Raw genomic sequence first — 576,716 nt, forward strand, 5'->3', positions numbered from 1 at the left:
TGCACTGGTGTTTTTTTTTTTTTTAATATTTTATTTACTTATTCATGAAAGACACAGAGAGACAGAGGCAGAAATACAGGTAGAGAGAGAAGTAGGCTCCACGCAGGGAGTCTGATGATGTGGGACTGGATCCTGAGACTCTAGGATCACACCCTGAACTTAAGGCAGGTGCTCAACTGATGAGCCACCCAGGCGTCCCAGCACTGGTGTTTTTTAAAGTCTCTTCTGTCTGAGAACTTTTGCACATAATTTCCCTCTGCCCAGAATATACTTTTCTTTGTCCTTCTTTGAGTCCCAGTTCAAATGTGCCTTCTAAAGGGTTAATAAAATTTTTTTTAAATAAAATTTTTTCTTAGTCTATGGGTCACATAATTCTGATTTCTTATTTTGTTGATAATCTCTCTGCTGCTATAGGCTTCACTATATAGAAGTAAACATAGTTACTTTGTTGTTTGTTGTGGCGTCCTGGATAGACTAAGACACCATGTTCTCAGGTGCTGCACTGTCATCCCTAAATCTAAGGTCCAGCATCTCTGGCCTGGACTATTCTTGCCCTCTTATATTTGTTCCTCCACATTGCAACCAAAGTGAACTTGAAAATAAATCAGTTCAGGGCGTGGTCCCAGGGTCATGGGATCCAGTCCCACATCATGCTCTTTGAGGGAGCCTGCTTCTCCCTCTGCCTATGTCTCTGCCTCTCTCTCTCTGTGTCTCTCATGAATAAATAAATAAAACCTTAAAATAGTCTGTCCTAGTTACAGTTCTGGTCCTGTTATAAACAGGTCCATGTGATGATAATTATGAAATCTCTCTGGGTCTTAGTTTCCTTATCCAAAACATAGGAATAATAAAGCATTTATCTTATAGGCTTGTTTAAATGATTAAATGAGTTTATATTTGTGAAGAACTTAGTTTAAGTGCATAATGCTATATTTGAACTTTTAAAATATAATAACTAAAACTCCTATTGTTCCTTATTATCCAGACTCTTTACCATGAATTTCTAAGGCTCTATGTTATCTTGTTTCTTGCCTCTCTCTTCACACTGGCTGCTTACGACTCCTGCCTTCTCACTATTCAGACCATGAGTCTTTCCTCTGCCTTCCAGTTTTAGAACCTGCTTATACCAAAGCCTGGTACATTTTTCTCCAGACCTCTGTTTAGTTCTGTCCTTTCCAACTGAGGTCTCTATTAAAACATTGCCTCTTCTGAGGAAACTTCCCTGACTACTTTACCCTCATAAACATCTAATTGTACTCTATTCCTGTACCTTTATTATTTTTTTTCTTAATAGTTGCCAAAATCGATCTGTAATTATCTTAATTGGTTTATTGTTTGCTTCCTGCCCTCCATAACCCCAAGATATCTCCATGATATCAAGCACTTTGTCTGCCTGGTTTATCTTTATTTTCCCACGGTATAGAATAGTGCCTGGCATCTAGTAGGTGCTCTACCAACATTTGTTGAATAAATTGCTCATCATATGGCAATTCTTCTCCATATGGTGGAGTTATTGCCATTTCCTTCTTCTTGGCTAATGCATGAAATCTATGGCATAAATTAATCTTCTAAATGATATGCATGTAGTATGGAGTAAGCAAATTCTAAGCTCACATGATTAGGACTTGTTTTGACCTCTCATAGCTACATGTTTCAGGGCCTTCCCCCCACCTTTTTTTGTATTCTTAGTGGCCTGGGTTAATGAAATAGGTCTGTAGTCTAGTTTTTTTTTCAGTCAATACCACTTTTATTAAATCATTATGTAAAAATGCTATCTCTGGTCTTCCCTGATAAATGTAATTTGAATTCCTTGGAATAGCTGAAGAAGATAAAGAAGGAAGGAAATTAAGGCTGGGATGTTTTCTCAAGACTTAGACCCTAACATACCTTGAGGAATTTATATTTTGATTCATATGTATTTTATTCATTTGGTAAGAATGGAGTATAGTGATAGCCTACTTTAGTGTTACATACAAAACTATAGAAGCATATGGAGGAGGGAAGCACTCATCCTGACTGGACAGGGCTTTGGACTTAATTGGTGAGCTTCTAAAGTGAATGAGATAATCAGAAGTCCTCCACATCAAAATCTATAGGGCAGTGATGAGACATCAATATTAGCATCATGTATGTACTAGAAAGGCTATCTGCAGTGACCTCTATATTTCTGGGAAAAAATTCCATGCCTATAAGTTGTCATAATCTTCTAGGATTTTGCTTTGGTTTTAGCATCTAAGTTCTTTAGCTACACTTTGTTGGTCACTTTGGCCAAGCATCTGTCAGAAGTAGTCTTAAAGCAAAGTGATCCAAAAGCTGCCCAGGGCATTTGGAAGGGCTTCATAGATGAGGACATTAAGGAGATCATATAAACATAACCCCCTCCCCTCAGCTCTGGCCCATACTAAGAATACCTCCTGGTTTCATGTAAATGAATCTTTGATTCTTCCAGTCCTGGTTTGTGTATGTTTTCCATCAATTTTTGAAACAGTGGTATATTGGGTTTAGAACATTTCCTCTGCTGAATCTACTGGCCTGGTCATCGTTAGCTATTAATTTACCTACAGCAATGTGCAATGTAAAATAGAATATAAAACATTTTGTCAAGCTTATCAGAATGCAAAATTTCTGTGTTATGTCTCTGACTTCTAGCCAGTTGCTAGAAACTTTGCGTACCTATTTTGTAATGTAATGGTTGGATTTTTAATGAAAACAGATTAAGTTTATACTCACAACAAAACTTGTCATTAATTTAAACAGTAATGTGGTAGACAGATGATGTGATGGTGACTCCCAGGGGTTCTCCATTTCCTGGTGCACAAGCCTTGTGTAATACCTTCCCTTTGTGTGTGTTGGGACCTGTCATTTGCTTCTAACCAGCAAATAAGCCAGAGGTGTTGAGATGTCACTCCCATGATTAAGTTACATTATATTGTGACAAGCCTGGGCCAGACTTAATCAGATGAAAGGCCCTGAAAGAGGGTCTGGGCCTTCTCTAGGGTGAGAGACTCTCCTGCTAGAGTAGAGGAAGCAAGTTCCTATGATGTGACCTGGTTTTGAAGAGAGTTCTCTGGTAGGGAACATACAGTCCCACAACTATAAGGAACTAAATTCTGCCAACAACCAAGTAAGCTTGGCAGAGGACCCTGAACTTCGGGAAGGAACATACACAGTTAATACCTTGATTGCAACTTTATGGAGAGAACCCAGCTAAACTGTGCTCTGGCACAGGTACTAATACAAGTACCAATTCTGTTCTTGTGTGCACACAAAACATCATAAACTACTTTTGTGTTGTCAAATGGGCACAACTGGCTTGGTGATTATTACCTCTTCAGTAAAGAATTTCTTGAAGGTTGCCTGTGGGTGCTACTCACTGTGGTCAGCAGTGCCTTGGAAGGCATCTTCCCTTAGACTAGTCCTGGTTGGAGAAATGACAAATGCCTTTCTCTTTGGCCCTGGTAGATGCCACTTCTTTGAGTCTTTAACAAATGAGACTTCACACAGTTCTAGATGTAACTGGGAGCCCTAAGAAAACCCAACTGAGGATTTTCTATGTGTCTGAAACTGAGGGTAAGAAATAACTCTGTCCTGATACCCTCTCTCTTTCCCTCATCTCTGGGGTCTGGTAGAAACTTAAGCAAATGAGGCTGGCCTAACAAGAAGAAAGCATTGCAATAAAGCAAAGGAAACCAGTCCATTTTCACACATGCAAAATAGAACAAGCTGCTATTATCAAACAACTAAATGAGTTTAAATATAAATGAATGATTATTCGGTGCACAGACCATTTGAGATATAGTTGACTATTCAGAGAGTGACAGAAATTCCATTTAGAATTATTGAGGTCCCCTTCTAAGATATGCCTACATGGCAAGCATATGCATCCTCAAAGATGGAACCTAACCTCAGCCATCCTTCCATTTACTCTTGGCCCTACCTTGTCTTCTACTTCAGTCTCTTGAATCTCAAAGATGGAATGAAGCTTATCACTTGGTGGAAAATGCAAGGTGAAAATCTGATGGTTTGATTTTAGGTAGTGTCACAAACTGTTTCAAACTCATCCCCTCAAATTGGTGTCATCATATTATCATGGCATCAAAATGGCCACATCAAAGCAGCTTTATCAATAGATCATACACTCAAAGAGCATGAATATTGCCTCAATACAAGAGTAGTTTTTAAACCATCTGCCCTTGTGAATATGCCTCCCTGATACTCACACTAATTAAATCAAATCAATTATAACCCAGCGATGATTTAGCTCCAAGTCTAGCACATCAACAGCTGTTTGTTTATATCAGTTATCAGAGCAGAAGCTACTAGGCTGTATATGTAATCTAGATGGCACTTTCTAAACAATGTAGATCAATTTAATGTGGATTCACTATGGTAAATGGTTCATAGTGGAATAATAATGTCAAACCTATAATTAATAATGTCTACAAAAGGAAAGGAACACTACAAGAGTAAATATCTTAACTGAGCTATTAAAATTCTTCAGATGAACCAATTCAGTTAAGAGTTATTTATTTGAGTGTCTCCTGTGTATCAGGCATTGGGGGGTATAAGGAGTGAAAAAAATGGACAAAAAATTTCCCTGTCTTTATGGAGCTCTCATTTCTGTGAGAGGGTCAGGTGAAACACTGAACATTAAATGTGTATGTGTCAGAAAGTGATAAGTGCTATAAAGAAAAATAATGCAAGAAATGAGAACATTTCACTTCTAATCTGTCAGCAAATTCTGATGGTTTTACTATTAAAATATATTAGAAACCAACTACTTTTGCCATGTCCACTACTCAGGTCAACCCACCAATAATATATCAAGGGCAGAATAATGTCATAGCTTCTAGTTTGGTCACCCTGTTTTATCGTGGCCCTTTTCAGTATATTTTTAATAGAGCTTCCAGTCATCCTGCTAAAAAGAAAGTTAGATAATTTATCTCCTCTGAACTCTCCAGTGGTCACCCAGAGTAAATGGTCAAGTCTTTATAATAGCCATCAAAGCTCTGAATTATCTGGTCTTTGTTTTCTTTTTATGTTCATCTCTTATTAGCCTTACCTCTCCAGCCCTATTGGCCTGCTTGCTCTTGCATAAATACCAAATATCCTGCCTCTGGGCCTTTGTTCTTGTTGCCCCTCTGTCTAGAAATCATCACATTTATTCCTTTTTGCTTTGAATATCACAGTTTCCAAATCACCTCTGGTCCTAACAGGAAATAGCCCATTCAAATTGGGTAATTTGAAGAGAGTTTTGCAGATGCATGAGCAGGGTGTAGAGAAAGCACCGGGTCTAGTGCCATAGAGAACAAGGGGTGAGGTGAGGGGACTGAGTTACCAGGGCCTGGACGTGGTGATGCTGTGTAAAGAGGGCTGCTGAGGCCATAGGGGGAAGGATGCAGCCAGCCGGTGGGGACCCCCACAAGGCAGGAGGTGGAGGAATAACCACCCTGACCTCACTTCTCTAATCTGCTGGTGCTCCCCATTGGAACCCCCTGAAAGCCAGTGGGCAAGGCAGCTTAGTTAGCTTTCTGGGGCTGGGACCAGAGTAAACAACAATATGTTTCCTCGTCTCTCAGACAAGGAAAAGATGAAAGATCGACAATATGCAGCTTGTCAGACAAAACAAAATAGAACTTCTGCCAAAAAGATTAAAGGGGCTTCCCTGTGTGTGTTTGCACCCTCCTCTCTCTCCACCTGTTTTGATTTTCTGTGGATGAGCCACATGATGATTTAAGATGCATTTAGCATTTAGTAGTTTTCGCAGCAGGCTATTTAATTCAGGCACTCTTGTTCTTATACTGTCATTCCCACTCAACAGGCCTATGAGGTGCCAAGAACTAGGTTAGAAGTTGTTGGGAAGACAGTTTAAGGTGAGAACTCAATCCTTATCTTGGAAGAACTTAGTGTAGTTAGGGGAATAGGAAAAACCCATAATAGTGGGCAAATCAAGATGTTGTATGATTATACATGTGGTAGGAATTCCAAAGATGGCCATCATTGAGGAATTGGTAGAGAGGTAAGTTTTCTTGGAGAGGACAGTGCAGGGGAGCTGTATTTTGAAGGTGGGTGGGGTAGAAAGGAAAGCATTTTAGGTGACCAGAATAAGCAAAAAAGTGATAGTTGGAGCCCAGATATTTGGGGCCAGAACAAATATTACTCAGTAAGCAAGATAGAACCAGACAGAGATGCTCTTAAATCTAGTTTAAGGAAAAAATGTCATAGAACAAGTGACTGGGGAATGAGGTAGATTTACTTTTTCATTTGTTGCCCTAGTAAATCTAGAAGAACATCATGGGTGAAATAAGAACAATTCCTAATGTTGACTTTCTTGATTAACGTAGAATCTTTAAGTGTGACCTAGTGAATCTAGTAATTTTTGTTAGTTTTTCTAACTGCCTAAATGCAAGAAGGTGCTGACTTAGAATCTTGAAATAATTAGGTTGTTGGATTTACATAAATTAATATGGTTGCAGGAATTTAATCGATTCAAACATCTTGAGACTGAATAGTTAATTAACTGACAGTTAAAAATAGGAATTCATAGTATCATTATACTCAGGGATATGAAAACAGTTATGATGTATTTCACATTTTAAATGTCTTTACAAACAATTGTAAGCATCAATATCATGTTATTTATGTAAAATAGGTTCTTTAGTTTTTCGTGATTTTGTGTTCTTAGGATTTCTATAATGAAATTTCAGTACTCTTACTTGGCACTTCCTTAATTTTTTTTTGACTGAATTAAAAATATCTCTTTCATCTGTACCATTAGTTCACTTACCAAGTCTACCAGCCCTTGTTTTGAAGAAGGAATAGAGATTACAAACTGGCAGTTGACCCCATCACAATCTCCAATAAATTCAGAGGATGGAAAGAAAAGAACATCAGAATCCTTTATCCACCAAGTCCTGTTATATGTGTGATCTTACTGCTGTTCATAGCAACCTAGATAGAAGGTTAATATCATCTTCATTTTAAAATTTGAGGGGCAGTCCCAGTGGCTCAGCAGTTTAGCACTGCCTTCAGCCCAGGGTGTGATCCTGGAGACCTGGGATCGGGTCCCATGTCCGCTCCCCACAAGGAGCCTGCTTCTCCCTCTGCCTGTGTCTCTGCCTCTCTCTCTCTGTGTCTCTCATGGATAAATAAATAAAATCTTAAAAAAAATAAAATTTGAGGAAACTGAAGCTCAGAGAGAATACATTGGCTAATGCCAGACAGCTATGAAGAGATGGAGCTGGGATTTGAACCAGGGACCATCCAACTCTTTATCTCAAATCTCACTACTTTTATTTTAACATAATCTAACTTTGTTGAATTAATTCTTAGAAGCTCACAACACTTCTTATTGGAATCTCACAAATATTTCATAGACATTGATGCCTCTTACCTCAGGGAATACCAAAGTCATAAAAAATACAGAACTACAGGGGTGCCTGGGTGGCTCAGTTGGTTAAATGACCAGCTCTTGATTTCAGTTCAGATCATGATTCCAGGGTCATGATCTCAGGGTTATGAAATCAAGCCTTGTGTCAGGCTCCACTCTCAGACTGGAGTCTGCCTAATTCCCCCACCACCTGTCCCATCCCAGACTTGCATGAGTGTTCTCTGTCTCTCTGTTTCTCTCTCTCTCAAATAAATAAATCTTTTTAAAAATACACAACTACACATATCCTACTCTCCTAGACCCAGATAGGAATTAGGGCTAATGTCTAGGTTTTCTCAAATCACCTAGAAAGTAAAAGGAAATGATGGAATACAGTAAGTAGAAATTGACCTTGCATTTTTTTTTTCTCAATTTCTTTCTGCTTTGGGAGCCTGGTTTTGTTTTTTGGTCATGATTAATATATTTATCAGTTTCTGTGTGGGTGTATGTATATGTGTGTTACAAAGTTTTGATATGGGAAGGGTGAGGTGGGCACAGGAGAGTTTCAACTTTATGTAGAAAGAGATTCATTCCAGTCAGCCAGTAAATTAAGTCTCTCCAAATCCTTTCATGTTTGAGTACAGAGTGCCTGGTCTGGGCTGACCATACTGCAGAAATTCTGAAAGATATGAGGGAAGATAAAGATATGGCCCTGCCCTCAAGTTGTTTCGTGTTTGGTAGGGTTTAAGACAATGCACATAAACATCCTCAAGTTGTTGTTGTTGTTGTTGTTGTTGTGTGTGTGTGTGTGTGTAAACATGGTGTTATAAGAAATAAAAAACAAGTAATATCAAGTGTTCTTAGAGAAGAAAGGGAAATAAATGGGATGGTATAGGATGCTGAATTTTTTTCCTCTTTTTTTCCTTTTTTTGCTTTTCTTAACTTTTTTTTTTTAATTGTGAAACACAGCGAGTAAATGAAAGAAACTAAGGCATAAGCATATAGGTTAGTGAATCGCTGTAAAACAGTTATTATATTGCTTTATAATATTCCATAAACTTTTCTGCTGTTGATGAGCATTTTTTAAAATTTTGGACTTATTATGAATAATGATGTTATAAAACATTCCTGTATATGTACTTGAGCCCAGAGTACACATTTCTATTGTCTGTGTTTCTAGGGGTTTAATTCTAGGTCATAGAAGTCTTCAACTTTACAAACAATGCTAAATTATTTTCCAGTTGTATTAACTGATACTGTCATCAACAATATTATTCAATATCGTTTTTCTGTATGTTGGTAAATTGAACACCAATAAAAATTAATTAAAAAAATATTATTCAATATCCTGAATAAAGGATCATCAGCATTCTTATAAACACTTGGTATTAAATTAAAAAAAATACCCATTTCAGTGGCAGGTTAGTAGTATCATGTTGTGGATTTATTATATTTCCAAGGTTACACAATGGGCAAGGATGTTTTCCAATATTCAGTTTTATAAATTTGGATTTTCTCTTTTTGTATAATGCCTGTTTAAGGCTTTTGTGCATTTTTAAGCAGATTGTCTTTTTCTTAGTGATTTATAAAAATTCTTTTCATGGGTCCTATGTTGGTTGGTTATGGTTGCTACAACTGTTTCCCCTTGTCCCATGACTTGCCTTTCACTTGCTTAATGGCATCTTTATTTTTATTATTATTATTTTTAATGGCATCTTTAGATGAACAGAGTTCTGGGGGATGCCTGGGTGGCTCAACTGGTTAAGCATCTGTCTTTGGCTCAGGTCGTGATCCCAGGGTCCTGGGATCGAGTCGACATCAAGCCCCACATTGAGCTCCCTGCTTAGCAAGAACTCTGCTTCTCCTTTTCCTTCTGCAGTCTCCCCTGCTTGTGCTCTCTCACTCTCTCTCAAATAAATAGAAAAAATCTTAAAAAAAAGATGAACAGAGCTCTTAATTGAATAAGAGTCTGATTTACTAACATTTTTCATTGTTTTCTTCTTTCTTTTTAAAAATTCTTTCATTCTTTCTACCTTTGGTGTAATAATTTTCTATCTACAACCATAAGGATATTCTGCTATATTCCTTCTAAAAGCATTATTATTTTGTCTTTTATGCTTAGGTCTATAATAGATTTGAAGTCGATTTTTGTGTGGGGTCCAATTTTATTTTTTCCCATATGTTTATCCAGTTGTCCAAGCACCATTTATGGAAAACATGATCCCATTCTGACAGCTCTGCAATGTCACTTTTGTCATAAAGTGTTTATTTATATATGAGGGTCTGTTTCTCTTCTCTCTGTTCTGTTTGAATGATTCTGCTCATTGGTTGATTTGGGTAGTCCACCGATGTAACAGCCCTTCATTACTTTAGCTTTATGTCAAGTGTTGATATCCCGCAAAGCAGATCTTTCCCCCTACCCGTTCTTTCCTTTTTGGAATGTCTACAGTCTATTCTTAGACTTTTGGCATTTCCATATAAATCTTAGAATCAGCTTGTTCAACCACACACACACACTACACACACACACACACACACACACACACACACACACACACAAACACACAGAGGAACTATTGGTATTTTGATTGAAGCTGTGTTGAGCCTATAGATCATTTTGAGGAGAATTAAATCTTTACAACATTGATTCTTCCACACTATGAATATAGTAGATATCCTTATTTTTAAAAAAATCTTTCATTTTGTTCAGCAAAGTTTCATGATTCCTTCCATAGAGCTTTGCGAATCCCATATTAGTTTCATTCCTTAGGTACTTGGTATTTTTGTTGCTTTTTTTCAATGATATTTAAATAATTGTTTTAAATAAATATTTTTAGCAAACTATGACATCCAAAGAGAAAAATGAACAAAACACAAGTGTGTAACTGAATGATCACAAAAACATACCCTGGTTACCACTACTTGGATTAAGAAACAGAACATTATCCATACCCCAGAAACCATCCACATGCTCCTTCCAGTTAGATCTTCTCTCTTCCTCAGAGGTATCTGCTAGTCTCATTTCTGACACTGTAGGTTAGTTTTGCATGTTTTTGAATTTTATATGAATCAAAGCATGCAGTGTGCATCCTTTTTTATGTGGCTTTACCTCAATGATGTATTTGTGATATTCATCCAAGTTCTTGCGTGTAATAATAGTTTGTTTTCTTTGCTTGTATTTCTGATTCATCCTAATAACTGTTCATTTAACAACTCTTCATTGTAATAGACTCATGAAAGTTTATTCCACTTTTTTTTTGAATAGCTCCTTTTTATTCAGTATAATGACTTTTTTAAAGCCCCTACATACTAAATGAATATGCTGTAGGGAGGGATGTTTTAACATTATAGTTTCTGACAGATACGTTTACTCAAATTCTCAAATAATTGTTCCTACTGAAAGAATATTATATGGAAAAAATTCTAATTGTGTATGACATTTGCATGAACTCAAAATGTGTTGTTTTGCTTGGTACACCAACAGAGAGGCAGAAGTGGTATTTTCCATGACTACTGTATGAATGTTGTATTTTCACTTGCTTTCAAGAGATCTCATGTTTAACCTTTAATTTCTGTTTTGTTTTACTGTGCTATTACTTTGTTTATAGGTGGAGTTTGAGTGCAAAATTCCATACTCCCCCAAATTTAAAAAGTTGTTACAAAAATGATACAGAAAGAAGAAAAAGGGGACATCTGGGTAGCTCAGTGGTAGAACATTGCCTTTGGCTTGGGTTGTGATCCCTGGGTCCTGGGATCGAGTCCGATATCAGGCTACCAGTGGGGAGCCTGCTTCTCTTTCTGCCTATGTCTCTGACTCTCTCTCTGTATCTCTCATGAATAAATAAATAAAATTTTTTTAAAAAGAAGAAAAAGAATGAATATAATAAACCTTATATCACACTACATATGTGCGATTTGCTTTTAAGCTATTGATTATTATATAAACTTGTTTCCTTGTTCATTTGATATATTTCCTTTTTTTAAAAAAAAATTTTATTTATTTATTCTTGAGAGACATAGAGAAAGAGAGGCAAAGACATAAGCCGAGGGAGAAGCAGTTTCCCTTCAGAGAGCTTGATGTGGGACTCGATGTGGGACTGGATCCCTGAACTCCATCCAGACATCCCATGTGATATATTTTCTATCTGTATATATTATTTGCACTTTTATGATTGGAATAAAATTCATCAGTTTTTCAAATTAAAACTAATAAAATATTTTTCTTTGAATGTTTTTGATTTGGTACCTTTGATAGTATGATTTATAGTAAGATATATATATTTGGTCTTCTTCCACCATTCCTGGCACCTAGCTCCTAGAGCCCTTGGAATTTGCGCATCTTTTGTTATGTTAATGAGGTGATTTATGGACCTACTGAGGATGGGCACTAGTTGCTAAGAGAACCAACCAGGTGATTACAGGGTTGGAAATTTCAATCTTGTCCCTCTGACCTCTGGGGAGTGGGGAGGGTTGGAGGTTGACCCAATGGCCAATTAGCTAATCGATTGTGATTATGTAATGAAGCCTCTAAAAATCCTGAAGGATAGGGTTTGGAGAGCATTCAGGCTGGTGAATACATGGAGATTGGGAGAAAGAAGCATGTCTGGAGAGGGCCTGGAAATTCCACACTCTTTCCCCTTATCTTGTTCTATGTATCTCTTCCACCTGGAATTCAGGATAGAATTCCAACCTGAATTTTATCCTTTTATAGTAAACTGGTAATCTGGTAAGTAAAATGTTTCTCTGAGTTCTGTGAGCCACTCTTACACATTAATGGAACCCAAGGAAGAGGTCTTTGGAACCTTCAATCTATACTCAGTGGATCAGAAACATTGGTGATGTAATCTGGATGTGCAATCAGTGTCTGAAGTTGTTGATGGAAGTGGGTGGGTGCAGTCTTTTAGGACTGAGCCTTTAACTTGTGGGATCTGATGCTGTCTCTAGGTAGGTAGCGTCAGAATTGAGTTGACTTGTAGAACACCCTGCTGACGTCTGAGAATTGCTTGATGGTGTGGGGAATCTCCCCTCCAAACATTGGAATTGGTGATCAGAGTCAATAATGGCAGTGTTTTCAGGAATGAATTAGTCATTGAGTAAAGGATAGGTATTATTTCATAGTATGACTATACCACAAATTATTTACCTATTATGTTGATGAATATTTTGGCTGCTTTCCTATATCTGGTAATTAAGAATAATCTTTCTATAAATATCTTGTAAAAGTTGTTTAGTGTACATATACTCATGTTTCTGTTGGGTGTAAATTTAGGAAGTCTTTTTTTCTGGGTCACATGTTTGTGTGCAACTTTAATAGATAATACCAAAGAGTTCTCAAAACTGCTTGTGCTAAAATGTATGAGAGTTATGGTTGCTCTAATCTTTGCAAACACTAGTTACTATCAGTCTTTTAAGTTTTATCCATTTTGGGGTACCTGGGTGGCTCAGAGGTTGAGTGTCTGCCTTTGGCTCAAGTCGTGATCCCAGGGTCCTTGGATCCGAGTCCCACATCAGGCTTCCTGCAGGGAGCCTGCTTCTCCCTCTGCCTATGTCTCTATCTCTCTCTTTTTGTCTCTCATGAATAAGTAAATAAAATCTTTTTTAAAAAAAATTATCCATTCTGTAGTGATACTGCAGTATGGTTTTAACTTGTATCTCTCTGATTATTAAAAAGTCGAACACATTTTCATATGTCTATTGGCCATTTGTATATTGTTTTGTGAAGTATCTGTTTGGGTCTTTTGCTCATTTGTCTGGCATATATGTTGACTTGTTGGCATTTCTCATGCATTCAGGATACTGGCCCTTTGTTGTTAATGTTGCAAATCTGTTCTCTCATCATGTAACTTGCCTTTTTACTCTGTTAGTGGGTCTTCAGATGAATAGAAATGGTTAATTTTATTGAATTCCAGTGTACCAATCTTCACTTTATGGTTAGTGTTTTTTGTGTTGTTAAATAAATCTTTGCTTACTTCAAGGTCACAAAGTTGTTTTCTATGTTATCTTTGGGATGCTTGATAGTTTCACCTTTCATGTTTAGATCTACAGTCCACCTGGAATTGATTTTTTTTTTTTTGGTATGATGTGAAGTAAGGGTCAAGTTTCATTGCTTTCTATATGGATATCCAATTGACTCAGCACCATTTTTTGAAAATATGACCCTTTCTCACTACTCCACAGTGGCATATTTGTCATAAATCAAGTGACCATATGTGCATGGATTTTTCTAGGCTCTTTATATCTCCATAGATCTATTTATCTATTATCAGTACCACACTGGCTTAATTTCAATAGTTTTATAAGTCTTGATAAATGGTAGAGTAAATCCTCCAACTTTGTCTTCTTTATACTTTTTATCTTGACTATTCTTGATCTGTTACATTTGATAAGAGCTTGAATGTCAGCTGTCTGTCTCTCACACATACATTGTTGAATTTTGATTGGGATTGCACTGAAAATATAGTTTGAGGAGAATTAATATAGTACATCCTTTAATTTATTTGCACGTTTAATTTCTTTCAATACTATATTATCATTTTTTGTGTAAAAGTTTTATATATCTTTTATTAGATTTCTTTCTAAATATTTGACTTGTAAATGCTATTGTAGATACATTGTTTTACCAACTTCATTTTCTAGTTGTTTGATGCTGGCATAGGGAAATACACCTGATTTTGGTTTGATATCCAAAGTTTACTTATTAATTCTAATAAATTATTTGTAGATTCTTTTGAATTCTCTACATTCTCAATTACATGGTCTGTGAATAATGACAGCTTTATTTCTTTGAAATTCCTTTATTCAAAGGGTGGAGTGTTTTGAGGTCCCAGCCTAAAGCAGAAGGTGTTTTAACAAGTTTCCTGACCTTGATGGGCCTTGAACTCTTTTTGTCTTCTCAGTCCCTCTAATTGTGGGAGCTGCTTTTCGTTGTGCATCTCAGCTACCCCTCCCAGTTAAACAGATGTTCACAGGCAAAAGTAGCCCCCTGTCTCTAGGTTCTCTCCCCTTTGGCCTGGTTATTACTTACTCTCTCGTTAGCTCTTTGATGCTTTTAAGAATCTATTTTAAAAATATTGCATCCAGCATTTCCCAATTTGTCTTCAGTGGAAAGATTGATTTTGATTACTGTGTCTGCAATGATTAAAAGCAATGGTTCATTAGATGTCTTTCTAAAGCAGTCTTGGGAGAGAAAGGGTGCCTAGCCTGAAAACTAAATGATGGTGCTTGTTTGGGAGGAGAGGGATGAGTCATGGGTGCAGGGGGCTGACTGAGTCAGGTCAGAATGACCTGATGGCTTTGGCTGTGCTCTAGGATTGCAATGATCATGGACAAAGACAAAATTGTAGAACTTTATGTACTGGGGACCGGCATAAGGAATATTCCTGGGTGGGCATGGAAACTTATTTCTTACCTGTGCTAACCACGGTGATTGGTGTTTACCCAGAGCTGCTTCTCCCTCAAGCATCCATTTATATTTTCAACTCCAGGGACTATAATGGCACATGGGAATCAGTTCAAGGAAGTACACTGAGTTCTAAATTGGGTTATTCAGACAAGTATGAAGTATATTCAGACAAGTATATGGTCATGATAGAGAAAGCCTTTTACATGCTCAGGAGCAGGCATGCCATTTTTTGAGGTTTATTTGTTGTAAAGCATTTGCTAAGTTGGATCCACAAATCTTGGCATATAGAAATATTTTTATTCTGTAGAGGCCTTACTTGAAATGGTATTTGTTATACTGAATTTTAGCTATAGTAATTCTAGGGAGGGTTTTCCCTGTATAATATGCATTCCAGTGAGATTCCATCTGAAAATTGATATAAATTCTTGAGCTAAGGAGCTCACCATAGTAGAGGACTGAACCCGGATGTACAGTTACTGAGCTTTCTTGAAATGTTGTTCCTCCCATTGCCTTAGACTTTTTGCCTGTTTGAACAATATACTATTGTATATACTATACTATATATCTCTTAGAAAAAATTCCCTATGGAAAAAAAAGATAAAATCTATCCTTTGCTGGTTATAGAGCTGAAGGATCAGCAATCAATTTAAATTTTCACATAAAAATGGCTAAAGGCCTTTGGGAGTCTCTGGTTCCATTCATCCAGCTTTAGTTGATTCAGGGATACTGGAGTACTGGAAAGTCAGCTTTTTCTATTTCTTTGTATTTTTAAGAGTCTGGGACTTTGTATGTTCTTTATCAGCTGTTACAGAAGCATAGTTTTTAACTACATAAGCATTTCCCACAAGGTAGTATTTTGCATTGTTATTTGAGGCAGCATTTTAAGAAAAAAATTAATATTTTCAATAAAACTTCCCTGCTATAAAGTTAGAAACAGTCTGGCTAACATTATACTAATCCCCCTCTAATCCCACATGACAAAAATATCTGGATGCACTGCCATAGCTAATATATATATTTTAAAGATTTATTTATTTATATATTCATGAGAGAAAGAGAGAGAGAGAGAGAGAGAGATCGAGAGAGAGAGAGAGAGAGAGAGAGAGAGTGGCAGAGACACAGGCAGAGGGAGAAGTAGGTTCCATGCAGGGAGCTGATGTGGGACTTGATCCTGGGACTCCAGGATCATGCCCTGGGCTGAAGGCAGGCGCCAAACCTCTGAGTCATCCAGGGATCCCCATAGCTAATATTTTTAAAGTGAGATCCAAGTTGAAGACTGTCCATCCCTTTAGGACTATTTGACTAAACCTACCCTTTGCATCCAAATATTGGAAATGAATCATTAATCAGTAGTTATCAATAGAATGTAAAGTAGTATATCCAGAATGCAGAAAAATCGTTTTGGCCTATAAGAGCAATTTTCATTAAATTAAACCATCAAGTATAAGAAGGAATAATAGCAACAACAATTGCATAGCAACAACTAAAAAAGCCCCAAACAAATCACCTATGCACATAATTTGTCAAAGTATCACCTTCCCTTCCCTCACAAAAATTAGTGAAATGGACAAAACCTTTAATGAAGTTGATCTTGTGCATAATACTGTTGCTTAAGGAAAGCCCCTCTGCACCTGGGTGGTTCAGTGGTTGAGCGGCTGCCTTTGGCTCAGATCATGATCTCGGGGTCCTGGGATTGAGTCCCGCATCAGGCTCTCCAGGAGAGCATCTCCCTCTGCCTATGTCTCTGACTCTTTCTCTGTGTCTCTCATGAATAAATAAATAAAATATTAAAAAAAGCTCTCTGTTTTATGTATTGGTGAATACACGTAAGTAATACTGGAGGTCAGAGGAAAGCAATTCATTAGTGTTTAAAATGTTATGGACTTGAAAAATAGCAACAATTCTACAGCCACATTTTATGCTGTTGGTTTGATATTTCAGTGTAAGTTGAAAAATCCTGGATGTACTTTTTGTTCATTATCACTACTTGCAGAGTATTCCCAAATACAGGTTTTCAGCAAAGAAGACTAGACTGATGTCATCAGAAGGATGATTGTCAGATTAAAGTGACTTAAATGGCAACAAAAACAATAAAAAGCATTGGCATAGCACCTTAAGAATCAAACTTTAGAGAAATATGAATAAGGCACAAAGTAGTGGTGAAAAATCCTAAATTATAGTTTCTTTGGAATAACACTATGTGCAGTGTCAAAATATGACAAGCATTACTGTTGTGCTACATTGAGATATCGTGAGGTAGTCTTTGAGACAGCATTCATTTTAATTGAAACCAAATTTTTAAGGTTTATATCCCCTGAAATGTATAGAGACATACTTTTTTCAACACATCGTTTAATCAGTTCCATTTGGAAGGAAAGAAAAGGGAGGAAGACAAGGATTGGACAGTCATGCACCAAGTAAGGAAAATAGGGAAAAACAACTCCAAGACTTATGTAAGTACCAATAGTTTTTAGGATTATAAACCATGACTTCAGACACTCAGACAACTAACTGGTATTTCCATTACTCCACACTGTCTTCCAACTGTTTCTTGGCTATTGCTGGATAAAGTAAAATTTGGACACCCAAATTCTTCCATCACTATGATATTCTCCCTTGCTTAAGAGATGCCTTACTATGTAAGATTTGAACAGGGAAGAGGAGGTTAGAGGAACTGATATCTGATAGTTCCTGAGGTTAGATAACCAAGGGATAGTTCTTGTCTTCAAAGTTTCCATGAATGGGAGCCAAATAATTTAGCAATAATTGTAAACATGCTATACTGGGCACTCACTACTAAAAAAGATTTGTATAAAATAAAGACATGTGGGATAGAGACGGAAAGGGTAACGTAGGATAATGTAGGATAGATGTTAGGGGTAGGGAAGGCATAGGGAGAGCCCGGAAAGCATTGTCCTGGTGTTAAATATCTAAGAATGAGCAAGAGTTCAGGAGATGAGGAGGGAAGAGAAGGTGCTTTGAGAGGCGAGTACATGCACAGACTTATGGGTGTTTAGCACTTCAGAGCCCTACATTGAGCTCCAAGTGTGATACTAGGAATGGCTGGTGAGAGGGCCAGAGAGAATGCAGACTGAGGATAGGATAAAAGGTTCAGGATTTGGATGTTGCCCTGTTAGGCCAGGAGGGCACATGGAAGGGTTCTAAATAGGAAAATAAAATGATTCCATTTGCTCTTTAGAAACCATTTTCTCTGCCCTGTTGGCAACTGATTGGAGGAAGCAAGACTAGAGGAAGGACTATTGACTTGGGAGCCATTGCCAGAAACCAGGATTTAAACCAGGACTAGTTGTGGCACAGAAAAGTGTGAAGATAATTCCCAGATTGTAGGCTGGAGTTATGGTGACTTGCTTCACGAGGATAGGGAATGTAGGTTTGGGAAGGAAGGTAATTGTGCGTGGATTTATTGTATTTGTGGTAAAGGATAGTATAGAGGACAGGCAGGGAATGGCATGGCTTGACGATAACCTCAAAGACAGAGGAGTATTCATCCAGGTGGGCTGGTAAAGTACCTTTCTTGGAGGCCTACAAAGTCCATAATACTCTTTCTACTCTATCTTACTGAATTCTAAGAGGAGAGAGGAAAAGAAAGTTACTGGGATGAGCATAGGGTTAAAGGGAAAGAATGGCTAACATTATTCAACTGTGTTGGATGGATGTAGGTCCTCAGAAAAGATGTTCCCATGACTTCTTATTGCAGTGGCTATTTTCAAGCCTTTCTCCAGATCTTCAGGTTTCTAAGCAGGGCTCTGAAGATTGCATTTGAAATAAGACAAATCTGAAAATTATTATTTTACTTTCTCAAGGCATCAGTTAATCATTGGTTATAAGTTTTCCGTCTAGTGGCTTTCCTTCCAAAATTATCTAACACGGTGGGAACATATTGACAGCACTATGTTTTGAGAATATGTAGACTAGAGGTATAGAATTTTAGATGTACTTAAATTTCATGATCTCATTTAGTTCTCACATTAGTCCTACAAGATAACTTTGTTTTCCCAGTGTCAGAGTTGAGGAAATGGAAGATCAGACAGGTTAAGTAACTTACTCAGACCTGCACATCTGGTAAGAGTTGTTGTTAGTACTAGAAAATATAAGTCTTTTGACTTATTCGCAATATTCTTTCCACTGTGTCACACAGATGTGTGTGTGTGTGTGTGTGTGTGTGTGCCTGCGTGCGCATGTGTGTGCAGATATATAAAGAGAGAGAAAGAGGGGGAAGGAGAGGATGTATACTAGAGAAGAGGAATGCAGAATAAGATTCAATAAAAATCTAGGAACAAGGAACTGATAATTTCTTTGCTTTTAAATGCACTATTTATGTCTTTCAGACATCTATCCTTCTGTTTTGTCTTGTTTTCAAAGATTCTTAGGCTCTTGAGAAATTTAAATGAAGTACCCCATGATGTAACCACATAGACTGTCACTGAAGGTGTCCTGAGGTTGGGGAGTTAATGTCCAGAAGCCCACTGCAGTGCAGTCAAGTATGGTGCTAGAGTTACATTTTTTTTTTTTTTCTGGTAATGAGCTGACCTTGCTTGATCCACTGTCTAAAACAGACCCAGGGTGTGGTGCTATTTGATGCAAATGACAGCAACCATGGATGGCATACCCCTGAGGATGACTCTGGGCTGAGGATCCATTTTGGCACAAGCATCACTAATTAGATTTTGAATTTCACCTGTGAAAGCCACCATTGTCAGGCACAGGATGTGGGCAAAACTCTTAGTAACCTTTAGATCACGGTTCCTTTTACCCATCAGCTTTTGTAGGTACCAGTCGAAGTGTCTCAATTGTCAAAGTGCAAGGCTGAATCTTTAGCAAGTAATGAAGCCATCAGACTTGTCAAGGGCTCTTCTATGGCACTTCTGCACTTCTCAGGAAATATTTATGTCTACTGCTTAACCATTATTGACCAAAGATTAAGGGGTTGTTGTTCTGTCTTTGGAGAGGAGCAAAGATGGCACCCAGGCTACCTAGAAAGCTCACTTACACCTTTTTCTTGGCTGTTTTGCCTACCATTGCTGTTAATTAGCTCCTTTCAGAAACATCCATCTAAATCTGTACTAGCATCTTTATAATACAGCTTTCAAAGTAGAGAGAGAACATTGATCTTAATGTTTCTTTCCCCTTGAATGCCATGATTTAAAAAAAAAAAAAAAGCTGTTTCAGTCAAATATACAAAGCAATTTTTTTATAAAGTCTGTCAAAGTATTAAATGTATAAGTAATGGCAAAATAGTTAAAACTCTGCATTTGCAGCAGACGTGGGGTCATTATTTTTGATGAATATTTTCCTTTTATAAGAGACACTGCTAATATAAGTAAGTAGACCAAAGAGGATATTTAAACTATATTCATATATTGCCTTTTGTTAAGATCTTTAACCCTGGAAAATCATGTCCATAATCACAGCTCATTATCTTAATTAGATCTGTCCTACATTATCTCACAAGTTATTCTCATTACTTCATAGGTGATCAGCCTTTCGAAAAGAATGTGAGCAGAATTTTCTGATTTTTATTGTTGATAGTGTCTGTCTTCTCTTTCAAACTCTATTTAGATCTTTGGGGTGTTATAATGGTGATGCTATATTTAATTAAAAATTACATTAGAAAGATATTAATATTCATTCTGATGAATGAACATGGGATTAACTCAAGAATTAAAATCTCTATAATGGCTAATGAGATGAACTATGCTGGGTTGCCCATAAAAACAGAGATGAATCATATAAATGACCAAAAATCGGGTTTTCCTTCCAATTGTCATGCTCTGTGTACAGGCAACAGACCTTTTCAGTAACAAGTTACTTCAACATGTGCTTGTACTTAAGAGTGTGATGCTACCAGATATTCTTGACTTAACCACCCTACCCTTAAGCTCCAATACCTTAAAGGGGACCAAGATATACCTTTCCTCTTCCTCCCTTCCTCACATTCAGGTTGGGGAGGGGACAAAAGAAATAGCTGTATTTCTAACAGCTTGTCAGTTAAATGCATTTATAATCTTTTGAGGGGGAAATGAGTACTGTACTTTCAATTTTCTGGTTTGTAGTATAGATCCTGGAGAAAAACGACAGTTGAGGAAGGCAGAATTGTAATTGTTTATGTAAAATAGGAAGGAAATATTGCAAGATTAAGTTTATTAGCAACTAGTTTGTGAGGGAAGTTCTCTTAAGACCATAACTATGTAGGCAAATATAGACATTGCTGGACAAGTGCTGGGACTCTCTCGCACAGGTTTGTTTTGTAAGGAAGGATACTTGTGACAGTGCAGATAATGAGAATTATGGAAGTTCACTGTGAAAGACATTTTAGGCAGTATACTCATGGGCAGAAGGCAAGTCTCAGTAGAGGGGGATAAGGTAAGGTACCACAGCTAAAAGACCCAACAGCCTTCCTTGGCTTCTGTTGACGTTCTTCTAGATAATCATTTTGTGGCAAATGTGGTGGATGAAAAAAATGAACAGAACCAAAATTTTTTCTATCCAAAAAGTGTCTTTTGGGAAAGAAGATAGTACAGTTGAAAGAATTCTGAGCTGAATAAAAAGTAATTTCTAGTTCTCTTTTGTCTATAAAAAATGAATCCAATTGCATAACCATTCTGGACTTCAGATTCTTCCTATCTCAAATTAGGAGGTGGGAGTAGACAGTAATCACTAAGATCCTTCTAACTTTAGCATTCTGGGAAACTTAATGGAGAGTGTACAACCAAGTTTCTCTCACACGAACTGTATCATGATAAAAGCAGTGACACAGATGATGTGGACTGATTGCAAAAATGGCCCCAGTCACCTTCTTCTCAGAATTTTCCACCCTTGCAATTGATTTTGCAGATTTTCCCATAAAAGGCAGAGTCTATATCTGTACCTCTTAAATGTGACTTTGACAGGTAGAAGGGGTGGTATGGATGGTATTCCAGGTCCAAGTGAAGGCCTCAAGAAGTTTTGTGCTTCTCTCTCTCTCTCTCTCTCTCTGTTTCTCTCTCTCTGTCTCTTGGACCTCTACCTTCACAATGAGGACAAGTCTGGGTTAATTCACTGGAGGGATGTGAGAAACATGAAGGAAATCTGAGACATTTCAGCCAAGGCCAACTAGTTTAGCATGTCTCCAGCTGACCTGTTAGCTACCTAACCATAGACACATGAGTGAGCCCAGATAAGATAAAACAAGTGCAGCCCAGGTTACTGGAGCTGCCCAATCCACCTAGACTTGTGAGAAAAAATAAGTGGTTCTTACATTATGCCAATAATTTTTGAGTGTTTTGATACAATAAAAGCCAACTGATACGTGAGACTTCCCTAGCTCTTCCCTCCATTCATTCACCCAAGAATTCAGTTCCTGGTTAAGCCCTTTCCTCTTGCTCTATTTCTTGCAGTCCTTAGGCAATGTTTTCTAAGTGCTCATGAAAAGTCTGATCATCAGCCAAGTAGCATTCATAGGATCCCACCCTGTTTCTGCTGGATACTGTTCTAGCTGGGCAGGTAGAAACTGCAACAGCCCTTTTGGCTTCTACTGCCTGGTACTCAGATTTTGACAAGAAGTGCTGAAGGTACCAAACTTTGTTGAAGGGAGAGTGGTAAAGTTGCAGAGATGCCTCACACCTCGTGTTGTGCTATTCTGTTAGTGGTTATCAAAGCTACATCAATACACAAAATGTCTTGAAGAGGTCTAAATTAAATACATTTCAGGGTTTTAAAAAAAGATTTAATTTATTTATTCATGAGAGGCATGGAGAGAGAGGCAGAGACATAGGTAGAGGGAGAAGCAGACTCCCTGCAGGGAACCCGATGTGGGACTTGATCCCAGGACCCCAGGATCACGACCTGAGCCAAAGGCAGATGCTCAACCACTGAGCCACCCAGGCATACCACATTTCAGTTTTTTATTTACAGCCCTCTGTCTACCTAGGGACAAAGAAAGAAATGAGTGAAGATGCCATGTTATGTCAAGAGCACTTCTCAGCCCTCAATGATTCAGGCTTTGCTTTTGGGGGAGCCTGATCATGCCCAGTTCTTCCTTTCCTAAGGATGAGTTCTTTCCTGGGGGACTCCTTCACTCTCCCCATAAATGTACTTCTCTTAAGTTTGCATTATATGAGACATATCCAGATGTGATCAAATCCTGGCCTAGTATAAAGTGGGGATATCCCACTGCAGTTCTGAAATTTGCCTCCTGTGGCCATAGAGAAAAACACTGGGAGCCAAGAGGTAGTTAAGTGTAATCTACATACCGGCTGTTTCTTATTGCAGTGCATCTGTGTTTGCACATAATGTCTTAATATTTTCAGCTCACTTTAACCCAGACACAAAATCTCTTCAAACCCATCCTTCTTGTTCATTTATACCAAAAAAATTAGACATCAGCATAGACCTTGCTAAAAATGTTGTGGGAGGATAAGGATGGAATTTCTGTTGCATAATATGTTAGTTAATCTAATCTAGGCTATACTATGATAATAACCCCAGAATCCTAGTGATGCTACACAAATAATATCTATCTTCCTCATGCAGATTCAGATGCCGTCTTTCATTCATCTTTTTCCCCCAGATTATTGGGATATAATTGACATATAACATTATGTGAGTTTAAGGTATATAATGTATTGATTTGATATACTTACATATTGGAAAATGATTACCATCATAGCTAAAGCCTCCACCATGTCAGGTAACTACCATTTATTTTTTATAGTGAGGACATTTAAGATTTACTCCTTAGCAACTTTCAAGTATATGTACAGTTTTATTAGTGATAATCACTATGCCACTTTTCTATCATATAGCTATAGCATTTGGAACACATAACCTCTCCAGGATCACTAGAGCAGGGGTAGGGAAAGAACTAGAGACAGTTTTGTTGAGAAGTTACATATTCCTTTTGCTCACCTTCCACTGGAGTAATCTGGTTGCTTGATCCCACTTAGGCCCCATCCGGGGGCTTGGAAATACAGAGAAATACATGAATATTAAGTAGGCACTCACAGTTTCTCCGTCTGCCCTTCTAGCCACCAAATTTCCAATTACTACCTTTTTCACGTACTTTGACAGACTCAGGGGAGATAATCCTTAATTCCAGTCCAGTTACCACATCAAACTCTATGGAATACATGGGATTCTCTGCCTTGTGTATGTGAAGCTCTTTTTGATCAGATAACCTATGAAATGAAAAGAAAATCGTATGAACTCTCCCCCTCTACTGGATATACATTGGTGGAAAGGGGCAAGATAACTATGGTACATATTCTCATTTGGAAAGGGGAGGAGAGGGAACACACAAAATGATGAAATCCCACTGGGAAGACATGGTGAAGGCTCCTCTATCCTGAAAGTGGTGAATGTTCCTGAATTAGGCCTTAGTTCTGACTCTTGGAGTTCTCTCATTCATTGTGCTCCATGTCTGCAAGCTGCACCCAATGAGATGTTCTTTTTTATTATTCTCTTTAGCCACCTCTGAAGTGGATATTAGGGAACATGGCCTCCTTGAGAGCCACACAATTTTTTCAGTGACCTTCTTTCTTATGGAACATTGGGGACCTAAGAATTGCAAGTCTCAAAATGTTGGTGGTTTTTAGCGCAGACTCGTAGGTTCTTTGGCAATGCATTTCCCTCACAAACATAGTAGCTTTCTAATCATTTTATATCACTATGTTCCACGTGCTAGTAGTCATCCCTGAAGTTTTTTTCTAGACAGAATTCTAAAATCTTCCTTGTTTCATTGCTTCTTACATGAATTTCTCTGTCAGTTTTATGGTGGTTAACTTCTTGAAGATGTCTGAAGAGGTGGGAAATTCACATACTTAATAGCAGCTTTATCCTGAGTCATTTCATCTAAGAGGAAAGTTTTGCAATGATTTTGTTGTTTAGTTTTCTGAGATCCTACATTTTATTGTTTGGGTTCTAGAAGTACTCATTTTTTTAATTTGCAAGTCTCAGAATTCCTAAACTATTGCCATTCATTTAATTTGTTTGCAAACCATCCAGAGTTTTCTGAACCTTATTTTATCCTTGTCATCTTTTGTCAAAGATAGCCAATGTTTGCTTTTAATATTCTTCCCCTAAATCAATGGGCTCAGAAGCACATGGTATACCTCCAAATTACCACAGGAAATAATTTTACCAAAAGCTTTCACACTCCATAGAATGGATTATCATTTTCCTGGCCTCCAAAATTGGTTTTCTTACTTGTCCTCAGTCAAACTGCTAAGCCATTGCTACACATTTTAGGTTTGTTTGTTATGACCTAGATATGTCACTTGTACAATTCCTGAATTCGTAAGATTAGAATATGCTAGAGTATGTTAAGCTATAATATACTATGGAAATAAACCACCATGTCAACCTAGCTAGCTGTTGGACACAATGAAGTTTTATTTCTTCTTCATGCCAAGACTTCAGGATCTTGTCTTTCTTATTTTGCTATAGACTATGGTTATGAGCTACCATCACATCAGATGGGTATACATTGTGAGGAAAATGGAAAAGAAGTTCAGGGTGATGTTTTACTTAGCAAAATTGGATTACATGTCAGTATTATTGTCTGGGTTCAGGTTCATGGTCATTCAATGTGATTAGGAAAGTTTACTGTGCTTGAATCATTGATTTCCCTCCGTTTTATCAGACTTACCAGAGTGAAAATTAGCAGAAAGTTCATGTTAGTGGACATATAAAATAAAACCTCCTTTAAGTTATAATCATATTCAGATTTTTTGCAAGGTAAGTATATGGCTATTGCATTTTCTTCTGGTGGCTTACTGGTGGAAAACAAACACAGATGTTTTTATTTGTTTTATAGGGTTTTTGTTTTACAGTTTATTTGTTTTATAGTTTTCAGCAACCTTGAGAGGTAGGCATGGCTGGTATAATTATTATCTTCATTTAATGATATGGAAACAGGCAGCTGCCGCAGGTCCTGGCACACTGAGGGTCTTATTCACTGAAGTTCTAGACTGGTTAGTAAGTGACATAATCTAACCAAGTTTTCTTGTGTTCTGTTAACATTGTCTCAAAGCGGCTTCAGAATGGAGGCTTACATTTCGGCTATAAATATTTTCTTCAGAGTTTTGCTGATGAATTGAAGTTTCATAACAAAAAGAAAGCAGATGGCTTTTGGGAGGGGCTTATACTTGCTCTTTGAACTGTGTTTCTGTTTTGCTTGTTTGTGCAGCGTGTGCACCAAGGTTGCCAGAGCCTTAATTTCAAACTGCATCATTTAATAAAATACAATAAGGAGAATTAAGAAGAAAGGCTGCAGGGGAACATCCTGCTTATTATCTCTGTAATGAGAGGACTATTTTTTCTCCCATCAGTTGCCAATGATGGGGTTTTTTGTTTCCATTCGTCCGGATACAATTGTGATATTCAATGAGAGGAGTGCGAAGTGCCTCTTTAAAGCCAAACATTCAATTCCTCCTAATTCACAAGGGAGAGAAGGATCAAGTTGTGCAGCTGGGAGGTGATGTTTCTTCTCAGCAGCTGTCATTGAAGAGACACGTGCAAACCATAGAAGTCATTTGTCATAAGAACCCATCCAGAATTTGCTATGCGTGTCTCTCTTGCTAACGTGACATGAAATAGTGAAGCTTTCAAAATCAAGTACGGTGACTTCGTTGTGTTGACATGGGCAAAATGAAATGGAGAGCTGAAGCAATTATGTGGATAAATCAGGCCAAAAATATCTAACCATTGAGAGAAAAAGTTCCTTAGTTCAAATTATTCAGAGTGACTGTCCATGTTCATCAATTTATCAGGATAATGAATTTTATCCTATACTTTACTTTGTCACTACAGATATATCTTTAGTCTATGAATTTGAATGACTTTGTGATATTTTATTTCACTGGAAATTGTAATAGGAGTTGAATGAGCAAGCACTATGTTAAAAGATTGCTGCTGCAGCTATGATAATAGCTCAAGAGAATTTAGCTTTCTTATTCAATAGCTAGTGGATATGGCTATTGAAATGGGGCTAGGAAGGGAGGTATGCAATCTGTTGAGAATCCAGTATACTTGAAACTAATCCGTCTCTTCTCTATTATCCTAAAATATCTTGCTCTGTAGCTCCTGGCTGCTCTTCTGGTCATTGGAAGACTGGTTAAATGAGCCCGAAAATTTCACAAGAATTTATATAAATAATAATATATTATACCATATACACAAGTGTATTCTTTTGTGTATTTTTATTATCCCTTATTTATATACAAAGAGATAAATGTTTCAGATACATGAAGGATATGCAAGATCAGTTTTTATGCCTGCTATGTATTGGCATTGAGCTTCTAACCTGTCCTCTTCCAGCATGCTCCACCTTTATCTATCCTTCCTGGTTTTTCATGCACCTGAGAGCCACCAGAATTATGGTGAGGAGATCCAGGGCCTCCCAGGGGGCAGAGGGAGTACTTCTGAGTGACCTAGTGACCTCAGGTGGTCTAGTCCTGCTGGAGTCTCTTACATATCAGGGACAAGTCACCGCTCAGAAGTTACAAATAATGAACATATTCACAGAAACAATAGTATACTGTATAAGCAATAAGTGCCTAATATTGATGAACCCTTTATCTTTATCATAAAATAATAACATGAGGATGGACCTAGGAGAGTGATTCTATTGCTTCCAGTCACAATAATATTGTAAAATTTTGTTTCTCAAAATGCAAAATGTGTGTGCTTTCTGATTAAATAAGAAAAATATTGTATAAAATTATCAGGAAAATATAAAGGAGAAAATAGAAATAATATAGAATTCTATTATCCAGAAATAACCTCTTGTTATCAACCGTTTGTGACCACTCTGAAAATTCAAAGATTGAAGCTCCAACTCCAGGGTAATAGTACTTGGAGATGGGGCCTTTGGGACAGAACAAAGGTGGTAAAACTGTAATTCAGTAGGACTGGAGCCCTTATAAAAGAAGAGACACCAGAGCTCTCTCTGTTTCTGCCAGGTGAGCACATAGGAAGAAGGAGGCCGTTACAAAGCCAGGAAGAGAGCTCTTACTAGAAACCATCTGGCGCCTTCATCCAGCCTCCAGAACTGTGAGGTCATAAATTTCTGTTGTTTAAGCCATCTGTTCTATGGTATTGTTATGGCAGCCAAAATAGACTAATGTAGACGAATATTTTATATCCTTTTATACTTTCATATTCTCTTACACTAAAAAATACATAAGACTTACATACATACACTAATGCATACAGATATGACACTATACCCAGTGGTTTAGATCAGAACTGTCCAATAGAAATATGTGACAAATCACATACATAATTTAAAAGTTTTGCCATTTGTAATGATGATGGAACTAGAGGGTACTATGCCCAAGTGAAATAAGTCAGTCAGAGAAAGATAAATACCATATGATTTCACTCATATGTGGAATTTAAGAAACAAAACAGATGAACTTAGGGGAAGGGAAGAAAAATAAAATAAGGTGAAAACATAGAGGAAGGGAAACCATGAGATTCTTAACTATAGGAAACAAAGGGTTGCTTTGGGACGGAAGGTGGGTGGAGGGATGGGGTAATTGGGTGATGAGCGTAAGGAGGACACTTGATGTAATATGGGTGTGATATGCAACTGATGAAATCACAGAATTTCTAAATTCTGCCCCAGAAACTAATAGTGCACTATATGTTAACTAAATTGAATTTAAATGAAAAATGAAAAAAAAATTTAGTGGTCACATTGAAAATATAAGAAAATGATAAAAATTATTTTCATGATATTTTTTAAATCCAGTATAACCAGAATATTGTCATTTTAATATGTAATCAATTAAAAATTATTTTTGAGGTATCTTAACTTTTTAAAAAAATTTTAAGTCCTTGAAATCTGGTGTATATATTATAGCACTTTTCAATTTCTATTGGCTTCTTGGCCACTTTCAAGTGCTGGGGCCATCCTATTGGACAGAGTGGATTTAGATCCAGGGCTTTAAGTCTTGGGTTTGGGTTGGACCAAATGTCCTTTGGCAATTTAATTAACCCTTTCAACACTGGGTTCCTTGTGTTTAAAATGGAAATAAAGTATCTGTAGCAAAGAGTTGTCATGATGCTTATTTGATATGATGTATAAAACATGTACACTGTATGGTGGATAGCACTTCATAAATTCTGGCAAAAAATATTTCTGTAGTCATAGAATATGAATCCTTATTTTATAATAAATGCCAATTTGTATATTTGAAACCATTTTCTCATAATATTTGTTCAGAAAGTCTAAATTTATAAACATGTGCCAGAAAGTGAAACATGTTACCATCAAAGATCGTGCCATTTCATTAGAATGCAGTCTCTGTGTGTAAGTGTGTGCATGTTTTTGCCCATGCTTTGGGAAAAGTACACAGGTGAGAACGTGTCACAAAAATCTTTCAGGGCTGAGATATATATTTATTGAACTGAATTCCAAGTATAATGAGTTACCTTATGTTGAGAGCTCAGGCAAAGATTTTTGTGTGTGTGTTTTTTTAAAGATTTTATTTATTTATTTTTCATGGGTGACACAGACCGAGAGGCAGAGACATAGGCAGAGGGAGAAGCAGGCTCCTAGAAGCCCAGGGCCACACCCTGAGCCAAAGGCAGATGCTCCACCACTGAACCACCCAGGCATCCTTCAGACAAATATTTGTATCTTTTAATTTCTTTATTGATAGGCATCATGTTACTCCAACCAGTGCCCGATTAAATCGCCATTTCATTTATTGACAATCTAAGCAAAAAGGTTAGGAAAATCAATTCTGAACATGAATTATGGCATTTCTTTGAATAGCAACCATTTCTGGTGTTTCTAAAATCTGTACCATGGTATCCTGTTTCTGAGTGGTAGGTTATTAATGAATTCTAGTTGCACTTTTTCCCATGCTTGTTATAATTTTTGTCAGAAAGATAATAGCAGTTTCTGGCACAATAACCTTTCCAACACTCTGTAACTTGATTTGCTGACAATCCTTATCCTTAGTTCTTATAACTAGAGGAGAAGAGGTGGAGTGGAAGGGTCAATCAAGGGACAGAAATTATCAAAAAAGTTTAAATAACTAGATCATTAAAATGCTGATATCTTCCCACATGACAAAGATATTAACAGGAAGAGGAAACAGTATAATATGAAAGCATTTCTCATGAAATGAATATAATGGGATTGGAGAAGAGGAAATTATACCAAACTACTTGCGTTCATTATAGTCTGAATATTGGCCTTTCATACATCTTCATGAGTCCTAGGTCCTGCTCTCGTTCTCTGTCAAGAATAGCAAATCAGAATGGCATTTTTGGTACGGACCTGAACTAGCCTTAAAACTATGTCACTTTAAAATTAAAACTGCTACTCCAGTCATTTTTAAATGTATACAGTGAAAGCTCAAACCAAAGTGATTTGATATCCACCAGCATCCATTTGAAATTACAGGAACAAAATCTTCTTTTGAGTCATTTTGTTGTTCCTTTTCTCACTTCCCCCACAGAGTTTTATCCCAATGAAATATATATATTTTTAACAGTTTTAAAATTGACCATCTTATCATATTTCTCTGCTAACAAAACATGTTTATAAATTGCAATTATTTTGTTCTTGATTTTGTAAAGCTCTGTGGGTTAAAATGCTTCTCTCTATTGTTATAACATTTTTATTAACTAATAATTTATAAAGCCAAAGTCAACATACCAAATTTTTGGTACTTTAGTATTGCAAAACATAAAAGCAAAGCTAATTTCCTTTTTTCTTTTTTTTTTTAATCCTTTCACTTTATTGGAGTTCAGTTTGCCAACATATAGTATAACACCCAGTTCTCATCCTGTCAAGTGCCCCCCTCAGTACTCATCATCCAGTCACCCCAACCCCCCACCCACCTCCTTTTCCACTACCCCTTTGTTCGTTTCCCAAAGTTAGGAGTCTCTCATGTTCTGTCACCCTCACTGATATTTCCCACTCATTTTCTCTCCTTTCCCCTTTATTCCCTTTCACTATTTTTTATATTCCCCAAATGAATGAGACCATATAATGTTTGTCCTTCTCCACTGACTTACTTCACTCAGCCTAATACCCTCCAGTTCCATCCACGTCGAAGCAAATGGTGGGTATTTGTCATTTCTAATGGCTGAGGAATATTCCATTTTATACATATACCACAGCTTCTTTATCCATTCATCTTTCCATGGACACAGTTCATCCACAGGATGGACACAGGCTCCTTCCACAGTTTGACTATTGTGGACATTCAAAGCTCATTTCTTAATAAGGACAATGGTGATTCCGTATGTGTCTCCTGGGAAGGGGAACTTAGGGTGTCTCAATGGGGAGCAATAATTCAAATTTGCCCCTAAAATGATATGCCATAAGAGGGTAAGGTATAAGTGGAGGTGTGCTTTTCTTTTGTAAAATGGGAAAAGAGTTACGGCAAAAAGAGGTTGGGATGAAGAAAGGAGAACCCAACTAATGTAAGTGCCTGGTGTCTTCCTCCTCAGGTCAGTTTTAGAGAGGACTGTACTGTATGTTGAAGCTGAGGATCGGGTTGAGAAATTGAGTTTATTGAAATTTCTGTGCCCATTTTCTTCTTTGGAATAATCTTGAGCCCACAGAGATCAGCAATGCCTCTTGGAAGGTCTGAATTATAACTTTCCCATAATTCTTGGTAGAACACTGATGAGTGGAAAGGGATTGAAAAAGAAAAGCACTTTCAAGCTCTCTGTCATATATTTTTTTAAGATTTTATTTATTTATTCATGAGTGACACAGAGAGGCAGAGACATAGGCAGAGGGAGAAGCAGGCTCCCTGCAGGGATCCTAATTTAGGACTCCACCCCAGGACCCTGGGATCATGATCTGAGCCAAAGGCAGACACTCAACCACTGAACCACCCAGGTAATTTCCTCTGTCATGTTCTAAGTGCAGGGGCTGTCTGACAAGGAGCAAGCAAGCTCAGTGTGATACAGTGGCAGGACCCTGGGTTGTGGAAGATGCTTTTGATTTGTGGTTTTGTCAGTCATTAACAATTAAACTGCTAGTTTTGTTATTAACCACCAGTTTTATCATTAACCTATGAATTTGGGTTAATCTTTAGATAAATGTTATAGAATTTCTTTAAAGAAGTAGCACAACAAAGGTAAAGCACCTATGTTATAACAGAGGTAAAACGTATAATAGGTGTTCAATAAATATTTAAAAATGTATATACATGTGCGTGCAGTATTTAATGTCAGTAATATTCTTCAGAGGAAGGACAAGCTCAAAAATACCTGCAGATTGGTCTCAGACACACTCAAGAGGCAACTGGGTATTTACCTGCTGACTCAGAGATAACCTCAGTTGTCATTTTTTTTTTTTTTTTGAGAAAAGAGGAAGAAGTGACAACCTATGGCTCTCCCAAACAATGCTCGGGAAATTGTTAGAATTTTCTCAGCCACCTTGGAACACAGGATGATATATGCAAAAGCCACTCACAGAGGGGGCCTCTTACTCTAGACATGTAACAGCAGAATACAATGTCCAACAAACAGCTAGAAGGTTTCATTTCACCAGAGAAGAGCTCCTGCTTTGAAAGGTTTTCAAAGTTTCCATGACAAAATATTCCGCCACAGTCTCTGCATCAGCGAGCTGCTTTGTATTTCTAGCACAGCTAAGCAATTAAAAGAAGATGAATAGATGTATTCCGGCATGTGTGATAACAAATGGCATACTTAAGGTGACAAGGTTTTCTGTGTTAACTGGCTTTGCAGTCACTTGCAAGTTTTTGAAAAATTTTCCTTTTTATTAAGAGTTTTTTCCTGCTTAATCTCAGTTTAAAGGCTATTTTTTCTCAAAGCAAATTGGAAGAGGACTTTTCAAGTCATCTTTGATGGGACAAAATATATGTACATATTCCCTCTGTGCAAGGGAGCTGCTGCCTTTTTTTTTTTTTATGACAGCTCGAAATTGACTAAAGTTTTAAGCATCAAGCTGTTCACCATTACAAAAGATGCTCATCTTGGCTAGGAATGATGAGACGTCCACAGGAAATGGAGTTGGTCCACTTAAATTGCTTCTCTATGGCTTATGTTTTTAGTTAAGGTTAGTGCAAATGAGGGAGGCTCTCTAAGGATCTCGGACTCAGGATATTTTTGGATCTAGACCATTTCCAGGAGCAGGGAATAAGAGAATTTAGATACCATTTGGTACCAAATTGGTGAAAAGAGAAGCAGATGGCATTAAAGCCCTTTTAATTTAATCTTCAGTTCTCATCAAGTCTTTTACTTTTGTTTGCCCTTTTGCAAAATTCACCTATCCTTGGACTTCAGTTAGGGTCTCTCCAGTTATTTAAATTGATGTTGTTTTCAATCTGATAATTAGAATCACAGGGAATGCTAACCTGGTTGCTTATGAATTGTTTTGTGGCTTCAGAAAATGGGTAGTGTGATATAAATTAATAAAGACTGACTCTGAGGAAACAAACCTGGATTCAGTTTCTGACACTTTGGGATCTGTGACCTTAGGCAAGTTACTTGACCTTGTTTAGCTACCAGTTGCAAATGTAAAATGAGGAGTATCTGGTGGCTCCGTCAGTTGAGCATCAGACTCTTGGTTTCTGCTTAGGACATGAGATTGAGCCCCCGTGTTGGTCTCTGTGCTCCCCGCAGTCAGCTCGTCCCTCTCCCTTAACCTCTGCGTCTCTGAGCACTCCCTGTTTCTCTCTCTTAAATAAACAAAATCGTTTAAAAAAATCTCTTAAAAAAATCTAAAATGAGGCCTTGGGATTTAGGCCTATGGGTGCTGATATAGCCTAGTGGCTAAGAACCTGCTTTTGCCATCAGGTGGATCTAGATTTGACAGACCTCTTCTACTTCATAACTGTGAAACCTGGAGAATTTTATTTAATCTTTCTAGGCTTGCTCATTTCCTTACTTAAAAAGTAATTCAAATATTAAAATAATAACACCCTTATAGGGTTCTTGTGGGGGACTGAAAGTGAGAATGTGCATTTGATAAAGAATAGTTCATATGAGCTAAGAACTCTCTTACTCTACAAAAATTATGTACCATTGTAAGGTCATTAGCAAAGACTCAAAATCATAGAACATTTGCATGGTACGCAGGTGGTCTAATCTAAATTCCTTGTTTTATAGATGGAAAAACAACAGCAACAGAAACCAAGCAGAGATTGATCTACTCCAAATCCCACATCAATAGGCCACCCCTGACTCCATCTCTGTAACACTAAGTGCATATGGCACATTCAACACATACGTTGTTCACTCTAAGAAGTTCCAAATATGGCATTTTACCTCTAAATCAGTGAACTCACCTGAAACCTCTTTCTTGTGAGGGAAATAGAGATTTTTTTTGATCATTGTATTCTTTTTTCTACCTAAAATAGCCAATTTTTCATGACTAAAAGAAGAAATGATCAAATAAGATGGAGGGTTCAACCTTTAGTAGAAGAGTTAAGATGTTTATCAAGACAGAGTCCTTTGTCTAGTGGGAATGCATCTGTGTCTTTTGGTAAATGAATATCTGTAGACCATTCATAAGAGTAGTGTGAGAGTGCCTGGGTGGCTCAGTTGGTTAAGCATCTGCCTTCAGTTCAGGTCATGATCCCAGAAGCTTAGGATTGAGCCCCAAGTCGGGCTCCCAGCTCAGCAAGGAGTCTGCTTCTCCCTCTCCCTCTGTGTGCATGTGCATGTGCTTGCTGTCTCTCCTTGTCAAAAAAAAATACATAAATCTTTTAAAAAATGACAAAATTTTTACACTGAATGTTTTTTTTTCAGATTTATTTATTTATTTTAGAGAGAGAGAGAGAGCGCATACATGAGCATGAGGGTCAGAGGGAGAATCTCCAGCAGACTCCCTAAGCACGGAGACTGATGTGGGGCTCGATCTCATAACCCTGAGATCATGACCTAAGCTGAAACCGAGTCAGATACTTAACCAACTGCTCCTCCCAGGCCCCCCTGATGTTTAAATTCCGTATTCCAGTTCTTATACTCTGCATGAAAGATGTTTTTAGCCTTCTCCAACCACAGTTCCTCCAAGAATTATTTTTATTGTACTTACACAGAAACATTTTGTCCCTTTGTTTCATTTTAGACATTTCATTTCTTTCGGCTGAACTAACGAGGGTTCCCAATGGAATAAAGGGAAAATGTGAATATTCATCCATACAATAAATGTGTATTTTATGACCTGCACTCTATGAAGTTACCTTGCTGTGTGTTCTGACTAACTAGTGCCTTTAGACATAATGAATTTTCCTGTCTGATAGACTGTTCGAAGAGGTTAGAGCTTTCCCCAGCTATTTAAAACTCTAAATTGGGGACATTAAATGACAGAATGCCTTCCAGTGTTGTTATGACCTGCATGGCAAACATGTGTTGCCATTTCACAGTTCTGTGCATGATGTCTTTTAAAGATACCCCTTTCACTGTTCCCCTCGTGCCCTACTCTTTTCTTCTATAGTGGAAAAGAACCACATGCAAAGGCATAGAGAACAAATACTGTACAGGATTTATCTACAAAACATGTTGTGGCTGGAGCTGTAATGTTTACCCATATTCTCCAATCTCCATCTGAATAAATAAAGTGGTATCATGGGATAGGCTGCTCTACAGATAACGAGTTTTAAACTCATTCATCCTGAGAAATTTCAACTGATATAGTTTGCCTATCAAATGGATTTAAAATTGTATTGTCACTGCACTGCTTTCCATGGTGATTGCTTCTGCTCTTTGGTTCCATGCCTCAATAGACGGTTTGATTGTATATATCTGCTGTTTTGTTCATACCATTCTGTTTGTAATGGTCTGTAGTATACAACCCTGCTATCCAGTAATAAAGCCGAATATAACCCCTTCCATGATTTTAACTAAAGAGTTTATCCGTTTCTAGTGCTGTTTTCTGACAATGAATGAGGATATCCTTTTTGATGATGACTATTTTTCTTTCTTTTTCTTTTGTTCTTTATTTTCCTCCCTCTCCTTCCCTCTCCTCCCCCCTTTCTCCCTCTGTCTTTCTTTCATCTATGTATCCTTCACAATTTGGGCTTGATGAATATTTCTGCTGAATTTTTGTGAGGAAAAGAGAAGTTTATCAATGCATTTTTTTCCTTGTTAATGGCTTCAGTAGTCTATCATTTATTATCTGAGTGCTGGATGCCTTGAATAGACAGACAGTGGAGTAGATGAGGCAGGCTTTCACTTGATGATCTGCCCCCAACTGTCAGAGAATAGTCTTGGATCTTTGATCGAAATCAAGGACTGTCATTTGCCTCATACTTCGCTGGTTCCAGGAAGGAAGCCAGGATTATTTTCCCCTGGAAAGAGAATCAGCTATATTTCCTTTAAAATGCCTAGATTTCGCTCTCAGGTTCAATTATCTATAAAAAGAGCTTTTATAGCAAGGAGACTTCACCATAGAGAAATGATGTTAAGTCAAATGGAATATAAAGAAAACCATATTCCAAACTCTCTCTGATAAGTAATTTAATATTAACTGAAATCTGCAGTTGCAGAATATAAAAAAAGAAATAAAAAATAACTCTGCTGCTTTCTCAAGGGAGAGATTACTAAGCTGCCTGGCTGAAGTTGGCCCCTGTGTCCTTTCTACAAAATCACCCTCTTAACCACTCTCTCTGACTAAAATCCTTAAAACATCAATATAGGCATTACAATTTTATTAAATTTGATGCTGTCTCAAAATGACTAGGTGTAGGATATCATTAAATTTCAAACTGACCTTGGCATGTGGAAGAAATGGGCAGCTATAAACAGGTTCAACTGGTTTAGTCTAGATAAAGGTGAGGAAGAAAGATTCTGTGTACAGGAACCAGAGAGGCAGATCCGCTGGTACACAAGAGAACAGAAAAAAGGTCAGGATTTACAGGAATCACTTCATTCCAAATTCTCCTTAAATATTACCTCCTCAGAAAAATTTTCTGAACACCCAAATAAATACAGAACAGAACCCTTCATCACACTCCATCCCTTATTCACTTTTATTTTTTTCATTATATATGTTATATATATTATGTGTATAGTATATGTGGTATATACTAAATATATGTTAAATGTGTATTATAAATAAATATTTTAGAATGTGATTATTATCTGAATTTCCCAGCAGTATAAAAGCTCTCCCACTCAGTGAAGGCAATAACCTTGTTTGGTTCACTGCTATAGACTCAGCACCTAAAATAATGCCTGGTACAAAATAAATGTTTGTTGAAACAAAAAATGAAAAACAGAAAATATAAATTGATTATGTTACATTATAGTGGGAAGTTTTAATTAAGAGTACTGATTGCTAGTAATCATTCCAGTTACTCAACAGTGGTTAGGCTTTATATAAAAACCATGGTCTGGGATCCCTGGGTGGCTCAGCAGTTTAGTGCCTGCCTTCTGCCCAGGGCATGATCCTGGAGTCCCGGGATCAAGTCCCACATCAGGCTCTCTGCATGGAGCCTGCTTCTCCCTCACTCCCTCTGCCTGTGTCTCTGTCTCTCTCTTTCTCTCGGTGTCTCTCATGAATAAATAAATAAAAAATCTTAAAAAAAAACAACAACCCCCAAACAAACAAACAAAAAAAACCCCATGGTCTGTTTGGTACATGATGATACTATAATAGAAACTTGAGGTGCCTGGGTGGCTCGGTCAGTTGAGCATCTGACTCGGTTTCAGCTCAGGTTCTGGTCTCAGGGTCCTGAGATTGAGCCCCATGTGGGGCTTCCCCCATGGTGTGGAGTCTGTTTGAGATTCTCTCCCTCCCCCTCTGCCCCTACTCCCTGCCAACTTGCTTGCTCTCTCTAAAATAAATAAATAAACAAAATCTTTTTTAAAAAGAAACGTCACAGATCTTGAAAAGATAGATGAAAAATTCATATACTTCAGCCTTAGCAAGAATATCTGATGGGGTCTACTACATTCAGAGAAGTCAAGGTGGACTATCTTTCTTAGGGAGGAAAATATAGCAGAAGTATGAATTTAGCAGTACTAATTGATTGTATGTAGGAATATCTAATACTTAATGAACAAAATTAGCTGGCATTCTGTAGTGCTAGGCAGTGTTTTAAGTACTTTATATTTATTAGCTCTTTTAATCTTGAAAACAACCCCTTGAGGAAGGTTTTGTCATTAGACCCTGTTGTATATGAAGACTTTGGCTAGCCTTTTTCATGGTTCTTGGGAGAGAGCCTCCAAATCCTTGGAGTTCCCTCAGTTGTAGGAGTGTCTTTGTTACTCATTGTAGGCCCTGCTAGTTTTCACGAGACAACTCATCATAGGTTCCTATATAGTATCAGGATGGGGTGTAACTGGCAAAAAGACCAATATGTCATTACAGAGTTGAGTCTTTTTTTTTTTTTTTTGTAGATTTTATTTATTTATTCATGAGAGACGGAGAGAGAGAGAGAGGCAGAGAGACACAGGCAGGAGGAGAAGCAGGCTCCCCTCAGGGAGCCTGATGCAGGACTTGATCCCTGAACTCCAGGACCACACCCTGAACCCAAAGCAGAGCTCAACTGCTCTGCCATCCAGGCATCCCCAGAGTTGAATCTTTGAGCCATGTGATAGATGCAATATCAGCTCAACCTCCTGGAAGGGAAGAGGGTGCTGGAGATTGAATTCAGTCATGTGGCAAATGTTTCAGCCAATCATGCCTAAGTAATGAAACCCTATGGAAAATTGTATAAATGAAAGCTTGGGTAGGGGCCTGGGTGGGTCAGTGGTTGAGCATCTGCCTTTGGCTCAGGGTGTGATCCCGGGGTCCTGGGATCGAGTTCTGCATTAGGCTCCCTGCATGGAACCTGCTTCTCCCTCTGTGTCTTTCATAAATCAATCAATCAATCAATCAAGCAAGCAAGCAAGCAAGCAAGCAAGCTTGGGTAAGCCAAGTGATGTGTCCTGAATCCACAGGGAGAAGACAGGAAGTTTTGGATTGGTATCATCACAGATCATGCCTTCTTTGCATTGGTTCTGAGTTGTATTCTTTTTCTATAACAAAATTGTAATATTATAGCAATTTTCTGAGTTTTAAAAGTTGTGTTAGCAAATTATTGAACCTGGTAATGGGAGCTCCCAGATTTTTAGGCAGCTGGCTAGAAGTGGAGGTGGCCTGGGAACCACTGAGCTTATTGCCAGTGTTTTAAGTAAGAGCAGTTTTGTGAAGGCCTGAGCCCTTAACCTGTGAAGTTTTGCCTTCTTCTAAGTAGTTAGTGTCAGAATTTCATTGTAGCCCCACTTTACAGATCAAGAAATGGAGGCATGCAGAGATCAGATAGTTTGTCCAGGATCTTCCACCAGGTAAGTGGCAGCATTGGGAATTAAGTCCAGGCTCTCTACCTGCAAAAGATGTATACTCTTAATCATTATGCTTTTGTTTCTCTTAATCAAAGAGATCTTTTCAGCCTTCAATAGATGTAGGATTGGAAAGAATCAGTTAGAATTTATTACCCTGTCCACACTTTAATTTTGAACTTCAGGCATCCAGAACTGTGAGAGAATAAATTTCTGTTATGTTAAGCCACCCAGTCTGTGGTAATTTGTTACGACAGCCCTAGGAAACTAATACAGTATTTCAAAATTAATATGACCAAAACAGAATTCTTGATCTGTCCCCCACCCAAAACCTGCTTCCTCTTTGTCTTGCTTTCTTGGCGAATGGCAAACTTATCTTTCTAGTTGCTATAGCTAAAATTGGAGGAGTCATCCTTGATTCTTCTTTTCCTCACCTCCCACTTCCACCCCTGTAATAGCCTGACCTGTTGTCTTTAAAAGAGATTGGCCTTTTCCCACTTTTCTCTAGACCTACTGTCATCTCTGGCCTGGACTCCCATGACACCTTCTTCTCTGGTTTCCCTCCTGATACTCTTGCCCTGTCATACTTAGAATAAAGTGCAGACTCCTTACCTTGGCTTAAAAAAGCTTACCTGATCTGGCTATTGCCTACCTGCCTGCATTCATCTCCACTCACTTATACTCCCTGTGCTTGCTTGCTTTATTTATTTATTTTAAACAAGATTTTATTTATTTGACAGAGAGAGCACTAGAGTACAAGCAGGGGGAGTAGCAGGTAGAGGGAGAGGGAGAAGCAGGCCCTCCTCTTTCATGGAGCAGGAAGCCTGATGTGATGCTGGGCTCTGGGATCATGTCCTGAGCCAAAGACAGGGCCACCCAGGTGCCCCTCTCCCTGTGCTTTAGCCATACAAATATTTAAGTTTCTCAAATAGACCAACTCATTCTTACCTGAGGCCTTTGTACTAGTCGTTTTCCCGGCCTGATATGCACTTCTCCCTGCTCTTGTTCCAACGTTTCTCCTTGTGAATTATATCTCAATTTTAGTATCACCTCCTCTAAGAGGCCTTTTTCTGATCACCTGATTTAACTAGCCTTTCTAGTACTTACTCTCCATCACATTAGCCTATGAAAATTCTTTGCATGGCACCCATCATTATCTGACATTTTTCTTCTTTATTTGTCTATGTTTTGTCACTAGAATATAAGTCTGTAAGAATAGGGAGCTTGCTTGATTAGTTGACTATTGCTTTGCTAATGCCAGAGCAACCCTTGACATACAAGAGAGGAACGCAGTATATATTTGTTCAATGACTATCTTCCATTCTCCCCATCCCTTGTGATACCACATAAAAAAATAGACATGACACAGATTTTTAATCATGGAGCCTTGAAAGCTTGGGCAATTCAGTAAGAGCAGGGTGGACAAACATCTAACATGCTCCCTTTTCCTTTATTTTTTTTTAAGATTTTATTTACTTATTTATGAGAGACAGAGAGAGAGAGAGAGAGAGAGAGAGAGAGAGGCAGACACAGGCAGAGGGAGAAGCAGGCTCCATGAAGGGTGCCTGTTGTGGGACCCTATCCCGAGACCCCAGGGTCATGCCCTGGGCTGAAGGCAGACCCTCAACTGCTGAGCAACTCAGGCATCCCTCCCTTTTCCTTTATAAGAGCCTTTTTATAAACTTTCATTCTCTTACTGGGTTTTTAGATTTGTTCCTGCTGTTAACATATACCAAACACCTAATGGGCTGATTATATGTCGAGGAAAAAAAATATTTAAAAAAATGTATGGAAGCTCTGAAGTTTTTAGTATTAGGGGATCATTATATAAAATGAATGAGTAAATATGCCATTAAGTGGTACCTATAAGCCATTAGGATCCATTGAAGCAGGTCTAATTTAATAACTTTAAATCACTTACACGCAGTGAAAATAATTTTTACAGTTCACTGATAATTTTAGAAATTTTATTGTCATTAGAAAACAGTAAAAAATCAGGAAATTTCTGAAAAAGTATTGCCTTTTAAAGACACACGACTGTCTTCACTCTTTCTTTTTAAAATATGAATTTCAATTCAAAATCTATTTAACTCATAATTTCAGGAGTTGAATTTTATGTTGATATAAAAATGCACGACCAATTCATGTAATATCTTTGCACATATCCTAACATGTTATAACCTGTCATGCCCATTTTTGTGTGTTCTTAGCTCAGAGAAACATTTTTAATTTTTTGAATAAAAAATTAAAGAATATTGAGACACATGAAATTATATGAAATTCATGTATTAGTGTCCATAAAACACAGCTATACTCAGTAATTTAAGTACTGTCTGTGATGCTTTCCATTATAATGACAGCATTGAGTAGTTGTGACAGACACTATATAGCCCTCAAAATCTAGCTATTTATTATCTGGCTTTTTACAGAAAAACTTGCTGACCCCTGTCCTAACATATGTAAATATTTGAGTAATATTTTTATCACTCAGTTCATCTTAACCATCTAATTAGATAGCAAATGTAGCATGTGCTAAACTCAAGTCAGTATTTTCTTGTAGTACGAACTACTGCTGTTCAGTGTAAGAGCAGTAACACAAACATATGTAAGAAATGGACTCACCTACATCAACTGTAATATTACATATCTCTGGAAACTATTAGAGTGTTCCCTAGACTATATGGGAACAGAGGGCTGTCCCTGTTAAGGCATCTATATTCAGGCATACCATTTAATCAAATCTGTATTTAAAGTCCTGGTGCTGCGACACAAATATGAATGAGGAAACTCCTACTTTCTAGGAGCTCCTGATCAAACAGGAAGTCTGTATTTTCATTCCCCATGCAACTCAACAAGATAATTATTTTTGCTATTTTAGAGGTAAGGCAATAGAATGCACAGAGATCAGGTGATTTGTCTGACCCTGAAACACTGGGAATTCCTGTATTTCTTCTGGATTCAGGTTAGTATAGTACTGAAAGATAAGAAATACTTTTACAAATAGCATACTGCTCAGTAAGTACATGGGAAAAAGGAAGAACTTAAAGATGGTCCAGACCCAGCAGGAGAAATCTGTCAGGAAAGTCCATGCTAGAATGAATTCCCAGCCCATGTTGTTTCTTTCAACATCTAACAGATTCCTATATATGTTTCAGGTTTAACATGGTTGAGGGTCAAGCATAAGGGACAATGGGAGTGGGAGGGTATCATAGTGGAGTCCATCCTTTAGCAAAATATTTCAATGGATCACAGACACCATACCAACTTCCCCATTAAAAAAAAGTCTCAAAATAGACTTGGTGGGGCCCTGTAAAGTGTAATAATACAAGGAAGAACAGCTTGGGTGCTGAGAGAAGCTCTGAAGTTTGACCTTTCTCAGATGTGGATGTGATGACCCATTTCCATTCCAGGTGGAGAATAAATTCAGGTAAAGATACCTGCTGCTGTCCTGTGGAGCCCACATGTGGCCTTAAAATGAGTGTGCTGCCAGAGCTCAGAGAAGCCAGGTTTATGCGTGCAATGATAGTCGCTTCCCTGGATCCAACTGGAAAGGCAAATCAAAAGACTAAGGGTTAGACTATAGACTTTGCCAATGTTAAAAAGAAATGGCTCCTCCCTCTGGCCTCAGCTACATATATGAAATCACACACACACACACACACATACTTTTTCTTTTCCTGAACAATTTGAGGGTTAGGTTCAGGCTTTCAGGATTCATGATACTTCCCCTTTCAGCTTGTGTCTTCTAAGAAATAGGCATTTCATTGACATAACGAATATGATTTTCATACTCAAGACATCTAACACTAATGTAACACTATGATCTAAAATATTGTCCATATCTATAATTTTACAATTGTCCCAATAATGTTTTCATAGGTTAAATTTCTTAAAAAATTTAAAGTCAGGATTTAGTCAGGATTGTTCATTGCATTTACTTAACCTGCTTCTTTAGGGTCTTTCTAGGACAGTTTCCTGGAGCTTTTTTGACATTTTTGAAAAGTCAAGATCAGTTACTTTGTAGATAATCTTTTAATTGGGATTTATCTGGCTGGTTTATTATGATTCAGGTGAAACTTTTTAAACTCTTTTTTTCTTTTGCAGGAATACTACAGACTTGATGTTGTACCCTTCTCAGCACTTCTAATTAGGAGACACATTAAGTCATTTTGTCCTTCATTAGTGCTAACTTTGATTATTTGATTAAGGTGAAGTCCATTGGGTTTTCCTACTACCAAACATAACTTTTCCTCTTTTTTTTTTTTAAAGATTTTATTTATTTATTTGTGAGAGACACAGAGAGGCAGAGACATAGGCAGAGGGAGAAGCGGGGAACCAGATAAGGGACTGGATCCCAGGATCCTGGGATCAGGACCTGAGTCGAAGGTGGACGCTCAACGACCGAGCCACCCAGGTGCCCTAGAATCATTTTAATTTGGATCCACACTAACTTAGTTCTGATGTTGAGAACGTGAGGGTCGTGTAACCATAACAGAGCTCTTTTGAGAAATACAAGAACATATAAGACTGTAACTCTTAAGAGTTGGAAGAGATCTTAAGCATTACCTTTCCATGGACAGTAGGAATCATCTATATAATGTCTTGTATCCATCTATGGAATGTGTCCATACTTTGTTTTCTCTGGAATGCCAGTCTACTTCCCAGTTGACATGCCCTATTGCATCTTATTCATCACACACATTCTGCCATCTGGTGGTACGTTACTGAACCTACAAGAGGAGACCAGACCCACAAAGGTCTTTGATATTTGGAGACTAAAGCAAGACCTGTGCTTTCCAATATTGTCCAATGTCAATGGACAATGCCTAATTAGCCAGTCATTTCTTTGTTAAGAATCGTTCATTTAAAAAAAAAAGAATCGTTCATTTTATTTTATTTTATTTATTTTTTAAACATTTTATTTATTTATTCATGAGAGACACAGAGAGAGTCAAAGACTCAGGCAGAGGGAGAAGCAGGCTTCTTGCAGGGAGTCCCATGTGGGACTTGACCCTGGGACTCCAGGATCACGCCCTGAGCCAAAGGCAAGCGCTAAACCGTTAAGCCACCCAGTCATCCCGAATCGTTCATTTTAAACGCTTGCAAGTTTCTTGAGGAGGAAAGAAAATGGGAAATAGTTACTGGTCTCTGTGTTGGGACCTGTCATAAATGCTACTAAGTTAAACCTCAAAAAAGCTCTACAGGGTAGACACTATTATCCTCATTTTATGTATCACAAAACAGAAAGGTAAATAATTCTGTCAGGATCATGCAACTTGTAAGAGCCAAAGTGTGAAACAAATTTAGCTGACTTTGAAGGCTGTGTTCCTTCCATTCACTCTACTGATTCTAAAGTATGTTTATCTGTGTGTGTGTATGAGGAGAGAGAGAGAGAGAGAGAGAGAGAATGTACACAAAGATTTATGTGTAAATCACTGGAGGCCTCCCAAAATATCAGACTGAAATCAACTGGGTTATAGACAATTAGGATATGTTAGAACACAATATAATATATACTTCTTTAGGTAAATGCTGTTCTGATATCAGATTTCCTCATTTCCACAATAAATTTAAGGAAAGCAGTAGGGTCAAGTATTTAAGAGAGCCTGTATTTAATAATCTTGGACCTGACTTTATTCGTGTTTGTTTCTGTCTCCTGAATGTGTGACTCTGGACAAATCAGTAGGCGTCCCTAAGAGTTAGTTTTCTCATACGTAAAATAGTAATGTATATGTAATATTTGGTCTAGGGAGTTATAAGCATTAAGTTAAATAATATATGCAAAGTACTTGGTTCAGGACCTGATGGAATTTGTGCTCAAAAGCTGATGATTGCCATTACTAATTATGAGAGGAGTGAATGGGAATCCTTTAGGCCAGTAAATATTCCTCATATCTGAAGACATCCCTGATGCATCTTCTTAGAGATTAAGCAGTAAGTTACTCTTGCTTTTTATCCTTGACCCTACTTAACATTTAAATTAAAGTGGTTCTTAGCTAAACAGTTCTGGGCCTTAGTACCTGTTAATCAGACAGCCATCTGTGACTGTGACATGGAGACTATTGATGTTTTCTTTTCTCTTGGTGGACTTGCTGACCAGAGCCCTCAGAGACCACCTGACTTGGGAAGAACAATTGTTTTAGGACATCAGGATTTAACCTGTGACAGTTTTTTTTTTTTTTTAAACCTGTGACAGTTTTAAATCATTGAAGGATGAACTCTTTTTTTGTTGACATTTGTAAGGTAGATTTTGATATTCATATTAATGTTGTTGAGGCAAAGAAATATGGAGTATTATCTTCAAATATTCTTAATGTGACATTTTTTGCATAAACATGCGCAATTCTCCCTTGACTTACTGCAAATAGAAATACATGACATTTTAATTAATTTGATATATTTGTTGTCTTTTTATATTTCATCATTTTGCAGTTTGCAATGAATTTGCTTAAAAATATTTGTTATTCATTATATGCCAGGCACTAGGTCACTGTACAAGGTGTAGGGTGTAAGAAAAAAGTTAGTAAATATAAAAATATGTGTTTCAAGCATTATGCCTGGTACAGGCGATATAAAAATTAATAAGATATCCTCCTTATCCTCAGCGAACTTAAAGTCTAGTTTGTCATTGCAATTTAATGAACTTGGTATTATGAACTACTTTTAGTGAGAGAGGAGGAAACAGAAGTTAAGAGAAGTTGAATTAGGGGCGCGTGGGTGGCTCAGTTGGTTAAGTGTCTGACTCTTGATTTCAGCTCAGGTCATGACCTCAGGCTTGTGACATTAAGCCCCGCATTGGGCTGCATGTTGGACCCGGAGCCTGATTAAGATTCCCTCTCTCTGAATGAGTGGGAAATATCAGTGAGGGAGACAGAACATGAAAGACTCCTAACTCTGGGAAAACAAGGGGTAGTGGAAAGAGGTGGGCAGGGGGTTCGGGTGACTGGGTGACAGGCACTGAGGGGGGAATTGACGGGATGAGCACTGGGTGTTATGCTATATATTGGCAATTGAACTCCAATAAAAAAATATACACACACACATAAAAGATTCCCTCTCTCTCTCTCTCCCAATACCTCCATACCTTCGCTTGTGTGTGCTCTTTCTCTAAAAAGAGAGAGAGGAAGAGAGAGAAGTTGAGATAACTTGCATATGGTCACAGAGAGTAAGAAGTACAATTGCAATTTAGGTTAATCAAATATTTTTATATTGTTTATTTCCTATATCGGCTCTGGAATTATATTTTGTTTTTTTTTTTTAAGATTTTATTTATTTATTAGAGAGAGACAGAGACAGAGACGGAGACAGAGAGCACACAAGCAGGTAGAGGGAGAAGGAGAAGCAGGCTTCCCTCTCAGTGGAAAGCCCAATGTGGGGCTTAATCCTAGGATCCTGGGATCATGACCTGAGCCAAAGGCAGATGCTTAATTGACTGAGCCACCTGGTGGCCCTATATCTCATTTTTTAAAAGGTGTTGATCTGAATAAAAATATGCATTCTTAACTTATTATAGGCTACTTAGAATCACTATTAGATAACTTTCCATATAATTTAATAATTATACTTCCATTTCCCCCTTCTAGCCTCTAGACTATTTCTGTCATACATTTTATTTTATACATATGTTATAAACCCTATAATATATTGCTATTAATTTTGTTTAAATAGCAAATTCTCTTCTAAATTGATAGAAAAATAAGAATAAAAAATATATTTATCCATGTAGCTACCTTTTCTAGTAATCTATATTCCTTTTTATAGATCCATATTTCCATTTCATATCTTTTTGTTTGGCCTGGAGGACTTCCTTTGACATTTCTTAAAGTGCACATCTTCTGGTGATAAATTCTTTCAGCTTTTGCATGTCTCAGAAAGACTTTCTTTTGCCTTCATTTTTGGCAAAATATTTTTACAAGGAGTAGAATTCTAGGTTGGCAGATTGTTTTTCCTCTTTCAGTGTTTTAAAGTTGTTGCTCCATTGTCTTCATGCTTGCTTTGTTTGGGATGAGAAATCTACCCTCACCCTTATTTATTAATAAATAAGTAAATAAGTAAATAAATAAACAAATAAACAAACTGTACCATGCTCTCCTCCCTACCCTGACCCCCTATTCCCAGACTGCTCTTAAGATTTTCTCTTTATCACTGGTACTGACCAATTTGATTAATGTATCTCGGTAGTTTAATTCCTATTTCTTATTCTTGGAATTTGTTGTGCTTCTTGGATCTGTGAGTTTATTGTTTTCATCAGTTTAGAAAAATAATGGCCATCATTTTTTTAAGCATATTTTTGGGTCCACCCCTTCCTTTCAGAAATTTTAATTATAAATGTTAGGCCACTTGAAGTTGGCCCATAGCTCACTGACTGATGCTTTTTCATTTTTGTAAATTCTTTTTTTCTTTCTGAGTTTCATTTTGGATAATTTCTGTTGTTACTTCCTCAAGTTATTTTCTTCTGAAATACCGAATCTCTTGTTATTCATGATTGTTTTCTTTTTTTTTTAAAGATTTTATTTACTATTTATTTATTTATTTATTTGAGACAGAGAGAGAGAGAGAAAGAGAGAGAGGGGCAGAGACACAGGCAGAGGAGAAGCAGGCTCCATGCAGGGAGCCTGACATGGGACTCGATCCTGGGTCTCCAGGATCAGGCCCTGGACTGAAGGTGGCGCTAAACCACTTAGCCACCCAGACTTCCCCTTCATGACTGTTTTCATATCCAGTTTGATTGCCCCAGATTTCTGACTTTGGAGAATCTCCCTTTTTTAAAAAAATATTTCTTGTCTTTACTTAAACTTTTGGATATAGAATACAGTCTTAATAATTATTTTAGTGTCCTTGTCTGTTAATTCTAACATTGGTCTCAATGTGGGTCAGTTTCAGTTGATTGATTTATTTCCTCTTTATGGGTTGTATATTTTGGCTTCTTTGTATCTCTAGTAAATTTAGATTAGATGCCAAACATTATGAATTTTATTTTTTGGGGTGCTGAATATTTTTATATTCTTTGAAATCTTTTTGGCCTTTGTTCTAGAATGCAGTTAAGTTACTCGGAAACTGCTTGAATATTTTGTGTCTTGCTTTTATAATTTCATTATGTATAACCAGAGCATCATTAAGTCTAGGAATAATTATTGATTGCTCATATCTAATGTAATACTTCCCTGAGTACTTTATCCAAGGTTACCTGAATGATGTGGTTTGCTCAGCTTTTCAGATCTGTACATGGATATTTTTCAACAAATTTGGGGAATATTCAATTATTATTTCTTCAAATATTTTTATGACCAGTCTCTTTCCTATTCTTGTGATAATCGAATTGTGTGCCTACTAAACATCTTTCTATTGACACAGGACACTAAGATGTTGTTCATTTTTCAGAATTTAATATTTATTTTTATTCTTCAGTTGGGATGATTTCTACTGACCCATCTTCAAGCTCACTAATCCCTTTGTTTCCATGGTTCAATTTTCTTCTGAACTCATCCAGTGAGTTTTTTTTATTTCATGTATTTTATTTTCAGTTCTTGAATTTACATTTGATTCTTTTTTATAGTTTTAATGTCTATAGTGATATTCTCTATCTATTCACTCATTCTATTCATCATTTCCTTTAAATCTTTGAATATGTTTATAATAGTACTTTAAGAGTACTTCTCTGATAATATCAGCACCCACATCATTCTGGGGGACTATTTTTATTGAATCTTTTTTTTTTTTTACTTTAAGTCATACTTTTTTAATTTGCATGTGTATCAGTTTTTAAAAATGTATACTGAATATTATGGGTGAGACATAATTTTTGGATTATGATGTTTTCTTTACAGAATTTTGAGTTTTTCTGGTTGACAATTCAGAGTGATCACTTAGATCTTGTAGAGTAGTGGCTCTCAATCAGGAGTAATTTCCCCCTTTTGGCAATGTATATAGAGAGATATTTTTGGTTGTCACAACTTGGAGGTGATAGTGGCATATGGTGGGTAAAGATTAGGAATGCTGCCGAACATTTTACAATTCACAAATAAAGCACCCCATGACAAAGAACAATCTGATCCAATATTTCAATAATGCTGAGGATGAGAAACCCTATTGTAGATGTTTTAGATCTTGTTAGAAAGGATCTTTTACAGTTTTTTTTTCTCCCCCTTAGAGCATATCCCTTATTCTAGGGCATAGTCCTTATTTCTAATGTGTGCCTTTCTATAGCCTTAACTAAATGTCCAAAATACTAAGTAAAGTCTCTATTCCACTCCGATGGAGTAGAACTCCAGAATCTCCCAGCACTTTATAATCTCTGGTATCTTTTTTAGGAATCATTTTCTAGCAGCTGTTCTCTGGATAGACTCACTGAGTTTCACCCAGCACAAGTACAGTCCAGTGCTTGGCCAAAGTCATGAGGGGCATTTCCATGCAGAGTTCTAGGACCCCACTTTTTGCATCTTTCCCATCTCAAGTACCTTTCTCTTTAAATTTTAGCTTCTTAAGCAACCCTAATTTCCAACTTTGTCTTCTCTAACTAGTCTGCCACTTTCTGAAGTACAGAAAATGACCTAAATGGAAATATGGGGTCAACATGAAGCTCACCCTACATGTTTCCCTCTGTCAAGGATCAAAGCCCTGTATAATTCATCGCCCAGTGTTTGACAACTATTGCCTTATATATCTTGTACATTTTTATATTTTGGAATGAGAATATTTCCCATACCAGTCATTTAATCATGGTCAGAGGTAGATATTTCATACTGGAATTTGAATCTCAGCTCTAAATCTTAGGTTTCCTTATCATTCCTTGAGATTAACAAAATATTATTTTAACCAGAAGTAATTCTTTAATAATAGATAAAGATAAAATTGTAGTTGTCTTCTCTAGAAGATACTACAGAGGAACATTTCTGATAGGTCTACCTTCTTATTCCATTCTCCAAGGCCATTTAAACACTGGCTAATAAGACCGTACAAATGATACCTTCTCTTCCCCAATGATAATAGCTATATTATACTGTATACATTCTATTTCCAGGGGCTGTGCCAGTAGATTTACATACATTTTATTTTACTTTATGTTCACAGAAGCGCTATTTTCCCTGTTTCACTAATAAGGGAACTGAGGTACTTGGAGATTAAATAACTTGCTTAAGTTTTCAGAGCTAGTGAAGTGACAGAGCTGAAACAAAGGCTTAAGTTTGTCTGACTCTAAAGCTTTTAATGTATTATACATTAATCAGTCAGAGCAGGCTAATTGATGTTCCAAACAACCCCAAAATCTTAGTGGCTAAACACAGTCACAATTTATGAAAGTATTCTCATTCCTAACACATTCCAGCATGGGTTGTTGGAAATGTCTGCCTCACACAGTCCTTCCTTCATGTGGCCCCATCATTCCCTGGGGACTTGGAGTTCTCTGTTCCTCTACTTCATTCCAACTGCCCTTCTACTTTCGTCAGAAGATAAAAAAAGAGAAAGTGGAGGATCAAGCTAAAAGCTTTTCAGGCTTCTAAGTGGGGAACATCATTTGTGATCACTTTAATTGGACAAGTCAGTTGTAGAATCCATTGCAAGGCCAGGAAATAAAGTCTTGCTGTGTCCTCAGAAAAAAGGAGAATGGATTTTGGTGAATAACTAGATAGTCCTACCATACCACATGAAGCCAGATTATCCCCTACATTGTTTTTTGGGAAGCATTTATACACTTTGCTCTAAATGCAGGGTTTTTTTTGTTTTTTTTTTTTGTTTTTTTTTTTTTGTTTTTTTTTTAATATGTGGGATTTAAGAAGCAAAACAAATGAACATAGGGGGGAAAAGAGAGGCAAACCAAGAAACAGAACATAGGGGGGAAAAGAGAGGCAAACCAAGAAACAGACTCTTAACTGTTGAGAACAAACTGATAGTTACTGGAGGGCAGAAGTGGTGGTGGTAGGGATTGGGGATGGAGATTGGTTAAATGGGTGATGGGTAATGAGGTCACTTGTGATGAGCACTGGGTGTTGTATGTAAGTGATGAATCACTAAATTCTACATCTGAAACTAATATTGTACTGTATTTTGAGTAGCTGGAATTTAAATAAGAACTTGAGAGAAAAATAAAATACAACACTTGTATCTTTAAATACATAAATTAAATAAATAAATAAATAAATACACCCAGTTTTTCTAGGCTGGGACTTGTTTTAGTATCACACATTATCCTTGAGATTAGTGAAATTTAACACAATCATGTCCTGAGATTAGGATCTCCAGTTCTTGTATAATATTGTCCCTCAGAGGGGCAATAATAATCATCAACATCCCCAATTTTAAGCGATACATTTTTATTCTTCATTTTTGACATATTAATCTATGGATGGTATCTACATTATTTTAATTAGGGCACTCTACTATTTCCCATCATTACCTCCTGTCATGCCATTTAGACCTGGTTGACTGGGGAGCCAATGCCTTGTTTTCTTGGCTTTTCTCTTGTCCATGTATCAGGCTTTTAGAATAGTGTTTTCCAGTGAGAATTGAGTCTATAATCACACAGTGGGTGTCAGGAACTTTCTAACTGTCCTGAAAGCAATATCAGTGCTAAATTAACAGCCAAAAAATAATCACCAATGCTTCTTAGCCTTTTGGCTTAGATCAAGTATAGTATTTGTTTTTATCAGTTTATGTCTGATATGTCCTCTGTTGCAGGACAATATATTAATGGGTTTATGCAGCAGGGCAATAGAATAGGAGCTTGCTCTGCACACTTTATGCATCAACCTGTCAACCTGGTGTCATGATACTACTAGGGAAGGTGCACTCCCTCAGGGTTTAAAAAATAAATCCCAAGTTTGAGGAAGATACTTCCAGAAAGGGCTGTATTGGTTCCTTTGAGAAATGGTGGCAACACCTGGGGCACGCAACAGTTAACTTAGAAAGAAGCAAATCAGCAAAGTACTTTAGAAAGGTTGCTTTGCTTGGCCCACCTTTCTTTTGATTTGAATATATCTATACCATCTGTTTGGTTGGAGTGTTTGAGCAGATTCCCTGAATTTCATTCCAACTGCCCTTGCCTTAATCCTGGACCTCCCTTGCCTCCTTATGACAACACATCTAAAATTTCCCTGCCTTTAATGTCTTTCTCCCTTATTCATCCTGCAGAGGATGGCCATTATCTTTTGAAAGTGCAGTTCATATTAGGTCTTATTCTTGCTCAGACACCTTTGGTACCAATGGCACTCTCCATCTCCAAATCACAGCCCTACCTTACGTCGCTGTTTCTCTGGGTTCTTCCCTCATACATGCTCTGATCTAGTCTGACTGGTGCCCTTTGTGTTCCCAGAACCTGTTCTGTGCTGTCCCACATCCATACTCTTATGAATGGAGTTCCCCGTATCTAGATACCTTCTCATTCTCATTTCTCCTCAAAATCTACCCAGTTTTTAGGACCCAAGTAAAAATCGATCTCTTTTATGAAGTCTGCATCTTTGTTTCTGATTAAATAAATCTTTCTCTTGCTTGTTTGTGTAGCACTTTGTACCAGTTACAGTCTGCTTTGTGTCTCATCTTCTACGTTAGACTACAAGCTCCTGGGAAGTAGGTATTTTGTGAGCCTTCCTATCCACTTCCCACAGTGTCCAGTATCACACCTTGTTCAGCAAAGATGCTTAGAAATGCTTATTTGGCAAAAATTAAAAGCAGAATGTGACATCAACTGTATAAAGACCTTTTCCTCGAATTAATCTGGGAACTAAAAATAAACCATCCTCAAGATGGTTAGATAATGTACTTGAGATAAACTACTAATGTACAACATAAAAGTGCATTTAAATGTTCTTTTTTTTTTTAAAAAAAAATGAAACAATTCCTTCAAACAGCTGATTTTGAAATTTGATGATTACAAATGCATTATAATCATCTGCATTTTTAAAAGATAATCTTAAATGCCCTAATTAGGTAGGAAGGAAGGTTGGAATTATCCCTATAATGTATTCTGATTTCCAGTGCCCACAAAGACATCTGAAATGATAGATATGGAGTGTGCCTGGGATGGTGCTCTGTAGGTGGCTTCTGTAGCAATGTCCTGGATACAGATTTGCATCAAGATTGGCTTTGCCCAGGAGAGGCACAACTTTTGTTGGAAAGCACAACTGCTGGTGCAGTGGGGCAATTGAAATGAGTTACATCTGAGAGAGATCCTTCAGAGAGAATGTGTATCTTCATCAAAATTCTAACTGCGTTGGAACTGTCATTCAAAGAGTTAACATCTGTGAAGAATAAAAAATGCCATGGAAAGGTTTCAGGCAAAGCATGGGGAGACTGATAAAATTATCAGTGAATTAAATTCAGACAGATGGCTTTGGAAAGGAATGAAGTACACAAACCTTATGCAGAGTATAATGACTCTCAGCCTGACAGGGGCTTTGTCAACAGGGTAAGCCTTTTTTTTTTTTTTTTTTTTAAACTGGATTTTAAAGCAGTTGGAAGTCAAATTCTTCTCTTTTTCTGAAGGTGTTATTTAATACTTCAACAACAACAGCAATAGCTTGTAAAACCATCGGACAGCCTCAGATGCTGAAGTTCTGGGTGAAGGTGCGCGGCTCGGGAGAAGGCATGTGGAAGGCATCCCGTGTGCTCATGCTTCTCACTGTCCTCAGATTCACTGCCCACATCGACAGGTCCTTGGCAGTTAAATTATTTCTATAGAACAGAGGTCAATCATTAGCTCTGCTTACAACAGCAGGATAGCGAAGGAAGTCTTCAGTCATTAAACACACATGTACAGGATAAAGACACAAATAGACTGATTTCTGTTTTTAAAAATTTCAGTTCTTACCATTGTTTTTGATCAAATTAAGAAAAATCATTCTTAGAATATCCCATTTTATACTATCATTTTACATTTAGACAAACACAATGAGAAAATAATGTGTTATTTCTCTCTCAGGATTCCTTTTTTCTTGTGGTTTTTATTTTATCTTCACTTACTTGGCTCCAGGGGCCCCCTCTTTCAGGTGACAGGCCCCGGCATATTCACGCTTGGACGCGGATGGCCAGGCTGCTTCTTAGCAATGGACTTTGCCTTTGTTCCAGACCAGATGTTCTGTTTCTCCCTGGTAACAGTTTGCATTGTGGTACCTTATTATACGGTGCTCTCTGGAACTGGTGCCAGGGTAGCCTCCGAATCAGCCAAGAGCAGTGCTGAATCAATGAGACAGCTGGCGGCCTCCCTTGGGAGAGAACGTTTTTACCTTTTTGATTCATGCAGTCTCCGCTAGTTCAGATCCAGGATGCCATGAATGATTTTTCTTAGCGACAGGTGAGAACAAAAAAGCTTTGTAAACCTAATTCAATAGAAGCTGGAGACTCGGTGTGCTATTGATTAAAAGGAGAAGACGATGAAGAGAAAGTGTACACACAGTCCGGTTGCATTTTCCCCATAATCGACTTCTGTGCTGCTTCTGCCTGGGTTGGAGTTGTCAGATTTGCCGGGAGGAAAAGCTTGAAAATCAAGAGTATTGTGTTTATTGACCGAAGGTTAGGATTTTAATCATGTCTGTAAGACTGCCTGTTATCTACAAAAACAAGAAGATTATTCCTTTTTCATTTTTCAGCTATAAAATTCACCGATCTATTGCTAACTTCACTATAAATTTGAGGTTACTTTAATGGGCTTGCTCACACCATCCAGGCTTTAATGTTTGGGGTGTATTTCTTTATTAGGGCTATGGATTTGGGTAAAAAATCATCCACATTTACACTCAAGCAAAGGATTACTACTCAGTAGTTTTTGCCCTAGGTCCGACATGTCAGCACACTTCTGAGAGAGCAAGAACACTAGTCCTGGGCTGCCTTGTATCCCACTGTTCCATAAAAGCACTCCAATTCTTGAGCCATTGTAATCAGAGGACCATTAGATGGGTGGCACAGTACCTGAGAGCTCCAGTCCTGGTGTGGATGAGAGGGAAAAACGTGACAGTAACAGAAGTCAGGGACCCTGCAGTATATCATTCCCATCAATCATGGCAGACATATTGGCAACATGATGGATGACATCCAACCACTGACCTTGGTGGGTCAGCCTTTGTCACATAAGTAACAGAATAAGTCAAAGTAGTGGGTCTACCTACCATCAAATAGGAGCGATAAGCTGTGACTGCAGCAGAGGGAAAACAAACATTAGTGTCAAATGTTGTCTGCATTTCTGACCCAGGAGGAGCAGATATCTTATTGTTCAGCCATTGAATGGAATTGGATATTTCAGGAAGGGGGGAAAATCAATGTTATCAAGGCATGCATGTACCTTTCTGAGTTTTTCTCTTAACTAAGATATTACTTAAAGAATAGTGAGTCTATGGAGTAGATATTCTCACAGGGAGAGAACTACTATAACATAGATTTCTTTACTTTAAGCCTGAGTATTGGCTCATATATATGCAGTTCAACATTTAGTTGGTGACAGATGGTTTGGCTTGGGGATAAACCTAATTTAGTCTGGGATTTTTGGTGACTGTCCCTTGATGGTCTTAGAATTTGTCCCTCAAACAGTCTCCCAAAGCTTCACAGTTATAAATGACCTATCCCAGATTCCTTCTCTGAGTTTAAATATTACTTGATTGGCCATAGAAAGTAAGGAGAAATTCTCAATAATGAGCAGCAGGACATGTGGAGGGCTTGATGTCTACTGAGGATAAAAGAAACAGAGAAAAGATTATGATCCCCTCACTTTTCCTAGGAAAGTGAGGTTAGAATAGATTGAAGCAAGATCAACCCATTTATTTTCCAAATGGCTTTATACCATATTGTGAGGAATTTGATCAGCTTCATTGTTGAGAACCATATTCCGAAGCCAGTGAAATCCTGTCTCATCTCTTTTAGAGTCAATATTAAAAAAGCCAAGAGACCCAGATATCATGTGCTCATCTCCCCTTCAAAGCCAAAAACTCAGGTTGGCATCCTGAGGAGTCCAGTCAAGGGGAACCAGTCAGGTGATACATTTATATTTAGGTATCACACCTTGTATATTTCCAATCCAGCCAGGTCAAGTTGGTATGCACTTTTCCCCAGACGTCTTCTGTGTGCTTACCACTGTGCCAGTCATCAGAAAAGAGGTTAAGGCAAACAAATGAGATATTATTTATCATAGCAGGCTTAATAAACTTTTGGAACTTCAAGAGGTTGTTGAAGGTACAATCTGAAAATGCATATGAAATCAGGAAGGAGTTAGGAAGAAAAGGAGCAATTTTAGATGCATATTAGCTCAACTAAGGAAACACCTAGGGGTGTTTCAGAGTCAGCTTTCCTCTTTTGAAATTGGTATTATCAGAGAGGAGGAACCTATCTTTTCACAGATGACCTGATGTTATAAGCTATTTGATCCAGAAAGACATTTCTCCTGCTCTTGTGATTGGAGCCAAAATATCTGGATCACTTGTGTTTGGCTGCATGGACTGGTGTCTAGAGAGAGAAGATAGAGCATAAGTTCTGATGGTATTCTATATGTGTTTCTTTCCTTTCTGGATGAAATCCAAAGGTGCTGTTTTAAACTGAAGACTGAGTTCTCTTGGTAATCTTTCCCAATTCTTCTTGAATGCAGGATTTATAAGACATTGCTCTTTGGGTCTAGATGTCACTTTGGGATCACATCGTGATAACTCTGTGTGTGTGCCGGGAGGGCAAAGTTGCAGAGCAATTACTCAGCTGTGCTGGGGAAAGAAGCAATTACCAGAACACGTTTTAGCCCCGCTTGTCAGAGTGAGTTTCAGTCCGGCACAAGGAAAGCATTAACGGGCAGTGTCCCTTTTCTGAGGCTTAATTTATTTTTTTCTTCCCTTTAATTGTGTGATTTCAGTATTTTAGCCACAATCCCTAGGCTGTAAGAACCTTTAAACAGCTCTTTATTATGAAGCAGGGCATGGGTTTTTGAAGAAGAATGAACAGGGACCTGCATAATTTATAGGAAAACTGCACGATAGACTTTTTCTTTACAAAGAACATTGGGGTTACATTGGCACAAGCCAAATACCTTTTTAATGAATAGTCAGTAATCAGCAGCAGCTACAGTAAATGCTTGAATTTTTTTCTTTTATGTGCTATGAGTCCATAAATTAAGCATCTGATTCTGATTGCTCTCGTGAATGTGCACGCCTATTGCTACCCACCCCCACTGCTCAGATCCCTGCATCAGCTCATGCTCATTTTAGAGCAGTGTGAAAAATGGAGGGCAAATCTCTTTTAATATGTTCAATTTCCATCTACTTTAAATGCTATAATGGAAAAAAAATGTTGACAATATACTCCACTTTCTTTTTTGGATCTAGATCGCCATTTGGGTTTTAAGAAAACAGTATTATGATCTAGAATGTAAGAAAAAGAGTTTACACTCTTTTAAAAAAATAAACATTCAAGAGCCATTAAAGTAAATTGAATGGCCAAGGTGTCTTTTTTTTTTTTTAAGTCAAAGCTTTATCTAAATTGTAGGTTTCAATTTGCTCATTTCTCTAAGATTTTGCGCATGCTATTTTCATCACTTGGAATGTATCCCTTTTTTTTTTTCTATTCTCTGCTTCTCAATATTTCTAATTTTAACAAAACCCCAAGCAAATGCTTCAGGAAATTATTCTTTTCTAATGTCATCTGCAGCCAATTCTGTTCACTTCTCTCTCAATGGTTCCTTAGCCTCTGTAAAGTTGATGTGAACAGATGGTTATTAATTTATAACCAAGATCCTTTTTAAAAGTTTAAGAATATTTAAAAAAAATCTCAACATGTTTTCTAATCTCAATAATGTTATATTTGGTACTTATGGCTCCAGGCCAAGCAACAAGGTCTATTCATCCCAAAGTATGGATTAAGTACAAATGTTTAAAAAGCAGAATCAGGGGAGGAGGGGCAGGATGGCGGAGGAGTAGGGTCCCCAAATCACCTGTCCCCACCAAATTACCTAGATAACCTTCAAATCATCCTGAAAATCTACGAATTTGGCCTGAGATTTAAAGAGAGACCAGCTGGAATGCTACAGTGAGAAGAGTTCGCGCTTCTATCCAGGTAGGAAGACGGGGAAAAAGAAATAAAGACACAAAAGGCCTCCAAGGGGGGGGGGGGCGCGAGGAGCCGGGCTGAGGCCGGGGCGAGTGTCCCCAGGACAGGAGAGCCCCGTCCCGGAGGAGCAGGAGCTGCACCAACCTTCCCGGGTGGAAAGGGGCCCGCAGGGAGTTAGAGCAGGACCCAGGAGGGCGGGGATGCCCTCGGGCTCCCTGGGACAGTAACAGAGGAACTGCTCCCCGGGAGATGCGCCGAGCTCCCTAAGGGCTGCAGCGCTCGGCGGGACCCGGAGCAGCTCGGAGGGGCTCGGGCGGCGGCTCCGCGGAGGGGGCTGCGGGGCGGGAGCGTGAATCCAACAGCACAGGCTCCGGAGCACAGGGCGCCGGGACACAGCCCAGGATCCGGCCTCCCCCAGGGACAGGCAGAGGCCGGGAGGGCCCAGGACAGCCAGGACGCTCCTGCCTGGAACTGAGCAGATCAGCGGCCCCGCCCGGGAGCCCCCAGGCCCTGCAGACGGAGAGCCCCGGAGCTACTGCGGGAGCTGACTCCAGGGTCCCAGAGCTGCCCCCGCCACTGGGGCTTCCTCCCGGGGCCTCACGGGGTAAACACCCCCCACTGAGCCCTGCACCAGGCAGGGGCAGAGCAGCCCCCCCAAGTGCTAACACCTGAGAATCAGCACAGCAGGCCCCTCCCCCAGAAGACCAGCTGGACGGACCAGTTCCAGGGGAAGTCAAGGGACTTAAAGTATACAGAATCGGAAGATACTCCCCCGTGTTTTTTGTTTTTGTTTTTTTTTTGTTTTGTTTTGTGTTTTTTTCTTTCTTTTTGATTTCTGATTGCTTCCCCCACCCCTTTTTTTCACCTTTCTTTCTTTTTCTTTCTCTTTTTATTCTCCTTTTTCCCTTTTTTTCTTCTCTTTTTTCTTTTTCTCTTTTCTTTCATTCTCTCTCTCTTTCTCCTTTTCCCAGTACAACTTGTTTTTGGCCACTCTGCACTGAGCAAAATGACTAGAAGGAAAACCTAACCTCAAAAAAAAAAAAAAAAAAAAAGAATCAGAAACAGCCGTCTCTCCCACAGAGTTACAAAATCTGGATTACAATTCAATGTCAGAAAGCCAATTCAGAAGTACTATTATACAGCTACTGGTGGCTCTAGAAAAAAGCATAAAGGACTCAAGAGACTTCATGACTGCAGGATTTAGATCCAATCAGGCAGAAATTAAAAATCAATTGAATGAGATGCAATCCAAACTAGAAGTCCTAACGACGAGGGTTAACGAGGTGGAAGAACGAGTGAGTGACATAGAAGACAAGTTGATGGCAAAGAGGGAAACTGAGGAAAAAAGAGACAGACCATTAAGAGACCATGAAGACAGATTAAGGGAAATAAATGACAGCCTGAGGAAGAAAAACCTACATTTAATTGCGGTTCCCGAGGGCGCCGAAAGGGACAGAGGGCCAGAATATGTATTTGAACAAATCATAGATGAAAACTTTCCTAATCTGGGAAGGGAGACAGGCATTCAGATCCAGGAAATACAGAGATCCCCCCCTAAAATCAACAAAAACCGTTCAACACCTCGACATTTAATAGTGAAGCTTGTAAATTCCAAAGATAAGGAGAAGATCCTTAAAGCAGCAAGAGACAAAAAGTCCCTGACTTTTATGGGGAGGAGTATTAGGGTAACAGCAGACCTCTCCACAGAGACCTGGCAGGCCAAAAAGGGCTGGCAGAATATATTCAGGTTCCTAAAGGAGAAGAACATGCAACCAAGAATACTTTATCCAGCAAGGCTCTCATTCAGGAGGGAAGGAGAGATAAAGAGCTTCCAAGACAGGCAGGAACTGAAAGAATATGTGACCTCCAAACCAGCTCTGCAAGAAATTTTAAGGGGGACTCTTAAAATTCTCCTTTAAGAAGAAGTTCAGTGGAACAATCCACAAAAACAGGGACTGAATAGATATCATGATGACACTAAACTCATACCTTTCAATAGTAACTCTGAACGTGAATGGGCTTAATGACCCCATCAAAAGGTGCAGGGTTTCAGACTGGATAAAAAAGCAGCACCCATCTATTTGCTGTCTACATGAGACTCATTTTAGACAGAAGGACACCTACAACCTGAAAATAAAAGGTTGGAGAACCATTTACCATTCAAATGGTCCTCAAAAGAAAGCAGGGGTTGCCATCCTTATATCAGATAAATTAAAATTTACCCTGAAGACTTTAGTGAGAGATGAAGAGGGACAGTATCTCATACTCAAAGGATCTATCCAACAAGAGGACTTAACAATCAATATATATGCCCCGAATGTGGGAGCTGCCAAATATTTAAACCAATTAATAACCAAACTGAAGAAATACTTAGATAATAATACACTTATACTTGGTGACTTCAATCTAGCTCTTTCTACCCTTGATAGGTCTTCTAAGCACAACATCTCCAAAGAAACGAGAGCTTTAAATGATACACTGGACCAGATGGATTTCACAGATATCTACAGAACTTTACATCCAAACTCAACTGAATACACATTCTTCTCAAGTGCACATGGAACTTTCTCCAGAATAGACCACATACTGGGTCACAAATCGGGTCTGAACCAATACCAAAAGATCGGGATAGTCCCCTGTATATTCTCAGACCACAATGCCTTGAAATTAGAACTAAATCACAACAAGAAGTTTGGAAGGACCACAAACACGTGGAGGTTAAGGACCATCCTGCTAAAAGATGAAAGGGTCAACCAGGAAATTAAGGAAGAATTAAAAAGATTCATGGAAACTAATGAGAATGAAGATACAACCATTCAAAATCTTTGGGATGCAGCAAAAGCAGTCCTGAGGGGGAAATACATCGCAATACAAGCATCCATTCAAAAACTGGAAAGAACTCAAATACAAAAGCTCACCTTACACATAAAGGAACTAGAGAAAAAACAGCAAATGGACCCAACGCCCAGCAGAAGAAGAGAGTAATTAAAATTCGAGCAGAACTCAATGAAATCGAGACCAAAAGAACTGTGGAACAGATCAACAGAACCAGGAGTTGGTTCTTTGAAAGAATTAACAATATAGATAAACCATTAGCCAACCTTATTAAAAAGAAGAGAGAGAAGACTCAATAAAATCATGAATGAGAAAGGAGAGATCACTACCAACACCAAGGAAATACAAACGATTTTAAAAACATATTATGAACAGCTGTACGCCAATAAATTAGGCAATCTAGAAGAAATGGATGCATTCCTGGAAAGCCACAAACTACCAAAACTGGAGCAGGAAGAAATAGAAAACCTGAACAGGCCAATAACCAGGGAGAAAATTGAAGCAGTCATCAAAAACCTCCCAAGACACAAGAGTCCAGGGCCAGATGGCTTCCCAGGGGAATTCTATCAAACGTTTAAAGAAGAAATCATACCTATTCTACTAAAGCTGTTTGGAAAGATAGACAGAGATGGAGTACTTCCAAATTCGTTCTATGAGGCCAGCATCACCTTAATTTTGAAACCAGACAAAGACCCCACCAAAAAGGAGAATTACAGACCAATAACCCTGATGAACATGGATGCAAAAATTCTCAACAAGATACTAGCCAATAGGATCCAACAACACATTAAGAAAATTATTCAACATGACCAAGTAGGATTTATCCCCGGGACACAAGGCTGGTTCAACACTCATAAAATAATAAATGTGATTCATCATATCAGCAAGAGAAAAAACAAGAACCATATGATCCTCTCATTAGAAAGCATTTGACAAAATACAGCATCCATTCCTGATCAAAACACTTCAGAGTGTTGGGATAGAGGGAACTTTCCTCGACACCTTAAAAGCCATTTACGAAAAGCCCACAGCAAATATCATTCTCAATGGGGAAGCACTGGGAGCCTTTCCCCTAAGATCAGGAACAAGACAGGGATGTCCACTCTCACCACTGCTATTCAACATAGTACTGGAAGTCCTCGCCTCAGCAATCAGACAACAAAAAGACATTAAAGGCATTCAAATTGGCAAAGAAGAAGTCAAATTCTCCCTCTTCACCGATGACATGATACTCTACATGGAAAACCCAAAAGCCTCCACCCCAAGATTGCTAGAACTCATACAGCAATTTGGTAGCGTGGCAGGATACAAAATCAATGCCCAGAAATCAATGGCATTTCTATACACTAACAATGAGACTGAAGAAAGAGAAATTAAGGAGTCAATCCCATTTACAATTGCACCCAAAAGCATAAGATACCTAGGAATAAACCTAACCAAAGAGGTAAAGGATCTATACCCTAAAAACTATAGAACACTTCTGAAAGAAATTGAGGAAGACACAAAGAGATGGAAAAATATTCCATGCTCATGGATTGGCAGAATTAATATTGTGAAAATGTCAATGTTACCCAGGGCAATTTACACGTTTAATGCAATCCCTATCAAAATACCATGGACTTTCTTCAGAGAGTTAGAACAAATTATTTTAAGATTTGTGTGGAATCAGAAAAGACCCTGAATAGCCAGGGGAATTTTAAAAAAGAAAACCATAGCTGGGGGCATAACGATGCCAGATTTCAGGTTGTACTACAAAGCTGTGGTCATCAAGACAGTGTGTACTGGTACAAAACCAGACACATAGATCAATGGAACAGAATAGAGAACCCAGAAGTGGACCCTGAACTTTATGGTCAACTAATATTCGATAAAGGAGGAAAGACTATCCATTGGAAGAAAGACAGTCTCTTCAATAAATGGTGTTGGGAAAATTGGACATCCACATGCAGAAGAATGAAACTGGACCACTCTCTTTCACCATACACAAAGATAAACTCAAAATGGATGAAAGATCTAAATGTGAGACAATATTCCATCAAAATCCTAGAGGAGAACACAGAACTTGACCACAGTAACTTCTTGCAAGATACATCCACAAAGGCAAAAGAAACAACTTCTTGCAAGATACATCCACAAAGGCAAAAGAAACAAAAGCAAAAATGAACTATTGGGACTTCATCAAGATAAGAAGCTTTTGCACAGCAAAGGATACAGTCAACAAAACTAAAAGACAACCTACAGAATGGGAGAAGATATTTGCAAATGACATATCAGATAAAGGGCTAGTTTCCAAGATCTATAAAGAACTTATTAAACTCAACACCAAAGAAACAAACAATCCAATCATGAAATGGGCAAAAGACATGAAGAGAAATCTCACAGAGGAAGGCATAGACATGGCCAACAAGCACATGAGAAAATGCTCTGCATCACTTGCCATCAGGGAAATACAAATCAAATCCACAATGAGATACCACCAGTATCTCACACCAGTGAGAATGGGGAAAATTAGCAAGGCAGGAAACAACAAATGTTGGAGAGGATGCAGAGAAAAGGGAACCCTCTTACACTGTTGGTGGGAATGTGAACTGGTGCAGCCACTCTGGAAAACTGTGTGGAGGTTCCTCAAAGAGTTAAAAATAGACCTGCCCTACGACCCAGCAATTGCACTGCTGGGGATTTACCCCAAAGATTCAGATGCAATGAAACGCCGGGACACCTGCACCCCGATGTTTCTAGCAGCAATGTCCACAATAGCCAAACTGTGGAAGGAGCCTCGGTGTCCATCAAAAGATGAATGGATAAAGAAGATGTGGTTTATGTATACAATGGAATATTACTCAGCCATTAGAAATGACAAATACCCACCATTTGCTTCAATGTGGATGGAACTGGAGGGTATTATGCTGAGTGCAGTGAGTCAATCGGAGAAGGACAAGCAGTGTATGTTCTCATTCATTTGGGGAATATAAATAATAGTGAAAGGGAATATAAAGGAAGGGAGAAGAAATGTGTGGGAAGTATCAGGAAGGGAGACAGAACATAAAGACTCCTAACTCTGGGAAATGAACTAGGGGTGGTGGAAGGGGAGGAGGGCGGGGGGTGGGGGTGAATGGGTGATGGGCACTGAGGGGGACACTTGACGGGATGAGCACTGGGTGTTATTCTGTATGTTGGTAAATTGAACACCAATAAAAATTAATTTATTAAAAAAAAAGCAGAATCAGAAAACCTTATTGTAATATTGACTATAGGATAAAATATTAGAGCTTCATATGTACCAGGTACTGTTTTAAGTCCCTCACAAGTACTAATTTCCTTTTCACAATACTCCTGTAAGATAATACCATGGTTTTGCTTATTTTAATAGGTGGAAACTGAGGCACCAAGTATAGGTAATGTCTTAAATTTGTGGAGCTAAGTGGTAGAGCACAGTGTAACACAAAATCCTATGATTTTAAGCAGTGTTAATGCTTTTTAAGTTTTTTTTTTTTACTTTGGTAATTGAAGTATAGAAGAAACAAAGCTTATAAGATAACTTTAGTAAGTATATACTCTGGGCCCTGTTAAGTGCTTTTTAGATAACAAGGAGGAAGAAAAAAACTTCGTAAATGTGGTATCTGATAGTTTCCTCAAAAGCCCACTAGGTGGCAGTGTTGTATGCTGCAGCTTTGTGGCTAAATCTGCTTAACCCAGGGGTAGGGTCAGTAGGGGCAAGTGAAAGTGAGAAACGTGTGGAGTGTTTATTATTCAGCTGTCATAACTTGGGGACTGCCTTGTTAATGGTTGTCACTTGTTATCCTTAAATTTGTTTGAGCTTATGTTTTTCCTTTAACTCAGTAAATTACAATATTTTAAGGACAGAGAGCATTGTGTCTTTCCACAGCTCCCACAGTTGGCAAATGAGTCTCTCATGTTCAGAAAATGTGGAAATCATTCCTATAGAGTGCAGAAGCTAAACCTCGCCATGGGAGAACACCTTCCTGATCAAGGTATTTCCCCAGCCAACTAAGATTCTTAGTGCATCTCAAGTAGTGATCCAAACATGGTATTTACTCAGTTAGTATTGTTGAATACATGTCTTAAAGCGTTTGGAATCCCGATTTTTACATGAGCCCGGTGATTTTGTAGTTTAAGTGTGAAAAGTATCCATTGTGTCATTCCATCAGCTGAAGAGAGTGACTTGTGCTGCTCTCTTTTGTATTCCACTGTTACTGCCTGAGGAGGAAGCAACATTGAATGGAGGAAGCCCCAAGAGAAGATTTGGGTAGACTGTAAACACTGTGGAGAAGTAAGTGTTTAGCTTTGCACTAGGTAAGCAGAATTTCAGCAAGTCAGGATCAGCAAATTTGTGTGATATTCTAGTATGCCACTTGCCTTCTGCAGCCACTCATTAATTTTCGGAAGCCTGACAGAATGGCTAAAAGGATGATCAATTTCAAGTGTCACTCCTGGAGTGTTTTTAGTCTTATGTAAAAGGAGTTCTTGACAAGTAACCCTGTTAATGCCCTCAAAATGTCTCCTATTATTAAATATTGGGAATAAGCTGAAATAATGAAACTAGCTTTTTTTTTCTTTCCTAATTTTGGTCACCAGAGTGGTTGGTTTAGGAGATTATAAGATTTGTCTATTACTGATCATTAAGTGGGCTCACCAAACACTAGCAAAATCTTGAGAGAAATGAACACTTTTCAGGAGAACGACTTTTCTTTAATGGATTTGTTTGGAACAAATGGGATATCTCTACTCATTTTCCAAGTGATTGCATAATATTATTACCTAGCAGATAAAATCCTCTCTCTCTCCCTCCTTCTCTCTATCCATTTTTATTCTAATATGTTACTTTTATCCAGGGTAGGCAACTGGTGTCCCTGGGGCCCCTGAGTTGCCCGAGGGAGTTGTGGGTGGGACTGGTTGTGTCTCTCTACTGGAAGGACAGTATTCTTCTCTCCTTGTGTTTGCTTCTCTTTCTCTTCACTCAGATGTTTTTTCCTTTCTTTTCTGGATGTCACATTTTTCTCCTTTTCCATTTGATAACACCCTCTATCCTTAAATCTTTAGGTCAAATCATAGACAGTGTTGGCCATTTTGATACCTATTGGCACCTAAAGCATTTGCTAATGTTGGTCTTTTTTCTTTCTTTCTTTCTTCTTTCTTTCTTCTTTCTTTCTTTCTTTCTTTCTTTCTTTCTTTCTTTCTTTCTTTCTTTTTTTCATTAATGTTGGTCTTAATTCCCTTTATATCCTAATATTTGGTGAACTGATTTTATTTCCAATGTGCTTGGTGAAAAAAGGGGAGAAAGTTATTGCAGAACCCAGATGCAGAATCTCTACTGCAAAGATGTGGAAAATTCTAAGATACAGCCTGAAGGTCAGACAAACATTGCATGGCCCTGTATGTGGAGAGGTAGTGGCAGATGTGAGCGCCTGCCCACAGGGTCTGGGTGGTTAAAGCAAGTAAATGGCATAGACTTCCTAAGAATGGGGAAGAATGGAAGAGCATGCAAGCTATTTGGGGGAGGGGGCAGCTGCTCTTCACCTCTATGGCTTCCTCCCTTAACTATGGCGTGTGATCTACATGACTTTAACTTGGGGCGATGCTGTATACATATACATATATATATACAAACACACACATATATAGGAGAAGGAAAAAAAAAAGGTGTTTGTAGGCCCAGAGTGCCATAGACAGCTTATTTGTAACTCCTGCCGTAAAAACTATGAGTTCTAGAGATAGAATATTGTAATTTTATTATACCTGGGAATCTTAATGTTACCACAGTGTTCTGGCAGAATTTTGAGCACAGTTTTCTAGATGAATGTTCATCTACTCAATTAAAACTCTGTAACTCATCAGAACGTGAAATTCTGAACTAAGACTGGAAACAATAAACTGACTAATTAAACAACATCACCTACTGTTAAAATACAAAGTTATTAATTTATAAAGCTAATTGGATTGGAATCCAGCTAAACTAAACTCAAACCAGAGTTACATTCTAATTGCTTCTACTTTAGAAAGTATCAAAGACCACAAGATGATATTTTTATGGTGACAGTTCTTAACAATCCATGTGGGGGTCTTCCATAGAGGCTTTTATTAGAGTAGTGACATTTGAAAGAATTAAGTGTTATAGGCCAACTTTACGGAATTGACTCAGAATGCATTAGAAAAGGAATTTATAAAGGAATTTTAATAACACAGACTTTATCCCATATATACTAATATCTAATAATCTCATAATTTTTTTTATTTTGTTTTCTGCAGTGTTGTCTGAAATACAGATTTGACAAAGCAAGTTGTTTTCGATACTTTGAAGCAGTTAAGAATTGTTTCCTTTGTCTTAATAGAGCTGTCAGGCTGTTTATAATCATGTTGGCTTTGATGTCTATCAAGAATTGACATAGAAAGAGAAGGTTGGGAGGCCTGTTTGACATGACACTCCCCATAGATGCAAAGTGACTGACTTATCCAAGTGGAAGAGCATGTAGAGACAATGTGACATGAAGTAGAGGACGCTTGGTCTTCTAGTCCGAATGCTCACTGATGTTTGAGCATTGCACTGTGAACACTTCCTCTCAGATGTTTCTCTTCAAGGAGGGCTTCAGGTTGCAGAGACTCTTCCTTTTAAAACCTAAGTTAAATTAACCTCAGACAGACCTGTGAGTCATTTCAGTTTTCTTCTTCAGTGAGCTTCATCTAGCTGTTACCCAGCCTCCTGAAACCGTGCAGCCTGCTGAGTTTCTTGGGAATCCCGAGCGCACCCATGTCCCCTGTTCCTTACAGTCCTGTCAGGAAGTGTCAACTGTAGCTTAATCCCCAATACTGAGGATTGTCAGGACGCTAATCCCCACCCACTGAGGGCTCTCAGTGAAAGTAACTCCTAAGAGCGGTGCTAAGTCCTTACACAGGACTCTGGAGGCCTGCCAGTGCCAAGGTTTGTTTCCTGTGGTGGCTGGCTGGGGAATCCTGAAACCACCTGCCTTCTTTCTGGCCACAGCTGTGAGGAGCCAGGCTTTATGGGACATCCCTACTTTCCAGCTCACCACTGCTACTGGCCTTGAGCAGATGCCTCTCAGGGTGGGTCATTTGACCTCCTTGGGCTCTGTCACACATGCATTCCACCTCTCCTTCGTGTTACTTTCCTGGCTGCCCATTTACGGGTGCAAACAGTGTCTCATTATCAGTTCCCTCTCTTTGTCTTTTGCTAGCCTCATGCCAGGCTACAGTTTGTCAGCAGCCTGTCACCCACAGTTCAAAACGACGCTCCTGCTCACTTTGCCCACACGCATCTCCTCTCTGTATGCCAGTGGATGGAGACTGTTGTGTGGCACAAAGGAAGACAGGGTTAGGAGAGGCTCTGAACTCGGTCACCTGTCAAACATTATGTCTTTATGAGGCAGTTTCACCCAGGCTTTGCTATTTGTGGTTTTCCCAGGCTTGTGGTTTTCCCCTACATGCCTCTCAGCCTTCTTGCCACTATCACATGCCCACCAGAGAAACTGTGGTAACTATAAAGTGGGATTTTAACTTGCACAACTATAGGACTTGAAAGGTGAAGATCAAGAGCAATACCAAAGCACTGAGTGGGAAGAACAGGCAATTACAATTCACTTGCCACCCATACACCTCTGTGGGGAAGATGGCAAACTATTGGCCTAGAAGAAACAACCATAAGGCTCCTTTAAGAGTTTGCACAAGAAAAGATAATCTATTCTGTTTTGGATTAAGGCACATTGCTTCTGAAGCTGATTGGTCTTCTCATATGACTATATTTTCTTTTCAAATATTTCATCTCTCTCCTTTTTCTTACTAGATGTAGAAACCTGCTTCCTACCTTAATGACATTGAATTGAGTAAAGCTGTGTTTACTTGACAGTAAAAAGCATGCAACATAGCATGTTGCAAGCCAATATGTGTGTGATGTGCATATATTTCATCCTTGGACTTCTCTTTCTGTGAGCAGTGAGTGAACACACACCCCTTTGCCTGTGCGTGTGTGTGTGCATGCACATGCACACACACACACACTCTATTCCATAACAATCTCTTTGTCATATATGCCTAGATAGGTAATGCCTTATGTAAATAAAGCCTCTAATTAATTTTTATGACCTACAAAGGCTTCTGCAATTCTTTTTCTCAGCACCATTGTGTACAGAGTTAGCATAATATAAAATTCTTTTAACAATTTTTATTCTTTAATCTGCTATCCTATTTCCAATCTGTAGCACTTTAAAAATTGATTTTTTTCTTTTGAAATCCTTTTTTTCCTCTTAAACGGGAAAATTTTATAATTAGGTGGTGTGATAAAATCAGTAAAATAAAAAAGAATCTCTCAAGATTTTACTTCTCTGGGCTACCTTTGGACAGCAACTTGCAAGGTGCCTGAGAATGCACGGACTGAGAATTTGTTTGGACTGCACTTTTTTCAGTAATTGAAGTAATAGTTCATGTGTGGACGCAGATTATAAAGTTCTGTAATAGTTCCCATTTGTTCATATTTTTATCCTTGCTGCCAGCATCTGCTTTATTTTCTGACAGCATTTGTAAGTATTCTCTAGAAGGTATATGAGAATTTAACCTTCTCTTTCCCAGAGGACAAGGAAATGCTAATAGATGAGGCTCCAGTGGGGTCTTTTTTGCATCTTCCCATTTTCCCACCAAACCGTGCATTTTTATTTCAGTGTTATGATTCACACAGAGGAAGGACACAATCTCATTTGTAATACCTCAGCCATGTATGTGCACCAACAGGCATGTGCTTTTTACACGGAGAGGGATTCTCACTGCTCATTGCAGAGACTTTCTTTTTAAAATTTCCTGGTAGTAGGGTTTTTATTACATTTTAGTCTGGGAACACAAGCATTCCTCTGGGTTCCTTTTGTCTGTGTGTGGAGCCAAAGCGAGTCTCTAGAAGTCAGAAGCTGTGTCTTCCCTTTGCTTTGTTATGGGTACATTGTAGAGGTTTCTCATTACAGATTGTGAACTTTACAGGCCCAACAGACCTTTCCACTTAGTTACAGAATGTGTTTCCAAAGACAAATTAAATCGTTTCTACTGAGAGTAGAGATATCTCCCCCCCACACACTAGAAAAGATCTAGTTAGCTTATATTAATATCAAAATCCTTCATGTTATGGCGTGACTTTCTCATTGCGCATCTTCTGAAATGCTGCTCACGTGACTGGGTGTAATCAGGAAGTGGGTGGTATGATTAAATAGCCCTAATAGCACAGCTTGGAGCTAGAAGCTTCAGAAAATATGTGGAGGATCCTTTGATATTTCTGTTATTTTAATTAAACAGTTTAATGTGCACATTTCCCCAGAATTTGATGGCCTGCTCTCCCCCACCCTAAAACCCACTAAATATTCTATGTTATAAATGCATTGACTTCTCATAATTGGCCAGAATTCTAGATAAATTCTATACCAGTTGTCAGGAGAATGTTTAGTTAAAGCACCCAAAGAGTGAGGTTGAAACAAGGTCACATTAAAGACAAAGACCTGGTATTATCATCACCATACATGTCTTAGGTTGGGGTGCCCCCGCAGCAGACCCCCAGTATGGGGATTAGTGTATGATTTGCTAAAGAATGCTCCCTGGACAAACACAAAGGAGAGACAGAACCAAGGGTGTGATTCCATGTTAAAATCTAGAGGAGACTGGCTTTGGTCTACCCCACAGGGAAATACTTAAGGCAAGAAAACTGGACTTTTCTAATCCTGCATTCCATGAACCATTAGCTCATACTCTGAGGGTGAAGCAAGCTGACCCAGTAGCTTGAGGGCTATGTTCCATAGAAGAATAGTGTTAACCATTGGAGGTTAAGGCCCATTGCAGCCAGAATAGGCCACAGAAACAGCAAAGGACAATTAAGCAGAGCATGGCACAACCACATGCTATAACTCCTGTGAAAGCTGGTTTGGGCTTCATAGTATCACCTGGATGTTTCTTCAAAGGCAAATTATTTTCCCTTAAGTTAAGCCTGCTCGGATACTAGTCTATTAGCAGGAAACTTGAATGCTAAAAAGGAGAGATATTCTGGAGTCTGCTTCATTCTACTTGCAAGAGCTGATTGTGCACATCTCTTCCTAACTCCTTGTTCAGGGATGCACTGGTAACTTGTAATCAGCTATGGTAGGAGTGTTCCCATACAGAAATTTGAAATTGCTGCAAATCAGGGCTTTAAGGGAGGGTGGGTATGGGGGTGGGTGGCAGGTAGGGATGGAAATCGGTTGTTAAATGATTACCATCATACCACCCTGATGCCAGGCAAAAAGTTAATAGAGAAAAGATATTATTAAAAGTGAACATTTATTTTATTTAACACAGTAATGTTTACATTAAATAACATTAAATAATGTATGTGAAGAGATTGTGTAATCATGAAGTGCTATTTAAATGTAATTCTTGAAATCAGCTATTACAACATATGAAACATGTAACATTTCTCAACAGTGCAACTAAACTGGCAAAATACTATAAAATAATTGTGAAAAGGTCATTCTTCAGTTTTCTGATACAACTGTTGCTGCTATTAGGCTAGAGTGATCCCAGAAGAGAGTTTAGTTATCACTTTCTTCTTTTATTTCCTTTCCCAATATACTTGGTTAATTGCATTATGACTCGTCTTATATTTGCTTCTCTCATAGGTAGATAAAAAATGTTTTGTTGGGAGAGGTCACCACATTAATGTGTAATACTCTCTTTTCCGATGGATATTGTGAGGAAAATAGTCCAATAGAAAGAAACCACAACAAAAAAACCCAAGAATTTCCAGCCTGCCTGAAGGAATACTCTTCAAACTTTAAAAAACTCATCAATTATTTTTTTTTAAACGCTATGTCATGACGTCTTATTAGAGGGATCGGGGTGTTGCTTGGGTTCATTAAGCAACCCCTAAAATGCCATAATCAGTACCCATGTCCTGGGGAATGCAGTGAAGAAAACTGCCCTGAAAAGATTGATTCACACCCCTTCTCCTGTTCCAGAAAGGCAATGAGTCCTACTTGATAGCTGAGATTTTGAAAGCTCAAGAATAATAGAATCATGCCCTCCCTCCTAAAAGATGTTCACATACTAATTCCTGAAACCTGTGAATATGGTATTTTACATAGCCAAAGGGGCTTTGCAGATAAGAATAAGTCAAGGATTTTGAGATGGGGAGATTATCTTGGATCATCTGGATTGGCCTACTGTAATTACAAAGGTCCTTATATGAGAGAGGCAGGAGAGTCAGAATCAGAGAAGGTGTGATGATGGAAGCAGAGGTCTGAGTGACTGGAAGGGCTGATGAACCAAGGAATGAGGTAGCCTGTAGAAGCTGGAAAGAACAAGGATTGAGATTCTCCCCCAGGGCCTCCAGAATGAGCACAGCCTAGTCAACATCTGTTTTTAGACTACTGACCTTCAGAACTACAAAATAATAAATGTGTGTTGTTTTCAGCACTAAGTTTGTGATACCTTGTTACTGCAGCAATGGGAAACAAATACACCAGGGTTCTAGGCTCTAGTCTCTCCTCTAAAGGTACCCTTTAAACCTCCTTTTACATAGTGCTGTTTAGTGATTCCCATGAGCTGAGCAGGGACAGTATTAAACGCAACTCCAGAGAGGAATGCTGGCATGTGACTTTTAATGAGCTAAAAAAACCTTTTCTGCATTGATTCATTTATCCCAACAGATTTTTTTTTTATTATAAAGGATTTTATTCTAACTTAGCACACAGAAACATTAATAGTTTCTAATATATGAAGTCTTTTCGAATTTTATTATGTTCCTGCTAACCTGATTTTTACAAGATAAGCATTTTCTATTGTAAATGAATTAGGTATTCATTATAGAAAATTGGAAATAGAAGGAAAAAGAAAAAACATCCGTTTTCCCATTATCAGAGAAAACCATTCAACATTTTTTCTTCCAATGTTTTATGCACAGCTTTTATATTTATTACTTATTTACGTAATAACATTTTGTGTCCTACTATTTTCACTTAATACTATATAAATATTCACTGTATGCTTGTGAACTTATTGTAACTATAATTTTTTCTGTTCTCTGGTTTGTATTCTTGAATAAACCCAAACCCAGTAAGGGTTCTTGGATGCAAGTGTAAAAAAAAAAAGAAAAAGAAAAAAAGTCAACTCTGGCTAATGGAAACAGAAATTTTCCATTAGCACACAAGGCTCCATTTCACACAAGGGTAGTTGTGTGACTTATAGAACTAATGGGCAGACTGGAGAATCAAGGGAGATGACATGTAGCCAAGATCATGCTGCCCAGGACGCTCAGGATCCTGGTCATTGGACTCTCACTTCTGACTATGCCTTTAATACACAGTGAGGCTCATGAAGCATTGTGGCAATCTTTGTGGTAGGAAGCTCCCTGCATAGCATAGTAACCTTGGAGAGAATATTCTGATATTGCCCTCCATAAAATCTCTTAAATTGTCAGGTTTCTGTATTTTTAAGGGGTTTATATGCCACTTTGTGATATGTAGGTATCTTCCCAAAGTTTCTAGGATAACTTTTATCTTGATTTCCAAATCTTATCAAAATATCATCCACACAAGGGACAAACATGATGTCTTGAGGAGGAATGTGATCTTCAAAATTTTGTTTTGTACAAAATTGTGGCACGGAGCTAGAGATTTCATCTCTGGGCAGGATAGATAATAAAAATATACTATATTTTCCTTGCCAGATTAGAGCAGACTGCTCTGGACTTTTCTGCTTTTAGTGATACAGAGGGAGAAAAACACTTATTAAAAATTAAAAATACTCGGTACCCTAACCTGTGTCTATTTGTTTCAAGAAGGACAGCATACCTGGAACAGCACCTTCACTCAGAGCAACTAACTGATGAAGTGAACATGTCTTCACTACACTAAATTCTCTAAGACCCATGTGTCTTCTGCATGGGCTAAACTGAAAGCTAAATAGAATTTTCCATGTATTTGTTCCACAAATATGTATTAAGTATCTACTGAGTGCCAGATCTATTCTGCACCTTTGAGATATGTAAGTAAACAAAACATTCAAAGGTTTGTGCCATCATGTAGCTCATATTCTAGTGGGAATCACCTCCTCTGCATTTTTCTGGATTGGAGGAAGACACTCATCCTGGAGATTTATTACTTGGGCAGAGAGGGAGGGTGCCAGGAGTTTCCAGGTGGCTCTTCCTGCTGTACTGGCACTTGCTTTCTTCAACCTCGGTACCACCTTGAGGGACATTTTGAAAATTTGTGGGTACATGTTTGATTGCTGCAATGATTGATCAGTGCTACCAGATTTAGTGGACAAGGGCCAGGAATGTTAGTCACTCTGCAATGTGCAAGGCAGACCTCTGCAGAGAATTGTCCTCCTGCACAATGATACTCCAGATACTCCAGATATTCTGTAGCCTAAACTAATTATATCCTTCACAAAAACACTAGTTATGTTTGTACATTTTAGTACTTTTTTAAAAAAAAGATTTTACTTATACATGAGAGACACAGAGAAAGAGGCAGAGACATAGGCAGAGGGAGAAGCAGGTTCCCTGCGGGGACTTCGATGTGGGACTTGATCCTGGGACCCCGGGATCACGACCTGAGCCAAAGGCAGATGCTCAACCACTGAGCCACCAGGCATCCCCAGTTTGGTACTCTGAATCTTCCAGGAGTGTAAATTGAGAGTTGATTTTACCTTCTTTCTTTAGAACTTTTTAAGACTTGAATGCAATTTTTCAAAATCACATCAACGATGGCAATGTTGCTTCTGTCCCTTGAGTCACCAACATGAAAGACGTATGTCAGTCTTCACTGGTAGCTGTAACATTCACAGTGAATCTACATATGGGGCAAGCATCTGACTGATTCATTATGATTTCTAATGCAATCATGCAATTGCATAATTATAAGTTTATTTACTTTTATTTCTTCTTCATATTATAGGTTAGCCATTCTCTTGTTCTGTTTAAAAGCATGTGTGTAGATTGGTTATATTTATGAATTTCATTCCAGGGAAGTAAAGCAGGCTTTTAAAAATTTCTCAAGTTTTATTGACTGGAGGTTCACCCCTTCACTGGTTCCACAAATCAAGGAGCCAGGAAGTGGATTCTGTTGGCCGATGAGTTGACAATGGTATACACAGGATAAAGGGAAATAACTCATGTTATTGCATTATTAATTGGGTTATTATACCCATGATATTTTAGGGGTTCCAACAGGACTACTGTGATGTGCTCTTTGTTTAGAATTTATCTGTATTTACCAGAAGACCTACATAACCCCCTATCTAACAAGTGAACTCCAGTGGTGCTCTGGGGAGCGAAGATTCAAAGTTAGCTTTAGCATGTGGCCAAAAGTCCCCAGTGCCAGAAGTCCCCTTTGAAGGCTGGGGGAGGGTCCACAGTGAATTTTTCTTTGGAGTCCTCCTCAAAGACACCTCACGTCCCCTTCAGTTAAGAAGCTTTTCATCCATGATGTATGGGGATTGTTGACACTTTGGCTCAGGTTAGATCTCTCTTCACCCACCTGGAGACTTACCATTTCTACAGACTAAGAAGCACTTTGGTGATCTGCTCATATATTTTGGTGCTGTAGATTTCATGGTTGATTGTTCTCTGTTGAAGAGAATAACTGCATGCCAACCATTCCAATTTTCACCCTGGCCCCCCTTTTTGTTTGTGGTAGCCACTCTTATCTTGTGTCAGGGGTTCACTGGTGCCCTGAGTCTCTTGTCATCTCAGGATCCTCCCATCCACAGGGAACTCAAGGGGTCCTTATGGCCGCACTGTCTCCCTCAGTATCTTGGCCTTAGGCAAAAACCATTTAAGTGCTTTTCAGAGATGCGAGCACCCTCCTCACCAACATATTTCTCAAGGCCTTGGTGAATGGTGTTAGAGCCGCTTGAAGGACTCAAGGTTGTGAGATAGAGGATGGGTGGTAGACAAATTGCTCAGGATTAATCCATTCCTTTATTTGTATTTCATGAGCTCTTTGTATCTGTTCCTGTTTATAAACCAAGTTGATTTTTTTTTCCTGGCATCTCAACTTCATTTAATGTTGCCCACTGCTATGTCTAAGTTAGGAAAAGCCTCCAAACACCAATTAAAATAGTTTGTAACTGCTTAAATTATTTTCTCAAATTTAGAATCTCTAGGTGAATGTACTTGTGATGAGTATACTTGTTTGAGCACCTTCAGAGCTCTTTCAACACACATTCCCCAGACTTTTCTGACTTAAAATTGTAGAGTCCTGCAATTCTTTTGGTGTAGAAACCTTTTCTGCAAGTGTTTGACTTCGTGATTGTATTCCCAAAACATGCTGGGATCTGACACTAGTTATAAAACTAGTAGTGGCAAGAAGTGAGGGATAAAGAGAGATGGGTTTTTCTTGCCAAAAACTTCTTTTTATGAGGTTACTAGAGGGTCTTCACATCCAGTACGGACAGCTTTGTCACAAGAATGGCAGTTGAAGTTTCAAAGTACTTAGAGTTCTCCAAATCTTCCCTTATGTACTAGTTGGCTTAGATTCCTGTAACACAATACCATAGACTGAGTGGCTTAAACAACAGGAATTTATTTCTTACAGTTCTGAAGGCTAGAAATCTAAAGTAAAAATACTAGCTGATTTGGTTACCAGATGAGGGCTTTCTTTCTGCCTTGCAGGCAGCTGCCTTCTTGCTGTGACCTCACATGGCAGAGACACAGCAAGCCCTCTGGTGTCTCTTTCTATAAGGGCATGAATGCCATTGTGAAGACCTCATTCTCATAAACTCATCTAAACTTACCTCCTGAGGGCCCATTTTCAAATAACATCATACTGGTTAGAACTTGAACACATGTGTTTTAGAGGGAAATGATTCAGTCCATAGCACCATATATCCTCAGAATAATATTTGAAGTCCAAATTACTTTCCAATTAATATCCTAATTTTCACATATGACATATGGTAAACATATGAATTTAAGTGATATGATTCAGTAATTTTCAGGATAAACATTCCCAATTATTGTTAATTTCCATCTGTCACTTGGCTCTTTGTGTCACACTTTCAATATTCAAAATTCCAGGTGTGAGCGTCTGATTGATTGAGCCTGTGTTGTAGGCATGTGTCCTCAAGGCATGAGGCCTAATCTTTACCTCATGGGATTTCCCTTAAATCAGAAGAATGTTCAGGTGCTGAAATCCCAATTGTTTTCTATAAAGATTTTCAGATATTTTTCTTCAATGTTCTTGCTATTTTTAATGACACTGATAAATAGCAAGGTTTTCAGTGATTTCCTAGATAGATTCTCTGAAGTAAAGTTTTGGGGGAGGGTCAAAGGTTTTATAAAAAATTTAGGTTGTGGTATATACTGTCAGATTGCTTTGTAAAATTTTGTACCAATTTATTCTTAGTCCAGTGTTTGAGTGATCCTATTTCACAGTGTCCTCTCTCCCACTGACATAAGACATTTCCTTTTCTGTCAACAATCCATTACTTTTTTCTTGAAAACATCAACTTTTTGTCTTTTTAAAGAAGGTTAGTGGGATGCCTGGGCATCTCAGTCAGTTAGGTGTTTGACTCTCTATCATGATCTTAGGGTTGTGAGATTGAGCCGATACTCACTCAGCTCAATGCTGTGCATGGAGCCTGCTTAAGATTTCTCTCTTCCTGCCCCCCTCCTCCTCTCAGCACCTTCTTCCCCCTGAGCAGGCTCTCTTTTCTCTTTCTCTTAAAAAAAAAAGTTTAAAGAAACTTAGCATTTCTCATGCCAAAAGAGAGAGAGAGAAACAAAAGAAAACAAAAACCCTCTTCAAGCCAAATAACATTCATATAAATTTTCTTTTAGAAGAGCTAGTCACAGCATCAGACCAATTTAGATATTTCTAGATTTTCCAGATTTAGCCAAGATATACGCTGGCCATCTCCCTATGTCTTACTTGGTGATATTATTTTTCTTATGATGATTAAAAATTCTGAAAGGTATTTTTTATTGACTATTTACCTTTTCTGAAAGGTATTTTTATTGACTATTCACCTTTTCTTTGAAGAAATTAAACACACTTCCCACTGTGGGGGACTTTCATGCACTATGTGTCTGGCCTACCACATCAGTTTGTTTTGTGTACAGTGTAATGATTCAGTGTTGTATTGTGAAATGATCACCATAAATAAGTCCAGTTAACAACTGTGACCATACTTGGTTACAAAGTTTTTTATTTTAATGAGAACTTTGAAGATTTACTCTCTTAACAACTTTAAAACATGCAATACAGTATTATTGGCTATAGTTTTCATGCTGCATATCACATCCTCATGACTTTTATAACTGGAAGTTTTTACCTTTTGATTCCCTTCATCATTTTGCCCACCCCCACCCCCCTGCATCTGGCAATCACTAAGAAATAAGTATTGGTGAGGATGTAGTTAAAAGGGAACTCTTGTGCACAGTTGGTAGGAATGTAAACTAGTGCAGCCACTATGGAAAACAGTATGAAGTTTCCTCCCAAAATTAAAAAAAAATTGCTATATGATCCATTAATCCCCCTTCTGCATATTTATCTGAAGAAAATGGAATGAAATGAAAATGAAAACACTAACTTGAAAACATATATGCACCCCCACGTTCATTGCTATTATTTATAATAGCCAAGATATGGACACAACCTAAGTGTTTACCATTGGATAAATGGATAAAGAAAATATGAACTCATATATGAATTTCATATAATATGAAAATATAAATGTGCTAGACAGAGAAAGACAAATACTGTTTGATTTCATTTTTCTCTTATTCTGGATTGAAAGTTTTTCTGAATACATAATTGAAAGCTGAAAATACTGTTTTCTCAGAATTTGAAGAAAATGTTTGATGGCAAGAATTTCCTGGGGAAGCTCTTTTTTTTTTTTTTTTATAACAAGTAAGCTCTTTCTTTCTAAACCCGGAATTGTAATTGGAGAGATAGAAAGTTTGAATCTGAATCTCTTGATATAAAAACAAAGAGTCTGTGTTTGTAATAAGAATTTCATATTTTTATTATGTTTTGTTTTGTTCTTAGCTAAAACCACTTCATTCTGTATTTCACTTTTCTGACTTATTTTCACGCCTCCATTTCATGGAAAAAGTAGTTGGTTTATTCTTTTAACAAACATTTCCTCATTGAGACTTAACTTTGAATTATTCATTGATATACAGAAGAGCCAAGGTCCCTGCTTGCAAGGAATGACCCTTCAGAAGGACGAGACAGATGAGTAAATGTCAATTACATGCAGCTTGAGAAAGATTGTGTTCTTCTCAAGGGCACCCAGGAGAGATAGCTGGGGATTAGGTGGGCTTTCCTGCAAGTAGAACACCTGGGCAGGTAAGGACTGGGGGCACCAGTGTCTGTGGTTTCTGCTGTGTATGCACATGCATGAGTCTCTGTGTTAATCTGACTTCAGCCATCTTCTCTCTATGATTTTCAGTACTATTAGTTACATCTCATGCATTTCTTACATCCCTCACTATCTCCTTTTACCCTCCCCCTTTATTTATTTGTTTATTTATTCACTTATATTTTATTTATTTTATTTTTAAATTATTTTTTAGATGTGGATCAGAAATGTTTATTGCAGAAATTTGGCTAAGTTTCCAGTGGGTGGCCCCAGTTGGGGTTGGGCTTAGCTCTCCTTCATTTTTTTAACTGAACCATTTTGAGCTGCCAAACATCTCTTCTCCATTGGCCTTAACCTGCCAGATTTCTCATCACAGCCACTTATTCCTTCTGCCTCTGTTTCCTCTTCTGCTCCCTTGTTCTTGTTAGACCTTGGACTAGTAAATTGATATGTTCCTTTGGATCCCTGCATTCCTATACCCTGTGCTGTGGGCCCATCAGTGACCAAAAGACTATTTCTGACATTGAATTAGGAGGCATGATTGGTCCACAACATGCACAGTGATTTCTCTTCACTCTCTACTGAGACTCAGGAGCAGGTGGTTTGCCACAGTTCTGTCTGACATCGAATTCTCCCTAACTGCATGATGCCTCATTTGGATAAGTGAAGGTTGTGATAGTGCCAGCTGTCTGGAAAGACTTTAAAGACTTTGTTCATAAAGTATCTTTGGATCGAGTCTCTTGGAGCACTTAAGGTGACAGTAATTTGGGTTCATTTTTGGGTCAGTTGCTGCCTTCTCCAGAGTGCTCTTAGTCCAATGACAAATTATATGCTGTTTGGGCCTCTCTATTTCTTCTTTCTCTTTTAGAAACTGTATACATCTCAATTTTCTTCTCATTCTCTTCCTTTAAGGTAGGCCTTATCATAGGGCAAATGTAAGATTTTGAAACATTAAATATTTGGAAGTATTTGAACTAAGGGAAGATTCAAATATGGTCAGGAAGGGGGCTTCAATATTGTTCTGCGAACTTGTATAGGACACCTCTTCCAAACCACTCTATTTCCTCTCAACCATGTTTCCATGACTGGTTCTGTGCATCATTCAGGTAGTTTCTCACTGGTATCATTGGTTAGCACCTCACATCAGGTGCTACCATCTTTCGTCCTTCCTTCCCTGAGCTTTTTCTAGTCTCAACATCTTGACTTTCATGTATGTGCATCCTGAAAATGCATTTGTGGAGTCATCCTTGAGTCCTGGCAACAGAAGCCAGTGGACAAAGTACATTTGTCTCCTAGGTCAACAGTTCTGACATTTCCTAAGGCTGCTCAGAAGGTTACAGCAGGATCAAGCAAAAGTCACATATAGTAGTGTTAAACTGTAATGCACCTTTCTATTATTCTTTCCTCTTTCTCTGTTTCACTCTCATTGATCTCTCACTACTGCTTCATGAACCATATTCTGTAAAGAAACTACCTATGCTTAAGACTTCACATCAATTTTTGCTTTCAGGGGAAACTCAAACAATGACATCAAGATTGGTGGGCAGAAATCCAGTTCACACTGTCCACCAAAACTTGTGCCCTGTTGCAGGGCATCATCTGTCCAGAGGAAGGAACAGCCTTTTCCTTCTACAAAAGTGTTATCTGATTGCCACCCCCTGTATGAGGGTCTTCCCCTTATAGAATCTTCCTAGAGGGAGCCTTTCCTAATTTGTCTGCTGAGAGTCGGGAGCCTTTAAAAACGTATAGAGGCACCTTATAGGCTAGTTTTGGCTCTCATTTCAAATCAGGGTATCAGATTAAGTGATTGGCCAAGATTCAATTCACACTAAAAATCCAAAAGTATTTTTCAGATGTTGGGCAAGGATGGAGTTGGGGGTGCAGAGGGAAGAAAGGAGACTGAGATGGACAATGGTTGAAAGAGATGATGGTAGGGGAGGAGGAGGGTAGGATATTAATGTACTAGTGATGGACCTAGTCATGAGCATGGCTTCATTCTCAGGTCATTTTTATGATTCCACACAGGCAAGCTTTTTAATGCGTATGAAAATGCTCTGGAATGCTCATACACACTGATTGACATGTTTTGTCACTCCTTCTCTACCAAGGCTTCCTGAGTGGGTCCTTAAATTGTACCCTAAATTTAGAGAGTATGCAACTATGAGCATTATTTTTTGAGGGAAGTCTATAACATTAATAAAATTCTCAAAAGGATCCAAAACCTAAGACAGGTTAAAAACTAGAGTAGATAAAGGACCTGGCCTCCTCCCTCTGAGTCTCTGCAGTCCAGACATCTGTTCTCTCTTATTTTGTATCTGCCTTATCCCAGCGTGTCTCATGGCTCCCGGAGCTCTGACTGATGCACTCCCACGGACCAAACACCCTTCCAGCTCTCAAGAACACCACTTAACATGAATAAAGTGGGTATGGTGATTCTTCCCTTTCTACTGAATAGGTCTTCAAAAGTTTTTGCTTGCATTCTCTCAAAAAGAATTTTGAAAAATTGTTTACAACCACATATCTAAAAATAGATATTTAAAATTTTAAGATCAATTTTAAATAAATGTAGAAGATTTATATTCTGGCATATTGTATACACTTTAAATATATTTTAATAAAAACTTTAGAGTTGCAAATTTAGCTCATTCAGTAGATTCAAAAGTCTGACATATAATTTAATTAGCAAAGTCAGTTCTTGCAGTTGAACTTATCAGCCATATCAAAGTTATTTTTTTCCACAAGAAAAGATGTTAGACTTTAATACTTGAAAAATTCAAATCGATACATTAGCACATTCTTATGATAACCTTTTTCATTCAGAATTAAAATTCTTAGGTTAGTAAGTTTATAGGAGTAATTAACGAAGTAGGTAGGAGAGAGAGACAGAGACTTGCTACAGGTTAAAAAAGATTTAGCTCTGATCATTATTCTTTCCTGCATTGTCTTTGCTCTCTTCTTTTCGGACTTACTCTCACAGGCATTTCCAGATTTGTCCCTTGGTGCACTTTGTAGGTGGTTTTACAGCCTAGGGCAATTGACCTCAGCAAAATGAAGTATGGAGAAGTGTTTTCTTTTGTCAAGTGGGAAGAGGGAAAAAAAAAAAGTGGGAAGAGGGCTGCTGTGAAGGGAAGAAGGAAAAAAAGAAAATGGTCAGAGGGAGAAGCATTCTCAAGGATGTCAATTAAAACTTTAAAAAAATTTTTGAAGTAATTTTAGACTTATAGAAGAGTAGTAGAAATAGTCCAGAGAGGTTCCATGTGCCCTTCACCCAGCATAAAAATGCTGAGCTCTCTTCCTAGCTGTGCCTGTAACTGCTGAGTCCTGTCTCATTATGGCCTTCAGATCTGCTTTGAAGGGGAGAAGGCTATAGGATCCAGAAGTCCTGCCAGGAAACTTGGTGGCTTGTGGCCTGCCACTGTTTTCGGGCCAAGTCAGACAAGAAATTCTCCGCCTTGAGGTTAATAGCCTGGATCTATTCTAAACCAGTTATTGACCTCTAGGCACCAGCTGTTATGTAGTACCGCTACCTTGAGCACAGATTACTACTCTGTAAACCAGCCACCACCAAAAGGAGAGCAAAGGAAATGAAGGATCACTTTAGCTATTGGGTACATTGGGTAATACTAAATCTTTCCCTAAGCCACTTTATCTCAGAGCAAGCACACCATTAAGGTTAATCATTGTATAATTTCTCATTTTATTATCACCTTCACTCTAATTCCTGGCTTCTTGTCTCTTAGAGTAAATGGTTTCTGCAAGTTTATAAGCATTATTATAACTTCTTAAAAATATTTTATGCACTTATTTATTTGAGAGAGAGAGAGAGAGAGAGAGAGAGAATGAGGGGAGGAGCAGAGGGAGAGAGAGAATCTCAATCAGGCTCCTCACTGAGTGAGTGCGGAACTGAAACCCAGAGTTGGCCGCTTAACCGCCTGAGCCACCCAGGTGCCCCAGCATTATGGTTTCTGGTGAAAATAAAGGTGTTTCTTTCTCCAAAACAACAACTACAAAAATCGTGCTCCTGCTAATGTTAACATCTAACAAAAACATTGTGTATTTATCAAAACTGAGAAATTACCATTGGTATAATCTTGTAGATTGGTACACATTTCACCAGTTTTTCACTGTCTTCTTAAACTCTTCAGTCTGTGATGGTGTTTGGTCTTTTCTTGTCTTTCATGACGTTGACACTTATGAAGCATACTTGCCAGGTATTTTTGTAGAATGTCTGTCATTTTGGGTCTGTCTGATGCTTTCTCATTGTTACAGTGAGGTTATGCATTTTTAGGAAGAATACCCCAGAGGTGAAATGTTCTCATTGCAGTATATCAGAGGTGCATGATATCAACATGACTTATTACTGGTGATGAGTTCAACCTTGATCACTTGGATAAGTGGTATATGCCAGTTTCTCCACAGAAAAGTTACTGTTTTTCCCTTCCCATTTTCTGTTTGGTGCAGTCACTAAGTACAGCTCACACTCAAGGGGAGAGAAATTAAGCTCCACTTCCTGGAGGGAGGAATGTCAGAGAATGTGGATATATGTTAAACCACAGCAATTACTACATATTTTGGGAGAGATTCTTTGAGACTATTCAGTGATCCTGTTTCTCATTAAAGTTGGCCCACTAATTTTAGTGTGTATCAATGGGTCTTATCCGTAGCAATTATTGCTGTGACATTCTGATGGTGATTTTCTATTTCACTCATTCCTTCTTGGCTTCACTCATATCCAAGCAAGTATATAAGGAAAATTTGTCTTTTTCCATTTATTTATTTATTTATTCAATCATTTGTTTATGTCACAACAGAATCATGGATATTTAATTTTATTCTTTGTATAATAAACTGATACTACTGTTATGTATATAAGTGGAAATTGAAGATCTAAAAATGGATTTCCTTAAAGCTATCTATATCCACATATGCTATGAAAGTTCTTATGTGTTGAACATTATTATAAGGCTTACATATATAAAGTGTATTGTGCAGTCTAAATACCTGAGAAATAAGTTTTATGAGATGCTAATACAGAAACTATATGTTCACAACCTATGAGATGCTAATACAGAGACTATATGTTCACAACCTATGTTATATGTGATAGCTACCATGCTTTATTAGAAATAAGAGCAATGGCAAATCAAAGCTGGTAAAGAAAAATGAAGCCCACTAACTAAATGCTATGGATTAACCCCGTTTGTTTGTTCATAAGATTCCTTAAAGCTAATCGAGCTCAGCTCTAATTAATTAAGTGGCATTTCACTCCATGAATGCATACTCTGAACCTCTTAGCCTCGGTTGCAGAGACGTAGGTAGGTATTAAAATCTCTGCATCTTTGCCTGGTATCTTCATGTTTCCTCTCTTCCGAATATGTTACGTTAGCAATTTCCTGCTTCACTGGTCTTCCCTATAAAACAAGCTGTAAGGTTTCATGTTCTTAGAGCAGAGTTAGAGTAACTGTACTTCCATTTCTCTTTATAAAAATCAACCTTCTTTTTCTTGCCTGGTGTCTGCTTTAGCATGGTCATTCAGGCTTTGAGGATTTTTAAATAGGAGTAAAAGTGGGGAAAATCACCCCATCACCTGATGATAGCTCAGCTTCCCTGTAATTTCTCTTGACCCTGCCCTGCCTATACATGCCTTGATCTACACTGTGGGAAATGTCTGAGATCAGTGGCTGAGACTGAGTATGCACACGAAGTAACTGAGGGAGGATTTTGGCTATGCTTAGCTTTCACCCTGAATACTGTGGGTTTAAGGAAAATTTCAGCCTTGAAGGTGGGTACTGTTGCCACTTTTCTCTTTTTTAAATTGTTGCAGCATCTCTCACTGAGAGAAGACATTGCCTAAACTTCTAGGAAAGGGATAAGATAATTAGAACATAGGCTAAACAGAGATCCTTTGAATGAGCTTCAGAATGTGTTCAGTAAGTGCGTGCCTTGCCGAACACCACCAAATTTACATATGTACACCTGTTTAAGTAATTTCCAACATTTTTGGATATGAAGACATGTTTTAAACGTCCCCTAATTTCTAAAATTTTCTAATAGCAGTTGTATTTTTAGAATCTTTTGAAAAAATACTTGAAACAAAAACTATTATCAATTTAGCAATGTTCTGAAATAAGTGTCTATTTTTCATCATAATATATACATACATTGGAAAAATAGTCATCTGTGTTTATATGATATATAATGTTTATTCAATCTATAAATAACTCTTGGTTCACATATTGATAATGGAACTCCTCATAATAAGCTTGGGGTCAGGATGAGAGCATGATGGTCCAATAACTACAGTTATAAACAAAAGTTGATTTATTTAACCAATATTATCAAGAGTTCTTACTCAATTAAGGATGATAAGCAAAACAAGTTTGAGCCTTAAGTACAGAAGCATATTCTCTCATAAGATTTACTCATAAAAACAATACTTTACAATATTAAGTGACATACACATTTTTTCAATGTTTAACCAGAATCCTAACAAAGAGCTTAACTCTTTTTGGAATCACTTGATACCTGGAAGTAGGGGGATGAGTAAATTAAATTGTATTTGGTCATGATAAGAACAAGACTCATGTGGCCATTTGTAGAGTAGAGATTGCTCTAAAACAATAATATTAAATGTAGTAGTGAAACAACCACTCTGATAATATTAGAGCGAATTAAATTAGTACAATTTCCTATGATAGCAATTTGGCAAAATGCATTGAAAACTTAAACATCTTGGCCCAGTAATTCTATCTCTTGGAGATATGAAATGCATTTCAGCATTTTTTATGTTGGTAAGGAATATAAAACTTCTCTACATTTCGAACAATAGAGACATAGTTAAGCTAATAATGATCTATTGACTGGATGGAACATGAAGTCATTAAAATTATATTTACAAAGTATTCATTAGGTATAGAAATACAAAAATGTTATTTAAGAAGAGAACAGTGTACCAAACTACATATACAATATGACTAGATAAATCAAACTTCCCAGGTGTTTATAATAAACCTGAATGTCTTTTATAAAGGAAAACTCAGTATGTTTTTTATTTTCACACATACGGGGGCAGCCTGGGTGGCTCAGCAGTTTAGCGCCACCTTCTGTCCAGGGCCTGAACCTGGAGACCTGGGATCGAGTCCTACATTAGGCTCCCTCCATGGAGCCTGCTTCTCCTGCTTGTGTCTCTGCCTCTCTCTTTCTCTGTGTCTCTCATGAATAAATAAATAAAATCTTAAAAAAAACCCCTTTACTTTCAAACATACATTATAAACAATTTCCCCCTTTTTTATAATATTGGAAGCAATATCTAGAATAGCAAGATCATTTGCTTTCTTTTTTCTTTTCTTTTTTCTTTTCTTTTCTTTTCTTTTCTTCTTTCTTCCTTCCTTCCTTTCTTCCTTCCTTCCTTTCTTTCTTTCTTTCTTTCTTTCTTTCTTTCTTTCTTTCTTTCTTTCTTCTTTCTTTCTTTCTTTCTTTCTTTCTTTCTTTCTTTCTTTCTTATCATTTGCTTTCTAAACAGACAGAGTTAGTTTCATATTCCAGTTCCAGGCGTGGTAGATATGTGACCTAGGCAAGTAACTTAAAAGCTCTAATTTTAGTGTCCTTATTTATATATTGGATTATACACATATGTAAAGTGTAATGTAATGTAAACAATGGTAGCTATTTGGTTTAAGAATTCAGAAATTGCTTTGTATGTGTGCATGCAAACTGAATAAATGAAGAAGAAATGGATGATGGATGATGGGAGGCAGGTTTTATTGTTGAAGAGGGAAGTTATGGATAAACAGGGAGTGGGGATGGGAAGCTAGAATGAACTGGATCAGAGATAAAATCATCAGTATAAAATCTTAAGATAGATCAACATGGATAGAAACAGAAATAACTATACATATATATAATACATATATATGGATTAGCATACAGACATATATTTTTCTAGTTCTGTGGACTGTGAGGACATAGAAGCAGTAACACTCCAGGAGCAGCACACATACTCAGAACATAGATCTTATTTCTAATACTATTTTCTAATAGAAAGGAGTCAGGGTTCTGTGGAGGAATGGCTGATTCTAGAAGCAGGACAAGGAAAATAGAAGATAAGCCTGGAGCATCTTGTAGTGTCAGAAAGTAAATGCTCAAAAGACAAAAAGATAAGACCACGTCCAAGTTACACAGGAACCAACCTGGAAGAGTTCCCTATGGCCAAAGCTGGGAGAGTTTGAGCAACAAAATGAGTAGTGGTGATGCTGGATTTTAATCTAATGAGTAATAGAAATATTGATGAGTCCATACTGATGTGAATGATTGAATGAATAAACAAATATGGAGAAGGGACACCTTTTCTTTACAAAACAACTCCCAATAATTTATGTGGATATTATCTCTTCCATGAAGTGGAGTTCAATTGCTCCCACTCCACAGTGTGGGCTGTGCATTGACTTGTTTTCAGAGTTGTGTATAGGAAGGGGAGGAAAGAGCAACTTTATAGTGGAGAAATCTGACAAACACTGCCTTAGCCAGGTGATCAATGTTAATATCAGTATCCATAAATCATGTTGATAACATGTACCGTTGATAGAATGTGATTAAAAATGACACTTTACCTTCATGGGTCTTTCTTTCCTAAACCCATAACCACAGTACATTTATGAGGAAAACAGACAAATTTAAATAGAAGGACGTTTTACAATATACTTCAAAATAGCCCAGGTCACCAAAAACAAGTAAAGTTTGAGAAACTGTTACAGTCAAGAGGTGCCTAAGGATACATGACAATAAATATTACCAGGTATCCTGAATGGGATCCTGGAAGGGAAAAACACTAGTGGAGAAGCTAGAGAAATCTGAACAAGTGTGTTTAGTTCATAGGAATGCACCAGTGTTTGTTGTGACAAATGTACTGTAGCAATGTATCTTGGTGGCACCCTAGCAAGAAGTCACAAAGTTCCTTCTGGAGCCTTCCAATGTACAGATGGAAGAAGCCTGTTCTAGCTTTGGTCAATTCTGAGGATTAGATTATTGACTTTTCATTCTGATTCATCCATTCAGTTAAGGCCCCCCATGCTAGGGCATTAAGATATATAAGTGAAGAAAATGAATGTGGTTTCTCCTGTCCAAGGGTGCCTGGAAAGTGCATCCCTGCCACGAGCAGACATCTATTTATTTCCATGTAATATTTACCTACTGATCCTAGTTTTACCGGCTTTGATGCGACAATGTATATAGAAAATCTCTCTTGCTCAAAATGATTTTTGAATTTAGGAAAGCAATGAGCATGCCTCCCCTGGGCTTCCTCCAGACAAAAATGCCTTTTTTTCCCCTTCAATATATCCTCAAATACATATTTTTGGCTTCTCTTTAAATCCTGTTTGTCTTTCAGACTTTCGATTTTCTTCTTAGGGGATGGAGTTCAGAATAATTTTAAGCATTACTATTTACCCATTCTACTCATTGTGTGACATACTTTCATGAACTGTTTTTTTTTTTTTTTTTCAGTAAACTCCACAGTTGATATTATTACCTCATGTTACCAACGAATACAGTGGTCAAGGACATTAATTCATTCTGTGAATGTTTAGGAACTACTTTGTATTAGGCCTTCCTCAAAGGGATGGAGATAAAATAGTGAATAAGGCAGATTATGATCTTACCTATGGAGTTTGTTATTCTAGAGCAGAAGTTAACAAACTATCACCAATGGGCCAAACTCAGCACCTGCCATTTGTTTTTGTAAATAAAATTCTATTGGAACACAGCCGCACCCATTTGTTTACATATTATCAATGGCTCCTTTCCCCTGGGATTTCAGAATTGAGAAGTTGTGACAGAGACCCATATGGCCCACAAAGCCAAAAAAATTTACTAATTGGCCCTTTAAAGAAAGTTTGCTCACCCGTGTTCTAGAAGTTTGAGGATGGGGAGAATGGTGGTTAGGCATTGAAGGAGAAAGAAAAAAGTGAACTACAGAGTTCTGTATGTCAGACGGTGATGGATGCGATGGAGAGCAGTGGAGCAGCAAAATGAGACAGGGAGTGCAGCAATGGGATATGCAGGTGTAGTGGTGTCATTTAGGATGGAAAGAGGGGGACTCTCTAAAATGGCTACTTGGGAGTAGAGACCTGAATACATCCAGGGAATAGACTGGGAAGCACAAAGACCAGAGACTTCCTAGGTTTGAAAAGAGAACATAAGACAGGAGATGAGGTCTGAGAAGACAGGGTCCGATAGGAAGTGGTACAGGGTCTTCAAGCCTTGGGGCGTTTCACCATTTTGACTCTTTCACTGGCTGTTGTGAGAGTCATGAGAAGATTGGGGAGTGAGGTCACAGGACCTCCAATGATGCTCTGGTGGCTGCATTGAGGACAGACCGAGGAAGGGCAAGGGCAGGCAGGACAGTAGGTAGGCTGCTGCAGGGCTGCAGGCAGCAGGTAGAGGTGGGTCAAACCAGCCACATAAGGAGCGAATGACAAAATAGAAACTGCAGCCTCAGATCTGCCTCACTCCAGAGCCCATGCCTGTCAGATGTGGATTTTAACCACAGATCCTGATACTTTAGACCGAGTCATGTAAGGCAGCACTTACCTGCAAAAGATCTCCCTTCCTCGTGGATTTTCTATGTCCTTTCAGGAGAGTTGGGTAACTATTATAGATAAATCTGTAATAATAAGATAATTGGAGGGGCTGGTTAAATCCTGTAGGCAGTACTCATTAGCTCTTTGAATCAGAGCAGGGACACTCTTGAACATCTAATTAAAGCTGTGGAACACACTTTCCAGGAAAAAAGGAGGTCATATGTACAAATACACAATATTTTGCATACATTTTTAGGGTGTTTACAACCTCTGCCTTTAGGATTTAACGCTAAGAAATGATTCTTTTGGGGTTATCTAAATTATGGTACTGACTTTAAAGTTGAGAATTTAAGCTTCAGCAGGAAGGGAAGATGGTACTTCACTGAGCAAGTGGGGAGACATTTAGGCACGTGTGAACTTTAGGGCATCTTTCAAGTCACATGGAGCAATTCACCTCTAGGAAAGGAATATTTGGATCTGGATGTGTCTCCTATTGTACTGAAAAAAAATGATAGGTTTCCTAATTATTTTCAAATCAGAAATTTATTAATGTTAGAAAATATTGTAGAATTTCTTTGGTACAAAAATCAAAACGAATGTCTCTGTTGAAATATTTTTAAAAAATTGAGTACAAGGTGATGTCACAGCTCATCTTGAGCATCACATGCCTTTGTTACTTACATTTCTGCTCCCATTCATGTTTTGTAAATGAAGAAATTGGATTGTTATATAGGAAATGTAGATTCTTCTCCACTCACTGACTTAGCTGGAAACAGAAAAAAAGCTAATCAGGCCTAAATGATGAACTTTCTCCTTCCTCCTTTATTACCTGACTGAAATTGCACAGCAATGTTTGGCTTCTCCACAAGCAGACCAGGCTAGTTTATTACCCTGGTGTGTATCTGGATTAGAAAGATCCAGATTGTAATTCTGTTTCCTTAGACAGTGCTTTTTATCTGACCCAATCCTAGCACTTCTTAGCTAGAAGCAAAGATGTTTTTCTGGTTGTTGGATTTCTTTGATAAAGAGATTTGAGAAAGAAAAAAGCAGAATAATAGGATATTTCCTGGAGGCACATATAGATACCATCTCATTTCCATGTGTCTTAAGAACAAGGGAATTTCTTGTTGTTGTTGGTACTATTCTGTAACATACCTAACCTATTTGACACTTGGAGTGGATCAGTTTTTTTAACACCACCTTTTTTCTGTATGACAAAATTATTTTCAGTAATTACCATGAAGTAGAATTAGAGATCTATAGCTTTCATCCATAAGGATGGTGCATAAAGCATTACCTCTAAGTGGCCTTGTGTCCAGCTGTTGTTTTAGAATACTATCTGATTGCCTGATGCTGATCACAATATAACACAATTCTGCTTCAAGGATGTTGCCACATTTGCCTCTAAGAATCTGTCATACAGGTAGTTTGGTCAGCACTAAAAAGAAAGGACTTTGTTAAGCCTCTAGACTAAACTATATGAAGAGTTTTGTATGTGCGTGCTATTGAATATTTATTTAATACATGTGTATAGGTGTGGCATAATTTGATCTGAGATACGCTTTCAATTATCATTTTGTAATGAGGCTGTGGGGGAGTAGATGTCGTTCACCTTAACCTTAACCTTTTGTGTCCACTATTTCTAATAACAAGAACTGGAGAGTGTTCCCAAACAAGTCAATTCACAAACATTGGGTTTTCAATGGTCATCCTTTGTTTCCATGTTTCCTTGGCTGCTTCTGTAAACCCAGTTTGTATATGTGTAGTCTTCTACTCTAAAATCTCTAAAATATTTAGCTGAATAAGTCATAAAGTGAATTACCTTTTATGAGAAACAAGGTCAATCTTATAATTTCATCAGTTTTCCAGAACAAGTTAGTGAAGCCTTTATCAATGGGAATGAACTCCAAAGATATAAGACTTTCAGTTCAACAAAAATAAGAGACCTTCAGCAATTTAGAAGTATTAAAAGAAGATAACAGAAAATATATTACCTATAATATTTCAAAATAAAGCTATGAAGACTTCCTATTCCTTTAATTTAGGATGTATATGAATACTTTTGTAAGAAATTATTAGTTTGAATACGTGAGCTGGGCAACAGAAATATGTGGAAAACGCTAGGTGGCGCTAGAGGACTGTAATAATTGACCACAATTAGTGTCCTTTACAAGTCCCACCATTGTCAGAATCAAGGAGAGTGTGAAATTTTACATTAAAAGTGACGCAAATGATCAGATTTTTTTTCTCTTCCGACTATGGCTTCACTCACTAAAAGTCTAAGTGCAGTTTTGTCATGAGTGAAATAGAGTTTTTACAGTGCTCACTGGGCAATAACTTTTCAAAACAAATTATACTGGAGAAACAACATCCCTTTGTTTTGGATACTCCCATTTTCAAATGTTAATCCTCAAAGTCATGGTCTTAGTTTGGTTAACAGTAATAAACTCTTTATAATCCACGTGAAAATGTATTTGATAGTAACCTCTCTAGTGACTGACAGTTTCTTTATTTTGTACAAGCTTCCACCCCCCCCTTTTTTTAATTTAAAGGGTCACTGTAAATCTTGGAGCATAGCAGAGCACATGATAAAAGGTGAAGGCTGTTCCTTCACCCTCCATTTGCTCACATTGTAAAAAAGAATGAAAAATGTCTGCTGCATAAGCTGATCTTTTTCATGTTTCATCTTTGCTCTTCAACAGGAAAATCCACTTTATAATTATTCCATTGAGGCTTATTTTTGTCCATTTTCATTGAAAGGTATCCACTTTCTGGTAGTCTGTTAAGATTTGGCAAAAGAGAAAATAGTATGTAGGGTTAATTATCATTACATTTCTATTCTGTTTTTGAAAATGGTATAAGAAAGCATATTTCTAGTTTCTCAACTAGTTATTTGTCAAATTCCTCCACAATATCTGGAAGGGTTCTATCATTAACTGATTCTAAAACCTTAAGACACAAATTAGAAGTAGTAAGCTTGAGATTTAAAATACAAAAATACATAGTCTAAAGATAATTTTTCCACAAAATTAATGTGTCTAATATAGCTCATCCTATTTTGAATTATAGAAGCTAAAACCCAAAATCTCTACATTGCAGATTCACAATTTCCCATGAGAACAACCAAAAACGCATTTAAGGTCATATAAAATGAGTCAATAACTAATATACAGTTAAATTTCAGTTAACTTATCCTGATTTCATGTTTGTCAAAGATAGTTTTATTTTATTTTTAAAAAAGATTTTATTTTATTTTATAAATTTATTTTTTATTGGTGTTCAATTTGCCAACATATAGAATAACACCCAGTGCTCATCCCGTCAAGTGCCCACCTCAGTGCCCGTCATCCAGTCACCCCCACACCCTGCCCACCTCCCTTCCACCACCCCTAGTTCGTTTCCCAGAGTTAAGAGTCTTTCATGTAAGATTTTATTTATTTTAGAGAAAGAGCATGAGCAGGAGGAAGGGCAGAGGGAGAGCGAGAGAGAGAGAATCTCAAGCAGACTCCAAGTTGAGTGTGGATCCTGACACATGGCTCTATCTAATGGTTCTGAGATTACAACCTAAACCAAAATCAAGAATTGGATGCTTAACCAACTGAGCCACCCAGCTGCCCCATGTCAACTGCACTTTAGTTTTATATACAACTGCACTTTAGTTTTATATACAACTCTTCTGAATATCTCAATATAACCTCAAGTTTTGAGACAGAGGGCACCCTGGGTGGACACTTGGGATGCTGAGTGAACTACTTGGCTACCTTAACTAGTTGGTTCTTCTTCTTAGAGAATATACTTCTTTTATAGTATCATGTGTTGCCATGTAACTCTCCTTCCTTAGTTTTTTACTTAGAGCCCATGACCAAAAGTAAAGAAGATAGAATTGCCTGATTTTTATTATTAACCTTGAAAGATGTCATGATGTTGGGATACCAGTTACTAAATTATTCACTCAGATCTCTTATGATGCCTCAGTGACCAAAGAGGGTTAAGAAAGCTTTCAAAATTCACAAGAGTTTCCATACTGAGGAAGTAAACAGAACATCTTTTTAAATATATCTGAGGTGTGGAGTTCATATAGGCTCAGAAAGCACTTGCTTAGTCAACTATTCTTCGTTTTGTTCTTTTAAGATCAGAAATCTGAGAGGAAGGTCTTATGGTAGAAAGAAGTCCACTCCAAAGAGGAAGGAAATGTATTCCCAGAGAATATTTTTATCTTGATTTTCAGGAACTCAAACTTGTAAACTATTACCGTTGGAGTCAATGGTTGTCCTACAAAGCTTTTGAGATGTAAAGGGATTGAAAACAGAGTTGTTTAAGAATGGTGCACTGTGTTTTGCCTATACTTTGTTAAATTAAATGATCAAACCAATTAGACTAGTAGTTCATATGTTATTAAAGGGGAAAAGAAAAAAAAAGGGGGGGGGAGAGCTAAAGGTCTACAGTTTCATTGAAAACAAATTCAGCCAAACCTCATCAATTCTAAGTGAAGATGTTGTAAAACAGCTTTGAATTTGGTTTTGAGTGGTTTTATATTTCTATCCAGCAAGCAACTATGAAGGAAACAGGAAAGGGCTGGGTTCTGGAGTCAGAGATTTAGGTTCCAATGTCCTGGGATAGCCTTGAGCAGGTAAACCTCTTTAAGACTATTTCACCTTAGGAGTGCCTGGGTAGCTCAGTTGATTGAGCCTCTGCCTTCAGCTTAGGTCACGACTGCAGGGTCCTGGGATTGATCCTGGCATTGGGTTCCTTGCTCACCTGGGAGTCTGCTTATTCCTCTCCCTTCTTCTGCCCTTTCCCCCCGCCCCACTCCTGCTCTCTTTCACTCAAAGAAATGAACAAGATCTTTTTTTAAAAAGACTGTTGTCATAGTCTTATAAAAAGTATACTATCCACATCCTATGGCTCTTGAGAGTATTAAAGAAGATACTGTATGATGAATGAAATAACTGTAGTGTAAAGTCCTTTTCATCTATCCATCCATCCCTTCATCATTTTTTATCCATTTTCTCATATATTAATCTTTCATTAAATAGCCTCATGGGTGGTGATATTTTGTTCCTCATCTCATTTTTCCTTAGTTCTAAAAGTGTTATTTGATGGATAGAATAAACAGAAAACTAAAAATATTAAGCTTGGTCCAAGATATATTTTTTTAAGATTTTATTTATTTATTCATGAGAGATGGACAGAGAGAGAGAGAGACAGAGGCAGAGCCACAGGCAGAGGGAGAAGCAGGCTCTATGCAGGGAACCCGACATGGGGGACTCGACATGGGACTGGATTCCCGGTCTCCAGGATCAGGCCCTGGGCAGAAGGTGGCGCTAAACTGTTGAGCCACCCGGGCTGCCCTAAGATATTTTTTTAAAAAATGGAATGTATATAAAAGTAGAATTTTTGAATCCAGTAGACAATATGAAAGGTCATGATGTTGAGGTATAGATGATAAGCCTAAAATCTGGAGTAACTATACATTAAAAATAAAGTACCAAAAGTTGAGATTAGGATTCTTTCTTGATTAGTTTCTGGGAGGAGAAAAGCCCTTGGGTTGGAGGAAGAATTTCCAGACAAGGATAATATTACAATTAAAATGACATGTAAAAATAAATGTCCTCGTTTCAGGAAATGGTCAATAAACTCTCTTAACTAAAGCAGAGGATTATATAAGGAAATACTAAAAGATACATTTTGGGTAGGACCATTTCATGAAGGTCCTTAAAGTTCAAAGCGAAAGTAGAAATTTGACCTATAATTAAAACTATAATCGGAAGAGCTAAAGAAGTAGAGAATGTCATTAGATAAATAATTATTAGTTCATCATGTGTTTTCAAATACTATTGGTGCAGAATTGTATGACTCACTGAAGAGGGTTTTGCAGATATAAAAGGAGATATTGATTCTCACAACTAAGGTCTTCCAAATTAGTTAGGAAGAAGATTGAAACATAGTAAGCATCACCGAGGCCAAAATATGATGAAATGCCAATATGAGTACACTGGTGCTAGATGATACAGAGACTCAAGTTGAAGGAAATTAAAAAGGGGTGAAAGAACATACTGGAAGACTGGTCTATGCTCACTGTGTACCACTCATGTTTTTTATATTTCTTTCTTGAATTTGCTCCATTCAGCTTTCTCCATATTCACCTACTGAATATCCTCTTGTTAAGGTCACCAAAGACTTGCTTAGTTCTAAATTCAGTTGCCATTTACAGTCTTACCTGACTTATCAAGGTGTTTGATTGAGTCGCCTCCTCTTCCTTCCTGGCTTCCTCTAATACCAGTGAGTACTCCTTCTTAGCTGGTAGTCTGGTTTTCTGGGTCCACCCCACTCCTGACCTCTCAACAATGATATGCTTAAGTCCTTTTTCCTTCATCTACTCTGATTCCCTTGACAGTCTCATGTTTTTAAATACCTTCTATGTGCTGATAATGCCTAAGTAATACCTAATTTTATTTTTTTTATTTTATTTTTTTTAATTTTTTATTTATTTATGATAGTCACAGAGAGAGAGAGAGAGAGGCAGAGACATAGACAGAGGGAGAAGCAGGCTCCATGCACCGGGAGCCTGATGTGGGATTCGATCCCGGGTCTCCAGGATCGCACCCCGGGCCAAAGGCAAGCGCCAAACCACTGCGCCACCCAGGGATCCCAATACCTAATTTTATATTTGCATCCCAACCATTTCCCATAAATTCTTGACTCCTAATACTAATGTATTTACATGGATGCCTAGCATACATCTCAAACTTAACATGGCACATTTCAGACTCTGCTGTTCATTCCTCCTCTCCCTCTGCCTCTCTTCTTCCCTCAGTCTTCCTCATAATCTGAGTATTGGAGGCAAAGACCTTGGAAAGTGTCTTTCACATTCCACATTCAATCCATCAGCAAATTACGTCATCTCTCCCTTCAGAATACATTCAGAATTGGTTTATTTCTCACCACTTCTACCATAAATCCATGTCACCAAACCATTACTGCCTCTTGCTTGGATGTTTCCAACAGTTCCTAACTACTCTTTCTGCTTCTGCTCTGTTCCCACTTTAAACTGCTTTTGAGATAGTATCTAGAATAATCCTGTTAAAATATGAGTCAGACATGTTACTCTTTTGCTCAAATTAAGGGCGTCCTATAAGGACTTACGAAGCCAGGCCATCCCAGTGCCCTTCAGATGCTACTCCTTCTGTTACCTCTGATCTTATTTCCTTGTCCTCTCTTCCTGCTCACTCCTTTCCAGGCACATTGGGACTCTTGTTGTTACTAATACATGAGGTGTACGCCTGTCTCAGCTTTTTCCACTTGTCATTCCTGCCTGCATAGCTTTTACACCAAATATCCACATGGCTTATTCTATTACCTTCTCAGTCTTTACTCAGTTGTCATCTTCTCATGAGGCTTTGACTTTAATTGCTACCACATGAGGTTCACATGCACCCTGTGAAATAGGGCTTTTACATTCCTATCTATCACTTTCTAAAGTGAGGTTTCTCAAAGCATATCCTTCTGACAGTGTTTATCAGGATCATTTGGATGCTTGTGAAAATGCATCCTTTTCAGGATCAAAGCTTAGGCCAATAAATTGTAATAGAAAGTGGGTGGGGGGCTGGTAATGTGCATTTTAATAAATCCCCTAGGTGAAAATTAAGCAAACAGATTTGGAAACTATTGTCTTAGGGTACTCTAGACAGTTACTAGCTGTAGTATTGCTTGGGGATGGAACAGAGGAAAGAAGGTAACATAGAGAAGGCTGTAGGTATGGATATAGCATTCTACCACAGATTTGACCAGAGACACTTTAAATTTCTGTTTTGCTTGTAATGTTTCTGAGTGGGGGCTCTCTTGAATAAATAGTTTCTTATTTTATTTATTTATTTATTTATTTATTTATTTATTTATTTATTTAAAGATTTTATTTATTTATTCATAAGAGACACACACAGAGAGAGAGGCAGAGACACAGGCAGAGAGAGAAGCAGGCTCCATGCAGGAAGCCCGATGTGGGACTTGATCATGGGTCTCCAGGATCATGCCCTGGGCTGAAGGCAGCACCAAACCGCTGAGCCACCGGGCTTTCCTTTATTTATTTTTTTTAAGATTTTATTTATTCATGAGAGTCAGAGAGAGAGGCAGAGACATAGGCAGAGGAGGAAGCAGTCTCCCTCAAGGAGTCTGATGTGGGACTCGATCCCAGGATCCCGGGATCATGACCTGAGCCAAAGACAGATGCTCAACCACTGAGCCACCCTCGTGCCCCAAGAAACAGTTTACTGGAAAAAAATACACAAAAATAGCCCTGCTGTGGACATCGGAAGATAAAAGATGTGTGTATGCATAAGAGAGTGATAGGGCAAATATGTTATTTAAAAAATAATCTGGAGGTAGCATAAAGAATTGGTCCATGCATCAGGCAAACATTTATTGAGAATCTATTATGTGTGGTATGTACATAGCTGAATAAGACATAGTCCCTACCATTATGGTGCTTACAGTAATGATATTAATTGAGGAAGATTGTAGCCAGGGAAATCAGTTAGAAGGTAGCTGTCCAGATATGAGATGATGAAGACGTGGTATACAGTGGCAAGGAGGTAGATGCAAGGGATATTTTGAAGGATGACTTGGCAAGATGGTGTGCCTGACTAGTCCACAAGACACATACAAAAACAATGAGAGCTAATTCTAAGCCTTAAAGGCAGTGTACAGAGAGAATTTGGGTGCCACTAATAAAATAAGGTTAACTGTGAGTAGGAACGTGTGTCTGTGTTAGGGGTGGTGTTGTTGGGGGTATTGATGAGCTCATTTTTAAAAGATTTTATTTATTTATTTTAGAGAGAGAGAGAGAGTGTGTGTGTGCAGGGGGAGGGACAGAGAGGGAAGAAGAGAGTCCCAAGCTGACTCTACACTGAGCCCAGAGCCCAATGCAGGACTCTTATCTCATGACCCTAAGATCACTAGTTAAGCTGAAACCAAGATCTGGACCCTTTACCAACTATGCCACCCAACTGCCCCATGGTGAGTCCATTCTTAAATATTGTTATGTCAGACAATAGTAGGATATTTGAATGAAGATGCCTTCTGGTAGCTGAAGATATTAGAGTGCAATTTAGGTCAAGGAGAAGGACTTGAAAGACAGCACACTGACAAGCTGGGGAAAGCTGGTAGGAATAGCTAGCACCAGAGACAAGAAAGAACTGCCAAAGACAGAGGAAAGAAACCCAGAAAGGATACTTCTATAGAAAATTGATATGAAAATTAAGAAGACCACTGAATCCAGTGAAATGTAGACTACAGGTTACTTTAGGATCCTGTCAATGCAGGGAGGGAGACACAATTCAGGGATGTTTAGTGAGACCTCAAAGTTCATGAAACAAGAGCCATTGGTATTTATCACATCAGGAGTTTAACTGTGACAGGAAAAAGTGCTAGTGTTTTTCCTTGACCAAAGGTCTCACAGTTCTATTTTCTGTTAAAAAAGATTCATTCAGGGATCCCTGGGTGGTGCAGCGGTTTGGCGCTTTGGCCCCGGGCACGATCCTGGAGATCCAGGATCGAATCCCACGTCGGGCTCCCTGCGTGGAGCCTGCTTCTCCCTCTGCCTGTGTCTCTGCCTCTCTCTCTGTGTGTGTGTGTGACTATCATGAATAAATAATTAAAATCTTTTAAAAAAATAAAAAAAAAAAGATTCATTCAGAAACCCAGAGTCCTAAGGCCTAGTATCCTGTTTTTCTATGGTTAATCCTATTTACCAGGTCCAGAATTGGTAATGTTATGATGATGGTGTTCATGTTCCTTTCCTGAACCCTCCTCTCTCCATCCTCTGTCCTATTTCACCTGGTCCAAAAGCAGAGGGAATAAGTCAGGGTCTGATTATAATACATCTTTGAGTAAGAAACTAATTAAGGGGTGGAATAACTGAAATGTGAGCTAGGATCTGGGATGTGCTTCTGCAAGATGAAACTAGAATTTAGGGATATCCAGGGACTTTTGGTACCAAAAGTACCACTTCTTGGCTCTGGAAGTGAGGGGGTTAATGACTCAGAGACTGAGTAACACATTCAGATCAGATTATTCATTCAGCCTCTGATTCTGAGAAGACTCTGTTTTTTTTTTTTTTTTTTTAATGATTTTATTTGTTTATTTGACAGAGAAAGAGAGAGAGCACAAGCAGGGGGAGCAGCAGTAGGCAAAGGGAGAGGGAGAAGCAGGCTCCCCGGTGAACAGAGAACCTGACATGGGGCTCCATCCCAGGACCCTGGGATCATGACCTGAGCTAAAGGCAGACACTTAACTGACTGAGCCAGCCAGGAGCCCCTCTAAGACTCTTTGAGTGTGTTTGGGATGAAGGAGCTTATGCCTTCTGGCCTAAGCCTTCCATACTGGTACCGTTTCTTTTGCTAATTTCGCTGGGCTGAGGTTTGCCTCAGGACTTTTTCCAATTATGCACTGTTTATGTACTTCATAGAGGAAGACTTGTTATTCCACCGTTTCTGATATGCTTTCTTTTAAGAGGTGCACTAGGCTGTTCTCTGGGCACTGTGCTTTCCAAGTGTGGCTGAGCACTGAACTTAATCTACTCCAAGGCAAGGTAGGGGGTACAAGACTGAATGACATAGTCCAGGTGAGAAGACAAATGTATAAACAACATGATGTAGTTGATTTAATAATATGTTTCAGTGTGCAAATCTCTAAGATAAGCAAAGAGGATGGGAGGCAGTCTCTGAGCAGAGATTTGTAGGAAGATTAGGGGTTCATCTAGATGTTGGAGTCAGAGGATTCAAACAGAGAAGAAGGTTCAGAGGCTCCAAGTTGAGACATAAAGTTGTGTGTTGGAAGCTCTAAAGATCTTCTAACTGATGAATGGGAATTACACAGTCGAATGGGGGGTAGGAGGCAGGAGATAAGGGTGAAGGAGTAGTTAGAGGTCAGTTCAAAGTAGTCTTGTGCTAGGCTAAGAAATTTGACTTGAATCTGTAAGCAGTGGGAGGGCTGTGAAGAGATTTAAACAGTGTATGATGTGGACACATTTTTGTTTTAGCTCTGTCTTCCAGGGGCACTAAGGAGGACATATGTATGGAGGTAGAAGCAGAAAAGGGTGAAGAGGTTAGTTAGAAGACCATTGCCATAGACAAGGTGGCTGATGGTATGAGCCTCAGTCAGTAGTAGTAACAGAGGAGATGAGAGATGATCACGTGAAAAGTTGAGAGGTGTTAGTAATTTTATTTTTTATTTTTTTTGTTTTTTGTTTTGTTAGTAATTTTATTTTTGATGTATAGGAAAAAAAGAAAGCGTAAGAGAATCTGATACTTTTGTTTTCCAGTATGAGAGTAGTGTCACTAATTAGTCAATTTTGGCTACAAAACAAATAACCCCAATATTTTGATAGCTAAAGCAATAGACATTTATTGCTCACTTTTGGATCTGTGGGACTGCAAGTCAGTTTTGGTGGCTATGCTCTAGACCACAGGTCAGGTTCTGATCTGCTCCATGTGGTTTTTCATTTAGGAAACCATACTGAAGGATACAGTTTCTACTTGGTGTGTGCTTTTCTCCTACTAGCTAGAGGAATAAATTGAAAACATGCTCTAACTCTTGAAGACTCTGATTAGGATTGAAAGGAATCCTGAAGAAGGATTTCCTAGGAAGTAAGGAGAGGAAGGAAAGAAGGAGGAAGGAAGGAAAGAAGGGAGAAAGAAAGAAATTTGGCCTATTAAGGAGGAGAACTTGCTCATTCCACCATGAAGTCACTTGGCAAAGGGCATAGGCTTAATCCTGTTACAAGTAGAGGACTCCAGAATCTGTCACACGAATTACCAGATTATGTAATATGTAATGTAATGGTAATAATGTATTCAGCTTTAGATGTGTTAATTCTAAACACCTCTAGGACATCTAAGTGGATGTAGAGACAATAGTATAGTTGGGTTAAAAAAAATATCAGAGCTGGATTTATGAACTAGTTTGTCACTGTGTGTGAGTAGTAAATACAATCATGGGAATAGTCCATGGTGAGAAGTGGACTCACTTCTGGACCAGGATTGCCTGGTCAGAGTGAAAAGAGAAAGTTACTGATACAGCCCTCAGAAGCACCAGTGTTTAATGTATGCAGATGAGCATGTGGAAAATATAAGAAGAAATGGTTAGAGGATTAGTCGAAAGATCTGGAGAGGGAATGGTAATACTGAAGCTGAAATAGAGTTACAAGAAGGAGAAAGTGGTAATCAATGGGCCAGTGACTCTTAGATTTGTTTGAAGTCAGCTTTGTAGGAGAATGAGTGTGAGGAAGGAGATCTTCTTATCTAATGTGAGAAGTTTCCTTTCTTTTCTTTTCTTTTTTAAAGATTTTATTTATTTGAGAGAGAGAGAGAAAGAGAGAGCACAAGAAAGGGGAAGGTCAGAGGTAGAAATAGACTCCCAGAGATGTGGGGCTCTATTCTGGGACCCTGGGGCTCAGAACCTGAGCCATTCAGGAGCCCTGAGAAGTTTCCTTTCAAGACTAAATTGCAAATTGATGCTCCCAGAATCACTAGGCAAACAGTGGGGTAAGGCAACTAAAATTCAGGGCACAGTTCCTGGCATGTGTCTAGCACTCCCTAAATGGATAGCCATTATTATTCTATAGAAATCTGTGGACCTTTGAGAAACTACCCCCTAGTTTAATATAGAATTTGATATTACACCACTTTGCTTTGAGTTTTATCAAAAGCATTTTATTATTAGAGCTAGAAGCAGCAGAAAAACGTAAGGTTATATGATTCTTATGGCATCGCCCTTGAAGTTAATTGCGGTGAAATTAGTGGTGTAGTTGTTTTCATTAATCTGATGTTAAAAAGGGGAAATACGGGGTGTCACTGCATCCCTGTGAAAGCTCTTATTTAAAAGATGTCTAATCCAAGACATTCTTATCATTATATTTGTTGAAGCAGCCATTTGCTCCTTGCCTGTATAAATCATATAGTTTTCATATCGCCAAATCAGGATAAAAACTGGAAGATGTGTATTTCAAAGTAGCCATGGACTTTAGATTATAGAAATAAAATATGCATTTGCAGACTCATTTTCAGCATTGAGGCAACTACAGGGCTTGCAGTCTTTGTCCTTGTAATTTCTTCTACCTGTATGTGGTTCAGAGCCCCAGTGTTCTTTCTGGCTGAAAGCATAGACTGTGTTTTACTTTGTTAACAGAACATTGGTTATCAAGTTCTTTGTCTTTAATGATTCTGCTTCAGGGAACTGTCAATTAATAATCCCTGGAGGGACCACCATGAAGAATTTTTGTAATTAGATTATAATGCAAAGGTTTGCTGAATCATGATATTTTTTAAAATTTTAGTTATGATTTTTGGGCAATGACCCCAATCTTCCCATCTTTTACATTCAACTGCCTTTTTAATGCCGACTTTCTTCAATTTCTCTTATTGTGCTCATTCTCTTTTTAAAGTTTGTGAGTATAATTAAAACTACCCTACCTTTGAGAACCCTCTGTTCTCACCTAGCAGAATAAATGAAATATGGATACAAAGACTGAGCATATAAATTACCTCTAAAAAAGAAAATGCCTTCTACATAAAGCTTTTTGATTCTCTTTAATTTTTTTTTATTCTACAGCTTGACGGCTATTTTTTCTCTCTAGTCCAGTGATCTTGTTATTAAAGCATTCTTGTAAAGGTAATTTAGCACACATGCCTCATAGTTATTAACCAAGTTCTACTACATTCAAATACCAAATCACTTTGCAAATGATCCTTCCTTCCTCTAGCAAAATAGCTTGGGGTGTGGGAGGACCAGGGAGCTTCTTAGTTGTCCTGAGTGACATTTAAAAATTCTACAAAAGTAGTGAAAATGGCTATGGGTCTTTTAAACAAATATTCATAACTCTGATAAGGATGTCATTCTGAGTGTACATTCTCATAAATCAATGACATTAAAAACATGTGCAAACAATTTATTTGAAAAAAAAAATTATATAATTAATACAACAGAGTCAACCCTTGACCTAGAAGAAAGATTATGAGGGTGGGGCACAGAAGAAATGCACAAAAAGGCCTCAAACCCGCAAACACACTTGCCTAAAATCTTTGCAATGAAGTGAACAAAATATATTCTTTTAAATTGTTAATATTTTTGAAAATCATAATACAGTATACAGTTGTCCTTTGTGAAGTTTTAAAAGCCAGAGATAACTTTACACTTACTTAATCATAAAAAAAACAGAATAAAGGCATTTTACATATTGCCTTCATTATATAGGGGAGGAGACTGAGGCCAGAGGAATCTTCAGGCGTTTGTCCAAGGTCATCAACATACAAATACCAGGCTATACTGAGGTCAAGGCAGAAGGATAATGCATGCCTTATAAGTTTTATTGTCACTGTTAGGGAAAAAATAGGTACAATGCAGTTACTATGTACAAAGTGATATAATTTGGCCTGAAGCTTAGGCAAGACCACAGTTGGGTGCTTCATAACAACTGTTTTCTGTTTTTATTTGGATTTTGGGTAAAAGATAATGATATTCATGCATTTTAAAGATAGGTTCATTATAGGACAGAGTTTTGTAGAACTCAAAGTTCTTTCTCTCTTTTCCCCAGCCCCCAAATAATTCAAACTTTCAACTTCTGCCCTTTCTTTCCCATTCAGAAAAAGAGTCATACAAGTGAACAAACCAAATCAACCAAAACAACTAGTTATAGTTAACAGAATTATCAGTATATTTCAGATTAATTTGAATTTTTAATTTCTTCTGGTTTTAATTATCAGGAAAATTATTTAAAATCACTGTTTCCTTTTGTTAGCTCATTTTAATTCTTTTAAAAGATATATTTCTTGGAGAAGAAGATGTTTATTTCAGATTGGATCATGTGGACTTGGGAAAAGCAGAGGGCAGAGGATTGTGTTTTACCATGGTTATAATTGACGCTGAGTTTATACGTGCATTTAGTTGTGTCACACATAAAATTTAGAGAATGACTTCCAAAAGGATTCTCAACATAAACTTTTCAGAATAATATCTGAAAAAACTGGCACAAATACTATACTACTTAAGGACACATTTTTGTTCTATCCTGGTAAGGCTGATTGTGGATGTATTCTAAGAGCATTTTAGAGCAGGGTAATACTTTAAGCAGAAGAGTAAATAAAAATCGTGTCCTTATTGTTTTTACTTCTCTTCTTTTTTCTGATAGGAGAGAAGGAGGGTGAATGAGCCATCCTTGTCTCCCATGGCCTCCCACCCCCCCAATGTTATGTCATTAAAATTGGAGAGGGTTAGCAGAAACAATGGTAAGTTTTACCTGGCTTAGTGTCCTTTTCTAATTGAGTACTATAGGAAATGAAGACTCTAGCAAAGATACAAAAAATGAAAATCCACTGCTGTTTCATATCTCAGGCCAAGTTTCTCATAGGATCCGGTAAGAGTTGAATGTCTGGGCAGAAGGTCTCAGGTCATTACCATAAAATGCTCTTTGGCACCCTCTGTCACAGAACAAAGTGTCAGACCAATTCCCATTACTAGGTGCCTGTGGTGCTTTTCTTAAATAATCAGTCCCATTCAGTCAGAGATTTTAAGGTTCTTCATCATCTCTCTATTTCATAAGCAGTAATTTTTAAGGCTAAATGGCACTAGAGGCAGAATGTTTTTGAAGTAAGGTTTAGAAAAAAGAACTTAGTATATCCCAACGCTGGCCTGATTCTTTCTCATTTTTGCCAAAGGTCATATTCCAAGTTCAACCCTGACAGCATTGTACGTGGGCATCTGGGGAGAGGTAGGCAATATTCATTTCAGCTCCACACTCCAGCCTGGGAGGCCTGGGAGCTCACGTACAAGTGGGGATCAATTTTTAGGATGCCCTCTTGAATCCTAGAGAGTGGAGACAGACAAAGCTTCCCTTGCTCTACTTTGACCGTTGAGGTTCAGATATGGGTGCCCTTACATTTGCTTTTCTTCTTTAAACTTAAGAACATGAACAACCAGGTAAATGAAGTTAGGCAAGGTAACACTGCAACTATGCTATATATAAATGTACATTTTTTCCAAAGTGCATTTTCAGAGTCCCACTTAGAAAATGTGCTTCACTGCCTTACTCTGCATATGCCCCAATGAATTCCAAGAGGTCATAGCAGCAGAGTACAACTTTTGAGATTAGAAGAGTTTGCTCTTTAAAGACCTATTTTTAGCTGGAAGGGAAAGTGTAGGCCTCAAAGTGCCTGGCAGTATGTCCTCCAGTGGGAATCTAAATTGCAGGTCTGATTCCAGGGGAAGGTCTCAGTGGGGTTCTTTCTGCCTTTGCTTCTGGAAAGGGTGGTTCTGCTCATTGTCAGTGTTGGGGGCTGCGGGGTTAGCAGTTTCTCCCGGGAAACTCAACCTATAGTCATCCAGGACGTATTGTGTCTGGGCACCCAACTGACCAGAAACGCTGGAGCCTGAGGTGTCCAATAGCCACACTGGAGGAAAGCACTCCCGATTCATTAAAAATCCCCATCCCATCGTATTTTGATGCCATCAAGTAGGGCTCCTGAGATAAATTTCAGCCCAACTCTTACAGATTATTAATCGAGTTTTCATTGTGTAGAGGGCATCATTCCAGGTCAAGCTCTGGTGAAGGGGAGGACTTGGAGGGGTAACCAGCAAAGTGTCAGAGATGGGGGGCCTGGGGGGTGGAACGTAAAATGCTTTCAGCCGCACTCAGACTTGTGGGCCGAGTCTGGGCACCCCGAGGAGGCGCTGGCTGCCTGGCCAGCACTCGAAGGGCCTGGTCTTGGGATCTCATCCGACAGGGGCAAAGCTGGCTTGACGGTTGTGCTCTGGAGAGTGAAAGGGAGAAGAAAAGGACAAGGTTTGGGAGGAATGGCGGGATGAGGTTGAGACAGAGAAATACAGAGATGGAGAGGGTCAGAAATCCTGAAAGAAACACAGAGGGGCAGACAGGTGCAGCCGAAGGACGGGCACAGAGCACAAGAAAGAAAGGAGGCAAAGAGATACTGAGAGACACAGCAAGGGAGAGATGGAGAAAGGCGAGGGCCAGAGCAAAGGGGCCGCGAGCCGGAGACGCCGGGGGGTAGGGGGTATCCGGAACGAGGGAGGGGGCGAAGGCTCCAAGCCCCCACGCGTCCCCCTCCACCCCACACCCTCGCTCGGCCCGGCCCGCGGCTAGGAGTCCAAGGCGCAAGGTCGCCAGTCCCTGGGCTGCCGCGCGCTCCACCGCGGTCCGCAGCGCCCCGCCTCGGGCCCCGCAGCCACAGGTCCGCGAGCCCCGCGTGCGCGCGCGAGGCGGCCGGGGGTGGGGCGGGGGCGGGGGCGGGGGCGGGGGTGGGGGTGGGGGCAGGGGCGGGGGCGGGGGCGGGGGTGGGGGCGCTGCCCCTGCTGCGCCCGTTCCTGCCCTACGCACCGCCCACTACGCTCCCCTCCGCGCCTCTGGCGGTCGCAGCTCTCCGTACCCCGGGACTGGGCGCTGCGGCCCCCAGAGCCACCGCGGAAGCCACTTCCCGGTCCACCGAGAGCCTGGGCGAGGGCTGTTTATTCGGGGTATTAATTAGTCTTTGAGGAATCGTTCACCCACGTGCCAATACAGCTGCCCGTGTCGGGAGGGAGGGCGCCGCGAGCCGCCGGCCCACCGAGAAAGCAGACCCCGGCGGCGCCCGGACCCCAGCGTGCTCCAGAGCGTCCCCCAGTGGCCGGGCAGGACCATGCACGGGGCCTGCGACCCGGCTCCGGAGTGGTTCCCCGGCTGCCCGGGGTCGCGGTAGACGCGCTGCCGCGGGGTGCCGCGGGGTGCGCCAGGGCCTCCGGGTCGCCACCCGCCCCTCCCTCAGAACTCGGACCGTGGGCGCTTGCCGCGTGGCTTTTTCCTTCCGAAAGGCCAGTGTTTTCTCTCTCCAGTTCAAGTCCCGAGGACTTGCCCAGTCTCCTCCCCTTAAGTCATTTCCAGCCTCCTCCGGCAGCCTCGGGCAGCAAGGGGCGCCGGACGCTCGTCCCGGAGCCAGCGCCGGCGGTCCCCGTCCGCCCGGCGCATCCGCCCTTCTCCCTCCCTTCCGTGCTCCCTCCCTTTCTCTCTTCCTCTCTTTTCTCCTCTGCTCCCCCCGCCCTCTCTTGCCTCTTAAGTTTCCTGCACCGTGAATCCAACTGTTCCAAGCCTAGGCTCCCACCGAACCAAGCCTGAGCGCGACCCGGGCACTGAGACGCCGACTCCGCCGAGGCTGGACGAGGCAGCGGGACCGGTCCGCGCCTGAGCATGGAGATGAAGCGCCAGGGAGGGCATGTCCGGGGCGCCGGAGACGCCAGGCCCGAGTAGCTCCTCCATGGAGCCTGCCCAGAGCGACCCCTGCTCGCCGGCTTCGCCCCCAGTCCTGTGCGGTACGTACACTTCGCCTCCACAGTCCCGGAGAGGATGTCTTGGGGCGGCGAGGTGGGACACCGCGCAGGGGCGGCGGGAGGGCCGCTGCGTGGGGGACAGAGTACGCCTGGCGGGTGACCTCACAGCCCCGGGCAGCCTTGCACTCTAGAAGTTAGCGACTGACGGTGCCCCTTGGCTCGAAAAAAAAAGTAGTGTCAAAGGATGTGCTTGTATGCGCGTGCATCTGTGCAGAAGGGTTGCATGGGTAAACTGAGCCCGGCTTTACTGTATGCAAATTGCGTTCCCTTTCCCCACCCCCACTCCACCGACTGTGTGCCCACCGCCTAATCCTGGTCAGCTCTACCTACCCCTTCCTCTTCTAGTGCAACCCCCCCCCCCCCCCCCCAGTCTCTCTCTAGCTCGCTTTCCCTCTCTCTTTCTCTCTCTGCTGGTGTGTACGTGTGTGAGCACTGCCAGGGCTGGCGAAGAACCAGCCGCCGCCTTTAAGTCCGAGCCGCCCGGCCATCAAACACTAGGGCAGGTCCCGCTGCCAGAGACGCTTGGGCTCCCAACCAGCCTGCACGCGTCTCCGTGTGCCCCGCCACCTCCTGTCTCCACCGCCCGGGAAGTCGCACCCGAGGAGTGCAGGGCGCAAGGAGCCCCTCATCCTCCTACCCTCCTGCCCGCCTGCCTGCGGACCGGGCGCTCGCTGGTTTCAGGCGCTGGATTTACTCGCTTTTCGATTTTTCCTGCCCACCCCCCCTTCCTGGTTTTTGGTCCACCCCTCCCCTCCACGACCCCCTTTCCTTGCTTGGTCGCCAAGCCTAACCTTGCCCGCGTGGTCATGGGATGTCTAATTTCATTTGTATCTAGGCTGCTGAGAGCGCTCCTTGCTCTGTAAAGTGGATGTCAGGTGGATCTATGTTTTTGAAGGAACAAAGACTCAGCGAAAGCACCGCCGAGGAAGTTTGAGACGCGGGAGGATGCAGGCTGCGTGCTGGTACGTGCTTCTCCTCCTGCAGCCCACCGTCTACTTGGTAAGTCGCTGCCGATCCCGCGCCCCCGCAATCCCACCCTGGTCGCGAGGCCAGACAACCGGGGGCGCACGGGAGGAGGGTGAGACCGCCAGTTCAGCGAGAGCAGCGTTCCTAGCGACCGTGTTGGAACAACTTTGGCAAGCTGGTCTTTGGATCCCTGCGGGATTTTCCGGGGTTCCCACCCTCATATCTTGCTCAAGTCTCCCCTCTTCCTGCGTGTGATTCTGAACAGCGTCTAGGGCGCTCTGGACCCCCAGAAAGCGAGGAAATAGTGGGACGGGATGCTTAATGGGGAGAGAGGGCAAAGCGAAAGGCTTGAAGACATGGAAACTCTAATTAGTTCATCCACAGAGTTTGAACGAAAGGAAATGGAGGTAGGGAGTGCGGAGCACGAATCTGCCTAGGTCTGTGACTTTGAAAGTGCACCCACCCACCTGGTCCCCCAGTTTGTTGATAACAGCACGTAAAGAAGTGCAAGGTAACTTTGTTCGCCTTGTAGGGTCAGAGGACAAGTAAATCAGATAACAGCACCACAGGCGATGAGAGAGAGTTAGGTCAGGGATGCCCCGGCAAACATGCATTGGCTCTCCACCCTCTCCTCCCAATCTCTTCTTTCCACCAGATAACCGAACCCCAGTTCCAGCGCCGAGCTTCTTACTAGGGGATGGCAGACCTTGTTATCAGGAAAATACTAAGCAAACCCACTGCCTCAGTCTTTCTGGAGTGGAGTTTCGGGGGTCTGGATTTTGTGCACTGTTGGGACTGGAGGTGGAGGTGAACTGGTAGCTGTGGGCACCGCGTGGAGCCAAGGAGGAGAGCATTTTCCCATGTCTGGCTTCAGGGAGGGCCAGGGACACTCGCACCCTGCTGGCGAAGTTGTGTTCAGTGCACTGACTCCCCATAGCTTATTTCTGAGCCACAAGAGTGCCCTGAGGGGCACATTCAGTGTGTTCTGACCAGGGGCAAGGAGCACTGGAGCGGCCTGAGCTCTCTGACGGGTCTGGAAAAACGGGAGAGAGGGGCGGTGCCGTCGTCCCTCAATCCCAAGAGCTTCAGACCCCACAAGCCTGGGAGCAAAAGTGTTGCCAACCCCGAAATTGAGAGCATTTCCCAGCTGTTGCCCTGGTGCATGTGACTGCGGGGCTGCTAGTTGTGTGAACTCTGTGTATGTTAATGAGTGTAAACGCGTGTGTGAATATGTATGTGAGGGTGTGTGCATCTCACGGGTTTCAGCTTCACAGTCCAAGAACCCTCAGTGTTGCCTGTCTTTGCATCTTTATCGCTTGACTGTCGCAGCCGCGGACGCCAGAGGGCGCTGCACGTCAGTGTCCTCGCCTACAGGACACCTTGGGGTAAACAGGTGAAAGCCAGGGCAGCCAATACAAAAGAATAGCCTTTCTGACTCAGTCACCGAAGTCTGTGCCTTTCCCGGCTGGCTGGAACGCAGACAGAATGCAAAAATTGTCCTTCCCATTTCCCATCTTCAATCATTCTTGCCCGCACCTGTGTCCAGTCAACCCACTGACATTGAGAGCCTAAAGACCGAGGGCAGAAAGTTTGGCCAGAGGAAATACAGCAATTGTTTATTGAAAGAAGGGGAGGACCGCAAAATGAAAGCTACAGAGGAGGGACATTAACGATCCCCTTGACCATGGAAACCCTCCTGCCCCTTTGCTCTGCATACCTTTACACCTGACCTGAACCTCAGGACTGTTCTTACGTCCTTGGACTGTTGCTTACACACGGCAAAGGCTCGTGGCTGTGGTGCAGTTTATTGCTTGGAGCAAGTGTTTCGATAGTCTGGAAAATAATCTATCAAAAGCAGAAGTGAAATCAATACGTTGTGTTAAATTTTAAATGTGTTTGTTGGCAGTTAAACCGTTTTCCACTCATTACAACAACAGTGCTGGATTTATTCTAATGCGCTGCGTTCTCAACAACAAGCGCATTAATTCTCCTTTAATTGTAAACTGGGAGCATTTGAAAACCATTCAGTGTGCAAATTATGCTGATTCAATTACCGTTTAGTTACAGACTTCATTACCTGAATGCCTTTTGGCAATACGGAGAAAGGAGACAATTTTTCCAATTTCACTCAAAACAATACGAAATGTGAACAATAAAATAGAGAAGGCGATTTAGAAGTCCATTCTTTTCTCTCCGATCTAAAGTTGTTTTGTGTGTCGGGGATTAGAAACCACACGGTACCACAAAAACAAAAGGCTGGTGGCTGTGACCCAAGGTGGTATTTCCAGGGATTGTAATCCCATAGTTATTTGCCCACAGAATTCCAAGATATTTTCCTGGAAGAGCAGGGAGCTGGTTTTTACTATGGAAATAAACTTAAAGAGGTGAATTGGGCAGGAAGGACAGGTGTGGTTCTAGGCAGGTAAGGAAGTGGAGAGCCTTGATTAAAACTCTAGGGCAATGAGACAGACCAAGTAATGGTCAAAGCTTCTTTCTCCATCTCTTTTATTAAACATCACATACAGTAACTGAATTTATCATTTTTTTGTACCTGTATCTTAGAACATCCTAGATCTTTGCAAGAAACTGCAATAGATGCATGCAGTTTGTCAGGAACTGAACTGCTTCAAGTTACACTCCAAGAAGGCAGGAGTGGCAAAAACCATTATTTTATCTTATTTTTTCTCCTTGAGAGGCCATAAACCAAGAAGGAGTTTAATGAGTAGTTTTATATCTTTAAGAGCTCACACAACAAGTTAAGTGAGAGGGTGCTCTATTTATGCATTGCCTCCTAGCTGATAGCACAGTACACCTTTCTTTTTAAGCCCCCGGAATTCCAGTTATGTTTTCTAAGGAGTGATTGCCACATTATGTCCAGGGGACAAGATTTGTTTAGGTATCTCTTATACAAAAATATTCCTGCTTCTGCTTATAGAGAAATGCCTTAAATATTCCCAAATTGGCGATTTAAAAAAGAAAAAGAAAAAGAAAAACAATTCTCTACCTAACAGGTCAGGGCTCTGTTCTTAAGCCACACTCTCCTGCCTGCATTTGAGTGAATGTTTTCAAAATGTTTCTTGGCCCAAGGTTCTTTGAATTTCTGTTTTAGCTTAAGGATTTGAGTGTCTTTTTTTTGTGTGTTTATTGAGAGATGTGTCTGTCCTATTTCAAACTGGAAGCTTATTTAGTACTGCAATGGAAAGTTAATTAGAAATGTGTCTACCAAGTAACCTTCTGAAGCATATTAGCTAGCATACTCAAAAATCACCACAGGGATAACTTCAGCCATAAATGCAGGGAAGTAGGAAACCATTTTTTAAAAAATAAAGGCAAGGAAATTTTTTGTCTATTGAATTTTGTGTACTTATTGTAGATTTTAAAGTCTCAATTTAGTAGGAGAGGAACCTATGGCATAACAATACTTGTTTAAAAATATTTAAAAAAAAGGTCCTGCAATCTTTATTCTCCTGTCAGTTCTGGACAGATTCCAGGATGTTCTCAGTATGATAGAATTGGGTAACAGGACAATGGGATTTTCACTGAATTGAAGCACACATTGGATAAACTAGGAATATATTGTTTCTGGTTCTGAAGAAAGGGAGTTCTGAATTGGGTTCTTTTTGGTGGATCAAACGGAAGAATAGGCCAGGGTACACAGGGAGAACACCTGCCAGCAGAAAGCAGAGGTGTCTTGTTGGGGGCTCACCTGTGGCAATTTTCAGAGTTCAGAACTGAATCTAATGAGCTCTCCCTGGGCATGTCAACAAAAAAGTTACTCAGAAATTGAGTCCAGAGAATCTGGCAAGGGGTTGCATGATGTTATGGTGATCAGTCACACATCCACAGTTCTATTTTTATGAGAAGAGGCTTCTCATCCTCCAACTTAGATCCCATCAGTTCTGCTAGAAATGAAAATTGCTAATAATCTAGTTGCTTTTTTAACCAATATGATCAAGAATTGAAAAATTCTTTCTAAACCTTGTCCTTAAAAAGATCTTGAGTCAATTACTCCCTCAAATTTAGGGTGTCCTTAAAATGTGAATACCACCCCAATTGTTTAATAGAGATTAAAGAGTGATTAATATATCCATAGAATACTACCTCTTTACTATTAGAAGCCAGACAATTTTGGTGAATTTTACTCAGTGTGAAGGTGGCTGTTAAGAACTGAGGAAAGTGAGGGAAAAAGCAGCAGGAGAGAGACCATCAAAGTCTGTCCTTTGGACTAGGTATGGGCACTGTATTTACATCCTTTGAAAATTAAGCCACTGTCCACTGAAAATTTTACAATTTGAGCTTATTCCTGAAAAGAAGAGTGCATTGACTACCTAACAGTGGCTATTCAGTGTTTTCTATTAAGGCCAGTTCTTGGAGGCAGTACTAAAAGTTCCCTAACACCACTACATTTCCTGATTTTTCTATCCCACATCAGCGTTCCTGATAAAGGGAGAATTAAACCTAGATGTTTGAAGGATCCTGTGCCCTGGGAACATAACATGAAAATTTATCAGTCCCAAGACATATTCTAGGGCTCTGTGGGAGAACAAGTTGCTACTATTCCAGGCATTTTCCTGAAATGTTCGGTTTTCCATTGACCAAGAAAGCAGCTCCTCTGGTGTCTGGGAAGCACTTGGGTGGGTTGCCCTTCTGCCACACTTCAGGAGGATTATCGTGGTGGTCTGGGGCCTTCTAGTGATAGCTTCTGGGAGAAACTGCCTTCAGTATTAGAAGGGGGAAAACCACAATTACTCCAACTTTCTCAGCTGTATTTTCCCAGAAAGCCATTAAGTTCGTGGCTCCTCTTTGTGCGAACTTGATTTCTATTTGGCTTTGAATTGTTGACGGCTATTTCCTTCTTAATGAAAGTGTTGTCTGGGTGAAAAACATATCTGGTGGCAGGAAAATTGGTTGATTTTTTTGAGATAGGTGCCCAATGTCCTACTTTTCTATCTGAGGGAAAATTTTCTGCAGACTACAGAAATTGACAGCATTGTCCAGGTAATAACCACCGTGGACAATATTTTCAAAAAGACATTTGAGTGATGAAAGCATTTGGATATTGCTTTTTCAAATAAGCAATTTCCCCGTCTTGGCCTTCTTTGATTTTTATAGGGGGTGGGAGAGAAGGGACCAGGGATTGGCAAAGGGAAGCCTTCCTGGTTTCTCCCAGTCCTGAAATATTGAGGTGCTCCTCAGCTTCGCTTGGAATTCCGGGGTCTGAAGAGCGCTGAATGGGATTGGCTGTCTGGGCATTGATTTTGAGAATCAAGAGGGAATCTTGGGAATGAGGAATGACACTCTTCTTGCACTCCCTTGCCCAGAAATAAAGCAGATGGAAGCTTTGAAAGTTGCATGCTCTCAAGCGGCTAGTTAGGAAGTCTGCATTCTTTCCGAGTTGTCTGTTGGTTTTAAATAAGGTGCCTGGCTTTGATTTGATTCCGGAAAGTTCCCTTAAAGCAACCAAGTCCTTCTGGAGCCTCAGATCTCCTTCTGAGACTCGAACAGTCTTTGCCATTTTGATTCACAGAGGGAGGCGGGCTCGGCGCGGGTCGGGTCAGCTGCTCCCAGGAGCAGCGGGGTGGCAAGGCGGGTACGCTCTCTCGCCTACCCCTGCAGTCGCCTCGCCACCACTCCTTAGGTCGGGACAAGTGTCTGCAGGAAGTTGCGGTCTTGATTTATCCGCTGCTCAAGCTTCCGACCAGCTAGCTCTTTTTCTCTATGTCAGCAGTAACCCCTCCCGGAGCTCGGTAAACAAGGCGCGCACATTTTTTTCTGCCGTCGATTGGCATGTTGACGACTCTGCTTGAAGGAATGTGACAATAAAGTGGGAAACCAAAGCTTGGCAAGCACTTAATCAAGGATAAAAAGGTTCCGCTGTAAGGATGTCACTCAATTTATTGTGAAAGTCGAATGAATTACGTTTAATGAAAGTGCTCCCCAGATGAATATTACCAGCAATTTCCTGAGTTGGCTCTGTCAGCTCGAGATGAGGAAATGCCAACCCAGATCAGAAATGAGCGCCCATCTCAATTACTATGCAAGCTTTCCAAGAGCGGCTTTTTATTGAGATAATATACATTGGCGGCTTCTTCGTGCCCCTCCGCGCGCCTAGGAGCGCATTTGCGCGTTTTCCAAGTTTGCCATCTGCTCTCGAAGGTTGCAGGTTGTTGTTTATACTTCTAATGAGTGCACCGCGTTTCTGCTGCGGGCTGGAAACCTAATTACCCCCTCTGTAAACAGCTTTTTTTTTTTTTTTTCCTGGTACATTTTGTTTACTATGGAGGTGCGGGCTGGCGGGGGTGACGTGGGGGTGGGACGGAGAGAAATCCTTTGCTCGGGAGCCCTGCGTTACAGAAAGTTCCTTTGTCATTTAGTCCGGTGCTCTGGGTGGTGGAAAGCAAAGTGGCGACCGGAGCGGGGGCGCCGGGAGAGGGAGCACGGTGGGGTCCCAGGAGCAGCGAGGGTGCATCCGCTTGCCTCTCCCGCCGCCGGTAGCGAAAAGTCTTCTAGCGCTCCAGCTTCCTTTAAATAAATGAGGGTATTTTACTTGTTCAAGCCGGAAATACGACGGGGAGGGGGAAACACAGGCCGCAGCCGGAGCACATCACCTCATCTGCATGAGAATGGAGAACCGAGAGTCTTTTCATGTACTGCTTCTTTCTCCCACAATAAGACAAATTGCTGCTTAGAAATACCGAGTGTTTCCTTAGAAACTGGCTCGTGGGGGCTCTGCGCGTCCCGGTTGAACCTGACTTCGGCCAGGCCTGGCCCATCACCTTCGTAACCCCAGTGGATTTTGACGGGAAGGATCCGAGGTAGTGGCGGTGGGGGCCGCAGAGGCAGGCTGGGCGCCCTCGCCCCAGCAGAGGGAGGGGGCGTCCTCCTGGCCCATCCTGCCCTAGGTCTCAGGATCCCTCCCCATCCCACTGATTTTGAAGGCCACTTCAAGTCGTCTTCTACAGTTAGAAGCGAGAAACTTCCTTCGACGTAGGCTTCATACCCGAGAAGCGGCAACTCATCCCTCTCCCCAAAGCCGCAGAGTGTTCGGGCCCCGGGAAGTTTCGCAGCCGGAGTCGCTGCCGCCGCAGCTGCGCGCTCTGTTTTCCGCTTTTCGCCTCAGGTGACCTCGAGCAATCCCAGCTGGCTCGAGCACACACGGCTACAGCCCTCTCGCGTCTAGACCCCCAAGCCTTCACACCAAAGCGTTGCTTCTGCGGAACTTTTTGCGGACGCCGCCGAGCTTCGGGGCTTCTGGGGCAGCAGGCAGGACCGCAGCGGTTCTGGGGAGGGAGGTCGCCGGCGCCCGGAGGGAGCGGGGTCGCCGGCGGGTGGCGGAGGCAGCCCGGCCCGCGGAGCAGGGCTTCAGGACCACGGACAGAGCCCCAGGCCCCGCCCCGCCAGGGGTCCGCCGCCGAGCATCCCCGCCGCCGAGCATCCCCGCCGCCGAGCATCCCCGCCGCCGCGCGGGCTCCGCGCCCCTGCAAGTGGAGTCGGCGCTTTCCGCGGACACTTTACCGCCCAGTCGCGACTCAAACCCGCCTCCCCCTCCCAGGCGTTCGGGAGCCCTGAGCTCGGGTCGCTGGGTCCCCAGTGTTTCCTGCGGCCGCATCAGCTCGTTTGCACCCCTTCCCCCCCCCCCCCCCCCCGCCTCCGTGGCTGCGGCGTCACGTGACTACCGCAGAGTTTAGGCTGAACGGAGGTGAACCCTAGGTTCCCCCACTTCTCTCCTCTCCTGTCCACATTCCCTCGCACAGTTGGCTAAATCTCCCCCTCCTCCCAAGCAAACATGAATGAAGTGATGTAGAGCTCCAAGGCTTCCTGACAACGTAAAAGTCCCGTCTGACACACAAGGACACGGAGGGTACGGAGAAGGGGAGCAACTTTCTCGCGGGAGTAGAACCTCGCGGGGGCCAGTGACTCGTGCGCTACCTCCCACCTGCGGGCAGCTCGGCCGGAGCCACAGGGACACCCTCCGGGACCAGGCGCCCTTAGAAAAGCGACGCGGGTGGAGGGTAGGAAGTCTTAATTATTATGAATTTCTAAAGGAGCAGTAATTATTCACGGGGAGCAGGACAAACCACAAGCCCGGGCAAAGGAATCGATATATTTCCTATCGAAAGTGCCTGGCTCGCTTTTAATGCAGACGAATTGGGATGCAGCCTCATCATTTTCCGTGCGGTTAGGCTCCCCGGCGTGGGGCCTGATGCAGCGTGGAATCTATCATCATTAGAAGCAGGATGGGATAGGGGGAAGTTTCTCCTTATTTACCTAACAAAACAAACAGGCAGAACCCCAACAACCCCCAAACACCCTGACACAACCGTTGCCCCGCCTCCCCTTTCCTTCCTCCACCCCCCTTGTCCGGCTTGCTGTTGCAGACTCTCCCCCGGCCTTTCTGAGCCTTCCAGAGCCAACACTGCGGCCATTGAAAGTGTGCGCAGTTTCTCCTTGGCTGTGGTCACACGGTTGATTTGGTCCAGAAATAATAAGCCCGGGAGTACCCAGAGTTGGCGCTAGGGGTTCTCTGTGTCAAAGGCGAGGGTTGGCTGAGAAGTTCTCTCAGTTTCTCTCCCCTTAGTGCAAGCGGTAATCCTTTCAGGATACCTAATTCTGCAAATCCCCTCAGCATTAAAGGAGCAGAGGTCTGGCAGGCAGTGCTAGCTTCATCAACCTGTGTGAGAAGCCAGCTTGGAGAAAGGCAAACCCCGGAGAAGAGAACCGATCTGAAGGTGAAGAGAGGCGGGGATTTGAATAGGAACGGAAAGGAAGGTTCAAGTGCAATGCTTCCTCCGGGGCCTTGTAGGAAGGCCTTCCTCTTTTGATGGAGAAGCTGGCCTTTTGCCGGCTGGGAATGGGCCCCACCTCAACCCACTGAAGATGCTACAAGTGTCCGGGGTCCTGCCTAGTGACTTGCACAGCGTTTTCCTATTTCTACCCATTTGTGCAGCCAGCACCTGGGCACAGTCTTTCTTACTCTTAGAAATTGCCTGCTGCCCCTAGTGGGCAGCTGCTGGGTTTAAAGTTGTATTCTTATGTGGATGTCTTCACTGTTTCCTGCAATGCTTTGCTCTTAGGTCAACAAAGAGGTGTGTGTGTGTGTGTGTGTGTGTGTGTGTGTGTGTGTGTATTTTTGAGTGCTTGGTCTTCATCTGGCTCATCCCTTCTTTATAACAGATCAGTCTAGCAGAGAAGATAGGGTGTGGCACTTAAAAAAAGCTAACTCCTCCTCCTTAATTGCATTAAAATTAATAATAACATCTTTAATAGCATTAATGAATAGAAAAATTAAAATTGTGCATTTCCAAGCCCTAAAGTAGAAATGATACCCTTTACTCCTTGGATATTCTTTTCCTTAGAGCCCAGCGTTTCATGGTATATTGCGATTACCTGAGTGTCTTTGTTTCCTTGCTGTCAGAGACAGCGAGCTAACTCAATACCAGGACTGTATGATCTACTGACATCATTTCCTCCCACCATCTTCATTTTTAGAGGCTTTATAATTAAACTCTGTGAGATATATGTAACATGCATCCAGCGGAGAGCCTTTTTATTTATATTTATGTAGCATGCTGAGGAAGGAAAATTAAGGAAGTGCTTATATTGAAGTAATAAGCCTGCTTTGATATTAGCAGGAATGTCCTTTTAATTTACTTTTCTCAAGTCTAAAGACTATCTCTGGAAGACCAGACCCCACAGTCATGTCTTTTTAAGGAGAGATTCCAATAAAGTGAAAAGACATTTATTAGCTTGTACTAACTTAGTGGAACAAAAGGCCCTGGCTAACCACTCACTGAAAATGTATACTTAGCATGGAAAGTTGCAGTATGATGCAGGAAGCTGAGCAGAAAGAGCTAGCTGGAAACATCTGCAAGGCCCTACATTTTTCTCTGCCTCTCCCTGCACCTAACCCATCACAAGATACACATTTATACATAGTGTAACAAGGCCTTTCAGAGCCAAAACAAAGACATCACATGGCAAATTGGGAGGAATTTTAATAAAACCGAAAGTCACAGTCTAAAAGGAAGGAGACAGATTTTCTTCTTTAAGATAAGTTATTACTAAGAAAAAATTATGATAGAAAGGCTTGGAGGAAATTTCCTCACTTAGAAGAGTCTTTCTCTTTTCCAGGTTAAACATAACACCCATACGCACACAGCAGAGCAAGATTAGATGTACATCTGTACATCTCTCTTTGAAAGATTCCGTGGGAAATTATAGCAGGGAATTCTTTTGTTTTCTAAGTTGCTGGCCTTGAAATCCCAACTTGAGTTTGACAGCAACATTTCCTTGATAGGAATCTGGTTACTGACACTATACTGTTGTCCTGTTTATGTCAGTATTTTCAGCTATAGAAGGAAAGCAACTTTGGTAAAGAAACTACTGGCATGACGGTTTGAATTCTGGTTATGTACACACACACACACACACACACACACACACGCCAACCTCTCTAGCCGAACTTTAGAAAATGATTCTTCTTCCTTGTAACCTTGTAGCTGAATGTTATTGGAGGCCCACAGGTATATAAAACAGCTTATATAAAATTAATGGACTGCTTTACATTCACGATCTCTTACTTGTGAAGCCCTTGTGAAATATCACATCTACTTAAAATAGGAAGAATATAAAGTCAGGTTTTGTGTGCAATCAATAGTTGTAAATGGTTCGGTGAAATATTTGATTGTTTTGAGTGAGTTTGACAATGTGATGGAAATTTATTGTCCTTCTTTGTGCACTGATGTGCTAATCATAAGGCTGCCCCTCTTTTATGTACTTGACCAGTTTTGAGACTGATTATAAGACTCCCAGGTAACATCTAAGTACACAACCAAAATTTTAGGAAAGATGCATTTATTGATTTGCCAGATTACAAGGGGATCCATGGACCACTATGAAGAAAAATAAACTGACCCTCCAATACTGTATTGTTTTCTTTAAAATGATCAACAATATACTTATTGTTTTATTGGAGTTGTATACTATGAATACTTAAGATGCATTTTTGAAGAAGAAAATAAGTGGAGGTTTTAAGTTAGTCTCAAACTTCATAAAAAAGACTTTCTGAATATAGTGAAATTATTAAAATAAATCTCTTCAGCTACTTTGCATAAATGTGGACAAAATTTAGAAAAATTGGAGGTCCTCATTCTTTTCTTTCTTTAGACATATATTAAAGACCATGTGTTTCTTTATTTCATCACTTGGTTTATGGATCTTGAAGACATAAGCCATAAGCCTCACTACAAATTTCTTTCCTCTTTCTTTCTATTCCCTTCCTTCCTTCCTTCCTTCCCTCCCTCCCTTTCTTCCTTTCTTTTTTAATTGTGTATTTTCATTTAGAGAGTGAAGCCTTTCTTTTCTTTTGCCTGATTAGATTGAGAATTATAATGCCAAAAGCCATAGTTATGTTTTCAAAAACTTCTTCCCTCTTCCCTCTATTTCATTAAAAGATTACCTAAAGTAATCAGACTTTTTTTTTTCCCCTTTCCTCCTCTTTGTAAAGATGGCCCTTGTACTATTGTGTTAATATCTCTTTTAAATAAGAAACGGTGCTGCCCTAAATTACCAACTGGCTATATTCTTTGCTGATGCTGCTCAATGCATGATGGAAAACTCTTAAAAAAAATGGGCTGGATTACATGAATTCCATTACACTTTCTGTTTGAGAAGTTTTCAATGAAAATACTATAATTAATCCCATATTCGATTCTAAATCTATTTGTAGAATGGTGAGCTGTGATTTGTTGATGGAGCAGCTGTGGTGTTGGTAATAGGGCTATATGATCTCTAAAACTGAAAATATAAAATACCTTTACTCACATATCTTTTTCAGTTATTTGTGTATAGTTTCTCACACCAGAGCACCATCATTTATTGTTTTACAGAATTAAATTCAGAGAAAGATGCAAGCCATTGCATTTGAAAGGAAGTTATTCATGCATAGTCAGTGTAGTATTTCTCTGGTCTTGATGTGAAACTTAATTGCTATTGATGTGGAGATTTTACAGAACATGGCAGAGTTTTTGCCTCTTTCACAAGAAATACATAATTGAATGATGAGTGCCTCATGTTAGATTTTCAACCTTATTTCTTTTGGTTTAATAAGGCAGAGTTATGAACAGCTGCACCAAAGAGCCAGCCACAATCTCTAGCCATTATCAGACTAATGCAGATCTGGTATTAGCACAGATGAGCTGAACTGCCTCTTTTGGATCTGCAGCTCTGCTCTCTGAAATGCGCTGGAGAGTGGAAGCATGAAAAGTGAATTGTTTGGCCCAAGATGTTTAATCCTGCCTTGCATTCTTGGCTGAAATCCTTTACAATTAAAATGATTCTAATTAATATGTGGCCGGATGTATATATACATGTCTCAGATTGATGGACTCCCCACTCCCCACCCCAACAGCCTGCTTCTGTTCTTTGACCAAATGGTGAAACAAGAGGCTTTAAAGGAAAACACACATGTGGAAAGATGGGTAGTATCCTACCAAGATATACTGTACTGCTTCCACTAGGTGGATAATGTCATGGCCTCTGTGCAATTGTTAACACTGAATTTGTTCTTGGTAGAAATAGAGGAGTTATGAAGTTATGATAAGAAAGTGGAGGACTTCTGGGCTCCATGAGGACCTGGCCACAAGAGGGAGAAAACAGGCCCCTTTCCAATCATTTCAGGACCTCTCCCTCTCTCTTTCTCTCTCAGATGGCTCACTTCAGTTCTTAAGGGAAGCAGCCCTAAAAAAGACTTGTTAAGAGAGAGGAGGGAAAGAGAATGGCAGTGGATTTTCTTAATCCTGTGACCCTGGACGAACTTTTTAGCTTCTCAGACTCCATTTCCTTGTCTGTAATATGGGCCTAACAATACTTTCTATCCCATATAGTTATTATTGAGGATTAACTGAGTTAATGTGCTGTAAAAAGCTTTGAAAGGTGCATGATGCATGGGAGTGGTGAACTAATAAAGAAAAAGTCTTGCTAACCCTTTAGACAGAAAGGTGTCTGGGCCAGGTTCTCCTGTTCCCAGCAAAGCTCTTATGTGGGTAAAATGCAAGGGCTGACTCTACCCTAGGACCATCCTATCTTTGGTTTCTCACTGGCTTATTGCTGTACAGTTACCCAGCGTTGCCCAGAGAGCCATAAGTATTTAATGTGAATAGTAACCATTGTGACTAAAGCCGGAAAAAGATGGCTATTTCCACAGCAACTGTTTTGAAATGAAGACACAAGTCATTGACAGGCCTAATGAACAGATTGTTTTGTCTTGTTTTTGACATGATAATTTGGAAAGGTGTGGGATGACTTCAGAGGATAAAATGTTCTACATTCCTCTTTATACCTAAAGCCTGGACTCTTTTTAAATTCACATTTAATTTTCTCAATCCTATGATGATAGGTACTCTTAATATCAGTAAAGTATTATTAATATCATTAGCGTTAATATATTCCTATGACCATCTTAAGTCATATCATTAGTAATACACCATTTTATAGATGAGGAAATTGAGGCATTGAGAATGTCTCTGGTGCAAAGTGGTGATATTCTATTCCAAGCAGTCTAATTCTTTATTTTTTTTTTAAGATTTTATTTATTTATTCATGAGAGACACAGAAAGAGAGAGAGAGAGGCAGAGACATAGGCAGAAGGAGAAGCAGGCTTCCTGCGGGGAGCCCAATGCAGGACTCCATCCTGGGACTCCAGGATCACTCCCTGGGCCCAAGGCAGGTGCTAAACCGCTGAGCTACCCAGGGATCCCGGCAGCCTAATTCTTTAAATTGCTGCACCGTATTAGGTGTGTGTGCGTGCATGTGTGCATGTGTGCATGCATGGGCACACATAATGGAGGGGGAGGGGACTGAGCTTTATTTTAAAGGTTTTGAAAGAAGTAATTGTTGCTTTCCACTTTAATGGACATTTCTTTTTCCACTCCTCTGAGTAGACCTACTTGGGTAGGTGGAGTGTGTGCATAAAATTGCTGTGGTGTTACCATAATGTATTAGTTTTCATTACATGTAGTTATTCTTGAGGGGCTTCCCATCAAATAGGAGATACAAGGGTAACAAATGCAGGTTTGATATTATGGTTGTGACTCAAGCTTGTGCTGATGACATGTGGGGCACAGTCTCTTTAGGACATCTGCATTTATTGACCTGACGGATATGAAAAATGATCCCTGGGCCTCAGGGTAAGGTAATAAGTGAGATCAGGGCATAAAGCACAATCCTCACAGTCATCTGTGATGGAGTTTAAAATGATCCATAACATCTGTATCCATCCTAGCAAATCATACACCTGTTTGGTGAATTACTTGCCGTATCTGGACAGGAAGAGGTGGGGAGAGGAGAGCAGAGCTTATTTGTAAGAAGATAAATCACATGTAAGAGGTATAAACTCCAGTTTCTCCCATGGCGTTTATTCTCATGGGTCCTGTGTTCCAACAGCTTACCAGATATAAAACAGAGATTCAAATCCATATTCTTTTTAAAAAAGATTTTATTTATTTATTCATAAGAGACACACACACACAGAGGAGGAGACACAGGCAGAGGGAGAAGCAGTCTCCTTGTGGGGAGCCTGATTGATGTAGGACTCAAGTCCAGGACCCCGGGATCATGTTCTGAGCCAAAGGCAGACACTCAACCACTGAGCCGCCCAGGTGTCCTGCAAATCCATATTCTTTTAGGAGTAGAATCTTCACGTGATGATACAAACTAAGAACCTTAAAAAAAATCTGTTTAGTTTAATACCTTAATGGCATAGTAGTCCCAAATATTCAACTAGTTTAGCTTAGTTTTTTTTTTTTTATCATAGTCTGGATATATGATTTAAAAAAAATAGAAAAATGCTCATGAAATATTCTATAGAATTACTCATGTTGGATTTAGACATTTTTCTATTTCTGAAGGATAAAAGTAGATCCAAGATATTTCTGTCCAAAGTAGAAGCCCTCTGGCATGGGATGGCAGGGGGAGAGCCTGGTTTCATTTCAGTCTTGTGCTACATTTGACCTTGGGAGAGCTTAGTTATGCCTTGGGGCAAAAAATTAAATGTTCCATTTTGCAGCAGTATCATCTTTCACCTTTATGTGGATTTAAAAATGTAAATAAAATTGCTTTCTGTAAATGGTATACATGAAGGTCATATTCATATTCTCTGCAAGAATTCAAAATGCCATTTGACCCATCATTGGCTCAATAGATAATAATGTGTTCTATTAGTTTCTAGTAATCTACTTTTTAAGCATTTTATGGCCCAATATTTTTATGCCTAGTTCCTAGTTTGTGAAATAAGAAATCAGAAATAAACCTTTTAGTACTTCATTGTAGATTTATTTATAGAATATATGTTTTCAACTTTGAACTTATAAAAATTCCACATCTTCCCAGAATACATTTCTTAGTTATAAAAGTGGTCTGGCTGAAAATCTACAATGAGCGAAGAGTGTACTCTTAAAAAATTTTGAGGGGTCAAGCTATTCCAGTTATAATCTGAAAAGCAGAGTGCAACCACTGGATTTAGAAAGTTAAATAACTGCTTTTCTCTTTGAGGAAGAGGGTATTTGAATTATTTTCATTGAAATTTGGATAATAAGACCCTAATAGATCCTTGTATTTAATTGTCATGATTTTGATCGTTAATGACTTTTGATTGCTTCTTCTGGAGGCACCTGTCAGCCATCTCTGAAGCACAGATGGCTTCATCAGCAGCAGTAGGAGTCTCTTTTTCTTACTAACCTTGAGCTGAACACATTTTTTGGGGAAGATGAGCAGACCCATGTCATCCTAAGTTTTTCTGTCTTTGGGAAATTATTTTGTTTATTGAATAATGAATTGAGATCACTGTTTCAAAAGTGTGTATAGTTTTTTTTTAATTGTAAAGAGTATTAGTCCTCTTTCTAAGTTGATATGCAATGAATATTCAGTGACCTAGGCCATATGACTATGATGATAATACCCCTCTGTTTCTTTGGGACAGACCTATTTTATGCATGTTGTTTATATCAAAAATATTTTCTCTAATTTTCAAAAGTGTCTTAGTGTAGATGATAGATTATATGGTGGTCTTACATGTAACTCAGTGTTCAAACGGTTGACTGTGGAAGGTTGATTATGTCTTTTTAGGACAGTCTTATGATTATGAGAGATTGTTGAACAGGCAAGAAGAGCAATTCCATCTATTTTACATTCCCTTTATCATGGAGCATTCAGGCTCTTCGTGAACTTGGATAATCAGGGTCCATTACCATGATGTGCTTCATGGAACATATCTTATGTTTCTTCATTTAAAAATCTGTTAAATTTTTTAGTAAATATTATGCATTACACAATCATGAGAAAAGCGGATAGAAGATGGATTAGCTGAGGTCCTGCAGAGTGGCATCAGCTTGGTGAAATTGTTTTGGTCCAAGGCACAGAAACTAAACTTTGCCAGCGCTTTTAGAGTTAACAGTCAGAAATAGACTCGCTCTAACCTGAACATTCTTTTGATAATGCCCTTTTCCTGGGAGAACAATACCTGAAACACTTATCAGAGCACATTTCTTTCAATATGGTAGCTCTGGAGAGTCCAATTAGTAATCAGAACTTGATACATATCCATGTATCTATGTATCTATTTATATCTCTATCTATATATCTATATCTAGAAAGCTTTGAGGTTATTTCACAAGAGTACACAGCAGAACCCAAAGTAAAGTTAAAGGTGCTCTTTTTCTGTCTTTTGCCTTCTTATCCTTGAGAGTGATGAGCATACATTACCCTTATTGCTTCTCTGAATCCCTGTTTTCTATGCTAACAAACCCATTCAGTCTTTTTGATAAATTCTTTCTCTAAATATGTTATTATCGCTGACGAAACTTCAAATAGTAGCTCCTATTGAATAATCTTCCTATCCTCATTTTTTATTGATTTTATTAGATTCCCTGAAGGTGCTGTTTTCTCCTTTAGTATCTTGTTTCTTTACAATCTAGAACTTTATTAACACTGTTGACTCTCTACCATCTTTTACATCTCTCTCTCTCTCTCTTTTTTAGGGCTCTGCAAGGCCTTGAGACTAGGATATGTGAATATGTAATATTGATTGATCGATTTTTTAAAAAGATTTTCTTTATTCATGAAAGACACTGAGAGAGAGGCAGAGACACAGGCAGAGGAGAAGCAGGCTCCTGGCGGGGAGCCTGATGTCAAAAACTCGAACCCGGAACGCTGGGATCATGCCCTGAGTCGAAGGCGGACGCTCAGCGACTGAGCCACTCAGACATCCCTGTGATATTGATTTAATAGGTTTTTCTTTCATACATCTACTCAGGCGTTATTTGTGATGGGTAACTTAAGCAAGTAAATAGACAGCTAGGCAAAGCCATTTAGTGGATGGTGGGAAGAGGGGAGAAGAAAACCTTTTCCATACCTCTGTTTAAATGCTTGACCTGTTTTTAAAGTAGACATCTTGTAGACATGTCTTGCTTTTTCTAAATTTCTTGGGATTGTAGAAGTAGGTGCCTGGTAAAGCCTTAAAAAGAGTCGGGGTGTGTAGGATGAGGTGGCTGTGGGGATTAATATTAGAACCACTGGACAATTCTTTGTTTTGCAAATGTACTGGCAGAAGTTAACTGGATCCTCCTTGGTAGGAAGGATCAATGTGGATCACTCCTGCTGATAGCTCGAGAGAGGAGTGTGCTTCCTACTTTGCTTTTTTGGGGAAAACAAAATCTCATGGGAAATTTTTCCCTAGAAATCTAATTCATACAGGTCTGTGGCAAGAACAGAGTTTAAAATTAGTTTTTAAAAATTTATTTTTAATTATGGTTAAAGATGCATAACACAGTATTTATAGTCTTAGTCATTTTTAAGTGTACAGTTCAGTATATTCACATTTTTGTGCAACCAATTTCCAGAACTCTTTTCATCTTGTAAAACTGAAATGCTGTATCCATGAAATGGCAACTCCCCATTTCCTTTTCCCTCTAGCCCCTAGCAATCAACCATTCTACTTTTTGCCTCTGAATTTGACTAATATAGGTACCTCATATAAGTGGAATCATACAACATTTGTTCTTTTGTGACTGGCTTATTTCTTTTAACAGTATGTCCTTAAGTTTTATCTGTGTTGTAGTGTATGTTAGAATTTCTTTTTTTTTAATTAAAAAAGATTTTTTAATGTGGTCATATTTATTGACCTTTTTATTGTTTGTTGATTTTGAGTTAAAGAGAACTTTAGCCTACAGCTAGTTAATAGAGGAATTCCTCCATGTTTTCTTGTACACATTTGGTTTTATTTTTTATATTTAGAACCCTAATCTATTTGGAATTTATGTCTTGTGTATGGTGTAAAGTATTAGTTTATGTTTTCAAATGGATAACCAGACATCCTAGCATCATTTATTTAATATCCCATGTTTGCTTCAGTGATTTGAGATGATGGTTTTATCATATACTAAATATTCTTACATTTATTTCTATTCCACTGGTCTGTATGCACAAGAAACACTATGTTAATTAGAAAGATTATTTAGCTTTATTTAATATTTGTTGGAGCCAGTCTCCTCTCATAACTTTTTTCCAGCTTTATTGAGATGTAATTGATATACAATATTGTGTAAGTTTAAAGTATGCAAGTGATGATTTGATACTCATCTATATTGGGAAATATTTTCCACAGTAAGGCTAGTTAACATATTTCTCACCTTGCATAATTACCATTTTGTTGCAATTTTTGTTATGATAAGAACATTAAAGCTCTGCTCTCATAATGATTTTAAAGTATACAGCATTGCATTGTTAGCTAGAGTCACCATGCTGTATATAGAGTTATCATGCTGTGCATTAGATCTTCAGAACTTATTCATCTTATAGCTGGAAATTTATACCCTTTGACCAGCATCTCCCTATTTTCTCCACTGCTCAGTCCCTGGCAACCATCATTTTACTCATTGTTTCAATGAGTTCAACCTTTTTATATTCCTCATGTCAGTGAGATCATACAGTATTTGTTTTTCTCTGTCTGACTTAACTTCACTTAGCATAGTGCCCTCAGAGTCTATCTATGTTGCCACCAATGGCAGGATTTTCTTTTTTTTTTTTTTTATGGCTGGATAATACTTAGGTTGTTCCCATATCCTGGCTGCTGTAAATAATGCTTCAGTGAACATGGGAGTTCAGGTATCTCTCTGTGATACCGATTTCATCTCCTTCAGACATATACCCAAGACTGGGAATGCTGGATCATTTGATAGTTATTTTTCATTTTTTGAGGAACCTTCATACCATTTTCTGTAGAGACTGTACTAATTTACATTCCCACCAACATTGCATCAAAATTCCCTCTTTTCCATAAACTTGCCAGCATCAGTTTCTTTTTAATAATAATCATCGTTACAGGTGTGAGGCAATATATTTCACTGTGATTTTGATTTGCATTTCCCTGATGATTACTGATTTTGAGCACCTTTTCATATACTTGTTGGCCATTTGTATGTCTTCTTTAGGAAAATGTCTATGTAAGTCCCCTGCCTATTTTTTAGTCAGACTCTTTCTTTTCTTTTCTTTTCTTTTCTTTTCTTTTCTTTTCTTTTCTTTTCTTTTCTTTTCTTTTCTTTTCTTTTCTTTTCTTCTTTCTTTCTTTCTTTCTTTCTTTCTTTCTTTCTTCTTCCTTTCTTTCTTTCTTTCTTTCTTTCTTTCTTTCTTTCTCTCTCTCTCTCTCCCTTTCCTTTCTTTCTTTTTCTTTCTTTCTTTCTTTCTTTCTTCTTTCTTTCTTTCTTTCTTTCGTTCTTTCTTTCTTTCTTTCTTTCTTCTTTCTTTTCTTCTTTCCTTTCCTTCTTTCTTTTTTTTTCCTATTGAGGTGTAGGGGTTCCTTACACATTTTAAATATTAACTTCTTATCAGATATATGGCTTGCAAACTTTTTTGTCCCATTCCATAAGTTGACTTTCCATTTTGTTGGTTTCCTTTTTTTGTGTATGTGCAGCTTTGTAATTGAATGTAGTTCTGCATGTGGATTTTTGCTTTTGTTGCTTGTGCTTTTGGGGTCATATCCCAAGATACCCCAAAACCAAAAAGCAAAAAACAGAACAAAACATTGCCAAGATCAATGATGTGGAGCAAGGAAAGAGTTAAGAATTAATATAATATGTCAGGAATTTCATTCCAGCCTGGAAACTAAAATGGACTAAAAAAATAGAAATCATCAGGTTTATTTTTGAAGATACTTTTTCCCCCTATAGAATTAGGAGTAGAGAAAGAAGAGGAGAGAGGGGAAGAAAGAGGAGGAAAGAAAAATATTTAGTATTTGCAATTATTCTGTATTTAGAAGCTATCATCATAAAAATATTGCCTTTTCCAATGAGCTGAACAGTTGACATGAGCTTCTGCTTTCTTAGTCCCTCAACATCTAAAAGTAATTCTAAATATTTTAATAAGCAGAAAAGAGACCAAAGGGAAAAGATTCCAAACAAACAAACGAAAAAACGAGCAAACAAATACCATGTGTGATCACCAAAAAATTTTATGGAGTCTCTTTGATTTCCAAGATGGCTGTATTGTATCCAAAATGGCATTTTGCAATCGGGTTGTTTTTCTAAATATAGTAAATGGGCAAATATACTCTTAAGCAAAACATTTGCTTTAAGAAAATTCAATGTTTTATTTATTAAACTTCCTCAGCTGAGGAATTTCTGAATTGTACATTATAATAGCTTTGCATATTATTGTGATATTGGTACTAATAAATTCCAAGACGTGAATGACTTTTCTAACATGTGCCTTATATGTAATGTTGAAAGAAAAAGTTGGAGGACTGCCTTTGGGATTCGGCAGATTGCCAGTGAACAATAACATATAGCTGAAATAATAGATTATTTTCAATGTCTTAGGAATTTAGAGTTTAAAGAAAATGGTCAGTTCTAACTACCACAGGTAAGGGACCAAGCATTTGTCCCCTGCATTATATGCTAGGTTTCCCCTTCTTACATGATCTGTCTTTTCCATACCTGGCTTCTAATGACTGGGGAAGTGATTAAATTAGGACAAGAAAGATGTGGAAGATTTTCTGATGATATTTTTTGGCCACTAGCTCCTCTTCTTTTTTTTTCTTTAAGTGATATAGGCTCCACATCTAACATGGGGCTTGAACTCATGACCCTGAGATTCAGAGTCACATGCTTTACTGACTGAGCCAGCCCAGTACTCCATCATTAGCTCTTCTTTTGGACCCCTATTATGTCTCTCCTCCCTCTATCTAGGATATACTCAAAATTAAGAATGAATACAAAAGCGTTCTTTAAAAAGGGAAACATGGTTCTAGAGACACACTGTTGGTTAATGGTGAAGAGAGAAAGAATGAGTTAATTTTTTTTAGTAATCAGTGTTAACTGGAGTCCCAACATTATAGCCAGGGTTTACATCCCTGTGGAGCAATGTAACACTTTTTGTAAATCATGAATTTCTCTATTCTTGTTATGGTACATAGTGTTTCAGATAGGAAATAGAAATATTAAAAAAATTGTGTGGAAGTCTTTGTTTTCTTTGGCAAATGCAAAAGATAAGGACAATTTTTAAAAAATAGAATCTAGAAATCTAAATTATGCCACTGATACTATCATTTGAGTTGCTATGCACTGTGGAGTAAATCATGGGCCAGAATATGGTGGGTGTTTGTGCCACAAATTATCAGCAGTAACCTTATAATGCCATGTCATGCCATTACTTTCCATAAGACATCAAATGAATTAATGAATGATTCTATAAACTATATAGTCCTCCTTACACGTAAATTTCACAAAAGCAGACTAAAACTGTGTTTGCAATCTGTAGTATTGGCCTGAAAAGAGAATGAATTGGCTTAAAGATCATCTTGTGGCCACTTTAAAAGACTAATCCTGAAACTTTAATCAGTTGGTATAATATTCCATGCATGAAGAAAATTGATGTACTGTACATTGTGTCTTGGTGAATATTCTCTGGTCCTACTTTCCTTTGCGGTACCATTGAAAAAAGAAATAAGTGGATCTTTTAATGGAAATCAGGGCTGTTTCAGCTTTAGTGGAAGGGTGAAAGGTAAAGCTTTATTTCCAAGCGAGGCATTTAGGCTCACAATGAGAACAGAATTCCTTCTTTCTGTGCACCATCTGTATACACAGGCTGTGGCTTGGGTTGCCATTTACTGTCTGGAGAGAATGGCACTTCTCAGAAAGGATCAGAATTTGAGTCTGGAATTTTAACATTCGTAAGCCGTCCATAAGCAAAGGTTGGGAGGAAATTGCCTGATGCTTATCGGTGTCCACTTTTTTGCCACTTCTTCCAAAAGTGTTTGGGCCAATATTTGATAACAGATGCTGTTGGAAGCCACTAACCCATAAAATATTAAGTGGCTTATTACAATGCACATTGATGTACTTGTCATTTGTTCAAACCAAATATGAGATGCAGGGTTTTTTTTTCCTCCTCCAAAGGTTATTTTATTTTATTTTTATTTTTTTGTCAGTCATTTATTTGTTGACCCTTACAGAAAAGTATAATTCTTTGGAATGGTATGCACCATTCTTGGGAAGTCATAAGGCAGTTTTCTAACAAACTGTAGAAATGATCCCTGAAAGTTTAGTCTTATAAGGCAGTTTTTTAGATGTAACTTCTGCTCTGAAATGGGAGGGTAGGGAGGTAGGTATTGGTAAGTTATTTTACTTTATTTTATTAAAATTTTTTTAAAAAAGATTTTAAAAATTTATTTATTCATGAAAGACACACACACAGAGAGAGGCAGAGACACAGGCAGAGGGAGAAGCAGGCTCCATGCAGGGAGCCCGACATGGGACTCGATCCCCGGACTCCAGTATCACGCCTGGGCCAAAGGCAGGCGATAAACTACTGAGCCACCCAGGGATTCCTTGTAAGTTATTTTATAAGTGATGAAGCTGAGCACAGGATAATCAATATCTTACCTGAGTATCACATGTTGGAATTAGAACTCAAGTCTACTGACTTCCATCTTGCCAGGAAGAGAAATTTAGAGCTACAGGATTACATACTATGCTACTTCTGTCTAGATAAAGGTAAAAGCTTAACTAACGTATTGACTTAGGAGGATCTTACCTAAAAGCACAATGTTTATAAGAGAGATAAAGAATTCTGAAAAAAAAAAAAAAAGAATTCTGGTTTATTCTGGTAGGAGCTGATTATAATTCATTGATTCCTGGCTTGGGAATAATAAATAAAGAATAATTATGATTGTTTATCATTATTTCTTGATTCCAAGGTTGCTGTGGTTTGAACACTTTCATGAAATAATCTGCCCATCTCTTTAGAATTCACAGAGGCTGTGGGACCTTGAGTCTGGTCCAAGAGGCTGTGTGTGCTCAGCATGTGACAAAAATGATGAATGGAGATGCAGGTTCAAGGAAACAGAGGTCTTATTGGAATGACATCTGCTTCTCTTCTAGGCCAGACATGTCATACCAGGGATCAGTGAATCATGGTGGAAGAGGAATTCAACAGGCTTAAAAACATAACTTTTTTTCTGGTCTATTTGATTTTGAGCAGAAAAACAAACAGAAACAAAAGTAATTGATTTTTCTATTTCCTATACTTTTTACATCCAAATTCATAAAGCCACGTTAAATTAACTGCAAAAGTAAACAATTTTTTTGGCTTTATAAGACTTTTGATTTAAGCCATGATTGCCCTTTTAAATTTATTCACTTATTAAGGTCCAACTTTGTGAAAACAACATTTTACTTTTGCTTCTTATTTTCAAATTGTTTCTTTGTCAATGATTTCTAATTCTCCATTCACACTGCTGGCCCCACTACTGTCTAAATAGACTCTCTAAGTTTCAAATTATATTAAATTTTCAAAATGTTAGCAGATTATCCTAGGTAGACTTCCAAATACTACCTCACATCTATAAGAATCTTTTATTTCAATAAAGATCAACTGAATATTTATGCTCAATGGATGGGTATTTAAAAACACTTTATATGGGACTTTGTGGGAGGGGCGTCTGGGTGGCCCAGTCAGTCATGTGACCTGACTCTTGGTTTCATCTAGTTTGTGATTTCTAGGTTATGATCTTGGTGGGGGAGTGGGGTGTGGGATCCAGCTGAGTATTGGGCTCCCACCTATTGTGGTGTCTGTTCCTCTTCTTCCCTCTCTGACCACACCCCCTCCACTCATAAGTAGGCATAAACACATTCTCTCTCTAAATAAATAAATAAAATCTTATTTTTTTTTAATAAGAGCTGTGGGTTCTTTACATCTTAAAAATGGATTTTAAGAGGTATTTTCAAACTCTTCAGTTGTGGAAGAGGCATTATATCTTGACTTTTCCACTTAATTTCTTGTGACATTAAAGAAATGCTCTTTGTTGTGCGAACATTTTACAGTGGTTGGGAACTATTGCAAATGAAACAGATCTCTGCTTCTCTGGTCTAAGTAGTTTCATTTTCTCAGGCAATTTCAGAGCTTCTTTCTTTCTTAGAAAGAAAGAACCTACAGATGCAGTCTGTGAATGGTATATGCTGGATCAGAATTGGTATATGAGTGGAGAAAAAATATTTGTCAAGCTGTACAGCTAAGAATCATGGTATTTGTAACATCCCTGGCCTGGAGGCCCACATTCTTAACGTAGCTGAGAACCCTAGGGTCTGGTCACACATCATATTTTTCACTGGTAGGATGCTTTCATTGCCCTAATTTTCATGAACTTAAAAAAAAGTTGAAAGGAGCCTCAAAAGGCAGGGAAGCCAATTTCATAGGTCCATTAGGTCTCATAGCTACTGGCACTCTCCCCTATTGTTCATAGATTTCCTCAGCATTCTCTTTGGACTGAGCTCTTTCCTAGTGAGGATCCAAATAAAGTACTCACATATATGTCCCTGCTTCTCAGCCCTCTGGCAAAGACTAGGTACAGGCTGTTCTTCTCCCCTTACCATGTGTGTTACTTTGAAGACTAAGGTAGGCATATCTGTCATCTTTGTTGCCATTCATCAGAATAATTTAAAAAAATAAAACATTTAGAAATGATTCAGACCAGTTCTAGTTTGCTTACTTGCTTAAGGTCAGACAGCCAGTCAAATGCCCGAGCAGGGTTCCTGGAACAGTTCTTTATGATGTCATAGTAAATGTCTTCATTAAGTCTTTAAGACTTGTTTTAGGTAAGTTGATATATTTTTCAAAATTATGAAAATGAGTACTGGGTTGCAATGGTCCTAGTGAATTGATGTCTAATGAGACTGCATGTAGTCTCTTCTTTTTTTCATAGTTTGTAGGACTATGCTGATGTGACATGAAGAACAAAGGTGTTCCAAGGAGGCATGGGGGGTCTTTTATTTTTAGGTTTATAAGCAGTGGAGAGAGAACCATATGAGTAATCCAAGATGTATTCTAATTCTGATTCTCTTAGTTGGTCAAGACTTAGAACTGAAATACACCCGGAGTTAATTTACACTAGCCTTTCATCTTACTGATAAGGAAAATAAGCAGAATGATGATGTGGCTAATCCTATACATAGTTATAGGAGGAACAAGGAATAGGATCTTGGTCTCCTGACTTCAACTCCTTTAGTATTTCTCCTACAGTAAACTGTTGTCAGAGTCATTCAGCCTCTCTAAGTCTCCATTTTTTCATCTGTGAAGTGTTGATTGTGGTATTTGTTCAACATTTAATAATAGGTTGTTGCAAAGAGTAACCTGTGATAAACAAGACAGTGAGATAGAAGATATATTAATAATTTAATGAAGGAGGAATTTAGTGGAATAGGAATTATGATTGAGGCATTGCAAATTTAGGAGGTTGAAATAATCTTGATGGAAAGGAGCACTTTACATAATTATTTGAAAAGATGCTTTCTGACATGGAATTTTGGGGTGAGGTTAAGAGAGAACAAATGAGCCATGCTTTTATTTAGCTAAATTTATAAATTATTGTCTTGGGGGTAATCTTATCCATAAACTTATAATTACATAAAATAGCCCCTATCCCATATAATAGCTTTTTGATGCTGATCTATTAATGATATTTCTTTGATTTTTTTTTTCCCAAGCAGGAAAAAGTTAATTTAATGAACATCTTGGGTTGTCTTTGCGGTCTAATAACTTAATGCTTATCTAAGAATTTTAGTATTTTGCAGGCAAAATATTTAATGAGGACATAAAATTATTCATTTTTTACCTGAATTCTAGATGAAATGATATGAAAGAAGGATGATTAATTTCATCATGTGGAGACTTTACTGGCTTTTACAAATTAAAGCCAAATACCCTTCATGAAAATTCTTGGAGATGTGACAAACTGATTTATATTCCATTAATTTAACTCTATTTAGGCAGAATCGTGGACTTTTGTACTAAAACACAAAATTAATTAAATTGCCCAGTAGTATAATTACAGTTTCATCAACAGAGAAAACAACTTTGAGTGCCAGAGTTTTGAAATGTTAAACTGCATTTTCAGTTTAATTTGGGTGCCCTGCCATCTTCTTCCCTCTAGAAATGTTAATGCAAATGCATGCACTATTTTCCCCGCTTATGACTTCAGCTTTGATTCCAGTGTGTTAGACCTGTCCACGGTGGGTCCTCAAGGCTTGAAGAAACTATGAGGTTGGGGAGACGAAAGCATCGAAATGGAGTGGAAAAGGTAAGGGAAATTTAAGGGGGAAAAAAGTAAGGATGTATAGTAGATATAAATCCCATTATGAAGTCTTTGTTTTTGTGAAGAGAATGACAGAAGGCAATCTAGAGCTAGATAGGCAATAAATATTTGTTGCATGAATGAATTCATGAATGAATGATATAGGGCAGGAGACCCCTTGAAAATGAAAGCAGCTATGAGTTATATAAAATATGGATGCTTAGGCAGACTGAGCTATGCCATGATGACCACAAAGTTTAATAAAATAAGTGGCTTTCCTTAGGATTATGGTTGAGTTCGTGACATTTCTTGTTTTCATATTGGATTCTCTGTTAGTTTTGTTCATATAAGTGAATAAAAAGCTTCCTTGCAAGTGAAAAGAACTTACTATTTTATTTACAACTATAAGAAAGATATATCATTTTTTAACCAGGATAAGCTTTTGAGGTTGAACTTTTGTTAATTTTATCTGAAATTTATTATTTATCAATTTCATATCTCTGCTCTTTTTCGTTTGTCCTTCCGAATGGCCCCAGATCCCCCAAAGGAAGATGAAAGTAAAGAGGGGCTCTCTATATCTTTTCTTGTCCATCTAGTTGTTGTTTTATACTAGATTTCATTAAGAATCAATTTTTAGAAAACTAAGTGGCTGTGTGCATACACATTTAGGTGTTTGAACATTGATAGTAAAATTGATTTCTCTTTGCATAATACTTTGCTTCAGAAGCAAACCTGAAGCAGATCTATTTCATTAGTAGTAGAATGGGATCAATGGGAAGGTTATCAGTGGGAAGGCTGACTTTCAAACCTTGCATTGCTTTGGATATGCCAGGCGCTAATCTTCCCAGATGAGTCGTAGCTTGGGGAAGGTAAGTCCACAAGGTTTTGAATGGTTTTTGCTTCTAACACTCAAGTTTTTTGTCCCCTGGCATAATGGAAAGTGAAAGGTAAAACAACATGAGCCTTGGGCCAGCTATGCTTGAGTTTGATTTTCAACAGTCCTAATTATTGGCTGTCTGTCTTTGGCAGAATTATGTAACAACAGCCAGACCTCTGTTGCCACATCTGTAAATAGGGAGATCATACTAATCATCTCCCAGGACTTTGTGAAGAATAAATGAAATAATATCTGTGAAAGTCTCTGGCATGCAATAGGGCTTCATTACATTTCTTTATCTCTGTTTCCTTTCCTTTTGGCTCTTTGTATCCAAAACTTTGCAATATTAGGTATTGCCAAATTCTTAGAAGTGAAATTGTTGGGATGCCTGGGTGGCTCAGTGGATGAATGTCTGCCTTTGGCTCAGGGCCTGATCCTGGGATTCTGGATGGCGTCATGTGTCAGGCTCCCCATGGGGAGCCTGCTTCTCTCTCTACCTGTCTATGCTGCTCTCTCTCTCTGTCTCTCATGAATAAACAAATAAGTAAAAAAAAAAAAAAAGAAGAAGTGGAATTGTTAGGCTGAAAGACACGCAAAATTAAAATTATGCTAGATATTATCAAATTGCCCACCTGAAGTTTTGTCCCAAATTATATCTCCATCAACACAGCACACGTGAGCTATTTCTCACATCCCCACTGAGTTTTTGATCACCAGTGCTTTCATAGAAGAAATATAATAACATTTTTATCATTTGTACTTATTTAATTTTAAATGAATTTGAGTACCTTTCATGTGCTTAAAGCCACTTGTATTTCTTTTTCTGGGAACTGTTCATGTCAGGTTAGTCCCTTAAGCTATTGAAACTTCATTTCCCTCATTTGTAAACTGAGGGTTCTGAGGACAGAGAATGCAAGGGGGTTTTGCATAGCACCCGACAGAAAATAGGCAATTAATAAATGTTAACTGTTATTGTTGTTTTATTATTTCTGCTACTGTGTATCAGCATCTTTTTTTCTGTCATTTGGATCTTTCTTTAGGATTCCAAATTTACATTTCTGTCTCTCACTTTGCTTCACCCCCCTCTATGTCTTTATATTCATTGATGGAGCCTTTCCTACAGTCCTTAACTGTGAACTCTTGCCTCTTCAATCCATCCTCCTCACTGTTTTGGAAATTTTTCTTTCTAAAAACCAAGGGAGTTGTTCTGCATCTTTTTCAAATTATTTGATAGCAGCCTGATGCCCACACGCTAAAGTCCAGACTCCTAAGCCAGGCCTTCAAAGCACTTTGCAATTTCAGTCTTCCAGACTTTTAGCCCACTCTCCTAATCTTTTCCATGACCCCAGAGGCTTCCTGATATTTAACCATACAAATCCTCCTTTTCCCTATTCCCTGAATGTTCTCAAGCTGTTCCCTCCACACCTATTACTTGCTCATTGAAGCCTCACCCATATCTTAGACTCTATTCGGATTCCAGTCAGTTAATGGCATTCTTTCATGTTTGGGGCCAGAGCTCATCTTTTTATATGAAAACAGCACTTTGTACCTATGAGGCCTTTTGAAATCACATAACTTGTTTTAATGAGTCAAGCTGATCTGGAATTGAATCCCTGTTCCTTTAAGGTGACTTGGGAAAGTTACTGAGATTCAGTTTCTTCATTTATTAAGGTACAGGATTACAAAAATGAAATGATGATTGTCAAAAAGCTTAGTAGATTGAGAGGCACGTAGTAGATCTGTAGTGCATGCAGTTTGCTTTGCTTATCCTTGAAAACTACCCTTGACAGCTCACCTGGAAGTTTACTGACAATTCATATAGCAAGTGTATTGCTCACTGGGTTGGCACCATTTATGACCTAGGATCCATATGCACATGCTCTGAAGGGTCTTAAAGTTAGCCTAAGTAGTGTAGAGTTTGGATTTTTGATGTTTTTTGAGGAAGGGAGGGGTATGACCAGAGTGTACTTTGGAAAATTGATCTGGCAGTGTGATATAGACCATATGGAAGAGAAGGTGACATGGAGACCAGTTAAGAGGGAGGTAGGTATAGATACTAGAACTGGGGAGTCTGGAACAGGGGAAGAAGCTCTAAGTAGGAATAGCGGCACTTATTATAGAAAGGACAAAAGGAAAAGATATAGCACAGGGGGTCTTCCCAAAGTCTAAAAAAAAAAAAAAAAACCCTTTTCAATTGCATGAGGAAGTCTTGGTTTGATGGAAAAGCATGAGTGAAATCCAATTAAAATATCCAGAAGATTAAAATGACATCCTTACAGAAACACTTGGTTTACCTTTAGAATTTCTGCCAGAGCCCCCTTTCAGTGTGATCTTCCTAAAGAATGTAGAATACTGGCGTTTCCTACTTGCTCTTCTCTGCTCAGGTGACATTGGGAATTGTGCGTCCTGGAGTATTAAGTACTATGAAAGGTCTTTCACCCCTGAAAGGCTTCCTTTTAGGTCATGGTCTAGCTCAGCCTGGGTTGAGCTGGGAAGGCTTGTATGTAGGATGCCTGCAGTGCCCCTGACAAGTAGATAGATGAGCTCTCATTTCCCGTATTGTGCTATTAGATTCCAGAGCCAGTGTAGCGCAGGATACCGGGAAAGTATTGCAAAACAGGGGGCATTGTCACAGTCCCTTTCCAGCTGTTGGCTGTTAGCAGCAACATCCATTCTGCTGCTGACACCCCGCTCTCCCCAGCGGCACTTATGCTTAGGAATTATTTAAACCACTTAAAGACAGTAGAATATTTAAAAGTCAAAATGCCTGCTTTCTAATTATTCCCTAGACCTCACTTAGCAATAGCTGGCTTCATGTCACGCATTGTGACTCTCCTGGGGACTTCAGCAGCCCCCTGAGCAGAAGTGATGGCATTGACATGCTATTAACAAAACTAGAGACTGCTCTGCCCCAAGCCTTGCAGAGGAAGGTGAGAGGCCCTTCCCCCTTCCCAGTTCAATCCAGTTTGTAATCCTGTGGACAGGGCAACTTCAATGGGCTGTTCTTAGGTATTTAGAGGGAATCTTGAGGCTATTCCTTGGTTTGCTTTAATTCACTCAGGTCGTTTCTCATGAAATGATCTGTGAAAAATGGGAAGTAGTGAAAAGGGGATTTGGTACCGTTGGCCTCTCTTGACCTTCCCTGACTTTCGTTAACATATTCAAAAGTGGTGACAAAATACAAAAGAATTAATGAGTTATAGGAAATCAGGACTAGGACCATCATATTGTCAGGAAGTTTGTTGAATGGGCTTTTGAATTTGCTTTGTTAAATCTTGAAAATGGCATTAAGCAGCTAATGGGGCTGATATATTAAATACAACCCTAGTCTGTACACAAAATGGACACTAGCTAATCAGTGATTTGGTGCATCAATTGATATGGGAAAGATGAGCTCTTTTTATTAGGTCAGCGGAACCAGTGATGTATGGAGGTACTAAAATGAAGGAACAGATTAGACTGCTCTTTGCAATTTTAATTATGAATTTTTATGAACAGAAAAATAAAATGTAGACATCTTTGACTGGGAGAATAAAGGTGTCTGCAACGTTTGCTGGAGTTCTGATCTATTCGTGTTCCATTTTTCTTTAGTCTTACATCTAGATAAAGATTTGAAGGGACATTATAAATTTACATATTCTTAGTTTTTAATATATTTTTAAGGAAGATGAGGTGTGAAAAATCCTTTTATCTGATTTCCTCTGATATTACTCATATTACCCATTTAAAAAAAAAGAAAAGAAAAAGAATTTAGATCCAGAAAAAAATTTAGGAGATGCTGAGTTCTAGTCTTTTGTTCCCTAGTCCTGAAAAGTCACTTTTCTTTCCATTTGTTTCTCCTGGTAATGTGCATGGGAGGTGGCGGAAGGTAGTGGTGAAATGAGCCCAGCACCTGGAATCATTAGGGCTTATGCAAATAATAGGCTTTGCCACTTGCTAATTCTGTAACCTGGGACCCTTTCCTTAATCTTTTCTGGATGATAGTAGTTTCTATATCTATAAAATGGAGACAGTAACACCCCTAGGGCTATTTTGAGGGTGGATAGTAGAAATGAGAGAAATATAAAATATTTAGCACACTGCCTGATATTTATTGTTGAGTGAATATTTTTTATTATTTGGGTTTGAGTCCTGCAAAATCCTCCTCTTCTAGAGTACCTTTTTTCTATATGGAAGTCTGTGACTGCTCTGGGCCTTTTCTAGTATGGCCAAGTTTAACTCAAATCTGGTTTGAAAGGTCAATGTATTTTATAGGACTATGAAAGGGTATTACTAGCTAAATACTGCTAAATGAGGAATCATAGAAGTATCAGGTGATAAGGCCTCTTCTAGAATCTCCTTAAGGCCATATCATGCACGTTTGCATGTAGTTGGCATATGATTTACAGATGCTTCCTATCTGTTCTGAGATATGTTCAAATTAGACTTTTATTATGGCTCCCCTCAGGACACTAATTTCCTGAGTTTCCCTAATCTTGTGGAGTTTCTTATGTCTTACACTCTTTATGTTGTTAATTTTCTAAAAGCATGAGCCTGAGACAGTAGATATATAAACTAAATGAGGGGTACTGTAGGGGATTGGCATAAACCTTTGCCAAGGCATTTTAGCCTATGTATGAAAATGTTGTGTTTTCAGTCTAGCATCTTAATTTAAAAAAAATTTATTTATTTGAGGGGGGTGCACAGAGGGAGAGGGAGAACAGACTCCCCGCTGAGCAGAGAGCCCTATGTGGGCCTCCATCTCTGGACCCTGAGATCATGACCTGAGCTGAAGGCGGATGGTTAACCCACTGAGCCACCCAGACACCCCTGGTCTAGCATCGTTAGGTCATGTTAGAACATCTTGGAACTTCACTGGTATCAGGTTGTATTCATTCAGGACCAGTTAGATAATAGGGTGAACAGTAACAAGATAACCACTCTCAGTTTAGAACTTTTTGATTTAAAGTGAATAATCATGAATAGAAATTTTCTTGGAAGAAAGGAGTTACTGGATATTCTGTCTATTTCTTTTTCCTAGAAATTTATTACCAAGCACTGCTGTTTATTTTGAGGCCAATTCCCAGTTTTTTGGGCATCTTGTGCTATCAGTGTTATGGATTGCACTCTATAGAGATGTCGTAATTTGTATGCAGTTAATTAATAAAGTTTATTGAGCAATTAGTTGGGAAATAAATTGTACAAAACAAGAAAAGAGAAAATAAATTGTGATCTGTGCATACTCTGTTCAAATGAAGCAGAAAAAAATAAGTAAGGAAAGTGTTTGGACCATATTTTAATAAGCTTTCCCCCAAATTTCTAAAACAGATATATCAGATTATAGGAAAAATGATAAATATAAATCCTTCTAGAATGAAATACATAGGATGATGTATGAAATCAAACGTAGAGGTTGACTAAAGCTTTAGTCTTTAAAAATAAACTACTTTAAAAATAAAGTCAGACAAATGGATTAGCAAATGGTTAGGAATAATCTTATCTTCCGCAGTTTCTTCTAAAACGGGTATGTAGATGAATTTAGAGAACTTGAAGAGGACTTCAAACCAGTTCAAAAATTTCAAGCCTATTTGCATTTTATTTTTGCAAGTCTCTTTTCTGAAAATACTGACCATTAGGTAAAAGCCATGTTTGCTACAATCTGCATTTATTTTCATGTATCTCATTTTATCTATGAGATTTAGTCTTTGAATAGAAAACGTGCTGTTCTTTTGGTTTTGAACTTGTGTTGTATAACCTAAGATCTACCTAGGTACATGTCCTACCACTCTGTTTTTCACCATTACTCCCTATGGATCAGGGAACTATGGCCTACAATGCTTCCCTACACGTAACGTTGTGCACTTGGAACCACTGTTGTGTACCACAGAAGCCTCTCCGATAACACTGGACTTAGAAAGGTCAGAGCTTTGGGTTATGCATCTGTGTTGTTTCTGCTGATCTGTTGAAGATACTTCTTCATTTATTTGGAAGTTTTTCCCTGGCAGTTACAGCATCTTGATAATTTCAGTTCTTAGCTTTGAGCTAAGTTAGTGTAGTATAAAAATTGTGTTAGTGTAAAAAGTTATCTGAAATAAAATTCTGGAAAAGTAGTTTCATCAAGAAAGATTTCCTTCTATTTATGAAAATACATGTAAGGCAGTTAATCAAGTTTTAAAGATTGATACATTTATCTGTGGTTTATTTGTTTTGTTTTTTAAAGATTTTATTTATTTATTCATGAGAGACACAGAGAGAAAGGCTGAGACATAGGCAGAAGGAGAAGTAGGCTCCCCATGGGGAGCTTGATACAGGACTCCATACCAGGATCCCATGACCTGAGCCGAAGGCAGACCCTCAACCACTGAGCCCCCCCAGGTGCCTCTATCTGTGGTTTTAAGGCTATTTCTCTTTCGTGATATTGACATAATAATCTTGTTTTTAAATAAATGCTTATGTTGAAGTGCTTATTTTTTTAATTCATAAACTCAAAGTTTACCTAAAAGTTAATATTTAAGTCACAACTATCTTTAAGATAGAGAAAAAAGAAATATTAAAATGTAGACAAATCATGTCATTTTCCTTACAGTTTCATATCATACAAAGAAAAAGGTGAATACATTAAAATTTTTTTTTAAAGTACTTGTGTGAACTTTTGAGATACTGCAATATCTGGAATTTTAAGACTGGGACTTCTTTAGATTTGCACAATGAATTTATCTAGACCTTGAAAATGACTTCTCTTATAGTGACCCATAGACTGTCCATGATAATAGTCATATGAACATAAATATAACCTTTATTTGTCAATACATTTTTATTGAGTACTTAATCAGGTACCAGACATGATGTTGGGTTGATTTAGCTCTAGCTTAGGAACTCTTGGTTCTGTGAGAACAATCATGTAGGACTTAATGATACAGAGGAACAAATATGTCTTTGTGCTCTCATCTGTTTATTTATTTATTTTTCTGAGTCCTGTTTCCTCCATTCATAACTCTCTTTTCCTTTTCTTTTTCACGAAACTACTGGTATTTTTCAAAGTATGGTCACAGGAAAGAATCAGAGTCAGATAATTTTATATCACACATCTTATCTTAAATAAGGTACATCTTATTTTGAATAAGTTAACTATGAATAAGTAGAATAAGTTCACTATGAAAGCTCCCAGAGACTTTTAAACTTCAATCTAATTGCAGATGGAAATGTACACTATATTGAGGTTAAAATACACACCATTACTATTATTGTTAAGGGTAGATGTGTATAGCATGAACTTTAGGTTAGCTATTATGGTGAGCATTTTGTATACTTATTTCTACTCTATGTAACAATCTTTGTGACATGTCATTATTATTACTCTAAGTGTACAGGAGGAAACTGAACTAACTTCTGTGATGTTGGGCTTGCTCAAGTCTCTGTGGCCTGTGGTTGGAAGAACTGTGATTGCATCGGAGTTCTGATGTTTCCAAAGCCCAAGCCCCTCTCACTCTACTACTTGGCCTCTGAATATATCTTTTTTTTTTTTTTTAAGATTTTGTTTATTTATTCATGAGACACAGACACACACACACACACACACAGAGGCAGAGACACAGGCAGAGGGAGAAGCAGACTCCTGGCAAGGGAGCCTGATGCAAGACTTCATCCCAGGACCCCAGGATCATGCCCTGAGCCGAAGGCAGGTGCTCAACCACTGAGCTACCCAGGGGTCCCTCTGAATATATCTTATTGTTGAAAATATTAGACAATGTGAATTGTATGTCTTGTTTATATAGTAAAATTTCTTGTGTTACAGAAGTCCAACTCAGGTGAAGTCAAATTGATTGAAAGTACTTTTGGGTTGAGTTTAGTTTAAGAATCCAGAGTTGGTCATATGTCAACCTACCAGGCTTACAGAAAAGACTCTATTTGTAATTTATGCTCGCGTTGCCAGAAGAATCATGTAGAGAACTACATTGAGCATTAAGATGGTTAAAATGTAGATTCCAATTGTTTCATACATATGTAAGTGATACTAGTACACATCATCTAAGAAGAAGAGGGATTTTAGGGAGTTGGAATTTCTGATACATGGTTAAGAGTAACAGATGATCATTCTTAACAATTCCTGGGTCTGGAAATGATTTTCCTATAAAGGGAAATATTTCACTTTATTCAAGATGTGCTGTTTTTAAAATTCTCAGAGAATGCATATTTTGTTTAAAGTTGAATCACTTCTGAAATTTAGACCATTTAAGGTCAACTTCGGCTTTACTGAGAAAAATGCAGAGTAGGAATAGAGATGGATCTCAGGGAGGGAAACCTGGTGTCTGGCCAGGTCAGTAGATAAGGGGCAGAATGTACTGGAAGTTAATGAGGGTGAGGACAAAATGAACACCCAAATTTAAGATCCTTGTTTAGGTGTTTCAGTCTTGTTTTCACATGGATTTTTATATGGCTCTTTATCAAGTTCTTTCAAATGTCCTGTAATAACCACGAACACTTTGTTGCAAGGTGCTACTTTTGTATATTTTCAAGGCCAATGATTGTGAGTTCTGCTCTTTCCCACCAGCTGTGTCTCTGGTATGATGAAAAGTGACTTTTTAAATAAAAAATATGGAAATGGCAGGATGGTCTGGACATGAAATTGGGTCTTACAAAATTCTGGGGTGCAGAAAGATAACTGGAGGTTAGGTCAAGGTCAGGAAAGGAAGTAACTACCTGGAACTTCTTGGGTTTCTTTTTGGACAGTTAGGCAGTGGGCAGATACAAAATGATGGTATTTGGGCTTCCAGGGGGTTTGTATCTGAAAATTAGAGCTACTTCAGCAGGTCTGGTTTAATCCAAATTGGATTCGAAAAACTTATGTGGAACTGCCAAGTTTAGCATCTCAGAATTAAAGAGAACAAGCAATGGGACATGGTCATCTTTGAATTTCACTTTTTAAGATGGATATCAGGTCAGGGAGGCAGTATGCTACAATTAAGATTGCATTTAAGGGAATTTATAAGTAGAATGAACCTTCACTTTGTGAGAAAGGATTGTGAAGAGTAAAATTTCTGGGTCAGGCATATCATTAACATAAAAGATATATTCTCATAGACCTGGTCTTTGTTTAGAAGAGGGATAAAGGGACAGATGATTGAAAAGGATAACTATTAAAAGTCACAATATCTCAGTTTTGCTACTTAGGGTTGGAGCTGCTGAGTCAGTGATTGCTTTGGAAAGAGATTGTATATACAATAGGAGTGACTTCTCTTAGGAAATAACTTTGTTACTTACCACAGAAAAGATCTTGACTTAGCATGGAACATTAGTAGGATGGATTTGTCCATGGCCTTCAACTAACTGGAGAAAACACTTTTTAACTTTTTAAATTCCCGATCTATCTATTTTTTTTTTTTTTTTGTTCCCTGGAGAATAGATCGAGACCTTTACAGTGGTTTCCTCTTCTCATGAAAATATTAGTGCCCTATTACTCTTTCATATTTTTCATTATTAACATATTTCACAGGTGTTACTTTGTTAGAAGATATAGACTAGCATTTTTATCTTTTTAAAAAAATTATTTAGTATTATTTTTTTAGAGGGGGGAGGGGCAGAGGAGAGAGAGAAAGAGAATTCTAAGGAGGCTTCATGCCCAGCGAGGAGCCCAACATGGGGCTTAATCTCATGACTCTGAGATTATGACCTGAGCTGATATCGAGAGTTGGATGCTTAAACTGAGCCATCTAGGTGCCCCTGGACTAGAATTCTTAATTCTTATTCAACATATCAAATCACAAAATGATATGTAGAGTATAATCTCATGATAAATGGTACTTACCATAATATTAACACTGACATTTTTTCCTGAGAGGAATTATAGGTAATTTTTATTTATTTATGTTCTGCTAACCTACAGTGTGGCCATAAAAACTGAAAATGTAAATAATAGTATTTTACCATGTTTACAGTGTCATAATAATAAGCCATTTATTATGTATTCCAAACTCGGTGGCTGCCCTAATCATTTCTTGTTATTTCTATGGGCAATGTGTCCTCTTTGTACTGAGAAGAAAGAAAAATAAGTTATTAATATATTTGTAGTCACATTGAAATCGCACTAATTTGTAATAATTGTGCTTTGACATGTATAAAAACTCTGCTTCTGTTTGACATTGTGCAAGTCATTTAAGCACTTGGGGACTGTTTCCTCATCTGTTTATAATAAGGGACTGCATTAAATGATCTCTAAGGTCCTTCTAAAATTGTGTGATTTTGCGAGTGAATATTTTTCAAAGTACTTTCATATTCATGATTTCATTTGATTCCCAGAATGCCCAGTGAGGGAGATAAGATCAGTGCTATTTTACAAATGAGGGGCTGTATCACAGAGGGGTTGGGCGCTTTGTCCAAAGTCACCCTGAATCAATATCCAGCCTGTGTGAAGACTGTGGCTGTCCTTTGGATCCACATTTCTGTCACTGGGCTGCGCAGCCTGCCTTTTTACCTCCAGTTCTTTCAGACACTCTGGCTTCTGGAAATGTTATAGATGCCATCCTCCTGGGTGGGCCCAACTGGCTGGTAGGAAGAGACTCTGGCTAGGACACCAAGAGTGTCCCTATGGCAAGGGAGGAGATAGAATAAATCATCAGGGGGGATCCCTGGGTGGCGCAGTGGTTTGGCGCCTGCCTTTGGCCCAGGGTGCAATCCTGGAGACCCGGGATCGAATCCCACGTCGGGCTCCCGGTGCATGGAGCCTGCTTCTCCCTCTGCCTATGTCTCTGCCTCTCTCTCTCTCTCTGTGACTATCATAAACAAATAAAAAAATTAAAAAAAATTAAAAATAAAAAAGAGTAAATCATCAGGCCAAGGAAGAGGAGTCACTGATTGCAAATCATCCCTCTCATCCTAATAATGAGTGAAACTAGGTTATGGAGGAAACCTGCTCATTGGCCACAGCAGATTTCCATTTGCCTAATGGAGGCAGAAAGCTTGAATACAAGGATCTGGACTACAGGATGGAAACTTATGTGTGGTATAGTACTTGGTCCCAGTTTTCCAACAGGCTTCTAGAAGTTTAGAAAAACCGTTACTGCTCTGATGCTACGATTTCCCTGTAGTTCAACAGCAGAGCCAATCTACCTTCTCATTGAGACATCACCTTGTGGATCTCACATAAAAAGGGTTATTAGTGCTATGTGCTGCCCTCCAATTCCAGAAGCAGAGAAAGATCTAGATGGGGCCAAGAGCCACTCTTCCAGTTATGGTGTTTAGACATGACATAACTGATGCTCCTTTCCCCTTTTTTTCCTATCACTGTACCTGGAGTTTTCAGGGAACAAATTTTGGATTAATTCTTCCGTGTGGGAAAATGGTCACTGTCATGTGCTTAGAACTGTAACTGCTCTAGCAGTGCAGCTATTCCCGACCAGGGCTTGAAAATCATTGACTCAAGCAGGCTGCATCGTCTAAGTTAGTTGTTCCAATGCATTACACCCAAGCTGTGTTATCCATCATAAATGTACAAGAAAGCCTTTTTCCCACTGCTATTGATTTTTGCATGGTGAGTATTTGTCTGCACTCCTGACAGAATGACAGTTGGCTGACATTGCTAAGCTGAAATGTCCTTTTACACCTCTTATAGTCTAAAACTGGCATGGGGGTGGTAAGATTCAGATTAAAACCCACTTAAATAATTGCTCTCTTATTGGCTTTCCCCCCATATCACTTATTATTATACTGTACTGTCAGTTCCAGCATCTTGTGTCCCTCCACTAAACTTTAGTCCTATTTTTTTTCAGTGTTTCTTCTTATGCTGTGTTTCCTGTATAAATAAGGTTATATTCTCATTTACTAGATTCTGAAGTCATTCTGAGGCAGTAGACAGTGACTTGAGGTAGATATTAAAGTGTCACACTTTTCTAGGAGAGAAGGCAAGTTGCCAAACCCCAGCAATGATAGACCTTCTATTTAGTTAACTTTTTAGTCCAATTAGACTCGTCTAGATGAATCTACCCCAAAAGAACAGACATTTTCAGCTCGGGCCGGATGTCATTTCCCGTTTATAGGCTACTCAGATTTCATTTTCCACTTGAACTGCTGTAGGTATCCTGAGCTCCCTTCAAACTACCCAGGGGCTTGATGAATAGCTGGACTCACCAGTGAGTGGACAGCTCATTAGCCAATCTGTGAGGGCCTGCTGTGACTATCTGGAATCAAGAAGCTGGGTTTCTAATGGCGGATGGCCAATTAACAGCAGAAAGTACCCTCATGAATTTTAACTGTTGCCTTGTCTGAAGGCTGAGTTCGTTGTTCTTTTTCATGGTGTTTACTTGCCTTATGATAATTGGGAACATGGGAGGACTTGGTTGGAATTAAGAACCAGGTGAGCGAAGGCAGTTCTAGGGGTCATGATGATTGTTATGAGTGCTTTGCATTATTTTTTTCTTTCTCTTCAATTGGTATAATTTTCATCACAAGTTTCCATCAAATGGGTGTTGGGAGGAAGGATACAGAAAAAGTAGTAGCAGCATCACTTTCAATTTTATTAATTATTATTATTATTGCATTAATTGCATAAATTATGAAAATATAGAGAAGCCTAGGAAAGAAGAAAATCTCTCATAATCCCATCACACAAAGTAACTCATGCTAGCATTTTTTCTACATCCTCTTGTCCCTAGGCCTTTGTCTCTATATTCATCTATTTCTCACATGCATCTAATATAACACATACACGAGTACCCTAGACTCTATATGTTTAGACATATTTACAAAAATGAATAGATACTCTGCAAACTGTTTCCAAACCTTCAGTTATAGTTGATTGTTAAATTGTGACCATCTCCCTCACATCATTACATGTATTAGGAGCCATGATTTCAGTAGTTGCCTGGTAGCTCACAGAGTTTTATTCAACCCAGCTCTAAACATTTTCCTTTTTCCATCTACTTTACTCATCCAAGTTCATACATTTCCATTTTTCTTTTTTCCAACCTCACTTTCATGCACCTCTCTTTAGCTTTAGGACATTATCTGCCTGCCACTGGCTTTTTCCTCTCTCTTAGCTGGAGTTCAAGATGAATGCATCATGAAGCTGCGGCCGCACTAGTTCTTCCATGAACCTTCTCCTAAGGTGAGCAGAATACATGGAACTGAAGCCTGAGTATAAGGAGAGAAGCAGGTGTGAGAGAAGGGATGTCCCTTGCGAGGTCCTGGTGCTGGCCACTACCTCTACTGATGGGAGGCCAACCTTGGTTGTTTTCTTGCATAGTTTTCCTGCAGTGTGCTACTCTTTTGCTTTTGCTTCCACCTTTCTTGACTCCTTCTTCAGAAATCCTTAAATGTCAGCTGTTTAAATCTTGGGACGAGAGCTCTAGGATATGAAGCCTGATTTCCATTCTGACCTGTTCCCCACAAACTCCATTTAAGCTCTTCTGCATGGTCTTTTCAGGGGGATTCTGAGGGACTTTGTGCTTCCTTCATTGTTCCCTTTTCATGAGAGTCTTTTTGTTCCATAACCAGACTATAAAGTTGTACCACTTAGCTCTGGTATAAAAGTAATGGATCATTTGGGAAGATTTGGGGTTATGTATATGAGGGCAAATGTAGACATGATTTATGATTATATCATAATTAAAGAAACCCAGGGGGATGCCTGGGTGGCTCAGCAGTTGAGGGTCTGCCTTTGGCCCAGGGCATGATCCTGGAGACCTGGGATTGAGTCCCACATTGGCCTCCCTGCATGGAGCCTGCTTCTCCCTTTGCCTGTGTCTCTGCCTCTCTCTCTGTGTCTCTCATGAATAAATAAAATCTTAAAAAAAAAAAAAAAAAAAGAAACCCAGGGATTGGAGAGCCTCTTTAAGAAAGCAGTGGCCAAACTGAAAAGCCACCTAGACCAAAAAGGAGCCCATTGTGAATCACATGAAGCTAGCTGCTTTCATATGCCTCTCTTTACTGCCTACAGCATGGTAATCAGGACTGAATATAAGAGAAATTTTAGTGTTCAAAGTGTTTCTTTTTAAGACTTAGTCATAGTAAAATATTATCTCAAACAGGGTTCTAGATTCTAGGATCCTTATCTCTGTTTCTCTTCCAGCTAATAGCGATGTCCCCCACCCCTGCCCAACCTTTCTAGTTGTCTCTCATTTTGCTAACAGGGAGTGTTTTTGTTTGTTTGTTTTTAGGGCAATGGAAGTGGGGGTGAGTCTGAAATGATACTAACATTATGCCATTGATCTTGAAAATAGTTTAAATTCTTCTGCAGCAGGTTTCTTAATTCTCTGAAATATTTTGTATTCCCGTCTCCCATTATATATGTATTTAAAAGAAGTTCATGAAAGAAGTTCATGACTATGGCACTTGCTCTTAGCTGCCCTTTGAGTGATATTAATGAGGGTGAGAAAGTCCCAGTTATTTTCTCTATCAGCTAATCATCCTCTTCTCTGAAGTACTTGACCTACTTTAAAAATTTTTTTTTGAATTTTATTTAAATTCCACTTAACATACAGGTGTGGAATTTCTTGATTCAGAACTTACATATAACACCCAATGCTCACCCTTCTTAACACCCATCACCCATTTAACCTATTTCCCCATCCACCTCCCCCTCTGGTAACCCTCAGTTTGTTCTCTATAGATGAGAGTCTGTTTTCTGGTTTGCCTCTCTCCTCTAGCTCCCACTATGTTCATATGTTCTGTTTCTTAAATTCCATACAGGAGTGGAATCACAAAAATCCACAAAATCATATGATATTTATCTTTCTCTGACTGACTTATTTCACTTAGCAATATATTTTCTAGCTCTATCCATGTTGTTGCATATGGCAAGATTTCATTCATTTTTATGGTTGAGTTAATATTCCATTGTTTCATTTCATTCTTTATCCATTCATCAGTCAGTGGACATTTGGGCTGTTTCTATAATTTGTCAATTGCAGTTAATGCTGTTATAAACATTGGGGTTCATGTATCCCTTTGAATCAGTAAAAAAAAAAAAATTTACTATCCTTTCAGGCCTAGGTTTGTGTCTTTATGTTCCCAGCACAGATATACTGTTGGCTGTCTCCTTACAGAACCCTCTTACCTAATCATTTCTTATCTGATATCAGACTAAATTCATTTTCTTCCCTTTCTAACAGTATTCAAATATTCACTCATTTCCTTTTTCCTCAAGACTTCCAAATTCATATTTGGTATTAGTAGTGTTATTAACAATTTTTGTGTTATTTTAGTTATTTTTAAATGATATTTTTATACTGAAGTTCCTGACATCCTTAAATGCCACTCTATGTATGCTTTCCCTTAATAAAGATCATAAATTTTACATTTTAAATCTAACAAAAGTGTAGAACTATTCCTAGAGCTGATTTCTGGAGCAGGTTACAAATGTCTTCCCTCCCTATGCTCACCCCTCATTTATTTCAAACGGATAGTTGGCTGGGGATTTTAGCTAAAGGAGGATATCTAAGTTCAAATATGGTCACATTTTTTTGTGAGACTTGGGGCTTGTCTGTATGACTACCTCAAAATGCATTGTGCATGTATAGTTTGGGAGAGTGGCAGATTAGGAATTCCTTCTTTTCTTCTTGGCTCTAGAATGGAGACAACAGTCTGAGATATATCTCTAAGGAGGCACTCCCCTGGGAGATGACCTGGGATGGCAAACTCCCACAGTTCTCATTAGTAATAAAAAAAAAATAGAAAATTCTGATCGGCCCAAAGAATGGTATATTTCTCTGCTTTGTGTTTACTTATCTTTTCTTGGTTTTTAATAGTTATGTTGCTGGAGTGCAAGTGACTGATGGTTATAAGTTATCACTTTAGCTGAATGAATATGTATTTCCTTGAGGCGAGAATGGCTGGGGAAACAGTAGTAATTCTCTTTCCTTCTTACCTTTTTGCGTAGATACACATATTAATGTCCTATAGGACAGAGTGAGCTATACAGTTAAAAAAAGGGATATGCAAATATACCTAATTTTATCACATCTTTAATAAGCCTCTTAATATAATTCTACATTTAATGGCATATTAGTGCTTGAGTTAGACCAAGCTTTTTCTTTCTTTTTTTTTTTTTTTTTTTTTTTAGTTTAAGCTGTATAGCATGATGGCTTGATTTACATATATTGTGAAACGATTACCATAATAGGTTTCGTTAACATCTCTCATCTCATATAGAAATAATAAAAAGAAAAAATATTTTCTCCTTATATGCAAACTCTTAGGTTCTACTCTCTTAACATCTTTCCTATATATCATGCATCAGTGTAAGCTATTGTCCTTAATGTTATACATGACATCTCTAGTACTTATTTATCTTGTAACTGGAAGTTTGTACCTTTTGATCACCTTCCATTTTCCCTTCCTCCCAGTCCCCACCTCTGGTAATCACAAATCTAACCTCTTTTTCTATGAGTTTGGTAGTTTTTTTTTTTTTTTTTTGTTATTGTTTTTGTTTTGTTTTGATTCTAAATGTGAGTGAGATCATATAGTATTTGTCCTTCTCTGACTTATTTCATTTATCATAATGCCTTCAGGGTCATCTATGTTGTTGCAAATGGTAGGACTTTCTTGCTTTTTTTTTTTAAAGATGTATTTATTTATTTGAGAGAGAGAATATGTTCAGGGTGGAGAGGGGCAGAGTGAGAGGGAAACAGAATCTCTAGCAGGCTCCTCACTGAGTGAGGAGTCCAATGTGGGGCTTGATCTCAAGACACTGAGATGATGACCTCTGATTAAATGAAGAATCTGATGCTTGACTAACCCAGGTGTCCCTTCCTTTTTTCTTTATGGCTGAATAATATTCCATTGTACATATACATCCCATCCTTTTCTGTTCATTGATTGATGGACAATTATGTTGTTTCCATGTCTTGGGTATTGTAAATGATGCTAATATGAACATAGAGGTGCAGATACCTTTTTTGAGTTAGTGTTTTTGTTTCCTTCATATATATTCCCATAAATGGAATTATTAGATTATATGGTAATTTTATTTTAATTTTTTAAGGAACCTCCATACTATTTTCCATAGTGACTATATCAATTTACAATCCTACCAGCAGTGCAGAAGGGTTCCCTTTTCTTCATATCCACCCTAGCATGTTATTTCTTGTCTTTTTGATGATGGCCATTCTATCATCATGAGGTGATACCTCATTGTGGGTTTAATTTGCATATTCTTGGTGACTTGTAATCTTGAGTATCTTTTCATGTACCTGTTGGCCTTTTATGGATCTTCTTTGGAAAAGTGTCTATTTAGATTCTTTGCCCATTTCTTAATTGTGTTATTGGTTTTGTGGTATTGAATTGTATGAATTCTTTATATGTTTTGGTATCAACCCATTATCAGATACATAGGCCAGTGATTCTTTTTTCTTTTTAAGATTTTATTTATTTATTCATGAGACACACACACACACACACACACACACAGAGGGAGAGAGAGAGAGGCAGAGATACAGGCAGAGGGAGAAGCAGGCTCCGTGCAGGGAGCCCGATGTGGGAATTGATCCCAGGACTCCAGGATCACACCCTGGGCTGAAGGCAGGGACTAAACCCCTGAGCCACCCAGGGATCCCCTAGGCCAGTGATTCTTAATAGGAGTCACCTTTTGCTGCAGAGGTGTTGATGGGAGGATGGCTATGTCAAAATAATGTGGAGAACTGTTTGACGTGCTGTCTTAAGGACACATGTTTACTGAGCTGAAAAATCATCACTGACTAGTTAGCCTATTGTCTGTTGCTGTTTCATCCATTATATATGTCGTGGTAGAAGAAGGTTGAGGATCACAGAAGTAGGTTTTCTTCAAGGACTTCATTATGATTACCTATTTGATTTTTTAACTCCCCTATTACATTGTAAATCTATAATGGCCTAGAAAATGTCTGTTCCATTAATCATTCAGTTTATTAATCATTAATTATCTTACTAAAAATTTGACCTATTGCACATATGTTAGAGTTAACTCACTAGATATTTATTAAATTAATAAAAGAATGAATGCATGGTGATTGGGGAAACACTGTAGATGGAGATTTCTCTGAGGTTTAAGTTGGATTGTTTAGTCAGGCATAGCTTTCATGAACACTTGCAAAAATTTACCACTTTTCCTACCCCCTCCAAAAAAAATCTACCAGAAAAATATAGTTAAAAAGAATAAAAACTGTAATGTATTATTTAAAAATAAGCTAAAGATTAAGAAAATGGCTCAATACATATTTTGCTTATCAAAGCAAAATACAAAATACTTAGAAATGAGGGAATGTAACTTAGGAAAGAATCAGAAACTAAAGAAAAATCAGTTCAGAAATGAAGACTTAACTAGAATAAAAAAAAAATGAATCAACACAACAGAGACTTCCTTAAAAGAAATGTAAAATGAAAAGGAGGGAAATTTTAATGGTTAAAAGGAAATGAAGGAAAGAAGTAAAGAAGTGTTGAAGAAAGAAGATCCAACATGAGTAGAATAGGAATCTCTGAAGAATTAAACCAAGAGAACAGACCAGAATAAATTCTAAAAACTGTAATTCAAGGAATTTTTCCTGAAATTCAAAAACGATTTGAAACTACATATTGGAAGATGTACCTGAGAATATCAATCCAAAATGAAGAATGCCAAGACATATTCCAGTAAAATTTGGTGAATAAAATTGCTTGAACATCTTGACAAAACAGAAATAGACTTATAAGGGAAATAAAATTAGATCATCATACTTTTATTTTACAGCAATGTTTTATGTCATAAGAAAATGGAGTAACATATCTAATAAATTCAAAGAAAGGAAAATGTGAGCTGAAGATCTTTATAGGTAGAAAAATTGGATTTCAAGTATAAAGAGCACAGGCTGTGATTAACATATAGTGACCCAAAGAGTATGATTCTGAGGAATAATCTTGAGAATGAACTTCAGGCAATGAAAATAACTAGATGGACATTGCTGTGAGGACATGATGAGTATAAAAGATATAGTTACTTATAAAACTAAGGCTAACTGAGGGCCAGAAGGGAGCAAGTATTTATGAAATAGTATGCTATAAAGTGTAGATAAAGGCTAACTATAAACATGGGAACACAAATGCAGAAAGCATATGCAAATAGACATTTCAAAACTGTTCTCATTAATTATATTGGTGGTAATAGTATTAGTATTGGTATTCTGAGACACTTATTCTCCCAATAAGGGAAAAAATACATGAGTAATTATGTAATATTCTATCATCCCATGTGTCTTTGAGAATTATAGTTTTTGGTGTGGAATGTAGTATTGAAAGAGTTGAATAAAAAGCCCTATGTCTTGAATTGCAGATATCAATATGAAACACTGCATATGTATAAATGTATGTATGTGTATCCATTTCTTATCTCTATTAGAGAGGCCCAGAAACAAAAAGCAACCCAGGGGGAAAATGTACATCTAACATCCAGATTGTGGTGGTTCTGAAATAATATCTAAATAACATTAAAATAAACTGGGACTTGGAGAATTAGGTAATTTTAAGTCTGGGGCAAGAAATGTATAAGATTAATTTGGCACATCGTGTCATACCATATCAAAGACTACTGGGTCATGTCAAAAGAACTCAGGAACCAACTTAAGAGCTTCCCATTGGGACAATTTAAGCTTCAAAAGAAATAATAATTGCAATTGAATGAAAGTCTATAAATTATGCTTAAAATTACAAGTACATAATTGTATTTAAAAAAACCTAGCTACTTTCAGAAGATCCTAGAGAACCATTTGATTTTCTTGAAAATAGATAAGCAGAGGGAAATAATCAAACATTTATCCTGCCTTTCCAACATGAAACACTGGGAAACCAAATAGTTGATGAGCATTTATTTATAAACTATTTTAACTAATAAATGGAAGATAATGGGTATAATTTCATTATCACCATTTTGTAAACCACAAATGAATTACTGGGTTTACGTATTAAGGCTCAACAGCTGGTAACAGTAAAAAAGATAATCAGACATTAAGTGCTTTTTGATGAAAGACCACAGTAATTAGAATCTTTGCAAAGGATTGGAATCCAAACCTGGTCAAGGTTCTGGATCCAGCTGCCAATTTTCAGGAAATATGCAGGGCAGAGGGACATGTTGAACTGTACCATGTCCATCAGCAATATCTGGACTGTGAGAAATTGCAGGTTAAATGCCCAGATCCTTGAATAAATAAATTAAAAGGCAAAGAAAAGGATAGTTGAGAAACTTGTACATTAAAAGAGAGTTAAAAAATGTATCACATTTAATAAAATGGGCAAGGCTAAAATATGAGGTCTACGAATGTGCACTTAAGTAAAAAAAATCATAAAAAGTGATTCCTATAAAAATTAGGATAGTGGTAACTTTTGGGAGGCGGACAGTTTGAGATATGGATGCTACACATAGATGGAGTACCTTAGGTGGCTGACAGAGGTCTATATTTTGACTTAAGTGGTGGTTGCAGGATATCTGTGTTGTAATAACTCATTAAACTACATATGTTTTTGTGGTCTTCTGTAAAAAGTTTAGAAAAAAGAAAATAAGATTGCATGGGATTTTTGTTTCCTCTTCTAAGTAAATTCTGTGATTCTTCCTCTGCTAATCTATGTGGTCTGAGATCTTATTAATGGCTAAAGTCCAGAGACTCTTAAAGTAGAGGACAAATCTATCTTTACATGAGAGTATACCCAATGCTCCAGAGAGTTGACATGGTTCAAAACAGACATAATTTCCTTTTGAAATCCAGCATTTTTCTGCATTTTATGTTCCTCCAGGGAAAACACCGTGACTTTATATGCTTGTTGTCATCGGAGAATTTCTAACACTGGGATGCCAAGGAACTGGGCAATAAATCTCAGTGGACTAAACCACCGCCCTAAGTGGCTTACTCATGCCTTAGTACTCCCTGAATAGCAGATAACAATGACTGCAAGCTGTACTTTCCAGAAGCTAGAGTTGATCTTTATTTAATCTATCTATCCATTGTGTGAAGGTGGCCACCTGGGAATTGTAAGAAGAAAAATGAGTCACCAAGACTTATACATTGTGGAAGGCAAACTCTCCTTTTCCCACAAGCAGTCCTAGAAATTAAATCTTGTTTTCCTTAGTGATTCACTAAGTGTTTGCAATCATGGTCTACACATTTAGTCATTGTCAAGATGGATGTTTCTAAAGGAATTATTTTTTTCATTTCATGGTGAGATTCTTTTTATCTTCCAGACACTTCAATTACTGATAGAAACTGGACATGAAAGGCTCAAGTAGTGAGGTTTCATTTGTACATTGGTGCTCAGGGATGAGGCTCCCATATGTACTGGGTTGTTTCTAATGTCTGAGGAGCCACAGCAGCCCCTTTTGTGGACATTGCTTAAGATTTCTGAAACTCCATTCAGGGTCTAACTTTTCAGTTAATATAAAAAAAAAAATAAAAGAAATACCCTGGGATGATTGTACCAGTCAACACTTTTCTTCCTTCTTTGCAGAACTCAAATAGAATAAACTGCTTCATAGATAATGCCAGGGGAACTAGAGAGGGCTGCAGGCACATTTTTGCATTAGGTCATGGAGCAGATATTAGAGAGGCATTTGCAAAGGTGCAATTTATCCAGCAATAGTGATCACATGGATATAGAAACATCTTGAGAGAGAAAAAAAAAACTTCTGAAAGGACATTTGGTGGTACTGGGAAAGCTTTTTTTAATTTGAGTGTTTAGGAGTATTGAGGAATGAAATAAATATTAAATTGAACAGAGGTCAGAGGTGAAATAGTTCATATTCATTGTTTTTGGGTTTGTTTGTAACTTAGAGACATTTTATTGGGAGGAGGTTATCATTCAGGGGAAACAGTGCCCTGTATATGGTTGAAAGAAAAATAACTTCTTCCACCATAAACATGCTTTATCTAGGTCTAATAACTAGTTTCTGAAATGAGTCATGATGGCTTCCATTTCAGGACCCCTCTGGAGTTTTTGTGTCATCCAAACTCTGCTGCGGAAAGGCTGAGCAGGACCTAGTACCCTCATTGGACAGCTTCGTTTTGGCCTGGACCTAATGCACATGGAGTTCTGTTGACTTTTTGCGGAACTCCCTGTAAGACTGGCTTGGGAGGCCCTGAGCATCTGGCCAATGTAGCAGAATCCGTGGGCTGGGACTCTGCAGAAGCTTTGGCCCAACAGAGTGAAACTGCTGAACTTCAGCTTTTTCGCCAGTTTGCTTCACTTTAAAGAGCAGCCTCAGCTTGAACAGCTGGGGCTAAATTACAGGGGAGAGTGTTTCCGTGAGCTTCGCTGGCTTTCCCAAATGAGTGTGTGAAATCTGGCCCCTGTCAGCAGTGCCCAAACACAGCCATCTGATTGTGCCTCAGTGAAATGAGGGTGGTTTCATTTCCCTTTTTAAAGTCCATTTCCCACACAATCAAACCTCCTCTAGTCAGTCCCACTTCTGTTTTTAGCAGGGAGCTGTTTAGGCAAGGACAATATCTGGAAGCACTTATTTTTCATATGACTTTGGGGTCTTTACATCCTTTCTGGGCTTTCCAAGCCTAACCTGGTAGATAATGCGACTTAAAAGGAGAGCTAGATCAGGATTTTTTTTTTTTTAAAGTATATGATGATTTTTTTTAATTTATGATAGTCATACAGAGAGAAAGAGAGAGAGGCAGAGACACAGGCAGAGGGAGAAGCAGGCTCCATGCGCCGGGAGCCTGATGTGGGATTCGATCCCAGGTCTCCAGGATCGCACCCTGGGCCAAAGGCAGGCGCCAAACCGCTGCGCCACCCAGGGATCCCGAGAGCTAGATCAGGATTTAAGGCTTAGTATTCTAGCCTTTTTCTCTCTTCTGAACTTTTGGCATCTTAAATCAAGGATAGTGATGACTTGACATGTGTGACTCCATTTCTTCCTTCCTGTGCCCTTCTGGTGCCCAAAAGGCTGACGTTGATCATGATCATGGGCTCCTTTCTAGTAAGTTAACACACAACCTCAGAATACCTGTTATTATGTCCAATCAGTGAGTTAGCTTATGTGTTGCATCCTTTTTCCTGTTCTTGGTAAGAGGTGCTTGTGTGACAGTGGAGTGGCCCAAGAGATTGGCAAGCTGGTCTTGCCCCAGTATTGTAATGAATGGAGTCTTGGATAGGATGGTTAGAACTATGTGCTTGTCTCAGCTCCTCTACTTACCAGTTAACTACATTTGATCTCTTTGAAACTTAGTTTTCCTTATTAGAATAATGGACTATCCACTTTGGATGCTTTGCAGTTTGTTATAAATATGCAGGAATAAACTGAACGGATATGGATGCCTTTGCAAACTGCCTACTGTGAAACTCATATAAGCTGTTAGCAACATAATATATTGAAATTTCTGCTACCCTATTTCCTTGACTTACAGGAACTTTTAGATGCTAGGTACTTTAAGTAAGTACCTAAAATTCTCAGTATTAATACTGCTGTGAAAGAAGCACTAGACTGGGATTTGGCATGTCTGAGTTTTTGTTTATATCTTGTAACTAATTGTTTATGACATTTTGGGTGTTTGGGATCTACATCCATAGCAGTAAAATTACAGGGTTGAAAAAGATGAGTGCGTGTTAAGAATTCTTTTTAGTACCTGAAATCACATTTACTAATAAAATCGTATCAAACCCTGATATATAACTGGGATTATAGTTAAGAGGAGCTATTCTAAATTGTATGGGAGTAGGGTGTCCAGAGGCCTACCTATGTGACCTTTTGTGCAAGCATCCTAGAGGCACCCTTCTGGAACTTTAGAATCCCCTGGAACACAGTTTAAAAACCACTAGCCCAGCTGTTCTTCAAGATCCATTCAGTCTTTGATATTCTATAATTCTAACTGAACAAAGAAAATTTATCTCTCAACTTTTATTTCTTCCTTCCTTTCTTTTTTTAAAGAAGTAGACTATAGAGGACTTCAGAAATATCTCTTACAGTCTATGTGGTTGTCTTATCCATGGAGCCATCTGTTTCATTAAACCTAGAATCCTCCATACTCTCTCTTCAGGTACACAGAAATTTGTTCAGTGTCATGTATGTGCTAAGCATGATACTATTTGAGGTATCTTTGGGCCAGAGTTACAAAGGTCACTAACACACAGCTCTGCCCCAAGGATCTCATACTACAAGAGTTGTTTTCAAACTGTGCTCAGCAAATGGAACTTCTTCTGTTGGAATTTACATATCAGGATTTTCTTAGGTTTTTAGTGGTTGGTAAAAGAAAATAGTTTGATTTTTGTACCTGAAATATTTGGTCTGCTTTATTTGTTGCAGCTTGTCTTGGTCTACAACATCACAGAGGATGATGCCAATGCCTGTGACTCAAAGATCAGTGATAGAAGCTGTCAAGGAATAGGTTTGGGGCTTGTGTGTGAACTCCAAAACCATTTCTTTTTAACAAAGTGAGAAAAAATTAGTTAGAGGTTTTAAAAATACATTTTTAACATTTTAGCAATTAAAGCAATAATGAAATGAAATTAGCTCTCCCCTTTGTTAAACTATACACAACATAACCACCTCATAAGTTGCTCTAGGCTTATTTATCCTGATCTTCATTAAACTAAGCTTCATCAAAAATGAGAAAAGCTTCAATAAACTGTCAGTTTTGGGATCAGTAAAGGAAACCTGGCATATGTACATTTAATTTTCTCTTTTTCTTCAATAAAAAATACTGGTCTTTTTTCTTTCAGGAAAAATACTGTATCATTTTGTAATAGGCCTTTTTTTTTTTTTTACCTTTAGATTACATTCCAAATGTAATAAAATTCCAACAATGATCTTTAATCTATGTCATTTCATACTATGCTTAGATATAGAGACCACCACTTAAGCAATTTGCAAAATATGTAAGCTTCTGACCAAAGGGAGAAAGACAAGGTAGGTAATCATGAACATGAAGCACACTTGTTAGACTAGTCCCAAAATTGAAGGGAAACTAAATTAAAACTTGTCAACTCATCCTCCAGAGCATTCTGTTCATTAAGATCTCAGAAGTTTCTTAGAAAGAAACTTTCAATTTCTCATTATGTCCCTTTGCTACACTGAAGGATGACACAAAGAACTACCCTATTTTTCTCTAGGTACCATGAGATTCAGTTCTCTATCAGGAGTTAGGTGGGGGGTAGATATGGGATCTAGAGATATGTAGTATTTTGGTGGAAAGGGGGGGTCTTAAAAGACTTAACTTTCCATTTGATAGACTTCTTTTTCCTGTTTTAAATATAGTATTAAAAGGGAAACCTTTTTCAACTTCAGGATAATACATTTCAAAGGATTCATCAGAGATAGTGTATAAGAGGCAATTAACTGCAAATCATTTTTCTGAAGAGAACATTTTGGAATCAGGTATTGATTAGGACCCTCTGTGAAAATGAGAGGAAGCCAGGGTTGATAAGCTCAAATCAATGCCATAAAAACAAGAACAGTAGCTTCCAGAACCATTTATAGGTTAAACATTATTGGTATTTATCTGGCATTGGCACTTGTTGTAAAGATCAGTTTCAACCTACTTGTTTTTCCCTTTCCAACCTGACTAGCTAGGATAAAATCTTAGAAAAATAGTTGCTTCTTATATTAAAAAAATACACTTATATTATGGTATTTGAGATGCCCCCAGAAACATCACATCTTTCCCTACCTATGTTTGAACCAATTGAGAGGTGTCCGGAAGATAAATTCAAAATATTTCTGTTTCCGATGAAACTGATTTTGTAAAGCATGGCTTTTATCTGTTTGCAAGTGGATTTCCTCATTCTAAAGGCAGAATTAGGGAGAATTGCCATCAGCCACAGGCAGTAAAATGGCATTGTGTGACTCCTAACATAACACATGGAAGACCAGAGCAAAATGAGTGCTTCTTTAAGGAAGAGAAACGGAGGAAGGAGAGCCTAGGCTGAGTGCTCCTATTTCACCTTCCAAACTCATCTGTTGGATGAAGTTGCTCCTTCTGGAGGAGTAGAGAAAGGCTGCTCTGTTTTGCTGGTAGAGTCTCTTACTTGGAAGAAATCATCGGGAAAGGAAGGAACATTTAAGACTGCACTCTCCCAGTGACTCAGCTGTGTGAACTCAGAGAATTTGTTAATTTTCCTAAATCTTTGTTTTCTCACCTGTGAGACAGACATAGTAGAGACCTACCTCTTTTCTTAATTGATTGAGATGATACATGTGTGCTAAACTGGATCTAGGCCCCGATTTCCTCTCCAAAGTCATTGTGTGCTCTTCCACTTTTATTCTCAATGTTTGGCTCTATAATCTTTCAGTCCCAAAACACATCAGGCTCTTTGTTTTCTCAGGAGTTTTGATATGCAATTATCTGTACCTGGACAGGCCTTCCCATTTTTCTTGATCTGGTTAATTCCTACTTCGGTTCTCAGCTTGAATATGAGTTCTTTAGTTAAGCTTTTCCTGACCTCCTCATCATTATCTAAATTACTTGCATTTTATTATTTCTCATTCATAGCCCTTATGATTTAGAATTTAAATTTGTTTATTTAAATGATTATTTAATGTTTGTTTTCCCTATCTGCATATTATGCATATGAGAATAGGGACTGTGTTTATCTTGCTTGCTGTTGTATACTGAGAGCCTTGCAGAGTATCTGACATATAATAGTTGCTCAATAAATATTTGTTGAATGAATGTGTTGACTAGCATGTAGTGTGTGTCCCATCAATACCGGTTTCTTTCTTTTTCTTTCTTTCTTTCTTTCTTTCTTTCTTTCTTTCTTTCTTTCTTTCTTTCTTCCTTCCTTCCTTCCTTCCTTCCTTCCTTCCTTCCTTCCTTCCTTCCTCTTTTTTTCTTCAAAATTAAGCTTACTGGTGAGAATGGTAGACCCATCACTGATTAGCTTCTTTTTGTCCTTTTACCTTATAACTACCTCCACAAGTAGAGTGATAATTATGAGTTGGTACCGTAATTTCTGCCATCACTGTGGAAGACTTGAGTTTCCTGAAATGTAAATCTTTTAATTTAACTTTACTTACCACCTTGTCCTGAAATAAGTAACTCTACCCAAAATAGGAAGTCTTAGAAAGTAAAATTATGGAATTCACTTAATTAGGATAATTTTTCCATCTAGGGTGAGATGTGGGATGTTGAGACAGTGTGGGGCAGTGGAGAGGGCTCATGGTTTAATATTAGAAGATGTAGTTCTGAGTCCTCTTCCAAAACTCACTCATATGAATAGGTTATTTAAATTCTCCAAATCTTAATTTCCCCACGTCTAGAATACTGAAGGTCACTTGAAATGACATATGTTAAAAAAAATACAGGGGCACCTAGGTGGCATAGTAGGGTGAGCTTCTGACTCTTGGTTTTGACTCAGGTCATGATCTTTGGGTCATGAGATTGAACCCTGAGTTGGGCTCTGGCTCTGCTCTCTGTGTGGAATCTGCTTGAGATTCTCTCCCTTCCCCTCTGCCCTTCTTGCTCATGCTTTATCCCTTTCTTCAAGCAATCAATCAATGAATCAATCTTAAAAAAATACAAAGGGCTATTACAAGGCTTATAAGGATCATCAGTTGTAGCTTGGTGGGACTAGGTACTTATCAGGCCCTGCCACTGGACTACAGACCTGTTTTGGGAAACTTTTTTACCCATCATTTTGTCTCATATAGTTCCAGTTCTTATTTTGCTTAATGTTAATAATGTTTGACTTATAAAACTCATGAAGATACTGCATAGAAAGAATCTGCTTATAGTAGGTACTTCCTTTCCTTTTCTACCATACCATACTGTGCTATTTTATAAATACAATATTACAGACTAAATATTTACGTACTACCATAATGTGATCTATCCATTTATAAATCATATATCAATGGTTGAATTGGAAGGATTTCTTTGCATCTCAGTAGCTTTGCTGGATGCTATTTTGGTCTGATGTCTAGTTCAGGGTGATTTAATTAAGCTGAATTCCACCTTAATCCTCTGAACCTGAGTCCTATTGCATCCTCATTGGTAAAGCCAGAGATGCACAGCCTTGCCTCGAGAGGCAGGTTCCTTCTGGGTTGCTTAATGACTTAATCTTGCTCATTGGAACACCTTTCTCAAGGTAAGCTTCTGATTTGGACATACAAATTTCATAATTTTCCAAGGGACATACTTTTCTATTAATAAAAAGGGCTTCTGGGGCGCCTGGGTAGCTCAGTTAGTTAAGCGTCTGCCTTTGACTCACGTCATAATCTCCCAATGTGGGCTCCCTGCTCAGCGATGAGCCTGCTTCTCCCTCTGCCTGCTGCCTGCTGTTCCACCTGCTTATGCATACTCTCTCTCTCTCTGTCAATAAATAAATAAAATCTTTAAAAAAATAAAAATAAATAAAAAGGTATTATTCTATGAATGTTACCTAGAGAAAAATTAACCAAATCACTCTTGCAGTACTTTAGATTAAGACTAAATGAAAAAAAAATGGAGAGAAGCTAAATCCATGAACAGTATTTGGATTAGCACAGAAATTGTCCTCATATATATGCAGGCTGTTTTCCCAACACACTTAACTCACCAATTGCAACTTTGTAATCGAACTTTCTATTTGGTATTTCATAGAAACAGCCCTTTATTTCCTTCTCATTCGGCCTTGTATGAGTGAGGGAATGTGGAAGTGATGATTCATTTTGTGTAGTACTAGACTTCACAACCAGGGAGATCTTTGCTTCCTGTGAAGCACATCAGTTCCAATATTTGTGGTAACATTTTGACTAGCACTATTTAGTAGTATCAAAATCTGTGTTAAAAAATGTGAGAATTGCTGTTTTCTCTGTAAGATGTCAATAGTTTTATAATGGCAATAAATATTTAAGGGAGGAAGGAGGCACGGTGTTTAACTTATTCTAAGGCTTGACATCCCAAGCTATATAATTTAATCACAACAGCCCCACCCTCCAGTTCTTTAATATTTTACCAAATACATTTCATGAATAAATATTAGCCAAGCACTTCTGGAGTTTGTGATTAAATATTAACAGGGTTATTTTTGCAAAATGCAGAAGAACGTTTCACAGGATTGTGTCTATGAATGTAAATAGATCTACAGATATTTTGATGGAAGCTTAGAGTTTCTTTTTTTTTTTTTTTTTTTAATTTTTTTTTTTTAAATTTATTTATGATAGTCACAGAGAGAGACAGAGAGGCAGAGACACAGGCGGAGGAAGAAGCAGGCTCCATGCACCGGGAGCCTGATGTGGGATTCGATCCCGGGTCTCCAGGATCGCGCCCTGGGCCAAAGGCAGGCGCCAAACCGCTGCGCCACCCAGGGATCCCAAGCTTAGAGTTTCTTTTAGTGACACCTACTTTGGATATTACTTATTATTAAAATTTTTTTTGGCTAACATACACCACTGGCCTCCTCCTCAACGTATCTTATGATTTGTTATCATCTACAAGTATGATTTTAGCAGGACAATGAATAATAAAAAAAATTTGTAATTTATCCTAATAAGTTTGAATGGGAATCCACTTGCTTTGGACATTTCCAGCCAGGCATGATTTATCCCCATTCTTGGCTGTGAAATAGTGTGGATCTTCTTAACCGAGTCCCTGACAGATGGTTTCAGTGTTTTCAGGACTCCACTTCCAATCATTTTGCCCATATTGCAAAATTGGCCTTGAAACAGGGTAAAGAGTTGTTATGCTGCATTAACATCCCTTCAGAATTGCTTGCTGTGAAGGGCATGAAGAAATGAAGGAAATCAAGAGAGCACTGCCTGAAAAATATGCTTCTGGAAGTTAGAAGTGTTAGTGACATATTGATGGTCCCAGATTACATCACAATCTCCATTTAATTTTGATTGTAAATCCCAAAGACACATTAAATGCAATAATAAAAACACAAATATTCAGTTAATGTGGCTCATAAGCCATTCTGATGGCATCCATAATGTGGCAAGCTAGAAAGAACTCTAGTTTAGGCTGGCTTCCTGTCGTCTTAAATCCTGCTGATAGGTACCACCACTGACTCTTAGATGAACAGAGATTCTCATAGCACCGTTCAAGCCTTGCCACCAGCTCATAATGGAAGTGCTCAAATATCTACATTCATTTTCCAAGAAACATGAATTGATCACATTCAGCATGCCAAATTTTCATTTTCTTTTGCAGCTTCAGCTGACTGACTTCTTCATATAAAGTGCTGTTCTTTTCTTTTTGTCGCCTTTTAGTTTATGATCAAAATCAATGAGGACTGAAGCTTTCCACAGCCATCTATAAAATGCAATTACTGTATACAACACACAGTAAAACTCCTGTGGTGTATATGTTGAGACATAATTTATGCCACTTACCTCCAGAGAGGTATCGATCTTTTTTCTGTGAATGTTTTACAAAAGGGTCTCTTGAGTGCAAGTGCAAGGAAATATGTGGCTATTGGGGCTGATCTATAATTTGATTAATAATGACCAATCTCTTGAACTTGACTCCTCACTACACTTTTATTGTGATCTGACCTTTGTGTTTTAGATTTTTTCTTTTGCCATTCTTTTCAGAAGCATAGTTATTCCATTTTGACGTGCAAATTGTATTACTTGCCTTATCCATGATGTAGCTCTCATCAAATTTGTCAGCATTATAGGGGAATGGATACTAAATTTGGAATTAGAATACTAAATTAGTTTGTCTTCTGACAGCCACTGAGTAGTGTTTACCTTGGGCACACCGCTTACTCCCTGAGTCTCAGTTTTATCCTGTGTAAAATGGAACTAATAATCCACTTTAAGGGACATTGTTTTCTGAGGATCAAATAAGATATTTAATTTGCTTATTCAACAAATATTTACCAATGAGGCATTTTGACAGGCTTTGGGAAACATGACGATGCATAAGACAGACATGGAGCTTAATCAACTGGTATGTAAATAAATTTCATATACTTGGATATGTCACACCTATGGAAGGTGGCATCATCATCATTATTGTTATATTGTTGTCATGCCTGAGAGTGGAAAGCAAAATAATGCTGATGCTGTTCCTGACAGTCGGTCCCATTGGTGGAGAGAGCAGTTAGAGCTAATGACATGGAAATTGTTCTAAAACTGCACAATGAGCCTTCTTAATGCTCCAAGGTTTAGCGTTTACCAGTTCATCCCCTTAAGTTTGGCTAGAAACTCTATTTATTGATTATTTCCCTTGTATCCCAAGTGCCCTAAGTAAAAAAGACAGAAAGAAAAAGAAGGAAAGGTCTTTTCTTTATACTCTTCTAAAATATAATTTATCAGAGTCAATGAGCATGGGAAATCATTTTCAATGAATAAAACTCCCTTTTTCAACCATGACTCTTCAGGATCTTATCTTGGGTCACTATGTGATAGATAATCCACCATTGTCTGAACTGTCTTTGTGAGGCAGGGCAAATTTGTCATGAAGGGGTTGTAGCTCTTTGAACTACAAGATTTTAGTCATGCCTAGGGTCATATAATGGTATTTTTTCTGTCTCCAAATAATGTGGGGACAATAGTTAGCTTACTTGGAGGGATGTCTCCTCCTAAGCATTCTGTGCTAACCATGGAAGGAAGCATATTTTAAATTACTTGCAATTGTAACCTGATAGTTCTGCTTATTTCAATAATGCTAGATGAAAGGTAGGGTTCAAACCCAGTACTTTGCTGATGTGAAAAATAGCAGCAAATTAGTAAATGATAAATGATCAGACTGCCTTGTGCTTTGACTTTGCTTACTGCTGTTCCTAGAACCTTGTATTCTTCTGGAATATTTATCTGTACCATGTGAAGAAAGAACATTTTGTCCTGATAGAATGAGGGAACAGTTCAAGCTAATTTACCTTGAGCAGGAATCTGGAGAGTAGTATAAACTTCATTGTTATATGACTACAATATATTTTCCCACCTTGACCTGGAGTAAGTGTCCACTTTTGGGATTAGAGGAAAATTAATTGCCTATTTTCTGTTCACGGAGGTCAGCAACATAATAACATGCTCATATATATGCAATCAGAAAGATTATATGGTCAAGGAAACTTTCTAGAGAGGTCAAGGTCTACTTTTTGGCTTAGGAAAAAAGTTCTGGAAGAAGCCAAGTCAGATGAGAGCCTCATGTGTACAGTCAAGTGAACTCTCTCTCTCTCTCTCTCTCTCAAGTTGAGAGAATTTTCTGCAAGTCTGAGGCATCAAGAGTAATATGGGGATAGTGCTGGATAAGAGCCATAGAATGGGATGTTTTATCTCAATTTTGTTTGCTCATATAAGAGTGAGAATACAAAAGTAAAATGAAGGAAAATATAGGCAGCAGTTAGTTGATTTTTAAAACTATTCTTCTATTTGGGAGGGCCATACTTATAAATCTTGGCTTTTTTACTGTGATCAATTATCAGAGGCTGTAGCTGTGAATCACATGGTTAGCAGGCTCACAAGGGATACATGTTGGCACACTTTGTTTTCTCATTCCTTCTTGAATTGTTATAGCAGAATAAAATGTTTAGGCAGATAAGTATAATTTCTTTAGGTAGATATTTATTTCTGCAAAGAGGAGAGGAACTAATATTTCTTGAATGCATAGAATGTGTTATGCTTGTGATAAGCACTATTATGTATATTATTGAATTTTTTCTCTCTTCATATCAAATTGTGAGGTAAGTGGTATTTTTTAATTTTACTGCTGATGGAGCTAGGATTTAAACTTGCTCGTTGTGTAACCTTATTTGACACCTGTGAGCCTTCCTTTCTTATTTGTTAAATGTTAGCTAATAATACCTTTTTCATAGATGTTTAATGATATAATATGTATAGAGTGAAGGTCACTAAGGATTTCAGAAAATGAATTCTTTAATATATTTTTTGGGGGTCGCCTGGGTGGCTCAGTGGTTTAGCGCCTGCCTTCGGCCCAGGGCATCATCCTGGGGACCCGGGATCGAGTCCCACGTTGGGCTCCTTGCATGAAGCCTGCTTCTCCCTCTGCCTGTGTCTCTTCCTCTCTCTGTGTCTCTCATGAATAAATAAAATCTTTAAAAAATATATATATTTTACTATTATAACAAGTGTATTTCCTCATCAAATACCTTGACAATACCAACAAACCGCAATCATCTGTGGTTTATTTTTGTGAAGTGCCAACCAAGTGGTTCAATCAAGTTGTTAGAATTATCTTTATCTTAACTTGCTGAATTAAATGTTCTTGTTCTAGGCATTTATGATTTCATGGGTGAATGAACAAATGAGATATAACTGATTTAGGGGTTCAGCTTTTATGGACATGTGATAATACTCCACAGTGGTGGGAACATAATCTTCTGAGTCAGAAAGACTTGCTCAAATCCCAAAGCTCTATCATCTATCAATCTATCTATCTATCTATCTATCTATCTATCTATCTATCTATCATCTATCTATCTATTATCTATCTATCTATCTATCTATCTATTATCTATCTATCATCTATCTATCTATCTATCTATCTATCTATCTATCTATCTATCTATCTATCATCTATCTATCTATCTATCTATCTATCTATCCTCTATCTCGAGCTTGATTTTAATATATTTATTTTAAGAAATTGGTTCACATGATTGTGGGGACTTGCAAGTCTGGGAGTTGTAGGGTAGGCCAGCAGGCTGGAAATTCCTGAAAAATTTCATGTTGTAGTCTTGAGCTCTGAGGCAGTTTTAAGGCAGAATTCCTTCCTTCTCAGGAAACCCTAATCTTTCTCTAAGGCCTTCAACTGATTAGATGAGGGTTACTGCATGATGAGGGTGATCTGCTTTACTCAGAGTCTACTGATTTAAATGTTTGTCATATCAAAAAATATCTCCACAGCAACAGTTTGAGATTGATGTTTAACTAAACAGATGGACATCTTTGCCTAGCCAAATTGACATTTAAAATTAACTAGGACACCTATGATTTAATGGATGAGAAATTCCAAAGCTGGTTTGATATAGGTCAGTTTCATAGAGGAAATGATCAAGAACCACTTTTTAAAACCTTTTTCGCACCCTGAACCTTCCTTTCGCCTGGGGAGAAGGAAGAGGAGTCAAGATTTGTGAAGAGATGTAATTGAAGAGAGGCATAGTGCATTGTGGATCTGTACTTGCCTCGCCTTACTACAGGTAATAGGGATGCATATTACTTCCTTTGCCTCAAGCTTTGTGAGGGAGATTTCTATAAGACTGCTTGGAGACCAAATGTGTTCCTTGTAGTTGGGAGTAGATCTAGAGGATACATGAGAATGGCAAAGTGGCCTGCACAGAATGAATATAAAGAAGGGAGGAGTTTTAACATTAAGTTAAGTTCAGAGTTTTGACTAATAGCATAAACTGGACATTACACTTTCTGAATTGAGATTATGTGTATAATTATGTTCATAATTTAGAGTATTTGCAATTTAGAACACAACTGTGAGCATGAATGCTTTGGGACCTGCTCAAGTTTTCGTCTGGGGTTAGTGGAAGACAGAAGAGAATTCTGTCTTGAGTACTTGAAAAATGGTTCTCAGAGTGCTCCCCAGACCATTCATATTAGTGTTGTCTGGGAACATATTAGATATGCAACACTACAAAGATACAGATGCAGTGAAAAACCGAGACACCTGCACCCCAATGTTTATAGCAGCAATGTCCACAATAGCCAAACTGTGGAATGAGCCTCGGTGTCCATCAAAAGATGAATGGATAAAGAAGCTGTGGTCTATGTATACAATGGAATATTACTCAGCCATTAGAAACGACGAATACCCACCATTTGCTTCAATGGAACTGGAGGGTATTAAGCTGAGTGAAGTAAGTCAATCGGAGAAGGACAAACATTATATGGTTTCATTTATTCGGGGAATATAAAAAATAGTGAAAGGGATCATAGGGGAAAGGAGAAAAAATGAGTGGGACAAATCAAAGAGGGTGATAGAACATGAGAGACTCCTAACTCTGGGAAATGAACAAGGGGTGGTGGAAGGGGAGGCGGGCGAGGGGAAGGGGTGACTGGGTGACGGGCACTGAGGGAGGCACTTAACGGCATGAGCACTGGGTGTTAAACTGTATATTGGCAAATCGAACTTCAATGAAAAAACATACAAAAAAATATGCAACACTTCTTCCCCGCTCCTGACCTCCTGACTCAGAAACTTAAGCAATCTCAAGCCCTTTAGGTGATTATTATTCATGCTAAGCCTTGAGAACACTTGTCCTACAGCAATGTCTGCCAGTGGCATATACACAAAAAAATGGGTAATAGCCTCCTACCACACTCAGATAAATCTCTTTAATGATCCCAGCCTTTCATAATAAATATAAAAGAGGTATGTAAATAACGAAATATTTAACCTATTTCTTTACGGCAGTAATATTACAATTGATGTTTCCTTTTCTGTATGAGATAATCATTCCTGTTCTGCTTATTTTGTAAGAATATCATATCAAATAAGCTAATATATTTGAAAATGCTTTTTAAATCATGAAGCACTGTACATATGCAAGTTATTATTATTACAAGTAACTTATTTACATGGACATCAACTTCAGTTTGAAAGTGATATCCCTGGGTCCCTGGGGTTTGCTGAGCACTTAACTTTCATTATCACACCTGTCAACCAGATCCTATCACTAACTAATAAGGTATCAAGCAGAAGAGCCAAATCAGAAGGGAAAATTGGTCAAATCATGGCTGCATGCTTTAATTTTAGTAAGAAAAAATAGAGTTGATGGATTTTTGTCAAGGCTGAAATTGAGTATTTCGAGTACCTTAATGACAACTGGTTTATCAATCCCCCTGTTTCTTTTTCCCCCACTTTCAAAAATGTTTCTGTCTATCATATAGACACAGCCTTGAGTGAGGTTAATAGCATTTGTAAAGCAAAAGGAATTTAGGGATGAGATTGACTGTTTTTGAAATTTCCATTTGTGGAAAGTCATTTCCATATTGAAAATTGTATCTCATTTTGTTTGTTCTTATTGGAACACCCTTTTTCAGTTCTCCTGGGGAATTAGACCACAATGGGATATTGCCTTTATAGGTACTGATAATTGTGTGTCATGAACTTCAGTATTGCCAGCAGTCAGTGATCACACTATTTTGAGCTGTTACATGCAAAGTCCTAGGGGAGTTGTCAAATGTGGTATTTTTCCAAGTTGTCCTCAGAGCTTATTTGGGTAAAGGAATAAGATTCAGGCTCTGGGAAGGGAAATATGTAATGTCAATCAAAAGAGTGGTATGAACAAATAGAGTATAAGGTAGGACTGGGTAAACAACATGTGGGAATGGGTGGCTTTACTGAGAATTTGGAACTTTAGTTCTGAATAGGTGGTATATGTTTTATTTAACATGAGAGTATAATGTTTGGCAGTTGGCATTCCAGCAACTTGGATTTGGGAATATTTAGCATGAAGTAAACAGGTTCTACATACAGTAAACCTCAGATCAGCAAGATGAGATGAAGCAGTAATGCTAGTGGGAACCCCTACTACAGGTGCCTGGGTGATTAATTGTGTTAAATAGGAAGTGTATCTTTGAGGTGTGCCAGTGGAGGTTTTTTTTCAGTTTTACATCAAGCAGGAAGAGACCATTCTTAAGAAAGGGGCTTAACACCCTCTCCTATCACAAAAGAGAACAAGTTGAGCATAAGAATGCTCCTTCCAGCTGAAAGAGCTCAGATAGAAAGCTCAGGAGACCTCCAGCTGGGGCAGTTTTATACTGCCCTGCCCACCCTGGGTTCACAGCAAACAGCCTGTGCTCCAAGACTGTACTTTCATCAGGTGTCCAGGCAAAGACAAAGACTTGGTAATAAGGGGTCTAATGCAAACAGTAGAGAGCCCAATCCCAGCTGAGCTATGCCAGCCTACAAGGGCCTGTCTGGGTTTAAAGATAAGCAGGAATGAGACTTTGATTCAGCTTTAAATTGCTTGCAGTTTGGTTAACTATTGAGCTACTAAAACCAGCAGTGTAAAGATAAAGGTACAATGAGTGAGTGGGTGCAGCACTTTCCCAGTGCCTCTCAGATTCTGCACAGAGATAGATGCTCCCAAGTTCTGCAGTCAATACTGATGTCTACAGTAAAGCAACAACTGGATTGGGGCAAGGCCCACCTAGTCCTCAAAGGTTTATTCTAGGAATCTTTCCTCTCAATGCCATAGTTGCACATTTCTGAGTGCGTGCCTGGGCAGCTGGACTAGCTATGGCTTCCCATGCCATCACAGACTTCAGGGGAGAGGGGAAGCCTGGACCATCAAGGAAAGTCCTTCTGCAGCCATTTATTTATTGGTTATCTCTACTTCTCCCACGAGGAAGAACCACAGGTGGAAAACTCTCTCCATGTCCTTTACACTTTATTTTATGCAGTTAGTGAACTGGAAAATAAAATGAATGATATTTTTATAATAGAGTGTGGGGTTCTAACATCCTGGACAAATCTGTTTTGTCATTTTCACATATTTGCGATTTAAAATATTGCATCTAGGCATTGTAGATTTGCACTGGTGGAAATTTCCTGACCATCAGAGTCAAGATTTCTCCAAAATCAAGGCTTTTGGGTGTCTGGGAGGACACAGACTTACAAAAATAGCAAAAAGTGTAGTTTTCTGGAAGCATGGACACAAGTAATGGTCACTTTTGCATTTTAAATCTGTTTCCCTTCAATAGCATCAATTTCCATGTGTCACACAACCACTAATGGTAAGAACATTGAATCAGGTACTCAGATTACTTACAGTTTTTCTGGAAAACTGATGACACATTGATTTATAGGAATAGTCTATGATTGGGATTTTTTTTTAAAGTTTGTTGAACTGGGGATCCCTGGGTGGCGCAGCGGTTTGGCGCCTGCCTTTGGCCCAGGGCGCGATCCTGGAGACCCGGGATCGAATCCCACGTCGGGCTCCCGGTGCATGGAGCCTGCTTCTCCCTCTGCCTGTATCTCTGCCTCTCTCTCTCTCTCTGTGTGACTATCATAAATAAATAAAAATTAAAAAAAAATTAAAAAAAAAGTTTGTTGAACTGTGAAGAGGCAGGGTATGACAATAAGAACACAGACTTTAGGATCAAATTACTTGAGTTTGAATCCCAGTCTGGTATTTCCTAGCTGTGGGACCTTGGGCAAATTGTTGGTCTCTCTGATTCAGAGATGGTACCTGCTTTACTTGGCTATTGTGAGAATTAGATGAGTTGCTGTGTTTTGAACGTTTGTAACAGTGCCTGATATCTAAGTGTTTGCTATTATTATTTCCAAACACAGCCTCCTCTTTTGTGAAGGGTACAATATTGTCTAGACTACTTATTTTCCCTGCTGCTGTGATATGGAATTTTTGAAAGGAATTTTTTTCTTAACTAAGTGGTAATAATGCTGTTACCATTGGAACTAGCTGGTACATTATCTGTAATCTTGATAGCAAAATCAAATTCAACATGTCTTAGTTTCTTAACCTTACCTTTCACAGAATCATTTGATTTTAATGCAGACCATTTCTAGTTGGACATCTTCATTTTTCAGACATATATATATATATATATATATATATATATATATATAACCAAAGGTAAGTAGGTAGCTATCCCCAAGCTTATAGTTAAAGTCAGAATTCGAATACAGGTCTTCATACTCTTAGATATAAGACATCTCCAATAAAACATAATGTTCAAAGATAAATACTATAGATGAGGTCTCTATAACTCTAAGCTTTCTGGGATCATGGGAGGTGTCTTATTAAATCCTTTCATATACTTGTTTTTGAGTTAGGCTCTTCAGCATATGTTTTCGGTTTTTGCTTTGAGAGCTTTGGAAAATCTGGCAGCTGTCACAGATATGATTTCTGTCATCTGGCTCTTTCAAGCACTAAGGATCTGTCATTTCTAAATTTCATAATATAATGTGGCTATCAGTTCTCACCATTGAACTGAAGTTGGGCTTTTCATGTGCATGATGCAAAAATGAGAAACTGTAATTTGTTATCGAGTAATGAAATGGCAAATAATCAGTTCTGCGAAGCTTTTAGGAGCTGTGCTATCCGAGATGTGACTATAAAGCAATGAGTTCTGAGTGCCTGGAACAGTGATTCTCACACCCAGCCATGCAATTCCGGCATGTTTTTAAAATACAGATTCCTGGGTCCATTTAAGCTTTTGGAATCAGTATATAAGGTGGATGGCATTATTTCTGAAAAATTCCATGATAATTCTGATGAACCACTTTTCCAAGTGACACATTAAAATAGTCCTGAAACTTTGGAGTGAAGTTTCAAATATTAGAATCAAAGCACATAAGCACTGGCAAGGATTTAATGTAACATCTAGTCCAATTGTACATTTTGTAGAAGAAAGTAAGATTGGGAATGACATAGAAGTTTTAGAATCTTAGTGGTTTAGAGGAGGAAGAAAGCTCATAACATCTTAGAGATGAAGAAACTGAGATACAGGAATATTACATGAAGGGCCTAGAGTCAGAGGCAGAGGCAGAGTAGCAAGCTGAGACCTATCATTGTCATGTGTCCCCATCACAGGGATAAGGGAACTGTAAACATATTCAAGGTCTTTCCAAGGGTTGTGGGCGCATCAGTGGTGGAGACGGGTATTGGAAGGTAAGGCCCACGGAGGAACCCATCAAGTTAGCTTGTATGAATCTCCTAAATTTGTCTTGAAATATTTCACATTTTAGAGAAAGTGTTAATTTAAGATGTCATTTGAGGTTGAATCAATCTTGATCACAGTTGTTGTGCAGTTAATACGGTAAAGGGGAGAAAAGCATTTAGCTGAGAACTAGGAGATCAAGTTCTCACATTCATCACTAATTAGCACTGTGGGATCACAGGGAGAGCATTTAACCTCTTGGAGCTTCAGTGTCCCTATGTCAGGAATTACAGGGATAATTTCTTCCCTAAATACTTTTAGAATGGTTTCTTGGGGTGGCTGGGTGGCTCAGTTGGTTAGTGTCTGCCTTCAGCTCAGGTCATGATCTCAGTCCTGGGATGTTGGGCTTCCTGGTGGCCTCCTTGCTCAGTAGGGAGCCTGATTCACCCTCTCCCTCTGTTCCTCCCCCCCACGCTGTTCATGTGTGCTCTTTCTCTAATAAATCATCAAATAAATAAATAAATTCCCACTCAAGATGAAAAGTGTTTAATATATTATACCTTTCAATATACTTTTCTGGGATTTAAAAAAATTTTATATTCATAATGATTAATATTTAAATAGAAATGCTTTTTTATGAAATAGGGGGATGTTGAGTTTATCATCCAGCTAGTGCTATTATGCCCATCAACTAAAACACTAAAGTATATGTGCTTTCTCTTTATATTTGTTTTTAATATCATTATTTAATGTAGATTTCTGGTCTTTAGTAGGACAGATAATTTGTTTTATTGTACAAGTATATTTAATGGCAAAAGCTGTAAATGAAATAGAAGGAAAGCAGATAGTTTTTCTTTCTCCAAGAATACCAGGTCAGAGTGGACATTTATATGATGATAGATCTAAAATTATACTTTTTCTTATATTATTATAACAAACACCATAAAAATGTAACAGGAACTGTTTTGCACTTAACAAATCAGATTTTATTAATCCTCTTACATCATTCATTCTCCTCTAAGTAGGAGACAGAAACCACACAGTAGTGATTTAAACAGTGGAAGTGATCCCTAAAGTGTTAAAAACCATGGCAAAGGGGACGCCTGGGTGGCTCAGAGGTTGAGTGTTTGCCTTCAGCTCAGGGTGTGATCCCAGAGTTCTGGGATCGAGTCCCACATTGGGCTCCTTGCATGGAGCCTGCTTCTCCCTCTGCCTATGTCTCTGCCTTTCTCTCTCTCTATGTCTCTCATGAATAAATAAATAAAATCGTAAAAAAAAAAAAAACCAATATAGCAAGAGATTGGGTTTATGAGGCATTGACTAGTAAGAAATAAAGAGAATTCTGAAATTATAGGATTAACTCATAATAGGGGCAGCCACTACCCTCCAGGTTGAGATAGAACTTCCATGGAAAAAATAAATCTGAAAGTGGGTCCTCCCTACCCCAAGACTAAGATCCAGACCTCAGTGGAAAGGGTGTGGCCATGGCATGCATGACAGTGGAGGAGGATCCAAGGGGCTACACTGGTGAAACCTCCTGGGAATCTGTCACCCTGGATGTTGCAGGAAGTTGTTCATAGGGATGTGGGGGTACTTCAGAACTTGCTGCAGTAATGCTCAAGGAAGTCTTAGGGTGGCAGGGGGACTGCCCCATGACTGATGCTGGCCACTGAACACTACAGAAGCAGGATACTGGAAAACTCATTCTCTACAAGAGCCTGATAATAGAACCACCACAAGCAGCAGGAGGCTGTTGAGTGAGATGAGTGGGAACTGGCAGGGAAACCCCTTTCTTTTCCAATGTCTCTCCAGGGCCCCCTCTCTTGATGATGCTCAGCATCATGCCAGTTGGCAAAGGAGAACTATTTAAAGGGCCCATCTCAATTTGTGCAGAGTAGGCAACAGAAGTTGAATTTGGAGCTTTGAGGGAATAGATGGACAACTGGAGTGACTTTCAATAGTTCTGTGAGATAGGTGCTACTATTATCCCCATTTTTCAGATAAGGAAATTAAGATACTTGCCCCAGGAAGGTCACATGGGCAGTAAGTGGCAGAGCTAGGATTTGAATCCTTATTTTTTTTGGCTCTGGCACCTGCTCTGAATACACCCCTATGTAGGCTCTGTGTTTATTTTCTCACATGTGATGCTTGTTCAGGATTATCTCATGGCTTCATGTGCAGGTCTCACTATAGTCCAACTTGACAATTGATTCCTACCTTTATAGGCATTATATAAAATCTTTGAACTCTAACATAAAGTTTTCTTGTTGCTCTTCCCATGTGACTGTTCTTCTGTTTGTTTTCCATGTTTATTTAATTCTCCCAAAAACTGTATATCCAAACCAAAGCTCAGATCTATTTGCCTTTAACATTTTCCATTTTATTTGAGGGGGAAAATGTGAAGGAGCAGTCTGTGGATTCTCTGTATAACATTTCTTTATCTATATATTTTGTATGTATACATTCTTTATGTATTTCTATATTTGTTTCCTGCTTTCCATCTCACTATACTAGTTCAGACCCACAGTACCTCTTACCTGACTGTGAACACAGTCTGCCTACCAGTCTGTCTGCTGCCAATCAGAAGTCAAGGTCATCCTGAACACTAATCACTGCATTAGCTTTCATGAAGAGCAGTCCTGGTCATATCACCACCATCCTTCACAGTCTCCAGGGGTTACTCAGGCACTGTCCTATTAAAGCACATTCCTTCAGTGTTGGCCTGCCATATTCTCTATGTGTTGATCCTAAGTAGCTTTCCATTTCCAGCTCTTTCCTCTTCTACTAGTACCACTTTTCCTAGATAAAGTGACTATTCTGTGTTCCTTCAAATTTGTTTTTTGCCCCATCCTTTGTTTCAGGTGTACATTTTGCCAGAAAGATTTTTCTGCCCACCTGTATGGGTCCAACCCAACCTCATCTCAGAATCATCTCAGAAGCTCCTCTTTCCACTAAGCCTTTGCTGTTTCCAGTAATCTTTTTCTCTTTTGAGGGTCCAGAGCACTGTATTTTTCTCATATTGTAGCTTTTTATGATAGCAATATTGTTCTTGCTATCTGCCCTATTTATTAGATCACAGTTTCCTTGGGATGCCTGGGTGGCTCAGCAGTTGAGCATCTGCCTTTGGCTCAGGGTGAGATCCTGGAGTCCTGGGATTGGGTCCCACTTTGGGCTCCCTACAAGGAGCCTGCTTCTTCCTCTGCCTATGTCTCTGCCTCTCTGTGTGTGTCTTTCATGAATGGATAAAATCTTAAAAAAAAAAGTTCCTTAAAGGCAGGGGCAATATTTTATGCTTTTCTTTCTTTTTTCTATTTGTCTATCATATCTATCTATCTGTCTATCTATCTATCTATCTATCTATCTATCTATCTATCTATCCATCCATCCATCTACCCACTCACTTATTTACCTACCTACATATCTACCTACCTATCTAATTGACTGATTGTATTTCCTGAAATTCAAGAGGCCATCAAATAGGTTTCAAGGTTTGGATTGTCTGTCAAGTTTATAAGACTTGACTAGGCCTACTTAATATCACATTTACTTAGGATATAGAACAGGGAAGACAAATATAAATTACAGAGTCACCATAGCGTCTACAACCATTCCGATGCAGTTTCTAATGTCTCTTAGTCATTGCTGGGACATGTTTTTGAGTCAAGATTAATAAGAAGTGGATGGAGAGGAAGGCATATCAGAGAAATCACTGGTTCTGGGTCCATCAGCTCAAATTCTCTGCTAACTACAGAGGTTTGGAAGGGTAAAACACATTCCCTAGCATGGTGCCTTGAACAGAGTACAAAATTAAAACTTAAAAAAATTTAATTGTATGTTATTTTGGATTAAGTGTTTGGGTTTTCTCTGTCCTGAAGAATCAACATTCTCCTACTTCTCAAGAGAATGTTGGGTCTCTGAGTCACCACTGGCTATGCTTCTGTTACATATGACTTTCCCTGTTTGTAATTCTTAGCCTCATTCACACCTCCAGTAACTGCTTGAACTTTTCTACTGATCTGGACTCATTTTCAGTGCCAACATCCTGCTTGATACTTGAAGGCTTGCCTCAATCTCCTCTCCAGTTCTAGGTCCTTATTGTTTGTCTATAATCTGTTCCAGAGTAACAGAATGGGCAAAACAGTCATTTATAGGCTTTGGCATTGCAGATCGAATTCTTGAACCACTCAATAGAGGTTCCTGGTGGCAGCAGTTTAGGAAAAAGTAGTGTTTTTTTTTTAAAGATTTTATTTATTTATTCATAGAGACACACACAGAGAGGGAGAGAGAGAGAGAGAGAGAGAGAGAGAGAGGCAGAGACACAGGCAGAGGGAGAAGCAGGCTCCATGCAGAGAGCCTGACGTGGGACTCCAGGATCACGCCCCGGGCTGCAGGCGGCACTAAACCACTGCACCACCGGGGCTGCCAGGAAAAAGTAGTTTTAAATCACATTTTTCATATTAGCACATTGTAGGAGATATATAACAGCATATACTTATTGGATAACTTCCACAAGACTTTTTGTAAAACTTGGACTTTTTTGTGCCCATTAGGTTTTCCATGGGACTAACTGGAAATTTCAGGTTGCACTAAATTTTTGCATACATTTGTACATTCAATTGCTGTTAGTTGGATAACTGTGTAAAACACATGGTGTTTTATTCTCAATTATCAGAAATCTCATTGTTTGCTTGGAAATTAACTTTGAAGAATAGACAGGTGTTTCTGTACAAGGTCTTAACCAGGTGATTAGCCTTCTCCTTGAGGATATTTGCCTTTTTAAGCAGTCTTGCTGCATATAGATCACTGTTTCCAAACTTTCATGTGCATGAGAATCATTTTCTATGCAAATTAAACATTTAGATTTCTGGGACCTCAACCATTTTGATTCAATAGATCTGGAAATAGGCCCAGGAATCTGTGCATTCACAGCATCCAGTGTGGTTCTAGTGCATGTGGTATGAGGGCCATACTTTAAGAAACATAAGAAACACTAAATTATTCTCTAGAGAAGGTGTTTAAATGTTCCATCATTTTTGAGGTACTTTCTGGGTTACATTCCAAAATATCACTTAGGAATTATTATGCTTTTTAAAAACAGTTATATTGAAGTATAATTTACATGTCATAAACTTTATCTACTTTAGTGGACAAGTCAGTATTTTTAGCACATGTGCTGAGTTATACAATTGATGTGATAATTGTCATCTCTTTTTTTGCTTGGGTTGATTTTCAACACAGTCCATTATGCTGACTTGTGATAACATACAATACACTTTCTTATTTGGAAAGTAGCAAAGTGTTTTGGAGGACCAGAGAGTCAAAAGATCCGAGTTTGAACTTTTACTCCATCACCCAGTGACCTGAGTGGCAAGAGACATGGTTTTTCTGAGTCTTCATCATCTCCTTTATAAAATGAGGATAGTATTAACTAATATCTTTTCTATAGGGTTCTTGTGAAGATTAAATGGAAAGGGGTTTTTGGAGTATAATTTATAAGTGTTTTAGATTATTTAATTAATAAGTATCCACTTCCGTTGCTCAATTACTGGTCTAAGGAATGAAGATATATTAATGGAACACCATCCCTGTTCTCTAGGAACAGATAGTAAGCAAATTGAGCATGATTCTATGAGGGCATATAACAAAGAAATTTTAATTGAGTGAGGAGAAGGGAATTTTCAGGAAAGTTTTATCCAAGGGAATAATGTTTGAGATGAGAGTTGACAGATGACTGGCATTAATTAAGCAAGAAGATGGTGGTGCTAGCATTTCAGGCAGAAGGAGTAGGGGATGATATGGCAGAGGGTACAGGATACATTTGTAGGATGTGAACAAATGCTGGGGTAGCTGGAGGATGAAGCTCAAGGAAGAAGGTAGTCCTAGGAAACTGGTGCCAGACTCTACATGCTCTGTAGCCATGTGATGGTTCAAAGCCTAATTCTTGAAGGATGTTAAGTTTATGGACATGTGTGCATGTCATTACCAGGTTTGCATTTCCAGTGCCCACTCTTGGAAGATGAATGGGGAGTATAGGAGGGCAGAGGATGCCAGAAGGTCAGTTGAGAACTATTCCAACAGTTGAGATGAGAGACGGTGGTCTAAGGTGGTTGTGGTAGACCTAGAATAATGCTGAGTATTCAAAATAGATTTAGGGGATGCAACTGATTGGATTTGGAGGGTTTGGGGAGAGTGGTATCTGGATGACTCTTGGATTTCTGACTTGCATAATTGAATAATGGTGGTTCATTCACTAAGATATGAGACACTACAAGGACAAAGAATCTGAAGGTGAAGGGGGAGAAAATGAGTAAAGAACATGTAGAGCACTTAGAGCCATGCCTAATGGTCAATGAGTGGTAGCCATGATGATGATGGTGATGATTTTAAGATGCCTTCAAGGCATCCGAGTGGATATCTTGAGCTGTAATGAGCCATACAAATGTTGCTTATCACTATTATTTTGGTCATAAAGCTTGGCAGGTAATATATTAATTCACGTTTTAATTTCTTTAGCTTATACTTCAAAATCACTTATAACATTAATCCTTCCCCCAGTGGCATAAAAGCAGGATTTTACTGTATTAAATAGGAGCCTATGTTTTATAATCTTCCAAGTTTATTGATTGAAGCTGAAAGCTTCAACTAGATCATTCCTCGGAGCTCCTCTAGGGAGTGTTACATTAGAAAGATAACAGCAGGCTTGTAAATTAGTACAGTTTACTAACCCACAAACATTTGTCACAGTCTCTCCCCTACCCCCGACCCCTCACAAGAGAGCAGGAAGAAAATAAGCAGCCTTTCCTCAATGCCTCCTGCCTCATGATTTGTTTGGCATAAATTGCTACCTGCCTTGTGGCTGGGCAGTTAGCTAATTTAAAGGCTGAATACGAAAGCTCTGAAAACAGCCAGAGTGTTCTATTGAAGTAGATGGCCAGTCAATAGGGAAAAAGGGGAATAAGCTGATTAATGATGAAATCAGGAACACCTTTTGAAAAGAATCTTTATGCTTTGCCAAGCTGATTTAAGTGGATCTCATATTCCTGGTGCCTGGTACCCATCCAATGTTTTTGATTTCAACTCTAGACAATTTCCAGTATATTATTACTAAATCTTGGCTGATTTTTTCCCAGTGGAACAATACTGAGATGATTGTGACTTAGCTTTTATTTTTCTATTATATATTCAGTTATCTCTCTACCTGTGAAACATAATCACAATTAGATGAATATTTGCATATTTACAGGTATATTTCAACCTAAGAGAAAAATCTAGATGTTTTTGGCTAACAAATTCATATTGCTAAGGGTGTATGGAGTTAGTGGTTCTTTAGTGTCTGATTTAGGTTAGCATTCTGATTGTTTCATTAATTGTATGACATTGGCCATGTTGAATTACCTCTCTAAGGTTTGCTTTTCTCATCTGTAAAATAAAAAAGATAATAACATTATCTCTCTCATAGGATAATTGCCAGAATTAAATGAAGCAAATATCTGTTATAAATATCTGCAAAATGCTTTATTTTTTATTTTATTTTTTATTTTTTTCATTTGTTTTTATTGAAGCTCAATTTGCCAACATATAGTATAATATCCAGTGCTCATCCCATCACGTGCCCTCCTCAGTGCCCATAACCCAGTCTGCAAAATGCTTTAAACAGTGCCTGCCACATGAATGTCTTATTCTGTTTGGGCTGCTATGACAGGATACTTTAGACTAGATGGCTTATAAACAACAGGAAGTTATTTTTCATTGTTCAAGAGGCTGGAAAGTCCAAGATCAAGGCCCTAGCAGATTCCGTGGCTGGGGGCAGTATACTTCCTGGATCATTAGTGGCTGTCCTCTTTTGTGTCCTCATATGGTGGAAGATGTTAGGGAACTCTCTGGAGTGTCTTTTATGAGGGCACTAATCCCACTCATAAGGGCTTCACCCTTATAACTTAATCACTTCCCAAAGGCCCTACCTCCAAATACTATCACTTTGGGGATTAGGTTTCAACATATGAATTTTGAGGTAACACACACATTCTGTCTCCTGCAATAAGCATTCATTCTGTGAGGGCTATACTTACTTCTAAAGACTCCCTTCTTAGCCCAATATGGAGAGAGATTATAAATATTTCTTTATCCTTGGGTGAGCATTGTGGATAGAGTATAAGCCAGATGAAAAGAAATTGCCCTTCACTTATGAGATCTCAAATTTGCTGAGTATTCTCTAAATGTCTAATGTCTTCTAAATGTCTAATGTCGGGCAGCCCTGGTGGCTCAGCAGTTTAGTGCTGCCTTCAGCCCAGGGCCTGATCCTGGAGCCCTGGGATCGAGCCCCACGTCGGGCTCCCTGCATGGAGCCTGCTTCTCCCTCTGCCTGTGTCTCTGCCTTTCTCTCTCTCATGAATAAATAAGTAAATAAAATCTTTAAAAAAAATAAATGTCTAATGTCTAAAATACGAATTCTGGAGGGCCAAGTCTCCACCTATTTCTCTTTATAACCCCAGTGTCTGGCCCCTTGTGCTCTATAGGGTCAATCAATGTGTGTTGCATAAATGAATACAAAGTACGGTGACTTGTATTGTCCTCAAGATTCCATGGAAAAGTACAAGTTAGGGTCTTTTAAAAGGAGAAGGATCAATCTGAGGATGCCAGTAACATATCCATGATCGTTTGAGGAGATGGGGACATTAGAGAAAATGGGACCGGATTCCTGGCAAAATAGAGAGCTAATTCTTGCAGCACGGATTCTTGTAACAGTCCCAACAAGTGATATTTGTAAAAATAAGTCCATATTTGTGGATATTGCCTCCTTTTAGATGGTCAGATTTGCTTGAACGAGACATGAAGCACCATGAAACAAAAATTGTAACACTTTGCCTAATCTTGATGCCTTTATTTTTTTTATTTATGATAGTTACACACACACCAGAGGAGAGAGAAAGAGAGAGAGAGAGAGAGAGAGAGAGAGAGGCAGAGACACAGGCAGACGGAGAAGCAGGCTCCATGCATCGGGAGCCTGATGTGGGATTCGATCCCAGGTCTCCAGGATCGCGCCCCGGGCCAAAGACAGGCGCCAAACCGCTGCGCCACCCAGGGATCCCTCTTGATGCCTTTATTAAATGACATTATCCATTAGTGGATCACTGCTAAATCAATTATTTACCAGTCTGAGATGAACTACAAAACTTACATATATCTTTAAAAATAGAATGTTGATTCCATAGGGTTATCAAAAAGTCCAAGTCATGCTCATTTAATATTGCAAGATAGAATTAATTTTGGAAGGCATTGTGTATGATCTGAGTAGCTTAATTCTCCATTAATAAATATATTGTGGTGTCTAGGATAAATACCTAGTTTTGGAGTAGCACATTGATTCTCCAAGACAGTGTCAACTTGTGCCTTGTTATAGAGAATAGTATCATGATATGCAGAATGTCTTCTCTTTCTTCCTTTCTCTCTCTTTTTTAAAAAAAATTCAATTTACCAATATATAGTATAACATCCAGTGCTCATCTCATCAAGTGCCTTCCTCAGTCTCTTTTTCTCTTTTCTGTCTCCAATGATAAACATCTTCATTTGCCTAGGGTCTAGAGTAATCAGAGTCATCCCGAGGAACCTGCTGGTGAGTCTCATTCTCCCTCTCTTTTGCCTTCCCCCTCCTCTTCGTCTGTGTGGGACTTGGAGGGAGCTTGCAAGGGTCAGCTATGGGCAGAAACTTGTGTTCTATCTGAGTGAGAGAATAGTGATGGTACATGGGGACGTTGGCTGTCCCATGTCTCCTCATTGTGACCTGTGCTGCTTTTGATGTTTGTTAGCATGAGTGTCACTAGCACCAGTGAAATGGAGTGTCACACACGCTCCAAAAAAAGCAAAACCAATGTAGGGATATTTCATAAATCCTTTTGTAGGGTGAGCAACAGGAAGTATGGGAGACAACATCTTATCATGTAGCTGAGAATTAGCAATGATTTTTTTTTCTTGGAGCATCTGCTTAATGATAGCTTTTTAAAACTTCATCAGAAAAGAGTTAGTGAGAAATCCTTACCCACAAATCTTGCATTGAAGAGTTTTATTTAGATATTTTCTGTTTCAGAGTCACTAGCTCAGAGCTAATCCTAAACTTTGAGGTGCTGACTACTTATGTGCCAGACACAATTCTGAATAGTGCTCCCATAAACTCTAGGAGAGTTGTTTATATAAAAGGGAGTCCAGCTGAGGACAAAGCAAGGGTAAAATCTGGGTGTGACAGTAGGGGAGGCAAGAAACATAAACTTGACCATTTTGCTTATTTCTGGCCCTGAAATGACTACTTATTAGTCATTGACTTATTAGTCAATGACAAATTTAATTGTAATCTTATTAGTAATTCCTAAGGTTTATCACTGTACACAAATATTAGTGAAGTGCTTTCACAAATATTATTTCATATAATTCTCACAATCACTCCGTGAGATAATTACTATTAACCTCATCTCACAGATGGCAAAATTGAGGCTTAGAGAGGTTGAGGCATTTATCTGAAGTACAACTGGGACTTGAATCTGGGAATTTTTTTTCAAATACTTTGCACATACAATTTAGCATTAGTCCCACTAAGACTATAGGGTCATGGATAAAGATAAAATATTTTGAATTTTTTTTGAATTTTGATGATTGAAGAAATATTGCATTTTTGTTTTTAGGTACAATAAGAAGTATAGGAACAAAAGTATAGAAAGCTTGCCCCTTTTGGAGGAATTATATAAATATTTGCTAAAATATAGGGGTATGTAATTTAAAAAGATGCATTGCATATATTCTGTGTGTGTGTGTGTGTATCCACCATTAATATTTACTTAAAAAATTCTGTTGTAGTGTCAAAGTAAGGGAATAGTATAAATTTAATGTATTTGCTACTCTTAGCTAGAGCTATAGTCTCTCTCAATAAACACTTGCCTTTTGGCTCCAATTCATTTAAGTTTGAACTTTTGAACCCTTTCACTGGAAAGTTCCATTTATTTTGTCATGGAATCTTAGGAAATAAATACCTGTATTATGTGATACCATTCTGATCTTCATTTCCTTGACCTTGAATCAGTAAAGGAGAGGCTGTAGAAGATGTTCTCAACTTTGCAAACAAACCTTATTTTAAGTGGAACAATAGAGCTTGGTTTTAACTGGAATCCAAAAAGAATTAGACTTGAATTGCAATTACAGACAAGTTTTCTGAAGAAATAATGTATTGCGTATAATATTAAAGAAGCATTCTAACCTTTAATGATAGCAGGCAAAATGGGGGGTATGAATACCTCACTTATGAATATTTGCTGTATTACCAGGCTTTATGTTGATGACTATTCTGGTTTCCGGGTTAATTCCTCAGAGTTTATCTCCTTTTCTGTAGAGGCCACAAGTCTTGTGTTAGATGCTGCCCAAGCACAAGTTAGCATTTCCTTTTAAAGTGTGGAAATTATACTGCCTATGAATATTGTCTTGGCCATTGAGTTCAGATTTCTTGTTGCAAGTGGACTTGGGTCCAATGGTGTCTGACACTCTGCCCCTTCTCTCAGGTATGAGGCCATTGTGTACAGTGTAGACCAATCATCTCTTGTTCAACTAGAGACCCTGAACTGTCTCCTTCATTCTTTGAAGACTGGAGATGAACAGCCTAATAGTAGAACAAAAGGGGAAGTTGCACATTGTACCCAAAGGTTTTGGGGAAGACTTTCTACCTGCGCCCTAACCCTCTGGCCCTAGGAAAATGGTGGGCTCTATGCCACTGGCACCAACATAATACAGGTAGTACCAGTTATTTCTGTTCCAGTGCTGAATTAGATTCTTAGCTTCACGTCCTCACATAGCAGGTTTATAGACCCTGCTGAAGATTCTGGCACAGTTTCAGTCCTACTGCAGGCAGCTTCAATAAGACATGGGCCAGGGGATTGAATTGAAGGCATATTTCCTTTTATCAAGGTTGACTGAAAGAAAGTAGCCACCAGGAGGTTCTGACAGCTCAGGACTGGGTGACCCTGCCCCGGCAGCTCTGGCCCTTGGATCCCAGCCAGGGCAGACACTAGAGATAGTCTCACTACAGCTGCAGATGCCAGAGCTCAAGATGCATAATCCAGAGCTTGACAGCTGCCAAACTAGCCCCCTGAGTGCCCAAATGAGTTGGCTCTTCTGAAGGAGATGACAGGAAGGAACCAGAGGGATTGCTGTGGCTCTTCTCCAAATATAACATTAAAGAGAAGCCAAGAGAACATTGCAATTTCCTCTATATTTTAAGAAGTGCATAGAACCATGTACTACTCTTAACCCACTGTATCATTTCTATACCTAGAGGAGGTGATGAGCTAAACTCTGTACATTTTTGTGACTCTTTTTGGTTCTAAAAGCATTCATTCATTCATTCATTCAATCCATTGATAAACATTTATCGAATGCCTACTCTGTGGCAAGCAGTGAGAATACAGAGGTTTAAAAAAAGTTTAGTAACTTACTTTAAGGCAGTGGTTCTCTAACTTTTTGAACAAAGCCCACTTAGGAGGGGCTGAAGGCTCTATGGCTCACCAACTCCACTCTCTCCTCCCTTTCAGTGGCAGAAAATTTGGGAAGGTGAGTATGATGAATTTAAATTAGAATTAGTGATATATATGTCTCATATTTTAATCATAATTCCCTAGTCTAGTAATGTAAAACAGTAGGCTAACATGATTTTGATGCAAATATACATTTCTTCATGCCATAAGATAGACCAAATAACTCAAAGTAAATTTATGCTGATGAAATTAAATTAGGATAATTTTTTACTAATTGTAACAAATGCAAACTACATCCACTTTATAATACTGATAATGTTTTTCTTTTAAACGCAAAATTCTATCTATTGGCTTGGATGTATGTAGAGGAACAGCACCAGCATTGCATGGCAGCCAGGCAACTTAATAGAAAACTGAATTACTTAGAAGTACACACTCAAAAATACTCATTTTCATTTGCAAATGCTAAGTGTTGGAAACTTCTGGCACGCTTGGTACTTTTACTAGCCAGTAGCCTTAGTGCTACGTTAAGATGAACATGTATATTATTGACCTTCATTATCCGTAAAGACATGGAGAAAAGTATTCTTTTTGTATATGTACACAGTCAGTTTGAGAATTGCTCAAATAAAAATGTACATTAGAAGGTATCATGGAAGAAGTCAGGGAGAGTGCCCAACTGCCTAAGTAATGTGGGGAGATTTTGAATTGGTGCTTTTTGAACTGAGTGGTAATCATGGCATAGGAATTTTACGGGAGAATGGAATACTAAAATGTATAGGAATATCCAGACGGTCATTCTAGGTGAAAGAAACAGAATATACAGGGATGGGAGGAGTAGAATGCTCTATGGATTCTTGATCCCTTACCTGAAATTTTAAAATCTCAAAAGCTTGAAAATGTGAAGGTTTTTCTTCACTCATTTGGTAACTCTTGACCTTAAGTGACAGGAAACATGTAGTTTCTACTTATTAGTGGTAATATTCACATACTTATTTGCAAATGGATTGATGTGTTGATTATAGAGTGTATTATCACATCCTACCAGGAGTTTTACATAGTATATGCTACATGTACTATAATACATTTTAAGATCTGAAAATTTCTGAATTTGAAATCATATCTGGCCCAAAAGGTTTCAGGTATGGGTTTATATACTTCTGGGTAACTCCAGACATTTCATTAGGGTTTTGGGGGACAAGGGCCATTTGGAGGCATGGTGGGAGATAAGATGAAAAGGTAGATGTCATTTGAATCCTTTGAATTTCCTTTGAGCTCACCATTAAGGGTTTCCAATAGAACTACACATGTTACGTGGTTTGGCAGACTTGCCTTGCTCCATGTATTAGTTTCCTAGGGCTGCCATAAAAAGTAGCACACACTGGGTGTCTCAAATAATAGAAATTTGTTGTTTCACAGTTCGGAAAGCTAGAAGTTTGAAATTAAGATGTTGGCAGGGTTGGTCCCTTCTAGGGGCTGTGAGGGCAAATTTGTTTCAGACCTCTCTTAGCTTGTAGATGGCTGTCTTCTCCCTGTGTCTCTTTACATAGTTTTCCCTTTGTGTGTATCTCTGTGTTCAGATTTCTCTTTTTTTGTGGGGACATCAGATTAGGGCCCACTCAAATGACTTAATCTTCACAAATTACACCTTTAATAACCTCGTTTCCAAATGAAGTCACATTCTGAGATGCTGAGGGTTAGAGCTTCAGCATATGAATCTTTGGGGTACACAATACAAGCTATAACTGTTCATATCTTGCCTATATTCAGTTGCCTATTCTCAAAAGCGTTGCTTCTACCTAATAGCTACTTGTTCTCTCCAAATATTTATTAAACCTTTTATATTCACAAAGCATGGAAGTTAATTATTATTATCCTTATTTCCAAGGATGACTCAGAGAGGTACAGTAACATCCCTAAGGTTACTAAGTAGTAGACTTGTGATTCAGCCTTGGGCTTTCTACCTTGACAGACAAGCTTTGGATTTTTGCCCATATTTTGGTAAATGGTTAAACCAAAAGAGAAACCTGTCCCCTATACTACCTCAGGATGGTATATAAAACCTCCCTTCCCCCTTTGCTGCCCACTTCATGACTGTAGATTCTTGAAAGTTGTAGGGTATAGGTATCCAATAGGCAGGTCCTCCCATCTCATCGATGCTTTACACTGTCAGCTCTGATCCTAAAAGACACTCTGCAAGGCTGTATGTCAAAGTGTCCAATTCCATGCCATTCTATTTCAACATACAAATGTCCACCTCACTGTATTTCCCACCCCTCCACTAACCTCCCCTTGCTACAAGTCAGTGGTTCAGCTGACTTAACACATATTGCACTCTAAAGGAAATTTACTTCTCTGTCTTATTTTCTTAATGTATTGTGGTCAGTTTAATTCATATGGCCCATATGTCCTCTGTCCCATACAGAAGCAGCTGCATACTAAGTGCTTCTTCTTCCTTTCCAAAGAACATTAGAATAAACAGAGCATTGCAAGAAAGGATGTGTGTGTGTGTGTGTGTGTGTGTGTGTGTGTGTATGTGTACACATACACGTATACAAGAGATAGAACAAGAGTGAAAAGGAGATAGAAGGAGATGGTTTATAAAACACTTGTCAGAACAAAATGACCTTTTTCACTAGATTCTAATCTAGCTGGGTTAAAAATGTTTCCCAGGGGGATGGATATTGAGTGAGGCAAAAAGTCTGCATTTCTGGGCAGATGTGTCTAGGTGGGAGGTGGGATAAATAAGAGAACAGTTCTGTAGAACTTCCACTGGTCTGTGTGATTCTGCTTCATCATCATCAATTAATATTTACTGAGTGATAGATCATGGGGCACATGCCACTGAATGCTGTTCCAAAGGATAATATTTTATTTCCTGCCATGGGATCCTGGAGAGTTGCTACATTTCACAGCTAAATGGTGGATACTTGAACAGTTGGTTAAAGGGACTCAGCCATCTATTCTTTATAAAATTACTTCACAGTCTTTGGAATCAAGAGAAAACTTTTATGAGTATGAATCATTTTTAGCTGATTATCATTGAGAGGAAGAGGAATGTATATATATTACAGTAAAAACTAGCTTTTTTTTTCTTTTTACTAAGAGTATAGCTATGATCCAACTCATGAACTCTGTATTACTTCTTACCAAGGCATTCTAAAATGTTTAGATAAGACCTAAAACATATTCGGAGTCACTATTGGGAAATGTGTTTATTGCAGGTCTTATCATCTGCCGTTGGGAGAACTAAGACATTGAGCATTTTAATGATACCAGTAAACCTCACATATGGAATGCAGATCTGTTCACATAAACCCTCTAAACCAGGACAAATTAAAAAATATATAAATTTCTCTTTTTTTGTGGCCCATGGGTTACTTGCTGTTCTCTAGCTATATTTTCCTCTAAATCTTCCCCTTTCCCTTCTTTCTCTCTAGCCCCACCCCCACCCAGCCAGTCACATGCTCCTGCACACATACCAAGTACTCTTGCCAAGCTAGACTATTCTCAACTTTCTTAGTCATCTATTTTCCTGCCACCAAGCTTTTGCTTTTATTGTTTGCTCATTTGTGTCATCATATGCTATTATTCAAGTCCTGCTTGCTTAAATCTCAGGCATTTTTAAGGAGCTCTCAAATCCCATTACTTTTCAAGGCTCTTTTAGATAATGCCTTTCTTCTTATCGTTAGTAAGCTTTCATTTTTTTTTTTTAAGATTTTATTTATTTATTCATGAGAGATGCAGAGACACAGGCAGAAGGAGAAGCAGGCTCCATGCAGGGAGCCTGATGTGGGACTCGATCCTGGTCTCCAGGATCAGGCTCTGGGCTGAAGGCAGCGCTAAACTGCTGAGCCACCTGGGCTGCCCAATCTTTCCTTTTTTCCCCCTCTTCTACCACTACACATCTTTTAGATCATCTATTATAACCCTCCCTTGCTTCATTTCTCAAGCTCTATCTACTTGGGATTTGCTCACTAGTGGGGAATATCTCAGACATGGATGTTCTCTTGGACCCTAGGGCATTTGAATGATCACTCAACAAACCAGTTAGTCAGTCAGTCAGTCAGTCAAGAACATTTGCTCACTTGTCCACTGTGAAGTGAAAAAACAAACACAGATCAAAGAACATTATAGTGAACCTCAAAGGACTATTTAATACTGTTTTTACAGATTAGAAATTAAATTAAAAAAAAAGGAATTAAATTATTTTATATGAAGTATCATTTGAAAGTCTTCAGACATTATCTGGGGCCCAGAAATACCTTGATCCCACAGAGATTTTCATTAAGTTGATCAACAAAAGTAATGATTTCTTCAAGGAAAGTATTTGTACAAGGCCAACACCTAATTGGGGGAATTGCTTTATTCAAGTTATTTGTACATTTATACATGTTCAAGTAGTAAGTGGCTGAAAGTGGGTAGAATTCTTGAGTCTTAAAAAAAAAAAAGAATACTCGAGTCTTGTGAATTTAGAATTTTAGTGAGAAGTAGAAGAGAGACAAAGAATGAATGTGTCATTTATTCCCACTCAAATGTGTTTTTTTTTGTCTGTCATAGTAGCTAATATTTACTGAATTCTTTTTTTGTTTCTTTTTTTCCCTTCTCAGCTTTTATTTAAATTCCATTTACTTAACATACAATTTAATATTAGTTTCAGGTGTACAATTTAGTGATTAAATATTTCCATACATCACCCTATGCTCATCACAACAAATGCTCTCCTTAATCCCTGTCACCTGTGTTTAAGCACCCCCTCTTTTACCCCCTATCTTCATCCCAACTCCTTTCTGATAAACATCAGTTTGTTTTCTGTGGTTAAGAATCTGTTTCTTGGTCTTCCTCTCTTTTTCCCCTCAATGTTCATTAATTTTGTTTCTTAAATTCCATGAATGAATGAAATCATACAGCATTTGTCTTTCTCTGATTGACTTATTTCACTTAGCATAATACCCTCTAGCTCTATCCACATTGTTGCAAATGGCAAGATTTTGTTCTTTTTATGGCTAAGTAATATTCCCTCCCTTTTTCTTATCCATTATTATTAGTTGATGGACATTTGGGCTCTTGCCATAATTTGGCTCTTGTTAAAAATGCTGCTATAATAAACATCAGCGTGCATACACCCCTTTAGATCAGTATTTTTGTATCCTTTGGGTCAATACTTAGTAGTACAGTTCCTGGATCGTAGTGTAGTTCTATCAAATGGGTTTATAAGGCTCTTTATCAAACAAAACCATGAGTGAACTGCAGAGAGGCTCAATATTGAGGGTATAGAAAGGGAGCTGGAAAAGAAAGAAGGCAGATATTTTCCCATCATGAGCCCATGTTTGGGTCACCTTAGGGTTTTGTTGTTGTTGTTGTTATTGTTTAAGGTTCAGTCTGATGGGATTCATCATGTGGTATGTAAGAAAGCATGTACTAGTTAGTAAATTAACATTAATTGATCGTTAGACTCATTCAATCCACAAATATTTACTGAGCACCTATTTTGTGCAGGCATAATGTGAGGCAGTAAGAAGATAATAGTGAAGAAGATGGGGGGCAGTATTTGCCCTGGCTGAGCTTGTAGACCAGTGTGTGCAATAGCAGGTGAGCAATGAGCAATAGTGGAGTGTGGATAGGCTATTACAGGGGAACAACAGTGTCTGTGGAGGTGTGGGGAGTTCTATTCAGATGCGGGGGGCCCAGAGGAAGGGTCCTCTAATAAATTGGGACCTGAAGGCTAAGTAGGAGCTAATTGGTCAGAAGGAGAAAAGGATCATAAGCAGAGGAAAGGACATGTGTGAAGGTCTGGGGTGAAAGAGAACGTGGAGTGTGTGGCTGCAGAACGGAGGCCGGGGGCACAGTTCAACGTGTGTTTCTGTGGGAGTCCTCTTTCTGGGCAGTGGAGAGAGAAGTGGAGTGTGGAGTGGTCCTTGCACAATAGCTTTTACATGTACTGCTTCAGATCTGACTCAGTTTGGAGGAGATACACAAGCACTAAAGAGGTGCTCTGATGGTTTCTCTTTAAAAAGAACATCTGGTGCTGGAATACTGAGCCCTCCCAGAAGAGATCTCTACCCATATTTGTACCTGGGCTTCTTTTATGGGAATAGTAGAGCAGGGCTCAGGGAAGGGGAAGAGGAACAACATTGATTTTTCTTGTGCTCTACTAGGGACGTTTATATAGAGGCAGTTCCTGGCAATTCTTTGTGAGAACATGCACTGGGGAGCAGGCTAGGGAGGTGATTTCTGACATCTCTGAAGAACTGTTAGGAGTGAACAGAGCTGCCTGGAACTGCATTTTGGTAAACAAAATTGTACTGAAAATTGGCAGTTTCACATATGTTTGATGCCCTGAAGCAGTTTCTTTCTGCCATTGCAATATTTGTCAAACACGCAGATAAAAAGGAGGTAGAAATAACAATGCTCAGGTGCTGAATTTTAGTAGCTGTATTTGTGGTATTTTGCAAGCCTGGGATATCCCCCTTTCTGAATCATGACACAGTACTTGGTGTATAGTAGGTATACAAAGATATTATTGAAGTTGAATTTTGAATGTATCAGTAAAGACTACAGATTAATATGGAATTCAGGGAAAACCCCAGATTTATTTTCTTCTGTATTTAGAACAATTTATTTCCTTCTTTTGCATTATCCCTAGTACTGAGCAGGGTGCTGGATGTGGAATGTTTGTTGACATGTTGAAGGAGGGTAGTCCTAATTAAGAGTTGCATAAGAAATGTCTTCATCATCAACAACACAGTTACTGGGATGTCTCTCGTTTTGAGGGTGCTTCCATATGTATCTGTCCTAAATCATAACAGTTATTTAAAAAAGAAGAAAGAACATTGATAGCAAAAACAGAGAATGATATGTAAAACACACTTTTATTTTCTAGCTCCAATTAGCTCTTTCCATGGAGTTGGGAGCCATACAAGTTTGTGCTTAACCCTGTTTTTCATTGGGAGGAATATGGGGCAAGTTTCCTCTCCCAGGTGCTCCTACCTCCTGATTATTATTTTTCTTTCAAAATGGAGATAATACAATTTCTTAGGATTTTGGACAATACAATGAAAAAAATTTTTTTAAGTGAGGCATGCAACAGAAGGACTGCACGGAGGAGGTATATTTAATTTTTATTTGCCTCTTCTTGGCGTTACTTTCTCCTGTGCTCTGAAGGCCCATGCTCCTCTGTGGTGTGGCTCAGCCTCAGTAGTAGTATTTATGTATTCTGAATTATTTATTATTTTGACAGAGGTAGACAGAGGTTTACTTTTATATACTCTAAAAGGGTAAGATTTTCAAAATAAATTATGTCCAGAAAGTTATAGAATGTGTTAAATACACTCAAACAACACACTTTTTAAAATGGTGAAGCCAGTGTCACAGCTATTAATTAAAGCTGCTCTGTTGTATATAAGATAGTTCTGAAGAATTAAATATTCTATCTTCTGTGATTTACTTGTGCAAATTCAGAATGGTAGCAACTTTTCCCCAAGATTACAAATGCTATTTTGTTTTCAGCACTGAACACATTTAAACTGAAAACCCATTTGAACTAGGGGATTCCAAGGAAAAAAAAAAAGACTGCACAAAGAAAGAGTTATAATACGGAACAAGCACATTCACTGCTTTCTTTTGCTATGAAATTGAACTGTCAATACTCTTGTCTTGATAAATTGTAAAACAGCATTCCTTTTCTTTGCTTTCTTCTCTTTTCTACCCCCTATCTTTTTACCGTTCATATATGTGTACGTTACTTGAAGGTCAGGTATGGATGGAGGATGTTGCAATAGAAAAACCAAGAAAAAAGCAAATGAATGCTTATTGATTTTCAGTTAGTTAATATGTATATATATATATATATATATATGTGTGTGTGTGTGTGTGTGTGTGTATGTATATGTACTTGCATATGAATTATCACGTAAATTGAAATGGAAAAGTTTGTGAGAAAATATCTGAAAAAGTCAATGCCCCTTACCAAGTAGCTATAGATAAATGTGCTAGTGTTACTCCCCAACTTTGTTCACGATAATACTTGGCAATAATTATTTATATAAAGGTAGGCATAGTATACTTTCTATTATATAAAAAGGATGGGAGTGTTGACTCCACATTTAAAATTGAGAAATCTGAACTGAAAAAGCTGCTTGACCATGGTGTCATGAGACTCTGGAATAATCTTCCAATCTTTCATGCTGACCTGGATGAGGCACTCAGAAAATCCATTGCAGTGATCCATCCTCTCCTGCCAGTAGCTAGACAACTTAAAAGAAAGGTTTTTTTGCAAGTCACTGTCTGACTTTTCCAGGCAATTCAACAATTTCTTTTTAAGGAAAAAAAAAAGCGGCATTTGTTTTCCTTCAAAGCATTTTTGTTCTATGATTGAGATGACATGGTTTTTGGACTGCTCCCTGCAGGAGGAGAAGCCAGACGGAAGGCAGCTTTCTCTCAGCTCTGGCAATTATAACAAAGTCATAAAACCCCAGGTAAATGGGAACTCTTTAAACATTTGCAGATATAAATCCGACACAGTAGGAAAGTGACCCAAAGGGAAGTGCTTATTGATCCATTTTCCCCCAAAGCTGTCAGTGACGAATGAACATCATCTAATTTAATAGGAACAGCTCCAAGCCTGCAACCTTGCAGGTACTCTCCCTGGCTTTTCTTGGGTGGCTGTTTGACTATGACCAAGAAACTTCACCTTTTCGGGTATCCTTTTCTCCATCTGTTAATGGGGATAACAGTGTCTCATCTGGAGCCTTTCTATCTGAGGCAGTTCAGGGAAATGTGCTGTTGTGTTGTATTGTATCATAAATATATTTCTGGCCAGGTTTTGTCACTTCATTTTCTCTTCAGTAGGGTCTTGTCCATCACTGTTGATTTCATTCTGTCTTAGCGTACAAAACAGGGAAGGGGGAAGTTTCAAAGTTGTGGCGTTCACGTGTAGTCAATTGAGACAACCACAAGAAATTCTGATGTCCCTGCCACATTCATTTGTCTTATAAACTACACTTTTAGCAGTTAGAAAATGGGCCAAGAGCTATGAAGATACATAACTTGATCAGGTATAATGTTTTTCCCTGTCAGTGTTCAGATTGAACCCATCAATAAATACTTTCTAAGGCAATTCTCTTATACACAAGGCAGAGTTCTAGGATCTCTGGCAGGATCCTAATGATGTGGATGATTGTCTTGCACTGAAGGACCCCAGAGAGCTCAGGCCAGCCCACTAACAAACAAGCAAGCAAAGTGCACTTTAGCTGCCATTAGCATCACTGATGTCCCAGTCTGGAAGACATGATATAAACTTACTGTAGTAGAGAATACTGGGGCTCATCCAGATCCAGATCTTTTGTTCTTTTGGGACATATAGAAACATTATACTTCCCAGCCTCCCTGTTGATAGCTGGGCTATGTGACTAGTTCCAGCCAATTGCATATTAGTGGCTGTGTTGTCTGTCTCCTTGGGGCTGGAACATTGAAGAAGTGAAAAAGGCCACCTCCATGCTTTCTCTTCCTTTGCCATGGTATCTTTGAGGGTCAGGTGTTGAGATGACAGAATTCCAAGATGTAGGGAGCTTGGATCTCTGAGCCCCTGAATGGTGAAGAGACCCTAACAATCCCCAACAGGCTTTATATGAGTGTAAAATAAACATTTGAAGGGTTACACAATTCAGATGTAGGGTTTCTTATGGAGACACTACACCATAGTCTGGCTTACTCTGCCTAATGAAACATTAAACACAATTACAAGAATTAAATGGCAATATAAGATAACAGCAAATAAGAATAATCACCAAATAAAAAGTAAGGCCAACAAGTTTCCTGAGCACAAGGAGGGATGAGATCAGTGTGCATGGAAGTGGTTTTAAAGATATGGAAGATTTGGATGGGAGGAGGACAGGGAAAGGAGGAAAGATGTTCCGAGAAGGCAGTAGTAGTAAGATGCTACTTCCATGGTTGCATGGAAGAGCCTCGGAGTAGGACACTGGTACTGTTGCTTTGGGAGGGAGAAGAGACAGGAAACAAAAATTCTTAACATGAAATATTAAAAGCTATTACTGTGTATGCACATAGGTCATCACTGTTCTTAATTAAGAGTGCATGTTTCAAAATTAGGGCCACAGTGCATTACTAGCATTCAGGATAGAAATATCAGAGTTTATTATTTGGAAGAGAACAAAACAGGTTATAATCAAACAAAGACAATAAGGACCTCTGGGCAATAGGAGACCATTCTTGTGAAGTCAGTGACACCAGTTTGAGTCTAGCTCTATCCTTTGGCCCCACTCTCTGCTAAGTTACTTCTCTAGAAGTGTGTAGTTTTGACAGTGCCAGCACACTTATATTGCACTGAGTTTGGGCCTATAAATCAGTTAGTTCATATAATTGAATGTAATGACTAGTTATGTCACAACATTGCTAAAAGCCCCGTAGAAAATGGATCCAATCTATTTTATGCAGTTAATATTATTTTATTGAGTATGCATTATTGATTTTATGGAGTAGATAGTTCTTTGAGAGATGTATGCATGAATTTGTTTCAACTCTGGCACTATTCTTTTGAAAGCACAGAAGATGCTGGATAAGGTCTTAAAACTCAAGTTCACATTTTGCGACTGTTAACTGTATTCCATTGTCATTTAGATTAATTTCCTCCTAGGTTACAGAAAAATAATTTTTCTTTTAAAGGCTGAATTGCCAGCTCAAGCCTGGTTTCCTCAGTCTGTGTCTTCCATAAATGGCCAGAGTTGGATCCACTGCTGCTACCTACCTGCATGTCCAGGCCCCATGTGCACATAGTCCCTCTGACAGTGAGTGTGATTCTACTAGGCTCTGAACTCAGAGACTTAGAGACTCTTCAGTCAACTGGGTGCTTGTGGGACTTCCCTTTGGAGAGCGTTGTGATGTGACACAGAAAGTTGGCTCCGAGGCAGATGGACCTGGATTTCAAACTCAGCTCTGTCTCCTTATTTACTTTGTGCAAATCAAGATACCTCCACTTGGTTGGCTTTCCTCATCTGAAAAATGAGAATAAGGCAGGGGTAGTCATGAGAATTATAAGAGACAATGCGTTCCATGTTTGAAGATAACAGACACTCAAAAGATCATTGCATGAATGAACCTAACTGGCAATGCTGGAAAGGTGCTATTCCAGGACTTCCTATGGTTATACGGGACCTAATTCAGTGTCCATCTCAAGCCTGTATCTTCTAGAGTTGAGGCAGGGAGCCTACTGCTGCTTCTCACATGTGGTGCATTATGATAGGCACGCTCAGAATTCTCTCTTATTAGGAGATGTTCCTAAGTTGATCTTGTATGGGCATCTTGAAGCTAGGGTCTTCCCAACCAAGGTAGCTCTATATGAAAATGCATAGTTTGTTTTTTGATCTTTGGATTATATGAAAAAGACTGAAGGATTTGATAATTATGTTTATACACTTGCCCTTAAATAAGAATTAAGTACAATTTACTCCATACTAGTATTTCCAAAACTGTTCCAGGAATATTAATTCTCTGATATGGTCTAAATTTTCTTAGAAAAAATAGAATTCTAAGGATTAAATACATTTGGGGAATCTCGAGCTAAATAATTTTGTCTGTGGTTCAGTATTTCTCAGAGCTTTTGTATTCTAATTTGTACCTTGCATCTCTAGGAGACCAAATATAGAGTAGGCATGTAATAAATATTTGTTTCGTGAATGAATGAATAAATGAATAGCTGAGTTAAACCTAGATTACTCTTCCTGAGTCCAGTTTTGGAGCCTTCAGCTTCCCTTTACTCCGTTCCTTTCATCCCTTATTTACATGGTCCTGGACCTAGTTTCTTCTCCTTCCCCACTAGCCGTATATTTTTGCAGGCCTGCATGCCCCTGTCCCAATTCTGAGGTTGTGAGACGAAACACCAGTGTTTCTGGTATATTAAAAATTGAGGACAGATATTTCCATGCATGTGAGTCCTTAGATTATGGATATAGTGACCCTAATAATTCTCAGTTAATAATCTCTGGAGGCCTGACTCTTTTCACCCTGGGATGATAAGCTCTTAAAAGGAGCACCCCAGGCAGGACTTGCTGATACTGGTCAGTCTGCAAGGTCTTCAAAGGCTCTACCTTCTCCTCCTTGCTTACACAGACTTGGCAGTTGCCCTTTGGAGATCACAGGGTGGCTTGTTAGTTTGTTCCTTTTCTTTTTGCCCAAATAAGGGGCTCACTGAGAAACTGAGCACTGCCTTTGCTATAGAAAGAAAGTGTGGAGGTATCTTGGCACAGGCAACGCACAGGTAAATGAATGTATCATTGTGCTTGGATGATGTGGGCTATCACAGCTTTTAATTTCTGTTCTGCCAGCCAGGACCACTGTGACCATAATATCTCATCAGCGAGTTTCCTAGTCATTTCCCAGTAGAATTTCCAAAAGAAAGTGCATGGGATTTTCTTGCTGCCTGAAATTCAGCTAAACCAAACCTGATAACCTTCTCTTCTCTTGTTAGTAACTACTGAAATGTGGCCATTGAGTAGGAAAAGGTGAGGGCATTTTGATTGGCAGCTCCTTATTCAGAAATTCTGGTTGGGGTCATTGTGGCCAGTGTCCATATATTGATCTGTCACCTCCTGTGCAGAGCACCCAGGATTGAAAGCCTGATTGATGCAAGATGACTGGGCAGTAGATAGGGGAAAGGAGGCTCAGTGAAGCTCAGATGGTCTCGAGTTGCCTTCAGGATTTTATCTTCAGTGCATGCAGCTGGCATTCTTGCTTCAACATCTTATCCTTTTAGATAAAAATAACAAGTTTCCTCATTAAAAAGAAAAAAAAGTGACAGCAAGTATGGCTTTGGCAAACTGGCAGAGGAGACCAGTCAGGCCCACATGGTCAGAAGGGAAGGACCTATGTCATTAGTTGAGAGCTGGACTTAATCATTTATAAGTATGGCATGAATTAGTATAGTGGACACTTTTGAATGAAGCTTTTCTATGAGCCCCCAGATGGACATATTTTTATGGATCCAGACTCTGGCAAGGGGAGTAGTGAATTCATTGAATTAACTGAATCTTTGACGTGTCCTCTAAATAGCTTATTCATGCAGGATTCAACCTGAAATTGTTTGGCAGACATTTATCCCTCCTTAAGAGGGCCAGCTACAGTGATTAAACATGGCAAAGAAATACCCACAACTTGCTGTGCTTTTTAGTGGGGAGTTAGGGAAAAGAAGGAGCATGGGATATGATTATTGATCTGATGGATTTTGATCCACTGTTAATGATCTGCGACATGCTAACTATCTATTTCTAATTGATTGCATGGTGAAGAGTTTCCTGGGGAAGAGGCTTCCCTCTTATAGACTGTTTTCTTTGCTTTAGTCTTCACTTTGTAGCTGACAGAACTCACAAGGGTGGTTCTTTGACCCAGCTCCAAAAGCACAGTAACTGGTTCCTTTGAATGAAAGAGGAGCTGTGGTGGGAAGGGGCAGTTTCATTTATAGAAAACAGAGGCCTCAGGAGGGAAGGAAAACAAAAGATTCTCCTGCAAAGGGCTCTTCCTCCTCTGAAGGGCGAGCAGGGAGGACTGTGGTGGTGCCCACCACCAGCAGCACAGATTGTGTCCTTCTCCACGGTGCCTGGGCTGCCTGCTGTGGTGACAGCTCTGTAGGAAGCTAGAGTGGGCGGGAGGGCCCACACAGCCTGGGGCTGTAGGCTGGACATATTTCAGAAGGATGTGGTGGGGTTGAGGCATGACTTTGGATTGCAGAAACGCTTTTGTTTTTCCAACAGATTGCATCCCACAAGTAAACAACAAGCACAGACACATGATTCGTTTTAACATGAAATCTGCACAGATGAAGTGCAAGGCATGGACCATATTGAATTGTCTTTGTTTTAAGACTCTTTGTCTGGAATGATGCCTCATTTGCATATGAAAAATATGTCCCTTTTTGCAGTGGTCTCTTCCCCCTCATTTTCTTTCAAAGAACAGCTCTAGTTTACAGTTGAGAAGCATAAAGTCTTTACTTTGTTGAAAAGTAGGATGAATGTGTTAGTGGCTGAAAGGAGAGAAGTCAAGAAAATTGCACATACTTGTTTAATATTTTAAGTTTTTCTTAAGGTAAAATATTATTTGTCTTACCTAGGGTGGACCCTGGAAGAAGAACAAAAGTTTATAAAACAGAAGAGAATATATTAGGGTTTTTTTTCCATGTTGTAATTATTACAAATTCCCCAGTTTAAAACAACACATAAAGATAGGTCAGAAGTTCAGTAGGGAATTCTGGATTGTTTGGTTAGAGTCTTACCACGTTAAAAATCAAGGTATCAGCTGGGGCTGCAGTCCTCATCTGAGATTCTGCATCCTTTTCCAAGTTCAGTGGTTATTAGAAGAATTTAGCTCCTTGCAGCTGTAGTACTCATCTCTATTTCCTTGACACGTGCCCCTGTCATCGTCAGGTCAACAATGGCACATTGAAAGCTTCTCATGCTTCTAATCTCTTATTTTCCTTTCTGTTATGTCTGACTTCCTCTTGTAGCCTTAGTTACGAGAAAGCTCTGCTTCTGAGGGCACAAGTAATCATGTAAGGCTCACACAAATAGTCCTTATCTCCTTATTTTTAGGTCACTAATTAGAAACCTTAATTTCATTTACAGATTCCCTTGGCCACATAAGGTAATATATTCATGGGTAGGGCACCAGGGACCCAAAATTCTGCCTGCCACAGGGAGGGAAGAGGAGATTCAAGGCAGGAAGCATAATATAAATAAAGGTGTGGTCATGGTGTATATGAGAAGGAAAGGGAAACATGACTAGTATTTTTCTTTTTTAGCATTTTTTAGTTATTTGTATGATTGTATTTTAGAAAGAAAACTGGAGATAAGTAGACTAGTTAGGAATTATAATGGGCGTCTATACTTGCCAAGACACATCTTCATACTATCAAGAAAGAGTTTCACTACTAGGACAGTATGGTAGTTAAGTGGGACTAAAGGACCAGAAGGACTGTGTTCAACTTCTGGCTTTGCTGTTTATTAAGTTTTATTACCTTGACTAGATTATTTAGTTCTGCTAAGCTTGAGTTTTCTCATGTGCATAATGAAAGTAATAATAATTTCTAGGTTATAGGGATGGTGTGAGGCTGAATGAGCTAGGGAATATCCTGGCACATAATCAGTGGTCAAAAAAAGTTTATAATTTTTATTACTGCTTCCTTTTTTCCCCCTGTATCAGAAATATGGTTCAGAATGATTCATATCAAGCTGGGAATGGTTTGAATTTATTTTCTATTTTCTCTCTTCCAGCAGCTACTATGTGATTTTCCCTTCTTTGTGTTAGTTTTGTCACATTTAAAATGAAGATGATGTTGATTATGCCAATCATGTCAAAAGTAAGTTGGTGATGTGAAAGCACTTTGAAATGGTTACTGGTTATTTATGAAATGTATATGATTGTTTAGAGGAAAACAGTCCTGATTTCTTTTAGCTCATTCTTTGAGTCATCCTACGACTAATGGAAGAAGTCCGGGATATTTCTTGTGGGCTCATCATTCAATAGGATGTAGAGAAAAACCAAACATCGTGAAGAGCATATTGGAAGTGTACTTACCCCATAGATGGGCAGAGTAGTTGGCTGGCTAAGGGGTGTGGGTTGAAAGGTATCAAATAGACAAACTCCTTCCAAAATCTTTTCTATCAATCTGTGGTTAACGACCTAAATACTAATAGAAGAGACCTTTTTTTCTTTTTTTTTTTTCCAGTATTAAGGCCTTAAAAACAATGTGGTAGAGTACAAAGAACAGTTAACCCAAAGCAGGAATCTTCTCTTTTTTTTTTTTTTTAAAGATTCTATTTATGTATTCATGAGAGGCACACAGAGAGAGAGAGGCAGAGACACAGGCAGAGGGAGAAGCAGACTTCTCACCAGGAGCCTGATGTGTGACTCAATCCCAGGACCTGGGATTACAACCTGAGCCAAAGGCAGATGCTCAACCACTGAGCCACCCAGGTGCCCCTTCAAAGCAGAGATCTGCATCCTACTTTGGTTCTAGAGCCAATTAGCCATTAGTCGTGTATCTTTCCTGAGTCCCATTTGTGAATGACAAAGGTTGGTCTAGGATGATCTCTAAGCTGACATGGTGGATTTGTAAAATCTTTGGTCTTAGTTTGTAAAAGTTGGACAGCCCATGTTCTCCAAGGGCATTACTCCAAGGGCATAGGCAGGAAAGAGGGCTGTTGTAGAGTTTCTGCAGGCAATAGAGGACACCGGCAGGGATGGGGCCAGAGTTGGGCCGGAAGAGGCAGCAAGGAGGAAGTGAGTCAACAGAAGAGATGGCTTCATGGTGAAATGAGGGGAAAGAATGCTGTGAAGCCCCTTGTCCACTTTCCTGCACTGCTGACAATCTCTCATTAGAGGGATCTATTCAGATATCTGATTCATACTATAAATTTACTAGCCTATTTCCCAGGCTGATTGAATTTTATTGGTGAAAATGTCACCTATAAATGAGGCTAACATTTATTTGTCTGAAGGTAGGGGTCAAGGTATATAGTGTTTTGAAATTCATAAAACAATAAGGTATATTTTTTCTGGAATATATGTTATCTCATTTGTCTCAAGACAAAGAATTTAATTTAAGGTTTTTATGTCATAGTTTGAGAAAACTAGAATAAGGATCAGAAAATCTGATTATAGTTTGAGTTCTGGCACTAAATAGAAATGTGAACTTAGGCATTCTGTAACCCATGTTACATCATGGTTACATCAGTGATGTGGAGTTAATAATACCTGCCCTAATAGTCTCTAAAGCTATGTGAAGTGCTTTGCAGTTAGCAAATGCTTCATAACTATGAGCTATTATTTTTCCAGCCCTGGTACAATCCCTGGAAAATTTGAAAGATTAAAATATAGTGAATGAATAAATGAGAAAAAAAGGTGTTGTGAAGTTTAAGTCAATGTGTGTAGTGGAATAAGTTATAAGTTCCTAATATAGTATAAGTTCCTAATAACATAGAAATAAGTTATACTTTATTCTTGTTGAATGAAGCAATGATTTTCACATATACAGCAACATTGTAGAAAAATCCTTAAACCTTAAACGTCTTCTTCTAAGCTAAGGTATCTCCTCTTACCTAAGTCAGGTGGATGGTCTAATTGCTAGTGTTACCTTATATCAGAAATACCTTCCCTGACTACCCTATGTAAAATAGAACTCCTTCAATTATTCTCTACCCTTTATCTAGCCTCATTTTCCATCTCAGCACGTACTATCACCTTGACAAGTCTATTTTTATTTAATATCTGACTCCCAGTACTGAATATGAGATCCATGAAAACAGGTCCTTTGTCTGTTTTTGTCTTTTCTCATTACTTTAAACTGGATTTGTAAACAGCACACAACACAGAGTAGGCACACAAGAGAGATGCTGAATTAATATCTTTTGGGGATGTTTCAGTTATGATAATGACTTTCCTTAAATGATCAAGTCTTTTTCACTCTATTGTAAAGCCTATAATCTATTACTTCTTGTTTAAAAGCAATAGCAGTGATTTTTCTGGTGGCTCATAGTAGGTAGGTATCATCGAATGTATATGGATCTTAAGACCAGGACCTGGAAACTGTTTATCTATGATCATTTGTCTCCTTAGTGATGGTCAGGATAATTGCTTCCCAAATGGAAGTACCCTCAATCCTGACAGCTACAGAGGTATCTAAGTTAGGAGAAACACCAATAATTCTGCTCTGTGCACCATAAAAAATTAATAGCCATAAAAGTCAAATTGGCTTCCTCACTAACAAATGAACTTTACTATCTGCTTTAGCTTACAGACTCTTAGTAACTAACTAATACGTAAAAATACCAACTAGGGGAAGATATTTTCCTGCTTTATAGGCTTTAAAAAAAACATTTAATTCAATCTGGCACCCAGGCTGAATGTAAAATAGCTGCAGAGCAATATTGATGGTACAACACATGATATAATTAAATCTATGTATCAATCCATCAAGTTTAAGATAAAAATCAATCACATGCAAACAGATACCTTTAGGCAGAGGGGAAAAAACACAGGCATTTGCTACAGCCCTGCTCCTATGTTGTTCCCTGTTGGTCTTTTCTTGGAGCAATACTTTTCACCTACTGTAAGATTATCCTTTAGTATTTTCTGAGGGCCTGCTTTGTACAAGGCTCTGAACAAAATATAAGTTTTTGAGCTTGCATTAAGGTTTTGAAGTTAGCCATCTCTGGAAAAATGACATAAAATGACTTTCTCATGTAGATCACTTAGTCCAAGGAGCCATGATCTGGGGCCAAAATCTACCTAGGGAACTTGTTAAACTTACAGATTCTTGGGCTCCATTACAGAGACTCTGATTATACTGATGGTGGTCCCAATGCCATACTTTGAAAAATAGTGTCATTTGCAGCAAGAGCCCTGAGTAAGAACCTGGGCTCCATCACTTACAAATTCTATGGCCTTAGGCAAGATAATGAATCTTCCTAAACCTCAATTTTCTCATTTGTAATTCAAGCTTATGGGTGATAAAGTATTCTGGATACATTCTTGTCTAATCCTACTTTATAGGATAGTGTAGGAGTAAATGAGGCAAGGTGTGTAAAACATTTAGCTCAGTCTGATAAATATTGTACTATTGCTACTATCAGCAGCTAAGATACACTGAGTGCTTACTATCTGAGGGACATTGTTCTAAGTACTTTACATGTATTTTTTCTTCTAGATCTCAGGTAGATACTGCAATTATACCTGTTTGTACAGTTGAGACAACTGAGGCACATAGAGATTAAGTACCCTGTTTTAGATCACATGGCAATGAAGAGGTAGAACAAAGACAAGAATCCAGGTTTGCTTCATGTCAGACTGCACATATTTTATTTGCTATTAGTACTTATTTCTAGGTGGAGCCCACCTATCTTTCTTCTTTTGGCTTTACACATTCTTTTCACTGAGGTTGTCTTCCTGGCTAACCTGTTGTCCTACATGTTGTGGCACCGATACATTTATTGGTGAAGGGGAACTCACACATATACATGCTAAAATAAGAATCTACCTCATTGAATTGCAAATAATCTGCAATTCCAAAACACACACACACATACAACTAACAGTAGGAGACAAATGAGAAGAATTTGTATAGTTTTTGTTTGTTTGGTTTCGTCTAGGATAGTATGTGTCCTAGAGGATTCAGTAAGGAAATATTTAAAAATCAAATTGAAAACTTCATATTGTTGATGGCTAGCTATGATTAGTGAGATTGTGGGTAATTTCTTTACTTCTTTAGAATTTTTGCATTTTATGAAATTTGTACCATAATGAACTTATAATACTTTTGTATTCAGAAAAATTGCTTTCTTTAAATAAAAAACAAATTAATTGCAAGTAGAACCACACAGCATTAGTCTTAAATGTCTTCAGGCTGCTGCTCACTCCTAGGTATGCATCCTGGTCACCTCCATAGGACACTGAGAGAAAAGCTGATCAATATTTTGGTGCCAAGGGGAAGAGAGGGGGGCTGATGAGAGAGGGAATATTTTAAAACTCTGTGAGCTCTGTTAGAAGTATGCCTCAGTTCACTGACCTTGAAAATTAACCTAGGGTAACCAGAGGACTAAGCCCCAGAATCAACAAACAGGCAAGAAAATTCATTTCTAATTTCGACCAAATGTTAACAACATGTTATGTTTCCACGATGCCAAAACTCATTAATTTAATGAAAAACAACATCAGTCAAGTCATTGGAAACACACAAAAATCAATATGGGTGTTATTTTATAGATCAAGCTATCACTTTATAGATGGAATTTCTCTACTGTTCATGTATTTGTTTAGTTACCACTTGACATAGTTAGAGGTCACACTGGATTCTGAACAGATACTGGTGTCTCAAAAAGAGTAATTATGAAAATACCATGTCGCAAAAGGAAATGTAACGAAAAAGGCCCTAATACCTTTAGGGCCAAAAAAGAGCCATTGGAAATATTCAATTTTCTAATAAAGTGATCACAAATTTTTTTTTATTTTTGGATAGCACAGTGCAATCTGTTTACTACTACATTGAAAACCTCCAGCAATAAAGAAATCGTAGACTGTATGGAACAAACCTCTACAGCAATAATAATCTCTCCGACACACTGACGTGTTAAGCTACTTATAATAAGAGTTGCTTGGTAGCAAATGGGAAAGGAGACTTGAATTAAGTATTTCATGATATTTTATATAAAAGCAGAGTTTCTAAAAAGGCCAGAAATGTTATTGTAAATTCTTGATAATGTGGAGAGGAAAATCTTGTTATTTGTGTAAGCCAAAAAAGATACCTTATAATAATGATATCTCACATTTATAAATTATAGTACTCTCAGACATTTGCTGTGATTTTAGATATATTTTATCATTCTGTTACTGTTACAGTTCTAGATCAGGTAGGCATTTTCACTCCAATTGATGAAGAAACTAAGGCATGGTTAAATCATTTGCTTCAAGTTACTGGTAGGATCAAAATTATACCTACTGAATTGGGGTTTATACACTATTTTTTTTGTCTGTCTTGAAGATTTGTTATGATGGCACAAAGATATCTATGAAAAGTAAAAGCAAATAAACAAAAAGAAATAATACCACCAAAAAGTCCAGCACCTATGCCCAGATCAATGAATGTGAAGTGCAATGTTTGAGAAAGTTTGGATAATTAACTGCTATTTTTTTTATCCATATGGTTTGGTATCACTTATTGCCCAGCTGATGTTAAGATTTGGACAGACACAGAGATTCACAGCAAAGATGATATGAATTAAATTATATATTTTATAGTTGGTATGATTTAGGTTTGAATATAGCTAGATATTTTTCACCTTTAGGGTTGTACCAAAAAAGCAAAAAATGGAAATAATGAGGACATAAGAGTTATATAGTAGAATCTTATGCTTCACTTGGGAATTTTGGGAAAATTTTATTAAAAGCATTTTTTAATTCAAGCCCTTGATGATGTGTTGTTGACTACCATTGGCTATTAGTTGAAAAAGAGGTTGAAATGAGATACCTGGAATTCTTATTATATGGACCTGATGTGGATATGTGCTGCCATTGTCTTGGTGACTGGAATTGACTGGGATACAGCACAGAGAAAACAAAAATAGCAAACAACAAGATTCTACTCCCATGGTGCTTAGAGTCTAGTGGGTAATGAAAGAAAAAAAACAATAATAAGCCATTTAAAGATTGTAGTAAATACTAGCATGAAAAATAGTTAAAAATAGAACTACTCTATGATCCAGCAATTGCACTTACTCAGTATTTACCAAAAGAATACAAAGATACTAATTCAAAGGGATACATGTACTCCGATGTTTATAACAGCATTATGTACAATAGCCAAATTATGGAACTAGCCCAATTTTCCACTGATGAATGGATAAAGAAGATATGGTATATATATATATATATATATATATACACATACAATAGAATATCACTTAGCCATAAAAAAGAATGAAATCTTGCCATTTGCAATGATATGGATGGAGCTAGAGGGTATTATACCAAGCAAAATAAGTCAGAGAAAGACAAACACTGTATAATTTCACTCATGGGGAATTTAAGAAACAAAAGAAACAATAAAAGGGGAAAAAAGAGATAGGCAAACCAAGAAACAGACTTTTGACTGTAGAGAATACATTGGTAGTTAAACCACTGGGTAGGTGGGTGGGGAGGTGGGTGAAACAGGGGATGGGGGTTAAAGAGGGTACTTGTGATGAACCCCAGGTGTTGTATGGAAGTGTCGAATCACTGTATTACATTCTTGAAACTCATATTACACTATATGTTAACTAACTGGAATTTAAGTAAAAACTTAAATTTAAAAGGTAGGAATAAAGTACGGTGACTGGGCTGCACTTTCAGATAGGGTTGTCAGGCAAGACCCTTTTTTTTTACAAGGTAAAATTTTAATAATACATTTCAGTCAATTTATGGTTATGTGAAAAGGCTGAGTTTTTCAAAAGTAGTGAATATGAAAAGATTAAGATAGTATGTGATGGCAGAATTATGTTAATCTTTTGTCTGCCTCTACTGGAAGCTTCTTTGTCCCTGCATCCCACCCAGCTGTCCTCTTTACTCAATTCATTCTGGTAACTTCTATTTATTCTTCAGGTCTCAACTCAGTTGATCACCAGCTCAAAAATGTTCCATACTTCCACTTCCATAATTGTAATCACACTTGTGTTTAATATCAGTCTGTCCCACTTGATTGAGTTAACAGAGTGCTAAGATCATGCTTCTCTGTTCACCTTGACATTTTATTCTTTTTATCTCTGTACATGTGGAGATTTAAGATGAGAACATAAGATTTATCTTCTATTTGGGGGATTGGACTTGCATGTGTAAGCCCATATAATGGTATAAAGTGTTTAAAGTTCAATACTAATCGTATATTGAGGGGAGCAAAGATGGATGGCAGTAAGTTAATTCTTGAATGATAAGAAAATAGGTTTAGAATATTTCTATTCTTGTATTGGAAAGATCTAGTAAGCAATGAACTTTTCTGCTGTGGTCTGCTTTTTTAAAGAACCATATCATGTAATATATTCTGGTAACTGAACTCACTAGTGGTTCTTTTGGCTAGTTGGTTGCAGTTGACTAAGGTTGTGCCTTTTTGGATTAACCGGAAAAATACTTAATAAGCTCAGTTATAAACAACAGAAAGGAGGCTATTATGACGATTGGTAGTCTCTCTCTCTCTTTTTTAAAGATTTTATTTATTTATTCATGAGAGACAGAGAGAGTCAGAGACATAGGCAGAGGGAGAAGCAGGCTCTTCAAGGGGAGCCTGATGCCGGACTCAATCCCGAGACTCTGGGATCATGCCCTGAGGGTAGATGCTCAACTGCTACATGATTTCAGAACTATAACTCCCCCATATTATGTATAAGGATGTCTATAAAATGTAGTATTGGGCAATAGAATTCTTCTGACATTGAGATACAAACTTGAGGAATCATTAGTGTTGGAAACAAAGCTTGTTTTGATTATATTACAACTAAGCATGTGGTATTATTACCAAATCATGTCTTCAACCAAAAATATAGGTTGCAAATATTTTTTTTACAACTGGATGTTATGATAATACATGATAACACTTATTTCTTAAAAGAATTTTTGAGTATAGCTGACACACAATGTTACACTGGTTTCAGGTGTACAACATAGTGATTCAGCTTCTATGTTAAACTATGTTCACAAGTGTAGCTTCCACCTGTCACCATACAGCACTATTACTATAACATGATAACACTTCTCATTTTTCTTCTATACTTTTAGCTCATGAAGGGCAGGAACAGAGTCTTCTTCTCATCTATAAATCTTAGGACCAGAGACTGAATATATGAATTACAGATGTTTCCATTAGTGACTTTAATTACATGGCATTTCTTCTTATGAATTTATGCAAGTCAGTAAAGCTTTATATTTTATTTTATATAATACTTAGCCAAAAAAGATGATTTTGATAGAGTTATTTTATTTTATGTACTCCAGAAAATATAAAATCCTATCACACATTGATTACTTACTTTACATTTTGGGTCTTCAAAATCAATCTCCAGTACCCTGGGGTTGGTGAGGGTGAATCTTATCAGAATCTGAGAAGAATGGTGTTTGAAAATATCCATTAGGTTATTAAGACCTTGTTGAGAACTACATCTTAAATTCAATGTTATTACCATAACCACTATGAGCTGATATTTTCATATAAGGCTTAAAAATAATATTAATGAAATCAAGTCAAGTATACATCATGATATATTTAAGGTAATCCACTTGAACTGGGACTTTTGCATCCAGTACAAATGACAGTGGCTGAAGTTATACTTCTACTCAAAACAACCAAAGGTGGACAAAATGTATGAAACAAGCTTGAAGATAGTGGACATGTTTAGGCCAAAACAGTCTCAATAAATTTAATGGTATTCAATTCAATACAAGGCATATTTTCTGACCACAAAGGAAAAAAATTAGACATCAATGAAGTATTTCGTATAACCAATGAACAAATGAAATTATTTACTATTATAAAACAAGTCAAGTGAAATATCTTTGGGTTTTGGGGTTAAAAAATACTCTCAGTTCCCACCCCTCAACAGGAAGGACCATGTTAGAATATAGAAATATGGCCAATATAGGAACACTGCTTTATGTCTGAATTTACACTGGCAAAATAATGTGTGTACCAGAGGGAAATAAGATTTGTTCATCAGATAACCATGTGCTCTTGAATAATGAAATAAATTAGGAGACTTTGAGATCTAGAAATATAATGAATAGGGTAATTCTATCTTTTTCTTGAATGGCATATGCAACCTAAAAATCAGTGAGAGATTTTAGTCAGACAGCATTTAAATAGGATTTAAACATCTTTGAAATAGTTTTTTTTTTTTTCATGATGGTTGTCCTTTGAGGGGGATAGACATTTTCAAATTGGTTCTACCATACATGTATACAGCTAATTCACTTTATTATTTCTGCTCAACACCAATACTGCTATTATGGGACTCTTCATTGACTTCTAATTACATCTCATCTACTCCCACATCTGTGCCTTTGCTCATTGTGAAACTGCACATGAATACCTTTCCTGGCTCTTCCCATCTTGCCTTTCTTTCTTTCTTTCTTTCTTTCTTTCTTTCTTTCTTTCTTTCTTTTTTAAGATTTTATTTATTTATTAGAGAGTGCACGTGTGTGTGCATGCAAGAGCATGAGCAGCAGGGTGGGGCAGAGAGAGAGGAACAAAGCAGACTCCCCACTGAGCAGGGAACCTGAAAAGGGGCCCCAGGATCATGACCTGAGCCCAAGTCAGATGCTTAACAAACTGAGCCACCCAGGCACCCCTCCACCTTGCTTTTCAAACCCCATCTATTTAAGCTCCCAGTTTATCTGCTATGGATTTTCTTTCAACTATTCTGACCTACCAGGAATGTTCCTTTCCTTGAGCTCCTATAGAATTGTATAAATAATCAAGACTAAGGTATAACACAGACTGTCTTATTCATTAAGTTTTAATTCAGTGGGTTTTAAACTATGGTATGCATAATAATCACTTGGAAGTGGTTGCAAAAATGCAAGTTTGGGCCAAATTGTCAGAAATCCCAATCCACTTAGATTAGGAGATCAGGAATTTGTATTTTATTAAAGATCCCAGGATGTCCTAATGTGATGGTCTGCTAATTACACTTTGGGGAAAAAAACCATAACACTTTAGTGAATTCCAATAACTCAATCTGTTTCACTTTTAGAGATGCACAATGCCTAATCTTTTTATATCTTCATATCAGCACGCAGAGTGTTCAGCATACTATGAATGCTCAATAAATCCTCACCAACTTTCTGAAGCAATGCAGTTATACATTTAATGTAGAGTAGACCCCCTTATCTCCTTTCACTTTCCATGGTTTTAGTTACCTGAGGCCATCCACCATACAGAATTAGATGATCCTGCTTCTCGCATATCATCAGAAGGTAGCCTAAAGCTATTCATAATGCCTAGGTCATTCACCTCACTTCATCTTATCATGTAAGGCATTTTATCATCTCACATCCTGACAAGAAGAAGAAGTATAGTATATTTTGAGAGAGACCATATTCACATAACTTTTATTATAGTATATTGTTATAATTTTTCTTTTTTATTATTGTTAATCTTTTACTGTGCCTAATTTATAAATGAAGCTTTATTAAAAAAAAACTCTGGAGTATATAGATGGTTTGGTACTATCTGGTTTCAGGCATCCACTGGGGTCTTGGAACTTATCTCTTACTGATGAAGATGGACTCCTGTATATATATATATATATATATACCCTTGTTATTTTTTTCAATGATTGCATAGCTATGTGTCTTAATTAATTTTTTTAACTTGTGATTTGACTTCTCATTTGATTAATAGAATTTTAGAGCTATAGGACTTTCTAGAATTAACTTAGCTTAATTCTCTCATTTTTTGATGAAGCAGTTCAGGGCATGAGAGGTTAAGTAACTTACCCAAGTTCATGCAGTTAATTACTGAGCAAGCTACAGCTGCAAAAGCCAAGTTTCAAGGTTGCCAAGCCTAGTGTTCTTGCTTCTGTAGATGTTGTCTTTTACTCAGAAATTTGTCCAGTGACTCTGGTTCGTAGCACAAGTGATAAGATTGAAACACCCATTTCTCAGTAAGTTAAGTGAAAAAAATGTCATTCCATTCCAGAGAATGCATGGTAGCTGCTATTAGCTTTTTTGGTCTAGATAATTTATGGTCAGATATTCCTTGTTCTGTGAATTATAGAAATAATAGCAGGATCCCTGGCCTCTAATCATTGGTTGCTGATAGCACACTCTTTACCCAACTTGTGGCAATAAAGAATGTTTCTATTTTTTTTAAAAGATTTTATTTATTTATTCATGAGAGACACAGAGACAGGTGGAAGGAGAAGCAGGCTCCATGCAGGGAGCCCAATGTGGGACTCGATCCTGGGACTCCAGAATCACGCCCCGAGCCAAAGGCAGGTGCTTAGCCACTGAGCCACCCAGGTGTCCCTATAAAAAACGTTTCTAGACATTGCCAAATTCTCCTGGGAAACAAAATCACTCCCAGTTGAGAACTTTCGCTTTATATAGACAAGGACACAGATTCTTGGATTCATGGATTCTTAAATTTTTGGAAAGACTCAAAAGGGTCTTTGAGTCCATGCACAAATATCTGTCTTGATATTTGATGCTTTGCATTTGAAGCAATCACTATCTGAAGACATCATATACATATGTTCTTTAAACAAAAGGGTGGTTAATCTAAGAGTACAGTGCAGTTTTATAAAGGAGAATGTAGAAGGCATGTGATGGTGTGATTTAGTTGGATTTTTGTAGCTTTTTTATTTATATAAATTTTTATTATGCTCCTCTTTATTTTATTCCCCAGTGCTACAGTGCCTGTTATTTCTTTAAGTGGAACATTATGTTATGGTTTAAAGAGTGATTTTCATCATCTGTAAACCAGCATTTATATATTCTAGACATGGAGTATTTATCTTGTGGGCTTTTCAAAAGTCAAGAAAAATTATGTATATACACCCTTGGGAAAATGTACATACATATAGTATTTTGTTATATGCAATGTGTCTTGTCCCTCCCCCACTTTTGTTGAATGTAGAAGCTTAGGGAAGCTTATTGGACACTTTAGTTAAGCATGACCTTAACAGAATAATTTCTTGAAGGCTATCTTCTCATCTTACTGTTGTGCTAAAGAAAACAGCATCTTTTTGCTTTCCCGGGATAGGAAATATGAGCTGAAGTTTAACAGATGAGCAACATATTATCAAACAGCTGCTAGAGAAACATCTCTTCAGTGTAAGTAGAGATCCAAATGAAAAGAAGAGAAATACCATTTAAGGAAAATTTTATCTCAAAGAGAAGCTTGTGAAATAGAAGCTGCAAGCAGTGCTGGGGAGTGGGATAGGGGGAGTAGTAGGTTGAGTTCCAGTCCTGGCTTTATGATCTGGGGCACATTTTTATTTATCAGTTAATGTTGGTGTTGGGCTAGATGATCTCATACCAGTCTGAACTGCACATCTACTCTTCAAGTTCCAATTATTTATATTGTTTAGAATAAAATATTTTCTCAGCAGAAAGAAGAAAAATGACACTAGAGAAATGTTCTGAGTGATAATGTAAACTTCATCAGGAAAGACTTTCCTCTTCCAGACAGTTGAACACAGGATTTTACTTAGAGGACATATGCACATGGACACTTCAGACACTAAATAGTTCTAATTAAAATAAAACAAAATACCAACCTCCAGATCATCTTCTTCTGTGGTTAAAACAAAATACTGTATTTACTCTTAGCAATATTCTGCTCAATTAGGTCAATTAGTTTAATATTTAAAGGAAATAATACTCAGCAATTATAGTATTGATGATTTTTATAATTAAAATATAGAAATTATAAATATCAACTCCTTAGACTCCAATTAGCTTATTAACATGCAGTAGAGAATACGTACCTACATTATTGGTATCATTTTTCTTATTCAGTCCATGGCAACTAAGTACTGTCAACTCTTAATACGATTACTTCAAGCTCTCATACAAGTTAACTCTTGGCCAAAGTCTGACACAGGCCATCAATATCTTGGCTTAATTATGTTGATGAACAAAAAAAGTCACCTTTTTGTGTGTAGGCTAAATGCTTACTGTGTAGGGAGAACAGCTGTTGCACTTTTGATTTCACCCTAAAGATTGGAACAAAAGGTCAGAGATCTTTTGATGCAAGCTAATTAAAATATCAATGATTATGCACACCATGTAACCTTGTTCTTAGATCAGTGTGCAAAGCAGAAATTTCTTATATATATATATATATATATATATATTATGAATATATATTATGACTCTGCACTTTGGGGTAATACTTTAGATGTGTAAGTGCCAAGTGATCTACACATTGACCTTTGAAGGAATACTCAGACAAACATTTTTGGAGTTGTTTTTTCTTCCTTTACAAAATCGAGTACATTAATGTATGTTCCTCCTATTCATGCCAAAGGGCAATTGAATTTGGGAAAGAAAATTGCAAACAAGGAGAAAAGTAGGTTCAATCAGATCATTATTGAGACCAGATGGGGATATTCTTCACTGGTGGTTGTCAGGCTTCTGGTCATATAGCTGTGAATATTCCAGCTGAATTAATTGGATTAGCTTTTTTAGAAATGTATCACCATAGGTCCAACTGTGATCTGTGTACTATCTACCTTAGAATCAACTGAATGTTTTAAATTGCATTTTTCCTGGCCTCGCAACCAGATATTCTGTTTTCATAGTTCTGGAGTAGAGCCTGGAGAATTTCAGGTGATTCTGATATCATTAAAAGTTCTCAGATCACTAACTTAGCAGCATCCAGAGCTCAATCAGGGTAAACATTATGTCTTTTGCTTGTCTACTTTTCTGCTCATTCATTTTCCAGTGACTCTTCATCTTTTTTCTGTCCCCTACCATTACAATATTTAGGTTTCAAGGAAATTGTCAACTAATGCCTGTTGATGAGAATATTAAAAGTATTAGATTCTCTAGGGGACATTTCTATTTTTTTACTATTTTTTAAAAGACTTCATTTATTTATTTGAGAGAGAGAGAGAGAGAGAGAGAGAGAGAGAGAGAGAGAGAGAGAGAAAGAGAGTACAGGACCAGGGGGAGGGGCATGGAGAGAAGGAGAAGCAGACTCCCCACTGAGCAGGGATCTAATGAGGGGTTTGATCTCAGAATCCTAAGATCATAACCTGGCTGAAGGCAGACACTTTAACCAACTGAGCCACCAGGCACCCTGACACTTCTGTTTTGATAAGAATAACAATAATGATGTTTGGCTCTATACATTTCGAAACTTGTGTCTCTTTCCTCACATACTTTTGGTGCCAGAGGTTGCAGAGTGTTTTCATACTGTGAAATGACTTTGGCCCTGGACTTGTATGTGGCCACTCTAGATTAGTGGTAACATTGAGAAGTAGTAGGAGTGTTCCTGGCCCCCTTCCTAAACTGAGATATGGTTAGCATTAACTGAGATCTACATAGATATGACTATAAACTATGTAAATGTATCTGATTAAATTCCAACTAAATATGACTATTCACAACTCAGGTTTTCCTCAGATGGATACTAAAATCTCTTCAGTGCTACAAAGCCACACGTACACAGGAGAAGAAAGTGTGAGGAAGAAAGAGGAGGTGAGAGACAAGGGAAATCCAAGGGGATAGAGAAAGTGGCCTTAATTGATTGTAATTAATGTGTCTTCTTTTGCAAAATTTTGAAAAATACATGATTATGTATACTGTTGTCCCCTTCCCTAGGAAGGGCCTAGACAGATGAGGGTCAGCTCAAGCTATGTTAGCTTCTCCAAAAGCTCACTTCTACCTACATCTAGCTCATATCCTGCAGTGTACAAAAATAGTTGTATAATAAGTAGATGAATGAAGTTATACCTTTCTAGGTATAACTCTTCTTCTCCTAGCAGTTCAGATGAAGAATTTAACATCATTTTTGAAGTCACATAATTTAATAAAGTCACATTCATATTAAAAGGAAGTTTTCTGGGGCACCTGGGTGGCTCAGTTGGTTAAGTGTCCCACTCTTGATTTCAGCTCAGGTTGTGATCTCAGGCTCTTAGCTCTGAGTCTGCTTGTCTCTCTCCTGCTCCTTCTCTCATTCTCTCTCTCTCTTATACATCTAAATAAAATCTTTATTGTAAAAAAAACAAAGTTTCTGTTCATGGAGTTTGCTATATGCCTCAATGATCAATACTTCTAGTATAGTCCATCCTTGCTTGGGTACCATGTTTAGCATTGCCCTGGGTTTAGGCACCAAGCTGTGCAGTGATAGTCTTTCCCCAAGAAAAACTCTGCCTCTATAAGGTCCATTCTTTGTTAAAAAAATCCAGAAGAATGTGATGACTGTCAGGTAATTTTTTTTCTAGATATTAAAGCTCCCTTATCTAGTTAACTTGTCAGTTCTTAAGAAGGCTAATAAGTGGTTATATAAATGCTGGGGCATGGAAAGAAAGAGAGGGATTTTAGTATTTTCTGATGGTTTTCCAATCATAATAATGCTCTGATGCTGCCTTTGACATGAGAAATACTTTTTCCAATTCACTGGAGTCAGTATTGTATAGGAGTTAAGAGTTTGGTTTCTAGAATCAGAATTCCTGGGTTCTCAATATAGTCTGCTGCTTACTTTGTAACCTTTGGCCAGTCACTTAACCCTATTATGCCATTACATTTTCATCACCTATTAAATAGGACTATTTTGAGGATCAAATGAATTAATACATGATTTGTAAGTGCTCAATAAATACTAACAATTCCTGTTGTTATGTTTGATCTTGTCTTTGACATTAACTACCTGTTGACATTGGCAAGCAATTATATTTGAGGACCTCAGTTTTTTTCATCAATAAAAGGAATAGTTAAATAATAGTTGTGATTCACAAAATGCTATGATAAGAGTAGCCTTGGATCACTATGCATAACACTTATAAAAATCATTTTGAAGTCAAAACTGTGGTGAAACTTTTTTGTTTAATAATTGAATGATAAAAGCCTACTCATTCTCTAGCATCTTAAAAAAATGAAAAATATCTAACAAGTTGCTCTCTTTCTCTTTGGATTGAAGTCTTGTTGCCTAATGAACCAAGAGCCCAAACTTTGGATTTCATTACTCTTATGATTCCAGATCCCTCCAGAGTCTCTTATCAAATGTGGCCTCATTAAGTGCAAAAAGCAATGCATTTCTCCATTAAATTGTGCTGAGCTAACTTGTGGCTGACATGAGCTCAAATGAAATGTAATCACTTTAAATTTGTTCTTATTGGACTGTAGTTGCACATCACAGACATATATAAACACATGCAAAACTACTTGGGAATCTTTATTTATCCAGGCCCTTTTCTGAGTAAGTATATGGATATCAATCCTATTTAATGAGACTCTATCAATAATAAAAACTAAATATGAAACAATTCCAATATGTTATCCTGTTTTAAGTTACCTCTAAAACTAACTCTAGTTTTTTTTCCTCCATTGAAAAATAGAAGTGTTTATAAACTGTTTATGAACAGATTACAGAGTAATCTATACTTTTTTTTAACCAAGAATTTTGTAAACATAATTATAACTTTGGGAAAAAAGAAGACACATACTTTGTAATAATCGTTGCTAACATTTGCTGCATAGCAGAAACACTTTTAAGTTCTGTATATGTGTTAGCAAACTAATTGAATCTGTTTTACAGAGGAGGAAATAGAAGACAGACTACACAGTTTACTCAAGACCATATAGCTCGTGTGTGATAGAGCTGGATCCATATCCAGGAAGTCCAGTTTGGGTTGTGGTTGTAAACACTAAACTACTATTATTTCTCAAATTTCTCCTGAACTATTAGGTTTCCTTAAGGTGGAAAGACACACTAAGCATTTAATAGTGAGAATGGAAACCACAGAATGCAAGTTTGTATCTGGTGTATTTATGTTTTTCAGTGAGAAGGAATATGATATCAAATGCAGCCCAGTTTTAAAAGAGGGGAACCAGCTAATAGGTGGTTATAAAACTTGCCTGAGGTGATGTAGAGATTTTAGTGAGAGCAGGGATAGGTACAAGCTACTGATTGACTGTTTTTTTTGGCCAAAGCCACTAGAGGATGTGTCTTTGCAGTGACAGCCATCAATGGCTGTAGGGGATAGAAACAACTAGGAGACAATTAGCGATTCCAGAGGGAAGTGACAGGACATGAAATGCTCGGGGCGAAAGAGCATTGCAGGGATCTGGCTTATGGTAATAACTTCACTGGCAACTTCAGCTTAAAACAAAACTAATGATAGATTTTGAAACGGGATTCCAGAAGAATCATTCTATTCGACTCTTGAGTTCCCAGCATCCATTTTATAGAGTTAACCTAGGTTTTGCATACCTGAGGTCTTTTTTCAGAGGCAAAGACACATGGGCAACCTGCTAACTCTTCCCTAGACTTACCGGCAGAGTGATGTTTCTGTATTTCCTTGATTTTGAAAGTGTGCTATTAAACATGGCTTTCGAATAGATCAGCAACAGTGGGTTTCAAATAGATACATGCAAAACGAGGTAAAATATCAACATAGATTAGATAATAAGAAACATTTATAATTCCACTATTTAGAAACTCCAAGTTAACATTTTTCTTGTGCATATTTATAGTAATGACAACTTTAGGATTACATACACCTACGATTTTTTTTTAAAGATTTTTATTTATTCATGAGAGACACACAGAGAGAGGCAGAGACACAGGCAGAGGGAGAAGCAGGCTCCATGCAGGGAGCCTGATGTGGGACTCGATCCTGGGACTCCAGGACCATGCCCTGGGCCGAAGTCAGGCACTAAAATGCTGAGCCATCCAGGGATCCCCTGCACCTACAACTTTGAATCTGTATTTCACTTTGTATGAATGTCTTTCCAGATCATTGCGTATTTTTAAACTTTGAATTTGAAAACACCATTGAATGAGTGGATAATGCATTGCACATTGTGCTTTAACTTATTTGACATGCTTCTATTGTTGGATGATTAGATTATTTTTAGATGTTGGTTATTTTGAATAATAAGTAACACGAATCTTTGAACATTTCATTATTTTTAGTATTGTCATCCTTAAGATAGGCATAAATTTTCAAAGACTAGAGTTTAAAATGAAGCTTAAAATAAAATCTTTAATATGTATTTAAAATTTGTTTTACAGAAATTGCTTAATAATTTTTTGTTCTATCAGCTGTATGAAAGGATATCTGTTTCACCAAATCCTCATTCTCACGATTTTCTATATTTAAAAAAAATTTTTTTTATTATTTATTTATGATAGTCAGAGAGAGAGAGAGAGGCAGAGACACAGGCAGAGGGAGAAGCAGGCTCCATGCACCGGGAGCCCGACGTGGGACTCGATCCTGGGTCTCCAGGATCGCGCCCTGGGCCAAAGGCAGGCGCCAAACCACTGCGCCACCCAGGGATCCCCAATTTTCTATACTTAAATGCTAGGATATTATCATTAAAAATATCTTGTTTAAATTAACTGGCCAACTATCATATCCTATCCAATTCCCATTTCTTAAATGTTTGGCATCTGTGTTTTCTCTTTTGTAAATGAATTGTCTACTTAATTCTTTGTCTAAGATCTAAAATATTAAATGTTTGCTATTGTATGTTATGATTAAAATATTAGGAAATCTGACAAACCTGTTGAAAGCAAAACATACCAAATGCGAGTCAAACAATTTCACAGGAGTTAAAATATTTTTCCTTTACTTATGTTTATTAAGACTATTTTTAGAAGAAATGTGGAAAGATTTAGTCAGAACAAATAACATTTTTATAATATTTTATAAAACTAAGTTAGGGCAGCCCTGGTGGCGCAGCGGTTTAGCACCGCCTGCAGCCTGGGGTGTGATCCTGGAGACCGGGGGATCGAGTCCCCCTTTGGGCTCCCTGCATGGAGCCTGCTTCTCCCTCCGCCTGTGTCTCTGCCTCTCTCTTCGCTCTCTCTGAATGAACAAATAAATCTTTAAAAAAAAAAAAGTGAGAACATTTAAAAACAAAAAACTAAGTTATAAATAGGGCAGAGTTACAGTTTATAATTTTGGAAAAAGGGAACAGCATTCTGTATATATAGTTATATTCATGAGCCTTATATATGACTCTATGTATAAAATCCATAGCTTCTGCATTCCGATAATGTGCTATAACAACTTGGAAGAGAAGACATAGTTAACATTGTCAAATGTCTTTCCCTATATCCAACCCTGATGGGTTAAACAGTCTGATGGCTTCTTTGACCCTATTCACTAAAGTAGCTTTCCATTTGTTCAAATAGATCCACAGCTTTTAAAATATGTATTTCGTTTGAACATTTTCCCCCTCAACTCTCTGGTGTCTCTTTTTCTTAAATAAATGGCATAAGTTTGCTTAGCTACAAAATTTATCTGTACTTTTCAGAAATTAATGTGAATCTTTCCAAGCCTCAGAATAATAATTCCATTTGGCTTAACTCCAGTGATTGGAGGGTGTGTGTGTGTGTGTGTGTGTGTGGTGTAGAACCAATCAAACAAACAAAAAAAAGCACAAACTGTAAGGAGAGTAATGATTTGTAGAAATCTACAGGAGGCCTTGGTCCTTGGTCCAGGAGTATTACTGCTGACAATTACACAAATACTGTTCCTATGCAATTATCCCGGCAATAACCGATAGCAAGCAAAAATTATAGAGGCCTGATGCGATTTATGCCCACAGGTTTCTATGTAGCACTTTGTTTGAATCAAAATGGCTATCTTTATTTTTTTTTTCTTTTCTTTAAAGAAAAGAGTCAGTCAACTCCTTAGGAGAATATAATTTTCTTCCATCTAGTTTTAAATGGCATTAGCACAGCAATCAGATGTCAAGGTGAAAGATAAACATGTCTGCTCCTGGGTGCATAAATGGTGAAAATACCAGGTAATATGGGTACCATCTCCCTGCTTTTGCATTTTAAATAGCATTAACCTTGTGCGGGGTAGAGTTATGATTTCTTAAACTGTTTTCTCCCTACAATGGGCAATCAGTTCCATGATTTAAAAATATACTCTGTACTGTCAAATTTTTCTATTGGATGTAAGCACATAGAAAAAAAATCAATTTGTTTTGTTTTTAATTTTTGCTTGTGATTACTGCATTGTATTTATTTCTACAATTCCTTTAATGTCACCATTTAACTACCCTTAATTGAAAACTGCTTATGTTTACTCTTTGCCCAGGAGATTACATTTCAGGTCATAGGCAATGCATTTTAAGCAAATCAGATTGGAGGGAAAATATAGATATGGTTTTTCCTTTTTAAAGATGTAAGCGTTATGGTCAAGTGTGAGGCATGTTGAAAAGTAATCACCTATGGGTCCATTTAAGAGCTCTGGTGGCCATTTTAACAAAAATTAAATGCAATTGCAAAATGGAAGAGGGGGAAAACATGTGTACCAAATCCCCCTCAAACAATCCCTTTCCATCAAAAATGACTAGAAGACAGTTTTAGTGAGGCTGCCTTTAGAAACTATGCAGACCCTGCTTGGCTCAAAAAGAAAAAGGCAGAACTGGATAAATCTATTTCTCTACCTTAATATACTGAATGGGAAATGGATTCTAGCAGACAAATTATCTCCTTTTTTTGGAGTTTAAAAAGATGACATCTCAAAGGATTAGAAATTTGGTAGCTTTTTACATAATGTTTTATATTTTTTTAAAGGAAGATGGTGGGTATTTTTTCCTTATGTGTATTAGAAAAACAGAAACAGTGTAGTAATTTTCTATATTTAAATGCTGGAACATAAATTGCCTGATATGTGGTTATTGCTAAATAAGTTACTTCTTAGATTAAATATTATTTGGCATATTCTTGGCTTGACCTGGGCCGGTTTCACGACTATTTGGTTTATAGGGACTACACCCAAGTTCTGGTCCTAATCTAGGGATGGTTTTAAAGGGATGGAAGGGTGCTTAGCCATCTTCCTCAGGGTGCTAATTTGGCATATATGTAGCAGTCCAGTGTCAGCTTGATCTATCCATTCAATATTAGCCTGTCTCTGTGGATTTAATGAATCATCAGGAATCAGGAAGCTAATATGTTCAAAAAGGGAATCAGTTATCTTATTTATGTATATATATATATGTAGGTAGGTGTTTAGAGAGACAGAGGGTGGGGAGAGAGGTATAGAGGGAGAGGGAGAAAGAATCTTAAGCAGGTTCCAAGCCCAATGTGGAACTAATCTTATGACCTTGAGATTCATGACCTGAACCAAAATCAAGAGTTAGTTGCTTAACCTGCTGAGCCACCTAGGCACCCCTGGAATCATGATCATATTAATCATTTGTTCTGTTTAAGTACTTTGGTCCTCCTCAGCTGGGACATATTACTAATTCCATATCCTCACCTAGTTCTCTGGTTACTGTAGAGATTTCTTCTGGTACTAGAAAAACTTTTCAACTGTATTTATTTCCAAGCACTTAGAAGAAATTCTTTAATTGTGGAATTTAGTATTGAATCTCTGTAAGTCCTATTAATAGGGTGTGATTTAAATCCACAAAGTCTTAAGAGATACACAAGGTGGTTAGGGTGGGAGCTAAGCTTGTTAAGAGCTACAATCTTGGTCTCCTTATGATGCGGGACCCAGGGAGTTTATAAAATGAAGAAGACAAAAACAAAAGAAAAGAAAAAAAGGTAGGTAAATTTTGCTAACTGTCATCTTTAGGTGTTAGCCTTCTGTATTTGGGATAATACTCAAGTTGTCTAAAAATACAATAATAGCCAAGGGCAGGCCTTCATTCTAATGGGACAGATGTGATCCAAACCTGGAAACCATGCACTCCTCAGTGGAGGAAGGATGTGGACCATATGGTGTGAGGTCAACTCACATCCATGAGGATGAACCCATCAGTGCTCTTTGCATTTGAAGCTGAGGACGTTGTGCTTATGAGTTATTCACATATTTGGTTGTATGTAGATAGGTAGGTGAGTAGTCCTCAACACCCTGAATTATGATACCTAGATACAGTTAAAAGTGTTCCTATTTTATTAGTATATGCCATATGTATTTTCCTCATTGTTCCACCTCCTTTCTCATTTTCAGGAAAAGCAAACTAGTATTTGGGAAGAAAAGAAGCTCTGAGGATAGCTGTTCTAACATTAAAAAAAAAAAATAAACAGAATGTGGCTGATCTGTTTCCTGAATTCTTTACCTTTTCTTTTCTTTTCTTTTTTTTTTTTTTTTTTTTTTTACCTTTTCTATTGTTAATCTTCTTGTCCCTTAGGAAGGCTCTCCTCTTGATATGGTAAGAGTCTGGTCACCAGAAAAGTAGAGTTTGTAACAATATGTGAAAGAGGATTTTAAGGATTTAAAAAAACTGAGAAAGGGGTATCTGGGTGGCTCAGTTGGTTGTCTGACTTGATTTTGGCTCCGGTCATGATCTCAGGGTTGTAAGATTGAACCCCACATGGGGCTCCGTGCTGGGTGTGGAGCCTGCTTATGATTCTCTCTCTCCTCCCTCTGCCCTTATCCCACCTAAAAAAAAAAAAAAAAAAAAAAGAAAGAAAGAAAGAAAGAAAAAAAGAAAGAAAGAAAGAAAAGTAAGAAAAGAACTCCTGAGAAATAGTAAGACCTCAGCTTTTATAATTGCAGTTTAAAACTTCTCTTGATTCCATTAGAATTCTGGAGGGAGATTTCATATTTGTGGGAGATTACCATGATTTCCTGATTTACATGGGCTTTAAGACCCTTTTGGATCATTACTCAACTAGATGCCATTTTCTGCCAAACTTGGCAGTAGGAAGGATAGGCCTTGGGCCGCTACAGTTTGGCTTCATTTCTGATAAAGGGTAGGTCCTCAATAAAAGGCACTAAATGAAAAGCTAGCATGCAGCCCAGGTATGCTGGTGTCAAGAACCTGTGGTTTGAATGGTCAGGAGCCACTGGTTGGGGAAAACTGACACACAGCTGATAGACTGAAGTCCAGTGGGAGTTATTTTCTGCTCAGCACTCCATTGGCAGCTGCATTTGTGAATCAACTAAGAGCAGCTTTTATTGATATGGTCACTATGCTTTCAGTTCCCATTTTGAAGTGTATCTCTTTGATGGATGTGTAAGGAATCCGCTTAGACACCTCTGACAGAAGACACCAGGAAGAAGATATGACTAGATTTTGAGCAATCCTGATTCCACAAAAGAGATGACACGGACTGCTGAGTAAAACACAGCAAGCCAGTTTGTAAAGAGACCAAGCATTATGTGACAGAAGCACCTAAGTCACTGTTCAGCCTGCTTGTCTTTGAGGGCTGGAGAGAAGGCTTCTGTCTGAAAGGAGAAAAGAAAAACTTTCCCAAGGCCAAAGCACACCAGGTTGTAAAAGCTTAGAGTAGAGATTTGTTGACCCCTTGTCCCGATCTCCCCAGCCTCATTCCTTTGTTCTTCTTGGCAAGGACCCTCTGCTAGAATTTAAGCAGTCTTCTTCACAGGTCTTGTCTATGACTTGTTCATTACTAGTTTTGAACCTTCACATAGCCGTTTCTAACTTACGGAATATATTCTCTGCCTGCCATTTGTATATCTATCCTATGTTTTTGCTCTACTTGAAAAATCTGGCTTAAATCAACTCTTAGGAGACATTTCATAACTAAGCTGGTCCTGCCCATGTGTTCCCTGCTTAGCCTTTCATCTGTACTTGGAACAAATGGACTTGATTTAGGCCTCTGTAATTTGTAAACCCTGTGCTGTGTTAAGTATTTCATAACCATGCATTTTGGTTACTTCTGTGTATGGGCATTTCCCCCAACTATATTGTCACTGCCTGTGGGCAGGAACGTGTTTCCTTTGCAATGTATTCATTCCTTCTCCCTCCATCTGGGGCAGTCCAGTGATTAGCAAATAGCAGGCACTAAGCAGATGTAACAGTTATAGATCCTAAAACAAGAAGTATCTCCTTCTCTTCCTCCTCCTCCTCCTCCTCCTCCTCCTCCTCCTTCTTCTTCTTCTTTCTTCTTCTTCTTCTTCTTCTTCTTCTTCTTCTTCTTCTTCTTCTTCTTCTTCATCTTTCTTCTTCTTCTTCTTCTTCTTCTTCTTCTTCTTCTTCTTCTTCTTCTTCTTCTTCTTTAAAGGATTTTATTTATTTATTTGAGGGTGGGGAGAGGCAGAGAGAGAGAGAATCTCAAGCAGACTTTGATGAGTGCAGAGCCCGACGTGGGGCTCCATCTCATAACCCTGAAATCATGACCTGAGCCAAAATCAAGAGCCAGATGCTTAACCCACTGAGCCACCCAGGTGCCTCTAAAAGAAGAAGTAATTTTATGACACTTAGAGAATGTGAGCTTAAGGAAAGTAGATAAAAATGGTGATTATATAAAGTGCTGTGTTCTGAGTATCTACTATCATCCATAACAAACTACCTGGGGACATAGCCACTTGATACAACAATAATCTGCCATTTAGGCAGAGTTTCAAAGGAACTACTTAACTCTGTTCCATGTAGAGTTCCATGCACTCTGGAGTCTGGAGGATCTACTTCTAGATTGCTTACTCAACTGGTTTGCAAGTTAGCTCTGGTTGTTGCCTGGGAGTTTAGATAGGATTGTTGGCTGGGGGCCTTGTTTCTCACCATGTGGGTACTGCTATGAGGTTACTTGTGTTTCCTTAGAGCATGGTGGAGGAGTTACAAGAGAGTGGCCCAGGAGGCAGGAAGTAAAGCCTAACAGGCCAGGTAAGGTCTATATCTAGACCTAGTACAGCCTCACTTCATCAGAAGCAAATTTTATCTCTTTATGGGATAGTGTCATGGTCATCTTATAGAAGACCACTTGTGATGGGAATTATTATTTTGGCTATATTTGGAAAATACAGTCTGCCACAATAAAACTGTATAAAGTCACAATGCATAAAGGGAGGAAACTCCTTGAGAGTAACTTCTTAAAATCAATGATGATAGCATTTATTTATTTCTTACTCTGTCAGGCACTGGGTTAAAGGTTTATAATACACGATTGCTTATTTGATTCTTGCAATGTATGAGTTGGACACTTGTTATTGCTCCCATTTTACAGATGAAGAAACTGAGATATAAAGAGGTAAAATAGTTTGATTAGGGTTACAACTATCAAAGCAAAGGTAGAGTGTTAATCCAAGCGATCTAACCCTAGAACTCACACTTTCTGTCTCCTATTCAGTCACTATCTAGAGTTAGAAGTTGTAATGTAGCACAGAAATGCAAGTGGCCAGGGATGTCTGGGTGGCTCAGTGGTTGAGCATCTGCCTTCAGCTCAGGGCCTGATCTCAGGGTCCGGGATCGAGTCCCGCATCGGGCTTCCTGTGAGGAGCCTGCCTCTCCCTCTGCCCTATGCCTCTGCCTCTCTCTGTGTGTCTCTCATGAATAAATAAATAAAAAATAAATAAAAAATAAAGAAATGCAAGTGGCCATTAGTTCAGGGGTTAAGAATCTAGGTTTGGGTCCATGTGCTTCTGGGGCACTTGAAGTGCCTCTGTGATTATTACACAGCACTGGTCATTTGTGTGTGTGTTTGCTCTTATCTAATTCCTAAAGATATGCTTTGTAAACACGTAATAAAAACACCCATCCAAAATTTTAAGTGTCAAATAAATAAATAAAAACAATGTAATTAGTCCCCTTTTTCCTAAAATAGTCTTACTCTCAAATATCTTACAGATCAGTTAGCTTCCTTCTTTAAAACCTTCAGAAACAGTCATGCGTGGTTCACACTGAGGGTGCACCTGCTTTGGGCCTTTGACAGACTTTGTCAAGATCTCAGTGACTCCATTGCAATCCTTGTAATAGTGGGTGAATTACTGACCCCTCCTCTAAGGGCCCCATTTCCTGGTTTGCAGAATAGGGTTAATGACCCTTTAAAGTTGGGAGGACAAAATAATATGCTGTGTGTAATGTACCTGGCAGTGATAGATTTTCATCTGGTGTTATTTCCTTTAAAGGTATTTTGAGTGTTGCACAGAACTGGTGCAGTAAAAACATTTCCTTCTCAAGTAGCTGCTAACCTCTAGAGGCAGGACAAATCCCCAAAGAAATCCATGTATCAAATCTCTTACATGTGGCTACATAAACAGCTCAGCTCATGTTTCAGTATTCAGTAGCATGCTAGGCTTCATATTTTCCTCCTTGTGCAAAAGCATCCTGCAGATTTAGTGCCAAGTTAAGGGATACGGAAAATCAATCCAGGCAATTGCTTCTTTACTTTCTGATCAGTTCTTCCCTGGTTATCTCCAGCTTTGAATGCACTTAATCTCTTCTGTGTAGACCAATATCCACCCCCCTCCAAGTCTTGCCATAATAAAAGGCTCAAATACTTTATGCATGTATAGAGACTTGTTAATAAAATTTCTCTCCTGTCTTCTCTAATTTGTTATTTTGTTAATAAAATCTGGGAGAGATTTTTGTTTGTGATTTATGTCCAAGAAACACTTTCATTTTAAATGTTTATAATTACTTATGTTTTTGGATGGGTGTTTTTATTATCAGTTTTCATGAGGCAGGATTTCATCTGTTATTTTTTTTTTCAGAACAAATATGAACATGTCTCTGTGGTATCTCTTGCTTGTAATGAAGGTATGATAGGTAATTCTTCTAGTGCTTTTCTCAAATGACTACCTGGGCATCTATCCAGACTTGAAGTGTTAGAGAAGCTGAGGTTTGAGAGAGAAGGTTAAGGAAGAGTTAAGGGAGAAACAGACTTGTGATTGTGTCTTTTTATCTTTTTAATGTCTGGGAGACAAGGAAACCAATAAAACTTCGTTACTATTCAAAATATTTATTGACAGTGTTTCCAGTTTGGTCTCTTTCTTTATTCTTGGGGCCTTTTGTTACAGGCAGGTTCACTTCTTCAAAGCTTTGAAGATGGCTCCAAACTTGTCTTTGGCCCAAGTCACCTAAGAACACAACACTTCCCTTTTATGTGACTATTACTATTGTACTGTCACCAGCCTACAGCAGATTTCAAATTATTTTATAGTTAGAATCGATTGTCTGAACTGCCTAGTTTTCTTGCTTGCTTTCCTTTTAATTGTTTCAGCAATGCCTGCTATCCTTTTTTGTTCCTTTTCTATTTTGCTTAGTTTTTTTGTTATTCGTTTTGTATTGGAGATGTAGTGAGCCACAGGAAAAAGAAAAAAAAAGGAATATTGATCACATCCTAATAGTTTTAGAACATTTATATAAACATTAAAAAAATCTTCATTTGACTAAAAAACATGCCTTTTATTTCTCTGTCACTTCCTTTGTGGTTTAAGAGATTTATATTCAGCTTCCTTTAGATTAGCAAGCCATGCTTTTGTCTTATGTGTTTTCATTAAAATTCACAACCAGGCAAACTTATTATTTGGATCCCACAATTTAATAAAAATATAAATGCTTTTGGTTCCCATTTTCTTCCTCATTCCATAAGACATTATAATTGTCTTATGCTGAGAATATTCACGTTTGCGTCTCAGCTGAGTTCTCTAAGACTTTCAGCAGGTAAGTTCACAGGTGCATGAATTTTACAGCATAGATAGCTTGGGCTGGGTCTGATACCCAAGCTAAGTGTAACTCCTATTGTTTTAGGTCTCTTAATGATATCCTTCCTTCAAGATAACTCTACAGACATAGACTTCTGTTGTAGAAATGCAAATATTTCAATGAATATAGAATGCATGATGTTACTGATTTGAAGTGGTCATGACATACTGGGCTAGTTCTCAACTTGCTTGCCAACTCTGATCCATTTGTAGTGGTTGCTGGAAGCCCTGTTTTTCTGAAATCTCAACCCAGCTGATGGAAAAAAAAATTGCCAGATTGATGATTCCATCCATGCCTTTCACGGAGGGAAAAGTGGTAATGGGAGAGCCATGTATTTGCCAGCTTTAATCTAGGCATTCATTATTTATTAAGAAAACAAAAAAGGGCTCCTTTTCATTTCATTTAGATGCCTCCCCTACAAACAGGATCCTACTTGAAAGGTTAACATAACTCATCCCTGAACATCAATACCTGCTTAAATAGGTATGGTAGAGTCAGGTCTTATTAAAAAGTAACAGCACATGTAGATGTTTATCATTATGAAAAGATTACAGGTTGTGAAATCTGATTTCTCAGACCCAATCTTCTCATTTTGTGAAACCAAAGATAGTCACAGACCCGCTTTACTCCTTGGCAGGAGATACCTCAAAGACTGCTGACATTTGAAAACCAGAGAAGCTGAACACTGACTCTGTAAAGAAAATACTCTAATTCTAGAAAAGAGGTGATCTGATGTGTTTGGCTGTTTTTGATGTGAAATGCTGCAAGGGAGTATACTAGGTGGTCACAGAGATGCTCTCAGTTTGGAAGCAGTGGCTTATTTGGACCTGTGTTATTTCTGTTGCGCCCTCCAATGGTAGGTCATTAGCAAGTATTTATCATTCTTTCTGCACTGTGTAAGTTAAATTCCTTTTCCAAGGCAATAGCGCCCTGAGGGAATGTTAAGGAAAAGTGGGAGAGGGAGAGGAGTAGGGGATGAAATGTCTGTTTCTATAACTTCCTTCCAGGCCATTAGTTGATCTATTAGATCAGCTTCTCTCAAACCTTTGTGTGTAACTTTCCTGGCAGAGTTGTTGAATTATGTACAGCCACTTTCAGCAAGCTGCTTAGGTCAGGGGGCTTTTCTTTGGCATTTAGTTCCCACGTACTTAAACAAAACCTCAATTTGCTAAGGTTTTTAACACTAGAAGCTTGTTCTTTTCATCCATTTTATTATTTTTTTCCATGCATTGTTATTCATTACACATCTGGCTGCAGGTTATGGCATTCTGGCTGTGTTTCACCATGCTAACCTCTGTTACCTCTCCTAGGGTTTAGGAAACAGTCCCCTCTGGATTGAAATATTAATGATCATAAGTACAACAGCAACCCCTCTGCTTTTCAAGTAATGCAATTCTAAGCCTAAGGGCAGCAGCACCAATTATAACTACGGGAATCCTATATACTCTCCCAGTAGGATCCACAGATGCACACACAGGGACTCAGCTGGGCTCTGATACTTGTAACTCGATGCTTTCTTGTGCTTTGGTGTTTTGAGGCTCTAAAAGAGAAAAATGATTCTAGCAAGGAGATTTGGTTGGTGAGGGAGAACCACTCACAACTGCTGAGCTAGCTGTGTGGGAAATTGCCCTTAGGTGCATGATAGAGCCTCCTCACCTCTGCTTGTAATACTTAGGTGCGGAGATGAGGGAAGCCTGTGTGATTCTCAATTTCTCCTCACTCCTCTGGGCTGTTTTCACTAATTAGAATAGTGTACCAGGGAATGCAGTAGTTGATTTTATTTTTGGCTTAACTGCCACCTGAGAGACAGGCTCTCTGTGCCCCGAGACATTCAGCCCAAGGGTGAAAACACAAATGAGCAAAGATTATAAAATGGGTTGAGTCACATGGTGTAGGCAGCCTGTTGGCAGAAACGGATCCACACACCAAATCTTTGGAGGCTGACTTTTCTGCTAGACTGCTCTCTAACTTCCGACTGACAGGCCAAAGCCTTAGACTATTAGAGGGCATAATCAGGTTTTGTAAAGGTCCATGGGTTCTCGACAGGAAGAAAGAAGAAAGAGAATGTAGAGCAGAGCACAGGCAAGGAAAAAATGGAAGTATTTATATTAAAAAGAGAGTTGTGCCAAAACAGCAGTACTACAGAAAAGGAAAGAACAAAAAGCGTTGCCAAGAAACATAAAGACAAAACATCAGGTAATTAAGTGACCAAATGAGAGTTACAGATAATCACACTTAGCATTTATTGAACACCTATCATGTTCCAGGCACCACTCTAAGTGCTGGGTATACGTTGACCTATGACCCTTGAAACCATGTTATGAGGAAGGGAATATTTTTATCCGAATTTTGGAGGTGGGGAACTGGAGGCACACAAAGTTTAAAGAACTTGCTTAAGATTAACATTATATTCTTAACCATTATTCTTCAGGTTCCCCCTAAGAGATGAAAGAGTCTAAGAAAAGGTTGGAACAGTTGCCCAGATAGTGATTGGTCCACCAAAATCAGTAGCATTTAGCTATGCAAATGAATAATGTTAACAAAAGCTCGTTGGCAAAAAGGGGCCTCAATCAATTCATGGTTTTTAAAGATTGGTTAGTTTCCTTAAGGGAATTAATGAAATTACTTTCCTTTGCATCCATTACTTAGGATTCAGCTCTGGGTATGGTGAAATGATGAGTTTTCCTTTTCCTTAGGCCATCAGTTTCTTGAATGCGATTTTTTACAGATATTCATCAATGACTAACATTTTACTGTTTTGAAGAATATTAACTGGAAACTTTAAAACGAATTTAAAAGTAAAGTTGATAGAATAATATTGAGATAAAAACTTCACATAATTGGGAGTGCTCATGATATACAAGCAATATGTCAAGCATAAGCTCAGTTTTGTTTAAAAATGTACGTATGTATGTGCACATATTTTAAAAGACTAGAAAGATACACCTCCACTTATCTCTGAGAATATAAAGGATTTCTATGTTTTTCTATTTACTCTTCTGAATTTCCCAGTTTTAAAAAATGACATGTATTACCTGAATAAGCAGAAAGGATGTTATTAAAAGTGAAAATAAGCACAGTGCTAGCATCATGTTTTAGAAATGGCTTCGGTAGATACTTAATCTTAAGTTATGAATCCTAACCAACCACCATACACCTATCTCTGCTTTTTATTTGAATTAAATCTTCTGACTTTATAAGAAAGATAGAACATTGACTTCCGAATCTAAAACAGGATTAGTCAAGCTTCAGAAGGTCAAAACGGAACCAATTCTCTATCACACATTGCAAAGAAAACTGTCAGCTCCTGTTGTAACCTTTGGGTCCTTGGAATCATTTGCTGCTTTCTTAGTGTACAGCACTCTTTAGTTAGAAGAAGAGCAACATGTTGTGTGAAAAAGGGAAGGAACGATATCTCAGGGCATAAATCAGCCTTATTTTAATGTGGGTTATATTTGGGAGTTGGATCTGAATTCTTGGAGCTCTTTGAGAGTGCCCACTCACTAGGAACTTGGATATATATGTACCTAGGTAGCTGCTAGAATGGACAGTGGAATCGGTGTATAGTATCTGGAGACCAAAAAACGAAACTTCTGAAAGTATTACATGTTCATGTTACCATTTTCATTGGTGGCAGAAAAAGGGAGGAAGCAAAAGGGACTAAGACTTTCAGAGGCACTTTCTGACTGTGACCATTAAGGCATGAAAACCATTGAGATGCAGTATGAAGGCTGGTAAAGGGAAAGAATTTCAGGAGAAGGAAAACTACCTTGAAGTGATTCTGGTTGGAGGGAGGGGTTATCCTCTTGGAAATCTCTCCTTCTTACAGATTGAGACAAACTTCACCAACAAAAGCTTTATCTAACTTACCTGGAGACCAAGGCCACCGTGCTCTCCTAGTGATGCACACAGAAATTCCTCAGGAATGCCACTTATCCTGCTTAACTGGCCTGCCCAAACTGGAAACCCTGGAGAGAACTTAGTTAAAAACTGATGGCCCATTGAAATTAAAAGAGCAAAACAAACTGCCACAAAACAAATGAGTAAGTGATGCTTCTTTGGTTATTGAATGGCAGGCAGAACTGCTCACTGCCAGTCGTAGCTTTTGCAAGAGGCAAGGGAAATGTGTATTTCAGTTTCATTGCATGGAACTAAGAGTCCCCCTAGCTTTCCTTTTGCATCCAGAGCACAAAAATTATAGATTTAGCACATGCTTTGTGGCTAACCGCTCGCTTCTTGGGCAGGAGTACCAATAATCTTGCCAAACACTTGCTCTGATGGGGCTATGTCGTCTTTCCTTGTTCATTGCCTGCTCACCATCCTAATCTCTTCTAGCAAAACAGATTTATGCCAACTGCAAAAATAATAAAAAAGTAAATATTTTTAACCAGTGTAGCAATAAATTAATTTCATGCCTATTCTAAATGGCACTGTTAATAAAAATAGAACTCTTCTAGTGCTTGAGAATAACTGTATAGAAGATGTGATTTTGCTGGCTTTCTCCTCTGGATGTGACATTGCTCACAGCTCTTCCCAACTGCTGCCAGAAGCTGTGTCGGTCGTTGGTTGTGGGTGCTTAACAGCCATCTGGAAGGAAAGTTGGCATCACCTAGTAGAAGGCATAGCTCAAATCGAGGGATTGTAGCTGCCATCTCAGTTAGTAAACACTGTAGTTTCCCTGCTGGATTGAACATCTACTCCAAATTCCTGATGGGAAGAGAAAATCAAGGAGGGATGAGGATAAGCATCACCTGAATGCTTTGCTGACTGGCAATTAATTCATTAAGGCAGGAGTTTTTCTTTTATCTGGAACTCAAAGCAGGTGATGTGTGTTCTATTTTCATTCTTAACCTTATTAATAGAGCTAGTCAGTTGCACTCCTGCTTAGAAAAAGCATGTGGGCTATTTTCTTTAGAAACCAGAATTTGAAAGAGTTTTTACTGGAAATAAATGAAAGAACGGGAGGCATAGGATTATTATTATTATTATTTTTTATTTACTTGATAATTTAGTTGCCAGTGCTGGGAGGCATGGGCAGTCATTCTATTGAATATTTTTCTATTTGCTGGACTGTGGTCCACTCTGGGAGTGGACTTTCAGAGTCTCCTTAAAGTTTGGATTAGAGATAGCAAGCAGTAGAAATAAAATAGGAAACTTTTGTTGAGAACTCTTTCCCATCTGATCACCTCTGGTTTATAAAATGGTACCTCAAAGGAGTTGTGACCTGGTGTATTTTTTCTATTGATTATTCTGAGAGACCTGGAGAATGAGGATGGATAAATATCAGCCACTGTCATCATGGATAGTTCCTTTCAAAACCAGCAAAATGTGCTTTTATTGTCATTAGAGTGTTCATTTCTTCTCTTTCAGGAGTATTTCCCAGGGAAGAGTTTGTCTTTTTTTTTTTTTTTTAATTGAAGAATAATTGACATATAATACCGTATCAGTTTCAGGTGTACAACATAGTGACATAGTGATTTGATAATTATATATATTATGAAATGGTCACCACAATGTCTAGTATCAGCTGTTGAAAGTTTGTCTTATACCCATATTTTAAACATGCATGCAGAATGGGATCCTGGCATTTTTAAAGCCAAAAATACCAAGCAGAGCATCAGACAACAGAAAAATTGAAATGTGGGATCCAGATTGGCCACTTAAATCTAATTAAAGAGCTCTGGGTTCAGTTGGTATGTTTAGGTGTTCCCATCAAATATTTTAAGTAGTAAGCTGGCATTATCTCTTGGCCACGGTTGCATTTTACCCGAGTTTTGGGAGAAATAACTTTGCAGTGGGTTTCCATTTCTAAGGCCATAGCTTGATGGATTGTAGGGTCACAAATAAATTTTTTAAAACTGTTCTTTTGGTTCATTCTTCTCTCTCAGATCTCACTGTAGCCTAACTCCCCTCTTTAGATTAGGGATGGAGGATTCCTTGTATGCCTTAAATTTTGACATATCCCTTGAAATTTCTATTGACCACTCCTAACTAGGTGGGATAATGCCAGATAAGGCCTCCATAACCAAGAGAACCCAGTTGTTATTGCTTCCTTCTTGGCTGCTTTGATTTGCAAGGAAGCATAGTATTGTGTTTTCCGAGTCTCCCATAGACACCAGCAAAAAAGCTTTAATCTCTTTAGTTTTGGGGCACCATTTCTTCTCCTGATAAGTCAGGCACCTGACCATATGGAATCACTAGAAGTTTCTCTATGTGACTGCACTGTGATACTTTCTTTTGTATGACATGAAATTGTTCCTAAACTAAACCTGTTGCTTAACTTTAGTTGAATGGATAGAGACCCATTACTCAGATTATTTCAAACAAAAGGGTATCTAGAGTCAAGATCTATGGCCCCAAATTTCAGTGGGAACATTGTGAGAAATTTGGCTTCTCTGTTGACTAGTTGGTGACTTCTCTCCTACATTGACATCTCTGATGGAAGCGTTGCTTTTCTCTTACCTCCATTATACCTGCCTTGTTAACTGGTTTTCTTAACTAATTATCTGGTCCCTTATAGTTTAAGCTGATGCCAAGTATTATGGTTCTAACTATGGTTTCAGCTTTTCTATATAACTGTTAAAAGTCTTTTGAGTTTTCCAGAAACTATTTCGTGAGAAGCCATATTCCATTTTTATTTTAAATAGTAGGTTCTTTCATAGGTCAATTGCTAAGCTTAAATTACTTGCCTTTGGTTCATGTTTCCACCTCTGATCAAATCAACTCTGGCAGACGTCTTAGAGTAAATATTGGGCCTGGGAATTGTGAGCAGGACATTTCTCTATGGAAGATGCTGTGGGCAGTTTCTGAATGACTCACACCTGTGTATCTGATGTGCCATTTTTGGATTGTGTCTGTTTCTATAGAACCACTGTAGGGGATCCCTGGGTGGCTCAGCAGTTTAGTGCCTGCCTTCGGCCCAGGGCGTAATCCCGGGGTCTCGGGATTGAGCCTGATGTCAGGCTCCCTGCATGGAGCCTGCTTCTCCCTTTGCCTGTGTCTCTGCCTCTCTCTCTCTCTGTGTCTCTCATGAATAAATAAATAAAATCTTAAAAAAAAAAAGAACCACTGTGAGTCAGACATACATGGAAAGATAAAGGAGGAACAAACTTTCTTGTGTTCTAAACTTGGATGTTTTTATTTGTGTTATGTTTTGAATGACTCTTAAGGGAAAATGTGAAATTATGAAACAAAATACTGAAATACTGTGATTTATACAAAATCTTTTCAAAATCTGTTGTTCTTTTTGTCTTGAATATTCAATGTCAGTAGGTTGAAACCTGTATATTTCTCTGAGAATGGACCATATTTGCTGCTGTCTGAGGTTACCTTGTACTAGTCAGGCTATGTAGAGTATGGCGTTCATCATAAATATCTAAATATAGTTTAGTTCAAGGAGAACATATGGCTTTTTGGTGTTGCTCAGGACATGACTTGATTGGATTAATTTCAATTGTATACTTTTTTTTGTGTGTGTATAGCACTTAACAAAATTACAGACAGTTTGAGTTGGGAATGGCCTTCCATCATCTAATCCAGTCTTTTCATATTTATAGGAAAGGATTTCTCCAAAAACAGATAATTATTGGGAGTGTAGAAATTAGAAGCTGCATCTTCTGAATTGCAGGTCAAGACTTTTTCTAATGTTCTGTGCTATTTCCAAGGATGTATAAAACATATGGCTTTAAAATGATACTCATCAAGAGCCTTTTAAATACAGGTAAATAGATTAAAGCAAGTTATGTAGATACTAGAAATATCTAGAAATATCCTGAGGATGGTAGAGATCTCTAACACCTAAAACTGGTTCTGAACCAAGATGCTGGGCTTTAATTTCCTCAAATGCTTTCAACATTGAAAATTTCCCTTGTTTCTTTTGGAGACCCAATTTCTTTTGGAGACCCAGTGTTTCTTTTGGAGACCCAATTTCCTTTGCCAATGAATAGGCAAACAGGAACTAATAATGTACTTTCATTAGCCACATTGTCCTCTCTGATATTATGAATTTCTTTATCTGATGCTCTGTGCAAATGTTTTATATGATAAGTTTTTACACAATGCCCTGCATAGCAACTTTTCATGAAGATCCATAAAGAAAACACTATATTTTGTAGTCTATGTTAATGTAATGAGAAAAATATTTTATTTAAGTTCCTCTCCACGGTATTATAACTGCTTAACTCTGAGTCTGTATTTTGTGTAGATCTACAAATTTGTGGTTTAGATTAAATAATAGGTCATCAAATATCTCTTCCATGAGGTCTAAAAGAAAGTTCACTTCCTTAGCAAAATCCTAGTTTTAACAAGATAAATGTTTATTGAATCAGTGCTAAAATATTCTGTGAAGAACCAAGTAGACTGCTGGTACTTGAGTTCCAGGTCAATTATAGTTTAATGGAGGACTTTTTGTTTGTCTTGATATGGATAATAATTTCTAATAATAGAGAACTTTATCTACTTCTAAGCTAATACTGAATGCAATGTTTAACGTCTTTGTGTTTGTACCCTGACCCATTTCCTGAGAAAACCAACAGGTAGTTGATAATAAGAATTTCAACTTACAAATGCAAAAGGAATTATGGAATTAGAAAAAAAACCTTAAAACTCTTAAAATATTGGTCTTTAAAAATAGAAGCCTATGGCTTCTAAAACTATTTTGATAAAATTTGTGGGAACATAGACTAATTAATGGATTAGGGTGACAATTCTTGAACTCACTGATGAATCTTAATCTCACAAAATTTGGGACCAACTGGCATTATGTGCATCCCAATTGGTGCCATGGGATATATGTATCATCCCCTATGTGTATTTTGCCAAAAATAATTGAACCTGAATTTAAATAAGCCTCTAGGTATAGCAACCAGTTCTCCAACAAATAAATGGACTGAGAAACAAATGGTGAGGAGGAACAGATGTAATGGATAGACATTGCTAGGATCCTAATTCAAACATATCACTGTAAGAAGACATTTGTATTTTTATGAGATCAAAGAAAACTGAGCATAGACTGGGTATTAGATTATGCTAAGGAATATTTATTAATGTTTTTAAGTGTGATAATTTTCTTGTGGCTATTTTAAGATATCTGTTAGAGATACATACTGGTGGATTTACATGTGAAATGATATGATATCTGGGACTTACCTTAAAAGAGTGATAAACAAACAAAGGGTGGGAAGGTAGATGAAATGAAGAATGGTGTATTATTGATAATTTTTGAAGTTGGCTGATAGATCCATGGGAGATTATTATGTTTTTGTCTCTGTTTTTGTGTATGCTTCAAGTTTTTAAAAATAAAAATAATTACAAAATAAGCCAACAAAGGGAGCTATGTCTTTATCCCAGAATGTGTGAGGTTTTAAAACTTAAAAATCTTAGCTTTGGCTAAAATCAAATCTTTGACTTAGTTTTTGATTAAAATCAGAACTTAGCTTTGACTTGGTAAGAGAAGTAGATATTCAAGTTCTCACACTATTCAAGACTGAAGACTGACAACTTACCCCCTAAGATACGCCTGGTTTAGATACTACTTTGCTATTTTACTGGTTATGTGCCTGTGGGCATTAACCCTTCTGAGTCATACAGTTAGCATCTGTGTTATGAAAATAATAGCATCCACAGTACACGGTTGTAATAGGTTTAAATATGAAAATGTATGTGAAACACCTGGTATGGTGCCCAGCATGCACTCACTCCTCAATAAATGAAGCTGGTGCTGTCTTTGCTTCATTTAACAAAGACCAATTAAGTGTCAGGTATGTGCCAGACCTGTGCTAAATCTAGGGAATTTTTATGAAGAAAAAGATATGGCATCTGTCCATGAATGGTTCTTAATTTATTAGATAAGTTAAATCCCAGAAAATTAGTGTTTTGTAGGTGTTAAAGAGTCAAATATCAGCAGTTTCGTATGGTTCAACTTGATAACTGAAGTGAGATATAATCAGAGAGGTAGGAGGTTGCAGTGGTTAAGATGACTGAGTCATGTATCAGACTGGGCTTGGACCTTGGTTCTGGCATGAACAAATTGTGTGATCCTGAATAAAGTCACCTCTAGTGCCTTCATTCATGGTCTGTAAAATGGAGATATATATAATAGTACTTACCTCATAGGATTGTTATGGGGATTTCACATAAAATACAGACAACAACACTTAACATGGAAAGCCCTTATATTATTGTCATTAGAGCATGTCCAAAGTGATGTGTGAAGACATTCAATTATGAGAGGTGTGTGTAATCACATCAGGTGCCAAGGGTGCTGGTGCTGAGAGGATGATAGAAAATTTCACAGGGAAAGTGTGACATTTGAACTTTACCAGGAAGAAGGGGCCACTCAGGCAAAGAAAATTACTCTAAGGACATTTTAGGCAAAGGGCCTGGAAATAGAAAAGTAGAGTTTCAGCAGCAGAAGGGAGTGGTGTAGGAGTAAGGTTTAGAATGTGTGTCTGGAGGAGGGAGAGGGGGCTGCACATGAAACTCACTTATTGGTGGCCTGGGTGGGTTTATATCTTGACAATTCAGTTGCAGAAGGAATCATATGACACTTTTACCTAGAATAGTGACAGTAATGTGGTGATTAGTTGGAATGAAAAGAAGACTTGCTAGAAGCCTATAAAAATAGCCTAGAACCTTGCTTTTCAAAGTGTGCTTCCTGGACCAGCAGCATCAGTATCTCCAAGGATCTTTTGGAAATAGGAATTCTTGGGCCCCATCCCCAGAACCTGAATCTTAACAAAATGTGCAGGTGATTCATGAGCACATTGAAATGTGATAAACCTGGTCTGGAGATAGCCCAGGAGAGCGTGGCTAGGCAGGGACAGTAGAGATGGTAAGCAGAAGACAAAGACCACTAACAGATACATTTAAGAGGTGAAACTAAAAAGATTTGACTGATAAGGTCTGGGGGTCGAGGAGAAGGTGGTTGAAGAGGATGCACTGAGAATAAAGCTGTGATTCCTTATTAAAATTTCTGGATGGATGATTGGGAATGCAGAAAAGGGGAAGTGTTAGGGAACAAAGGTGAGAAAAAGAATTCATTTTATGGCATGTTGATTTTAAGCAGCCTGTGGGACATAGAAGATCCATAAAAAATGGACTGAGGAAAATGAAGTTACATTATTAAGAAGAAAATCTGAAGAAAGTAGTTATCTTAACGTCAAGTAAGAATCCAATGATGACAAATGCTAGACATATCCTCTCTACTGTTCTTCTATAAAAGAACAAGGGCACATTAGAATTGGTTCTCTAGTGTGCATTAAATACTCTGAAAAAATTTTGAGCTTGTAAAGTCGAACATTCCTGGCTCCTCTGTTAAGTTTAAATGCATAAAAATAAAACTGTAAGACACAACAGAGCTTGATAATTTGTACGTAATTCTCCCATGTAGACTTGGCAAGAATTCAGGATCTGGAATTTGGAGAGGTTAGGGACTCCTGGTGATTTCTTGGCATCAATGTTAGTGGATTTTCTTTTTTAAACTTGGTTTGGAAGGATGTAGAGAATTCAGATATCTGAGTTCACTATCTGCTGAGTTTAAATGAAATGCTACCCAGGGGTAGGTTTGAGAGGTTATTTAGCCAGATTGTAGAATCTCTAAATATGCAATCACTCTCCCACCCAGAGTTACTGGGTTTAGCAAATAAAAATAAAGGACTCCTAGTTAAATTTGAATCTCAGATAAATACAAACAGTTTTTTAGTATAAAATATTAGACCAAATATTGCATGGGATATACATATACTAAAGAAAGAGTCACTATTTATCTGAAATTAAAATATAAATAGATGTCATGTATTTAATCTGGCAACTTCCCCTAATGCCCTAGTTATAACAAAGAGTGTATGTATGCATACACATATACATATATATTAGTGTTTAAGGGCTGACCTGAGGATATTTCAAGATGTTCTGTGGAAATATATAACATTAATTCATACAAACATCTATATATCCAGTTTGGAGGAAAAAAAGCAGAACAGGTTGGCCAGGAACATTGTGTCATAGTTTTTCTTCCCGTGCTTATGATAAAATTACTAGTTTATTTTTTTTAACCCCTGCATACATTTTAGAACTTTGTTCCATAATGTTAATACAGCATTTAGTGGAAAGATAGTCTATAATTAAGGCATAAGTTTTCAAACAAACTGCAGATGTAGAGCTGCAAGGGTAGGCTTGATGCTTGGTTTGTAAAGGAGACTCTGATGTTAAACAGATGTGCTTCTACTTAACAAGACGATGTTGAAAATAAATCCGTATTACAGGTAGCATCTGAATATATATAGAAATCTCTTCAGGGGATCCCTGGGTGGCTCAGCGGTTTAGTGCCTGCCTTTGGCCCAGGGCATGATCCTGGGGTCCCAGGATCGAGTCCCACATCAGGGTCCCTGCATGGAGCCTGCTTCTCCCTCTGCCTGTGTCTTTGCCTCTCTCTCTCTCTGTCTCTCATGAATAGATAAAATCTTAAAAAAAAAAAGAAATCTCTTCAGTTGGGTCTGGTTTTAGAAATTTTAAGTCATGGATCTATGCTAGGTCTGTTTTTCCCAACTAAATTCACTAAATATGTCAGACAGAAAATGTGATTAAAAAGTAGTTGGCAGTACAAAGTATTATGGGACAACAGAGAAATAAGGCATTAATTCCATCAAGGATTATTTGACAAGGTCTCACAGAGGGTGTCAGACAAGCATCTTAAAATATAGGATTAAAAAAATCTTTCTAGTATGTTATTTTTCTAAATAATAAGGGAATATATGCATAAATTTTATAAAGCAGGCAGAAGCCTATAAAAGCAGCAGAAAACGATTATCCCAAATTCCAAAAAATAGAAATACCAATATTATTTTGACATATTTCCTTTCCATCTTTTTCTGATTTTTTTACATAATTAAGATTGTGTATGTAATTTTCTGTCCTGCTATTTCACTTACCATACATCTTAAATATTTCTTTCTATCATTAAAAACTGTTAACATTGTTTAACAGCTAACCAATAATCTGTTATGTGAATAATGGTTTTTAATATAATCCCCTAACTTTGGGTTTTTAGGTACCTTTGGTAGTCTTCTTTTTCTTTTGCTATTATAAAATATATTGTCATGCATTTAAAAAAATCTATAGCTCTGATTATTTCTAGGATTTAAAGTAGAATTATTGGGTTACTGGTATAAAATAATATTAATCATCTTGACACACATCCTACCAAACTGCTTTCTGAATAGATTGTCCCAATTTAGACTTGAAGAGTCAACAGAAAGGATGAAAGGGAACACTGGAGGACAGAGGTGGAAAGTGTGGCGTGTAGTCAGCAGCAAGGAATACCCAGATTTGTTTGGAACATAAGGCGTGAGTGATGGACAGGTGAAATCAGGCTAAAAGGGTAGTTTAAAACCAGATTACAGGAGATCTTAAATGCCAAGCTATGGCAGTGAGCCTTCCTTTTACAGGCAATTGTAAGCCACAGAAGGCTTCTAAGTAGAAGAATGCCATGACTTTAGAACTTTCTTCCAGTTAATTATAGGTTATTAAATGTCTCTGAACTTTTGGATCATGCCCAAATAATATTTAAGGTCATCAGCTATCAAAATTTGAATGTCTGGAAATAAACTATGCCATTGGCTCATCATGTTTAAAGATATCATTGACATTTACCTTATTGAACATAAATTGATTTTTACACACTTCTGTCAGTGACTGCATAAAGCACCTGGAAGGTAGAGAGTGCTAGGTCAACTTTATGTCATGGGAACCTTTTAATGTGTACTCCAGTGGTATATAGAACTGCGAGTGTTACAAAGATTTATTGAGGATTTAAGTTGTTCCGAGGACCTTCTTGTTTAATGATGTGCCCTGTAACCATTCCTGGCTCCGACCAGGACTGGCAGAGCAAAAATGCTATAAAAAAGTCAATTCGGGTACATATTGTCTATTTAAAATCAGGTGCGGTGAACTTTTTTCTCCAAGAGTTTCTGTTTCTCTATGACACTACATGTTTATATGAAATATTAAAGAAATAAATTACTCAAATATCCAGATTTATTTTACACATTGTTGGCAAAACTGGGTGATTTTATTTTCTCCTATTGCACAGATGCTTTCATGGAGTATGAAAGTATGGACTCAGATTAATGTTGCTCAGTCTGGTCATGGAGGGTGTCTCTTTCTGAAGGAAAGAGATAGAATCTGTTAACTTCTTTTGTATGAGTATATGCCCACAAAAAGGAAGACGAGACACTGTCTGACTTTGGCAATCACACGATTCTTCCATGGGTTGTTTTCCTGGTGTCGTTGTGTCACATAGACTGGGGCCGGGAGAATGCAAGCTTCTAAATTTGGAATCTATTTAAACACTGAAGGTTCTGAGTTTCAAATTCAACTTGATCTTTTCAGCCTTTGGATTCTATCTCCTGCTGTCATAACATCACTCCTCGATTCAAAGGGGAAAAAAAAGAGATTCATAGCACCTCAAATAGAGCTTCTCGGGCATGGCCGAGCGTCAAGTGTAAATGAATCAGAAAACCGAGCATTAACTTTTACTTGAAATAGATAAGACTTTAAAAAATAGGGATAAAATTGCATTGATGGTTTGAAATAGCTATTCAAGTATTTTATGGCACTTACGACCAGACATGCTTGGTTAAGAGCGTGGGGGCACTCCTTCCACGTTACAGCAGTCACTGGAGACGTTTTGTTAAATCTAAAATGTAAATAGCCTCTTCCTTTTATACTGTGCTTGACTCTGACATTAATGCTATATCATTTAAGTGACTAAAAGAGTATTTCTGACCAGGCTTTCTAATTTTGTCATAAAATTTTGTCCAGAATGAATTTTTGCTTAAAAGGCCAACCATTTAATACATTTTTCTTTTGGCCAATTTAAAGCAAATAAATCAGGTCAGTTCTTCTTATGACACAAAGGGGGAAAGTGATAAGTTTTCTTCAGACTTTTTTATTTTTTAATTTCTACAACTGGAATGTCTCTTCTTTCCTTTAAGTACTAGCTGACAGGTCATTAATCCTTAATGTGGATTTATACCTCTGGGTATTTTGGGGGAGAAAACTCATTAAAATTCTTTTGTTTTATGTGTAACTGTCCTAATAGAAATTTGGAGTTCATGTTTAGAATTTGTTAAAATGGATAGAAAGCATAGAAATACTTTTAAAAAGACCTGAAGTACATGAAATTACTTCTACCTATAGTCAATACTATCACTATTCCTGAGTGTCTGCTGCTAACTTTTTACAGAAAGAGTGCAAGTTCTGGATGTTCACATTTTCAATATGAATATATTTATTCTTTTTGCATTATCTGGGTTAGATTTTGGATTTAATATAATTTTCTATAGTGCTTTCCTATATTTCTGAAAAGCACTGGATATTTTTGTCTTTATAACCAAAGGTGAGGCATTAGGCAGTCATCCTGCTTTTATTTTTAAGGGAATTGGCTCTTATTGGTGAAGGTTGGCTACCATGGCTTTATGTAGGCAGTGGGGAATGTTTTATTGACACTGGTAAATCTTTTCTGCATTGTATTGCCACTTAATATCTTCCCCTTATTTCCTCTTTCTCCCCTTCTCTCTCTCCTCTACTGGATGTTTGAAAGTTTTCTAAATGGAAAAGAACTTCCACCAACAAACTTACATTTCCAGTCTCTCTAGAAATATTTTAAAATCTGTAAAAACCTCCCTAAGATCTAAATTGGGGATTGGGATACACCCTTTCCTCATTGTCCAGAATAGCTTCTCTTTCTTTTTATGTTCACCATTGATGGTAATACCAGAACTCATCAAGAAAGACATGCTTTTGCTCTTTACCTTATTTTTCCTAAATAAGTGCACCAAGTTCTTCCATAATCTAAGCTACATTCTTGGTATGCATATGAAATCTTCATTTCTTCAATCCATGTGCACACATTGAACATCAGCTCTGGTTTGAGCCCAGTGTTGGGCACTGGAAATATAATAATGGACACAGTAGTCACTGTATGTGCCCATGAGATGGGAGTGGGAAGGATGGGGAAAATGAGAATTCAGCACTATTCAATTTGTCCCAGGAGAAGTAAAACTTGCAGTTGTGTTAAGAGCTACCAATGAGATACATAGTGCTAAAGTATATAATGGGAAGAACTAATTTCCACTGAGGTCTTTCCAGGGAGAGAAGGCTTCCTTGAAGAAATGACTTGTAAACAAGGATGTGATGATGGACATTCTAGGCAAGGTAAACCACAGAATAAAATGTTAGAAGTATGTTTTTTGAGGACTGAAAGAAGCTGGAGCAGAAAACATGAAAAGGGAGTCTTGTCAGATGAAGCAGAGAGTTATATTTGGACCAAATTACACATGACTCTATAGTCATGTTAGTGATTTTTATCTACAGTGCATAGTCAAAAATAAAAAGCCATAGAAGATTTTGAAAAGGGGAGAGACAAGATCTTTGTTTTTACAAAGATCAGTCTGGGGCAACCCCGATGGTGCAGCGGTTTAGTGCCGCCTTCAGCCCGGGGTATGATCTTGGAGACCCGGGATCGAGTCCCGCATCGGGCTTCCTGCATGGAGACTGCTTCTCCCTCTGCCTCTGTCGCTGACTCTCTCTCTCTCTCTCTGTCTCCCTCTCTCTGTGTGTGTGTGTGTCTCTCATGAATAAATAAATAAAATCTTAAAAAAAAAGAGAAAGATCAGTATTATTGTCAAGGGGAGTACAGATTAGAGTCATGGCAGTATGTGTGTTGAAATCTGTGTGGGGTCATTTTAATGGCCCAGGGTGGTGGTAATGGAGTATAGAATGGGTTTAGGGGATGTTGATGGATTCAGTAAGGGAGGTGACAGAGAGGATGCTATCCAGGATAACTATCAGGTGTCTAACTTGCTCTCTATGTGAATGGGGGTTGTTCTGCAATGAAATACTGTCCTACTCTTGAGTTCATTATATCTTGAACCCCTGTAGGGTCAGAGCTGTTTCTGAAGTGAACTAATAAGCTTGAATATTAAAGTAATCAATTCTGTTCTGTGATGTTCCCTTCTTACTCTGAATGGCCTTTACTGTTTCATGGTCATAATTTACAAATATTTACTCAAGTATTTAAAAATTCTTTCAAAAAACAGTGTCAAAGAAAATGCAAATAGTGTTATTATTAGAACTTTGAAATGATAATTATAGTAATGCTTGTATTAGTCAAGAATGCTAAAAGCTCAAATCCCCCCCTGTATTGTTTAATGCATTTGCATAACATGAAGGTAGCTGAATTATGAATTTCCATAACAAGAATAATGAAAAAAATCAACTTTTGCAGTTTCTAAGCCTCTCATTAATTTTTTTATGTAAAAGAAAAGTTCATTTATCTATACATTTTGTTCTCAGCTATGCTAGAGGGTTAGGAGGAAGTAAGACTGGGTTCAGAAACTTGAGAATTATTCCAGGGGCACATGTCCTCTCCTACTATCACTAACCTCTCTTCTGCACCTTTTTCCAAAATCAATAGTTACAATCTTTGCTGTGGTGTTTGGGGAGTATGTGAGTGCAGTCTCATTAATTGCTCCAGTGTTCTTTCTGATTTTTCCATTGCTAGTATCAGAAACTAAGTAACATCCCCTCCGTGGCCTACCCTTTCATCTATCCATCTGTGATTCCATCCGTAGATCCCAATAAACATTGATTTTAGAGCACATCTGTGCATGAAGCTCTGTGCTAGTGACTTTGGAGAGAGACAAAGTCCATGGCAACCGGACTGGATGGCTCCCAATGTTCCTTGCCTCTTGGTATCCTGCCCTGTTTAGTCTCCTCCCACAGAGAACCAGGATGTGTTTGTTTGTCAGATCAAGTGTGACAGAGGTGATGATATGCAATTTCCAAGGCTTGGTTTTAAAAGGCATTTTATCTTCCATATTTTTTTCTTGGATCTCTTGTACTGAGGGTAGCTAGTTGCCATGTTGTGAGGACATTAAGCAGTCCTGTGGAGGGGCCCAGGTAGAAGGGCCATTTGAGCCATTATTCAGTACCAACTTGTCAGCCATGTGAGTGAGCTACCTTGGACATCTTATGCAATATTATGAGAAATTCTGAGCCAGAAACACCCAGCCATATCACTCCCAAATTCTTTCCCCACAAAAACTATGACAGATAATAAATGCTTCTTGTCTTAAACCACAGAATTTTGAGGTAACTTCTATTACTTCAAAAGATTCTGATACTGGTCCCTACCATCATATCATACTTCCTGTGTAACAGATGATGGTAGCATTCACTGAGAAGTGTTCACTTATCAGCCATATCCCAGTCAATAATAAAGAAAGCTCAACCATAGCTTCAGCACATTGAGATTTAGCTACAATATGAGATTTTTGGAATTAAAAACATACATAGATAATAGTGGTGACTTGGATTTTTATAGCAATTTACTTTTGCAGTTTACAAAGTGCTTTCACACAATATATATAACTATAGCTCTCTGAAGATAGTGAGGATTTCAGAAGAGGAGCTGCTTACTACAACTGTATTGAGTATCCACTATATGCCAGTCAGTGCACTAGGTACCGAGATCATAGAAGAACTCAAGGCAGGGCAGCTCGGGTGGCTCAGCGGTTTAGCACCGCCTTCGGCCCAGAGCATGATCCTGGAGACCCAGGGTCAAGTCCTACGTTGGGCTCCCTGAAAGGAGACTGCTTCTCCCTCTGCCCGTGTTTCTCCCTCTCATGAATAAATAAATAAAATGTTTTTTTTTTTTAAAAGAAGAGCTCAAGGCAGATAGAGATTCTGAAGAGGGCTGAAACACTCAGATTATTACAAGAGTTATGCTTGCTGCCAAGGTTTAAGTACAAGTTCCTATGAAGGCATAAAAGAGGGAAGCCAAGGTAATATGAAGGTAAAGGAAAGTTTCTCTGAAGATGCTATAGATCATTTGAGACTTACAAGATTCAGGGAGTTATCCAAGGGAAAAAATGTAGTAGGTAAAGGTGAGGCTAAATATTCTGGGTATAGAAAGTCCCGAGTCAGAGTAGCGTGCTTTGTTTGAAAAACTGGAAGTAGTAACATATGGATGGAGTAGGACAAGGAAAAGGACAGATGGTGCTAAACCAGCTATTCATTACTGTAGACCTGTAGTACCACATGCTTATATGAGTTAAGGAGAGTCACCTGAAATGAAGTGCAAGATTTTATGTGACTGAACTAGAACTTGAACTTAGGTTTTCTTTCCACTCCTTTCATTTTATAGCACTTACTATTTCTTTATTACAGTATCCTTGACAGACCGCAAGCAGCCAAATACCTATTTTAAAAGAGAGGAAGGAAAGAAGATTCAGTGAAGGCAAGGAGAGACTTACCTAAAAACTATAACTCATCTGTGGTAGAACCAGTAACTTGGATGTTGGTCTAATGCTCATGGAATTCAGGCTTTATGACTCAAAATTCAGTATGTAATTCACCTTATCCATTTGATTTAATCTGAATCATATGGTTGTTTCATTTGATTGTGAGAAGCATCTTTAGTTCTGTTGCAGAGGTTGGATCACTACTAGGTGGCTATTAGAAAACCTAAAGGCTTGTCTGGTTATAGCCTGCCCTGTCAACCTCCTTTGGGGCTTCTAGGGATGACCTCGAAGGGAGTTGGACATTTGTCAGCTTTGAATGCCCCTAGCTTCTGTATCTATAAGGAGTGGTAGCCAATTCTCATATCAAAAATGACTTATGGGCAGCTCAGGTGGCTCGGCAGTTTAGCGCCGACTTCAGCCTGGGGTCTGATCCTGGAGACGTGGGATCGAGTCCCACATCGGGCCCCCTGCATGGAGCCTGCTTCTCCCTTTGCCTGTGTCTCTGTCTCTCTCTCTCATAAATAAATAAAATCTTTAAAAAATGACATGTATTTGTCATCTGGAACAGTGAGAAGAGATAGTTGGGAAGAGTCTATGCTATTCCACAACTGCTTTGTCCAAGCACTGAAAAATGTAAAATGGGTGGAGACTGTTAGTTAAAGAATGAGTTCCTGTGGCATGTTTCACTGAGGAAGGAGTGCATAGGATAAGGACTCATGACCTTCCACATAAGAGAACAGAAGGAAAATACATAAGAGTCCCCAGTGACTGCTAGAGAATGGATATGGGTGAAGGATGGAGCTGATTGAATATGGAGTTTAGAGGAGGAAGTCACAAGGTGCTATTAAGAGTTTATATTTTCATTGTCTATGACACCTTGAAAGATTGAAGGGACAGAGAAGGAGAGAAAAGAAGGTTTTGCATGGGGTCTTGCATTTAACTAACATGCACCGATTTATTCCTGGCAGATAAAGATTAGGAGACCAAGGATTCTTGAATTACTAACCAGGGATTCCTTCTCTAGGCAAGGCGAAGCTATTTTTCTGCTTGGAGATTAGAGGACTGAGAGTAGGAGACGGGCTGATCCTTGGAAAATTGCAAAGCTGCTGAAGAGGCAGCAGCTGAACATATTTTCCTTTTATTTTTGAATGTTGCGATGTCTGAAGAAAAAGATATCAGTCATAGAACTGACTGGCAGTGATCCAGCCAAACCTCTGGATAGCTTAGAATTCTGGTGATTGGCATTTGAGTGAAGTTCCCTGACATCCAAGCTGAATCTGCTCTATTCAAGCAGGCTGACTTGTGCAGGTCATTTTTCCCCCCTTCTTGTGGGGAGGGAGCAAAGTAGCTATGCATGATCATGGGCCCTGTTTGGCTTCTCAAGAAATTAATTAGGGGCACCTGGGAGGCACAGTGGTTGAGTGTCTGCCTTTGGCTCAGGTCATGATCCCAGGGTTCTGGGATCAAGTCCCACATTGGGATCCCTGCAAGGAGCCTACTTCCACCTCTGCCTATGTCTCTGCCTCTCTTTGTGTGTCTCTCATGAATAGATAAATAAAATCTTAAAAAAATTAATTAATTAAATTCCTTCCAGCCAGACCATTTAAGGAACCTCCTTCCTTCATGCTTCAGCTCTTCTATCGGTGAAGTATTTTATATTCTGGTGCTTAGTAAATGGAATTATTCTTATTTTCTTAACATATTTAAAAAATATATTTGGAGGGTTTTTTTTTGTTTTTTTGTTTAATCTAGCCATCAGTCCACCCTGTGCTCTGGGGTTTCTGATATCTTCACCCCTGAGAAATGCCAAACTCAGGGCAAGAAAAGAAGTTGTGTTCAAGAACCAAATGGAAGTCCACTTCTGCAATCTTAGAAATTGTTGGTTTAAAATTCTAGAATGCTCCAAGTTTATTAAAATGTTCTCTACAAGGGGGTTAAAATGGAAGAAGAGAAAAAAATTGCATTTTTCTTGCCTCACATCTTTTCTTCCTATCTAATAGATATTTACCAAAGGCATATATCTATCAAGCATTGGGAGAACAGTGATAAGCACAGCACATCAGAATCCTCACAGAGCTTAGAGTTTAGACGGAAGCACAGATGGGAAATGTACCACTACAGTCCAGTGTGTTAAGAGCCATAATAGGAAATTGTTGATGGGGGCTACAAGACTAACTTTATTTGGGAGGAAGGCTGAGAGAAGGCCGAAAAGACCCCACATTGAAATGAATTTTAATCTAAATAATAATGAGTCAGTTGAAATGGAGATAGAGTTCTAAGCAGAGAGAGCAGCAAGTTCAAAGATCCAGAATAGAGATGATGGGATTGTGACAAAGTTGGTGGTAATGGCGTCAGGAGAGGGTGTCACTAGCATGGGGATGGAGATGGTGAGAAATGGCAATTGGGGAGATTAGCAGGGCTAATCTATGAAGAGTGTGAGTCCTGTTGAAGAATCTGTTCAAGAGGCTATCTCACCTATAAGGATAAAATGAAGATTCCTGCACTGACATCTATATAGTCTGCCAATACCCAATTCATTAAGACTTTACAGAGTGGGTATGGAGGCCTGGCATTTAGAGAACACCTGCTAAATTGCCAGGTATTGTGCAGTGGTCTTAGGCTATGGAATCAGTGTCTGAGTTTGAATCCTGACTCTGCCTTTTACTAGCCAAGTGACCTTGCTTTGGTCAGTGCCCACTAGATTGTAAGCATTCAAAACATGTTTGCAGTCATTATTGTTATTATTATCCCTGTTTTTACAGATGGAAAGGTCGAGCTGCAAAAGGTTTCAGTTGTGTATAGGACAACAGTTAGTGATAGAAATGGGGTTTGCATTACCCTGATAAAGGATGTTGTACTTCTGTTTTCTGGAAGACGGAATAGACATTGAACTAGGGAAAAGGAGAGCAAGTCCTAGAGGGACCCAGGGCAACAAGTACAGTGACACTGGTTCACAGACATTTACCAGTATAATCCAATGTCTCTTTTTATGTTTTTTTAAATGACTTAAGGCATAAAAAATGCTATCATTTTGCATTTTTAATGCTTTTCTATATCAGAAATGTTAATAGTATTCAAAGTCTGAAGAACAGGTCTGCACAATGTTTTTATAGATCCTTTTTTTTTCGGAAATATCAATAATTTGTGGGAATCTCCTAAAATTATTCTATTTCTTCAACAAATGGTAACATGAGATACTTTATCTGGGCTGCTTATACTTCCATAAGTCTCTTTCTTATAATATTTTTATAAAAAGATTTGTACCTCTTTAATTTATTGGTGCCTTTCTATAAGAAATCCAAACTGCTGACAGGATCCCGCCCCTATCTATGGTGTCCAAATGAGGCATGGATGCTCTGTCAGGTGATGCAAATTGCACCTGGCTTTGTGTTTTCTACTACAAGCATTCCTAAATTAGGGATCTTGAACTGGGGCATAGTAGAGCATTTCCTTTAGAAAAACTCAATTCTTTCAGTAAAACTTGAGATGCTTACCATGGGTAATTCATAACAAGGGTCACTGATGGCACAGTCAGGTTTCAGAGAGTCTTAAGAACGGGGAGATTATGCTCTAGTCTTGCCACTTTAACATCTAAGTGTTTCATATGTAAGAAGCCTTGAATCTTTAAAAAAATTTTTTTTATCTATTTGAGAGAGAGAGAGAGAGAGAGCTTGAACATAAGAGAGAGTGGGGGCAGGGAGCATTATTAGAGGAAAAAGCAGACTCCCCGCTAAGCAGGGAGCCTGGCGTGGGGCTCGATCCCAGGACCCCAGGATCATGACCTGAACTGAAGGCAGACGCTTAACTGACTGAGCCACCCAGGTGCCCAAGCCTTAAATCTTATATCAGTTTTGTGAATTTATTTTCATTTTTACCTTCAGTCTGGCAATGAGGTATACTTTGGCTGGACTATTTTATTTCAAGAAGCTTCTTTTGTGTTTTAAAAATAAAAGGATGAGTGTGCATCACATATGTTGGAGCATTTGCAATTAGTTGGTGTTACTCTCTTAAGTGATTGGGCAGGGAAGGCAGACTGCCAACCTTGGCAATCTTTTCAGATTCTTTTTCATGCCAATTTGCAATTTGTGACAGTGCCTTGTTTTTATCAGGAGGCTTTTATTGAGCTTTAGAAATGATGACTTCTTGACCTGACTAGGTGGATACTTGGCTAGAATCATAAAGCTGATTCTTCTTCAAATATTTTTTTTTGAGGGGATATTTGAGATGACTCAGGAAGCCCAGTGTAGAATGGACATTATCCCATTACCAGTTATCATGAAGCGATTTGGAATACAGTTGGTTATAGGGATGAAGAAATAGTGACATAGAAAGTCAGAATGAACACATCCTGTCTTAGTTGATTAAATAAGATTGGAACTGGTTGACTAAAATCAAATGAAAATTTCAGTCCCAACACACTGAGGGAGCTGAGACACTAATTTAAAAAAATTTAATTTAAAAACACTCTGGAAAACTGTACTAGAACCCTAGAGGGTGAGAGAGGAAGAGGAGAAACTATGGAGGGTTTAAGAACTGATTTTTGACATTGCCTTTTTTTCTTTTTATCTTTTGACCCCCACCCATTTCTCCTCCTTACGTCTCCACCCCTCACCCCCTTACCTCCCACAGTCACCAATTAGTTCTCTGAATCTGTGAGTACCTTGAAGTGTAGACAATTTTGTTTGGAATTCAGGATTGATTCATAGAAACTTAATTAACAGTATCCCATGTCATATGCTTAGGGCCTAATTGTATTGCAGGAATGCAAATAAGGACTATAGGTTCTGTGGGGGAAATGAGGTCCTTGAGTACTGAGATGGTTGGAGAAGATTCCAAGGAAGATAGAGGTTTGATTTATTTCTTAAAGGTAGATGCAAGTTAGAAAGGTGGAAAGTGGATCAAGGGAGAGCATGACAGCATGACCCAAAATTCCAGGAGTAAGAATGACATATTAAGAGAATAATACATTGAGAAAAAGCTTTACATGCTATAAAGTAAGTCAGAGATTTGACTTAGAATAAAAGTAGTGATTTTCAATTTTTTTTGAAGATTCTATTTATTTTTTTATTCATGATAGAGAGAGAGAGAGAGAGAGAGAGAGAGGCAGAGACATAGGCAGCGAAAGAAGCAGGCTCCACACAGGGAGCCCGATATGGGACTTGATCCTGGGACTCTAGGACCACACTCTGGGCTGAAGGCAGACACTAAAACCACTGAGCTATCCAGGGATCCCTCATTTTTTTTTAACCTTTCATATTCCTGTTGAAGTAGAACCAAGATCTTTCTTTGGGTTGGTTTTTCTTCCTTGCTTTTATGTATTCACACAGAACCCAGTTTGAGATGTCTGGGGGTATGTATTTCAGTTGATTTAAGTTGAGAATTTTAATTCATAAGAATATGAATAACAATAAGGATGTAATAATATAGCCCTTAGAAAACAAGATCATTGTAGACATTAGGTAAATATTCAGGCAATTCCATATGAATCTATGAAGATGGGTGGATATAATTGATAGACAATCATATATAATTTTATAAATAATAGGATCATACTGTACAAGTTTTAAAAATTATATTATTATTTTTAGTGATAAATAATTTCAAAATACAATTAAACATTTGCATGTCAGATAATTGAAGTATTTCAGTACCTAGTAATATCTCAAGCAGCATGTTTCTTAAAAACTTCAAAATATATGTGACATTTATTTGAGCACAGTTGTGAGATCCTTTGTTTTTAATATTCTGGGTTTGTGTGTGTAATTTCAATTCTTATCCACAATGCTGCATTTATTCAGGGTGGCTTTTTTAAGTGTTATAAACATCATATTGATTAAGATAGCAAAAACATAACTTGAACCAACTCAGTAGAAGGAGTTTACTGGAACGGTATTGGAGCATCTGATGAAAAACAAGAAGGACAAGGAAAGTTGGCCCCTGAGACAGGAGATCCCTGCATATTGGGTTTCCCTTGCATAGTAGACCATATATCCACATAGCTGGGAACATGGTTGCTCAAGGATCTGATATCCCATATCCCTTCAGAGAAGGACTCTCTTCCCTTAGCTCTAAATTGAAAGATTTCAAGGAAAGTATGATTGGTTTGGCTTGGGTCAGGTGCCCAGTCAATATAGCATGGAGTCACCTGGTACAGCCTGGCACTGGGGAGTCCATTCCTATTCATCTGTTATGTTCCCATGAAGGAGCTCAGCAACTACTCTCCCTTAATTAGCGTCAAATATATTTATAAAACTGCACTTGACTTAAAATATAGAAAAAGAGGAGAAGTGCGTTAAAATGCTATTGTAAATTATAAAAGTTCAGAGCAGTCAAGCACTTCATTATTTACAATTATAGAAATAACTTGATAAATGTACAATTTTTTACAATGCTATCATCTTTCTTTTTATTCCTTTACATGATAACATTATACAGAAATTCATGGGGAAAATATCTCAACTGTTCAAGTTTGTAATTTAAGAATAAAACAGTGTGTTGTTATCAGTGCAGACAAAAAGATTAAAAACAAGTTTCTGGTGGAATCAAGTTTGCCCACTTTCACACCTGGATAACTGACCTTTAGAAAAAGAAATTTAACTTCTAAAATGTTTTTCTTCTGCTCTGGGCTGTGGAAAGCAGAGTAAGGTTGAATAATCAAAAAAGGAACTAATCTTAAAGTATAAGATGCCTAAAATAGGATCTGGGAGTCAGAGAATTAGAGGTGGAACTGAACTATCTTTGTTTGTCAGGCCTGACTATTTCTATTATATTAAGCCATAGGGTGTAAGGTATATGAACAGAGCTTCCAGAAATTATAATTTTTTGTGGCTACAATATTGGCAGAAAGAATAAAGCAGCATACTATCTAGAGTGAGAAAGTAGTTATGCTCATTAGGAGAAGAAGGCTGAGGACTATGTGGGTGGTATCTTGCTAAAGAAAAGAGATGGTGGAAGAGTGATTTCTGAGGGCATATGCACCAAATAGAGTTACTAGGATCAGTCCATATCCAGCAATGGTGAGGGGGAAAGATCAGTTTGGACACTGGACTCTAGGGAAAGGAAATGGTGGCATGGGCTACACAAACATGACAGGTCAGTGGGTCAGAAAAAGAAAAAAAAGACTTGTAAAGCAGTTGGTGAATAAATATTGAATCTTGAACCAGATATGAAGCTGAGGTTGGCTGTTAGCCATTAAAGAATATGTTCAGGGAAAGGATAAATCAATTGAGTGACAGGGCTAGTGTTCTAGCTGCAGTACACAATAAGTAGCCACATATGTCTACTAAGCTGTATTAAGATTAAGTAAAATAAAAATTCAGTTCCTGTTTCTCTAGTCACATTTAAAGTGCGGAATAGTCACATGAGGCTAGAGGCTATTTTATTGCTCAGTGAAGGCACAGAACATTGCCATCATGGCAGAAAGTTCTATTGGATAGCACTGAAAGGCTCTGGCAGTGAGCCTGAGGGACAGTGAACCTGAAGCCTTGATGCAACATCATGACTTCACTTTTCTTTTGAGTTATTGGAGATTGACCATGTTGGTAAATCTGCTTGGATTTGAACAATGAAATGACATTTTGGGGTAACTGAGTTGTGTTATCCAGCATCACTAGAGAGACAAGTGCTGAGGTGGATTTAGATATGTAACTGCATCCAAAGTCCTCCACTTCTTCCTTCCAGAAAATTCTGTGTCTCTTTGCAGGTCACTAGACAAAGATATGTATAAATCATGGTTAGCCAAACCCTAGAGCGAGTCCTTTGCTTCCAGTCAAGGCTGTACCTAAGCCATAAAAGACAAATGACTAACCAAGCTACTTGGAGGTGTTGTCTCACTTCTCAAAGAAAATCCTTCCTATTTCCAGGATTTCTCAGTAAAATCAGATCCTTCACCAATGTCCTGTAGGTACTTTTCCAAGGCTCTTTTATATATAGACAGTTCCTGCCCTATTCCAAGAAGGTAGTAGTTTAAGAATTTGAGACTAAAGTGATATATCTTTTGAAAACAAACTTAATATGTTCATGATAAAAAAGATATTAAAAAATAGAGTCCATATTTTACCACCTGGAAACATTAATTCATTGATTTGGTGTATTTATTTTAACTTAGGTCTTCCTTGCCCTTATCAATGATTTTCTCAAGGGACATAAGCCTCTTTTCACAGTAATTGACTACAATTTTATTGAATTGGTGAACAATTTGGATTTGTATATTTATTTATTTTTTGCTAGATTTTTGCTTTTTTAAAAAGAGTGTTAAGGAAGAGTGAATGTCACAACAATTCACAGAAGCTCATTCTCCCACTTTCTGAACTGTTCCTATTTTTAACTCAACATTTTTTTTTTAAATTGCATCAGCTTTCTGAGGCTATTAGGCTACTATTCAATTAGGTATTTCTTCTGTGTACACAATGGCACCCCAAGAGCTTTAAAGTGCTCATACAGTTTCAGAAATGTTTAATTTGCTACCAGGGAATAGCTTAGTTCAGAATAGCAGGAGGAAAGCAGAAAGAATAAAGCAGCATACTATGTCTTACACCTATGGGTACTGAGGAAAGAACATAAGAACAGTGAAAACTAACATTTATTGAGCTGTTACCATGAGATAAACATTGTGTTTTATTTCCATGTGTTTTATCTTATTTGACCTTCACAAGGATGATTTGAGGTGGGAAACATTATTATTCCCATTTTGCTGATGAAAAAACAAAGGCTCAGAGACACAGAATAATTTACTCAGTGACACAAAGGTAGTAAATGGTGGATTCCAGATTTGTACTCAGACTGATCTAGAAGCTATGTAACCATTACTTTTCCTTAGTTATCTAAGATGGTACTAAAAAAAAAAGATGCTACTAAACATGTTCTGTACTTTCCTGAATGTGTCTTTTCTCAAACTGGGCTGGAAATGCTCTGCTCCTAGTTGCCTTTTGAATTTCTATCATGCTTTGAGATCCAGATTTTATCTCATCTTCTCTGCCAAGACTCTATATTTCTCCAACCAAAGCGAACATTTTTCTCTCTTCTTAATCCTATGACATTTCGTTTCCTTTATTATTTTCAAAGGCTGCCTTATATCAGAATTTTGCACCTATCCTGTGAGCTTTTGGAGAGTCAGCACTTATGCAAGTTAATTTTCCCTTGGTGCCTAGAATAGTATCTTGCATGTAGTAGTACTCAAAGTATTTTCATTGTTAATGATTTTGAAAATTCACTGACAACTTAATGAACATTGTATTTTTTGAATTTCAGGTCGAAAAGAAGGATGAAAAGTCTATATTCTTTTTTGAAAGTCTATTCATTGTACTTCATTGTTTGAGGATGAGTTGTCCTTGAAGAACAATCTCCGGAGTTATAAGCATTGATTCATGTGATGCTTGTGAGCTTCCAATCTTCTAGGAGATGGGCATACAGTGGTGACAGAGACAGATTGTATCACTCTTCTCCTGGAGTTTAGAATCTAATGGGAAGACAGATGGTCATAAACAAGTTGCTACCTAAATCTATAATTATAAATTTGCTATGAAGGAAACAGGAGATGCTAGGATGAGGTAGTTGAAGAAATGATATTTAAGTGAAGACTTGATGGGTGGGGACAAAGAGAGCTCTGGGGTAAGCAGAGAGAAGGGTGTCATTAGAAGATGGGACATCATGGGTGAAAGTCCTGGGGTGGGAAAGAGCCTGAAAAATTGAATCATAGGCCACACAAATGTCATGGAATAGATAGTACAGCAACAATTACATTCTGGTGGTCAGTTCTCCATCTTGCATGCATGACAGGCTCTATATGAATTGCATGATTATAGGTTAGACCATGCCTGTATTTCAATTTTTTTAGGAGCCTTAATGGCCAATTACTTAATGAGTAAGTCATGCCTTTTGTAACCTTGTTTACCTTTGAAGTTGTATAGTTGGTTCAACTTATAATATCTTACAAAACAATCATAATATTTACCATTTATTCAGTGCTTATATGCCAGGTTCTGTGTTAATCATTTTATTTATATTATTTCTTCTAATTCTCTGCAACAGAGTTCTTCTCCACAGATTTTTCTGGAAAGGGCCAGACAGGAATATTTTAGGCTTTGCAAGGTCACATGGTCTCTTTTGCCACTATTCATCTTTGCGTTTTTTTTTTTTTTTTAAGATCTTATTTAATTCAAGTTTCTTTAACATACAGTGTATTAGTTTCAGGGTAGAACTTAGTGATTCATCATTTGCCTATAATACCCAGTGCTCATTACATCACGTGTCCTCCTTAATGCTCATCACCCAGTTACCCATCCCTCACCCCCACATCCCCTCCGGCAACCCTCAGTTTGTTTCCTAAATTAAGAGTGTCTTATGGTTTATCTCCTTCTCTGTTTTTATCTTATTTTATTTTTTCCTCCTTTCCCCTATGTTCATCTGTTTTGTTTCTTAAATAATACATATGAGTGAATCATATTCACCTTTGCTGTTTTATAACAAAACCAGTTATACATGGTATGTAAATAAATGGATGTGGCTTTGTTCTAATAAAACTGTGTTTCTGGACACTGAAAATTTAATTTTATATAATTTAAAATATCATGAAATGTTCTTTAAAAAACGGATTTAATCTTTTAAAAATGTGAAAACCATTGTAAGCTCGCAGGTCATTCAAAAACAGGTGGTGGGCAGGATTTGGCCTATTGGCTACAGCTTGCCTATATGTGTCCTCCTCATTGTCTCCATTTAATTGACAGGGAAGCTGAGGTCAGTGAAAAGTATCGTATAGCCAGAATTGAGACCCGGACCGGTAGAAGCCAAGGTCCATGTGTTTAAAACTCAACTGCCTCATGACATTAACATTTTTGTTGGGTTCATGGAATGATTTCCTAATTGTTTCTGATGTTTAAATCCTAGTCCCCAACCAGCATGTTGCTCAGAGGAAGGCACTGACTTTCTTCTATTTGTATTATTTTCCTCCACAACAATGATGAACTTGTGGGAGACATTCAGAAATCTGAAGGCTTTTCGTCAAATAGTCTCTCTGGAAGTGACTTGAAACCATAGGATATGGGGAAATACATAGCGGTTGGATTTCTATTGCCTATGTAGTTCTGTCTCCCAAAATGAGGTCCTGAAGACTAATTAGAAATACAATAAAAATTCTAGGTGTGACTCTCATGTCACATTTGTAGAATTAGTGTCATTTTAGCCGTTTTTCACATGCAAATCTCATAAAACACAAAAAAGTTAATTTCTCTTCCGTTGTAGAATTAATTGCCCTCTAGTTCTCAAAGGCATGGGTGATTCTTTAGTTTTTTATTTTGAAATTGTGGAATCAATTAAAGGTAAATGTTAATGCTTTAAAACCTAAAAAAATGAGTAAATTAATGGAAAATGCATGAAAAGATCCATAATCATTAAATAGTACCTGGATGGTCAGTGTCTTCCTGTCTTGCTGTCTCTTTTCATCTTTCTCCCTATTACTTTAAAATAAAAAATCATACGTGACAGAGTTGTCACAGGAATGTATTAGCATCTAGACAATGGTGGATTGTTTTAACAATGAGAGCTGGCTTTGTGATTTAGGGTGCTGGTTGTGGCAGACATATTCTATAAATTGGAAGACCAAAAATGTATCATACCAAAGTTTTGGCAAAAAGCATATTTATTTTTTATTTATTTTTTTAAAAAGATTTTATTTATTTATTCCTGAGAGACAGAGAGAGAGAGAGAAGCAGAGACACAGGCAGAGGGAGAAGCAGGCTCCTTGCAGGAAGCCTGATGTGGGACTCGATCCTCGGACTCCAGGATCACGCCCTGGGCCAAAGGCAGGCGCTAAACCACTGAGCCACCCAGGGATCCCCACAAAAAGTATATTTAAAGCAGATATATGCTATCATATACCAGACCATATATGTCTTAGAAACATATCACCTTAAAATAAAATTTTAAGATGTCAACTTAGAAATGTGTGAGTGGATATAGTGTTTTGAAATTCTTCTGGAGGGTATGGTAGCAACAAAATTTGAAGACTTTTGATTTAGGGAATTTGTTTTAAAGTGGTTTCTCTGAAAGCTAGACTTCTTCAAGATCCCAAATGATCATCTGCCTATAGAGGCACCTCTTTACCTGGACTACCCCTTTCTACCCCACTTTGACTTGATGGTAAATGTAAGCATGGGAGGATATAGAGAAAATGAGATGATGCTAGCTACAATAGTTTTGCAGTTAAGCCTCTCACTTTGTAGTATTTGAGGGAAGAGGAAATGTTTTGATGTTTGTTCTAGATAGGAGCATGAAAAGGCTATTTTAAAGTTTCATATATTTCAGACATGCAGAAGTATGTCATTGTTGAAAATGGTAAACAGCTGGAGAATATAACTGCCTTGGACAGCTGGAGAAGGGAGTTAACTTTACACTGTTTAGAAGTCTGGAAACAGAGAAAGCATACTTTCTTAACTACAGTGTTCCTTAGCAGCATGATGCATAGCCTCTGTGCCTATAAAGCAGCCATTCAAGCTTAAAAATATGTTCCTCTTTGCTTATATGAGGGACAAGGCTGTGAAAATAAATAACTAAATCAAGTAAGTAGGTTCTCACCTCAGCAGCTCACTGCCACAAAATGATAGTGAGGCCCGAGGGGAAGAGAAATGAAGTTTCTTGGCCTCAGTGGAGTCTTCTCGAGGGAGAGTCAGTAGCAAGTTATATTTCTTTGGAAGTTGACTTAACTTTACTGTGGTTCAGTGAGGTAAGAGTGTACTTAATGGAGCTCCGGTGTCCCCAAAGAATCAATGCTGCTTCCAATTGGCACTTTCAAATTTAAACAAATTATTGCCTTGTGGAGGAATAGCTTTTTCATTAGGTTTTCATTGGGAATAAACTTCCTGCATTTGCTGCAGGCTGAGTATGTATTTCCATTAATTAACAAGGCAAGAAGCACAGAAGCCAAAAGATGAGCCAGCCTAGGTGAGACTCCAGAATTCTTGAACCTGACTAAAAACTACCTGGTTTGACAACAATGAAGTAAAAACTTCCACACCAGGAAGTAGAAACTAAAGGTCACTTTGATGGATTACTAAACACTGCATCATCACAATCTTCTTTGGAAACACACTTTTATCTGTAGTTTTAAAAGTTACAGTGATGCCTGAGTGGCCAGTGTTTGAGCGTCTGCTTTGGCTCAGGATGTAATATCGGGGTCCTGAGTTCTATATTGGGCACCCCGCAGGGAGGCTGCTTATCCCTCTGCCTATATCTCTGCCTCTCTCTCTCTCTGTGTCTCTCACGAATAAATAAATAAATAGTTTAAAAATTAAAAAAATAAAAGTTACAATAAGTTTTCTGTGGTATAAACGAGTGTAATAAATAAATAAATAAGCATTTGATTCTAAAAATTTAGGCTTATATCGTTTTGAGCTACCCCAATATAAGAAACTATGAAATAAAGACAACAAATATTGATTTAAGAAGGCATGAACCAAATTTTAAAACATTTAAAATGGGATTGCATTTAAAAATAATTATTGTTTTGACCTAAGAAGAAATGGATGTTAAGGTTGTATTTATCACAAGTTTAAACCTGAAAAATGACAACCACTTGGAAATAATTTGGTGGAATTGTCTAAAATATTTATGTGTGTGTATAAATATCCATATATTTATGTATATATAAATATGTTATCTATACACATAAATATTCATATATTTATATATACATATGCATATATGTTTATATATGTAAATACACACACATATATAAATCACATAGGAATTTCATACTTAAGTCTATAATCGTGGAGGTCCATTAAATACTGTAAATGCAAATTGGTAATTTAGTATGTGATATTGACTGAATCTGCTACATATTTGTTTGGAACATGTTAAGGTTCAATTTCTGATGGTTTAACTTCCCATAGTTTGTGAAGGTATAACTCACTTCTGTAGATTCCACAGTGTTCTGAATGTATTTAAACTGAGCTTAGTTTTCTTGTTTTATTTGGGGATGTTCTTTTTTTTTTAAGATTTTATTTATTTGTTCATGAGAGATAGAGAGAGAGGCAGAGACATAGGCAGAGGGAGAAGTAGGCTCCTCACTGGGAGCCTAATGCGAGACTGGATCCCCGGACTGGGATCATGCCCTGAGCCAAAGGTAGATGCTCAACCGCTGAGCCACCCAGGCATCCCTTGGATCTGCTTTTCTTTTGAATTTTAAATCAAAGAACATTGAACAAAGACCATCCTTCATCCTTACTTTAATGGGTCATGGACCCATTTGTGGTTCAATTTTACAATGTGTTGTCTATTCTTAAAAAGTTATTATGAGGACAGATAAATAGCAGATTCAGTGTTTTTTAAATTACTCAAGTAAATGAATTTATACGTGAATATTGTATTAACATTCAAAACTCTTTTAAAAACTAAGTATATAAGTTTGAAGTTTGATATGTTTATAGTGTGCACAGAAAAGACACACGTTATATGTGTTCACTTATGCATTATGTATTTTTTTGGTGATCTTATATTACCCTTTGTTGTAATGATATAAAAATTAGGTAAGGATAAGGATGGGTGAAATTGTGTTCTTTCCAAGGTGAGCAGTGAAGCTGAGATTGGGAAGTTATTTCCTGGTAAGAGCTCATTAGCTCATTCTGAATTTTATGTGGGGGAAATTCTGTTCAGGATGGGGATGACAGTGCTGGTACAGAAATAAAACCCTAAAAAGGATGAGTATGTTCTAGAATCAAAGTTTGAAAAGATATGGAATCGCATTACTGGGAAGAATTAATGAGGGCATTTAGGTTTTGGGGCTCTTAGAAGAACATTTCTTGCTAAAATGGCCTACAAAGTCTTGCATCAACCACTGCCAGAGTGTTTTTACTGGAATGAACTTTATCATTATTTCTTTACTTAAGTCAGTTTACACAATCCAGTACAACTATTATGTCCAGGTCTTTACCATGTATCCACTGGAGATTAAAAATGAATGCCACTGACTTTTCAATCTGTAAAATAACACTCATTAAACATTTACTTTGCTTTATGGATATCAGATTTTCTAATACCCACAATAGCTCTCTAAAGTATATATTGTCATAATCTTTATTTTATGGAAGAGGATACTAAGTCATAGAGAGGTTAGGTAACTTGCCCAAGGTCACACAGTAAGAAGTGATACCAGGATTTGAAATCAGGGAGCTCTAGAACCTATTTTCCTATTACTGTTTTACTTCAGGAGAAGAACTTGAAGAGCTCACCATCTAATAAAGGAGAGCAGGAAATGTGATATTAATATGGTGGGATAAATGCAATCAAGGATGCAAAAATGCCCAAAGACAGGACCACTACAAAAAGGGGACTATTAATATTTTTTATGGGATGGTCTTGTGGAAGGAGCTCCCAGAGCCAGTGACATTCAGGAAAGTATTGAGGATAAAGGGAAGCTTTCCAAGTGGGCAAAGTGGGAATGGCTATTCATGGTGGAAGGAAAAGTATGTAGAAATGTAGGAATTGTAGTGTGAGTTTGTGTAACTACAAGTAGTTCAATGATAAATGTTAAGTAGGGTGGGAGGGCGTGGAGCATCCCACAGATGAGAACATAGAGATTGGTAACAACCAGAAGAGGTGGGTCTTTTCAGCCAGAATGAGGGACTTCAGTCATTAAAGTGTCAGATTTGTTAATTAACTTAATTGTTTTTTTGTGGACAGATTTGTGGTGGTCAAATGGGATGGGTGGGAGACCAATGCAGAACTTAACCAAGAGCAATACTAACTCTGGGATGGGATAGGTGGATGGCGGAGCATCTGTGTTAGAAAATACAAGAACGAGAGCAGGCTTGGGGAACATAGTGAGTTTGAATCAAGTTCGTAGTTACTGAATGAGTCACCTGGTAATCTCTTATATTTCTTCTTTAGAATTTCCTTTAATACGCACTTGAATATGCAGATATTCTAAATATTGACTGAATGATCTACTTTGTGGGGACAGATACTCACTCAAGGAGTCAATGTTAAAAACTAAACAGTCTCTCTTTGTTTACTCATCCAGACATTGGATTTGTCTAAAGAAGTGGGTAAATGCCTGCAGCTCTGCTACGGTCAAACCTGAGATATAAAAAGAGGATGGTCAGGGAGAGATGAGGAGCAGCTATAACCTTTATACTTGGCAACATGCCTTCCTACTCTGAAGACCAGTTGTTCTTTAGCTGTTAATGCTGATTATACAGAAAATTGCACAACGCTTCACTTTGATTTGGCCAATGATATGCCCTTTTAGGAAACAAGTGGCATTACCAAATTGGTCTATTCCTGGATCAGTGCAAATCTGAGAGTTCTTTTGCTGCAGACAGTGGCCCTATCATTTCAGTGTAGTCAATTAGCAGAGGTGATATGAAAACATCCAGCTCTGCTCTATAAAGCAAATAGCCTTTGGGTGATTATTAAGCAGTTTTTGCCTATGTTCCTTCCTTGATGGAGTTAAAGGCATGAGGATTTGATCCTGCCCACACTCACTGTATAGAGCATATGTCATTCTCTCCATCTTTATTGCTATTCATATCGAGGTCAATTATGAGCCGCTGTTTAATGTCACCATGAAATTGTTCAATTATTTTTTCTCAGCATCTAAGCAGCAATCCTCAAAGGGATTTAGGAGGAGTGGTATTAATACCGAGGAATTCTTAGGAAGCCAGTAGTGCTAGCTGGCTCTCCTTTTGTGTCTCATCCCTTCTCAATTATGAGATCCAAAATGCCTGATAAGTTGTTAATGAATAACTCAGTATCCAATCTTCTCTTTGGTTAATATTGGGGAAAATAGATATAATTCCTTTCCTTGATGGTAGAATCATAATTAAAGAGAAGCTGTTATCTTTCCACTTTCCCCCTTCCTTAATAACTAAACTCTTCTGGACCCCAAGGGCTTGTGTTTATTCCTAACTAGGGAACCCATTAGGGTGAGTTTTCTTTTTTCCATTTTAGTGTTGGAATGGAGGCAGGTGAGATGTGAAAACTTTTTTTTTCCCCATGAGTCATGGAGTTATCTTTATACAATGCCAGTATTTATCTGTTTGCAGTTTCAAATAAAATGCCTTTGGATCTCTGTTACTATTGTCATGATTTGCAGGGAGATGCACAGAAAAATATTTTGAGAAAGAAACAAGTATCAGTGTTTACCTAGAAATATCTTGTGTTCTAGTTACTCTTTTTTTTTCCTTGTAGCCTAGTTTGGGTCTTCTGAAATTGGCCTGATTGTTCCTCATTATCTTATGCCTGGTTTTGGCCCTGGAATTTGGTTATCTCTCTAGCAATACAAAACCAGCAAAGTAATTTTGAAGCATTTCAATGTATGTATTTATTCATCCAAACTATTATGTGCAAGGTACTCTGCTAGATGTTCTTGGGTGAAGGGGGGTAACTGGAGTCAACCAAGGACTCTCTTTCAAGGAGTTTGTGGTATAATGGAGGCAGTACAAATGTAAACAGCTAACTGTAATACAAGGACTAAATGTTATGAGAAACAGACAAAAGTCTGTGGGGCACAGATGAAGGAAGAGTTCTCAAGGAGATGACTTCAAGGAAGAAAAACATTGAGAAACATTTGAGCCAAAGCTTGAGAGTGATAAGGATTTTTATAAGCAGTGTTGGGCATTTAGGCTGAGGGAATGCCATAGCAGTCACAAATGTCATTATGGCTTATGATTTCATCTTCTTAACCATTCCCTGCCACTGCTCTTGCCCTGGTCTTCAGAATCTTCCTCTTTACTATTCGTGTACCCATCTTCTAGTATCATTCACTTTTTAACCTTATTTTCCACCGTGCTGCTGTGCTAAGCTTTGTAAGTCACAAGTTTCATTCTGTCTCCGCTGCTTGGTAAGTACAATAGTATTCCACTGCCCCCAAATAAAGACTGAGATTCCCGTCTTAGTATATGAAACCCACCATGATTATGGTAGGTACCTGTGTATCTGCCATTTTAATATCTTTCTGCATTCTTACTCGGGATTACCTATTTGGCAAGCATACATTTGTACCTATTTGTCTTTCTGACTTTAACGCCTTCTTGTTTCATCTGCCTGTCAGACTCTAGGTTTAGTCACTTCTAGCTTCTAAAGTTAACTATCAAGATACTGTTTACCCAACTAGTGCTGCCAGCTGGCATGAGTGGAGCAGGTAAATTGTAGCATTTCAGAGTGCTATTTAACCATCCTTATTCATATTCACTTGTGCCAATGTTATCCTTATAGGATAAGGATTTGTTTTTGGAGGGGGAGGGGTTGTTGGTGTTAGTTAATAAGTAAATAGAATTTTCAGCTTTAGTGATTATGTATCTTTAAGTCATATTATAATAATTAAGCAGATACTAGGTTAATTTTGAAGAAAGAGCTTAAGAAATGAAAAAACAAAGGAGTGGGGGAACAAAAAGTATCTGAGGGGAATATTAATAGTTGAAGAGGAGGAGGTCACATGGTAGAGAGTGTTTTCCAACTTCCACAAATCCCTTACCAAGAAAATATGTATTTATATGATCTCAGTCTTCAAGTGAAAAGTTGGATTTATTTATTCATTTATTTAGTAAGTAATTACTGAAAAAGGCCAGTTTTGAAAACTTGATAAATAATGATCTGGTGGGACCTGTGCCGATTTTTTTTCCTGTGTTAACTCTTTTAATGGATCCTGGTAAATCCATGCCAGTGATTGAGAGGAACCATGTAAAAAGCAATGGAAACCTGGAAACCAGCTTGGGGGATTTTGTGAGGCTCAGTTTCTTTCTTCTTTATGCTCCAGCTCTCTTAGTGCTTGACCCACTTGGCTTCTTATGGTGTTGGCTCTCCTTTCTGATCTGTTTAGACTTGGTTACAGGGCTTTAGATTGCATTCCTGTGCCATTCCCTTGACAGGTGGGAAGGCCATTGTGCTGACCTAGACTAGCTTGCAGACTCTGCTGACTGGGCCTGCAGCAACTTCTAGGCTCTGTCTGCCCAGGCTGGGCTGGGGACAGATCAGATACTGAAGTTCAAAAGAGATCATGTAGATTATGTGGTGTGACCAACTAGTCCTAAATCTTGACCCTTAGGCCACTTACTTTCATTGAATCATCTTTCTACTCTACTAACAATTTATGTTTTACCTTTTATTTGAGAAGAAAATTTAAATTTTGTTGCATAATATATATGGACTGCTTTGTTCTCTTCAGGAAACCCCATGTAAATGCAAATATTCCATTTGTTAAGGGAAAAGTATACACACACACACACACACACACACACACACTTCTTTCTTGAAGCTTATGTAATGTTGCCATCAGTCCTCCTCTGAGAGCTTTTTAAAAATATCACTTTAAAAAGTAATCAACTTCAGGGCACCTGGCTGGCTTAGTTGGAAAGGTGTGCAGGTCTTGAGGTCAGGGTCGAGTTCAAGCCCCACGTTGGGTGTAGAGATTACTTAAATAAATGAAAAACTTTTCAATGTAATCAAACTTCTTTTTTAGTATATGGATGTTTATCTATAGTGTTATGTCATAGGGGAACTAGGCTAAGAGGAAGCAAAAAAGAATTTTTTTCCCTTGAATCACTGCTTAACATATTAAGAGAAAAGACCTAATACAATACCACCAAAGTGGTGTATCTGGTGGTTCCTGAAGTCACCAACAGTCACTGTGAGCTATATCTATTCTTCAGGACGCTATTTCCCGGAAGTCCCCCATTTTATCATTTTCTCCCCATGTAGACCACAAGTAATATTGTACCAGGAGTGGTAAGTGATGCTGTTCATTGATCTCATCAATGTGTATTTAGATAGCATTTTTTTTAAACTGGGAACTGAGCTCTTAAAAGGATATCTAGTCATCCTGGAATATATCATGTCATGACTTGATTCCCTAAAACACAGGAAGTCATTGTACCCTTGTGCTTATCTATGCCTTCTTGCTTTGTGATGAGAAATGCCGTGACTTTCCAGATTTGTGATCCAACTGGTTCTTCTTCCTGTAACTCAAGGAGTCACAGTGCTATTCTAGGACCAGACTGCAGGATATTCGGGAAAGTGCCATCATTTGCTGGCTGCTAGAAATATTTGGCTTTAAATCAATTTCAGTAAAAGTCCTGACCAAAGACCAATGGCTGCATTTTGGCTTAATCAATACTGAAAGTTAAATACTTACATGGCTTTAGATTTTTTTTCCCGCTTCCAACCTCTTATAATAATAATAGTATAAGTAATAATAAATAGTATACTTATATTGATGGAAATTTATTTATTCTATTTAATTTTTTAAAAGATTTTATTTATTCATGAGAGACAGGCAGAGACACAGATAGAGGGAGAAGCAGGCTCCTTGCAGGGAGCCTGATGTGGGAGTTGATCCCAGAACCCGGGGATCATGCCCTGGGCTGAAGGCAGATGCTTAACCACTGAGCCACCCAGGTGTGGATATTTATATCAGAAAAGTATACAATACATAACTCATGTGTTATAAAACACTTAGAAAATATCAATAAACAAAGAGGTAATTACCTATTGTCTTTCAAAAATAACACTTTTGTGAATATTTTGGTGTATGTTCTTTTAGTGATTTCTATCTGTATTTAAAATAGCTTTGTAAATGGCCCATAAACGCTTTCCAAAATTTTCTTTCTGAGCCAGAGGCCTGATCAGATTACCACTCAATTTAAAAATCTTTACTTGCCTTGGCTTGCCTATAGAACAGATTCCGGTTTTTTGGCCTGGCATTTAAAGATCCCTCATGGTTTTCTGACATCTCCCTTAAACTTTTTGATCCATCCTCTGGTCTCTGTCATTTTAATAGATAACTGCTCTGGATACTTGAGGCTTTTTATTTCAAATGCCCTTCCCCCATCATTATCCATCTTGCTATGCCTGTTCAAATCCCTCCTCCCTCAGAATGTCCTCAGTTAGAATTGATGTCTTGTTTCACTCTATTGCCCAGCTCATTTCTCTCTATCAAGCGTATCTCTCACTCAGCCTTACCTTAGCTCCTTTATGTCTGCGTGCTGACTTTGCTGACTTTCTCCACTAGATTGTAAATCTGGAGGGAGGGTATTATCATTCTAACAATTTCTTGCCATAATTTCTTTCATGTCAGTTTCTCCCACCTCTATAATCCAAACAGTGGCCACCTTCATGGCTCCAACATCATGGTCCTGTTGGTTGGGATTGTAATAGCATAAACTCAAAAATATTTGAGTCCCATTTCTCCTGTGTCATTGCAGCTCCTAGGATAGTGCCTGTAATACCTAAGAGATATTGGTTGAATTGAATTATTTGTCATTGACCACAAATAAGGAACATGCATGGATGAAATACCAAAGGGCTATGACTTGTCCAAATTCTTTGGAATGTTTTCAAAGGAAACAAGCTTATTACTTTGAAATTTATTTAAGAGTATAAAGTATTTTGAATAGAAATACAGTAAGTAAATATTATTCCAGGCAGCAGTTGGTATTACAGGGTGTTCTTACTGACCTCAATAGCCACTATAACCTTTTGAGACATTATTCCTCTTACTATTTTTGTTTTTTTTGTTCAGCTGGCCACATCACCACTAAGATAAGATCAATAATTGTGTCATCAGCTACATTCCAGGCAGAGAGAGTACCATCCATTTACTTAAGATGACCACTCAATTTTGCCTTAATTATTTTGGGTTTTATTGGTTATCATTGTCATTTGCTTAGCTCTTCCACAATTCATGGTACTTTTTCAGATTTTACTTGTTCTGTTTAGATTTATCTTTTCAAGTCTACTTTTGGATAGAAAATGGTTGCACTCTAAGTGACATTGAAAGATACATACTTTTCTCACTCTTTCTAAGATCCTAACAGGAAATAGCATGGTTTATTTTCCATCACACTATGCAATCTCCTCAGTTCCTCTTCCGTTATTATTATTTTCTTTAATTAAAAAATTGCACCTGTTTTTTTTCTTATTTGTCATTTTTTCCTTATTTATTCTCTGACAAACTAATTGGGAATAGTTAGTATTCTGTCTGAAAAAAGAAATAAATTTATATTGAAATACTTTTTTGTGTTTATTTTTTAAAGATTTTATTTATATATTTGTGGGAGAGACAAAGATAGCGAGAGAGAGCATGAGTGGGGTGATGGGCAGAGGGAGAAGCAGGCTCCCGGCTGAGCAGGGAGCAGGATGCTGGGCTCCTTGCTCCATCCCACCACTCAGCACTCTGGGATCATGACCTGAGCTGAAGGTATACATTAACTGACTAAACCACCCAGTCACCCTTTTTTACATTCTTTAAAATGAATGCCCCAAATTGTTCTATCATGGGACAGATGCAATGATGATAGAATGTTAGCTTCATTGCATTAGCAACAGTGCATGTAACTGAGGAAAAATGAAAAAAAAGTGTGGGTGGTTCTATCCCTTCTTCTAAATACTGGGCTGACCACTAGCTTCAGTATGAGAAGCATTTTCTTGGTCAGGATTATGTGCTACTTAATGAATTTCAAATTTCAAAAAATTTTTTTTTGAATTTCATGTAATAAGAAGTGATTTGGATTAAATTGTTATAAAACACTATTTTTTCAAAGCCTATTGGTTCAACATTCCCTATAGCCATTCTTAATGTTGCCTGTCCTTTGATTTCCAGTTATGTGCTACAAGCATCTCTAAGTATTTGCAGCATACCCAACCTGAAGTGCTCTGTGAGGGGTACAAATGGAACATAAGGTGTTGTAATTAGAGAAAATGCTAAATTTTCATCTGAATTTTCTCTTTAGTTGCATTGTTTCTTTCTTACTGTGTGATTTCTAGCAGACTGCTTTTCTCTCAGATTTTTATTTAAAACTAACTTAGGCAAAAGGGACTTTCAAACTAAAAATACTGGAAAATAGAACTTTCAGGCAAAGTTTAAGCTTCATTGTTTATAATTTTTCCTTTGCATTTTGGAATCTCTAATATTTTATCACCTTATATATACCCTATTTGTGATTGGAATTTATACTGAATCCTTTTCTAAAACAAGGTGTTACAGTCAGGTTCTAATATGGTAGTAGACTACTGCTGACAAGAGCATAATCAAATATCACTCTTTGGATTTGTGAACACAAATTCCTTACAGATTTGTGGCTGGTCAAAATGCTGACATTGTGATAAATTGGAAGTCTGTAGTCTAAAATAAGCCTAACCCTACTTACTCATTTCATATAAGAGATGTAGGTACTTTCAAATAATTTACATTACACAGAAATAAAAGAATACTTGTTATTTTTTACCATTTTAGATTGATGCTTAAATGTCACAACATTACATATCACTGCTAATTTTCGGAATTGCATAGCATATGCCAAATTTATTTCTAAGGCTTTATACTTGTACTTTAAGATTTGGAATAACATCAAGCGAGTTCATTCAGATTTGTTCTTAATTACTAGATTCTGGTAGGACTGTTTAAGGAATGCCTTCTCTTTGGTGTGTAGAAGATGAAAGGTGATATAAAAATGCAGTGTTGTGGGGTAGCTTCTTTGTAATTTTGGCTCACTAGAATGCCAGTTGGGGAATGGCAAAGGCTAATACTCAACAGATGGCAAAGTCCTAAAACCTATAATAATGGTTGCAGTTATTTTCATTACTGTCATTTGATGACACATACAATAGTGTGAAAAGGCTTGAACCGGGTAATCACAGTATATATACTCAAAGGGACCAGATGCATTTCAAACAATCAAACCGGTGATGGATATTCAGGCTGAGTGCCACTTCTGCACATATTCTAGGTGCATTTATTGCTAGGAATTAGAAGCAACATTACTTGTCACAGAGAGGAGCTCCATTTCCCCTTTTAGTAATAACAAGCAACAAAAATTGACATCTGTTGTAACACAGACAGATTATTTCACATCCTTTATGATTGTGTGTCATTATCATGCATATAAATTTAGTTTGCAGATGTTCAACGTCAGAGATCAAAATACCAATTTTGCCTACAAAGGAGTTGCAATGGATACGGAAAACCTAAGCACTTTTCAAAAATAGATAAGTTAAATCTTTGAGAGTGGGGACAATAAAAATCAAATGAGATTAGGAAGGAAGAGCATCAAAAGGCATCAGAAGGTATGTATGGAAGTTTCAGACATTCTTAATATTTTTATTTCCAGCCTTGTAAAAACATCCATTCTTGATTTTAATCTTCAGAGACTGTAGTTATATCTTTGTTATTTTCTTCAATACAATGAATAAAATAAGGCATTTTTTCCCCTTGAAATACAGATTCTGTCATTCTGGAACAGTAATTAGATCATATTTGAATATTCATAATTTTTCCTATGTTTAATATATAAAAATAGTTCTTGGTGATTACCTGTGGGGGGTGGGGTAGTAATGATGTTATTAAACATGACTCAACAGATGAGTTTACCTTTTGAGATGGTCAGTACTCAATTTAACATCACTATTTGTTGTATGTATATTTTATTTGTTAATCTTAAAAATATGGATAGAAGATGGAAGGGAAGGTTTCTGTATATTTTGGATATACGATACAAAATTTTGGATACAATACAAAATATCAACAAAGACAAAAATAATTATATTTTATGGAAAACACTTTTCCTTTTCCCTGCCCCCAAGAAACCCCAAACCACAAGCAACTTCAGCCAAAGCAAAGCAACCCAAGTCACTTATTTTAACAATCTTGCGCCTGCTTCAAAGGCAATGTTAACAGTGTGGATATAGTTTGCATTTACCTCTGGGGATTTACCACTCGATATTAAAACACTTCCCACTGTGACATTTTTAAAACTGTCTCTTTCCTCTGCTGAGCTAACAATATAATGGGGATCAAGAAAACAGTCTGGAAAAAGCACAGCATATAATCCCTGCCAGGCATTAGAAGCTAAGGCATGGTTTTTGACTTTCTTTTTGTCATGGGCAAAGGTATACAACTGCTGCCCTCCCACATTCTGCTTTTCAAAAGCTTGTTAAATGGGTTGACTCTGTTTTATTGTAAACTTGAGATATTTACACAAGGTCCTTGGTTCAAATAGTGATGATTCTAAGTGTAGATCCTGAGAGATCAGTGAATATGTGTAAATCAAGAAGTGATACTGATGACAATATATGAATGGCCATAGAGTTGGTAGGAAGGGCCATAGAGTTGATAGGGAGCTGTGATTAGATGATGATGACATGTATTTTCTTGGAATATTGAAAAAAATCTTTCTTTTATTTTTCCTAGATTTTTTTTTCTATCTTGAGAAGTGTAACATTAAGTTTAACAATTGGTTATTTTCTGGAGCTTTTGGGATATAATGTATTTTTAGTAAATTTGATAATCTGAGGATATACTTTTTGAACAGTTTTTCTTAGAGATTTGATTCTGGTTTGTTCTGGGACCAAGATGTTTAAGGATATAGTAAATATTAATAAAATTAATTCAAAGACTTTTGATCCTTAGCAGTGTGAAATCACTTTGGATTGTTTTAAATCTCGTAAAAATAATTGGCCTATCCATAATTAATACAGTACTTATATGTATTATTGCTTAAATAGATATTTAAATTTTACATGCTCTGGATAATTCTAGCTCAAATGAGTTAAAAGGACAATTTAATTAAGACCAATGAGATGCTGAAAGGATGCATTTGTTTTATACTTTGCCCGGATGGTGTCTCACTATACAGTACTCATTTACCAGTGGCAAATAAAAAAGTCAATAAATCCCTGTTTCCATCAACTAGACTAATGAACTTCATTAGTTGATCATGTTATCAGTATAATTACTACAGACTACATTTTGCCTTTGGTTATTAATGCAACAGACTTCTGCAACTTATTCTTAAGAGTACTGCTTAAGAGGACAAGAAGTCGTTTAGCTCTGGAAAAAGCCTTGGTTCTTCTCTTTCCAAACTCATCATTAAATCTTCCTGGAAATGCTTAGAATATTCCATATACCCAGTTGCAATGGTTTTTGCCCTCCAATTTGGGAATATTTTGTTAGACATCATTATTTGTTAGTTTTTATAGCTGGCTATGTCTTTACGGAATACTGTTATGGGCTGAATTGTGTTTCCCAAAGGATATGTTGAAATCCTAAATGCAAATTTTAGTAATAATAATTTAATATTAAATTACTATTTTTAATAAAATTCATTTTAATAATTTACATATATAAACCCAGTGTGCCATATTGTATAATCGACAACTACTTTAGGGAGTTTGGGATCATATTTAAAAATAACTTATATAAGTAGGTAGAATATTAAATGAGAGCCAGGAATATGTGTGTGTGTGTGTGTGTGTGTGTGAGAGAGAGAGAGAGAGAGAGAGAGAGAGAGAATGTGTGTGTATATATATATATAATTTAACCATAGTTTAACTAAAAAGATATATGTCAGCCTTTCTAATCTTTTTATGTATACTTAATCTACCAGCTATGCTAGCTAACCCAGGAAAAGCTTAGAAACTCAATATATGTAAGCAACTAAAAAAAAGAAAACATTATATTTGATGATTCTTCAACCTTTACTTCAAAAATAGAGCAGGCATTATTAATAAGAGCTTTACAGTTGTTGTCTATCCTTTGTGGTTGAGAATATAACAATCAGGAAATCGTCTAAAAGATTGGCAGTGGAAGGGAAAAGAAAGAGAAACACAGTCCTTAGCTAATTCATAGAATTGACTCAAATAATAAGAAACTGGTGTTTCGCAAACAAATCTTGTAAGGGAGAATGAGATTGGGATCGTGACTGTGGAGTACTTTGAGATACTCTCAGAAGGGCTTAAGGACAAAGATGTCCCTTGGTATAAAGTATGTTATTATCGATGACTGTTTTTGGACAATTATCTATGAAGTAATTTTACAAAGAAAAATCCTATCACCTGCATAATCCTTCATTGTGCACCTGGACTTTAATGGTTTCTTGATTTTATGTGAGCAAAGAATGATCTAAAATGACACAATTTTAGCCTATTTATATGTGTACTGTATATTTATATAAGTATATATATTTGCTAATCTTTCAGAGTTATTTTTCCTATTAATTTCATTATAACAGAGATGCTGTTTTCTGATTTTGTGGTTCTAAAGGAGAACTATCTTTATATTTTACTTTATGCTAGGTAAAGGAGAAATGCTTTTGTAATTAAGATAAATGAGGATTATTTTTGTCATTCAGACTTCCAAATCCTTTGGTGAAGAAGGTATTGCATTATTAAAATTTACTTGTTTGACTTAGAGTCACGGCTATTAGACATAGTAAGAGTTTTCAACTTTAATTTTGATTTATTTGTTTGCTGGACTGATATCATTGAAGAATTCATAACATTTTAAGTGGGAAATTACGAACAGAAATAAATGGATTTTATAGTCTTGAGACAGTTTGGTTGCAATTTCACATTTGGCTATCAGCACTCAGAGAGACAATTCCAGTTAAGGAAGTGGCAAATATTTCTCTTTGAACTTTCCAAAAAGAACTGAGTACCTTTCTATGAATCGAAGCATAGCTTGGCATTCGTAGTCATATATAATCCAAGCACTCTCCTGCAGCACAATAAGAAGGTTGAATTACCTAGGACTCCACATTTCAATGACATTTTCTATACCTATCAACATTCTTCCCATTTGTTTTTATTCCATTACTACTTTCAAATCTTCATTCCCATGATTACATCATACTTAGCATGTCAGAAGGAGTACAAGGCACTATAGCTTATGACATTTTTTTGTTAAAGAACAGGCAACTGTCTACATGATATGACTTAATGGGTTCTGTGAGGTCCTCTTATGTAAAATATCTCTCTACTACCTAGCCCCAGGACTCATATTACCCTCATATTCCTTTAAATATTTCTTTAAATCATTGCATCTTCAGAAAGTATCTTAGAACATAAATATGTTACATGGGAGGAACAATCATTCTGCACAGATTACCTGCCAGAGATCAAGCCCGTGAGGAAATGAGCATAAAACAAGAATCTTGACAGACGAAAGGGAACAGAGTGGTTTTGAATATGAATCACTATTAGTGGCAATCAGGTGAAGGAATCACAGTGGAGGGTTTTTAGTCACCAGAAATCCCTCCCTGTGAGAATCCTAAATGCTTAGTGGGGATTTGTGAAGAAAATGGGGAAAACTTAAATTAAGACTATGTTCTGTGCAATGAATCCTTGTGGCACATTGCACAAGTATGTTTTTTTTTATAAATCATTCCAAGTGATCTCTTGTTATGTTGGAATTTGTAATTTTGCTGAATTTGAATCAGCTAATCATCTACTCAGCATTTGCTTCTCAGCAGGACTTTATTGTTTGTTACTAGTACTAGTAAGTCTATAGCAACACGGTGAGTTATTTTTAAATGGTCTCACCAGTAAAACTTTAGGCAATTAATTTGTGGTGTCAGGATGTCCCCAGCACATGGAAAGGAAATATGATTTCAGAATAAGCCAGAGACGTACTTACAAACATTTCAAGATTGTGAATTTTTTGAAGTTTTCTATAATAAAGATTCTAGAGAATTGATTCCCTAGGAGTCAGGGTGTTACAAAGTAAATGAGTATGTGAAGTTTATCTTACAGATGCATTCATTGTTTCTCTTCTCTATTTTCTTCCCCCCTTCCTTTCCTTCTTTCTCTTTTCTTTCCTCCCTTTATTTCTTCTTTGCTTCTCTTTATTCCCCTTTTGAATATTCATAGTGAAATAATCAACCAACTCAGGCCATTTGGCTACAATATAGGTTTTTGTTTATTTGTTTTATAAACCTGTGCTTCTCTTATTATCTCAAAAATAATTGTAGGGAGATTGAGTAGCGTTAGTAGAAAGAGAAACTTGACTTTCCTTTGTAATTTTACATTCCAGTGCTATCACATTAGATCTATAAAAGTACTGACAGCCATTTTTGCCAAGACTGAATTAGTGGGCATTTATATCTCTTAGACTATAAGAGAACCTAATCTGTTCTGCAGCCTTACAGTACCTCTTGCTTCTACTTCTGTTATAGTTCAAAGTGAATATTTAAAATATTCCATGTTATAAAGACTCCTAACTCTGGGAAACGAACTAGGGGTGGTGGAAGGGGAGGAGGGCAGGGGGTGGGGGGGAATGGGTGACGGGCACTGAGGGGGACACTTGACGGGATGAGCACTGGGTGTTTTTCTGTATGTTGGTAAATTGAACACCAATAAAAAATAATTTATTAAAAAAATATTCCATGTTAAAAAGAAAAAAAACGTTCCATGCTTATGGTCTTATTTTTTGATATGAGATCACTACTTATTTTGTTAGCATTCTGTCTTCACAGTATGTCTCATTCATTCATCAAACCGTTTCCCCTGCCTGCTATCATTAACCTTGCCTCGTAGATAAAGAGACACAGAGGTCAACAGTCTTGGCAAGTGTTTTGTCCACTCACTGCTATTGCTGATATTAGATAAAAGTATTGAAAAAATGCAACTTTATTTCCTTGTTTACCTTGCATGGAAGTTAGGTCTCAATTGTGCACTAGGGGATTATATGCTGCAGCAGAACTGCACAAACTGAATAAACCATAATCAAGATGATCAGTGTGTTGTCAAATTACAGATATAAATATATGTGTTTTTACCTATAGTCATATACATTTGCATCTGGATTTTTAGAACCATATGTTCTAGTTTTCATGCCAGTACTACATTCTGTTTGTTTAAATGGTTAAGAGCAGATGATCCTGGGACTTTGTTAGTGTATACGATTCAGAGTTTTTTTCATCAATAGCTCTGTTACTTTTACATAGCCAATTTTAATACTTAAATAGTCATGTTTTAAAGTATGTGCACATTTTTTCTAGCCAGATAAGCTCCATTTTAAATGCTAGAAAACCTAGTAATTCAAAAGCTTTCAAACATAGTCTATTGTCCAGGGCTTTCATGGTGCATTTCAACAAAGAGAATCTCTGTGCTCACTCAATTTGCAAACATCTGGAGGAAAATAATGTGATAATTAGGAGGCAACATGGGCTCATCAAAAACAAATCATGCCAAACTAACTTAATTTCTTTCTTTGATTTCTTAACAAGCTGAGTGGGGACACAGTGGGTATTTTTATTATAGAAAGACACTTGATGTAGGTTCTGAACATTCTTAAAAGATCTAGGGAAAATGCAGTTAGGAAAAATGATTGGCTAATGTATGATATCTGTGTAGAAAGGAATAAGCAATGATTATTTACCTATCATTCAATATATAATTAGGAGACACTGTTGGGTAAATTTTATTTTATTAATTGTATCTTCACTAAATATCTTAAGCTCTTGACTTTGGCTGCATATATTTTGTTTCTCATAGCTTTTTTTTTTTTTTTAAAGGCGACTGACTGCAACATTTTAATTTAAAAATTAATGTTAGGGGGCACCTGGGTGGTTCATTCAAGCCTCTTCTTTCAGCTCAGATCATGATCTTAGGGTTCTGGGATCAAGTCCTGCATTGCATTCCCTGCTTAGTGGGTAGCCTGCTTTTCCCTCTCCTCCCCACTTGTGCTCTGTCTCTCTCTCAAATAAATAAATAAAATCTTTAAAAAAATTAACAGTAGTATTCTTTCTAGAAAGTAACCTATATCTTGGCCAATTTTTTTTATTGGAAAACTGTGAAAATCATATATGTGCATATCCACATAGCACATACATAAATTATAAACACACACATATTTAATCCACAATCTCTGTTTCCATATACAACTAATATTATTTTGGTAATTGTTTTCTCAGACTTAGTTCTGTATGTAATATTTTTGTTTTTATGCAAGTGGAAGTATGCTATACTTATACTTACTATTTTTTTTTAAGATTTTATTTATTTATTCATGAGAGACACAGAGAGAAGGCAGAGACACAGGCAGAGGGAGAAGCGGGTTCTCCACAGGGAGCCCGATGCAGGAGTCCATCCTGGGACTCCAGGATCATACCCTGGGCTGAAGGCAAGCGCTAAACTGCTGAGCTACCCAGGTGTCCCTATACTTACTATTTTTAAACTTATTTTGTTTTCACTGAATAATATACTGTTAAACATAGTTCCAATTCAACAAATATCCTTCTGCAGCATTGTTTATAATGGCTGCATAGTATTTCCATATCCAGATGTGCTATAATTTATTGACTGATTACCTTTTATTAGGTAGATTACCTCTTCATTGTTGTTGTTACTATAAACCATACCATAACTATACTTATAGTTAAATCTTACTGTATTATCACAAGATAAATGCCTAGACATTGTATTATTGGATCAAAAATATGAATGTTGTAAGAACTTGATGTATGCTCCTTAATTGCCTGGCTGGCAGAAGGTTGAGCCAGTTTACATTCCTGCCAGCTGTTTGTGAGAGGAATAGATAGATATAGATGATATAGATATATATATAGATATATACATACCTATACATAGAGGTATCTTGATTTCTTTCTCTAACCATATATATACATAAACATATTTTTTTAAAGGGGAAAAGAAAGTTTCTCCTTGGGAAAAATGAAATTCACTGAAATTATTTAAATGATGAAAGTTTTCATAAATATTTGAGAAACCCCATGTTTTATTAGTTAGCTGTGATGAAAGAATTCCAAAATATAGCTTTAAAGTGACTTTTCTCCTATTTCTCTCTAAAGATTTATCAGAAGGAGAGATTCATTTTTGTGGCAGTTATTTTGCTTATGGAACATTCTGAAATAAGAATTATTTTATGCCTCAAACTGATATTAAATTATATTTTTTGTTAATATGTGAAACAAACAGTTCTTTTAAATAGTGCTAGAAATGAAAGATTCTGTTTTGTGCTTTAATACTGTAGCAAATACAATTTCTTAGATTCTGCTATTAGGTGGCTCTGATTTTCCATTCTCTTCCTTTCCTCCTTTTTGCTTGTTGTGCCTCATTAAAATTTCAAATGAAACTGTGTGACACTGATTGGAATTGTTTCTGTTGGGGGAAATGTACACACTGCATGTGCAGCAAAAATTCATCTACATTTGAACCCTGCTATTTGTTTGACACAATAGACTTTCAGGAATGGGATTGCAGGAAGCAAATCTTTAATAAAATTGCTGTGGACTATCCCCGCAGGAGGCAGAGTGCATGGCAGCTAAACAGGAAGATTTGAACCCTCAGCTCTGCACCTTATTGGCTATGTAACTAACCTCTCTAAGTACATTTACACATCTGAAAGATGTAATAATACAAACCCCTTAAAGCTGTTGAGAAGATTCAACAAGAGAAAGTACCTGGGACCTAGTAAGTTCTCAATAAATGTTAGCTTTTACTGATAGTGCTCCATGATCTATACTTCTCTCAGATGGTAGAGAATAACCTTTCCTCTAGCCTTTGGAAAAAATCATCCTATTTGCCCCAGATTATTCTATCATTTTGGAGCAACTATACCAGAGTTGGTAAAGTGACTTTTTTTTTTTTTTTTGGTAAAGTAACTCTTGTTTCAGTGTTTTCCTCTCCTTCTTTCCTTCCTCCTTACATCCCTCTCCCCCTATGACTTCCTCCCTTTCCTTTTTTTCCCTTCCTTCTTTGCTTTTGTTTCCTTTTCTCCTTTCCCTTCCCTAGTATTCATTGCGCACCAACTATGTTCTATATTCTACTAGACATTGGAGAAGGAAAAACCTGAATGAATCCTTTAGAAGGAATTCACTGACCAGGGGAGACAGATATTAATTGAACAAATAAACATAAAATTGCAAGGATGACAAGGCTATATAAATGACAGATGCACAGGTTATAAGAGCATATGGAAGATTGGAAAAACTTTCCTGAGGAAATGAAACAGGAATATAAAGGAAGTATAGGGGTTAAATAGGTGAAGTGGCAGGCTTCTAAATAGTCTCCCTATTTCTGCCATTGCCTCTTATAGTATGTATTCTTCACCCAGGGTGATTCCATGGAAATGGAAGTCAGATCACATTAGACCTCTTCTTAAATCTCTCTCATTATGACTTCTCGTTTTATGTATAGTAAATCTCATAGTCCTTAGCTTGGCTGAGAGTGCCTTATGTGATTGGCTTCTCACTACCTATCTGACCTCATTTTCCCACACTCTCTTCTTACGTACTGTTCTGTAGCTGTGCTGGCCTCCTTGCTGTTCCCAGAACACACAGATAAACTCCACCACAACGTCTCTGATCTTACCGCTCCCCGTGCCCCAAATACTCTCCCCTGATATCTTTTCACCTTCTCTGTGAGGTTTCCTCTGATGACCCTGTGTGAAGTAGCAACTCTCTTTCCATCAGCATTCCCCATTACTCTTACACTGTATATTTACCACCATTTCACATTTTTAAAATCCACTTGTTCTCTTATTTTTGGTTTTCCCTCCCCATCTCCACTCACCCTGTTGAAGACTCCGTGAGGTCAGGAGTTTGTGTTTACAGTTGAAGTTCCAGCTCCCAGAAAAGTGCCAGGAAGGTATTAGGTGCTCATGCAGTGTTTGAGGAATGAATGAGGGTTGAAGAAGCACAAGAGATTAAAAACTCAGAATTTAGTGTTGGAATAAATATGGGGATTAAGGAAGTGAGGTGTTATTGGTAGCTTAGATTTGGGGCTTGTGTAACTAAATGGGTGAATATTGTTCACTGAGGAATTATAATACTACTAGGTTCTTCTGCCAATTTTGAATCATTGATTTCTGACCATCCTATACTTGTCTTTTATTTGGTGGTAATAACACAAACCAAAAAGGTAGAAAGGTTAGTCATGTTGTACTTTATGATTGGGGTGTGGGCATTTGGGGATTTATTTTATGGTGGGATATGAAGTTTGAATGACAGTGTTTGGTTTGATATTTCACTCAACTAACTGATGTCACTGAGTTATTGGATGTTCACACAGCTGGTACATGTGGTGCTGATTCTCAGAGCAGAGGAGATCAAAATAGCTGGTGGATCTATCCATTGAGAACATTAACACACTGTTAACAGAACTTGGATGTCCAGCTAATGACTGGCTATGTAAAACTAATTAAATATTTTATTAACTTTCTATAAAGAGCCCAAAGCTCTTTCACATACATTTTTCCTTATTCTTTATGTCCTTGTATTGACAGGAAGAAGCCAAATTAGCTGGTTTTTATTATGTAACAAAGTTTGAGGCACTGACATATTTGTGAGGCTTATGTTTCACTGGAAAACTGGGAAAGGAGCTGGAAATGAGGAGTCAGGATTTTACTAAGGTATTGTTCCCAGAAGTGTAGTGACTGTCTCATTTTTTCATTATATGAAAAATCTGATGAATCTGCATGTGAAGAAGTCATTGTATTCTATATATTTTTTCTATTTTATTTGTTTGACTTTATGCCAAACATACTATCCAGAATTCCACTAATGTCTAATTACATGTGCCTCTGTTGAAGTTACCTGGACCCCAATTCCTTTTCTTCTCCCACTCCATATTTCACAGCATGAATCTCTTGCAAAGAGTAAATTGTAAAATTCAAATATTTTCATTTTATATCTTGCTATTTTTAGGTAGGAACAGTTTCATATGACTAATAGAGGTGGGATCAATGAATTCCTGTGGCATCAGTTGATTATTTTCTCCCCTTGAAAAGGACATTGAGAACTCATAGAGCTTGATTTTAGGGCTGTGTGTGCCCTGGTGAACATGTCTACATTTGCCATGTGTTCATGGTGTAGTTCTGTGGCAGCATGCACTTTGGAGGAGCGTAATTTCATTTTGGAAGAAGTCAGGCTCTCTGTTTAGTCAGCGTGCTGTCTCTTGTCTCCTTTTTCCAATTGCCTTCCAAATCTTCTGTTCACCTCACTTAACTTCTGTAATTTGCTTCTGTGCTCCTTTTGACCTTTGCTCATGCTTAAGGGAAGAAGTTTATAATTATATGTTCATTGTGAAACCTTTACTATAGTTTTGGCTAATCCTGGTTTTAGGTTATTTATGTTTGTTTAGACAAATGATGCTCCATGCTCTTTCAGATGTCCTTTAATGTAATGGGATTAATAAGTAAGCTTTATAAGTATGTATATCCTGGTCAAGCCTGTTCTACCAACACATGTCTGTGGTGTTGGTTTTATCTACATTGAACAATCTCATTGACCCCTGTGGATTCATTTAGCTAAGGAGCAGAATCAGAATCAGATAATAGTATAAATTCAGTGTAAGAAAGTATCATAGAGGTCTCCTATCTCCCAGCTTATTTTTCAAATGGGAAACTGAGTCCCTGAAAATAGAAATAATGTCTCACATTTGTGTGACACTCTATAGCTTATAAAATATACTGACGCACATTATTATTTGTATTTTTTTTAGTAGTTCTGTGTGGTAAGCTGGGTAGGCATTATTTATCCCTATTTTACCAATGGGGGACACAAAGGTACAGAGAAATTGAGACTTGTCTCAACTACTTACAGCAAGTTAAATGGTGATCTGATCTAAAAGCCGGGACTTGAGACTTCACTTGATTAGATGGTCTTTCCACAATATTATCTGCCTCCTTGCTGGAACTTCCCCAGCCACATGCGTTGAGACACTGACTATCTCAATATTTCGAGTAGCTGGGAGAGTCATGATCTCTAGCTGTAAGCTGCTTTCTTTCCTCAGTGTAACACAGGACTGCTATTATTTTTTGCATACCATGATTTCAAAGAAGCTTGGAAGCACAGTCCTAGCATATAATGAGGAGAGACCTGCTTAAGTTATAGAATGAGGTTATTGGAAGATTATTAGGTATATACAGCCTGTGAGTTCTGGAAATGTTTCCATAGTATGCATTCACCCACCCTCTGACACCTGTATCCATTTTCCTCTAAGAAACCACCCCTCCCCAGGTCTGTGTGGTCCCCGGAATCCAACTAATAATACCTCTGACCCAGGTTGGAGGTGTGGGCCTTAACAGGTCTCTTCGCCCTCTCCTCTTGTCATGTTGCTTGGCTCCTGAATAGTCATGGATTCAATCAGAGTTAACTTAGTCTCATGAGACATTTTCTGTGATTTTTGGTAAAGAGACTATTGCTACCCTTCTAGAACTGAACCAGGTAGCATTCAGACTGGAGCTGCTACTAGTGTCTTGACTTCTGAAGCTAATACTAGAGGAGAGCTGAGGGAGGAGAGTTGAGTCCTGCTGATACAATTTGATGTCAAACTGCATAAAAAAAGTCAAAAGTAATTCTCTTCTTTAGAGTTATATAAGCCAATAAATTCCCCCTGTTCCTTAAAATACTTGTATTACGTTGTCATCATTTAAAGACTAAAGAATCCTAATATATTCCTGGTCAAGCAAAAAAAAAAAAAAAAAACAATGCCACTTTTTCACAAATTTCTAATTTGTCACTTTAAAGGCCTATGTAAATAGGAGAGATTTAGAAATGAATGCTTCAATTTGATCCAGTTTCTTTCAGCTTAAGTATATTTTTCTTCTGCCTCTGAAAAGATGATTCATAACTTATAAATAAAAACTATCAGTATGCAAACTTTTACATAATCCATAAGTTTCCAGAACGTGCTTTTGTCATCATCAGTTATCTATATTAACTCAACAAATAATTATTGTTTTGACCACAGAACCAGGCTAGAGAATAAGGCATCCTTGCCATCAAATATTTTGTAATTCAATTGGTAGAAAAGACACATTATTGTGTAGAGAAAAGCAAGTACAAGTCAACATATATATCTAAATATGAGATGAGTGTTGCTGGCTAAGTCAAAGGAGGACAAGGTCATCAAAGATTGAAAAATGACAGTTGCCATGAAAAAGGCAGAGATGGAGTCATATCTTTATGATGTAGGCACATAAAAAGGAAGAAGTCTCTACAGGAGCTGAAGCACAGCACAGGCAAGGACTCAGAGAGATGAGAGAATGCTGAGTGAGGAACGTAGTGACTCAACAGGATGGGCTGTGACAGAGGAGTAGGGTGTGAGAAAAATACTTTGGAAATTTCCATCTAATATTACTTTTGAGAATAACTTTGGAATGAAGTGCTTTGCTTAGGATTTGTATTGAGAAGCAACATCACAGAAACCCTTTTTTGAGCACTTAACATACTCATGGGATTAGGTTAAACATTTCATAGGGATGATCTCATTTAACAATAGTACTTTTGAAGTGGATATTATTGTTATCTACATCTAATTCAAAGTTGCATGTGTTTACCAAGCCTGTTGGTAGTTAGGGCAGAACCAACCCAGGTCAGCCTGCCTCTGAAAGTCATGCAATTTCTCTGGTTGTGAACTTCCTTCTAAGACGAGCAGAGAGGTCACTTTGCACAAGCAAGTGATAATAGTGTTCTTCATGGTTCAGTAAGTATTTATTTTTTGGCGAGTTTATACTACCTACAGATTTTTTTTATTTATTCATTATAGACATAGAGAGAGAGAGAGAGAGACAGAGACACAGGCAGAGGAAGAAGCAGGTTCCACACCGGGAACCCAACGCGGAACTCGATCCTGGGTCTCCAGGATGGCGCCCTGGGCCAAAGGCAGGCGCTAAACCGCTGAGCCACCCAGGGACCCCCTACCTACAGATTCTTAGAATGACTAGATTTCAAGTATTTGAAGAGCCTCCCTCTACACTTCAAGCAAGAGCGAAATCTCATAAATTAGATTCAAACAATTATTGAGAACATCACAATATTTAGGGATGCATGTCATTATTATTTCATTCCCCCCCACAAGCTGGAAAGGTAAGTGCCATTATTTCCATTGTATAGACAATAAAACTGAGATCAAAAGCATTTAAATACCTTGCCTAAGGGCATTTAGTTAGTGTGGGCAGAGCTATGACTTCAACTCAGGCCCTTTAAAGTCCAGTTCTTTCCCACTACTTTAGGCTAACAGTGGCTGAAGGGTCTATCTCTGAAATTTGGCATTTGGATTTATTGCTAGTTAGTGGAAAATTCAAAGTAATTATTGAATATTAGTGATGATATGACAGATGTTAAGCCTTTTCCAAACTATATGTTTGGATTTCTCATTTGACTTGTTATTTTTTTCTAGGATCTATCAGTAAGTCAGATACCAAGTATTTATTGAGTACCTATTATTAGGCAAATTTATGCATCAACTTAAAAAGGCCTTTGCATGGACCCTACACTAATGGAACTTAAAATATAGTTGAGGGACAAGGTGGAAAGTTAAGGCACAGTACATAAAAGGTTAAGTAGTATGAATGATGAGTAATCTATGAGAAAACATTAAACAGCTGTTTTGGGGCAGGACATTTAACTAATTGTCAAATGAATAATTACACATGAATATTAAGGACTATGAGTTCAGAAGAAGATAATTGTAGGCACTGAGTGGTCTGGAGAAGCTTCATGAAGGAAGTATTTGAACTAGGTTTTTGAAAATAGGACCTGAAGAGGAGAGAATGTCCCAAAATCAGAAAGAGTAAAAGTAGAGAGGTAGGGAAATACACTGTGTACTACAGGAAACAGTTTGTCTGATACTAAGATTTTAAAAGGGGAACAGATAGGGATGAAACCACAGAAGCAAGTCAGGACCAGCTTGAGGAGGTCTTGAAAGGAAAACTAAAGGGTGTGGATTTTATGATGTAGGAGGTATGGTGATTGGGAGGGATTGGTGCAAAAGGGTGGGAACAGGGAAGATTTTAGCAAAGGAATTAAAGCATAAGGAGAGTAGAGAGAAAGATTCATTAGTATATAAAAGATTAGGAAAATTAGGTGATATAGGGGACCAATTAGAAAGTAATTGGAACAGGCCAAGCCTCTACAAGTTACAGGGGAAACAGATAAAAGATAAATGGTATTTCAAGGAAACAATCAGATAAATTTAGGTTATCTGACATTTTCTTAGACAAAGTAAACTCTTAGGAAAAATAAACAAGAAGGAAGGAAGTAAAAAGGAGATCAAAGAAAGAGGATAATCAAATAAAATTTCAATTTATGAACTATGAATCATAGTTTAACAAAATAAACAATAGCTCTAAGAGCCACTGGTAGGGAATCGGTGAGACTATTTTTTTCTTTATTTTTAAAAAACTATTCTATTTATTTATTATTTATTTATTTATTTATTTATTTATTTATTTATTTATGAGAGAGAGAGAGAGAGAGAGTGAGAAAGTGTGAGCAGTAGGAGGAACAGAAGGAGAGGGAAAGAGAGTATCTCAGACTCCACGCTGAGCATGCAGTGAGTCACGGGGCCCTATCTCACACAGCCCTGACATCATGACTTGAGCTGAAATCAAGAGTCAAAGGCTTAACCAACTGATCCACTCAGGTGCCCCTGAGTGAGGCTATTTCAATGTGGACTGAATTTTAGGTAATATTAATGTATTATCACTAATTTTTAGTTGTGATGATATTGTGGTAATATGAGAAAGTTTCTAAAGAGATGTATATGTGCTGTGAAGTTTCATGATTATCCATCTCTTAAATTGCTTGACACAATATATATATGTATATGTATATATGTGTATACATGTGTCTATGTATATATGTAATATCTGTATTTGTGTCTATGTCTACATCTTATCTATGTCTTTATTCATTTCTATATTTACACCTAAACGCATACACACACTCATCCCTATCTCCATCTGTATACCCACATGTAGATTCAGCTATAGATATAGAAAAAGAAAATATGACATAATGATAAAAATTATTAAATCTAGTTTGTGGGTACAAACTGTGTACTCACTACATTATTCTTTTGATTTTTCTATATGGTAAAGACTTTTGTAATAATAATTGAGCCAGAGGGAAGAGGGAGAAATAGGTCAGGCTTTGGAGCCTAAAGCAGAAGCAGTGTGAGTAGAAAAGAAGGAGCAGATGTGCAGAGATAATTGGTAACACTGGGTGATTTGTTTAATCCAAAGCATCAGAGGACTCTCTTAAGCGTGAGTCTTGGCATTAAGGCCTTGCTGTAGGGATGTCATCACATTTTGTACGGAGACAGGAAACTTTTCAGAGGAAGTAGGTTGGGGAGAATACATATGCAGTTTCAGAAGGGGTTAGTTTCAAGTGGATCTGAGCTTTCCTGCTGAACGACTTGCTGGAGGAAGGTGGCCCAAGTTCTGGGCCAGAGGAAACCTGGGCTAGAGATGCCACTTTGTCATTCATCCACAGAGGGTGATGCCTGAAACTGTGGAATTGGATGAAAGTTTTGAGTAAAGAAGTTTTCAAAAGGAAAACTGACAAGAGCCTTGAGGAATGCCCATGGGAGTAGAAAGAAAAAGTAGGTGCCTGCAAAGCAGACAGAACAGGCCAAGTCAGAAGGAAATCTCTTGGTGTCATGGGGAGAAATCAAGGACAGATGTAACAATCAAGGGAAGCCTTCCATAAATCTTTTGAGTAGATGAACGAATAGAGTTTTGCAAAGGATTGAAGGTCATCAAAATAAAAAGATACAGAGCAGTCAAGAAAATTGGAAAGTGAAAAAAAGGTAGTTAAGAGATTTAAAAGATCATTTTTAACTTAGGCTAGAAGTTTATTTAAGGATGTGTGACAGTTCATTGGGAAAGCACAGGTCAGGAGGAGGAGAAACTGAGTCAAAGAAGTTTTCTCAGTGCAGAGATTTAAAAACAACAACAACAACAAACCTGGATTCAAGTCATGGCTCTTACCTCATAAAAGATTTCCCTGGGCTTCCCTTTTTTTTTTTTTTTGCCTAAAACAGTGATTGAACTGAGTATTGTTCAGTATTTCTTCCAACATACATTCTCTTAGAGATTCTATTAAGAGAAAAAGTAATATTTAGATAGGACTGTTCTAAATTCCATATTATAATGTCATTAAGAGAATCCCGTGTGTCACAATTGTGTTGATCATTGAGACCATATGTAGAATTAAAGACATCTTACTCTTTTTTTTTGCAACCTCATAGATTTATAATAAATTATTGTTATTGGATTTGTTAATAAATATATCCATATACTATTTTGATACAAAGTGTGACTTGAAGAGCAAAACTATGTTTTAATTTTTTGTCTTCAACGTCAAAAGTTTTTAAGAGCTAAGGAACTGTCATAATGGGTTGCTATGCATTAGTAGCTATTTCTAGTAGGAAGTTAGTGGGAAAACCTATTCAAAACTGTGTTTTCCATGTCCTATCATAAACTTTTCTAAAACCTATTAGGTCCAAGTATGCAGAAAAGAATTATGCAGACGGTATCATTCCACTTAAATGACAGACCTGGAATGATACATGCCTTTCTTGGTCAATTAACTGCTGCTAGAGCTCTCAGGGACTAAAAGAAATGCTGTGGAACATAGTCTCAAGTAGACTATAAAACATATGAATTACAGATCTTCTGAAGAGGATAGATAGCATTGCCTTAGAAATCTAACAACTCCCTCCTTTTAACTCTACGGTTGCCTATTTCTCAGAACATTTACCAGAGGCTTGAACAGAAACTGGCTTATAACCACTTTCCTTAACAAAGCTTTCAGATCTTTGTTATCACAAAAAGAGATAAAAAGTCTGAAATCTTCCTTATGATGTAGGCATCATCTGCTATCCTAGATCAATGTCTGGCTAAAGATTTTTGGAAAAGGATTTTGGCAAAGTGCAGTTGTAGATTAACCCACAGCATTCCCTTAGATAAGTGACACACTGAGGGATTTTAAACCATGAGTCAGAGGCCTGGGCCCTGATCTTGAAATGACTGATTTTCTCTATGACCTTCAATTAGTTGCATAATCTTTTAGTTGTGATATCTAGACACTTTTTCTGTTGGTTGGTTTAGGAATACCATGGGAAATACAGGGTGCTGTTATTTGTCACGTTTGAAGGAGCTCCGTTGTTTCTTAACCTTTTGCTATGAGGCCTCTTTTTCTTTTAAGCACCTCAGACATGACTGGCAAGCAAAGGATACATTTACCTGATGAGGAAAGTCAATCCTGAAAAGAGGGAGAAACTTGTGGGAAGAGAAGTGCTAGCATCCACATCATACTGGGTGTGATGCAGCGTGGTAGGACATGCATAATGGGTCACACATTTTTGGGTTTGTGTCTGTGTTGCAACCTACAATTTTATTGAATTTAATGGAACACAAATATGACATTTCAAAGGAATGTAATTATTATTATGTGGTTTACTTTGTTTTTGGCGACTTCTCATACTTGCCCTCCTCCAGGTCCTTCTTTCTGCTAAGGGTAATTTGCCCTGGCCAGTTTAGTCCCTACGACTTTTTCACTGCCCTGGCCAACACCTGAGCAAGCCCTTGGGTTTTTATCTTTTTCTTTGAAATGACTCTTTTACAATGCCTGATAAAGAAGTTTTCATGAGCATACTTTGCCAGTACTTTGTGGCAAACTAATATTACACTCAGGTTTGAGGCTTCAGATTATACAAAACTAAAGCGCTATTTAATTTCTCATTTTGCAAATTCAAAGTGCTGCATATGACTCTTCAAGATCTGGTTCACAATTATGTCTTCCATTCTTCCTACTGGCATACTCGTCTCAGATTTGTTTTTTTAATAACAGCAAACTAGGGACGCCTGGGTGGATCAGCAGTTGGGCACCTGCCTTCGGCTCAGGTCGTGATCCCGGAATCCAGAATCGAGTCCTGCAGCAGGCTCCCTGCGAGGAGTCTGCTTCTCCCTCTGCCTATGTCTCTGCCTCTCTCTCTCAGTCTGTGGTTCTCCTGAATAAATAAATAAATCTTTAAAAAAAATAACAGCAAACTAGTAATTCCCTGGGTACAATGTGGTATATATCATCCTGAAGCCATTATTCATACTTTCCTTATTCTTGGGATCCTTTTCCCACACTCTGCCTACTTAATTTCCACTCAATTGTTATATCTCTGTTCAGACTCTCTTTTCTCCAGTATATCTTTCCTGACCTCCTCACTGACTTCCTCAACTGGACTAAGGGTCTCTCTGCACATTCTCTTCATATCCCATGACACTTCTTACTGTACACCTCCCATCTTGTTTATATTTCTGTTTATGTGTGTTATCCACATTAGACAATGATCTCCTTGAGAACACCAGTAAGATTTTCTTAATTATCATATTGTGGTAGCTTACCCAGTGCTTTGTACATATCAAATGATATGGCGAGTTGGCCTGCTTGGAAGAAAGAATAAAATTGCAGATTCATGCAAATTTTCATGTACACGTAGTGTCCCAACAATTCTTATTTGGAGAGCTGGGCACTCATGTGTGATCTTGGGTAAGGTAACAAAGGAGTGTTCACTGGAAGAAATGAAGCAGGACTAGAAACCACTTGTTAATCTAGAAATAAAGGCCATATGTTGATAGGCAAGTTGAAATGGGAGGAGAAAATGGTCTCAAGGGAAGCTGGCAATGAAATAAGCTTCTTAATTATGCAAAATACATTCTTCAGCTAATATCTTATGTAAAACACAGAAAAGACTTCCAGACCTCCAATGCTCCAACTTGCCATAGCAGCAGCACCATCATTCCTGGCTCTTTGAGTAGCAGGATTACAGGGGAGAATGGCCTGACATTAGTAGGCAGATTGCCAGGGGGCTGGGAGAGGTTACTGAAGCATTTTATTACTGACACTGAAGAAATGATTATAGATCTTGAAGCAGGAGAACCTACCATACCGTGGCAATGAGATTCATTGGTTTCCAGAGAGTTGCGTTTTGACTTTAAAAAAAAAGATTTTTAAAAATGATAGTCAAATACACTTCAATGGATTAAAAAGAATGACCATTTTAAAAGTGGAAGGATAGAAGCTGCTAGAGAGTGTATTCAAATTCATGCTTCTAAGCAACCAGACCAGAATAAAAGAAAGCTAGAGCAACAATAATAGTAGTAGTAGTAATAATAATAATAATAATAGCCTCTGGTTCTTGAGAGAATATAAAGCCATATTAGAGAAAAAAAGAACCACTTTGAGATCTTGAGACGAAAGGCATGGTGTGGATATAAAGTAAAAGAGAAGGACAGGAAGAAGTGATGCCTAGACTGGATAGGTTATCTTGGATATATATATAAAAATAATTGCCAAAGTCAAAATGAGAGAAGATCATGACAACTAGAATTACTGTAATGTTCAGAAGTTATTATTACTCTTTATTATAATGGATATGATTTTTTACCCCTGAATCAAAGTAAGGGAAATATAAAGGGAGAACATGTGGCTGACTTGGCAACTTGATAATATTTCCTCAAAAGGTTTTCACAGAGAAGCGAGATGAAAAGGTGCAAATAAAAACGTCACTAATGTGTTACAGAGTTAGATGTCATCTATCCTCAGATAAAATTTCAGTGAAATTCTACACAAGTACTTGGTTCTTAGTAACTCAACAATGTAGGGAACATTGGGGTATGTATGCATAATTCTTTGCTAATTTAAGGTCAGAAGAATCATCATAAATAAAACAGAAAACCCAGAGAGAGGAAGAGACAGAAAAAAAGAAAAAGAATCCAAGCCCTGAAACAAACAAACTTTTCTTTCCTTTTCTTTTTTTTTTAAAGAGGAAAACCAGTGACAAGAATGCCATTTCTGGCCATACTGACTGAAAAAAAAAATTACTAGTTACACTAGAACTTTCATTTCTTCTGATTTAAATGAGACCTTTTTGCATATGTGTAAAGAAAGAGAAATATGGGGTGAGAAAGCAGAGATTCTATTCATGTGCCAGGAATGATGTGTACATTATTTTCAGGAAGACTCAGGTATGTTCCTGAGTGATATACATAAAGATTGGTGTATTTCAAAAACAAACAAAAAAAGAAATGAAACAATAATTTTCTGAATAAACAAAAGACCTAAATTTGGAAGGAGAATGTGTAAATTTAGCAGAGATTGGATGCCTTGCTTTGAACAGACTGTGGTGCAGTTGTTATCTGCTGAGGTTATTTTATGATGGCTGCATTTTCCCTTGAAGCCAGACCCCATATGGGGTGGGATGACAAAAACCTCATATATCTCACTATCATTAGGCTAATGAGATTGGTCAAGGCCACATGCATTCTAATTCTTGGCAAAATTTAAGATAAATCTAGGAAGCCATTCTAATCACTTTGTGCTGTTTTGGGGAAGAAGTAAAAGAACTAAGCAGTGAACAATAACAAATCTTCATGTGTATGAGGTTCTATTTCAGAAATACTGTTGCATTATCAAAATGATTCTAAGAAAGGTTATTATTTATCCACATGATTGTAGAATTTTATCACAGAAAAAAATTTAATCAGATACTTAGGAAAATCCAATATGGAAACAGAAAACATTATACAATGATTGTTTTTTAGCATTCCTTTTATACACATTTAAAAAAAAAGGTAAGAGCTTTGAAGATTATGATGCATGGATATTGAAAATAGGTTTGAATACTTCTGGAAAGTTTACCCTTGAACATATCCAAAAGGCCAACTTTTGGAAATGATAACCAATTTATAATTGGTAAAGCAGTTGAATTAGAAGGAACCATCATGAGTGCTTTCTGATATAAGGCTTATAATAACTTCTGTGTGGTTGAGGGAGATATCATTTCATTTAAAATCTTTGGATACATTTTCATAGCTGGTTAAAAATAATGCAAATTCATTTTAACTTTGGTGTGTTAATATTATGAGCTGTTATGTGGATAATTCATTGAAATTACTGAAATTGTTTTTTATATTGGTAGGTAATAACTACACAGCATTTTGTATAAAGTAGAGGCCACTGGTGAAAAATGTTCAGATGCTGTCCAAAGGCTGAAGTTATGATACAGTGCAGAGCAACACCCAGTAATAAATGAAAGTACAATCTGCAGTATATTACAAATGAGTCAATTTAAAGCCATGTGTGAGATTCTCTAAACACAGTTGTAGCTACACAGACAAAGTGAAGTGGAGAGTTTAGAAATTATCTGGTACATTTATCAGCTTAGGCAGTCATTGTGGATAATTTAAGTCCTACAACCCTTCTTCTTTCTGAGAATTAGGTATTCTTGGCCCGAATAACCTAAATAATGGCTTTAAATTTATATATCTCTTTCCTGATTTGGCTGTAGTGTGCTAGGAAGCCAAGATGGATGGGTTGGTGAATATTTCCTTCCCCACATTTTATCCCTAAGTCTTAGAAAAATATATACTACTAACTTCTCCAGAACAACTCATGTTGTACATCTTACTGATGGTAGTTCAGTAGCATCACACCAACCCAATATTATTATAATAGATTCAATTAGAGAATGACATTATAGTGCTGGGTTCTGTGCTCATTAAGAGACTTCACATAGAAAGTCATTCCTACTAAGAAATTTTCTAAAATTATAAGGGTTGAGTTAAATTAAATTCAATACGGAATGAAAAGCCCATTGAAGCATTAAAATTATACAGTGTTTTGTAATTACTCACTATTCTCAAGACATCTAATGCTGCATTTTGCACCTAGTACTGGATGTTGTTCCAAATGCAATGCATCCCCATGAGTGCTCCAATATTTGACAAAGAAAACAATGACAAATGAACATTTTGAGGAAGATATTAACAGAACTAAAGCAGAAATAGACATTTTTGGGTGATATTTATAAAAATATTTTACAAGCATAGGTAGTAAAATTCATTAATGTTCTCAGTAAGTTGTCATTTTACCAGCAAAAGAAATATGCTAATCTAATTAAAAATATTGAACTAATTTTTATGTCTTTAATTTTCCAGTTCTTTTCTTGTCTGTGATGTTAATGATCCAAACAAAGTCACACTATTGGAGATTATGCATAATTTGACTTCATCTTATTGTTTGAAAGTACAAATGCATGATTTTTTTCCAGCATGCCACTATTAACAGAATTAGTGTTTTTTCAACTTTTTTACTTTCAATTTGATTTGATTTGTTATTTTGTCAGTAGTTTGTCCATAAAATTACCACTCACAGCAATTTAACAGTTTCACTCACCCCGTTACTAAGTTATTCACAAGTACTGTGGTCAACATTCACAGTGTGGTAGATTATTGGATATGCTAGGTAGTAACTCATTAGTTCTTTTCCATTCTTTTCTGATGTTTTCTTCTTAGAAGCAAGTTATGCTTTATAACTGTTGTCAAGACATGGATCTGAAAACCATAATTCTCATTTTAATATGTTTTTATATTATTTCAAATAATATTTGATTAAGATGGGTATTGCATCTTTCATAGCACAAATGATTTCAGCCCCCTGGTCTGACAAAGAACACTGTTATACATGTGTAGGTTATAGGATATTCTTTAGTGAGCCCTGAGAGATCTACCATACTGATAAAGAGCTAGGGACTCATGTAAGCTCTGAGACCTTTTATTTTTCCTTCAGAGAACTACCATCAGATGGTTGTGGCAAGCTCGAAAATTGCCTTGTACTTCCTTTTTTCTCCAAGGACTGGTGGTTGGGAAAGAGAGATTTACTCATAATTGAAGTTTTTGTCTTCTAATTTATCTCTTTGCTTAAAATAAATATATTGAGTTAAGAAAATCTCTTTATGATGACTAAGCAAAGAATTTTAGCTCATAGTTCATTCAATAGTATTTTCTCTATCAAGATTACTATTTACTTCTGTGTTACTGTTCTTGTTTCTGTTGTTCACCTGTTTACATGTAAGCCTACCTATAACTCTGTGTCTTGGTGTGTTTGGGTCTTTTTCTATGAAAGCTTCCCTTCTGGCTACTTGGAGGCTTGCCAGGGGTGAGTGGGCTATCAGTCACTTGAGGTGCTAGTCTTTGATTTTTCTCATTTACATGCTGGTGGTAAATTTCCCTGTTTCTGAAATATAGCAGCGGTACAGTAATTGGAGTACGTCATGTCTGTGTTCTTGATTCTTTATGATTCTTCTGAACTAGGAAGCATTCTTAAAGAATGGTATCTGTGTGACTAAATTTCTTCCTATAAGTTAACATGGTGTTAACTCACTCTCAAATCTCCTTTCTGAACATGAGAAGGAATTCCATGGTGTAGAATTGAAATTTAAAACTAGGGCTCTGAAGGCTTCTAGAAATCTTCCAGTTTGTTAGAAGATTTTTAATATACCCTTCTAGAATTTTTCCGAGACATATTCTATTTATGTGTTCATTCCAATAGACCACGTACCTAGTCATGAAAAGGAAACATGGCAAATATATTTTGGGGAAGCTTCTTTACTGTTATTTATATCACTTTCAAATTGTCATGGCTTCATGTGTCTAGTATGTGGAAGACTAGTTAATGGTATTTTATAGACATTATCAGTGATGAATCTATGCACCTCCCCATGCAATAAAACAACTCACATGAACTCAATTAATAATGATGAAGTCAATATAACTATAATGTATTATTAAGAATAATGGGAGGTGAAGGCTGCAATCAACTCAAAGACATTCCTGTTAATGATCTAGCAACAAAGCTTCCTTCCTTAAAATTGTGGGAATATGAAAGTACATCTACATTGTACCCCTGTGCTGTGTGATAACCAAATTCAATAGAATACTTAATTTGAGTCTCAGTAAGCTCTAGTAATGTGCCAACATTTGTTTATGGATTCCAAACATTAGAAACATTTAATAAACCACTCAAGAGGATATTTAGTAGCTTTCAATAATTTGTAAAAACAAATTTCCAGCTAATTACCCATATGAACTGAGGAAACGACTTGTAATTTTGTAAGGTCCATGGCTCATCAGGCTGGCCCTGTATGAGCTGACAACAGTGCACATACTTGACAATTACTGTTTTGTTTGAACCCTGTTTTTTTTTAAGATTTTATTTATTTATTTATGAGAGAGAGAGAGACTTGAAACATGAGCAAGGGGGTGGAGGAGTGGGGTGGGATAGAGGGAGAGGTGAGAAAAAGATGACCCACTGAGCAGGGAGCCATAATGCTCTATCCCTGGACTCCAGGATCATGACCTGAGCCACAGACAACCATCTGAGCCACCTAGACACTCCTTGAACTCTCTTTTTGAAGATAAAAAATGATACCTACTAATGGAAGTGGTTTGTCAAGTTGTACTAAAGTTAAATATTCTCTTTTTTTGGTGAAGTACATGCTTAAGAATCTAAACTTGTAGGTTATATACTGGGCCCAGTTACCTTATTTATTAAAAAGCTTTGTTTAAGAGCATCTATAAACAGGAATTTCTACCCGTAATGAAGCCATTTATTCCATTAGAGGGCAAATTCTGATTGTTTGAAAGTTGAGTTTGATGTTAGGCTGAAATCTATCTCCTGGTAACTTCTGTTTATATTTCCAGTTTTTGGGTCAGATAATGTTTGTTTTGCTATCACATTTGTCTGAGTATTTCAGGCCCATGATAAGGGCACATCTGCATTAATTTTCAAAGCAATAAGAATAAAATTTTTTGGAGTCAAATCTTTCTTCTGCATCTATCTGCATTATAGAAATTGTCCAGAAGATTTATTTCCAAAGAGCATTGCTTCCCTGCTACTATGTAATTTGCTTTGAGATAGGAATGGCTCAGGAAATGATAGGGTTTATATTTATTTGTTTACCTAATAGAAAAGCAAGTTGACACAAAGACTCATCTTTGGCCCAAATCTCTGATAATTTTCTCAAGATTAAATATTTGAGAACTCCAGAATTCAGAAATTTCAACTCCTTCACCAGGCATTTTTGAAGTACTTGGGTACTGAATAATTTCTAAATAACTTTCTTTTTATTTCTTTTTTTTTCTATAGAACTTTCTATCATATGTAGCAATGACTCTTTCGCTCCTATCATCAACATATTTTCAGGCAACAAAAATAATATTTTGATGATGTAATTATAATATTGGGAATTTGCTAAAATAGTGATCTGCAATCGTTTTTGTCAAAAGCAGTCTAGAAGTCTTATCTGTCAGGAGCAGTCAACCAGTCAGCAATTTTTCAAGAGGTAACCTAAAGTGCTGAATAAGACTTGCAAATGGGGGAAAAATGCTATATCATCGAGGTGGAGGTAAACTCAGAGCCTGGGTGCTATTTGTATTTCTTCAAAGGTTATGGGAATGACAGCTATTAGCAGGCTGAAGGTACAATTCTTTAAGAACTAATACACAACAGTCTTTGCTGCCTTTTGCCCTAAAATCTCACATCACATTTTATTTAGTTAGACAGCTATTGAACTCAAAAGAACTTTGGAGTTTCTTTCAAGTTTCTTTTTCTACCTTTCTCTTTTTGGTGTTATAAATACACTGAATCTCTTGGGCACCATTTGAATTATTCTGTTAAATTCTACAAGATCTTAGTAATTGGCTTCTGGAACTTCCCCTATTATGAAAACCACTATTAAATCTTAAGGGCAAAGCCATGGTCATAGAAACAAGAAAATAAGGACATATTAAGATAAATAATTTGGACAAAGAACCACTGCTCAATTATCAAAATGTTAGAGAATGTAACAACATTGAGTCTAAATATGTTTATAGTATTTATATAGATAAAAGAAAATATTGTAAAAATCAACATCTTGAAGAAATCATATTCAGTTCTACTGAAATGTTTTTTTGGAAACTTTTGTATGAAGTCTTTAACTAATGGAAATAAATTTTTTTGACAATTAAAAAAATTGTCCGACTGAATTTAGAATATATACAATTGCAGCTGAACAGGCTGCCCAATTGTTTCAAATAACTGGTAGAGTTTTAAAGTGTGTATTAATTGGGGCACCTGGATGTCTCAGTGGGTTGGGCCTCCTGTTCTTGGTTTTGGCCCACGTCATGATCTCAGGGATGTGGGATTGGGATGCGGGGCTCTGTACTCTGAGAGCAGAGTCTGCTTCAGATTCTCTCTCACTTTCCCCCTCTGCCTCTTTTGCTGATCATACACATGCAAGAGCTATCTCTCTCTCTCTCTCTCATATGAATGGATAAAATCTTAAAAAAATTTTTTTAAATAAAAAAATAAAATAAAATGTGTATTAGTTTTACCTCTTCCATATTAAAGAGTTTTATTCTTTGAGAGAGAGAATCCAAAGAATATGAGACTTAAAACTATTGTTTCTTACTTACATCCACTGAAGGTCACTTTATCCAAGGGTAAGGCTTTTCTTTCTCTTTTATTTTTACTGAAGTTGGACTGCAGCCTGCATAGACTTTCTTTTTCCTTTAAAGATACCGTTTTCTGCCTAATTGTGCCCAGCTTCATTTACACCCTGAAAAGGATTGTGTTTGAGCTTATAGACTCAGGAGACTCTTTCACTCAATAGCCAAACTCCGGCTACAGCCCTTTGGGATATTTGAGTAAATGTAAGTGAAAGCTCCTTGTGTTTGTCTCTGTGTTTCTTTTAAACAAAAGTTTAACTCAGGACACTATGGGAATATTTAAAGACATTTATCTGTACAACTGTCTTCTAGATAAGATCTGAAAAATACTTTTTGGCCTGCAAAAGTACTCATCAGTCAGCAGAATTTTAAATAGCACTTCTGATGTTTTCCAACCACCTTCTCCCCATATTAATAGGTAAAGAAACTACATCTGCCTACAGGAGATAATGGTATTCCTTTGAAAATTTCCATAAAAACGTAACAGCAAAGGATTAAAAAGAAGTTGGCAAACAAAGGATAGCAAGTTTGTTTCATTTCCAATGGAATGCCGATTGCAGTCAATTAGTGATTGTGGCACCAGTTACGGGCTAACTCAGATGAAGAGAATACATTCATTGGGAAAGCATGCTATGCTTAAATTATGATGTCTACCACAGGCATGAAGAAAAAATCCCATATTTGAATATATATGTTCAGTTTGGCAAATTCTACCTTTAGCACGAATCCTCAACATCAAGTTTGGATAGCCTATAAATAGTGACCTGTTTCGTGTTCTGGTCTACATCATTCATATTTTCTTAGTTTAGGCTGCTTAGGCCCAAATGAAGACTCAGTTCATCAGACTCTCAGGCCATTGGATCCCTACAATAAGTGAAATGTTAGAATCTGAGTAATAACTGAAGGTTCAGTAAGAGGCCAGATTTGTTCACTTCATGCTTAAGTCCCAGAACTAGGGCTCTAGTTTTGATTTTATGAGCATAACCTTACTTTGTGTTATAGCTGTACTTGAACAGCCTGGCTTCCTCTCCATTAGAACTTTGTATATGGTACTCCAATGCTTTCTTGAACTACGTTGTTTTGCCCTGTTTTTTTGGGAATAAAGCCTCTGCACAGACTATAGACATATAGTCAGATTTTACACAGAAACCAAGGAACTTCCAATACCTCTGTCTTTATGCAGGTACGATCCCTTAAAACCATGTCCTTCACACCTTATGTCCCTCATCTTCACTGTTGCTGGGACTGACTCATTTCCTGGTCTGGTCAGTGAGGCGGGACTGTCCTGGTTAGCCTGCTTTGGCCACAGATGGTCTGCTGCCCTAGTGGCTCCTTTTTGTTTAGATATTGTGCCTTAGGTATCTTTTAGGCTCTGAACTACTTTAGCCTTTATTAATTTGTGAATTGAACACATAGTGCCTTACATGCTCTTCAGCTTTGTTGCATTCGTTGCTAAAATAGAGATTGGTATTTCTATTGGACATGTGGTTTAAGACTGAAAAGAAATGCTACCCAACTGGGTAAATATATTAATAGGAGGGACTCCCGTGACTTGATATAAGGCAAATCAAAGGAATTTATTTTAAACGTAGTATGGGGTTTAAAAAACTGCATTGAAAAAGTCAGACCATATCTGGAATAGAAATTCCCATTCTAGACTATCTTATTAAATAAGACAGACTTCTCCAAAAAATGAAAAGTCTGCTGAAGAAAATTGGAGAATTGAATATAAAAGTGGATAAAGTACAAGTGGCTGTTACTTTGAAAAGAAAATACTCCAACTTGTAGTGATGGAGATGAAGAACTTGGAGAGGAGAATGCTGATCTAGTGAAGCAGATGGTCCAAACAAATACAAACTAGGAAAACAGCAGAAAATCTGGGAGAAGAGCCAATAACTACAATGGACTAATAAAAGCGAACAAATACCTCGGCAACCGTGTTATACAGCTAGGAACCTGGATTGGCACTACTCATCTCATTGTCTTGGATGTATCAGAAAAAGCAGAGGGATCACCCGTCTGTGAATGCTCACATTCACTGTGGACCAGTGATCACTGGAGAGAGTTAGAGTTCTTCTGGTGCCAGGAAGGCTCTGCAGGTTTGCATTTTAGCCATTGCTGGTGCTATTTTTATTTTAAATATATCAACAAACCAAGAAATTACTTAGGGGGAACCTTTATTTTTATTTTTTAGAAGATTTTATTTATTCATAAGAGAAAAGAGAGAGAGAGAGAGAGAGAGAGAGAAAGAGGCAGAAACACAGGCAGAGGGAGAAGAGAAGCAGGCTCCATGCAGGGAGCCTGATGTGGGACTTGATCCCGCGTCTCCAGGATCACGCCCTGGGCCAAAGGCAGACTCTCAACCACTGAGCCACCCAGGGATCCAAGGGGGAAACTTGAAAAGGGGATGGGAAAAATGAACAAATGCCTTATTTAGGAATTAATTTTTGTATCATATTTTTCACAAATAGTTACGTTTTGGAATAGATGACAGACCCTTTGAGAGGTTCTTAAGAGACATTAAAAACTGCCTTGCTCAGAGCAGCCTGGGTGGCTCAGTGGTTTAGTGCCACCTTCGGCCCAGGGAGTGAGCCTGGAGACCTGGGATGGAGTCCCACATCAGGCTCCCTTGCATGGAGCCTGCTTCTCCCTCTGCCTGTGTCTCTGCCTCTCTCTGTCTCTCATGAATAGATAAATAAAATTTTTTTAAAAAAATAAAAACTCCCTTGCTCTATCTATATAGTGGGGCACATATTAATTCAATGAATGATTAATTTTTAATGTTTCAATAGAGTGATTTTAACACAGGATTATATAGTTAATTCGGTATAACCATTCTTGACTGCATTATTTTTGATTGCAGTTTATTTACTGTTCATATTTTACAATTATAACATAGAAATTGAGATCTTTGGAAGTAGTCAGATCTGTGTTTGAATTACCCACTAACTTACTGTGTGTCTTTGGACAGGTTACTTAAGCTCTCTAAATCTCATCTCCATATTGAGGAAAATGATATTATCTAAAGAAAGTATTAAAACTATGAAATGAAATATACATAAAGTGTGGAGCTAGCTATCAATAACTGTTGGTTAATGATATTTTTCTGTCAGTGCTACATATACGTAAAAATAATCATGTAATTTTTAAAATATGTCATATATACTAAATGAAACCTCTAATAACTAAATAATGATGGTATTAATGTTTTGAGGGTTCTGACTTTGATAATATCACATTATCAAACTTTAGACCTGTCTATAAGTTGTTTAACTTGGAAAAAAAGAATAGTCTGATAACTGCATCTATATGAGCAAATGGAGACATGAGAATCATCTGGTAAATTCGCCCTACAGTCAATAGACTTTCTCACCTTGACCCAAGACACTATGACAAAAAGCATGAGCATTTATGTTAGATAGATATTGCTAAATTGTCTTCCAAATGATTGTATCAATTTACATTACTACCAGGAGTGCAAAAAAAAAGAAAAAGACTTGTTGTTCTGCATGCTTTTTAAATTTTTGCCAATTTTGTGGGTAAAACATTATATTTCATCATTTTCTTGGATTTTTTCATAATTATTAGTGAAGTTGAGCATATTTTAAATATGTTATTGGCTATTTACCTAGCTTCTATTAATTGTGCTTTGACTACTTTTTATTCAATTATTTGTGTTTTTCTCATTGATTTATAGAAACTTTTTACATAGATATTGATTACTAATGTATATAGCAAATCTTTATTCCTGATGTTACTTGCCTTTTAATTATGTTATATTTTACTCCCTAGAAATTGTTACTATTTATTTCAGTGCAAGTCTTTTCCTTTAAGGCCTCTGGCTTTTATATCTAGGAAGATCTTTTAAACTCCAAATTTAATGACGAATCTGTGTTTTAATTGCTTCTAAAGTTTTAAAAAATGTATAGATTTTTATCTGCAATTAATTTTTTAAATATTATATCACAAAGAAATCTAAATTAATAATTCAACTTAATATTTTCTCTGTAAGAAAATCCATTGTTCCTCATGCAATTTCGAGTAATCCAATTTCTCCCCACTCATTTAAATATTTTATTTATTAGTGTTGCATTTTTCTGTGTACTATGCCAATAACATCTTTAAAAGAATTTGACTTTATGGTATATTTCAACATAGTATGGCAGGTGCTTTATTGAGAGGAGTTTCTTTTTATTGAGAGGAATTTTCTGAGAATTTGGCTAGTTTACTTAAATATCACTTGTTTGAATTTATTGAGATTTTTTTTGAAAATTCTATTTATTTATTAATGAGAGATACAGAGAGAGAGAGAGAGAGAGGCAGAGACATAGGCAGAGGGAGAAGCAGGACTCATGCAGGGAGCCTGACGTGACACTCCATCCCGGGACTCCAGGATCACACCCTGAGCCACCCAGGCGTCCCAAATTTATTGAGTTTTTTTTTTTTTAAAGATTTTATTTATTTATTCATGATAGGCAGAGAGACAGAGGCAGAGACACAGGCAGAGGGAGAAGCAGGCTCCACGCCGGGAGCCCGACGCGGGACTCCATCCTGGGACTCCAGGATCGCGCCCTGGGCTGAAGGCAGTCGCTAAACCACTGAGCCACCCAGGGATCCCCAATTTATTGAGATTTTTAAATAAACCTGATACATGTTCAAATTTTATAATTATTACAAAAAACAATTGGAAAATGTGTATTTTCTGTCATATACAAAATTTACATGTCTACTCATTATAGGAGTATTGATTATCATTAAAAAAACTAAAATTTTATTTTGGAGTACTTTATTAGTTTTACATAGAGATGTAATAATGTGATTATAACTTCTGAAAGTTGTAACTTCTAATATATCTAAGAGTGTTAACTTTGAATGCTATATTGTTTGATCTACAAAATTTAAACCTGCATATAGATTATGCCTTCTATTAATATAAACATACATATTGTTTTATTTAATGCTTTGGTCTTGTACCAATATTACATTTTATCTAATAATAATAATAATAATAATAATAATAATAAAAGTGCTTATAGAAGGCTTTCTTTGGGGTTCATAGACTACAATAGGCTGAAGTATCACTTGGGGTAGAGAAATTTGGATTTTTCACTTCCCGGCTTTATTTACATACTACTGTTACATCATCCTTGCCTTTTGTGGAAGTTTGGTTTGTTTTTCTCTCTGGCCAGGATAAATAGGCTAAGTGCCCTCTTCGAGAAGAGTCTTCTTTGTTTGGAAAGTAATTCTTAAGGTTTTAATCCTGGGAAGCAAATGCCAGTGTTTCTAGATGCTTTGCTTTTTGTGTTGGAGGAGGAAAGCCAATATTGGCACAGTAGGGGCTGTTTGACTGATGGTCTTTTAATTAATTGTCCCCAGGATTGTCCTACTCTGAATTAGCTGACTCAACTTGTTTTCTCTGGAGCTCCTTTGGGAAGAAAGGTTCTCACCTTGGCAATGGCCTTTTTTTCAGGCCATTTGGGTTGATGTTTTCTCACTGCGATTTCTGTTTGTTTAATCCATCATTATTCTCTTTTCTAGAAATCTTTATTTCTGGTTTGTTTATGGCATTCTTTCTTCTTGATGATTATAGTTATTGTTGGACTGTTTTCTTAGAACTGTTTTTCTTACCTGCTATGTTGGAATTTATAAGAACATTTGTGCTCAGGATGCTATCTGGAATTGATCTTGTCACATGCTTTAAAAGACTAGGATTTAAAAAAAAATGAATATAAATTATCTAAAATATCTAAATATAAGAAATAATATGTTGATTACCCTCCTCTCAAAGTGGTACCCTAAATCTTAAATTTGTGGAAGTTTTTCCTTTGCTTTTAGTAATGATTTTATACTGTATGTTTATATCTCTAAATGGTATATCTAGTTTTGCATATTTTTTTTTAATTTTTTTTATTTTTTTATTTTTTGTATTTTACATGAATGGGATGTTATCTTGGCCACTTATGTTTTTGCTTAACAAATATTTTGGGAGATTCACTCCTGTTGATAAATGCAGTTCTAGTATATTTGTCATTTTTGCAAATGTAGGGTATTCCAATTAATAAAGATAGTGCTTATTCTCTTATTGGTGATTATCTGAGTGATTTCTAATTATTTTTTATTAGATACAACGTTGGTATGATTCTGACTTTTCTCCTAATGCACATGTGGCAGCATTCTTATAGTTTATATGGATAGGTTTAGAATGGGTGAGCAATGAGATACACATCTTTGATTTTGCTAGATAAAGTTTTCCTCCAAAGGTTGCATCTTTTGTAGTCCCAAAAGTCCTTTATAAAGTTGTATAAACTCTGTATCCTCAGCAACATTTTCAAGATTCTTAATTTATGTAAATATGTTTTATATAAGGTTCTGTTTCATTTGCAATTTTTTGATTATTAATGAGGTTGAATATCTTTTCATATATTTATTCACATTTCTTCTATAAAATGCTTCTTCATATTACTTGCACAATTACTGTTGGCTTTTTGTCTTTCTAATTTATTTGTAGGGTTTATTAAAATGAGTTTTAGATAGTAATCCTTCCTTGATGATCTGTATTGAACATCACATATTCCCCTAATATATTCTCTCTGGATTTTGGTTCATCTTTTAATTTCTTTAATCATTTTCTTCATGGTTTGTGTTCTTTGCATTTTTTTAAATAATAAATTTATTTTTTATTGGTGTTCAATTTGTTCTTTACATTTTTTATTGGAAATCTTTCCTTTTCTTGAAGTCTTAAAATTGTTCTCTTATATGTTCTTCTACAAGTGTCAAAATTTTATTTCTTATATTTGAGTATTCATTTCAACTGGTTTTTGTGTATGTTATGTGGTAATTGTATGATTCTCTGTTTTTGTTTTTCCATATGGATTTCTTGACACCATTATTCCTCCACTGGTCAACAATTCCACTTGTTCTATATCAAAACTTACATATATGTGTGGTCTAATTCTTTCTCTTCTATTTATTTCTTTGTTATCTTTTCCTAATCTCATATTGTTAGTTACATCTTTATTATAAAGATTAAGGTCTACAGGGAAGGTATGTCATCCCTTCTGTATAAATTTTAGTATAATTTTATCAAGTCCTCTGACAGTTCTGCAGGTCTTATGATTTTGGTAGGCATTAAATCAATTAAATTGAAAAACTGACAATTTAAAATATATCATCCTATTCATGAATGTGGTCAATTCCTTTACTTTTAAAAAGGTCTTCTTCAAAAAAAAAAAAAAAAAAGAAAAGAAAAAGAAAAAAAAAGGTCTTCACTGTTTTTCAGCAAAGTTGTTTTTTTTTTTTTTTTCTATGAAGACCGTGTACCACTTTCTTTAGCTGTGTTGCTGGGTATTTATTAGTTATTTTGTTTCTTATTATAAATGAGCTTACTAGAGAAGCTTTTAAAACTTTTTATGACTTAAATATAAATGTCATTAAGTCTTTTATATTTATCTCATATCTAGCAATTTTGTTAAACTTATATTAATTCTTATAATTTGTCTGTATATTGTTTCAGGTTTCTCTGTTTATAATCTGCAAGTAATGACAATATTATTTCTTCCTTTCCTGTCTTGATCCATTTTATAGCATTTTTTTTTGTTTCATTTTCCTGGCTATGATAATAGAAAACATCGTTTTCTTACTTTTAAAGGAAATATGAATGTAAGTTTTATTGTATTGTTTGGGGTTATTTTTTTTAAGATTTTGTTTGTTTGTTTATTTGAAATCGAGAGCATGCATTAGTGGGGGTAGGGGCAGAAAGAAAGGAACAAGCAAAGTCCCCACTCAAATGGAAGCCTGACATGGGGCTTGATCCTAGGATCCTGAGATCATGACCTGAACCACTCAGGCATCCCTTGTTTGTGGTTATATTTTTTATTAAATTCAGGTCATTCTCTTCTAGTCCTAGATTCTGAATTTTTAAAAAATCTTGGATGTCAATTTAATTTTCTTTTTTACCTTTTTTAAAATTTAAATTCAATTTGCCAACATATAGTATAACACCCAGTGCTCATCCCATCAAGTGCTCTCCTCATTGCTTGTCACCAATTTAATTTTCTTATATGATTTTTATAATATATTAAGGAGATCATATGATTTTTCTTTAGATGTGTTAGTATGATGAAATGCATTAATAAATTTTATACCAGTAAGTCAGTCTTCATACCTGGAATAATCTCAGTTTGGCAATCATGTATATCTGTATACAGATTACAGATTATCTGTACACATGTATATCTGTATACATGATTGCCATATATATTCATGCCATATCATTGCATATATATATATATATATATATTGCCAATATATATGCAAATTGCCATATATATATATATATGCTGTTGGATTTAGTTTGTTAGCATTTTATTTGGGCTTTTGTGTCTATATTCATGAATGGGTTTGCCTATAATTTTATTTTCTTGAAATGCTTTTATCTGGTTTTGATATCTCTAAATGATTTGGTGAGTGCTCCCTATTTTTAGTCTCTAGTGATATATATGTAGCATTGGAATTATATGTTCCTTCACCTCTAGTAGAAATTTTCTATAGGCATGATGAGTTTTTATTTTAATGTGAAGATTTTTTTTAATGTGAAGATTGACTTCATCTTCTTGATTATTCAGGCCTTTTTTTCTTCCTGTATCACTTTTGGTAAGTTACATTTCTTTTTAAATAAGTTAGCTCATTTCATCTAGTTTATCCTTGACTTGTTAATAACCTACAATGGTGTTTAAAATTTCCAATATGTGTGTTATCTTCTACTATGTGTAGTTTTCTTGTTATTGAATCCCATCTTAATTTAATTTTGGTCAAAGTAATAAGCATATGGCTGTAAGAAACTGTCCAAACTTGCTCTATGTCTTTTCATTATAAATTTACATAAATTTCTCATGTACACTTGAGAAAAAGGTTTATTTTCTTGTTGTTGAGAGCAGATTTCTATATGTTTTTATTAGATAAAATATATTAACTGCCTTGGAAACATCTGAATCTAATTCATTTTTATTTGCTTTGCTTAATCTATCAATTACAGAGAGAGGGACCTTTAGAAACCCAATACTATGATGGTGAATTTGCCAATTTCTTGTGTTTCTACCAATTTTTGCCTTATATATAATTGAAGCTATCTTGATAAATACGCATAGGCTTCAATTTGGTATGTCCTTGTCTTAGACCAAAACATTATTATTATTTGGTCCCTTTTTAACACTGTACTTTTTGGTCTTAAAATCTGTATTATGTGATATATTTATACCCTTTTGCTTTTGATAGTATTTAATCAATTAATATTCTGTTTTTTCCCTTTATATACATCCCTTTAAAACAAACAAAAGCTATATTAAAAAAATAAAATTCTGTCTGCACATCTTTCTTTTTTAATTGAAGAGTTTAGTCCATTTACATTCATTGTGATTACCAATATCTATCTATCATCTATCTATCTATCTATCTATCTATCTATCTATCTATCTATCTATTTTTTTGCCTTTTGGGGGGCTTTTTATGTGTCAAATGATATTTATAATGTGTGAAAAAACCCTTATATTTTAAGTATTATTTTTCCCTTTATCTTAGAATTTACAGTTGACCCACCTGTTTTGCACAGACAGAACCACCATGCCTCTCCACACTTGTGCATGTGCATATACACACACATAGGCACTTACAGGCACTTACAGAAAAAAAATTTCCTTATTATATCCCTTGGTGGATTTGTAAAATTTACTTTTTCACTATAAAGCATTCTTCAGAAACATTTTTTTTTTCTTCCCAGCTTTATATTCAGATTTCAAGTCTAGTCTGAGTGGGCCAAGGCCTTGTTTCTTAACTGCTTTGGCAATTATTAGAAATAGATTTCTTGGGTTTTAGACGTGCTTATAATAGGCTCAGGCTTAAATTACTCTTAACAACTTTCTATTTAATTCTACTTTATTAATATTTTATGAGTATTTTCCTTACTTCTTTGCAGAACTAGCTGTATATTTCAGAAGACCTAATATTAAGAGTCCAACATTTTCACTGTTTTGTAGTTAGGGATGCTCCAAGGATATCTAATCCACCATCTTTCTAGAAAGAGTTGTACATGCTCTTTTACTTTCTATCCCTTTTCTGTGCCAGTCCCTGTGCAGGTGAAGAGGGCTTAAATTAAGGAAAGGCTGAGAAGCTGTGATGTGTGATGAGTGAACTGGACGTTGGATGATAATAATGAGTGAAACATATCCACCGGGGGGGGGGGGGGTCTGTCTGCATCACACAAGAGCTGTGTTGCTGGTGTTTTGGGATAGCTATACAAATAGGGTGCAATGGTCAATATTTATTTTATTTTTTATTAAAAGAAGAAACAGATACAGTCTTTGACTGATATAGGAAAAATTATATCCAGTGACTTTTGGTCTCAAGCTTTATCTGCAAGATTTGAGATTAAAATGAATTAGAAACCATCAAGATTCCCTTTATTTTTCTTTTCCTAATGAAATTATTAGCTCAAAATATGACAAATTAAAAGATTGTCTATACAACAAAAGATTGTCTAGTGAAAGTTTTGTTAGGTGATTTTCATCTACACAGAAAGAACAAATTCAATTATGGGAGCCTCTATTACATGTGATTTCTACAAAATTTGAAAGATTGTCATGTGATCTAAGGACACAGTCTCTTTGAATGAGCACTAATCAGGAAGATAGGCAGTCTGAGATTTAATATTGTCTTGGTCTTTGTTATAAGTCTGTTACTTTCTATGTTTCAATTTTTTTTCTACCAATACCTGCCTAACCTTAGTCCAAGAGGTATGAGAATACAGTAGGGTTGCAGCAGCCCTCCTCTTTTTTTTTTTTTGTTTAAAAGTAATTGCCTGTTTATACATTACCATATGTTATGCTCTCATGCTCTCTTTGCCATTTAACACATATTTCTAGTTGCCATGTGGCAATATTCTTTTCCAGCCATTATTTCAGTTTTAACAACATGCCTGTCGTTATTCATTAGTGTATAAGCCATGACTAGAAACAAGTAAATGGCATTGCTGTTGTGACAAAGGTGGAAGCCATTAATATGGACCAAAGCAGCAAATATTTAGCCTTAATCAGACATTCATTATACTGATTTTGAGTTCAATTGTGAAGAAAATGAACAAAATTAAACTGCATGAGTACAATATTGGAAATATATAATTGAAGACTTATCTGAAAGATGAGATTTAATTTAGGACATTACAATTTTAAGTTGTCAAATAGAATTCCTCTGTATCTACAAGCCTTTTGGATGCCTGACTTTAGAACATTTAACTGTGGTTCATCATTTTAAGTTTATATTTTGTCTTTATCACATGTTGTGATACTTGAAGGAAAATGTTTCACAACAGTTCCAAATCAGAGTGTCATCAGCTCTCTGATCCTTATCAGCATATTAGAAGTGTTTTTGCAGTACCATGTTTGCAAATGGTTATAATGGATCATTCATGGTTAAAATATTTATCTCATCCTATTTTTTGTGTACTCCATAAATTATTGAGAATGAGTACAATTTTTCTTTTGGAGACTCTTCTACTTTGGCGCTTTTTTTTTTTTTTGGTATTATTTTTCTGGAACACAGAACAATATAGGGGCATTTATCCTCACACACCCACTCTATTCCTTGCGCTTTCTCTCTCTCTTTTTTTTAATCTCAGAAGGAATTTTAATTTTTAAAAATCCTGTTTCAAGCTTTCACCAATCTATGAAAGACTATTTAACTTTCTGAAGCTCTTATCTTCAGTCTTCACCTTTACTTGACCTGGTCAGTCTTCCATGTGAGCATACTTTGGGCCACACATCCTTTTAAATATGACTGAAAAATCCCACAGCAATAAATTATTATCATAAAACATAAGAAAAAGCTATAATTAAATTATCTATATCTCCACTACCCAGAAATAACTAATGTTACATTTTGATATATACTTCTTAAAGTATTTATGTGTGAATAGCCATTTTTTTATGTATCTTATATACAGAAATGAGTGGACTCATACTTGACCTATGATTTTATAATCTCATTTTATTCATTCAACATAGAGAACAACTTACATCATGGGTGTCTTTCCTTGTCAATAAATATACCTCTAAAATTTGTATTTTATATCTGCCCAAATTCAATTATGTGCATGTGCCAAGATTTACTCAACTAATTTCCAATTATTAGAAATGCAAGAGGTTTCTAATAACATCCATTTATTAAACACATTTTGAGCTTCTACTATGTGCCAGGCCCCATTCTAGGCAGTGCGGTTTTAGGTAAACAAAGCAGGGAAGTTTCTGCCCCTGTGGACCTTATTGTTGGAGAGTAGCATTCAAATAGTCCCTCTTTGGAGGAACTATTCTCTCTCATGATCACATAGGTACCTTAATTTGTTGTCTACAGCTGATGTTTTTTATTAAAATTAAGGGCAAAATACCTTAGGTGTACTTCCATATACTTCTACCCTCTACTACCTAAGTTACTGTTAAGTTTTGATACTTTTGTTTGGAGACTTTGATGGTACAGAGAAATTAGTGTCCTTTTAGAAATCTAATTGCATAGATGGAATTATTAGTATTTATTGACTTGAGAGTCATCTCTTAATGTCAATAATTAAAAATAAAGGCTCCTAACTGAACACATTTTAGTATATATGAATTACAATATAATTTCATCAGACTCTTATAGGCTATATACATTTTAGTAGTGGTTTTGGTAATGGAATTTTAAAAAGCTACTTTGTACTCTACTGTTACTGTTTGTGACATTACTCTCTATCCTCAACCATAAAACAAAAAGTTTGACTAGATGATTTCCGCAGTGCTGCCAGCCCTGGACAGGGAGGCATTGCACTATCATAAAATAGTTCTTAATACTTCAGCTCAAATAACTTCAAACCTTTTTTGGTATACACATATTCATGTGCTCTCAGTCTCTGCTTCTGATTTTTCTTAAATATATTATACTGTTTTTCTCAATTATAGGAATAGCAGGATTTTCAATTAATTATAGACTACACAACAACCAAAACTTCAGTTTCATTTCTCCTCTCCCAGTTCTAGGGAACATTTGCCCTCTCAAAGGCAGAAGGGCAGCCCCTCTACCTCCTCAGGGAATTTTTTTAACTGTTAAGTCAGCTCATAAACTGATACATGAAGTTTTCAGAGTATTTTTCATTTTCTCAGAAAAATGATATATCATTGGACTTGATTTACTTTCTTGCTTTCATTTCTTATAATATACAAGAGAATATTTCCCACTCTATATAATTTTACATGGCCAGGATAAACTATTATTATTAGGAAAATGTAGATTAAAATGTTAATATTAACATTTAGTTAATAGTTAATTTTAACAATTAGTTAACCTTGTTTAAATTCAATGTGTGGAAGTTCAGTCAATGATTAATTGGGCTTTCATTGGAATTTTGCTTTTTTTGCATCTCTCTTGATGCATAAATCTATTTACAAAGGATGCAATGCCAGTGAGATGGCAGAAATCAACGATCTCTCCAGCCCTTAACTCTTGGCAAACTCTTCAAGTTGCTTTTGGATAGTCTTAATTTCTTCTGCCATTTCTCCTGGGAGAATTCAGAATTAGTGTTCATTTTTTTTTTTCTTTTTGGCACAAACAACTCTATTAGATTCTTTCAAGTGAGTCACCACAGATTTCATAAGGTCAGATTCCAACTAGTATTTACATTTTTAATTGACATTCAGGAAGAATTTTTAGTTAGAGTTAAAGAGAGGAGAGCCAAGTACTTATAGCTCAATGTTCTGAAAGTGACCTAATTTTTTAAAAGGCCACAAAATGAATATGATTATTCTATTATTCCTAATCTGAATTTAACCATTAAAACCACATCCTACTAAAGGAACATACAGTACAAGTTAATTATTGTATAGTGTTACATTGAGGGATTCAGGTGCAAAGGGAAAACTTACTCCTTTGAAAATCAGCCCATCCCCAGATATTGATAGAAGGATTTGTGTGGCCCATAAAACATCCCATGAGGCATGTGGCAATAGCCACAGTGATTGTGGTCTCATTCTTGCCAGTTTTTTCATCTCCACTCAAGTCACCTCTTTGTTTAGCCACAGACTTTGTGTTTTGGGAGAGAGGTTGTAGGCGTAATACCTCTGTCTATTCCAAGTCAATTCTGTGGACATCCATGGTGGTTTATTCTGTCTCTCTGAGCTGGTGTTTTGGGAATTCAGGTTGGGAACAGGAAAGAAGGATTTGGGACAGTATCAGCTAAATGATTTTGACAGATTCTTCCTGTGGTGGGAGAGCGGGTAAAAGGGGGATCCAGTGGGTCTAATCCCAGGGGAATGAAAGGCAGAGGGAGCTGTGTAGAAGATCCAAGGGCAAGAAACCATAATTATCCAGATTGTTTATTGCATAATTGGAGAAATTCAGTTACTCACTAAGGCAGGACTTTCCACTGAGTCTTTTTTTTTTTCTTTTTGGAAATTGAGCAGTTTCTGAATACATGAAAAAATATAGGAGATGATAGTATCTGATCTATACTATCTCTAGTGCATAGCATTTGCTGGCACAAATTAAATGTAAGACAATTTTTATTGAATGAATGCTCTTCATCTAAATGGTATATATAATTGGCTTCAGTTTTGGTTTATGTCTTGGTTGCTTGTACAAGGCAGATATATCAATCTATCTATCTATGCAGAAAATGTAGCAAGATAGCTTCTTCTAGTTCACTCCTGATAATGTGAATAATAGAAGTTATTGACAGTGAATTTTAAATACTATTTGCTTTTGTATTACAAAAACACATAGCAGGTCCTTAGTAATATTTATAGAATAAATGAATAATCAATAAAAATTTGTTTGTTTTAAACACCTAATATATACCAGACTGAGTAAATTACTTTATTTACATGATCTCACTTTACTTTTATTATTCTGTGAGTGAGGTATTTAAATATCCATTATAGCAATGAAGAAATGGACTTAAAGAAATTAAGTAACTTTACTAAATCAGATAGCTTGTAAACAATAGAGCCAGTATTTGATTGCGGTCTGTCAGATTCACTTTCTCATGATGCTTTTAACCATTCTACATGTTTCCCATGAATTTGTTGTTCTTCATTAATGGATTTTTAATTTTGATCCTTATTCTAATTATGTATGGCAAAGTAAGTATCGAGTTTCTACAGTTGGTACCTCTGATTCAATAAATGTGTATTGAACTTTTATGTACATGATATTGTCTTAGTTGCTATAGGACATATAGTCTTACCTACTTAAGGACATGAATTATGCTTCATTCATTTCTTAGTCTCATATTGTCTACCTAATGCAGCGTTTTACTTATAAAAGTATATGAACATTTAATACGCAATTCCAAATTTAAAAAGCAAATAAATAGTACCATAAATTTCATAAGGTAGTATAAATGCCAGATAAGCAAAATAAGCAAATAAATTATAAGTAAAATGAGTTATTAATTGAGAAGTGAGAGAAAACATTGTTGGTAGGAATACTCAGGAGAGTTGGATTCGATAACTTTGTTAGATTATTTTAAAAATTCCCCATTTAGATTGTCATTGATAATACCTAACTACTTTACAATAATGATTTGCAGGACGTTTCCTTACATGAGAAGGGTGTGAGCACTTGTCTTGGGAACAATAAGGTAGATGAGAGTAGAGGAACCCTATTCTACTCTCAGGCAGAGGGTAGAGGCAGGATTGGGGAGGAAGAAGTACAGATCAGTGCCAAAGCAGAGATGATGTCATGGCAGCTGAAAGGGAAGTGAACAGCAGGCTGGAGTGTAAGATTCAGGTATCACTTAAAATCATTAGTCTAGCAGCAGGAGACATCAGAGATAACTTCAACATCATAAGCTTCAGAAAGTAAAAGTTTCTTGGCCTCAATAATAATGGGATGTTGTGAAAGAAGCAGTTTTTTGGAGAATACAAATTCAGTAAAATGGAACAATTCAAAATTAATTTCACTCTACACACCCTTTTTCAGATATGTATATGATGACTTTGGAAATACAGTATCTCTAATAGGTACATTCCTATATACTTTCCACGTAAATTTTGAATCAAATCAGTCCTAATACTTACATATGCATTCATTATCTAAGTGCCTAAATGGTGAGTTCCTAATGCAATGTTTTATTCATCCTTTTATCTTTGGTACTTACCATAGTGTCTAATTTATAGTAAGTATCCAGTAAGTGTTTGCTTAATGAACAGATTTCCATTGAGTGTATTAGCAGTGCTAAATACTTAAGAAATTCTCTCAGGCACCTAGGTGGCTGCCATTTAAGCATCTTACTCTTAATTTCTACACAGGTCATGATCTCAGGGTCGGGAGGTGGAGCCCTGAGTCACGCTCCCTGTTCAGAGGGCAGTCTGATTGAGCCTTTCTCTTTCTTCCTCTGCCCCTCCCCCCCTCTAAAATAAATAAATCTTAAAAAAATTCTTTCTTGAGTTTCAGTTTCTTTATATCAGATGTACTGAGATCAATATATCAATGTATTCATACCAGAACACATTGTAACTACAGCTGCAATAAATTCACTGTGCTTATAAAGCACATGGCACAAAGAAAATTTTGTTTTATTCTGGTTGCTGGTTATGAGCTGGTTTTGAGATTAAAAAAAAAGAACAAAACACCATGTGGATTAAATGTGGCCACATTCAAACATTAAAAAAAAAAAAAAGCTCCTTATCTATCCTTGTCATCGATTTGTACAATATGCAATCAAGTAAGATTAAATTTGTCATTTGAAATTCATCCTGGTCCCTACATCATCACTTGTTCATAACAATTTGTATCCAGCTTTCAATAAAATATCTCTTATTTTATAACATTATATATGGTTCTACTCTCCAGGTCCTTAAACTCTAATATGAGAAGGGTGGACACCCAATTTAGTTTACATATGAGAAAATAAAAGAATATAGAACAATATACCTATAAAGCAATGTAAGGAGGCAGGATAGTTTGACTAGCATGAGACTATTTTAGGGTAAAGGATATTAGTTTTGGACAGTCTAAAATAAATTATATGGGCAAGATTTGTATCAAATCCTTAACGTTTGAATACTGTGACTCATAGACGAGTGGTAGAGGGAAGGTTGACATCATGACGTGAGAATAATTTTTTTGGCGAAAATAGGAAAGTATGAACTGGATAAACTGGCAAACGGGTTTGTTTCATGCCTTGAAGTCAAGTGACAAGTGGCTTTTAATGTGGCTATGATTTTGAGCCCAACTTGTTGGGCTTCAGGAGAACACTGAAAGTTTTGAAGGCTAATCAACATAGCCTTCAGGGACACCTGTGTGGCACAGTTGGTTAAATGTCTGACTTTTGGTTTTGGCTCAGGTCGTGATCTGTGTCCTGAGATCGAGCCCCATGTTGGGCCCCCTGTCAGGCTCCATGCCCCTAGTAGAGCTCCAAAATTAGTATGGTCTCTGCTTGAGATTCCCTCTCTCTCTGTACCTCCCGCTTATGTCTTTCTCTCTACTAAATAAGTTAATCTTTATTTTTTAAAAAAGGAAGATCACTACAGTGCTACTGATAATAAGTAAGTAGAGATAAAAAAGGAACTTAAAAGGTTTATTAGTCCAGGAAACTTTACTATTTATAAAAACTTTGGATGTCCCCACTACTGAGGTTATTTCTCAGATTTTTTTTTTTTTTTTTTTTTTTTTTTTTTTTTTTACTAAAAGCTATTAGAAAGAAGACTTTAAGAGGAATGAATTAATGTAAGTTAGTAAGGCATTGTTTTATTTTTTCATTCAACTCAAAATTATTGTTTTTTGTTTAAGTTGCCTGGGGCTACAAAGGTAATCATATCTTGTCAGCCATGATAAAACTCATCATCCAGTGCTAGAGATGTGTGAGTGGTTGCACAGACAAGTGATTCTCTGATACTCCACAATAGGAGAGAAATGCTGGGATAGGATTGGTGGAGGGCCTTTTGGAACACATGTATAGCATAATCCTTCTTGGAAAAAAAACCAGCATAACTTTCTTGACTTGCAATTTTACTGTAAATTAATTTAAATTGCTAATAATAATGATGATGGCAGTACATATATCCAGTATCTTTTTTTTGTGCCAGTTTTGGGAATGTGTTTTATGTGCATCATCACCTCAAAACTACTACAGATAGGCAATAATTTGATTTGTTGTTGTTAACTATTTTACAGAAAAAGGAAGTGAGACTTAAAAATATCGGGTAGTTATCTGATGGTCACAAAACTAGTCAGACATAGATATGGGCACAAACTAAAGCTATATTTTAAGTTTAATAAACACACATGTAAGACTTTTAAAAGGAGACAGTAAAAAAAAAAAATAAAAGGAGACAGTAAGTAGAACAAAGAGTAAGTGCAACTAACACGACTACTGCTCAAAATTAAGAACAAATTCTCCCCCATTTGAGTCGCTATTAAATTTTTAAAATTACAATGGTAAACTTGTTGAACTTTTTAGATCAATAAGGCTCAAATGTACAACTCACTTCTGGCATCTGAAGACAAGAAATATAAATGTAAAATGAATTGGACAGCAATGAAGCCACTCACTGGAACAGAAATCCTTTTCAATAATAACAATTGAAGTCTTCTTTGGCACAAGAATAATTGTAAAATATTTATGTATGAGTGAAGCAGCAGTACCAGACAAGGAAAAAATTCACAACTCTTCTAATAATGGGTTTGGAGGTAGGCAAACACCTTTTTAATTCAGTGTAGGAATCAGTTTTAGGTTAATTTTGAAGGTTAAACATTTGATTTTTAGCTTTTCTGTTTGTCTTCTGATGTCAAAAATTTCCAGCTTAAAAATGGTTAATTTTACAAATGAAGAGAAATGCCAACTGCATGAAAATCAGAGAACATCACTTATATATCATTCCCTTATTAAAAAAAAAAAAAAGTGGCTAACACCATTATACATAGCATAGCCTTAGATGGAATGATCTTTTCCTCAGGTAATCTCTTTTGATTAAGAAGCTGCTCAGTGGCATAGAAAAGGACAGCAGAGTGATTGCTTCCTCTCCAAATCATTCTGAATAATAAGTAGTCAAAGCAAGAATAACGTGGAATATTGAGGTATCTTCATTTTGTTAACCTCAGAACATTTCATCACTCGTTTTATCCTTACCCCATAGATTCAAAACTTACAGCCCACAAAATGATAGCGGTGGGAGCAGAATAGGACTGAGGATGAGGTATAAAAAGACATTTTTTTTCCGCATCCTAATATCAAAGTGATCATCTCCTGCATCTACTGATTGTTAAATAACAGTTTGGCTCATCAAGTCCAGATTTATCAAAGGAACTCAATCTAGTTGGATCTAACAACTGCCTAGAGCAATCATTAACAAAGAGAGGAGACATTAAAAAGACACTGTAAAACGAAGGAAAAAAAACACAATATAAATGGAATTAATGACTTGGTTCGATTGTACCTAAAGTAAGTAGTAACCATAAGAAATAACCAAATCGACATAAAAATTATTTGGTGTAAAGATATTGCTAAAAGTCTTAAATTTCCTAAATGATGAGAAACCCTACGTCCTCCATATTATTAAAACAATCCATTGCACATGTTTCCAAATAGTGAACTACCAAGTAGAAGTGACACATAGAATTATGCATCTGAAACTGAGGAAAACTTACAGGTATTTGAAACCTTCCAAGTACAAAATAATAAAAAATTTAAAGCTATAAATTAGGGGCACCTGGGTAGTGCACTTGGTTGGGTGGAAGACTCTTGGTTTTGGCTCAGGTCATAGTCTCAGGGTTCTGGGATTGAGCACCATGTTGGCTTCTGTACTCAGCATGGAGTCTGCTTCAGGATTCTCTGTCTTCTTCTGCCGCTCTCCCTGCCTGCTCACAAGCGCTATCTCTCTCTAAAATGAGTAAGTAAATCTTAAATTGTAAATTAAATAACATATATTAAGTAAATAAAATTATAAAGATTTTTTTAGGTAGCTTGCAACCAAAAACTTTCAGGAGCTTGAAAATGACTTTACAAGTGCCTTGTGCTTTGACTCATATTTCCAGTTTGAGTGATTATTGCATATTTTTTGAGATATTGCGTGTGTGTGTATGTATGGATATATATGTATATTATGAGGAGATGCAAGGTCTGTTTTCCATATATTTAAAAAAATATTTTATTTATTTATTCATGAGAGACGCAGAGAGAGAAGCAGGTTCCCTGCAAGGAGTCTGTTGTGGGACTGGATCCCAGGACCCCGGCATCATGCCCAGAGCTGAGGGCAGACTCTCAACCACTGAGTCACCCAGGCATCCCTGTTTTCTATATTTGACTCAGCACTGCTGTTTCAACTTGTTACTGGTACTAAATGATGTTAGTGCCTTGTGATTCCCATAAGTAAGAAAGGCAGGCAGTTGCTTGTCATTTAATTCAGTCCATAGCAGAAAAGTTTCCCTCAACCTTGGAGGTAAGTTTGTCTTAAGTTACTAAAACTTGTTCATGAGTGCTTACTCATAGCAAATGAGAAAGCCCACTATGACAACTTCAAATGTAACTATGATTTTTTTTCAAAGATTTTATTTATTTATTCATAGACACACAGAGAGAGAGAGGCAGAGACACAGGCAGAGGGAGAAGAAGGCTCCATGCAGGAACTCAATCTGGGAGTTGATCCCGGGACTCCAGGATCACACCCTGGGCCGAAGGCAGGCACTAAACAACTGAGCCACCCAGGCGTCCCTGTAATTATAATTTTATTTCTTAAATGGAAATTGTGCAAAATTAAAAATTTTACCTGTGTGTAGATGTATTTGTAAAGTTTGTGAAGGAAAGGTTTTTAATTCTTCATTAACTCTGAGTGATAGGTCAGTGTTATTGCATTGTCCTTTGCAAATGTAAAAAAAATTGGAAGTGAAATTACTTACCTAATGTTAGAAAGTAAGTGTCAGAGTTAAGACTTAAACAACAGCTATCTGACTTCAGCTTCAATTAAATCATTAAATCACAGCTAATGTTTTAAATCTATTCAATATTGTAGTGTTATCCTCAAGCCACAATTTGTGATGTGTGTGCTACTGCCAGTGCTGCTACCTAAATATTAATAAATGTATATAAATATTAAATATCAGGAAGATGCACAAAAAAGGTTATGCATTACCTTCCAGCTTCATTGGAGTATAACTGAAAAATAAAAATTGCTTATATTTAAGGTGTTGATGTGAGATATATTATACATTGTGAAATGATTACCATAATCAAGCTAATTAACACATCCACCACCTCACAATAGTTTTTTTTTTATGTTTTGTTTGTTTGTTTTTTTGGTGTGATGAGACATTTAAGATCTACTCTCTTAGTGCATATCAAGTATAAAATACAATATTATTAACTATAACCACCATGCTGTATAGAACTTATTCATCTTACAACTGGAAGTTTATACCCTTTGACCAACATGTCCCTATTTTCCACATTCTCCAGGCCTTGGTAACCACCATTCTACTCTTTGATTCTGTGAGTTTGACTTTCGTAGATTCCATATGTAAGTGAGATCATAGAGCATTTGTCTTTCTCTGTCTGGCTTATTTCATTTGGCATAGTGCCTACAAGTTTCATCCGCGTCATAAATGACAGGATTTTTATGGCTGAATAATATTCCATTGTATACTTATATCACATTTTTTTTTTTGCTGTTGTTAATTCATTGGTTGATGAACACTTAGGTTGTTCTTATATACTGGCTATAATAACAATGCTGTATTGAGCATGAGGGTACAGGTATTTCTTCAAGATTCTAATTTCATTTCTTTTGGATGTATGTCCAGTAGTGGGATTGCTGGATCATATGGTAGTTTCATTTTTAACTTTTTGAGGAAACTCCATCCAGGTTGTGCATTTTTTAACAAGTGAAGGCATATTTAAATAAGATCATTCATGTTATCTATTTTTATCTCTATCAAGATGTTTTGTGGTTATAACACTGTAAATGCTAAAGAATGGAAGGAATGGGTGCAATACTCTGATCTGGTCTGGGTGAAGTATTTCAGTGCATTGGGTAACAAAATAGCTGCCTACAAAGGATTGACAAGATCAGAGGGCATCATGGTGAAGTCCCACAGAAAGCTCTGGGCTAGAAGATTGGGACTTAGGAGTCATTAAATATACAAGGAGTTACTTAATATACATGAGTATCAAATGTACTTACTTGTAAAAATGAGGGGATTGGTAGAGACTAGGGTTCCCCATGGTATCTTCTGGCTGATTCTTCCTTCTCTTACTTTTGGCAGTCATGATGTGCACAATTTTCCTTTCTAAATCCTTTAGGAGGAACACACACTTAACATTTTACCATGGGTCCTATCACTTTCTCTAATCTTAACAATCTGTCTGAATCACACAAGTGGTACTTATCTGGCCCTGATGTAGGTGAATTCCAAGGTTCATTCCTGCTCAAAAATCAACTGTTTAATCTACAGTTGGCTGATTGTATGTCATTGTATACAAATAATAGCAAATGTCTGCTTCTGTTTCAGACCATAGCATTTTTGGGCTAAAAAACGTGTTTTTGATATGTTTGTTTTGTTTTACATTTTTATTTTAATTCCAGTTAGTTAACATACAGTATAATATTAGATTCAGGTGTACAATATAGTGATTCAACACTTCCATACATCACCTGGTACTCTTCACAAGTGTGCCCCTTAATCCCCATCACCTATCTCCCCCATCCCCCCTACTTCCCTCCCCTCTGGTAACCATCAGTTTATTCTTTATAATGAAGAGTCTGTTTCTTGATTTGTCTCTCTCTCTCTCTAATTTTTTCTGCTTTGCTTGTTTCTTTTGTTTCTTAAATTCTACATAGGAGTGAAGTCATATGGTATTTGTATTTCTCAGACTGACTTAGTTTGGTTAGCATTATATTCCATAGCTCTATCCATGCCATTGCAAATGGGAAAATTTCATTCTTTTTTATGGATGAATATATTCTATTGTAGAATATACCACACTTTCCTAATCCATTCATCAATTGATGGACACTTGGGCTGCTTCCATAATTTGGCTATTGTAAATAATACTGCTATAAACATGGGTGTACAGGTATCCCTTTGAATTAGTGTTCTTGTATTCTTTGGGTAAATACTCAGTAGTGCAACTGCTGGATCATAAGGTAGTTATTTTTTTTAAATTAATTTATCTATTTGAGAGAGAGAGAAAGAGAGGACTAGTTGGGGGTGGAAGAGGGGCAGAAGGAAAGAATCTCCTTGCTGAGTGGGGATTTCCCCAGGCAGGCTTCATCCCATGACTCCTGAGATCATGACCTGAGCTGAAACCGAGGTTTGGACACTTAACCTATTGAGCCACCCAGGTGCCCATGGATCATAAGGTAGTTCTATTTTTAACTTTTTGAGGAACCTCCACAGTGACTGCACCTGTTTGCTTTCCCACCAAGAGTGTAGGGAGTGTTCCTTTTTCTCCACATCCTTGCCAACACCTGTGTCTTGTGTTGTTGATTTTAGCCATTAAAAGACTTGTTTTAAATTTGTTCCAGGTTCCTCAATTGACAAACAAAGTACTCCTCAAAAAAATGTTAATTTAATATTCTAATTTATGGAAATTCTTAAAAAGTGCATTAAGTGCTGGATTCATCAGCCAGGGGAGTCACAGTTAGCTTTCTGAAAGCTAACTGAGCTGAAGGAAGTCTAATTCTGTGGTACACAGAAAGAATCAGGTGTTCAATTCCTGGTGGTCTTGATTGTTGGAGATAACTTCCCTCTCTTGAGGAGAAGTAGTCATCTATTTCTGATTTGATTGTGTCTGTGTATCTGGGTTTATTAGCCCCTCATCCTGATCCTGATTTCCTTTTAAAAGAAGATCCCACTATCTTTTTTTTTAAGATTTATTTATTTATTTATTTATTTATTTATTTATTTATTCATGATAGATGTAGAGAGAGAGAGAGAGAGAGGCAGAGACACAGGAGGAGGGAGAAGCAGGCTCCATGCCGGGAGCCCGACGCGGGACTCGATCCCGGGACTCCAGGATCAGGCGCTGGGCCAAAGGCAGGCGCTAAACCGCTGAGCCACCCAGGGATCCCCCCACTATCTTTTTTACTGAATTTGGGACACCCTGTATGATGCCTTCCTTTCATTCCCTGATACATTGCCTTTATCTCAGTTCTTGGTATTTTTGCTGTTTCTCTTGTTTTGTCTACTAGAGGAAGACAAGTCTAATTCCATTTCATCTCCTCCCTCAGGGACTTCCCTCTTGTATCTTTCTCTCCATTGTCTCCTCTTACACTGTCAGGACCAAGAAAACTTCCTTTCCTGGTGCCCCCTGGGACACCTACCCTCCTTCTTTCTGCCTTTCATTGCTACTAAACTTGTGAAAAGAGTACATTTACTTCACATACACTTTAACTGCTCACTCCCTAATATCTTACAATTGGTAATCTCCCACTACCCATTTGAAATTGCTTCTCTCTTGCCTTGATGAACATTTCCTGTATTCTTTCTGTTTTTTAAAGTGATATCTATTCATTATAGAAACTTGAAAAGATATAAAAAAGACAAAAAAACAAACCAACTTATATAATCATTCTCCAGATATGGATATAATCATAGCTAATATTTGATAACATTTCATCAAATATGTTAACAATATATTTTTTAGTCTTTATCTGTAGTTATGTATATATCTATGAATGTAGGGGTATATGTAGATATGTAAAATATATGCAGGCATAGGTTCATATATGCATATACACTATGATATATAGAGAAAAATATATATACTGTTGTGAAATTGTCTCTTAATATGAATAGGTATTATACTTTTTGCATATCTCTGTAGCATATACTTTCTCAGTCTTTTATTGTTTAAAAATGTGATTTTAAATGATTGTTTAGTATTTTATGTGTACTGTAGCTTCAGCACTCAATCTTTAGGTTTTAGGCATTTAGGATGTTTTTCATTATAAACAAGTACTGGGATTGCTCTCTTCAGAGTTAGCAATGACTGCTAGTCATCCAACCCAATGACTTCTGGCATTTGGAATGGCTGCTAATCTTCTGAGATGAACTTTCTTCTGCCTTTGATCTCTGATCTTTGATCTCTTGACTTTTCATTCTTCTCCCTCTCCCTAATTGTAGGTGGTCCTCAAGGCAGTGTTCTCAGCTCTCTTATTTTAATAGACTCTTCTCTGGAAAATTTACTTTTCATTTTCAGTCTTGAAATTTCTCACAAGTTCTATTACCTCTTTTCTTACTAAAAATATCTACCTAAAACCGAGGTTTACAACCAAATTTGACTTATTCAAGTTCATATTAAGATTGAACGTAACTAGCCCAAATTCAGAACTTTATGTGACCTCCAGATTTCTTTTATTGGATTGGCCAATACAAAGATTCTCATGTAAACTCATTTTCATTCATCTTTTCTGCTCTTTTCTGAGTCCTTCCTTTTTCCTTCTTTCTTCTCCACTGAAATTCATCCTTCATGGTTTCAACTGAACATTAGTTCTATTTACTGCACCTTTAGGCTGCTGGATATCCTCGTTGAAAATAAATAAAGTAGTCTCGGAAATGAAAGTCAGTGATAAAACAGGGTCTGATATGTAATATATCACAATATTAAAGCATTTGAACAACTTTTTGATACTTAAAGTACCTGTGTTATTGAAGAGTTTCCTTTTTCAACATAGGGGGATGGAGACAGGGGGCCTTTGTTCCTATTTCTCCAAGGATGTCTGACCTGCAAGGTCATTTACTATGAGCACCCCATCCCTGGGATTGCTTTCTGATCCTTGAGATCAATATAGACTGTGCTGGTGTGCCCAAACTGATAACACCTCTGACATGGTCTGACCTACCTGTGATGTGCCATCTCCCTGAATCATCATCATGTTCTTTAACATGAAATCCCTAAAAATATCAGCCTGCCGTGGTCTATGGACAAAGTCAAGTCCGGCACTCCACAGGTATGTGTCATTCAGCTCTAATAAAGGATGCACATGTTTTAGATCCCCCATTATAAAAGCAAAAATATTTCTGTGCAAATGTTAAATAAATAACACCTACTATTTAAGTGTGTTGTGTTACTTAAATAAATAGTGTGATTTCTATGTGAAAAAATTTGGGAGGGCTATTATAGGAAAGTACTTTCATGTGGAGAAGACCATATGTTTGACTAAGGATTTTATCATATTAAGCACCCAGCTGTCTTCAACCATTGAAGCTTTCTTGGACAGATATGTGCCTGAGTATTCTGAAAGCACTTTTCTGATTGCCAATATAAAGTTTGGCTTCAGGGACTATCTCTCATATATTAGCCAGAGAGAATGAAAATACTGATGCTTTCCCTCAGTTTCAGGGAGAAAAACATTTTAGAGCATTGGAATGAGGGACTATGGAAGGTTGTATAATTACCTCCCATTAAGTCCTTTAAAAACAGAATAGCTATTTATATTCCCGGAGTTCTTAATGAATCTCTTCTCCCTACACTGAAGGAACGATTCTGTGATATCATTCTAGGTCATTCTAGGTTTCATTTTGAATAGTTCTAATGTGTTAGATAAATTTGGTTCAGGAAAACACTCATGTTCAGAAAAATGGGTCTGGTGCTGGCTCTATCATGAAGTTATTGCATAGATCTTAATTCTTCCACCATTTATGAAGAGGGTGTTTGAGGATAAAAGAAATAATAAATGTAAACATTCTGTTGCCTCTTTAGAAAAGAATTTGAAAGAGATATTCAAAATTGTCTTGTCCCATTGCTTTCTAATCTCTGTACAGCTCAGCTGTTATGATAGTTGAGGCAATTAGTAAAAGAGGTTTGTGTTTTTTTTTTTTTTTGAGGTTTGTGTTTTAAAGAAATAAAAAGTGAAGACCAAACTTGTGGAAGAAACCTTGTTTCATAGAGGTGACCTAAGTCACCAACTTTATATATTAACAGGCGACGCCACCATTATGTGCTAACTGCTATGAGTTACAAGAGTGGTCTTTCTCTTTCTAATTTTGAGGATTTTGTTTCTTTCATGTACCATGGTCCTCCCTGCTCTTTCTGTGTTACTTTTCTGAGCTTTCCCTTGTGTGTTGTTAAGGGAAGAGTGAAGTGGCAGAGTGAAAAGTGCATGGATTTAGTGGTATCAGACTGATTTGGGTTTGTGTCTTCCTTTACCACTTGCCTTTGTCAAATTACAATTCCTCATGTGAAAACCCTGGAATGACTTTCACCTCTCAGAGTTGGTACAAAGATGGTATCTGGAAAACACCTCAGAATAGTTGCTGACTGAGAATGAATGCTCAATAATTATTAGGCATCATTGTTCTATTTTCATATGTTGTGTAAGAATATTACTGCCAATTTGAACATAATTACTTTAAGCCTGATAAAAAGGATACAAATTGGCTACCAAAAAAGGAATACATGATAAATAAAAGCAGAAGATATTTGAAATAGATAGCCAAAAATAAAAAGAAATAAGCATTATTAACATAGTTTCAATTAAGATACACATAAAAAAACTAAATACAACAGCATTAAGTTATCAAATGTGATTTGATGCCTCTGGTAATCAATAATCTTCCTTAATTTGAGGCCACTATAGAGAAAAATCTTTTGGATATATTCTTAAAAACGCAAGTGTAGTTTGAAGTTGTATGTTTATTTGTGAAAACCAAGTATCAGTTTTTCCTGTAGTGTTTTCAAGTAAGGAAAGCTGTGTGGCATGCAATTAAGACCATGGGTCCTGGAGCTGAGTGTCAGGGTTAGTATTCCAGGTTCATCAATTAGTAGCTCTATGACTATAAGCAAGCTACCTAACTGCTTTGTACTTCAGGCTTTCATGTGTAAATTTGAGATTATAATAATTCCATGCAATATAGTTTGTATGTGTACATGCATGATAATTAACTGAGTTAAGACATGTAAAGGGATTATAGCAGTGCCTGGCAAAAAATAATTCTTCTATATTTATTAGGTGCTATTATTATTGTTATTATTATTATTATTAATAGTAGTAGTAGTAGCTACAGGATGATAGTGCTACATGAAAATGTTTTTATTGGTAAATTTCCCAGAATTATTTTATGGCTAATGTTGATTAAACATTGACAATCTTCAAAGATTAGGAAAGGCCACTATTTGAGACTAAAATAAGGAGACTAATAATATCAGTACTTTATTTATTCATTGACAGGGAAGCTAAAGAGCTACTCCACATGACAGAGTAGGAATTCATCAGTGTTGGCGTTGTGCCTAAATTAAAAAAAAAAAAGATTTTCTTCAAGGAGGTATAAATCTATTGTGAAATCATAAATCACGCCTTTATTTTGTTGTAAGATATAACCTTAAGTTCCTAGTGTGTATACACACACACAGACACAAACACACACACGCACGCACTCACTCAATTCAATCCTTTCTGCAAATCTGCAAGGTAGATATTAATATTTCTATTGTACAAATGGGGAAAACTAGAGATTAGAGAGATTTTGTGACTTGCCTTAGACACACACTGAGTGCATGGGGGAACTTCTCGATTCTTTATTGTGTCACTTTGTCTCTAAATTTATATTCATTTCCTGAGAGGATTGTGGTTATGCCACCCTGTGGACCTTTTTTGTATTTTGTTATGTTCAAAAGTGTATCCTGTTTAAAAAGAAAGCCCATTCTTGTAAATTAATCTCTATTAAGAAACAAGAGTATGTTCAGATGGAGAGCCACTGACAGTCTGAAGCTTGACTAGCAAAGCTTTGGAAGCAGAAAGAGAAGTAAACTCACTCTAAAGGAATTTGGGGCTCTGGGCATTCAAAAAGGCAGAAGGCCAGAGATGAGAAGCACACAAGACGCTGATCAGTAGGTAAACTGGCAAAATGTGACCATAGTGACAGAGAGGTGGGATCATAGCTGCGTTAATGAAGCAGGTTCTTGTCAATTTTGGGTGAATCATGCTGACAGCCAGCAGCACGCACCAAAGAGTAAATCATGCTCTCTGGAGGCCTATCACAGAAGGGATGCAACTAATGAGATTCCATGCATCACTCTGATGAGGTCTGAACCATTGCTCATCAGGAACAACTGACCTAGAAACTGATGCCAGTATTTCAAGGGGTATCTTACAGCCAAGCCCCTACCAGTATTTTCAGCTCCAGATGAAATATGTGATTTTTCTAAGCCAACTTAGTGACAGAGCAGCCCTGACTTTTTTCCTACCATTGCTGACAGCATTTTTTGGACATGGTGTGCTTGGGTAAGTCCTAAAATAGAACAAAGCAAAGGAGGCTAAATCTTCTTGGTCTTGGGTGTAGGGAAGAAAATAGGAACTCTGGAGTCAGAGAGACCTAGATTCAAATTCCAACTCTTCCATTTGGTTCCTGTAAAACTGGATAAGTTACTTACTCTATTGGTAAGTTTTCTTCATCACTAAAATGGGACTGAGAATACTTACTTCAAAATGCCAAAGATGACATAAGCAATACCCTGACATACAACATGTATTTAATAAATTTTGGTTCTATCAGTCTCCTTTTAGGTAGGGACAAAAATCAATCTTTAGTGTGCTATCCTTTCCTGATTATAACTTCTTTGCATTCTTACTCCTTTCCTAGAATTTAAAATTCATTCATTCATTCAGCAGATGTGGAACATTTACAGTGTGCCAGGAATAGAACCAGGGACCAGGATTATAGATAGGGAATATACATCCTCTGCTTCCATGTTGCTCACTGATCACTGCAGAACTAATGAATGACTTTAATAACAGTGTGATGAGTAGAGAATGCTAAGAGAGCACCTGGAGATGTGAGGGTGATGGGTCACTAATGGAGCCTTCTGAAGTATGACTATAAGTTATCCAGGTAAAGGAGAGTGAGGGTAGGTGTATTTCCTAAAAAGGGGATTGAATACAAAAATATGAAGGACTTATATAGACAACTGTGGATGGGTCTCTTTCCTATATTTTAAAGGTCATTAATAAGGTTTAAATGGCTTCCAGTAAATCAGTCAATTCAACTCTAGTCAAGGACACACATTTTCATCTAATCTCTTTTTTGTCCCTCATTGCCTCCCACTCTTGGCTCCATCTACTTCTAATTATCAAAAGTTTTCTATGCTGCTTGGCTGTGTAAACTAAGCAAGCTCTAGGGCTGGGCCTTACAATTGCAGGCATAGTCTTAGATGTTTTTTCTAAACAATTTAGCAATTTAACTATTGTGGTCAGTGTTGCACTGACACAGATTTTTAACTAACATCTGTGCTAGTTAAAAAAAAAGTGTAAAGCTTTATTGGGTATTAACATTTCAAAGCAGTTGCTTCTATACTTTGCATAAGGCCTTGAAAAAGTGTTATAGACTGAATAGCCAAAAAGGATTATGACTCTCTTAAAATGGATGTTATCCTAGGCTTCTATTGTGTTATAGCACAAAAGAACTAGCTTAAGACATTGTTTGAGTTTTGTTCAAAATGTTTTATCAGAGCAAAGTACAGAGTTCTGGACCTCTGTACTTTAGTTGGAGTGTGTGAGCTAAAATATGCAGCAATAAACTAAAGTCATTTGCATAGTGATACACCTGAGAGCCCCAAATTAGTCTTCACCTATACACTTGTGATTTATATTTTAGCTAGGAAAAAAAAATGTTGGAAGAGACCTTTTGGACAAAAATATCTTTTTTGTTTGTATATTATTGGAATACAGGAATTATCTTTAAGATATTACTTTGGCTTGCTTTTGCCTAAGAACAGGGAAATGCATTCTATAAAGAGGAAATTCTGAATATATTCATTTACATTACCAGAAAATAATTGATGGCTGGTGACTCAAGATTTCAAGGGGTGCTTATTTATCTATATAGAACTTGGCTGTGTCTATATAGTTCCTAGTGCCTCTGATGTGCTGGTTAATTGCTCAGTTTAAATAAAATCTAATTCATAATATGGGACTTAAAGGCCAGAAACAAACCTGTAGTTTTATACTCTGTTGTTTCAAGTCTCATTATTTATCCAAAACTGGAAAAGCCAACCAGAGTGATTAAGGGGGGAAAAGGCTCTGAACAAAAATGTTTACTTATCCTTGTTAAGTATAATGGTCGATACAGAAAAGCCAACTCTGGTGTAAATTTATGTTCTTAAGCAAATATTGGGTGTCTATATTTTGTTTATTTCGAAAGCCTTGTTTAACTTTTATTCTCTAAAACAGTGTTACAGGTTGAATGTAGTATTCATCTGCAGTGTCCTGAAAGATCAGAGTTGTCTTGACAACAGAGAGCAGTAAATTTTTAGATGCACTTTATTTTTCCCAATCTGGTATTGAGACTTAATGAAACTAAGAGAATAATTAAGAAGGGTCAATTTTTTTTAATTTTTTTTTTAATTTTTATTTATGATAGGCACACACACAGAGAGAGAGAGAGAGAGAGAGAGAGAGAGGCAGAGACACAGGCAGAGGGAGAAGCAGGCTCCATGCACCGGGAGCCTGACGTGGGATTTGATCCCGGGTCTCCAGGATCGCGCCCTGGGCCAAAGGCAGGCGCTAAACCGCTGCGCCACCCAGGGATCCCCAGAAGGGTCAATTTTTTTGAAAAGATTCCATAGGCTAAGTTTGACGACATTGATAATGGCAGAATTAGGGAACAAAACTAAAAGTAAAAATTTCCTAAAGTTATTCTATTTATGTCAGAATTTTTGACTCTTTAGAGAGTAAATATCTTACTTGGATTGGATTCCACTTAAGTAGAAGGTTATCAGAGTGTTAATATGGAAACTGTGTAGATTTTTAAGATAAGATATTAAAAGACATTTAGAAGTGCATTTAAGAAATGGCAGACCAAAGAGAAAATACTAATTTGTTCATAGGAACAGTAGATATCAGATAAATTATTTGCTAAGACATTTGCAGGGAAAAGCAGGGGACAGATGCCAGCAACAGACTTGAAGTTCCCTAGAGAGGAAAAGAAGAACTATGATAGCACAAAACCAGATGATCAAGGTATTAGAATGTGAAGTCTGACAAAAGCTTCAAGCCATATGGAGCCCATCCCATAATTGTGAAAGGAAAAAGGAAGATATAAACCTATCTCCCCATCCTTGGTTTCCAAAGAAACAAGACCTCATATGAAAAGTACTCAAGTGTATTTAATTTAGAACAAGAAAAATCAAAGATAAATTTAGTTAAGAAAACATGACAATGTGTATTGATCATAAAACCATGCATTTTTCCAGGCAAGAAATAAATTAAGCTTTCTTTGCAACTTATTAAATGAATTGGTAAAAGGGACTCTTAGTCATGAGTTTGATTATAGTATAAATCAGTTGCCAAAAAAATTACTGCAGAACATATATAGTTTATATTACGTTATAAAAAATAATCCCTAGCATCAGAAAATATAAGCATCTATTTTATATGGGTATGATGAAAAATGAAGAATAACTAGGAGAGTAAGTGGAAGTATGGAACCGGAGGAAATTTCTGATACCCTGTTGAGCAGGAGGAAGAAATTTATCCTTATTTCAAACACTCTCCACATAAGATGATTTCCTAAGTTTCTGAGATTGCTGGTACTGTTGTTTAGTAGCCCAAGGACCCACAGGGCTCACCAGGTTATGGTTGTACAAGAAAGTTATGCTGGCAGTTACACCGAAGGCTCAGTGAAACCTACCACTGGCTGCTTGGTTTAATTGCCAATATCTGATTTCACATTCCTCTCCCTGAGTAGAGGAACATCTCCTTTTCCTCTATTTTGCTTATTAGGACCTTCGATTTTGCCTTTCGCTTTTTGAGATACTCCCCCACATTCCAGAATATCTCTGGGAGTCTCTCATATGCAGTCTCTGCTTTCTTTTCATTGTGGTTTTTCTCCAGTTGCTTCTGAACTGCCTCTGGCTGTTGATTACTCAAGACTACACCAGAGCTGCTGGCACCAGTGGGCAGCCCTGCTTATGTCCAGGAACAGGGATGGCCACCAGATTGCCATTTGTTATTGCTCTTATCCCACTGTTGTGGCTGAATCACAGACTCTCACAGGTTCCACAGGGCCTCACTTTGTACTGGTTGCTGCCTCTGCCATTTGCCACTGCATATTGTCACCACTGTCTCCGGGTTTGTGGTCTGGACCTGAACGACTTGTAATACATAATTTTCTTGTTTTGTTGTTTTTATTTTCTTTATTTAGAGTAACTCCACAATAGAGTTCCTGGGACTCTAGTATTACATCTATTTGTTTCTTACAGTCCTCTCCTCCTTTCATTTGGCTCACCTTTCGAGATTTGTGTTTGCTATACTCAGCTCACCATGATATCACAGCATCCCCTAACGTTTTAAGAAATATTTACAATTCAGTATATTTCACTATAATTTTCACTTCTATGGACTATACATATATATCTTCAAAGTATCAAAGTATTATCTTAAATTGTGTTGGCCAGAATTTTATCTTAATCAGTTTAAGGTGTTTAATTGAGAAACAGTTATCAGGTAAGGCAAGAGACACTTACGTCACAGAAGAATTGTTAAAATCTTATTTTTCATTTTCTCTCTTAATTTTTATTTGTCATAAATTAATTCTTATTGATTTTGGTGTGAGTTTGATTAAAACAAATATGTATTTGATCAGATGCGTCTGGATTGGGTGACATAATCATGCTCTGTTTGTTACAGTCTCTTCATTAAGGTTTAAGCTAATTCAGCTATTTGAAAATCTATTATTTTTTTTAGACATGGAGTTGTAGTCATTCATGGTATGCACCTTCAATCATCAGCATGAGAAATCTTTCATTCAGTGCCATTTGTGGGTTTGCCTAGGTTGGTAATTATACAAAAGAAGTTAAATTCAGTTCAGACATTTCATGCATAAGGTCCTCTGACAGGCACTGGGGATTTGAAGATGTATTAAACATAATAAGGGTATGCATGCAGGTGGTGAAGAGGGAAGAGGGAGAGTTTCAGATGGAGGGAATACCATGTGTAGAGAGCATTGTGAGTGGAAAATATAAGGGCTGTGTGACGTCAGGTGAATGGTCAGCCACAGCTAAAGGGAATCTGTTCCTCCAATCAATATAATCTAAGATTGTTGAGTGTATTGCACAAACCAAGTCTCGTGTCTTATAGGTGATGTTTCCAAATTCTAGTTAGTACACACGGATGCTTAAGTAAAACTCATTTGATGACAGGAAAGCATTTAAAACCAAACAAAAGCAAAAATATGTTCCTGGTAGAAGTAGGAAGATAGTATAGGTATATCTCAAAAAGTGACGTACTATGTCAAGAGACTTAGCAGTGACTGAGGAAATTGTAGAATTATCATGCAATAATCAAAGAAGGGAATTCACGTAATTCGGGAGATCATTGTAAGAGTTATTGATATGAATGTAACACCTGGAGCTGCCACTGTTAATGATGTAGCTTCAGTCAAAATACCTGCTATCAGCATCTTTTATAAGCAAAGAAGTGCTAAAACAGCTCTCACATAATCCATGAGGGAAATTTCTATTAATGGAATGTTAGTGCTGGGAGAGGATCACAGTGATCTGAAGCTATCAGAAACCTTACAAATACTTCCACTGGGACAGCCTTGAAAATATCTATCTAGTTTGATCCTTTGTTTTACAGATAAGTAAACTAGGGTTCAGAGAGGTAAAGTGATTTGCTCAAAGTCACACAGCTGGTTAGTAACAAAGATGGCTCTAATGTATATTGTTTGTCTTACAGATTTGTTGTCCTTGTCCATCCCTTTAGCAGACAAAACAAAACAAAACAAAACAAAACAAAACAAAACAAAACAAAACCCTCTTTTTATACTCTCAACTCTTCTGAGTTTTCCACACATTGCAATTCTGACACAAGGTACCTGGTGTTAGCATGGGGTCCACAGGTTAAGGGTTCAGTCCTACAAGACTGACCCCCATGTCAGATGTCAGTTGCAAGCCCCAGGTTGTCACCCGTATTTCTAATCAACAAGTTGTAAGTCAAGAGTTTCCATAATCACCTCTTCAGCCTTGTTAATTTGATAGAATGGCTCATAGAACTTAGGAAAAGTGCTATACTTCTATTTTTGGTTTACTAAAAGGGATACAACTCAGGAACAGCCAAGTGGAAGAGAAACATAGGACAGGATATAGTGAAGCAGAGCTTCCATGCTCTCTCCTGAAATCTTCTGTGTGTCTATTAACCTAATAGCTTTCTGAATCCCTTTGTTTAGGGTTTTTATTGAGGTTCCATAAATCATTGGCCAATGGTGATTGGACTCAATCTTCAAGCCTTACCCTGTCCTGAGGAGGCTGGGAGGTGCTGAAGGTTCGAACCCCTTAATCACTTGGTTGGTTTCTCTGACAACCAGCCTTCATCCTTCAAAAGTCACCTCAGTAACATAAAGTCAGGTGTTGTTGAAAAGGACTTGCTATCAATACAAAAGATTCATGTCACCTCAATCATGTAGGAAATCCCAAGGGTACTAGGAGCACTGTGCCAGGAACCAGGGATGAAGAAAAAGTATATATTTCTTGTTGTATCACATATTAGGTAGTTAGATAAACAGGTATTTGTGGGAGAATTAAGTAGCTTTCCCAAGTCATTTAATTTCAGAGTAATAATAATAATAATGCAGTCCTTTTACTTTTAGGTTTGTGATCTTTCTATCATATCATACCATCTTTTGTGAATAAATACATGTTTTCTGATCAAGGTGATAATATAATCTAGAAATACCAAATTTCAACTGGAATTTATTTGTATTTCTTTCTGCAAAAATTAAGTGATTTTGAGATAACTTTACCAGTGATGTGAACTACTTCAGCTTCACAGAGATCAAAGAGACCTTATATTTGTTATAATGTATATACATATATATGAAATATGCTTTAATATATTTAATAAAACTACTCAGAGTGGGGAAAGCTCATCGAGTTGGGGAGTGCCATTGGCCTCACCTCCACTGAATCAGCAGACCATGAGTCTCCATGACTAGACAGTAAGGTCACAGGACTTCTGAGAGGGATGTGGCTTGTAAAGGGCAATTAGATGAGGCATTTCTTCAGTATTAACAGTCATGTCTAGGATTTTGAGTTCATAATATAAAATGTATGGAAACACACTATTAATTATTTTACTAGGTTAAGGAGTTTGTGATTGTTACTACAGGGAGGTTGCAGTACTAGAAACATTAGTACTGTGTCAGGCTGGGTCCTAGAAGATTTGGAGACATTCCCTGTTTGGTTCACCCTACCCACTTTTGCTCAATCTCCTTTTTTACTGGGAGGCTGGAGGAGCTCATCTAGGTATGCGCCTCATTCATTGCAGTGAGACTGGTGGAAGGTATGTGCTTTTTCTAAAAACCTGAAAGTTGATATCCCCAAACAGGAAGGATTCTGGAGACAGTTATCAGGAGCCAGAGGGAAGAAACAGCAGGAGGAGAGTGGCAGTGATAGGTGAATAGACCAACAGGAGGGTTGCCTGGATGAGTTCTGGGGTAGAGGTAATGAGGTAATCACCTTCAGCTGCATACATGGGTAAGCCTACCTAATTTGAAAGGGCAGCAAGAGGCAGAGCAGGTAATGAGGATGAAGTTCAGGATCTTGGGGAGAGGCAGGGGTCAGAGTTAAAGGCCTAAACCAAACACAGGGACATAAAAATCCCCTCAGATACTTGGGGTGGGCATGTGAGAATGCATAGCTCCCAGCCAAGGTACAAAAGCAAAATATGATTAGATATACATAGGTGGGAAGAGATTTCAGCCATCTATAAGAGGTGCAGTTCTTTGGAGTAGCAATTCCTTAACCCAACTTTGCATTAGAAGATCCTTGGGATCAGATTCCTAGGTTGCTGGTTAGAAGATGTATTCTGACTTTATAGGTCTTAGCTGAGATCAGCAATTTGTGTATTTATGTATTTTAAAGATTTCATTTATTTATTTTAGAGAGAGAGTGTGTGTGTGTGCACATAAGTGGCGGGGCGGGGCAGAGAGAAAGGGAGAGAAAGAATCCCAAGCAGACTCCATGCCCAGCACAGAACTCCACTTTGGGCTTAATCCCAGGACTCTGAGATCTTGACCTGATCCAAAATCAAGAGTTGCAAGTTTAACTGACCGAGCTACCCAGGCACCCCAGAATCTGTGTTTTTAAAAAGAATCCTATAAGATTCTAATATACAACTGGATTTGGGGGTACATTCCTCTGTAAATTCTTTATAGTACTAGCAAAGTGATTGGATGATTATATTTCAATGTTCAATAAAGACTTTGGAATACCTGTAAGAGATTACCTTCACTTTGCCAAATTTCTTTTGTCTATATAGAGATCAAAAGTAAGAGGCAAGACTTTCCGCTCCCACTCTTACAATTTTGTACCATTGTAAAAAAATTATCATTTGAAATAAACATCAGTGGGATCAACATACAGGTTTAAAGTTGAAACATAATCTCATGCCCTGATTCTTAATGGAAATGAGTACCCACCGACTAGACTCTAGGCAGGAAAAACAGAAGTATTGACTACCAAGTCAGAAGAAATCATTGTAGCATTTATAAAGGATGAGTGATGCCTCTTCAGAAATGTAGCAAAAAAAAATGCATTTGAAGAAATGCACACATTATTAACCTTTTTATAGTTCAAGTCATTAGAATGTGATATTGAATATTTTCAGACATCAGAAAAGATGAATTACCATGAGGCAGCTTGTTAGAGCAAAAAGAGCTCTTGATTTCAATTCAAGGAATCTGGGGTCTACTCCTCATTCAGCTACTGGCCCAGTATCCCTGAAGAAAGGAGCAGGGCTACATGTCCAAAGTTTTCCAAGATCTAATATTCAAAGATATTTGTCATTGTAATTTAGGATTCTCAGCAGAAATGGGTCAGATGACTGCAGTATGATAGTGGTTGGCAGAAAAAAAATGCATCAGTACGGCTTATATTCTTCCAGTAAGAAGCTACAACAAGATCATTTCTAGATTTGCCATTTATACTCCCTAAATCCTTAAAGCTCTTTTAATTAGACAAAAAAATGACAACCTGTTTTTTTCCTGGCTCCTTGATCTCTTTTCTTTCTATAGACCATCCTAACATGTTCACTCATTTACTCATTCATTTAACAAATATTTCTTGACATGTATTGTGTGCAAGACATTGTGATACTTAGTATGAAAAATCTACTCCAAAGGAATTTAAAGATTAATAGGGATAGTGAGAAATATACGATGTTCCAGAAAAGAAGAAACACTATGGTAGAAAATGATGATTATCCTAAGAATTCAGCTAAGAAGGCTTATTTCTAATGTGATTCATATTTATAGAGATGGCATGTGAGTGACATCCTAAAATTCATATAGGGTTTGGAAGTAGAAATTTGGTGGACAGCAGCCTTTCAAGCACAGAGAGATGAAAGAGCTGGATCATATTTAGAGAATAGTGAATAGTTTAGCTTGGTATACCAGACATGTGAAGGAGGTCCCTGAGAAATGAACTGAAAACATGGGCTGGATTAGTAATGGTGAAGTGCCTCTAGTGAGGCTCACAGTTTGGCTTTTCAGGAAGCAATTTTCTACAGATCAAGCCGTTTCTGGGCTTGTTAATTTCTTATTTCTGCCTTCAGGACACCTTTGCCATTAGCTATGATCATCATGATAGTGTTTCTACATTTCCTCATACCCCGCCTTATTTTCAGGAAGACATTTGACTGGTATCTTGGCTTTGAAACTTGGCCTTTGATATGTAAGACTGGGATGCCAAAGGTCAGGTTCAGCCTTTCTACTTTCTTGACTGTTTTCTCTCAGGCTGTACTCTGATTTTATTAATTCTTAATCTTATCCCTTCAGTATGTCTCAAGATGGTTAGTATGTTAGGAAAAGAGACTCTCTCACAATACAAGAGAAAATCTAGGCTTTCTAATAAGAAACACTAGAGATCTTAGGTGTTCAGAGCTTCTTACTAACAACCTAACATAGTTCAGATCTATAAACTGTGAAAAGAGATTGCATGTTTTAAGAAGTTTCACTTTGTTCACTTTAAAGAACAAACCAGACATAATCATTAATTATATCTTAAAACCTACTTTTGTCACTGTGAGAAGAAAATTCCAAATCACTTCTTTCAATATCCAGTGTCTCTTGTGCTATTTATTATGTTCTTCCAGAACCCTTTTGCCTAACTCTTTGAAATTGATTAATTTTGCCCCCTCAGTGACATTTGAATCTTCTACAAGACATATTTGCTATGTTGTTGAAATATCTTCCAACAAAAATAATAAGTGGCTTTGATTTGGAGTATGGGTAATCTAGACTGTGAGTTTTAAAAGACTCAAATTCAGTACATTGCCTTGTCTAACAGTACTAAGTATATTTGGGGCTTGTTCTGGGCAGAGCTCAAGGTAAAGCCTTATCTTCTGATTCCTTAGCCTTTTCTCTTGTCCCTTCCCTCTCTGGCTAGTGGCCCTGGGTTTTCTCTCAGGAGCAATTTTTGCTGTTTCCTTCAAATCCTATGCTTTGAAAATGCTCCATTAAGCTCATTCACAAAAAGGTTTAATAAACTGATAACTCTCAGTGGGTTTCCTTTATCAAGCTTATTTGCTTTTAATAACTCATATTATCCTAAGCGAAAGGAGTTATTTTTTAATTGGGTATGTTAGAGGTAGTGAGGCATTCCTGGCTTCTTAAAATAACTAATGTATCCTCTACCCTCTCCCATCTCAATCAAAAAGAGCCATTTCTTAATTAAGCATTTGTTTAGATAATTCTAAAGTTCCTTGTTAGATATTATGTTAAGTTTAGTGAATACGCCTGATATTTTATGCCTACAAGCCTCCTGCTTCTAGTTTGCATTTAGAATATGTTTTATTCCTCAAGTGTTTGGTGTTTTCTACTTACATCTAATGAAAATTCTGTGCTGCTGTCAAAATTCAGAAAGCATAGTTATCATTCACTGTGGTAGGTCAGGAAAATTTAAATTGGATTTGTACTCTTCAAAATCATAGTCTGTTTAGGCATAAGCAAATTACATGCAAATAATGTAGAAAATATCAGGTGTATTTGTTACACTTGAATATGACCTTTGGGAAAATAATATTAGAAAAGTGCCCGGCTGTACTGTGGGACCATTGGAGATCTTGCAGAATAGATGGCCATCTGCACATAAGAAAACAACAACTGTAATTTCTTTATGCAATTGCCTGTATGAGATTTGGATTCCTGCTCTGTTAAGTAAGTAAGAGGAAAACTAAAGAAGGTTAGCCCCATGAATGTGCTAAAGGCAAAGGGACAATTGGCATTACTTCACCTGCCTTTAGTGTCAATCTTGTTGAAGAAGAGAAGAGAATTATGGCAAAGATGCTGTGTTGGGAATACCACATGCAACTCAAAACAAGATTCCTGCAAATCAGCTTAATTTTATGATAAACTTGAACTTACTCATATCATTATTGGACTTATGTTCAATAACGCTGCACTTTATTCTAACTTACACGTTATGATAAATGCATTATGCTAATTTCACTGCTTATAAGAAGTTATTTGAAAGAAAAAAAGCAGGCATAAGTTTGCACTGTTTGGCAAGATATTCCATGAAAACAAGAAAATTACAGACAAAATGATATGGTTTGGAAAAAACCTAAATAAAGGTGTCTCAGTCTCAAAAAAAGAGACCCTCTCTTTGACTTAAAGTCATACATTATGTTAAAATATCTCTCACACTAGTGCTCCTTCAGGTAGATTTCATGGTATGTAATTCATCAGTGCTCAGGTACTGAAGATTCCATACAGGTAAACTATGACGACCTGAGGAAGGGTGGTAATGTGTTGGCATCATAAGGTTAGGTCTGGATTTTAGAGGATTGAGCACTGCCAGTGAGCCAAAGGAGGTGCCAATAGAGGCATTTATGTAGCTAGGGGAAAAAACAAGGGAAAAAGGGACTCCAAGGAAGAGGAGTGCTATAGTGGGGAGATGGGGAATCCAATTTTCATCAAATCTTTTCATATCAGGGAGATTAATTTTCCATCTAGTGTTATTCATTTTTTCCCATTTGATTTTAACTTGTCAAGTCACCATGAAGACATTTGGTTGGGAAAAACAATATATTGAAACATCATTTTAGCTTCATTTTTCTAACCATAGGAACATAGTTCTTCTTTCTGTCAAATTTATGTCTCTGGACATTTCTTTCCCTTAAAACGCATGGACACAGTATCAGAGATAAATGAATTTAAATACTAGCATTACTATTTAGGAGCACAGTGATCTTGGGCAAGTGAAATAACTGCACTGACCATCTATTTCTCCTTTGTGAAATAGAGACAATAACTTGATGAAAAATTTGAGGAGAAATATGGTGATATCTGCATATCATCTGGTCAAGTGCTGGCACATGGTAAATGTTTCATATTAGCTAGTATCATTATTATAGATACACAATTCTGTTGGCAATTCTTTCTTTCTGGAAATAAGACTATTGGTCAGATTTAACACACATAAATGAGATTTCATTGCTCTACACCTGTGAAATCAGAATCATTGGGCTGTGTCACTTTTTTTTCCTCAGATGGTACGCATATATGCATGGTATCAAATAAATGAGTTAAAGGATTCTTAGTCTAATTTTTTTATGTCAAGAAATTTATAGATTCTATGTTTGGAAACTGATGTGGCTCTTCGCACTTATAATGAAATGCACATCATGACTTGTTTCTCCCTTGCATTGTGGATAGGGACCCCTGCTTACTTTGGTAGAGATCTATGTGTAAAAGACTATCTTCAGGGGATCCCTGGGTGGCTCAGCGATTTAGCGCCTGCCTTTGGCCTAGGGCGTGATCCTGAAGAAGTCCCACGATCGAGTCCTGCATCGGGCTCCCTGTATGGAGCCTGCTTCTCCCTCTGCCTGTGTCTGCCTCTCTCTCTCGCTCTCTCTCTCTCTCTCTGTGTCTCTTATGAATAAATAAACAAAATCTTAAAAGAAAAGGCTATCTTCAAAATATAGAGCATCCTGAGCTGATAGATGCTCTGGGATCTGATGTTTTCAAAATGGATAAAACTCGTTATTCAGGAACTTGGAAGTATAAGCTTTTTAATAATATTAACATAATTAATAACCCCAGTGTAACCCTAATGATTCATTATATGTCATAAATTCCGTTGCATATCTGATAGATAACTTTTTTAATAAGTGTGTTCTCTTCTATTATGTATCTTGGTAAGTGTGATTCTCTTTTTTTTTTTTTTTTTTGCCATTACCACAATATCTTAGATTGATGTTTCTGCTCTTATTTTGCATGTTGTCCTCTCCTTAGTCCAAGCCCATCTGTAGATTTTACAAATCCAATTTCCTAACAGAACTGAGAAATATAGTTAAAGGTCTGGGCACAGAAGGTAAGAAGTATGATAGAAAGTATGTGATATTTGAACTTAGTGTGTTGTGTTCAAATTGGATAAATGGACTTTTTTTTTTTTTTTTTTTTTTAGAGAGAGAGAGAGAGAGAGAGAGGAGGGGAGGGATAGAGGTAGAGAATCTTCAAGCAGACTCCCCGCTGAGCATGGAGTCCAACATGGGGCCAATCTCACCACCCATAAGATCATGGCCTAGCCAAAATCAAGAGTCAGCTGCCCAGTTGACTGAGCCACCCAGCTCCTTGGATTTATTTCCTTTTAACTTTAAGACTTTGGCACTCATCAAGAGATAAGTTATCCTTATAATGGAAGGAACCCATGCTAGAGAAGAGGAAACATGGGTCCTGTTCTTATTCAGCTCATCATCTGATGGTCTTATTGAGAAACTAACTTGAAATTGCAGATAGATTTTCCTTGTTAGGACACAGCTAACAACCAAGATTTCAATTTATCAGAATGTAATTGATAAATACGGCAGAACTGGATTATTGCTCAGTCACATCGTTCTAAAGAAGCTCTTGTCTGCTGTATTGTCACATTTTAAAACTGACATCAGTTAATATTTTAAGGTACCTTTTTTTTTCTCATGGCCTTTCTTTTGACCTCTTCTAGTGCTTTCCCCAATTAGCACATTACCTAATTCATACTGGTTACTTTTTCAAAAAGTATTTGTTGAATACTCGTTATATGTTTATATATCATTGGAACTATAAAGAGATGATTGAATCCTTCATCATCTCATCTAGGAAGGGAGTACATGGTTTGACTAACTTGATATAGTAGAATAACCCAGAGCTTTCAGAATCAGGGGCACCAGAATTTGAATCTCTTCCATCATGCACTAGCTGGAAAAATAAAGTAGCTTTTCTGAGTCTTTTTTTTTTTTTTTTTTGTAAGTAAAATCCATGTGCTTTCTATCATATAGGAGTTCTGTGTAGATGAAGAGAGAGAGAAAAAAATTCTCTCAGTTAGCTTCCTAGATGGAAACACAGGATATACTCAAATGGGAAAATGAGGGAAGAGACTATTTTACAAGGTTAAAGGATATCTACAAGTATTATGAAGCATTCTGGGGCTAGTAACAATGGGGAGCCATTGCAATACCTAGAACTGAAGGAAAGAGGAGAGTGAAAAGTTTGCAGAACCCAGAAATAGTGCTGTGTTGTAGGAGAGAGGCATCTAGAGCAGTGGCCTGTGGTAGAGGGATGCAGCTAGACCATAGCCAGGCAGAGAGTGAGATCAGGGAATAAATATCCTGACTTCTCTTTATTCCCACTCTCCCATTTCCTGCTAGTGCCTCTGGTTGGCTAAATCCATTCAGAAGGAACATACTAATTCGGGTTAGTTCATACCGGTCTGCTCTGGGGAACAGAGCAAGTGTAGAAAGAAAGATCTTTCTCTCTACTCTCCTCTCTCTGGACTCTCTCTCTCTTTTGATCTTTGGAACCATCATGAACATAGTACTTGCTACATAACACAGGGTAACCATATAACTTACTGCCTAAATTGCAACATTTTTGAGAGAAAGGGATGATACTATTAATAATTGCGCTGGGACAACAGGCATAGAACAGATTTGTGCCAGGCAAATCAGGGCTTATTGTCACCTTACTAACGGAGCATAATAAGCCTAGGTAAATGTGAATTTCCTGCCCTTCCTTTAATGATTTTTTCAGATTCTTTCCTTCTATAATAGAGTAATGTGCATATTTTGAGAAAGAAGATTGGATTATTTTAATAAAGCAATCTAGACTCATCTCCCTGTGGCAGGCTTTCCAAAGTTGGTAATTATTACTGAGTCCCTTGCTAAAATCTGCCAGAAGAATGAGAAGGATTTAGGTTATTCTTTAAACCTAAAACCTGATTATCTTGTTTAGTAGTTTCTCCCGGCTTGGAAACCTTGTTTGAACACTAAAGACAGGAGAGGCAACAGAGGGTCTATTACTCAATAGATGGAATGTACATACTATACACAGGGGGATCTGGTGAGCTATTTATACTTCTCTGGCACAGCCTTGTTTAAGTCTTACTTATATCTTAAAACCAATTACTGTACGTGTTGGTTTCTTCGATTTGGAAGATACCAGTGATTAATATTTTTAGAAGGAGTAAATATTAGTGGTTGAACAGGAGTGGTTTTCAATGTCATTATATATAACACAGAACAGGAAAAAGGAGAATACTAATGAATGCAGGGAATTAAGGAGATCAACAAACATTTCAGCGTATGCTGATAGGTGCATGTAAGTTCAGACAAAAGTAATTTTAATTAAGCCAAGAAGTGTCGATACGATCAAATATGATGGAGTGAATTTGGAACAAAAGAAGCTCTAATTGTGAAAACTGTGTGTGGTTTACCTCCTACATGCTGAATTTTTTGACAACATACTTGGGAAATAAATAACCTTGGTTATTTCTGCTTATTGATATTTCACCTTTTATATTTATGTTTTTACTGCCCTGTTTGTGACAGCTATGTCAGTATCAATGGTCCGATGCTTCCCTTTGAGGTTTTGTGGGGTCATTTGTAGCCTGGGTTTGGACCCACCTCTGGTGCTCTTGCTCCTGGCATAGTGACTTTCTTGAAAACATTACCTTTGCCCAGCTTGGATAAGTCTCTGTGCTCATAAGCTTTTGTATTGCTTCCTCATCATGCATCCATATTTGAATAAGGTCTCCTCAAGGAGTGACTTACTCCTTTTCTCCAGAGTCTTCTTTTTACTTAACAATTGGGAGTCACATAGTCACTTGACTATGACTCTAATGGATTGGGATGACATCTGTTTCACTCAGCCCTAGTGTTTTTCCAACCCTATTGGAAGATAGGGTATATATCCTTAAGGAAAATGCCTCCTAACTTTTCAGTGAGGGTTCTTTTTAATTAAACAAGCATTTTATTGGTAAGCAAACATTCAATCTTGTCATTCAACCTGTTCTGTGCCATCAATGAAATCTTAAGTCTCTAGAGTTAAGTGTCCTGACTTTGCATTCTATGAAATTGTTCAACTGGGGGCACATACAACCACATCCTAGAGGCAGAATTTTGTGACCCGTAATTGATATCATGTTATCAGAAAGCTTCCTAAACCAAGGATTGTCACAGCAGCAGAGAAGGGCCAGGACTTCCTAAAAGTACAGGCCTCACTAGTTTTTTATAATATGTTTATGCAAGGATTTGTAGTTTCTGTGAGTTCTTTCTGGAACTTTTTTGAGGTCACCCCTACAAAAAAGAATCAAGGAAGTTTTACAACTTGACATTGGTAAACATACTTTTAAAAATCATCTGTAATTATAAGAAAAGATCTTTATTGCCAAATATACATTTTTAAGTTGAAAAGTGGAAATTAAGAATTTTGTACCCACTATGACTATCATATAAAGGTAAAGCAAAAATTCATAAATGAATTGGTTGACTAATTTATTTATTTGTTTACCAAATGCTTTTGAATTCTATTACATGCCATATTCTTCTAAACACAAGGTGTATAATGGCAAGTCAGATGGACACATTCTCTGATCTGGTGGAATTTACATTTTTAGTAGGGGAGACAGGGAGCACACAACTACAACATAAATCAATCAATCAATCAATCAATCAATAAAAACAAACAGAAAATAGCAATGCTATGTCAAGATTACTATGTTTGAGTAACAGAGGGGCTGCTCTCTAGGTTAAGGACATTCTTTTAAAGGAGGTTACTTTCAGATCTAGGTGTGAGTGACAAGGTGCATCAGCAAAGCAGGGATGGGGAGATACCATTCCAGTCAACAGGAATAGTGAGCACACAGGCCCTGAGGCCAGAACCAGGCTGGCACATTCCAGACACTGAAAGAAGGATAGTAGTGGGCAAGAGGGAGAAGTTGTTAAAGGGCTTGCAATGTCCTGTTGGTGCTTATAGCCAGTAGAAGGAGTTCAGATTTTTTCTAAGTGCTTTGGGGTATAATGGAGGGGGTTACATAAGACAGTGACATGATTTGATGAACATATTTAAAAAATACTCTGGCTGCTGGGTGGAGAATTAACCACCATAAGGAAGCAGAGTGGATGCCTGGAGAACTGAAGTTATTGTGCCACCAGTGAGAGATGGCAGTTGTTTGCAGTAGGGTGCTGGTGACAGGGATAGAGGGAAGTAGGCAGAATGGAGGAAAGTCTTCTTTTGTGGATATTTGCCTTTAGAATATAGTCTACATGAATATAATAGCCAATGACTAGCATCCGAGGATTGTTTCTTTCTAATTATTAGAACAAGACTTCCTTGGTAAGAACTCAAGAGGGATTTATATGTGCCTTTGCTATACAACCACATTCTTCCTTAGTTTTCTTGGCCTCTTATCTAGAATGTTGCCACTTAAACTTTCTCATATAATACTGTAGGAAAATCGCCAATAATTGCCTTTCAATCTGTTCCCATTGAAGGAAGCTTTATGTTAGCCTAACTCCCTGCATCATTTGTGTACACATTACAGCTTATGGATTTTCATGCTGTTTAGAGAAGAGTGATAACCTCTCAAGCCAAGTTGAAAGAAGGAAAAGTATGACAGAAAGGGATGCTGGGGGCATAAGTTTCTTTGGAGATGAGATGACCCATCCTGAATGAATTGGATAGGAGAGAAGGAGGATTTGAATAAACCACCCTAGGATGAAACACAGTCTGTAAGTGATATAAGGGAAAAGTCACTGAAGCTCCTTACCAGTAAGCTAAGGTTTCCAACAAGGCAGGTCTGGCATCTTGATTAAATAATTAGAAGGAGCTCTGAGAAAAGAGAGAGGAAAAAAGAAAAAAAAAAGTGAGAGGCAAGGAGGGAAAAGTTTAGAGTGAAAATGGAGCTTAGCAAAGTCAAATCAAGAATAGGGGGAGAGTTCCATTTCCCAGTCCCCTCAAAAACAAGCAACAACAAAAAAACAAAAATTGAAACCAACCAAAGAAAGCCCTAGTCTCTGAGCAAAAGCCCACTCAACACTTTGGTAGGAAAACACTGGCTTTAGAGTCACACAGGCCTGAGTTTGAATCCACATCCCATAATATATGTGAATTTGCAATCAGGACCCTGTCTCTGAGTCTCAGTTTCCTCATTCATAAAATGGAAATGTAATGCTGTAATTCCAAGAGTAACCTTGGAAAAAACTGAATGAGCTGGAACATTGTTTGAATCCAAGTCTTGACTTTTTATCTAAGGATCTTTGGTAAGAGAGTTAATCTTTTTAACATTGGTTTCCTTATCTGAAAAACAGGGCCAATAACTATGTCACAGATTGTTGTCTAATATATTATCACTATTTTACATATTGTTGGAGTTTTTATTGTTTAAAAGCTTGGCCCAAAGCAAGCCAGGAAAAATATTATTTTCTTTTTTGCTATTTTCCTTCCTTCAACTCTTGTGTCTCATTATTATTCTTCCTTCGTCATGGAAAATCTTTTTCTTCCTGCAACGTTCAGGTTTTAGTCTTCAGGTTCACATACATGAGTATATGCCTGCTTTAAACTATTTTTCTCGTAAGATAAATACATGATTTCTTCCTCTCTGTTTGAAATAATTATCAATAATTTCCCTTTTTGCTCTCAAAAGTGTCCCAGTTTGGACAACAAAATACATGGTCACCCCTTTTATAGTTACTGTTACTCGTCAGGTCATTCAATATGTAATTGGAAATATATATCTTTGGAAAACTTAGTGCTGTATGAAGGAAGGTTCAAGTCAATATTAAGTTTGTAAAAATGGTTTTCTGAAAAAACAAACAATGTCTTGTTTACCAAATATGCAATGAATCCAAATATGCAATGAACCAGCAAGCCCTAATTGAGGGGACACTCAGGATGAGTTGTCACTCCTGGAACATTCTGGGGCAAACCAGATGCACTCCTGTAGGTCATTTCCTCACACTGCAGGTTATGAAAATGCCCATAATGTTGAAAAACATTCATGGTTCCAGTCTCTCCCAAGCATAGGTACAGGGTTGTCTCTGTGTTTCAGGTGCCATCACATGCACCTGGGGAAAGTTTGAATTGTCCTTTGTCATCCATGTCATGTAAGCTTGTCAAAGAACCACAGCTTTCTTTGGGAAAATGAGCTTTATATGTCCCAAAAGAAAACACAGCAGGATGGTGCTGGGGGAAACAATGGATGACATTTTTGGGGGGATTGTGATTTCTTTTCTCAACCTGTAATATAGTGGAGGAAAAAAAGCTCTTTTAAAAGTCTAGTCTGGACCTAGCCTTAGCACCATGTCAAATTAGAGAAGTCATGGAACTTGGAATCCTCAATATTTCATTCCTGCTTAAACAAGGTATAGTAACATTTATTTTCTTCATAGGGTGATTTTTGATTCATAATTTGATTATTGTACATTCTAGCAAGAAAAAAGGAATTCATAATGTTATAATTGATCAGTGTTAGACACTTTTGAAATTCATCTCATTCCCTTCCATATGCCAACCCATACCTCACCACAGTATAACTGGAAACTCATAATAAAGCGTCACAAAATAGCCTCTGCCTTCAGGTAACTTGCTAACTTCTTAGAGATATACACATGAAAAAAAAGTTGAAGAAAATGAGAATACAGTATAAAATAAGTGCTAAACTAAGTTAAAAATGAATACTGTAGGACAGAATTTGGGATTGTGTAGATTATTCAGTCCACTTGGCAAAGAGAATCTCTGAATACATTATTAGTTTAAAACCAAGTATTAGAGGGCTTAGACTTTTTAAAGTATTGGATATAATTTTGGATGTCTGGCAGAACTAGGGTATCCACTTTTATTAAAACAATTTCTTCTAGAAAAAACATGAAATATTCATTGCTAATATTAAACCAAACTTCCTTTTATATTAAATCTAAGATTAGAATAGGATACTTTTAATTTTTGTAACAGTAGTTGCCTTATTCTATAACATTAATAGCTGCAATTTCAGGGCTTGGTGGGTGCTAGGTCTGTGGTTTAAACTGTCTCATATTATCCTCCCAGTCTTCTTAAGAGCTAGGTATTATTATCTCTGAATCACAGATGATGAAACTGAGGTCACTACTTTGGTCAAAGTCACACCCTTAGACGTTGACAGAGATAGTTTTCAATGCCGGGCTTTGTTTCCTATATCATAGAATGCAGTTTGTGGAGCAAGATTATTATTGTGATGATGTTTTCTTCCTAGATGTCATCATTATTTTAGTGGAAGTCACAATTTACTGCTGATCTAAATGCTCGTTGGACAACTATTTATTCATACTTATCAGATTGTCATCACCAGACTTAACTGCTTTGCTATTTGATGACCTCTTAGTTTCCTTAGGATTAGGTAGATGTGAGGCCACTTTGGCCTTCTTCACTAAGGAGTTTTGGATATGTCTTGGTCCTGGTCTTCTAGCTTGACCTTTAATGACAGATATTTGGTGCCATAGTTAACATTTGCTGCCGCTGACAGGACGTAGCAGCACTCAAAGGTTTTCTATAAGGGGGAAAGGGGAAAAAAGCCCTCATAAATCTAAAATTCAGAACAATGGAAATCATCCAACGCATAGGAAACTGCTTCTCTCCCTGGTGGCATTTTATTTTATTTTTAAAAAGATTTTATTTATTTATTCATGAGAGACACGAAGAGAGGCAGAGATGTAGGCAGAGGGAGAAGCAGGCTCCTTCTGGGGGGCCTGATGTGGGACTCAATCCCAGGACCTGGGGTTAATGACCTGAGTCACAGGCAGATGCTCAACCACTGAGCCACCCAGATGTCCCTCTGGTGGTATTTTAAAAATAGAGAATTAAAATGGAGCCTAAATTAAAATTTCCATTCTCAACTGTTTGCTCCAATTATTGTTCATGGAGTCATTCCTTTACTTCTTAATTTTATTTTTTACATCAGTGTATTCCTTAAAACTGGGGAGAATAGCGTCATATGTCAGGGGATTTGGAATCATAGTGTTTAGCAATTGCTAAAATCATGAAGTTTCACAGAATTTTAATCTTTTTTTTAAAAAAGATTTTATTTATTTATTCAGGCGAGACACACACACAGAGAGAGAGAGACAGATAGACAGAGACACAGGCAGAGGGAGAAGTAGGCTCCATGCAAGGAGCCCAACGTGGGACTCGATCCCAGGACTCTGGGATCACACCCTGAGCCACAGGCAGACGCTTAACTGCTGAGCCATCCAGGCACCCCCAGAATTTTTATCTTATATTAAAAATTCATATAATAGTATATCTAATTCATTACATATATTATCTATTTTCATATAGGTGTATTTTTTAAAAAGATTTTATTTATTTATTCATGATAGACATAGAGAGAGAGAGAGAGAGAGAGAGAGAGAGAGAGAGACAGAGACACAGGCAGAGGGAGAAGCAGGCTCCATGCAGGGAGCCCAACACGGGACTTGATCCCGGATCTCCAGGATCACGCCCTGGGCCAAAGGCAGGTGCTAAACCACTGAGCCACTCAGGGATCCCATATAAATGTATTTTTAATTACTTTCACATAAAATCAATGTTTTAGGAAGATATGCTGCATTTTCCAGTGGTTTGAGCTATTTGGCAAACAAACTCATGTTTTCTGGTGATGCCATCCTGTAGTTTGAAAATCATAACATTAAGGAATTTTCTTCAGGAAAATCTGTTTGGAGTACTGAGTTACTCATTAATTTATTCATGTTCTCATTCATTTGGGGAATATGAATAATAGTGAAAGGGAATATAAAGGAAGGGAGAAGAAATGTTGGGAAATATCAGGAAGGGAGACAGAACATAAAGACTCCTAACTCGGGGAAATGAACTAGGGGTGGTGGAAGGGGAGGAGGGCGGGTGTTGGAGGGGAATGGGTGACGGGCACTGAGGTGGACACTTGACGGGATGAGCACTGGGTGTTTTTCTGTATGTTGGTAAATTGAACACCAATAAAAATTAATTAAAAAAAATTTATTCATTCAACAGATTTTTTTCTTCAGTGTTCACTATGATTAATGACAATTCAAGCATTGGGTACAGACTTATGGCTAATTTCATCAAGGTTCTTACTTGCATGGTGCCAGCTTCAATATTAAATAATAATAATAAATAAATAAGTAAACTAAAAATGTCACATATTTATCAATTCTGTGATTAAAATAAAGATATTGTGAGGTGGAGTAAATGGGCATCTCTTTAGACCTGGTAGGTCAAGAAAGATCTCTCTGGTGGTGTGACATTTTAAATGACATCTAAATGATAAGCCAGCCATATAAGGACCTATATGACAGATAGGTCCATGATGGAGTAAAAATCCTAGGATGGAAATGAGTATGACTTGTTCTTTCACCAGAAAGAAGACCAGTGACATAAAGAGTGAGTGGAAGAGAGGTGAATGTTGAGGCAAGGTGATCAGATTGTTGAAGCCTTGTGGACTTTGGTGCCCAAAGTTTGGGTTCTATTCTAAGTGTGAAAGATGTCAGTGGAAAGCTTGAAAGAGGGAATGACATGATCTGATTTATCTTTTTGAAGATCACTCTGGATGCTGTGTGGAGAAAGGATTGTAGAGGGTAAGAATGGAAGCAGCATGAGCAGTTAGGGAGACTCTGAAATGCTACAGGTAAGAGATGATAGTGGCTCAGATAGTAATAGTAGCAGCGGTTGTGATAAATTTGGGATATATTTTAAAGGTAAAGTCAAAAGGACCTACTCATTTATTAGGTGAATATTGGGATAAGAAGAAGTTAATTGTCAGATTTTACCTTGAGCAACTGGATATGCCACTTGGTAAGAGGGAGAGGATGATGATTTAAAAGAGTGAATCAAATCTCCATTTTGGGAAATTCACCATCCAGGTGAAGAAGTCAAGTAGGATAGAGGAGTCAGAGAAAGGGTCAGATTGGCTGTATTCCACACAGAGAGAACTGCAGATAAAATCCCCATGTGTGGACTAAGTTTGATGAGTTTTAAGATCAGTTAAAAGAACTAGTGTGTCTGGAGCAGGCAGCAAGAAAGACACCAGTATAAATGAGGTCACAGAGATTGGACTTGGGAGGCATCATTTAGGATCTCAAGGTCAGGCAAAAAGCATTTGGAGATTCTGAGTGTGACAGGAAGTCATTGGTGAGTTTAGCCCAAGTAACGCAGTGTGATTAACATTTTTAAAAGGATTACTCTGGCTGTTATATAAAAAATTGATGGGTAGAAGGTGGTGCAGGGAGGAAGAGTAGAGGAGGAGGGAAAAACTTACTAGAAGGTAGTTGGAGCTGGGGATATTAGATGTCTTGCAATGTATGAGTGAGTTCTGCAGTCACAAATTTTCCCACCCATGTTTTGTATGATCTTTGAACACCCAACTAGAGAGTCATAGGGGTGAAGGATCTACTTATAATTATAGAAACATAAATTTATATATTTGCATATCATTTGTGCATAGTTTTAGTCTACATTAAATTTTCTAGGGATGTAAGTTTGTGCGTATTTAAGGAAATACTGTCCTTGTTTTGTTTAGAACTCTGCCAACAGCAGTTCAGTAGCTTGGAAAATCAAGTCATTGATGGCAGTGCCTTCATGGTATTTAAGTGGTCAGTAACTCACACCTGTATCTACCTGCATTTGTGTCATCTTGTTGATTTTTCTTTCTATAGGTATAAGCAGCTGATACCAACATGTCTTGGAAACTAGTAGTATCCATACATTTACCTATTGAAGTACATCTTATGGAACACTATACTGATTTTTTGAAAAATGTGTAGGTTACAATATCGATGAATTACTTTCAGAGTGCTGAGCTATTGTTATATAAAGGGAACCACTAATGTGATAAATTGAGAACCACAGATCTAGGTAATGATGGATAACATGTTTCTGGTGATGACTGATCTTAAGCCAGATAGATTTAGACCTGATAATCTCTTAGGTTAATGCAATTTGCTCAGAAACAGATAGCTATTTGGCTACAGATTCTGATTTTGAACCCACCTCAGACTGTTCCAAAGCCCATATTCATTGCCATACCCATCAGTGTAAGGATTTATTTTCAGAAGTTTATTTCTGAAATACTCTGTAGTAGAGTATTCCACTTAAATTCTTGGCCCAAGAAAAGTCTTTTAAAGTTATCCCTCTACTGGTAATAAAATTGTTAATTTAGCCAACTTAGTGGTTAAAATAGTTAAATTTGGATGTTAAGAACATATATAATAATTATTGGTTTATTATATGAAGAATAAATCTGATTTTGCCTGATTTTGGCTTTTTTTCCCCACTTCTGGTTGTTGGGATAGCTTGTACAAAACACTGGGTTTTATCATGGTTTCTAATTTAAACTTGAAAATAGTTTCTATTTGTTTTTAATTATCTTCCTCTTATCACAAGCTTATTTCTTATTGGTTAGGTAAATGCTTCACGACTACTACAAATAGAAAACGCATACAGATTTTTACTTTAAGATTTTAGAACTAATACTTGTTTTACTAGAAAATCTGTTCAGTTTTTATCTCTGATTTTCCCTTTGTAGAAATTCACCTGGTAAAATGTTCTTTAAGTGTCAATATCAACAATATTATTGCTCTGTAGAAGAATAACTGAGAAGGAATTAACTTGGCAGTAATTGTCATGTAGAAAAGTAGTTTTGAACAGACATAACAGTTTTGTGACCATACTTCTAGGGACTATCACCAAAGCATTTTAATTTTAATGTAAGAATTTGCAACATTTTAGAAAAACAGTTGCTATAAATATATCAACCATATTTTGTTACTATATCAAATAATTTTTTGATAGTTTTGACAAAGGGGAAATGTAAGTTAAAATACGTAATATGTCTTCTTTTGTTTGGGCCACTTTGCATTGGAAATTGACATGATATTAAAAGATTGATTTTTAACATTTCACTTTTATTGTGAGGCGATGAATAGCTCAGATCCACAACATCGTAGGAGATTTCTTAATCTCCACGTTGCACCTTGCTCTTCATGGTGATTTGTGTCTGGCTTTGTCTTATGGATAGAAAGGAAAGATCCACTTTCTTACTGTGTTGAAGATATAAAAGAAATTAATTACACTGCCTGTGGTTACTATCTCCACAGAATCAAATTACTTGGTTTAGGAAATATTTCATCTGTTAAAAATCCAGTGTGGACCAGAGATACTGTGCCTCGACCAAATAAGAGGTGCGACCTCAAGATAAATTTACTTTTCATGACTCTGACTGTGAAAAGCAGGGCAGCACATGCCCAAAAGCTGTCCCAGTGAGGCACCAGAGACACTGTAATCCTTTCTTTATCAAATTGAATTGTAACCCATTCCTACTTAGGATCATTTATGAGTGGTTTGAATGTTACTTAACAAGCATCATATTGCAGAGTAGTGTTACATATTGCCAAAGAAGGAGGTTTCTATGACTTCTATTTATCTATTGCACCAGTGTTTTTGACAAGTAACAAATGAAATTCCTCTTCTAAAATTAAATCCAGCTTCATTTTTGTCTTTCACCCTTAAAGGATGAAACATTATTTGCTTCTTGGACAGTTCCTGTACTCTATCATCTTTCATTACTTTTATAAGTTCTGTCATAAATGCTTTAGCTCTTTGGCCTTGGCTTCTAACTGCCTATTATAGAGATAAGTGTCTGGGTTTGATAATATGAAATCCTCAAATGTTGCTTTACCTGCAATTAAAATGTACTTTACAAGCAGCATTAGGGTAGGATATGGTCTTCATTTCTCTATTGTATTTGTCTTCTCACATAATTTTGGTTCTTCATAACCATGAAGAACAGTGTTTCTAGAGCATTTGGAACAGTTCCCTTTACTGAGGTCCATACCCGGACACCTGTCTCTGGACACTCTTACCTGGATGTCCCACCTTAAACTCAACCTGAATGCTATTCCTTCCCATGTTTTCTCTGTTGTAGAGGCTGACAAATTATGGTCCTTGGGCCAAATCTAGCCTACTGCCTGTTCTTACATGGCCTTACAGAAAGGTAAGAATAGTTTTTACATATTTAAGAGAAAATGAAAAAAATATTTCATGACATGTGAAAATTAGATGAAATTCAAATTTTGGTGTCCGTAAAAATGTCTTATTGGAACACAGCCACACTTGTTCATGTGTTGCCTGTAGCTACTTTTGTGCCACAAAAGCAGAACTGAGTAGTTATGATGAAGACCGTCTGGCTTTCAGAGGCTTAAAATAGCCTGAGTTATCTGGCCATTTACAGAAAAATATTTGCTGACTCCTGCTCAATTTGAATGGAAGATTTTTCCACTCTCTCAACTCTTACTCTCCCAATATCAAAACCTCAGAATTCTCTTCCAGACTTTCCTCTTTCACATGCATAGCCTATTGATATATATAAGGAACATCTCCAGATCAGATTCCTCTCCTTTATTCTCACTTCTGCAGCTTTGCACATGGGTCCTTGCCATCTATTGCCTGGATGACTGCAATAGTTCTCAACCCCAGTTTCTTTCCAATAAAATTCACTTTCTATTTGAGTATCAAAGCTGTCACATGCTCCAATAATTAGATATATTCCCTATTTCAGTTCCCTATTAAAGATGTCGTTGGGATCCTGCTTCCAACTGAATCAAGTCTAAAGTCCTCACCATTATAGCATATCCCTTCATGCATTGATTCTGGCTTCTCAAGTTTCATCTCCTCTGGCTGCTGCACCCTCTGCTCCTACTCTTGCATCCTCAAGTCCCACACAATGCAGTACTTTTATTGTCCATCTAGTATGTTGCTGCCTTTCATGACCATCTGCCTTTGTGACATGGCTGACTTTTCTTCACTGCCTTTTTACTGCCTCCTAATAGCAAACTTGATTTCAGTTTTTTGAGATTCAGTTTAAATGTCATATTTGGGAATCCTTTCCTAGAACCTTCAGGTAGAGTTCATTGTTCTCATATTTCATCTCAGCACTAGTGTAGATATTGGAGCTCTTCCTCATTTTTGTATCCTGAGAACCTAGCATTTGTCTCGAAGAAGATAATCATTAGTTGTTGGCTAAATAAGTGCTCATATATGTTTAGTTTTTTTTTTACTCTTTTTTTTTTGCTCATATATGTTTAGAGAGATTCTTTTTTTGTTGTTGTTTAGAGAGATTCTTGATTTTAATTAATTAATTAATTTATTTATTTATGATAGTCACAGAGAGAGAGAGAGAGGCAGAGACACAGGCAGAGGGAGAAGCAGGCTCCATGCACCGGGAGCCCGATGTGGAATTCGATCCCTGGTCTCCAGGATCGCGCCCTGGGCCAAAGGCAGGCGCCAAACCGCTGCGCCACCCAGGGATCCCTTGATTTTAATTTTGAATTCATTTTCATTCAAATTCTAAAATAATAGCAATCAAATCTGTTAATCCTGTCTAGTCTAGAATGAAACTCTGATTTATGGGCAATTACCTAAAAGTCTCCTATAGGTATCAGTAAATGCTATAGTATTCATTATTTAATTTTGTGGTTTTTCTTTTTCTTTTTTTTAAAGATTTATTTATTTATATTAGAGAGAGAGAGGGAGAGCAGGAGTGTGGGGTGGAGGGGCAGAGGGAGAGGGAGAGAAAGTCTTAAGCAGATTCCATGCTGAGCCCAGGCCTGACAGGAGGTTCAAACTCAAGACCTTGAGATCATGACCTGAGATCATGACCTGAGCTGAAGCCAAGAGTTGGATGCTCAACCGACTGTACCACCCAAATTCTGTGTGTTTTTTTTTTAACTTGCAACATTATTGAATCAAATGTACTGATATATCTATTAACTTCCTTTCCAAATAATTATTCATGACCTCAATGTAAAACAAAACAAAAATAAAAGCAAAATCCTTTGTATTCTGAACTTTGTTATTTGTTTTATATTGGCCTACTATTTACTATAATTTTTACTATTTGTATAGGCAGTAGTTATTTTTTCAAATTCAGTTTTCAGGAGGAGCAGGTTATGTATAACTAGTTGGTAAACATGTTTCAGTTACTCAAACTCTCCATTCACTTGGAGAATTAGCTAAAGCTCCTGATATTGTCTCATTCTCCCCTGGTCCTGTCCTTGGATTCACATTATCAACTCCATAAAAGGCTAGACATGGAGCTTATTGAGCTATTTTACATGTGTCCTGTAAAGACTGGTTAGATGAAAAAGAATATAAAGCCGTCTAACTGAAGATTTTAAGATTATCTATGAATTTCATTCATCTATTATTTTCCTGGCTCCATTTAGTATGGATAATAATAGTGAGACAAGCTTATGATTATATAGTACTCTATACTTATTCAGAGTGCTTGCGCCTACATTATGTCTCCTGCCGGGAAGGCATGGGTGGTATTGTTATAGTGATTTTTTTTTAAGTGAAACTGAGGCTCGGAAAGGTGAAATTACCTGCTAAAATTCTTACAGCCCATTAGGGATGTGGCTGAAATTAAAACCTAGTTCCTGACCTCTTGTAATTTTTCTGTGGTTTTGATTTCTTCAGCTAAAAATATATTGGTTATCAAGCTGTTGTCTCTTGGCTCTAAAGTACCTTCCCATACTCTGATTTGTGGCAAGGGGCCAGGACTGCAGAGTCCTTGTTATTTACCAATTGGCTTCTTGTTAGGTTTTGCCAGTAGATGGATGTTAGGAGAACAATATTCCACTTGCTGTTCCTGTAGCATACATCTAGGAATAGTTGAATGGAAGCTTCTTTTGGCCTTCTTAGACTGGCCTCATCCATTATATCTCCCCAGAACTACCAGTACCTCTATTCAGAGCACTGGCCTCATCCATTATATCTCCCCAGAACTACCAGTACCTCTATTCAGAGCTCTGGGTCCCTTTTATCAGCTTCTAGGTCCCTTCTATTTTTCTAACCTCTAAGGTGGTAACTATTCTTTATAATTATGTCCATGCTACTTTGTTATCCCTTTTGTGCTTTTTTTTTTAGTTCACTAATACCTGTGAAATCAGTTTCCCATGCTATCTGCTCTCTGTTGAAATACTTGGTTTGGTTTTGGTTTTCCTGACAACCTGATGCATGACAGCATACCTACTACCAGAGTGGTCCTGGAAACACACTCTCAAAGATGATACTTGGGCACTGTTTTTTTTTTTTAATACATTTGTCTTGAAAGTAGTGCTGACCTCCTTGCTTATGGTATGCAGTGGCGCACAATTAATTAAACTATTATTGTGATTGATTGAAAAGAAGTATCTAGTGAAATTAAGTATTGGGGGGATCAAATGGAAACTGAACTTGACTTGTATGGCAATGCTGAAGAGTACAAAGACTGGGGTGCAAGGGCTTTTTATGGCTACACTGGGAAGCTTAAAGGAAGAAAACAACAAAGTGGTGTCTTTAAACCTTTATTTCAAATCACCATTACAGAAAACCCTCTCAAAAGAGCCCCCAAAGATTTATTTATTTATGCTTTAGAGTTAACCTCACTAAAAACAGACCTAAAATTACAGTAGGATTCCCATGCTTGATGTTCCTGCAATTAGTTAGCTTAGGGCATTTGCCATGTGTAAGGGGATGTCCACTGTTCCCAAGACCCATCCCAAACATCTCTTATTGTCTTCAGACCTATCACTAGAATCAGCTTTCAGAATATTCCTTGGGAACAAGTATAAAGTCTCATCCAGGATAAGATAGCTTATATTTCAGAGTAATTGTAAGATTTTGCTAATTTATATTGAATAGTTCCTAAGAGTTATTGACTGAGAGGAAAAACTTATAACTGGATAAGGCTGGATTTATTGATATGGTAAACTTGGTAGAAAGTCATGATATAGTGTTTTAATTTGTGCAGTTGGAAGTGGTTCTACAAAACTGGTTAAGTGACTGAAACTTTGACTTAATGGTACTGTACATTCAGTGAAGTCAGAATTCCACAACTACTGTGGCATAGTAACAAGAAAAGAATCAAAAGTATAGAAGTTGGGACACCCAGGTGGCTCAGTGGTTGAGCGTCTGCCTTTGGCTTATATTGTGATCCTGGCATCAAATGATCCTGGCATCAAGTGATCGTGGCATCAAGTCCCGCACTGGGCTCCCCACAGGGAGACTGCTTCTCCCTCTGCCTTTGTTTCTGCCTAGCTGTATCTCATAAATAAATAAATAAACAAACAAACAAATAAAATTTAAAAAGCATATGGAAGTAGATATTTTGCAGTAGATTATCCTATGTGATTGTCACAAGCTGTCTCTCTTTCCCACCACTGCCACACATGTACACTATATTCCCAGGGAGAGTCCAAAGGACATTCCTTAATTTAGGCATTGAGAATACATTAACAGGTAGGATACTTCTGAGATCGTTGTCTTCTATAAGCCAGGAAGCATCACAGGAGATGCTGGTATTGAGATAAGCTTCCTGAATTTAATGAGAATGTTGGAATTCTGGAGAGGGAAAGGTCCAGGTGGCAGGGCCTTTGACAGAATTAGTGAAAGGCAGAGGAAGCAAATTGGCATTGAGTATTTTTTCCTGCATGAATATTTTGATTATAAATAATTATTATGGTATCTATAGGAGTAAAAGATTATAGACTCCTTATTTAATATTGTTTAAACTGTAAGGAGACAAAACTTTAGGTCTATTGGCTAGAAACCTGATTGAGTCACCACAAGAGAAGTCCTGGTATGTCACCAAGATTCCAGACTAAGACAGTTAACAGAGGCCAAGTCCTCCTAAAAATGAACCCTGAAATATTGCCAAAGTATATGCTTAATCTTTCTCCAAGCTTTCTCCAAAGGAACCTACAGCCACTAACCAGGGCAACTATGTATTTGGAAGAGGAAAATACCCAGAATTTTTGGAAATTACTAACATGTTCTCTAAATGTATGCTAAGCATGGGGACCCAAAATGATAGTGCAGTCCACCAGTCAAAATAGAGATATGGCTCAAGTGACATAGGGATGGGACTAGGATGAAGCAAAAAAGGTATTTAAGGCACAATATTTTAGGATGTACCTGCAGGTTTATGTGAACCTGCCTGAAGTCTCAGTACTTCAGTAACAAAGATGATTTTAGACAAATCTTAACCTCTCAGTGGGTTCATAAAACCATTCTGTGAGTATTGTCTTAATATCTGTGTGTATAATTGGAACACACTTACATGGAAACTGTCAAGTTTCACATTGGCCCCCGACTCATAAATTGAAGGTTATCCTTTTTTATTTTTATTTATTTTTTAAGATTTTAATTTATTTATTTAAGAGAGAGAGGGAGAGAGAGTGGGGAGGGGAGGAGGAGCAGAGGGAAAGGGACAAGGATACTCCATGCAGAGCTTGAAACCTATTGCAGGACTTGATCCCACGATCCTGAGATGATGACCCAAGCCAAAATCAAGAGTTGGATGCCTAACTGACTGAGCCACCCAGATGCCCCTGAGTTGAGGGTTATTCTGGCATAAAGGGCATGTGTAAGTTTCTAGAACTTTCCATCTCTGCCAGGATGGTGAACCTGAAGTAGTACTGCATCCTTGGGAAGACTGCAGATTAGTGCCAATATAAAAAACTTGAAATATGCAGTGGTGGTGATTTCCATTGTGTCCTCATTTAATTCACTTGGTTGGACTCTGGAGAAGATGGATGCATCTTAGAGAATTACTGTAGATTATCTTAAATGTAATCAGGCAGTGATTCCACTTGCAGCTGTGGTTCCAGATGTGGTTTCTTTACTGAAGCAAATCAACACAGTCCTTTGGACCTGGTACAAAGCTATTGATCTAAAAAGTGCTTTTTTCTGTATAACAGTTTGCAAAGATCACCAGCAACAGTGTGCTTTTACTTAATTACGATCAACAGTGCATCTTTGTAGTCTTGCCTAAGGGTGTGTCAGCACTCCTTCTCTCTGCCTTAATTTAATTCTGAAAGATTATGGTGGCACAAAGTTTGGTTGGCTAATTTGGATTTGGGAGATAGCATATACCACAAATAAGCTGCTCTACCATATTTATTGAGTAACTCAAAATGAAGCAAGAAAAGGCTCTGCAGTTAGTAGCACAACAGTGCAAAATGCTCTCCTGCTTGAGCTTAATGAGCCATCAGATCCAATAATATTTGTTGTATCTGAAAAATAGAGATGTTTGTGGAACTTCTGACAAACCTCTATAGGAGAATTGCAGTTATGATTGCCAGGGTTTGGAACAAAGCAGTGTCTACTTATGCAGATATCTTTCTGAAAAACAGTTCCCAGAAGACAGACGTCTAGTTATTCAGTTAAGCATGAGCAGTTATGATTTATCATTCATTAAAACCTAAGTTTGAGATCAGGCTTAAGCAGATACAAGAGGCATAAGCAGGTGTCTCAGACTTACACTGCATATATTCCTACTACATTACCTCTCCCCTTTCATTGTATAATTAAGGCTTTGTAGGGGAATTTCTTATGCCTATTTGAAGAGTGCTGAAGAGTGCTCAACTTGGTTGAGGTAAATTGATGATCTTGGGGTGGTCATAGTGTGAAGATGCTTGTGTTCTATGTGAATATTCAACAAAGGGCATCTACCAGAAAACCAGCTCTGAGTAATCATATGGATAAGATGACCCCTACTTTGATGGACAGTTTGCTTCTTTTTTCATCCACTTTCATCCCTGCTTAGTGGGCCTGTAAGACAATGGTCAGGGCCACAGAAATAGAGACTGTTCCTGGACTCAACAACATAGGCATCCCCTTACAAAAACTGGTCTGATTACTACCAGTCCTGAATGACTAACCTGATAACCACAAGGGTCAACACTATGTCCTCAATATGGCATCATTCCCATTTGGAGAGGGGAAGACTCATCCAGGGGCAGGTCGATTATATTTGATCTTCTTTAATTATCTAAACGTTAAGGTGTTTTAATGACTTATTAACTCTGTTAGGTTGACTATTACTATTTAAGCTAGAAACTTGCATGAATCATTGATTTCCATCTCTCTGTAGCTCTTCACTATGAACCATTCCATATTTCTTATTGTTATAAGGAACCTATTTGGCATTACTCAATATTGTATGCTTTTCCATACCTTTGTGCCCCTGGAAGGTCCACCTTCTCTATTCTATTGACCAAAATATATCTAACATTCAAAATCCATCTCAAGTATCACCTCCTTTAATTTCAGACAATGCTTTGTATATCTTTGTAGCATAATACTCCTCAGGCTGTATTACAAGAACGCATAATAAATGCATGTTTATATTTACTAAGCTGTGTATCCAATGAGGAGTTGGCAATCCTGTCCATTACTGCATACTGCCCTTTTGCTTCTAGATCAATGGCTAGCATGTTAATGGTTCTCAATACATACTCAGTGAGTGAATAGGATATGCTTCTCTTTCCATTTTTTCTCTTTTACCATTATATTGAATCACATTGATACTGGGGTCTATAGGTCAATTTAATTAATGATAGTAAAGCAATGTGACATATGAGAGACAAACATTGGTCTTATAGTCATATAGTCAAAGGCCAACTCTGGGATTTGTTAGCTGTGTGACCTTGGCAAAGTCATTTATTTAAGCTCCCAAGCTCCAATTCCTTCTTTTCTAAAATGAGGGTACTTTTAACTTAGTAATTCTATTGTTTCATGGATTACATCAAAAAAGAAATACATTATAATATAGAATCAATTAACTTTTTGAGGAACCTCCACACAGAAAGTTAATGGATTCTATATTATAATGTATTTCTTTTTTGATGTAATCCATGAAACAATAGAATTACTAAGTTAAAAGTACCCTCATTTTAGAAAAGAAGGAATTGGAGCTTGGGAGCACTGTTGGGGATTTACCCCAAAGATTCAGATGCAATGAAACGTCGGGACACCTGCACCCCGATGTTTCTAGCAGCAATGGCCACAATAGCCAAACTGTGGAAGGAGCCTCGGTGTCCATCGAAAGATGAATGGATAAAGAAGATGTGGTTTATGTATACAATGGAATATTACTCAGCAATTAGAAACGACAAATACCCACCATTTGCTTCAACGTGGATGGAACTGGAGGGTATTATGCTGAGTGAAATAAGTCAGTCGGAGAAGGACAAACAGTGTATGTTCTCATTCATTTGGGGAATATGAATAATAGTGAAAGGGAATATAAAGGAAGGGAGAAGAAATGTTGGGAAATATCAGGAAGGGAGACAGAACATAAAGACTCCTAACTCGGGGAAACGAACTAGGGGTGATGGAGGGGGAGGAGGGCGGGTGTTGGAGGGGAATGGGTGACGGGCACTGAGGTGGACACTTGACGGAATGAGCACTGGGTGTTTTTCTGTATGTTGGTAAATTGAACACCAATAAAAATTAATTAAAAAAAAAAAAAGAATCAATTAACTTAAATTTTTTTCTTCTGTATTATTTTTGCATAATTTAAAATAATTGCTTAAATATTGCAGATAAAAGCATTTTTTGTTTTTCTTTTGAATATGATCAATGCTTGAAACTTTGCTTCGATAGAAAACATAAATCTTTAAATAATTTATTAGGCATTCATATATATGAATATGCAAATTTTACATGGGATTAATTTAAAATGGAAAACATTTATAACACACTATTACAAAGAATTTGTCCTATATTTTGAACCACTATAGTGACAAAGAAGCAAATCATAGTCTATGAAGAATTCTTAATTCTTTTCTTCATTCAGAAAAAAATATCAGATATGAGGAACTTAATGCCTATTAAGTTTCTTCTTCCACTGACATAAAGAAGGATACCCTTTGTCTAGGTGTTTTAAATTTTGCCTTTGGGCCAAAGTGGATATTAAATAGAGATATATGTATGCCTCAATGCATGTTTTTATAGGCCATCTCATAAAATCACTTTTGCAGAATTCACTTATTGCACTGATGTCATACTCTCAGCATACCATGAGGGATACTATAGGAAATTAAGTTCATTATTGATAGATTGCTACCAAGAATATCCTTGATATTCTATATATCCTACTACTCAACATATTGTCCAAGGACCAGCAGCTTTGACATTACCCAAGAGCTTATTAAAAATTCAGAATCAGGGATGCCTGGGTGGCTCAGTGGTTGAACATCTGCCTTTAGCTCAGGTTGTGATCCTGGGGTCCTGGGATCAAGTCCTGTATCAGGCTCACCACAGACAGCCTGCTTCTCCCTCTGACTATGTCTCTGACTCTCTTTCTGTGTCTCTCATGAATAAATAAATAATCGTTTAAAAAAAGAAATTCAGAATCACAGGCCCTAACTATAGATGTATTGTCAGAATTTGCCTTTTGATCAGATCCCAGATGAAAGCCTGAGAAGCACTAGACAACATCACCCAGTAGTGTCCTTTATATTAGATGTCTCATAAAATTATTTTAACATAAAATTTATTATAAAATAATAAAATTATTATGATGAATACACACAGTCAAGGGAAAAGAAAACTATTTCTCCAAACAAGTGTTTTTGTTGTTGTTGTTAATAGTTGTTTTTCAATTTTTTGAATATTGTAAATGTTGTAGTTTATCCCATTTATCCCATTTTTCTTTGCCTTAGCCACATCTTATAGCTCATATTACACCTGTTGAGTACTATATGGCAGGCTTTTTTGAAAGTACTTTTCTTAACGTTTTGCTTGTTCATTTGTACATTGTCTACATTTTCCTTTTGCCTCAGTACTTTCAATTAAAAAATTGTTATGTGGTATATTGGGTGCCTCAAATATTTTGTGGAGTGAGGTAAAATATTAAGAAATAAAACCAACATAAGCAGCCTAAATATTTCCAGGATTTGTAATATGATTTGAATATTGAAAACCTAGACCACTCCCTCTTTGCTATCTACTCTTCTGAGCATCGTAATTAATGTTCACTATGAAGATCTTGAAGGCACTCTGGGGGTTACAGTTATCAGAGAAGTATTAATTATGCTCAGCACACTATACTGTACTTACTGAGCCAGAAACACGAACTAATATGTTTTATAAAGATTTTAAACAAGAGTGGAAAACCCAAAAGATTTCTGACTAAATCAGAACATTCACTTCAATTAAAACATCCCATTTCATGAGCACACTGGTGACTATCAGTCTTTAAGTCTTTCATAGACAATTATTTTCCTACTCCTTTTTTTAACTGGGTACAATAGTTTTCTAAGAATTTAGAAATCATTTACATCAAACATGTACTGATAAAACAAATAGCAGGTAAATTCTGAGCTAATGTCAGGCTATATATCTCTACCAGCAGGCAGCCAAATAGTTGAACTTACTGCCTCAGGAGGCCATTGAACCAACTATGGTGGCTGAATAATTTTATGACCAGTAATACAGCTTGCACGTTATACATGCTAAGAGAGGGGTAATCAAATCTTATGCTTCAGGGCATAAATTAATCACTGCAGGGGTCAGAAAAGAATCTTCTTTGCCCTATGAACAGAATAGAATAATTAAGCAGTGGTTGTATTGATGTTTTTAAAACCTTCTTCTTAAGGATCAGCACTGGTTTTAAGAACAGTTCTGAGACTTCATGGGGGTGTTTCAGCTCTTGATTAGAAGAGGTGGGGCACTATAAGTTGAACAGTTTATTCTGGCAGACAGGCGGGTTGGGCAGCTTCCTGATACCACACTGTTCAACCTGATTTTCATTAAAAGCTCCAAGTGCATGCTGTTAAAATGTCTCCAGGCAGTTGGGGCAAATGGGCCTCCTTGCCTATCTGGAAGTCTTGAGGTGGATTTTCATCTTTTAATCAAGTTTCCTTGTAAAGTGGGGAGGGTGGTTTATTAGTGTGTGAGGTTCATTAACCTTTTTCTACAATTCGCTTTTTACATTTTAAAAAGGCATATTTATATAGGATTGGGGAATTAAATCTTGAGTTCCTTTTCAGTAAAACAGTCTCAAGGTGAAACCTGTTAATCAAATGGCATTGAAGGCCAAGTGTGATCAACTACCTAGCACATAAATCTTTTCAGGTTTACCTACATGGTTATTGAATGAAGCATGTCAAACGTGGTTTTGTGATAATGCAAGGATACTGTATTCTATGGAAAATAAATTGTATTTCCTGTGTCCTTCTGCTACATCTCTATATTCAGTAGTTTTAAATTTAGATAAAGCAAAATAACTTTCAAGTCATATCCCAGGCGTATTCCTAGTAAAAGGAAAACTGAAGAATGAATCATGTCTAAATAATGACTGTATATACGTGACCTAGATACCCAATACACCTAGAGATGTAAGCCAAAACTTTATTGATGTACCTATTTATTGACCCCAGTAGACTTCTAGATGTTTGTATATTCGGTTTCCTTGCCTTTTCTCTGTTTTCACTTTGAAATCAGTCACTTATTATTGTATTGCTAGTCTAGCAGTGGGTTAAATATATTTATTTGTGAAAAATAGTATGATTTTTCATCAAAGGATTTACTGTATCCTTCCTATGAACCTAGCACTGAGGCAGGCATGGAAGCTGAAGTAAAGGCAGCAACTTTTCCCTTTAGAAGCTCATAATCTGGTTGGAAATATAGGACATACACACTAAAAAAAAAGAAAGAAAAACACACATACACATACACACACAGAGAAACAACTTATTTGTTGTATAAGCAGTGTTAGGTTAAATGTCAGATAACTGGTATCAGCAAGGCCTATATGTATGTTCAGAAAAAGAGAGATCAACATTACCTGGCATGATTCATGGTAGGAGGCAAAACTGCTGCTGAGCCTGAATTGTTTGCATGTTTTGGAGAGGCATGGGGGGGTGTTGTGTAGGAACATGAAAGCATACATAGGTATGGGTTGGGGGGGATTCATATGTGTGGTGGGGGATGCATATTTTTGCAAAATGAACAAAGACTTGAATTCAAGAAGGGGTTGAGAATGAACTGAGAAGAACTGAGGATATGTTTTAATGATAATAGGGAATGGGGTTAGTAGATAGGAGTCTGATCCTTGAGGAACTTGAAGGCCAGGCTAGGTAATATTTTACATAGATTAGGAAACCATTGACTTTTTTTTTAGTAGACAGTAGGCATGTTGAAAGCATATTTTGGGAAGAATAATATGGTTATAGTATGGAGGGTAGATAAGAGCAGAGAAGGGCTGGGGTCACGGATATTGGTGTGAATACCTTTAAGTTGTGAGACAATTATGTTTATGTTATCTGCCATTCACTTTCTGGCTTATCAAGCAGAGATTCTGATTGATCATTTTTGTTTTTGTTTTTGTATTTTTTTTTTCTGAAGGCTCAAGATTGTCCTTTGCCAAATGAGAGATAAGAGACGGGGTTTGATTTGGCAATGTGTACTAATGTGACTGTAGCACTGGTATTGCCCATTAGGTACTGGATTCAAGCATCTGTATGTTTAGAAGGACAGTGAATATGACTAAGTATATGTCCCTAAATCAATGTTGAATTCACTATGTTTAATTTCAGGATCAATTCTCTCTCTCTCTCTTCTAGAAAAATATCCAATATTTTTATAAAGCTGTTTTCTTGAATTAAACATGCATTAAATATTTATTAATCTAGATGATAAATCTTTGTGTCAGCAACTGTCATAATCTCATCAGATTTAATATTGCCACATTTTCATAACACTCTAAGATAGTAAAGTAAATCAACTACTCAGACAAATGAATGGTTCAAATTTCTTTGAAAAGTTAGTCAGTATTGGTAGCATGCCCACTAAATAGAGAGTTCTTTCCTCTGTACCCTGGGAAGATATGGAGAAATAAATGACTGATCTGCTCTTGGAAAGACTGCAATAGAATGAGGGCAAGAGGAAAAGCACAAATTAAAAGATTAAACTAAAACCTTAAAAAAACCCTTAAGATAGTAACAGCTCTGAATCAAATAAGCATTCTTTCCAGACATTTCACAAACATCATCTCATTTTCTTCTCTTATTAGCTTTGTGGATTATATTATTAGCATCCCTAATATTTCAGATGAGTCTGTAGCTCAGGGAGGTTGGCCATCTCATCTTGCTCAGTTACACAGTAGCAGAATCAGAATTTGACCTCGTGGCTCTCTAACTTTCGTGACAGGTTTCTTTTTTTTAAATTTTTTTTAAATTTTTATTTATTTATGATAGTCAAAGAGAGAGAGAGAGGCAGAGACATAGGCAGAGGGAGAAGCAGGCTCCATGCACCGGGATCCCGATGTGGGATTCGATCCCGGGTCTCCAGGATCACGCCCTGGGCCAAAGACAGGCGCCAAACCGCTGCGCCACCCAGGGATCCCCTTTTTTTTTAAATTTTTTTAAAATTTTTATTTATTTATGATAGTCAAAGAGAGAGAGAGAGAGAGAGGCAGAGACACAGGCAGAGGGTCGTGACAGGTTTCTTTTAAGGCTGCTATAATCAATTATGAGAAGGCAAAAGTGCCAAAGTTATTGTTTATTAATTCCAAATAAAGTGATTTGGGAAATTTTATAGAGTCCTGATTTAAAGCCAACTGGGGTTGTGAAAAAGAAAGTAACCCAGAATAGGTAAGAGCCTTTGAGAGAACATTCCAGATCAGGAAAATGGAAGACTTGTAATCATAATACAATAAGGCTATAGGGGTGGGGTGGGAAATGGCAATAGTTAGTTGAGGTGAGAGATGAAGGGAGATGTGTCCTCAAATTAGAAGCATTATTGGGACTTGAAATCCTGATTAGAAAATTTAGCACTGGGCACATATAATGTGGTTGCTATATGCATATTAAGATTATGGTTCCTTGTGGTGCTGAGCACTGATGGAAATTCATGTGGTGAAGATGGAGAGTAAGAACTGGCATCTCCAGGTGTTCAAAAAACAAAACACAAGAGATTATTCTTTAAAACTTTCCTCATAGTAGTAAAGCAATATGAGCATCAGGTGAATTTCAGCATCCTCTTTTCTATATCATACACCCCAAAACATTTGGAAGCCCTCTCATGTCATTGGCCCTTCAGGGTGACGCTGAATATAACTTTGATCTATACTGCTTTCTGTAAAAAGTGCTAGAGAACAGAATTTAGCTAATATACTTCCAAACCCTAGATTTGGGGATTAGGATTAATGGATCAAGAAAGAAAGAAAGGAAAAAATCCCACCAGCATTGTTTCATAATCTCATAAAAAGGTCAGTTTAACAAAAATTTTTACTTAGAAAACTTTTAATTTATAATTAAGTGTAACAGCTTTTGATCCAATTTATTGTTTAGAGAGCAATAATTCAAAGTAATTCTACCTATACATTGCAAAAGGGCACATAGAAAAGAAAGTATGGTTCTATGCTTTCTGTTGCCCTTTAGCCATTCTGAATTCCTTAGATTTTTGAGTTAAATGGGTTTTGAGGTATATTTGCATTCTAGGCTGATGAACCTTTTCATAACTGATGAAAAAAACAGGGTGGATATTAAGATAGTATGCACCAATGTTAAAATATTTAAATACTTTTGTATTAGTTGGTAAATAACCACTGCTGGAGCCATTGGCATGTCACCCCATCCCACCCCACCCCACTACTTTGCTGGGCACTCTGGCCACTCTGGTTTCTTGCCCTTCCTCCAGGATAATTTCCTCACCACCTTAAGGTCCAGCATCTAAAGAGTTCATGAGCACAGCAGAAGGCCTCCAGGCATGTCCTGTTGCCCCAGCACCCATCCTCATGTACACTTGTTACCCATTTAACATGCCAAGTAGGTGATTGAGTATGATTGAAAATGCAGCCATTTTTTAAAGATTTATTTATTTGGGAGAGACAGCGCGTGAGATGGCATGTTGGTGCGTGAGTGGGGGGAGGGCAGTGGAAGAGGGCAGGAGAATCCCAAGCCTATTCAGGGCTGAGCCTGAGCCAGCCCGACTGGGGGTCTATCCAGGACCCTGATATCATGACCTGAAACGAAATCAAAGGTTGGACGCATAACCAACTGAGCCACCCTGGTGCCCCCTGACTTTTTAAAAAAAGATTTATTTATTCATTTAAGAAAGAGAGGAAAATCCAGTCATTTCTTCTTATATTCAAGTTGTGCTATTCCTACATCTTTCTCCCTCTTTCTTTTCTCCCTCCATAGGCTCCTAAAGGAGCATAAAAACATGTCCTAGAGGATGATACTTCCTTGCTCTTGAATTAAGAATGCCTTCACATATACTAATTTTCCATATTCTTGCCTTCTTTTTATGCTACTATTTGTAAATAGGGTTGAATAATGGCAGTCATCTTGCTTTTTACAATGTTTTCATCTAGTTTTATTCATTTGTATTTATTTATTTTTAAAGATTTTATTTATTTATTCATGAGAGACAGAGAGAGAGAGAGAGAGAGAGAGAGAGAGAGAGAGGCAGAGACACAGGCAGAGAGAGACGCAGGCTCCATGCAGAGCCCCACGTGGGACTTGATCCAGGGCCTTCAGATCACGCCCTGGGCCAAAGGCGGCGCTAAACCGCTCAGCCACCTGGAATGCCCTACATCTAGTTTTAAATGGCTTTGAGATTAATGGATTCCAGAATTCCCTATTAAATATTAAGCCATAAAGTTTTTAAAAAATTGGATTGTGTGTTTGTATACATGTATCTCTGTATATACAAAACCCATAGTAAAATGCATGTATAGACACATATGTACACACACATATCTACACATTCATTTTGGCTTGATCAGAGTTTAAAAAGTCATAACTATTAATATTTAATAATATATTAATATATTCCTAGCACAATGTTTCTTTAGGTGCTTCTATCATTCCTTATGATGTGGCACTGTTCTTCCTCTGCAGTTCTCCTTGAAATGCACTTGCCCTCTCTCAAAATAGAGTATTTATACAGTCATACTTAATGTGAAAAAGGGATCTTTCTTTGCACATATTATATGTAAAGCAGGCTTGAACTCAGCTTTTGATTAAAACGTAGTTGTGTAGCCTTGTAGCTCAGCTTTAATTGCATTTAAAATTCCTTTCTGTACCCGTACTGAAGATCGCAAACCAATATTAATAAAGTAGGCTTAGAGCTATGCAGCACCTGAGCAATAGCTTCTTGACAAAAGTTATTTACCTAACTAGAGTTTCATTTCAAAGTTAACATGTCTCTGTGCTACTTGAATAAAGCACTCATCTGAAAACTCTTAGACATTCTAACCCAGTTTAATTTATTCCCTGAAAGTTTAATCCCCTGCTGAAAAGAGTAGTTGCGAATTTTCTAGAGTCACAATCCACTGAAGTGAAAAATGTTTAATGACATCATAGGTACTGAGCTTCAAGAGTTTAGTTAAAAATCTTCTTCAAAATGTAAAACAGGGGGCAAGAGTTAATAGGATATTTTATATAGTTATATTTCAATCCTATTCCAAATCTTTCTAAAGTCAGTTGCATCTCTACCATTAAAGCTATATGAAATGAGTTACTTAGACATCTCCAGGGAGTAGGGGGGAAAAAAAACAACACTTAAATTTTAAACCATAAAAGCAAATTTTTTTCTGAGCTTTGACATTTAAGTGGCTCATTCAATCATTTTACATTTTATAAAACTCTCTTTGTAATCACATCAGCCAAACAAAGCAAATCTTAGGTATTGACCACCAGCAGCATTCTATCCAACTGTGTGAGAAAGCAGCCCACAGTGCATAATACAGGATGCTTTGGCACCCATGTAACATCAACTCAGACTTGATTTTGTACAGTAAATTGTGCAACAGAAGTCTATTTATCTGTTATTGAAATATTTTTGGTTTGACTGCCAGGGAGTAAGAATAAAAACAGGGGAGGAAAGAAAATAAAATCTGAATTGACTTTGTTTTTGGCACAGTAGAAAGCATTTTGGTCCCCTTTATAGTCTCCTAAAAATCTAATTACTCATTTGGCAGATATACCTCTACAGCACAACTGGATAGTTGTTTTAAAATATGCAAAGCACAAATTTCAGATTTAATAGGAGATAATGACCACTTTATAGCCTGTCAGGTCATGGCCTATTTGGCCTACTTACAGAGATATTGCTTCACGGTTCAGTGCTCCGAGAGCTGATGATGGCTCCAGGCCAGCGAAGGTGTCGTTGACATAATAGAAAGTAAGGGTTTCTCTGGAACTCTAATGGGATGCTATGTAAAGAATAGATCAAAAATGTCACGGCTTGGATAGTACAGCTCTGATGGAGACATTGGGTGGTATTTCTCTCTTATGTATCATGAAAGAAAAAAAAGAAAAGAAGAATAGGACAGAAAGGAAGAAAACAAATAATAAAAATCTATGGTTTGAATTAGGTTTCTTTGTAAAGTCATACTTTCACTTCTAAAGCTAGAAATATTAGTGTAAATCATACTGACTTTGGAATATTACCACTTCAAAAGGATAACAGTTCTTTGGTTGCCAAATGACTTGGAAAGTCATCAGTTAGGCAATTCCCATGGATAAGGGCATCTGCCTTAAGAGTTGGGATGTGAGCCCATGGCCTGGCTTGAGTCCACACTCTTACCACTCTGCCAAGATACCTATAATGTGCAATTTTTCTACATGAATTTAAATTATGTAAATTAAATTCTTTCATACAAAGTTAACTACATGGATCAATACAGCCACCTGAATTAGTAAAAATAAAAAAAATTATAACAAAAGTTATTAATACCTACTCCTTATTTGGAAGAAACATTCATTTATATTGTTTCTAATTTTAAAAATAAAGCTGAGGCAAGGGTATTAGGATCTCTAATTTACAATGAGAGAATTGAAGTTTAAGACTATGGCTTTGAAATTGCAATTTGGCATGAAGCACCTGCTTGATATATAATTCATTATTTGTACACCTGAGCACCTGGTATGGAATTAACAGAGTGATTTGTTAGTTAGATCTTTTTGGGGAATGATGATTTATATTATACTTGAACTAGGAGTTCTATATCCAGGGTTGAATTGTGAGGATATCTGTACTTGATCAAGGTCAATTGACTTATGCCTATTCAAGGAATTGAATAACCATATTCTGTTAAATAGCAATAGACAGTATTACCACCTTTCTTAGGTAATAGCAGAACCACCCTGGGATTTGGGGCCAGAATCTAATGTTCCTTCCTGGATGCATGATTCTAAGGAAGTCTTTTTGCTTGTGGGCCTTGGTTTCCTCTAATCTATCATTGAGTTATTGGTATTTACATCCCAGAAAGGTTTATGGAGATCAATCCCCTCATATAGTGAAAATTATAAACATTATGCAAATGATATAGTGATTATGTGGTGAAAATGATAAATACCTGCAAATATTACTTAAAAATCTTTGTGATTGATTTTTTAAAAAAAGATTTTATTTATTTACTCATGAGAGACACACAGAGAGAAAGACACAGAGACACAACACAGGCAGAGGGAGAAGCAGGCTCCATGCAGGGAGCCTGACATGGGACTCGATCCCGGTCTCCAGGATCAGGCCCTGGGCCAAAGGCAGGTGCTAAACCGCTGAGCCACCTGGGCTGCCCAAGCTTTGTGATTTAAACAAAAGAATATCATCCTTGGACTGATAAGTTTAGTGAACCCAGGATATAGATTTTTTAAAAACGCACAAAAATTAGCTTCTTTTAAACAAAATGTTAAATGAAAGAGACCACAAAGTGGCATAATTTAATGAGTTTATTGTCAAAAATAGTAAAACAATTATATATAATGCAAATTAATTACCTGTAAAATTATATTAGTCAAAATAATTTACAAGAATATGCTATAGTGAAGTACAATATTATTCTCTCTGCACCTACTCAAAGGATTGCTTCCTGCACTCTCTAATCAAGGAACATTCTTTCTCCACTATCATCTTTGTCAATCAAAAAGCCTTAGAACTTTATTATAAAATGATTTTCAGCATCAGAAACAAATTGAGGAACATTTTACACATAAATCAGCCTATAATCTTTACATTTTATAAGAATGTAAAGAACAAAATCATGTAAATCTTACATCTTCCTTTAACATGGTCAACTATGAAATATTTAGACTAAACTCAAATCAATGGTACATTTCAAATATGCTATTTAATACTCTACACATTCCAACCCTACCTCCCAACGCACACCAGTTCCAACGTTATTTTCAGCAAGATCACAGCTCAAGTTACTGGCTTTTCTTTAGCATTTTCTGTTGAGAGCCACTGACTCTCAAAGCTCATAGTCAGATGAAGAGGGCTTCAAAATACTAGGACCTTTATTTATTAAAGAGTAAAACGTATTGATGTTGGTTATCTAGAATGAGCAGATGTACACAATGTGAGATGTGAGTAAAATGACTTCTCAAACTTTTGGAAATTTTTCAGATCACAGTGACTTAGCAAATGCTTGTTGATGGATTTATAAAAGAGGGACTCTGACAAACTTTTGCTTCAACTTTGTTTTTTTAAAATAAGTCTTCTGAAAGATAGAAATTGATAAAGTATTTGGAAACAAATATCTCTTTCTCTTTTAGAGATGGAAGAGTAATTTCCTCTGTGTTGTAATTTGCTTAAACCCGTGACTGTGGTTTCCTCATTTTGATTCTTTCTTCCAGCAGAGCAGTCACTGCTCAGACTTAAGTCTTGAAAGGTCTGAGCATAGGTTTGTGTATGTAATCACCCAAGGGGATCCCAATCTGTAATTGCAGTGCATTAGATTAGTGCCTTTTGTTTTAGGCTTGGCAAATGATGCCACATTTCCACAGTAGCCCTTCCTTTTACAAAATTAAGAAACTCTTTAGCAAAGATAACTCAATTCCTTCTTTTGAAGTTGACACTGATTTCTAGAGCTTCAACAAACTCTGAAGGAGTTATAAAGTATCAACTCTCAATAAAAGTGAACTTTGGAACACACACAAAAAGTGGACTAAATGCCAGGAAACCTTCACTAGTTTCAATTCTGCACCTAACAACCTTTAAACTTGAGGCGAGTCACTTCAGCTCTATGGGAGTCAGCTTCCTAAGTTATAAAACAGATTCCAGAGAGATCCCTTCAGCCTCAGATGTTTTGGGATTCTAATTCTTAACAATTGTGGATTTTCGTGATACGGACACAAAGCAGAAATGTCACAGTCATAGTGTGTTTATTTGCAATCTATCAATGTTAGAGTAAAGCTAAAAATGCCTTTGAGACATTTTTAATAACAATTTAATTTGTACTGTTAATGGACACTTTTAACAGTTCAATTTTGAGCCTTTGCAAACACACCCATAAAACTGATTGTAATGCTTCACATTTATAAAACCTACTGCATTTTCCAAGCAAATGGCATTTATGCAAAGAAATAGCCTAACACATGCCTAACTGTTTCAAAGTAATTATTATTTGTCAATACAAATCTACACTTGAATAGGGCAAAGAAAATGCCCCCAGAAAATTTGGCAGGCTTTCTCATGGAAGGAGCTTCTGCTTTTAGAATCCTATCAGCATTTTCTTTCATTACTATCTTTAGGATTAAATTTACAGAATTCAAGAAAGAAAATCCAGAGAATGGCATTAACTTTCTTGCTGCCCAAGAGACCACAATTCATTGTTTTGTTAAGTTTTTCCGATGTTTGTCAAACCTCCAAAGTGAAGTTATGTTCATCCAGGCAATATTGTTCTTATTCACTTTTCACTTTTATTTAAATGAAAATATAGTCATCTGGGTTTTTTTCCTGGGACATTTCTGACTGGCTAATGGTTTGTAGCTGCCACTGACTTTATAGTTTCCTAGAAAAATATCACCTTTTGTCTTGTATTGCTGTGCATGTTTATAGATTTAGACCAAGCCTCCATGAAGGCTTACAATATAAACCTGTTTGTGTCACAGAATGAGCTATTTTTCTGCTTATGGGGCATGCTCATCTGCAAAAGGATATCATTATGTGTGGTTGGACACTCCATTAAAAATGCATTTATTCATTCAGCCAGCATTTGTAGAGCACCTACTTAGAACTTGGCATTTTATAAAGTATAGTAAAAAAAAAAAAAAGTTACCAAGGCATTGGATGGGTCTACCATGGAGATAGCAGTTCAGGGAAAGAAAGAAAAAAAAGAGAAAGAAAGAAAAGAGAGGGAGAGGAAAGGAAGGAAGGAAGGAAATAAAGAAGGAATATAGATAATAGTATTACTTTTATGAATGAACAGTACAGGGTGCTCTGAGAGGATCAAAGATTACTGTGGAAATGAAGTTTAAACTAGGCTACAGAATGAGTAGGAGTAAACTAAGCAAATGGGAATGGATTCCAAGGATTCCAAGGATGGAGAAATAGTCTATGCAAAGGTTCTAAAATTGGAGGAAAGATAACATATAACATATAAAAAAATGTGTTTAGATGTGATCCGAACTCTGAGGCTGGACGAAAGAGTAGCCAAGATGAGGCTGGCGATATAGAAATATGGTGCATTGACCTAGACTATTTCCAAATAAATAAATATAAATGCCTTATTCCTGAACACACCATCTAGCAGGAATTGAAGACTCACAAGAGCTTCTTTAGTGGTGATGACTTCTGTAGTAGTTCCTTGAGTAACAGTACCTCCTTTTCTGGTCTCTGCAGCTTACAGAAGAGGTAGTTGCCAGGGGCTGTGTCAGTCAGCAGTGACCACAAAGATTCCTGGTCCTTCTTCTCTCAAAGAACTCTGGGACCCTTGCTGACAACTATTCTTTCTGACTTCAGGACCACGAATGAAGACAGCTGTCAGATGTCCTAGCTGTGCCCTCTAGTGGCAGCTGGAGTGTTACCCAGCTTTTTTTTGAAAAGGATAATTAAACAACCTCTCAGAGTTTGGAAATACGTGAGGGTAGGGACATACCAGTGAAGGAAATTCTACCTTAACAACCTGTCCTTCTTTCAATTATCATGTGATACCTTATATCCACAGTTTACATGGAAGTACAAACTACTAATGCTATAATAAGTTATTTTAAAGTTCATTAGTCTCTTTAATAAATGGTTTTGGGAAAACTGGACAGCTACATGCAAAAGAATGAAACTGGACCACTTTCTTACACCATACACAAAAATAAATTCAAAATGGATTAATGATCTCAACATTAGACCTGAAACCATAAAAATCCTAGAAGAGAGCACAGGCGATAATTTCTCCGACATCAGCTATAGCGACATTTTTCTGGAGATGTCTCCTGACGTAAAGGAAATAAAAGCAAAAATAAACCATTGGAACTATATCAAATAAGAAGCTTCTACACAGTGTAGGGAACAGTCAACAAAACTAAAAGACAACCTATTGAATAGGAGAAGATAGTTGGAAATGACATATCTGATGAAGGGTTAGTATCTAAAATACATAAAGAACTTATACAACTCAACATTAAAAAAAAACCCCCCCCCCAAAAAAATAAAAAAATAAAAAAAAAAAAATAAAAAAAATAAAAAAAAACCCCAAATAATCGAATTAAAAAGTGGGAAGTAGACATGAATTGAAATTTATCCAAAGTAGGCATCCAGATGGCCAACAGACACATGAAAAGATGTTCAAACATCACTCATCATCAGAGAAATGCAAATCAAAACTACAATGAGATTTCACCTCATACCTATCAGAATGCCTAAAATCAAAAATGCAAGAAACAACAGTGTTGGCAAGGATGTAGAGAAAAAAGAACTCTTGTGCACTGTTGATGGGAATGGAAACTGGTACAGTCACTGTGGAAAACAGTATAGAGTTTCCTCAAAAAATAAAAAATACAACTATCTTATGATACCCCCCAAATAGAAAAATACTAATTCAAAGGGATATATGCACTACTATGTTTATTGTAGCATTATTTACAATAGCCAAATTATGGAAGCAGTCCAAGTATCCCTTGATAGATAAGTGGATAAAGAAGATGTGGTATACATATACAATGGAATATTATTTATCCATAAGAAGCATGAAATCTTGCCCTTTGCAACAATATGAATAGAGCTAGAGAGTATAATGCTAAATGAAATAAGTCAATCAAAGAAAGACAAAGAAAGACAAATACTATGATTTCAAATGTGTAGAATTTAAGAAACAAAACAAATAAACAAAAGAAGAGAGAGAGAGAGAGAGAGAGAGAGAGAGAGAGAGAGAGAGACCAAGCAACAGAGTCTTAACTATACAGAACAAATAGATGGTTACCAGAGGAGGTGAGTGAGGTGTGATAGGTGAAATAGATGACTGGGATTAAATGGAACACTTATCCTAATGAACACTGAGTAACATGTAGAATTGTTGAATCACTATACACTGTACACTAGAAACTAATATAACACTGTATGTTAACTATATGAAAATTAAAATAAATGATTTAATAAAAGTAAAAAAAAACAATCAAAAAGAGGTATTTGATGTAAATTTCCTCTATTGGAAGGTTTTTAGATCAAGTTCTTGATAATCAGAGGGTAATTAGGCATATTGTCTCAAAAAATAACAAAGTCATTATTTCCTCAGGAATTTGAGCTTCTCTTGGATAAAGTGTACTATTCTTACTACTCAGTATGTAGATACAGGCTACCGAAAATAGGTTTGGAAGGTGAGTCAGTCCTTCCTCATTTGGTCCATTAGAGATGGACATGCACTTTGACTTTAAAACACTATAAACCTTCATTGGCATCCATACAATAAGCCTTTTTATGGAGAATCACTCATATTAACCTTCAATTCAGAAAGAAAGACCCTGGATCTAACCAGCTATTCTCACATATGCAACATTTTCCTTTTCCTCAAAGACCTCTGGATTTACTGACAAATTCAAATCTCTTTAAGAGTAATAAAAAAAATGATGCCAAAATGACTTTATTTCAGCCCAGAAATAATCTTTCAACATGTTATTTTACATATTTTGTTCATTATATTAACCACATGCCGAGACATCTTTACAAGAGATACTTCTTATATATTTTAAATGGAAGGAGTATAAAATACCAACAAAAGAAGCAACTTTTGCAATGCAACCTTGGTAATCATAATTACACTTTGAGAGAATGGGTTAAGTGGAGCTAAGTGGAATAATTACTCTTAGTTTCTCATCAGTATTAATGTGTTTATGTGTCAAAATTTACATAAGTTCATACAGTAAGCATTAAGGAAAGGACGATATTTTCACAGGATGAAAAAGTACATTTCTCAAGAGCAGAGACAAAATAGTTCATGGCTCTTCATAAGGCATGTTTTTTTTTTCCCTCTGCAGTTAAAGAACCAAGAACACTGTAAATATAGTTTTCTTAAGAGTGCCTACAGGAAAAGGAATCAAGGGAAAGCTAATGATTATGGCTATACAAACTTAAGAAGAGCTCAGTTATCCATGACTCAAAACAGTCTCCAATATAGTGAGTGATGTAGGAACAGTTAGTACCCTATGCTAGAAGTAAGCCATCCTCTACGGGAACATGAGAACTCATGGGTAACATACCTAAAATTCCTAGCCATTGAGGATTCTTCAAACTGATTGGAACACCATGTTTCTAGTTTTTAGGATGACATGGAATGTTTAGGCTGATCAGGATGCCTTCTCTTAAAGTTACTATGTTAAAGATAAATTATTGCCCACATTTGCCAATACTAAATCCTAACATAATCAGCATGGTCACTTATCACTGGCTACCGCTAAAGATGACCACAGAGAGGTTATAATCATGCTTATTTCCATCTCAATTTGTTTGGATTACTTGAGCAGATGTAATGTCTCCAGTGAGAACCAGGAATAGAATAGCAGTATGCAGTCTAAAAGCCTTGTTTTCCTTTTCTTTGGGGTTTCATAACCTAGCCAAGCATAATAGCTCTTACATGTTGAACTCCTACTGTTTCCTATATTTTCATGTGTACTACATATAAAATCTGTTTTCACTAAAACCCAATGAGTGAGGTATCATCTAATTAGTAAAAATGTGGTCCTAAGGGGTCATTACTGATAAAGTAGCAGATTTTGGATTTAGCCCTGCAATCTCTGACTGAAAAGCCCATTTTTTTTTAAGTTTCTATGCAGTACTGACTAGATTAAAGAAGAGGCACAAAGTTTCTTCTCTGCTCTTCCATTGTTAATGCAGCACTGCTGCTCCTGAAGCACTGCCTTGCAGCAGGAGGAAATAATGTATTTTTGATATATTAAAACACTAACCCATTTCCTCCGGCTTATACAAGCACTCCAGGTGTTGTCAATGTCAAGTGCAGAGTCAAAACTTGTAAGAGAGAAATCTCTAAGGGAACATCCCCCACCCCCCCACCCTGCCCTTGACTAGGACTTGACTTGACTGTGACTAAAGAACAGTGATCTTCACTGTTGAAATAGAAGTAGGTAAGATTATAAACTATACAGCTAATGTATGGAGTGATTACTCTATGTGAAGTATTCCCTCCCCCAAGTTACAAAATATCATACTATAGAAGAACATCCCTCAAAGAGTTAATAGTCCTCTTGGGAAAACTTGATGAAAAAAAGAGCATCACATATTTAGAAATATCTGCATATTTTTCTCTAAACTAGCTAAGAAAGGGGTTGGAGAAAGCCTGGGCACATGTAGCCCACCTTGTGAAATTTCGTGATGCCTGAAATAAAATTCAATTTTTTTTTTTTGGAGAGAGAAAAGTTAGACAGAACAAAATGAATTAAAGGATAAATGAATATCTACCCGATGTAAGCTTATAGCCAATAAAGACATTTTTTAGGTATGGACAAATTAGTGTATCCTCTATTAACTCTTTCTAGGAGAATCACACAATCCATACATCAATAAAAATTAAAATCCATCTCATGTGCTTGTTGGCCATGTCTATGTCTTCCTCTGTGAGATTTCTGTTCATGTCTTTTGACCATTTCTTGATTGGATTGTTTGTTTCTTTGCTGTTGAGTTTAATAAGTTCTTTATAGATCTTGGATACTAGCCCTTTATCTGATACGTCATTTGCAAATATCTTCTCCCATTCTGTAGGTTGTCTTTTAGTTTTGTTGACTGTATTCTTTGCTGTGCAAAAGCTTCTTATCTTGATGAAGTCCCAATAGTTCATTTTTGCTTCTGTTTCTCTTGCCTTCATGGATGTATCTTGCAAGAAGTTACTGTGGCCGAGTTCAAAAAGGGTGTTGCCTGTATTCCCCTCTAGGATTTTGATGGAATCTTGTCTCACATTTAGATCTTTCATCCATTTTGAGTTTATCTTTGTGTATGGTGCAAGAGAGTGGTCTAGTTTCATTCTTCTGCACGTGGCTGTCCAATTTTCCCAGCACCATTTATTGAAGAGACTGTCTTTTTTCCAGTGGATAGTCTTTCCTCCTTTGTCAAATATCAGTTGACCATAAAGTTGAGGGTCCACTTCTGGGTTCTCTATTCTGTTCCATTGATCTATGTGTCTGTTTCTGTGCCAGTACCACACTGTCTTGATGACCACAGCTTTGTATTACAACCTGAAATCTGGCATTGTGATGCCCCCAGCTATGGTTTTCTTTTTTAATATTCCCCTGGCTATTCGGGGTCTTTTCTGATTCCACACAAATCTTAAAATAATTTGTTCCAACTCTCTGAAGAAAGTCCAGGGTATTTTCATAGGGATTGCATTAAACGTGTAAATTGCCCTGGGTAACATTGACATTTTCACAATACTAATTCTTACAATCCATGAGCATGGAATATTTTTCCATCTCTTTGTGTCTTCCTCAATTTCTTTCAGAAGTGTTCTGTAGTTTAGGGTATAGATCCTTTACCTCTTTGGTTAGGTTTATTCCTAGGTATCTTATGCTTTTGGGTGCAATTGTACATGTGATTGGCTCCTTAATTTCTCTTTCTTCAGTCTCAGTGTATAGAAATGCCACTGACTTCTGGGCATTGATTTTGTATCCTGCCACGCTGCCAAATTTCTTTATGAGTTCTAGCAATCTTGGGGTGGAGTCTTTTGGGTTTTCTATGTACAGTATCATGTCATCGGCGAAGAGGGAGAATTTGACTTCTTCTTTGCCAATTTGAATGCCTTTTATTTATTTTGTTGTTGTTGTTGTCTGATTGCTGAGGCTAGGACTTTTAGTACTATGTTGAATAGCAGTGGTGAGAGTGGACATCCCTGTCTTGTTCCTGATCTTAGGGGAAAGGCTCCCAGTGCTTCCCCATTGAGAATGATATTTGCTGTGGGTTTTTTGTAGATGGCTTTTAAGATGTTGAGGAATGTTCCCTCTATCCCTACACTCTGAAGAGTTTTGATCAGGAATGGATGCTGTATTTTGTCAAATGCTTTCTCTGCATCTAATGAGAGGATCATATGGTTCTTGGTTTTTCTCTTGCTGATATGATGAATCACATTGATTGTTTTACGAGTGTTGAACCAGCCTTGCATCCCGGGGATAAATCCCACTTGGTCATGGTGAATGATCTTCATAATGTATTGTTGTATCCAATTGGCTAGTATCTTGTTGAGAATTTTTGCATTCATGTTCATCAGGGATATTGGTCTATAATTCTCCTTTTTGGTGGGGTCTTTGGTTTTGGAATTAAGGTGATGCTGGCCTCATAGAATGAGTTTGGAAGTATTCCATCTCTTTCTATTTTTCCGAACAGCTTTAGTAGAATAGGTATGGTTTCTTCTTTAAATGTTTGATAGAATTCCCCAGAGAAGCCATCTGGCCCTGGACTTTTGTGTCTTGGGAGGTTTTTGATGACTGCTTCAATTTCCTCCCTGGTTATTGGCCTGTTCAGGTTTTCTATTTCTTCCAGTTCCAGTTTTGGTAGTTTGGGGTTTTCCAGAAATGTGTCCATCTCAAAAGAGGAGGGAATGAGGCATCTGAAACAAAAATGGCAGAAAAAGTAGTAGAATCAAGATTAAAAAACAGCTAGAGGTAACTTGGCCATGAAGCAATGTAATGTTTAAGGATCTATCACAAAAGGTAAACAAAAAGTGGAAATATGGTACATCTATATTATTAAATTTTATATTCCCTTTCAATAAGATGATATACATGAATGTACTAAGAAGTATGCATCTTTAAGATATTTTATTGATAGGAAAATATATAATGTAATTAATAAAATATGACTAGTGTCATATATACATAGTGTATATAGTATACATATTTATATGTAAAACCTAAGATATTTGGAAACAATATACACCAAAATTTTGACAGGTTGTACCTCTGGAGAGAGAGATGAAATTGTGAGAGAGCAGGAGGTGATGATGAAGACAGGCTTTTAATTTTTACTTCATAAGTTCTATAATATTTGAATGTTCTGATAAACATATATTAATGTAGAATTGCATGATTAAAATGATTTTAAAAAGTAAGGGCCACAGCCTATGGAGTAACTAGCAGTAGCTCTTTCCCTTAACAGCAGTAATCTGGTCAAGCTCTTTTTGAGTTTCTATATCCCCATGTGTAAGCTAAAGATAACAATATTGACATTAAAGTGTATGTGTGTGTGTGTGTGTGTGTGTGTGTGTGAATGTGTGTGAGTGTGTGTAGTTAATCAGTTAATTAATTAATTAATTAGAGAGAGAGAGAGAGAGAGAGATGGGGCTCAATCTCATAACCTTTAGATCAAGAGTCAGATGCTTAACCAACTGAGTCACCCAGGTGCCCCTATATGTAGTTTAAATAAAATACAATGTTATACACAAAATACTAGTTACAATGACTGGAATATAGTGTGCCCTTATCCAATAGCAGTTAATAGTATGCAACATATATTCAACATAGCAAATCATAAAATTGTCAAAATGAAGTAATCATAGAGCAATACCGTTTTGTTGATTAGTTATTCACTGTTGAAAGATATTGCTTAAGCATCAAGTTGTTTAAAATTTTTGGCTTAAGTATTCATAGAGTTGATGAAATAAATACTTAATTTTCAAAGTAATCTTGAAATTATTTATATTGAATAGTAATAGCTCAACAGTAAAATGTGCAGGTTAGTGAAATTAAAAGATATCTTACTGCTCTTTATAGAAAGAGGTGCACAAACATTTGGAGGCATCTTTCATTGGATTTAGTGTATGTAAAGGAGTAAAATGTTTATATACTGTCTCATAAGACCAGGAGCATACTTGAGGGAGCAGTATAGTTGAGGAGTGGTTTATTTTCCAAAAGTGTATTTTTCAACAATATTTTAAATGATAAGGTATTGACCTTATGATTGTAAGCCTATAATAAAAAGATATTAGAGAAAGCTATGTGAAAGTATGGCCCTAAAATATACATAGAGAAGGAGCGAGATCAAAGTGTGGCAGCTCTTATATGCCTACATTCCAACATCCAATGGGAGTCTTTTCTCCTTAGTCCAATACATAGGACCTGCTCCAGACATTTCTCTCTTCATGTTATACCCCATCTCTGTTTTGTTTATGGTTGGAGGAAATGACCCTCTCTTTGTACCTATTTTTGGATGTTTGTCAATAAATGTATACTTTAAACTGCTACACCTAATTATGTTAAGAGTCTTTATGATCCTCAGTGTTTCTAAAACAATGAGACAGATAACACATATAATTTGTGGAAATGGTATAATTGGACTGGCGAGCCAGCTCCTTTGGAATGGGCTTGGCGACTTTTAACATGGAAAATTATACTTAGCCAGAAAATATATTTGGTGTTTTTACTGGTACAGAACAAATCATTTGTAGAAAAAGTTTCACAATGCTTTGCCTTTTTGGAATTGGGTTCATTAGAATTTGTCAGCTTTTTCTTTTGTACTCATCTTTATGCCATGATCTTTACCACTTCTGTTATCACTCAGATATACTGACATCAAAGAATCTTCAGGTGATTTTTAAAAAGAAACTTTTAAAATTATGTTTGTAACATCAATAATAGAAGGTGTTCTGGATGTAAGGTTTCTTCTTAATGATTTTTTTTATTCAGCTCAAAAATTTTATGTGTATATTTATGTGTTTCAAAATTGAAAGTTCTTAATATGTAAAGCAATATGATAGAATGAATCAGCCAGTGATTCCTGACCATAGGTGGGAGTAGATGTATTAAGCTAATTGTTCCTTCTCATCTTGCATCATCTCTTCACCACTGCTAAAACTAGCTTCAGTAAGGTCATTAATAGTGGATTCAAAAGTCAAGGGACTTCTTTCCAAGTATTTATACTACTAGACTTTTACTTGGAAGTTGAAAATCTGCCTATGCCTGGCTTTCCTCTCCCCAACTTGTCTTTGTTTCTACAATATTATTTTCTTTCTAATATCCTCCTTTGTCTTTACCTATTCTGGCTCCTCCTCTGCTTTTCTCAAAGCATTGGCATTATATATTGTTACCAACCTTCTTCTGCATCACCTTATTCTATCTGCACAATACAGTCTCTTCATACTAAAAAATCAACATCACCATCCTCCCATGTTTTTAGACATTCAGACCCATGTTACCAACTTCCTTTGGATAGCATCACTAGAATGACTTGCAGGCACTTCCAACCTCCAATTTTCCTCTGAGATTTAATTATATTTTCCAGCTAACTTGTTACTTCTGTATTCCCTGCAGATGCCAGGAAACTCATTAATTCAACTTTTCATATTCCTGCTTAGTCAAAAAATCATCAAGATGAGTTAATCCTACCTCTGAACTATCTCATATCCATCTTTTCTTTCTCTTTTTCTCTGCTATTGCCTTGGTTAAGTCTCATTTTACTTTCTCAAATGAAGTATCACAATTAGTTTTGTAATGAATCATTCTACCAGTCATTCTTCCTTTAAGATCTTTCCCTACCAATTCACCCTTCAATATCTAATTAGTGATTCTTCTAGAGCCAAAATGACCTACTTAAAAGCAAAACAAACTTCTAAAAACAAAACAAAACACACACACACAAACAAAACCAAAAGCAAAACAGAACAAAGTTTAGTGATTTCCCATACCTTTAAGTTTAAGTTCAAATTCCTCAGTTAGAACATCATGATTTGACCCTAGCCCACCTTTTTGAAGTTCTACCCACTTCTTATGATTTCTTCTTTTGGGCACTCCCTAAGGCTTAGCAGTAAGGAGCTATTTTCCATTCTTCACATTTAACATGTCCCTTCTCAGCTCTGTGCTTTTACACAGTATGTTCCTTATGCTTAGAAGATCTCCTTTGGCTTATTCTCTCCCTTTTGAACTCCTAAGTGTATTTTATCTTGTAGATCTGAGAATTATTTCTACCTTTTGATCTTGACTACTAGAATGCTGTACATAGTGTTAGTCACATCACATTGTTACTTGCTTAATTGATTTCCCCATTAGACTGTGAACTTCTTGAGGGTAAGGATCATGTCTCATTTATCTTTGTATTCCTATTATTTAATTCAGTATCAGAGTCTCATTATATAGTTATTAAACAAATAAAACAAAATAAATCAGATTGTTTGTGCTCAACAGATCCAGGGACTTTCCTAAGGACGCTTCTCAGTTTTTCATGATTGATACTCTCTTTTAGATATTGCCCTGGTTCTTTCCTAACCAGGGAAGGGAATATTCAAGACTGTGTTGTTGACAATTACAGCTGAAACCTGCTTTGATTTTGTACTCAAACTGATATGTTCTGGAGAGGTTTCTTGACAATCAGCACCACTGGGAGACTTTCACATTACAAATAAATTCAATGCTTTTGGTAGATGAGGAGTTTAATGGCTGACTTATGCTCATCCTTTATTAACTTGTGTTTTACTATCTACTCAACTTGCCATATTTTTTGGTTGTCACAGCAGAACTTTCAAAAATATATGCTTTCTTTCTTAATTGTTTAAGAGTTTTGGTTAGGTAAAAAGATTTTCTTCTAAAAATATTTTTTGTTCTCATATCCTATTATTATTCATTTACATAAAATATTATCCAATGAGATTCAGAGGTTAAGATATTTGAGGATGTTGATAATAATGCTGAACACTGACCATGGCCCAGGTACTGCTTTTAGTGACTTAAATTGAGTGTCCCATTTAATTCACACGACAGCTCTATGAGGGAAGTGAGCATTCTTCTGTTTTCTAGAAGAGAAAAAGATAAGTATAAACAAGTTGAGCCAGTTGCCTACATCATATAGCTGTTGAAGATTATAGCCTGGATTGGGAATCAGGCCATCCGACTCCAGAACTAACACTCATAATCACTACAGCTGTGGAGAGTATCATTTAGAACTAAATTTCTGTTCTACCCCAAATTCAGAGGTTTATCTGTCAGTCTTAGCATCCTGTTTGAATAGATTGGTTCTTTAAAATCCTATCTCCTAGTTCCATATTTTTTCCCTTTCACTTTTCATATGCTGCTGATGGGTTGCACTCTAATTCCCTTTTACTTCCTTTTTTTTGGGACAATTTCATTACTGCTTCATGAGCCACTGCACCATGGATGCATCTCATTATAGACCCTCTCCTAAATCATCTGTATTGATGCTGAGATACAAGTACCAAAACCAAATACATGCCTATATTTATTTTTCTTGTTGCTCGAAGAATGGGAAACTATTTATGTAATTCCAGGTAAAAATAAGAGAGTAGAATATGCATTTATTCTTGTAAATTTTGTCTAAATATAGAGGCTATGTTAAGTATAACATTTATAGAATCAGGCAAATAGAGATTTGATTTCAATTAGATTGAAATCAATAAGATTTCATCAAGACAAAGTAAGACAGACAAATACACATAAAATAAACTCCTAAGTTAAAGGTTTGTACTACTCTTATAAATTACTGTTTGTTTTAAATTTTATACTACAGCTGTGTTATAGAAAAAGTTATTTTGAAATGCACTTCTTTCAGTGAATTGAGAGGAGAACTGTAGTTGGTTTTTGTTTGGTAAATTACAATGATATAATATTAACTATGGAACTACTAGAGATTATACTTTTCATATTAGAGTAAAAATTGTCCCATAGAGGATTGACTTTATTATCAGGTAGAGAGGATAGGTAAGAAATTTCATGCTTTTTTCTTAAGAAAACTCATACATTTCTAATGCATCATCCCCCTCCCCAAAGGATATTTCCTTCTCAATTTCATCCCTTTAAGACTTAATATTTAGTCCTTGTTAAAAAACAAATTGAATTTTGATAAGGCAGCCATTTTGCTATTACTACTCATCTACTGCTTAAATGTGATCCATTTCTGGAATATTTTGGCATGAAGGGAATTTGCAAAGAGGAAACAGTTTGGGTGCAAGGGGGAAAGAGGAGAGCAACCAATTCAAGGGTTGAGGAGAACTGAAAGGGAACTACCTAGCATAAAAGAAAGTTGGCAGCAAACACAATCTTCTTTCAATTCCCTATATTTGCCTCAAGTTTGGTCATTTTGGTTGGGTGATATATTTAAGAGTTTAGAGACTGTGTACATGTGGGCAATCTGCACTTCCCTTAGATATGAGCGTCCCACCCCCACTACAATTTGTGCATTATTTCTGCACTTCATCCTACCTCAAAGGTCTGATTCTCCATTGATCAGTGTTTGTCTCCCCACTAGCAAGTTCTGTGCACAATGGCCTTTTGGGTCTTCCTATAAAGGAGTCACAATTGCCTTGAGGATCACAGTGGTTGCAATTGGACCCAGGCTAGCAGCTTGAAGTAGTGACAGAGCTTTTGTGTTAGCCTACCCAGCATCATAGTCTTGTTTTTTCGTGGTGCAGTCATGGGATATATAAATCCATTTTCTCTCAGATGAAATGTGTTCATGTGGGACTAAACTTTCAGAGTTTCTTAAATTCAGCATTACTGGGAAGAGACTAGCTTTAGCTGTTAGTTTTCCCCAGGTAGGGATGGATTCATACCACTAACGTTGTCTCAATTTGACCTGGGTAGAGATAAAGACTGCTTGTCAACTGGCAATAGAAAGCTCATTGATTCTGAGGAATCTATGAAAAGGCAAGATTACTAGATTTAAGTGACTTTGTTCTAGTTTGTTCTAGTTATATTATCAAAGCCTCTTGCATGTGTGTCCCTGGGGAAACCCATCCCATACAGGTTCTGAGTACTTGGCTATGTAATCAAGAGCAAAGCTACCCTTAAAGCAGACCTCCACATGTACTATTTGGTGACCTTTTTTTCTCTAGTTGTCTTCACACAGCAGCTTGGGATTTATCAAAATAGCTAAATTTAATTGAACCATTTCTATGTGTCAGCCACCCTATATGGGAGGTACCATTGCTACTCTCACTTTGCAGATGCAGGAAACTGAGGTAGAGGGATGTTAAATGACTTGACCAAGGGCATATAGCTTGGCAGTGGCAGAGCTTAGCATAGATTCCTGGTATCCTAGCTCTAAAGTTGAGCCCTTCCTTCCTAGGGATTGGGATAGAGTCCTTTTAGTGCAAGTGACTGAATAAAAGGCTATTCTCAAGCCACGGTTGTACCTTAGCAAGAAGCCTTCATGCCTAAATCTATAGAGAGATCTTTAGAATGCAGTTCTAATTCCTAGTAGATCTGAATTAAAAAGCTTTCCAGCAATGGCCTCTTACTTTGGGAGCTTGGAAGGGAACTAGAGGGCCCAAATGAGGCTGCTGAGTGGTAATCAGGCTCATGTCTGAAACAGGACTGGAGATGGAGGTATATTGTGAAACTTGGCTTTTTAATGGGCAGTGAGGGACTCTCTTTATCAGCTTACCATATAGGCAGTCTACATCTTAAAAGGTTTCTTTGTATTGGCTATTTAGATTCCTGGGGGTTCTTGGCTGTCTTCCCTCCTGTCCTTGAGCCCTCATTGTTAGGATCAGAGGTCACTGCTTTAACTTTAGTCTAATAAGTACATTGTAGATACTCATTTATTTCTTTTATTTCTTCTATACTAAACATAGATATCGGGGCTGTGATAAGGACAATTCTTGTATAACTTGGCCAGTACATATTTGGTCAAACACCAGTCATATTTAGGGTTCCTCTGAACCCCTGCTCTAGTTGGGGGTCTGAATCTTCCAAAGAGACAAGACCACGTCCCGGAAGGATGGTTTCTGAATTTGACTCGCAATCCAATCTAAAATGACCTCTCTGTTGTTGTTTGCTTCTCTAGATTGACAATTATCTCTAAGACATTGTGAATTAGATGTTTTCATTTAGGTCTCTTTTCCTAGTACACATTTTAAGCCCCTAAAGTAAAAAAAGTGATATCTTATACAGTATGTACCATGCTAATAATTGGTAATAATAAACATGTTTTGTTTCGACCGGTTATATTAGAATCTCTGTGCAAAAGTGACTTTTCTAATATGACTGTGGCAAGAATTACTGAAAGTCTTTATGATGTTGGTTGAGGTAGTTTTGAGAATCATACAGTCGTAAAGTCTATAGTAATTTTGAGGTAGACAAATAACAATTTATAAACTTTTTATTTTAAAAGTGTTGGATTTTAGTGCACAGAAATAAACTTTGGTTTGATTTGTGTTTGAATTCATTTTGCTTTACTCATATTAGATAGTCTTTTCCTTGTCAAAGTCAATGTTTTTATCTAGCTTTTCAATCATGTTTGGGGACTTTTATGCCCCTACGCCTCCTCTCTCCCATCTTACATGAAAACAGAAGTGGCATTTTACCATGTCTTAATAAATATTGGCCAGATGCTGAAGGTAATTTAAGTGAAGTGTCCTCATTTCATCCCAAGCCTCTGAGAAAGGGTGCAGATCTGTGGGTTGGATGTTCTCAGATACAGGGATGTAAACACCATATTTCTGTTCCATTTTCAGGTCACATGTGCCAATTTAACAAATGGTGGAAAGTCAGAACTTCTAAAATCAGGAAGCAGCAAATCCACACTAAAGCACATATGGACAGAAAGCAGCAAAGACTTGTCTATCAGCCGACTCCTGTCACAGACTTTTCGTGGCAAAGAAAATGATACAGATTTAGACCTGCGCTATGATACCCCAGAACCTTATTCTGAGCAAGACCTCTGGGACTGGCTGAGGAACTCCACAGACCTTCAAGAGCCTCGGCCCAGGGCCAAGCGAAGGCCCATTGTTAAGACGGGCAAGTTTAAGAAAATGTTTGGATGGGGTGATTTTCATTCCAACATCAAAACAGTGAAGCTAAACCTGTTGATAACTGGGAAAATTGTAGATCACGGCAATGGGACATTCAGTGTTTATTTCAGGCATAATTCCACTGGTCAAGGGAATGTATCTGTCAGCTTGGTGCCCCCTACAAAAATAGTGGAATTTGACTTGGCACAACAAACCGTGATTGATGCCAAAGATTCCAAGTCCTTTAACTGTCGCATTGAATATGAAAAGGTTGACAAGGCTACCAAGAACACACTCTGCAACTATGATCCTTCAAAAACCTGTTACCAGGAGCAGACCCAAAGTCATGTATCCTGGCTCTGCTCCAAGCCCTTTAAGGTGATCTGTATTTACATTTCCTTTTATAGTACAGATTATAAACTAGTACAGAAAGTGTGCCCCGACTACAACTACCACAGTGACACACCTTACTTCCCTTCCGGATGAGGATGAACGTGAGTGAGACTGAAGCCTAAGGAACTAAAGGTCATATGACAGGGCTGTTACCTCACAGAAGAAGGTCACATCTGTTGCCTGGAATGTGTCTACACTGCTGCTCTCGTCAACTGGCTGCAAATACGCTAGTGGAAAACAATCTGATGTAATTTCTGCCCAGTCAGCTTCATCTCTCAGTATAGTTGTAAATCACCACAGATTTTAAAGGCACACTTGAAGACATGCTCTCACTCATAGATGTACACAAACACCCATTCATATACATTTCAGCTTGCATCTGTCATGATTCCTGTCAAGAGGGCTTTCATTGTCTGACTCGTAATGGTTTAGGATAAACTGTCATCAAGCAAAAGGATTAACTAGACAGTGAATGGTTTCTAACACTTGCTGTTATGGAAATCTCTTTTAAAGTCTTGAGTACATGCTAATCAATAATCCCCACTCATGCATTCCTACTGCTTGGAGTAGCTGTACTGGTAAATACTACTGTAGGAGTATATGCTTGTTAAAATGGAAAAAAAATGTGTCTTTAGAGCTCAGTATTCTTTATTTTATGAACACAACAAAGTGTAGTAACTTTTTTCCAGCATACAGTAGGCACATTCAAGGTAATATAAGATGGCTCTTTTTTCTCTGGAGGGAGCCTGTTTTCAGTAAAGATGAGCAAACATTTGGAATTTACATGTGGGCAGACATTGGATTACAGCTTTCATCACCAGTCATTGGACTTCTGCAAAGTTGAGACCAGCTAAGGCTGCTTAAAACAAGTTCTGATCATTATATAAGAAGGGAAATGCCTGACAGACACCATGTAAGTTATAAGTGTCTGTCTTATCTTTACTACACATATTGTAACAAATTCAATATCCTAGTCTTCATTTGTATGAATGGTTTGTATTGTACATAGTTTAACCAAGTGTTATTTGAGCTGCTTATTAATATTAACTTGTACTTGTCTCTGCTTGTTATTGGTTAAAAAAGAAAAAAAAGGATATGAGGAATCCATTTTATCAATGTAGCTGTGACCTCCATTAAAAAGACAAACTTAATGTACAAAGCATTTATTCAGCTCAAGTATTGTTGAAAGCTATACATATACAACATTACAGTCTGTCTGTATTTAGATATTTTATTTCTGGACAAATGAAATGTACATAAAAATAAAATGCTTAAAGTTGAGTTTCAATATGTGCTTGTGTAAGATGGTGATTTAAGTGGTTCTGACAAGAAGAATGTGCTGGAATACAGTAATGGTTTTGCATCTCATGTCTCTAAATTTGTACAGAACTATCTAAATTGCTATTAGTTGCTCAGTCAAAACAATTTAGGAGTTTCAATCTCAAGCCTGGGAAGCAGTTGTGGCATACAGCTTCACACACAGTTTTGGTTTACTGTCATGCTGGTGATTCAAGAATACCAAAAAATCAATGAGCATAAGAGATGAATGAGGTCTCCTAAATATTATAACTATTTTTTTTTCCTGTGTAGAGTCCTGCTAAAGCAGGAGATTGAGAAGAAGGTAATTTTTTTTGTGGCTGTCTTTCTCTGATTCTACTGTAATCACTCAACTGAGAAAATTACAGTAGTCAGAGAGGGCTTTGGTTCTGATTTACTTATACCAAATGGGATCAGCTTATCTATATAGCATTGTTTATGGACAGTAAGCTTTCTTTTAAAAATAATTACTGTATATAATCCCAGCAAAATAAACATAAGAAATATGTAAGGAAACCCATTTTTAAAGTCATGAATGGGGGATTGAGATATGAAGCGTCTCAAAGGTTAACCAAAGAAGCCAAATTAAAACGCTAACTCATTCTCATCTTCCCTTCATGCCACATACAAATAAGTATGTTTTCATATAGAAAATAATCGAAGTACTACAGGAAACACAAGACCGCAGAGTTCTAAAGTGAGAATTCAGCAACTGATTTGACTAAAGGGAGACTTCAAATCAAAGACACAGCAGTCTATTAAATGTCCATCTCTCAAAATTCTCCAATATATCTAGACAACCATTTCTCTCAATGTAGTAATTAATTTGCCGTGGAATTTAGAAGCTAATGTTGGAATAGACTCTCTCTGGCACAACAGGCAATACAGGCTTCATGAGTTCCAGCTGTGGGACATATTTGCTACAGATAAATCTTGTTATTCTGGGATTTATTTATCAAAATGATCACTTAGGAGTTAGTTGTGTTTAGCAAAAGGGAGAATAAATGAGAAAGGGAAAATCATTAAAAAAAAATTTTTTTTAGTATCATTTGATTAGTGGACTGTGACTTCCATTATGTGGTCTAATCTGTCCCTTTTTAATTCAAAATTCAAGATGAGATAAAAATATACTTCAATTTCCCCTGGCTGCCCTGTTTTCTAACCTCCTCATGAAATGTTGCTTTTATATTTTTATAAACCTACAGAACATAGCTAACTAACATCCAATGAATTGAAATATTTCTCTATCATTTTTCCTTAAAAGGAAAAGTAAATGTAGCAAATTTCCAACAAGAATTTCAATTTTTAAAAAAATCCAGACTTTCAGGACTCTTTTTTTGGCCCTGTGCACACTTTTCCCAAATTGCTACATCATTAACAGCACCATCTGTAATATAGAAAAGTCCTGATGATATAGGACTTTGTATTTAATATGCTCTTCCTGTTCTAGACAAGGATCATGATGAATATGAAGGTTCTAAGATTTAGGTTTAAACTTTATTAGACTAATTTGTGGCTTTAACAAACTGGTCAGTTAAGTTTTAATTATGGTATAAATCTATTTGTTATTTGGATAAAATTTAATTTGCTCTAAGAAAATCACCTTTTCTAGTATCTTAAATATTATTTCACACCTTTGCTAAGATACAACAAAAAACCCCTATAAGGTGGAAATAGCACTTGATGCAAACATGGGTTTGTCATTACCTGTTGTTCTTTTCAGAAACATTTTAGTAAAATTGAAATTATTTTGAAGAAATAGTTATGGCAGCTTCTTGCCTCATGGAAGAAAAATGATACAAGCTACTGGTTTATCTACTTATGATAAAAACGATGCATTGTCATGACATGGTTTCAACTGGGCATTTTTGAGTCCCTGGCTCTTGTTAGAATTTCTCTGCATGAGTAGAAGGGGTATAACTGTTAATAGAATAGTATTAAAGTTCTGGAAGTCATTATTCTGCAAGTAATTGAGATACTTGTTAACTTTAAAACTGTGGACTGGGAATCTTTAGGTTCCTACATTTCAGCAATAAACTGTAAGCCATATTTTTGCACAGAATAGATTAAAAAAATCATGAGAAGCCTGAGAAAGTGTTCGTCTTTTCCCTTTTCCCCACTGTTTTACATGTAAGAGGCAGCTTAACCAATATAAACAGCTCTTTGGAAAAACAATATTCATCTCCATCATCAACTTTGAATGCTAAGTTTTAGCCCAAAGCAAATTCAAATGGCTGAGTTTATAAGCCTCTGAAAGACTTGGTTACTGTACCAGTTTGAGATATTTATTGATACTTATTCAATTATCAATCTATTTACCTATTTGTTTATTATTTATATTTACATTTTTATTTAAATAAAATGCAAATTAGTAGATGCATTAAAAATACAAAATTTAAAAACTTTAATGTGAATAAAGATAACTACTACCTACCTAGTTTATAGAAGACAAAAACTGAGAATCTTTTTTTTTAAGATTTTATTTATTTATTCATAGACACAGACAGAGAGAGGCAGAAACTCAGGCAGAGGGAGAAGCAGGCTCCATGCAGGGAGCCCGACGTGGGACTCAATCCCAGGTCTCCAGGATCACACCCCAGGCTGCAGGCGGTGCCAAACCGCTCGCGACCGGGGCTGCCCCCAAAACTGAGAATCTTAAAGCCAGAATTGAATCCTGAAAAGCTGGTTGCTACTATGGGCTTTTCTCAGGAGTCCCACGTATACCAAAGATTGGTTTCAGGGATTGGGAACATAATGAAAACAATCCTTAATTTAACATTTTTGTGTACCATTGAGGTTTATATCCAATACTTTCAGAAGTATTTTTAAGTAACAAATTTACAACTGCTTTTTACTAGGGTGGCAAAGAACAGAGTTCTCATGACAGAATTTTAGTTTCAATTTGTTTGTGAGCAACGTCTATTTAGCCTAAAATAAGAGACTACTAGTGGCATGCAGCTGGCCAAGTGCCCCAAGTTTGATCAAAAGCACTTTAATATTTATGGTTCTGCATTTGCAGGAACATGCCTTTTATCACTGATGGATCGGAAGATGAGTGTAGAGGTCCCAGAAGTGATGGATTCAGAAGGCTTAGAGACCTTCTATCTGCGGCTGAGTGGCTGTTGCCATTGGCGGTGCATTTAGAGTTGCCAGGTGTTGATTCCCCCAAATTCTAACTAGTGACCTAGACATATAGGTCTAAAAGACCATAGAGCTAATGCTCTGTTCACATCATCCTTACTTGGCAGGAACTAGCTTTCTATTTCCTAATCCTATGTTAGGCTGCAAAGAGACAAACTAGAATGTTATTGATCTCTGATGGTCAAATTCCTTTACTCAAACACAGAAGTAAACTTGGCCATTTAAATTGTGACTATCTAAAGAAATATGCAAAAGTTGTTAGAATGTGCTATTGCCAAACAAGTATTTTTTTTCCTCAAGCAGAATGTCTGCATTGTTTTTATTACTGCCAAAATTCACTTTGCCAATTTTCTGAAATCCCTTTTAGAATTAAATTTTTTTTTTTTGCAATTTATAAAAGTTTTCAGTAGAAAACTTGATGCCAAGTGACATCACTGAATCAGGTTGAAAATATTTCATGGATTTCTTAAAAATTGAAGTATAACTGGTATATAAGGTTATATTGGTTTCAGGTGTACAAAATAATGATTTTATATTTGTATATATTGCAAAATGATCACTACCATAAATCACTACCATCACCATACATAGTTATAAATTTTTTTTCTTGCGATAAAAACTTTGAAGATTTACTCTTAGCAACTTTTAAATATGTGATACAGTATTATTAACTATGGTCACCATGGTGTACATTATATCCTAGGACTTGTTTATTTTATAACTGGAAGTTTGTACTTTTGTAACCCCTTTCATCATTTTGTCTACTACTCCTGTCCCTTCCTGGCAACCATCAATCTCTTCTCTGTATCTATGAGCTCGTTTTTTTTGTTTTGTTTTGTTTTTGTTTTTTGATTCCACATATAAGGGAGATCATAATGTATTTTTTCTTTCTCTGATTTATTTTACTTAGGATAATGCCATCAAGGTCCATTCATGTCATACATGGCAAGATTTCATGCTTTTTTATGGCTGAGTAACATTTCATTGCACACACACACACAACACACACATACACTTTCATTATCCATTCCTCCATTAATGGACACTTAGGTTGTTTCCACATCTTGGCTATTACAAATAAATAATGCTTCAATGAACATGGGTGCATATATTTTTTGAGTTAGTGTCTTCATTTTCTTTGAATGGATACGTAAAAGTGGAATTACTGGATCATATGATAGTTCTATTTTTGATTTTTTGAGGAACCTCCATACTGTTTTCCATAGTGACTGTACTAATTTACATTCCCGTCAAAAGTATCTGAGGGTTCTCTTTTCTCCACATCCTTGCCAACACTTGTTATTTTTTGTGTTTATGATAATAGCCACTCTGATGGGTGTGAAGTAATATCTCATTGTGGTTTTGCTTTGTATTTCCCCACTGATTAGTGATGTTGAACATCTTTTCACATGTCTTTGTCCATCTGTATGTGTTCTTTGGAAAATTTTCTTTTCAGATCTTCTGCCCAATTTTTAATTTTTTTTTTTTTGTTTGTTTGCCATTGAGTTGTAGGAGTTCTTCGTAGTTTGGATATTAACCCATTATCAGATATATGACTTGCAAAAATTTTCTTCTGTTTACTAAATTGCCTTTTCGTTCTATTTTTTTTTTTGAAGATTTTATTTATCTATTCATGAGAGACACACAGAGAGAGAGATGCAGAGACACAAGCAGAAGGAGAAGCAGGCTCCATGCAGGGAACCTGACTTGGGATTCCATCCTCGGTCTCCAGGATCACGCCCTGGGCTGGAGGTGGCGCTAAACCACTGAGCAACCCAGGCTGTACTCCCCTCCCCCCCGCCTCCCTTTTAAAAAAATAAAAGCCTTTTCCTTCTAATGATGATTCCCTTTGCTGCTCAGATTTTTAGTTTGATATAATCCAACATGTTTATTTTTGCTTTTGTTACCTTTGTTTTTCATGTCAGATCAAAACAAAAAAATCACAAGACTAATGTCAAAGAACTTACCACCTATATTTTCATCTAAGAATTTTGTGGTTTTAGGTCTTACATTCATATCTTTAATCCAATTTAATTAAATTTTGTGTGTGATGATGGACGCCTGAGTTGAGCGTCTGTCTGCCTGCCTTCGCCTCAGGTCGTGATCCCAGGGTCCTGGGACCAAGTCCTGTATCAGGTCCCTGTGGGGAGCCTGCTTCTCTCTCTGCTTATGTCTCTGCCTCTCTCTATGTGTCTCTCATGAATAACTAACTAAATAAATAATCTTTAAAAGATTTGTGTATGATGAAAGGTAATGGTCCAGTTTCTTCCTCTTCCTCCTCCTCTTTTTCTTCTTTTACAAGGGGCTGTCCAGTTTTCTCAACACTATTTATTGAAAAGACTGTCTTTTTTTCCATTGTATATTCTTTCCTCCTTTGTTGTAAATTAATTGACCATAAGTGTGTAGGTTTATTTCTGGGCTCTCTATTCTCTTCTATTATCTATGTGTCTGTGTTTATGATAATATGGTTTTGATTACTGTAGCTTTGTAATATAGGTTGCAATCAGGGAGTGTGGTGCCTCTAGCTTTTTTCTTTCTCAAAATTGCTTTAGTTATTCAAGGTATTTTGTGGTTCTATACAAATTTTAGAATTATTTGTTCTAGTTCTGTGAAAAATGCTGTTGGCATTTTGGTAGAAATCATGTTGAACGCTTAGGGTGGCATGAACGTTTTAATATTATTAATTCTTCCAATCCATGAGAACAGGATATCTTTCAAATTTTGGGCTTCTTCAGTTTTTTTCATCCAATGTCTTATAGTTTTCAGTGTAAAGAATATTCATCTCCTTGGTTAAATTTATTCCTAAGTATTTTTAATGTAATTGTAAATGGGGTGTTTTAAATTTCTCTTTCTGATATTTGGATCTTAGTGTATAGAAATGCAATATATATTTGCATGTTGATTTTGTATCCTGTACTTTATTGAATTTGTTTATTAGCTCCAACAGTTTTTAGGTGGAGTCTTTAGGGTTTCTATATAATATCAGGTCATCTGCAAATAGTGACAGTTTTACTTTTTCCTTTCCAACTTGGATGCCTTTTATTTTTTCTTCTTGCCTAGGACCTTCTATGTTGAACAAAACTGGGGAGAAAGTGAATCCTTGTCTTGTTCCTGAGCTTAGAGGAAATATTGAGTATGTTAGCTGTGGGCTTGTCACATATAACCCTTATTGTGCTGCAGTATATTCCCTTTAGACACATTTTGTTGAGAGTGTTTATCATAAGTGGATGTTGAATCTTATCAAATGCTTTTTCTGCATTTATTCAGATGGTCATATTACTTTTATCCTTCATTTTATTAGTGTGGTATATCATTTTGACTGATTTACAGATGTTGAAACATTCTTCTATCCCTGAATAAATCCGACTTGATCATAGTGTATGATCCTTTTAATATATTGCTGAATTCAGTTTGCTAATATTTAGTTGAGGATTTTGCACCTATGTTCATCAAGGATAGTGGCCTGTAATTTTCTTTTCTTGTGGAATCCTTGCCTGGTTTTGGTATCAGGGGAATAATGGCCTCATAAAATGAGTTTGAAAGTATTTCCTTCTCTTCTATTTTTTGTAAGAGTTTGTGAAGGATTGGTATTAGTTAGTTCTTCTTTCAATGTTCAGTAGAATTCACCAGTGAAGCCATCTGGTCCTGGACTTTTGTTTTTGCTGTTTTTGATTACTTGCTAGCAGTAATCAGTCTGTTAGATTTTCTGTTTCTCCATGAGTCAGTCTTTAAACTTGGAAAACAAAGCAGTAAGGAATCAGCAATGTTTTAAACGAAGTCATAAAAATTATAATTGCTTCCATCGGTTGATTCAGTCTCCTGTATTTAATTCTTATTTTGCTTCATCTTGGGTTAGCAGGTTTATGAATCAATCAGTTTTACATTAGAATTTTAGAAATTTTAACCCAGTTTCAGTGTTATGACCTTAAAGTTATCAGACTCCTATGTTTGTCAGTCTTTTCTAAGAATCTCCTTGAAGATACAATACTGTGCAGGAACACTTTTGCAAAAGGATCAAAGTAAAACAATAACTGTCCATAAATGATAAAAGGCTTAAAAATGGCCATGGATATAGATCTGGTATGAGCTTATTGTATTGTGACTGATAAGGAAATTTGGTTATTTATGTGACATACATTGTAAAGCAATAAGTAAAATTATAACATTATACCAAAACATATCAGGCTTTTAGGAATTTAATTTCTGAATTACTTATTTTAATTACACATATATCCCATATAAATATGATCTAAGAAGGTTAAATATTACTTTTTATTTAAAATTTCCCATGAAATTTAACATATCAAATAAGCCTAAAGAAAATTACATTTCCCTTTTCATAAGGAGAAACAGCACCTTTTTGAGAACTCCTGGGAACCCTCTGGAAAATATCAAGTTCATTCAAGGGCAAAAAGACTTCATTTAGAATTTGATTTGGGCAAGTTTGCTAAAAATGTCAAAAGATACAAAATATTTGATCAAATAGGATCACAGGTCACTGTGAAACAATAGTTATCCATTCATCCAAAGTGACAAAAGATTCTAAAGTAAGTACAGAATGTTACGTTGTTGTAAAGACAAACAAAACAATCCTTAGCTCTTTTAATAGAGAAGACTCATTTTTTGTTTATTTGTTTGTTTAAGTAGTCAAAAACCTGATAAAGATAACATTGAAGACAAAGTATTTTGAGAAGACAGTCTTTGTTTTCCAAGCAGATTATATTAAAGAAAAATCTTTGTTTATAAAATTTCTTATTAAGAGCAGACCAATAATCTAAGAAAATTTTGTCCTTTTAACAGAGAGAAAACCAAATTCTAACTTAAAAAAAAATATTTTACTTATTTATTTGACAGAGACAGCCTGATGAAGGGCTCCATCCCAGGACCCTGGGATCATGACCTGAGCTGAAGGCAGATGTTCAACCAGACTGAGCTACCCAGGGTTCCCCCAAATTCTAATTTTAAACCACTACACTTTTCATATTAAAACTCCTTTTAAAGAAAATTTAAATAAATTAATTCCAATCTTAGCTTGACCGTAAGTAAAATTTCTCTCTCAAGATTTCTTTTCCACAAACTTTCTACAACTTTTTTATGTCCATTCATCTTTTGCTCCACCCCCTTTTTCACTCTGGAGCAATCTTTCTATTTTAAGACAAAATTATTTTCTTTTTTCCTTCACCACTCCCCAAAAAACCCCCTCATGTCCATCATACTTTTCCTTATCCAAAAAACACATTCTATTTTCCTTACTTACTTTTCATACACAGTGTTTTCTTTTACCTTTATTTCTTGTAGTTTTTATTACATATTTTAATTTTTAACTCTTTAAAATCCTTAATTCCTAGGAATCAGTTGTGGACTGGCAAATTTAAAAATATATTTAATAATTTCTGAAGTATATTCTTTCTCATAGTAAATTTTTCAATGTGGCACAAAACATGTTTACTAATAGATCCAAATATTTTCTGTCCTTTTGTAAAAATTTTTTTAAAAAGACAAAAGAAGATAAACTTATGTTTAACATTTGTTTTTATTTGGAAATAATTTTGATAATTAGTGAATATCGAGTTAATATTATTTAATTAACTTAACATAAACTTTATTTGCATTTACTTAAATTATTTTCTTTTAACAATTACATTTGGATTTGACATCAAATAGCTCAAGTTATTTTTGTTGCTGATAACTTTTGTAATATAAAGATAGCATGTGGGGCAGCCTGGGTGGCTTAGTGGTTAAGCGCCACCTTTGGTCCAGGACCTGATCCTGGAGACCCGGAATCAAGTCCCATGTCAGGCTCCCTGTATGCAGCCTGCTTCTCCATCTGCCAGTGTCTCTGCCTCTCTCTCTCTCTCTCTCTCTCTCTCTCTGTGTCTCTCATGAATAAATAAATAAAATCTTAAAAAAAAAATAGCACGAGTTATTTACCTAGTACCCAGATAGAAAAAGCTGCATGTTTGCATTATATTAATGTTGACAGTTCTGAAGACATTCTTGCTTTTATTAAATCAACAAATTTAAACTTAAGCTAGCTTTTATCTATCACAATTTGTCTCAGATCATGTACACTTGAGCAAAATTTGGGTTAGTTTGTATATTTCTGAGAGTTTTAGAAATACTTTATATAAACACTTATTTTTCTCTAAGCCAATTAAATAGATATCTTTACAAAATAATTTTGGCAATACCATCTGAGGTAGAAAAACATCACTCATCTGTAAGATATATACATAGGCATACGTAAACCTACAGACAGACACAGAGACCTTACAGTTTCCCTTCTAATATTTTAGCTATAACAAAACTTACTAGTTTATAAAAGAACATTTGGCTCCAAGTTGAATTTTTAGAAAATGACAAGGAAGTTAAGGTTACCTGCCAAACTTTATTACTAAAGATTTTTATTTGCATGGTGTAACAATCATTTTAGAGCTATTTTTGGAGTCATTTCATTTTTAGAAGCTTCTGGATACCAATCAAAGAATCCATTCCATTGTCTCTGAAAGGTTTGACATGCTCGCTTGTCAAGGACAAAACTTACATAAGTTAAGCTTTCTCTAAAGTGACCACTACAATTCAAAATTATACTAAGTTCCACAATTTTCTAAAAAGGTACAAGATCCTGGTTCATAGTGGGTATACATTGTGGAAGCAGGAGTTTTCTGACAGAGGTGAAAAGTGTTTTAGGTTAGGTGGAGTCCATCTTTGCCTTTAGTTTTCTTAAGATGTCTTAAATATGAGGTGACCTGTTCCTTAATAGCTATTCCCAAACACAGCTATTCCAAATCATGTATTTTCCCCACTTTTGAACAGAATAGGGTGACTTACCAAGAAGCTTCAACAAACAAAATGCAGTCATACACAGTAAAGCCAGAGAGCTCAAAATGCAAAGAGAGAGAGCTTGGATCCAAGAGACTCACCCTGAAATTCCAGTGTCAAAAGGAAAGCAGTGAGCTCAGTGACTCTGGATGCTAGCACCCTTTTGCTCAGAGGCCTCGGAGTCACTGAGGGGTCTTCTTTGGATCCCATTTCTGATTCTTGGAACTGTCAAAAGTTCAGAAATAACAGAAGTAAAAACCAATGAATTACTGAAGTATTAATTGGTGAAAGAAAGAAAGAAGAAAGAAAGAAAGAAAGAAAGAAAGAAAGAAAGAAAGAAAGACAAGACAAAGCGGAGGCTGCCAGCTTGTACAAGGCAGAGGGAGAGTGTAAAGATGGCTCTCACTAGCCTCCATTCCAGAGTGTATCTCAGCCTCTCATCGCAATGCTTTAAAATTAGCAAATGAGCCAAGTCTGGGCGCTTTTCTTGAAGCTCCTTCGGCGCTGGGCCCTGGAGCAGGTGAGTCTGCACTGGTCCCTTTAAGAGTCACGCACAGCCTTGAGGGCCTTCCTGAGGCCTGTGGTTTTCAAAGCTAGATGTCTCAGAGACTCATCTCCCAGTGCAGGTTTTAAAAGTTGGGGTGCCCCATGGGAGATATGCAAACTGAACTCCTTAGAGAGAAGCTCCAGGCTCTGCACCCTTGTGCTTGTGGTTCACCGCCTGGGGTGGACTTTATGGTGAGATTGCATGTCAGACACTCCTGCCCTGTTGCTGTGGCTTCCCTCCTCTCTCAGTGTGAAGAAGTGGCTCTGCTAGTTTTTAGGGCTCTTTCAGAGGAAATCACTCCATATGCGCTGTAATTCAGTGTCTGTGGGAAAAAGTGTGCAGGACCTTCCTATGTCATCATTTGAACCAGACCTTGCCCTTGAACTTTGCCAGAAAGGTAAGCAAATGTTCTTTTCTCTTACTGTTCTGTTTGCCCAAAAGAGAATGGGGTACAGGTCCCTTGTCATAGTTAATATTTATTGAACACTTAAAGATGAGCCATTTACTGTGCTGAGAAGTTTCTATGCGCTCCCTCAATCATGCTTTATACCCTCTGTTAGAACATCTGTTGCAATGAGGAGTCTGATGCCCAGAGACAGGAGCTAACTTGTCTGGTAGCACAGCTTTTTATTTATTTTTTATTTTTTTTAACTCTTTATATATTTGTGAGTGAGAGAGAAAAGAGAGAGAGAGAGAACCAATTAAATGGGTAGAGGGAGAGAGAGAGAGAGAGAAATTCCACCCAGATTCCACATTGAGTGCAGAGTGGAAAGCAGAGCTCAATCTCAGGACCCTGAGATCACTACCTGAGCTGAAACCAAGAGTCACATGCTTAACTGATTGCCCCCCAGAGTCCCCTCCCCGCAAAGTGGAGCAGCTCTTAAGTGATATATCTAGGAGTCCAATCCCATCTCTATGACTTCACAGCCTGACATTTTAAACTGTTAATCCTCTTCAATTTTTTTTTGTTTTTCAAATTGCAAAACAAACGTACGCAAAATTAGCACATTTAATATGAACATAGGCAGAGTGTACTATATGGAAAATACATGGAAATTCATTTAATCCATTTGTTTTTCTTCAGCAAAAGTTGAAGGATACCTCAGAATTCTGTGGCAAATTCAGTCCTGGCTCTGGTCCAGCAGAAGCCAGCTCTGCAGTGGCTTGTCTATGCCCATCTGCTGTGGTAGCCAGTGTTTTTCCCTAAATCTCTTTTTGTGAAATCATTCTTGATATTAGGCCAGAAGTGTCTTTGAGCCTGATGAGTATGAAATTTGATGGTCAGGGATGAATGGCAGTATAATGTAATTTTGAATTACCCAGCCTCTGTGTTGGATCTCATTTCAGGGAAATCCTACTGTATGTTTAGGAAATTTCCAGAACGTGGCTTTAGTTTTTTTCTCAAAAATAAGTCAAGTAATCGTAATAACGATTTTCAGTCAACTCTGTTCATGATTTGTCTTTCTGCTTTTCTGCTATTATAGGCTTTGAATTATGTTTTTTTTTTCACAAAGGAAAACAAAACATGTGATGGTATTTTCTACATAAAGTTTAAGTGGATGAGAGGATTTGAAAGGATTGCTCAGGCTTCTTTTAAGACATGTTTCATTATTCCTTTGTCATATCTTACATACCAACAAAATATAGCCATTTTCTTGCTTTTCTTTCTCAAGGTTTTTAGACACCCAGTTTTATAAACAAAATAGCAATTAGAGTAGTCTTAATACTTTTGCCTGTTGTACCCTGGCCCCCTGGCTATTAACAGTGATACTTATTCCATTTTTTCTGTTACTCATGTTTTGCTCATGTTCAAAATTAGTATTATTTAAGAGAAAGCATAAGCATGAAGGTAAGTTATACTCCATTGGTGTAACTAGAATCCTGCTCAAATTTTATCATGCTATAAATGATGAGCTCTTCCTTTATTGTTAACTGAGCCTGATACTTACCTTTTCATTTTTCTCCAAATTTTAGGGAAAACTGAATGTATCATTAAAACGAAACTTGTCTTTAAGTCTAAAATATGTATAATACTTTATTCTACATAAGTTATAAAAAACTAAGGATTAGTTGAATTTACAAATGTAATTCTTTGTTTTCTTTAGTTCATAGATTTTCCTTCCTTCCTTCCTTCCTTCCTTCCTTCCTTCCTTCTTTCCTTCCTTCCTTCCTTCTCTGATATCTGTTAGATATTACTCATGCAGGACTTTTTAAGTATGTGCTTTCAAGTTTCCACACACATTTTTAACTTGACTTCTCTGGACCATGTGGGCTTTCCTTGACTTTTAGGCCACTATAGCTTCACACATTCAGGCCTCTGCTGGTCCTGCAAATTTATTTTAAAAAATTTAGCAGAGCTTTTCCGTTTGGCCAAAAAGGTTTCTTTGTTGCTTTGTTTTCTTTCAGCTTGAGTTATGTATATCAGAATGGAGGCCTGGGGACATCAAAGCATACGTTGATGTCCTATCTAATAGAGTTTGTTGGGGGAAAGTTAAAGTCATATAGAGCCAGTTCTCTCCTCACTCACAACCCCCACTCAGAATAGATGCTTCTTAGTCACACTATGAAGAAAAGGAATTCATTACTGGAGACAAGATTATGAGTGCCAGGGTGTGTCTGGGAAAAAGCCTTGTGCTCTCAGGGCTTGAGGATCTTAGAACAGAAGGTTCTTGCTTTGGGATGGAATCCAGGCAAGCAGCAAAACTTGCTTCAGAATTGAGATGGATGTATGGAATATCTAGGCCACGGAATGGGATATAAAAGTGTCATGAGAACAGCAGAAAGTTTTCTCTTATATCCAAGAGTGTCATAAACTTGGCAGAGCCCAGTGTAACCATGAGGTCTTGGGGTTGAGAGAAGTATGCAGGAACAATCTATCCAGACCTGACTGTTGGAGCCCAGATGGGATGGGTGTCTCTGGGGAAGCCAGTGTCGGCTGATAATGAATGGGAATCAGGTACCATCTCCTGCCAACACCGTGGCATTGTACATGCCCCATGAGTTTTACGTAACCTTGGGAACAGGTTGGGAGAACCCCTAGATAAAGTGAAATTGGCCTCAATTGGCTGAGATTTTAGTGTTCTCCATATGGTAGAATTTGGGCTTAAAATGAAAATTAAGTTATAGAAAGATAAAATTACATTTATTCCACAGTTGATTATGTAACTTGAAATTAACATCTGCTAGATATTATTTCACTCATTTGGTAGAATTTGTTGATGTATAGTATGTGGAAGATGCAATGAGTACATTGATTCTGAAACAGAGAAGTTTTAATATGGAGATACCTATATTTAAGGACAAAGGAATTTCTTAAAACAAAGAGGATTTGTGACCTTTATGATGTTTTCTATCTAATATAATACTTTATATTGGCTTAAATAATCTTTATAAATAATCGTTTTGGGTTACCTGGGTGGCTCAGTGGTTGAGCGTCTGCCTTCAGCTCAGGGCGTGATCCTGGAGTCTCAGGATTGAGTCCCTCATTGGGCTTCCTGCAGGGAGCCTGCTTCTCTTCTCTCTCTCTCTGTGTCTCTCATGAATAAATAAATGAGATCTTTAAAATAAATAAATAATGGTTTTGGATTAAAGGGGTAATTATAGAAACATGAAGGAGATGGGGAGAGGATAAATAATGTTTTCAACTCACACCTTTAATCATTCTTTCTTCCTCCCTTTTTCAGTCACATTTTTACAGTTTAAGGCTAAATGTAGAAATTGATTTCAAACACTGGCACTCTAAAAGGAATAGAATGCTTAGGAAATCTTATAGGGCCCTGCCAAGGGGAATGCTCTGCAGTGAGAATAGGATTGAACCTAATTCATTAGGCTTCAAGTCTTAACACTCTTTTCATCACATTGCAATTATACTTTCCCCATTCTCCCTGGGAGCTCCTTCTTGTGCCTCTGCAAAATAACATTTCTAGACTAGAGTCATGATTTGCAAGTATGCCCCCCAAGTCCCTAAATTTCCAAGGAAGTGGTCTCATGCCCTCTGGAGTGGGATATAAAGGAGGCGAAGAGGTGGTGGTACTGAGTTGTCTGCATAACTTTTCACGTAAGTATTCACTTATTCTTTTGATACATATTTATGGAATATCTAGCATGTTTCATGCACTGGTATATGTCCTAAGAATACAGCAGTGAATAATATAGAAAATGTCCGTGCCCTGTGTATCTTAGAATCTAGTGGGAGAAGATAGTGCTCACCTAATAAATACATTGTCTGGTATAACAAGTGCTATGAAGACAAAGCAGAGAGGGAATGAAGACTTACTGTTTTTTATTTAATTTTTATTTTTATATTGCTGCTTTAGAAGAGTGGCTCTTCTATGTGACATTCAAAGGAAGTGAGGGAGCTAGTCATATGGATATTTAGCACAAGAGCATTCCACGGGATGCAATCATAAATACCTGAATCAAGGGCTCATTTGGTATGCTTTTACGGAAAGGCAAACCAGCTACAATGGCTGGAGTAGAGTGAGCACTCCAGAGAGAATCTTAGATGAGCTAAGAAAGGAAGCAGGTGTTCGATTTTACTTATGAATGAATGTAAAAGGAACCTTCAGAGGGTTTAGAGCAGATTAATGATAAGATATGACTAATGTTCTAAACAGACCACTCTGAACTATGGAGAATGGAATATTTGGGGGAAGAGTGGAAGCAGGGACACCAGGCATGAAGCTGCTGCAATAATGCAGGTAGGAGGCAATGAAGGCTCAGATTTAGACCAGAGTGATAGCAGTGTCAGCAGTCAGAAATCATTAGATTCTGGATATGTTCCAAAGGTAAAGCCCAGGAGTGACTGTTGGACTGGTTGTGATGTGTAAAAGAGAGAAGTCAGTGATGCCTTGTTTTTTGTATTTAGGTAACATATAAAAGCAAGCGCTTTATACAAACACTTTACAACTTTTCAACTCACTGGAGGTTACAGATATGCATGCACCTTCTGATCTCTATTAGATAGTAGTTTGCTCAATTTCTTTGGAACTCATGGACGGGCAATAATTGATTTTATATTTCTAAGATCTGTGTATCTCCCTTTGGTCCATTCTGACAGTTACTTTTATTGTTCTTAGAAGCATGATGAGATTTGTATAGTTTCTTTAGGTGTTGCTTTTAAAAAATGTACAAAGAATTCTTTCACATAAGACTATATCAATCCATCATTGAAAGTTTGAGAGAGAAAATTGCTTTTATGTAATTGGAAGGAACAAGTAAATAGAAAAGTATAACATGTAAATCTCTTTATGTTCAATTTTAAACCCATGTTCAATTCATGTTGAAGCAGATCCACATATAATCTGCAAATAGGTCAGGAGTTCCAGAGCTGCCTTTTATGGAGGCTAAGAAACTCTCCAAATTTTATGTGTATTTCTTTTCCTTGGGATAGAAATATTACTTTCCATTATGTTTGAAAAGTAGTTTTTAAAGTAAATAAGTTCAAGAACAACAAAATTGGATAACAAGGAATTGTGATCTGATGGGTGGAGCCAAAGTTATCAATCAATAAAAGGAAAATTTGAAAGTCATTGCGAAGGATTACTTTAAAAGTGTATCTATTTTATACTTAACTATCTGTAACTTTAAAAATTATTTTTAATGTTGCTAGAAAAGAAAGACCATTGTTAATATATCTTAAGCCTTTGAATAAGAATTGATCAAATAATAATTTAAACTTTTAAAGTATTTACCTCATCCTAAAATGTCTGGAAACATTTGAGACATACTTTAAAATCAAATGTTGCCAGGATGCCTGGATGGCTCAGTGGGTAAGCATCTGCCTTTGGCTCAGGGTGTGATCCTGGAGTCCCAGGATTGAATCCCACCCATATCAGGCTCCTTGCATGGAGCCTGCTTCTCCCTCTGCCTATGTCTCTGCCTCTCTCTCTGTGTCTCTCATTAATAAAGAAAGAAAATCTTAAAAAAAAAAATGTTGCCACCAGATTATCTGTTAATCTACAAAAGTTTCAAAATCTGTGAGTACTAACATTAGTAGTACTCAGGTTTTTTAGAAATGTGAAATCAAAACTTTGAAAACTGAGAAGAAATCTTTACATCACAAAATGGAAAGGCTATAATAATTGAATGACTAGAAAAAAAAAAGATTGTGTAGTTGGGTATGTCATTGTGCACTGGTTAATGTATTTAATCCACTTAGATATACTGTAATGACCACTGATTCAAAAGTATTATACCTAGAAATTAAATATGTAGAGTTAATATTCATCTAGAAATTTAAATATATGTGGAGGTTGAATAGACAGTTATGACTATAATGGTTGATGCTAAATTTCCTCAAGTTGTTAAAGAACAAAACAAAACAATAACAAATCTAATTGTTCCACTTCATTATATGGGAATTTAAATTCTGTTAGGATTCTCAGATGACATTTAGTATTCTTCTGTTGCATAATAGTTTGATAGTTATAACAGATAAGTGTCTTAAATACTGTATTTATTGCTAAATATATTGCTGTTAGTGATTGATCACGGGGGAAGTTGTAGTTCTTTGCCAACTAAAGACCACTGCAAGAAAGAATAATTATATTTCTAAATTGTGTTCCTATTTTGTTTCCTCTTTACATTGATGTATTAATTTGATGATAACTAAATTCGGTGATAGTTAAATTTTTTATCGTATTTGAATGGAATAAATCTGAATGTCAAATTTGTGGTCAGTTCCTCTGGCTCATGGCTCCTTTATTGTTGTCAAAAATGAGTTCGTCTTGAAAACAAAATGGAAATAAAACAAAGGATCCAAAGTTGTCTTTAACTCTAGTATCTATGTGATCAAAATTTCTGAATAAGCAATGTACTTTGAATTGTTGGGTGTTCTTTTCTAGTAATGTTGTAGCAGGTACTGATGGTGTCCCATCCAAGTCCCTACTCTCCTCAGCACTTCAGCCTATATTATTTCAACCTGCAACTGCCAACACCTGCATTTCTTTTCCAGAAGGTGCTGTCTACTGGCCCTGCTTTGCTCCCTGTATAAGAGGCAATAAGCTTCCAGGAAATAATGCTCTTTAGGGACCCAGGGACAGGCTTCCAACAATGACCAGAATAGCCCTCAACCACTGGTCTTCAGATGGGATAACTTTGATATCTGTGAGTTGTACACTTTTTTGACGAACCCTCCTGTAATAATTTGCTTAATGGAGCATATTCTATTGAATTTCTTCCTTCCCTCCCTCACTTGTTCACTCCATTTCTGATGTCTCCTTATAATCACAAGTATAAACTACTTTCATTCAAATCTTTACTAACGAATGCTTCTGCAAAATCCACATTAAGACAAATGGAAATTGCAAAACTTTTGATCATGCTTGCTTTTAATCATAAGTGTAAAATTATATATTTTATAATTATAGATTTTAAAAATTGCATTTATTGATGTAAAATTTACATAGAATGAAATGCAATAATTGTAGGTATACAGTTCACTCTAAAACATTCCCTCATGCCTTTAGTCAATTCCTCACCACTTAATTTGCCCTCTTTCACTAGATATTAGTTTTTCTTATTTTAGAATTTCATTTAGAAGGAATCATACAGTGCGTACTCTTTTTGCCTGGCTTCCTTTTCTCTGCATTATATTTTTGAGATTCATTAATTGTGTGTTCTATGATTCGATAGTTTTTTTTTTTAATTTCCAAGTAGTAATCTATTGTGTAGAGGTACTACAATTTGCTTATCCACTCACCTGTTGATGGAAATTTCAGTTGCTTCCAGTTTTTAGCAATTTTAAATAAAACTTATGAACCACCTTTGTATGGAGCTATGTTTTCATTTCTTCTGGTTAAATATCTTAGAGTAAAATTGCTAGGTTGTATGCTGGGTTGTATGATTACCTTTAAGAAAAAAGAACAGACTGGTTTACAAAGTGGTTTTAGATATTTTACATTCCCACCAATAGTCTATAAGAGTTACAGTTGTCCTATGTCTTCCCTAATGCTAGATATTATCATTTCTTTTTAATCTTAGCCATTCTAGTGGTATACCATAATATCTCATTATGATTTTAATTTCAATTTGCATTTTCCTCATGGTTCCTCTTGATGTTGGGTATGTTTTCAGATACTTATTGCTACTTACATATCTTCTTTTTGTGAGGTGTTTGTTAACATATTTGCCCATTTTTAAATGATTAAGTTGTAGAAGTCATTTATTCTGAATTCAAGACTTTGTCAGAAATGTGTACTACAAATATCTCTGTTTTAGCTTGCCTTTCATTTTCTTAATAATATCTTTAGAAGAACAGAATCCAATTTACCATTTTTTTATGGTTAATGAATTTTAGTATCTTGCCTAAGAAATCTTTGTCTATTCTTTATTTTCTCCAGAGGTATTAGAGTATTAGTTTTGTTTGTTTGTTTGTTTGTTTTGACCTATGATACATTTGAAGTTAGCATTTGTGAGTGGTGTGGGGTAAGGTAAGAGATGAAATATTTTTTTCCAAATGAACATACAGTTTTCCCAACAACATTTATTGAAATAACTTCCTTTTCCTTGAATTATTTTGATAACTTTACAAAAATTAATTCAAAGTATACATCCGGTCTGCTATTAGACATTATTTTGTTCCGTTGATCTGTATGTCTATATATTTTGATGTGTTTTGATTAATTTGTTCTTATTTCAATATATTTTCTAGGTTTCCCTGTTACTTTTTTGAACCCAGGGTATATTTAGAAATATGTTTGTGGATTTTTCAGACATCTTTTTGTTATTGATATTTACTTTAACCCAATTGCAGTCAGAGAATATACCCTACATAATTTCAATCTCTATAGATTTACTGACATTTATTTTATTGATCAGCAAATGGTCTATTTTATTGGATGATTCATATGCACTCGATATGAATATGTATTGTGCTATTGTTTATTATAGTGTTGTGTAATATCAGTTCTGTCAAATAGGTTGATAATATTTAAGTGCCCTGTATTCTTACCAATTTTGTGTATACTTATTATTTCCATTGCTGATAAAAGAGTATTGAAGCCTTAAACAATTAATTCTAGTTTTATCTATTATTTCTCTCATTTCTACTCTTTTTTGCTGTATGTATTTTGAATTTCAATTATTAGGTACATACACATTTGGGATATCTTTCTGAAAAATTAAAACTATTTATTTATGAAATATCCTTCTATAGTCTTAGAAATATTCTGGAATCTTAAGTACACTTAAAAAATTAATATAGCCACTCCATCTTTCTTTTGATTAGCATTTTTTAAAAGATTTTATTTATTTATTCACGAGAGACACAGAGAAAGAGAGGGGCAAAGATACAAGCAGAGGGAGAAGCAGGCTCCACAGAGGGAGCCTCAGACTCAATCCTGGGACTCGATCCTGGATCCTGGGACTCGATCCTGGGACTCCAGGATCACGCCCTAGGCCAAAGGCAGGCGCTAAACCACTGAGCCACTTAGGGATAATTGATTAGCAATTTTATAGTGTACTTTTTAAAATCCCTTTATCATTGACTTGCATATGCTTTATTTTTGCACTGTGTTCCTTTAAGACAGACATATAGTTAGTACTGTGATATGTTACTCATAGTCTCCTTCAATTAAAAAAAACAAAAAAAGACATTTAGCCCTAGCTTTTGAGAGTGTTGTCCACAGATAGGATCCTTCATGAATGATCTCTGCTTCAGAAGGTTACCTCATCATGTCTTGAGAAGTTACATTTCTGGCTCTGGTTGACCTATCTGGAGAAGAAAAGCTTATTTGAAGATTTTGGTTCATTGTAGAATATGCTTTCTTCTGAATCACCTTTACACTGCACATTTGCTCTGATGCTTTCATTAAAAATATAGCAATGAATAAGTCATGGAAATAAAAGACAAAGCATAGAGAATATAGTCAATGATATTTTAATAGCATTATCTGGCAACAGATGGTAGTTATACTTGTGAGCATAGCATAGGATATAGAGAAGTTGAATCATTAAGTTGTATACCGGGAATTAATATGTCAACTATACTAAAAAATAATAATAATAAATAAATTTAAGTATAATAAATCTGAAAAAAATGAAAATTAAATTTATAGAAAACCACCGAGTTTGGATTTGTAAAATGCGATATAAACAGTTTATTCCAAATAATGTACATGAACTATTTAACTCTGATGACCTAGATACATAATGTTCTACAATAGTATCTGAATTATTAGCATTTAAAAACGCACTCACATTTTATTTATACCCTTATTTTTTAAAAAAGATTTTATTTTTTCATGAGAGACACACAGAGAGAGACAGAGACAGGCAGAGAGAGAAGCAGGCTCCACACAGGGAGCCCAATGTGGGACTTGATCCCAGATCTCAGGATCACGCCTTGAGCCAAAGGCAGATGCTCAACCACTGAGCCATCCAGGCAACCCTATACCCTTATTTTGAGTCAAGGGGCCATGTTTTAACATTTATACTGAATACCCACTAACAATGGCAGAGGTTTGACACAACTAGGATTGTGACTTGAGGGTCTTTTTTCTCCCTCGATGACTATTTACTCTATCATTTGCCTGTATTAGAATAGGAACCTGTACATGTAGCCTACTTTAGGATTACTAGGGCATAATATGCAAAATAAAAGTCTTTAATGCTATGAAAATCAGATAAACTATTTTTTTCAGTATTTTTTTCACCTTAAGTGCATAAATTGCATGGAAAGACCTATTTTAAAAAACACGGTTTTTCACATAAAAACAATTCGTTTGTGAAATACCACAGATTTAACTGGGAAGGTTTTGCATTGTTATAATTTTGGCATAGTATCCTGCTTTTCAGTCACTGTTTAGCTTTACCCGGAATATATATATATATACATATATATATATTACATATATGTATATTATATATATGTATAATGTATGTAATATATACATATATATGTATGTTATATATACATGTATAATGTTACATACATGTAAATGATTCCTCACTTTATTAGAAGTATTTGAAGAGATCATGGGGTGCCTGAGTGGCTCAGTCAGTTAACTGTCTGGCTCTGATTTTGGCCCAGGTTGATTTCAAGATTGTGAGATCAAGCCCTGCTTGGGCTCTGCACTGGTCTCGGAGCCGGCTTAAAATTCTCTCTCTCTCTCTCTCTCTTTTCCTCTCCTCCCTCTCCCCTCCTTCTCTATCCCCCTCAAAAAAAAAAAAGTATAGAAGAGATCAAATAGTAATTCAAATACTAGGCTCTGCAGTTGTATTTACAATTTTTTATGAATGCTTTTTTTTTTAAAAAAAATAGTAATTAAAGGTTCACAGCAAAATTGAAGGAAAAGTATAGAGATTTCCCATATTCTCTGTCCCCACACACAAAAAACATCCCTTCCTTTTTGGAGAAATGCATTTGTTATAATTGATGAACCTATATTGACACATTGTAATCACCCAAAGTCTAAAGTTTACATTAAAATATACTCTTGGCATTATACATATTATGGTTTTAGACAATTGTTATAAAGATATGTATCTACTATTATGGTATCATACAGAGTATTTTTATGCCTTAACAAACTTCTGTGTTCTGCCTATTTATCTCTCCCACTTCCTCAATGCCTGACAACCACTGATATTTTTACTGTCTCCATATTTGTGCCTTTTTGCAGTTATATTTTTAAAAATTTATTTAACATAATTATTGAGCATACACAATGTTCCAGGCATCACACTAGGTTCTAAGAGCACCAAGTTTTTAAGAGGTGTCACATTATAGAGGCACCTGTGTGACTTAGTCATTTAAACTTTGGACTCCTGATTTCTGCTCAGATCATGAGGTTATGATCTCAGTGTTATGAGACTGAACCCCATGTCGAGCACTGCACTGCAAATGAAGCCTGCTTCAGATTCTCTCTGTCACTCTGCCCCTCCCCCCTTCATTCCTTGTGTGCCTGGGCACACCTCTCTCTCTCCAAGAAAGAAAAAAAAGAGTCCGCACATTGTAGAGGGGTAAAAGTAACTTATATCCTATGGTAATATAATATATAATATATAATATATAATATATAATATATAATATATATAATATAGTAAGGCTAAATATATATATATATATAATATAAGCATGATATAAGATAAGCATGATATAATATGTAAAGTATATTGTTTTCCAACCCTGGCAAAGAAATAAGATATTTTGCCTGTAGATAGCATGGGAGGGCATTGTAGTATATGTTCACCCTCTAGTAGACCCTACAACAAAGGTTTGAATGCAAGTATTTATTTGGAAAGCAGAGAAATGAGATTGGGAAAGAAGGAAGCCAATAAAGGGGGCTTATGGATGAGCAGATGTAATTGTTACACATGAGACTAGAAACAGCATAAAATAAGTTAAACATTCTCTGAAGGAATAACACTAACTGGGAACCTTAAGGCATTCAACCTTGGTTTTAGGACAAAGAACAAATGTTTCAGGGGAGCTCAGACTGAAGATATTTCTATAGGAATAAAAGTGACCTCACTCAGCTCTTTCTTTATATTTCCATATCAATGTATTTAGATATCTAGTGTCAGGGAGCAAGAATTTCTCTCCCCTCTGAGGTCCTTTTAGTTGGACTAAGAATCAAATTGACATAACGCAGATTAACAGGAGAAAATAAAATTTAATTGCATATGTATAGGGAATCCACAAAAACATGGAAATTCCAAAGACAGTCAGGCAAAATAAGATATATATATATATATCAACCTGAACTAAGGAGAAGGGGGGTAGGTATCTGGAACTTCAGAAGAAAGGAATGTAATTCACAGGACAGTAAGAAGAACAGATGTTTGATAATTAGATGCTTGCCCTGCTATACAGATGGGTCCTCAGGTAAATATTATCTTTGCTAATAACCCTTATTCTGAAAAGAACTTCCAATTGAGATTCTTCTCTATAGATAAGGGAGGGCCAAAATTTTCTCTTGAGCCCACAGGGTCTTGATTCCTTTCAGCTCAAGATAATCTGTGTGCCAAAGTGGCACATTGGGTGGGGGAGAGATGTTCTGAATCTCTTCACTAAATATGTAGATATATAGATATTTTTCCCAAGAATTTTCCTAATTGGTCCAAAGTACTTTGAAGGCTCAATTTGAAAATATCAGACTAGTGTGAAGCTGATATTCTCTTCCAAAAGCATATCATCTCTGGGCATGTTTTGTGTAGCAAGTAGATAGCTTTTACAGTTCTTTTTAGCTTAAGATTTGATGAGAATTTGTGGGGCAGGGGTTGATAAGAGAGCCTCCCAAAATAGCAGAATTTTTTTCTACTCAGATTTTATACATTTTGAGAAATTAAAAAATAAATTTGGAGGTCAAATGATCAGCTCTCTTTGATAAGGACTCTGTAAGGATGTAATTTATTGTTAGAGCCAAATCCATGTGATATTCACACCTCAGAATTAGGCTGATTTATCTAGTTGTCAGGGCAGTACATTTCTCCATACAGACAGCCTGCACAGGAAAGACTAAGCTGAGAAGAATTCCTGCTCTTAAAAGGAAAGGCTGTTCTCAAATAGAAGCAAGATGGAGCAGAGCTGCATGTGCCCACTGATTCTTCCCATTATTTTTTGGATATGCCACTCTGCTCCCCAGTAGTGGAGATAACAAGGGAGCAGAGAAAGGCTAGGAGTAGATTGATTTTTCCCTGTGGCTTTGTATTAGTGTTGTGGCAGGGGAAAGCATTCTCTCTTTTATAGGGATTCTATTGAAAAAGATTGGAGACATTAGAAAGATTAGTGAATAATTTGATCTAATATTTTTCCCATTAAAAGAAACATTTACGGGTCATTATTGTTTAGAACAAAATGAAGAAAATAATTTATTTTATAATCACTCATAATAATGATGATATGGGAGAAATCACATATCAAAACATCTCTTAAACAGATTTTTTTTGTGTGCTTAAAATTTGGTTGTTACATTCTGGATTCTGATCAGTGAACATAAAACAATTTTAATAACATATTTAACTGAAATTTAACTTTGCTCTTTAAATTAGGTATCACTTTTAAATTAATTAATTAATTAATTAATTAATTACTTTTAAATTAAGTATCACAATACTTTTTATAATATACTCTATACCATCTTTCAAGTTATACTATACAGCTGCACATCTAAACAGGAAGACACTCGAAGTCAACAGATAGCATGGTCGAATTAGTTGGGGGAAATACTGAGCTGAAAGCTTTGCTAAAAGGTTTCCTCACTATGACTATAGAAGTTCTTAAAATATTTAAAATTTAAATATAAATTGTGAATCTTATAACATTTTCAAAACTTACTTGACTACTGTCATTTCTTTCACAGACTACTTCATGGAACCAATTTTCTTTGGATCTTTCTTTGGAAAATAGTGTTTTCAATTTCTGAAATACTTTCTTGTATGTTGTTTTATTTTGTTATCAAAATTGTCTTCTCATGTTGGCCCTAATATCAGAATATGAGAGATGAGGAAATTGAAGTATTAGGTTACATCACTGGATCAAGGTACAGGTCTTGAGAAACATGGGAGTTGAATAGGGGACTTCTGACTCCTCTTCCATTAACTTTCCACTGTGATGTCATTTCTCATTAGCTACGATGCAGAGTCCATGTACATGGGTCAATGCAGTCAATTGAAAAGTGAAAAGAAAAAAAAACCTAACTTAAGCATTCTCATAATAATAATATGACAAAATTTACATTATTGAGAATAAATGTTTTAGACATGTTTTTTCTTACTGGATTAATGACTTAGCTTGGAGTCAAGCAAAAAAAAAAAAAAAAAAAAGGATTGAATTACCATGTTTTGTGCCAAATGGCTTTCTTGTACCTGAATCCAGTTCATTTCTTTGACTTTGAGATGATGTTCTGAGGTGGCATCAATTTTCTAGAAAAATTCTGGCATGGAATGAATAGAAATATATCACTCTCACAAATATTAGAAAATTTTTCCTTTCACTTGATATTTGAAGATAAAGTGTTCATTGACATATTTTTACACTAGCTAGTATATTAAAAGCTCCTCTATAAGACGTTCTTTATTGGAGATTGTGAAGAAAATAAACAAGAACCTGATCCTGATTTCTGAAAAGCTATTTCTTGTGAAACAGGAGTGAGATAACTTGATAATGCAACCTCTCTAAAAGTGATTTGATAACTTCAGTGCTAAAGGCTTCACTCATAAGAGGTTCATTTTCTACTCATTTGCATGACATTTTATGGGTGAAACATCCCCTTTAGCTGAAGCTAGGCTGGTGAAACATTTATCCTGGAGGAAAGGTTTTTATATCTGAACATATTTTGTGTATCAGCTTATAGTAGAGGATCTGCTGTCTTGGGTTCTTTCACTTTTTTTTAAACAAGTGTTTTTGCTCAGTGTTGCTATTTATTAGTAGCTGAAAATTGTATAGAAATGCATGGGGATTCAGTCTGTTTCTGAGGTGATTTATGTGCAAGTAAATCCTGTAAACCATCACCCCAAAGCATATTTATGGTTTCAAATACCTTTCTGTTTCCACTGCTCTTTAGCAGGCAGGAAGCATCTCATTTTGGATTCAAGTCTTCCAAGAGGGAGAGAAAGTAGTTAATATTAGGTTTTGAGGATATTTTCTTCAAGTTTGCTCCCATTGCTGAAATCTCTTTGAAGCTTGAGTGCAGTTATGTCAGTATTTAATTCTTTATATTAATTAGTTGAGGAGGACAGTTCCCACACCCTGACATGTGTTGACTTGACTCTACAATGTGTAGATAAAAAGCCAAATTAGTTTTTGTTTGAGATATTGGATATAAAATTGGAAAGGAGAGGGATGTTGGGAAAGTTGTTCTATATGGATTTGCTTTTTAAGCTGTTTTGCTTTCACTTAGTGCAAATCGTTTTAGCTCTCTTGAGTCCCAGATTCCTAATCTGTGAAATAGATGTAATAAAACTTACCTCTAAAGGCTATAGAGATTGAGTACGATAAAGTTTATAAAGTAACCTCACATGGTACTTTACATGTAGTGGATACTCCATGAATACTAACTGCTCTGATTGATTTTAGTGCAGGATATCTTTTAATATGAGAATACAAATGTAACGTCAGTGACAACACATATTGTTTTTTAAGTTCACAGAAGCAAGCAAATAGGCTTCTGAAGGTCCTTGAGCTGAAGTTACTCATAAATGTTTTTTTATTATCTATGTTTATGTGTCCATAAATGCACGTTTAGTATAAACCAGCAGTTCTCAACCACCTACGTGTTAGATTTGACAAGGGAGTTTAAAAAATTATATAGGGATACTCAGAGCCCCACCCCACCCCATTTAAATCAGTATCTTGAGGATGGAACCTGTACATCAATAGTTTTTAACAGCTTTTCAAGTGAAGTGCAGCTATACATGAAAACGATTGGCATACCGTCTATCTGGCCCCAGACGGATACTATTTGTGTAAATTGTCTGAAATAAGACAATCAATATAGGTTATGGATAGGAGTTGCATCTTAGGTTGTAATGCCTAATCACATTCCCTAAATCTTTATTGCCTGGGTGATGAGCAGGATTAGGAACTTTCAATAACTTTGTGTTTAAAAGAATCTGCTTAATAGGCTGTTGGGAAGTGCAAAAATGGTAAGTAGACAATTTTCAATTGGAGAAATACAGTTACCGTTATTTGTAAATAACAACCCAAAAAACAAACAATGAGAACAACAAAAATCCATGATCAACTCTTAGCAAATTTTTCCAGGTGAGAATGAGCAAGCTTGGGAGTTTTAATACAGCTGGATACTTCCTTTTGTTATAAACCACCTGTCTGGAAGCTGATAGTAGGTTTGGTCTACTTAGCCAGAGTGAGAAAGGAAGAGGCATATTCCATTATCAGATCAAGTATGCATTGACTAGGTGCCTAACTTGGATGGTGCAGCCTAAGTTTGCTTGGACTCTGAAATCGTAGATTTAATCAGTGTTTGTGATCCTAGATCATATTAACATTCCCTAGGTAGTCAGCAGTAGTGGTATTCATTTAGTATATCCATCTTTCTGCCCATGTAGAAGTTATAAGTCTGAACATTCATAGGACTTTTGCAACACTGTAATTTCAGTGTAGGTAATAAGTGTTTTTTTTTATTCCTGTATGATTTAGATAGCTGTTATTTTGTATAAAATGCGTATATCCTTGATGACTGGAAGAACACATTTCTCTTTGTAGATACGCATGTGTTATAGTAAATGTGCACATAGACATATCAGGATGGCATATAATGATAGTATGCATCTATCTGTTTCTAAAAGGCATAAAGCTATAGTTAATATATATTATTCCACCTTCCTATTCTCTCACAAAGACCATAATTGGCCACAGTATTAGTAGGAATATCTTTTGCTAGAAATTATCTATGGATTAAGAAAAGCACAACTATTTGCTTTACTGGAGTCTTTCCAACAATTAATTATTTTAAACCATGTTTTTTTTCCAGTGAGGAATGAAGGTGTCAGTGCCTAAAGGAATAATGTGTTGTTATCTGGAATGGTCTAGATTGATATGTGGACTACTCTGAGGGGAATGGTAAACAGACACATGGATATTTTTTTCCAAATTTATAAAACAGTACTCAAAAATTCTTAACTTCTGGATAATTTTAATTGACTATTTATCTTGAACTAAAAAATATGCAAATTACCCAGTTTTTCCTCCCTTTATATTTAAGCCATTTCTTTTGGTGTATGATTTTATACTATGGGACCCTTTATGGTTGTGCAGTTTTATCTCACCAGATACATACTTCTCTGAAATACTGTAACCCAGTAGAACCTAGTGCAATATTGAAAATATATGTTCCATGCTAATGAACTTGGACTCAATCACATTATACCATTTAATGTTGCTCTAGGTAAATAGCAGTTTTCTTGCTATTAATTTCTCTAAAAAGAAAGATTATTTTCTTATTAAGATATATGTTCTTATATATAATTCTATCCTTGAGATGTTAAAAGTATTTCATACATTTTGAAGCTATACTCAGTTTGCTTATTATAATAGATTGTATTAAGCAGTGTAATACTGTCCATGAAGATCAAGATTGCTTTGTTTTATTATATAAACTTTTTTGAGAATAGTTTTAGGAAAAAAACATTAAAAATAACTTAGAAGGAAAACACTATATACTGTAATGAATTTCGAAACAAAACAAAAATATGTTTATAAGGAAGCATCTCTTGGTTTAGTTTTATTTTTAAAAATTAGGATCACCTGGGTAGCTCTGGGTAGATATCTGCCTCAGGCTCAGGTTGTGATCTCAGGGTCCCGGGATCAAACCCTGCATTGGGTTCCATGCTCAGCGGGGAGTCTGCATCTCCCTCTCCTCTTGCCCTTTCCCCCACTCACTTTCACTAGCTCCTCTCTCTGTCAAATAAATAAATTTTTAAAAATACCTTTAAAAAATTAATGAAGTTCTTATTGCTTCTTTTAAAATAATTATCCAGACTCAATGTAAGTATTTTTGCACATTTGCTTTTTTAAACATAAATTACTTTCCAAATGCTCATAATGGGGTATTAATAAATATTAGTTAATTTTCAATAATCTTTCACTCACTTTTTTCATTTTTGCCATCTGTTGTCCTTTGGAATATAGAAAGTAGATCGGTGTAAACTTTTTTAAGGACAGTTTGGAAGTCTGTACTGAAAGCCTTTAAATATGCTCATAAACTTTGGCTCAGAAATTCTTCACTAAGAATTTATCCTTAGGTGATAATCAGGATTTTATACAAAGAACAATGTATAAGGAACTTTATTAGAACTTTTAACATGTGGGAAGACCATGTGAAATGAAAAAGAAATAAGGTTAAATGTCTAATAGCAGAACTGTTAAATAAATTATGGTATATCCATACTATGGAATACCATATGCTTTTAAATTCATATTTTTAAAGGGTATGTAATGGCATGAGAAAACCTCATAGTAGAATACTACCTGCATCACTCAGAATTGCAGGGTTTTTTTGTGTAATGTGGTCCTGGTTATTATAATGTGCTTTTAGTAGTGCTGTGAATGTAGCCTTGTGTGTTTCAATATATTCAGAAGGATATGTATTGAGTTGTTAAGAGAGATTACTGCTAGTTGGTGGCAATACAGTTAAGAATTTCTTCCTTATACTTTTCTATATTTATTCAATTTTCACAGTAAATATGTATAATTTTGCTATTAGAAATATGTTACAAAAGAAAACTATCATTGTATAGCCCAGCAAAGATAAACAATGTGTCCCAAAGACCATCATTTAAAAGGAAGATGTTTTGTTAGTAACTGGGAAACAGCCTGCCAGGTGACTGTTCTGTAACTGAGAGAGCAATCATCCCAGTCAAACAGAGGAAGATGAAGGATATTCGGAAGCCTCCACTGACCTAATGGCAAACTCAAATGCTTTGTGTCAGCTCTGTTATTCTCAAGTTCAACAGCCTTGTATCAGCAAATATTTGGCTCAGGTCAACAAGAAAGCTGGAGTAGTAAAGTTTTAAACACAATAATGTGAAAATATAATAAAATCTTTTCAGAAGCAATTGGCAATAAATATCACAAGCCTTTAAAATGTTCTTATTAAAAAAAATGTTCTTATTTTTGGACTAATTTCAGTTCTGAGAATGAGTCCTAAGGAAACAATCTTAAATATTGAACAAATTTTATGTACAAATATGTTTAGTAAACTATTACTTCCAATGGAAAAATATGAAAACTAAATATCTTCTTGGAGAATCATTAAATTGATTATATTTATTTGATGAACTATTGTGCAGATGTTAGAAATACAACAGTTATGAAATTGCTTAAGATAAGTGAAAAAGTAGAATATGTCAATGTACCTACATAAAAGGTTTAACAACTTTGCATAAAGGAGCCCTACATAGAAAAAAAAGAATGGAATAAAATATACTAAAATGATTAATGTGGTCCTTTTTGAAGATAGGCTAATAGGGTAATTTTTTTCTTTTATTTTTCTCCATACTTTATATTTTCTTTTCTGAATATCCTTTTTAAGGCAAAATAAACATGGCTTAAAAATGGTATTAGAAAATTTTTGCATGATTTTATAATGGAATAATTCCCAAAGAAATGGGACATTTAGAGAATGTTCTGAAGCATTCCACCTTGGCTGTGACTCTGTTCGCCTCATGGTTTTATATCCATCAGTCCCGGGGCAAGTAAAAATCCATTTCCATACAAGTCTCATGCTCCCAGAAGTCCATTCCCAAATTTTATCCCAGAGTCCTGGATGAGTATTTGTTTGAGGCTGGTATGAAAAGAGGTGGAATTAGGCAATGTTCAACAATGAAAAATTATGTTTGAAAATGAGTTTGGTTGAGAATTTTTCATTTACATTTTCAGAAAGTTATGGGATAAAATCATACTAATCCTGTATTCAAATCTCTGCATAAGAAATAAGTGGCAAGACAGGAAAGGGTGACCTGTAAAAAGAATGTCAAATTGCACATTCCTTGTAGTGGGGTGCCCAAAGGAATTGTTAAGAGCTGAGATAGAGTCTTCAATTCTTGTTCATTTTTTTCTGCTGTGATGTAAATCTCAGTTATTAACTTTAATCTCCAGTAAAAGTCAATTGCAGACATAGCCTTATATCAGTGGCTGTTTCGGAGACTGAAAAACTCAAGATGCTTTTCAATATGGAGTGATTCTGTGAAGAGAAGGAACAATATATATCAGACAGCAAGACAAACTGAACCAATTAAGAGGAAAGAACTTGACACCAGTGATGACTAGGAGGTATGTAAGCCTACAAGAATTTTAAGAAAAGTTGAGAGAGATACTCTTTTACATTTGGTTGGCAAAAGCCAACTTATTTGTATTTCAAAGGGCAAGGTGATATCAGTTAGCATAAGATTTATAGTTGTAAAGGGCAGAATTTATTATATAAGCCTGGGAACTCAATAATGATCCAACTGATGTTGAGTGAAATCAGAATGGCCAATCTCCCTTGCTTCTGCCAATTTTTCTTTTAGTTGTAATAGAATAGGTTCCTAACATCACAGAGATAAGGGAATTTATTTTATAAAATTAATTCATAAAAAATAAAATTAATTCATTCACACAACAATATTTTATACTATCTAATATATTTCAGGCATTGTTTTAGGCATTGTGGATACATTGATTGGTATAACATACAAAAAGCCCCACTCTCTTAGGACTCACGCTATTCTAAAGTTAAAGTCTCAGTGAAAGAAAAAAATCAACAAAACTGGTGAGATACAAACAGGCAAGTTAACTGCACTTAAGTGCTTATCTAATCATGTTCTAGAAGAAGAGTGGCTATTTTGTGGTAACATTACAGAGACATTAGCAGATCTGGAGAGATAATATTATCCTTTTGCATCTTTGAGTAATGTTGGGATCTTGTTACTAAATGAGTGATTCAAGAGAGTTCTAGAGTTTTAGGGCCAAAATAGAGTTGGATGAGAATAATTATCTAGAAGGAATTTAATACACTATCTGTTTGGAAAAAATGGAAGTAGATGGGGTAAGAGATGAACTATGGAGTTAAACAGTAAAAATGCTAGTCAGAATGGACCTCATGGAAATTTCCTATTTTCTTCCTACGTTAGCTATATTACTTATTTCTAAGCCAACTGGTCAGACCATATGTTTAGAAGTCTCTTGACATCATGTTGAGGATTGGCTTTCCCTGAATCACTGCAATATACTTTAATAGCAACTAAAGTGAAATAAAACAAACAGAAGCAAAATTCAATGAAGATTGTGTGGTTTTGATTACCATTTGGTCACAGATATTTGATATGGCTTCTATTAGGGAAATGTTGCAGAAGAGTAGTCTCTTGTGGAACTTCTGGTGAAAGGATTTACTGGCCAAATGAGTTTGGAAAACTGTTTCCTTCATGGAGTTTCACAATGAGTGTTGATCCAGTAACATCTGCAAGACATCCAACAATAAAGAAAACTCTTTAACTTTGGTCAGTTTTCCGAATATTGTTGAACATAGAATCTAGTTTATTTATATCTTTAATATTTTCTTATTTTGAGAAACATCAATTATCATCCCATGAATATATTTTGAAAATGCTACTCTAAAATGGTTTATGTTTTATACTAAGAGGAAAACTATGTTTAGAAGAGAATTTACTTGAAGTTTATGCTTGGTGCATGAAACTGTATATGTTAGGCATTGATAAACCTGAAAAAAATATTTTTTGAGGTCTTTGTGATTATTTTTTCTATTGAAAGTCAAAATGATTTGAAAATAGCCAGTAGTTTCCTAGGCCATACGTGGCTGATAGCAGTTTGTTGCACAAATTTGCACTGGTAGATAATCGAATTTTTATCACTCATTTCAAGCTGATTACATTCTTTGAAGATGTTCTACTTTTTCCCGACTTTGCATCTGAGGCACACATTAGCTGGGCAATTGCTTGCAGTTTTTGTTTTCTATTCTCTAGCTTTTAATGCCATTTGAAGATCCAAAAACTTTCAAGAAGCAGCAAAGCAAGAAAGTACTAGCCTGCTTGCTAAAAGAAAATAAAACCATTTTCAAGGTATGTTTATTCCTCCAATTTCATGGATGCTAAAATCCACGAATGGGCTTCATCTTCTAGGCCATCTTGAGCAGAATTACACTGCTTTGCATCTAATGTTGGATTTCTCTATTTGGGAGTCTTTTTCCTGGGAGAGCATTTCTTAATAAAGATGAGGAACAGAATTTCCCAAGATTAGCAAAATTCTGTAATGACTGGGGTTTAGACACCTGACAGGATATGCTAATACAAACAAAACTGCCTTTCCAAAAGAGTAACAGCATCCTATGGGCAAAATAAAACCAGGCAAAATAAAAAAGGCTGTGTCTTTTTACTTCTGCTGCTAATTAAAATGTTAGAATTATAAAACTAATGAGTAGATTTCTTGTCCTGTATAGAATTGTTATCTTTCCTTATTAAAATATCATTAACATTTAAAAACTATTTATATTCATTTGTGCAGAGAGACCGCTTGTTCTAGAGTAAAGTTCAGATGAATGGCTGGATCCTGAAGGACATTAATATCAATAATATACTTTGTTATGTTTAAAAATAATCCAATAAAAAGAAGTCAGCTTCAAAGTAAAACCCAAACAGCTTTTAGTTAAATTTTAATCCTACTAAATAGAAGGCCCAAAGTGAACTTGTTAAAGATATTAGCTATCAAAACCAAACAGAAATTAATTAAATCAATATCTGTCAAACTGACAAGTATTATCTTATGGGCAAGGCATCATAATAGATACTGGAAGGATAGAAAGCAAAGTCATAGTCCCTCTTGTCAAGAAGTTACAATCAAGCAGAGAAGAAAATACAGTAAATAGGCTATTATGCCCTGCCCAGTCTCAAAGAGAAGGGCGAGAATGGCAATTTATGAATGTTTCTAGAGGAAATGAATCTGAACTGAGTTTTTAAAGATGACTAATAGACTTGATGAGCTGAAACAGTGGGACACTACAGGTAGAATGTACATGATGTGCAGTGGGGCATGGTGACAGGGAGTATGTTAAGTTCTGACAATGGAGATTAGTTAAAACAAGGCCACAGTATAAGGGATTGGCATGGGATGAGGCTGGAGAAGTGAGCAGGAGCCCCATCACAAGGAACCTTGCATGCCATGTTAAAGAATTGATATTTTATCCTGTAGGCAGTGAGGGTCATTGATAAATCTTACACAGGGACTTCATAGGTCAAATCCTATCAGGCACATTGTTATGGTTAGGTGGGTGGCATTCACTATCACGTGGTAGTAGTGGTAGTGATGGGAGTGTGTGTGGAAGAGAAAGATATTGTACAACTCAGTGATGGGACTTATGGGCCTTGGCAGCTGAGCAATGGTGGTGTTGAAGAATGGGTGTTGGGGAGTGATGGGCATACTGCAATATTATAGTAGATATAGGTAACTTTTCTTTTTGTTGTTAATAATTCATGATTGAAGCCGAAGGTCAGAGCTTTTCTCTGCTTGTTCACAGAAATAGTAGTGAGGGATCCCTGGGTGGTGCAGCGGTTTGGCGCCTGCCTTTGGCCCAGGGCGCGATCCTGGAGACCCCGGATCGAATCCCACATCAGGCTCCCGGTGCATGGAGCCTGCTTCTTCCTCCGCCTGTGTCTCTGCCTCTCTCTCTCTCTCTCTCTCTCTCTCTCTGTGACTATCATAAATAAATTAAAAAAAATAATAAAAAAAAGAAATAGTAGTGATATTGTTTGTGGTAAGGCAAGAAGGTGGATGTCTGTGGGATTCACATTGTAGTCTCATTGGTAAAGATGCCTCCTTTCCTGCATGGTCATGTCTCTCTTCCTTGGTAGACTTATTTTACTTCTTTAATTATATCTTTTATGTCTTTCAAATTTTATTTCTCTCCATAATGTAATTTAAATTTTTCCCAAAGTGAAATATGCAGCTGGTTATGAAATTAAATCTAAAGCCACCTTGTGCTGAGAGTATACCAATTTTATTAATCAAATGTTCAGACATTTCCTCCAATTCATCCTTCATAGAGCTGCCATATTCTTTACCCTTAAAACACTTTTTCAACTTTTCATATATATATATATATATTAAAATCCTTAGTGACTTTTTAGTTTATATGTGATGCAGCATCATTTCCTGATACATGGCAATAATTTATTTTTATCACAAACACTGATTGGGCCCCTAGTTGTCTTAGTACTCCAGTCACATACATACATACACAAGATAATATATAAAGCTTCTTGAGATACAAGGAGCAAAACTCAACATATTTAAAAAGTAAAGAAATAACATGGATGGAGCTACAGAAGAGGTACGCTGACTGAAGTAAGTCAGTCAGAAAAAGACAAATATCATGTGGTTTCACTAATAAGTGGAATTTAAGATACAAAACAAATGAGCAAAAGCAGGGGAAGAGAAAGAGACAAACCAAGAAACAACTATAGAGAATAAACTGATGGTTACCAGATGGGGAGTGTGTGGAGGATGGGTTAAATAGGTGAAAAGGATTAAGGAGTCTACTTGTGATGAGCACCAGGTGTTGTATGGAATTGTTGAATCACTATATTGTACACCTGAAACTAATATTACATGCATGGTAACCAATGGGAATTTAAATAAATACCTAAAAAAAGTAAAGAAATGAAGTGAGAGGATTTTTCAGAAAGGTATAGGAGTTTGAGCAGTTATTGACAAGTGTTGTGAGCTATAAGAATGAGGAATTGAAAAGACAGTCATTCTGCTATTTCTCCCCCCAGGTCTGCATGGTATTTAAGACCTGCTCCTCTCCATGTACCTGTTCCAATTGTCCTGTGTTTAAAGACTAGCTCTGTTTAGGTGTGAACAGGAGATCCTAGTCTGAACCAGATGCATTCTCTTCAGTCAAGTCCCCAGTAAAAAAAATAGCTGATGTCTGTGAAACACAATTCTGTGGTCATAGGAACGAAATCCTAATTGGTTCATCTTGAGTTGACTATTAGCCTACTTCTATCATTTAAGGCCAGGAGGCTAGGTCACATGAGACAGTGTCCACTCAGTGGGGGTATAGAGCAGGATATCTAAGAAGAGATAATGGAGAGTTTCTTCAAGAAGGGAACATGGGGCAGGAAGAAAATAATTGGCCCAGCTGAGCTTTATTCCTGAACCTGCTGCTATTCTCCCACCTTTTTGTTTTTCCTTTCTCAGAGCATCTAACAAATTTCAACTTAACCTAGGTTCTAACTCTTTAATTTAGATGCTAATGAGCAGTGAAATAACCAAACCATGGACATGAATAAGGAAAAGGTCTAAGGGGAAACTCATGAAGAAGATAATGAACCCTTAAATAATCCAGCATTACCTGGCATATCTGTGACCTACTGTCTGTAGGGCAAGAGGACTGACTCACTCTTCTTCCCAAACTGTTGGTGTGGCTACAGAGACCTGCATTTTCCTCTGCCAAAGTAAAACAAGCTGAATTAGTTCTATGAATCTTTCCTGGAAACTGCTTGGTACTTAACCTTTCCTCACCTTCTGCTAGCAATTCAGAAGTGGTTATTTGTCTTATTTCTATTTGTGCTGTTTTATTCTTCTCTTTTCACAAATTGCACCCTTAGTCTATTGCTTTGCTTCCTTAATAATGAGAATATAAATGCCCCTAGAAGAAAATCATGTAAAATTTAACCCATTTAACGCATCCCTTTTCATGTAGCCAAAAGTTTTCTGAAGTTTCTTCCTCTTAGTACATATGTAACGATGAGGATTTATAGGTACAGGAACATTTTCTTTCCCCTGTAGGTGATCCAGGGTTATACCCAGAGGTGAAAAATAATGGTCTCTGCTCACATCACTTTTAGCTTTGTGTGTAGTAGTAGAGGTGCTGGGGTAGGCACTATCCTTTTGATCCTGAAGTAGTGGCTCGACAATGAAAATATGCAAAATGTTTTTTAATGGGCTTATATAATTGTGGTTTGACATGTGGTTTCATTTCAGGAACTATCTTCCCTAAATGATACCTTCTCCATTGAATGGTTGTCTACTTTGACAGTCACAGAAAATAAGGGAAAATAGTTTAAAAATCAAAAGATCATTCACTAATTGAAACATTTTATCAAGTTCTTGATATTAGGGGTTCCACAGAGGTAAGTCTAAAGCACTAGAGAATATAGGAGTTAAACTGAGTGGGTCATTCTTTTTGAACTGCTGGAGCTCCATAATCTCAAGTGTTTTACATCTATATAGAAGGTAGAGCACTTTGATTTGTCAGTCCATTGACCTTTTCATTTTCAGTTACTTCCTTTTCCTCTCCAACTCAACAGCCTACTTCCCATCTTTCCATATCTTGTCCCATAAGTTCCCCAACCTATAATGTTAATTCAAGAACACAACTTTCTGGCCCAAATCTCTTTCCAGTTTACTTGTTCAAGAATTCTCATGATGCTTAATCTTAGATCTTTTCAGTTCTTTCCATACTCTGCCTCTTTTCCCAGTTCATCAGCTTTCTTCTTTCTTTACCACCCTCATACTCAATTTATTTTTATTTTTTTTTAAATTTTATTTATTTATGATAGTCACACACACACACACACACACAGAGAGGCAGAGACACAGGCAGAGGGAGAAGCAGGCTCCATGCACCGGGAGCCCGACGTGGGATTTGATCCCAGGTCTCCAGGATCGCGCCCTGGGCCAAAGGCAGGCACCAAACCGCTGCGTCACCCAGGGATCCCCTCATACTCAATTTAAACTCAAGACCTATCACATAAAACAAAAGCAAAAACGAAAAACTTTCATTACTATTATAATTCCCTTTTTCCTCTCTCTCTCTCTCTCTTTTTTTTTTTTACACCTCTCTGGCAAAAGCTCATTTCTGAGTGAACCCAACTATCTGCTTTATTTGGACCTGTGCCCAGACAGCACAAAGATTTTAGAGAAAATATACAATAAAACAGATGGCTACCTCTATCAATCCATGACCTTCAAATTCAGGTCTTTTAATATTGTTCAGAAATCCTGGGTTATTTCTTTGGGCAATCCTCCCACCCTCAATATTGATATTTTAAAATTCCTCCACTTTGGGAAAATGTCCACCACCCCACTCCCAATTTGACTTCTTTAATGTTGGCATATTATCTTATGTTCTGTATATAGAGACAAAAGAGAGAGGAATAGACAAAAGAGAACAAATTCTCAAACTTAATTGTTCTTCTATCCCTTATCCTCTCTTCCTATACAATGGGACAGCTGGCCCTTCTAGTGCTCCTGGCTAAGTCTGGGGTAACTCCTGTCTTCTCAGAAACTGTATGTTATTGCTTATTTCCTTACTTTTCTTTTTAAATTGCTCCCAATTTCTCCTTCTCTGCTGGATTATTCTCAGTGACAATTAAGCATGTTCAAATCACTACTGTTAAAACAACAACAACAAAACAAACAAAGAAACAACCTTTTGTGGTGCATCTTCTCAAAGGAATTGTCTGTACTTAATGCCTAATACTCAACAAGTAGTTTTGAATAAATGAAGAAATTACTTAAAAATATCTGATAATTTAGCAAAATATTTTATTTTGAGGAAGATTATCCTCGCATAAAGGTTTTATTTTGCTTTTTGTTTCTTATTATTATATTTAAATTTAGCTAATTAAAATAGTGTATCATAAGTTTCAGAGATAGGGTTCAGTTATTCATCCAATACATATAACACCCACCCAGGGCTCATTACATCAAGTGCCCTCCTTAATGCCCATTACCCAGTTACCCCATAACCCCACTCACTTCACCACCAGCAATTCTCAGTTTGCTTCCTACACTTAAGTGTCTCTTATGGTCTTTCTCCCTCTCTGATTTCATCTTATTTTATGCATAAAAAAAATTTTAAACTGCTGAATGTTTATAGAGGTCCTACTGTACTAAGTGTTGAGGATATAGAATATGCAGCACAGTTTTGTCTCTTATAATAGGCTTATAACTGAGCACAAAAGACTCGTAAATAAAAGACACTATCAACGACACTATCAACACAATATGATATGCTATAAGAATGTGTATGTCTGGGACTACAGAAGCATGTTCATAAGTAATTGAAAGTTTAAAATGGAAGCACAACACAGTTTTCTTTGAGGCTGGATAAAATTAGGACAAATATGTTTTTAAATTAAAATAGAAAAAATGTTCTAAAAAGTAGAAAAAAGTTCTAAAGAAACTTGTGAATATTCTGTTTACAAATTTTATATAAATTCTATTTTGTGAGATCTTTTAATTTGGGTCAGAAATTGCACAATTATTTTAGTTGCAGCCAAAACTCTACTTTAAAATTGTCTGTTTGGTTACCTGGGTGTCTCGGTCGATTAAGCATCTCCCTTTGGCTCAGGTCATGATCTAAGGGTCCTGGGATTGAGCCCCATATTGGACTCCTTGGAGGGGGAGTCTGCTTCTCCCTCGCTCTCTGCTGCCTGCCTTGTTCTCTCTCTCAAATAAATAAATAAAATAATAACTAAAATCTTCAAAAATATTAAAATAAAATCCTCTGCTTGGCTGTTAAGTCTTTCCAATGTTTAAATTATTTCTATCTTTTCAAGTCCCTGTTGCTGCCTGCAGTTCAGAAATTACTTTTCAGTTACTAGCTTTGGTAGGTTTTTTTGTACCAGACAAAATATCTCAGGGAGAACAATTAGTAACAATGAATTCAAAAGCCATCTGAAGCCATTGAGATATTTACTGAATTGTATAAGACTTATGATATGAAAGAGTAACTATGTGGGTAAAGTCATAAATACTAAAAATAATATCTTGTGGCATTTATACATGCATATATACAGATGTGTTTGTATACAAAAGAGTAATATTTAAACACTAAATGATCAATAATTGCATTAAATATAAATGGACTAAATACTATAATTAAAGGATAAATATCAGACTAAATGAAAAAACTAAAATTGTTTGAATATTGCTTATAAAAAGGGTAGCTTAAATTTAAAATCATAGAAAGGTTAAAAGTAACCATAAAAGATATCAGAAAAGCCCAATACAGTTATCTAGTACCATTAAAAAGTAGGCTTTTAAGCTAAAATACATTCTAGAAATGGATAATTTAGTACAGCTACTTAATATCATAAAAAGTAGATTTTTAAACTAAGACATATTCTTAGAATATGAGGGATAATTTAGAATAAAAAAAAGTTAATATATTAGGAAGACATGTTATTCTACATTCATATATACCTAGTAACAATATTCAAAGCACATGAAGTAACAGAGAACTAACCAAATCATAGTCTGAGATTTGAATCTATTCTTTTAATAAATGATAGAATAAGCATCTGCTTATTTATCTTTTATCATAATAAGCATCTTTTTTTCAAATAAAAATATCTTAAAATATTTAAAAAATATTTTATCAAAAAATTTTTATCAGATAAGCATCTGCTTATTTACCTTTATCATAAAAATAAATATGTTGAATATTTAAGAATGTGATGAACAAATATGTAATTATATTAATACAAGTTTATATAATATACAAGTTTACTCATATATATGCATGTAATTATATAAGTATATACACACATAAACAGGAAAACATGTGTGTTATATAACCAACAATTGCAAAATACACAATCTTTTCAAGGACACTTGAAAATTTTGTCAAAATTGACCCCCTAGTGCTTTATATAGAAAGCTTTAATGAATCTCCAAGAATTGAAATATTATAGATTATGGTTTGTGGCATTTAAATTAAGCTAGAAATTAATAATAAAGAGGGAAATAAAGATAAATTAAAAGTTGCAAGTTAAGCATTATTTTTCTAAAATAGCTTTTGGTTAAAGAAATAAATCATAATGAAATTTATAAAAGATTTTAATTGAAAGATCATGAAAAGATGCCATTTCAAAACTTGTAGAATACAGCATATTATGTCTAAGTGAGGAATTTATAGCCTTAAATGAATATATTAAAAACAAGATTAAAAATAAACATCGATCCAATAATTCAGAAAAAGAACAGAAAATTAAACCTAAAGAAGATAGAAGGAAGACAATAATAAAGAACAGAGCAAAGATCAATAAAATAATGATACCTAAAATAGAGAGGGTCAAGAAATCCAATAATTAATTCATTATAAAGATAAAAAAAATAACTAAGTTTTAGCAAGGAAAGTAGAAAAAAAATAAAATATAAAATTTCAAAGTCAATATTAGTAATAAGAAAAAAGATATAATTAGAGATTCTACAAACTTTCTAAAGATGGTAAGAGATTAAAAGGGTTTTTAAAATTTATTTGAGAGAAAAAAGAGTGTCAGTCAGGGGAGAAGCAGAAGAGGAAGGAGAGGGACAAGCAGCCTCCACTTAAATTGTGGGGCCTCATTCCAGGACCTCGAGATCATGACCTGAGCTGAAACCAAGATTTGGATGCTTAACCGACTAGCCACCCAAGTACCCCAAGATGGTAAGAGATTATGAATATTTTTTTGTGCTATTAAAATGGAAAGTGTAGGAGTAAATGTGAAAACTAGAAAAATGATTATGAGGGAGGCTACTCTCAGACTTTGGGCATACAAGGAATTCTTAAATATACAAAAACGCACCTCACCTAAGTTTCAAGTAAAAGAAAGCTATATTACACTTTTATAAAGCTAAAACATTTTTTTCACCAAAAGTCATTAGTATATGGTAAAAAGGAAATCCAGAGTTCAAGAAGATTATTGCAATGATTGTAAAAGGGAGCTCTTACCCAGGATATTTAATGGTCTTCCATAAATCAATAAGAGAAATATAGAAAAACTAACAAAATTGGGCAAAATATTTAAATAGGTACATTACAAAAGAGGATATTCAAATAGCCAAAATAACATGAAAAGGGGCTTAACATCATTAGGTCTCAAATAAAATCCATGAGCTCCAACTGCCTCCCAGAATGGCACCACCCAGGTTCCCTAAACCTGTTATTGTTTAAAGCCAAGGAAATTTTTCCATCAAAAAGCAAAATAGTATAATAAAAAATTTGGACTTTGGAATTAGGAATTTTGGGTACAAATTCTAAATGTTCTGTTTACTAGCTTTATGGTTTTGAATACATAACTTTATCTCATCTTCAACTTCTAAAAAAATGCCTCGGAGGAATATATAAAGTGTATCAATAGGCCTGGAGCCTTTATTTCCTAAGATTTTTTTTTTTTTTTTTTTATTTAACAATGCTTATATAGTAAAGCCACCATGCTCCCAGGATGGCCTTCAGCCAATAGATGTGGTTTTGGCGATCAATATATTTCTGCCTTTACTCATTTGGAAAAAGGCAATTTAGAAAAATATAAGGCACTTCTTACATACAAGTCATACTTAGCTTTGCAACACTTGCTGTTCGGTGGTTAGCTCCTAGGCATGCTAAAACATAGCAGCAACAAACAGACTAATCATTTTCCTATACTGAAACTTAAGTCAGGAAATTCATTTATCTCATGTGTGCCAAAAGCAAATTTCTTCGCAGTCCTCCCTGCTTTGCCTTTTAGGTGACTCAGAACACCTGGTTGCCAATTGCTAGCTGACGATAATTAGCTTTCAATTATCACCAGTTACATTTTCACCTGTTCAATTTGCAAATTCCTGAATTTTTTGGCTTGTCCTATTAACAAGTTCTGATCTCTTCTGTCTTCAGTACACCTGCTCTGTGAGAGTGGGGAAACAGTTCTCTCACTGGGGAATTTCCCCTTCATCTGCCATCCTGTCCAATTTTATCCATCTGGTGTTGGATGGGTACACTCTCTGCAAAGAGATACTCAGAGAGACCCAGGTTCTTATTCCCAGTCTCTCAGGTTTCCAGGGCTGTCCTGCTTTCCTGGAAGTGATTCTGTGATTCTTCTCACTTTGTTCAAAAACAGCCAAATACTTTTTTTATTTCTGTAAAATATCTTTCTTAAGAGATAACCAAAACAAGAGCCAGACAATATAAAGAATGAGTGAATTTTTAACAACAGAGTTCTCCCAAATTTGATAATGGATTGAAATTTAATAAACCAGGAAAAGAGATGAAGTTATAAGAAATAATGTAGTAAGATTTTGAAAGATAACATGAAAAATATCCTAGTGAAATTTTTGATGGTCCTATTTGAAGATATTTATGTTAGTTAAACAAAATATACTCATGAAGTGTCTGATAGGTGATCTTAGAATAAACATAAAGTGTAATCCTCTAAATATTATAATACTGGTACCTGGCAATATTACAATATAGGATAATTTTAAACAGTACAAATTGGATATGTGACATTGATTTATATATTAAATATGAACATAGCTTATATATAAGAGATTTAAACTTACATTGAAAATACAAAATATAATAGAAAATTATTATTTGCATCATATAGTTTCCTCCACTTTCTACTTAAAATCTGCTATAGTAATTAAGTTATAAAACAACAGTTAATAGCAAAATCATGACATTAAAAGAAAAATCTTAAAAAGAGAACACACAGCACCTTTCTATAACTTTGTCTTTTATTTTGCATATTTTTATCTTTATCAACATATACCTTATATTATTGTAGCCATAGTTTATAATAAATATTATGTTTTTAAGTGTTTAATGTCTTTCTGTGTTTCTGTCGTTTTTATTATTTTAATGAGTGTAGATTAATTCACCAAAATGATATCATCTAAATCATTCCCTTATTTTGGAGCATTTGTTGCATCTGTTTCTTAAATTATTATAACTATAATGGACATCTGGTTTTATAACTTTTAGTATATTATATATCAAATAGTATGATCCAATTTTTATGTTCCTTGATATATTGCCAAATTGCCTTTCCAAATATTATATATCAGTTTGTGTTTTCCAACTCCAAATCTGCATTACTAAAATGGTAATGTTTTTAACTTTCACATTTCTTTGTCAGAAAGAATATATTTTTACCATTTTAATATTACAAAGTATTTCATGCTTAGTGAAGGAAGCCTATAAAATTAGGAAATTACAGAGAAAAATAAAACTAAAGTTACCATGATTCTATGACCCAGAAAGTTCCTTAATATTTTGGAATGTATTATTTATTTCAGACATCAGTAATAAAATATTTTAAAACTCATTATATAGCTGATATTTTGGAGCAATTAACAATAACCAAGTTGTAGCCTAATCATCCCAATTATATTTTGAACTTTTTAGTCATAAGCATCATATCTTCTATTTATTTTGTATCTACACATGCAAATCATTGTTCTATCACATGAAAGATATTCAAATTCTTTAAAAATTGCTGAGGTCCACTGTTTTCCCTGGAAGCTGATATTTACATTAAAAAAACCCCAGTTGGAACTGCAGACTTATGTTAATATTTTAAGCTTATGCTATCTCTCAAATATGATTTATTTGTATACTAATTCATTAACCAAAGGGACATTTATTTCTTAAAGCATTTTGTTATTTTTAATTTTAAAGTATCTTTTACTTTATTATTATTATTTTTTTTTTAATTAATTTTTATTGGTGTTCAATTTACCAACATACAAAAAAACACCCAGTGCTCATCCCGTCAAGTGTCCACCTCAGTGCCCGTCACCCATTCCCCTCCAACACCCGCCCTCCTCCCCCTCCACCACCCCTAGTTCGTTTCCCCGAGTTAGGAGTCTTTATGTTCTGTCTCCCTTCCTGATATTTCCCAACATTTCTCCTCCCTTCCTTTATATTCCCTTTCACTATTATTCATATTCCCCAAATGAATGAGAACATACACTGTTTGTCCTTCTCCGATTGACTTATTTCACTCAGCATAATACCCTCCAGTTCCATCCACGTTGAAGCAAATGGTGGGTATTTGTCGTTTCTAATGGCTGAGTAATATTCCATTGTATACATAAACCACATCTTCTTTATCCATTCATCTTTCGATGGACACCGAGGCTCCTTCCACAGTTTGGCTATTGTGGCCATTGCTGATAGAAACATCGGGGTGCAGGTGTCCCGACGTTTCATTGCATCTGAATCTTTGGGGTAAATCCCCAACAGTGCAATTGCTAGGTCGTAGGGCAGGTCTATTTTTAACTCTTTGAGGAACCTCCACACAGTTTTCCAGAGTGGCTGCACCAGTTCACATTCCCACCAACAGTGTAAGAGGGTTCCCTTTTCTCCGCATCCTCTCCAACATTTGTGGTTTCCTGCCTTGTTAATTTTCCCCATTCTCACTGGTGTGAGGTGGTATCTCATTGTGGTTTTGATTTGTATTTCCCTGATGGCAAGTGATGCAGAGCATTTTCTCACGTGCTTGTTGGCCATGTCCATGTCTTCCTCTGTGAGATTTCTCTTCCTGTCTTTTGCCCATTTCATGATTGGATTGTTTGTTTCTTTGCTGTTGAGTTTAATAAGTTCTTTATAGATTTTGGAAACTAGCCCTTTATCTGATATGTCATTTGCAAATATCTTCTCCCATTCTGTAGGTTGTCTTTTAGTTTTGTTGACTGTATCCTTTGCTGTGCAAAAGCTTCTTATCTTGATGAAGTCCCAATAGTTCATTTTTGCTTTTGTTTCTTTTGCCTTTGTGGATGTATCTTGCAAGAAATTACTTTGGCCAAGTTCAAAAAGGGTGTTGCCTGTGTTCTCCTCTAGGATTTTGATGGACTCTTGTCTCATATTTAGATCTCTCATCCATTTTGAGTTTATCTTTGTGTATGGTGAAAGAGAGTGGTCCAGTTTCATTCTTCTGCATGTGGATGTCCAATTTTCCCAGCACCATTTATTGAAGAGACTGTCTTTCTTCCAATGGATAGTCTTTCCTCCTTTATCGAATATTAGATGACCGTACATTTCAGGGTCCACTTCTGGGTTCTCTATTCTGTTCCATTGATCTATGTGTCTGTTTTTGTGCCAGTACCACACTGTCTTGATGACCACAGCTTTGTAGTACAACCTGAAATCTGGCATTGTGATGCCCCCAGCTATGGTTTTCTTTTTTAAAATTCCCCTGGCTATTCGGGGTCTTTTCTGATTCCACACAAATCTTAAAATAATTTGTTCTAACTCTCTGAAGAAAGTCCATGGTATTTTGATAGGGATTGCATTAAACGTATAAATTGCCCTGGGTAACATTGACATTTTTACAATATTAATTCTGCCAATCCATGAGCATGGAATATTTTTCCATCTCTTTGTGTCTTCCTCAATTTCTTTCAGAAGTGTTCTATAGTTTTTAGGGTATAGATCTTTTACCTCTTTGGTTAGGTTTATTCCTAGGTATCTTATGCTTTTGGGTGCAATTGTAAATGGGATTGACTCCTTAATTTCTCTTTCTTCAGTCTCATTGTTAGTGTATAGAAATGCCATTGATTTCTGGGCATTGATTTTGTATCCTGCCACGCTACCAAATTTCTGTATGAGTTCTAGCAATCTTGGGGTGGAGGCTTTTGGGTTTTCTATGTAGAGTATCATGTCATCGGCGAAGAGGGAGAGTTTGACTTCTTCTTTGCCAATTTGAATGCCTTTAATGTCTTTTTGTTGTCTGATTGCTGAGGCGAGGACTTCCAGAACTATGTTGAACAGCAGTGGTGAGAGTGGACATCCCTGTCTTGTTCCTGATCTTAGGGGAAAGGCTCCCAGTGCTTCCCCATTGAGAATGATATTTGCTGTGGGCTTTTCGTAGATGGCTTTTAAGATGTCGAGGAAAGTTCCCTCTATCCCAACACTCTGAAGGGTTTTGATCAGGAATGGATGCTGTATTTTGTCAAATGCTTTCTCTGCATCTAATGAGAGTATCATATGGTTCTTGGTTTTTCTCTTGCTGATATGATGAATCACATTGATGGTTTTACGAGTGTTGAACCAGCCTTGTGTCCAAGGGATAAATCCTACTTGGTCATGGTGAATAATTTTCTTAATGTGTTGTTGGATCCTATTGGCTAGTATCTTGTTGAGAATTTTTGCATCCATGTTCATCAGGGATATTGGTCTGTAATTCTCCTTTTTGGTGGGGTCTTTGTCTGGTTTCGGAATTAAGGTGATGCTGGCCTCATAGAATGAATTTGGAAGTACTCCATCTCTTTCTATCTTTCCAAACAGCTTTAGTAGAATAGGTATGATTTCTTCTTTAAACGTTTGATAGAATTCCCCTGGGAAGCCATCTGGCCCTGGACTCTTGTGTCTTGGGAGGTTTTTGATGACTGCTTCAATTTCCTCCCTGGTTATTGGCCTGTTCAGGTTTTCTATTTCTTCCTGCTCCAGTTTTGGTAGTTTGTGGCTTTCCAGGAATGCGTCCATTTCTTCTAGATTTCCTAATTTATTGGCGTACAGCTGTTCATAATATGTTTTTAAAATCGTTTGTATTTCCTTGGTGTTGGTAGTGATCTCTCCTTTCTCATTCATGATTTTATTAATTTGAGTCTTCTCTCTCTTCTTTTTAATAAGGTTGGCTAATGGTTTATCTATCTTATTAATTCTTTCAAAGAACCAACTCCTGGTTCTGTTGATCTGTTCCACAGTTCTTTTGGTCTCGATATCATTGAGTTCTGCTCGAATTTTAATTAACTGTCTTTTTCTGCTGGGGGTGGGGTCTATTTGTTGCTTTTTCTCTAGTTCCTTTATGTGTAAGGTGAGCTTTTGAATTTGAGATCTTTCCAGTTTTTGAATGGATGCTTGTATTGCGATGTATTTCCCCCTCAGGACTGCTTTTGCTGCATCCCAAAGATTTTGAACGGTTGTATCTTCATTCTCATTAGTTTCCATGAATCTTTTTAATTCTTCCTTAATTTCCTGGTTGACCTTTTCATCTTTTAGCAGGATGGTCCTTAACCTCCACGTGTTTGTGGTCCTTCCATACTTCTTGTTGTGATTAAGTTCTAATTTCAAGGCATTATGGTCTGAGAATATACAGGGGACTATCCCGATCTTTTGGTATCGGTTCAGACCCGATTTGTGACCCAGTATGTGGTCTATTCTGGAGAAAGTTCCATGTGCACTTGAGAAGAATGTGTATTCAGTTGAGTTTGGATGTAAAGTTCTGTAGATATCTGTGAAATCCATCTGGTCCAGTGTATCATTTAAAGCTCTCGTTTCTTTGGATATGTTGTGCTTAGAAGACCTATCCAGGGTAGAAAGAGCTAGATTGAAGTCACCAAGTATAAGTGTATTATTATCAAGGTATTTCTTCAGTTTGGTTATTAATTGGTTTAAATATTTGGCAGCTCCCACATTCGGGGCATATATATTGAGGATTGTTAAGTCCTCTTGTTGGATAGATCCTTTGAGTATGAGATAGTGTCCCTCTTCATCTCTCACTATAGTCTTTGGGGTAAATTTTAATTTATCTGATATAAGGATGGCAACCCCTGCTTTCTTTTGAGGACCATTTAAATGGTAAATGGTTCTCCAACCTCTTATTTTCAGGTTGTAGGTGTCCTTCTGTCTAAATGAGTCTCTTGTAGACAGCAAATAGATGGGTCCTGCTTTTTTATCCAGTCTGAAACCCTGCGCCTTTTGATGGGGTCATTAAGCCCGTTCACGTTCAGAGTTACTATTGATAGATATGAGTTTAGTGTTATCATATCTATTCAGTCCTTGTTTCTGTGGATTGTTCCACTGAACTTCTTCTTAAAGGGGAATTTTAAGAGTCCCCCTTAAAATTTCTTGCAGAGCTGGTTTGGAGGTTACATATTCTTTCAGTTGCTGCCTGTCTTGGAAGCTCTTTATCTCTCCTTCCATTTTGAATGAAAGCCTTGCTGGATAAAGTATTCTTGGTTGCATGTTCTTTTCATTTAGGACCCTGAATATATCCTGCCAGCCCTTTCTGGCCTGCCAGGTCTCTGTGGAGAGGTCTGCTGTTACCCTAATATTCCTCCCCATAAAAGTCAGGGACTTTTTTTCTCTTGCTGCTTTAAGGATTTTCTCCTTATCTTTGGAATTTGCAAGCTTCACTATTAAATGTCGAGGTGTTGAACGGTTTTTGTTGATTTTAGGGGGGGATCTCTCTATTTCCTGGATCTGAATGCCTGTTTCCCTTCCCAGATTAGGAAAGTTTTCAGCTAGGATTTGTTCAAATACATATTCTGGCCCTCTGTCCCTTTTGGCGCCCTCAGGAACCCCAATTAAACGTAGGTTTTTCTTCCTCAGGCTGTCATTTATTTCCCTTAATCTATCCTCATGGTCTTTTAATTGCTTGTCTCTTTTTTCCTCAGTTTCCCTCTTTGCCATCAACTTGTCTTCTATGTCACTCACTCGTTCTTCCACCTCGTTAACCCTCGTCGTTAGGACTTCTAGCTTGGATTGCATCTCATTTAATTGATTTTTAATTTCTGCCTGGTTGGATCTAAATTCTGCAGTCATGAAGTCTCTTGAGTCCTTTATGGTTTTTTCTAGAGCCACCAGTAGCTGTAAAATAGTGCTTCTGAATTGGCTTTCTGACATTGAATTGTAATCCAGATTTTGTAACTCTGTGGGAGAGTGGGCTGTTTCTGATTCTTTTTTTTGAGGTGAGGTTTTCCTTCTAGTCATTTTGCTCAGTGCAGAGTGGCCAAAAACAAGTTGTATTGGGAAAAGGAGAAAAAGAGAGAGAAGGAAAGAAAAGAGAAAAAGAAAAAAGAGAAAGAAGAAAAAAAAGGGGGGAAAGAGAAGAAAAAGAAAGAAAAAGAAAGAAAGGAGATAAAAGAAAAAAAAGGGGGGGTGGGGCGGGGTAAGCAATCAGAAATCAAGAAGAAAGAAAGAAAAAAAAAGCACAAAACAAAACAAACAAACAAAAAACACACACAAAAAAAACAAAAACAAAAACAAAAAAAAAACCAAAAGCAAAAACCACGGGGAGTATCTTCCGATTCTGTGTAGTTTAAGTCCCTTGACTTCCCTTGGAACTGGTCCGTCTCGCTGGTCTTCTGGGGGAGGGGCCTGCTGTGCTGATTCTCAGGTGTTAGCACTTGGGGGAGCTGCTCTGCCCCTGCCTGGTGCAGGGCTCAGTGGGGGGGTGTTTACCCCGTGAGGCCCCGGGAGGAAGCCACAGTGGCGGGGGCAGCTCTGGGACCCTGGAGTCAGCTCCCGCAGTAGCTCCGGGGCTCTCCGGCTGCAGGGCCTGGGAGCTCCCGGGCGGGGCCGCTGATCTGCTCAGTTCCAGGCAGGAGCGTCCTTGCTGTCCTGGGCCCTCCCGGCCTCTGCCTGTCCCGGGGGGAGGCCGGATCCTGGGCTGTGTCCCGGCGCCCTGTGCTCCGGGGCCTGCGCTGTTGGATTCGCGCTCCCGCCCCGCAGCCCCCTCCGCGGAGCCGCCGCCCGAGCCCCTCCGAGCTGTTCCCGGAGCTGCGCCGCCCCCTCCGCGGAGCTTCTTCCTCCGCCCGAGCCGCCGCCGCTGAGCTGTTCCCGGAGCCGCGCAGCCCCCTCCGCGGAGCCGCCGCCCGAGCCCCTCCGAGCTGTTCCCGGAGCTGCGCCGCCCCCTCCGCGGAGCTTCTTCCTCCGCCCGAGCGGCTGCCGCCGAGCTGTTCCCGGAGCCGCGCAGCCCCCTCCGCGGAGCCGCCGCCCGAGCCCCTCCGAGCTGTTCCCGGAGCCGCGCAGCCCCCTCCGCGGAGCCGCCGCCCGAGCCCCTCCGAGCTGCTCCGGGTCCCGCCGAGCGCTGTAGCCTTTAGGGAGCTCGGCGCACTCTCCGGGGCGCAGTTCCTCTGTTACTGTCCCCGGGAGCCCGAGGGCATCCCCGCCCTCCTGGGGATCCTGCTCCAATTCCCCGGGAGGCCTTTCCGCGGGGAAGGTCGGTGCAGCTCCTGCTCCTCCGGGACGGGGCTCTCCTGTCCTGGGGACACTCGCCCCGGCCTCAGCCCGGCTCCTCGCGGGGCCCCTCCCCCTCGGAGGCCTTTTGTGTCTTTATTTCTTTTTCCCCGTCTTCCTACCTTGATAGAAGCGCGAACTCTTCCCACTGTAGCGTTCCAGCTGGTCTCTCTTTAAATCTCAGGCCGAATTCGTAGATTTTCAGGATGATTGGATGGTTTTCTAGGTAATTTGTTGAGGACAGGTGACCTGGAGACCCTACTCCGCCGCCATCTTGCCCCTCCCCCCTTTATTATTATTTTTTAAGTAAACTCTATGCACCATGTGGGGCTTAAACTTATGACTTGCAATTAAGAGTCACATGCTCAGTAGACTGAGCCAGCCAGGTGCCCTTCAAGGGATACTTATTAAGTGTTAAGCAAAACAAGGGAGGACATGGTCATTCTATTAAGATGGGCCACAGGCTAACCAGAAAAAGCTTTATTCCAAGAGTAAAACTTCACCAGAATATAAAAAGACAAATGGGTCTTCACAAAGCTTGGACAGGTAAGTATTTCAGGAAGAAGATGCAATATTTCAAAGACTCAAACATATGACAGAACCATGATACTGGTAGCAACCTGATACGAGGAAGAAATGTTAAGAAATGAGCCTACAGAAATAAATAGGGGCCAGATCAGAGCGGGCATGAGTGTCACGCTAAAGATGGTTACCAAAGGCATTATAAAGTAGGAATTGACTTAGCAATAAGAAAACACCTAACTATGCCATTAAATAAGTTAGATATTTATTACATCAAACTCCAAATTTCCTGTTTCAGAACACATTTCATCTAACTAGTTAGTATAAATAAGTGTATATGGAAATTACTTCTTAAGTGCTAAATTAGATGGTCATTGCACACACATATGTTCACAACGTAAGCAGAGAAGACAGTATAATTTATGAACATCTCCCTTTTATGGTAAATGAATAAAAAGGCAATTTTTGGGTTGATCTCAACAAAAATTTAACCAAGTCTCTAAACAGCATTAAATGCCACCACATCTCTTAAAACAGCAGGTTATAACTTTGCAAATATATGTCATAATAGAAGATGACCTGTTACCATACAGATGCTTTCATCTTGAAACTATTTTTTAATGGCAGGAAATATAAAGAAAACAAGAAAAACAATAGACTGTGTGACTCAGGAATGATAGCTAAACTAAGCCACCATGGGTGGTCAAAGACCAAAAATATACTCAATGCATGGTTAGCAATTTTAAGTGAGATAGTTATGTCAGACCAAAGGATGTGGCCCTGAGCATACATCAAAATATATGCAAGTGATCTCATCTGCCTACAACAAGCATTAACGCAAGAATAAGTATTCCGTCTGTATTTAAGCATTTCATAAGTATTACAAATAGCATGTCTGAAACCTCTTCAGGGTCTTTCTATCAAGATTTGACTCATTTTATTTCAGCTGCCAGGAGATACAGCAGTCACTATAAGGCAATGTTTCAACTTTCTCATCCCTTGGACTTCTGCAGGAAATCTGTGAAGAATAAAGAAAAAATTTATAGTAGTACCTAAATTCTCTAAACTTGCTTTGATTTCTGAGCCTCAGATAAGAAAAGGTGAGTTTGTAATTGGTTTGATTATTTAATTCCCATTCTATTTTGTTGTGATTTTAAAATGTTCATTCTCATTGCAGAATTATAGTCTCTGGGGTTTTATGCACTTGTACACCACTGAACTTTTTCATTACAGATACTAAGAAATGTAGTCAACAAGAAAGAGATTATGGAACCTTTGAAGATCTGACAAGTACCAGTAAGTTTGCTCTATTTATTTGGATAGTCAGTAACTGCTTGCATTGATAAGCCACTTATATATGAACTTCTGGCTTCAGTGGTTCACTGATTCTGTGATTCATATTTGTGCAACTTGGCACATATCATGTAGAAAATATACTTTATTATATTCTTGGATTATCTGGGTTCTTTAAAGTGATATGGTTTAACATTTTTATTCATCTGATGAGAATTGTGTTGACTAATTTTCATTTTTATGGTTGTCATGCTCTTTTAAAAATGAAATCATTATGAAAGACGGATAATTTATTTAATTGACATGAGGAGACAAGGAGTGAGGAAAAATTCCAGAAAATATAGGCCATTTCTCTCACTTCTACTATGTCTTCTCATTTTCTGATAATAAGTTTATATGTAAACCACCGGTACTTATCGCCCTATTAAAATAAAGGAGGGGGCTCCTGGGTGGCTCAGTCAGCTAAGTGTTTGATTTTTTATTTTGGCTCAGGTTATGATCTCAGGGTTGTAAGATTGAGCCCCACACCAAGCTCCGTGCTGGGTGTGTAGCTGCTAAGATTCTGTCTTGCAGCAACCCCACCCCCACCGCTGACACATGCATGTGTGAGCTTTCTTTCTATAAATGAATGAATGAATGACAATACAATTTAATTTTTTTTAGAGGCCTGAGAGCTGAGGTGGCATCTAAATGTTGAATGGTAGGGAATCAGTTAAGATTATAATATTTTTATACTATAGAATGCAATCTACATTTTGATTTTAGCCATTCTGACAGGTGTAAGGTGACATCTTATTGTAGCTTTGATTTGCATTTCCCTGATAATGAGTGATGTTGAGCATCTTTTCATGTGTCTGTTGGCCATACGTATGTATGTCTTGGCCATATGTATGTATGTCTTTGTTGGAAAAATGTCTAGTCATCTTCTGCCCAATAAAAAAGAACAGTTAAACATCATAGCTTAGGTTTTCTGTTATTTGTAGCCAAGTTCAATTCCTAACTCATATGATAGAAAAATATATTTTTAATGTTAAATTGAATAAAGAAAAAAATGCATACTTTTGCTTCTGGCCATAAGGGAATAACTAGTAAGCAATTACCGTCTCTACAGAAAAAAACTAGAAAAAATGAAAACAAAACTGAACCACTGTTTTCAAAGACCAGACAGCACAGACCTGAGATTCCTTGAGAGAAGAGAAATATGTTGGGTCTTACTTTGACCAGGCTTACTGTCTGGAGGCAATTTCTGGGTAGCAGCACAACAAAGGAGAATCTATGCAGTTACTGATTTAAGGCGACAAGGAGTTGTCCAACTGAAATTAGATTTATAAAGAAAGAAACATAATGCAAAATCAAGACAAAAATTAGTAGAAGCAGTTGAAGATATTACTAAGATGATGGAATTTGTCAGACAAAAACATTAAAAGACTATTATGCACAATATGCACCAAGATTTTAGAAAGGAAGATAGAAAAAAGATGTAAATGGAACTTCTAGAGATGAAAAAGTGTCCAAAATTAAAATTTCACTAAATTGGATCAATAGCAGATTACACACTGCAGAATAAAAGACTAATGAACATTAAGACTTTGATCTTTTTATGTCTCCTTAATTTTTCTTTTTCCCCAATAGCATGTAGTGGAAAGTGTATAGCATATTTACCAGATTGGCATCTTTCACTTAGTAATATGCATTTAAGATTCTTTCATATCTTTTCATGGCTTGAAAGCTCATTTCCTTTTATCACTTTTTTCTTTGACTCACATATTATTTAAAAGTATGTTTTTAAAATTTTTTTAAGATTTATTTATTTATTTATGATAGAGAGAGAGAGAAAGAAAGAGAGGCAGAGACACAGGCAGAGGCAGAAGCAGGCTCCATACCGGGAGCCAGATGTGGGACTCGATCCCGGGTCTCCAGAATCGCGCCTGGGCCAAAGACAGGCACCAAACCGCTGAGCCACCCAGGGAAGGGATCCCCCTGTCTTTTTTTTTTTTTTTAATTTTTAAAAATGGCCCTGAAACAAGTTGATATGTATATGAGAAGAAATAAAAACTTTGACCTTATCTATAAATCTAATTCAAATTGATTATAGAACTAAATAAAAAAATATATATAACTATAAGTCTTACAGAAGAATAGATAGGAGAAAAATGCAGGCAATAGTTTCTTAAGCAGGACACAAGCACAGTTCTTAATAGAAGAATGTTGTGAAATTGTACTTTATTAAAATAAAAAACCTGATTATTGATAGACACTATTAAAAAGAAATAGAAGCCACATACTGAAAGTATTTTTATTTTTTAAAAAATTATTTTCATTTTTTTCAGTTATTTATTAGAGAGAGAGAGCACACACATGGGGGAAGAGGCATAGGGAGAAGGAGAAGCAGTCTCTCCACAAAGTTGGGAGCCCTATGTGGGGGGGTCTATCCCAGAACCTTGGGATCATGACCTGAGCAGAAGGCAGGTGCTTAACTGACTGAGCCACCCAGTCACCCCTGAGAGAAAATATTTTTAATATATTTATTTGATAAAGGACTTATATTAAGAATTTCTAACGACCTCTTACAATGTGAATACAAGAAACAGGTCAATAAAAAATGGGCAGAAACTTGAACAGGCACTTTGCCAGAGCAAATATATGAAGACTTACAAGCACATTAAAGATGTTCAATACCAAAAAAAAAAAAAAAAAATTCAATACCATAAATCATATGCAAATTAAAGCCACCACATAATCCCACTATATACATATTAGAGTGGCTAAAATGTAAAAGAGAACACTAGGTTTTGGTAAGCATGTAGAGTGACTATAACTCTTAAACATTGCTTTTAGGAATATAGAATAGTTCTATCTCTTTGAAAACCAATTTAGCATGTTTGAAAACAGTTCAAAATGAACATTCTGGGGTCAATTCTACTTCTGATTATTTATCCAGAATATTAAAGACTTAAAGACATGTCAACATATGTTCATTATAGCTTTGTTCAAATAGTCAAGAATAGGAAACAACTCCAAAGTTTTCAACAGATGAATGAACGTACAAATTTTTTTCTACCCGTACAACAAAATCCTATTTAGCAGTTAAAGGAAAGCATAATTGATGTGTACAAGATGGATGAATTCAAGTATTATTGTGTGCAAAAGATGTCAGGCTCAAAGTCCATACCACATGACTTCATTTATATGAAAATCTAGCAAAGATGAATCTCTGGTGACTGAATGCAGATCAGGTTCCCAAGACCTTGGAGTTTGGGTGGTAGTAATGACTTGGGAAAGTGTTATAAGAGGTGCCCTTATATCATTGAATGCCCTGGACAATTTGCTCTTCTTCAAACATTTCCTGATGTTCATAGATGCTTGCCTCTGTGTATTCAGTTTTCTCTGCTTAAATGTCCCCAAACTTCTCTGCCTCCTACCTCACTTAGTAAATTTCTACTCATCATTCAAGAATCAGATGGAAACAGGTATACATATACATACATATATTTAAATGGACTATAATATTTGTAATACCATATGCAAATTAAAATGTGATAACAGCATATGGCAAAACACACCAGAAACCTTTTTTAAAAAAAGATTTATTTATTTAGTTTTATTTATGAGAGAGAGAGAGAGGCAGAGACACAGGAGGAGGGAGAAGCAGGCTCCATGTCGGGAGCCTGACGCGGGACTCGATCCTGAAACTCCAGGATCACGCCCTAGGCCAAAGGCAGGTGCCAAACTGCTCAGCCACCCAGGGATTCCCCCACCAGAAACCTTTGAAACCATATTTCAATAATAATTACTATGTTTTCTTCTCTGTATTATTCTTTATTTTATATATTTTCAAATGAACTTACATTGACTTTATAAATGGAAAAAAAAACATTAAAATTGAAAGCAAAGATCTGATTTTCCAGGGTTGAAATATACACTTTAGATTTTGATCTCCTAGGCATATTTACAAACAGGAATCTAAGCTATTTCCTCTGGTCTTTTATATAGACATCATAATCACTTACAAAAATTAAATTTTGTTCTCTTATCCCTGAGTAATCTGTGAAAACATTATCAGTTTTTGTGTTTAAATGCCAGCATTAGTTTTCAATTGAAATATAAATAAGACTTGATTTGATTTAACAAAATGATAGAGTGTTTAGAAAAATCTTACATTTATATATCCTAAACCCAGTTTCTAGTGTTTTCAGAAAATCAGCTATAGAGAACATATTTTAGTTCATTTCACACTGTGTTAATTGTGTAACACACTGTAACCATTACCTTTTACCAGCTACAATTACTCTTCTAATGAAAACTGATGAATTTAACAAGAAATTATTCGATCTGTTTGATCTCCACATGAACAAGTGGTTGATGGGAAATATTTCCTAATGAATATTTCATTCTCTTTACCACTCCCTCCTTCAATTTTATAATTGAATTACATGCCTCAATTTAGTTAAAGAAATAATAATTTAAAACATTTAGTGTATAAAATACCATAATATGTAACATTAGCTATAAGGAATTGTCTATGGCAGACCAGAGAAGATATTGCCCTCATGACCACTTCTGCCAAGTGCTTTTATTCATCCAATGTGGGAAAGCAAATATTTGGAAGATTTTTTTCTTTTCAAATTCTTCTTCTTCTCTCTTTTCTGCCTCCCATTATCTTTCAAATATATTTTCGTTTTTCTTTTTTTTCTGTTGTTTTTTTATTTATAAATTTATTTTTTATTGGTGTTCAATTTGCCAACATATAGAATAACACCCAGTGCTCATCCCATCAAGTGCCCCCCTCACTGCCCGTCACCCAGTCACCCCCACCCCCTGCCCACCTCCCGTTCCACCTCCCCTTCCACCACCCCTAGTTCGTTTCCCAGAGTTAGGAGTCTCTCATGTTCTGTCTCCCTTTCTGATATTTCCCACTCATTTTTCTCCTTTCCCCTTTATTCCCTTTCACTATTTTTTATAGTCCCCAAATGAATGAGACCATATGTTTGTCGTTCTCCGATTGACTTATTTCACTCAGCATAATACCCTCCAGTTCCATCCACGTCGAAGCAAATGGTGGGTATTTGTCGTTTCTAATGGCTGAGTAATATTCCATTGTATACATAGACCACATCTTCTTTATCCATTCATCTTTCCATGGACACCGAGGCTCCTTCCACAGTTTGGCTATTGTGGACATTGCTGCTATAAACATCAGGGTGCAGGTGTCCCGGCGTTTCGTTTTTCTTTGTTATTGACCATGGAAAAGGTATTATTTCTTGTATTTCAATGTGCTTAAAATCTGACATCTTTTAGTGGTCTCCCATTGTCTTTAGAATAGGTGCTAAGACCCTAGCATAATATAAAAAAGCCTGTGGGAAATGTTTCCTGGCTACTTCTCCATGCTATCTTCCTCATGACATCCAGTGCCCTGGGAGTGCTAGACAATTTGCTCCTCTTCAAACATTTCCCAATGTTCATAGATGCTTGCCTCTGTGTATTCAGTTTTCTCTGCTTAAATGTCCCCAAACTTCTCTGCCTCCTAACTCAGTAAATTTCTACTCATCATTCAAGAATGGAAACATTTTTTTTTTTCTCAGTAGAGGGCAAGATGTCAAAGTTTGTCATAAGCATAAATGTCATCTTAAGAAATCTGTACAGGGGCGTCTGGGTGGCTCATTTGGTTAAGGGTCTGGGTCTGAGTCTTGGTTTTGGCTCTGGTCATGGCCTCAGGGTTATGAGGTGGAGCCCCTCTTTGGACTCTCTGCAACAACCATGGAGTCAGCTTACATTTCTCTCTCTGGCTCTCCTCACTGTGTTTGTGTGTGCATGCTCTCTCTCTCTCTCTAAAAAGAAATGTATCTTTTTAAAAAAGAAATCTGTAAAATGATCTCTATTTTTAAACTCATTCTTCATATCAATTTCTTCATTCCCTATTTGTACTATGTTTACAAACAGAATCTTTGGAGTATTTATAATGAAGAGAGAGAGAGAGAGAGTTATAGTGTAGATCAGTACCCCATTCACCTCTCTCCTTTTTCTTCTTCAGTGGACACCAAAAATGCAGAACTAATAAGACTTTGGGAATGGCCTTCAACGTATTATAGACAGTTGATATATAAATACCACAGCTTCTCCCCCCCCCCCCCCCCCCGCCTAGGTTGGGGTATATGTGAGATATTTCCCAGAACGATTAAGATTCTGTCACTTGGAGAGGTAACTTGCTACATAGTTCATGGTTTTCCTTTATGGTTTTCTTCCCTTCCCTCTCATACTTTCTTGGGATTACTTTCCAAAATAAACTACTTGAATTAAAATCTTTGGCTAACAGTTTACTTCTGGGAGAACACATGCAAAGATATGAGCATAGTATCTCTTATTCATTAAATTGTTTTTGCATGTTGTATTCTATTGCTACTCGTCATTACTAATCTGAAAATTTTAGAATTTTTGAAGTAAACAATGATTGTTCCTATATAAGCATTGCTCCTATATAAACTTACAAACTTATATGCATAGTTAACATATAAGCATATATATTTAGAGCACATAAAGCCCATTCATATTCCAGTAAGTGAAAGTGTCTTAAAGATTTAAAAATAGGGGCAGCCTGGGTGGCTCAGTGGTTTAGCGCTGCCTTCAGCCCAGGGCATGATCCTGGAGACCTGGGATCGAGTCCCATGTTGGGCTTCCTGCATGGAGCCTGCTTCGCCCTCTGCCTGTGTCTCTGCCTATGTCTCTGCCTCTCTCTGTCTCTCATGAATAAATAAATAAGATCTTAAAAAATATTTAAAAATAGGACAAAATAAACCAAGGATGAAGTATAAAACCAACCACAATCTAGAAATAATCTGTCATTATTTGACCTATAGGATTCATTCATTAGCATTGGGAAAAAAAATCCCTCAGTCAGTTCTTAGCATCAAAATATCACTTAGATCTGTACATGTTCTCTTTTCAACCTTGGCTAAAATTTAGGTTTCATTTTTTTTATTAATTTCTGCCACTTATTCTACAATAAAGATTAGTAAATCAAAATAGTAAATTTAAACTTAGTAAGTCAAAAAGCAAATGAAAAAAGTATATCACTCATTATTTCTCCTTAAAACCTATCCCTATTAAAAGTTTGACATAGCTGGGGTGCCTAGGTAGTTCAGTTGGTTAAATGTCCAACTTAACCAACTGAGCTCCACCTCAGGTCATGATCTCATGGAACCCTGTGTCAGGCTCCACACTGGGCATGGAGCCTACTTAAGATTTTCTCTCTCTCTCTCTCTCTCCCTCTGACCCTCCACTGTTCTATCCTACCTCCATGTGTGTGCACATGTACATGCTCTCTCTCTCTCTCTCTCTCTCTCTCTCTCTCTCAAAGAAAAAAAGAAGAAGTTTAACATGGCTTTCCATGCAATTTTCCATGCATAAAGGCTTATATAAGTGTAGGCTAACACTATGCATACCATTTTTTCAACTCTGTCCTATTCAATAGATTCTAGAATATTTTATTATCATTAAATATTCTTCCATAAAAATTATTCTGGATGGCTATAGGATACACCATTTAAGATATTTTGTTTTGATTTGCTGATATAGTGACATAGTTAAAAAACCTCCTGGGTGGCTCAGTGGTTGAGCATCTGCCTTTGATCCTGTGGTCCCGGGATTGAGTCCCACATCTGGCTCCCATCATGGAGCCTGCTTCTCGCTCTGCCTATGTCTCTGCCTCTCTCTCTGTGTTTGTCATGAATAACTAAATGAAATCTTAAAAAAAAGGACCCGTAACACCTTAAAGTTAAATTTTGCAAACTGTTACTGATAACAGGGCCTACCCATGGTAGTCAAATCTTGGCTCACAGAATCTTGGGATATTTTACCAACTGGCATCAGTATCTTAAGTATATTCAGTATCTTAAACATATTTTAAATGTCTCTGCTCAAATTTTATTTGAGTAGAAATCCTTTTCCTATATAAGATACCCTTCCAACTTTTCACTCTTATTTCAGCACTAACTATCCTCTTTTATTTGACTTCCTTCCTCTCATAACACATTTTAGTGTCTTCTTACAGAGTTGCATGTTTTGTTTTTGTTTTTGTTTTTGCTTGTTTTTTTTTAATGTTTACTGTCCATATCCCAAAGAGACTTGAGTATGAGAGTTGTCTCTACCCTGTGGTTGGTGTTTAATAAAATTTTGAGAAATAATTAAATACAACTTGAAAAAGGCCTTTTCCATACTGTGTAATTTCTAATTCTAACTATTTCACCCATTATCATAAGAATTAACATCCCATAATAAATAGGTTATTTTTTTATCCTTAAGTTCGGAGATTTTTGTCACTGGTTGCTCAGTTGCTAGTTTTCCTTTGGGTTCTTGGACTATTTTCATATGTGTCATCTATTCATTTGCATTAGAAGAATCACAATATGAAATGGGATTCTCTCAACATGGAAAAGAAAAGGACTGACCTTCAAATGTGGGTGTAGAGTCTGAGATCTGCATGAGTTATATCAAGCCCAGCACCAAGGTAACCTATACATGTAACCATTATACCTAACTCTGGGAAACGAACTAGGAGTGGTGGAAGGGGAGGAGGACGGGGGGTGGGGGGGAATGGGTGACAGGTACTGAGGCGGACACTTGACGGAATGAGCACTGGGTGTTTTTCTGTATATTGGTAAATTGAACACCAATAAAAATTAATTTATAAAAAAAATAAAATCACATGTCCAAGTAAAAAAAAAGAGTAAATATAAATTATCACTAAATAGGTATCAATTATATATGATATATTAAAGTCAATACCAAAGTTATTACTCATATTTTTCTCATGGATTATCTTTCTGGTAGAGATAAGTGCATGAACATTTTAAGGCTATTACACATTCATTATTTTCACTTATATTTTGGTTACGTTGCCTAGTGTTAAAGGTATTCATAAGATTTGGAGCAGGGAAATAAGAATTTTTCATTTACTCACATTTTCTTTGCTCTTTTAAAAATTTATTTCTCCTTGCTTGCTGCTCTTGGGGGAATGCTAGGTGTTTTGAGAGTGGAAACTTTCCCTTTTCACTACTGAGCTCAGGGAGCAGGGTACAATGAGACAGCAAATTCCATTATGGTGTTGCTGCTATTCAGGACAGACCTTGACAAAGGATATTTGATTATTATCTTAGCTCTATAATTATAAATTTTATTTAGCAAGAAATTATTTATCTCTCTTTAGAACCAGCTTTGGTAGTTGACTCTGTAACCTCTCGAGTTAAATCAATACACAGGTCTGACTTATTAGAGTCTATAGAAAAGGAAGAAACCCCCTTTTAAATTTTTTAATGTATTTTCATGATTTATTTACTGAACTGTAACTAACATACAGTATTATATTAATTTTAGGTGTACAATATAATGACTCAACAGTTCTGTTCATTGCTCAATGCTCAAGATAAGTGTATTCTTAATCACCTTATGTATTTCACCCATTCTCCCATCCACCTCCCCTTTGACAACGTCCAGTTTCTTCTTTGTATTTGAGTCTGCTTTTTTTTTTTTGCTCTCTCCTTTTCCTTTGTTCTCTTCTTTTGTTTCTTAAATTCCACGTGAGTTAAATCACATGGTATTTGTCTTTCTCTGACTTATTTCACTTAGCAAAAGTTACCTGATTTAAAATTAGCTTATCATTAATGTAACCAAATCCCTCTCTCATCCCAGAAAAAAAGTGATTTTCAAAGATTACATAACATTCAGAAAGAAAAATAAAACAGATATACAATTAAATTACAGAATTGAGAAAAATGACTATTTTCTTGTGTTTGTTACACTGTGGAATGATTTTTAAAAATATTTTTTGCCAGCATTACACAGACTCTCTGCCCACATTTGGAGAATTAATGCCTCAGATTATCCAACCTCAACAAATACGAAGCAACAAAGAAACAAAAAATAAACAAAAAGATAAATTGATAGTTTATTACAAATTGAATAATTTACATTTAAGCCTTTTCTTCCCACTCCAAGAAAGAGGACATGCACACATACTTAAAGGAAACAGGAGGCTAGAAAAGAAATATGTAATGCTTGGGACCCCCAAAACAGCAAGACCCAGAATATATAAAGAGTCTTGCATTTAGCAAGAGGGAAGCCCATAGAAAAGTGGGCAAAAGATAGAGAGACAGTCTAAAGAAAAAGGAAACCTGTATGTCAATAAACGTGAAAAATATGTATTCTCAGTAAAGAATAGCAAAATGAAAATAAGACACCAGTGAGATACTTTTTCAACTCCAGTAAAAAATTCTGACAGTTTCAAGTATTGATGAACATATGAAAAAACAGTAGCTCTCCTACACATTGTAAACATAGATTGGTACAACCTCAATAGAAAGCCTTTTGGAAAACCTAATATAATTGAGGGTGCAGATAGCCTGCAATTCAGTGATTCTACCTTTAGTTATACATCCTAGAGAAAATCTTTCAAAAACAACTTGCCAACCACCAACAAATAAATGGAACTGACCCATGGGTCCTCTCATATCTGCCTGATATCTGAGTGCAATTATCACACAAATTAACCCAGACCAGGAAAATTGTGAGGACTGATAAATGTGGTTTCAAGCCATTAAGCGTGGAGTAATTTGTACACAAAAAAGGCTAACATATCCACTCATGTCTATGTTAGGATAATACTCCTATGGTAGAATAATACAGAATAATATTTTTCCCATATGGGGCAAGATGGTTGTTTTGTTATTCTCTGTATGGCTAAAGAAAACCAGAAAAATAGGTAAAAAGAGAAGTATATTTCCTTTTTCCATACCAAAGAAATAGCTGAGCCTTTTCTGTTCTGAATGCTGGCCCTCTTGCATCAGATGTTTGGGGACCTTGGTATTTTGTGATCACAAGGAGAATTTGCTTTGTCTTCATTTTTTGAGAAAGGCTAGTTCTTTGAGTTGAAGTGGCTGAAGTGCCTAGATCTAGAAGGAAAAGAAAATTGTGTTAGTTTAGGTTATCCTAGAATCTCAGTGTCTACTGAGAAAAGGAGTTGAGTACCAAATATTCATTAGGGAAGTGCAGAAAATAACAATAAGACAGAGGAGACGTGATTAGAGGAAGGGAAGGAGACTAATAAAAGTTTCATTACTCAGCCTGCTCCCACAGGGCACTTGGAGCTCAACCCTGTGCGGAAACTATGAAATGATACAAAACCCCTCTGCAGAGGGGTGAGGGAGCTGGAGTATTTACATACATACCATCTCGGATGAGCTGAATGAAGCCTGTTCTAGTGGGAGGATAGTGTTAATTTCCTGCACTGTTCAGACTGTTATTTGGGAGAAAGGCTCTTTCTGGTTCCAGGAAAAAACCAAAATCCCTTAGGCACAGAAAATTTCGTTGGAGAACAATGAGAGAGAAATGGGCGGGACCTTATGGTCTACCTTCCAGGGTTCTTACAATAAGTAGGCAAAGGAAAAGATTTCAGAGACTGGCCTATTTGCCCAGAGATTGGTAAGTGGGTCCTGGGATGCTTCCGGTTGCCATGGTTACCCTGAATCTACACCTTCAGGGCAGAGTAGAGGCTGATTCTGGATTTGCTCTGCTTGGCCTCTTAGACTACTAGGTTCTCAAAAGTTCGCAGGCTGCAAAGAGCAGGCCCTAGGGCAGCCAGGTATAGCGGAAGGAGGAACAGAAGTTTCAACCTTGTAAGCTCTTTGAGACATTATTAGGGACAGAGATGCCCCACCACCAAATGATTATGGTTTTTATCTGATTTGGTGGGAGACATAATGCCTGAATGATTTAGGAAAACAAACCATGTAGAGTTTTCTGCACCTAAATGCTATGGAACAAATACTGCAATACTTGCAATGCATAGTATTGATATATTTTATATTACTAATATATGTGCAATATTTTATTTTTAAAAACAATTTATTTTTTAAATTATTTTTTAAAGATTTTATTTATTTTTTGAGAGAGAGAAGGAGAGAATGAGCAGGAAAGCACAAACATGGGGAGGGGCAGAGGGAGAGGGAGAAGCAGACTCCCTGCTAAGCAGGGAACCTGACACAGAACTCAATCCCAGGACCTTGGGATCATGACCTAAACTGAAGGCAGATGGTTAACCAACTGAGACACTCAGGCACCCCTATGCAATATCATTTTAATCTAGTTGTTGTATTCTATTATAAGGATGTATCATAATATACTTAACCAGTCTCCTATTATTCAACATCAATGTATTTTTAATTTAAAAAAAAAGATGATTATCCTGGAATTTTATCTGTGTGAGCTGTCTGAGAATTTTCTCAGAAGAAACCCCTAAAAGTGGAATTCTAGATAAAAGGTGTGCACAGATTGAGAATATGTTTCAAAACTGTCTTTCAGGATAGATATATCTCGATTTGTACATAATCCTAAAAGTTCTTGGGGTTTTAATGATGATGTGTAAATAGCATTTCAAAGTATATATTACTTACATACAACTATTTCTGACTTCCCTGTCTTAATCTTATTTTTTAAGACCACAGTAAGTCATGAGTTTTCAGGACAAGTGTATCAAATAGTGCCAAATTTTTCTTCATTAAACAGCTGATATTATTCCTGCTTTCGAGACATTACTGGAAACTTTGAAAGACAGTTTTTTCTTTCATATTTAAGTTATCCAAATGCATTTGGTAAATTTCCTTGGTTTTCTCCAATATTAAATTCAGGTTTGATTTAACGTCAAGGAGTCGCTAGAATTTTAGTTCTGTGACTCATTTTTTCCACTTTTGTTTTTATTATTTTCTTGTTTATTTAGTTTTGATGATAGAGGACTGAAAAACAGAATTCTGTGTATATTATAAATACCACTTGGTTGATTTACAACACCTCAAAATCCCGACAAGTAAATGGAAAATGAGAGAGATTGTATCTTTGATAAGATTAGTCTCATCAGGAAGTAATATTAAAATTGGCTTTCAGAATATAATCAAGCATTTGTCCGGTTATCTTTAATTGATCTGCTGTAAAAATGAGAGTGCAAATTGCAGATGAAATTGCAATGCAATGCATTACAAATCAAAGAAGAGGGTAAAATAAAGCAATAAAATAGGATGGGGATGTTTCTTTTCATCTGGGTACTCCTGGGCTACTTAGTATTTTTTGGTATTGCTAGTGAGAGTAAAAATTCAATAGCTTAAAATGAATGTGCACTTTAAAATGAACTGAAAAGGAAAGTTCTCCCAGTTTTGGTTACTTTTCATTCAATAAGGGAATTCCTTGACAGACTGCTTGTTACTGCCTCATCTGACAGCATAGAGAAACCAGCTACTCGGGCAACATGGGTGAAAGAGGGAAAAGAGGGGATAGAAATTAATGAGCCTGAATCTCGCCAGGGCTATTATTCTCTTACTCCCTGTTACTAAGTTAGGCGTGTAGAGATGCCCATTTCTTTTGTAGCCAGAAATGCTCAGGGAAGCACATAAGTTCATGGATTTGGGCTTACAGAGACTGAATCTCATCTGTCTCTTACTTGATAAAGTTCAAACTCTTTAATCTCCTTGAGCCTCAGTTTTCTTGTCCATAATATGGGCAAAATAATAATATGGGCAAAATAATATACCCCATCAGGTAATTATGACAATTAACAAAGACAGAAATATATACATTGTCTGTATTTTTATGTGGTATTTATTAATTCTCCACAGAGAGTTATGGTATTATAATTGGCTGTTTTTGCCACTATTCCTATTATTACTATTATCATTATTGTAGCACTTTGTTTTGGTTGAGGATTAGATCATTGACTAAAAAATGAATGTAGCATCCCACAGAATTAACCTTCCTACAAATCATACCTAAAGATAAATCCCAAATGATTCCTTTTTACTGTTGACTGTAGAATAGGCTTTTTCTTAGGTCTGTGGAAGAGGAATTCTTACTAAGATACTTATGTGTCTGTGTCATTGTCCAGAAACTTAGTACACAAACGTGAACATTTATAGAACTCATTCTTAGGGATGGATAGAATATAAAATAGTTCAGTGGTTACCAAAACTGGAAGATGGTAAAAAAATCACGTGGGACATTTTAAGACATACAGAAACTGAGGTCCAATCCTAGACCTTCTGAATTAGAGTTCTCCTGTGGGTTGTCTGTATGATAGGGAACATTTATGATGATTAGATTTATGTGTCAACTGCTACTATATTTGAAGATCAATTTTTAGAATAGTTATTCCTTTAGTAAAGTGGACTAAATACATTCTCTCCCTCTTATGTCATTTAATATTAACTTGAGGATTAATTTTCAGAAATGCTATGAGGAATAAATGTGTTCTCCCCCTCCCCTTTTACTTTTCTAACAATGTGGATCTTAGAACTATTCTAGTCTAGTTCCCTCCAAATACAAGGATCCTACCACTCTTTCCTCAGTCAGTAAAAGGAATACATATCACTCTATGATGCATCTTATTTAGTTCAAAGAAATCCCTCCTCTTGGAGCTAAAAGTCATCTCTTTGTAACGCACATTCACAGAAATTGGGGAAATAATCCTCTGATGTGCATCTGTGTGTATATTTGGGATTATCTATTATCTAAAATCCAACAATTTACACAAAATGCTGGGAAATAGAATGCAGCTATCGTTTGTGGGAGAGGATATGAGAGAAGTCCAGTGCCTATTCTCTCTATTGGGTTTTCTTCATGCAGGCTGTCGTAGCTCTCTTTTCAGACAAAATTTGAAAAATTAAATGCCTACAAGGACCAAGTAGGTAGCCATGACTGAAGCAGGTGGAAACTATTGCAAAATGGTGTCCTTCATTGACTAAGTTGAATTCTTTCTATATCTTTCTATTTGCAGATTATATAAGTAGTGATAGTCTTTACTTCTCAGAAGGTGTTTGTAATTCTTACAGTTTTCTTGAATACCATGGTCCTTTTGGTAGAGCTTTCTTTAATTTTTAAATTTTGATAGAGAGATGAGTCCAACAAATATTTTTCCCTGAACTCCACTTTAAGAAAAGTGACTGTGCAGGTGTGATGATAAACGGCAGCTGACACTGGGCTGCGGTATCTGGAGACAACAGAAGGAGTGAGGATGATGATGAATGGAAGAATTCATTTACTATCTCAGGAGAACAGCCGTGTCTTTGCTTACTGTTGCAGTATAGGAATAAAGACTTAGTGTTTTTGGATCTGATATCTTTTTCTTTCAAGAGGTCTCCATATTTTTAAGAGATAAAAATTAATTTAAAAAGTTTATAACACATTGTCGGCTTATACAGTTCAGGCCAATCAAAACACTTTTGTGGGATAACATGTGGCCCCGATTGTACCTTCTAATAGCACCCATTCTAGGCTTTAACTATTTCAAACATAAAAATAACCATAGATATTTAGCATTGATTCATAGTGATGCTGTGCAATATTTTTCTATGTTTAATAAAAAATGGTATTTTAAATTTTGAATTCTTTACTGTTTTAATTTACACATTTCAAACATTTGGAAAAAATATTCACTCTATATAGAGTCACAGAATGCCAGTTTTAAGTGTTCTTAGAGAAACTTTCATCTCTTCATTTTGCAGATGAAGAAGCTGAGAAGTAAATGGAGTCGCTAAAAGTTAGGCATGTAGTTAGTGGTAGAGTCAAGGTTTGAACCCCGAATTCCTGAGTATCACTCAGCACTTCCCTACCTTTCTACTATCATGTCTTCAATTTCTTTATTAGTTTGCTTATTGTAAGTCCTGCATAATTAGATTCAATAGACAAAAATTTCCTTATGCAAATTTTTCTACTGATCTAGTCCATAGGGTGACATGTGCATGTAGTTGGCATTTAGCCAAATTTAAAATGACTTCCTAAATGTATGCTCTGATATAATGTTTCAACATAACTTAGATCGAGTGATAGCAGAAGTAAAATTCGCAAACTGGTGGTCTTTTTCTATATATTATTAAACAACTAGTTTTCTGCTCAGTTGATTATATTGGTCATTTGTAATGTTTGGATAGTAAAGCCTCAGGAATTGGGAAGTAAGACATACATTGTGCTGCTTTTATTATTCTTAATTTTTTTTGGAATACATGAAGAGTGATCTTTCTTTGAGTCTTCTTTTTTTGGGGGAAGGTGTCTTTATTTTGACTTTGTTCGGAGCATTTATTATAACTCGTAAATTTCAGATCATTTTCCAATAGAATTCAGATTGTCTTGCCCAACCATAGTTAGGAAATAGCAAGTGATAATGCAGCCATATAGTCTATTCGGAATCCGCTATTTCTTGGTGCTGAGAGATGCAGCCCAAATCCCATTTACAGTGTTTATTACCTCTCAGAATCTGTGAGCAAGCATCTTTCCTGGTCCTTTTACTTGTCTGTCTTGTCTATTGGCTATCCATTTTCCATTGTTGTCCCAAGTTGGCTGCCAATGGTACATTTCTCAGCCACTTAATAACTTTACTTAGACAGATTTATAAGAAGCCAAGTGCTGTCAAGTCCCTGAGATGTATAGATTGAGGCTTTCTTCCTCTCCTCCACCCCTTCCAACTTTGCAGTATAAGTCTGTCTCCTTAATAGCACTTTGGTCTTAATAGACTGTGTCTCTCAGGGTCCGGCATCAGCTGCATTGTTGGAGCATGGCTTATGCTCATCTCTTCTGAGCTAGACTGCAGTTAAATAGGAGCAATTTATTTCTGGTGTTGTCAATATTACATTTCATGAACCTGAAACTCATTACATTTTTTTCCAAATTACCTTGCTTGGCTTTGTAAGGGCATTTTGTATTTGCCACAGATCATTCTTTTAGATTTGGAAAGAACTGAAACTTTTTGTTACACTTCTGATTGGTATAATAGGGTGTCATTTAAGCTAAGGGTGGGCAGAAGAAAAGCATAGCTTTTGACTATAGAAACTGCGCTTGCCATGCTCAATCATAAGGATAGTGGCTGTGGAGCTTCTAGCTCATGGTGTGATGGAAAGAAAAGAAAGAACCTTTTACATTAAGAAGTTTACAGTAGTATAAAGACAGGGAATGATTTTTCAGAATGAATTTAAGAAATACATCTGAAGGGCAGGTATGATTATAAAGGACAGTTTCTCAGTGGATATTGCGATACTGGATTCAGAATGCTTTGCTTTTTCTCTTACGTACATTTTATGTGGCATTGGATTATCTGTATGTTCCTCTAAGAGCAGGAGTTGACAAACTAAAGTACACCACCTGTTTATGTATGGAAATAGCTAAGAATTTTTATATTTTTAAATGGTTAAAAAAATCAAAAGACTAATTTTTCATGACATGTAAATGTTACATGGAATTCACATTTCAGTATCCATAAATAAAGGTATATTGGAACACAGCCATGCTCTTACTTACTTATTAGACCTGTGGCTGTTTTCATGCTACAACAGCAGTGTTCAATAGATGTGACACAGACTGTTTAGTCTACAAAGTCTACAATATCCACTCCTTGTTTCTTTATGGAAAACTTTTGCCAGTCCCTGTTCTAGAATGCAGTACGGGGCAACCATACATATTTTTTTCTTTTCTTCTCCCCATACCACTACTTAGAGGAAATCCTGATAACAGGAGCTACAAAGTCAAGGCTGGCTCTCTGCCCAGTTGGAGTTGTGTCAATGAAATGATTTAAGGATACAGCAAAGTTTCCTCTACCCACCAATATCTCATTTGGTGTTCTGTCAAGATACTTCTATCCTTGTCTGATCTGAGTCATTCTTTGAGCTCAATGTCCAGAGGTGATGGAAAAGGTCATTATTTACTGAAGACTACAAAAAAAGTATTTTAGAGTGGAAAAAGTCCTAGACTGGGACTCAAGAGACATGGGATCTAATTAGGATTCACCAACGAATGACTCAGCTACATGCACTTGAGCAAGGTGTTTGAGTTTTTCAGTTTTCTCATCTACAAGACCTTTAACCACAAGGTCTGTTTTAACTTGGAAGTTTGATTCCTTATTTCCCAAGGTCTGAGAGGGAAACCTCAAGCATTATTTGAACTTCTCTCATTACTATGATTGAATTTACTACCTAAATGAATTGTTACTATGCAAAGATGTAGATATTTTGTTCCCTGTTGCATGTTATTCATCACCCTAAAATCAATGCCTAGTGCAAAGGAGATGCTTAATCATCACTTTTGGATTAGTGGATAAGTGAATGCAAAAATGAAATGATATAATAATCATAACATGCTAAGGCTATCTAGCACCATGTCTCTTGGAGCTTTATGTATTTTTTTTTACTGAATTCTATCTTTATGATTTGTCTTCTTATTTAAAATCTTATACTTGAGAACTGGGAATGAGCACACTCTTTTCCTATACTTCTCAAAACCATTCTGAGCTTAGATTCTCAGAATGGCCTTACACAGGCTTTGCTTACACAGAACAAACCAGTCAATTCAGCTAATATACTAGACCCTCAGCAGAACTCCCACTGCCAGGTAGGCTGAATTCCCAAAAGAGTGCTAGAAAACTTAGAGGGCTGAAAAGTAGCTGGGGAACACTGAGTCAGAAGAGAAAGCATCTAGTTTTTGCGTCAACCCCAAAATTTAACAACTTCCACTAATAAACTTTTACACTTCTTAAATTTGTCCAATACATGTCAAGGTATTAATGAACATATGTTAGTTTTGTAGTTTTCTGCACTGAGAAGCTCCTATAGTTCCAGTTTTTTTGAATTTCAAAGGGCTCCTTTTTTCTAAACAGCAGCTGATCATGTTTAAGGAAGCAAATGCATAGACTTTATCATTAAGAAGTTCATAATTTTGTTTTAAGCCTTAAGAAATAACAAATATTTATAAATGGGCTTCTCATTGAGAATGTTTACCTTGAGAAAGGAGCTATTGTAAAGGAGCCTCCTTTATTATAGGGTGGATTTTTTTTTGTTACTTCTATAGAATAGTACCTTTAAATATTAGCTTTCTAGATCTAGAAAAGTAGAAAAACCTATTAATGTGTGTTGGCCTAATACTTAACATCACCAAATTATGAGAATTTAATAAAGATGTTTCCTAGGCAAGCAACAGTAGCATCTCATAAATACAATTAGGTAAATACAAATATTTGCAAGAAGACATGCTTATTTATCCTTATTGCCCTGTGGTTTCAGAGGCAATGGCTCTTGAGATGGTGACACTCATTGTAAGAGTAGAATGGGCAAAAAAAACAAGCCAAAACAAAACTTAAAATACACCTAAAATTATTCTGTCTTCAAAGCTAAATGGTATCAATGTAATCTATAAGTGTGTCATAATGCTCTTTGTTAAAAATCACTATGGATTAATGGTCAGAATAAAGAGCTATTTGTTTTTTTGTCATAGTGTACCTAACATTCATGTGAAAATCAATGATTATAAAATCTGAAGAACAACTTTGGATCTCCCTTTAACTAAGAATCCCAGTTTGTAGATGCATTTGGTAGAGTTGATGTGTGGATAAAGAGGGAAAGATGGTATCTCATCCAGATGGATTTTCTCTGTTTACTCTGTTTTTTGTTTTTTCTACTGAAATAGACATAGCTACTCTTTGTATTCTTACACATGTAAGAGATAGGGTAAGAAGACCTAGTTGTCTTTGTAAGTCGGTTTTTGATAGGTCTTATTTTTTTTTTTTAAGATTTTATTTATTCATGAGAGACACAGAGAGAGGCAGAGACATAGGCAGAGGGAGAAGCAAGCTCCATGCAGGGAGCCCGATATGGGACTCGATCCTGGGACTCCAGGATCATGCTCCGGGTCAAAGGCAGGCACCAAACCGCTGAGCCACCCGATAGGTCTTATTTTAAAGACTTCTATAGAATTTCTTTCTCCATAATATTTCTGTGTCAGCAATCATTTAAGTAAATTTTCTCTTTCCACATTTAAAGGCTCTAGTTCTTTACCTACTTCAAATGCTTATAGCAAAGGTGGAGTGAATTAGGATGATGCTCTTTGATTTTGATATCATCATGTTGATACCAACATAATTATGTTTATTGTAGGCACATGGATGCCACAATGAATGATGAATAAAAAGCCTTGCCAAAGAACAGCAGATTATGACAATGGCTAGTGTTTATTGAGAACTTCAGTGTGTCAGATTTAGTTCTAAGTAATTTGAAAGTTAGAACATTTATATTCAGAATATTCCTGTGAAATAGATACTTATCATCCTTTGTACTCACAGATGAGGAAACGGAGTGTTTAGGCATTTGCCAGTGACACATCCAGAAAGTGACCGTGCTAAAATTTGAACCCAGTGAATCCCACATGAAAGTTCACGTTCCATGTAATTTGTTTCTTTTTAGACATATTTTTGAACATACTATTTTGTCACAAAAATACTTTTAATTTATTAAACTCAACTTCCATAGTTATATTTTCCAAAATCTGTTCCCTGGAACAGAGGTTCCGTGGGGTAGTAACTCATATTAGTGGTCATGCCTGAATATGTTTGGGAAGTGATGGCGTGAACAGTAAAATCAATTTATCTTATGCAGGCCTTCTCAGGGCTTTTGTTCTCCTAATGCACATTGCAGTTAGTGTTTAAGACTAGGAGAGTATGCAGTGTTTTCCTCTCCTGATCACACTTTGAGAAATGCTTTCATATTAATTTTAGTCTATAGACCAGCATCTCCTGATAGGCTAGCCAGTAGCCACATGTGGCTATTTAAATTTAAATTAATTGAAATTAAATTTAAAGCACAATTACCTTAGGTGCATTAATCACATGTTAAGTGTTTAATAACAAGTGGCTAATGACTACTGTGTTGGGGGGTGCAGATGTAGAACATTTCCATCTTCACAGATATTTCTGTTACCACTGCAGTTGACTTCCATGCCTGAGTCTCTGGCTAGATGGGAATAATACTTTGTTAGTTGATTAAATGACACAGCCAGACAATAGTGGCCCATAAAAATGAACCTAGAAATAAAAACAGTGCCTTTTGAATGACTTTAGTTTTTTACTGAAAATGGATCTTTTGGTCAAAGTAGAACTGTAGTATTTATGAATCACTAACTTTTGTTATCTGTGGCACAATTTAAAAGATTTGTAGGCTTGAAATTTAAATAAATATAAACAGCAAAATAAATAGGGGAAAACATTGAAGAAAGGATAGATTAGTAATTGATCTTGAGAGCAAGAAGCTATTTGATAAAGAAAATAATATAAGACCAACTCTCACATCAGAGTGGCATTAATGGGGGAATGGTAATAGACTAGATCTAGGACTGCCTTTGGTGAATTACCCAATAATTCTGAAAGCAGTGTGTTCTTTAGGAATCAGGCAGGCAAAGTAAGTAAAAAAGGAGAGGGAAGGGAAATAGAACAGGGATTGGTATAACACAACAGGGATTTTCCCAAATCAGGATTTCTAATGTTGGTTGCCAGTGTGTCACATCTGAATCATAACTTCCCTGTAGTAAATGGAAATAAAAAAAATGATGTCATATTCGTTAAAATGAATAGGGAAAGTATTTGGAGTTATGGGACAAGGAATATATTTATAGTACCATACCTGGGTAACTACAAAGCAAGACATTGCCACCATCTAGAGGTGGCTGCTCTGAATTGCAAGTACACCATCCGATAAAACCAGTTTCAGAATTTTTTTTTAGAAAAGATTTTATTTATTTATTAATGAGACACACACACACACACACACACACACAGAGGCAGAGACACAGGAGAGGGAGAAGCAGGCTCCATGCAGGGAGCCCGACGCTGGACTCGATCCTGGGCTCCAGGACCAGGCCCTGGGCCGAAGGCAGGCGCTAAACCACTGAGCCACCCAGGGTGCCTTGTTTCAGAGATTTCCTAAGCGAGTATCTGCAAACATCTATAATGTTTGGTGGTGTTAAATGTGATCCACATTAATGAAATTTAAAAATGCTGTCAAGATTGAGGATTTATTTAAAAGACAAGGAATAAAAATATGTTCATACAGAAACCCCTGCACAGGGATCCCTGGGTGGCGCAGCGGTTTGGCGCCTGCCTTTGGCCCAGGGCGCGATCCTAGAGGCCTGGGATCGAATCCCACATCGGGCTCCCGATGCATGGAGCCTGCTTCTCCCTCTGCCTGTGTCTCTGCCTCTCTCTCTCTCTCTCTGTGTGACTATGATAAATAAATAAAAAATTAAAAAAAAAAAAAAAAGAAACCCCTGCACTTCATAGTAATAGAGTCATAGAGTAGTTTATACTTTTTTGAGTCTGCTTTCTTGATCTCAAAATTATATTTGTGAGATATACTTATTATTATTACATCTAGTGGTGGGTAATTGGTTCATTTTCATTGCTGTATAATATTAAATTGTATTTCATACAAATATACCACAATTTATATATCCATTCTACAGTTGATGAACTCTTGGGTTGTTTCCAATATTTGATATTATGCATAATGATGCTATGAATATACTTGTTGTTTATATACATTTTATATACACAAATGATGCAGTTCCTGGAGTGGAATTACTGGGTCCAAATGTGTGTGTTTATATCTTATTAATACAAACAAAAAGTTTTTTAAAATGATTGTACACATTCCTTGCAACTCTCAGAAATGTGTGAGAGCTCCAGATGCTCCACATCTTTTCAATCACATAGTATGGACAATCCTTTAAATTTTAGCCATTCTTATGTGTGGTGATGTTTTATACTGCTTTAAATTTTTTCATCTCTCACATCACTGATGAAGTTGAGAACCTACTCATATTTATTGGCCATTCAGATATCTTCTTTCTTGACATGGCCATTCATTTTTTCCCCATTATTTTCCCATTTTTTCCTACTGGATCAATTATCTTTTCCTTACTGATTTATTAGAATTTTTAAATACCCTCAATATGAGTCTTTTATCCACTAAAGATGGAGTTCTAGAGATGGTAATATACAACCTTGCCTTACTAAAGTTCATTATTAATGATACCTTTATGTTTAATGTAATGACATTAGAACATTTTAATATCATTTATCTCCATCCTGACTTATATGCCATTGCTGTCTTGCATTGTCATTCAATATATAGCTTATTTTTTTATTTTTATTTTTTAATTTTAAGCCAATTTTAGTATATAGTTTAGACACCACAATACATTGTTGTTATTGAATATATAGTTAAGAATCATTTTGATTTGCCCATATATTTTATCATTGATTTGCTTTTTATTACATCTTGCATTTGGAGGTCATATTCTTTATACATAACAATACATCTTGAACATCTTTTAGTTGATGGTGATACATTTTCTGTTTTTGATTGTCTAAAAATAGTTTTTGTCTTCATTTTAAAAAGTTATTTTGACTAATTATAGAATTATATATTAGTTTTGTTTGTATCGTCTTTTAGTACGCTAAAATATCAATCTGTTTTTTTCTGGCTTCTATAGTTTCCATTAAGAAATTGTTTTTATTATATTTTTGCTCCTTTGAAACATTTTGTCTTTTTTTTCTGAAGTTATTTTTATATTTTCTCTATATCTTTGTGTTTTAGCACTTTTACTATGATAATGCTTAGATGTTTTAATTTCATTTATTTATTTATTTATTTATTTAGAAGATTTTATTTATTTATTCATGAGAGACACACAGAGAGCGAGGCAGTGACAAAGGCATGCAGAGAGCCTGATGTGGGACTCGATACCAGGACTCCGGGATCATGCCCTGGGCTGAAAGCAGTTACTCAACTGTTGAACCACCCAGGTGCCCCTTAACTTCATTTAAAAACATTTACTTTATTTTAAACATAATTTTTAAACAGTATTTAAGGTTGTGTTTATATTTATCTCATGTAAGGCTCAGAACAATTCTTGAATGACTTGGTTTTAGGTTTATATAAGATTTAGAATACTTTCTACTTTTTTCTCTTCAAATATTGCTCTGCCTTATTCTCTTTTCCTTCCAGGATTCCAATTATACATATGTTGGCCGTTTTAACTACATACATGTATCTTGTAAGCTCTTTTATATATTTTTCCATTCTTTTATCTGGGATAGATTTTTTCTTATTTACTTTCCAATTTTCAAATTCTCTTAAGTTATGTCTATCAGTCTGTTAAACCTATACTATATATTTAGTACTTACATGCTTTTCAGTTTTAGAATTTCATTTGATTCTTTTGTAGTTTATAGTTTTCTCAAAATTCTTCATATTTTCTTCTAATTCTTGAAATGTATGACTTATATTTAAAGTAATGTCCTAAAATTCCATTATATGGCCTTATTTTGTTTACATCAATAATTTTCTTGGTTTTTCAATTGTGCCTTTAATATACCATGTTTAATTATTTATGGCATGCTCAAAACTGCATGTGAAAAATCATATAGCTATTTTTCAGCTCTTGGTGAAATTATACTCATCCAGGAAGGACTAATTTTTGCTCCTGAAAGATAGGCTTCAGACACATGTAGTCACACAGATTGTATCAGTACAATCAGGATATTGAGGTAATTTGATTCTGGATTTCACTCTCTAATAGTGCTCAGTATATTTCTGGTATACAGTATTCCTAGACTAGTCCCTCATGGTCAGAATTCAGTGTGTTGTATGTTTATCAGAATCTTGTTTTCTTTATTGCTCTTGTAAGCCCACTGAATGCAGAGCTTAGTTTCTCAGCACTTCAGCTGATATTTCGATACAGCAAATACCTGAGTGTCAAAAGAATTGCCAGGCTTAGACTACTGGTTTTATTTCCTCTCTTTCTTCTTGGTCCTGCTAATTCTTTTTATTTTGGTAGCCTTTTGGTGCTTATTAGGCAGAGTTAAAAAGAAAAACAAAAGGTCCAGTTTTTTCGGTTGCTATTGTGAGATAGTTTGTCCAAAACAATGTAGTCTGCCATTGTCAAAAGTAGAGATCCTCTACTATATTTCTTTTAGTTTCTTTCTTATTCTTTATTCATATTTTATAGCCTCACCTTTTTCACCTTTGCTCTCAATATCTTCTCTATATTTGTTAAGATATCAATTGTTTTTTAATTCATTTGAAGTTTTTATCTGTGTCTTGCACTGTTTCTGTTTCCTCTCAATTTCGAATCCCTACTTACTTTTTTTTTTTCTGCTTGTCCTTATCTTTCACAGTGGAGGCCTTTGTCAAACATATGGTGATTTGTGGTGATACTTATATTTAAGAATGATAAAATATATTCCTATTAAATGTTCTGTTTGTGGGGTTGGGGCTTTATACTGGTTAGTTTTGTTAAACGACTATCACCTGTTTTGCTGGATGGATGACTTCTTTATGTCAATATATATAGTGCTTTCCCTTGGGACCTGGGGAAAAGCCTCAGATAGACTGCCTATTATGTATCTGTCAGGTTGCTCATGTTCATGGAGCTACACAGTGCCAGCAGATTTCAGATCTTATCACTTAACATATTGATTTTCACTCTATTCCCTATTTTTAAGATAGCTTATTTTCTGCCCTTCATCACCCTCTAGTGTACTTGCTATTCCTAAAGCTTAAAATTCTTTGACAAAGTTTCTCAAAAAAATCATAGATTTTACTATGGTGTGAGGGAAGAGTATTAGCATGGCTTTTTGACAAGTGAAGTGGACACTGGGGTGGGGGAGGTGGCAGTAGGTCATTCTATAAATTTTCAACCCATCCTCTCATTTGCAATTCTATATTTCACCAATCCACTGGGCTTTTAGTGTTTCCAACATGAATTAACAGCTTTTTACAGTGAAAGTATAGGAAAAAAAGATAAATTAATGTGTTAAGTACAACAAAGTTCCCTAGGATTCATTATTTGTCCTTTCGTGTGTGTGTGTGTGTGTGTGTGTGTGTGTGTAATACCTAGCCAAGTGCTATCTATAGGTTAGATAGTTGTTTTGGTTGACCAAATGACTCTTTGGAAAATTTGTAAGTTTAAAAAGAAATCTTAGAATAATGTTGAGGAATTAAAATCATGTATTTGCAGAAGCACTTGTATATTACCTTACATAACACATATGTTAATTTTAGGGGCTATTTACATTATAAGCATTTCATTGGGTATAATATGCATAATTGGGAACACTCTTTACAATCATAAACAAAAAAATCATTGGATGCACCAAATAAAGGTCTGGACTCAGAAAATTAATGTAGAAAAATCATGGAATGTGTTAATGTAGATAAATACTTGGCAGTTTTAATGAATCAAAATGACTCTACCAATTGGTCATATGACACGACCTAATAGAGTCATCAGAGGGACTGTACATGGAGGAATTAGAGCCAGGAGTATAAAAATTTGGACTCTGATAGTGAGCAGGAAGGACAGTATCAATATTACTTCACAATCCAAGAGCAGAGTTTCATAGGGTTTCATGTTTTAGTTTAACTACTAAATTAAATTAGTTTAACTGTAATTGAGGTTATTGACATTACTCTTTTATTTAGTTATTTCCTTAGAAGTTATAGATACAAGGATATTAAAATATCCTCAGTCCTGGAAGAGAGTAACATTTCATTTGGTCTGAAATCTTATCCTACTCTGAAGTCATATGTAAATGGCCTGGGGTAAAGGATTACTAACTGATACTTCCCAAGCCAGGCATTGGTGAGGCATTGCATTGAGGTGGAAAGGACATGGACTCTGAAATCAGGCTGACTTAAGTTCACATATGAATAGGACCACTCGTTCTATTTTCTTAATCATTTCAGTCTTAGCATTGAAATGGAATAATGATATTCACTTCAGAACAAGAAATAGTATTTGCAAAATCAGTTTAACACCTAGTTAATATTTAGTATAAATTAGTAGCTGTGATTTTAACCTGATCCCTACTTTTCACTTTAGCTTCCTCTCCTGACAGTGTTTACTCCTAACATATTCTTCTGCCATACAGAATTTTAAAATTTCATGAATATTCCAAGTATTTTTTTTTTTACTTGTGAGTTGTTTTCCTTCTTCTCTACATGTAACTTTGCTTGGCTAGATCCTACTATTCCTTGAGGTCTCAATTTAGATACCACTTTCTCAGAGAGCCTTCCCTAAACCTCCAGATTAGGTTCAGTGCCCCTTCTCTGTATGTTCTTACAGAACCCAATCATGTACTTTTCACACTGTGTTAAAGCTGCCTATTTACTCATCTATCTTTCTTACTACACTGTAAGAGAGTAGAGACTATGTCTTTTTTACTGTTAAATTCCCAGGGCCTATTACTAAGAGGGGACTCTATAAAACTTACTGAATAAATGACTGAATGTTTCCTAGGGATTCATTCACAAATGTGGCACAACTGATAAGTAGAATTTTTAGTTTAATGGACATAGCATTCCAGAGATGGAAAAACACATTACACAAGTAGTTATATTGTGGGTCATTGAAGTACAATTATTACAGGGGCTATGAAGAAAAATAATGGTAGGAATTAAAGCTCATAACAGGAAATCTTGGCTGAAATCTGATCAGAGGATTGTCAGTCTGTTATGGCTAATCTTATATGTTAACTTGACTAGTCCATAGCACCTAATATTTGGTCAAACACTAGTCTAGGTATTGCTGTAAAGTATTCTGTAGGTGAGATTAGTCTTTAAATCAGTGGACCTTGAGTAAAAGAGATATCCTTCATATATGGGTGGACCCCATTCAATCAGCTGAAAGTCTTGTAAAAGAACCCCTCAGATACCCAAGGAAGAAAGAGTTCTGTCTCTAGATGTCTGTGAACTCAAGACAACATAAACTATCTGTCTTGAAAATTTTGGATTTGTCAGCCACTACCACTCTGTGTCCTTAAAATAATCTTTTTATACGCACACATCTTTTTGGCTGTTTCTCTGAAGAACAGAACTATATATAGCCATAGGAAGAAAACATTTAGGAAGTGATGTTTGGTTTGAACACTGAAAGAGAAGGAATTAGTAATGGAGGGAGTAAAAGCCACATTCAACAGAAGGAAAAACATCCAAGGGCCTTCAAGTGGGAAGATACTGAATCTTCAAAGAATGAATGCAGAGAGTGAGGGGATTACCATGAAAGGTGCTGGATAAGGTGAGCAGAGTCAGGTCATGTAGAATTGGTCCTGTATTTGGAGAAAGTTCACAGAAAACCATTTTTAAAAAAGATTTTATTTATTTATTTATTCACGAGAGACACAGAGACACAGGCAGACGGAGAGGGAGAAGCAGGCTCCGCGCAGGGAGCCCAATGTGGGACTGGATCCCGGGTCTCCAGGATCACGCCCTGGGCTGAAGGTGGCACTAAACTGCTGAGCTGCCCAGGCTGCCCAACAAAACCCATCTTTATTTGTATTTGACAATAATTATTAAAGTACTTTATAAAATTAGATCTATATACATTGGTATTAGCCATAATTTAAATCATCTGTACCCTTTTCTTCTCTCCTTTAATGGAATGATCAAGAGGGAACAATGATTTGCTTTTTACTACCCAAACTCAGGCACATACTGGGAAAAGTAATGGAAACAAATCCCATGAAGCACAAATAGATGTTTGAAAATGTGAGAAAAGATCAAATATCTGCTACATTGAAACAAAACATCAGTAAAACATTAGCAGAGCTTGAATGAGCCTGACAAAAGTTCACAAAACAATTCACTTGAGATAATGAGAAGGAAGTTCATGTGTGAGGCAGGCAGAACGAGATTCATATTATTTAATATTCCTTAGTTATTGTACTTAAAAATTACAATTTGGCCTTATCCTAAAATGTCAGTGCACATTTTTGTAAATTTCACTGCACATCTATTCATTGTGTAGCTTCCTTTAGAACTTTTAATGCTTTGTATATGTTCTCAGTGTTGTGAAATATTTCTGAAACCATACATATAGAGTGTTAAAGAAGAAGGAAAAAAGCGGAAGGGTAAAAGAAAAAAATAAACAAAGCAAAAAGAATTGAAACAGTTTTATTATAGATACATTTACAATAATCCAAATTTCAAAAAAATCAATATATTTTAAAGGAAAGGATATGAGAGCAAAGGAACGTATTAAGTGTATTCTATTTTTCTAAGTCAATATTTCATATTTAAAAAGTTGAATGTGAGAGTGGGAGAATGAATTCTTTAGGATAAAGCTGAACATAAGCTACTTTTTTTCTAAGAACTTAGTAAATAACCTTATATAGGAAGTGCATTAATTTCTGCATCTTGTGGAGAGGCCCAAGCAGTTGCAGTGACAGCAATGAGGAGAGGGTGGGGATGGCCAGGACCCACCATTAGTCAAATGGTCAATGCCTTGGGAGCAGAAATGGCTGTCCAAATCTGGGTGGTAAATGAACTGAGGATATAACAATGAAATGTTAATTTTCAATCAGTTGTACATTGGGCCATGGAGTTAATTTAATTTAAAGAGGTATTTGCATTTTGTCCAGATATATTGAGTTATAACTGAAATATAACATTATGTAAATTTAAGATAAATAGTATAATGACTCAATATACATATAATAATGAAATGATTACCACAGTAAAGTTAGTTGCCATATCTCTTATTACCTCAGAGTTACATCGTGTATGTGTGTGTGTGTGTGTGTGTGTGTGTGTGTGTGTGTGTGTGTGTTTGGTGAGAACACTTAAGATCTAGTCTCTTAGCACATTTCAAGTATACAATAAAGTATAACAATTAAAGTCACTGTTCTGTATATTAGGATCCCCAGAACTGATTCATCCTACAATTGAGAGTTTGTACCATTTAACCCACATTTCCCCATTTTCTTCTCTCCCCAGCCCCTGGGAACCTGAGTTCATAAGAGTTATATGAGTTCACCTTCTTTAGATTTCACATTTAAGGGACACCTGGCTGGCTCAGTGGTTGAGTGTCTGCCTTTGGCCCAAGGTGTGATTCTGGAGTCCTGGGATTGAGTCCCACATCAGGTTCCCTGCAAGGAGCCTGCTTCTCTCTCTGCCTCTGTCTCTGTCTCTCTCTCTCTCTGTCTCTCATGAATAAATAAATAAATAAAATCTTTTAAAAATCCACATTTAAGTGAAATCATATAGTATTTGTCTTTCTCTGTCTGACTTATTTCACATATTAAAATGCCCTTAAAATTCATCCATGCTGTCACAAATAGCACGATTTTTTTCTTTTTCTTACAGCTGAATATTTCAATGTATATATCATACTGTCTTCATTCATCCAATGATGGATGTTTCTATGTGTGAATAGAAATGGTGAATAATTTGGCAATTGTGAATAATGCTGTACTGAACTTGGGGGGTGCAGATATCTCTATGAGATGATTTTGTCTCTTTTGCATATATACCCAGAAATAGGATTGCTGAATCATATGGCAGTTTTGTATTTTTAATTTTTGAGGAACTACCATACTGTTTTCTATAGTGGCTGTGCCAATTTATATTCCACCAATAGTGCATAAGGATTTCCTTTTCTCTGCATCATCACCAACACTTAATATCTCTTGTCTTTTTTGTCATGCAATTCTAAAAGGTGTGAGGTGATGTCTCATTATAGTTTTGATTTGCATTTTCCTGATGGTTAGAGATGTTGAGTACCTCTCCATACCTGTTGGCTATTTATTTGTATGTCTTCTTTGGAAAATTGTCTATTCAGATCCTTTGGCATTTTTTAAATCAGGTTACTTGTTTGTTTTTTGCTATTGTATGACTGCCTTATGCATTTTGGATATTAACTCCTTATCAGTCATATAGTTTTCTCATATTTTTCTGTCATTCTACAGGTTGCCTTTTTATTTTCTCGATTGTTTTTTTTTCTCTTGCAGAAACTTTTTAGTTTGATACAATCTTACTTATTGCTTTTGGCTTTTATTGCTTGTGCTCTGGGTGTCATATGCAAAAAGATCATTGCCAAGATTGATACTAAAGAGCTTTTTCCCTAGGTTTTCTTTTAGGAGTTTTACAGTTTTAGGTCTTATGTGTAAGTCTAATTGATTTTGAGTTAATTTTTGAGTGATGTAAGATGGGAGTCAGGTTTCATTCTTTTGCATGTAAATACCAACCTGTAATTTTCATTTCTTGTTGTCATCTTACTTGATTATGGTATCAAGATAGTGCTAGCCTAGTGAAATGAATTTTAAAGTGTTCCCTTTTCTTGTATTTTTTGAAGGATTGGTGTTAATTTTCCTTTAAATATTTATTAACTTAAGATTTTAGTTATTTATTTGACAGAGAGAGAGTATGAGCATAGGGAGCAGTAGAAGGAGAGGGAGAAGCGGACTCCCCACTGATCAGGGAGCCTAACTTGGGGCTCAGTCCCAGAACCCTAGGATCATGACCTGGTGGAAGGCAGATGCTTAACTGACTTAGCTACCCAGGCTCCCCCTCCTTTAAATATTTAGAATTCATCAATGAAGCTATCTGGTTCTGGAGTTTTCTTGGGGGGCAGGAGGTTTTTGATGACTGCTCTAACCCCTTAATGGTAGTTTCAGATTTTCTGTTTCCCAATGATACAGTATTAGTAGGGATGTTTCTAGGAATTCATCCATTTTTCTACAGTATTCAATTTGTTGGCATATAATTGCTCATAGTAATCTCTTAGGATCTTTTGTATATTTTTGGTCCTAGTTATATGTCTTATCTTTCATTTATAATTTTATTTGGGCCCTCTCATTTTTTCCTGGCTAGTCTAGTTAAAGAGTTGTCAACTTTGCTTATTTTTTCAGATACCAACTCTTAGTTTTGTTGATCTTTTCTGGTCACTATTTCATTCATTTCTACTCTCTTACAATTTTCTTCCTTCTACTAACTTTACACAGTCTGTTCTTCTGTTTCTAGTTCCTTGCAGTGTAAAATTAGGTTATTTTAGAAATTTTTCTTGTATTATGCATTTTGTAGCTAAACTGCCTCATCAAAAATTTTAGAAGGCAGACACATTTGCAGTGCTTAGACTTGGGGAATGCCTTAATAAAATTAAGAGTAGGCTTGCTCTTACAGATACTGGCCTCCGTCCTTGAGGATGAACAATCATTCTTCTTGTGATAATGACCTTTTTATTAAAAGCCATGATTTCTAGAGAAAATTGGGGTGCAAGTTCAAATATTGCTATTGCTGGCATTATCTCATTAATATTCATTTTAAATTGTGGGAGCAGAATACAGATTATTGAGCAACTACTCAATATTTAACAAAAATGATTTTATTTAATTCTCACAAACAGTTCAATGAAGTGAACATTAGTACTTCATTTCAGAGATTTAAAAAAAATGTCTCAGAGAGGAAGAATAATATGTTCAAAAGGAGAGCTTATGTTCAAACTCATTCTGTTTACTCTCCAAACCTGTATAATTTCCAGTGTACTCATTTGAGCTAAAAGAAAAGTAATATTTAGCTCAGATATATTCCATTGCTAATGTTGTACTCCAGAGAAAATCCAAACTAAAATATAAATGTTACATATTTTGAGCAATTAAAAATAATGCAAATGCTCCTGATGCCATGAAGTTCTTTGGAAATTCAGTTTCACCTTGATAATCTTTCTCATCTTCCTCTTTTTTAAAGATTTTGTTTATTTATTCATGAGAGACACACAGAGAGAGGAAGAGATACAGGCAGAGAAAGAAGCAGGGAGCCCGATGGAGGACTCCATCCCGGGACCCCAGGATCATGCTCCGGGTGGAAGGCAGGAGCTCGACTGCTAAGCCACCCAGGCATTCCATCTCATCTTCCTCTTATCTAGTTGGTTTTACGTTGATTCTGTAGCTTTTCCTCCCTAAAATCTCACATCTTCATATTCTCAGATGGCTATGTGCATTTTTTATTTTGGCTGATATTGGATTATCAATTGTCTTTTTACCTTTATCTTTTTTTTTCTTTTTCTAGTTAGCCTGTTGTTGCTCTGGATGATTGAGAAGAGGATAGACCAGGTATATTAGAAGATATTGAGCATCCATGATATTGTTAACTGTCACACCTTTAAAATCCTGTTTGTATCCATTGGAACAAGAAATAGAAAAGATAACCACTGAATCCTTGGCTTCCAACAACTTGGCCACTTTTTGTCAGCATATAAAAAAAACTACTTAAGGGCTTCTCATTCTCAGAGTATTGCTATGGTGCCAATGAGGTGCTAACTTTTAAACCGAGCTATTAGATGATTTATAAGTTAAAGTGTACAGATTTCATCAGAAGCACTGAAAATGACCAGAAGATAACTTATGAGAATAAAAGTTATGCAAAATCTGGGCCAGTGACCAGCGATGTCACTTAGGGTCCAAGGAATTGGCTCATTTCACTAAGAACTGTGTTGTTTTGGAGTCCTTTCTATTTAATATTGTTTGTTAATCTTTTACTTTTTAACCACTTCCAGTTTGCATTTCAGAGTTATTTCCTTTACTAGAATGCATACTTCTAGGTATTGAGTGAAATTAGATTACCAGGGACATGACTAAACTAAGTATAGGGCAAGTTCCCTGAGTTAGAGGCTTAAGTCCCTTGGAAATAAAGGATTCCTTATTTCTTCAACCCTGAGACCACTTCTGGGTTTCAGTCTATTTTAGTCTATTCATTGTACATCCTTACATCACCATTATCATCTTGATTATGCAGTAACCACATATCTAATTCAATTAAAACCAAGATTCTTAGCTCCTAGCCTGGTACTCCTGTTTTACATTATCTTTCCTGTTTTTGAGAACAAGGGAACAAGGAACACTTTGAATAGAACTCACCAACATAAATCCTTGCCAGTTGTTCACTTTTCTTTCTTTCTTTCTTTTTTCTTTTTTTTTTTCTTTTTTGTGCTGCACATTCAACAGCTTGGGAAATTAGTAATGTGAACTTTAGTGGTGAATTTTCTTGCCACCAGTGTTTGCTGTGTAAGTACATAAAAGTACTGAGCTCCTGTTTTCTTACTAAAATTCCTCTTTTTCATTAAGAAATAGATAAACTGCAACTCCTGATTAATTGTATTATAGAACAAACAATTACAGAGAAGCAATTTGGTTTTAAAAATTAAGCTATCGTGGGGGTGGGGGCTTTGATTAAACCTCACAAACTAATAAATCAGCCATGAGGTCCAGACAGAACAGTGCTGATTTTTGTTTTTCTTGGGCAGCCAGCTTTTGGTATTGGATATATTATACCTACAGAAAATTAGTGAATGGCAATTTTAAAATTATAATAGTTCTTTGCCACATGAAAAGAGTTTTTAAAAATGGTGTTTTGTTCAAATAACATTGCTTCCTGAAAATGACAAAAGTGAAAGAACTAGCTATCTTAATTTCAAGCAGTGTTGTCTTGAGCAACAATAGCTCAATGATTTTGTTGTTCTTTTTAATGACCTAACCCTGGGGTAAATGATTGATAATGTTTGCTTTACAGTCACACTAGTAAAATCTTATCATGAGATGATCTATTCATTTGTCATTGATAGATCACTATGAATAAAATCATAGCTAGGCAATATCTAACATGTACCATCTTTTTTCAAATATATCTAAATTATAACAAATAGTGGGTTCTTCTAGCTGCAAATTGCTGTATTTTCACAACAGAAATTCAGCTTCCTCTTTCTTGTAGCATCTCTCTACTTAGATAGCAAGGGTAAATAATTTTAGGGATAGTGATGTCATCATAAAATTATGTGGATTATTTTTACGTAGACTGAGACAATCTCTGGAAAGCAAATATGAAATAGACTTTTGCTGTAGGAAGATCATAATTTTATTAATTTAGCCTAATATACACATTTAGGTGTACAAATTTATTATACATAAATTTATACAAATAGAAGTAATTTTGAAACTTCTATTTTACTGTAGTTTCTCTGGTATGTAAATTTTAAATATGGCTTTATGAATTAAAACAAAATAAAATAAAATCTTATTTGGAGGCATTCTATCTGAAATCCAGAATTTATTTACTGTATGGTATACTTTGGAAGATTTGAACTGTGCTGTATTAACATAAACTAATACCAATCTAATTTTATTATTTATTTTATTTTATATATATATATATTTAAGATTTTATTTATATGAGAGAAAGAGAGAGCATGTGCAAGGGGAGGGGCAGAGATAGAGGGAAAATCAGACTCCCTGCTGAACATGGGGTGGGTTGGGGAATGGCAGGGAGCAGGGTGGAAGCTCTGCAGGGTACCCAATCTCAGACCCCAAGATCATGACCTAAGCAGAAGTCAGACACTTAACTGACTGATCCACACAGGTGCCCCAATACCAACTTAATTTTAAATGTTTTTTGTTCTATTAACCCTAAATCATTTTCAAAGAGAATACAGTTTGTAAAATAAGATTGTTGGAGACTGAGCTTCTATGACAGTTCCTTAACAAATTTAATTTTGAAAACTTTCATTAATAAGCTGCAATTTATTTATTATAAATAAGAAGTGAGTTATTTTCAAGGATTTTATTTCTGGTATTGATATTCTATAAATAAGTTTAATGGAAACAGATCTTTGCTTTGTTTTGGAAGACAATTCACTTTGGGCACCTTAGCAAATCTAGCAGCATTAACCTGTTGAATACTTGGTATAATGAACTTAGCTAAAGATCCTATTTAAATCAGATATGAATTTATAATTATATAAAATATCACTTTGAGGGATCCCTGGGTGGCGCAGCGGTTTAGCGCCTGCTTTGGCCCAGGGTGCGATCCTGGAGACCCGGGATCGAATCCCACGTCAGGCTCCCGGTGCATGGAGCCTGCTTCTCCCTCTGCCTATGTCTCTGCCTCTCTCTCTCTCTCTCTCTCTCTCTCTGACTATCATAAATAAATAAATAAAAATTAAAAAAAATTTTAAAATATTACTTTGAAATACTTTATGAGCAGGATATTTTTAAAAGAGAAAAAAACTAAAGAGAGAATCATAAATAAGAACTGAGTAGACATTTAAAACAATTGAGATCATGGGTCAAGTCCCTTAGTCAGATTTGATTCCAGGTCAGGAAAATGTGAAACAGAAGAGCATTATTGTTATTATTACCCTGTAATTATATTTTACACCCAAGAACTTTTCAATGCCTCAAAACACTTTGAGTTATTTTGCATGATTTAAATGCAAACCAATGATACAAAATAGGAAGGGAGGGGGTCATCTACGTCTAAGTATTAGAGCATACTTGTTTTGATATACATATGTTCATTTTTTCTTTCTTTGGGCTACTTTCTTTTTATAAAGGTGTCACCAAGCATGGAATTATAAGAGGAAGAATGAAAAAAAAAAAAAAAAACAGAACAAAACATGTAGACAGAGCAAATATGTATACGCAAATTGAATTAATTAGGAAAAAAAACAAACTTTATCCCCTGCTCTAGGATTTAATATGACTTCGAAGTACATAATCTCTGCAAGAACAATTTAGAAAATAAAAGAACGGCATTCTAGTTTGAATGTATAAAAAAGATTAAGTGTTCTGAACATGATAATAATAAACTCAGAAAAAAATAATGAAATTCACTCCGATGCTAATATTCAAGCACCAGGGGGGCCCTAGGAAAAATATAACAATAAAATCTAGTTTCACATTAATTATGCCATTTGACAAACTGAACATTGAGTTGCTTATGTCCAATAGCCCTTATATAGGCAAGATCACAGACAGTCTGAGATGTTAAAATGCTGGAAATCTATCTTCCCAGGAGGATTTTTGCCAATTAGTTTGGGACTAAAGAATCCTGCCAGGCATGAGCCTGCCCAGCAAGGTAGAGGATCAGAAACAGGAAAAAAGAAATATTTTATGAGAGAGCTAAAAAATCAGCAACTCAGCTGGCAGCATAAAACTATGCTTGAAAGCGACTTTAGGATTTGGAGGCTTTTATAATGGATTGCATTATAATTTTAGAGGTCTGTTTGGGGAGATTTGTTATATTTCTGGCATTAGAAAATTGTGTAAAGATTATATGTTGTGCTTACTTATTATGATGGCCTGTACCTAATGAAGAATCTTATCAACTGCTGTGCATATATTACAGTGCAATTGATGGGAACGTGATGGGCCAATTTCATCACTTTAAAATCAAAGAAATAGTCCTGGATATTTAGACATCTGTAACAATTAATTAGGTGAATCCTTATTTTGTAAGCCTTTATTTGGAGATGAAACATAATGATGTGTGAGAAAAAAAATCCTCTACTCAGTGAAAACAGAGCTCAAAATATGAATATAACCTTCAAGTAGCTGAACAGCTCTATTAACACAGAAAGAACTAAGATATGAACTTTATAGGCATGAGTTAGCTACATGACTTCTAAAGAAAAATGGAAAATACAATTAATTTCCATTATTTTTCCAATCCTTATTTCTTGTCTTATTTCTAAACTCTTTAGTCATGATTTTATTCTGTGATACCAGAAGTACATGCTTATTGGGTAGAGGATGGCATCCTCGCTACTCTTTGAAAACCTGGAAGTTTGCATGCCTTCACTGAGTCTTTTGTAAATTTCCAATTTGTGTGTCCTGATACAATGAAGGATAATTAAATGGAAGGATAAGTAACTGAATGGCAAACTCAGGAGAATTTAGGAATCATGAGTTAACACTGCAATAATAAATGAACTGAATATCCTGATTATACTTGGTAGTTTTTACTATTTTATCGAAATTCTGTGCTTCCTTGACTTGGGTGATAACACATTCTTCTCCTATTTCTTTATTTCTTTTTTGGATAAGAAGCAGATAGAGCCCTTAATATATTCCAAAAACATTCAGGATACTGCTCAAAATCTTGTAAATGTACAAATAGTACCTACTGGATGATTCGCAAGCTATATACAGAGAGAGATGGCCAATTACTGAGCACTAGATGAACACTCATCAGGCAAGGAATCATTTCTAGAAAGAAATTTTTCCTAATATAGAAATTAACTTCATGAAGCTGAGGTCCAGAACATTTAAGTGTTTGAATGTATATCAGTCAGAATCCAAGCAGAGAAACAGAATTAGTAGTAGATGTATATTAACAGATTTATTGAAAAGAATTGCCTTTCAGTTATGAGTGAGAGCAAGACAGGTCTAAAATCCATAAGGTAGGCTGTCAGCAGGGGCAGACTGGAACACTCAGGCATAGGCTAACGTTGCTGTCCATGGGTGGAATTCCTACTTCTCCAGGAAAGGCTCGGTCCTGCTCTAATCCATTTCATTTAGTGAATCAGGCCCACACAAATGATTAGGGATAATCTTCCTTATTAAAGTCAACTAATTATAGACTTTAATCACATCTTTAAAATACCTTCTGAGAAGCACCTAGATTGGGTTTTGGTTGCATAACTGATGACTGTAATCTAACCAAGTTGACACCTAAAACTACACACAAGTAATTCTCATTGGACTTTCAGGGATAGAAAAAGAGGAGAAATTTGGATTTAAAAGAGTTGAGCATTAACTCAAACTTTGCCTGCTAATACCTATCAGATTCTGAGTAGATTACAAGACCTTTCTGTGTTGCTTTATTTCTAAAATTTGGCATGTTCTTGTTAACGAACTTTGCCATTACCAAAATAGAGATACTATTAGTTTAATCCACTTCTTGGCACATAGCATGAGTGCTCCCCCCCTAAGCAGTCAAATCTTATGATTAGTACAGTGATGTTTCCAAATAACAGTGCTTTGTACAATTTTATACAAGTAAAAAAAAAAGGCAAAAGCAGTGATGCAGAATTTTAAAATATAGTGAAGCCTCTATAAGGTATATTCTCAAGGTTGCTGGAAAGAGGCCTAAGTTGAGTATTATCTAAATTAGGGAAGCATTCTTACAACTTGGTACATCACTAAGTCATTTTGAATCTCAGATTAACTCACTTACAAAATGGGCAAATAACTACTTACCCTACTTAACTTTATAGGCTAATTATAAAGAACAAGTAAAAATGCATATAAAAGAACTCTGTAAACAGCTGTCATATTTATAAGTTTTCATCTTGGGAACTTGAAAATTATTATAAAGTAAATTTTATTTACTATTTAGTTTTTACAAATAATCTTGGTAAACTAAGAATTTTCCAATTATTTATTTTTAAAATTATATGTCTAAGTTTATTACACATATAAATATGAGTGCTGTGATTGCTGATTTATTCTCATTTCATTTGTCTTTAGTTTTCTTAGTGTGTTAAGGCATATACGACTCTAACTTTGTTAATAAAAATAGGAGGGGAAGTAATAGTTAGAAGAGGCATGTCCCAAAGATCACTCTAGGGGCTCCTGGGTGTCTCCATCAGTTAAGTGTCTGCCTTTGGCTCAGGTCATGATCCCAGGGTCCTGGGATGGAGCCCTGCATTGGGCTCCCTGCTCAGCGGGGAGCTTGCTTCTCCCTCTCCGTCTGTTGCTCCTCCTGCTTGTGTTCTCTCTCTCTCTGTGTCAAATAAATAATCTTTCAATAAAATAATCATTATAATTAGTAGTTAAGTACATTTGAGGTAACATAAAAACTCTTGTTTGACCAAATTTAATATTAAATAAGTTAAAGGAAAAGTTTTAGTTCTTTTACAGATTTTTTTTTTTACTGCAAACACCATTTGTGCTTTATTTCATCAGAATTAAAATGTTACTTTTTATATATCCATGTCATTTATTTATAATCTGGGGCCACTTATATTCAGCTGCACCTGTGAGGTTGTCTAACACAGAATGGATATGTGGGTTTTCACGGATAAATACATATACGAGCACACATATTCATTTATAACTAGTTCCCCTTGTTGCTGTTAGTTGATAGGTAGATAATACCTCAGAGCAGAATAATTGCAGTTGATATAACAGAAAGCACTTAGGATTGCAGGACAAATTTTAGAGGTATTTACCTATGTTGCCTTGAAGATCAGTTGATTGGGTTAATTTCTCAATTAGAAATGTTAAACAACTAAACAAAAAAAATCTTTGATCTAGTCTAGAGTAGAAGAAATTAAAAGATTTTTTTAAAATATATTTTTTATTATTTGACAGAGAGAGAGCACAAGTAGGCAGAGCAGCAGGCAGAGAGAGAGGGAGAAGCAGGCTCCCCGCTGAGCAGGGAGCCTGATGTGGGCTCAATGGGATCATGACCTCCTGGGATCACCATTGAGCCAAAGGCAGATCTTTACCAACTGAGCCACTCAGGCGGCTCTCAGAGATGTTTTAAAGTATGTGATCCATTTATATATTTGCATTATTTGGTTATTAAGTAGACTTACAGACACATTTACATCACAGATTTGACTAAATTACTTTTACCATATATGGGGATTGTCCTAATAAAAATACTTAAAATGTGAATTTTAGGAAATTTTGTATCAAGGAGAGTCTTTCCATTTTTAACCACTCAGTTAATTGACTAGTGAATTGGCTAGACCCTTCCCAATTCAGAACCAATCAGTCTGGAATAAGAAACCCTCATTAAAATGTACCAATGCTTAAGTATGTAACAAAAAGTACAAAAATGTTATTTGTAGAATCTAAGTGGGAAATGCATAGAAGTGCAATGTACAATTTTTTCAACTTCTCTGAATAGTCACAATTTTTCATAAAATATTTAATTGTGTATTATTTCTTGCAAATCCCATATAGTGTTATAGTAATAGACAAAGTCTCCACAAACTCTGTATTTTTGTATTCTAATATGTTTAGAAATCTTAGCTAAAAAATACATGTAGCTGTTTAATTCTCATGTCTAGGTTTGGTCATTTTGTCCAATGAGTATATGTTGCCAAAAATAATTCTTAACCAGTTCCAAAATGGAACATCCTAGTATATACATAAATCAATACAAAAGAAATTGTTATTGGGCTGTTTTGGAAGAGGTATATATTTTATGTTACCAATTATGAGTTGACTAATCTTCAAGCAGAATGTATTACTCACAAATTAGTGACACAGGATGGGTCTCCCCCTCCCTTCCATTTAGTTGCATACTGGGTGACATTTCAGTTGAGTTCTATATTTATGTTCCTTTTTTTATTTTAATTTTTTTGCCATATAATATTTTAAGTTTAATCAAAAGTCAACCTAGAAAGGCCATTCTGCCTAAGGGATATTTTTCCATTAAGTATTATGACATATTGGTGGCCTTGAGGGATTATTGGTTTTTGAAGAAATATTAACAGCTGGAAATTTGCATTTTAATACAGTTCTCCTCAGCTACTCAAGCAATTTTATTTTTAAGACCTGTGACAAGTTTCAAAGCTTTAGTTCTAAAGCAATCTAGTCAAGTAGAGCTAATTTTTGTAATAATTTTATTACAAATAACTAAGTTTCTAATAGTTTTTTTTTTCATCTGAAAATTTTAGTTTAAGGTGTCAGGGAAATCAACACCCAAATTTTATATCTGCACTAAAACCAGACTTGATAATTGGAACAAGTGAGGAAGAATTCTTTTTAAGTCTTTACTTTGAAAAATTGAGGAATAAGAAAATAGCACATCTAATTAGGTTTCTCTGATTAGTAGATAAAAATGAAGTTGATGCAAAGCAACCCTTCACAACAATTGTTTCAGTTATCTAGGTAGTTGTCTCTTAGGGAATGATTCCTAGGAAAGCAGAAGATGATGCTGTGAAATGAGAATGGAATCCTTCCCCTTTGATCCTGGTATTAAATATATACTCAGAGTTGCTATTGAAATTAATTGAGGATTTTGAGTCTGGATCAAGCAACTTATCACTTAAAATGATGGCAGTGAATAGAATTGAATGGTAGCCTTTATAATTACAAATGGATCTCTCTTCTAAAAATGACTAAGTGGCTAAATACCTTAAGATGGTGTAATAGGGAACACCAACTTCCCCGTTTCATTTTCAGTCTGAAATGAAAATTTAATCTTCAAAAAAGATTTATTTATTTATTTATTTATTTATTTATTTATTTGAGAAAGAGTGACAGGGGGAAGGGCAGAGGGAGAGAGAGAATCCCAAAGCAGATTCTGTGCTGAGCAGGGAGTTGGAAGAGGGGGGAAGAGTGGCTCTATCCTTGACCTCTGAGAGCATGACTTGAGCTGAAATCAAGTCAGCTCTTTAACTAACTGAGCCATCCAGGTACCTCTGAAAATTCAATTTCTTAGTCTAATCTGGACATCAGAAATGACAGGACCACAGCATGGACAATTGCTTATTTGTTGATGAACAAATCTAACCATGGCTTCATGGTCTTAACATATTATAGTATATACAATGATATTCTGGGAAAATGGAAGATTGGAGAAGAAAAAGTAAGAAAAGGGTGCCAGAACTTCTAGAAAATGGATGTGTGCTCTTCTTACAGTATTAAATTGGCATTATGACTAATATATAAGCTTTCAAAAAATTTCTAGTTTGCAAATGCCACCTAATACATCACCAAATTCTTTTATTTTCTAAAAATATTTTATTTATATATTCACAAGAGACACAGGAGAGAGGCAGAGACATAGACAGAGGGGGAAGCAGGTTCCTCGCAGTGAGCCCAATGCGGGACTCAATCCCCAGCCTGGGATCACACCCTGAGCTGAAGGCACAAGCTCAACTGCAGAGCTATCCAGGCATCCCACATCACTAAATTCTAACACTAGAGGCTTTTTTTTAGAATTTAAGTTTTTTAAAATGTTAAGTTTATTTAAACTAAGTTTATTTAAGTTCACCCATATTTGGTCATTTTAATATTTAATTCTACTTCATTCAAGACAGGAAAAAATATATGTAAGCCATGGCAAACTACGAGGTTTTCTTCTTTGGGTAACATTATTTTGTTGCTTATTTAAACTTTCATGGATCTATTAAAACCATAAAGCTAATGGGAGGAAGAGTTTCTAGCAATGTTTTGAGTGGTGTCTACACTATGCCTTTGCCAGGTGATATTAAAAAACAATATAGCAAAAGAGAATCCTATTCAGAAACATGAGGCGATTGAAATAGATCGCAGACTCCTGGATATAGGGTAGTAATTACCGACATTATTCATGCCAGAGTGGGTTTTTAGATCTAAATTATATGACTACCTTCCTCTATCCCTTGAACTCTATTGCTTACAGAAACTGACCAGTGATGACTACTGGATGATAGAATATTCTTGGACAGTGTCAAATATAAAGACAGAAAACAATCTGCGACAAAAATTTTATTGGCTCATGGGATATTTGCTTATAATACTTGGCTTATAGAAAACCACATAATCTGTGGTGTGATGCATTGTATTATGATTTTGAGTATGTTAATAGAATTTTAGTGTATTAGAAAAAGCATGTTCTTGAATTATACATAAATAAGTTTATGTTCTGTTCATATGACTGTGACACTGTGATATGGTAAGTATTTTATAAGCCTCAGTTTACTCCTGTTCTGCTCAAAGGGGCAAATCAAGACAGAATTGAACAAGATAAAGACAATGTAACACTTTGTAATTTGGTACAGAAAATATGCTCCTGTAGATACTGGTAAATACTGGTTGCCCATCTTCCTTTGCTTCCAGGAAATATATTTTTATATTTTTTACAGTTTATCAAAGGCAAAAGACATTTGTACAGTACTGATTGACTTGAAAAAATGCTTGGGCAAAAGGGTCTGAGTCTCTATTAGTAGATGAGCACTGTTGGTTCTAAGGAAATTGCAGGAATAAGAAAAACCAGAACTCTAAAGTGCCTTTTAATTTAAACCCCTGCAATTTTCCTGGCTTTCTCCCTGCTCTGAGTCCATGTCATACCAGCACAAAACTTTCCCATCAACCCCTGAGTTTCTCACAGGTTTACATGATATTTCCTTTCTTTTGTTCCTCTGTGGTTGATCTTGGCAGGAAAGGGAACCAGAAATCTTGATAGTGCTTGTTCAGCATTTGATAAGAAAAGAAACAAGAACAAAACCATATGAGTACTTGTGTCAGGCACTGTGCTGGGTGTTGGGTACCAATTGGTTAACATAACAGGTAAGACTCTTGAATTTTAGGATTTATATCTCTGTGGAGAGACAGATTTTAAGAAAATATGCAGACAAGGATGTAATTTTGATAAGAAAACATATTCTTTGAGAAAAGAAGGGATATTTAAGTTTAGAACTGAGAGATCAATAAGTGCTACCAGGTAAAATGGATTTTATGGTTGTGGCTTGAGCTGGTAGTATGGAAAAACATTCCAGATGAAGGGCAAAAGCATACATGAAGACTTAATGATGGGAAATTCCTTGGTTTATTCAAAGATCAGAATGAGAGCCATTGAAGCTCAAACATAAAACACACATATAGCCCATAAGAACACAGACTCAGCTGTATCTTTCACTGTTATACCCCAGTGCTTAGAATATTACCTGACACATAAATGTGCTTCTAGAATTATTTGTTGAATAAGTGAATTCACAATTAGTGACCTCTAATAGGTGACAGTCTTTGACAAGCTCTTGTTTCAAGTATTACTCTTTAGTTTCAAGCCCTAAATGCTTGAAGTATTTAAAGCTATCTTTAGATATTTTAACAGATATCTTGCTGGTATTCACTACTCTTTGGATGTATGAGTATGAGTGTGTGTATACTTCTTTTCACAATTTGGAGAACTGTATCCCCTAGTTTTATGTTAGCACAAGCATGTTATCCATGTGCACGTGTCTAGATGTTCTAATATAAGGTATTTTAAAGACTCACAAATAGCTTTTTAAAAAATATGTCCAGGCAGCACGGGTGGCTCAGCGGTTTTGCGCCGCCTTCAGCCCAGGGCGTGATCCTGGAGACCTGGGATCGAGTCCCACATCGGGCTCCCTGCATGGAGCCTGCTTCTCCCTCTGCCTGTGTCTCTGCTTCTCTCTCTCTCAGTGTCTCTCATGAATAAATAAATAAATAAAATCTTAAAAAATATGTCCAAGTAAGATGGCTGATAAATAGTAAGGCAGAATAATGACTCTCAGTAAGCAGTAATGAGGAGAATATTGGGCATCAGGTAGAGCTGAGGCTAGTCTCTGCTTTTCCACTAGCAACATTATTGGGTGTATCCAAGCAATTGCTTAACCCTTTCTTTGCCTCAGCTTTCTTACCTATGGAATAAATGTAAACATAATAAGTAGTCAATGAAATGTTGAATGAATGCAATCTGAGACATTTGAAACATGGCCAATAAGGAAGGTCACAGTAGAGCCCAGATAGATGTGACAAAGTCCTCCTCAAGAGTCTTAGGCAGGCAAATGCTTAGGAAGTGACTACACAGTCTTATTTTAATCCGGGGGGTACCTATGTGATTTTTATATGTATATTAAAGTAGACATAAGTGTAATAAGTGTTGCTATTGGTACATGTAATGTGACAACAGAGATAGGGGAGGAGAAATGTCTACAAACAAATGTAAGGCCTCAGAAAATAAAAGTCTTGAGGTACATAAAGTAGTGAGGGGAAATGACCCATAAATCTGCATAGGTTTCCAGGAAAGTCCTATATAACAACATAATAAAATAGATATATTTATAAAAACTGATCATTCAAGAAATTACTCAACTTAAAAATCTTAAGGCTTTCTGCCTCCGGAGATCTCAGGCTGGTGGGGGAGAGAAATATTTAAGAAATGTTCTTAGGGAAGTGAGAGATTTGTGTGTTTCTCCAAACCAAGGAAAAGAGGAAAAAGTGCTTCAACTTGCTTAAAGAAGTCATGCGTAGCTTTTAAGGCAGGTAACATTCATGGATGTGTTCTGATCTGAGAGGCTGCTGAGAGATCATGGAGATCATGTTGGGTGTACCTGATAAATTCCCTCAATTGTGTATTGCTTATTCAGCTAAGCCACTTAAGTATGGCCTACAATTTTCTTAGTCTTTATATATCCCATTGAATCCTTTCAGTCTCTACAATCCTATGCAGTAGTAAAACACTTGCAAAACATGGTTGGGATCTTTGCACTAAAACTCACTTATGAAAGCAAAATATGTCATTATAAACTTATTCTTTTGTGTTTCTTATATCCTTCTTACTTGCTTTTCAATGACCTCAACCAATTTATTTTATTAATGGGAAAAACAAAGTTGCTGTTGATGTGAAGATCAAAGGAAAACTGTTATATGCATTCTTATTTTCTCTCTGAATTTTTGGGTTAAGAGTAAAATGAGATAGAGTTAATATCCAAATACTAGCCCCTTTGTAAATTGATATAAAAGTATTAGACCTGATTGCAGAAGCAATGTTATTTTTTGTCAAAAACCTTTCTAGAAAATGAGCCAATAGGGTTTACCATAGCCATGATATAGCAGTTAGTTCTGGAACCAAGTTAGCAGATTAGTAGGAAGGAGTGGAGGAGGAGAACTTGAGACATGAGACAAGGTTTATGGTAAGAAGTAAAAGGGGAAAAAAAGCACCTGAAATTTGTACGTGGTGAAGGAAATGAGCCGTATATATGACACACATATATATATAACACAGCTTTTTAATAACGGCCCATATAATATAGCCTTTATATTGTACCTCATGAACCATGAACTCATAGGTATTAACCAGACAGCTTCATCCTAGTTCTAGGAACCACTTAGAGAAAGTAAAAACTATTAAAGTTTCATTTTTTATATATAACAATGACATTCTGTATATTTGCAGTTTGAATTTATGTTGATTTTTTCTGTCTATAAAATACTTTCACAAGTTTTATTTCCATTTTAACTCCCAACAATCTTATAGAGTAAAATTTAGACTCCTTTTCCAGGTGAGGAGACTGACTCTTAGAAAAATTTAATTAATTCCATGTCATACAGGTGTGTCTTATACACATATTTAGGGAATGTCTGTCATTGATTGCTACAGTGATGAAAGTAGACAGTGTCCATGATTTTGCAGAGCATATATTTGAGTGTGTTCCTGTGGTGGAGAGAGAAAAAAAACCCACATGAATAACCAGGGTAATTTCATGTAGTGAAAGTACTAGGGGAGGAAGGGGATCGAAGCCTAATTAAGTGGTCAGAGAAGTCATTTCTGAGGCAATGACATTTGAACAGGCAACTGTATAATAAAGAAGAATCAACCCAGGTCTGAGTGAAAATGTTTCAGGAAGAAATTATTTTTTAAAAAATATTTTATTGATTTATTCATGAGACACACACACACGCGCGCGCACACACATACACACAGAGAAGAGAGAGAGAGAGAGAGAGAGAGAGAGAGAGAGAGAGAGGCAGAGACACAGGCAGAGGGAGAAGCAGGCTCCAAGCAGGGAGCCCCATGTGGGACTTGATCCCAGGTTCCAGGATTGCGCCCTGGGCTGAAGGCGGCGCTAACCTGCTGAGCTACTCAGGCTGCCTAAGAAATTTTTATCAGGGGATGTTACAGCAATATTTTTATGTTGAGTGATCATAACATAAAGAAAAGACTCTTTTTGAGGTCTGTATAGCACATAGCTACTTTAAACGTTTGGTAGCCACTGCCTTTTAAAAATGTGTTTATAAGGTTATTTCCTATATACACGCTGTTTAGTATTCAAGAGTGTCCTTGCAACTCTGGCAATAATTCTAAGAGTGAGTTTAGGTCCAGGCTGTGCTTTCTTTCTTTAAAAAAAATTCTTATATTCTCTGGCAGCTGTAATACACCATGAATATTAAATTAAAATCAATTGCACACTTACTTATCCTACTCTAGGGATAAAAAGCATAAGCTAACTTGGAATTAACTTCCACTTTAAAAACATGACTTCATTTCAAAAGCTTAGGGTACTATCTGAGAAAGTTTGATATCCTCATGTCTCTTTATTAGAAGTCTTATGCAGCTAGTTTGGGTAGAAATAGGAAAAAGGAATAGTATTAAAATGTACATCAAGCAGACATGAGATTAACTCAGCTTTTTTTCCTCTAGATATTTTAGTACCTTTGGAGTATGTAGTTAGTAGATAGGCATGGAATCTTCTCCAAATATGTGTGTTCTCTTACTCCCACTCATTAAGCAACCATGCTCTTAACTAGGAGAATCTTAATACTCATGTATTTAGTGCTCACCTCAATGGTTGCCTGCATGAGAAGCTGCACTTAGTATGTCCCAGATGAGCCACATGTTGGAATCCGTATGATTCCAGGGCTCAGGCTGACCATGGCGTGGTCAAGTCTGCCCTCAGATCTGAACACAGAGAAATACATCCCAGGTTGTTTATGATCATGATAAAATGCTACTTATAACAATGTATCTATATATAAAAGGCAGGCAGAAAAGGGAACTATAACTCATGACTTAGGGAGAGTCACCTGAAAAGCAAAAACATTCTATCAAGACCAAGGAAGATGAGGCATAGATAAAGCAAAACAAAAATGGTTGGCTATATGATTTTGTAGGTCAGAATGGATATTGGAGATGAAGATATGTTAAGAGGTCATTAGCAAAGGTGTGGTATTGAAGGCTATGGGATGATTTGTATTATTTAGGGAGAAGGCATGAAGGTGGGAAGGAGTTGCAGAATCATGCACTAATTCCAACATTGAAAGATAAGGTAAAGGAGATATAAATCAGAAATGTAAAGAAAAGACTAGGGCATTTTGGTGTTGTGGAGGCCAAAGAGAAGAATAGTGTTTCAAGTAATAAGGGTTCAGTTATTTCATCAATGCTGACAGAAAGGATAAGGACAGAAAAACCTTTATTATGTTTAGAAAAAAAGGAAAGAAGAAAAGAAAAGAAAAGAAAAAAAGAAAAGAAAGAAAAGAAAGAAAGAAAAGAAAAGAAAAGAAAAGAAAAGAAAAGAAAAGAAAAAAAAGAAAAAAGAAAAAAGAAAAACAGTTCCCTGATCTTTCCTAAAACAATTTTGGTACACTGGTGGGGAGAAAGAAGCCTTAGTGAGGTAGGTTTAGGAGTGAATGGGAGGTGAAAAAATGGTCACTGGCTGTGTATTCAAGGATCTTCTCCAGGAAGTTGGATTATGTATCTGAAGTGGAAATATTGGACAGTAGTTGGAGTGGGAACACAGGAGTCAATGAATGTCTTGTTTGGGAGATGGGAGAGAGTATAGAATTCAGAATGTTTTAACAGTGTTGGGCCAAATCCAGTAAAGGAAGTAAAAACATAGGAGGAGGCAGGAATAGGAGTCTAAGTGGAAGGACTGGCCTTTAAGCTGAGGAGAATCACTTATTCATATTTCCGGTTGGATTTAAGGAAACTATGGGTAGACATGCAAGAAGGGAAATGGCAGGAAGTTGATAACTTGCCCTTCTTTGAAATGTAGCTAGTAGGAGAGGGATGGAAAGCTATTAAGCTCATGAAGCTGTTTCAGATGTAGAATTTAAAGCCATCAGAATTTGACTCCAGTAGTTTCTCCCTACGGTTTACATTTGAGCCCACTTTGTACTCCATTTATTGACTATCAGGAGAGATGATAGTGATTCCAAGAAGACCACATCTAACCTACAGCAGAAATTTTTTTCACTTTGTTATGCATCGCTAGGGGATGAGTAAGGTTTTCAAGGTATTACAAATTGAGCCAATTGTAAAAATGTGAAGGAAAAAATCCTACCATATATTGAGTACCATCTATGGATCAGACATTTTCACTTTAGTCCTAGAATTTTCTGTGAGGGAAGGATTCTACTTAAATTCAGGAAATTGAGACAATAAAAAACTAACTAAAAGTTGTATAGATAGTGAGCAGTAGAGTGGGATTACCCCCTTTTCCTCTGTGAGAAGTAAGACGATATAAATCAACCCAAATGGCTTTTTCTCCCAAGTTATAGCAAATTGCATAATACTTCATAGTTCTGGAAACAGAAGCTTTGAAGTTTCTCTTTTAGATTTATTTAAAACACTTTTTTTGTTGACAAATGATTTAAAAGTACCTCTATGAGGAAGATTGTACTCATATTTAGAACTTCCGTATTGTAATACATGTCCCTTCCTTACAAAATAAATTCAGCTAAGAAATGTTTAAACATCTAAGCACTAACCAGCATATACAAATAATAGATAAATGACAGATGAATCATATTGCTATATCAATATTCAGACAATTATATTTAAAAAATCTTTTCTGAAATTATTAAGAACAATAACCAGATATCTGCTCTTCTCCAAAATACTTGTAACTACAATTCAATATCCATTTGAACTATCTAAGGAAAAAATTATTAAATTGTCTTGTTATACATAAAATCAAACTGTGTTGCTCAGCACTTAGTAAAGAAGTACTTAATGTTGGTTGGTTGAATAAATAAAAAAATGCAAATAAAATGTAGTGTTTTGGTTAACTCTTATTCCTGAATAATACCCAATAGCATTTCTGGAAATGATGCTCAGTTAGTGGAAAGTATACTCTTAAAGATTAGTTCTATCCATGCTGACTCATCATGTGGTCATAACTCTGTCATTTACTCAGTTTATGTACCATTTAAGGACAGAATGAAGTTACTGTAGTTCAAAGTTAAATAAAATTGATAAAAACCTTCCAAAATAGGCAAAGGGAAATCTATAAATGAGTGTGCCATTTTTCACTTTTAACTTTAAGTCAAGTATGAATGATTCATAGCACTTCCATACCCATGACATTTTCATTATTAGAAATTTATTTAATTATCAGTTTTATGCCCTTTTCTATTAAGAAAATCATATTTTCTATTGACCATTCTTTGTGAATGGAGTTATCAATGTCATTCAACCCACTTGGAAACCTGAATATTGGTTCCATTATGCTGATGGGGTTTGCTATTGACAGGTTAAATAGAATACATTTTCCTAGGGCTCTGGCAACTTTTCCATGTATTCAATTGAACTCTTGTGCTAGTAATAGCATATACATAAAATGGATTTCTTGTTGTTTCCCATTTATTTCTTTTTGGTTTTGGAGTGGTGATAAATTCAATGACAGAACCCTCTCCGTACTGTTTTTTAAATTAGTTTATTTTGCTGCTATTTCATTATAAATATATGACAAAAATATAATAATCATTTCATGTAAATTAACAACTGGACGCATAGACTAACCGTATTTGTTATTTTCTGTTAATGTGGGTTGTTTCCAGTTTGTCAAAGTACATTAAAAACATATTACAATATCACATGAGCACTAAAATTAACATAATTTAATACACGCACCTATTTTTGTCTTCTATTCCAGATTGAAATCCATTACTAAGACTGATGTTTTATTCCTCTTGTGCTTGAAATTGAATTCTTCATCAGAATAGATAGTAACTATTTATATGAGAAAATTACAATTCCTCCAAATAGAAGAGGATTTCCCTTCCTATTTAAGTTGGTTGTCATGCTCAAATCATATATTTTGCTTTGTTGTTAGCTCCAATTGTTTTTGAATTAGAAAACACTTACCATGTCATTGAATTATTATAAGTAACACAACAACGTGAAATTCTAAGAATTCTTTGCTTATTAACTCCTTGACAGGAACTACTTTTTCTTTGCTACATCTTCATCCTTGCTACTTTTTCCGGCAACTGGTAACTGGGCACATGATTCTATTATCAGGGAGTTGCTTTCTTAATATCCCTTAGAGCTCATATTAGATTTCTATTTAGGAATTACCAGGGAAGCATATATTTTTTTTTCTTCAGGACAACTTGTATTCTAATTGTACTCTACCAGCTGAAATAAAACTTACTATATTTCTACATTTTCATGATAGATGCTGGTATATACTTCTCTTGAGTGGAAAAGTTTGACAGAATGAAAATCAGATAGCAACTGTAGACAATAAATATTAACTTCTTTTTTAAGACACTTAAAAAAATCTAAATTGTGCCAAAAGATTTTTAAAAATGCATAACTTTTTCTTTATAACAGAACAATGGCATTTTTTCTTTTTCATTTAAAGATTTTATTATAGGTAATTTCACACATACATACACAAACAGAGAATAGGACATTGAAGCTCTGTGTAATCATCTTCAAAAACTCAAATTTCTGACAGTTGAAATTGGCTGATCTAAGTGAATTAATGACTGTGGATTCACAAGAGAAGTTTCCTGATAGCCTTTCTGCTTGAAAAAATCAAAAGTATTCCAGCCTTTTTCTCCTTGACTAATATAGCACCTCATAGGAAAGTCCAAGATTGTATCAGATTAGGGCAATATTGCAATTATGTTAATATAATTGCATGTTTATTGAACAGCACAATTTCTTTCTATGAAAAAGTAACAGAAAACAGATTTTGTTCTTACCCTCAGGAATCTTACCTAATTTTGATAAGAGAATTGAAAGAATTCTATATGTATTAGTCCAAGCTAGACTTGAGTTACTATCTATAAATAGAAAAGAACTATTAGCATATTAATTAATTAGGATCACATTTGCATTTTTATTGTCATGAAAAAATATCTGTGTTCTAATTTAGATCTCCCTGTTATATTACTCTCATTACTGCCTCTCAGTAAGAGATAATCAGCTTGAAATTTATAATGCTATGTGAATAATACTGGTTTACATTTGGCAGAAGAGACCCATTCTGATTAATATTTCAAAGCATGACACTGATTCAACACAATAGGGTTGTATTTAGATTATTAGAGAATTATGCTTTACAATATAGCTGTTAATAAAAGAAACAACAGTGATGAACTTTGCTTATAACTCTTTTATGTATTCATACATTAACCTGTGTTTGTTCTTTGCCCAAGAAAATGATATGCAGATACACTCCTATATATAATATATATGTGTACTTACACTGAGATAACAAAGGTGATCTTAAAGCTAAATGTTTGAATTAGTGCCTGGCTTGTCCTAATTGAAGACTATCACATAACATAAGCAAACTTCACAATCCAAAATAAGTAGAATGAGTGATTAGAAAGGTGGTGTAAAACTGCTATACATAGAACAGGAAAAGGTGCTCAGAAATGAGAAAGTAATGGGTGTCAAAGGACAAGCAAAGAGGCTGGCAATGGTAGTGTCTTGAGATGTTTTGAGTAGTTGTATACAGAGAGCACTAGAATTCTAGAATTAAACTTGCCTATTTTAACCAGGGAACATTTGGCAACATTGAAATATAGTACAGATTAAGTACTTAAACATTAATAAAAAAATAAGTAACGGGTTATAGTAAAATGGCTAATTTCTCTTATTTTTTTTTTTTATAGCTGAACTTGCCTATCTGTGATGAACTTGTTGGAAATAAAACAACAGCATATATGGGTCATATTTTTATCTGATCAATACCTATTTAATAATTATGCCTTCATAATTTTCCAATAAAAATGTGTCCTTTTCACAATTACAATTTTAAAAAAATATTTTATTTATTTATTCATGAGAGACACAGAGAGAGGCAGAGACATAGGCAGAGGGAGACACAATCCCAGGGCCCCAGAATCACAACCTGAGCTAAAGGCAGATACTCAACCACTGAGCCACCAAGGCATCCCATCAATTACAAATTTTGGTCATTTGATAACAAACTCAAGAAAAATATCTGATTTACTTTATAGTATTAAAAGTAAGAATTTTATTGATCTGATCCTTTTATTATTTAAGGATAAAAACACTTGAGTTCAGCATATAATCTAGTGCATAAATACTTGTTGAACTGAAATATTCAGCAGAAAAGGAGGGCTGATGTGGTGGTGAAACTTGGCTCCCAGAAGGGATTCGAGTCTATCATTTTGAGGAAGATCCTCTTTATTACAGTAAATATAAAGATAGGTTTGCTTATTCAGCAGAGTTATACAATGTCAACCAACTGTTTTGCTTCAATACACTTATTAAAGCTCCAATTATTGAGGAGAACCCTTTTTTGATTAATGTTGCTATTTCTATTTGATGGCTTTGCCTCAAGGTTATAACTGTTTAGTGAAACATAATGCAGTTTAAGCTTGTTAGATCAATCAATTCTCATATCAGATAGTTATAAACATTTACAAACATCTTTTAATCTAAAAGTTACATAATAAAAAAAATAAAAGTTACATAATAATATCTTTCAGAAGCTCTTTAGTGCAACTCTTACTAACCAGCCATCGGTGTGTCTGAAACTGTTTATTTTTATAAATCTATCTGAATATGAAAAATGATACAGAAACATATAAGATGTTGAAAAATTACATGGTGTATGGATTAGTGTGTTACTGAATTCTGTAAGAGGCCTTGCATGGTTTTTAAGAAGACAAAAGGTGCTGCATAGTAAATATCCTCAAAACATTATTTGGGGTACAATGTGTTATTACATGACTTGGAGTTCAAAGATAAATATCAAAAAAAAAAAAAGATAAATATCAAGACGATCAAATGCAGACAACTAAGGGTCATTTGCACTCTATATTTAGTTATAGAGTTAGTGCTTTTTTGAACCTGAAGGAAGACTAATCTTTAGAGAGGTACATTTTGGTGTCCAAACAGCTAGCTAGACTTCTCATGGATGATTTCATTTGGCTTATGGCTGAGGAAGATGTCAAAAATCTGAAGGGGATCTTTGAGCGCCACTGATGCTGGCTTACATAAATCAGTATAAATACCTTGTAATTGATGCAAAAATTGACAGATAAAAACAAAAATATAGCCAAATATAAATGATCAGTTACTCTTGCCTAGAAACTTTGTCAGTATATGCAAATGCTTATTGTAACGTATTAATCAGATGAGTCAGATTGCCAATAAATAAAGCATTACCATATTTCACCAAGGATATAAAGGATGAACTTAAGACTTTATATCCTCCAGAAAGGAAAATCAAGACAAAAATTTAATATGCTGGATGTATGACATTCTGTTGACTTGGGGAAATCAGAATCATTTATATTTTATCAGTGTCCCATGATTCAATTGTTAGTCTGTGTTATAAAGCAAAGAAGAGACTCTTTTGGAAGATCCACATGCCTTGATAGAATAGTATTCATGTTGATTCTGTTGATTCTTAGTTCTACTGGCTATCAATCAATAGGCCTAACCCTAACCCTAACACCTCACACAATGGTGATTTTGAGAATATCAGGACTGAGCAACACAAAAGAATTCAGTAGGGATTCAATAGTTATTGTGGCTCCAGGATCTCATCCATGATATGTAAAATGACACTCCTCAGAGAAAGAGAAGTGGATATACTATGTAGCTGGACTATAGTGAGGAGAATCTTCGGGCTCCATATTTGATAATTATTCTTTTGTGTGAAATGAAGAGAAGTACCCTAGTCAGGAAAAAATTAGCTATTCTCATAATGTCCAAAAATAGAAAATATATCAAAGCAGTAGACATACTTTTCTTAATTCTAACACCCCTTGAACTGTATATGGCTTTTTCCTTGAGATAATTCATATGTAATGAGTATGGTGTGATTAAAGATAAGGAGACACAGGCCCCATCAGATAAAGTATTGTTATTTTGTTACTCATTACTTGTATATGCATATATGGATACACATACCTAAATTATGCATATTTCATTTCATATTTATGAATACATATATTGTATATAGTTATATTGCCTTAAAATTAATGATCCTTAAATGCTGATGAGGTATATAGCAATGATAAAAAATCAAAAAGTAATTTTCTTTCTAACAATTCTCAAAATGAAATACTGTTTTAATTTAATTTAATATATTTTAATATTTTAAAGTATAATTTAACATATTTAACATCAGAACGTGGGATTCATTAAAGATTTTTTAGGAGCAGTCAGAGCCTTGGCCTGAATCTTGAGTTCTAAACCTAAATAGACCTTGTTGGATGACCATTACAAATGATTTCAGATCTTAACTAAATTATTTGGGAATTCTAATTCTTGCTTCTCTCTCCTGCATCATTAATTTTTCCATAAAAAGGATTACTTACATTAATAACTACATATGCTCTTATTTCTATTATCATAAACAATACAATTACAATAATCTTTTTCAGATTGTACATTTCTTTCCACCTGATATTCCATAACAATATCTCCCTTAATTGAAAAAGTCCTCTGATTATTAACCTATGTTTGTGCTCTTCAATTCTTTTCTTCCTATTCATTTTTTTTCTTTTAAAGATTTATTTATCCATTTGAGAGAAAGAGAGAGCATGAGTGTAGGGGAAGCAGCAGAGGGAGAGGGAGAGCATCTCAGGCAGATTCCCTGCTAAGCACAGAGCCCTATGTGAGGCTCAGTCTCATGACCATGAGATCATGACCTTAGCCGAAATCAAGAGTTGATGCCTAATTGACCAAGCCACTGAGGAACCCTATTTCCCATTTATTCTTAAGCTTATGTATATCTGTCTTTCTCTCCATGCAATCATGGAAATTACTACTGTCAAGGTTATAATGATTCACATTGTAAAATGGAATGCTTAATTCTCAATTCCTATTTTACTTGACCTATCAGTTACATTTGAAATGATGGATCATTCATTTACCCTTGAAACAGTTCCTTCAGAAATCCAAAGGAGATTTCTGTTTTCTTTTGGCTTTTCTTCTATCTTGTTATCACCTTTCCTCCAATATTCCATTGCTTAGTATTCCTTTTCTGTTCAATCCCTAGATGTTGAAGAGCATGGGGCCCAATATTTGGACCTCCTTTCTTGTGGCACACCTTCTATATCTTTTCGATTCATAGCTTTACATACCATGATTTTAGTCAAAATCAAATCGGGATACAGAACCACATAGTAATTTGAACAGGGCAATTTTACTATAAATAATTATTACGCATAACAGGATTGCCTACTAAGAGGAAAGGAACTCTAAATCACTTAGGAATGCAAATATAAGGAGTAGCATCTATTTCTAGTGCTAAGACAGAGTACGCAAGACAGAAACAAACATGGAAAAGGACTTCTTTCTCCCAGGGATAAGGCCCAGATTTTGTTGGAGAGATAATGGCCATGGTCAACTGGAAGATTGACAGGTCACTGGGATATTGCACCATGGAACTCTCAGGGAAACTGCTGTAGGGATGATAATCTGGAAAGCCAACTCTTGGAGTTCCAGGAGAGCTACCCATGGAGAGGTGCCATATGCTACTGATTGCCTCACTCTATCTAAAAGATCATATTCTCAGGAAGAAGAAAGACTCCCCTGGAGTGTCGCTCTAGAACCTACTGAGGAAGCATTTCCTGATATCAGCCAGCAAGGGACAAATATGCTAATATTACATGTAGGACAAAAAACAGTGAAAGTAAAGGCAAGGGGTAATAGATTCAATAACTGATACAACTACCAAGAAGCTATTGAATCATACACATATATATACACATATTTATATATTTAGGTATTAAATATATAGATACTTATAGATATGTATATATATGCCATATTTATTTAATATATATCTATATCTACATATCTACAAAATAAATAAATGTATGTATACCCCTGTCTTCTCCCTATATTCCAGGCTACTATATCCAGTTGCCTGTTTGACATCTTCATTTGAATGTTTAATTATATCTCAAATGTAGCATGAACTTTGGATCTTTCCCTTAAAACTGCTTTATCTATAGTCTTTTCTCTTGATGAATGACAACTCCATCTTCCCAATTACTGAGTTCAAGAACTTTGTAATCATTCTTAAACACTCTGTTTCTCACTTTTAAAATCAAATCTGTTAATAAATACTATTGACTATATTTATTTATTTATTTTTATAAATTTATTTTTTATTGGTGTTCAATTTGCCAACATAGAATAACACCCAGTGCTCATCTCCTCAAGTGCCCCCCTCAGTGCCCCTCACCCAGTCACCCCCCCCCCGCAGCCCACCTCCCCTTCCACCACCCCTAGTTCGTTTCCCAGAGTTAGGAATCTCTCATGTTCTGTCTCCCTTTCTGATATTTCCCACTCATTTTTTCTCCTTTCCCCTTTATTCCCTTTCACTATCTTTTATATTCCCCAAATGAATGAGACCATGTAATGTTTGTCCTTCTCTGATTGACTTATTTCACTTAGCATAATACCCTCCAGTTCCATCCACTATATTTAGACATTGCCAAATTTCACCATATTCTCACCATAGTCAACACAGCTACCAGCATGGATGTCATGAGTTTTATCTTTTACCCATTTACTTCAGTGCCATCCTTGTTTCTCAGTTTCTGTCCTTGTTTTTCTAACATCTATTTCCAACCCAGTAGCTGCAGTGAGTCTTTTAAAGATAAGTCAGGCCATGACACTTCCCTGTTCAAAACCCGTCAGTAGGGGATCCCTGGGTGGCGCAGCCGATTGGCGCCTGCCTTTCGCCCAGGACGTGATCCTGGAGACCTAGGATCGAATCCCACATCAGGCTCCTGGTGCATGGAGCCTGCTTCTCCCTCTGCCTATGTCTCTGCCTCTCTCTCTCTCTCTCTCTCTCTGTGACTATCATAAAAAAACAAAACAAAAAAACAAAAACCATAGCCTGTAACAACAACCAAATGATTTCACTAGAGGCACAATGATTTTTTTTTAATCTCCCTCGAACATTCTAAACATGCATCGGCCTCAGGACCTTTGTACTTCTCCCCTTGTAGTATTTGATTAAATATCACTATCTCTGGCCGTCTTAAATAAAACCTCAGTCTGCCTCACTGACCCTGTACCCTCCTCCCCTTTTCTGCCTTAGTTCTTGCCATATGAATTACCATGATCTAAAAACTATAATTTATTTATTTATTTTAATTATTTTCTACCCCTGATGTTATGATTCACATTCCATGAAGCCAGACTTTTCTGTTTGTATTGTTCACTGTTTTGTGATCAGTGCCTATCCCAAAGGAAATATTCAACAAATATTTGTTGAATTAGTGATTAACAAATAGATGATTATTTGATAAAATGTTAGGGACATATTAATATAATTTATATTTGAGAAAAAATGTCCATTAGATACAATTTTAAAATTTTCCTCTCATAAAATGAAGCTAATATTTTATTGTGCTTAAATGTATTGCTTTTTCTTCCTCCTTCCACCCAATGTAAGGACATATTGAGAGAATTCTACTTTTTTGATCCTGTGTATTATCATAATGTATGACACTTTTTTCCAGAATAAAACTATTTTTCTTTTTTCTGTTTCTGGCCAGGATCAATGCCAAATAAATCATAGTCTTGAATAAATAGATCTTTTAAAGTACAGAAACAACTATTGTGTGTACCTTTGATAGTTTTTTTTAAAAACAGAACTGTCTTGTAGGTATAAATACACCATGTTCATTGCATTGATTATAGAAGGTGATTAAAGACACTTCTTATAAAGTATGCATAAAGAACATGAATATAGTATTTTTCATATATTATGTAATGAATATTAAATTTTAATTTATAATAATTCTGTTCACCTTTATTTTTATAGGATAATTGAGACCCCACAAGTCTTTTTAAATGCCACAAAAATTAGAACCATTATGTTTTTCCCTCTTGAGATGTTTCTTCAGGGAGAGCTGAGGAATTCAAGTCATTCCACTGACCACATACCAATATTAATTGTAGCATGTACAAAAATTGTAGTTGATGAAGATGTTATTCTTCCAGTATGAATAATTTTAAATAGTAAGATCTAAAGCATCGTTTAGCTCTATCATCTTCTACCTCCTGAGATGACACGACATACTGCAGGTGTGTCTATTCACCAGCAATACTGCAAACAACTCATAGTTCTGTTAAATTACTCTCTTAGCTTATACTGAGTCGGTACAACAGGAGCATTTCACACACCATTGGAAAGCCAAGGAAACTATTTCCAGAACATTATCACAAACTGAAGGATTGCTCACAGGATTGCTTGCTTAACATTAATGTTATCTTCTTTGAGAGGGCTTCACTGACCAGCTTATTATCAATCTTACCAAAGCATACTTGATCAAACCACCTTTCTGTGTTGATATAACACTGTATGTAGTTCTCTATTGACACTTTTTATATTTTATTTTAATTGTAGCATAGTCTCTGGCTAATGGATACATAAAAATTCTCACTAAATATATATGAATATGAATATGCATATGGCTATATATATGAATTAATGGGCATTTTCTTTCTGTATATTTCCCAAAAATATCTTAAGAACTTAAGGAAATGGGGTGCCTGGGTGGCTCAGTCAGTTAAGAGTCTGCCTTCAGCTCAGGTCATGATCCCAGAGTCCTGGGATCAAGTCCTCAGTGGGCTCTCTGCTCTGTGGGGAGCCTGCTGCTCCCTGCCTCTGCCTCTCTTTCTTTCTCTCTCTCTCTCTGTCTTTCATGAATAAATAAGTAAAGTCTTTTAAAAAGAAGAATTTATAGGAAATGATAGTCATAATAAGTAAATATATAGGTCTTATCAGAGGAATTCAAACTATAAACATGGAAATTTAAAAAATAAAAACTATAATTTCTAAAATATAAGTTTCAATAGATAGGCTTAGCAATGAATCTAAGATTACAAAAGAATGAGTTAGTTAATATGAAGCAGATTGATACAAATTATCCAATCAGAAAAATGTAAACACAAAAGAATGAAATTTGTAAAAAAAGAACAGTATTCCAATGACCTATGAGATATTATCAAGCAATATGAAATATGTGTAATTGGACTTCCAGACACATAAAGGGGGATTCAATAAGGCACAACATTTTTGGAAGAAATAATGATTGAAAGTTTCCAAATTTTTATGAAAAACATCAAGATATAGATCCAAGGATATTAGCAAAGAGCAAGCATGATGAATACAAAGAAAAATAAACCTAGGTTAGGAGTCTGTATTCAGCGAAAATAACCTTCAAAACTGTAGGTAAATAAAAACTGTTTCAGAAAAATAAAAACCAAGAGAATATTTCATCAGCAGAGCTGCAATATAAGAAATCCTGAAAGAAGTCCTCTAGGCTGAAGGGAAATGAAACCGGATAAAATTTAGTTTTACAGAAAAGTATGAGGCTACCATAATTGGTAAATATATGAGTAGATATGAGAGAATATATTTTTCCCTTCTCTCATTTAATAGACTATTAAGTAAAAAATGATGACTTTTTATCTCAATAATGTTTGTGTAATTAAACTATATGATTTAGTAGCTCAAGGAATGGTGTAAATAAAATTACATTGCTTCAAATATCTTACATTTTGTGTGAAATGATACAATAATTTTAATTAGCTATGGTAACTTGAAAATGCACATTTAACCCTTAGCTCTAAATAATACAAAGAGGTATGGAGAAAAAGATAATAGAGCAATTTAAATAGAATGACAAAAGACACCCAGTTAACCAAAAAGAAATCAGAAAAGGAGTAACAAAGAAAAAAAAGTGTTATAATTAGAAGAAAAATAACAAATGCTGAACCCCTAAACATAACCACATTAATAATTACATGAAATGTCAATGGATTAAATAATTTAATTTAATTTTAATTAAAAAACAAAGATTGTTGGACTGGAATCTGAAGTTGGCAAACTTTGGCCCATGTGTTTTAGTCACCTGTTTTGGTAAATAAAGGTTTATTGGAACACTGTTACATCTATTGACTTACATATTATCTTTGGCTATTTTTGTGTTATAATAGCAAAGTTGAGTATTTATGATTGAGTACTCAACTCAAAGTTGTGTAACATGATTCATTACAAGCCTAAAATATTAGATATGTGACCCTTTCAGAAAATATTTGACAGTCCATGGACTAGATATAATACTGCTTAGCCTTTTCTTATAAATTTGAACATTATACCTACCCTATGTATCTAAATTATTTACCCAAGAGTAAAAAAACTTGTATCCATAAGAGTTGTGCACAGATGTCCATAGTGTGTTACCCATGATAGTCTCAAACTGCAAAACATCAAATGTCCATCAACTAGAGAATGGAGTAGCAAATTATGTTATAGAATGAAATTATATAATGAAATGCTATTCACTGATGAAAAGAATGATGCAACCACCCATGGTTAAATTTCAAAAACACTATGTTGAATAAAAGAAGCCATGGTGGAGAAGATGTACATACAAAATGAATGCATTTATATGAAGTTGAAAAACAGGCAGGATTAATCTGTCTTATAGAATCAGAGCAGCGATTATTTTATTTATTTATTTTTTGTGATTGGGGATTGGCTGGAAAGAATGCAAGAGAGTTTTCTGTGGTAATGGAAATATGTATTTTAATTAAGTATTGGTTATAGCAGTGTATACATGTATCAAAACTCAAGGAGTTCCATACTTAAGATCTATATATTTGTGCTTAAATATATGTTTCTCAATCAAAAAAAAAATACGAAAAGAAAAACACACACACAAAGACACAAAGGGAAAATATTGTATTCCCCCAATTCTAAATACAGAATTACTTTTGACCCTGCAATATTTTTTGTACAGTAAAATGCTAATCTTGTTTTGAATTCTAGTCTAAAAAGAGATGATGAATTGTCTTTCAGCAAATGGCTAAATTATTACTTTTATCTTACTTTTTAGAAAGTAATTTGCTGTTAATAGTTATATTTATTGACTTCCTAATAATGTAGAGTGAATGAGTAAGGCTTGTATATCCCACTCATCTGTTGGCTTGTTGCATTGAATCCAGCATGTTTTGTTTTGTTTTGCTTTTTAGTATATACAAACTGTGAGCCTTTCAGGATATAATTTGATTCTATTACCAAGCATGTATTTGATCTTTGTCTCCAAATTTCTACAGTAGCCTTGCAAAATGTTTTTAAAATTTGAATATTTGTGAATAAAATGTAGAATGCAATGAACTTTATAGAATTTAATGATATCTATAATAGCAAGTTACTAATGACTTATAAAATTAAATTGTAACAGTGATAATACTGTGAAAAAACAATAATTACCTTTATAATACAGGGTTGGGGAATTGTTTGAATCAAATCAATGAGGAAAGGGAAAACAATCTGTAAGAGTATCTGTGAGAGACAAAAAAAGGGATCATATATTTAGATTTGAAGGTAACTAATAGGACTTCCCAAAAGCTAGCATTGCAAAACTGTCAAATAAAATATAGCAATGCCATAAAAGAGGGATTTGTGAAATTTCTGGATTACATGAAAATGACTCATATAAATCTCACTATTTCTAACCATTTAAACTGTATTGCATTTCTCTTTCTACCAGTGATAGTGACTGAATAACTATGGGCCATATGTACAAGAGGGTACTGCAAACAGTCATTTGCCTATTGCACCTTAACTTTATATGTACTGTTCATCAAACTCTAGTTGTAGTTCTAAGGTAAACACATGAGGAAAGAAGTACAGCTGGCAGGTGGGGAATATGGACCTGGCAAGTTCCCTACATAACTGGCTCAGTGTATACATTTGCTGTGCTCCTTTATGATTACATGCAGCTCTACACTATAAAAAGAAAAGCAACCTACTGTTTAAAATGCATTTAGGGGGCGATGAAGGTCACAATTGAAGTGTGAATTTATTTTAGTTGGTTTGAGTTTCAATTCTAATGCTTTTACTTTACTGTGTAAAATCTCTCTCTCTTGCTGTTTTGAAAATTGCACTTGTACAGAGAAAGGTCTCATTTAATTCAATATTACTTTACTTTTATATATAGTCTTTCTTTAAAATCGTGTTCCAAAGGCTGAGTTAAATAATACTGCTTTAAAGTGAAAATTAAAAAGTAAAGTCAGGGAGAGAAAAAAGCAAGTGTCCACCAAAATGGTGAAACATTAAGATGGATAATTTTAAAATCATTACCTACAAAGCCCCATCTTTGGAGGAATCTTATTGTTGAGTGAACCTAGGAAGATCCATAGCTAAAAAATTACCTGTAGTATTGCTATAGATCGTCTATTCTTTAGTCCACACTTTTGGGGCCCTTGTCTAGTATTGCCATATTTAATACATAAAAATACATAATACTAAGTTATATTTGAATTTCAGATGTACAGTAGATATTTGTTTTGTGTAAGTATGTCACATGCAGTATATTTGAGACATACTTATCCTTAAAAATATACACATTAAATTTAACTTATGTTATGTATTTTACTGACATCCTATTGTTCTCATACTCAAATACTCAGGAATAAACAAAATACTGGTATTTCTGGGACACCTGGGTGGCTCAGAGGTTGAGCATCTGCCTTTGGCCCAGGGCGTGATCCTGGAGTCCTGGGATCGAGTCCCACGTCGGTGATCCTGCATGGAGCTTGCTTCTCCCTCTGCCTGTGTCTCTGCCTTTCTCTCTGTGTGTTTCTTTCATGAATAAATAAACAATTTTTTTAAAAAAATTGGTATTTCTGGTGATCAGTGTCTCAGAGAGACCAACGTGAAGTTCCACTTAAGACCATGGTCTTTTAGGGGCATCTCGCTGAGTTAGTCGGTAGAACATGCAACTCTTGATCTCGGGGTTGTGAGTTTGAGTCCCACATTGGGTGTAAAGATTACTTAAAAATAAAATCTTAAAAAAAACAGACTGTGGTCTTTGAATACAACTCAAGCTATTATGATTTGGCAAAGTGAGTATGTATAAGAAGGCAATGATGCCTTTACGTTGAGAACTTCTTTCTCTACATGTCATATTTTCTAGAGGGTGGTTGCAATGACACCCATGTTATTGTGCATATTTGTTTTTAATTATCTCCTAAGATTCCAGGTGCTTCCAATATCCATGGCTCCTGGGTACTGGTTCAACTTTTCTTATGTAGACATATGTTTCCATTTTTCATATTTCAAACTCCTGACCCAAACACAAACTCCAGTTCCCAGAACTTTTAATCACCTTCAAGCCCCATTTGCCCTTTCATGAAACAGAATAATATTATCAACAGCAATATTGTTTTTTTAAAATAAATCTACTTTTTAAGATTTTTAAAAAAATAAAAGTAACCTCATTACCAATACATTTCACAGGGTTAAACAAGAAAAAAGTATTCTCGTTAGCCATTCATCAGGCTTAAACTGATGATAAGGTATCATAGTTTTTCAGGCTGATGATACTTTTCGCTTTCATATGGGGTGATTAATTCAATAGAGAATGTACTCCCCTTAACAAGTAGGCTTATCATCCAAGACAGTTTTATCCATCCTATTAGGGGATTAATGGTACTGTGAATATATCAGGAACTCAAAATGCAAACCTTTCTCTTGAATATTTTATCTACTCTTGATAAACCCTACTTAATTCTATCATATCCCATACACTTTATTTACCTTACAACAGGATTTAATCTCTAAATATATTACAACATTTTATCTTGTGAATTTATTTACCATTGAGAAGGATCAAAACAATATGTATGGTAATGACGTTTAGAAAACCTGATACTTCTCAAACCCTAGTGCCAGCTCAGATAGCTGTGGAGAAGAAAAACTACGAACCCCACTGAATACAATTAATACAATCAGAAGCTTTATAATTAAGAGTAAGAGAATGAATACATGTGTAATCATCCTTAATATTGGTGTCTGGCAAGCAAGCTTTTCAGGATTCATTAAAGAGTTTCACTGATACTCTGTAATAGGATGTGAATAATAGGATTAATATAGCTATGGGCAGTGTTAGGTCAGCTGGCAATAGATCAATCCAAAAAGCAGAGCATATTAAAAGGATTATAGATTAGCAATTAGATGGCTTCACAAACAAGGAATAGTTCCTTGAGCATCTCTAAAGGTTAACAGAGATAGAATGTCAATTTTTTCAGTTTATAATCCAGTAGTGCCTGAAGATGAAAGAAGAGATGGGATTTAGGCTATGATCACAATTGACATAATCAAACCAAACCATCCTTTAGTATCAGCCTCTGGATTTCAAAGGGAACAGATCTTAGCATAAGGTGAGTGGAACACTTGCAATACGATAATGAAATAGTTCGAAGGACAAAGGTTTAGATGTTAGCATTCTGAGAAAACTGTCATAGTCAGTTATTCAGATCTTATATTCGGCATTAAGCTTCCAAGCTTTTGTGAGATCCCATGGTATATGTAAGTGAATTCTCAATTTCTGTGGATGAAAATCAATGCTGTGCATTATGACTTTCACATTTTATTGAAATTTCGGCTTGACACATATTTTAGATTTATCAATAATATATAGCTATCTGAATTTCTGTCTCCTTTATTGTTTTCTGCTGAGATATTTCCAAATGGCGGTATTATACTGCTTTTCATTATACCATATATAAAGAAAGTCTGGTGTAAGAACCTGCTGATATTTAGGATTTTATTTTTGATAATTTATAAATTCATGACCAAAGAATTTGTGCCAAAGAGCTACTGAAACGTTTAAACTGTTTCCAGGAAACCAATTTTTAAAAATATCTTCATAAAATACTGTAAAAGTACTACTATTCAGAAGTGTAGAGTATATACCACTATTTATTTGGTTTAACACTCAGCAGGAAAGCCTGGGAAATATGCCTGCCAAATCACATTAAATGAGAATTTGTGGAGTGGGCTTTCCATCTCTGGTGTGTTAACGCTATTCTGACCTTCAGCTCTTCTGCAGTCTTTGACTTCCTTAATCAAGCAGTTTGGCACTATAAAAAGTTCAGTGTTTAAGAGTAAAGTTTAAATAGTGGTGCTTTCTTTGTGTGGAGGCTCCTCCATAGTCTTCTGAGATCACTCATTGATTTCAGTTGGAATGGAGCTCACACATTTCCATGCATAGTTGGCTCACATGTTCAGATACACAGCGTCCATGTCTGATTTACTACATATAATTGGTAAAGGAATGCAACCTATGGCTAAGGCAGGACAACATAAAATAGCTTATAATCTTAGGGTCCTATTTCAAATTCACACACCAGTTAATACATATATGTCGAGTCAACTTTTGTCAAAATTGGCATATTTTGTCTTGTTCAATGATGCTAATATAAACCTTATGTTAGATAATTATCTGAGAATCATCTGAGAATTAGCTGCTCATTTTGAAACAATGCATTTTCAGATTTCTGTGGAATTGTGGTGTGAACATTTTTACTTAAGATAATATTTGGCTTTCCAAAAAAGAATAAAGAGTACCTATGGGCTGTTTGACTCAAAGTGTTCAGCACTCATTCCCATATGCATAGTGCTAGATGTTTGTTACCTAGAGACTTCTCTGATACTTTATTTTGTATAAACATCAAAGTAGGGCTCTATAATGCTATAATACCTGGAAATAATAAATAAAGAATGGGTGGAATAAACAAACACCAATATGATTCATAACTGTTATAATGACACTCGAAAAGCATTGGATATTTTAAAATTTGGAAACTATTATGGAGATGGTGTGATTTAAATAATAGTCATATTTGCAGATGTGGAATTCATATTTTTGAGCCAAGAAATCATCCAAAACCACAGGCAGCCATGCTTCAGGTTATTTGGTGAGGAAAGGAATTTGCCTATATGACTTTCAGGTAGTATGACCCGGCCACATGTGGACAGTGCCAAAAATTGGAAGCATGTTCAAATGGTAGGCAGGAGTTAGTACTAAGCTGCTTTATGACTAGACAAAAAATTTTGTGTATAAACATATCAGGCAAAGTAGTTTGGTCTGTATTCATAAAACAGATTAGGGCTTATTTTTTAAATGAAAATTAATTTTATTTTTTCAGAGTTTATGAAACATGAAAATAATCTGCTCCTTTTTTCAATCTCTGGAAATTTGTAGGCTAACTTTCTAAACACCTTTTAAGTTCTTGATCTTTTCAGGTGTACTTTGCCTGTTTTTTCTTTTGTTTTGTTTTATATAAAAAACTCTCATTTCATAGAGATTTTCAGGTTTACTTACAGTCCAGTTACACTTAATCACTTTTGGTGATTTTTAAAACAATTCACCTTATTTTTATTTTCTTTTAATGATTCCTGATTTTATCAATGGTTTATAGCTTATTTCATGTTACTATATATTTTTAATTTTTCTTAAGTTTATTTTTGATTTGTTAGAATGAATGCACTTAAAATAAGACTGCTTGGTCTGACTTAAAATAGAGATTCTGAATGTCATTTATATTTCTATGTGATTTTATATTTTATTTTAGCTTTTATCTATGAAATATTTTTATTTAGTATAGTGTATCTAAAATATCAGTAGTTGGTTTTCTGTTCACATTCTGAAATTAATGTCTGATTTATTGTATTAAGTATGAGAGTTTAGACTACATGCTTATATTAATTTGATTTTTAAGACTTTCTTAAATAGGGTGATGAGTTAACAATAAGAGGTTAATTATTTTTGCCTATCACATTTAATATATCAGCTTTATTATCAGCTTAGAAATGCTTTAAAGGTAGTTTTTACCCTAAATCAATGAGCATATTATAAAAGGAATTCCAGGAAAGTGATTTAAAATTTTCCAAAATTTCTATTTATCTACTATGACTGGAATGTCATCAAGTGTTTCTCAGAGGAGAAGCTTCATAATTAAGTTGTACAGGATGAATTGATTTAGTCAGAGCCAGAAGCTGGGACAGTATAGGCCTGGCAATGCAAGAGCATGTGAAGACACTCAGAATAGGGAGCACCTAGAAAGGAAGGGTCGATATGAGCCCAGGTTTCTGGATTGGTGACTGAATAGTGACGTGCTTTATCAAAGTCCAAATCAGGCACATTTGGAGAAGGATGATATCATGTCCAGTATTTCTATAGAGCCATGCAAGCATACCATTATTTTTTATTTCTCAAATAAAATAATAATAATGATTAATAATAATAATAATGTTACCGTCAATGTTAACATCCCATTTTCCTCCTCACAACAAAATAGTGCAAGAAATAAGGCAGTTAACAAAATAAGGCAGCCCCCTTTTATATATGGGAACATTAACTGAGTTGCTGAAGGTCTCAGAGCAACTCAAGAGTGCACTTAGGAATCAAAGTTTGGTTTCTAATTTGCAAATTCAGGGCTTTTCCTGCTATTTTTACTAGAGATTCACCCTGTAATTATTTAACCTTCCTTTATGCATGTGGGTTGCATGCTATTTTGAGGTAAAGTAGATGCTCATTCATGTCCTTTATTATATATTTGTATATATATTCATATATATTATATGAGATAAAAGAGTCACCTTGCTGACATAATAATATTAATTTATAACTTCTTTTTATATATTTCTAATATTAAAGTTCCTCATTTTCAATTCCAGTAGAAACTAAATGATAGCGGAAAAAAAAAAGAGTAGTTTTTAGACCATAACTAGTTCTTGGAGAAAAGTTATTTCTAAAGGCAAGAATTTAGCTTAACTGGTGAAACGAAAACCATTCCTTTCATTACAAATAGCTTAAATGTGTAGTCTCATAACTCCCCCAGGCATGAACTTCAAAGCCCTCCCAAAGCAGTCCTGGAACAGGTTTCTTATTTTCCATTTGAACTTCTTAATCGATCTTCTCCACTACTTGCTATTCATGCTTTGGAAGTAGAAGGAAATATGAATCTGAGTTTTAGCTGAATCAGACATAAACAAAAGCTAGGAGCCAAAGTGAAATCTGCCATTCTGTCCAACTCCCTTCTAACTAACCCTCTAAAACCTTCTGAGCTCCAACTCTTTATAATAAATCAGATTGAGTTATTCACTTGCATTTGCTAAGAAGTTTATATTTGAAAAATAAGCTTATTTGTGAAAATACAGTAGCAGTTTAATAAAAAACACAAGAACATGGGTAGTGTGCACACTCCATTCTAATATATGTGCATATGATTTCAAGAAAATACATATTTGTGATAGAGCACAATTTATTGTATGGTTTGTGTATATTTACTTACATGAGGAGTAGTACATAGGAGCTAAGATTGTAGAAAGGGCATAAATTAGGACAGAGTAAAATAGTTTCTACTTTGAGATATAAGACAGAGGCTATTTTAAAAAAATTGGGTACAGAAGCATTTCTGGTCCTATATATTCTAGAAACTTGTTAAACAAAAGAAGTGAAGTCCGTTTTCTCTTCTTTTAAACCAGAGTGGGCCTTGGTGATTGCCTTGATGAATAGAATGTGGTGGAAGTGACATTACATGACTTTTAAGGTTATGTCATCAAAGGCAATTGAACCTCCACCTGCCTTATTCTCTCTCAAGAAACACATCTAAGGAATTCTAGAATTGTGTGTAAAAAGCCAGGATTCCTAAAGCAGCCATGCTAGAGAGACCATAATTTGAGGTCACATAGAGATAAGGAGAGATACCTGAAGACCCCTAGCTGTTAAAGCTCCCAGCTATTTGAGCCTTCCCAGCATCAACTGTCAGACATATGAGTGTGCAAGCTTTAAGGTGATTCCATCTTTAGTTTTCAGGCTGTCCCAGATGACACTGAGTGGAACCCAGCACAGCTACCCCACTAATCCCTGATCAAATTGCAGATTTGTAGAGAGATTCAATATCATTACTGGGTTAAGCCGCTAAATTTTGAGGTGATTTGTTATATGGCACTTGATAACAAAGAAACGATGTTATGCACACTTTAAATTGCATGATAACAATAAATTTGGTTCTTGATTATTTAGGAAATAGTATCAGTTCGTGTTTTATTTCTGCACTTTTCTTCTTCTTCATATATCTCCTGCCCATTTTTTGGAAATCGGGTTCCTATCATTGCTATATTGGGAATGTGAAAAATAAAAGTAACACTAGATAATTAATTGGGTTAAAGTATTTTTAAAATCAATAGTTGGGGAGAGAGGATGGGAAGAAAAATTTGCAATAGTAGCATGAAAAGTTACAGGCATGATTTTATTGAGATTTCTCATACAAGTCCACATTACTTTAGGCAGCAATATGTTTGCTGCATTATAGGTTGAAATTGGCACATAATCTTCAATGTTTCTTCAATATTACCCCAAATCATAAAGTAATAATATTTTTTAAAAAAAGTCTCTGGAAAACAGTATGGAGTTTCCTCAAAAAGTTAACAATAGAACTACCCTACAATCCAGCAATTGCACAACTAGATATTTACCTAAAGAATACAAAAATACTAATTTCAAGGAATATATGCATCCTAATGTTTATAGCAGAAGTATTTACAATAGCCAAATTGTGGAAACAGCCCAAATGTCTATCAGCTGATAAATGGATAAAGAAGATGTGGTGTATATATACAATAGAATATTACTTAGCCATAAAAAAGAATAAAATCTTGACATTTATAATGACATGTGTGGAGCTAGAGAGTACTGTGTTAAGTGAAATAAGTCAGAGAAAGACAAATACCATATGATTTTGTTTTAAGAAACAAGAGAAATGAGCAAAAGAAAAAAGGAGAGATGGAAGCAAAGCAAAAAAAAATACTCTTAACTATAGAGAATAAACTGGTGGTTATGAATGGGGAGAAGGTCAGGGGGATGGGTGAAATAAGTGATAGGGATTAAGGAGTGAACTTGTGAAGAGCACCAGGTATTGTATGAAAGTATTGAGTCACTATACTGTACACCTGAAACTAATATTACACTCTATGCTAACTGGAATTTAAATAAAAACTTCAAAAATAAAATGGAAAAAATAAATAAAATTCAGATTTAAAAATTATAAACAAAAAAATCTGTGTCTCCCTATTCAGATGACAATTTGGCATTTTTCCTTTATTATATTGTAAATCTGATTATACTTAACAATTCATTATGTTCCATAAAAGTCTTACTTTTTTAAAAGATTTTATTTTTTTATTCATGAGAGACAGAGAGAGAGAGAGAGAGAGAGGCAGAGACACAGGCAGAGGGAGAAGCAGGCTCCATGCAGGGAGCCTGACATGGGACTCGATCCTGGGTCTCCAGGGCCACACCTTGGGGTGAAGGCAGCACTAAACCACTGGGCCACCCGGGCTGCCCCCATAAAAGTTTTAAACACAAGTCCATGCAATGAAAAGATGGGATTGTTATTTAACAATATGTACAAAGAAGGAATGGGGCTGGACATGCAGCATGTGCTGCATGTGTTCCACTGATGAACACTTAATCACAAAAATGCCTTCAGGTTCTCTTTCCAGTGGAATAGAGGCCCTGCCTCTGATAGATACTTTATTTCTCTTGCTTTCCAATGTATAGAAGCTTTCTCAGGGATGGGGTCTCTTGCCTCTGGAAACCTTAGCTCTTTCCATGCCTTTACTAATTAATGAGAATGGGCTTCAGAATACAGGTTCACTCTTTTACATACAAAGCCTTCATTTTCTCCCTGCTAGTACAATTATTGTAGAATTATACTTATCAGATGTCTCTGACCCCCTTGGTTAAAGCACATATAACATAGAAATGCAAACCTACGCTGCAGCTTGGGTTGAGGAAGAAGATAAAGTTTAATATTCTCGGGTGAGACTATAGCTTGAAAAGAAAAAGACAATGATATTGTATAATTAAGGACTTTTTTCCTCCACAGAGCTACTAAGTCAGTAACAAATGCATTTGTTTAGAGAAAACATTGTGCTGAAATTTTATTTTTAAGGCCTAGTTTTTGCCAAGTTGCAGATTCTCTGAAAAGAAAATGCAAATGGCCACTAAATATATGAAAAAGACACTCAGTCCTACATAAAAGAAGAAGAATAGAGAAAATACTACAAGTTATGTTTTTTCACCTATCGAATTGGCAGAAGTCAAACTGGCAACAAGCGGAGAAAGGGGCGCACTGATGCATGTTGTTGGCAAACAACAGATCCTTCCTTAGTGCTTTCAGAGACAGCATGGCACTAGGGAAGGATTCTTTGTAGCACTTTCTCTTAGTTTCTGGTAGTTCTTTGGTTCTGTCAGACAGTTGAGGCAGACTGATAACTTCAATCTTTGTGGTGTGTGTGTGTGTGTGTGTGTGTGTGTGTCTTTTTACAAATTTCCCTTTTGTAGGGACCCTACTTATTTTGTATTAGGAAGCCATTCTACACCAGTATGACCTTATCTCAACTAATTATATCTGCAATGACCCTATTACCCAATAGGGTCACATTCTGAGTTACTTGGGGGTATTGAATATGGGTGGGCACAATACTACTATTCAACCCATAACAGAGCAACTTATGAATATATGTCAAAACTGAAAGTGTACTTAGCAATTACATCAACACAAGTTATTTACTTGTTATATAAGCATATGAATGTGTAAATGCAGTTAACAAAAAATTAATTGCAGCATTGACTATAATAGTGAAAGGCTGGAAACAACATCAATGACTACTAATGGATCACTGAAGAATAAAGATCTATATCAATTCATAGAAATATTACAAAGTTATACTGCTAAGAAAAAAAGCAAGGTGTGCGATAGTTGTATGACATTTTACCATTTGTATGAATATGTGTTTGTGTATGTATGTACACTATTCCAACTTCTGTGAAAATGTCATGTCTATTCCCCATTCCTTCAATCTGAGCTGAATTTGTGACCAGCTTTGACTAACAGCATGCAGCTTTGTAGAGTTACAAACCTAGGATTCAAAAGGCTTTGCATCTTCTGCTCTTGTCCTCTTGCTATCCTAAGGCTACTATATGAAGAAGCCAGGTTTGGCTCTTCTAGGATGAGAGACCATGTAGAAACAGAGGCCCAGCACTCTTAGGAGTGCCAGCACTAATTGCCAGAAATTGAAATGAGGCCATATCCTACCTTTCAGCCTCATTTGAGGTCCTGATGACTGTAGCGATTTGAGTGACCCCCATGAGGCATCAGCAGAAAAACCACCGAGGTGATGCCACCCTGGACCAAATTACTAAAGCACATAATTATGAGTAAAGAAAATGATTGTTATTTTGAGCCACTAACTTTTGGATGTCATACAGCATAGCAATAGTTAACTATGCACACACAAACACACAGACACATGCACTCGTATATGTTTGTGAATAACTAGAATATTTCTGTATGGAGATGGAGGAAATGCATAATAGTGGTTGTCTTCAAGAAAGGAAAACTGGTATCTAGGGAAGAGGGGTTAGGAGGAAGATTAACTGTATTAATTGTTTCAATGTGTACCCAATATTTTTGAGCTTTTTGTCATACGAGTATATTTTCTATTCAGAAGTAAAATAATTAAAAATGCAATACTGTGTTAAGATATCAAATAATATGATATATTGGCAGGTTATTTGTTCATACTGGTACATGTCACTTTTAAGAGTAAGGAACCAGCAGAGGGAACATTGGAGAATGTTTTTGCACTGGAAATAGTAGGGTTAGTTTCTGAAGTGTTTTAATCCTGAAAACTCACAAAATCTTACCAGAAAATAAGTCAGCAGTGAGGCTTATTAATGAAGACCCAAGGAGTTACCACAGAATACTCAGTGATATATTGAAGATAGATTGATAATCAAAGTGAATGAAACATATTAAAACATCTTATATAGCCTTTCAACAGGATGTCCAAAAAATAAATAAAGGCCACAAATAATACAAAACAGTAAAAACCAAACCTTGACTTTAATTTTTTATATTGCTTATTTGAATAACACACTTATTTCAGCATAGAGTGAACAATTTCATTCAAAAGCACAAAGAATATGTCTGTGTATATGTGTATGCCTATCAGACTGTTCTTTTTATCAAATTATTAATTAGGAAGGATGTTTGTATCAAAGATTTTCATTGTGAAATGTTTCCTTATAGGAGTAGGAAAAAATAGAAAAAATAGAAAATACCACTTGTAAAAATTCAAATTACTGATGATTGGTAGAATAGGGGTAGAGAATAATTCCAAGCACAGGGAGGACGGTATCTCTGTATAATTCAGCTTATTAAGTAAGTTCTATTCAGAATGTCAAAAAGCAAATATTAAAAATCCTCATTCAAAAGCTTCATTATAGAGGAAGGCATATATGTCACCATCACATTCACACACACTCCCTTGGTTTTGTTATGAAAATAGCATATTGCTCCCTGGAAGCAAAATTTTGCCAGAAAGGCATGCTTTATTATTTTAAATTTTATGCTTTTACTGATTATAGATCTATAAACTGTGCTGGTCACTAAAAACATAACCTTAATAAGTGACAAGAATTACATGGTGGCAGTAGTTGTGCTAAAATCATCACAAAGTTGAAATTATAATTACAAAAAAACATAATACAATAAAAAATGAGGAAATTATAAAACTGCTGTTTTGAATACCCACTAAGTGCCAGGTATTTTATATTCATTATCTTTAATACTCAAAACTACTGCCCTCCAATTGCTTTGATCAGTGCCTTTCCTGATTTCAGTAATTACTGATAAATCTGCCCCAAGATTATTTCACAAATTTATCCCCTTCTCTCTGTTTCTACTGCCTCCACCCCCTGCTAGGTCACCAAGTCAATCACAGACTCTAACTCCCTTGTTCCTCTGTATCTTGACTTTTGATTCTCCACATCACTGCAAGTTTATCTCAAATCACAGCTAATTAAAATTCTTTAATAACTGTGATCCTAAAAATAAAATACAGGCTACTTATAGTTTGTAGAGTTCATCATCTCTCAAACCTTATCTCAAGCCACTGCAGTCTTTCAGTGTCTGAGCCACAGATACTCTTGTAATCTGTATACACCCATTGCAGTATAATGCCTACTCCAAACTCAGGGCCTCTGTAAATGCTCTTTATTTGGCTTGAAAAGACAATGCTATTCTTTGCACTTTTAGCCGTGAATTCAGCTTAGATGGCCCTATAATGGAGGGTTTTTCCTTAAGTATATTACTTATATTGTACCCTAACCCTTCATTATTCCCTTTCTTGGTCACCAGTAGGTAATCTCCACAGCACTTCTCAAAATCTGAACATATTTTTGTCCCCATTTGTATATTTATTCACATCTTTTTATACTCAGGTAAATTATCATTTAAGTTTATGCACAAAATAAGGACATTTTCTTTTTTTAAAGATTTTATTTATTTATTTATTAATGAGAGAGAGAGAGAGAGAGAGAGAGGCAGAGACACAGGCAGAGGGAGAAGCAGCCTCCATGCAGGGAGCCCGATGTGGGACTCAATCCTGGGGGTCCAGGATCAGGCCCTGGGCTGAAGGCGGTGCCAAACCGCTGAGCCACCCAGGCTGCCCCAAAATAAGGACATTTTCAAATAAAAACTTAGATTTTATCCTGAGGAAGTACCAAAAAATATACTAAAAAAGAGATAATAAACCCAGAATAAAAACAAAATTAGGTAAATTATTATATTGCTATAATAGTAATGATTAAGTAATGATTTTTTTAAGTAATGATTAATATTACACTTATCATATTTAAAAATAATTTAAAAGGGAACAAACTCTTATCTGTAAGATGAATAAGGTATGGGTATCTAACGTAAAACATGGTGACTTTAGTTGATAACATTATATTCTGTAATTGAAATTTGATAAGAGAGTAGAACATAAATGCTCTCACCGAAAATTAAATACTTAATTAAATAATAAAAATAAAAGATGAGTATGTGAAGTGATGGATGCATTAATTAACTAGTTGGGAGCTTCCTTTCACAATATATCCATATATCATTTCATCATGAGGTACACTTTAAATATCTTACAATTTGTCAGTTATACCTCAAAACTGAAATTTTAAAAAAGTTGGGGGGAATGGCTTCTATATCTGTAAGTCAGTTTCTTTGAAAATTTAGGTGAATGTCAGAATGCCTGGGTGGCTCAGCTGTTGAGCGTCTGCCCTTAGCTCAGGGTGTGACTTCGGGGTCCTGGGATCAAGTCCCACCTGGGCTTCCCGCAAGGAGTCTGCTTCTCCTTCTGCCTATGTCTCTGCCTCTCTCTCTGTGTCTCTCATGAATAAATGAATAATATCTTAAAAAAAGAAAGAAAATCTAGGTGACTAGACAATTTTCCAGGGAAAAATAGCTCAACAAATAGTATAAATCAAAATAGTATTTTCATAGTTTTATAAGTTAATATTTAAAGCATTTCCTTCCCAAAACCTCCAAATCAGAAATTCTTATTTTCAAACATCAAGGAACACATGGAACCTATTGTATATATACTCTTGCAGAGAATAAAAAGGAAAAATCTCCCCAATTCTTTTCATTGGATTATTATTACTTTGATAGGAAAACGTTGCAAAAACTTGATAAGCTCTAAAATTACAGTTTAGCATAAAGGAATAGATGTCAAATTCCTAAATAAACTGACCAATTGAAATAGTGTATAAAAATATAGTATCTTGGAGAGCCTAGGTGGCTCAGTTGGTTAGGCATCTGCCTTGGGCTCAGGTCATGATATCAGTATCCTGGGATAAAGGATAAAGCCCTGTATTCTTGGGCTCCCTGCTCAGAGGGGAATCTGCTTCTCCCTCTTCTGCTCCCCCTCCCCTCTTCTTGTGCCCTTTCTCTCTCAAATAAATAAATAAAACACTTTTAAAAGTATAATATCTTGGGCAGTCTGGGTGGCTTAGTGGTTTAGCGCCGCCTTCAGCCCAGAACGTGATCCTGGAGACCCAGGATCCAGTCCCATGTCAGGCTCCCTGCATGGAGCCTGCTTCTCCCTCTGCCTGTGTCTCTGCCTCTCTCTCTCTTCCTTTCTCTCTCTCTTTCTCATGAATAAATAAATAAAATCTTTTAAAAGATATAATATCTTGACCAAATTGAGCATTTTCTACAAATGAAGGTATAAGCCAATATCAGAAATATCTAATGCAAGCCACCATGTGAAAGGATTAAAGGATGCAACCCAATAATTATTTCAGTAGATAAAGTACATTTAATAATTCAACACTCATTCATAAAAAATATTAACCAACTTAGAATGCAAGAACACACCTTTATCTGAAAAGTGCATAGTACATTAATCATGATTTTTAAAAGCATTTCAACAAAGTCAGAAACAAAACAAGGATGCCTATTGTTACCCCTTCCACTTGATATTGTACCAAAGGTACTGGTCAAGGCAGTTAAAAAAAAAGAGAGAGATTGGAAAGGGAGAAGGAAATAAGGGATAAGACTGCTGATTCTTACAGACATTATAATGTCTTCATAGAAAATCCAAAAGAATCTAGACATGCAGTTAGAATGAGATAATTATAAAATTGTTATGCATAAAAGGTATAACATGTAAAAAATAATTATTTCATCACCAGCATTTCTAACAAGAAAATATAAATCCTATTCATAATAGCCATAAAGTATAAAACTAATATGGTTTCTGGAAATAACTTTCCAAGACATGCAAAATATCAGTGAAAAAATAGTATAATCCTATTGAAGGCTAATTTAAGACAAGCTGAAAAATATTCAGGGAAGAGAAGTCTCAGTTTTATTAAAAGGTCAGTTCTTCTCAATTTATATCCAATATTCACTACAATTCCCATAAAAATCCCAATATTGTTTTCATATGAAACTTGATTAGCTGAACTGAAAGGTCATATAGAATATCTAAGAGATCCAAGATGATAAAGTTAATAAGGAGTAAGAAAGGGTTAGCAGTGTTGTGTCGATGCACCCATTTAGTTATCAAGACACATGGATAAAACAGTGCGTTAGAAAATGAATAACAAAGAATAAAGAAATAGATCAATGGAAAAGAATGGAAAATCCTAAGGAAGACTGAAGTATGTGTGCATCTTAGAATATGAGATACTACAGGTGAGTGGAAAAATAATTACCTATTCAATAAATAATGCTAAGACTTTTCATCATTATCTATTATAAAATGCAATTTTTTTTTGTATTTAAACATCTTTGAGGGGCGCCTGGGTGGTTCAGTGGTTGAGCATCTGCCTTTGGCTCAGGCCGTGATCCCAGGGTCCTGGAATCAAGTCCCACATTAGGCTCCACGTGGGGAGCCTGCATCTCCCTCTGCCTATGTCTCTGCCTCTCTCTCTGTGTCTCTCATGAATAAAAATAAAATCTTAAAAAAAATCTTTGAAATCACAATATGTCCTAAGAGCAGTGGCACCTGATAATTGTCATCACAGAGGTAACAGTTTTCACCTCAACACAGTCGTGTATTTTTTATTTCTGCTCGTATTGGTACCACTCACCAAGCAATGCAACTCAAGTAGGAAAAACTGGCTCATCTTTTGGAGTATATGAAATCATAATAAGGTCTAGAGTGACTAATTTGAATAGAACTATTATTAAAGCATCAGATATTACCAGCAATTTCTTATTTTTCTTGAAGAGAAGCTGCTTCATTTCTAGCTGTGTGTGATTCAGTCAAAGAAAAGAACAAAACTATGGTCTAGTCAAAAAGTAAAATGAATTGAAATTTGTAGAATAAATAGGCTTCAGTTAATTGAAAGAAAATCCTAGTTCTGTTGTGTTATATACTTTTAAGGAAAAGTGTATCGTAATGCTAAAGGTTGGTGAGAATGAGGGGGAAATTCTCTTAGATATTTGCTAGTACTGAAATTTAGTTCAAACTCTTTTGAGGGCACTTGATGAATGTTGGTAAAACTGAAAATGCACACATGCTGTACTTAGAAAAATCCTTTTCTAGTTATATGCAAGGGTTTGCAACTCACAGTGAGGTCCTTGGATCCACAACAGCAGTAACACCTGGAAGTTTATTAGAAGTGAAATTTCCCAGGCTTTATGCCTTAACTTGAATCGGAACTTGGAGTTTAGGAAGATCCCATGATGATTTCTGTAAACAGGAAAATTTAAGAAGCACTACCCTAGAGAATCTCTCACATGCCATTCTAGGGAAGATATATAAAAATATTAATTTATTCTCAAAGAGACAAAAAATAACACAAATGTCAATTTGTTAGAAAACAGATGAATAAAATGAGATGCACTCATAAGATGAAATGTATTAGCAGCTGAAATGTTTTTTAATTTTTATTATATTTATTAATTATATTATATTTATTAATTATACTATATAATTATGTTATATAATTATAATTATTATATTTATTAATATTAAATAAAACACCAAGATATAGAATAGCAAGTGCTGTATGACAACATTCACATAATTAAAAATGAAGCAAAACCTCATAAAAGCAGAAATATACAGGTAGCACATATACAGTCAAATATGTGTCAGTGAATTTATGTCTGGGAAGGGAGGAAAAAGGGTGATGGAAACTTGGAGGGGAAAGTAAATTTCAACCTTCTGGTTGTTATTTTTCTTTTTTTTTTCTTTTCTCTCTCTTTTTTTTTTTAAAGGACAGAAAAAGTGTGCATGAGAGTGGAGGGACAGAGGGAGAGCCAGAGAAAGAGAATCATAAGCAGGTTCCATGCCCAGTGAGGAGCTGAATATGGAGCTGGACTCAGGGCTGAACCCAGGGCTAGATCCCAGGACCAGATCATGACCTAAGCTGAAATCAAGAGTTGGATGCTTTACTGACTGGGCTGTCCATGTGGCCCTTTATTTCTTAAAAAATAAGGAAATATTAACATATTACCATTAATTCTTTTTGTTTACTGGGAATGGTATTAATGTATTTGTTATAGCATCTTTTTCACTTTCCTAAATGTAGTTTTTAATAGTAAATAAAAATGTAGAGAAATTGGACAAAGAACATAAGGCAACTCACAGAAAAAGAAATATTAAAACTGCTAAGCATATATGAAGCTGCTCACTCTGATAGTTAAATAAATGTAAAATAATGAAACAATTTTGTGGGTTTTTTTCATTAAGTAATTTGGCAAAAAAAGAAAAATTTTGATAAATAGTTTTTAGTAGATTAAAAAAGGAAGACTCTCCTAAACTGATATGGCAGTGTAAATTTTTGAACTTTTAAAGTTGGTTTATATCTGTCAAGATTTTTTTTAAAGATTTCTTAATGTGCAAACCTCACTGCGAAATTCTGATTCCGGGGTTTCACAGTTTAGAGGCTAACACTTTTTTTAAAAACAAGATTTTATCTATCTGACAGAGAGAGAGAGAGAGAGAGAACAAGCATGAGCACAAGCAGGGGGAGAAGCAAAGGGAGAGGGAGAAACATGCTCTCCACTAAGCTGGGAGCTTGATGTAGGGCTTGATTCCAGGATCCTGGGATCATGACCTGAGTTGTAGGTAAACGCTTAACCAACTGAGCCACGCAGGTGCCCCAGAGGCTAACACTTGTGTACAAAGATTTGTGTGTATTAATGTTGATTACAACATTGCTAATGATAAAAACTAAAAATATAAAACTAGTATAAAAATGATTGTTATGCAGCATAGAAGATTAGTTAAAATATAACAGGTACATCAATTCCATGTAGGAGTGGTCAGATTGTGAGCAACTTTTATTTTTATAAATTTATGTTTTTTTCAACAAGAATAGTTTTATTGTTTCTGAGTTTAGAAAAATTACCATTTGCCAAAATATTTATAGTCCTTTTCATTTCTTCTTGTAGAATATAAATAATATTTTTATAATATATAAGTCAGTGCCCCTCTGAAACCTCATGTGAGTGAGCACAGAATATGACATTGTTGCTTTCACAGAAAAATACCTTGAAAAAGGGAGGATGTTTACTACATTCTGAAAGTATAGTTAAATAGAAGTTCTACTAGGTGTTTGTAGTTCTCCCCTCAAAATAAGATACATAAAATCATATGTATATATCCAGTATCATAACTGGATACTACCAGTTATTCATTGTTGACAGTGAAGGGAATAAGAACATGCTGAAGGTGCAGAGTTTCTCATAGGATGTGGATTTCAGTATTGTTTTATGAGAAAATATAGTCGTTGTATTAAGGAATTCGATAGATTATACATTTTCAATCATCATTAATATTTAAATTTTATGACTTATTTAACTTTTGGATTTCATTAATAGTTAAGCACTATGATTTATTTAAATTGATAATATTTCATTAGATTTTAAAATTTAACATTAATCAAATTAAATCTAAATCATTAAATCCAGTGTTATTGGGGAAGAATCATGAAGTATCAGGAAGATGAGGAGTGAGTACATTCCAGGAGATATATCTATCTATCTATTATCTATCTATCTATCTATCTATCTATCTATCTATCTATCTATATCTATCTATCATCTCTACAGAGAGAGAGAGATAGTACATATATGTATATACATATTTCAAAAAAGGCACTGACAGTAGTCATTGTTTTACGTAAGTGCACTTGAAATTATCAATTTCTAAAATACAGTGACTGGGTTTGCTTAATTTTACTTGCCACTGTCTGAAACTTTTATAGCTAAGTGCTTAAGAAATTATTTCATTGATGACTGCTAAATTTAGGTTAAGTATAATATACATATCTACAGATGCATATAGGTATGGATATAAAATTGCCATTAAAATTATGCTTGATTCTATACTCATATTTATGTATCTATGTTTTATGTGATCAATTCATTCTTTTGTGTTCCTCAAATACTGCATAATTGCAGCTTGTTTATAGACAGAATTCTTTTCTTTTACAGGGTAGAGAATGAAATGCAATACTATGCTTTCCTTCCCATCTTATTCTGGTTCCCTGACAAGGAAATAGAAAGTGTTATCAACTTCAGTTTCAGATTCTTAGTTATGATGATTTCTCTTTGTGTAATAAAATACCATTTTTGTGAGTTTACTTCTTTTGTTCTGTAGTCACTGACCTGGCTTCCAAAAACATGATTTCATAGAGCATTTTCTTAGACAGTACTTTCAGAAATGTCATTACAGCACTAGAGAATTGGCATTTTCTGTGCCAAGATGTCATCCTAATAATACTGTGTCTGAGGAAGTAAAGCTGGGAGAAATAGCTAGCAGGGTGATGAAGGACAGATTTGTCTCATCTGTAAATAACAGTGATTTGTGGAATGATGATCTCACCAACAGGGCTTCTCTCCTCCTCCTCATTAAGATATTGTGCAGTGCCTAGTGAAACTGTCAAGGACCCTAATGGGAAGTGGGAGTGATGATGGAAAGCTTCTGTTTTGTTTCTCATTTTAGTCACTTGTGAATGTAGCTCTCTCCATTGCAGAAGAGAGAGATCAGGTTATGATGGACCTCTTCTTATCTCTCCTTGATGCGAAGGGCAATTCTTCTCTGGGCCAGAGTCCTGCTTACCCTGCAGTTCAACCTAAAGATCTTTAAGGGGGCATGGTTAAGTAATGTTGGAAGAGTCAGGGCCCATATTCAATAACTTACATGATGGTTGCTGTTGCCAAGCTCTGGGGACAGTTTGCTCAGCCATTAAACTGAAAGGAATGAATGAGTTCAGTTGTTTCCCCCAAGCAAAATTGTCAAAAGGATAGTATCTGTGCTTCTTTCAATCACATTGCATAGAACCTGCAATAGCACCTGTTTATGATCATATAATATTTGCTGAAATGATGAGATTGCATATGAGAATATACTTTAAAAGAGAGATCTGCTATAGACCAGAGGACAAGGACCTACATCAATAAAAGCAGCTCCCACCAGGGACCAAAATGTGTAACTTCAGGGGACTTAGGAATGGATAGCAAAATAGGTCCAGGCCATAGTCATTTCTATAGTTCTGATTTATAGACAAGCTATTTGCTAAGGTAAATGCGACACAAAAATGGCAATTTTCTATATTTCCTTCTCCATCTCTGACAATTGGATATTTTCATCTCCTCCTCAGAAAAATGTCACTCCATGTCATCTACTTGGAACCAATGTTGATCCTGTCAGATTCTCTCTCCTTTTTTTTTTTTTTTGGTTAGTTTTTTAGAGGAAGAAACTTAGAGAGGTTAAAAAATTTATCTCTTTTTTAGAAAAAGATTTATTTATTTATTTGAGAGGTGGAGGAGGGGTAGAGGGAGAGAGAATTTCCCTCAGACTCCACGCTGAATACAGAATTCAGTGCTGGGCTCAATCTCATGACCTTGAGATCACGACCTGAGCTGAAATCAAGAGTTGGATGCTTAACCGACAGAGCTACCCAGGTGCCCCTAAATAATTTATTTCTTAAGTGACAGATCTAGGACTTGAATTCAGTTCCATTCGGTGTCAAATCCGTGTTTTTGTTGTTGTTGTTGTTAACACTGATATATGATTCCTAATCCTTTTCAGTCATAAGTACCAGAAAATCCAAGTTGAATTAATTTAAACAAGGGTTGCTTTCTAGAGTAAAAACTGAAAACTCCAGAGGCAATGTGTTAGACATTACTACTAGTCGATATCTTATTTTCCCTGCTTCTAGCTATGTCTGAAAGTGAGAGTGACTACATTAGACCAGGCTTTACCTGAAACTCTCACTGTAACAGAGTCCAGAATGTCCCATTAATTAGATTGGTCACAGTGAACCTTTTCAAAATTATCTTACTCTATTCAACTATTTGCCTTTTCTTTTGAACTATGACTGCTAGTTGCTGGTCCAGGAGCACACATCATGTGTTTATTTTCCCCAACTTGAAAAGATACTGGTATTGCTCTATTTAAACTTAATTCTATTAGTTCTTTAACATTTGCTTCAAGAACAACAGCTCCAACAAGGCCTTATGTGCTTATCCTTGGTTCATTTTGATTAAGTCTTATAGATCTTGTGGGTTACTATGTTATCTAAGTATCAAGTCAAATCACAGCTTAGACTACAATAAGGACTAGTGAAGAATGAGTGTGATGACTGTTTGTATTACTTAACTCTTCTAAGAATCTATCAGAGATAGTGATAATGGTAGCTAAAATTTTTTAAAAGATTTTATTTATTCGAGAGAGAGATAGTGAGAGAGAGCACGAGCAGGGGGAGAAGGAGAAGCAGTCTCCCTGCTGAGCAGGGGGCCTGACATGAGGCTCAATCCCAGCACCCTGGAATCATGACCTGAGCCAAAGGTAGATGCTTAACTGACTGAGCCATCCAGGTGCCCCATTAATGAGCATTATTTGTTAGCCATTGTTCAGACTCTTTACATATATGAGCACATTTCATACAAATGAAAACCTTAGGGGATGTTCTTGCATTATCAGTATTTCACAAATGAAATAGAGGCAGGGTAGGCTACTTGCAAAGATCATGGAGTTAGTTAAGTGCCAGACCCAAGATCTGAATCCATATTCAACCATCGTAATATATTTACTAAAGGATACAGTTCTTTAAAAGATTATAGTCTAATGGTTGCTTATCTAGCAGCTAAAAATCAGGATGGGAAAAGAATTTAAAGTAACTTAAAGCGATTTCAGAATGAAGTGGGACAAGACATGATAAAGAGAAAATTTGGGGTAGATATGTATACTGTCTTTAAGTATTATGCAGGCTGTCAAATAAGAGAGGGATTAGCTTATCTTGAATAGACCCAAAGACTAGAATTAGAAGCATTAGGCACATATTTTCACCTAAATATTAAAAAAGCTACTTCTACCTCTCAGAGCTGTCTAAAAATAATTTCAAAAAAGCTTTTTTGAGAGAGCAAATTTCCCATACCTGGAAGTTTCCCCACATTAGTTTGGTTGACATCTCTGGCAAGAGTGTTCCCGGTGGGATTAAAATATCAAAAGCTAATTAAAACACGTTTTAACAGCCTAAACATTCCATGAATTCTCAGGGAATTATTCCTTCTGGCTGTTGGGACTGGCATGTAATGCCATATATCAGGATTAGTAGGCAAAGAAGTTGGAAAATAGAAAATAAGAAGAGACATGGGGGTAGGTGGGTGATGCATGTGTGAGCACATTTCATGCACATATAAACTTTGGGAGATGTACTTGCATTATCAGTAAAAAAAAAAAAAAAAAAGATAAACCATATCATCTAGATCTGGGCCCAGTGAGGCCCTGCTGGGCAGAGGAGCTATAGTAGAGACAGCTGGCCCACCAGACAGCCTTTCTGTGACCTTTCCACATGTTCACATGTCTAATGGTGGTTTAGGGTTGGCTTAGCTCAGTTATCTTTTCCTCTGAGACAGCTTTTTCCTCTTTAGTTAGGAAGGCAGAGCTCTGACTCTGTTGTGGAGAAAAAGCTATTAAAAGGAAATTGTGGTATATAAAATGGAGACACTTTTTTGATCATATTTCAAAGGATTTGAGGGGAAAGACAAGAAAATCAATAAATGCATGGATTCCTTTACACTTTAAAAAGACAATTCTTTCCTTTCTAAAGTCTGTTTCTGGGTGTTCCTGCTGTGAAATCAGCCCATAACACCCAGATTTAATGGAAATTTACTTGGTAAAAGGATAAAATAGTAAACAGAACAGTGAAGAGTTCAGCTGCTCTCCTTTTCTACCTTTTGACAAGAAGTGATAATATCTGCAAGGGAAACCAGGAAATTTCAATCTGATTGTTTGTTTGTTAATTATTTATTCATTTTGTTAGAGGAAGGTTGGTGTCTACTTTCAGTTCTGAAGTATAGAATCAAGTCCTTTTTATTATCATAATAGACAATAATATTTTGCAGATTTCTATCTATGACAAAAAGTTGTCTATGATGCAGTAACTTTTTTCTCATTGCTACTTTGGCTAACACAACCATAAGGCCAACATTCTATGCAAACTTTAGCAACGGGAAAATCACTACAATAATGAAATCCCTGGCAATTTGTGAGGTAGATCTCTATTTTATATGTTTGGTGGGTTATTCTAAAAAAGCAATCAGTCTCAAAAATAAAGAATATTTTTTGCTTGAGGGGATTTTCTGTAAACCAAATCCCTTCTAAATCCTACTGTCTTCAGTAAGTATAAATAGGAAGACTCTGTCTTCTGTAATTACTCTATGCAATAGGAAATTTTGTCCTGGTTCAGCTACGTCTTTTTATTTTTGCTGGGAATTCTAGAACCTGTTATTCTCTCTTTCTCTCTACTCCCCTACTTTTGTCATATTACTCATAAGATACAATATATGTACCCTTTACTTTTTTTTGCTCCAGTATCAGCATTTTGCAAAACTATAATACAATCACCAAAATATTGTCATTGACAGAGTGAAGATAACAAAACATTTCTCATACCATAGCCATTCTTCATGTTCTCATTTTTCTAACCATAGCCATTTTTCTCCTGCCTCCTCCATTCCTTAACCCCTGCCGATGAGTTCTCCATTTTCATAATACTGTCATTATATACATTTCAAGAACGTATATAAATGGAATCAAGTAATGTCCTAATCTGCTCATGCTCTCATAATAAAATACAGTAAATTGGATGGTTTACACAAAAGAAATTTATTTTCTGAAAGCTGAGAAGTCCAGAATAAAGTTATTGGCCAACGCAGTTTCTTGTGAGAGCTCTGATATCTCTCTAGTGTCTCTCCTTAAGGGCCACTATTGCCATCGTGAAGTTCACACCCTCATGACCTCATCTTTTTTTTTTTTTAATTAATTTTTATTGGTGTTCAATTTACCAACATACAGAAAAACACCCAGTGCTCATCCCGTCAAGTGTCCACCTCAGTGCCCGTCACCCATTCCCCTCCAACACCCGCCCTCCTCCCCTTCCACCACCCCTAGTTCGTTTCCCCGAGTTAGGAGTCTTTATGTTCTGTCTCCCTTCCTGATATTTCCCAACATTTCTTTTCCCTTCCTTTAAATTCCCTTTCACTATTATTTATATTCCCCAAATGAATGAGAACATACACTGTTTGTCCTTCTCCGATTGACTTATTTCACTCAGCATAATACCCTCCAGTTCCATCCACGTAGAAGCAAATGGTGGGTATTTGTCATTTCTAATTGCTGAGTAATATTCCATTGTATACATAAACCACATCTTCTTTATCCATTCATCTTTCGATGGACACCGAGGCTCCTTCCACAGTTTGGCTATTGTGGCCATTGCTGCTAGAAACATCGGGGTGCAGGTGTCCCAACGTTTCATTGCATCTGAATCTTTGGGGTAAATCCCCAACAGTGCAATTGCTGGGTCGTAGGGCAGGTCTATTTTTAACTCTTTGAGGAACCTCCACACAGTTTTCCAGAGTGGCTGCACCAGTTCACATTCCCACCAACAGTGTAAGAGGGTTCCCTTTTCTCCGCATCCTCTCCAACATTTGTTGTTTCCTGCCTTGTTAATTTTCCCCATTCTCACTGGTGTGAGGTGGTATCTCATTGTGGTTTTGATTTGTATTTCCCTGATGGCAAGTGATGCAGAGCATTTTCTCATGTGCTTGTTGGCCATGTCCATGTCTTCCTCTGTGAGATTTCTCTTCATGTCTTTTGCCCATTTCATGATTGGATTGTTTGTTTCTTTGGTGTTGAGTTTAATAAGTTCTTTATAGATTTTGGAAACTAGCCCTTTATCTGATATGTCATTTGCAAATATCTTCTCCCATTCTGTAGGTTGTCTTCACAAAAACAGACACATAGATCAATGGAACAGAATAGAGAACCCAGAAGTGGACCCTGAAATATATAGTCATCTAATATTCGATAAAGGAGGAAAGACTATCCATTGGAAGAAAGACAGTCTCTTCAATAAATGGTGCTGGGAAAATTGGACATCCACATGCAGAAGAATGAAACTGGACCACTCTCTTTCACCATACACAAAGATAAACTCAAAATGGATGAGAGATCTAAATGTGAGACAAGAGTCCATCAAAATCATAGAAGAGAACACAGGCAACACCCTTTTTGAACTCGGCCACAGTAACTTCTTGCAAGATACATCCACAAAGGCAAAAGAAACAAAAGCAAAAATGAACTATTGGGACTTCATCAAGATAAGAAGCTTTTGCACAGCAAAGGATACACTCATGACCTCATCTAACCCTGACTGCCTTCTAAAGAACTCAGCTGCAAACAGCATCACACTGCGGGTTAGGACTTTAATGCATGAATTTTTTGAGGCACACAAGTATTCAGTCTATGATACATAATACAGAAGCTTTAAGGTTTTTGCACTCATATTTTTCTGATTTATCCAAGTTGTATGCATCAGTAGTTTGTTCTCTTTTATTGCTGAGTAGTATTTTCTGGTATGGATATATCATTGTTTGTTTAATCCTTTACCTGCTGAAGAACATCTGGGCTGATTCCAGATATTAATGACTACAAACAAGCTGCTGTAAACATTTTTGTACTGTGTGTGTGTGTGTGTGTGAATATGACTATTCTTTCCTTTGAGATAAATGCCCAGGAGTGCAATTGTTGGGTCATATGGTAGTTGCATGCTTAGTTTTTTGAGAAAAACCTGTCAAATTGTTTTCCAGAGAGGGTTCTATCTTTTCACATTCACACCAATGACATTTTTTTTCTTAATGAGAGTATTCCAAATGAAGCATAGAGTTTAATTCTACATCCCAAACCAAAGTTTTGTTGTTTTTTTTTTCATTTTTGTTTGTTTGTTTGGTTGAACTTCTCCCATACTCCACATGCCCTCATATGCCTTTGTAGTTAGACAAAAACACAGGACTCAAAATTGGTGACAGTTCTCTTATTTTTTCAAATAGGTACCTAAATTCTCACTTGTCTTATTAACAGAGACATCAATACTTTACCCCCTTTAAATTTGCATATATTCTTTATATTGTCAAAGAATCAAAATAGTTCAGACAGTTCAAATGGAGTCATATGGGCCAACTGGCATGGGATTAGCTTATTACTATTATTTCATCTTCCTGCCAAACAAAATTACATTTTGTGACTGGCTTGACAGATGAAATCTGTGTCTTGCTGTAATGATTCTTGCAGATTCAGATTGTTGCAGAGTCTGTACTGGCCTTTAAGAGAGGATGGGCTCCCTTCTTCAATGCCAACCTAGTCATGGAACTTCCTTCTCGGGATCCTGAATTTAAAGGCCTAGACATCAATCAGCTTTTTCAGTTAATATACAAAACACTCACCTTAGGACAAACTATACCTGAAAGTGTTAAATTAGGCCTGGCTTGGGCATCCACTACCTAACATTCTCAGAAACACTTTTTCCGCTACTCATTTAATTCAATTCTCTGAGTTTACCCAAAATGTTGGTGATTTATCTTTTAAATTCTGAGAACATAAAGGTCTTCTGAACTCCTTTCTTAGATAATTGGGCTACTTAGTCTCAATTCATTCATCAAGGAAAGCTACTCTCACAGATACCAAAATGATTTATTCCTTAACAGTAAAGTGAAGTTCATGGTCCTGCTCTCATCAAATTAAAAAAAAAAAATCCTCTGACAGATGCTTCAAATGAAAGCTATTTTAATATCTAAGAAGAAGATACTATACATATGGTTCCCATACTAATTTGATCTTAAAATCAGTTTTTACAATATCTCTTGGGGCTAGTATGTTATTAACATTTTATAATGTTTTGTTTTTCTAAAGCTTAAATTAAAGAAGCAGGGGGAAAATTGATTTTGAAAACAGAAGATTGTGGAATTAGGAAGGTAAAATGACTCTCTCAAGTTCACACTGAAGTTCTGGTCCAGGTCCATTTATAATTTATTTTTAAACTATCTCATGGACTGGGACATGCAAAATGCTAACTATATTCTAGGAATTGTTATTTCATTTGAAAGCTTTAAGGAGATCCAGAAATGTAAATCTCTTAAATTTCATGTTCAAAGACTTTTTATTTGCAGAATAGTGAAAAAAAGAGAATATGTACTTGTAATTCATAAATATACAATACATATAATCTTTGGTCTCTGAGGTTTGTCTTTATTTGCAAAGTCACTTGCTTTGTGAATTATCTACACTTTCTCTTCTCAATCACTGAAATGAATGTCTTTGTAGAAACCCAATACTCTTGAGACTGAGAGAAGTAATGTATTGTCCCAAGGATAGAAAAGTTATAAGGAATAAAATGCTACAATTTTTTTCATGGCAGGCATCGGAGATGACATTTAGTGGGAAAAAATGCCTTTTGCTCCATAGAATGGCAAGTTAATGTCATAATAGTATCAACTTTGTGAGTTGTTCCTTTTTCAAAGTCACATCTTAAAAAAAAACTCAAGAAAAGGTAAAACAAAACTATTTTTTGGGCAAAAGTATATTAATTTTCTGGCTGAATTTCTGGATGTTATCTGTATAATTACGGGTTTGACTTAACATCAGTATACAGGAAATTCTTTAAAATAGTTTTTTATGTTAAATTGTGACAGCTGCTTTGATTTTGACAGACATCTAGTGAAGTGTTTCCGATGCAATATGACAGTGCTAGCCATGACATTAATTGCATCTTTTGTTGGAAAATGCCACATGTAACATTTCAAACAGAATCCAAACACCAGGATAACTATTCATTTATTTTACCTTGCAACAGAACTCTGAAATATTAACCTTCATTTTGTCTTCCTCAGTTTCATAATTGACTATTTCAACTAGATGCACTGATCACATTAGCCAGTGCTATCAGTTAACTAGACAGTGTAATCAAGTATGTCTGTTATCAACAACATATTAGACTCAATCCATTCGAAGAGATGTTAGAGTTCTAAATTGTATTTTATTTTAAAGGTAAAATTAATTTGAGAAACAAACAAGTCAGTATCATTCTCCTTAGAAAGTCATAAAATGTGAAACATAATGTTAGGTTTGGGGACATTGATATGAATGTATACGAAAGAATGGAAATTAATCACTTCAACTGGAATTAGAGTTTTTTGGGTTCTCTGTTGCCTCCTTTTCTTATTTTGACAGGAACATCTTTCTTAGCGTGAGTGGCAGTAATGTTATGGCTAAATTATTGCATTATATGCATACATATATTTATTCATATATTGATTTAATAAGTATTACAAAATCTATTCATTGCCATGCACAGTGGTGAACAAAGTAATAACTAGTTGCTGCCTTCATGAGGGTTGCATTATATCAAGTATTTCCTTAAAACTGTGAAGCAATGGGGGCACCTAAGTGACTCACTTGGTTGAGTTTCTGCCTTCAGCTCAGGTCATTATCACAGAGTTCCTAGATGGAGCTCCACATCATTTCATCAGGCTCCCAGCTCAGCAAAGAGTCTACTTCTTCCATTCTCTCTGCCTCTCCCCCTGGCTTGTGCTCTCTCTCCCACTCTCCTTCTCTCAAATGAATAAAAAAAATCTTTAATAAAATAACGCATAGTTAGTATCATCAAGTCACCCCCGTTTTCTTGTACCTGCAATTACCTTTAACATTTGGGATACAATAACCCTTTATCTAGAATCAGAAAGTCCAAATTTTACCTTGGAAACACTGTAACAGTCTTTTTCGTAATTCCATTTCTCATGACTTCAAGTTGTACTTCTTGCCTACCTATTATTTGAGAGTGTTTTTTTTTTTTTAAATCCATATCCACTTACAAGACCACAATACCAACTTTAGGAAATTAAAATATCCCTGTCCATTTTCTGATCTGTCATTGTCATGACAGTGTACAGAAAATAAATAACAGATGTGGCAAAAATTTAGTCAGAACAAAGGAAATATTTTAACTGAACTGACTAATATTTTTTGTGTTCCGCAGTGACGATCAGTCACTATTTCATAATAGCTATTTCCAAATTGATAATGTCAGTGCATTTACCAAATTTGTATTCATACTGTCGGAGTTTTTAAAAAGTTGCTACCAGCAATAGATGCCATCTGATGTCCTTGGAGACGTTAGCCAAATATAAAAGTTCAAACTCTATTATTGATGAGGCCACTGGAGAAAGATACACTTAGAAATGATTAAGAATATATTGATTATCATATGTTATTAAGATATTGAAGAGACTAAATGTCCTCCATTTGCTATTTTGAATCTTGGGACATTAATCGGTACTGAATCAAATAATACATTATTCACTTGATTACATAAGATGTTATCATAGGCTGTTCATAGAGTGCAGGAGTATGCTTTCAGCCTTGACCCATTACTTAAATATGAGTAATCTTCAGAGTTCTTTCAACATCTTTCTTGTTTTATCTTTATACTTGGTTTGAGTGAATGTGTCTGTTCTTACGACTGTAACTTTTTTTTTTTTAAGATTTTGTTTATTTACTCATGAGAGACACAGAGAGGCAGAAGGAGAAGCAGGTTCCATGTAGGGAGCCTGCCATGGGACTCGATCCCGGGTCTCCAGGATCCGGACTGAAGGATCCCTGGACTGAAGGTGGTGCTAAACCGTTGAGCCACCCGGGCTACCCTTCTGTAACTATTATAATGGCTTTCAGATCTAGACTACTTTCCTAAACATAATTTCCAACAGTTTTTTCTATATTTCTATATTCTTTATTAAAACATCTTTGAAAAATAACTGACTTGCTCTCCCAAATTCTGTTGAACATCTCATGTTTCTCAAATTGTTGTTTCTTTCAATTAGCTAGTGTGAAATATTGGTAGTGGCTTTATTTATCACCTCATTCTAACCTCCATCTCACAGTTACCAAAATGGGAAAATTTTTCTATCTTCTCTCATGTAGGTGTTCAATATTTCATTCCTACTGCCATTTTTCTACTTCAGGCCATCTTGTTTCTATATACCTACATGTATACACATTTGCTTAATACAATAGCCTCCCAATATAAACTTTCTTAGAGTTCTCCTTAGAAAATACAAAACTGGTCCTAGACCTTTACTGCTAGGAAATCTTTATTATCTCCTCACTCCCGGCCCCTGAGCTTGACATTCAAGGCCCTCAACCCACTGCAATCTCTGCCCCATTTGTTTTCCTGCTTCTACTCAGGCCCACTTCCAAACTGTTCTCCATGTACACCAGACAGACATATTAAAGATGTCAATCAGACCATGTCCTCATATGTTTATAAAACAATATTACAAACTTTCCATTGCTCTTAGAATACAATCCAGTCTGCATTCTCCAGCCAAAGGGCTGTGCATGATCTGGTCCAAACTGCCTGCCTAACTTCTCAGAGACTACTTATGCCACTCTATTCCTAGCTGGCTATATCCTGGAAACACTGTCCTTGGTAATCAAGAGTATATACTTAATAAGATGTTGTTTAGTACTAACCAGGATAGTAAACAGTGGTGCCTTGCTAATATGAAAAACGAGAGAAGTTAGGAGATAATTATATGGAGAATAATTGATGTAATTCACTTCACATTGCCACTAATAAAGAAAAGCATGCAGTCTTTAACACTAGGAATTTTCATTATTATGCTTCTATGTTATAGAAGTCTGAAAATAGTCAAGTTGTGAGTCTTGACATAATTCATGAGTTTGGATGCATAGACATAAATGCACAACTTTACTGATACGAACAGTCAAGCAGCAAACATAACTCACTCTGAGTATAGAGATACACTGGTTGTCTCTATACTCAGAGTGAGTTATGTTTTTGGGAAAAAAGGCAGATTTTTCAGAATTTTAGCAGATTTTAAAATCATCATTAACTTTTTCACAGAATTAAGTTCAAAATAGTTACCCTATTCAAGTGTTTTTGGTACTTTTTTTCTTGGTATTACTTCTGATCTGGTTCACAATCATCAGGACACCAGTCTCATTACATTATACTTATAGATACAAATTAATTGTTTTGTAATGTTTACTAATATTTATCTGTAAATATTTACTAATATTTATTAATATTTATCTGTAAATAACTACTTTAGGTGCAAGACAGGAAGATGAGCAAGGAAGGTTGAATTGCTGCAGCCTAGTTGGGAGGAGACTTCAAGAACACTAGTAGCTGTCTTCTCTTGTATATTCATATTCCTCCTTTAACTTCTTTTATTTCATTCTCCTCCCTAAATGAGGTGATTTTTATGAAGTTTTTTAATGAACTAAAATAGAATCAAAAGACATTAGGTTTTGGAGGTGGGTTAAATTTGGATCTAGAAGAAAATCTTTAGGTTGGAAGGTTATGTAAATTGGCCCTAAAAGTTTTTGCTGCGTTATTTATGTATTTGTTTTATTAGCTGTCAGCAATTACAAGAACTCTATGTGTCTTGAATAGATTTAGTGAAGGGTTTATCATTTTTATGTGGAACAAAGACTAAAATTAAAGGCCTGACTGGTTATATCCTGATATATTAACAAAGGTCATAAAGAACATATCCATTTGTTTACAGATCCAGAGTTATGTCATGGTATAGTATTTTAAAAACATATTTAAAAATTAATTGAATATCTCCTTTGGACTACATCAATAATCAACATTTGGTAGATTTTGTAAACTGAGTTGTCAGATGGCAATTTATATTACTTATATGAAAATTGGCAATTTTATGTCAAAATTAAGAATTTGCCAATGGGAATTGTATTTGATTTGAAATATTTTTTTAATCTAAATTGATATTTTTGAATAGTTTCCTTCAAGGCAATATATAATCATAGCCTTAATTTTTCTAGAATCAACTCATGTACCTTTCAAAATGCTCTATTTCACTTGTTCATTTATTTTCATAATTAGAATCCTGAAAATTTTATAGGAAGCTGTCTGTTTTCACATTTATTTGAGTTGTGTTTGTGAATGGTTTAGGGACAGAGAATTAAATCTGCATGAAATCATCACATTTCTCTAGATGTTGCCATGAAATTGGTATTTTCCCCTGAAAATTTCCATGAAATTACAAAAATTATTGTATCTTTGTCTCTGGATATCTTGCATGGAAATATAAAGGAGGCTGAGTCAATCTCTCTTGTTCCTCAGTTCTTCATATAGCTAATTATTAATGAATCTCTTAATTAAGCATTAGGAGAAAAATATATATGCCTTATCTAAGAACACTTTGGAAGGAGGTGAGTCTTACTGAAAGTTTAAATTCAATGATCCAATGAGCCCTAAATTCTATTTCCAATAAGTGACAGTGTGGCATATACAAATTTTGCTTTTTTGGACAGTTTCACAATTAATGGTAATCACTGTAGCCAAATAATTCATATAATAATATGCATTATTATTAAGATTAGCTAAATTAATGAATTAACCATAACGAAGGCTATTCTTCTTTATTGTCAATGGAAATGGCCTTTTAAGTCTTATTTAAAATAGGTACTCATATCACAGACACAGACATACACACACATCCTTTACTTAAAGTTGGTATGGAAGGGGTGTCTGGGTGGCTCGGGTGGTTAAGCCTCTGCCTTTGGCTCGGCTCATGATCTCCAGGTCTTGGGAATGAGCCCTGATCAGACTCCCATACTCAGCAGGAAACCTGCCTTTCCCTCTCCCTCCCTCTCTCCCTCTGACAATCCCCCTGCTTGCGTTCTCTCTCCCTCTCCCCGCCCCACCAAATGTTAGAAAAAAATAAAGTTGGTATGAAAGATCTTTAAATGTAATTTCACCCTTTCTATGTTGGGATTATACATCCCCACACTTTTTTTTTAAGATTTTATTTATTTATTTGACAGAGAGAGAGCATAAGCAGAGGGAGTGTCAGGCAGGGGGAGAGGAGAAGCAGACTCCCTGCTGAACAGGACTCCTGACGTAGAGCTCCATCCCAGGACCCCAAGACCATGACCCTAGCTGAAGACAGACACTTAATTGACTCAGCTACCCAGGAGCCCCCATCCCCACAAGTTCAATGTAGTGTTTGGATACATGCTGTGCATTGTTCCTTTTTATAAGATAATGTGGCCTATCAGCTACATTGACACTGCACTTGATATATAATTTGCCTGGGCCAATGGAATGTGAGTAAATGGTCTTTGTGCCACTTTTAAGTATATACCTTAAGAGCCATTGTATGATTCTGCCATATTGTCTTTTCCTTTTGTCATCAAACTGACAATTCTCTATACGGGGCTGCTCCTTTACTCCAGACTACCCGAGTCATGAAAGAAAGAGAAAAGTAGCTAAGTTACAGGTGGCTGACAACGAATGTGACAGAATTGAGAGATAACGTTGTATTTTATCTTTTAAGATAAATCCACTGAAAATGTGGATTTGTTTGTTACTGCAGCAAAACTTACTCAAAATTGACTAAGAGAGTGAACAAGTTAAATTTAAAATTATTTAAAAGTATTGTTGAAATAGAAAGAATGACACTTATTGATATTTATTTTCTCACTTTTGAATAAGAATAAAAGAGAGAAATGTTATGCATTTACCCCACTTATTTCTGATTATCTGACAATTGGTCTTGACATAAAATGTCAAAACCTAATTTAATTGATCAGATATAGAATCAATGATAAAAGTGTGTTTTAACATTTTTGTTTTATTTAAAATATTCATAAAATTCCCGACTTATGGGGCAACTGGAGTAAGCAGATCCATAGTTCATTTTTTTAATGGTATATCCTATTTTTATAGAGTGTATTCTTACAGAGGAAAAGAAAATAAAGCTAATATCAAATATTCTATTTTGAAAAAATCTAATTCCTGAATTGTTAATTTGTTTATTTCATAAATAATTCAACAAACATTTGTTTGCTGTCTACTACTATAATAGCATGTTGCTACTTATTGACCGTTAACTTTATACCAGGAACTGCTCTGTGCACTTTTACCTTTATTGACTTAATTTAATACTAAGGTTGATGCTATTATTGTCACCATTTAACAATTGAGTACTATAACATTTTACAGTAAGGTATGGGAAAATTGGGTAACTTGCTCATAGTACACAGCAGAATGAAGATTTGAGCCCAGTGAGAATGGCCCTAGTGTCCATACTGTTCTTAAACAGTAGCCTAGATTCAAGATGCCTTTCATACAGGTATGTCATTTTCATGTGGCAGTCATTATTTTAATTCTGGAAACAGCAATAAACAAGATGGTTATTAGTCTAATGTAATGGAGATATAATGAATGAGAAAATAGCTATGATAATTTTAATTTGTGATATATGCTTAAGAATCAAGGAGGGAAATGAAAGAGATGAGTGAGAAGGAGCAATATGTGTGGAAAGAGGAGAATCAGAGGAGTGTGATATCTGAAAACCAATGAAAAAAGTGTTTTAAAAAGAACGAAGTGTAACAGTGTCATATGCTGATGAGTATTGAATAGACTTTGGATTTGCTAACATGGCATTCTTTGGTGCAGTTGAAAAGGGTGCTTTTAGTGAATTTATGGGCATAAAATCCTGATAGAGATTAAGAAGAGATTGGAACTGTTTCTGTAGTTCTGAAGTATTTGATTGCTTAACTAAGCATTCCCCTTGAAAAAACAACAATCACAGTAACATAAACAATAAAATGCTAAAAAATATTCAAGATAAATTTGGGAAAAGTCAGTAAATTGCTTAGTGAAGAAAATAAAGAATCCTCAAAAGGCAAAGACAATATGAATATGGAATCCAAATAGGTAGACGAGGATCCTCAAGCAAATTTTCAACCTGTAGACCTCTCCTTAACTCTAGTGAAGGAAGCTAGTATGATAGTTTAGGATGAGCATGTCTAATATATATCTATTCAACAAAGAACAGATAAAACATATGATAGGCAATATTCAAAGTAAAAATTTATAACAAAGGCACCAAAACAGATCCAAGAAACCCAGTGAATTTAAATATCTTACACAGGATAAATAAAACATTGCTCCAATACAAATAGATCCCAGAGAGTCTTAGAACACCACAGAGTGAAGTTCTTAGAAGTCAGAGAGGAAGAAAAGAAAAGGAAAAAAAAAAGGAGTTTATTTGTAACTTAACTGGCAATGGCCAACCCACAGCAGAAGCAAAAGACAGTGGAATTATATTTTCTTTGTGCTGATAAAAAATATCCTTTAACCTAAGATTATATAACAAACAAAGCTGTCTTTTGAGACCTAAGACTTAAAATTAAGACAGCTTCAGACAAATAGAAGTAGAGGGAATTTAACACTCATAGAACTTATATCAAAAATTCAAATGTAGGACATATTCCAGGTAGAAGGATTTTGATCTAATTTGGAAGGTGTGAGAAACAAGAATCAATGATTCACATAGAAACTGTTTAATATGTGTATTATAAACAGATTTTTCATGAAAGACAAAGTATAACCTTTACAGTGTTGTGTGAAAAAAGACATGACATGCTGAAAACCATTAGGTTAGGAAGAAGGTGGTGAGAGATAGTGATTTGTCTCTTTAAACTTTTTAAGAGGAGTTTATACAAATATTGAATAATATAACTATTGTTAAATATCCTGCCAAAATAACTAAAATAATAGATATTGTATAAATTCAAAATGAAGAAGAGGGAAAAATGGGATGAAAAAATAACACTTTAAATGTAAGAGAGAAGGAAGAAGGGGAAAACAAGCAAGAAAAACAGTAAAGAAAATAATAAATAAATCTAAATGTACAAATAGTCACAAAAAGTGTGGAGTCAAAACACAATAGTTCCAGATGAGATTTTAAAAGTCAGCTATATCCTATCTTAAAGAGACTAACAATAATATAGGAATTGGTGTTTTGATTTTCTTATCTTTTTTGATTCAGCATATAAGGAGTATAGAAGTTGTCGCTCTATCCTAATAACTAGTTGAACACATTGAAAAATCAACAACTCTTCTTAAATCATTCAGAGAAGTGAGGTCACAGGGCAAACCACTACAACCAAGTTGGAGAGACAAACAGGGGAACACAAAGAATAACAACTTAGTGGGGCATCAACTCTCAAGCAGAAATCTCCATAGGAACCAGTACCAGCATAGGAAAATCTGAACTGTATTTGGCTAGTTGTTGGGGCTCGCTGAGGTTAAAAAACACTAGGGAGTGGGGAGGGGTGAAGGCTACACCTTTGTGAGTTTTATCTCCAGGGGCTATAGAATGTTCTCATGGAAAAAGTCCTTTCATGCTTCCAGCATGGGGAGGAGAAAAGGAACCATTATGAATATGCCAGGACATCCTGTTCTTCTTAACAAAGCCCTCTTTAGAAGAAACTATTAAAAGTTCAAACTACTGAGGTTTTATTAGAGCCTAACTAATCTAGTGGAAGGGAAATACCAACCTAAGCCCACTGCAGCTTTCCCTGTGGGGGGAGGGAACTGCCTTACTCTAGCCCACTGTAGCCATATTAGCTCCCAAAATGGACAGGGGAACCTAAGAAGCAATTGTGAATTTCACGGTTCAGAGGCAGATTCTCACTAAAAGACTGAGACTTAATTATAGGACTACAAAATACTTTCCCTCCCCTCATATTTACCATCACAGTAGTAAAGGCCTATATATCACAGTTTCTTTTATTCAGTACATCAAGTCTGGCCATCAAGAAAAGATCGCAGGTGTACTAAAAGACCAAAACTGCAGTCTGAAGAAACAAAGCAAGCATAAGAAGCAGACTCAGAAATGACAGAGATACTAGAATTATCAGAATATGAATTTAAATAACTATGAATAATATGCTATGGGCTCTAAAGGAGGATAAAGGACACAGGTTGCAAAAACAGATGGGAAATATAAGTAGAGAAATGGAAATTCTAAGAAAAAATTAAAAAGAAACTTTAGAGATCAAAAGCATAACAGAAATGAATTTCTTTGATGGGCTCATTAGTAGATGAGATATACTAAAGAATCTCAGAACTTGAGGATATGTCAGTAAAAACTTCCAAAACTGAAAAGCAAAGAGAAAAAAGACTGAAAGACAGAATATATACAAGAACTGCAGGACAACTACAAAAGGTATAACGTATACATAATAAGAATGCCAGAAGAGAAGAAAGGAATAGAAGATGTATTTGAAGCAATAATGACTGAAAATTTCCCCAAATTAATGCAGACACCAAACCACAGATCCAGAAAGTTCAGAAAACACCAAGGATGATAAATGCCAAAAAATCTACACCTAGGCTTATCGAATTCAAACCGCAGAAAATCAAAGATAAAGAAAACATCTTGAAAGGAGCTAGAAGAAGTAAAACTTATGTATAAAAGAGCAAAACTAAGAATTACATGTGACTTCTTTTCAGAAACTACACAAGCAAGAAAACAGTGGAATGAAATACTTAAGGTGTTGAGAAATAAAAACCACAAATCCAAAATTCTTTACCCTGTGAAACTATTCTTCAAAAGTAGAGAAATAGAGACTTCTACAGACAAAGTAAGGGAATTTGTTGACAATAAATTTGTCTTGCAAGAAATATTTTAAAAAACAGTCTTATAAAATGATGTAGTCATACACTTGGTTTCACATGAAGAAAGGAAAAGCATTAGAGAAGAAATAAGTAAAGGTAAAATAGATTATTTCAATTCCTTATTCTTGATGTAACATGACAGTTTATCAAAATAATAATAGCAACAATATATTCAATTATCTATATTTATGGGTTATATCATATTAATAATAGCTTATATATGGTTATTTATATGTTTCATACATATATATGTGTACATGTATGGATATATACATTTGTAGTTATGAAACAAATTACAGCAATGATATAAATGAGAGGAGGGAGGAACTAGGATTATTTTGATTTATGTTTTTTATACTACCCATGAAGCAGTATAGTGTTACTTGAAAGCAGACTTGGATTAAGTATAAGTGCATATCACAAACCCTAGGACAATCAATTACATAGGTAAACAAAAGAAGTATAAACGATATGCCAAACAAGGGGAGAAAATAGAATCATCTGAAAAGCCCAATTAAAACAACAAAGGGCAGAAAAGAAAGGAGAAGACAAAAAATAGGAATGAAGAACAGGGCAACAAAGGCAGTAACAAATATGGCATGTACTAATCCAACTAGATCAATAATTACCTTAAATACCAATGGTCTAACTACAGCAATTAAAAGACAGTGGATTTTGCAATGGACCAAAAACAAGACCCACAAGAAGTAGAATTCAAATGTAACTACACATTTAGATTAAAATTAAAGGGATAAAGAAGTATATGCCATATTATCACTAATCTAAAAAACATTATGTTAATTTCAGACAAAGCAGTTCAGAGCACAGAAAGTTATTAGGATAAAAAAGGGGAATTACATAATGAGAAAGGGTTTAGGGTTTAATTATCTGGAAGACAATAATTATTAATGTTTATGCTTCTAACAACAGAATATCAAAATATGTGAGGCAAAAACTGATAGAGTTGTGAGGAGAAATAGACTAATCCACTATTACAGTTGCAAACTTCAACAGCTCTCTATCAGAAATGGACAGCTCCAACAGAGGCAGAAAATCAGGAAGGACATAGTTGAATACAGCAGCACTATCAATCTACTGTATATAATTGACATCTATCAATCCTTTATCTAACAGCAACAGCACACATATTCTTCTCAAGCTCACATGACATGTTCACCAAGATAAATGACATTCTGATCCATAAATACACAAATTTAAGAGAATAGAAATTATACAATGTCTGCTCTCAAAGTGCCATAGAATTAAACTAGAAACCAATAACAGAAAGGTGGTCAGATTATCCCCAAATATGTGGACAATTGAGAAAAACATACTTGTAAATAACACATAGGTCAAAGAAGAAAGCTCAAGAGAAATTTAAAAATATTGAGGCTAACCAAAAATAAAAGTACAACTTGGCAAAATTTATGGTATGCAGCAAAAGAATTGCTTAGAGGGAAATTTATAGAATTGAATGCATCTTTAAGAAAGAAAAAGACCTAAAATCAATAATCTAAGTTCTCACCTTAAGACACTAGAGAAAGAATAGCAAATTAAATCTAGAGTAAGCAGAAGAAAAATAATAAGAATTGGGGCAGACATCAGTGAAACTGAAAATAGAAAATCAACAGAGAAAATCAACAAAACCAAAAGCTTATTCTTTGAAAAGATCAATAGAATTGATATGCTTCTATCCAAGCTAACTAATAAAGAGAGAGAAAACACAAATTACTAATATCAGAAATGAATGGGGGAGCATTATTACAGATCCATGGACTTTAGGCTGATAATAACCGAACATTATGAACAACTCTATGATTATAAATTTGATAATGTAGATGAAATGGACCAACTCCTTGGTAGACACAGTCTGCCAAGAGTCACACAAGGAGAGACAACTTAAATAGACATATCTATCCAAAAAAATCTATAAACTCACTAAGTTGCAAAGGTTTCTTTAGCATATCATTGAAGAGGTTTATTTCAGCAAACTGCAAATTCCTATCTAATTACATTTGGTTTAAAATAATTATGTGGGATCATGAAACTGATGCTTTGATGGCACACAATGATGAAGAGGTAGAGACAGCTTGGGAGATCAACTGTCCCAGGTATTAATTCATCACCATATAGATTTTATAAAGTGAACAAATGGACCTTTTCTTTTCATCTTAGATGTATAAATACTTTTATAAAAAATAAAATCATAGAAACTTTGGAAATTTTGCATGCCATCACAACTGTATAATAACATTTCTTATTCACAAGGGAGAAAACCTAAAGCTAGAGAATTATGAATATACTGGATTTTTTTTCCTTGGCATTGGTCTACATACAAAGAGAGGTAAAAGGGACCTTGACTACCAACTAGCCCAACTGTCTTTTAACAGTAAAGAAATGTGTCAACTTCCCTAAATTTCTAAACCCCATGATGTATTCCAAGATATATTCATAGCATTTTGTTTATCTCTTATTGTAATAACATATTAAAATTGCTTTTTTACTTTGCCTGCTATCCACTGGAATGAAAACTCACTGAAGGCGGAAGCTATGATGTTAGCATTGAATCTCCAGAACATACAGGGCATTTTCTTATCTAGAACTGTAATGATAATGATATAATACATATGATATATATGGTATATTCTCATGTAATACAGTATGATATATGATATGTATGTGTGTGTCTATTTCCTCTCATATCACTCCTTCCAGTATTGTGGAGTGTGCTATTTTTTATTATTCCCTTTTCACAGAAGAGGAAATTAAGTCTCAGCAAGGTAAATCATCTTACATAAAGTCACTACACAATAAGTAGTAGATTCAGGGTCCAAATGTAGCACTTTAATTACAGTTACTTCGATAACCATTGTGTTAAACTGCCTATCCTAGAGTAATATCCTCTCCATATTTATTGTTGAAAGCAGATTAAACAAATCTAATTGAAGGAATAGACAGATGAAATACAATAATAATATAATTCAGTATTCTAAATTATATAAAATCAATAAATACAAGGTATACTTACTCTTATCCTGTTTATATACTAGGACACTCAAAGTAGTCAGACAAGTTTCAAGAACAAGAACATTTTGAACTGAAATTTATACTACTATTTTTAAGAAACATTTTCAGTTCAAATTAAATATGAAATATTATTTTATCTTCCTCAGGTTTTTATTCTTCCTTGTCAATTTATTTAGTTGGGAATTAGGAAAATATACTATAAATTATTCTTAATAAGTCTTTTAAAACATTTTTAAATTTTAATTTTTGGGGATCCCTGGGTGGCTCAGTGGTTTAGCGCTGCCTTCAGCCCAGGGCGTGATCCTGGAGACCTGGGATCCAGCCCCACGTCGGGCTCTCTGCGTGGAGACTGCTTCTCTCTCTGCCTGTGTCTCTGCCTCTCTCTCTCTCTCTCTCTCTGTGTCTCATGAATAAATAAATAAAATCTTTAAATTTTAATTTTTGTCATTCTTATTCATTCTTAATAAACATTTGATACTGATTCTATTTGTGTTTCTCTATACTTTTGTGAAAAATGAATGAAACCACAACAAATAATAACCTTCTCTAACTGCTGAGAGTAAAGTATCCAGGTGTTTTTCTCATTGTTAAATTCCCTATTCTTGAATTAACAGCATTTGGTTTAATAGACTGGGCTTTCAGAAAGGGTATTTTTTTTTTTTTTTTTGTGGTGAAACTAAGCAATTTCATGCCACTGATGTTCACTTTATATTTTTAAAATTTAAAGTAATCTGATGATGGAACTTTTGTGTGTTTATCCATGAAAAATTAATACTAAAGCAAAGCTTTCCAAATTATTATTTTTTGGACAAATTTAAGATTATAAAGCAGCTCAATTTATTGATTTTAATTTAAAAACATTATTAAGTTTCTTTAATTTCTCTGATAGTCGTTAATGTTTGTCTTGCCTTATCTGCTTACTTCTTCAACTAACTTCGAATTAAAGTATGGGATAACATTTAAAAATTTCAATTAAGGGAACAGTCAAATGCTAAAATGAAGCAATATCTTTAAAAAAGTATTCTTTTTGTACAGATATAGTACTTTAGTGTTTAAGTGTTTCCATTACAGGGAGAAACATTTATACATTAAACCCATTTTTGTGGGTTGTCGCATCATTGAAACACAAAATTTAAATTTTCCTTAAGGTAAATTAAGGAAAAATTTCCCCACTCCCAATCTGAGATGGTATCATTTGAGACATACAAAATAGACATATGTTTTCTTAAAATAGAGATTTTCAATGAAACCACAACTTCCAGTAGTCCTATTATTCAAATCTTGGTTTCTACTAGTCTCCAAAATGGTATTAGGTCTCCTTGGAGAAATGACTGACTCTAGGAGTGAGGGAGTAAATATACTAGATGAGCCTGAAGCATGTTGTAGTACCTGTGTAAGGTAGTAGAATAAGGAAGGAAATGCCTACCTTCCCCTGAAAAAACAAAATCCTCAATGACAGAAGTATGTCAAAAAGACACAGGAATAATTTGAAATAGCTCCTGATGGCCAAAACTGAAATAGTTTGAGCAAAATAAATAAAAAAGGATTAACTTATAACACAAATTATAAAATAAATACAAGTCTGAACTGACATGAATATATGATTGAATGAATAAATGAGAGTAGACAACGCCTCAATATTTAGACAACGCCTAAATAAATAAAAATTTTCTCTTTTTTTTTAAGATTTTATTTATTTATTCAAGAGAGACAGAGAGAGAGAGAGAGAGAGAGAGAGGCAGAGACACAAGCAGAGGAAGAAGGAGGCTCCATGCAGGAAGCCCGATGTGGGACTTGATCCCGGGACTCCTGGATCACACCCTGGGCCAAAGGCAGGCTCTACACCGCTGAGCCACCCAGGCATCCCAAAGGAAAACTTTCAAATGATTTTTGTAGATACTTAGCCCTCTGGGAAACATAACTGAAGCATAAGTCCCCACTTCTTTAATGATGAATGTACATTGTGACATCCTTCCAAAGAGTGCAATGTGAGAAGGGAAAAAAAAAGTAACTTTCTATTGGAGAAACCTGACACTATCTCAACACAGGTTATCAAGTTAATATCAACAGTGAAAAGTTATATTGATAGTATGAACCCTTGATATAATGTGATGAAAATGACACTTTACCTCTGTGGTCTTCCTCCTCAAAATAAATTACTCCAGTCTGATCAGTAGGGAAAAAAAGTCAGACAATCCTATGAAATACCTGACCAGTACTCCTCAAAACTATTAAGGTCATCAATACAGAACAATAACAACAAAATTTGGGAAAAACTATCATCACAGCTAAGAGAACCTAAGAGGACATGGCAATTAAATGTAATGTGGTGTCTTAGATGGTGTCCTGGAACATGGAAATAACATTAGGTAAAAACTGAGAAAATCTAAGTGTAATATGGACATTAGTTAACTATAATATATCAGTATTACTTCACTAATTATAACAAATGTATCATATTAATGTAAGATTTTAATAAAAGGGATAACAATATGGGGAATTCAGGAACTCTTTGTACTGTCTTTGAAATAATTTTGTATATTACAACTATTCTGAAATAATGGAAGTTTGTTAAAAAACAAAACAAAACAATATTTTGTTTAGTCAGGTTAGGGGTTCCACCAGAAAATCCTGAAAGATTGAACTCTCTTGGTTTTTGCCATAATGATGAAATTGGGACATAAAGTACTTGTTGTTGTAGATCAGAGAGAGACTTTGGTGAATCCATTTATACAGACATTGAACATACTACAAATACACTCAAATAAGTAACTCTTTTTTTCCATATATTGATTTTTTTCAGTGCTATAACTTACACACGAGAGAAATTTGCCTGCGGCACAAACTACCCATTGGGCCTTGTCTAGCTGGCTTAGAGTTATGATCTTTCTTTTTTACCAATCAACATGTCCCCCCACCCTGTGTCATTTGTTGTATCATAGAGGAAGGGCTAATCTTTAGTTAAAGACACATAAGTAGTTGTACTCCCTTCTGAAGCAATTGTATTTTGGAAATACAGATAGGCTTTTTCATTACTTGAAAGGGACAATAAAAATTTCTATAGAAAATTAATAAATCATGCAATATTGGTAACTTAGAATCTCTTGATATAGTGACATTCCATGAGAGCATGCTTTTAACCATATCTATCTCTAAAAACATTTAAACCAAATCCTCATCTTGGCATAAAGCAAGTAGTATGTTCATTGCCTCAGCACACAAAGATGGGGATTTGCTCAGATGTGCTCTCAGGATTAGGATGACTATTCAGAGAAGTCAGGACTGTGAAGACCCAAGGACAATTAATCCTTATGCCTCACAGTTGTAATTTTTTATCTGCCTCTAAAATTTTAATTTTTCCTGTTCAGCTATTTTTTCCCCAGTAAAAAAGCTCTACTCATCTTCCTTGCTCTCCAAAACTTTCCTTTACCTGTGCCCTTCAGAACTTGTCTTTCAGCAAAGAACAATTTACCATAATCTTTAAGAAAATTTTCTTTAAGAAAAAAATTTCCCCATTCTCTTCTTAATTGATTTTGGGATATCCCCTGGACATTTCCTGGTAGACCTCCTAGTTACTTTGTATGTCTATATGGCATCTGTCCCCAAAGGTCAGAAGTGAAGTCATTCATGTTTTTCCTAGATTGACTATTTTGAAAGATAATAAGTAAAAAAAAATTACATGTTAATATATTTTTAAAAGATTTTACTTATTTATTCATGAGAGACACAGGGAGAGAGAGGCAGAGACACAGGCAGAAGGAGAAGCAGGCTCCATGCAGGGAGCCCAATGTGATACTCAATCCCAGATCCCGGGATCTTGCCCAGAGCCTAAGGCAGACCCTCAACCGCTGAGCAACCCAGGTGTCCCTTAAATGTTAATATTGATGTGTTTTCTAGTCATGCTAAACTTACAGATCTTCCCTTCCTTCCTCCCTCCCCCCTCCCTCCTTTCCTCCCTCCCTTCCTCCCTCCTTCCATTAAAAAATATTTTTCTTTATATTTTCTATGTATGAGGTACTTAATTGTGTTCTGATCACAGGAAACTCCTTGTTTTAATGAATTTTACATTTGATCAGTTACAAATGTAAAATCCTTGCTCCCTCCCTCCCTCCTTCCTTCCTTCCTTCCATCTTTCCTTCCTTCTTCCCATTATAAAGTATGTTTTTAGCATTTTCTGTGTATGAGGCACTTAATTGTGTTCCGAGCACAGCAAACTCCTTGCTTTAGTGAATTTTACATTTGTATCAGTTATCTATTACTGTGCAATAACTTACTTAAAACTATAATATAGTCTTAGAACAGCACACATTTATTATCTTGCAAATTCTGCGTGCTAGGAATCTGGGCATAGTTTCACTGCGTACTCTGCATCGCAGTCTCACAGATATGTAATCAGTGTGCCTGCCGGTCTGCAGTGTCATCTTCATGGAGTTGCTGGTAGATTTAGTTCCTGGTAGGATGATTTTCTGAGATCCTGATTTCCTTGTTGGTGGCTGTTCAGAGAGAGAGAGAGAGAGAGAGAGACCACTAACAAGATCAAAGTCAGGGCCACCTAATTGTGGAAGTAACAGCCTATCACTTTTTCATAGTCTACTTGTTGTTAGACATGAGTCAATAAGCCCTACCTACACTCAAGAAAAGGGGATTACAAAAAGGCATAAGTACCAGAAGTGGGGATAATTGAATGCCATCTTTGAATTCCTCCCATTACAACAATCCAGCAGGGAACCTCACACTCTCACTTTTCTGTACCACAAATGCTTTGCCTCTAGACCTTTGCATGCATTTTCTCTCTGCCTGAAATGTGCTTCTACAACTGCCTCTTTACTCCCTTGTCAGTATATTTCCTCATCTTCAAGATACAGTTCAGAGTCCTATATTTAATTTTTGTCTAAAATTTGTCACCAAATAAAAGGTTAAATAGATTTAAAAATTATAAACTTAGAATGCTGAAACTTGAAGACTCTAAGGATGACATCTCATTTTTTCTTATAGGCACTGAGTAGGAAAATTTACTTTTCCAGTGTTGTATAATAACCCAGACAAGAAATTTCAGTTTCTTGGTCCTAATATCTTCCTATCAATCATATTTCTTCTTTAAAGTGAAATGATATTCTATTTCTGATTAATAAACCCTTCTAATGATTGTTTTAATATATATATATAGTGATGGCTTTATTTTTTCCTAAATGGTAGCCATACCTGGATAAGTGCTAATTAGTATTTCAACTTGAGGTTATATGTTTTTTTCTTTTTTTCCATGGAGGAAGATTTCTAAACAGTCTTTTCCCCAGAGATAGCCTAGAATATTTTCCTAGGATAGAAATAAGCTTATAAAGTGGAGATTAACTGTTTTTTAGATTATACATTGTAGAAAATGTGCTAAATTTACTGACCCAACTATATGGAATATGAAATAAGTTAACAATCCTTATGAATAAGTTGATACATTAAAGAAAGAGGCAAATTTCAATTTGGAGTATATTGACCTTATCTATCAATATTGGTTAATGTAAAATAGTAATTATTTAAGATGCACATTGTTTTAGAAACTTCAGCGGTGTGTTTACATGTATATGAATTTTATGAACACAGACACCCATAGCATTTAGAAGGGCATTTGAAAAATAATTGAAAACAGGCAGTAAGCCTCTTACCCAATAACCCATTATTAATTGATACACAAAAGTACTGTTGAACATGTGAGAGTACTTAGCTTTCAAAGCTTGAAGATCCAAGTTATATATCTAGTTTGTACACAAGAGTTTTGAAGTCTGCATTACAAATAAAATGACAAACATCAGTTGTTCTGCTTGATTTGTGATAGTGAAATGGATGGAGAAGCATAGTTCCCTGTATGATTATAGGCCTTTTACCAAAAGAATGGGAATCTTAGCAGCGAGTTTTCTCTCACTATAACATTGATTCACAATTTTATCATATTCATGTTATTCAAATATGATTGACCACACACACACACACACACACACACACACACACAAGTTTTCCATTCTCTTCTTGAATTTCCATAATGGCCAATTACTATAACATTAAGAAATTACTTCAAAACCGATTGTTGATTGTTTCCAATTAGATTAATCTTTGAACTCTCTTCTTGCATTTTTTTTTATCTTTCGTTAAAATGGGAAGAGTGATGTGTACCAAACACTAAGCAGTTAAGGTGGATAAGAGGGAACTTAAGTGGCTCCACCATATCTAAAGCATGAATTCCATGAGGCACAGCCCATTCTCTATTGTGTCAGCTATCTCTGTGTCTGTGCTTAATCTAGAAGTGGAACTATTTGAATTATGATGAAAAAATGTCACGGCTCATTGAAGATGGTAGATAATGATAATGAGCCAAGGTTTGTAGCCTATCCGTGCTGGCTGCCTAATTTGTTCTGATGGGTTTGCTCTTCTATGCCTGGAGGGTCAGCATTAGTATTTGACAGCATCCTTATGAACTTCACTTTGCAAAGAGCTAGGGCCTGGAAACTAGTTCTACCTCTTGTGCTTACGTGATGTGTGACAGTAGGAATTAGGAAATTCCAGGGACCCCACTTAAAGCTTGTGCTCCAGAAAAACAGTCAAATGAAAATGCACAAATATCTTCACTCAAAAATAAGATTTTTTTTCTGGAAAAAGAAAGTGCCGTTATTAAACTCAGCATGGGAGACAATCTGAACCAGGATCTTCATCAATCAGATTAACTACTTTCCAAGATGAAAACAGACGAGGCACAGTGTGAGGCTGAACAGATATTTATCAAAAGCCATATTAATAACCACTTTCAGCTTTTTCCTGACAGTTTCATCTGAGGTTCCATGTTTAACATTTGAGTATCATATGTTTTTGTCAGGATGAGGCTGCTAAGAGCATCAATTAATTAATTCCTTTGAAGTTCGTTCAGTAAGGTAATAAAGTAACTGTCCCTAAAGCCACAACCAGTAATGGTAAGCAACATTCTGGAGCTAGACACATTGTTACTTCAGAAATTAACAGCAAAATGTCTTCTTGGGCCCACCGAAGACTACATTCCTGTTGTATTTTTGCAAAGTGGCAACAAGGTAATATATGCATTTAGACATGTATAGACACAAACACATATCCAGTATGCATAATTGCCTATCTAGCTGAGATATTCCTCATTTACATGCTAGTGTACGGTCTAGCACCAAAAAAAAAAATTGCCTCTTTAATTTGCGTTATCTAAATGGGCTGTAAATAGGGCAAAATTAAACTAGGAAAAATAATGAGGAGAGTTTTATATTATTAAGATTATCAACTGTACTTTAGTGTTTGAGGAAATTAATTTGGTGGGTTAAAAAAAAATCTCAGCTCATGGAAATTAACACTTCAAGTAATGCAACTCAGAGTATGGAGGAAATTTGTACCTTGTCACAGCCAGATGTAGGCTACATCTATTCAGGGACGTGATCTGCCATCTTCACTTTATTCAGGGCACATCAAAGGCATGGCTAATGTAGTTTTCATTTCAGTGATGTAATATCAGCAATTGGCAATCAACCAAACCACAGTAATCTCAGAGGGACTGTGTGTATGTAAGGTGTCAAGCCAAAGTGGGAAATAAAAATAGGGCAGGTGTGCTGATGCAGGTTCATCTCACGTGGGATGCTTCTTCAGTCTAGAGGCATATTTCTTATGAATAATTTAGAATGAGCTTCCTATTACTCGGAGCTTCGTATTACCCTGTCTGCTTACTGTGATCCAATCTTATGACAAAAATCCGTTTCATAAATTCCTGGTTGAGATGATCCACTTTGTAAAACAGACCAACAAACATAGAGACTAATGGAAAGTGGCATGACTTAGGGGAGTGAAAGCTAGTCTGGGAATTAAGAGGCAGGTTTAGCAATGCAGGTAAGATGGTTTCTTCCTCTGATCGCCTGAGTGACAACTCTCAGAGGCTTGGATTATAGCCTTCTTACTGCTGTTATTTGGATCTATATGTTATGTCTACCTTTCCTTTTCTTCTAGTCCCTATTCTTACTCCAGGGTAATTTATTTTTCTTCTAATTGATTGGACAAGAAACAGGAGACATTGATATTTAATCAATTTACACTCAATCTTCTAGTATAAGGTATTAGCAGTTTGGGATCTCATTATCTTTTTTTATCAGCTGGGATTTCAGAGGTCCTTGACCTGCTACTCTTTATGGAAAGCTGGCATTTCAGTTCTTCAGGTGTGAGCAAGTGGAGTGGTGATAATACATTGTTACGGAACAAGTGATACAAATTTGAGTCCTTACACAGAACCCTTTCATACCTCAATAGTCAGATGTTTTTTGAATCAAGTCTTCAAAATAGATATTTATAATGTGAAAATATTCTATTGCTTTCTACTTTTAAAGTATATTCATGTGCAACATCTAATTTTCTACTTACAATAAACCAAGACAGGACAATTTTTAACATATGAAGGAGCAGGTTGTCATAGTGGAAGACAAGCTGGGGAGAGACTGGAAGTGACACAGTTGACCCTATTTTAATTATAGAGCCACAGCATCTGTGAGGATAAGAGGAGCTGAAAGGAGAGCAAGTCATGGGGAAAGGTGAATGAGGGTGGGGAAAGAAGATGAAATTCTCCACTTTTCCTAGAAGTGGGGCTTTCCAAAACATGAGAGTTTAAAAAATTCAACTAACTCATTCTAATTATATGCGTGATTGACTCCAACTGATTCTTTCTTTCCCCACCACCCTTCTTCCTTTTTGTGGTATGTTTTACTAAATTACCATATTGAGTTTCTGTTATAAATATTTAGCTTATGGTAACTTGGAGTTGTTATAAGTCATTCTACAGCCTTGATTTGTGCTTTTTCTTTAGAATTCCTTTTAAATCCTGCCTTGTCATTTGCTTCATGCATTTATTTCCGTTAAAATTATTTCTCTTTTAATCTTATTTATTCTTATGGTTTATTCCATTTTTAACTTCTAAAACATTAATATGGCTTAAATTTATTGCCTAATATTATTAAAGTGAGAACAATTTATTCCACACTTATTTATTAGATACTTATCATATGCTAGGCATTATCCATTAATAATGTATGAACTAGGTTCAATTTAGAACCATCTCTAAGCCACTTGCACTAGCCTGTTTGTTATTCTGAGTATGGGGTTGAATATTGTTTTTGATAGTTTTCACTACGTGCACCACTTTACTACATTTTTTTTGTTCATTACTGATGCCATTTTTTCCTTGAGGTGTTTATTTTCATATTAATTTAAAAAGAACTCTTAAAAATATGTATATTAATACATACATTAAATATTTGCTTTCTTAACCAATACTTATTATTCACACTGTTTTTTAGTCATTATACTTTTAACAAATATTATCCTATATAATTTTCTGATACCCTGTTAAACATTACTGTATTCTTCACTGTAGAATTGAAGGAAAAACAGGAGATACTTAGTCTGTAGAGTCACATTGCTATAACAGATAGGCTAGTTTATATATATATATATATATATATATATATATATATATATATATATATATATATATTTAAACCCATTGCTTAACTCTATTTTATGCTACCTCCCTATCTATGCTGTAATTATTTCCCCCAGGCTTTTACTCTTAACTTTGTTAACAATTTCTTTCCCCATAAAACTTGTTTAATATTTATGTAGTCAAATCCATCCACATTTTACTTTAGGGTGTGTGCTTCTGCTGTTAAGCTCAGGCAGTCTTTACCTGCTTAAATATTATATAAATATTATTTATATGTTCCCCTACTTTAATATTTTAAACTTTAAAAAATTTGTAATTACAGATCTTTTCACAAAGCTTATGAGATATAAAGTGTCTCACGCATATGCACAAATGACCATATACAGAAAAGTTTGCCACCACTTTAGGAGTTCATAGAATCTCTGAACCTGTGCCTCAAGGTCAAAAGGGCCATGTTTTGTTTTTGGTTTTAAACATTCCATGATTATTTTGAAATATATTTTTTATACGTGTTTTAGAACAAATTGTGCCCCTTCCCCCAACTCATATGTTGGAATCTCTAGCAGCTCAGAGTGTGATGACATTTGGAGACAGAATCTTTATAGAGTTAATAAAGGTAAAATGAGGTCATATGGGTGGGCCCTAATCTAATGTGCCTGATGTCTTTCTAAAAAGAGGAGATTTAAACATAGATCCACACAGAGGGAAGATTATGTGAAGACATAGGAAGAAGGAAGCCATCTATAAGCAAAGGAATGAGGCCTCAGAAAAAATAAACTAATCCTGTAAATGCCCTGGTCCTGTGTTTCTAGCCTTCAGAAATATGGCAAAATTTGTTTATGTTGCTAATCCACTCAGTTTGTAGTATTCTACTATGAAAGCCCTACCAAATTAATGTAATGAGATAGGGATCTAATCTTTTTATTTTTTGTTTTGCAAATGAGTTTATTATCTCAATGCCACATATTTATTAACATTACACACTGGCCTGAGAAGTCACTATAATCATATCTTAAATTCATACCGCATGTGATGTACATTGATCTATATGGTATATATACATACACATGAACTTCTTATTCCATTTTCACTCTTATGCTGTAATCATATGCCTTTAATTATCCTTATTCTGAACTAAGTTACAGTATAAAGAAAGACAAGTCCTCCCACTTTTTTAGTTGTTGCTCTTTTTATACCCTTTCTATGTCAATGGAACTATAAAATTATTTTTCATATTCCAAGACAATTCAGTATTTAGCTAGAGGTAGATTTGATTAAATTCTCTGTTGAGGAGAATCAACATCTTTGCAATACTTAGTCTTTAAATATAGGATAATGTATATGACTCTTTATTGTGCATAGTTTTTTGTCCTTCAGTCTGGCTGTCTAGCGTTCTTCCCATACTCTTACATATTTCATCTTTTGTCTGTTCCCAGATGTCTTATATTTTTACATGATTATGGATGAAATTTTCTTCATATTTATTTCCTACTAAATTTTTGGCAGTATTAGAAAAGCCAAGGAAGAAGAAGAAGAAGAAGAAGAAGAAGAAGAAGAAGAAGAAGAAGAAAGAAGAAGAAAAAGAAGAGGAAGAGGAGGAAATAACATCTGTTGTAGTCCCATTATCTTTCATTTTCTTTTGCTTAGAATCATTCTTTTTTTTTTTTTTTCATTTTCTTTCTCTTATGATATCCATTTTGGGATTCAGATATATCACAGAGTCATTAACAGACATTAGTATAGGCAATCTTAAATGGTTTGGCTCTTAGGGTCTTAGAAGAATGTTAATTTCGAAATTTTTAAAGAACTTTTTTGAAAATCCCTCTTTCATAGTATCTGTGTTAAATGTAGGAGATAACTCTGTTATATACCTTCTTTGTACATGACCTTAGGGTGCTCCCCTGCTAGATCCTGGTACTCATTTATTTTTTCTTTTAAGCCGAATAAATAAAAGGAATGCAGAATGGCAAATCTTTTGTATGTATGTGACCTTTATTGTTACCTGGGAGGCTCATGTATTGTCTTTGTTCATTTTATTGTATTTTCTTCTTTGCTCTTACATCTGGCTTTCTTCCTCCATACTTGTTGTATACATATGCACTCACAAACTTTCTGACATTTTTAAAACTAAAGCTATCACTCAAAAACAGCTCTTTTTATAAGCTACTCCTTCCCTAGTAAATGAAAAAAAGACCTTTGCATTCTGTTAAGTTGACTCATAAATGAGATCAAATGAGAGGCCTAGATAGCAAGACTGTGGAGGCAGTAGTATTGGTTACAAGGCAAGAATGTGAAATAAAACAAGTTAACTATGTGGATGGGAACATGGAAAATCTAAAAATAAATTAGCTTGTAATTCTGAAACAGAATTGTCTGGGAGTCTCAGAAAGCGGGTAGTTGCATATATAAATTTAGAGCTTAGGAAAAAGGTTTTCTATAGGGCACTACTCAGGACTCATTCTCACTTTTGTGGCTCCCCCTCATTCTCTTAACAGCCACATAGAGTCCCAAAATTCACCTTCATAATGTTTCTAATGTTTCCCTAATTTATTTTTTAATTTACACCCCACTCATATTGCCTTTCAACTATTTTCTTTCTTTTTTTTAATATTGCAAATGTTTTCAAACTCTTCTTCCTTTCTCCCTTCTATAATGCTCTCTCCAGGCTTGAATAAATATATTCATTTGTCAAAAAACCTTGCTTTAAATTGTTTACAGAATAAAGTCTATGATTTTTAGCAAAAGAAAGTAGTTGCTTTTTTTTTCCTTCTCTATATTAAATGGGCTTCTATCATGCACTAGGCTATTCTATGTTTGCAGCTTTGATTAAGACAGAATCTTTCCCCTCACATTGGTCACAGTATAATGGAGATGCCAGAATTTAAAACTAGTAGACCAGGTGGCTTGATAGTGGTAGTATCTATCATACAAACATAGAATTATTTCGGTTTTGTTGTTTGTTTATTATTTGAGATGATTGTTTTTTTATTGTACTGAAAGTAGCAGTAGTAATAGTAATATTTTAAAGAGTATATTCTTGGGCCTCATTGGTTTAAAAAAATTTAGAACAAATTTGTTAGTAGAATAACCCCACATTATTCTTACAAGAAAGTTCTCTAGATTTTATGAATTTTGGAATAGCAAGCACCTAAATAGATTTATATCTGCTTATGTAGGGAAGGTGCCTGAGAAGTAAGGGATAGAGCTGGGTTAGCAGAGCAGGAATGGTCAGATAATAAACATTCTACTCTCTCTTTAAGATGGAGAATAAAACCCCAGAGCTTTGTGGCCTAAGGCAGGAGTGGCATTGATTGATCACTGCAAGCCTCACTGGAGTTGATGCAATCTAGACAGCAGAACATATTTCTGCATTTTTCTAAATATGTAACATAATTAGATAATTTTATGTTTCTATTTATTATAATTGCACTACATTCCATTAGGCCTTAGGGCATAGTAAAATTTGAAAATGCCAACAATTAAGTATTTTAAGTCACTTAAAAAATCAGCAAAAACCAAAGTCACACTCTTTCCATTAAGGCACTATCAACAATTTCAATATAGACAGTTCTTTTTTTTTTTTTTTTTTTTCAATTCAGACAATTCCTAACAGAGTGAGGCTGGTCAAGTTTACAGAAAAACATAGTTTTGAAAACATGAGAATGTATTGTTCTTCTGATAGCCTGATGTACAAATTAGGCAAGCACAAGCTGAAATAGGTTAGCTAATTCATAGTATCATGAATAACATGAAGGCCTCTGAAAATTCAGTATTTTTATTTGACTCAGTTTTCTCCCATAAGCTAGAGAATTTGAAGTCAGATCTTTAGCTCATCTATGGTATAGGATTCTATGTAATAGTAAGATCAAGGAAAGTCAGAAATAAAATCCATGTCCTGTGGTATCTTTCAAGACTTAGGGATATCTTTATACTTTATTCATAATTTTATGACTATTTAATTTTTTTATATTTTGAGGATTTATATTTTAATATATTAAATATGATGCTACATTTTTTGTTGTCTGCATATTTCATATAAGGAGGTAGGTACCACAGTTAGTATTATTCCCTAATGCTGGAAATTTAGATGGTTTGTAAGAGAATATTTTAAATCTGAAAAAAAAAATCTTTCTCACTAAATGTACGAAATTCAGATTATTTTCTTAGAAATATTAAGGTAAAAATTTCAAAGATTTTATGTTATGGAATAATAAAATACATTTTTAGTTGTATAAATATTTGCTTGACCAGACAATATGAAATCTAGATATTTTAATTAGTTTTTAAAATGTTTTTCAAAAGTTCTTGTGAGACACCAATAACTAAAATCAGGAATGAAAGTAGGGACATTACTATTGATCTTCCAAAAATAAGAAGAAAAGACTGTGAGAGAATTCTCTGGGTTTTGTATGTGATCAATTAGATAACCTAGATGAAATGGACATATTCTTAGAAACAAATTAAACTTACAAATTAAGTCTAAACCAACTCAAGAAAAAGAAAATCTAAACAGAGCTATAAGTAAAGGGATTGAATTAGTAGTCAAAAGCTTCACAAAAAACAAAAGTCCAAGACCAGAGAGTTTCATTGGTGAGTTCTACAGAATATTTAATAGAAGAGAAGGGAACATATCCTCATTCACTCTATGAAGCCATTATTACCTTGCTATCAAGCCAGTTAAAGACATAGTAAGAAGAAAATTACAGACCAATCCTTTATGAATATAGATACAAAAATGATTAATAGCGTCCTAGCAAGCCAAATCCAAAGCATCTTAAAGGATTGAATACCATGTGCAAGTGGGATTTATCTCAGGAATGCAAGAGTGGGTCAACATAAGAACATCAGCCAATGTAATACAATACATTACTCGTATGAAGGAGGAAAAAAAAAAGATCATCTCAATTGAGGCAGAGAAAGCACTTAATAAGGTGGTCCAATATCCTTTTGTGATAAAAATAATCAAGTAGGAATAGAAGGAAATTTCCTCAACATGATAAAGAGAATTTATAGAAAACCTATAGGTAACATCACACTCAATTATAAAAGACTAAAGATTTTCATCTAAGATTATGAACAGACGTTTTTTGTGTAAAGGAAAAAAACTGATTCTCAAATTCATGGGAAATTGCAAGGAGCTCCAAGTAACCAAAATAATATTTAAAAGAACAATGTTAGAATACTCACACTTCCCAATTTCAAAACTTACTACAAGGTTATAGAAACCAAAACAATGTTATATAGGCATATATCTATGCATGTCTATTTGCATATAGAGAGATATATAGACAGAACTGAGAATCTAGAAATCAACTCATATGTCTTAGCAATTCCACTCCTAAGGATATACCCAGAAGAACTGAAAAGCAGTCTAAGACAAATACTTGCACACCATTGCTTACAGTAGACAGAAAGTGAAAACGATCCAATGGCTCATCAACAAATCAATGAATAAACAATATATAGAATATATATAAAAAAGAATATTATTACCATAAAAAGTCATGAACTTCTGATATATATTACAACATAGATGAACCCTGAAGGCATTATACTAAGTGAAATAAGGCAGACACATACAAATATATATGATTCAATTTTATGAAGTATCCAGAATAGGTAAATTCATAGAAACAGAAAGTAGAATAGAGGTTACCAGGACTTGGAGAAGGGGGTAATGAGAACTTACTGCTGAAGGAATACATAGTTTCTCTTGGTGGTGATATAAACATTTTGGAACTAGTAGTGACAGTTGCACAACATTGCAAAAGTAATTAATTGTGAATTTAGGTAATGGCTCTCATTCGTGCTTAAAAAATGGTTAAAATGGCAAATTTTATGTTATATATATATTTTATCAAAATACAAGATATTTTACAAATAAGTTCTTGTTGGTTTTCAGAAGATGGTCTATAGCTAAATCTAGCAATTGCTAACTTTTATCTAGAACTTTGTTCTAGTTCTAAGGATTTTACAACTAATTCATTGCCACTTAAAACAGCTTTGTGAGGAAAGTACTTACTTGTGCTATATCCATTTGATAAATGAGGAAAGTCAGACCTAAAAATGTTGTTGATTTTCCCAAAGTCACACAGCTAGTGACAGGTACAGGATTTAACTCAGTTCAGAGGCACCTGGTGGCTCAGTGGTTGAATGTGTCTGCCTTTGGTTCAGGGTATGATCCCTAGGACCTGGGATCGAGTCCCGCATCCTGCTTCTCCCTCTGCCTATGTCTCTGCTTCTCTCTGTGTCTCTCATGAATAAAAAAATAAAATCTTTAAATAAAATAAATCCAGATAGTTCAGAGGCCACATTTCTCAATCACACTGTGCTGCCCAAACCCAAACCATCTTTTTCTCTAGCCATTACTTTTCAGAGGATACTCCATTGTAATATAATTGTAATATTTCAATTATATTACATTAAAAATATACCTTAAGTTGTGTATTTTTACATAGCTTTTGGGGTTAAATAGTGTAACCAAAAATTCATGTCCTTTCAAGCCTGTGAATGTGATATTATTATGAATAGGGTCTTAGAGACGTAATCAAGTTAAACACACAGTCATACTGGATTAGGCTGGACCTTAAACCCGTGATGACTTGTGTTCTCTAAGAAAAGGCATTTTGGAGAAAGGGCCATGTGAAACCATGGCAGGGATTGGAATGATCCATCTGCAAACCAAGCAATGCCAAGAATTCTGAGCAACAGTAGGGAGAGGCAAGGAAAAATCTCCTCCTAGAATCTTCAGCCAGAACATGGCTCTGCTAATTCCTTGATTTCAGACTTCAAGCTTCCAGAGTCATTAAAAAATAAATTTCTCTTGTTTAAAGACATTGAAGATTGTGACACTTTGTTACATCAGTCCAGGGAAACTAGTATAGATAGTGTACAAGTATTCTTTTTAATTTTGCAGATATGTTTCATTGAGATTCAAAATCTTCTTGACTGATGTTTCATTGTAGTATATTTGTATCTATAAGGAAAATCTGCTTGCAATTTTAAATAAACAATTATGTGTTACAAAGTTTGTAAAATTCTAGTGGTGCTAATGCTGGCACTATATTTTGATAATAAGCTTTTGTTCTATAGTTTTGTCCTAGCAGGTGGTAGAGAGCATAAAGAATAATCATATTTTTAAAGTTCTATTATTAAAATTCATTTGAAGATAAAAGGTCAACCATGAAGAATTTATGATTATATATTGAAGATGAAAAAAAGTAAGCAAATTTCACAATGATTTTTCTGAAGTATCTATGTTGACTATATTTAATAATCATCTGATCTCTATTTTCCCAGTAGACACAAGTACCGGCCTAGTTTATCTGAAATAAACTCTGAGAATGTTATATGCAGCATGGCACTTACTCCCCTTGCTAGAACACACACACACACATACACACACACACACAATCAAATCCAGTATGCACATAATTGAAAAAAAACTTTGATAGTTGAAAACAAAACAAAATGTTATTGATATAAATGGAATTTAGACAACCACTAAGAGATAAAATTAGTTAAAGATCTATTTGAAAGAGCAAAGTATCTAAATATTTAAGAAAAACAGTACTAGAGATTATATATTTTTTTACTGACATTTCAAAACAAGTATTAAAAAACATATAATATTGCTTTTTAAAATAGGGCTCTATGTCTAAACAATGAGCAGCTGGAGGAGTTGTAAATGCTTAATTGTGACTAGTAATTTTGAGATTGCTCTTGCTTATTAAACATGAGACTCAAACCAGTTGGTTTGGTCAGAAAATCTAAACAAGGCTTGCCATCTATTTTAGGTGCTGGTCTCTATATTGGATATTGGGCTAATCTATAATCAAAAAGAAAGTAAGAGAAAATTTGCCATCACCATTATTTGAAGTATTCAGTACAACAGAATTTTAAATATACTTCTTCAAGTATTATAGTGTTTATTGACTTCTTTCGACCTTCTGCTGGGACCTAGAAGAGCAGTAAACAAGGCAGATATGATCCTTGCCTGCATGGAGTTTCTACCTAGCAGGAGTGACAAATGTTGAGCAAATAATTATAAAACATAAATGTGTTAGACAAATAATAAATAATGAAATAATTAGCCATAATGATAAGAAATGTAATGAAAAGAACATACTGTATTAGATTCTTGGTTAAGTTGGGTTAGAAACCCAACTCAAATTATTTTTAACAACAATGGGAAATTAAGGAGCTATCTTCAGTTAATATGTCAGCAATACATAAACTGAAATGAGGAAGGATAGTTTTGAACTTGGTGGGACCTGTAAAGAAGTAAGCGCCATAGAAATGGAAATATATGTAGTAGAGTGTGTGTATAAGATTGAAGAATGTTAAGATGAATGACAGGATGTAAAAATCAATAGGATTTTCAACCAATTTGTTGGAAGAGAGTGAAAGAAAGGAGTTAAAATGAGTTTGAGGCTTTGACTGTATTACTTGAGGGGTGAGTGCTACTATCAATGAAAAGAGGAAACAAGGTCAAAAATTCAGCTAGGGATAAATCCTCCAAGAAAACTCAATATCAGGAATAATCAAAGAAGTATGAGAAACCAAGGGAACCTATTAATAGCTACAGAAAACATCGAGAAGGAAAGCCAGGAGATAACTGCTGGCTTTGGAGACAGAATATCATCCAGGGGTTTTGAGAAACCCCATTTTGTGTTGCAGTGAGAAAAGAAGCCACACATGAAAGGATATGAGGTGTTTTGCTCAACTGTTTAGAATCAGTGTCTGTTCACTCTTGCCAGCCTTAATCCTTGACATATGGCTGTGCCCCCTCCCTGCCCCACCTTTTCATCACTTTGCACATCTAATTCATAAACACCTTCTACTGATTTTATTCATTAAATGCTCTCAGTCTGCCCATCCCTCTCTTTTCCCATTCCCACGACACTTTTTCCAAGCCAGGTCTACTACTGTGTCTCTCTATTTAATCACTGTAACAACATCGCTCAATCTATTCTGTGCATAGCAACTAAAGTGATCCTTTAAAACACATATATCTGATCTTGGCACTAAGCAGTTGAATATCCTTTAATATCATTCATTTTCTCTCAAGATAAAGACCAAACTCTTCAGTATGGCTCTGTTAGCTATGAATGATTTGAATGTGATATATCTTTTCCAGCCTCATTTATCATTATTCTTCTCCAAATATTACAATCTAGTTACACCGATTTCCTTTGAGTTTTTCATATATATTAGTCTCCATTATTTACTGGATCGAAATATCTATCAGGCAGGAAGATCTATCATTTTCATTATTATTTCCTTTTTGCCTTCTTTACTACATGGAGTATAGTAAGGTAGTATGTTTTTAATAAATGTTTGTGGAGAAAATACACATGATAAGGAATTTTCCTATCCTGATGGTAATGGGGCCCAGTAGCATAGCATAGTTTTAGAAGACATTCAAGGTCAGTAAGACCTACTTTCCAAAGGATCTTTTATGAGCAAGAAGAGTCTTTTTGGATAATACAAATAAAGAGGAAAACTGCTGATTTTAGATATTTAAATCATCAAGATGCCTTCTCAGAAGCATGATGCAAATCATTATCTGAAGATTTTTAATCTTTCATGGAGTTCAACTAGTGAAACCACTTAGTATCTCATACTACCTCTGACCTTCAATGTTTATATTCAAATTTCCTTGTTAGCTCTGTTTTAATCTCTAGGGCAAATATCAGTCTTATCAACCTGCAAGGAATTTGATAATATTGTGTACATAAATGTCCATTGTCATTAGAATTATTTTAAATACTATTCCAATTTTATTTCTGGAAACTTTGATAGATACAGATTTCAAATAACTCAATTTTAAAATATTAATTAATTTGCTCATAATTTAATTTATGTTAACCCCTTAGTAATAAAAAAAAATATTTTCCATATGTCGGTTACTTGTTAGTTGGCTTGTTTTATTTTTTCTGCCTTCTATGCTTCTCTCTGCTATGATTGTGGGTTCCTGGTTCACTTATGTTTCCCTAGTGTTGTATATTTCAGTGAATGCACCTCCATTCTCTTGGTTGGGTAGGCAGATTTCTCCCTTTCCTTAATCCCCACATGCAGTCCATCAGATCCAACAACCTAAAGAGCACACTGACTATGGGCTTTGGGTAACATGATTTTCCTTTTTGCTTCTGCTGACCTATGGGTAGTAAATAGTTTCCCCAAAGAGAGAGAGAAAGGGAAGCCAACAAAAACTGTATCCGGTATTATGGCCCAGTTTTGGATCACCAACCGTGTCAAATTTACTGCACATTATTTGTTAGAAATGAATTGCTAAATATGGTGTTTGCAACATCCATCTTTATAAGGGTCTGTTTTAAATACTTTTGCCACTTTTTAAATAGTGTAAGTATCTATAAAAATTTATCTTCATTCACCTTTTTCTTCTTCTTTTTTAATTGTTCTCATGTATCTCATCCCTACATATATTTTAAATAATGAGAAATAATTATTACTATTTTAAACAGTCAATACTTATTTAGATTTATATGCACATTTTTTTTTGGCAGTCTTTGTTTATTTCTGTATTATAATACCTTCATCTGGAATGTATCTCTTCCACCTGAAGAACTCTTTTGAAGTTCCTTCTACTTTGTGGGTTTCCTGTCAACACATTTTCTCATTTTTTTTGGTGGAAAAAAGTTTTATTTGTTCTCATTTCAAAAGAATATATATATAATTTAATTACTGAATGTAGGTTCTAGATTGAAAGTTTTTACTTCCAGTCCTTTAGAGCTGTCACTCCATGGTCTTTGGCTTTCAATGTTTTTGTTAAAAAGCCAGGAATGGGTCGTGTTGTTCACATTTTGGAAATAATCCCTCCTCTCTTCAGTTTTGATTCTCCTATACTTTTTGTCTTTGGCTTATAGTAGTTTTACCATGTTGTACCTGAGTGGTTTATTTTATACATTTCTTTATATATCTGTCATGTTCGGAGTTCAAAGATCCTCTAAAATTTGGGACAGGATATGATCTATCAATTTGAGAAAATTTTGATGAATACCTATTTTAATATTGATTCTGCCTTATATTCTCTCATCACTTTTTTACATTCCAATTAAAAATATATTTAGGGTTGTCATTATATTTCATGTCCCTCTCACTATTTTCTTCATTTTTCCATTCTTCTTATTCATGTATTTTCTTCAATCTAGAAGTTTTCTATTAATAACATTTTCAGTCCTCTAGCTGTCTTTTCTGCCATGCTAGTTGCTCAATCAATTGATTGATTATATCAATCAATTACTTATTCAATTGATTGAATCAATTGATTACTTATTTTTCAATCCCAGAATTTCTATTTAATTGCTGTCTATGGATTCTAGCTCTTCAGTCACATCGTATATGTTTGTTTATTTTAGGGACATATTAATAAGTTACTTTAAGTCCTATCATCCAAATTGTCAAGTGAAAAGTCAGTAAGACACTAAGAGCTATAGGTACTGTTGGTGGCAGGGAGTGTTATATGGACTTCAGAGTGTTTATTACGATTATCATGGCAAAGTTAATATTCATAACAAAATTCAAACTATATTCTCTGGTAACCCCAATATCTAGATTACCTAAGGGTCTTATTTTATTACGTGTTTATATATTTTTCTTTCAGTCTCTTGATTTTTTTTCTGCCGCAATTTTTAAATAAATGCTTAATATTTTATATAAAATAATAGTAGAGCCTCTGGATCATGGTGTAGTCAATTCTCACTATTTTTGGTATTTATGTTATAAAGTCACTGAATTAGTGAATATTGAACCAGTGTTCCTAGAGGAAACACAAGATCAGGTTCCTAGGGGCATTGGGTCATAGTATTCTCATCATTCAATCAAACATACCTTTGTTTTACTATGTGTGTTTCTATTTAAAGAGATCTTATTTAATATACATTGTTGATTCATTAACATTGAACCCCTGGCCAACAGCACTCCAACTCATGCCTAGATGGAGTCTATCTAATGTGTATTTTCTAACATTGGCAAATATAGCCTTCTTACACTTAGAAGCACTAATCAGCACATCAGCCCTATGCTTTAGGCTCATTTTAAACAGTGAAATCACAAAAAGAGAATATCACAATGCAAAATATCTGGCACTAAATACAACATCACAAAAACGACACTTTTTTTTAAGATTTTATTTATTCATAGAGACAGAGAGAGAGAGACACAGGCAGAGGGAGAAGCAGGCATCATACAGAGAGCCTGATGTGGGACTCGATCCCGGGTCTCCAGGATCACGCCCTGGGCTGCAGGTGGCGCTAAACCGCTGCACCACCAGGGCTGTCCCTGAAAAAGACACTTGTTTACAGTATGAGAACTGAAACGAAAACAAGGCAGTGTCTGTCATCTGTTCAGCTTCAGCTGAGAATGTTTTGGGCAATTCAAATTTTTCATCACTCTCTTCATGTCCACAATGACCACACACACACAAATAAACCCAAACAACAAAGAAACAAAACCCCAAACAAAACACAGCTAAGTATTGATTTGGGGGGGCTTCAAATAAATTTTAGTGAGGAGACAAATTTGCAAATATGAAATCTTTGAAGAATAAGGATTAACTGTATCTGTCCAGGACAGAACTTAATTTCCTGCTTGCAAGATAATTATGTTCATCAACTGGTGGCTGAAATGATTCTACGATCTTATTTAAAAGCATTTGGAAATGTTCCTCTTCATTGATGGACTTTAAACTCCAAATTTGTCTCTTACTAACACCATATTATTTTTAAAATGAGATTTTAGCTTGTTAGCAGCCATCTTTTAAACACTTAACCCAGTGCCTGAGCAGTTTAGGAATCCCCAAATGCCTTGAGGAACCTGTATAAAATATTAGACCCTTATCTTATTATCTCTCTATATCCAGGATGATCCTAGCTCCTACTTTCCTTCTTGCTTCACTGGAGCCTTGAACTACAATTTTCACCTTCTTAACTCAGTATGACTCTGAATTCTCTAACCTATAAATTTCTGTCTGAACTCTATGCCCTGCTATGAAAATTAGAAAAAAAAAATGCCCCTAGGAAAAAAGCTGTGGTGAGTATCAGCTCATTTTATTTTTTTTTCTCTAGGACCTTTGTCTCTCAAATCCTCAGTGCCTGAATTGTTCTCCTAAGATTCCAGACGAATATTTTTGTATTTTTCAAAGTTTACACTTAGTGGGAAGGTTAGTCAATATGAGCTCTTCCTTTTTTTTAGGCTGATAGAACAAAATCTGATATGTTATCTATTTCATGAATAATGAATAGGCATTCAGTTCACGTGCCAAAAAGTTTAGTAATTATTATTTAAACATATATTTTAATACCTACTGTGTAATAAGCACTTGGAATATAGCATTGAGTAAAATATATATAGTGGTTTTTCTCAGGGGGTTTAGCATCTAATGAACAATACAGAACTAAAAAAAAAATAACATTGTATAATAAGGTTGATAAGAGCAGAGATTATTGTGCTGTAGGGATACATCTGAGGAGTACTTAACTGGGAATTGTGTACTCAGGGAAGACTTAATAGTAATTAAATATAATCCTGAAGATCGAATAGAAGTTAGATAGGAGGTAGAGGATTTGGGAGAAAGGGGAAAGAACATTTTTAAAAGTTTGTTAAACATCATAGAAGAAAAAAACTGGCTTTAAAAGAACTAAAGAGAAAATTATGCCAAAAGAATGAAAATAGATGAGATTGAAGAGAAGACAATTCACTGGGGTTTTCCAAGAGCTTTCATGACTCCTGGCCTTATCATAATTAATTTATCCAATTGCCTTTTGTTGACTATTTAGGTTTTTTTTTTCTTTAGAATAATTTCTCATTAACACTCCCAAAGAACATTCTTGGAGGAAACTATTTTTTGAATATTCATGTTAAATTCCAGAGATTACACATGTGGTAATCATAGGATATTAGGGTGTTTATTTTAAGATTTTGTTATGTGCTGTGAATTTGATGTTTAGAAAATCTACCTTTTTGTGTGTGTTCCCACTGAAGGCATTTGGGAGTGCTGAACCTTTTCTAGTCTGGACATTATGCTTTTGGTAAAAATTCCACAGCATTGAAAACATTTCCTTCTGGAGGCAGTAAAGTTGCTTCAGAGGCAATTTGTACTGCCTGCTTTCCTTTCTAGTTGCTGCATGCTTTTTCAGCTGGAACATTTGATAAGAACTTCCCGTTAGCAATCTTATTACTGGTTTACTCCTTACAATATTACCTACTTCTTGTGACAAAACATTTTACTGTTCACTTTGCATGTTCCTGATTCTCTGTTCATCTAATAGCATTTTAGTTTTCACTGGTTACCCAATTTCAACATCTTATTGGCTAACCAAGGGGAATATCACTTCTCCTTGATGACTTTGAGTCACATTTTGACTAAAACTGGAATGTCTTTCTGGTACTGTTCCTCTCAAGTGTGAACTTATTTTATTGGGATAACAATTCAGAATTAATCTATACATTTTATCTTTACAAGCATACACAATAATATTCAATACTCAACAATGTAGTAGAGAATTATGATTATAAAAAGTAACATTATTTCCCTAAATTGCTAATAATATAAAAAGCACTAAAAAAAAAAAGCACTTATGTAAATCATGTATAGTATAAAGCTGGCAAATTACTATTTAATATTTAAGTCTTGAACATTAAAGCAAAATATTCTTACTATATGTTTGAGAGTTAATATTCTCACTATATGTTTGAGAGTTTGCAAATATTTAGCTTTAGTATTGAACTTTTTATCTAAAGAATAATATATTTTAAAGATAATTTGAAATTTGGCCCTTAAAGGACTAAACTGGATAATGATTTGTACTTCTTATTAAATAGATAATTTTTAGGAAATAGTTCATTATTGGATTTTTGGTTTAGCATTATAATTTTTGTAATTTATTATTTTCAAAGGCAGTATATTATAATGCCCATTTCTTACTAAAGAAATGCATTGCTTTAATTAAAATAATTTATTAATTTATAAAACACTAAGAATTTGTCAAAAAGTAATTAAATTGTAGTAAGAAAAGCAGTGGTTTCTATTACAAAGTCATTGGTTGTTGGGCAATGAGGATCTCTTGACTTTATAACTCCTTTTTCCTTAGCATGGCCTCATAGTCTTCTGAAAGATGATAGGGAATACTTGAGTATTTAGGTCAAAACCCCATTTGAATCAGTAACATATTAAAAAATTATCAAAATTTTCAATAAATTATGACTAAAAATTAAGTCAGAATTAATTTATGCAAGGATGCAAATGAGTTTAATCAAAATGTAGCTTAAACAGTTTAAATTCTTTTACAATCAATATTGAAATAAATTGAATATGTTAATAAGGGTATTAAAAAGTATATATTAAAGAATTTACCATTCATGAGAAATTATTCATGAGAAACCTTGAATGTCTATGAGCCATCTGTCTTGTTCATCACTGTGTGTCGGGTGCCTAGCACAATACTTTAGCCCTAGCAAGTACTTAATTATAGATGAATACAATAAGATGGTGAAAAAGACTGACTCAATTAGAGAGGTAGCCTAGACAACTACCCAGCAGCTGCATTTAAGTAATGATTTCTTTTAACATCATAATAATGCTTCAGTTGTTATTGTTATTTTCATGTTCCAGGAGAAAAAAATATAATAGTGGTTTTTGCAAATTACAATGTATTAAATTCTCATTTAAGTAAAATCACAACTCTGCTGGTATAAATGTGATTAGTTGAAGGAGTAGTTAATATATACTGCATGGTTACTATATGCTTAGGACTATTCTAGGTTTTTACAATTAATCTTCATGCCAACTCTAAGATAGGTACCATTGTTCCCTCCAGTTTATACTGTTATGTTATAAAATATGATAAATTTTAAATATTCCATCTCTCTCTATATATTATCACACAGAGTATACTTTTTTGAAAAAATGATAAGCTTTCTCTTTTATTAAAATTATATAGAGCTACTACTAAAAAAGTCCAAGTAGTCCAAAAAATGCAATGGAGAAAGGAAGAAAAAAAGAAAACATGTAGAAAGCATCTGAGATATTATCATTTGTTAACAAATTTGTTAACAAATTTGTTAACAATTGAAAAACATTGGTCTAGACTTATCTCTATAAAAATATAAAGGCATATAGATAGATAGAACTAATTTTAAAACCTAACATTATTTTATATATCATTTTAACATAAGTCATTAAACAATATATATTTTATAAAAGGAAAATAAGTTTACAATGAAGCAGTTGTTAAATTTCTGATATATATTTCTTTATAAATGACATAAATATTTCTCCACTTATAAAAGGAATACTGTGAAGAGCTTTAAGGTTATGAGTTCATTATGTGTGTTTTTTTGTAATATTATATTTCAATTTTAGACTGTATTGAGTTCTTGACAAAAATAATGAGGAAATTATCTCACTTCTATTTCTTTTTCCTTCATCCCTACATTATATTATTTAATTGTACTTTTATTTTTAAATTGTCAAGGTAAATACTACTTTTTTGCAGTTATGAAACTAATTGGCTACTAGCTTTATATCTATCCAAACTCTATTCACCACAATATAAATGTTATAGGATTTTTTAATTTGATTAATCTGTTAATCATTTTTTTGAAGGATTTTGATGTCTCTGACTTTATTGGTGTTCAATTTGCCAACATATAGAATAACACCCAGTGCTCATCCCATCAAGTGCCCCCCTCAGTGCCCGTCACCCAGTCACCCCACCCCTCACCCACCTCCCCTTCTGCCACCCCTAGTTCGTTTCCCACAGTTAGGAGTCTCCCATGTTCTGTCTCCCTTTCTGGTATTTCCCACTCATTTTTCTCATTTCCCCTTTATTTCCTTTCACTATTTTTTATATTCCCCCAATGAATGAGACCATATAATGTTTGTCCTTCTCCGACTGACTTATTTCACTCAGCATAATACCCTCCAGTTCCATCCACGTCGAAGCAAATGGTGGGTATTTGTCGTTTCTAATGGCTGAGTAATATTCCATTGTATACATAAACCACATCTTCTTTATCCATTCATCTTTCAATGGACACCGAGGCTCCTTCCACAGTTTGGCTATTGTGGCCATTGCTGCTAGAAACATTGGGGGTGCAGGTGTCTCAGTTTTTCACTGCATCTGTATCTTTGGAGTAAATCCCCAACAGTGCAATTGCTGGGTCGTAGGGCAGGTCTATTTTTAACTCTTTGAGGAACCTCCACACAGTTTTCCAGAGTGGCTGCACCAGTTCACATTCCCACCAACAGTAAGAGGGTTCCCTTTTCTCCACATCCTCTCCAACATTTGTGGTTTCCTGCCTTGTTAATTTTCCCCATTCTCACTGGTGTGAGGTGGTATCTCATTGTGGTTTTTAATCTGTTAATCTAATGTAGTTTATCATCTAATATAATTTTCATATATGCTATCTTTCCAATATCCAAGCTTGTTAGAGAATTCCTATTTGTTATTGTAATTTTGAAAAACAGATTGCCTGAATATAAATTTCTTATGCTACCATCTTTTTCTCTC

The 576,716-nt window shown here is 36.4% G+C and overlaps 1 protein-coding gene and 1 non-coding gene across 3 annotated transcripts; both read left to right on the plus strand.

Moving 5' to 3' along the window:
- The first annotated feature begins 51,630 nt into the window (after positions 1-51,630).
- Positions 51,631-51,827, plus strand: LOC112923946 (U2 spliceosomal RNA). Its single transcript, XR_003235796.1, has one exon. It is a non-coding gene; the product is annotated as a U2 spliceosomal RNA (small nuclear RNA).
- A 55,342-nt stretch (positions 51,828-107,169) lies between these two features.
- NXPH1 (neurexophilin 1) lies at positions 107,170-394,007 on the plus strand. Of its 2 annotated transcripts, XM_026003837.2 has the most exons (4): positions 107,170-108,151; positions 109,005-109,168; positions 356,525-356,593; positions 392,051-394,007. In XM_026003837.2, exons 2-4 carry the CDS (start codon positions 109,115-109,117, stop codon positions 392,810-392,812), a joined length of 885 nt encoding a protein of 294 aa, XP_025859622.1. In that variant the 5' UTR covers positions 107,170-108,151; positions 109,005-109,114; the 3' UTR covers positions 392,813-394,007. The 2 variants fall into 2 exon arrangements, with proteins under 2 accessions (XP_025859622.1, XP_025859624.1); XM_026003839.2 differs by lacking the exon at positions 356,525-356,593.
- Positions 394,008-576,716: the final 182,709 nt, after the last annotated feature.

Source organism: Vulpes vulpes, chromosome 7 (genome assembly GCF_048418805.1).
Source record: "Vulpes vulpes isolate BD-2025 chromosome 7, VulVul3, whole genome shotgun sequence".
NCBI lineage: Eukaryota > Metazoa > Chordata > Mammalia > Carnivora > Canidae > Vulpes > Vulpes vulpes.

Bases quoted from the DNA above. Each gene is read 5' to 3' on its own strand.
- NXPH1 (XM_026003837.2), top strand. From the start codon at position 109,115: ATGCAGGCTGCGTGCTGGTACGTGCTTCTCCTCCTGCAGCCCACCGTC. The intron at 109,169-356,524 runs GTAAGTCGCTGC...TCTCTGTTGTAG, and splicing joins TGCAGCCCACCGTCTACTTG to AGGCTGACAAATTATGGTCC. The intron at 356,594-392,050 runs GTAAGAATAGTT...TTCCATTTTCAG, and splicing joins TTACATGGCCTTACAGAAAG to GTCACATGTGCCAATTTAAC.